The sequence below is a fragment of the Strongyloides ratti genome, scaffold srae_chrx_scaffold0000002 (assembly GCF_001040885.1).
Source record: "Strongyloides ratti genome assembly S_ratti_ED321, scaffold srae_chrx_scaffold0000002".
Classification (NCBI taxonomy): Eukaryota; Metazoa; Nematoda; class Chromadorea; order Rhabditida; family Strongyloididae; genus Strongyloides; species Strongyloides ratti.
This window is the reverse complement of record NW_020171510.1, coordinates 37,967-614,682: the sequence shown is the minus strand read 5'-3', so window position 1 is coordinate 614,682 and position 576,716 is coordinate 37,967. Positions and strand designations below refer to the sequence as shown.

The 576,716-nt window shown below is 20.4% G+C and overlaps 129 protein-coding genes across 129 annotated transcripts; 53 read left to right on the top strand and 76 right to left on the bottom strand.

The window, feature by feature from the left end:
* Nucleotides 1-27: 27 nt before the first annotated feature.
* On the top strand, nt 28-1,686 carry SRAE_X000113200 (Gamma-interferon-inducible lysosomal thiol reductase; the record flags this gene model as incomplete). Its single annotated transcript, XM_024645519.1, has 4 exons — nt 28-361; nt 408-811; nt 871-1,376; nt 1,449-1,686. The coding sequence occupies 4 exons, from the start codon at nt 28-30 to the stop codon at nt 1,684-1,686; spliced, it is 1,482 nt and encodes a 493-aa protein (XP_024498595.1).
* A 3,502-nt stretch (nt 1,687-5,188) lies between these two features.
* Nucleotides 5,189-5,335, top strand: SRAE_X000113150 (Protein of unknown function DUF4535 family-containing protein; the record flags this gene model as incomplete). The annotated part of the gene is made up of 1 exon (XM_024645508.1): nt 5,189-5,335. The coding sequence occupies one exon, from the start codon at nt 5,189-5,191 to the stop codon at nt 5,333-5,335; it is 147 nt and encodes a 48-aa protein (XP_024498594.1).
* A 382-nt stretch (nt 5,336-5,717) lies between these two features.
* On the top strand, nt 5,718-8,035 carry SRAE_X000113100 (AMP-dependent synthetase/ligase domain-containing protein; the record flags this gene model as incomplete). The annotated part of the gene is made up of 4 exons (XM_024645497.1): nt 5,718-5,794; nt 5,840-5,903; nt 5,958-6,348; nt 6,417-8,035. 4 exons carry the CDS (start codon nt 5,718-5,720, stop codon nt 8,033-8,035), a joined length of 2,151 nt encoding a protein of 716 aa, XP_024498593.1.
* A 1,930-nt stretch (nt 8,036-9,965) lies between these two features.
* Nucleotides 9,966-10,406, bottom strand: SRAE_X000113000 (Cytidine deaminase; the record flags this gene model as incomplete). Its single annotated transcript, XM_024645486.1, has 1 exon — nt 9,966-10,406. One exon carries the CDS (start codon nt 10,404-10,406, stop codon nt 9,966-9,968), a length of 441 nt encoding a protein of 146 aa, XP_024498592.1.
* A 5,870-nt stretch (nt 10,407-16,276) lies between these two features.
* SRAE_X000112900 (Kinesin-like protein KIF1B) lies at nt 16,277-21,488 on the top strand (the record flags this gene model as incomplete). The annotated part of the gene is made up of 5 exons (XM_024645475.1): nt 16,277-16,376; nt 16,430-20,156; nt 20,215-20,321; nt 20,471-21,336; nt 21,384-21,488. 5 exons carry the CDS (start codon nt 16,277-16,279, stop codon nt 21,486-21,488), a joined length of 4,905 nt encoding a protein of 1,634 aa, XP_024498591.1.
* A 673-nt stretch (nt 21,489-22,161) lies between these two features.
* On the bottom strand, nt 22,162-24,381 carry SRAE_X000112800 (DM13 domain-containing protein; the record flags this gene model as incomplete). The annotated part of the gene is made up of 3 exons (XM_024645463.1): nt 22,162-23,540; nt 24,091-24,252; nt 24,318-24,381. The coding sequence occupies 3 exons, from the start codon at nt 24,379-24,381 to the stop codon at nt 22,162-22,164; spliced, it is 1,605 nt and encodes a 534-aa protein (XP_024498590.1).
* Nucleotides 24,382-29,045: 4,664 nt separating this feature from the next.
* On the bottom strand, nt 29,046-30,734 carry SRAE_X000112700 (E3 ubiquitin-protein ligase CBL-B; the record flags this gene model as incomplete). Its single annotated transcript, XM_024645452.1, has 3 exons — nt 29,046-29,631; nt 29,677-30,302; nt 30,360-30,734. The coding sequence occupies 3 exons, from the start codon at nt 30,732-30,734 to the stop codon at nt 29,046-29,048; spliced, it is 1,587 nt and encodes a 528-aa protein (XP_024498589.1).
* Nucleotides 30,735-31,809: 1,075 nt separating this feature from the next.
* On the top strand, nt 31,810-33,052 carry SRAE_X000112600 (Solute carrier family 35 member F6; the record flags this gene model as incomplete). Its single annotated transcript, XM_024645441.1, has 2 exons — nt 31,810-31,977; nt 32,039-33,052. The coding sequence occupies 2 exons, from the start codon at nt 31,810-31,812 to the stop codon at nt 33,050-33,052; spliced, it is 1,182 nt and encodes a 393-aa protein (XP_024498588.1).
* A 654-nt stretch (nt 33,053-33,706) lies between these two features.
* On the top strand, nt 33,707-34,932 carry SRAE_X000112500 (Twinfilin; the record flags this gene model as incomplete). The annotated part of the gene is made up of 5 exons (XM_024645430.1): nt 33,707-33,731; nt 33,778-33,855; nt 33,908-34,052; nt 34,100-34,718; nt 34,774-34,932. 5 exons carry the CDS (start codon nt 33,707-33,709, stop codon nt 34,930-34,932), a joined length of 1,026 nt encoding a protein of 341 aa, XP_024498587.1.
* A 429-nt stretch (nt 34,933-35,361) lies between these two features.
* Nucleotides 35,362-38,171, top strand: SRAE_X000112400 (Astacin-like metalloendopeptidase; the record flags this gene model as incomplete). The annotated part of the gene is made up of 3 exons (XM_024645419.1): nt 35,362-35,488; nt 35,559-35,688; nt 35,750-38,171. The coding sequence occupies 3 exons, from the start codon at nt 35,362-35,364 to the stop codon at nt 38,169-38,171; spliced, it is 2,679 nt and encodes an 892-aa protein (XP_024498586.1).
* Nucleotides 38,172-38,730: 559 nt separating this feature from the next.
* On the bottom strand, nt 38,731-43,251 carry SRAE_X000112300 (Dizzy; the record flags this gene model as incomplete). The annotated part of the gene is made up of 6 exons (XM_024645362.1): nt 38,731-41,975; nt 42,030-42,162; nt 42,217-42,750; nt 42,799-42,874; nt 42,919-43,130; nt 43,186-43,251. 6 exons carry the CDS (start codon nt 43,249-43,251, stop codon nt 38,731-38,733), a joined length of 4,266 nt encoding a protein of 1,421 aa, XP_024498585.1.
* Nucleotides 43,252-45,298: 2,047 nt separating this feature from the next.
* On the bottom strand, nt 45,299-48,099 carry SRAE_X000112200 (V-type ATPase, V0 complex, 116kDa subunit family and ATPase, V0 complex, subunit 116kDa, eukaryotic family-containing protein; the record flags this gene model as incomplete). Its single annotated transcript, XM_024645251.1, has 3 exons — nt 45,299-45,576; nt 45,626-46,460; nt 46,501-48,099. 3 exons carry the CDS (start codon nt 48,097-48,099, stop codon nt 45,299-45,301), a joined length of 2,712 nt encoding a protein of 903 aa, XP_024498584.1.
* Nucleotides 48,100-50,135: 2,036 nt separating this feature from the next.
* SRAE_X000112100 (Guanylate cyclase) lies at nt 50,136-53,813 on the top strand (the record flags this gene model as incomplete). The annotated part of the gene is made up of 9 exons (XM_024645140.1): nt 50,136-50,478; nt 50,534-51,006; nt 51,052-52,071; nt 52,117-52,188; nt 52,242-52,518; nt 52,558-52,716; nt 52,757-53,577; nt 53,628-53,708; nt 53,760-53,813. 9 exons carry the CDS (start codon nt 50,136-50,138, stop codon nt 53,811-53,813), a joined length of 3,300 nt encoding a protein of 1,099 aa, XP_024498583.1.
* Nucleotides 53,814-56,643: 2,830 nt separating this feature from the next.
* SRAE_X000112000 (Hypothetical protein) lies at nt 56,644-57,404 on the bottom strand (the record flags this gene model as incomplete). Its single annotated transcript, XM_024645029.1, has 2 exons — nt 56,644-56,874; nt 57,063-57,404. 2 exons carry the CDS (start codon nt 57,402-57,404, stop codon nt 56,644-56,646), a joined length of 573 nt encoding a protein of 190 aa, XP_024498582.1.
* Nucleotides 57,405-60,908: 3,504 nt separating this feature from the next.
* On the bottom strand, nt 60,909-61,633 carry SRAE_X000111900 (Hypothetical protein; the record flags this gene model as incomplete). Its single annotated transcript, XM_024644918.1, has 3 exons — nt 60,909-61,046; nt 61,087-61,346; nt 61,387-61,633. The coding sequence occupies 3 exons, from the start codon at nt 61,631-61,633 to the stop codon at nt 60,909-60,911; spliced, it is 645 nt and encodes a 214-aa protein (XP_024498581.1).
* A 2,260-nt stretch (nt 61,634-63,893) lies between these two features.
* Nucleotides 63,894-66,896, top strand: SRAE_X000111800 (Rap guanine nucleotide exchange factor 1; the record flags this gene model as incomplete). The annotated part of the gene is made up of 5 exons (XM_024644806.1): nt 63,894-64,903; nt 64,952-65,278; nt 65,331-65,383; nt 65,432-66,110; nt 66,164-66,896. The coding sequence occupies 5 exons, from the start codon at nt 63,894-63,896 to the stop codon at nt 66,894-66,896; spliced, it is 2,802 nt and encodes a 933-aa protein (XP_024498580.1).
* Nucleotides 66,897-68,137: 1,241 nt separating this feature from the next.
* On the top strand, nt 68,138-69,388 carry SRAE_X000111700 (Hypothetical protein; the record flags this gene model as incomplete). The annotated part of the gene is made up of 4 exons (XM_024644695.1): nt 68,138-68,402; nt 68,465-68,701; nt 69,074-69,265; nt 69,306-69,388. The coding sequence occupies 4 exons, from the start codon at nt 68,138-68,140 to the stop codon at nt 69,386-69,388; spliced, it is 777 nt and encodes a 258-aa protein (XP_024498579.1).
* Nucleotides 69,389-70,046: 658 nt separating this feature from the next.
* SRAE_X000111600 (Thioesterase domain and Acyl transferase domain and Acyl carrier protein-like domain and GroES (chaperonin 10)-like domain and Alcohol dehydrogenase, C-terminal domain and Polyketide synthase, KR domain and Beta-ketoacyl synthase, N-terminal domain and Beta-ketoacyl synthase, C-terminal domain and Acyl transferase domain and Acyl transferase/acyl hydrolase/lysophospholipase domain and Malonyl-CoA ACP transacylase, ACP-binding domain and Thiolase-like,subgroup domain and Thiolase-like domain and NAD(P)-binding domain and Polyketide synthase, acyl transferase domain and Polyketide synthase,phosphopantetheine-binding domain and Polyketide synthase,beta-ketoacyl synthase domain and Polyketide synthase/Fatty acid synthase, KR domain and Polyketide synthase, enoylreductase domain and Fatty acid synthase,domain 2-containing protein) lies at nt 70,047-79,391 on the bottom strand (the record flags this gene model as incomplete). The annotated part of the gene is made up of 3 exons (XM_024644584.1): nt 70,047-77,533; nt 77,946-78,273; nt 79,314-79,391. 3 exons carry the CDS (start codon nt 79,389-79,391, stop codon nt 70,047-70,049), a joined length of 7,893 nt encoding a protein of 2,630 aa, XP_024498578.1.
* Nucleotides 79,392-82,473: 3,082 nt separating this feature from the next.
* On the bottom strand, nt 82,474-84,330 carry SRAE_X000111500 (GluClalpha; the record flags this gene model as incomplete). The annotated part of the gene is made up of 6 exons (XM_024644473.1): nt 82,474-82,836; nt 82,903-83,516; nt 83,569-83,881; nt 83,936-84,003; nt 84,053-84,189; nt 84,248-84,330. 6 exons carry the CDS (start codon nt 84,328-84,330, stop codon nt 82,474-82,476), a joined length of 1,578 nt encoding a protein of 525 aa, XP_024498577.1.
* Nucleotides 84,331-86,384: 2,054 nt separating this feature from the next.
* On the bottom strand, nt 86,385-87,698 carry SRAE_X000111400 (Gamma-butyrobetaine dioxygenase; the record flags this gene model as incomplete). The annotated part of the gene is made up of 2 exons (XM_024644362.1): nt 86,385-86,560; nt 86,612-87,698. 2 exons carry the CDS (start codon nt 87,696-87,698, stop codon nt 86,385-86,387), a joined length of 1,263 nt encoding a protein of 420 aa, XP_024498576.1.
* Nucleotides 87,699-88,374: 676 nt separating this feature from the next.
* SRAE_X000111300 (Liprin-alpha-3) lies at nt 88,375-92,030 on the bottom strand (the record flags this gene model as incomplete). The annotated part of the gene is made up of 2 exons (XM_024644251.1): nt 88,375-88,694; nt 88,742-92,030. The coding sequence occupies 2 exons, from the start codon at nt 92,028-92,030 to the stop codon at nt 88,375-88,377; spliced, it is 3,609 nt and encodes a 1,202-aa protein (XP_024498575.1).
* Nucleotides 92,031-94,911: 2,881 nt separating this feature from the next.
* SRAE_X000111200 (Transcription factor HNF-4 homolog) lies at nt 94,912-96,626 on the bottom strand (the record flags this gene model as incomplete). The annotated part of the gene is made up of 9 exons (XM_024644140.1): nt 94,912-94,959; nt 95,014-95,109; nt 95,159-95,313; nt 95,367-95,622; nt 95,689-95,823; nt 95,881-96,203; nt 96,254-96,333; nt 96,406-96,493; nt 96,617-96,626. 9 exons carry the CDS (start codon nt 96,624-96,626, stop codon nt 94,912-94,914), a joined length of 1,191 nt encoding a protein of 396 aa, XP_024498574.1.
* Nucleotides 96,627-97,740: 1,114 nt separating this feature from the next.
* Nucleotides 97,741-101,046, top strand: SRAE_X000111100 (Amino acid transporter, transmembrane family-containing protein; the record flags this gene model as incomplete). The annotated part of the gene is made up of 4 exons (XM_024644029.1): nt 97,741-97,748; nt 99,470-99,769; nt 99,812-100,693; nt 100,770-101,046. 4 exons carry the CDS (start codon nt 97,741-97,743, stop codon nt 101,044-101,046), a joined length of 1,467 nt encoding a protein of 488 aa, XP_024498573.1.
* Nucleotides 101,047-101,556: 510 nt separating this feature from the next.
* Nucleotides 101,557-103,977, bottom strand: SRAE_X000111000 (Hypothetical protein; the record flags this gene model as incomplete). Its single annotated transcript, XM_024643918.1, has 2 exons — nt 101,557-103,853; nt 103,908-103,977. The coding sequence occupies 2 exons, from the start codon at nt 103,975-103,977 to the stop codon at nt 101,557-101,559; spliced, it is 2,367 nt and encodes a 788-aa protein (XP_024498572.1).
* Nucleotides 103,978-105,170: 1,193 nt separating this feature from the next.
* On the bottom strand, nt 105,171-105,806 carry SRAE_X000110900 (Veli; the record flags this gene model as incomplete). The annotated part of the gene is made up of 1 exon (XM_024643807.1): nt 105,171-105,806. One exon carries the CDS (start codon nt 105,804-105,806, stop codon nt 105,171-105,173), a length of 636 nt encoding a protein of 211 aa, XP_024498571.1.
* A 591-nt stretch (nt 105,807-106,397) lies between these two features.
* SRAE_X000110800 (Tetratricopeptide-like helical domain and Tetratricopeptide repeat-containing protein) lies at nt 106,398-107,595 on the bottom strand (the record flags this gene model as incomplete). The annotated part of the gene is made up of 2 exons (XM_024643695.1): nt 106,398-106,823; nt 106,885-107,595. 2 exons carry the CDS (start codon nt 107,593-107,595, stop codon nt 106,398-106,400), a joined length of 1,137 nt encoding a protein of 378 aa, XP_024498570.1.
* A 1,627-nt stretch (nt 107,596-109,222) lies between these two features.
* On the top strand, nt 109,223-110,248 carry SRAE_X000110700 (Glyceraldehyde-3-phosphate dehydrogenase,testis-specific; the record flags this gene model as incomplete). Its single annotated transcript, XM_024643584.1, has 1 exon — nt 109,223-110,248. One exon carries the CDS (start codon nt 109,223-109,225, stop codon nt 110,246-110,248), a length of 1,026 nt encoding a protein of 341 aa, XP_024498569.1.
* A 244-nt stretch (nt 110,249-110,492) lies between these two features.
* SRAE_X000110600 (Intraflagellar transport protein 57 homolog) lies at nt 110,493-111,826 on the bottom strand (the record flags this gene model as incomplete). Its single annotated transcript, XM_024643473.1, has 2 exons — nt 110,493-111,386; nt 111,431-111,826. The coding sequence occupies 2 exons, from the start codon at nt 111,824-111,826 to the stop codon at nt 110,493-110,495; spliced, it is 1,290 nt and encodes a 429-aa protein (XP_024498568.1).
* A 1,692-nt stretch (nt 111,827-113,518) lies between these two features.
* On the bottom strand, nt 113,519-114,375 carry SRAE_X000110500 (Lipase, class 3 family-containing protein; the record flags this gene model as incomplete). Its single annotated transcript, XM_024643362.1, has 2 exons — nt 113,519-114,220; nt 114,274-114,375. 2 exons carry the CDS (start codon nt 114,373-114,375, stop codon nt 113,519-113,521), a joined length of 804 nt encoding a protein of 267 aa, XP_024498567.1.
* A 1,120-nt stretch (nt 114,376-115,495) lies between these two features.
* Nucleotides 115,496-116,466, top strand: SRAE_X000110400 (Hypothetical protein; the record flags this gene model as incomplete). The annotated part of the gene is made up of 2 exons (XM_024643251.1): nt 115,496-115,760; nt 115,814-116,466. 2 exons carry the CDS (start codon nt 115,496-115,498, stop codon nt 116,464-116,466), a joined length of 918 nt encoding a protein of 305 aa, XP_024498566.1.
* Nucleotides 116,467-123,887: 7,421 nt separating this feature from the next.
* SRAE_X000110300 (Egalitarian) lies at nt 123,888-125,758 on the top strand (the record flags this gene model as incomplete). Its single annotated transcript, XM_024643140.1, has 2 exons — nt 123,888-124,445; nt 124,529-125,758. The coding sequence occupies 2 exons, from the start codon at nt 123,888-123,890 to the stop codon at nt 125,756-125,758; spliced, it is 1,788 nt and encodes a 595-aa protein (XP_024498565.1).
* Nucleotides 125,759-127,732: 1,974 nt separating this feature from the next.
* Nucleotides 127,733-130,079, top strand: SRAE_X000110200 (Tyrosinase copper-binding domain and Uncharacterised domain, di-copper centre-containing protein; the record flags this gene model as incomplete). The annotated part of the gene is made up of 6 exons (XM_024643029.1): nt 127,733-127,787; nt 127,835-127,902; nt 127,947-128,551; nt 128,633-128,678; nt 128,756-129,664; nt 129,708-130,079. 6 exons carry the CDS (start codon nt 127,733-127,735, stop codon nt 130,077-130,079), a joined length of 2,055 nt encoding a protein of 684 aa, XP_024498564.1.
* Nucleotides 130,080-130,081: 2 nt separating this feature from the next.
* SRAE_X000110100 (Arrestin-like, N-terminal domain and Arrestin C-terminal-like domain and Arrestin, C-terminal domain and Immunoglobulin E-set domain-containing protein) lies at nt 130,082-132,002 on the bottom strand (the record flags this gene model as incomplete). Its single annotated transcript, XM_024642918.1, has 3 exons — nt 130,082-130,732; nt 130,845-131,393; nt 131,949-132,002. 3 exons carry the CDS (start codon nt 132,000-132,002, stop codon nt 130,082-130,084), a joined length of 1,254 nt encoding a protein of 417 aa, XP_024498563.1.
* A 1,179-nt stretch (nt 132,003-133,181) lies between these two features.
* On the top strand, nt 133,182-136,032 carry SRAE_X000110000 (C-type lectin domain and C-type lectin-like domain and C-type lectin fold domain-containing protein; the record flags this gene model as incomplete). The annotated part of the gene is made up of 5 exons (XM_024642807.1): nt 133,182-133,247; nt 133,306-133,770; nt 133,814-134,170; nt 134,256-134,546; nt 134,749-136,032. 5 exons carry the CDS (start codon nt 133,182-133,184, stop codon nt 136,030-136,032), a joined length of 2,463 nt encoding a protein of 820 aa, XP_024498562.1.
* A 679-nt stretch (nt 136,033-136,711) lies between these two features.
* Nucleotides 136,712-139,614, top strand: SRAE_X000109900 (RUN domain and Pleckstrin homology-like domain-containing protein; the record flags this gene model as incomplete). Its single annotated transcript, XM_024642696.1, has 2 exons — nt 136,712-136,917; nt 136,959-139,614. The coding sequence occupies 2 exons, from the start codon at nt 136,712-136,714 to the stop codon at nt 139,612-139,614; spliced, it is 2,862 nt and encodes a 953-aa protein (XP_024498561.1).
* A 582-nt stretch (nt 139,615-140,196) lies between these two features.
* On the bottom strand, nt 140,197-140,739 carry SRAE_X000109800 (Peroxidasin-like protein; the record flags this gene model as incomplete). Its single annotated transcript, XM_024655028.1, has 1 exon — nt 140,197-140,739. One exon carries the CDS (start codon nt 140,737-140,739, stop codon nt 140,197-140,199), a length of 543 nt encoding a protein of 180 aa, XP_024498560.1.
* A 6,054-nt stretch (nt 140,740-146,793) lies between these two features.
* SRAE_X000109700 (Hypothetical protein) lies at nt 146,794-147,697 on the bottom strand (the record flags this gene model as incomplete). The annotated part of the gene is made up of 2 exons (XM_024654917.1): nt 146,794-147,590; nt 147,658-147,697. The coding sequence occupies 2 exons, from the start codon at nt 147,695-147,697 to the stop codon at nt 146,794-146,796; spliced, it is 837 nt and encodes a 278-aa protein (XP_024498559.1).
* A 1,383-nt stretch (nt 147,698-149,080) lies between these two features.
* SRAE_X000109600 (SEC14-like protein 5) lies at nt 149,081-156,138 on the bottom strand (the record flags this gene model as incomplete). Its single annotated transcript, XM_024654806.1, has 9 exons — nt 149,081-149,210; nt 149,269-150,035; nt 150,083-150,645; nt 151,541-151,694; nt 151,741-152,001; nt 152,078-152,299; nt 153,955-153,967; nt 155,377-155,799; nt 155,843-156,138. 9 exons carry the CDS (start codon nt 156,136-156,138, stop codon nt 149,081-149,083), a joined length of 2,829 nt encoding a protein of 942 aa, XP_024498558.1.
* Nucleotides 156,139-156,915: 777 nt separating this feature from the next.
* Nucleotides 156,916-159,088, bottom strand: SRAE_X000109500 (Ankyrin repeat and Ankyrin repeat-containing domain-containing protein; the record flags this gene model as incomplete). Its single annotated transcript, XM_024654695.1, has 4 exons — nt 156,916-157,083; nt 157,145-157,845; nt 157,897-158,641; nt 158,690-159,088. 4 exons carry the CDS (start codon nt 159,086-159,088, stop codon nt 156,916-156,918), a joined length of 2,013 nt encoding a protein of 670 aa, XP_024498557.1.
* Nucleotides 159,089-164,299: 5,211 nt separating this feature from the next.
* SRAE_X000109400 (Hypothetical protein) lies at nt 164,300-165,630 on the top strand (the record flags this gene model as incomplete). The annotated part of the gene is made up of 5 exons (XM_024654584.1): nt 164,300-164,633; nt 164,682-164,870; nt 164,915-165,040; nt 165,093-165,423; nt 165,510-165,630. 5 exons carry the CDS (start codon nt 164,300-164,302, stop codon nt 165,628-165,630), a joined length of 1,101 nt encoding a protein of 366 aa, XP_024498556.1.
* Nucleotides 165,631-166,123: 493 nt separating this feature from the next.
* On the top strand, nt 166,124-167,240 carry SRAE_X000109300 (Hypothetical protein; the record flags this gene model as incomplete). Its single annotated transcript, XM_024654473.1, has 2 exons — nt 166,124-166,178; nt 166,237-167,240. The coding sequence occupies 2 exons, from the start codon at nt 166,124-166,126 to the stop codon at nt 167,238-167,240; spliced, it is 1,059 nt and encodes a 352-aa protein (XP_024498555.1).
* A 189-nt stretch (nt 167,241-167,429) lies between these two features.
* Nucleotides 167,430-168,533, bottom strand: SRAE_X000109200 (Collagen alpha-5(IV) chain; the record flags this gene model as incomplete). Its single annotated transcript, XM_024654362.1, has 2 exons — nt 167,430-168,326; nt 168,372-168,533. 2 exons carry the CDS (start codon nt 168,531-168,533, stop codon nt 167,430-167,432), a joined length of 1,059 nt encoding a protein of 352 aa, XP_024498554.1.
* Nucleotides 168,534-169,099: 566 nt separating this feature from the next.
* Nucleotides 169,100-170,256, top strand: SRAE_X000109100 (Hypothetical protein; the record flags this gene model as incomplete). The annotated part of the gene is made up of 4 exons (XM_024654251.1): nt 169,100-169,310; nt 169,367-169,642; nt 169,694-170,070; nt 170,119-170,256. 4 exons carry the CDS (start codon nt 169,100-169,102, stop codon nt 170,254-170,256), a joined length of 1,002 nt encoding a protein of 333 aa, XP_024498553.1.
* Nucleotides 170,257-171,028: 772 nt separating this feature from the next.
* On the top strand, nt 171,029-173,220 carry SRAE_X000109000 (Dynamin-1-like protein; the record flags this gene model as incomplete). Its single annotated transcript, XM_024654140.1, has 2 exons — nt 171,029-171,136; nt 171,178-173,220. The coding sequence occupies 2 exons, from the start codon at nt 171,029-171,031 to the stop codon at nt 173,218-173,220; spliced, it is 2,151 nt and encodes a 716-aa protein (XP_024498552.1).
* Nucleotides 173,221-173,617: 397 nt separating this feature from the next.
* SRAE_X000108900 (Hypothetical protein) lies at nt 173,618-173,882 on the top strand (the record flags this gene model as incomplete). The annotated part of the gene is made up of 2 exons (XM_024654029.1): nt 173,618-173,743; nt 173,781-173,882. 2 exons carry the CDS (start codon nt 173,618-173,620, stop codon nt 173,880-173,882), a joined length of 228 nt encoding a protein of 75 aa, XP_024498551.1.
* Nucleotides 173,883-176,156: 2,274 nt separating this feature from the next.
* Nucleotides 176,157-180,159, top strand: SRAE_X000108800 (AT23158p; the record flags this gene model as incomplete). The annotated part of the gene is made up of 4 exons (XM_024653917.1): nt 176,157-176,265; nt 176,319-176,622; nt 178,701-179,812; nt 179,852-180,159. 4 exons carry the CDS (start codon nt 176,157-176,159, stop codon nt 180,157-180,159), a joined length of 1,833 nt encoding a protein of 610 aa, XP_024498550.1.
* A 771-nt stretch (nt 180,160-180,930) lies between these two features.
* SRAE_X000108700 (Transthyretin-like family-containing protein) lies at nt 180,931-181,421 on the bottom strand (the record flags this gene model as incomplete). Its single annotated transcript, XM_024653806.1, has 2 exons — nt 180,931-181,071; nt 181,119-181,421. 2 exons carry the CDS (start codon nt 181,419-181,421, stop codon nt 180,931-180,933), a joined length of 444 nt encoding a protein of 147 aa, XP_024498549.1.
* Nucleotides 181,422-181,950: 529 nt separating this feature from the next.
* On the bottom strand, nt 181,951-182,391 carry SRAE_X000108600 (Transthyretin-like family-containing protein; the record flags this gene model as incomplete). Its single annotated transcript, XM_024653695.1, has 1 exon — nt 181,951-182,391. One exon carries the CDS (start codon nt 182,389-182,391, stop codon nt 181,951-181,953), a length of 441 nt encoding a protein of 146 aa, XP_024498548.1.
* An 826-nt stretch (nt 182,392-183,217) lies between these two features.
* Nucleotides 183,218-183,577, bottom strand: SRAE_X000108550 (Hypothetical protein; the record flags this gene model as incomplete). Its single annotated transcript, XM_024653584.1, has 1 exon — nt 183,218-183,577. One exon carries the CDS (start codon nt 183,575-183,577, stop codon nt 183,218-183,220), a length of 360 nt encoding a protein of 119 aa, XP_024498547.1.
* Nucleotides 183,578-184,503: 926 nt separating this feature from the next.
* On the top strand, nt 184,504-185,184 carry SRAE_X000108500 (Hypothetical protein; the record flags this gene model as incomplete). The annotated part of the gene is made up of 1 exon (XM_024653473.1): nt 184,504-185,184. One exon carries the CDS (start codon nt 184,504-184,506, stop codon nt 185,182-185,184), a length of 681 nt encoding a protein of 226 aa, XP_024498546.1.
* Nucleotides 185,185-188,241: 3,057 nt separating this feature from the next.
* On the top strand, nt 188,242-189,351 carry SRAE_X000108400 (WD40 repeat and WD40/YVTN repeat-like-containing domain and WD40-repeat-containing domain-containing protein; the record flags this gene model as incomplete). The annotated part of the gene is made up of 3 exons (XM_024653362.1): nt 188,242-188,535; nt 188,579-189,067; nt 189,118-189,351. 3 exons carry the CDS (start codon nt 188,242-188,244, stop codon nt 189,349-189,351), a joined length of 1,017 nt encoding a protein of 338 aa, XP_024498545.1.
* Nucleotides 189,352-189,842: 491 nt separating this feature from the next.
* SRAE_X000108300 (Reverse transcriptase domain and Integrase,catalytic core domain and Ribonuclease H-like domain and Aspartic peptidase domain-containing protein) lies at nt 189,843-193,601 on the top strand (the record flags this gene model as incomplete). Its single annotated transcript, XM_024653251.1, has 1 exon — nt 189,843-193,601. One exon carries the CDS (start codon nt 189,843-189,845, stop codon nt 193,599-193,601), a length of 3,759 nt encoding a protein of 1,252 aa, XP_024498544.1.
* An 811-nt stretch (nt 193,602-194,412) lies between these two features.
* SRAE_X000108200 (Zinc finger, C2H2 domain and Zinc finger C2H2-type/integrase DNA-binding domain and Zinc finger,C2H2-like domain-containing protein) lies at nt 194,413-195,398 on the top strand (the record flags this gene model as incomplete). The annotated part of the gene is made up of 5 exons (XM_024653140.1): nt 194,413-194,439; nt 194,484-194,637; nt 194,686-194,783; nt 194,828-195,261; nt 195,311-195,398. 5 exons carry the CDS (start codon nt 194,413-194,415, stop codon nt 195,396-195,398), a joined length of 801 nt encoding a protein of 266 aa, XP_024498543.1.
* A 529-nt stretch (nt 195,399-195,927) lies between these two features.
* Nucleotides 195,928-196,772, bottom strand: SRAE_X000108100 (Hypothetical protein; the record flags this gene model as incomplete). Its single annotated transcript, XM_024653029.1, has 4 exons — nt 195,928-196,016; nt 196,061-196,164; nt 196,253-196,365; nt 196,425-196,772. The coding sequence occupies 4 exons, from the start codon at nt 196,770-196,772 to the stop codon at nt 195,928-195,930; spliced, it is 654 nt and encodes a 217-aa protein (XP_024498542.1).
* An 8,891-nt stretch (nt 196,773-205,663) lies between these two features.
* SRAE_X000108000 (Cadherin domain and Fibronectin, type III domain and Immunoglobulin-like fold domain and Cadherin-like domain-containing protein) lies at nt 205,664-208,983 on the top strand (the record flags this gene model as incomplete). The annotated part of the gene is made up of 4 exons (XM_024652918.1): nt 205,664-205,754; nt 205,826-207,273; nt 207,320-207,909; nt 208,002-208,983. The coding sequence occupies 4 exons, from the start codon at nt 205,664-205,666 to the stop codon at nt 208,981-208,983; spliced, it is 3,111 nt and encodes a 1,036-aa protein (XP_024498541.1).
* Nucleotides 208,984-210,830: 1,847 nt separating this feature from the next.
* Nucleotides 210,831-211,246, bottom strand: SRAE_X000107900 (Hypothetical protein; the record flags this gene model as incomplete). Its single annotated transcript, XM_024652806.1, has 2 exons — nt 210,831-211,038; nt 211,086-211,246. 2 exons carry the CDS (start codon nt 211,244-211,246, stop codon nt 210,831-210,833), a joined length of 369 nt encoding a protein of 122 aa, XP_024498540.1.
* Nucleotides 211,247-214,060: 2,814 nt separating this feature from the next.
* Nucleotides 214,061-214,820, top strand: SRAE_X000107800 (Hypothetical protein; the record flags this gene model as incomplete). The annotated part of the gene is made up of 2 exons (XM_024652695.1): nt 214,061-214,692; nt 214,739-214,820. 2 exons carry the CDS (start codon nt 214,061-214,063, stop codon nt 214,818-214,820), a joined length of 714 nt encoding a protein of 237 aa, XP_024498539.1.
* A 759-nt stretch (nt 214,821-215,579) lies between these two features.
* SRAE_X000107700 (Hypothetical protein) lies at nt 215,580-217,135 on the bottom strand (the record flags this gene model as incomplete). The annotated part of the gene is made up of 2 exons (XM_024652584.1): nt 215,580-217,069; nt 217,123-217,135. 2 exons carry the CDS (start codon nt 217,133-217,135, stop codon nt 215,580-215,582), a joined length of 1,503 nt encoding a protein of 500 aa, XP_024498538.1.
* Nucleotides 217,136-217,522: 387 nt separating this feature from the next.
* Nucleotides 217,523-218,445, bottom strand: SRAE_X000107600 (Hypothetical protein; the record flags this gene model as incomplete). The annotated part of the gene is made up of 2 exons (XM_024652473.1): nt 217,523-217,641; nt 217,707-218,445. 2 exons carry the CDS (start codon nt 218,443-218,445, stop codon nt 217,523-217,525), a joined length of 858 nt encoding a protein of 285 aa, XP_024498537.1.
* A 1,755-nt stretch (nt 218,446-220,200) lies between these two features.
* SRAE_X000107500 (Myc-type, basic helix-loop-helix (bHLH) domain-containing protein) lies at nt 220,201-220,557 on the bottom strand (the record flags this gene model as incomplete). Its single annotated transcript, XM_024652362.1, has 2 exons — nt 220,201-220,323; nt 220,378-220,557. The coding sequence occupies 2 exons, from the start codon at nt 220,555-220,557 to the stop codon at nt 220,201-220,203; spliced, it is 303 nt and encodes a 100-aa protein (XP_024498536.1).
* A 213-nt stretch (nt 220,558-220,770) lies between these two features.
* SRAE_X000107400 (Hypothetical protein) lies at nt 220,771-221,414 on the bottom strand (the record flags this gene model as incomplete). Its single annotated transcript, XM_024652251.1, has 3 exons — nt 220,771-220,879; nt 220,920-220,986; nt 221,291-221,414. The coding sequence occupies 3 exons, from the start codon at nt 221,412-221,414 to the stop codon at nt 220,771-220,773; spliced, it is 300 nt and encodes a 99-aa protein (XP_024498535.1).
* A 6,350-nt stretch (nt 221,415-227,764) lies between these two features.
* SRAE_X000107300 (Hypothetical protein) lies at nt 227,765-228,130 on the bottom strand (the record flags this gene model as incomplete). The annotated part of the gene is made up of 1 exon (XM_024652140.1): nt 227,765-228,130. The coding sequence occupies one exon, from the start codon at nt 228,128-228,130 to the stop codon at nt 227,765-227,767; it is 366 nt and encodes a 121-aa protein (XP_024498534.1).
* A 7,258-nt stretch (nt 228,131-235,388) lies between these two features.
* On the bottom strand, nt 235,389-237,427 carry SRAE_X000107250 (Proteinase inhibitor I25, cystatin domain-containing protein; the record flags this gene model as incomplete). Its single annotated transcript, XM_024652029.1, has 3 exons — nt 235,389-235,701; nt 236,815-236,833; nt 237,265-237,427. The coding sequence occupies 3 exons, from the start codon at nt 237,425-237,427 to the stop codon at nt 235,389-235,391; spliced, it is 495 nt and encodes a 164-aa protein (XP_024498533.1).
* A 405-nt stretch (nt 237,428-237,832) lies between these two features.
* On the bottom strand, nt 237,833-239,421 carry SRAE_X000107200 (Hypothetical protein; the record flags this gene model as incomplete). Its single annotated transcript, XM_024651918.1, has 3 exons — nt 237,833-237,994; nt 238,031-239,172; nt 239,223-239,421. 3 exons carry the CDS (start codon nt 239,419-239,421, stop codon nt 237,833-237,835), a joined length of 1,503 nt encoding a protein of 500 aa, XP_024498532.1.
* Nucleotides 239,422-241,109: 1,688 nt separating this feature from the next.
* SRAE_X000107100 (Helicase, C-terminal domain and P-loop containing nucleoside triphosphate hydrolase domain-containing protein) lies at nt 241,110-242,024 on the bottom strand (the record flags this gene model as incomplete). Its single annotated transcript, XM_024651807.1, has 1 exon — nt 241,110-242,024. One exon carries the CDS (start codon nt 242,022-242,024, stop codon nt 241,110-241,112), a length of 915 nt encoding a protein of 304 aa, XP_024498531.1.
* Nucleotides 242,025-254,174: 12,150 nt separating this feature from the next.
* On the bottom strand, nt 254,175-254,639 carry SRAE_X000107000 (Hypothetical protein; the record flags this gene model as incomplete). The annotated part of the gene is made up of 3 exons (XM_024651695.1): nt 254,175-254,296; nt 254,344-254,562; nt 254,633-254,639. The coding sequence occupies 3 exons, from the start codon at nt 254,637-254,639 to the stop codon at nt 254,175-254,177; spliced, it is 348 nt and encodes a 115-aa protein (XP_024498530.1).
* A 2,262-nt stretch (nt 254,640-256,901) lies between these two features.
* Nucleotides 256,902-259,271, top strand: SRAE_X000106900 (Bruchpilot; the record flags this gene model as incomplete). Its single annotated transcript, XM_024651584.1, has 1 exon — nt 256,902-259,271. The coding sequence occupies one exon, from the start codon at nt 256,902-256,904 to the stop codon at nt 259,269-259,271; it is 2,370 nt and encodes a 789-aa protein (XP_024498529.1).
* Nucleotides 259,272-259,469: 198 nt separating this feature from the next.
* On the bottom strand, nt 259,470-260,911 carry SRAE_X000106800 (EB domain and Cysteine-rich repeat-containing protein; the record flags this gene model as incomplete). Its single annotated transcript, XM_024651473.1, has 3 exons — nt 259,470-259,760; nt 259,804-260,714; nt 260,794-260,911. The coding sequence occupies 3 exons, from the start codon at nt 260,909-260,911 to the stop codon at nt 259,470-259,472; spliced, it is 1,320 nt and encodes a 439-aa protein (XP_024498528.1).
* Nucleotides 260,912-262,948: 2,037 nt separating this feature from the next.
* On the top strand, nt 262,949-272,866 carry SRAE_X000106700 (Blue cheese; the record flags this gene model as incomplete). The annotated part of the gene is made up of 3 exons (XM_024651362.1): nt 262,949-263,651; nt 263,722-272,734; nt 272,782-272,866. The coding sequence occupies 3 exons, from the start codon at nt 262,949-262,951 to the stop codon at nt 272,864-272,866; spliced, it is 9,801 nt and encodes a 3,266-aa protein (XP_024498527.1).
* An 872-nt stretch (nt 272,867-273,738) lies between these two features.
* On the bottom strand, nt 273,739-274,249 carry SRAE_X000106600 (Hypothetical protein; the record flags this gene model as incomplete). The annotated part of the gene is made up of 3 exons (XM_024651251.1): nt 273,739-273,917; nt 273,995-274,072; nt 274,168-274,249. 3 exons carry the CDS (start codon nt 274,247-274,249, stop codon nt 273,739-273,741), a joined length of 339 nt encoding a protein of 112 aa, XP_024498526.1.
* Nucleotides 274,250-277,314: 3,065 nt separating this feature from the next.
* Nucleotides 277,315-278,728, bottom strand: SRAE_X000106500 (UDP-glucuronic acid decarboxylase 1; the record flags this gene model as incomplete). Its single annotated transcript, XM_024651140.1, has 3 exons — nt 277,315-277,683; nt 277,760-278,411; nt 278,505-278,728. 3 exons carry the CDS (start codon nt 278,726-278,728, stop codon nt 277,315-277,317), a joined length of 1,245 nt encoding a protein of 414 aa, XP_024498525.1.
* Nucleotides 278,729-285,975: 7,247 nt separating this feature from the next.
* Nucleotides 285,976-288,057, top strand: SRAE_X000106400 (Uridine kinase; the record flags this gene model as incomplete). Its single annotated transcript, XM_024651029.1, has 3 exons — nt 285,976-286,407; nt 286,496-286,933; nt 286,981-288,057. 3 exons carry the CDS (start codon nt 285,976-285,978, stop codon nt 288,055-288,057), a joined length of 1,947 nt encoding a protein of 648 aa, XP_024498524.1.
* A 1,648-nt stretch (nt 288,058-289,705) lies between these two features.
* SRAE_X000106300 (Sno oncogene) lies at nt 289,706-292,408 on the bottom strand (the record flags this gene model as incomplete). Its single annotated transcript, XM_024650918.1, has 4 exons — nt 289,706-289,714; nt 289,763-289,809; nt 289,862-290,669; nt 290,726-292,408. The coding sequence occupies 4 exons, from the start codon at nt 292,406-292,408 to the stop codon at nt 289,706-289,708; spliced, it is 2,547 nt and encodes an 848-aa protein (XP_024498523.1).
* A 9,816-nt stretch (nt 292,409-302,224) lies between these two features.
* Nucleotides 302,225-304,292, bottom strand: SRAE_X000106200 (Protein kinase C zeta type; the record flags this gene model as incomplete). The annotated part of the gene is made up of 5 exons (XM_024650807.1): nt 302,225-302,428; nt 302,487-302,585; nt 302,647-303,551; nt 303,597-303,914; nt 303,977-304,292. The coding sequence occupies 5 exons, from the start codon at nt 304,290-304,292 to the stop codon at nt 302,225-302,227; spliced, it is 1,842 nt and encodes a 613-aa protein (XP_024498522.1).
* A 2,275-nt stretch (nt 304,293-306,567) lies between these two features.
* SRAE_X000106100 (Tmco1 protein) lies at nt 306,568-307,113 on the top strand (the record flags this gene model as incomplete). Its single annotated transcript, XM_024650696.1, has 1 exon — nt 306,568-307,113. One exon carries the CDS (start codon nt 306,568-306,570, stop codon nt 307,111-307,113), a length of 546 nt encoding a protein of 181 aa, XP_024498521.1.
* Nucleotides 307,114-307,378: 265 nt separating this feature from the next.
* Nucleotides 307,379-309,052, bottom strand: SRAE_X000106000 (Potassium channel tetramerisation-type BTB domain and BTB/POZ fold domain-containing protein; the record flags this gene model as incomplete). The annotated part of the gene is made up of 3 exons (XM_024650584.1): nt 307,379-307,810; nt 307,871-308,303; nt 309,006-309,052. The coding sequence occupies 3 exons, from the start codon at nt 309,050-309,052 to the stop codon at nt 307,379-307,381; spliced, it is 912 nt and encodes a 303-aa protein (XP_024498520.1).
* A 496-nt stretch (nt 309,053-309,548) lies between these two features.
* Nucleotides 309,549-314,618, bottom strand: SRAE_X000105900 (Excitatory amino acid transporter 2; the record flags this gene model as incomplete). The annotated part of the gene is made up of 6 exons (XM_024650473.1): nt 309,549-309,655; nt 309,710-309,837; nt 309,904-310,892; nt 310,947-311,238; nt 313,859-313,880; nt 314,564-314,618. The coding sequence occupies 6 exons, from the start codon at nt 314,616-314,618 to the stop codon at nt 309,549-309,551; spliced, it is 1,593 nt and encodes a 530-aa protein (XP_024498519.1).
* A 4,231-nt stretch (nt 314,619-318,849) lies between these two features.
* Nucleotides 318,850-320,471, top strand: SRAE_X000105800 (Homeobox domain and Homeodomain-like-containing protein; the record flags this gene model as incomplete). The annotated part of the gene is made up of 2 exons (XM_024650362.1): nt 318,850-319,338; nt 320,142-320,471. 2 exons carry the CDS (start codon nt 318,850-318,852, stop codon nt 320,469-320,471), a joined length of 819 nt encoding a protein of 272 aa, XP_024498518.1.
* An 8,149-nt stretch (nt 320,472-328,620) lies between these two features.
* On the bottom strand, nt 328,621-329,310 carry SRAE_X000105700 (Ras-like protein 1; the record flags this gene model as incomplete). Its single annotated transcript, XM_024650251.1, has 3 exons — nt 328,621-328,845; nt 328,911-329,105; nt 329,179-329,310. 3 exons carry the CDS (start codon nt 329,308-329,310, stop codon nt 328,621-328,623), a joined length of 552 nt encoding a protein of 183 aa, XP_024498517.1.
* A 2,605-nt stretch (nt 329,311-331,915) lies between these two features.
* Nucleotides 331,916-333,051, bottom strand: SRAE_X000105600 (NAD-dependent protein deacetylase sirtuin-2; the record flags this gene model as incomplete). Its single annotated transcript, XM_024650140.1, has 2 exons — nt 331,916-332,707; nt 332,764-333,051. The coding sequence occupies 2 exons, from the start codon at nt 333,049-333,051 to the stop codon at nt 331,916-331,918; spliced, it is 1,080 nt and encodes a 359-aa protein (XP_024498516.1).
* A 1-nt stretch (nt 333,052) lies between these two features.
* Nucleotides 333,053-335,887, bottom strand: SRAE_X000105500 (NAD-dependent protein deacetylase sirtuin-2; the record flags this gene model as incomplete). The annotated part of the gene is made up of 4 exons (XM_024650029.1): nt 333,053-333,064; nt 333,121-333,893; nt 333,935-334,657; nt 335,848-335,887. The coding sequence occupies 4 exons, from the start codon at nt 335,885-335,887 to the stop codon at nt 333,053-333,055; spliced, it is 1,548 nt and encodes a 515-aa protein (XP_024498515.1).
* Nucleotides 335,888-340,666: 4,779 nt separating this feature from the next.
* Nucleotides 340,667-344,090, top strand: SRAE_X000105400 (Potassium voltage-gated channel, KQT-like subfamily, member 1; the record flags this gene model as incomplete). The annotated part of the gene is made up of 9 exons (XM_024649918.1): nt 340,667-341,053; nt 341,458-341,579; nt 341,657-341,956; nt 342,036-342,095; nt 342,158-342,335; nt 342,385-342,495; nt 342,546-342,823; nt 342,864-343,344; nt 343,725-344,090. 9 exons carry the CDS (start codon nt 340,667-340,669, stop codon nt 344,088-344,090), a joined length of 2,283 nt encoding a protein of 760 aa, XP_024498514.1.
* Nucleotides 344,091-347,639: 3,549 nt separating this feature from the next.
* Nucleotides 347,640-348,563, top strand: SRAE_X000105300 (Hypothetical protein; the record flags this gene model as incomplete). Its single annotated transcript, XM_024649807.1, has 5 exons — nt 347,640-347,718; nt 347,774-347,865; nt 347,910-348,213; nt 348,259-348,300; nt 348,358-348,563. 5 exons carry the CDS (start codon nt 347,640-347,642, stop codon nt 348,561-348,563), a joined length of 723 nt encoding a protein of 240 aa, XP_024498513.1.
* Nucleotides 348,564-350,270: 1,707 nt separating this feature from the next.
* Nucleotides 350,271-354,682, top strand: SRAE_X000105200 (Domain of unknown function DUF4211 domain-containing protein; the record flags this gene model as incomplete). The annotated part of the gene is made up of 4 exons (XM_024649696.1): nt 350,271-350,391; nt 350,450-354,228; nt 354,286-354,372; nt 354,629-354,682. 4 exons carry the CDS (start codon nt 350,271-350,273, stop codon nt 354,680-354,682), a joined length of 4,041 nt encoding a protein of 1,346 aa, XP_024498512.1.
* Nucleotides 354,683-356,275: 1,593 nt separating this feature from the next.
* SRAE_X000105100 (SAP domain-containing protein) lies at nt 356,276-361,268 on the bottom strand (the record flags this gene model as incomplete). Its single annotated transcript, XM_024649585.1, has 7 exons — nt 356,276-356,311; nt 356,365-356,978; nt 357,039-358,350; nt 358,414-359,673; nt 359,775-360,178; nt 360,277-360,610; nt 360,675-361,268. The coding sequence occupies 7 exons, from the start codon at nt 361,266-361,268 to the stop codon at nt 356,276-356,278; spliced, it is 4,554 nt and encodes a 1,517-aa protein (XP_024498511.1).
* A 2,304-nt stretch (nt 361,269-363,572) lies between these two features.
* On the bottom strand, nt 363,573-365,917 carry SRAE_X000105000 (ShKT domain-containing protein; the record flags this gene model as incomplete). Its single annotated transcript, XM_024649473.1, has 6 exons — nt 363,573-364,255; nt 364,378-364,474; nt 364,755-365,204; nt 365,267-365,308; nt 365,368-365,807; nt 365,854-365,917. The coding sequence occupies 6 exons, from the start codon at nt 365,915-365,917 to the stop codon at nt 363,573-363,575; spliced, it is 1,776 nt and encodes a 591-aa protein (XP_024498510.1).
* Nucleotides 365,918-370,739: 4,822 nt separating this feature from the next.
* Nucleotides 370,740-371,497, bottom strand: SRAE_X000104900 (Transposase, ISXO2-like domain-containing protein; the record flags this gene model as incomplete). Its single annotated transcript, XM_024649362.1, has 2 exons — nt 370,740-371,014; nt 371,203-371,497. The coding sequence occupies 2 exons, from the start codon at nt 371,495-371,497 to the stop codon at nt 370,740-370,742; spliced, it is 570 nt and encodes a 189-aa protein (XP_024498509.1).
* A 2,665-nt stretch (nt 371,498-374,162) lies between these two features.
* On the bottom strand, nt 374,163-374,528 carry SRAE_X000104800 (Hypothetical protein; the record flags this gene model as incomplete). Its single annotated transcript, XM_024649251.1, has 1 exon — nt 374,163-374,528. The coding sequence occupies one exon, from the start codon at nt 374,526-374,528 to the stop codon at nt 374,163-374,165; it is 366 nt and encodes a 121-aa protein (XP_024498508.1).
* Nucleotides 374,529-379,127: 4,599 nt separating this feature from the next.
* SRAE_X000104700 (Hypothetical protein) lies at nt 379,128-380,738 on the bottom strand (the record flags this gene model as incomplete). Its single annotated transcript, XM_024649140.1, has 1 exon — nt 379,128-380,738. One exon carries the CDS (start codon nt 380,736-380,738, stop codon nt 379,128-379,130), a length of 1,611 nt encoding a protein of 536 aa, XP_024498507.1.
* A 3,959-nt stretch (nt 380,739-384,697) lies between these two features.
* On the top strand, nt 384,698-391,189 carry SRAE_X000104600 (Epidermal growth factor-like domain and C-type lectin domain and von Willebrand factor, type A domain and MD domain and C-type lectin-like domain and C-type lectin fold domain-containing protein; the record flags this gene model as incomplete). Its single annotated transcript, XM_024649029.1, has 2 exons — nt 384,698-384,947; nt 384,990-391,189. The coding sequence occupies 2 exons, from the start codon at nt 384,698-384,700 to the stop codon at nt 391,187-391,189; spliced, it is 6,450 nt and encodes a 2,149-aa protein (XP_024498506.1).
* Nucleotides 391,190-396,516: 5,327 nt separating this feature from the next.
* SRAE_X000104500 (Hypothetical protein) lies at nt 396,517-401,604 on the top strand (the record flags this gene model as incomplete). Its single annotated transcript, XM_024648918.1, has 3 exons — nt 396,517-396,610; nt 396,665-401,364; nt 401,410-401,604. The coding sequence occupies 3 exons, from the start codon at nt 396,517-396,519 to the stop codon at nt 401,602-401,604; spliced, it is 4,989 nt and encodes a 1,662-aa protein (XP_024498505.1).
* Nucleotides 401,605-406,624: 5,020 nt separating this feature from the next.
* SRAE_X000104400 (Hypothetical protein) lies at nt 406,625-407,883 on the bottom strand (the record flags this gene model as incomplete). The annotated part of the gene is made up of 3 exons (XM_024648807.1): nt 406,625-406,921; nt 406,987-407,798; nt 407,841-407,883. The coding sequence occupies 3 exons, from the start codon at nt 407,881-407,883 to the stop codon at nt 406,625-406,627; spliced, it is 1,152 nt and encodes a 383-aa protein (XP_024498504.1).
* Nucleotides 407,884-409,093: 1,210 nt separating this feature from the next.
* SRAE_X000104300 (Hypothetical protein) lies at nt 409,094-409,759 on the bottom strand (the record flags this gene model as incomplete). Its single annotated transcript, XM_024648696.1, has 1 exon — nt 409,094-409,759. One exon carries the CDS (start codon nt 409,757-409,759, stop codon nt 409,094-409,096), a length of 666 nt encoding a protein of 221 aa, XP_024498503.1.
* Nucleotides 409,760-411,564: 1,805 nt separating this feature from the next.
* Nucleotides 411,565-412,463, bottom strand: SRAE_X000104200 (Galectin, carbohydrate recognition domain and Concanavalin A-like lectin/glucanases superfamily domain and Concanavalin A-like lectin/glucanase, subgroup domain-containing protein; the record flags this gene model as incomplete). The annotated part of the gene is made up of 2 exons (XM_024648585.1): nt 411,565-411,960; nt 412,023-412,463. 2 exons carry the CDS (start codon nt 412,461-412,463, stop codon nt 411,565-411,567), a joined length of 837 nt encoding a protein of 278 aa, XP_024498502.1.
* Nucleotides 412,464-417,849: 5,386 nt separating this feature from the next.
* SRAE_X000104100 (Gamma-aminobutyric acid A receptor/Glycine receptor alpha family and Neurotransmitter-gated ion-channel transmembrane domain and Neurotransmitter-gated ion-channel family and Neurotransmitter-gated ion-channel ligand-binding domain-containing protein) lies at nt 417,850-420,565 on the bottom strand (the record flags this gene model as incomplete). The annotated part of the gene is made up of 4 exons (XM_024648474.1): nt 417,850-418,152; nt 418,198-418,872; nt 418,925-419,899; nt 419,951-420,565. 4 exons carry the CDS (start codon nt 420,563-420,565, stop codon nt 417,850-417,852), a joined length of 2,568 nt encoding a protein of 855 aa, XP_024498501.1.
* Nucleotides 420,566-421,930: 1,365 nt separating this feature from the next.
* On the bottom strand, nt 421,931-423,919 carry SRAE_X000104000 (43 kDa receptor-associated protein of the synapse; the record flags this gene model as incomplete). Its single annotated transcript, XM_024648362.1, has 4 exons — nt 421,931-422,343; nt 422,428-423,399; nt 423,454-423,719; nt 423,810-423,919. 4 exons carry the CDS (start codon nt 423,917-423,919, stop codon nt 421,931-421,933), a joined length of 1,761 nt encoding a protein of 586 aa, XP_024498500.1.
* Nucleotides 423,920-430,858: 6,939 nt separating this feature from the next.
* Nucleotides 430,859-433,146, top strand: SRAE_X000103900 (Calcium-binding mitochondrial carrier protein Aralar1; the record flags this gene model as incomplete). The annotated part of the gene is made up of 3 exons (XM_024648251.1): nt 430,859-430,954; nt 431,008-432,795; nt 432,850-433,146. The coding sequence occupies 3 exons, from the start codon at nt 430,859-430,861 to the stop codon at nt 433,144-433,146; spliced, it is 2,181 nt and encodes a 726-aa protein (XP_024498499.1).
* Nucleotides 433,147-434,170: 1,024 nt separating this feature from the next.
* On the bottom strand, nt 434,171-435,004 carry SRAE_X000103800 (Hypothetical protein; the record flags this gene model as incomplete). The annotated part of the gene is made up of 3 exons (XM_024648140.1): nt 434,171-434,318; nt 434,368-434,789; nt 434,843-435,004. The coding sequence occupies 3 exons, from the start codon at nt 435,002-435,004 to the stop codon at nt 434,171-434,173; spliced, it is 732 nt and encodes a 243-aa protein (XP_024498498.1).
* A 748-nt stretch (nt 435,005-435,752) lies between these two features.
* On the top strand, nt 435,753-438,756 carry SRAE_X000103700 (Marvel domain-containing protein; the record flags this gene model as incomplete). The annotated part of the gene is made up of 4 exons (XM_024648029.1): nt 435,753-435,801; nt 438,147-438,208; nt 438,261-438,554; nt 438,607-438,756. The coding sequence occupies 4 exons, from the start codon at nt 435,753-435,755 to the stop codon at nt 438,754-438,756; spliced, it is 555 nt and encodes a 184-aa protein (XP_024498497.1).
* Nucleotides 438,757-440,067: 1,311 nt separating this feature from the next.
* SRAE_X000103600 (Flavin monooxygenase FMO family and Flavin monooxygenase (FMO) 5 family and Dimethylaniline monooxygenase, N-oxide-forming family and Flavin monooxygenase-like family-containing protein) lies at nt 440,068-441,748 on the top strand (the record flags this gene model as incomplete). Its single annotated transcript, XM_024647918.1, has 2 exons — nt 440,068-440,123; nt 440,173-441,748. The coding sequence occupies 2 exons, from the start codon at nt 440,068-440,070 to the stop codon at nt 441,746-441,748; spliced, it is 1,632 nt and encodes a 543-aa protein (XP_024498496.1).
* A 487-nt stretch (nt 441,749-442,235) lies between these two features.
* SRAE_X000103500 (Gamma-aminobutyric acid A receptor/Glycine receptor alpha family and Neurotransmitter-gated ion-channel transmembrane domain and Neurotransmitter-gated ion-channel family and Neurotransmitter-gated ion-channel ligand-binding domain-containing protein) lies at nt 442,236-443,739 on the bottom strand (the record flags this gene model as incomplete). Its single annotated transcript, XM_024647807.1, has 2 exons — nt 442,236-443,431; nt 443,475-443,739. The coding sequence occupies 2 exons, from the start codon at nt 443,737-443,739 to the stop codon at nt 442,236-442,238; spliced, it is 1,461 nt and encodes a 486-aa protein (XP_024498495.1).
* Nucleotides 443,740-446,910: 3,171 nt separating this feature from the next.
* Nucleotides 446,911-448,750, top strand: SRAE_X000103400 (Hypothetical protein; the record flags this gene model as incomplete). Its single annotated transcript, XM_024647696.1, has 4 exons — nt 446,911-446,917; nt 447,364-447,446; nt 447,985-448,164; nt 448,229-448,750. 4 exons carry the CDS (start codon nt 446,911-446,913, stop codon nt 448,748-448,750), a joined length of 792 nt encoding a protein of 263 aa, XP_024498494.1.
* Nucleotides 448,751-449,640: 890 nt separating this feature from the next.
* SRAE_X000103300 (Caenorhabditis elegans ly-6-related family-containing protein) lies at nt 449,641-451,919 on the bottom strand (the record flags this gene model as incomplete). The annotated part of the gene is made up of 4 exons (XM_024647585.1): nt 449,641-449,897; nt 450,684-450,906; nt 451,691-451,760; nt 451,816-451,919. 4 exons carry the CDS (start codon nt 451,917-451,919, stop codon nt 449,641-449,643), a joined length of 654 nt encoding a protein of 217 aa, XP_024498493.1.
* Nucleotides 451,920-457,090: 5,171 nt separating this feature from the next.
* Nucleotides 457,091-458,739, bottom strand: SRAE_X000103200 (NGFI-A-binding protein homolog; the record flags this gene model as incomplete). The annotated part of the gene is made up of 4 exons (XM_024647474.1): nt 457,091-457,286; nt 457,366-457,489; nt 457,595-457,683; nt 457,817-458,739. The coding sequence occupies 4 exons, from the start codon at nt 458,737-458,739 to the stop codon at nt 457,091-457,093; spliced, it is 1,332 nt and encodes a 443-aa protein (XP_024498492.1).
* A 5,122-nt stretch (nt 458,740-463,861) lies between these two features.
* On the bottom strand, nt 463,862-465,300 carry SRAE_X000103100 (C2 domain and Rab-binding domain FIP-RBD-containing protein; the record flags this gene model as incomplete). The annotated part of the gene is made up of 3 exons (XM_024647363.1): nt 463,862-464,798; nt 464,876-465,032; nt 465,264-465,300. The coding sequence occupies 3 exons, from the start codon at nt 465,298-465,300 to the stop codon at nt 463,862-463,864; spliced, it is 1,131 nt and encodes a 376-aa protein (XP_024498491.1).
* Nucleotides 465,301-466,484: 1,184 nt separating this feature from the next.
* SRAE_X000103000 (Protein C3orf33) lies at nt 466,485-467,579 on the top strand (the record flags this gene model as incomplete). The annotated part of the gene is made up of 5 exons (XM_024647251.1): nt 466,485-466,583; nt 466,631-466,690; nt 466,758-466,962; nt 467,020-467,345; nt 467,397-467,579. 5 exons carry the CDS (start codon nt 466,485-466,487, stop codon nt 467,577-467,579), a joined length of 873 nt encoding a protein of 290 aa, XP_024498490.1.
* A 3,437-nt stretch (nt 467,580-471,016) lies between these two features.
* Nucleotides 471,017-472,228, bottom strand: SRAE_X000102900 (StAR-related lipid transfer protein 7,mitochondrial; the record flags this gene model as incomplete). Its single annotated transcript, XM_024647140.1, has 4 exons — nt 471,017-471,613; nt 471,671-471,863; nt 471,917-472,098; nt 472,154-472,228. 4 exons carry the CDS (start codon nt 472,226-472,228, stop codon nt 471,017-471,019), a joined length of 1,047 nt encoding a protein of 348 aa, XP_024498489.1.
* A 702-nt stretch (nt 472,229-472,930) lies between these two features.
* On the bottom strand, nt 472,931-473,449 carry SRAE_X000102800 (Golgin subfamily A member 7/ERF4 domain-containing protein; the record flags this gene model as incomplete). The annotated part of the gene is made up of 2 exons (XM_024647029.1): nt 472,931-473,011; nt 473,054-473,449. The coding sequence occupies 2 exons, from the start codon at nt 473,447-473,449 to the stop codon at nt 472,931-472,933; spliced, it is 477 nt and encodes a 158-aa protein (XP_024498488.1).
* Nucleotides 473,450-474,082: 633 nt separating this feature from the next.
* SRAE_X000102700 (Mediator of RNA polymerase II transcription subunit 12) lies at nt 474,083-482,835 on the bottom strand (the record flags this gene model as incomplete). The annotated part of the gene is made up of 4 exons (XM_024646918.1): nt 474,083-474,197; nt 474,339-478,181; nt 478,246-482,417; nt 482,461-482,835. 4 exons carry the CDS (start codon nt 482,833-482,835, stop codon nt 474,083-474,085), a joined length of 8,505 nt encoding a protein of 2,834 aa, XP_024498487.1.
* A 2,200-nt stretch (nt 482,836-485,035) lies between these two features.
* On the bottom strand, nt 485,036-485,592 carry SRAE_X000102600 (1,2-dihydroxy-3-keto-5-methylthiopentene dioxygenase; the record flags this gene model as incomplete). The annotated part of the gene is made up of 2 exons (XM_024646807.1): nt 485,036-485,080; nt 485,164-485,592. The coding sequence occupies 2 exons, from the start codon at nt 485,590-485,592 to the stop codon at nt 485,036-485,038; spliced, it is 474 nt and encodes a 157-aa protein (XP_024498486.1).
* Nucleotides 485,593-486,804: 1,212 nt separating this feature from the next.
* Nucleotides 486,805-488,988, bottom strand: SRAE_X000102500 (Tyrosine-protein phosphatase non-receptor type 6; the record flags this gene model as incomplete). Its single annotated transcript, XM_024646696.1, has 3 exons — nt 486,805-487,134; nt 487,191-488,937; nt 488,978-488,988. The coding sequence occupies 3 exons, from the start codon at nt 488,986-488,988 to the stop codon at nt 486,805-486,807; spliced, it is 2,088 nt and encodes a 695-aa protein (XP_024498485.1).
* Nucleotides 488,989-492,411: 3,423 nt separating this feature from the next.
* On the top strand, nt 492,412-498,586 carry SRAE_X000102400 (Autophagy-specific gene 2; the record flags this gene model as incomplete). Its single annotated transcript, XM_024646585.1, has 3 exons — nt 492,412-492,673; nt 492,722-498,303; nt 498,362-498,586. The coding sequence occupies 3 exons, from the start codon at nt 492,412-492,414 to the stop codon at nt 498,584-498,586; spliced, it is 6,069 nt and encodes a 2,022-aa protein (XP_024498484.1).
* A 4,220-nt stretch (nt 498,587-502,806) lies between these two features.
* SRAE_X000102300 (Excitatory amino acid transporter 2) lies at nt 502,807-504,626 on the bottom strand (the record flags this gene model as incomplete). Its single annotated transcript, XM_024646474.1, has 3 exons — nt 502,807-503,776; nt 503,832-504,259; nt 504,345-504,626. The coding sequence occupies 3 exons, from the start codon at nt 504,624-504,626 to the stop codon at nt 502,807-502,809; spliced, it is 1,680 nt and encodes a 559-aa protein (XP_024498483.1).
* A 1,388-nt stretch (nt 504,627-506,014) lies between these two features.
* Nucleotides 506,015-507,974, bottom strand: SRAE_X000102200 (Hypothetical protein; the record flags this gene model as incomplete). The annotated part of the gene is made up of 4 exons (XM_024646363.1): nt 506,015-506,751; nt 506,831-506,984; nt 507,051-507,280; nt 507,332-507,974. 4 exons carry the CDS (start codon nt 507,972-507,974, stop codon nt 506,015-506,017), a joined length of 1,764 nt encoding a protein of 587 aa, XP_024498482.1.
* Nucleotides 507,975-511,322: 3,348 nt separating this feature from the next.
* SRAE_X000102100 (Hypothetical protein) lies at nt 511,323-511,859 on the top strand (the record flags this gene model as incomplete). Its single annotated transcript, XM_024646252.1, has 2 exons — nt 511,323-511,521; nt 511,588-511,859. The coding sequence occupies 2 exons, from the start codon at nt 511,323-511,325 to the stop codon at nt 511,857-511,859; spliced, it is 471 nt and encodes a 156-aa protein (XP_024498481.1).
* Nucleotides 511,860-515,396: 3,537 nt separating this feature from the next.
* Nucleotides 515,397-517,109, top strand: SRAE_X000102000 (Tyrosine aminotransferase; the record flags this gene model as incomplete). The annotated part of the gene is made up of 3 exons (XM_024646140.1): nt 515,397-515,474; nt 515,516-516,160; nt 516,459-517,109. The coding sequence occupies 3 exons, from the start codon at nt 515,397-515,399 to the stop codon at nt 517,107-517,109; spliced, it is 1,374 nt and encodes a 457-aa protein (XP_024498480.1).
* Nucleotides 517,110-517,328: 219 nt separating this feature from the next.
* Nucleotides 517,329-519,419, bottom strand: SRAE_X000101900 (Dihydroxyacetone phosphate acyltransferase; the record flags this gene model as incomplete). The annotated part of the gene is made up of 1 exon (XM_024646029.1): nt 517,329-519,419. The coding sequence occupies one exon, from the start codon at nt 519,417-519,419 to the stop codon at nt 517,329-517,331; it is 2,091 nt and encodes a 696-aa protein (XP_024498479.1).
* Nucleotides 519,420-521,605: 2,186 nt separating this feature from the next.
* SRAE_X000101800 (Hypothetical protein) lies at nt 521,606-522,585 on the top strand (the record flags this gene model as incomplete). Its single annotated transcript, XM_024645918.1, has 3 exons — nt 521,606-521,962; nt 522,001-522,462; nt 522,511-522,585. The coding sequence occupies 3 exons, from the start codon at nt 521,606-521,608 to the stop codon at nt 522,583-522,585; spliced, it is 894 nt and encodes a 297-aa protein (XP_024498478.1).
* Nucleotides 522,586-524,732: 2,147 nt separating this feature from the next.
* Nucleotides 524,733-525,754, top strand: SRAE_X000101700 (Hypothetical protein; the record flags this gene model as incomplete). The annotated part of the gene is made up of 2 exons (XM_024645807.1): nt 524,733-525,617; nt 525,659-525,754. The coding sequence occupies 2 exons, from the start codon at nt 524,733-524,735 to the stop codon at nt 525,752-525,754; spliced, it is 981 nt and encodes a 326-aa protein (XP_024498477.1).
* A 1,720-nt stretch (nt 525,755-527,474) lies between these two features.
* On the bottom strand, nt 527,475-528,959 carry SRAE_X000101600 (Hypothetical protein; the record flags this gene model as incomplete). The annotated part of the gene is made up of 2 exons (XM_024645696.1): nt 527,475-527,873; nt 527,925-528,959. The coding sequence occupies 2 exons, from the start codon at nt 528,957-528,959 to the stop codon at nt 527,475-527,477; spliced, it is 1,434 nt and encodes a 477-aa protein (XP_024498476.1).
* Nucleotides 528,960-532,639: 3,680 nt separating this feature from the next.
* SRAE_X000101500 (Hypothetical protein) lies at nt 532,640-533,198 on the top strand (the record flags this gene model as incomplete). The annotated part of the gene is made up of 3 exons (XM_024645585.1): nt 532,640-532,744; nt 532,787-532,996; nt 533,049-533,198. The coding sequence occupies 3 exons, from the start codon at nt 532,640-532,642 to the stop codon at nt 533,196-533,198; spliced, it is 465 nt and encodes a 154-aa protein (XP_024498475.1).
* Nucleotides 533,199-535,419: 2,221 nt separating this feature from the next.
* SRAE_X000101400 (Hypothetical protein) lies at nt 535,420-535,674 on the bottom strand (the record flags this gene model as incomplete). Its single annotated transcript, XM_024645474.1, has 1 exon — nt 535,420-535,674. One exon carries the CDS (start codon nt 535,672-535,674, stop codon nt 535,420-535,422), a length of 255 nt encoding a protein of 84 aa, XP_024498474.1.
* Nucleotides 535,675-542,279: 6,605 nt separating this feature from the next.
* SRAE_X000101300 (Hypothetical protein) lies at nt 542,280-543,811 on the top strand (the record flags this gene model as incomplete). Its single annotated transcript, XM_024644917.1, has 3 exons — nt 542,280-542,403; nt 542,463-543,568; nt 543,614-543,811. The coding sequence occupies 3 exons, from the start codon at nt 542,280-542,282 to the stop codon at nt 543,809-543,811; spliced, it is 1,428 nt and encodes a 475-aa protein (XP_024498473.1).
* A 9,080-nt stretch (nt 543,812-552,891) lies between these two features.
* On the top strand, nt 552,892-554,986 carry SRAE_X000101200 (Galactose oxidase/kelch, beta-propeller domain and WD40/YVTN repeat-like-containing domain-containing protein; the record flags this gene model as incomplete). Its single annotated transcript, XM_024643806.1, has 2 exons — nt 552,892-553,000; nt 553,056-554,986. The coding sequence occupies 2 exons, from the start codon at nt 552,892-552,894 to the stop codon at nt 554,984-554,986; spliced, it is 2,040 nt and encodes a 679-aa protein (XP_024498472.1).
* A 569-nt stretch (nt 554,987-555,555) lies between these two features.
* SRAE_X000101100 (Hypothetical protein) lies at nt 555,556-556,035 on the top strand (the record flags this gene model as incomplete). Its single annotated transcript, XM_024642695.1, has 2 exons — nt 555,556-555,834; nt 555,883-556,035. 2 exons carry the CDS (start codon nt 555,556-555,558, stop codon nt 556,033-556,035), a joined length of 432 nt encoding a protein of 143 aa, XP_024498471.1.
* A 462-nt stretch (nt 556,036-556,497) lies between these two features.
* On the bottom strand, nt 556,498-557,342 carry SRAE_X000101000 (GDNF/GAS1 domain-containing protein; the record flags this gene model as incomplete). Its single annotated transcript, XM_024654028.1, has 2 exons — nt 556,498-557,116; nt 557,173-557,342. The coding sequence occupies 2 exons, from the start codon at nt 557,340-557,342 to the stop codon at nt 556,498-556,500; spliced, it is 789 nt and encodes a 262-aa protein (XP_024498470.1).
* Nucleotides 557,343-559,119: 1,777 nt separating this feature from the next.
* Nucleotides 559,120-561,147, bottom strand: SRAE_X000100900 (GH07323p; the record flags this gene model as incomplete). The annotated part of the gene is made up of 5 exons (XM_024652917.1): nt 559,120-559,908; nt 559,970-560,235; nt 560,276-560,454; nt 560,500-561,035; nt 561,088-561,147. 5 exons carry the CDS (start codon nt 561,145-561,147, stop codon nt 559,120-559,122), a joined length of 1,830 nt encoding a protein of 609 aa, XP_024498469.1.
* A 1,497-nt stretch (nt 561,148-562,644) lies between these two features.
* On the bottom strand, nt 562,645-564,126 carry SRAE_X000100800 (Chitin binding domain-containing protein; the record flags this gene model as incomplete). Its single annotated transcript, XM_024651806.1, has 2 exons — nt 562,645-564,032; nt 564,078-564,126. 2 exons carry the CDS (start codon nt 564,124-564,126, stop codon nt 562,645-562,647), a joined length of 1,437 nt encoding a protein of 478 aa, XP_024498468.1.
* Nucleotides 564,127-566,517: 2,391 nt separating this feature from the next.
* Nucleotides 566,518-576,167, bottom strand: SRAE_X000100700 (A disintegrin and metalloproteinase with thrombospondin motifs 9; the record flags this gene model as incomplete). The annotated part of the gene is made up of 8 exons (XM_024650695.1): nt 566,518-566,643; nt 566,693-567,922; nt 567,973-568,140; nt 569,844-570,089; nt 570,162-574,256; nt 574,336-574,522; nt 574,573-574,798; nt 575,489-576,167. 8 exons carry the CDS (start codon nt 576,165-576,167, stop codon nt 566,518-566,520), a joined length of 6,957 nt encoding a protein of 2,318 aa, XP_024498467.1.
* Between the last annotated feature and the right edge of the window lie 549 nt (nt 576,168-576,716).

Below are 576,716 nucleotides of genomic sequence, written 5' to 3'. Positions count from 1 at the left end.
TGTCATATAATTTTAAATTTTACAAATATGTTTTACTTTTATGATATTAAATTATGTCTTTTTTTATTGTTAATATGGATAAAAGTTTCTCAACAAATATGTACATTACCACCAGATTTTTGGTGTGAATCAGAAGATATTGCATTAAAATGTACTGGATCATTAAAATATTGTGAAAGTTACAAAAGAAACATTGAAAATAATAAAAATAAAATTAATATGAAAGCTTCTTTTGAAGCTTTGTGTTCTGATTCAATGGCATTTGTTTTCAATCGCCTTAGTAATACAATTTTATCAAATAAAGAATCATTAGAAACTGTTAATTTTGAAGCTGTACCATGGGGATTAGCAAAAAGGAAGGGTAAGAAATGTATATTTATAATTACTTAAATTAATTAATTTTTAAGAAAATGGACAAGTTCAATGTCAACATGGAATCAAAGAATGCCAATTTAATACACTATTCTCATGTTCTAATAGTATTATAGAAAATGATTATAATAGAGCAAAATTTTTTTCATGTGGAATGAAACAAATTATTAATAATGTTAAGGCAAAAGATATTATTAATAAATGTGGAATATTAAAAAGTATACTAACAAAAAAAGAAACAGAATTAATTGAAAATTGTATTAATGGTAATAAAGGTATTCAACTTCAAGAAGAAGCTGAAATTATTACAAAAAAAATATTGAATTCACCTAATTTTGTACCACAAATTTTAATTGGTGATAATGATAAGACAATGGATATGCAAATTTATCAATTATTACTTAAAGAAAAACCATCAATTTGGAAGGCATCATTAAAGGTATTATTTACTAAAATTTATATTTTTAAAAAATTTTTAATAATTTTACTATTATTCAGAATATAAAAAGTGGAGGAAATAAAATTAATAATTGTACAACACCTCCTGATTTCTGGTGTTCAACTGAAAAAATATCTAATGAATGCTTTACAAATGAAATGTGTTTAAAATATAAAAATGAGATATTAGATAAAAAAATTGATTTAAATATTTTATATGATCCAGAAGAACCAGTTACACAAAGAATGATTTCAGAATCATTGAAAGATACATTTATTGATAATTATGCTTATAATATTCAAGACGTTTTTACACTAAAATTAACCCCAATATGGAATGAATGGAATAAAAATGATTGTAATAATCGTGTAACAAAAGGATGTCGTAATATTGCTGTTTACCATTGTATTTCAAAACATATAGATAATTTGAAAACATCTACAAGATTACAGATGTGTTTAATGAACTCAAAATTGAATAAAGATAAATTGGCATTTGATTCATTAAATGATGATTGTAGAAAAAAATTTTTTAATCTTCCTTTACCAATTAAAAATACAATACTGTATGTTATTTATATAATATTTTATTTTATTTTTTTTTATTATCTTATCACTAATCTTTTTATTATTTATAGAAAATGTACACATGGTCAGAATTATAATTCTCTTATTATGGAATATGAAAAATTTATTAGTACAATTACACCAGATAAAATGACAAAAGAACCTTGGTTATTAATTAACAGTTATAGTCTTAGTAATGCACAAAATTATTTACCAATTCTTGATAAAATGATGTGTATTTGGTATAATGGAAAAAATCATGATAGACAATTTTGTGGACGTTGTGAATATGAAGAATCAAGATGTTAATTTTAAAATATTAAAAATTAAATTAAAATTTAATATAATTTAAGAGGCAAAATTTTTAATGGTATTTAATTTTACATTTTCTTTCTATTTTAATATAAAATGTTATGTAATGTTAATTTATCAAACTGTTATCTTTAATATATATATATATATATATATTTTTTTAATGTGTATAATTTATTTGATAAAAGTATAAAAGTTTGTAGATTAGTAGTTAATCATGTTTGATTGCTTCTTAAAATATGATATTTATATAATTTAATTGTATATTATTAAACTTTATGTATAATATTAAAAAAAAATTTTTAATTTTTATTATTTGTTTACATCAAATATTTTGGTATGTAGATAGAATTTCTTCATTATAAAAGTATCTTTTAATACAAAATAAAAGTTTATATTATATTTAAAAAATATTAAAATAAAATCTTTATTTTTATTTATGTAAATAAAAAATATCTTAAATGTTATATATAAGTATAAAATTTTTATAATAAATTATGTTAGAACTTTATACTTTATAAATGTCATATAAATATTTTACAAAAAAAAAATGTATTTATTTTTATAAAATATAAAATGTTTTTAGTTCGTAGTATAAGTTTATGTTAAATATTACCTAAAAATTTTACAACGTATATAATATATTTTTTAAACATAGAAATTATCTACCACGTGATCAATTTTTTAGATTGGCATATTTAAAAGTATATTTTTGTATGTTTGTAAATATATCCTTTGCAATATCATTTATTATAGCTTGTCATATACTTCACAACGATCATTTATTTGATAAAATTTATATATTATCAAATGATGCAATGAAATTTTTATATTTGTATTATTAATACGTATTCATAGAAAATATTGCATTTAGATTTTAAATATAAATTATATTGCCTAATTTTTTTTTTTCCAAAACATTCTTATATCTATTTTATTATAATTGATTTTTGCCTAGTTTTGTTGTTATTTCAATTCAATGAAATCAAACTAATAATGTCTTTGATAATTGTAATATTTTATTCTTATTAAATTGTTCCCAATTATTCTGACATTAATTTTTTTGTAACTTATTTTTTTCTACCCTATCAATTATTTTATAAATCGTACTACTGTTACATTAGTATCATTTTACAAGACTTCAAATGTTATAATATATATGATTTTAATATATATATATATATAAAGTAAAATGCATGACCTTTTATTAAAAACATTTATCGGTAAGCAATATCAATTTATCAGCCTCTTAAAATAGTGTCAGTTGTTGTATCTGGTCGTTTATTTGATTAAACAGATTTCAAAATATTATACATATAATACTATTTAGTATGTTTAAAGTTTAATATTATGAGAAAATGTAAGTTGATGTATTAATATACAGAAGGATAAAGATGAATGTATTAAAATATTTTCTAACTGTAATATAGTCATTATTTTGTTTTCATTATAATTTCTTCAGCCCACATTTCTTCCCCTTTTTATTTAAAGTAACGCCATTTTGTAATACCATTAAATATTATTATCATCATGCTAGCCCAATTGAACATTTATAGTGTATAATTTATTAATGAATGTTTAGCATATATATATAAATATTATAAATTTTTATATGTCTATAAATTACCTTGATAAATTATCTTTTAATTTTTTATTTTATAGTATTGAATGCCGTTTATATTAAATTTAAATGAAATACAATTTAATTTTCAATATGGTTAAACAAATTCTTTCTCAATAAATAATTTCAAAAATCAAAATTTTATATGGAATAATTATATTAGGGTTTAGTTTTTTTTTTCTTTTTACAGACCGATATTTTCTGTATTAAACGTTTGATCGAGCTTTAAATAGTATAATTTAAAGCTATTAAAGCTTAGATTAAACGTCTAATGTTGAAAATATATTTGTATAAAAGAAAAAACTAACAACATTTTTAATGATATATCTAATAAAATCATTAATTATTTTTTGAAGGACTAATTATTATTGTAATATTAAATAAAATTTCTACTTAAAAATATTAATAGACAAAAATTTGAAGAAATGAAAATATAAAATATACAGTAATTAATTTAATAAATAATAATTGTAACAAATTATTTTATCAACTAGTTAATGTTAAATGCAATAAATATTTTTTTTCTGTTATTTGATGATTAGCATAAAAAAATTATTTATTAATTATCATTTGATAGAGATTGAACTTAAAAAAAAGTTAACATCACATGTCATTTTGTTTTGTTTTTTTTTTTTACAAATATATTGAAATTGATTTTCTTTACCAATGTAAAATATTAATATCATTGGAAAAACATTTGATAAAAAGCAAAAGATTTACTGCAAAATATGTTTAATATTTTTAATAATTATAATATATAATAATATTTATTTTTAATTTTGAATACATGTATAATAATAGAACAAAAATTATTGTATTGGGACGTATAAAAAAAACACTTTTAATTTTAAGCTATTATGATACATATGGAAAATGTTTTTAAGTCATACTATTCTATAAAAATAAATTTGTATCTCTATTCAATTTATATTTTTTCTATTTAAAAAGACATTTTTTTTATAACATATATGATTTTATAGAGTCATCATTTTGATAAGAAAATGTCAATATACTATATAAAATTGAAGAAAGAAATATGTCCTAAAATGATTTTAACTTTTTCTATCATATTCTTATAATAGTTTTTTTTTTTTATTATTATATAATATTTCTATCGCAAATTTGGATACCTATTGATTGAGACGCTTCATTAAAATTGTAATTATAATTTGTTTTCATTCAAAATTATCTTTCTGCTTGTGCCTTTATTATAAAGAATGTTCGAGAAAAATATTTTACGACTAGAGGTATGAATGTCGTTATCCCAATCAACAAAAAAACATTTTTTATACCATTACAATTTTTAACTTATTTTTTGGTTGACCTTGATTTATATATATGATAAATTTTCTATATTTATATAATTTTTTCTATATTAAGATTCTTTTTTATGATTAATATTTGATGTTTTTTTTTATTAGACATTATTTAGTAAAATTTGAAAAAATTACTTTATTTACTATATGAGCTTCTTATGATAAAAAACAATGACATTTAAGTAATCTGTCGATCATGTAATTTTTGAATTATGACACTTTAATGTTACTCCTTTTAAAATGGTAAAATTATTTTGTTTATTAGAAATGTTTTTAATTTTATATTTACATTTCAAATTAGTGATAACATATGATAGGTCAAGTTTAATAATTGTAGTTAAATTCTTTACGTATTTATCAGTCAATTAATTAAAGAATACAAAATACAAAACTTTTAAACTACATTAATAACACAAACTTTAGTATTTATTTAACTTTAGTACCATGAGACATCAACTTATTTAAATCTTTTTTTTGAAGACGTTTTATTCATTATTATCATAAACATTTCTCCACTTGCAAAAAAGATTTTTTTTTTAATTTCATTTATTTAGAAAAAAAAATGGGAATGTTCTCAAAATTTGTCTGTTTTACAATTGGTGCTTATGCCGGTGTTTATTATGATCAAAATTATGAAGTCCCAAAAGTACCTGATCCTGCCTCTATACCAAAAAAGATAGAAGAATTTTTGGAACGTTATAAAAAATAGTATTTTTTTTTTTTATGTGACGCAGTTTTGTTATTTAAAACGAATAACTTTTTAATTTGACTGGAAATAATTCCTTGTTTAAAAGAAAGCTTTTGAGAGAATTTAACTAAAGTGTTGTCATAATTTTATATAAAAATAGGCGTTAACGGTTCTACATTTTATTGTTTTCTTCTATCGTTGTCATTAATTTTACACTCTTTATTTGCAATCTTACCCTATCACTTTGATGAGAAGTACACGTCTTCATCTACTTTTTAAAAACAATATAGCAACTTATTATATATCTGTTTATTAAGTAATAATCGTTACTTCGATTTTATACTTTTATCTTTACTTTTTCTTTTATTAATTATCATTATAGTTATTTGATAAATCTTTTAGGATGAGTCACAGTCCAACAGATGTCAAGAGAATTGATAAAATTCTAGAAAAACATCGTCCACAATATCTAAATGTTGTGTCAGTTTTTTTTAAAGTGTTCTTTTTTTTCTATGACATTATAAGTTATATACCATTCCAAATTTTTGCTAATCCAGAAAAGAAATTACAACTTTCTGAACGTACAAAGGTAAACGAGTATATAGGCATATCACAATATTTAATTTTTTGATAATATTTTTAGGCTATTCGCATTGATGAAAATGATCCAACTTCTCCATTTAGACATGTAAATAGCATTGACAAATTAGAAACAGAAATTTTTGAAAATTGTCCAACACTAGGACATGTTTGGGATAAATGTTGTGAATTATACGAAGAATTACCATGTTTTGGGACTCGTGAAATTATAACAACTGAAAATGAGAAACAAGCTGATGGAAGGATGTTTCAAAAAGCTGAATTGGGTCATTATGAATGGATGTGTTATGGTGAGGTTGATGACAAAATAACAAATTTGGCAAATGCTTTTGTTTTATTAGATTTACCACCAAAAACACATATAGTTATATTTGCTGAAACTCGTGCTGAATGGATGATTACAGCTCAAGCCTGTTTTCGTAGTGGTTATCCAGGTAGGTGTCATATTAATATGTTTATAACATAACTAATTAATATATATAATATATATTTAATTTTTAAGTTATTACTGTTTACGCTACACTTGGAGAAGAAGCTGTTACTTATGCTATTAAAGAATCAGAAGGTAAAGTGTTATTTACGACAACTGCTCATTTAGATACAATAAAAAAAATAAGAAAAAATATTGATAACATTGAACATGTTATTTATTTTGAAGATCGCTTTAATCCTTCAGTCAATGATCCTAAAAAACTAGAAACAATAAAAGAATTAAAAACATCGTTTAAACGTTGTGATCTTTGGGATGATTTTGAAGCCATGGGAAGTGGCATGAAAAGAGATCTTGAAAAAGTTAAGGATAATGATATTTGTATGATAATGTATACTAGTGGAACTACTGGAAATCCAAAAGGTGTTGTTTTAACACATAAAAATATTATTGCTGCAGTTGCTGGACAAAGATCAGTAATTCCAATAAAATCAACAGATATTTATATAGGATATTTACCACTTGCTCATATTCTTGAAGTGTGTGCTGAACTTGTTGTATTATCAAAAGGATGTAGAATTGGTTATTCATCTGCTCAAACATTATTTGATCGTGCTCCAAAAATAAAAAAAGGCACAAAAGGTGATACATCAGTATTAAGACCAACACTTATGGCATGTGTTCCTGCAGTTATGGATCGTATTTTTAAAGCTGTTACAGATGAAGTATCTAATGGATCTATGATATTTAAAGAACTTTTCCGTATTTGTTATGAACGTAGACGATCTCGTTATGAAGATGGATACTCAAGTTTTATTATGAATAAATTGGCTTTTAATAAAATTAAAAAACTTTTGGGTGGCAAACTTCGTGTTGTTCTTTCTGGTGGAGCACCACTTAATGCTGAGACACAACGTTTTATGAATATATGCTTTTGTTGTCCTGTTGTTCAAGGTTATGGATTAACTGAAACATGTGGTGGGGCAACTTTAGCTGATGTTCATGATTTATCAACTGGATCTGTTGGACCACCATTGACATGTTGTGAAATTATGCTTCGTGAATGGTCTGAAGCTAATTATAGTCCATTAAATGATCCACCACAAGGGGAAATATTAATTCATGGAAGTAATGTATGTGAAGGATATTATAAAAATCCTGAAAAAACAAAGGAAGAATTTGTAATAATAAACGGCAAGCGTTACTTCTGTACTGGAGATATTGGTGAAATTCGTAATGATGGCTCTATCAAAATAATTGATCGCAAAAAAGATCTTATAAAATTAAGTCATGGAGAGTACATATCTCTCGGTAAAGTTGAGACATCTCTTCTTACAAATTCAAATATTGACAATATTTGTGTTTACGGAAACTCTCATGCCTCCTATCTTATTGCACTTATTGTACCAAATGAAAAAAATATTATGAAATTAGCAGAGGAAAATGATATTACTGGAAAGTCTTTCAAAGAAATTTGTTCTGACAAAACAGTTAATAATATATTATTAAAAGTAATTCAAGATTCTGTTAAAGGAGTACTTACACGTGTTGAAATACCAGCTAAAATTTATCTTTGTAATGAACCATGGACACCAGCAAGTGGATTACTAACAGAAGCATTAAAATTAAAACGTAAGGTTATTGAGAATCACTATAAAAAGGAGATTGAATCACTCTATAACCACAATTAACTCATATAAAAAAAAACGATATTTGTAATAATATATATATATATAACTTTGTAATTTTTCTCTAATACTTTGATAATTATTATATACATGAGCCGCACATTAATTTTATAATTTAAAAATTTATTATAATAATTGCTTGAAATTATAAGTTTCCTCAATTTAATCAGGTTTATGATATATTTTATAAATCTTTGTTTTATAACAAGCTTTTGTTATCATTATCTCATCTATTTTTAATAAAATATAATGTTAAATTTTGGCATTTAAATATAATAAACGTATAATAATATATACATTTTTTTTAATTTAGATACAATATATAAGCTTAATTATACATATTTATTTTTGATAAAAATAATTAAAAAAAAATTTATTAAATATTTATGATAATGAAATAATTTTTTTTTAATTTTTATTTTAAAATTTTTTTTTAAAGTTGTACTTTTATAATTATTATTTATTAAATCAGTGTTATATTTTCGTTTATCAATAATTACATCTTTCTTTAGATATTATTTTAATATTAAAAGATAAAATTATCTACAAATTTTAAATTTTATAATAAGTATATATATAAATATTTATATATGATAACACTTAATTGGTTATAATACATAATAAATAACAAGTTAGTCATAGATAGGTAAAATTTAATTTAATCAAATTATTCTCTATATTATATTGCTGGAACAAATTTTTATAAATTTTAAAATATTCTTCTGGTTATTTGTTAAAAAGCTTCTAAATATATATATGAACTAATATATAAATATTTATTTAATGAAAATATGGTAAAATAAATGCTTAAAAATAGTATAAAATATCAACAAAAAGGTTTCTTTCTTAATTGTTTTTTTTTATTTGATTTTTAGTATTATACAACAAAGCAATTATTGGAAGTCTCAAATGATAAGAACATTGAATATTAGATATAAATAATCTTTAACATTTTATATTATATATATAATTTTACATGTATATTTTTAGTTAAATATTTTTGTAGTTTTTGTAAATGAATTTAAAATAATTGGGTAATTTTATTTTTTTTTTACAATAATAGATAATTGATGGTTATATATATATATTAAATTATACACTGTATTTTTTACTTAACAAAATCATAGTATTAAATTAAAAAATTGTTTATTTACTAACTTAAAATATATAATTATAAAATTGTTTTCAAAAAAATGCAATTAATTCTATTATAAAAAAAATTTTGCTATTAATATGCTAAAATGTTTGCTTAAAATTGATAATTTAAAATAATTGTACCATTTTTTAATCATAAAATATTCTTAAATTTTATAAATGACAAAGCATTGTTTAAAACTATAAATGGATATCATTTAAAAGTTTATCAACAAATGTTATTTTCTTACGTAATTAAAAAATATTTTATATTTCTAAAAAACAATGAAAAAGACATTTGTTTTTAAACTACATTTAATTTATAAAAAAAAAAAAAGTTTAATACCTTATAATTATAAATTTTATTTTATATCAAAAAAATTATAAAGATAGAAATTGTATATTTTTTATCACATATACGTTTCTACCTACTATTTTATTGAATATAAAAATATAACAATAAAATTTATAAAAGAAATTATTGTTAATTATGATAAAATAAATTATTGAGTACTTTTTTACGATCTTTGGTTGATTAATAATTAAAATACTGTAAATTAAGAAAAATAAAATCTATTTAACAACTATAATTAAATGAAATAATAAAAATGTGTTGTCTTTAGTAGCCTACTGTAATATTTTTTTTATAATCTATTCAAAATATGCTAAATTTATATGAAATATAATAAAAATAATAATTAATATTTTTAACTACTAAAAGAATAAATAAAAAAGTTTATTCAATCAACAATTTTTAATTATTAAAAATAAAATTAAAAATTTATTATATTTTTTAAACTTAATTTTTACCTTTATTTTCCTCATTAAAAGTTTCCAAACTTTTTGGTGTAAATGCTTTAGGTAAAAGATCTTTTAACTCAACAATTTCAATTTTATTGGTTGTTGTTGAATTAAGAATAACTTTAATGTTACCAAATTCAATCATAAATTGTCTACAAATACCACAAGGTGATCCTGGTACAGCAAGATTAGTTGAGACTGCAACTGCAACAAAATCTTTGTATCCACTTGAGATAGCTGAAACAAAAGCAGATCTTTCTGCACAAATAGTACCTCCAAATGAAGCATTTTCAATGTTAGCTCCTGTTATTATTTTTCCACATTTTGTCAATAATGCAGCACCAACAGGAAAGTTAGAATAAGGTGAATAAGAATTTTTCATAACCTTTACTGAAGCTTCAATTAATTCAGAATCACTAATTACAACAGCGTTTTGCATTTTCAAATGTTCTAAAATTATTAAAATATAACTAATTAACTTCTAAGTTTTTTTTTTAATAAAATTAAATATTAAGAAAAAAATAAATAAAGAAAAAAAATATTTTAAAGGTAAATTTTATTAAACTGTTTTTATTTGACATAAATTTTAATATATTTAAAAAATATTTATAATATAAATAATATACAATAATATCTAACAATATTTTTAATTATGCAAAAATATTAGAAATACTAATTAGTTTTATTTGAATAAAAGATCAATTAAATTACAAAGATTTTTTTTTATTATTTTTCTATAATTTTTACAAAAATTTAACAGGAAATGGTTTTTATTTGAAACAAATATAATTGATAGGGGTATACAAAAGATGAATGACATATTAAAGATTTGGAATAAAGTGTAATATTTGATTGTCATGGCATTAAATTATTAAGAATTTATTAAATATATTATAAAATTATGGTCATAAGATGCTATTATATAATATTTGAAAAATATAAACACTTTTATTTAAATTAATATTTATCACAAAACTTTTTAAAAAAAAAAAAATTTTATATTGTGTATTACTTTATAATTTAAATATTTTGTTATCCACCATTTTATGAGATAAGAAATTACCTGTGCATTATTTAAGTTGATTGGTATAATTATTAAGACGATTAAATGTTTTATTTAACAAAGAAATATAAGTATGATATATTAAAACACTTATATTTTAATTTTAATTGATGATTAGTAGTGTAATTTCAAATTATTACTTAATAATTTGATATGATCAAACAACTAATTATGTTTTTTATATACAAATATAACACTGAATATTGTAATATTACAAAATTGTGTAATATAAAAATAAAATTTTATCTTTAAAAAGGATATAATAAGATTATACATTAAATTTAATTAAAAATATTTTATGTTATGTAAAATTTTTTATATTATTAGTAACAAAATAATTTTCGACATACAATATTTTATAAAAATAATTAAATTTTATTATTATATTAAAAGTTAGATTTCAGTGAAATCTTTTTATATATATATATATAATTTTAAAAATGATAATACAAAAATAAAATAACTATTTTAAATAAACATTTACTATTGTTTACAAAGGTAAATTTTTTTTTATGAAAAAACAAAGCTAAAATGATTAAAAAATTTTAAAGTATTTTCTTATATATAGGTATACTGATTATAAACAATTATTTGTATTGATATAGTCGAAATTCATATTGTATAAACAATTTATCTGTATTTATGTTTTTATATGTTTAATTTTATAAAAAAAATTTTATTTATATTTTTTATTTTTTACTTTATCATACACTTTTATTTCTTTAAATATATCTAACAAAAAAAAAATTATTTTTTTTACATTTATATAAATTTATATTTTAATCAAATGCCATATATTGTAATTAAGTTTAGTATGTTTAAAAAGAAAAAAATTAATTATATATAAATTGATAGTTGTCAAATTTAAAAGTTATTTTGAGAGAAAATAGTAAGAAAATATATTATAAGAATGTATGTATGTTTCTTTAGACTTATATATACACACATATAAATATATATATATATAAAATTCAAAATTGCAGGATGTTAACATTTATTCTTTTTAATATTTTTTAACATCAGTATATTATACTTTTTATTTATTATAAAAAGATATTATATTATTATTAAATTTTTTTTTTAAATAATCCAATAAATAATATTTTTTTTAATAATAATTTTTAATAATTAAAATAAAAAAAATATTATTAAAAATAAAAAGTTTTAAATATTAAAACATGTAACAAATTAAAATAAAATTTATTTTATCAATTATATTTAAAACAATAAATATTTTAATATTTTAATTTTATTTCTTTTCTTTATAAATTCAAATTTAACTATTCTTCAAAATAATATATTTCTATTTCCTTATAAAACTTCTCAATTTAAAATGACAAAAAAAAAAAAATGGCAAGACAATAACAATAAAACAGTTCATTAAACATAGTCCTTAGTATAATTAAAGTATTTCATTGTTGAAAAGAATATTAAAGTAATGAATTTTATACATTTCTTAGAAAATAAACTGCTTAAATATACATATATAAAAATATATTCACGTCGACTTCATTTATATAATATATATCATCTTTTGAGTTCATTGAATTGGAAATTTTTTCTAACTATTAGAATTTTTATCAAATCTAACATTCTTGGTTAATAATAAAGTATTAATAAAGAATAATCTTGTTCATGTATATGATTAATTGAAAAAAAAATTTTTAATTATTATAATATATACTACATTATTTAAGCTTTTTTTGCCACATGTATACTTTTTCATTTACATTGAATTTTATAATTTATTTGTAAATATGTGTCTTTCACATACTATAACAATGTATTGAATATTTAATTTATTTTTTGAAATCCTTATAAGTATCATTAAACCATGTTATAAAGTCTAATTTTGGTTTTATCTATTTTTTATTTCAAAAGTCATGTACTTTTTAAAATTACATAACTGTTTTTGAAAGTAATTTAAAACTTTTAAAAAAATTTTTAAAAAAAAATAACACTTTTTCCAATTAAAGATAAATAATTTAATCGAAAGAGATAATTAAATGAGTGAATATATGGTGGAGGGGATGAATGATGAAGAAAAAAAAAATTTTTTTTATTTTAATATTATCAAAATATGCTTTTCTATTTTTATCCTTATTTGTATGTTTTTAACATTTTCTTCAGTTATAATTCTTAAAAAAAAATTTTTTTTTTCTCTTACTTTTAATATTATTTTATATGGATTTAGGAAGATTTTTTATGCAATAATTTAAAAATAAATTTAAAATATATTATATTATAAGCAATTTTTATATGGTTCAAAGTCATATTCTTTCACAATATTATTTGATAATATTATAGTGTTTACAATTTTCAAACCTTTATTCTCATTTTTCAAACAATTATATTTTTATTTTCATTATACAAGAGTAAAAAAAAATTAGTATGATTTTTTGTTGAAATAATATTATAAAATAAAATGTTTATTTGATAATATATAATTATAATTTTCTTTTTATTGTTACCATAACATCTTAAAAAGATATTTTATTTTCTTAAAATTGCTTTAAGGAAATATGAAAATTGTCTTACTTTTATGTAAATGTATTGCATATTATAGATAAACTTTGTGTCTTTCATATATCAAGTTTATTTATTAAAAATGCCATATATTACAAAATTTTTATTTATAGTATATTAAATAATTTACATTTTCAAGCATTTATTTTACATTATTAATACTAGTTTATAAATAAAAATTATTTTTTTTATAAACTTATGTTACTATTAATTTTAAAATATTTTTATAATTTTTACTAAGTTAATAGTAAAAATTCTTATTTATCGTTTTGTTTTGTAATAAAAAGAATTTGTTATTAAATTTTTATAGAAATGACAGAAGTATAAATTATTTTAATCACAAAAGAAATTAATAAAATTATTGTATTAAAAGTTATTTTAACAAAATATATATAATATTAAAATGCTTTATTTATTTTTTTTTAAGTATATATATATAATTAATTTTTAAATATATCTGTTATTTTGTCAGTTTGTGAATATTAAAAATTTAGATAACGTCAACTCCTACATAAGATTATCTTAATATTCATTTAATTCATTTAAAATTCTGTTTTGTAAAAATTAATTTTCATCAATGAAAATATATAGATAATTGTTTATTGAGTTTAAAGATGCTTCCTATTATATATTTAATCACTAAAACTATGACATCATTAAAAAACATGGTGTATCTTATAAATTTCACAAAATTCCATTGTTATATCATAATATTTAGACATAGTTTTTGGAAAGAAAATTTTAGTAATACATGATATGCCTTTCATTCCAAATCCATTGTGTATTTTAAAATTTTTTTTTTCTTTACAATAAAACTAACTTATAAAAGAAGCGAGCATTTTTTTTTTCTTTTTCTTTTTTTTTTAATGACAATTTAAATTATAGTATTTTATGTGACATCATTATCACGTTTTAAAACACAAACAGATGTAAATATTTTAAATGAAATTTTATTTAAACATGTATATATATATATATATATCTTTTATATAAATTTACTTTTCTATTATTTTTAATTTAATTCAAATATTCTTGAAGTTAATTTTTTAATAATGTTTCATAAAAATTTTTTTTATAAATTGTTAATGAAATAATAACAATCATTTAAAAAAATGTGCGTGGTTGGTTAAAATTATAATATAAAAGCTTAATAATATAAAATAATCTTAATGAAATTTATCATTACATATATGACGTAATTAATATGTTTTTAGAGTAAAAAAAAAATTCTTTTAATGTTTTATTTTTGAATAAATAGTAAATGCATTTTAAAATAATTTTTACATGTATGTTATTCTTTATAAAATAAAATTTCAAAATATTATATTATATTTTTCTTATCTATGTCATTTAATATCATTAGTATTTGTAGAGATTTATATATTATTATTTTTTATTTTTTTTGATTATAACTAGCTTAATTTATATTTTTGTATTTAAAAATTTTTTTTAAATGTTTTTGATATAGTACTTTTGAATTAAATTATTCTAAAAATATATTGAAAAATAAATGCATGAAGATGTATTGTAAAGAAAAAAAAAATAAATATTCATTTTTTTTTCTACTACGTTTTCTCATATTCTGTTATGAAGACAGGGAAAATTAAATTTTATTTAGTCTATAAAATTGTACATAAAGTATCTACATTTGTTTAGATTAAGTATATAATTAAAATATATATCTATATATATATAACTAAAAGTAGGAAGTATAGTTAATTGCTTTTAATTCTTTCAAAAGTGAATACTGTATTCTTTGTTAAGCTAAAAAAATACATTTATCAAATGTATATATATGAGAAAAAAAAATTAAACATTATCTAATCTTTTTTAAATTTATAAAACTTTATTCTCATATTGAAGTAATAATCCTTTTCTTAAATTATTTTTAGGCATCTTTCCTTTTAATATTTAACATATTTTACAATATTGTATAATTTTTGATATAAGATTGTTTTTTTTTAATAATGCACATAATATATTCAACATATAAAAAAATATTTACTTTTTTAAGCTAAAACTTGTTTTGGTAGTTTTACTAATATTGAAAAATTTATCTCACTATATATATGTATTTATATATATACATATATATATTGGCAAAACTTTGATACAATAAAAATATTGGCAATTTGTATTACTTCATTTTTCCAAAATTTACTTTATAATCTACATTTTAGTGAAAATTTTTAATAGCCGTGCACCAATTAGCCCTTTTCTCCCTATTTTTATATGCTCTTGAATAACGGCTTACATTTATAAAATCGTTTTATTTATGTTCTTATAGATATATATATATATATATGTATATATATATTTATTTATTGAGCATATATTTAAGCATAAAGATGTAAAGATATATCCATTGCAAACTATATAATTCGCTCTTTTTGAAATATTTATTCCGATTAAGCAACAACTCATTCAAAAAGAATATGGAAAAATATGTTATATTGTTTTAAAATGTTTTTTTTATACTTTTGTTTTTATTAAATTTATTTTTTTTTTAAATTTTTGTATTATTACTTTTATAAAATTAGTTAAAATATATATATTTAGTCATAAAATTTGCTTAATTAATTTATAAATAAATCTATCATATTTTTATTTAAGAATATAATGATTTTAACTATAGATGCATTTTAGGTCCCTTAACGGGATTTCATTCAAATATTTCTAACAATATATTAATTATAATTTTATATAAATAAATAATTAGAATGTCATCTGTTAAAGTTGCCGTTCGTGTTAGACCATTTAATTCTAGAGAAATTTTAAATGATTCAAAATGTGTTTTAAGTGTTCAAAATAATACAACAAGTTAGTTTAACTTAAATATTTTTTTTTTAAATTAATATTATTATTATTTTAAGCAATTTCTGGATCAAGTGGAATTGGTCCACCTCAAACACATAGTTTTAATTATGATTATTCATATTGGTCATTTAATAAAAATGATAATCATTTTGTATCACAAAAACAAGTATATAATGAGTTAGGAGTTGAAATGTTAGAACATGCATTTCAAGGATATAATGTTTGTATATTTGCTTATGGGCAAACTGGTGCAGGAAAAAGTTATACTATGATGGGAAAACCAAATGATGAAGATGAGATGGGAATTATTCCAAGAATGTGCAAAGAGTTATTTGATAGAATACATGAGACAGAAAAAAATGATCCAAATATTAAACATAGTGTTGAAGTATCATATATGGAAATATATTGTGAGCGTGTACGTGACTTATTAAATCCTTCAAATACAGGAAATTTACGAGTTCGTGAGCATCCTTTACTTGGTCCATATGTTGATGATTTAACAAAATTAGCTGTTTGTTCTTATCAAGACATAACAGATTTAATGGATGAAGGAAATAAAGCTAGAACAGTAGCTGCCACAAATATGAATTCTACATCATCTAGAAGTCATGCTGTATTTACAATTGTATTAACACAGCAAAGGCATGATATTGAGACAAATTTAGACACAGAAAAAGTAAGTAAAATTAGTTTAGTGGATTTAGCTGGAAGTGAAAGGGCAACATCAACTGGAGCTGAGGGACAAAGATTAAAAGAAGGGGCTAACATTAATAAAAGTTTAACAACATTAGGATTAGTTATATCAAAACTTGCTGAAGAGGCAACAAGAAAAAAAGGAAAACCAAAAAGTGTTATACCATTTAGAGATTCTGTTTTAACATGGTTACTTAGAGAAAATCTTGGAGGAAATTCAAAAACAGCCATGATTGCTGCATTGTCACCGGCTCATATTAATTTTGAAGAAACTTTAAGTACATTACGATATGCTGATAGAGCTAAACAAATTATGTGCCGTGCTGTTATTAATGAAGATCCTAATGCTAAATTAATAAGAGAATTAAAAGAAGAAGTATTTAGACTTAAAAATTTATTACAAACAAAAGGAATTGAAGTTGATGAAATTGGTCAAACAGAATGTACAAAAAGAAAAAGTAAACTATATTCAGCAAATGATAAAGATACTATTGAACAATTAAAAACATCTGAAAAATTGATAGCACAATTAAATGAAACATGGGAAGAAAAATTAAAGAAAACAGAAGATATTCGTAGAACACGAGAAGAAGAATTACGTGAAATGGGTCTTGCAACAACAGAAGATGGATCAACACTTGGTGTTTTTTCACCAAAAAAATTACCACATCTTGTTAATTTAAATGAAGATCCATTAATGTCAGAATGTTTATTATATTATATAAAAGAAGGTAAAACAAAAGTAGGTAGAAATGAAGCTATTCCAAGGCCGGATATAATATTAGGTGGTGAAGAAATTTTAAATCATCATTGTACATTTGTTCATGAAGATGGTTGTGTTTGTTTGGTACCAGATAAAGGAGCAGAATGTTTTGTTAATGGAAGACCAGTTACAAATTCTGTTACATTACATACAGGATCACGTGTTATATTAGGAAGAAGTCATGTTTTTAGATATAATGATCCTCAAGAGGCACGTCAAAGTAGGCATAATTTGTCAAATCTTCAAAATGAACCATTAGATTGGAGGTATGCTCAACAAGAACTTTTAGAAAAACAAGGTATTGACTTAAAAGAAGAAATGGAAAAAAAGATTATTGAAATTGAGGCAACTTATCGTAAGGAAAGAGCTGAATTAGAAAGAAAAATGGAAATGAAAACACTTGAATATGAAAGTAGAATTGAAAATTTACAAAGACAGGTTGATTTAGCGCAAAGTATGATATCATCAAACTGTTCTAATTGGGAAGGTGAACGTATATTATCATCAAGTTTATTAGCTGAAATTAATGAACCTCGATGGACAATAGAAGAGGAAAGAGTTGCTCGTAAAGCTGCAATAAAATGGAGATATCATCAATTTACATCAGTTAGAGATGATTTATGGGGAAATGCAATATTTTTAAAGGAAGCTAATGCTATAGCTGTTGAATTAAAAAAACAAGTAGAATTTCAATTTGTTCTTTTAACTGATACAATGTATAGTCCACTTCCACCTGATTTATTACCACCAGGAGAAGATTTATCATTAAGACCATACCCAAAGACAGTTGTTGCTGTACAAGTACAAGATTTAAGAAATAGTGCTGTACATTATTGGAGTATTGAAAAATTAAAACAAAGATTAGAAGATATGAGAAGAATGTATAATTCTGATATAAGTGAATGTTGTACACCAGAAAAACCTTTTAATAATCCTCAAGAAATGTGGTCACCATCATGTGTATCAAAAAGTTTATTAGGTAATAATACATGTTCAATGGATGATGTATGTGTTATGGATTCACCAATTGATGATTCAGGTATGGATTTTATAATAGGAACAGATCCATTTTATGATAGATTTCCATGGTTTAGAATGATTGGAAGAGCATTTGTTTATCTTAATAATTTATTATATAATGTTCCTATGATTCATAAAGTTGCATTAGTTTCTGAGAAAGGTGATGTTAAAGGATATCTTAAAGTATCAATTGAAATAATAGAAAAACCAACTGATGGTAGAAAAAGTTCAAAACTTAATTTTAGAAAAGAAGATTTTTTAAAAAAAGGTAAACGTTGTCAGACAGATTCATATCGTAAAGGAAATGGTGCATCAACAAATGATAGAACAGATGATGAAAAAGAAGAAGAAATAATTGTTGAATATCCATCACATATTAAAAAAGATTCTGAAATATTTTTTAAAGTAACTGTTTTAGAAGCTATAAATGTTCCAAAAGTTTACAGTGACATATTTTGTCAATTTAATTTTCTTCATCGTCATGATGAAGCTTTTTCAACAGAACCAACAAGTAATGGTAGTGGTAAAGGATCTCTTACATTTGGTCATGTACAAAATATGCATACTATAGCTAATCCTGCTTTTGTTTATTATCTCAATCATTTTCCACTTATTTTCGAAGTTTTTGGTCATCTTATTAAAACAAATAAACAAAATTCTATTGAACCATCAACACCTTTATCAAGAAGATTATCATCTAAACTTACTTTTCAACAACCATCATTAGTTATATCAACACCAGTTAAAAGTTTTAAAAGTGGTTTATCACCATCATTAACACCAAATCATATAAAAACAAAGTATGATTTACTTGTTTGGTTTGAAATATGTGAACTTGGTAGTACTGGTGAATATGTACCAGCAATTGTTGATCATGCTAATGGATTACCAACACATGGTGTTTTCCTTCTTCATCAAGGTATTCAAAGAAGAATTAAAATAACAATATGTCATGAGAAAGGTGATTTAAGATGGAAGGATTGTCAAGAGTTAGTTGTTGGTAGAATAAGAACAACACCAGAATGGTGTGGTGAAGATATTGATGTTTTAAGTTTAGGATTATTTCCAGGAACATTTTTAGAATTTTCAATGGATGATAGAATATTTTTTCAATTTGAAGCTGCTTGGGACAGTTCATTGCATAATTCAGCTTTGCTTAATAGAGTTTCAAATTATGGTGATCAAATTTATATGACATTATCTGCTTACATGGAAATTGAAGGTACTCATCAACCTGTTGTTATTACAAAAGATTTAAGTCTTCTTATCTATGCTAGAGATTCAAAAATATCTGCTGCTAGTAGGTATGTTTAATTTATTTATATACTTTAATTAATAATTTTTTTTTCTTTATTATTATAGATTTTGTCGTTCTTTGGTTGGTGGAATTAGTAAAAGTCCTGAAATGAATAGAGTTCCAGGAGTTTATCAACTATCACTTAAAGAATTCACCGATACAGGTAGTCCAGGTCGGCCATACTCGTAGTCTAACTAATAGTTTTTGGCCTTTTCTAATTAAATTTCTTTCTATTTATTAACATAATTTTATATTTAAAACAATAATAATTTATTATATTTTTATCTATTAATATCTTATTTAATTTTTATTTTTTTATAGGTACAATAAGAAGACAAAGACGAGTACTTGATACTTCGTCAACCTATGTTAGAGGTGAAGAAAATCTAGGAAACTGGAGACCACGAGGTGATTCTTTAATTTTTGAACATCAATGGGAACTTGAAAAATTATCTAGACTCCAAAATGTTGAAAGAGTAAGATTATTTTTAAGACTTCGTAATACTTTAAAAAAAATGAAAGGTAAAAAAGATGATATTGAAACACCAATTTCACCAACAACACCAAAATATCCAATTCCTAATATTGTAAAAATTTCATCAAAAGAAAGAAAAATTTTAGAAAAAGTTATAAAACTTATAACACAAAAAATTCCAGTTAATAAAGAATCACCAACTGGTAAAAATGTTGATTCATCAGAACAAGATAGTTCACTTGGTAGTAGTATTACAAGTCCTGATGGAGAAATTAATGGCTCAATAAAATATTCACCATCATCTGATCTTTTAAATAAAAATAAATCAAAATCAGTACAAAATTTATTAACTGATGACTTGTTAAATGATAGTATGCGTCGTTCTGTTAGTGGAAGTCAATTATCTCAAATGTCAGCATTAGTACCAGACGTAGTTGAAGAAAGGGTTGGTATTGTTGTTTCAAAGAAAGGATACATGAATTTTCTTGAAGAAAAAACTCATGGATGGATAAAGAGATGGGTTGTTGTTAGAAGACCATATATTCTTCTTTATAGAGATGAAAAAGATTTAGTTATACGTGGAATTATTAATCTTGCTAATGCACAAATAGAATATTCTGAAGATCATGAAGCAATGATAAAAATACCACATACTTTTACTGTTCGTACTGATCATCGTAGCTTTTTAATGCAAACATTATCTAACGATGAAGTAAGTAATATATTAATATATTTTTATTTTAAAAAATTTTATTTTAGTTTCAAATTTACGATTGGTTGTATGCTTTTAATCCACTCCTTGCTGGTCAACTAAAATGTAAATCAAGTGTTTTAAGCACTAAAGTCCCAACAAAAAATGACTAAATATAGGCAGTTTAAAAAGTATAAAAGATATTTTACATATTATTTTATTTTAAAACAATATGTAAATTTTCTTTTATTTGCATAATATTACTGTAATAAAAAAAAACCAAAATATTTAAAAATAAGTATAAAATTATTATCATTAACATTTTTTGAAAATTAATCATAAAGAAGACTATATAGAAAACTTTTTTATAAATAATGCACACAATTTTTATCCTTTTGCTTAAATTTAACAACTATAAATCATTTAAAAAATAAATTTGCTTCTATCACTACATAATTTTTTTTTTATTTTTGCGAAAGCAACATTAAAATAATTCATAAAATAAAGAACATAAATAAAATAAAAATAATATTTTTAGTTATATAATATATTAATTATTGATAAAAGTTTGTTTAATTTTTTATAACATAAATGCTTTTTTTTTAATAAACTTATTAATTTGAACAAGCAATAGATGATTATTTCATTATTTGATAATTGATAATTTGTTTCATGAATTTTTTTAAATATATAAAAAAATAAAATATCATATTTTTCAAGCTTATTGCTAAAATTTAAATTACAATTGTTTCTTAACATTGTAGAAAGATAAAACTCTTGCGAGATCGATTTGAAGCACCTTTGTAGTGTATCATTTGAATTCTTGGCAAAAGTTTTGTATATATTTTAGTTAAATAATTGATATAATATAATACCAATAGAAAGATATATTATATTATTAAATGTAGATAAACAAGGAGAAGAATTTGTTTTTCTTGGTGATTTTCTAACTGATTGTTGTTCAAGCCATGCATCATGATGGTATGGTTCTTCATGAATATCTTCAATTGTTGTTGGAATCTCATCAACAATATATATTTTAGATCCCATATTATAGTTATTATAACTATTAAAGTATAATAATGAAGGAGTATCTTTTGTTGGTGTAAATGAAAATGATACTGATTTTCCATTTGTATTACATGATAATTTAAGTGTTTTTTTATATGAAGTAAATGAATCATAATTATCAGGAGAATCATTTTCATTATCTTGTGTCCATTCACAACGTCTTCCAGCCATTTTTTCACCACCAGCTACAATAATAGTATCTTGTTTCTCATTATTAGAAAGTTTTTCATAACCACCATATTTATCTTCAGAAAAATATAAAGCATTATAATATCCTGAGTTTTTATCTTCATTACCACCTTCAATAATAAAATTATATGTTTCTCCTCTTTTAAGATAAATTTCAGCTAAATATCCATTTACATACCAAACATTTTTAGATGGTTTTAAATGTGTCATACTAGCATATCCTTTCATTCCTCCTGATGGTCCTAATTGGAATGTAAAATTAGTTCTTGATGAAGTACCTAATAATGTATTAACAATCCATGATTCTCCATCAAAATCTTCACCATAACTTTTTTGAATTGGAACATATGGTGGAACTTTTTGTGATATATTTGTTATTGGAACATGAGCTAAATCAACACTAAATCTAAAGATATATACAGATAACCAATCAATACTAAAAATATCATAATCATCAGGTAATTCAAGTACAATATCCTGTCCACCACGATATTTTTCATTCATTGGTTTTATATTTTCCTGAGTATCACGACCTTTTATTGGTATTTTTGTTCCTGTATTTGATGCAACATTTGTTCCTTTACCAGCAAAAAAATAACCATCAGGTGCTTTGTCAGCATCAAAAGTAAAACCAAATATTTTGATAGTTTTACGATCAGTTATAAGTATTGGTCCAGATGACAATGAATATCTTGAACCCTTAAATTCTTGTCCTAAAAATTGTGGTTTTGGTGGTGAAAGATTATCAGGAATTTGTACTGAACCATAATTTGTATCTGTATTTAAGGAATATAATGATAGTGATTTAAAGTTAACAATCTTAAATCGTTTAGGAAGATTAAGAACAACTCTATCATTTTCTTGTAAATCATATTTTCCTAATTCACTAATACCATACTCGAATGTTGGAACTTTAATTCCATCTTTTGTTGGATGTTCTGACTTATCCAACCAAAAATACAAATCTTAAATAAAAATAGATTAATGATTGTAAATAAATTATTTGTGATTTATGAGTTTTATCTTCTATTTTTGGTGATATGAATCATTTTATATGAATATATATATATGTATATATCTTTTTCATAAAACATCCTAAATAATATAATAAACAGATGGTTAGGCTTTTAAATTTTTAACAAACTTGTCTGAAAAACCAAATGATTTAAATGACTATTCTCTTTTTCATTACTCAAAATATTATTATATATGGATAGAAAAAATATTTTCTATCAAAAACACATAAGGTTTTATAAATAGAAAGTCTTTACTATAAAAAAGATAAAAGAATTGCCGATGACAAAGAAGTATATATTATAAAGATTATCCTAATAATTATTAGGTTAATCGCCTCCTTATTTTGTTTACTGTTTTGTTTAATATATTATAAGCTTAATGTATTGTCATGTTTTAATTTGATTGACACATTAACTTATGGTAATATATTTAAATATTTAAAATATATATATATATATATATATATATTAATTTATAGCAATTTATTTTTTTTATTACCTGAAATATTTTCATTTAATGTAAAATTTAATATTTGAAGTGATGTTTCATTAACAACAAATATTTTTCCTGATATATTGGCACCTAAAAGATTTGAAAATTCTCCAATATAAACACCATACTGTGAATCATAAGTGTTGATCACATAATTATTGTCTTGATCTAGAATAATAAAAAAAAGGAGTAATTAATTCAAGGACAATTCTATTTTAATAATAGTTACTTACGAGTTGAAAAAATTAATCCTAAAAAGATTAAACTGGAAAAAAGTGAATAAAATTGTTTTGCCATATATGTTTATTGTTAAAAAGAAGAATACTATAGAATAATGAAAGAATTAGAAGCAGGAATAAATTTAAATAAAGATATAGTTTTAACTCTGAAACAATAAAAGATATAATATAAAAAGGAAATAAAAATAGTAGGGTATAATTTTTATTTATCTTAATATGGTAAAATACAATACCTAGGTCAAACATAGACAACATTTACATATAATAAAAAGAAAAAAATTTTTTTTGAGTATTATTTTTTGTAATATAAACTTTGATTTTAATAATAAAAAGAGGTTAATTTATACAATATTCTAAGATTTATTTTGATAATTTTATTAAATCTTTCATCTATCTTAAATCATCCTTCAATTATGATTAATATTAAATTAAAAGAATTATAAATGCATGCCATTAAGATAAGATCATCATGAAAAAAAAATAAATAAATCATCTTAGAAAGCGTGAGATTGTGAGTATATTAAATAAAATCTACCGACTATTAATCTTTTAATTGACTTAAGATACAATAAATATATATACTATTATTGCTTAATCTATAATTATAGATCATTGTGTAACATTTTAAAAGCTTATTATGGTTATATTAATTATGATGATAAAATATATCTTTATAAAAGTTTACTAATATATACATATATTTATTAATAGAAATATAAGTAAAGTTAAATTTGTTTATCATTATATATATGATTCATCATAATAAAAACAAACAACTTGAGAAAAAGAATTATGTAAATTTGTTTAAGTTACATAAAAAGATCACCCCTACTGACAGAGGTTATCTTTCATTTATAAGAATCAAATAAAACATTATATTTTAAAAAGTTGTATTTAGTTTTTTATATTTAATATTTACATAAGCTACTTTTTATAAAAAGGTCAACTTTTTACAAATTGTTTTTATCTAAATTTTAATGAATATCTTATGTACTTGGCACTTATTATATTGATGTTAATCTTAATAATATAATAAAATGTGACTTTATAAAACTTATCTAAAAATGAAAAATAAACATAAAATACATTAGTTATTTTCTAGGTTAAATAAAAACAAATTTTTTTTTTACAATTCATTAAAATTTTATATAAAATGAATGTATATCTTTATTATAAAATTCAAAATGTAAATTTAAACATAAAATTGTCTTTAATATGTCCTTATAAAGAATAAAAAATTACATTTCAAGGTTTCTAGACAGTAAATATTACAAAAATATGAAATTTAAACCTTTTTAAATTATTACATAATTGAATATATAATAAGTGTGAGAAAAAAAATGAAAGCTTAATCAAAATTATTTATATAGTAAAATAATATAAAATTTTTAATATTCTAATAAATAATAATTTAAAAAATAATTTTTGTTATAAAACTAATTATTATTTCTGGTATAATAAATAAAATAAGATAAAAAGTTAATAAATTTATAAATTAGAATAATTAAATTTTTATTCTCTTTAAATGGCACTGAATAAACTTAAAATTAATAAAATAGAAGAATTGTATAAAAGTTGTAGGAGGAAAGATCTTCTTATAATGTCACGCCTATTAATAACAATATCTTTTCTTTTAACATATAATAGTTTTGCCAACATCAAAAATAAGTGTAATTTGCATGAAGAAATTTATTTGTGAAAGTTGCTAAACTTAACACAATTTGATAAAGAAATATTTAGAAAGTAAATAAAACATCAGGTTAATTAAAGGACATTTGATAAAATTAATACAAAAGACTAATATAAAAAGTAATGTCAAAGATAATATATGATAGATAATCAAAAATTTATATTTTCCATTATTATAATAATAAAACATTTTAAAATATTTTATATAATTTATATTTTTTTATATTTTTATTATTAAGAAAAAAAAATTATTTATACACAGAATATTATATATAAAAATTTTTGTAAACAATCACAGATTATAATCATCTTTTTACGGTAATTAATAAAAACTTTTTTTTTAAATAATTAAAATGAAACATTAAATTACATTTACTTGTTAAAATATTGTTAATTTAACAATGAATATTTAAAAAAAATATACTGATAAAAATCATTTTGATTTCTTATTTTTGATAAAAATAAATAATTAGTATAAATATTTGCAAAAAAAAAAATATTATTTTATTAGATGAATAGAAAATCAATCAAATGACTTTATTTTACAAAATATATATATTTTTTTCTTTTTAACCTTTTTTTTATAAAAAAAAAAGTAAATGATTACTAGAAATTTAGTAATATTGTTTTAGTAATTTATTTTACAAATATACTTTGACATTACAAAAAAATAAGTTGTATATTAAAGTTGTTTATATAATTTAAAATAAATAAATATATATACATATATATATATATATATTAGAATCTGATGATATAAGTGTTTAAATACTGCGAAATTTGGTATTTTAAAATAATTTAGTAAATTAAGATAAGATAATAATATTGAGGGAATAAAGATAGTAGATAAAATTGTCTATAGTTATATCTAACATTTGATCTAATTTTTGTGACTCATTTTATGGATAATATAGAAGTTTTATTTAGTAAGTATCATACAACATTACTAAAAAGGTGTAAGACAACTTTGAAATATATATAGATATATGTCAAATTAATTACATGGATGATTTTTATTTACCAAATGCCTAAAATTTTGTTTAAAACACATATATATATGTATTTTTATATGTTAGAAGTAATGTCAAAAAAAAAATGGATAATTAAATTAAAAATATTTATTAAAAATGTTACATATCATAGGCATCACATTTTATTTGAATAAGTAAAACTTTTAATTATTAAGAATTATAAAATCCTTTAAATCATTAACATTTACTTAACTCTCTTGACTTTTGTCCTTTAAAATAAGTTTTTAAAATATTTTTCTTCTAAAGAAATGATAAACAAAAGAAATTAATAAAAAAAATTCTTTTATATATTATATATATACATATAATAGAAAAAGATAAAACAAGGACAAATTAATGAAACTAAATTATAAATATTCATTTATATTAAATTTCCAACCTTTTATTTCTTAATCATATTTTTACACAAATTTATTTATTTTTTTTTATTCTTAATTGTCATTTATTGCCATTAATCGTGGTGTGATAATTATTATCTAGAAGTAGGCAATAAGAAAAAAAAAAAAAACTTTCGTCATTGTCATCATGTTTTTCTTTTGTATAATTTTAATTATTTAAAACTTATTACATTCATTTAAAAAAAAAGTTTCCTAATTATAGATAAATTGTTAAAACCCGATAACATGTGGCATTTGTTTAATTAAACTAACTGTAGCATAAATTGAAAAATTATAACTATTTATCAACCATAAATGATTACTTTATAATTTCTTAACTTATGTTCATAAATGAATAATATAATAATTTAAGCTATTTAAATAAATTAAGTGCAAAAATAAAAAACTCTTTATGATTATTATATATTTTTATACATGTTAAATTGACCAGGTGTATAAGATGTAATATCATTAAGCATCATCTTAAATAAAAATTTATTTAGTATTATAATAATCTTACTACATTTAATGATTATTGTAAGTAGTATAGGCAAACTACTTAGGCATTTCTTATAACCACTGAAAAATCACATATGGTAGTAAAAGTGGTATCATGTTAAATGTAACTGACAATATATATATATATATCTCTTTCTTATATAACAAAACAAAAATTACTTAAAGTATATTTGTTATACGGTAACATATAAGTAAACAAGTGTGACATATTTTGTTTTGCTTAAAGATTAAGATTGTTTATTAAATAAAAATATAAGAATCATTTAAAACTTATTTTAATAAAAAAAAAAAAATAATAATTAAAAAAGAAAAAAAATAATTTAATAAAAATATTAATTTGTTATAACCTTTAAATTTATCATTATTAATGGCATTGATGATCAAGTACATATATTTCATTAAAAAGATAGGTGCTCATAAAATAATTTATAAATGTCTATTTTGAAATAATAAAATAAAATAGAATGTCAATCAAAAATTATTATTAAAATTATTGAAGTGATGCTTATCCTTTATATCTCAAGGCATTTTCAATATTTCAAGAGGGTAAAATTTTATCTATAATTGAGAGTGATTGGCAACAACTATCTAGCCATATGTTTTTGAATAAATTTAAAGATAACAACAACCATAATGGTAATATGAGCATTTGGTAATTTACATATAAAGTTAAAATAATAAATTATACTATAAGATATAATATAGAAATATATATATATATATATATAATATTTATATATAAGAATTCTCAAATAATAGCTTAAATTTTATAATAGTTAAATAATATGCAAATAAAGTTTTAAGTATAACAATATAAAATGTTTTTAAAAATTGTCCAATAATAAATATTAATTAATAGTAGTGTGTGACGGGACTCTTCACTTTTAAAGTAAAGTGGTTATAAGTATAATAATATATATCTTAAAAAGTAAATCAGGTAAACTTTTTATTAATGTAAAATTTCTTTATCTATATGTATATAAATGATATAAGGAAAATAAATTAAGTGCGTACAAATTTTTTGGTTGCTTTTTTTTTAACAGTTATAATATATAATTATTATTGTTAATTGAAAAAAGAATAAAAATAAAATAATATATTATATGTTATAAAGGTGTCTCATTGACATTCGTTTGTGACGTCAATACAACCATACTATTATTGTATGAATTTGGAATTTTGGGAAGATTTCTTGAAGATAAATTATTTAGATTATCAATTGGTGAAGATTCAGAACTAGTCTTATCACAATTTTTTTGTTTTTCTTTATTATTTTTTCCAAATGATAATTTAATAGGTAAATGAAGTTTATTTTTCATAATAACTTCATCTTCATTTTTTTTTTCATTATTTTTTCCATCACCTGTTATATTAGATAAATAATTACTATATTTTCTAATAACTATTTCTTCAATTCCTTTAATTTCACATCTACAAAATGGACAATTTTTTATTCCTGTTGTTACTTCTTGCCAACTTGTTAAACATGTTTTACATATTAAATGTCCACAAGGTTCTAATCTAACATCTTTATCATTTTCATCACAAATTTTACACATTTCAAATGTACTTCCTATTGAACAATATATTTCAAATTGTTCCTGAGTAACATGAACAGTTTTACCAGAATTTGATGTTTCAAGTTCTTTTGTCAAATCAGGATTATAATCTTCACCATTTGGATAACGATAACTATAAAAATATATTAATTTTATATATAAAATATAAATTTCTTACAATCCTTCTCTATAACCATCAACAAGAGCTTTAACTAAAGATTTATTATTTGGTATTGTTTGATAAATTTTACCATCTGGGGCAACATAACCAATAGCCCAATGGCCAAGTCTTGTACAACTTAATCTAAATACATAACTTCCTGGTTTATTAATAAATTTTTCTAATCTTGATTTAACTTGATCATATGTCAAAAAACTAACATATGCAGGATGTTTTACAGCTAAAACTCTCCAATTATCTAATAATTTATCCCATGGTTGAAATAATCTTGTAAATACATCAAATTCAAATTGTGATATATGACAATTTGATGTTAAATCCATTGTTTTTTTTAAACTATTACTTTCATTACTATTATCAGAAAATATATGTACTTTTTTAAGTAAATTTTCAAATTGATTCCATGGAACAATAATTAAATCACCAAAATTATTATACCAAAATTGTGATGCTTCTTGTTTAGTTATTCTAAAACTTTTTGATGATAATTTTCCTTCTGGTGATAAAGCAATTAACTCATAATACATATGTGAAAATGATAATACTTTCTTTGTTAATGATAATCTAGATACAGATTCTTCATCATAAATATCATCTTTACTATCTTTTAATAATTTTATAATCTAAATGTGAGATGATGTTGGGTATATCTAATTGTGAAGAATCAATTTTTAACTTACTCCTTTACATTTATTATCAAGATTAGTCATATATAATCTCAAATAAAGTATCTCACTATAAGCTGATGGGTTTTCTTTTAAAATTAAATTTAAATGTTTGTAAATATCAGGTATAATTTCTAAAATATTTGGTGGTGATGGTTTTAATTTTAACTTTGGTTTTTGACAAAGTTTAAATACATTGTCAAGAAGACGAAATGTTTTATCGAATACTTTAGCATCATCTTGTGGAACTAAAGGATGATCATTTGATTGAAATTTGATGATAATGTCACAATTTCTATTAACAACTCCAACAATACTATCTTCCAATGCATTTAAGGGTGATCCAAAAAGATTTTGAAAACGATTAATAATACCTGTGAATGTTGTCATTTGATGGTAGTGTATATTAATAAAAAATAAAAGTAAACTAAAATCAAATGATTTTTTTTAAATAAAATAAAGAATAAATATTTAATGAAACATTAAAAAAAAGTTTAATATATAAATATATTGTATTTTTATTTAATAATAAATAAGATTTTAAAAAAAAAATTTATATATTTTTCTGGAATAATATAATAAAAAATATATATTTTATATACATGATAATTTTAAAGTGTTTTTAGAAAAATCATTCAAATTAAAAGTCATTACTAAAAAGGAGATGATCAATATAATATAGATGTTATACCTACATATACTTTTATATTTTATTTTTATTATTTATTAATAAAAAAGTAAATAATTACACAATGATATAGGTAAATGAAAAAAACAATATTAAAGGAATTAATACAAAATTCATTGTATTATATAAAAAAAAAATTTTTAAAAGAAAATAAAAAATTATATTACAAATAAATTTGTACATAATAATAATATATTTTAACAATGTTAGAAATTTAAAGTATATTTAATCTTTAGTTCGAGAATTTGATTTAAACAACTTTGTTCCAATAGATATATGTACTTTTTTTATAAAATAATAAGTTTATTCGTGATGAGAATATATTATGTTTGGCGGATGGAGGAGGCTCATGACCTATCAATTTCTTAGTTTTATCTATTTTTATTAAAAACAATCATTGTTTTTAAAAGTTATATTATATATTAAATAACATATTTTTATTGACCCGACATATAGATGTATTTCAAAACATTTTGTATAAATAGTATATATTAATTGATTTTATATGTAATGTTTACGTAACCTTTCTTCTTTATAAGAATTTTTTCATTCTCATTATTATTATTTTTTTTTTTTATTCACATTTAAAAAATAACAAAAACTAAATTATATTGGAAGGCAACAAATATTGATAATAAATTATTATATTTAATGCATTTTTTTTACATTTATTATTATTGATGTTATCTTTTCACTAGATTAGTATTTTTAACTGATAAATATTTTTATCATACTATAAAGTTATATCAATGTATATAAATAATATCATTTTAGAAAATGGACAGTAATTCTGAAATGGCTACTACAACTAACAATAATAATATTGCTTTTAAAATTACCATCTCAATATTAATGGTAGTGACTGGATCACTTAATACAATAGCTGCTAAATGGGCTGATAGTTTAAAGTCTGATGGTCGAAATTTTAATCATCCATTTTTTCAGGTATATTATTAATTTTTAATATACTTATTTTTAATTTTTCTTTTAAATCTATTTTATTTAGGCAGCATGTATGTTTTTAGGAGAATTAAGTTGTCTTGGTGTATATTATATATTAAAATTTTCACGTAAAAGAAGAAATCAAGATTTAGAAAATGTAGAAACAACAACTGTTAGTCCTTTCATTTTTCTTCCACCAGCATTTTGTGATGTTTTTGCAACATCAATTATGTATGTAGGATTAAATTTAACAACAGCTTCCAGTTTTCAAATGCTTCGTGGTGCTGTTATAATTTTTACAGGTTTATTATCTGTTGCATTTTTGGGTGCACGATTAAGACCATATAAATGGCTTGGTATGTCTATTGTGTGTCTTGGACTTGTAATTGTTGGTGTTGTTAGCATAGTTTATGAAGATAATCCAGAAGTTGATATTAATGCAATGATAACTGGAGATATTCTTATTGTAACAGCTCAAATAATTGTTGCTGTTCAAATGGTATATGAACAAAAATATCTTACTCAGTATGATGTTCATGCATTATATGCTGTTGGATATGAAGGATTATTTGGTTTATCAATTCTTGGATTTTTAATTCCAATGTTCTATTTTATTCATGTTCCAAAAACATTTTCACCAGATCCTGAACATCGTTTAGAAAATATATTACTCGCATTAAAAGAAATCCGTGATAATCCAATAATCTTATTACCATTGGGATTAACTGTTATTAGTATTGCTTTGTTTAATTTTGCTGGAATTTCTGTTACCAAAACATTATCTGCCACCACAAGAATGGTTTTAGATAGTGTACGTACTCTTATTATTTGGGTTTGCTCAATTCCATTATTTGGTGAAGAATTTATACCATTACAAATTGTTGGATTTATTTTCCTTATTCTTGGAATGTTCACATATAATGATATTCTTGTTGGTCCATATGTCAGATCTAAAGTATTACCTATGATGAATGAGTCGTCTGCTGTAACGATATTTTGCGGTAACTTTTGGAGATCATCTGATAGCGCAAATGATAGTGATCGTGAAAATCTTGTTAATAGTGAAAATGAAGAGTAATTTTACTTTATTTCAATTACTATTTTATTTATTTTTTCAATAATTATTTAAATTTACTTATTACTACAAAATTGCTTCCCTTTTTTTTATAAATATACTTTTCAGTTAAAAATTTTATAAAAAAAATAAACGTGTTTATTTTATAATTAAAAGTTATTTTTATCTTACCTGTAAAAGTCAACATTTTTAATCTTAAAATTTTACTTTAAACTAGTTGTTTAAAGTTTTTTTTTTATTGTTAATATTCATTGATTATATTATAATTGAGGAGTAACATTAAAGAGATTTGATATAACTTGTATATGTTTTTATATATATCGCGTCATCAATGAGTTTTCTAAAGAGTAAAATGTCGCGAATTGGTAGAATGTATCTTCAAGATAAAATTTGTCGGCAACAGACCGATCAATTGCTATACAGCCTCGTGAGAGACAATATATCAGTTAACAGCCTTTTAGATACAAGCTTTCGTTGTTAAATATTGTTAAAAGAGACACCATATGTTTATAGATATTGTTATAAAATATATATATATTTCTAAACGTAGAAATATATCTTTTTTTTAAAAATTTTGACTTATTATTTTTAGACTACAACATAGTAGCATTGGATTAGTTACCAAATTTTGCCAAAAAATTGAATAATAATATTACAATGGCATATCAGACTGGTATAAGAGGTATGTTTATTTATATATATATATTGATTTATAATATATTTTTAAGCTGATTCTACTTTGTTGAAATTTTTTGAACAATGTAAAGAAGGAAAAGTTCGTATGGGAAAAATTGTCATTAAAAAAGGTATTTAATAATTGTTATTTTTTAATAATTATATTTAAAATAATTTTTTTAGAAGTTTTATCTGTTAACTATCAATATGAAGGAACAAATGATTGGAAAGCTGATTGGTCAGCAATATTTCCACAATGTCTTGATTCATTTGAACCATGTTATATTTTATTCCGTTTAACAGAAAAAAATGAATGGATATTTGTAACGTATGTTCTAAAAAATATCTTATAATTATTATTTTTAAATATTTAAGTTTTGCTGATGATCTAGCACCAGTTAGAGAAAAAATGCCATTAGCAGCAACAAGAGCAACTTTTATGTCTGAGTTTGGACAAAGTTTTATTATTCACAATTGGCACTTTACTAACAAACATGATTTTGATTTAGATAAAATTGAAAGAAGAATAGCTGGAATTTCTGAAAAACCAATGACAGAAGTTGAACGTCAACTTGATTATGCTTCAAGGGAACGTGCTCATGTACCATTACCAAATATTTTTCCAATGCAAACCTTAAGAGGTTGTACCTTTCCAATTGATAGAGATGCTCTCAATGAACTTGAAAATTTTAAAAATGGTTTGATAGACTTTGTTCAACTTAGTATTGATACATTAAATGAAGCTATCAAACTTGAAGAAACCAAAGACAAACTTGATGTTTCTCAATTACAAAGCGCAATTCCAAAAAAACAACCAAGATACTCTTTCTATAGATATCACAATAAGGCTGATGATAGTGATAAAGTTTTTTTCATTTATAGTTTACCACCATCAGCTGAAGTTTCAGTAAAAGAACGTATGCTTTATTCAAGTTGCAAACTTTCATTCCTAGATAACGTCAAAAATGAATGTAACATTGATGTTTCAAAAAAGGTTAGACATTATTTTAATTTATATTAATATAATATTAAAATATAAATTATTTTAGATTGAGGTGGACAGTAAGGATAAATTAGATGATGCAACATTGTCATCATACTTTGCACCTGAAGAACCAATTAAAAAGCAAAATTTTATTAAGCCTGCTCCACCAAGCAAGACACCACGTAGACTTATCCGGGATCTTCCACAAACTACTGCTATTTAATATGTAGTAGTGGTTAAGAGTTAAAATATGTGATTGATGTTGGAAATCGTATGTCATTGCATATTATTCCATTTATCTGCTTGTTTTATAACATCTAACATTGCCTGTTATCTTTAAACTTTATTATTGCAACTATTCTTTGCTAAGAACATTCAAAATTACATTTAATACTTTCTCATTGAGTTATAATAAATATTTGTGCAATTTAAGTCTTTTTTTTTATTTCAAATTGGTTATAATTAAATTTTAATACATCATTAAAATCTTTTTTATATAAATGTAGACTCTTTTTTTTTCTTTTTATATATTCTTTTTCTTATTAAAAGAAGAATTTTTCATACTTAAGAAATAAATTTTATATTTTAGATGTTATTAATGTTAAGAAATAGTTTTTTATTTACCATTTTTTTTTGTACTAACATTCATTCCATGATATATCATGACATAATTAATAATAATTTATCTTTTAATCGTTCTAAACGTGCTGCAACATCAGATAAAGGTCGCTTATGGCCAAATGGTTTAATTCCATATGAAATCGATGAAACATTTTCTGGTGGGTAAATTAAAAAAAAATTTTTTAATAAAAAGAAAAAATATCTATAAAGTATTTTTTTTATTTTTAGGAAAACATTATAAACTTTTTCAAATGGCAATGAGATTATGGATGAATTTAACATGCCTGACATTCATTCCAAAAACAGATGGTTCATTATTAACAAAAGATTATATATATTTTACTGCTGATGAATGTGGGTATGTTTTATATTAATAAGAATAAATTAACAATGAAGAATTTTTTCTTTTTTTCTTAAAGATGTTGTTCATATGTTGGAAAACATATGGATGGTAAACAAATAATTTCAATTGGAAGAAAATGCGATAAATTTGGAATTGTTTTACATGAAATAGGTCATACAATTGGTTTTTGGCATGAACATACTAGAGAAGATAGAGATAAATATGTTGATATTTTTTATAGTTCCATAAAAGATGATCAGGAATATAATTTTGATAAAAGTAAACCTGGTGAAATTGATTCATTGGGAGAAAATTATGATTATGAAAGTATAATGCATTATTCAAGAAATACATTTTCAAGAAGTATATATTTAGATACTATATTACCAAAACATAATATAAATGGTAAAAAACCAGAAATTGGTCAAAGAACACATTTAAGTATAGGTGATATAAGACAAACAAATAAACTTTATCAATGTGATACATGTTTTAAGACATTTTATCAAAGAAATGGAATAATATCAATAAAAAATGAAAGAAAATGTACATTTAGAATATTAGGTGCAAAAGGAGAACGAATTAGAATAAAAATTTTTCCAAAAAATGTTTTAAAAGAGAATAATGAAGGAAAATCTGATAAATGGCTTACAATAAGAGATGGTTTTCATGAAAAAAGTAAAATTTTAGGCATATTAAAGACAAATAATTTAAATAATATTGAATTTATTTCTAAAGAAAATTTTATGTTTATTCAATTTAAAAATAATTCATTAATTAAAAATGAATTTATACTTGGAGAATATGAATTTATATGTGGTGGAAAATTAACAAAAAGGAAAGGATTTATTGAAAGTCCAAATTTTCCAGAATTATACCCATATAATATTTCTTGTCAATGGGAAATTGAAGTTTCTAAGAATATGCTTGTTGCTATAAAAATTTTGTACATTGAGATTGAAAAATCTGGAAATTGTATGTATGATAATATTGAATTTTATGAAGAATCTAATGGTGAATTATTATTAAGAACTTGTGGATCATACAATGAAACAATTTCTGTTGTAACAAAAGAAAGCAATAAAATGAAAATAATATTTAATAGTGATGCATCAAATAATAAGAATGGTTTTTTATTACAATATTTAACAGAAGAAAATGAATGTAAAAAGAAAAATGATTTATGTGAACATATTTGTATTAATGAAATTGGTGGTTATTCTTGTCAATGTCATCCAGGTTTTTCTCTTAGTAAAGATAAAAGGACGTGTCTCAATAAATGTGGTGGACATTTAGCAAATTTAACGGGTGCTATTATATCACCAAACTTTCCAAATCAGTATCCACCTAATACAGAATGTACATGGGATATTATTCTTAAAGATGATTATCAAATATTTTTAAATTTTTCTTTTGTGTCACTTGAAGGTATCATAACAGATTGTTCTTATGATTCTATTTTGGTTTATGAATTAGATAATAATATGTCAGTAAATCATTCATCAATTGTTCAAATTTGTGGTCAACATACACAACCATTATTAATGAAATCAACAGCTAATAAAATTAGAATTAAATTTCAATCTGATTCTTCTGTTGAAAAGTTTGGGTTTATTGCATCATATATTGGATTTCATGATGAATGTCTATTATCAAATGGAGGATGTGAACAAATTTGTGAAAGTAACATAAATTCATTTAAATGTAAATGTTTAGATGGTTTTAGTTTATCAAATGATGGTTATAGTTGTCTTGAAGATGCTTGTTCTTTTCAACTTTTTGATTCTAAAGGTTCTTTTGCATCACCAAATTATCCTGAAGGTTATCCAAGTGATAAAGAATGTAAATGGCATTTTATAACAACACCAGGTCATACAATTGAATTAACATTTCATGAATTTGACCTTGAAGAAAGTTCTAATTGTTCTTATGATAATGTATCAATATATAATACATATGAATCTTCAATTGATGAATTAATAGGAATTTATTGTTATGATAATTATAATAAAGAATTTTCAGTATCTTCAAATGGTAATCAAATGTTTCTTGTTATGAAAACGGATTCTTCAATAATGCATAATGGTTTTAAAGCATCTTATTACTCAAAATGTGGTGGTACTCTTTATGTTGATAACGAAGTTGGTTACGTCTATTCACATGATAAATATGGTGAAGGAAATTATTATCCAAATTCTAATTGTAAATGGAAATTAAAAATGAAAGATGACAGTTTAATAAAAGATAATATTATTAAAATTAAATTTATTAAATTTAATCTTGAAAGTAGCAATAATTGTGATTGTGACCATGTAAAAATTATTGAACACAAAAACTCTGATGATTCTGGAAAAATAATAGATAAATTTTGTGGAAATAAATTACCATCAATTATAATGTCAAGAAAAGAAATAGTTACAATTGTCTTTAGTAGTGATGACTCAATGGAAGGGAAAGGATTTGTCTTTGAATATCAATTAACTAAAGTAATTATTTGATCTCTAAAATGCATACGTAAAAATTGTTGCAAATAAAAATGACTACTTTTAATAAATTTTTTTAAATTAGATAAAATTATCCATTAAGATATATGATAATAATATTAACACATAAAAAATATTTTAAAAATAATAATATATTTTAAAAATTTTATAATTTTTCTGTACAATTTAAATGATATTTTATATCATAGCAAATATATTAATATCCAAAATTATTTAATAAAAAAAATCATAAAAAAAAATTTTTTTAATTTGGAAGTATAGTTTATAATGAATAATATTTTATATTAAAGGTATAAAAAAAAAAAAGTTATGAAATTTTTACATACATTTAAAAATTTATTATGACCTCTATTTATAAACGAGGTAAATGAATAATAAAATATTATAATAAATTATGCGACTAAAATAATTGTTAGTAAGAAATATTTCAGTAAAATAGCAACAAATTTCCAGTTCCTTTAAATTAATTATTATTAATTTATGTTTTTATAGTTGAATTGTAAAATTATTATGAAATAAAATATGAATCTTCCTTATGAAATAATGTACATTATTATTTACGTCTAATTGGGCGAACAAATGCACCAGGTCCAATATCAGTAGAATTTGAATTTTGTGAAGTATTTGTAGTTGAACAAAAAGTTGTTACAGAAGAACTTTCTGCTGTTAAATCAACAGGATGAAGATCTGTTGAATTTGAACTACTTCTAGAACTAAATGATGGTATCCTTCCAATTCCTGTATTTGACCGTTTTGGTGTACCCCGATTATTATTTAACATTGGTGATTGTATTGGGCTAAATCCTTTAACATTAATGGCAGGTTTGACTTTTGAATTTTGAACTAATGATAACATTTTTTGTACTGCTTGTGGTGATTCAACTCCAAATTTTGGTGTATGAAAACGTGTAAATTGTTCTGATTGATTGGAATGAGATGAAATACTACTAGATGATGGTGATGGTGCTCTTTTTCTTGAAGTTCCAGAGGAAGCATTACCTGAAGATGAATTTTGTGGTGGTTCACATTCTGATGACATTTTATCTAATTCATTTTCATTATCACATATTTTCATAACTTCTAAATATGCCTTTACTTTTTTAACCATTTGATCTTGTTCATACATTTTTTTACGTGATTGAGAACCATTTTTAGATCCACTTAATTTTTTAATTGTTGATGTATTACTTTTGGAATCCATATTTGAAGAATCACGATTAAGTATTACTTCTTGAGTATATGGTACTAAAGATAATTTTGTTACACTCCTTATTATTTTAGCAATTATTCGTAATTTTTCAAAATTAACTAATTTATCAGAATATGTTTCATTAGCTTCATTAGAATAAATTAAATCTTTTTTAAATACAGGATATATAGGAATAACGGGAGGATCTTGAGATAAATTTAACAAATGTTGACGATATTTTGACATATTTCGACTAGGATCTAATAATGTTTGCATATCATTTAACATTTTAACATATTTATTTGGTACTCTTTCCCATGAATTTTGTAATCTACGAACAGCTGGTTTCTCTAAACCACTTATTATGGCAAACATTGAATTAAAATTTCTTAATTCACGACAATGTCTTGCAACTTTGATAAATTTTTTTATTAATTTTGCTCTTTTATAAACAATTTTTTCAGAACATATTTCTGTAGCAACCCACCACATTTCAACATTAAAAATATCTTCAAATTTTTTTAACATTGGCCATCCATAAGAACTTTTAATTTCAAATAAACAATCAACATATTCTGTTGTTTCAATTTTTGAAAAAATACCAAAATCTTGAAGTGTAAGATGAACTGCTATTGTATGAGCATTTAAATCAATAAGATATGTTTGAGATTCTTTTAAAACTTCTGGTGCAACATCATCTGGTAATAATGGTTCTGATCGATCATTATTTTTTAAATAATATCTACTATTTAAATTTAAATAATTTCCCATATTTTTCATAGTTTGAGGTAATGTACGTTGTTTTATGGCACCTTCTGGTGTTACAGAAGTCATACAAAGTGACCATTCAAGATTTCCTGTATCTGTATTCATACCAAATTCTTGTAAAGCAAGTTTAACAATATCACTAACTGTTGTATGTGGATATATTATTAAATACCTAAATGTTTGATCACTTCTATATACTTTTATTACTTCTTCAATTTGATTCATTGTATTTGATTTAGTATTATCAAATGGATCTGAAGCAAGAGAATATTTATAACCTGATGCAGGTCGATGAATATTAATATGAATATCAGGATTTGATCGTGAAGCTCTAATAGTACCAGATAATGGAGGAAGAGATGAATTGATAGCTGATGTATTCATAATATTAGAATTATTTGGTAAATCATTTGAAAAACCTGAATCAGAACCACTACTTGTTCCTTTTATTATATTTATTAATTTACTCATCATAGAATTTTTTGAAGATATATGTGACATTTTTGTATTAACAGATGAACTTGATGAATTATGTTGTCTAGAAGGTAAATATATACCAGAACCATCATTCTTTTCATATCGAATTGAAGTAAAAGGATTTTCATTACTTGAAATACTATCATAATCAAAATTATTTTTTTTTGATTCCATATCAATTAACATCTCTTTGAAACCCATTAAATTCCATTTAACTTGAATTGATAAATGTGTACTATCCTTTAGTAAAACCAATGCTTTAGATAAAGTTATTGATGAAAAATTATGACCATTAACTTCTAAAATTTCATCACCTCTTCTTAATTCATTTGTTTGAGAATCACAATTATTAGAAATATCAGCAATAAAAAGTTTATGATTTATTTCTTTACCACCAATAAGAGAAAAACATAATTCTTGATCTCGATTACTTCTTGTTAATATAACTGTTCTTATTTTTGATTTAATTGAACATGCTATATTTAATAATGCTAATTGTGAATGTAAATTTTCTTTTTCTAAACTATTACCAAATTCTTCTAATAATTTTATCATTTTACAATTACTTTCAAAATCATTAAAATGAGAATTAACCCATAATAAAACTATTCTTGGTATTTTCTCTTTAAATGTTGGTTCATCAAACCATTGTTTAAGTTTTAAAAATATTTCTGTTGGATCTGAAAGAAATACACGATACATTAATAAATAATCTTCAGTATAATGTTCATCTGATATTGTATCTGATTCCTCAACCAATAATTGTAGTAATTTTTCTGGTTTAGCTTTAATTATTACAAGACCAACTTGATTTCCTGTTACCCGTCTTTCTGTTTCACTTACAACTTCCCCAGTTACATCAGATACTTTTTCAATATGTTGATTGATTGTTGACATTATATGATAAAAATCTTTATGTTCAACTAAAAGAAATTCGCAATTATTTGTCATTGTTCTCATTTCACCTTCATGATATTGTTCTGTTGGTGAAGCAGTTGCACCAAATGCATCACCCATTCTGTATTCAATTTTTTCACCATTTGGTTTTGTCCATTCAACATATCCATTTACAACAACACTCCATGAATCTAATTTATCTCCATGTTGAAGAATTACTGTTCCTGAATCTTGAACAACAGCAAATAACATTTTTAAACAAATTTGTTTTCTTATACTCATTGGAAGATTAGCAAATGCTTGCATTTGTGACATAAAATCAAGTAAAATTAATATATCATCTAATGTACGCATTGATGGTTCTTTTTCTAAGCATTCACGAACATTATCTCTTAACTCTTGAAAACTATCATGAGAAGGACAACTACCTTCTTCATCATCACTATCAACAAATGCTTCAGGAAGACCTAAATAAAAAAGAATTTTAAAGATTAAAATATAGTAATTAATCATTTTCATACCTGATAATTCATCATTCCTTGAACTACTTGATGATCCACCTACTGTAATATATGTTGGTTGTTTAATTGAACTATTAACATTATTTTTCATATTTTTTTCGTTATTTACTTGCATAGCTGTCTCATCAAGACTCTAAAAAAAAATTAATTTAAAAATAAACAAAAATATATTTATATAAATTACTACCTTTCTTTGTAATTGACTGTTATGTGTACGATATCGTACATATGGTTGCGGTTGATTTTTAAAAATATGATGATATGGTATTGTAGGAGAATCTAATATTGGGATATCATTTTTTTGTTGCAAATTAGTTGTTTTAACTGGTATTGGTGGACAATTTGATACTTCTGGTAAATTATTATATACTCTTGAGATTTGTTTATTATTTATAGTAAACTTATTTGTTTGTGATGATTGTACAGTTATTCTTGATATACCTGTAGTTGATGTAGGAATTACATTACAATCAGTATTATCAATGCCATTAAAAATATTTCCCTTTTCAGTGGTCATCTCATATATAGGTATTTGTTTTGGTCTTAATGTTGATGATTGTACTTGTTTATTATCAAAATATGGTGTATCTAATTGATCACCAAATCGTGTTCCTTTAATTTGTAAATTTGTTTGAAAGTTATTTTGTAAGTTATAAATATTATTTGTGTTTTCCTGAATCGACTGATATATTGGAACTCGTTGGTCATCCGGATAATCAATCTTAATATTATAATTATATATAAAAAAATCATCTTTAAATTTACTTACAACAATTAACTCAGAAGGTTGTAGTATTATACAATCACTAATTCTTCTTAAGTGAACTTCATTTCTTTTACCAAAACTAAATATGTAATAAAAAATAAGTTAAATAAAAAAATGACTCACCAACCAAGTGGTAATTGAATTTGTTCATCAATATAAACAGATCCTGTTAAAAGAATATACCAACAAGTAGCTGGTTGGCCTTTGCGAAATAAGATATGATTCATAGGATATGCCTCATATCTTGCAGCCCTACTAATTTTTCTTAATGCTGTATCATTGATCCATTTAAAACCTTCAAGTTGTTTTAAATGAGAAAATATAATGTCAATATCCTATAATATAATAAAAATTATTTTATAATAAAAAAAAATATATATATTTACTTACATTTTTTGTACGTTCTTTAGGATTTTTAATTAAAGCGTTCTTGAAGTCTGGAGTGAATCTATACATTTAGATTAACTATATCATGGAATAAAAATTCTAAAATTAGCGTATATTAAGAATTATATAATTTTTAATCTTTTATAATATAATGTGCAAAATTAATGTTATATTTAGAGCGCATTAATATTAAATACATTAATATATACCTACATTACATAAATTAATTTTAAAATCATTATCTTTATAAAATTAATTTCATGGTAAAAGATTTTATAAAAAAAAAATAAACTAAAAGTTTTCTTAAATATTTTATATATAAAATATTTTTAAGATAATTATAAATAAAGGAAATGTTATAGTTAAATATAATTTAAAAAAAATGTTAAGTGATATTTTATGTTAATATAATTAATAAAATATCATTTACATTTATTTTTTTTATAAAACAACTTATTAAATAACAATAATTATACATTAATTTTTTTATTACTATATATAAATTAATTAGTATTTTAAGAACTATTCAATTAACAAGTTTAATAAGTTATTGTAATATTTCAAGGTGGACAACTTTTTTTTTTAATGGTTAAAAACTATATTTAAAATGAAAAATAATAACAAATTTAGTTGATAATATAAATACTCAAGAATAAGATGTAATTTTTGTAGCAGAGTCAAACTTAAAGTATTATAAATATATATATATAAGTGTTCTAATAATAAAAACGATGCAATATGAGTGTGTTTAAAAAGTTTTATGTCAACAAAACAATAATGACCGCATTAAACAATGGCCTAACATATTGTTGTTGGAAAGATATGTATAATTTTTAAGATCGACTAAAAATATTAAATAATAAATAATATTTATCTACCTAAATACTAGAAAAATAATTTATTCACAAAAAAATAAAAAAAATTTTTTTTTTTAAATAATTAAGAAAAATTAATATTGAAGTACCAATCACTTAAGTTTTGTCATTAATTGTATTGGCACTTAATAGGGTTACACTTTTAATTTGAGCAGAAATAAGTTTAGAGGAGCATTGTCACTAATATTAATCGTTTACGTTCATTCACTGTCCTCGTTGCGGAGTAGCATCCCTTTTACTGATGTTGATGAGAATGTATAATGATGAAGACATATGCGCAAATGATCACTACCTTTGTATGTAGATTATTTGTTACTCTTACAACGATGATAATCGTGTTGATGATTGAAATATACAGCAATGACCTGGCGTAAATTGTATAAAGTGATGGCAAGAAAACGCGCCAAGGACAAGAAAGAGTTATATAAGCATTAATAAAAAAAATAAAACTTTAAATTTTATATATTTATTAATAGAACGATAAAATATACTGTACTTTTAAATAAATTTTACCTCATATATTTACAAAATATTATAAATTATAATTTAATATATTGATAATAATTAATATTGACTTTTTGTCAATAGTTATAAATTATATATAAAAAGATATTTGTTAAATATTTATTATAAAATTTTTTTTTAAACTAAATATAAGATAAAATAAAAAGATATATAATATATAGAAAAGAATAAAAAAAAATTTATTTTATAATTAAAAACGGTATTAATTATAGATTTGTTATAAGATTAATTAAACTATGCGATATTATCTTTTCTTTATACAATACATGTATATTAATGTTAAAGAAAATAAATTGTCAAATTATATAATAAAAATAAGATTTTTTTGTAACAGACTATTTATAGTTTATATATTAAATCATTTTATTTAAAAAAATGACAAAAAAATTTATATATCTTTTTACTATTTTTACAATCTTTTATGAAGTAGAAAGAATTTTTTTTTTCAAATAAAAAAAGTTTTGTTAAAAATATTATTGTATATAAGTTAACAAAAAAAAGTATACTTTAATTAAATTTTATGTACTTTTTTTTTATAATAATAAAAAAAATATAATATGATTGATGGTGTGATTTTTGTTTAGTAAAAATATATATATATATTTATAAATATAATGCCAAGATTTTTAAAATAATGAAATTAAACAAAATACAATTTTTTTTATATAAAAATAATTTACAATAACATTACATATTATAAAAAAAAATTTTTTTTCCTATTCTCTAGCATATTGAGGTTTTAAAATTTTTAGTGCTGCTTTTAAACTAAATGGATTAAAATTATAACCATTACCTTCATAAAATTTGCTTTGAAATTCTACCCAATGAAGACGTAAGGCATGTAAAAATGCAGATAATCCTTCCATTAATACTAAAATTGATATCGTAAGAATGAAAAAAATAAAAAAAGCCAGAAAAGTAGCAATTGGACTGTATATAGGCAAAACATTCATTCCTTCAACTAAAACTTTTTCCCATAGAATTTCAGAAAGTTCTAAAAAAAAATTTTTAAGTACAATTTTAAATATTTATAATATACTTACGTGCATGAGCAAGTGATAACGCCCATAATCTTAAGTATGATGCAGTATGTGAAACACATCCAAGAATAAATTCAATAGAATGAATTGCTTGATGGACTATTATATTACCCATACTTTCTCCATGTTCCCCTGATACTGATGTTTTTTTATCACATATGCTTGTATTTATTGTATTGGATGAAGAATGTTTATGAATATGTATATTTCCTATATTATTTTCTTCATTAGGTGAATGTACTGATATTAGTTCTAAACTTTCATTAATATTTTTACTATCTAAATAATTTTTAGACTTTTTTTTTCTTTTAATTGATTCATATATTGGTTTTCCTAAAAGCATTACTGGAATACAGGTTAATGCAATTAAAAGTAATATTTGTTCAAAATCATTTTGGTTTGGATACCATTGATTTAAATAACATGCTTTTAATTCTTCGTATTTTGTTTCATTTCCATTAACAAATCCAATATCTCTTTTTTTTAGCATTACTAAATTAATAAGACCTATCAAAAGTGATGGTGCACAATGTGGACCTGGATAATAGAGACTAAAAATTTCAGCAGGTTTAACACTGTAATATATCCATTTAACAATTATTTGTATACATAAATATATAAATATTGATGTAAGAAAAAATAATTGTGGAATAAAATTTGTTAAAATATCTATTAAACTTTTCTTTTCCCAATAATTAAAAAAACTTAAAAATATTCCAAATGTCATTTGTGTTACACCAATTAAAATTGATGCTTTCATTTTCATTGAATTTAAAAATGTTAATTTATTACGTGCTAAATTCCAAATAGGATCAACACCTATTATATATGGTCCTTGCTAAAAAAAAATCAAATGTAAATAAAATAAAAGTATTTACCGTATCATTATAAGCATATAAAGGATCAAGTGTTAAATCAAATGATTTTTTATTTGATTGATTAACCCAATTATTTATGTTATTTTCAGTATATGGAATTGTCCAGGATGAACCAAAAATATTGAAACTTTTTGCAAATGCATCATTATAAATTAATCCTGTATAAATTGACATTAATCCCATTAAAAAAATAATATATCGACCACCAAAAAATATACTTGAAATTTCATCTAATTCATCAATTTTTTCAATAATTTTTTCTTTATAAATCAAATAAAATCCAAAAAGTGCTAAGATGATACCATGACCTGCATCACCAAACATAATTGCGAATAAGAATGGAAATGTTATAATTGTAAATATTGATGGATTTATTTCTCTATAAGTTGGTACTCCATAAGAATTAACAATTCCTTGAAAACAATTTGTAAATTTATTAGTTATTGTTAATGTTGGTGGTGTTTCAATAGAATCTATAACATTTATTATTGGAAGAACAGCTCCTCTTTTAGTAACACATTCTTGAAGAATATCTCTAACTTGATTAATATAAGTATCTGGTATCCATGCTTCAGCAATAAAAAAATTTCCACTTGTATCAAATTTAAATGAATTTAAATAATGATAAATTGTTTTTTGTAAATGAACCTCTCTCCACCATTCATTTATTTGTTTAGCTGTTGATGTTAATACTTCACCTTTTTGAGATATTGTTGAATTGATAACAGTTACTAAATCATCCATACGAAGTTTGATTTCTAATTCACTACGATGACGATCTTTTGCTGTTTTAGGACATGGATATTGTTTTGCTCCAAATCCATCACATACTCGATCAACAATATCTTGTAATTTTTTACCTTTAAAAAATATAATAAAAACACATCTTTCCGGTTTTTTTGGTGAAAATATGTTATCTTCAATTTCTACTAATGTTGTACGAACAAAAGCTGTTCTTCTACATGCTCTCCATAATACTCTTTCAAAGGCAAATCTTTTTTGTGCACCAATTATACCAGCAACAAACCATGGTGTTGTAACTTCATTAGATGCATTTGATGTTTCTCTTTCAATATCTTTTTCATTTATTAATGATATTCTTTCACTTGATGCAACATTTTCTAGTGTATTTATTGCTTCATCATCCACGTGATCTATAAAAAAATCATTTACCTTATCAAGAACTTGTTCAAATTCTTTCATTTCATCAAGTTGATTTTTTAAATTTTCTTCATATTTACTTAATTCCATTACAACTTTTTCACGTTCCTCAATTTCATATTCTATTGTTAATAAATCTTTTGGTTTACCAACTTCTGCTATAATCTCTGGAAAATTATCAAATTTTAAAACATTTTTTCCTTCAGGAATATTAGATTGCCAAATTTGATTTGCTAAATTTTTTAAACTTCTTTCTATAGATGTACAACGTTGTACTTCTCTTATGTATGTTTTTTGTAAAACATTTGATGATGCTTTATATTCATTAAAATGTATCAATTCATGTTGGCCTAATTCTGCTAATACATTAAAAGCACCATCTTTTTGTATTATTAATTGATATAATTTCATAGGTTCACTACGAAATGTTGACGACATTATTAGTAATTAGTAGTAATAATATTTTTTTTTTCTTCTGAAAAAATTAAGATAAATGTATAGTATACTAAAAATAAACTATAAAAAAGCATTTCAAAGACAATATATTTCGTTAATATATATAGTTACATAACTATAAAAATAAAAAGAAAGTTAATTAATCATGTTAATAAACTCAATAATCAACCTTTCAATGAGATTATATGATAAATTAAAATATTTTAATTTCAAATTTCAAGTTATTGTATGTTGTTAAATTTAAAATAGAAATATAAGGTGTTGCTGGTTTAACAATTAAATAAAGAATATATTTGTCAAAATTAATTATACTTTAAACAAATTGACGTACTTGACTTTAAATAAAATAAATATATATATTAAAAGTATGATAATGTTAGGTAAATTATAAATATATACATATATTATATTGATAAGAATAATTTTACCAAAACATTATATAACCATAAAATAAAAAAGTAAATTATTATAATATACACCCATAATCAAATTATTTATCATAAAAAAAATATATATTATTTTTTTTTAAAAAAAAAAAAACAGTTAGACAAATATTATTTGTTATACTTTATAATGAAAAATTTTTAATAAAATATCTTTTAATGATATATAATGTCATTCATTAATACTATGACAATCATGAAATGTAATGTTTTGCCGTTGTAAGAGTAAAACATTTTATAAAATTTGATGATCTTAATAAAGATTTATTCTATTTATTAAATGAATAGTATTTATGATCTACAAGAAATTATTATGCATATTAAAATTGATGATAACCATAAAAAGTTATTTTAATTTTATTTTATTGCTTTATGTTCTAAATTTTTATATTATATTACTATAATAAAAAAATTTAACATTTTTAATTCAGAAGTTTCATAAATTATTTTGCATAAACATAAAAAAAAACATTTTGTATAAAAATTGATGTTGTTTTTTTTTTACAATACTGTTATTATATGTTGTTTGTAAACATACAATAATAAGTTTTAAAAATAATTTTCATAATGTTGTTGCCAAATATAATGACTTTTATTAACCATCTTATTTTTAAAATAACAGTATAATGGCCATAAATATAACATCAAAATATTAGGGCTATTAAAACGATTTCCGGCACTCACAGGATATTTCCGTGTTTTCAATAAAAAAAAAATATAAATATAATATATTGAAATTACTTATAATGTGTTTTCATTAGCATTAAATAAATACCAAATAAATATCAAGCTAAAATAAAATACAACAGGAAATGATAAATATTTGGGAATGTTGAGTGGCAAAGATGATTATGTATATAATTATAAATGTTTTCAAATTGTCTCAAAATCTTTTTAAAATTTTGTAAATATTAATTTTTCATATTTTTATTAATATTTATTTTTAAAGATTTTAAAAAATGGTTTGTGTATTTTTAATTTATATCATAACTGATTTACATTATGTGTAGATTATATTATATATTATATTCATGTTTTTTTTTTTAATTTTTAATATTATAAGAATAATTATTTAAGAATATTGTAAAATTACAAAAATTCATAGTCTTAAAATAAAAAATGTTATATATATAAATTTTTTATAAAAAAATAATTAAACTTTGATTGTTTAAAGTATAACTAAGATATTTCTATATCATTTAGATTATGTTTTTTTTTTCTTTAATAAATCAGTAATTTCACATTACATTAAAATTACTTTAGTCTTTGTATCTTATGATTATATCCTTATATTTTTACTTTTATCAATGTAGTAAATGATTATTTTTGTAAATATTTTTTAATTTATAAGAATTTGCTTCAATTTTAAAAACTTGGAATGTTAAAAAATATAGATTTTAAAAAATTTAAACAATTAACAAACTCTAAAATATTTTTTTAATTTGAAAAAAAATTCTTTTAATTATTTTTGTTTTTTAATATTTAAACATATTGTTAATTTTTCACAAATAATTATTTACTAAAAGTTACGACAAATAATAATTTTTTTCAGTTAAAAAAATACAAAAACATAAAATGTTGTTATATTTAATTAAAATAATTTTTGTACTTTTGTTTATTATTAAATTTTCATTTCCAAATAATTTGCCATCAAAAGATATTTCAAAAAGTGATTCATCTACTAAATATGAAATAGCTGTTGGACATTTAAGAAGAAATGATTCAACTGTTATGTATGAATCACATGTTTTAAAAATGTGTTCTGAAGATTTAAGATTAAAAGGAATTATTCCAAAAAATGTTTTTTTTAATGTAACAACATTTGAATCATGTAGACGTTTTGTGGGTGTAGCTAATGCTGCACATCTTCATCATAAAATTGATGCTGCTGTTTATTTTGGTCCTGGTTGTAATGAAGGTAAATAATATTTATTTTTAAATATTTTGGTAATATTTGTTTCTTTTTTTTGTAGAAATGTTGGCAATTGGTAGATTAGTTTCTCTTTGGAATATACCTATTATTGCACATATGTCTGGTGATGATATATTATCAGACAGAGAAATTTTTACAACTCTTAGTTCTGTAGCATTAACATCAGCATCAGAAATGGCTCGTGCTGTAATACAAATTTTGAAACATTATAATTGGAAACAAATAGGACTTGTTAGAACAATTCAAGATTATAGTAGATTATCTATGCATTCATTAGAAACACTTGTTAAAGAACAAAATATTAAAATAAATAAATATATTGATATTGATCAATATATGACACCAGATCAAATTATTCAAAGTGGTTTATTAGATGAATTAAAAGTAAAATGTAGAATAATTATCATTGAATTAGGCATGGATCTTTATACAGCTTCAAATTTTATGCAAGCTATTAAAAAAGCTGAAATGAATACATATGATTATGTTTATATAATTCCATGGTTAGCTCATGTATGTTTTTTTTTATATATATTTTATAATAATAAATATTTTTAGTATTATGAACATCTTCCATGGGAAGCAAATAATGTTGATAAAAAAGTTTTACAAAATGCATATGAAAATGCTATTATTGTTACAGCACATGGATATGATAAATCGTTTGTTGATAAATTTAGAAATAAATTTTCAGAAGTTATTGGAGTTTCAACTTCATATCATTCAACTATTGCATATATGTCTTTATATGATGCACTTTATCTTTTTGGATTAGCTGTTAGAGATATTTTATTAGAAACTAAAGATATTGAAGCTGTTAAAGATGGTATAAAAATTTGGAAACGAATGACTAATAGAAATTTTATTGGTCAAACAGGTCAAGTATTAATGAATAATAATGGTGTACGTGTACCAAGTTATGCTGCATATACATTAAAAAATGGAACATTTAAAATTGTTATAGAAATTGAACCAAGACTATCTGAGGATAGTAATTGTAAAACTTCTTGTTCAGAACATGTTGTAAAAGAAATTATTACTAATTATTGGCATTCTTATGATGGTTCATTACCAAATGATATACCAGATTGTGGTTATGATGGATCAGTTTGTGATCATACAAAACTTCTTATATTTTCTACAATTCTTGTATTTTTAGTTATTTCTATTCCAACAGTTTATTTTATATATCGTAGAGAAAAAGAAAAAATATTATATGATATGACATGGAGATTACCAAGAGAACAAGTAAAACTTTTAGAAGTTGGAATAGGAGCATCAACTAAATCAGATCCATCAATTGGACGTTCTGATAGAAGTGCTTCTGTTGTTGATAGTTTAACATCAAAAGCTAACGCTAAATTAAGTGCTCAGCAAGCTATGTGTAATGGTGTTAAATTAGCATATAAAAAATATAAACAAACAAGAAATCTTACATTTCAAAAAAAAGAACTGATTATATTAAAAGAATTAAAGTTAATTGAACATGACAATTTAAATAAATTTTATGGTATTTGTTTTAATCAACAAAATGAATTTATAGTTTTATGGATACTTTGTCAACGTGGATCATTAGAAGTTTGTTTATATAATATATTTTACTTTTAATATTAATTTTTATAGGATGTTTTATTTAATGAAGACCTTAAATTGAGTCACAATTTTTTAGTTTCTTTTACAAAAGATGTTGTTAAGGTAATTATAAAAAAAAAATTTTTTTTTTAATAAATTTAATATATACGTTTTAGGGTGTCCAATTTCTTCATGGGTCCCCATTACATTACCATGGTTGCTTGTGTATACAAAATTGTTTAGTTGACAGTAATTGGACTGTTCGATTGACAAATTTTACTTCAGAAATTATTATATCTGAAAGATTAAGACATAATGAATTAAACTATTGTAGTAAGAATGGTGAATTAGGATTTGATGAGGTTGATAATAATGATGATAATGACAAAAATAAAGATAAAGGAAATTTTAAAAATCCAAGTGCATTGGATCATAGTACATCAGCAAGAAAAAGTAAGCCAAAAGCAATTTATATTAATTTTATAATTATAGAATATATTCAATTGGCACCAGAGATTATTCGTGAACTGATAGCAACAAAATATCTACCTGAAGGTAATCAACCTGCTGATATTTATTCACTTGGTATGATTATTTATCAGATTTTATTTCGTGTTGAACCATTCTATGAAAAAGAATGGTCTGCTTCAAGTAAGTTTATTAATATATTTTAATTATTTATTTTTTTTAGAAATCCTTGAAAAACTTTCATTTCAGAAAGAAAATGAACAATTATTAAGACCGACTTTTCCAAGTAAAGCGGAAGGAGAAGAAAGTTATAATTTACAATTATTATCATGTATTGAAGCTTGTTGGCTTGAATTACCAGAAATGAGACCAAATATTAAAAAAATTCGAAGTATGATAAACTCAAATCTTAAGTCAAAAGGTGGTGGTAGTTTAGTTGACCAAATGATGAAGATGATGGAAGATTATACAACTAATTTAGAAGCATTAGTTAAAGATAGAACAGCAATGCTTGAAGAAGCGCAACAACAAGCTGATAGATTATTAAAAAATATGTTACCACAATCGATAGCTGAAGATCTTAAAGTTGGTAGACCTGTAACACCAAAATTATATGACTGTGCTACTGTACTATTTTCTGATATCCGTGGATTTACAAGAATTTCTTCAACATCAACGCCATTAGAAATTGTCAATTTTCTTAATAATATGTTTTCTGGATTTGATTCAATTATTGCAAAACATGATGCCTACAAAGTTGAAACAATTGGTGATGCTTATATGATTGTTTCAGGTGTACCACAAACAAATGGTAATTTCCATGTTCAACATATTTCAGATATAGCGTTAAAAATGAGAACATTTGTAAGCAATTTTAAATTAGCTCACAAACCTGATGAAATAATGATGGTTAGAATTGGTTTTCATAGTGGAAGTGTAGCTGCTGGTGTTGTTGGTATTGCCGCACCAAGATATTGCTTATTTGGTGATACAGTAAACATGGCTTCCCGAATGGAGAGTACCGGGGTCGCAAATAAAATCCAGGTTTATTTATTATATTATATTTTTTTTTTCTAATATAAAATTTATTTTAGATTAGTGAGACATCTTATAACCTTTTGAATGTATTTTTCAAACAATTTATAACAACACCTCGTGGAAAAGTTGAAGTTAAAGTGAGTTCTCTTTATTTTATTAATTATTATTTTAATCATTTATAAATACAGGGAAAAGGTGAATGCCAAACATACTTTCTTGAAGGAAAACAAACAAACAAATAATGGAGAAATTAGTTCCTAAATTGTATAAAATTTTTTTACTATTTTTTTTTTCCAATATTTTTTTAAAGTTTGTAGTTAAATATAAAAATTTGTTTGATAGATCTTTCAAAGAAATAAAGAAATTAATAAAAAATATATTAATTATTTTTCTGATTGATACTTTTTTTATTATTTTAGGAGAAAAATATTGTATCATTTTAAATTCAATATAAAATTTAAATTTTTTTTATAAAATATTATTATGAACAAATACTAATAAAAGTAGGTAAATTTTTATATATTAAGTTGTTCAGAATAAAATGTTGTTTTCTTAATAAGCAATGCTTTCCTTAAGTTTTATAAAATAATTAACAATATTTTAATAATGCTAAGCAATTTGTTAGATTCATATGAAATTTTTCTACATAATAACATAAACATTTTGCCAAGTTTGAAAATCAATTTTTTTTAACATTATTTTTTTTAATGTCTTCTAAGTGCAAATTTTCCAACATTTATCATTATAAGATTAAAAAAAGAACAAAAGCAGTAAATAAAATAGAAATTTTGAAAATATTTTAAGAGTAAAGTTTATTAATACTTTAACCGAATTCAACGTCACAGAATACAGATAATTAACAGGCTGTATTTAATCCATATTACAATATATATAACTTGATATTAATACTTATGCTTTTTTTACGTTGTATACAGATTATATATTATATGGTTTATAAAAAAAATACAATTAATTCTATATATATTAAAAATAAACATGTTGTGAAAAATAAATTATTGATATTTTAATATTTAAAAAACTTTTTTAACATAAAAAACCTTGATAACAGCAAACGTAATTATATTTCAAAAAATTGATGTTGTCATACGAATATTACAGCAAAAAATGTATAATAGAGCTACATTAGTATTTGCTGAAGATAATTGTTAAAAGAAATTTTAAAGTAAAAGTTAACATAAAAAAGAAAAAAGTTTTAAAAACCGCTTTTGATGTTAATTTGTTGATAATAAAAAGTTTTAAGCTGGATATAGCTATTAAATTTAGGCTTAAAATCTTCAAAATTTTTTAGACATTTAAAATCTCACAACAATTTTAAATAACTTTTAGCTACGAAAGAAAAAAATAGCCATTGGAATATTAAAAAATCTACATTTTTGTACAAATATATTTCGATATTTTATTACCTTAATAAAATATTTTAAAAAGCATTTTTTGATTCGTTTATTTTAAAATTTTTATTGTGTAATATTTTTGTTAAAAAGTGATTGTTTCAATATAATAATAAGATGATAATTTGTATATTGTTTGATGTTTCTTATTTATTAATAAAATTAGTTTTACTAGAAGCAAACTTTTTTTTTAAATATAGATAAAAATAAATTTATTGTAATTCTGAAATTTTTTTTCTATTATTTAAATAACATTAAATAAATTAAAGATGTTTTAAATAAATTCTGTCAGCTTTTATTAAAAAAAAATTTCATAGAAAAATATTGTTTTCTAATGTGCGATTTCTTATAAAACGTAAATTATTTTTCAAAAAATATTTCTTTTATAATGTCTAAAAAAAACCGGCAGTAAAACTATGAATTTAGAAAATGTTAATAAAATGTAAATTCTCCGTTAATAAATGCTTTTTTAAGTAGAACAAACATCAAAATAAAGAAACATTTTGTTTTTGAGATATAAAGTAGAACAAATTATTAATATTTTTTTATTTTCATATCTTGCTATAAACGTGAAAGTATACCGTGTACATAAAAATGCAAGCATGAATATGGACTTATTTTGCAGTCAAGAATTAAGGACATGATCATTATACAAACAAAAGTGAAAAAAAAAGAGATGTAAAAATGTACTTCTAATTTAATTATGAAACTTGAGAAAAATGAAGAAAAAAATACTTTTCTATTTTTTTTATTAAATTTTCTTATTTTATTTTATTAGTAAATATAAAATTAAATTTGTCTTCTTATTTTATAATCAAAATAAACAGTATTTTTAAAAATATTTTTTTATAACCTTTTTTTTTGCATACAAGAAAAATTTTATTATTTAAACATATAATGTGCATTTTTATAGCTTGTTACGTTTATGTAAATTAAAAAATTCAAAAGTACATATTTTGTACAATGGTTGTATACATTTTGTCTATGATGTACATATTTGAACTAGATGATATATATTAAATTGAAAGAATTTTTGGTACTATTTCGTTATATCCCTCCTCCTCCCAACATAAAGTGATAGAAAATACTTGATATTTAATAAAATTTTTCCAAATAAAATCTTTATTACATTAAGGAAATAGAATAAACTTAATATAAAGTAAAAAACATAAATAAACTTTTTTGAATATTAATTACTAATAATGGGAAACATGATGGTAATTGATATTTGAGTCATTTTTTTTTCTTTTTATGATAAAAGTTAACGACAATTTATTAATTTTATGATAAAAATTAATGATAAATTTAATTTTTTTATCCATCTTGAAGAAAAGAAGATGGAGAATCTGATAAACTTATTTGTTTTTCTAAAAAAATATTTTTTATATAAGTTTCTATCATTTTAAGCCAAAAAGGGGTATAACAGAATAGTACCAAGAATAGTATCAAATTAATGATAAATTTTTTTATCCATCTTGTAGAAAACAAGATGGATTAATAAAATTAAAAAATTTATTAAAATTAAAAAATTTAACAAAAAAAAAAAATTTTTTATTCATTTAAAAAAGAATTAAATGATGCAATATCTCTCAATATTGCATCGAATTCTTTTCCCTTATTCCTTTTTCTCCATGTAAATTCATACATGTACCCATTTAGCATGTTACGGTGGGTTCCGTTGTGGCGTCGGTTTCTTTCTTTCACCGATCTCCAGACCCGTTTGATGCTCTGAGTATAAGCATTTGTAAGTGGATCCACAAAATGATATTTGTGGTTCACTTGCAAATGCTGAAACCCAGAATCTTCTACTTGGGAATACCCCTTCCACATATCGAAAATTATAAGGGTTTCTGGAGTCACCCTTCTTTTCAGCACCTCCAGAAGCGTTGGTGAGCTTCTATCCGGAACGGCCTCCACGAAGCAGTGCTTCGTTTCTCTGCAGATACCCCTGAAACACCACTATTGCTGAACCAAGCGGCCACAGTGGTTCTTTCGCCTGACGAATAAAGTTTCGTCCGCTTCCACTGTTTTTCCCTTCCCTCCAATAGGATTCTGGTCCTTCCCTTCCATAAACAGACATACCTCTCGGAGATAGTTGTTCCAGTCCACAGTCGTGCAGTGGGCCATTTTAAGCTCCTTCTTGTAGAAATCCACAGAAGTCCGTTCTTCCCCCCAGTTATAAATAAATAGGGCTGCTGTGCGGAAGGGAAGCCTGGTATCTTGAAACCAGGTGCCAATTCGTATTCCACATTCTTCTCTACATTCTTTAATGTAGCATTTCCAACGAAAATACTTTCTAAAATGCATTTTCATTTGATGCCTATTGCTGCATTCTTTTTCTTCAGGAATTATTCCATGACTTTGGAAGAATTTGACGGCAGCTTTTTCATCAACAAGTTCATCGGATAAAGTCAAAAAATCCATTATTATAATATAAAAATAAAAAATTTAAATTTATCATAATTTTTTATCATAAATTAAAAAAAAAATGACTCAAATATCAAATCCCATCATGTTTCCAATTTTTACCAGTTAATTTTTTATTCCCATCATTATCAGTTAATATGTAAAAAGGTTATTTATGATTTGTACTTTATTTAAGTCCATTCTATTTCCTTTATGTGATTAAGATTTTATTTGAGAAAATTTTATCAATTATCAAGTACTTTCATACATTTTAATTTGGGGGGGGGGGGGAAGCATAACAGAATAGTACCTTTATTATTTAACATATAAATATGATAAACATTTTTAAATTTTAAAAAAAACTTGAATAAATACATTTCATAAAATTATTATTTTATTTAATATCTTTTCTTTATTATTATTTATATACATTTATGTTACAAAAATATAACACAAAATTTAAAGATATTTATGTACAAAGAAATCTTTGAAAAAAATGAAACTAACAGTTAGAAATAAGTATTATTTCTAGTTATAAAATTAAGCAATATTATTGGATTTTGGTCTTCTATTGTATGATTTTTGAGATCGCGACCCCAAATCTATGTGAAGATATTGTGGCGCTCATGGACTATTGCAATTGAGATATATATATAAAGGTGAAATGTTAAAAATTTTTCATTTACGAAAAATTAGAGTTAGTAATGCGCGTTCATAATATTTTTAATATTTTTTATTATTTTACGTTAATTAATATTTTTTATATACTTATTGTAATTTTTTATAATTATGTTTTATTGTAGGGGTTAGCGATACCAATTGTAAAATTTAATTTTATTTAATAAATTTTTAACTCTAACTATTATTTTTAATTGTAATTATATTATCAAAACCTTTTTTTTTATTTTTTAAAATTTTTTTTATGTTGATTATTTTTTGTTTCTAAATATTTGTTTGTTAATGTTTTACAATTCTCTTGTATTTTTCCATAATCGAGAAAAATAATTTTAAAATTTTTATCAATTACAGATTCTTAGTTTTCCAATAAATAAATATTTTATTTGCATGTTAAAATTACAATAACTTAATGTTTCTGAAGCTTTAAAAATTTCTAAAACTGTTGTACCAATATTATTAATTGACTTATTTATTGTATCAAGGAAATCATTATTATCTATAAATTTGGCGTAATTATTGTTTAAATCATTATAATAATGATAATTTTAAATAAATCAGGGATCAGCAATGATATTTTTTGAAAACACTTTTAAATTTACGAAATCGCAGACAAAAACATTTAAAATATTTAATTGAATTTCAATTTTCTATTTAGGTAGTAAAGTTAAAGAATCTTTATGAGTAGCATTTAATTTTTATTTTAATATTTAAAATATTTAAAATGTAAAGTTTTATTTATTTTAATTTAAAATAAACATCAAAACACTTATTTATTCCAGAAAAATGTTTAATTATATAAATAATTGTTGAATTTTTATTGAAATCTTACTAATAATTTTACGGCTTAGTTTTAAATTATTAAATTTATTTTAATTATTACTTTGTATAGCTATATTTTCGTAATATAAGTAATTATACATTTACATCTTGTTAAAATTAAATTTTTAAAAAATAAATAAAATGTTATCATTTATCAAAATTTACTTTTTTTAAAGTTTTTTATTTTAGTTGAAATGAAACTGGAAAGTCATTAAAATATTATACTAGTAATAAACAAAAATAAAATAATGTGAAAAAGTAAATTTTTAACATTTAGAATTCTTTATTAATTTTTACAATATTTTAGAAGAAAAATCATTTATAGAAATATTTTGGTATGAAATAATCAAATTTCGTTTTTTTGCGAAACTATTTATTACAAATAAAAGTTACGATAACAAAACGAGAATAATAATGTAAAATTTAAATGAATAAAGAAATGATCAATTGATTAAAAAAATTAAATTACAATTTTTTATTAGTGTACTATTCTTACACAATAAATATTTTTTTTCTATATTTGTACTAAATTATTTTACATGATTATAATAATTAGAATTTTATAGAGAAAATATTTATTAAGTAAGAAAAAATTTTTATAAAAATTAATTTTCTTAAATATTAATGCAATTTTTAATCTTTTTTTACATACTATCAAATTATATTTATAACCCTTATAAAGCTATTTAATTTAATTTAAGATTAAAATGTTTCTATGTTTACATATGTTGAACTCTTACTATGATGACTAAAAAATTAATGTTATATATTAAGAAAAAAAATTTCAATTATATTTACATATAAAGTGTTATAATTTATTAGCATATAAAAAAAAACTAGCAAATTAAAACAAGTAAAATAAATTATTTATAAACTGTTTATAAAAAAAAAACATATAACTTTTATGTTTTTTCATTTTATGTAATCTTAATGATTACTATCATTAATGATACCATTTGATATTAAATAAACGTCACATATAATATTCCAATCATACAAAATAAATTTTATATAAATATTGATATTTAAAGATATTTAAAAATTCTTTTTGAAAAGTATTTAAATGATATTAAATTTTGATTATTTAAATTTATTTTTTCAAGGTTTTTAAAAAAAAATAAATTTATAACTAATTTAATATTTTTATTATTTCACTAATTAAAAATATTTTTGAAAATATTTCACTTAACAAAGCAAATATATTCTATTTTTATTAAACTATATTTAGAAAAGTGAATGTAATGAATGTAATCTGAGATTAAGCTATTTTGTTTTATATATATTAACAGATAAAGTATTTAATATTTGATGAAAAAATCTATACATAAATAAATGTTCAAAAAAATATAAGAAATAACGATAACATAGATATTTTGTTATTATTTTTATATTTAATATATAATATTAAACATACTAAAGTTTAAAAACTACTTAATACGAATAATAGTTTTATGTATTTAATAAAGTCATCATAATATAAATACAGAAAAAAATGTTTTTTTTTCTACATAAATAAAAATATGAATAATTAATATATTTTATTTTTTAATTTTACAATAACTTAGTTTGTAAGAAAAAAAATAATTTCAAAATATAGGTTTTTTTTTAATAAATAATCATACAAAACTACTTATTATTAACTGTAATATGAATAATAATAAAGTTATGTTTATGTTAGCTGTCTTAGCTATTTTTAAATTTTATAATATTAAAAAAATTTAATTTAAAGCATAATAATTTAAAAAAGACATATTTGATTTATTTTTATTACAAAAAAAATTAAATTTTATGAATTAAAAATATAATATATATATGGCAATTTTTGTATTTGATTGTAATATATACATAAAATAAATTGAATTACATTTTAAAATATCAATTTTATTTGTTTAAAAAAAAATCTTTTTTTTTAATGATATTTAAGTTAAAGAAACATTTAAAAGTCACATAAAATGACATTTATCTTTAATGAATTGAGTTAAAGTCATTACATTATTTTGCAACTACAAACTACACCTCATACTTTTATAATTTAAATTCTCCTGGTTTAACGGTATCTTTTGTTATATTATATATAGGTTCACCATAAAACATAATAATTGATGAATCTATTTTTTTTAATATTCTATCTTTTGGGTTTTTTTTAACTTTTTGAAGTGCTTTCTAAAAAAAATTACTTTTAGATTAAAAAAAAAATAGTTACATTAACAATCATATCATTTTTAAGGCATTCTAATTCAATTGGAATATTTTTTTTTGACAATGATAATTCTTGTATTGATGTTACAACAGGTTCCATAACAATACCATTCTCATTAACAACCTTATTTCTATCATTTGTCATTTTTTCAAGTTTTAAAGCATTTAAATTTTCAAATACTTCACTAAAGCTACGGGCAGAATTTTTTGTAAATCTTGTCTCTTCAGATACTCTTCTTTTTTGATCATTAAATGGACCAGGTTCTAAGTAAAATATAAAATATATAATTAAAAATAATATTACCTAATGTATTATTATAAGTTGGTGCACTATTTACTGATTTAAGTGAAACATTATCACCAATTAACATATTACCATAATAGTTATTATCCCTTGGTGTTTCAAAAATATCTAAAGATATTGTTGGTGTAAATTTTGATATTTTTGTAACAGAAATACCATTTTCAATTATTTCTTTTGATTTTAATTTATAATATTTAAATTTCAATTTGATAAACAAAATGCTAATTATAATAGTTAATGATGCCATAAGAATGACCAAAATAAGAAAAATATTTTGAAGTTTTTTCTCATCGATTATCATTCTCTAACATATCTTAAAATATTTTTAAATGTTTTATTTATTAATAAAATAAGTTATTTAATTAATAAATGATTTAATTTTATTAAAATATAGTTATTTTTGATATAAAAATAAAAGAAGAAAGTGTAAATAAAATTTATCCTTTTTTTTTATAAAAATTTACCTCATGTAAACTTTTTCTTAGGCGTATATTTAATATTTTTAATTATAAAAATAGATTTTACATATATTTTAAATATAGAAAATCCTTTAAATATATTTTGACGTAGTTACAAATACTGGATTTAAAAATTTTCTTTATGTCATCTTAAAATAAGCTTTTGAAATAAATTAAATGCTATAACATATTCTTATATTTAAAATATTTTGCCTTTAATAAAAGAATATTTATAAATTTTTTTTTCTTATTAACACAAAAATTAAGCTATTTTTAACTGATTTTATTTTGAATTAATGCTTTAATAAAAGATGATACCAAAATCTACAAAAATTTTTTTGGTTATGAAAAATTGAAAGAAAATTTATTTACATTTTTAAAAATAGAAAGTGCAAAACATTTTAATTTAACAAAATCGAATGATAAAAAAAAATCCAAATTTAGAAAAACATTCAGCATTATTAATAAATTTTTTTTTAAACTTTTTTTTTTATGATAAAATATTTCATATAAACAAAAAAAAAAAAAACTTTAAAAGTTTTATAAAATACACTTTGTGTATGAATAAAAAATAAAATAATCAATTTTTTCATATAAATAAAATAAAAATATTCCAAAAATTTTTTAATTTTTAATAATCAAATAATATTAAATAAAGAAATTTTTTAAAAATATCATTAATATCTGTTTAGTTGTTTTTATTATTTTTTTTTTATAACATCAATCTTCTTCGATATAGTTGTTAAATACATATAAATGTTTTACACTCCTTTATTTGATAATAAAAATTACTATTAGTAAAGTATTTTAATGTAAAGAAGAATATTCAAATAAAATGAATGGCTTCATAATAACAATACATTAAAATAAATTTATTGTTATCTGGGAGTTTTTTATTTGCCCTCTTGAAAGACATATTTTATTAATAACTCATTAGTCATTTATTTTAATGTTTCATATGACATATGTTTATTACATTTTTCTATACATTTTCCTAAAAATATATTAACTACTAACAAAATAATGCTTTAATTTTAATATACTTTTTAGTAATCATAATTCTAAATAGATAAGAAAATGAAATTAATCTTTATTATTTATATTTTATTTCATGCTTTTTTTTAAAAAAAAATCACTTTAAAGTTGTTTCTTTATAATATTCTTGATTAAAGGTTAAATATTATAACTACTATGTGTTAAAATGATTATTTATTGTTCAATTTAATAATTTTAATGTTACTTAAATATTTTAGCCACTACTATACAAAACGATGTGACACATTTAAATGTAAATAAATATATATATTTATCTATATATTACAATTACATTGACTCAAAAAATTATCTTATTCAATTTTGTGATGCAAGCTTACTAGAAGCTTCTATTTAAACTTTTCTTTGCATTTTTATTATCATTATACCTCATTCTTATCGAGAGTATGTCATCTCGAAAAAAAGACTTTTTATTTTAAGCTGGTATTGAAATTGTTAAAAAGAGATATTAAATTATATAATCAGTTATGTGATTGAATAAATTACAACCTTCCTGTAGTATTGAGCTAAGAAAATTAAATTGTTTAATAAAAAGAAAATAAGTTTCTAATAAACTTAATATTTACTCGATTTCTAATCTATTCACAGTATTGTATTAGAAATTTTTGTTATAACTATTAAATAAAGAACCGTTAATTTGTAAGATTTTATCATTTATTCTCTGTAAAAATTTATATATTTATACTATAGGCGTTTAAATATATCCAATATTAAGATTAATGAAGTACAAATGTGAAATCATTTTACTTTTTTATTTCTAGTCAATAATTTAACAATTATTTTTTTTTTCTAATTAACTATGAAATAACCTTATCAGTTATTTATTAAATAAATATATAATCTATAAGCAGATGTTAGGATAATTATAATTTTATTATCAAAAATTTTATATAATTATATAAAAAAAAATACTTATATTCATTTTTGTTATATCAATTTCATTAGTACTTTTTTTATTTATATGTTTTCTAAAACCTTTAATAATTTTTTTTTAGAATGGCCGATGGAATTTCGTATATTGTTACTGAATCTATATCAAAATTTTTAAATGTAATAGAAAATAAAAATTTTAAAGAAATAAATAATATTTTTAATGAAATAATAACGTGTTTTTTAAATATTAATTTTGATAATAATTCGGAGAAACAAAAATTTTCAAAACTTTTAATTCTTCTTATCAAATGGTGGGATTGTTTATCTTTCAAAATTTGCTGTGATGATTCATATATAATTACTAATGATGATATTAGTAATGGTAAAAAAATATTATTTGATATCAAAAAATATATAACTATTAGTTCATGGCAAGTTTCTATTGAAGAAAAAGATGAAGATGATACAAATTGTGATAAAGTTATAACAGATATGATTGTATATTCTTTACCAATGTTAGAAAAAACTCCAAATAGTGATGAATTTTGTTCACTTATGAAAAATTTAATGAATCGTCAAATTGATATGTTTAAACCTAATTTTAATATTCCTGAAACAGAATCTGATGGTGATGATAATGAATCAAAATGTGAGGAAGAAAGTGAAACACGTAAAGAACAACATGGAAGTAAAACTACTGAAGAAGAAATTACTAAAACACCAGATGGACGAGAAATTAGATCTACAAAAACAAGAATTGTTAATAGTTCAAGAACATCTAAAAATATAACCGTTAGAACATTTGGTAATGGTCAAGATAATATTCGTAAAAATTTTTTTGATGTTACTAGATCACATAATGAAGATTCAGATGAAGAATTTTCAGAGTCATTTAAAAAACCATCTTTTAAAAATAGAAATACTTTTACAGATAATACAAATTCTTTTTTTAATGATAAAAAATTACTTACATTTGGTGATTTTAAAAATGATGAATCATTATTAAGTAACAGATTAAGTACATTAAATGATTCAATATATGATAATTCAAAAAAATATGATAATAATGAAGAGTTACAAAATAATGAGTTACAAAAAATTAAAAAAGTAGATCATTCAAGTGCTACATTACAGTAAGTTATTCATTTATATTTATAACATACTTAATAATAATATTTAAGAGTTGTTGAAAAAACAAAAAAGACTAATGGTAAATTAATGTTTAATGCAGCAGCTCATAAATTAGATACAAAACAATTATCTGCACAACAAACAGAAATATATGATGATAATGAATTGTTAAGAAAAGAGGGTGATGGTTGTTTTGAAGAAAATACAACAATTGGAACTGGTGATGTAAATCCGGAAGCTTTAATAAATTTAGGTACTGTAAATAGATTTGGTTTACATAACAGTAAAGAATTTGAATGTGGAAATTATGATAATAATGGAAGTTATATTAAAGGATTAACAATGACAAGTTATCTTCTTGTAAATGAAAGTATTAGGTAAGTTTTTTTTTAGTGACTTATAAATTATATGTTAACAAAATATTTTTAGTAATCATGAGGAACAATTTAGGAAAAGATTACAATTTGAATTTAGAAATAATAGTAAGTTTTTTTTTTTATTTTTTTTTACTAAATATAAATAATTTATAGGTCCACTAAAAATTGAAGAAAATAAAGATATTGATAATAAAATTGATTTAAATCAATTATTAGAATTATCGGATTTTAATGAAATGAGTAAAGAAGTTGCTAAAAATATAAGTGATTTGTCAAAATACGAAGAATCTGATAAAATTAACAAAAAAATATTATCATTATCAGAAGATTTATCACTTTTTGAAATAATTGATGTTAAAGATTATTTAGTATTTGTTACAAAATCTGATAGTAATGGAAAAATATCTAAAATATGTCGTGGTGGACCAAAAAATGCTTTAATTGTTTATGCAACACAAAATAATGCATCATTATTATATAAAGAAGCATTTATATCAACATATAGAACATTTATTTCATCACTTGATGTAATACGATATCTTTTATATCGTTTTCAATATATGATTAATCAATTTACAAATAAAGATAATAGTTATGCTCATTCAACTGTTTCAGTAATTATAAGGATAATTCAAAATTTATCAATAACTGAAATTAGTGAAGAGATATTATGTACAATTAATGATTTATACAAAATATTATATGATAATTGTGAAATACAATTTTTAAAGATTCTTCGTAAATTAATAAGTACAAATATTATGACATTTTATGAGTCAAAAATTAATAATATATTACCAAAACAAGTTCATTGTATGTTGGATGAGTATAGGTAAATTAATAAATATAAAAAAAAAGAGTATTTAATTAAATATTTGATTTTAGAGTTAAGGAATTTCTTAATCTACGATCTATGAAATTAGCACAAGAGATTACTATTATTAGTAGTAAACTTTTTCATAATGTTAAAGAATTAGAACTTTTGTGGTGGTCAATAGATCAAAGTAATTTGCATTCAACAAATTTAAAAAGATTAACAAATAATTTTAATTTTATTAGTTATTGGTGTAGATCATTAATTTTAATGTCAAATGAACAAAAGATAAGAGAAAAAATTTTTATAAAATTTTTAAAAATAGCAAAATATTTAAAACAATTTGGTGATCTTAATTCTTATCTTGCTATTATTGCTGCCTTAGATAGTGGACCTGTTAATCGATTACAATGGAATAAAACAATTAATGATGGAATGAAAGAACATAGAATTATCATGTCATCAAGTTATTCATTTAAAAATTATAGACAATTATTTTCGCAATGTAAACCACCATGTATTCCATACATTGGTTTAATATTACAAGATTTAACATTTATTTATAACGGTGCTGTTCAAAAATTATCTGATAAAGAATATAATGGTATAAATTATATAAATTTTGTCAAATGTTTTAAACAATTTACAATACTTGAAAGTGTAAGAAAACTTAAAATGTGGGATTATTCATTTGAAACAGATGAAGTATATAAAAATTTTCTTAATAATTTTGTTGAACATTATTCTGAAGAAGAATGTTGGATAAGAAGTGAAATGATAAAACCAAGACATTTAAAAAATTAAAAAAAAAATATTTATGTTGATTAAAAAAGTAATTTAAAATTTTATAATCAATTTTATTTATTTTAATTTAAAAAAAAATTATTTTATACATTATATAAGTAATTGAATATACACATTTTGAACCTCATTATTTATCTTTTTTTATATGATATTTTATCAATCACAATTTTCAATAGAAATAAAAAAAAAGTTTTTTTTTAAAATATATTCCCTATTGTCAAATCAATTGGAATAAAATTGAAAAATAATCAAAAAAATTTTTTGATCACTTTGTGTTAACAAATTATTTATAATGTGCATTTATTACATATTTACTATATGTAATTACTATATTTTTTAATATATTTAATGTCGTGAGATTAAATATTTTAATTTTGAATTGAAAAAGAATACACTAAATGATAAATGTTATAGATTTTTGATATTGTAAACATATATATTATTTTAATTTTAAAATAGAAAAAAAAAAGATTTATTTTTAAATAAAATAAAACATTCAACTTAGTATTACCTTTTTAATATTATGAATCATAAAATATTTTTAAAATGTTTATTTAGTTAAAATGTTAAATAAAAATTTTAAACTAATATAAAAACTATTCATTTACATGTCAAAATTTTTTTAATATGAAATATATTAATAAAGTAAATATTACAATATTTCATGAAAAATTTTAATACATTATTAATAATAAAGTGTTGAAACTTTAAAATATTTAAAAAAAAATCATTTTTCATGATCAGTATATTAAACATAAAATAATGTTAAGAAAATAATTGTTAATCACAAAAATTTATTTTCCTTATTTATCTCCAAAGACTTGACAAACAATATTAAACAAATTGTTTGTTATCTAGTAATATTTACTTTTCTGATTACTATTCATTTTTCTATATTTCTTCTTTTATAAATGTTTAAAGGTGGTAAAATTGAAATAAGTCAAAAATTGTTACGTAAAATAAAAAAAATAGTATTAAGAACTTTAATCTATAAGACCAACCTTCATGATATACAAAGGGTCTGATGTTACAATTACAGTAATGAGAGAAAAAATAAACCCCAGGTTAAATAAAGTTCATTTAGTTAACAATTTAGTTATATTTTATGTAAATAATAAATATTTTATATTTAAGGAACTCAAACTCAATCATAACTACCATCTTTCTATTCTTTATTTATTATATATTTAATTTTATAACATATTATTTTATATTTTTAGGCTTTCTAGTACTTTCCAATTATGAGTTTTCCATTAAATGAATCAAACATTAGTTTTAATGATATTCATTATCTTAACTTAGATACTATTGTTGTTGGAAAAGGACATGACCGTGTTAAATATTTAGATCTTGAAGGAAGATGGAGAAGATCAGGTTCTAGTTGTTCAGCAATTGCTAATGCATTTAATCATATTGAAAAATTGAATTATGCTGTTTCTCCTTTATCTGATCTTGGAGAATGTTCACTTAATGCAATTCGTGGACCAACACCTTTTACTACCAAAAGTATGTTTATATAAAAATATAACTTTAATTTACATTTTATTTTTTTTTTTTAATATTTTTAGCAACACTTCCACTTAAAAAGATTCCACAAGCAATTGTTTCTGAGCCAATTACTGTTACAATTGAATCTGATGTTCCTCAAAGTCCAAGAGAACTTTTACCATATCGTTCAGCTGGATATGGTGATGCTCATCAAAAAAGAAGACTTTCAATTCCAACAGAACGTTCACGATCACCTAGTTTATCTAGTCGCAATGCTAGTCCTGTACCACCTGTTCATGATAGTAATATAATAAAAGGTAATATTAATGAAATTGATTATATTACAAATTATATAAATACCGCAAATAAATTAAAAAATGGAAAAAATTTTATATTATCACCTGGATCAGGATATTATTCTGATGGTAGTCAAGATAGTAATATTATAAAATTAGATAATGATGAACATATTGACAATTATAGTGAAAGTATTTCTTTACCATCAGAATTTGGACAAGATATTTCTGATTCTGACGATGATTGGGTTATAGAAGAAGAAATTGTTAGCTTTATTAGAGTTCAAGAAACTATATATTATGAAGATTAAATTACTTTTATATTTTTAGTTTAACTATAGAATAAAAAAAATTTTTTATTTTATTGATATATATTTTTATATAATTTTTTAGGAAAATGGTCACCAAAACCAGGTAACAATGATTTAGGATATTCATCAGCTCCATCATCTGGATATCCATCACCACGAATTAATGACGATCAAGATTTTTCTCGTCCACCACATAGAACTCAACCATTAACACCATTACCTAGTCCTAGAAATGCTTATGATAGTGAATATGATGCCAGTTATGTCTATAAAGGTAATAATATTAATATAATTATTTTAAAATATTTTTATAGCTTCAAAAGAATACAATGAATCTTTCCAAGATGTTCGTATGACTCTTAGAGAATCTCGTAGAAGATTGGTTTATGGGAAATAAATTTCTATCATAAAAAACTGTATTTTAAAGTGGAAAACAATGCAAAAAAATAACAAGACTATCTACTTTTTTTTTTTTAAAAAATGTTTTTACTTTATTATTGTCTATTACTTTTATCATAAGAATTTTATGAGATTTAGTGATAAATAAAGTTTAATAACACTTATTAATTAAAAAATTTTATTAACCAACAAAATGATAAAAAAATTAATACAATCAGGTGTCAGCAAATTGAAAAATATTTTTTAAAAATGTTGGAGTCATATAAGGTTAACAATAAAATGGTGTAAATTATAATGTAATATAATAATGTAGTTAAAAAATTTAATTAAAATGTATTTCTTCAAAAGGTAAGATAAAAAATTATTATTTAATTTTTTTTTTTCTCAAGAAATTCATAAGGTTGGTAAAATGCATGTCAAAATTGTTAAAAAAAAATATTTTGATAGAAATTGTATTCATTTTCTTTTCCAATATTTTAAATATTTCTTATATTATTATTCAAGATACAGTATAAAAATAACATGTCTTAATTTTGCATATATAAATGTAATTTTAAAATATTTTGAAAGGATAACTGCAATATAAACTAAATAATGTGATATAGGTATATTATTTTTTTGTTGTTGTTGAAAGATTAATTGGGCATTTTTTAATGTTAAAATTTAGATTTATGAGTTTCAGCAATAAGTGTATTAATAAGTTCAACTGTTTTTGCTGAAGTTTTACCTTGAACAAAACTATCATGATCTCCTTCAACAAGGAAAACTTTACTATCATCTGATACTTGACTAATACCATAATCATGTCCAACATCCTCTTCACGAGCTGCTCCTTGTTCAGCACGAATTAATGTTATAAGTCCATTAAACTTTCTTCTTGGTTTATATTTATCTGCCATCAAAAATTTAGAATGCATTGCTTCACATGCAAATTGAATAGTATCTGGTGATTTAAATAAACCTGTTGTCATGACAGTTTCAACAACCTTATGAATTCTTGCTTTAAAACCAGGAAGTTGTAATAATTCAAGACGGAATTTTTTATAGTCAACATTTGCGAAACGAAGAGTCATGGCACACATGATTTCAGATTCAAAGAGTGGATTGTTAACTAATGTATCTCCTGTAACTCCAAATGCTTTACGATAAACATTTCTATATGTTTGCATGTAAAGATGAGATCCATCCAAGAGAATTAAACGTTCAACTGCATCTTCACCATCTTCTTCTTGAAGCATTGTTGCCATTTCAAAACCAATACATGCACCATATGAATATCCAACAAGTCTCCATGGTCCTTGTGGTTGAACTTTCTTCATTTCTTTTATATATCTTTTAGCAACACTTTCAATTGAATCATTTGGTACACTTTTTGTTGCTTGGAAACAATATGCAGGGAACTTACAATTTTTCATAACTTTCTTTAATGGTGTAGCAATACCTTCAATTGAATGAAGGAAGAAAATTTTTGGACCTTCTTCTATGTTATTACATTTAACAAGCATATCTTCTGGTTCCAAATCATTAACATCTACTCTCATTTTAAAAAGTTGATTCATTTGTTTTTCTAAAACTTCAACAGTATTTTGTTCAGCTTCTTTTTCATTCTCTTTAATTAAATCTCCACCTGTTGATTGAAGTACCTCAGATGTTACTCCACCAGTTTCAGCCATTTGTTGGAGTTTATTTAATGTTAAAGTACGAATATCTTTCATTGATAAAACAATATCATAATCTCTTTCAAGTGCTTGTTTAATTTCTACACCCATTAATGAATCCAAACCAAGATCACCAAGATTTGCATCAGGATTTAGTTGTGAAACATCATTTACACCAAGAATATGTGCTATTGTTTGTAGAAGATTACCACCACCAGCTGATTTTTTTCCACCTGTTTCAGCTTTAATATATGATGATACTATAGGATGATTCCATGATAAGAATAAATCAAATGTTGCAAGACATGATGGCATACGTTGTGGTAATGTACCTCCAACAACTGTATTATTATCTCCCATATTTTCAAGAATAACTCCTACATCACCAATAGCTCCCCATTGAACAGCAATTCCTGGATATCCATCTTCTCTTCTTTGTTCAATCATACGTTCCATAGTTGAGTTTGACCATCCATAATTTGTTTGTCCAGCATTACCACGACCAGAGGTAATTGAAGAGAAAACAACAAACCAACGTAAAGTATTATTTGTAATTAATTTTCTTGATGCTTTATCTAAATTTAATGTTCCATAATATTTAGCTTCTGCAGCATCACGGAAATTTTGAACATTTTGATTTTCAAAAAGACAATCACGTAAAACCATAGCAAGATGGAATATTCCACCTATTGGTCCAAGTTCTTGACATTGTTCAATAAGAATAAAAGCTTCACTTTCAGAAGAAATATTTAAAGTAGAAATCATAATATTGATACCAGTTCTTCTCCAAAAATGAACACAACGTGCTTGATATCCAGTTTTTATACCAGATCTTGATGTTAAAACAATATTTCTAGCTCCACGATTAATTAACCATTGTGCTAATTCTAAACCAAAACCACCAAGTCCACCTGTAATAAGATATACATGTGTTGGATTACATAATGTTCTACAAATAGCTTTAACTTTAATTTTTGATGGTAAACAAATTTTAGATTCTTCTTCATCACGTATTTTCATTAAAACTTTTCCAATATGTTTACCAGCAGACATAAAACGGAAAGCTTCTTCTGCTTTTTCAGATGAAAATGATGAATATGGTAATGGTTTGACAACACCAGATTTAATACCATCTTCAAGAAGTTTAGCAACTTTAATCCAATCTTCTTTTTTACCAACAGAAGTATCCATAACAGCATCAAGAAGAATTCCATGAAAAGTAACATTTTTCAAAAATACAGCCATACCAAGAGGAGTATTTTGCGAAAGATCAACTTTACCAATTTCCAAAAATCTACCATGTTGAGCAAGACAACGTACTGAAGCTTGAAGCATTTCTTGAGCAAGTGAATTAAGAATAATATCAACACCTCTTCCATAGGTTACACGACGTATATATGTTTCAAAATCAGTACGTCTTGAACTAGCAAAGTTTTTATCAGTTAATTGTGGGAATCTTTTTTTTAAGAAATTCTTTTTTTCTTCTGAACCAACAGTTGTAAAAACTTCACAACCATATGATAATGCAATAGCAATAGCAGCTTGTCCAACACCACCAGAACCACCATGAATTAAGATAGATTCACCTTTTTGAATTTGCCCACGTAAGACAAGAGCATAATATGCTGTTGTATAGACAACAGGAACAGTTGCAGCTTCAGCAAGTGTCCATGAATCTGGAACTTCCCATGCATAATCAATATCAACAACAACTGATGTAGCAAGTGCTTGTGCTGGTAAAATTCCCATAAGACGTTTACCATCTGGAAGACGTCCAGAAAATTCCATTCCAAGTAAACATTCACGATCAGCAAAGTTTCCTGGAATTGCATCAGGTGGAAGACGTCCATAAGCTAACATAACATCACGGAAATTAAGTGCAGCATAATAAATTGAACAAAGTTTAAGTTGATCTGATTTATTTGGTACACAATCAAAAAATTGATTTGGTGATTCAAACCATTTTAATGATGAAACATCACCACGAACAAGAGTATTAATAAAAGCATGTTCACATTCTTTATAAATATGTGTTTCATCGTCTTTTACAACAAAATGTCTCATAGAACCCCAATGACCATTTTTATAATTATTTGCATGTAAATCAAGATTGATTATTCTTTTACCATCTTCACTATCAATAGAAATTACAGGTGGTCCATTTCTTGTTTTTATATCAGTTGATATATCACAGAATGTACGGAATCTATTATGTTTAAGATTTTCTTCATTAAAACATAAAGCCATTCCAATAACACCATTATTTCTTACTTTATCAGAGACAAGCCAAATTGTTTTAGAATCAGGTTCATTAAGACGTTCTTCAATTTTTTCTTTAAGATTTTCAACCCATTCAAAATTTTCAACATCATCAACATTTACAAATACAGGTTCTTTTGGTGTTTTTGGTATTTTACGAATAGCATACATTGTTGTAAGTAATGATGGATCAGTTTGAATACATGTAACATTTAATTGAGCTTCTTTGAAAAGATCTAATAATTGTTGATGTGTAAAGAAAACACCAAATTTTCTATCATTATTATCAGTTGATGATAAATTACGTCCATTAAATAATTCAACAGAAGCAACAAGATCAAAATCTCTTGTAAATTCATTAATAATAATAAATCCATCTTCTCTTAATGCTTCACAACATTTAATAATATAATTTAATGGATTTTCTTTTCTATTTAGTACTCTATCTAAAATCATGTAATCAAAGTTTTTAGCATCTCCTATATTTGATTCTAATGTATCAAAATTAACTGCAAGTTTTTTAGCTCCTAATTGTGTTAAAGTGTTTTCATCTAATTCATTAACATTACCACCTGCTACTGTCCATTCAAGTTCTAATAATGGATGAGAACTGATAGCAGAAACACAATGTTTTAATATATCTGTAGAATTAATATCAACAAGGATACATTTATTTTTATGACCAGCAGAATTTTCAATAACAATATCTTGAACAGCTTTAAGAATACGATCATGAAGAAATGCAGCAGCCCAAAGTTTATCAGCATCAAATATTTTGTATGAATTTTTAATTTTATTTGTAATATTATTTTCAAAATCACTTGAATCATCTTCTTTTCCTTTTTCAAGCTTAAATATTTCATCAAGTGTATTAAATAGTGAATATTGATTTTCATCAAGATATTTTTTTTCTATAGATATATTTTTATCAACTAAATTTTTCTTAAGTTCTGATAAAATAACATTATAAATTTGATTATTTTTTGATGAGTCAAGAAATCCTAATTCTTTCCAATTTAAAAGACCATTAAAAATAAGTGATTTAAGTGATTTTTTATATGAAGCAATTTCAATAGCATCATTTGGAAATATTTCAAAAGCTTTTTCATCAAAATGTTTAATAAAATGAAGTTTTTCAACAAAAAGTTGTCCTGATATTTGCATTCTTCGTGTTACTGTATGTGAAGTTAAATCACAACATTCAACACCACCAGCTGTACAACCATTTGTAGGAATATCATTTCTAAGTTCAATTACTTGAATACCATCCTTTTCTTGAATACTTTCAAGTTGTTTATTTGGATCAATACGAAGATAACGAATTCTTGTTGGAAGACGAAGAGAATCAGCACGTTCAGCAAGTAAAGCTGTTTGAAGAAGTGAATCAAGAAATGTTACCCAATTACCATTCCAATAAAGTGTACCACGTTCTCCAGAATTACATACTCTATATATTCCTCTAAATGCTTGACCATATTCATAACCACGTAAAAGGAATTCTTTATATGCATCTTCTGTATCTAATTCAATACGTTCAGCAATTGGTGATGTTTGAATACCATCAAAGTTATTGTAATATGGTAATTGTGTTTCATCAGGAATATATATTCTTCCAGAAGCACATATTTGTTCATCATCAAGAATTTCAAAATTTCCATTACCTGGTGAAATAACAACATCAAGTCTAATTGCTTTGGTTAATATTGTAGCTTTATAAACATTTATATTTTCAAATACAACTGTTGTTTTTTGAAAATCTACACCTTTAAGTTTACAAAGTGTTTTCCATACAAGAACCATATGTCCAGTAAATGGATATAAAACTCTACCATCAATACAATGATCAAGAAGGTATGCTTCTTTTGAATCTGGTGAAAATGGATCAATATTATAAGAAGCAGATGAAGCAGCTTGACCACCACCACTTGATGCCATCATTTTTCCATCTACAACAGGCCAATCTTGTGAATGATCCCATTTCCAAAGTGGTCCTATCATAGGAGTACCTTTAGGTACTGGATATTTTACTTTTGGATAAAGTTTTTCTGGTTTAATATTTATACCTGCTTGATAAATTTTACCAACTGATTGAAGGAAAAATTCAAGTTCATCATCAGCTTTACTATTATTCATTCCAATATTAGTACATGTTTTATGAACATTTCTTCTAAGAATAGCTTGAAGAAGAGCATGTGGTGCAATTTCAATTGTAACAGCATTTGCTGGAATTTTTTGAATAGCTTCATAAAAGAGTACTGGACTACATGCATTATTAACATGATATTCAGCTGAACATAAATGAGCTAGTTCATTTTCCCATTCAGATTCAGGAATAGATGTTGATATCCATTTAGATGATCTAGGTTTAGGTGTAACAATTGTACTTTTCATTGCTGCTAACATACTATCTTTACAACGATTCATAACTGGAGAATGGAATGGTATTCCTGATGAATCAACATATTTAGCAAATATTTCTTCTTTTGTTAATTCATCAACAAATGCTTTAACTTTTGTTGCTTCTCCAGATATTGTAACAGAATCACTTCCATTATGACATGCAGGAACAACTCCTTCAGGACATCTTTTTGTAGCTTCTTCCCATGTTAAACCAACAGCAGCCATACCACCTTCAAATGGAAGTTTACTTGTCATAATAGAATTACCACGATGATAAGCAAGTTTCATAGTTTGTTCACGAGTTAAACCACCATCAGCATATCCACAACCCATTTCACCTGTTGAATGACCAACTATACCTTCTGGAACAATTCCAAAATATGTTAAAAGATCAGTTATGGCAATTTGAATAGCAGCTATGGCAAGCATACAATTTAAAGTATTATTTTTATATTGCGATGGATCAGAATTATTGAGCATTTTATAAACATCAATTCCATATTCTTCAAGACATTTAGAAGAATTACGAAGAGATTCATCAATTAATGGTATTTTCATAAGACCTTGTGCCATACCAGGCCATTGTGATCCCATACCAGAATAGATAAACCAAACTGGACGTGGTTCTGTTATTGATACTTTTTGTACATCAATAATTGCTTCATCAGATTTTTCACGATTTAATAAAATATATCCACGATATGGTGTATCTTTTGGATTAATATTTGCTTGATTATATAATAATCCATGAAAATGATTATTATCTTTAAGTTCTCCAGCATATTTAAGAACAGTTTTAACTGAATCTTGTGTTCTACCAGAATATATAATTAATTTAGGGAATGGTGCTTTTTCATTAGTTACTTCAGTATTATGATCAGCTGCTTTTAAAAGAACATGAGTATTAGATCCACCAAAACCAAATGAATTAATTCCAATATATCCACCTTTAAAAGGTGTTTTTTCAGAAACAACTTTAAGTCTTCCATCAGATAAACCAGGAATATATGGATTTGGTTCATTATAATGAAGATTTGGAGGTAATTCACCACGTTCAATAGCCAAAAGAACTTTAGCAATTGAACATAAACCAGATGCTGGTTCAGCATGTCCCATATTTGATTTAACAGAACCAATTAAAAGTGGATTATCTAATGATCTATTACTACAAAAAACTTCACATATAGCATTAGCTTCTTGTGGATCACCAACTTTAGTTCCTGTTCCATGTGTTTCAACATATGTAACAGTATTTGGATCAACATTAGCTTCTCTATAAACTTCTTCTAAAAGAGAAGCTTGTCTTTCTCCAGATGGGAATGTAATACCTTGTTCTTTATAACCATCTGTATTACTTTTAGCATGAACAACAGTAGCATAAATACGTTTTGCATTTGGTGCACGTTGAAGAAGAATTGCTGCTACACCTTCTGTACGACAATACCCATCACCAGATTCATCAAATGACCTGCATGATCCTTTATCAGAAAGCATACCAAGTCTTAAAAATTGAAGAGCGGCAGTTGGGGTAAGTGTTAAATGTGCTCCAGCAACTATAGCACTATCACATTGATCTTGTCTCATTGCATCAACTGCTAATTGAAATGCACACATAGATGAAGAACATGCAGTATCAACACTAAAGGATGGACCTCTAAGATCAAAAGCAAAACTGAGACGATTACTAAACATGGATCTGACACATCCAGTTAAAGTATATCCAGTAACAGTTTCAGGATCTTGAGTTAATGCACCTCCTGTTTCTGAAGCTGAACATCCAACAAAAACACCAGTTTTTGTTCCTCTTAATTCTTGTGGATTGATACCTTTAATAAATAATAAATTTTATATTTATTTATTAATTTAATTTTTTTTTTTAAATAATATTTTTATAAACTTTTTTAATACTATATCTCATTTACCTCTTTATGTTATTTACTCATATTATCATAACTATAACATATAATATGCATCATTTACATATAAAAAAATTTTTATATTTCCATAGATCAAGTTCAAGGTTGTGTGTCAGACACAAACGGTACGTATATATATTATCTATATATTAACGATATATAACTATTAAATTTTTAACGAAAAATATAATTAAGTATACCTTTAAGGTAAAAGTTGATGAGTTTAAAAAATAATAATAATATAATATATTTTTTTAAAAAAAAATAAAATTATTATTTTTAATTTTATAATAATATTACTATAATTAATGAAAAAACTTACCAGCATCAATCATTGCTTCATAGGCAACCTCTAGTAATATTCTTACTTGAGGATCCATGTAGTTAGCTTGTTTTGGTGTAACACCAAAAAATTGAGCATCAAATTTTTTTAAATCTTTAAGTTTTCCATGACGTTTTGGTAAATCATAATAACCTGGTGGCCATCTAAGATCATCTTCAGTTATTAAATCTTCGCCAGCAAAAAGGTGTTCTCCAAATTCAGCAACATTGTCAGATCTTGGAAATCGGCCGCTGACACCTGTAATAACAATATCGTCCTGACCGCGCCAGAATGGTGCGTCACCGGCCGAGTTCATACTTGTATTAGACTAAAAATGAAAAAAAAAAATTAATTTTTTTTATTATCAATAAAAATTTTTATTTAAATTGAGTTAAAAGTAACATTTTTTAAGGAAGTAATGTAAGATATGAAAGAAACTAAATGTATATCAATAGTTAGTGAAAGGCGGAACAATATATCATACGTGGTTACGTAATCATTTATGATTTGAGATAAATGTGCACTCACGTCTAATTCAAAATAATACGCTGGAAAGTAAAATTAAAGAAAAATGATAAAAATAAAAAAACTTATTAAAAATTTTTTTTATATAAAAGATAGTATTAGTTATAAAAAAAGAAAAATTGATAAATTTCTATAAAAAAAAATTTTTTTTTACTAAAAAGTGAATAAAATAAATTTTTTTTTTTTTAATTAATACTGTAGTTAAAGTAAATAAAAAATATTATTTAATTAATGTAACATAAATGGATTATTTTATTTTTAAATTATTTCAAATGATTATTTATTTAAAAAGGTGAAGATTTAATAAAATTAGCAATTGTAAAAGAAAATAAATTAATAAATTTTATAAAGGGTCAAAAAGGTAGTTGTTCCTAATCAAATAATACATACCATAGTCATTTACAAAAAGTGGAAAATAATGTAAATTAGTTTTGAATAGGCATTCAATTGATGCAACGCATATCTACCATAAATATATCTCACTTGAATGACCGTGAACTAGAAAAAGATTGCAACACAAATTGTGTTACTAACTGCAACCGCCTATTATGTATACAAATTATAAAAATAAGTAATATAAAAGTATGGAAATTATAAGCATATATGAAAAATATTGTAAAAATAAGAAATAGCTAACAAATCTTAATATAATAATATGATCAAGTAGGCAGATTCAATTTGTATTACATACATTGTTTTTAATTTACAAAACTTGTTCTACTCCTAACATAATTTTTTTTTTAAATCTAAACAAATAGCTTATCAGTATTTAAAGAATTTGTACTTTGAATAAGTTTTTAATATTATAAAATAAATTTTAAATAAAAAAATAATAAAACTTACATTAAAATTTGAAGGCATTTCAGAAACAAATTCCCAACTAGCAGATAAATTGTCCGATTGAATGCTTGAATTATCCATTAAGACTACTTTATATTTCTATGAAAACTAATTTTTATAAAACAAAAGATATAATATATTTTGAGAATTATGAAAATTTTTTAAATTTTTATATTAAAAGTTTCACAATATTTACAGTAATAAAAATGTTTCAAATTAAAGAATAAAATAAATTTTTATTAAAACTATCTAAAATATAATTTGAAAGCTCTTAGTTATTATGAAAATTATAAACATAAGTATATTATGTTTATATATTATGAATGGAAAAATTTTTAATATATCAATAATGAAAAAAAAAAATTTTAAAATGATATAATTTATTTTTATTCATATATATATATATAATTCATATAATATGTTTCTAAAATAAAAAGTATGTTAAAAGAAACCTTATATAAAATGTCAACTGATTAATTAACAAAAGAGTTAAAATATAATATAATATATAGTATATATATATATATATATTGTTATCTAGACATGATATTGAACAAAAAAAAGAAACTACATCATATATAAATTTTTTTTTGAGGTTAATGAATAAAATAAATAATAAATTAAATATATTAAAAATTGATTTTGTAATCTAACAAAACCACAATCCTCTTACGCATAAATATTGATATCTTTTCGAGTTTTTGATAAAAATAAAGTATTTATTATTATTAAATAACATTAAAATGAAATCCAGTGGAAAGTTCAAGGCTAAAAATCTTTAGATATGTGATAAAGTTTCACATATTATAATTGATACATTTTTCGATATGATTTAAGATTTAATTTATTGCCGAAAATGAAATGATCCATTAATCTTTTAATTAAGGTAATATAATTTAAATACAATTTATATGATAACAATTTGATTGTAACAATGATATATAATTGTAAATAATAATAGAAATTAAGAAAACATCTTAAGTTTACATAATTTACAAATAAAAAGTAATTGTCCTTCTAAAATAATTGTTATTTTTTCTTTTGAAATAATGGATACAAAACAAATTATTGTAAGTTTTGTAATTTTATTAACAATCATTATGTTAAAAAAAACATTTTATTATTATCTTTAAAATACATTTTTTATTATTGAATATAAAAAATAATTTTATAATTTGTAATTGATATGTTATTTTTTAAAATATTCTTCATATAACTTTAAATTTTTAAACTTATTTTGTACTAATAATACTATACCTATTAATTCATAAATCACCAAAGAGATACTAACTTTTTTTTTTGTATAAAATAAAATACATTAATAGACTGTCTAAAATTGTTACTGTTTCTAAATAGGAATTGTTACACTTTAATAATGATAAATCTTTTGATTTATTTTTAGTTTTTGTATATAATAGACAAGTTTAAACTAAATTTTTACTATCTTTTGCATATACGAATTAAAGATTTAATCAACTTTCACATTTTCTGATAAAAATTCTAAAACTTTATATGCTACATAGTACATTATTATTTCATCTTATGTGCTTTTTTTTGACAATTTCCATAAATTAGAATAGAATAAAAATTTCAAACGCACTCATTAATATCGATGTAAAAATTTGATAAAGTCAGACAGTTATAAAGATACTTTCAAAGGATATTTTGATAACACTGATATAGTATCTATCTACGTAATAAAGAATGACCTTTATAATTAAAAAAAAATTAGGTCTTGTTATAAGAAACATGGTTTTTAATTAAACATTGAGATAAAAGACAGGTATAATATATTTAAAATAAAAAGTTACGAAAAAAGTTACTTTATATTTTAGGGTAAATTTTTAATAAAATAAAGAATGATGACATACAAAAATCGGAAGGGAAAATTATATAAGCGTGTTCTTGAAATAAAAATATAATAATAATATAAAGTATTTATAAGGTTACCTTGAAAAATATGCTAATATTAATTACCTTAATAATAAAAAATATTAACAATATAAAAAATAATGCAATGTTAATTTTTTTATTAAATATTTTGATAATGCAAATAAATCTTAAAACAACCAATTACTTAGACTTTAAAAACTTTTATAGATAATCAAACAAAATTTCAAGGACTTTTTAATATATTAAATAATAATATAACTTAAGTTAAATGAAAATACCTATTATATAATTATAAAATGCCATATTAATGATATTTAGTTAATTGTTATAATAATTATTTGACAAATATTTGGTTTGATTTATTATTATAATATATTTCTTTATTTAAAAAAAATCATTTTTTTTATATATTAATTATTATGTTAGAGTATTATTAAATAAATTAAATTTTATATAAAAAAAACCCTTTCTTATATTAATGATATTTTTTTTAATAAATTATATTTGTAAAATAAAAAATTTTATTTCATTATTAAAATATTATTATATGATAATTTTGATACCATATAATATGAAAATGCGATAATTTACTTTTTGCTATCTTTCTAGTAAATCAAAAAAAAACATTTGTTTATCATATTTTTTTTTTTGAAAAATTAATCTATCTTTAAAAATAAAGCAATTGTTTTATCTTTTATTTAAATCAACAATTAATATACACTATCTTAATAATGAATTGTAGCCGTCTATCAATTCTATCAAATATTTTTTTTAACAATGATTCATCAAAAGACATGTTTAATATTATTTGTGATTTTATACAGGAAGTGTTATCGTTAACCTTAATCTTTAAATACATTTAATTAATTTTTTTATTGTACGAAGTAATAAAAATTTGTCTTTTCATGAGCTTTAAAAATACAATTTTTTTTGGTGATTTTTGATATGATTAGCTAAAATACCATAAATTTCATTATCATTAAACAAGGACAAGTTCTTTTTATAATAAAACTCATAAAAACAAAAATTGATGATTAGGAGTGATAACAATTCATTCTTGACAAAATAAAAAATATTTTCTGTATTCTTACATTAACATATATTTTTAGTAATAACAGTAATTTGTAAATTTGAATTATTAATCTTTTAAGCAATAATTTGTTATTTATGAATTTTACTGTAATAATTACAAAAAAAGAACATGATATAGTATCTTACTACAGGTTTAAAATAATACTTTTATCCAAAAAAAAAAATGTAGAGATTCATATTAACCAGTTTTATTCTTGTTCTTACTACCGTCAAAAGATTGCATTGTCATATCATTAAGATAAAAATTCCAATATACAACATTAAATAACAAAAATGCTATAGGCACAACAAGTCTAGCAATGATGTCAATTCTTTCAGCTCTCTTTCTTGAAGATAATAAATTACACCATTTAACAAGTTCTACTTTTTTCCGTTGACCAATATAAACTAAATCCGGTAATTTTTGTATTGAATAGTCAATATCCTCAGATTCCATGTAATACTTATTTGTCCCTGATTGACTGTCAATGTCTAATGATTCATCTTGATAAATAGAAGTATCACCAAAATTTGTTCTTCTTCTATCCCTAATAAATGATGTCTACAAAAAAAAAAAACGTGTAAAAATATTAATTAAAATAAGAAATAAATATTTATAATAACATACAGCTTTATATTTTTTTGGTGTTTGTTTTTCATAACTTGATTCATTAAACATATTTATCCTGTTTTCATCTTTTTTTTTGCTAATAATACGATTTGTGTCAACGACACTTGTCAATCTTGTATGATTAGAAGCAATTTTTCGTATTTGTCGATGTTCATCAAGAATTCCCATATAATTAACAACAGCATATTCAATAAGTGAAGCAAAAATAAAAACGACACATGCTCCAATCCATACATCAATTGCTTTTGCATAACTTACAGGTGGTAAATTTGAATTAATTGCATGTGATTGTGTTATCATTGTTAATAATGTTACAATAGCTAATGGTACTCTGGCAGCTGTACTTTTCCAATCAATCCAATATGATACCCATGAAACACCAACAAGCATAGCTGATGGAATATATAATTGTAGAAGAAAAAAAGAAAAAACTCTATTTAATGTAATTACAACCCTCAAACAACTATATGTACCAGTATTTGTGACACTATCACAAGATGCCATTTCAAAAGACTCAATTTCAAAATTTGGAAGTGCTCCATTAGCTGTTTGTGAGATTGTTACACCACTATCATCCCATTCATATATTATATCTTCTGTTGTATAAGCATCTATTTTAATAAAATTAATAAACAATTTTTTCTATTTATAATGTAAACTTACAACTAGCAAAATCAATTAAACATTTCTGTTTATCCATTGGATATTTTTTAAGATGCATGTTACATGCTAAAATAAGTGTTAAACGACGATTATATGTTATAAGACCATCAGATTTAACTTTAAGATATTTATTTTCTTGATCCAATGTATGATACCAACCATTTCTTTCATTTTGAAAAAATGTATCAGGTTGCCATAAAATTTGATCTCTCTCAATACCAAGAACATCATTTTTTCTAAATCCACTTTGCCTCATAAATTCTAATCTTTCATCATACCAACGTTGTTGAAATCTAAACTGTGCAACAAATTCCTAAAAATAAATAATAGAAAAAAAAATAGATTATTTAAAAAAAAATAAACGTGCCATATTTTTTTCACTAACAGCACTAATTGACTCAATCCACATACTTGTTTTAACAAGAACAGGACCAGCTATAAATAAAGACATTTAATTTAATGTATCATGAAAAAATAACATTACCCGTCCTATTGTATGGTGTAATTCCATTTGGTCTTTCAGCTTTTTTATAGTTATTGTCAACGAGTAATTCACAAATAACCATTTGTTCTCTCCATGCTTTATAATTGGTGGTCCTTCTACTAAAAATAGTTCTTTTGCTACAAAAAAAATATATATATAAATAATTTTAAAATATATATATAAGTTAAGACATACCATGGAATTGGAAGTTTTTTTGTTACAATATTTTTAAATATAAAAAATAAGAGGGTAAAAAAATAAAATATTTTTAGATTCATCAAATCACTTTATAATAATATTTTTAACCATTGAGAATGATTCTTGTTCTCTTATTCTATAAGAATATAATATTATAAAAATTTTTTTTTTTGACTGATTTTAATTATGTTATATTTTACTTAAATATGTTATATTAAATTGATTAAAAATTAATAAAATTATAAAAATTATATTAAAAGTAATAAGAGAAATTATAAGGAAAGTTAGTTATATAACAATAGTTATATAAGTAGAAAATGATATATAATAAATGATAATAAATAATTAATAATCCAAATGACACTAACATTGACACTTTACTTAGTTTTTCATATAAAAATTCATTCTATTAGAAAAAAAAAACATAAAATAAATTTATATAGGTGAATTTTTGCAAAATACATTAAATAGCAGGTGATGTTTTTAAAAAAAAAAAGGAAAAAAATATTGCGTTAAAAATAAAAATAATAAAATCTTTTTAAGATGAATAATATTTTACATTATTTATATTGTTAAGAAAATGATAATAAAATTAGTTGAATAACCCATTTTAAAAATAAAAATAAAAAATTCAATTTTAAATAGTTATAACAAAAAAAAAAATAAAAAGAGTAATAAGAAGGGTGTGTAAAAAATTTATTTTTTTAACAAAACAAAATATTTTTTTAGGAAACTACTTATCTTTTATAAATTTGATACTTTGTTAAAATATATATAAGGGATACACTTATGATAGTATAAAAATTATTTCTCTTCATTTAACAATAGTTTCAATTTTCACAAAAAAAAAATTTTTTTTATCAGGACAAAAGAATAAATTTTAAGTAAATTTTATAAATTGTTCCTTATCTTATCATTTTGAATTTTATGAATAAATGTAACTTTGTATTATTGAAAGTTGCATTATTAAGAAATAGTAAGTAAAATAAAAAGAAAATTATGTAAAGGATATAAAATTTTGTCCTTTTAAAGAGTAAAAAGAGGAAATATAGAGGTCCATTAAAATGTATTTTATTGGGTCAATATCATCAATCTGTTTTTCTATAAAAATATTTTCACTAATTTAAATCATACATAGCTTTAAGATTTATTAAATTTTTCTTTATTTGTAACAAAATATGGTTTATGTAATAGATATAGATAAATAAGAAAGTAATAATTACAACTTCTTATAATATTTTTTTCTTTTAAAATATATCATAACTTTTTATAAATGATTTTAAATATAAATAAAATTTTTATAATATTTATATATATATATATAATATAGAAGATATAAAAATGATTATTTTAAAAGTGTATCAAAATTATTATTTAAAATATTATATTATTCTTAACTAAAACGCAATAATAAATATATATTAAAAGAAAAGATGATATCTTTAACATTTGTAAATGAAAAGTTAAATATTTGATGAAGATGTACTCAATTTTCATTTTGACAAAGACATAACTTTATTATAATTTGTTTAATGTTTAATAATTTCTCAAAACCTTTCAAGCATTCATAAAATTTCATTATGTATGAATAATTATCTTTTCAATGGCATAATTTCTTTTTAAGTATTTTTACTATTATATATATTTAAGAAATAGTACAAGTATTAATAAAAGAAACAAATTTTTTTAGAAATTATTTTGTCATTATTCTAACAATAGAATTACAAAAAAAAAAAAAACATTTTAATCTCTTTTTTATATAAAAATGTTTTTTTTATTTATAATGATAAACAATAAACATAATTTTAAATAACTTATTTAAAAAAATTTTAATATTTTTAAAATGAAAAATGATGGAATAATATATATTTGTGGTAAAATATTTTCTTCAAACTTTGCAGTTTGTTAATAATAAATTTTTCAATTCATTTTTAATCTTTGAAATATTTGTTTTAACCATATTTTATAAATAAAAAAAAAATTTTTTATGGTAAATAATATAATTTCTAATTTAATTATTCATTTTTAAATATATATTTAAAAATTTTTATTTGATATTTTAAAATACCTAAAAATTGTAATTTAATATTTTGTATATGTTAAAATATTATTCTAATAAAAATTGTTTATCTTTTCAAATTACCAGTTCACTTTTTGCATGTTTTAATTTATTTCTTATTTGACGAATTCTTGACTTTAAATAATTCCATTCAAAATAGCATCCAATAATTGTTCTGGGTTGATTTGGATATGAAATAAATGCTGTACGTGTATGAAGAAGTCTAGTATTAGCCCATAACACAGTATCACCTAAAATAATAATAATTAATTAAAATTTTTATATAAAATATAATTTCTTACCATTTTCTAAAGAAAATTTTAAGACATAATTTGGATCATAACAAATATCTGTAAATTTTTTTAATGCTGTATAAATTTTTTGTACCATATCTATATTATCAACATCATAAAAATAACTTCTCATTGCATTACCAAATTGTATTTTAACAACTTCTTTTTTATCATTTAATTGAATTGTTCTATGTTTTGCCATCATATTATAGTCAAATTTTACTTTTTTACCATCAATTTCATGAATATCATAACCTTCTTCAATAAATTCAATATCATATTTTGTTAAAATATCATAACTTTCAGGATCAATATTTTTCAATACTTCAGCTACTTTAAAACCATCTACAAATAAACTATTACCACCTTCTTTACTTTTATTAAGCATATGAAGCATTTGAAGTTGTGGAGGAAATGATAATGATGGAAAATCTGTATGAAATGGCAATTCACTCTCTGATGCATATGCCATATTTGATGCATCATTTTTAATTGATACTTCAAAAACATTTCCAAAATGTGTTCTTTGTATAAATCCAATACGTTGTCCAATTTTTGAAACAGCATCTTTATCATTTTTTGGACCATTTTTTAAAACAGCTATACCATCAATACATACTGCTTCTAAAAAATCATGTAATATCTCATCTTTTTCCATAAAATCAAAATGATTAAATTTTTTTAAACCATTTTTCATTTTTTCAGCGTCCCATGTTTCAGTATTATTAAGATATATTTGTCTTCTTCTTTTTTTAACATCATCATCTATTAAATTTCTCATTTTTAACCATTCACTACTATATTTACTTTCAATATTTCCAGGCCAAATAATTTTAAGTGAATTATCATTTTTATCATACCATAATTTTTCAGGAACAACATTAACATCAAATGTTTTCATAGTTAAATTTCGTGCTGTCATTGATGGTGTTATTGTGTAAGTTTTAGAATCATGTGAAGAATCACGAAGCCAAACATATGGATACATTCCATATTTTGGTTCATCTTTAAAATTAACTTTAATTAATCTTCTTGAAGAAATATTTTCAATAGATTTTATAGATCTATTAAAATAAAAACAATTTCTACTTAACATATATATATCTATAATAATTATATTTATTTTAAATAATTTTAATATTTATTTATATATATATATACATGTATATATATGTATACATATTTAAAAAAGTTAATAAAATAGAAATGATATTAATACTAATACAATGACACTATATATGTCCTTTTTATAAATGCATAAAAGATAGATAAAAATGACAAAAATATTTATAAATAATCATTTAATAAAACTGTCATAAGATATATCAATGATAGAAATAAAAGACTTTATACTTTGTACTTGGTACACGAAATTGTTACTTTATTAAATATAATTGCAACATAAAATGATATCAAAAAATAACAATAATGAATTAATTTGATAATTTTTTATCTATTTTTAAATTTTATCATTCCTTTATATATATATTATATATTTTACAGTGCGTTTTTTTTTTATTAATATAAAAAAATGGAATAATTGTCCTTTGCAGGTAGAAATATTGTTATATTTTCCATCTATATTTTGTAAAAATTTTGAAATTACTAACAAAAGGTAAAAAATATAAAATATTTTTTAGAAAAAAAAAATTTTTTTTTTCTTTTTTATATCTATATGTATATATATATATATATATATATATATATAGATAGATAAATTAAGAGACTTCTTAAAAGACATAATTTTTGATATTGAAATATAATATTTTTTTTTATATATGCTTGTTATTTAATACCATCCCTGAAGTTTGATTGTTTCCCGCATTAGAATCATGTATTTTATCACCTTTTCTAAATTGTGATGGTCTAAATTCCATTATTAATTTATTAAATTCATGTTCTAATATTTGCCTTGAATGTTCATCTTGTGGTGATATTTGTAATGCAAGGACAAGTGATTGTACATCAAATGTCTCATCTAATGCAATTAATGCTCCATGAACACCAGTATCACGAAGATTATTAGAATAACAACCTAAACCAATCTCTTCTATCCATCTCATTATTCTTTCATTTGACCATACCATAACATCTAAAAATATAGCAATTATTATTATTATAATTATTATTTTTACTTACCTTTATTTACATTTTCACAAGCCTTCTGCCTATCATATAATATTTTTCTCTCATAATTTATTTTTTTAAGACATATAATACCATATTGTAGACTTGTACGATGAAAACTATCAACCATTTTTAAATGAACACGTAAATCACGTTTAGAAAGATGTTCTAACATTCTTGCATCAAGAAGACATTCCATAAATGCACCTCTATATTTACTTAAACCAAGCATTGGAAGCCATTCATTACCAATCCATTCATGATTCATTTCACCAAAAGCTAAACTTGTTCTAGTATTTTTTGGTGCTGATGGTGATGTTAATGCGACCATTTCTTGTATAGCTAATCTTAATTTTAATCTATGTAATGGATTACTAATACCAATTTCTCTTTGAATTTCTTGATCTGATAATGCAGACATAATTGCACCACTTTTAACATTAGCACGACATGCTGCTACATACCATGCTGGCATTCCCACCCATAATTCAAGCCATGCAACAACTGTTGGACCATTCCATAATGCAAATGGTGTTCGTGCTTTCATAGCCTCCTCTAATAATTCATTTTTTTTCCTTTTCCTTCTATTAAATTCTGATGGGACACTGGGTGTTCGATGACTAGATAAATTTGGTAATGAGTTTTCGGAAGAAAAAGCAAAATGATTATTTGATGTAGTATTTTCTTCATATAATGAAGATGCTTCACTATCAGAATATGAACCACTTTCAGTATATCCCTTAAAATAATTTTGACTTTTTGATTTTTTAGAACTAAATATTCTACCAAGTGATTTAAAACCACTTGTAGACATAGATTTTTTCTTTAATTTTTGTTGAACTGTTGAATTTATTGGCATATCATTTGAATTAAACATTGATGGTGATGATACATTTCTTCCAGATATATTTTGTTCCTCATTCCTAAATAATTCATCTCTAGGTTGAAAACAATTAGTATGATGTAAATTTCTGTAATGATCTTGTAATTCAAAATCATCTAATGGTATACTTGTTATATTCATATTTGAATATGTTTCATGGGGTAATGTTCTTCGTAAATTACTATTATATGTTGTATTTATAGGTAAAGTATTATATTTTTGCATATTTAACATACGATGAGGTGATCCTCTTGGTGTTGAATGTAATGAATTTTGATTTAATAACATTTCATCTGTCATATTACGTCCACTTGGTAAACCATTTACTTCAGCCCATGTTTTATGTTCTAATCTTTCAACTGCCATATCAGCATTAGTTTTTTCTTGTTGTATCATACGAATTTCTGTATTTATTTCATCAAGTCTTTCTTGTAAAATTGCTGCTAATGTTTGAGTATCATGTTGTTTAATTGGCTGTTCTATTGTATCATTTCCTAATAATTCAATATTAGGTGACTTTTTAAATACATTATTTTTTGATGTTGTACGAGGTAACGTTGTACTAATTCCTGTTATATCAGCAACAGAAGATGAATTAGAAAATGCTTGTTGAACATTAGCTAAAACATGAGCCTGTTGTAATCTATCCCAATCACCTTCATTTAATGTTTGTATTTTTGATGGATCAGATTCTAATGCTTGTGCTCTACCTTTTTTTGCTCTCATTATACCAGAAAATGTTTCATCAACATATCCTTTTTCTGGTGTTGTTTCATTTTTATATATAGATGTTGTTGTTGAAGGAGAAAAATATTGAATTCCATTACCATTAAGTCTATTATAAAATTGTGTTGTTCTAATAGAATAAAGTTGATTACGTAATGATTCAATTTCTTTTCGTAAATTTTCATTGTCACGATATAATCTTTCTTTTGCTCTTTGTGCCTGATCACATATGCGTTTGGTATTTTCTAACATTTGTGTTAACCTATTTTTTTCATCTAATGCTTGCATTCTTTCTTTTAAATGTAATTGTAATCTATCATTTGATTCTGATAATAATTTATCAACAGTTATTGATAATCTTTGATTATGTTCTTCATTCATTTTTTCACGTTGTACTGATCTTTCTAAATCAGAAGATCGTTCACTTATTTGTTTCTCTAATCGACTAACACGTTCTTCTGCTGATAAATGTTTTTTCTCAGCTGCTGATAATGCTTCCATACGTTGTTGAAGTTCCGCTTCAACAGATGGTAATGATTCAGCTTTTTTAAGACTTTGAGCTAATTGTTTTTCAGCAAGTTCTAAACGTTCTTGTAAACTATGTACTTTTTCTTCATTTAATCGTACAGTAGCATCTTTATTAGCTAATTGTTGTTCTAATTTATCATTTATATCACGTAAACAGGATGTTTCTCTTTGAGCTGTCAAAAAACGATTTTCAAGAGAAACAATTTTAGCTTCCTGTTCTTCTCTTTGGGCATGAAGTTCTTGGAGATCATTTTGTATTTTTTTGGTTAATTCATCATTCTTACAAAATTGTTTTTGTGCCTCAGCTAATTCTTTTTCTAAATCAGCATTTCTTTGAGCTAAATCATTTGATTGTTTAATGGCAGTATTCATATCATTTTTCATACGTTCAATTTGATCTTGCATTTCCATTTTTAGCATAGAATTTTCATACATTTGCGAAGAATTTTGTTTATTATTTCCATCATTAGAAAATCCACGTTTAATTTCTGCTTCCTCATTTTGGGACTTTTGTAATTGACTTTTTAAATTAATATTTTCTTGATTTTTAAGGCTTAATTCTTCTTCAAGGGTAGTTACTCTTTCCATTGCAACACGTAAACGTTCCCTAACTTTTTCATCTAATGCTTTATGATGTTCAAATAATGATTTTAAAGCTTTTAATACTTCTACCTCTGATGAAACACTAGCAGGTGATTGAGCTTGACGTTTCATAACCGTCATTCGAAGAGACCTTTCATGTCGAGATACCAAACATTCAAGATGTTCTAATAATAATCTGGTATTATTTCTTTCAGCTTTTAATTCAACTATTTCTTCATCTTTTTCTAAAACTTGTTCTCGAAGAACAGCCAATTCTTTTGTTAATGTAGGAATGTCAGGAGGCATATGTTGTAAATGCATATCTAATTGACGTCTTAATGAATCTTTTTCTTTTTCTGTTTCATGAACAGTTTCATGTAATTCTTCAATTTGCCCTTTAGCTTCATGTAATTGTTCCATTAATTTATCTCGTTGATCCAACATATTAACCATTAATTTTTCAATTTTACTTTCTTGATTTCCTGAATCATCTTCTGTTAAATCAGGAATAATTCTATCAGTTGAATCTTCAGAAATTGTTGGCATCACCTCACACATTCCATTCCAATTCATTTCTGCCATTTTACTAACATCTATTTATGCTAGAAATCAATTATAATATATATGATAAATAAGATTTATTAATAATGATATATAAATTTCCAATAAAAATGTTTGAAGATTATACAGGACAAATAGATCGGCTGTAAACTATTAGTGGCATCTATAATTATAATAATAATATTTTAATATATAATAAGTTTAAAAAGTAAAATAAAAAAAAAATGTTTTTTAATTATTTGAATGTATTAAAAATAATGTAGTTAAGTAGTAAAATATTTTTTTTTGTATAATTTAAGTATAACATTTTTAATAAGTAAGATATTTAAAAGTACAAGTAAATACAAAATAAGTTGTATAATTTGTATGATATAATATGGAATTTTTAAAATATATATAAATATATATAAATACACATATATTTGTGCAAATATTATATACAATTTATTGATAGGTAACATTAAAGTTTATATTCTTTAAATAGAACTAAAATAATATTCAAAAAAAAATATATATTAAAATATAATATTTATTGTTAAATATATTTTTCCGATTGTTTTTATAATTAAAAGTGGAAATAAGATAAATGTTTTAACTGAAAACATTTATATACTTTTTATCCATTAAAATGTAATTAGGTTGTAGCAGTAAATTGACTAAATTGTGGCCATTGAAAACCAGAAATTTACGCTATGTAACTTGCCGTTTGCTTTCTATATCCACAAATCAAGCGCTAACTATAACAGATATAATACTCTAAGATAATCAATAACATAAATAAATGCTGTTGTAATGGAAAGCCTTTTCGACTCTGGCAACAACAGTCTATTTGAATGCGGCGTAAGGTTCTCTCAACTCTATATATTTTCTCAATACGGGTCGCAACTTTCTTTGTTTTATACTCCAATAGTAGCCAATAAGAAAGTCCATTTAATATATCTAAGGGTATAAAGTATTAATAAAAACAAGATGTACAAAATAAAAGAGGCTTAAAAAAGTATAATCTATAATTCATATTTAAATAAAATTAAATTATCCTTTTATAGTAAATCATTTTTATTATTATTTTGCTAAATTGGATAATCTTATTTAAAAAATTCTAAAATAATTGTATATATATATATATTACAATTAAAGATTATATATATAATAAATAAAAATAAATTATTATTTTAAATTTTTTTATTACTATCAATTTTTTTTATAAAAATAAATATATATATATATATATATAATTATACTATTCAACATTCAAATTTACAAAGTATATAAAATTTTTTTTTTATTTATTTACTTATATATAAAATATGAAAATAAATAAATGGTTTTAGATTATAGTTTTATTGCTTCTTACTATTATAAAATATTACTAATAGTATAAAAATATGCAAAACTATTTATTTAAAATATATCATCTTTAGTATTAACTTTTAAGGAGTAACTTTAGATAAGCCATAAAATGATAAAATTAGATTAATATGATGATAAAAATTTTTCTACTAATAAAAATGAAATTATCTGAAAAGATATAGAATAGACAAAAATCCTACCAATATTTTAATCTAACTCTTTTATATAATTTTAATAGATATAACAACTCCATGAAACAAAAACTTTTCTACTTCAAAACTAAGAAAATTTAATTTATTTGTCAAATGTTGTAAAAAGATATTCTTAATAGTTTATTTATTTTATAACTATTGAACCAGATATATTTGATATGACAGAATTCTTTTATTCAAAATTTTAATTTAAAAAAAAGGTATTTCATAAATATTTAAATTTAAAAATAATTATATTTACCAATATCTAGTTATATTTAAAATTATACATATATTAAAATATTACTATGAGAAAAAAAAATTTATAAATAATCAAATAATTCATTGTATTAAATTAATTTATTTGTAATTAAAGTGTAAAAAAAAATGAAATAATTATATGATGGCATTATGTTAATGAAACAAAAACACAAAAATATTATTTTATAAGGTTGTAAAAATGGTTTGGTTAAAGAGTAATAATGATAAAGTAACAGAAACTGGTTTCTTAAGTAAACTACGGTTAGTTATATTAAAATATATTATTTATATTACAATAACTCGTATAGCTTTACTTTAAACACCAGTTTTTTTTTTTTTTCAAATTAAAAAATACAAAGAAAAATAGAAAATAATTATGAAAACAACGGTATTATATGAGATAGTTTTTTTTTTTTTAAATTGTAATTAAAAACATATAGCCAAATGTCAAACAAAAAAAAATCTAATATGTAATAAAAAAAAAGTGCTAAATGAGTATAAAGGAATTTTGCTACAAGTTGAGGTGATTATTAAGTGGAAAAAAAATAAATATTTTTTTTCTTAGTCTGTAAACATAATATAAGAATATTGTATATGATATATATATATATATATAATATTAAATGCTGATGTTATTAATAAATCAAAAATATTTTTGTATATAAAAAGAATGATTTAATATATAAAGAGTTTCATTTTTAATATTTAAGTAAAGTAAGGCTTGAGAAGCAATGTAATAGGATCTAAAAAAAATTTCAGAGAACATATATTATATTTAAAATTAGTTGAATTATAAACAAAGGATGATAAATAAAGTATTATAACTAATGCTTTTAGCATATTTTTTTTACAAATGCATTTTATATGCTAATTATTATACTAAATATTTTAAAAAAAGAAAACGCTATATTTTTAAATAAATATAACATATACCAGCATTTATCAAAATTCCAAGCCTTGTTTATTTAAATATTAAAAATGAAACCCATTAGATGAATAATATCTAACATCACATTAAAAAAAAGCAAATTATGAACCATCTTTTTTGTTATACATTATCAACTTCTAAAAGTTTTAATTTATTATAGGAGAATTTCTGATTACTCCTCTTCTTTTTGTTCATCGTTTTGGTGGCGTTCATTGTAATTCTAAAAGCAGCAATTGTTAGAAAAAATTAATTATGTTCTATCATTTTCTCTTACTTTCATGCAAAGCTCCTTTACAAATTGATCAATTCTCCAGAAATGACCAAAAACTTCCATAACCTGCATATTCTCATCATTTTGCGCAATTATTTGCTAAAAATATTTATTGATAATATTTAAAATATTTTTTAGATAACATTACCTGAATTGAAGAAGTCATTAATAACAACTTCCCGAATCTCATTCCACCACCATTGATTCCAAATTTGTTAATCATATGAGCAAATAATGCTTGAACAAATTTTTCTCTTGCTACCTCAACGGACAACTTAGCATGAACTGAGATATCAGAAGCGTCTTAAAAATATATTAATAATAAGTATAATATCTTTAATTATTTTTTTTTTTACCTGGATTAAATAATAAAATTGTCTTGAAAGCAGCAAATTCGGGTTTAGTAATAATTAATTTGCGAAAAGGTATCATAATTTCATCCATTTGTCTATGGTAAATTGAACGACATCCTGGAATTCTAACTTGTTCTTGTGGTTGTCTTAAAATATATGCCCCATTAGGATATTCAATTTTATCAGGTCCACTATCGCGTGAATAATAAACGCGATTTAAAATATTAAATGCAAAAGCAAAATTATGTACCAATGAGAACTGTAATATTTATAGAAATATATAACACATAGTTATATTAAATAATAATAATAAATTAATTATTACCTGGTCATCTATATGTAAAGCAGTAAACTCAGGAAATGTTTTTACCCATTCTAAACATAATCTTAGTTCTCTTATATTCCACATTTGAACATCATTCATAGAAGCAGGGTAATGGTCTTTGTATTTTGTATATTGCTGAAATAAAAATGTATTAGTTAGAACAATTTGTTTAAATAAGTATTATATCATTACATCTGTTAAAAGTGATGAAGCTTGGTAAACCAAACTAGGTGCTTTTAATGTTTCTCTTGCTGTGTTATGTTCTGGAAAAACTTTTGTGCGAAGAATATTACATAGGTCTTCAATGCCATTAAGATCTCTCATTATTCTTTCTGCCTCACTATTTTCGTTGCCAGGCGATGAATCGGGATTGTCTTCATCAGTACTTTCATTTTTGCTTAGCTTAAGTTTTTTTGTTGGTCCTATTCTGTCTCTGTCATTTTGTATGGCATTAGAATCCATGCCGACAGCTAGGCACTTGTTGAAACGACAATGACGACAAGCACATCTTACATCTATAATTGTATATAAAGATAAAATGATAAAATAAAGTATAAAGACAAACTTTTGTTTATATCACAATTTCCATTGTATTGGCAAACAAATACATGTTCAGAAACAATTGTTCGACGAAAAAATGTTTTGCTAAAAAAAAGTATATATATATAATTATTACAATATTTTATTTAAAAAAAATATATATATGTTAAAATTTACCATCCATTACATGATGCTACTCCATAATGATAACCAGTAGCTTTATCACAACAAACAGCACATAATTCTCCTTCTGGTACTTTGCGTCCTAAAAATTTAAGGTAAAGCTAGTTTTTCATATAACATTGTTTTGACAAAATGACATATTTTTATTATAATAACAAAAACTCAAAGTGTTAAAAAAACATTAACTAAAACAATTAAAACTTACTTTGCGCCATTTTATTGTTCCAATGTTAAAATTATTTTTTGTCAAAAAAAAAAAAGAAAGTTAAATAAAATTGGATGAGATTTTAAAACAACAATTAGAGAACTGTTGCCGAAGTCGTCTATAAAAATAATAATATTTTAAATTGGAAAGCTTCTTTCGTTTTTTTTTTTTTTTTGGCGTATCTGTGTGTTTCTAACAAGCGTTGTGCATCACAATCTTATACACAAGAATTGGTAAGAGATGCAGAAAGTTTAATAAGAGCAAAAGTTTCTCTAGCCTTGTTGCCGGCTGACTGCAATTATTATTTAAAAGAGTATGGGAGAAAATAAAATATTCTGTGTTTCTAAAATCAATAGAAGAAATTTATTAACACATGAATATGCGTAGATAAATTTATTTAATGGAAAGAAGCGAGTTTCTTCTCTATAAGTATGCTAATATTATCAAAATAATTGTTATATAGGTACGTCATAATTTTTTTTTTTTTATTAACTTGTCAATTGCCATTTTTAGTTAATAATATTAAAATTAAATATAATATTAAGATAAGAAAAAAGTATCGAGATGAAAATGAATATTTAATAATAAATTATAAAAAAAATAAATAAAAATATCATTATATATAAATAAAATAATTATAAATATATATATATATTAACAAAATAATATTTAACATAATTTCGTTAGTAAGCAAAAGTTGGTATACAAACCATGTGCCAAGATATAATATTATATAATATATTATTTAATAAATATATCTGAAAAAAGTAATCATTTTCGAGGACAAATGTTACTTTTATCATTTGTTGAAAGAGAAAAAGAAAATTAGACAAGTAAGGAGAGTTGCAAATTATTAAAAAGCTACCTTTAAAATTGTAATTATAAAATATTTTAATGATGAAAATGAACAGCCATTTAACGATAAATACCTCTCCAATTATTACATGATGACAATTTTGTTACTACTATATATGTTAAAAAAATAAGCTTTCGATATTATTATAAAAAATATATATTAGATATCTGAAAAAAAATTTGTAATGAAAATGATAATATCAATCAGTTTGTAATTCTTTTTGTGTATATATTATTGGAAATGTTGTCAAATCATCAAATAGCTAAATATGAAAATGTAGGAAGTTTTATGAATGGGCGGAAAAAAAAGTGTTAAAAATGAATGTGTATCTTTTGACCGGATCATTTGTGTAGTGATAAAATATCTCTACAAAGCATACTTGTATTTTTTTTTTCTTAACATAAAAATTGATAAATAATAAAAAAAAAAAGTTTTGGTAAACAATATTTTGTCTTTTAGTGATGTTTAAAAATTATTTTTTGTTTCTTTTGTTACATTTATATAGTTTTTCTTCACATATTTATTATGTATTAGAGAAAGAAAAAAAAAGGAAAAATAATGAATGTTTAATAAGTAGAATATTTTAAGATTGACCTTGTTTAATATAAATTTGAAATTTATAAAATAATTCTTAAGATTATATTTATTAAAAAAGATAATTTTGATGGAAAAGGTTAATTTTAAAATATAATTAATGTGTTAATAAATTTTAAGCTTTTATAATTGTTTAAAAAACCATAAAATATGAGTAGATAAAGCATATCCAAACTAGTTTCATATATATATATATATATAAATACATTAACTTCATTGCACTGTTGAAGCGAGATGTCAAAGCATATTGAAAAAAATAGGCATATATATTTATCTATATAATTTATATACATACAATTTTGATAATGAATGAGATTTGTTAAAATTAGTTTCACTCTAAATAATAGTTATATATATACGGGTAAATTAATGTAATTTAACTCATAATATAAAGTTATTAATTTAAAAATATTTGTTAATTTAATTTTCCTATAATTGTGTTGATCTGATTTATAAAATAAATATATTAATAAAATTTTTAATTGCTTAATTAAATAGAATATTTATTATTTGATATTTTTAGAATTTTATTACTCTTTTACATTTTTAGCATTAAATAATTTATAAAATGAAACTATTTACATTTTATTAATAATAATCATTGTCACGAGTTTTTAAATCATTTTAACAAAACTACTATGGATTATAATTTTTTTTATTATAATATAGTGAAACAAAATCAAAATATTTCACACGTTCCATTTCAATATGCCATTTATACAACAATAAGCAACTGTACTCTTAAAATATTATATTTTTTTTTTGTTCTAGTAAGATGATCGTAATAAATGTGTTACATGTAAACATATTTTCTATGATTTATTATCGTTCTTGTAAAAAAAAAGAAACTATAAAAAGAATGTATTGTAAATTTAAAAATTTATTAAAACCTTATTATTTTCCTAGTTTCTTTTTTTTTATTGGAAAAAAAAAATTTTTTTTTTTCATTCAGCTAATCCTTTTATTATAATCAGGTTTAAATTGACACTATTAATGAAATATGTATACATACATATTTTTATAAATTTTTATTTATATTATTCTATTGGAAGTAGCATAATCATTTACAAATGAAAAATGACATCGTATATAATGGTAATAGAAAATATTTATTTTTATATAAAAAAAAATAAAGATTTATGTGAGCATGTTTGGTTTTGTCATACGACATCAATTTTTTTAATATTTCCTTGATCTTATAATACTTATCATTTAATTATCATTCTAATTACAAAAATATGTACTAGTATGATTATTGTAAACAAAATAATACATAATTCTTTTAAATAAGCTTTTAAAATTTATTACGTTTACTTTTTTTAATAGCTTTAAAAGAATAAAATACCTTTAAAAGAGAAATTTATATTTTAAAAATCATTAAACAATCTGTTATATTTTTATAGTATTATGGGGCTTACTAAAATTGAAGGAAAATTGAATGGTTTACATTGGATAACAACATCATTATTTATTGTTGCTGATTTAGCCGGTGGTGGGGTTGTAGCAATGCCTCTTGCCATGGTTAAATCAGGTTTAATGGCTGGATTATTAATTATGATTATATTATTTATTGTTTTTACATATACAGCACATATGTTAGGACAAAATTGGATTCGTATGTGCCAAAATTGGCCAGAATATAATGAACATTGTAGAAAACCATATCCAGAAATGGCTTTAAAAAGTATGGGTGAAAGATCAAGGTAATATTAAAATATTTTACCAATATTATTTATTACTTTTAGAACATTTACATCATTTGTAATAAATGGAATGTTATTTGGTGTTTCAATTGTTTATCTTTTATTAGCATCAAAAATTATCAATGATATTGTATTTTCATTTATAGGTAATAATGTAGGATCATGTATTATGTTACTTATTGTTGCTAGTATTATGTTACCAGTAACATTTCTTAAATCACCACAAGATTTTTGGTGGGCAATTGTAGTTGCAATGTTTACAACACTTTTTGCTGTAATTATTATATTTAGTGGAACAATAAGTGATTTAAAAACTTGTGCACCAGTAGCTAATTATCCTCCATTTAGCATAAAAAATTTATTTTTATCATTAGGAACATTTATGTTTTCATTTGGTGGTCATGCTGTATTTCCAACAATACAACATGATATGAAAAAACCAAATAAATTTACAAGATCATCTATTGTTGCATTTATTTTGGTATTAACTATGTATATTCCAGTTACTGTATTAGGATACATGGTATATGGTGATAGTGTACAAGATAGTATAATATCATCCTTACAAATACCTTTATTACAAAATATTGCAAATGCATTTATTGCTATTCATTGTATATTAACATTAACAATTGTTATAAATCCATTAAATCAAGAAGTAGAACATTATTTAGATATACCACATCATTTTGGTTGGCAAAGAATAGGTGTTAGAACTTTTGTTATGGGAATAATTGTTTTCACTGCTGAAACTGTCCCAAATTTTGGTCCAATATTAAACTTAATTGGTGGTACTTGTGTTACATTAACATCAGCTTTAATGCCATCATTTTTTTATCTTTTTATGGAAACAAGACTTAAAATGATTAGAGATAATATTAATGAAAAAAAGGATGAAAATGACATTTATCCAAGTATACTAGAGTAAGTAATTTATTTATATATATAATATTATTTTTATTATTTAAAAAAAAATTATTATAATATAATCTATTTTCAGTGTTTACAAAAATACTAATACTTCAAAATTAATCATAAATTCAATAATAATTATTTTATCATTAATATGTGGTATTGCAACAACAATTAGTGCAATAAACGAAATGAGTGATAGTCAATTTTCAATGCCTTGTTATTTAAAAAATTATTTTGGTGAAAATGATATAACAACACCAAAAATTATAGAATCATTTAAACTTATTAATTGTTGTGGAAAATATTTAAATGAATCAAGATATAATGATATCAATGTTTGCTTAAATAATATATCAATTTAAATTAAAATTATTTATATTTCTAAGGTTCATTGTATATAAATTTTTCAATGATAAATAAATTTTTTTGTCGTAACTATAATGATTATAAATAAAAAAAAGAAAGTTTTTCTAAATATACAAAATAATGTTTATATAATAATATTTTATTAATAAAATAAATTTTAACATATAATCAACGTTTTTATGTCTGTATTATAAATATGATATCTAAAATATTATCATAATATAAATAAATTTTAATAATTTTAAATATCTTTTATTTTTAAAATAAATATTTAGATCGATTATAAAACATTTTTTTAATTTTTTTTTTTTTAAATTTACACATTTTAAAATGAATAATATTTATATTAATACAATTTAATAATATTAAAAATAAATTAAAATTAATTATATTTTATTAAAAATCATTATAAAAACAAATATTATATTAAAAATGTACATTTATAATAAATTTTGTATCATTAAATAATAAAAGTTTATAAATTAATTTTAAAATAAATATACACTTTACTTTTTTTTTCTATTTTGATTGTTATATTTATCACAATTTCCTTTATTTTCTTTTTTATTTTTTTTATCTGTTTTTTTTTTTTTTTCATGATTATCTTCATCTTTAATATATTTATCTTCTTCTGTTTTATCTATATTTATTATTGGTAATAAAGATTCTCCAGAAATTTGAACATTACTTGAACTAATAGATTGTTTATTTACATTATCATTACAATTTTCTAAAATATCAGTTTTATTGTTTTCATTATTAATTAATAATTTTTCTTCATCATTATTATTTTTTCTTTTTGTATTTTTAATATTCAATTGATTTGAAATACTTAAATTATCATCAAATATTTTATCATTTTTTTCATTATTATTTAAATTTTTATTATGAAATGAATTTTCAATTAAATCTATTGAAGTGGTATTACAATAATTATCATTCACAAGTGATTCATTTTGTGATGTTTGAGAAGATTCATTTAATGTTTTTTTATAATTTTTATTGTTATTACCACCAGCAATAATAGGAATTTGTTTTGTTCCTGAAGGTAATAAAATATTTCTTATTGTTAAAGATTCAAAATTATATGTTAATAAATTTTGTAATTTTAAATTTGATGATTCTTCATTTAAATTTGATTGTTTACCCCTACGAAATGTTTGCTTATCTTTAAAAGGTGATAAATTTCTTATTGTATTTGATGATATACTTCTATATGATGTATGTTCTCCTCTAAATATAGAAGGAACCGATGATGGATATGATAAAGAATCTCTTGTAATTTTTTTTATTTTTTTTCTTTTTTTATTTTTAATTCCATAAACATGATTGTGATTATCAGGAGTTGAAATGTTTTTATCATTTTCCTCTTCTGAATGAGTATGTAAATTATTTATGAGATGATTTGTATAATATGTATTTGTCCCACCATTATAACTTTTAATAGATTTATTATTATTAGTGATAGATATTTTTTTAGTTGATTCTTGTATACTTGAAATAGATGAATGTTCATTAATATTATTTTTTACTATAGAATTGTTATTATTTGAATCAATATTATTAATTGAAGATATGGGAAAATTTTTTCTATCAATATCATTAAAATTTGAATGAAATTCATTACCAGTATGATATCTTATATTATTATTATTATTATATAAAATTCCATTACAATTATTATGTTCTCTTGTATTAAAATTTTCTGTTGCGGCATTTATATAAATATTTGATTGATTTCTTTGCAACTGTGAATTGGGAATATAGTGAGAATTTGGCATTATTTGATGATTTTCTATTGGATAATGAATTGGATAAATTCCATTAGAAATAATATGTGATTGATTATTTATTTGTTGATTTTGTAACAACGTTGAATTTGGTGTCATTACTCGACTTTGAACAACTATCATATTTGTTGATTGTATATTATTTGTATTTTTTACACAATCATCTAAAGCAATATCAGATTTTGGTTTTACCTCTGATGGAGTATCAATAATTTCTTCATTTGTATTAGGATCCAAAATTTTCAAAGGAATTTTTTCACGGTTTTCACGTTTAATCTTATCTTTTTTTTCATTACTTTGTCCTATCGTTGAAAATTGAACTCCACCTAATGATACAATATCATTAGATTCAGGAGGTAATGTATGTAAATTTGATCCAATTGGATGAAGTAATGAATTGTTTGATGGTATCATATTTTGCGAAACTATTCCTGGAAAAGATGGTATAATTGATGGAATTGGATGAACAGTTACAACTGGTTGAATATGTTGAAAATTTGGTAAAGGAGGAATAGTTGTAAAAGGTGGTTGTGTATTGGTGTATAATGGATGATTTGATATATATGGTTGATTCAAAGTCATTCCTTGTATACCAGATATGTATGGTTGACTATTTTGATGTGGTTGAAAATTTTGTATTGGTATTTGTCCTTGTGAACCGGATGAATTTTGACTATTTTGCGGAATGGATATTGTTGGAACATATGATTGATATGTTCCATTATATCTCATTCCTGGTTGTTGATTTGATAAATATTGTGGTTGAGCAAAAAATGCTACAGTAGTACCATTTGGTGGTATATTTTGTGGAAGAAATGGATATGCTAGTGATGGTGGTGGTATACTCATGTTCAGTCTTCCGTTAATAATTGTAGGATGGGTCAGTTGTCCTACCGAAATAAATGGTTGATGATTTCTGGGACAAGTAAGATAATTATTACTATGATCATGTATAAATGATGGATAGATTGGTTGTTGTAATAATTGTGGTTGTATACGATTATTACGAAATCCTTTAATTTATAAAATTATTGTAAATACTTTATTTAAAACTAAATAAAACTTGCCTACTAATGGAAGATTTTTTTTATTTCCTCTACGATTGCCTCCACGTTCTCTATAAGTTATTCCCGACATATTTAATTTCTTTTTTATTTTTAAATAAAATATATATTAAAATGGTATATTTTTTTTTGTTTGTTTTTATCTGTAGATAATAATATAATATTAGGACAATATTTTTCTTTTATTAAATAATTATAAAAGATAAGAACGCCGCGTTGGCAGCAATTCAGTTAGTCAATAATGTTTCTGGAAAAATATTATTAAATACTATAAGCTATTACGGCTATAATATATTATTTTTAGAAAGATATTGGAACATCGTTCAATATTTAGCATTCCCTCAATCTCATATAAAGTAATATTGGTATTTTTAATATTCCTATAGTATGTAAAAGTTTTTTTTTTCTTTTTTTTTTTTCAATTTTTGGATATATATTTATATAAATATATAACACAAAATAACGCATTTAAGGCGTAAATAAACTACTATTTCCTATAAAACTTTACGATATATATGTGAAGAAATGGCATGCATGAATAAAAATATATTCAATAAAATTTTTGATTATTAAAAAATAATATAACAAATATTATTAAAAGAAAAATAAAGAATTAATATTGGTAAATAAAAAGATTGAAATATAAAATATTTATATTTAAATACAATAAAAATTAATTTAATTTTTTAATATGACTATATTTTCAAGTAACTTTTTTAATAATGATTAATATGTAAAATAATTTAACGCTATCTATAAGTAAAATTAATATAATATATAATATAATTATATTATTCTAAATCAACCTATCATAAAAGAATGAAAAGAAGGTAAAGAATAAAATTAAAATATATAAAAGCTAGGCATAATAATAAAAAAATAAAAAAAGGAGGGCTTAAAGGGGAAACACCTTAAAAAATTATTTGTAGTTTCTATTTATATAGGCAATATATTTCATTTAAGATGAAAGAATGAATATGTCTCCTCCTCAAATTTATATATAACCAATTTGGTAAAAAAAAAATTATAAAAAAAAAAATATATGAAAAATTTGTGGAATAAAAAGTTAATTTTTAAAAATTGTAAATAATTTATATATAAATGAAATGGTATTGAATAATTGGCAAAAAAAAAATCAGTATAATTAGTTTTAAAATAAAATAACTTAAAAATAAATTTTTTATAAACAAATTTTTTTAAACAATAATATAGTAATTGAATGACTGATAAGGGTATTTTAAATTTATAATATAACTTTTAATGATTCTATTTATTTCTTGGGAGAGAAGGAGATTGTTGATTGGTTCGACGTCTTTGTTTCTCAAAACGCCTCTCCATTTCTTCTAATAATTTTGGTGTATATCTTACGACTAATTTAACGGAACCTTTAGCTGCTTTTAATAATTCAACAGCTTTTTCATGGCATTCTTTTTCAACATTGATTCCATTGACAGAAATAAGTTGGTCACCACGTTTTAAGTTTCCATTTTTTTCTGCGACACCACCAGGAATTATTCGTGATATGTAAATTGGTGAATTTTGTTCTTTACCTCCCATAACATTAAAACCTAAACCTTGTTCATTTTTAGGCAATGTTATAACACGGGGATGTGCATGACCAACAGATGCAGCAAATACAGCAACTGTAGCTTTTGCAGTAGCATTTGCTTGTTGTTCTGGTGATGTAAATGAATCATTTAAACCATAATATACATGTTCATATACTTCACGTACAGCATTCATAAAAGGACTTTGTAATATTTTTATTAAAGGCACAATATTATCATCACTTAATTCACCAGTACTAGCACAATGTTCTAATAATTCTGTTATCCTTGAAATATCTCTTTCAATATTAACATCACATATTTGTGGTGAATTCCATTCTACTGCACCTTCCATAGTAATATAGAAAACCTATAAATAAATTGATAAAAGTAGATAATTTTTTTTTCATTAATAATTTATTATTGCAATAGGAAAGTTCAATGATAAGTAATAAAATGATAGAGAATATAGTAAAATTAAATTTGACATAAGATTTAAGAAGTCTTTTCATTAAAATTTTTCATACAAATTTATATTGATTTCTTTAAACTAAAGAGGAAATAATGCTTATGTGGGATAAGTGGATATATTTTGTCAATAGACTGCTAGTATATACATTCTCCCAATAAAAAGAAGATTATCATAAGCTCCTACTACTAATATTAAATATATTCTAATTTATAACAATAAATTTTAATAATAATATAATAATGATATAATAATAATAATTTTATATGTATATATATTTATAAGTAAAATGTTTAATTATTAATTTAAAAAAATAAAAATAATTTTTCGAAATAATATATATATTTGTGATATTTAAAAATATAATGCTTCTTTTTTTATAGTTTTTATTTTTAACATTAAACCTAAATTGTCTTACACATATACACTTCCAAGTTATTTTAACAATGGAAAAAAAAGGAAATATATATATGTATATTAAAAGAGAAACCATTTTTTTTCTTTTATATTTTCATTTTTAATTGTTTTCTTTAGTGAATCAGTATAATTAGCAGTAAATACATTAATTTCCTTACTACATTTTTCAGATAATAAAAGACCTTTATTAGCAAAAGTTAAAGATTCCTCAATATTTCCTAAATGATATAATGCTTCAGCATAGTTACAATACATTCCTACAAGAATTTCTTCATTTCCTAAATTTTCTTCAATAGATTTAATTGCTTTTTCAAGATATTCTTTTGCTATTTCAAAATAATTATTCATTATACAAAGAGCACAAAAATTGTTAATTAAATGAAGAGTTGACGTACTATTTTTACCAAATACTATATTAGACTGGTCAATTGCATTATCGATGTACATCTGAGCCTCTGATATTAATTTCTCTCCACCATATTTAATCTTAAAATTTAATATAACAAAAAAAATTTTTTTTACATTTATTTTATAAATAAAAATTTACCAAAAATTGTGCATATGCATTAAGAGCATAACCATATAAAGCTTTAGCAGTAAGTACTTCATTATTTATTTCATTATTTAAATCTTTCTCTATTTTTAAAACATTATTTTTTTGTGTTAATATACAATGTTTAAAACCAATGTCTGCGTCGCGAATATTACCTTTCTCAGCCAAAACAGATGCCAATTTAATTGAAGTTGTAATATATGAGGGATGAAAATTTGAAATATTATGAATATTAGTTAATCTTTGTAATACCAATTTGTATAAATCTTCAGCATCATTTTTTGACAAAACAAAAATATCTGCCATTTCGAGATATATTCTTGTCATAATTAAATCATTTTTTTGCTTATAAGCTAATTCTAAAGCTTTATGAAGATAACCAATAGCTTTTTCATAACTATTCCATTTTGCATGTAACCAGGATTGTTTTACTAAATCTTTTAATGGATCATCATCCAACTTTATACAATCATTTTCAAAGAATTCTTTAATTGAAAATACTAATGTACCACATAATAAAGTATTTTTTAAGTTTTTGGTAAATAAATTAAACTTATCTTTATTATTTTCATAATTTCTTTCATTATGTGATTTTTTTATTATTATGTTATAAGATAATGAAGGATATTTAAACAAAGAAATTGATGCATTAAATTTCAAGAATTGATTTGTTTTAAAGTATTTCAAATAAGTGAAAACTTTCATTTCTAAAATATTAAACAATTGGATTAAAACTTGGTAAATAAAAAAAATTATAGATATGATTTATTCAACTATTTCAGAATTTTGATATAAAAATAATTTTTATGTTAATTCAAAAGACTTTATTCCAATAAATAACGTGATAAGAGAAAAAAATTTATAAATTTTCTTATTTTTAAAAATTATTTTATTTAATAGTGTTTAATAAAAATAATTTTACAAGTTTTTGCATTATTTGTAATGTATATGAATAAAATTTATGATTAAATTGTTGATAATACATAAGTAAATTTTGATAAAAAAAGATTTCAATGAAAAAGAGAAATACCAATGTTTACATGAACTATCTTTTAAAAAAAATACCAAACTGATAAACATGTTTTTTTAATCATTAAAAGTTATTATTGTGTTGTTGTTGTAAAAGAGATTTAAAAATTGATGATTACATTGATAATAGTGCAATTTACTTATATAAATGTACTTTATTATTAAGTTCTATTGATTTATACAATAGTATAACAGAAAATGTACTTTTATCATCAACTAACTAGCACTTTTAATAAGATGAAAAATTTTAAGTTTAATTTTGAAAATAAATCACAATATGCACGTTTTAATTTTTATAATTTATTTAGTAAATTTACTGTAAATATATTAATTAAAATTTTATTATAACAAGAAAATTAAATATTAATAAAAAAAGAATTTATAAATACATTTGATATTTTTATAAGCATTTGTTATATATATTATAGAAAATGAAATTTTAAACTTATATAAAATTGTCATAATAATAATAATTGTGAATAATATCTTTGTCAATCATAAAGATAAGTTATATTAATTTTGTATATTCAATTTCTTTTGATAATGTTATTTAAAAAAAAAAAGTAAAACAATACATATATTTTTTTTTCAAATAAAACATATATTAAATAACATTTAAAGAAGTTATAAAAAGAATAGTTTTATATTGATTAATAAAAAAAAATGTATTCGAACATATATATATATATATTTCTAATTCTACTAGATAAATGCTTTTATACCATAAATTATTTGTTCATTTTATTATATTTAAAATAAAATAATTTTATTATAACATTTAAATGAGAAATAACATAAAATATAATTATGCTTTAGTCATCTCTGTTAAAAAGTCTAAAGAATACTTACTTTTTATTAAACATATTGGTCAAAAACTATCTGTTTTCTAGATTTAAAATATTTTAACATAGTATATTTTAAAATATAAGAGTCGATCATTACATTTATATTAGTTATATACACAAAGTTAAAATGATCAAAGTTTTAATAGTTAACTTTTACCCTACTTATTTCTAATTTTCATTATATATTATGAGTGCCATTTAATGTATATAGCGTAAAGTTTAAAATAAAGTTAGGGTAATAGACAACTACGATTATACGTGCAAATTCTTAATAAATTATAATTTAGTAAAATAAGGAGGATATTTTAATCATTTTTATTAAATATTTAGATGCTTATATTTTACTACTTTTAACAAACTAATCATTTCTTTACTTTATTTCATTTTATTTAATATTTTATTAAAAATTTTTATTCTCATAAAATTATATATATAAATTTTTTAGAATCATTTTAATCATGTCAAAACCAACCGTTGGAATTAATGGATTTGGAAGAATTGGAAGACTTGTTCTTCGTGCTGCTGTAGAAAAGGATGCAGTAAAAGTTGTTGCTGTTAATGATCCATTCATTAATATTGATTATATGGTTTATATGTTTAAATACGATTCTACTCATGGGAGATTTAAGGGTGACGTTACCCATGATGGTTCTAATTTAATCGTCAAAAAAGAAGGAAAAGATGTTCATACTATTAAAGTTTTTAATTGCAAAGATCCATCTGAAATCCAATGGGGTGCTGCTGGTGCTTATTATGTTGTTGAATCAACTGGAGTTTTTACAACAATTGAAAAAGCTTCTGCTCATTTAGCCGGTGGAGCTAAAAAAGTTATCATTTCAGCTCCATCTGCTGATGTTCCAATGTTTGTTATGGGAGTTAATCATGAAAAGTACGATGCTGCCAATGATCACATTATTTCAAATGCATCATGTACTACAAACTGTTTAGCTCCATTAGCTAAAGTTATTAATGAAAACTTTGGAATTATTGAAGGTCTTATGACAACTGTTCATGCTACAACAGCTACCCAAAAAACTGTTGATGGACCATCTGGTAAATTATGGAGAGATGGAAGAGGTGCTGCTCAAAATATTATTCCAGCTTCAACTGGTGCAGCTAAAGCTGTAGGAAAAGTTATTCCAGAACTTAATGGAAAACTTACTGGAATGGCTTTCCGTGTACCAACTCCAGATGTTTCTGTTGTTGATCTTACAGCTCGTCTTGAAAAACCAGCTACAATGGATGAAATTAAGGCTGTTGTTAAAGCTGCTGCTGAAGGACCATTGAAAGGAGTTCTTGCATACACTGAAGATCAAGTTGTATCAACTGATTTTGTCTCAGATCCACACTCCTCAATCTTTGATGCTGGTGCATGCATTTCTCTTAATCCAAATTTCGTCAAACTCATTTCATGGTATGATAATGAATATGGTTATTCACACCGTGTAGTTGACTTAATTTCTTATATTAATACCAAAAATTAAAATAAGTCAGCGAATGTGTGTCGTCTCAATTTTATAGCATTATATTTTTTTATAAAAACATTTGCTAATACTTTATTTTTTTTTATAACATCATTTAATAGATTATAAAGATTTATTTACTAAGTAATAATTTTATATCAAAAATATTGTTTAAATAGATTTTATTGTTAGGCACTTTTTTTAAAATAAAAAAAGAATATTTCAATAAAATTATAAAAAATAAAATTTATTAAAATCTATCAGATTAAATTATACTTGGATTTTTGCGATCATTCATATCATTCATTATTATTTGCTGTTCTATAACAGCAATTTGTATGTTAAGTGTAATTATGTCACTTTCTAATTTTGCAATTGCCTGTTTTATACGAATCATTGGAGCACCATCCGTATTTTTTGAACCTTGCTCTTCAACCTGTTGCTTTAATTGATCAATTTCTTCTGTTAATTGTGATAAAATATCTGAACGTTGTGTTAAACCCGTGCTTGATTCTTTATATTGTTGAATACCTTCAGATAATCGATCTTGTGTTTGACGATAGTTTAATAAAATTGATTCAATTTGAGAATTTATATGTTTTTCTCTATTATCAATTCTTTCCATGTCAATTGATACATTTGACGATATTTTATTTAATAATGGTTTTATTTTATCAAAATTTTCTGTAAGTGATATAAAATATTTTTCCATTTGATCAAGTCTCATTCTCCAATCTGTGGCATCTGAACGAAAAGTTATTTTTAATTGTGGTAAAGCTCTTTCTACTTCTTCTTTCCATGCCTCTATATTTACTTCATTTTTTTTTATTTTTTGTATTTCAGGTTCTTCAACTTTTAAATTTTCATCTATATCATCATTTATTATTGTTGTAGCATCTAAATCTATATATACTGCATCATCATCATTTTCTAAAGCCATTATAGCATCCTCTGTATCTGATTCAAATTGGTCAGCTACTAATTCTGCATCTTCAACATCAGCATCATCAGTTTCAGGATCATCAATTGGTTTTTGAATTTCAGACCAATTAAAAGAAAGTTTAGATAATGCAAAATCACTTAATAAATCTAATATTTGAATTACCATTTCACCTGAACCACTTTTTAATTTTGTTAATGTAAATGTTTCAGTTATACCCTTTAAAAATTAATTAAAAAGATAATAAAAATCAACAATCTTACAAGCATTTTTAAATGTGAAAGAATTCTTCCAAGTGTAATATTTGGATCATCAAATTCTTGTGGCATTTCAAAATTTTTTTCACCACTTTTTTGAATAAGCCAAGCTGCTAAATTAGTAAATAAAAAAAATTGTTCACCTGTATTAGTACTTTTAACAAAATAATATTTATGAATTCTTTTAAAACTTGAATTTTTTCTTACAAATTCATTTTCATATTGTAATATTTTTAATTTATCAAGAAGTTCTTCAGAGACTTGAAAAATATTATACTCAACACCAGGACTATCATTTTTGATAATTTCTTTATTATTTAAATGTATAGATGATTTCCTAAGTGAATTTTCAAATTCAATATTATTATTTTCTCTTGAAGAATCTAGAATATTATCATCCATTAATGTGATAGATTTTAAAATAAAGAAAATTTGATGAAGATAAAAAAGATTTAACTAACTTATTCAAAATATCCTTTAGTGTTACTATGGTGATAATATAAGAGATATCTTTAAACCTTACATTTTCCTATCATAATTGTTGCTAAGTTAACAACTCATATAAAGTCTTAATATACAAAAGGTTCTTTCTTAACTTTAAAATTTTAAGTTTATTAAAAATTATTATTCAGTTTAAGAAATATTATTTAAATATATATAATTTTTATGTAATATTATAAAATTGCTATGTAAAATTTATGTAATGTATTATATTTAATATAATAATTATAAATTTATTTAATAAAATTTTATATATAAAAAAATTTATTGTTTTTTATAACATAAAAATATAAAAAATAATAATTGAAATTTCTATATAATATAAATCTCTGCATGTTAACTATAATATTCTTTTTTAATATTAAAATATTAATGACATTTTATAATACTTTTACACAAAATTTTATGATAAATTTTTTTTTGATATTTAGAAGTAAAATTTTTTTAAGTTAAAAAAAAGTATTTATGTGATATTAAAATTTAGAAAATTTATTTATTAAATATATTTTACAAAATTATTATATCTAAATATTAAAGAAAATTAAGTTATTTATTTTTTGTAATGTCCGATTCATAATTTTCAACTTTTGGTTAATCATATTTTATAATTGAAATTAATTAGTAATTCTAATTCAAAATGTTTTTAATATTAAAATTAAAAATGATTTTGTTTTTGTAATTGATAAAAATTGACTTTATTTTAATCAACACTATCTACATTGTTTGAGTTTGACACTATCTAATTTTTCTATTTAAACTACGAACAGTTTAATTAATTACTTAAAAAAGAAAACAACAAAATATAAGGATCATGCAAAAACCTATAAAGTGTAATTTAAAATTTTACTTATTATTTAGAAAAAAAAACAAAGTTAATACTATAAACAAGTTATTATTATAAAATAAGTTACTAAAAAACCTTTTTTTTATTATTTCTTTTATATGATACACTAAGTAAAATATATTTGGAAAACTAAGAATATTGGTATATATTTAACAAATTATAAAAATAGTTTTTGTCCTAATAAATTGTTATGAAAATTAACAAAAAAAAAATTACTAAGAATACATTAAAAATTTAATTTTTTAATATATGATTAATTTAAATGTTGTAATTTTCTAAAATAAAAACTAAATATAAAAATTTTTTGTCAAAAGATATTTAATAAAAAAGTTCATTTAAAAGCTTATAAATCTTGTTAATTTAATTAAAAAAATATATTTAGTATCAAAAATTATTTTTATATAAAAATTTCTTACAATGGTTTTTGATTTATTTAATTAATGTTTTTATGATAGATCCTAGAAATAAAAATAAATAATATTTTTATAAAAATAAACTTTTAAACAAATCAATATTTGTATGATATATAAAAGAAACTAAACATGATAAAAAAACTTTCTATATTTATCTAATGTTAATAAAGTTTACTTATTAATGATGGAAGATCATTAAAAATATTATAAAAAAATGAAAACTTTAGTAATTTTCTATTTTAGTTGTAAAAATTTTGTAAAATTTATTCTATAATATAATGATATATTTTTTTAATTCATGAATTTTTTTTATTTTTAATATTTAAAAAGAAAATATTATTGTTTACAATTTAATTTTCCAAATAATGTTATATCTTTAAAATAAAAAAGATGATCAAATATATTGAAATTTATATATTTATCACTACATTGTTTGTTATCATCAATACTTGAACAAACTGTAAATGGACTTCCTTGAGACATGTTATTATCATAAAAAATTTCTCCTTTATGATGAATATAACCTAACATATCTCGTAATGGTAAATGAGGTATTGGATCATGACTATGAACTACTCTGTAAGCGTAACCAATTTTTTGATCAATACTTAATGCAAAATCTTTATCACCTGTTCGTGGTTCACCAAATGTTATAAGTTTAATGTTATCATTTTGAGTATAATTATGATATACAATATTTGCAGCAGCAATAGCAGCCATACTACCACCTAATGAGTGTCCTGTTACCCATACTTCATAATTTGGATATAAATTTTTAGCTGTAAAATAACCATCTCTTAAACCACCATTCCAAACTAAACTCCATGAGATATAAAAATATCTTGAAACTTTTCCACCACCTAAAAATTTTTCTTTTTCATCAAAAACTGTTTCATACCCTTCTAGCATAATTTGCATTGCTGTAATAGATCCTTGAAATGCAATAATAACAGCTTTATCATCATTACTAACAGCTACAAATCCTGAACATTTATCATTATTTATAAAATCACATCCAACTGTTGTTTGAGTTATAAACTATAATAAAAAAAATATATATATATATATAAATTTAATGTTGATAAAATTACAGTATAATTTTTAAATGTATTTTGTAAACAGTTTCTTGGATTATTATATGTTCCCGCTATCATTGGTAATATTTTGTACCTAGCAAAATTATCGTCATACATTCCATTTTCATAATTTTTTTTACAATAAGTAAGTAGAAATATAAAACTAAATGAAAAAAAAAAATGTAAATAATACATATTAATTATTGACACATGGAACAATAATTGTTACCAATTATTTATTCAAATTTTTTCTTCTTAAAAGTTTTTCATAGTTCCGGATTAGAAAAGAAACTAACTTTACAAATTACTCAACAAATATTGTCTTATCAAATTCTTTAATATTTTCTTAACACAAAAATAATATAATTGCTCAAAAAGAAATTTAATACTATAGTTATATGTGTAAAAATATTATTTTATGATTTTTTACGAAATTTACCTACTCGTTTATTATATAATGTTTAATAATATCACATGTTCAATTCAAAAAGTTATCACATTGTTACCTTTTTTTATCAATTTTTTTTAAATAACAATTTTAAAGACAAGATTAGATTAAGATTAATTAAAAATGATTTATAACCAATTTATTGTGATGTTATAATGTTTATTTTATACTAACTTTAAAAAAAATTTTTTTAATTTAAATGTCTTTTTATATAAATGTTGTCATTAAATGTTTACATACACACCACATATTATAGCCATCCCTTTCTCAGAATTTTTAACTGGTTTTTTTTTAGTGTAAAAAAAAATCTAACCAATTTTACTTATTAAAGAAGTTATAAAATGTTTAAAAAAAAATTTTTTTTTTTTAAAATCTTTAGTTATTTAAAAGAAGATTAATAAGTAATCTACAATTTACTTTTTATATTTAAGTAAATACTTTACCAAATATCTGTGTCAATGACTTTTAACAATTGTTGTATGTTTGCATTTTTTTTTTTTCCATTTAGCATTTTCTTAATAAATTTTTATACACTTTTCAAAAATAACTTTTTAATTTTTCTCTAGGGAAACGTTATATTTAATTAAATTAATTTTTAAAGATACTAATATATAAATTTATATATTAATTCATTAGTAAAATAATTTATATTATAAATTTTATATATGTATATTTATGTAGATATATATCTATATATATTTACATTTTTTATTATAACATTTTTTAAATATGTTAAAAAAAAAATTTTTTTTATTATAGTTTTTAATCATTGACAAAAATATTGTAAATATGACTGCAAGAAATTATAACAAAAAAGAAAAATGTTCTGAAAATGTAGATGAAATGTTAAAAAGTTTTGAAAGTATATCATTTAAAAATGATAAAAAAAAATATAAAAGGTGTAATAAAGAATCATTTGGATCAATTAGAAATGGGAGCAAATTTAATGAAAGTAACAATGACGTAAATGTCCCTGATGTATCATTTGAAAAGTTGAATGAAATGTTAGAAGAATATGCATCATTTCATTCTGATATTAGTGCAACACAATTTAGTAAGCATATTTTATACTGTAAATTTTTTATTGTTTAAATATATTATTTTTAGAAAAAATATTGTCTAAAAATTTTATTAAATATAATGATAATCAAATGCGTGAATTTGGTGAAAATTGTATTTATTGGGGATGTCATGGTTATGAGACATATAGTCTAATGACAGACATAATTACACAATTAACTTACCATCAAAATTTTAGAATAGGTTGTTCAGAAGAATTAGCTACACTTTATCGCAAATATTTTGAAAGTCAAATGTCTGAAGATGATAATAATGAACCTCAATCAGATGATGATAATAATTGCAAATTTTTTCCTAAACTTGTTGCATCTCTTTTATCTGAAAATTGGCCTAGACATCATGGTACTTCTGATAATGAAATTATTTATACAGCTATGGCTATTTTTAAAGGATTAATTGGTGATATGAAAAAATATTTTGATCCACCAAATGATGAGAATGATGATACTGAATGTATGGATGATAAAACATTAAAATTTTGTGCAGATACAATTTACCAAATAATTTCAACACGTACAAAAGGTCTTTATAGAAATCATCTTTATATGCTTACCGATGCATATTCTGTTTTTTCAAAAGCATTAATAAAAAATAACCCACTTGATGAGATGATGAGAAAACGTTTATTAGAATGTGTTATTGAAATGGATAAAGTCACAAATGGAAGGAGTAGTGTTTAACTTTAAACAGATGTAAAAGGACATATAAATGACCTCTTAACAACGGGTCTATTACGGTATTTTCAATACTTATCATGGTTCTATTAACATTTTTACTCATTTTATGCATTTTAAAAATTGTCTATCAAAAATCTTTCTCCTTTCTTAAATATAAAATGTTTGATAAACTACTTAATTAAATTTTTTAATAAACAATTATATATTATTTTTTTTATCTAATTAACATAATTATATTATAATAAAAAAAAAAGTACTTTTATTTTACTATATAATTAAAAAAGACAATTTATAATTTAAATGATTAATAATTTGATCTTTTGATTGTATTTATATATATATCTATTTATTTGAATGGCTACTAATCAATTTTTTTATAGGTATATATATGAAGTAACATAATGTTTACCACCTTTTTTTATTATATGTTACTCTTTTTGATTAATATACGTTTCATCTATTATATGCTACTAGTAAAATATTTCATATACTTACATATATATATATATCTAATTTTTTTAATGGTTAAATTTTCTTTCCGTTGTTGTCAAAATTTTAATATCATATTTTTTTAAAGCAAATTTTAAAATTATACCTTATATAAACATTTTTAAAATTATGTATATGGCAAAGATTATAAAAAAAATTTTTTTTATAAATCTTTTTTACTTTATTTTTTTTTTGTTTTTCATTTTTAAAATAATATATATTTTAAGTATACTATAAAAGAAATAAATTTTATTTTACTTTTTACTATTTTTATATTGTATTAAAAATAAATGACCTTTAAATTTTTTTTTTTTATTAATTTCTATCTTTTCATCAAATGTATCAATTTTTGAGAAGAAATTTAATTTAAAAAATTTGTAAGGAAGATGATTATTAATATTAAATTTTTTTATTTTAAGAGTTTATTAAATTTTTATTTATTTTATTCTCTAAAGATTATAATTATTATTAATATTTAAAATAACTATTTAACTTGTCAAAATATGTTTTTATTTTTATTATTAATGTTTAATAAAATGAATTTATTGTTAATTTAACAATCCTGATTAAATATTATATAATATTTATGTAATTCTTTAACTATATAAAAAAATTATTAATATATAATTTTCTTTTTATTTCATTAAACTTATCATACACAATGTTTATCAATATATGTACATATTTTTTTTTTTGATATCACACAAAGTATAATCTAATATTTATTTGGTTTTAATTTCTACTACATTAATTAACTGTAATTTGAATGTTAAGATATTTATAAATGTTAAATAAACTAAGAGTTAAAAAAAAATGTTTGTTTTATTGAATTTACACCATTTTAATATTATGTATAAATGTTAAACTGTATATTAAATTAAAAAGACTTTTTATAATAGCTTTTACATAGTACAACACAAAACTAGCTTAAAAATTGACATTGTACATATATAGAAAAATAAATTATAAAATTTAACTTTCTCTTGATAAGCTCACTATTTCATTTTTTAACCAATTTTTAGTTTTTGATTTTTCTATTTTACGATTTTCTTTCATAATATATTTGTATTTGTTTTTTAAATTTTAAAAATATTAAATAGAACAAGGTATAGTAAAAATAGTAAGCTGAAATATATAATGATAACTTGAAATGTACCTCTATTTTGTTAAACTTTTAAAATATTTTACCAAACAAAGAGGTTGTTATAATAGAATTTATTGTAAATTTTGATTTTAAAAATTTGTAGTTATACCTTTTTGGTATATCCCGTTTTTGATATTAATTGAAAATATATTCTAGTATCATAATAAATTAGGTTGTTAATATAAATATTTAATATATTTCTAATAAAAGTTTTCTTTAGCTATCTAACATTTTAATCATTTTGTATGAGATGATATATGAATATTATAATATATATATATATATATATACATATATTTATTGAATGTATTTAAATTAAATTCCTTGCTTTGTCCATTGAACATTAATAGTAATGAAATTATCACCTTTACGCTTATTTTGCGTATACCATTTTAACTACTTTTTATTTATTTGATGATGAGAAAAATTTGTTAAATATTAAAAGGTAATATAATATCATTCAAATAATTTTATAGTATTTATAATTTATTAATAATTTATAAAAAAAATATATATATATATATTCTAGATATAATATTACTTATTCAAAGACTAAGTAAAAAAAATTATTTAATTTTTTTGTTTCTTTTTTATCTAAAAATTAATTAATAATAAAATATTTTATTTTACTAGTGATTTAAAATTTTAATATACACAATTTAATTACTTTTTTCTACCTAAATCTTTTAAAACTTTAATCTTCTTAAAAAAAAAATTTTATATCTTAATTTTCTTTGATCTTTAATATATAAAATAATATTTTTACTTCTTTTAACAACCATCATTAACATTTTCAATTCTAATAGTAACGATATGTATAATATATATTTACAATTATAAACTTTGCCTATTGTACATTAGTGAACACTTGTTTTACTATCATATACGTTATATTTGTACAAAATAGAATAACTATAACGTTACCAGATATGCTTTTTAATGTGCATCATTTTCACATCATATTTATACAACCTCATCTATCTATTCACAATAAGTATTAAGGAATTCTACTTTAACATTACCTCTACTATTATTAAGTTCAATAAAAGAACAAACATATTCTATGATTTCTGATTTTTTACTTTTTTTTTTTATTTACTTGTCTTAAAAAAAATATTAATATTTTTCTACTTTTTATATAATTTTATTTTTTTACTAATTATTATTGTAAAAAATTTAATAATAATCTATATAAAAAAAATAAATAACTGCAATTGTTTATTATTTTAAAACAAATTTATTCAAAATAAATTTTAAAAGTACCACAACTAAACAAAAATTAAGAGGATTCTTTAAAAAATATTCAAAATTGTATGATTTCATCCCTCATTCTTTATTTGAACATCTAGATTTCATTCACTTACAAATAAATACACTTTAAATTTATCTTTTTTTTTTAACTTCAAATATTCATACAAATTATATATATTATTTGAAAATTGTTATCCTTATTATAATCAGATAAATGATAAATACAAAATTATTTAAAAAAAAAACTTTTTCTAAAGCAATTTTTTTATTATATATATTAATTTTTAAATAAAGATAATAACTAAATTTTATTTATTTATTAAAACTATTGTCTTTAACTTTGAAGGGTAGAAATATCTATCTCAAAATAAAAATAATTGATTTGGTAAACATTATTAAAATTATTATTACTTTTTAATATGTCGATTTTTATTATAAGTTTTAAAAAAAAATTTTTATTAAAGTTTTATCTTATTAATTGACTTCCTTCTTTATATCATGATTTTTATAAAAAAATATATATATATATGTTATATATTTTTAATATACACATTTATACATTAAATTATTTATTAATAAACATTTTGTAGAGAATTATTTAACCAATATATATTATTATTTAAATTTAGTATTTTTTTTTTTAATATAAAGATATTTTATAAATGATATATATTACTTTATATTTATTATATAAGAAAGATTATACGTTATTTAGGTCCTTTAAATTATTTTTTTTTTATATTTATATATTATTATAAATATAATATGCTCATTTATTTTTATGAATTGAACATTCATTTATAATTTATTTTCTATAAACTTTATTATTTTTTTTTTCTTTTAAAATTATTAATTTTATTTCTAGTACCTTTTTTTTAATAAAAAAATAATTATAGATAATAGAAATACTTTATATAAGAATGTTATTTTAAAAACAAATTAAATTCTTTAAATTATAATTAAATTATATCTATTATGTTGATTATTATAAAATAATATTTTATTTACATATCTAAAGTTTATTTTTTCCACAGAATTTACCTTTAAATGCTTATCAATAATTGAAAATATCCTTTCTATATATTTATAAATGATTCAATTTAAAAGAGAAACTGATGTAAGAATTAAATAACTAAAATCCTGTTGAGAAAAAAAAAAGATATTTATTTATATAAATATATTAGTATCATTATAAATAACTATATATATTTTTATGTATATAAATTTATTATTTTATATTTGATATTTAAAAATATATTATTATGATTATCTATAGTTATATTGTGGTTAGTTAATTTTATATAATAATGCCATTCTTTCAAAGTATTTTTATTAATATATTTAATTTTTATATATTTTTAAATAACAGCTAGGTAATTTCACTAAACATTTATAAGTACATGTTTATAAATATTAATAAAAAAAAAATAGAAGAAAAAATCTTTCATCAATAAATAATTATATTTATATATATAAAATAAATATTATAATGCTAGAATGATTTTTTTTTATTAAAAAATGTTTAATTTATTTATATTTTAGTGGTAGTATATAAGTTTTTATTACATCACTAAATGATATTTGGTAATAATATAAATAATAATGATATATCTTTATTAACAATAAAATTTTATAAAAATTTTTTAATATCATTTTTATATATAAAAATTTAATGAGTACTAATTAAATTACTTATCATAATAATAAAATAAAAAAGTTTTTATTGGTTAAATAAATTGTTAAAAGAAAGTTATAGTATTATATTCTTATTTTAACACCATCTTATCTTTTAATTTTATCTTTTTGAAAGAAGATCAATCAAGAATAATTAGGTGATAGGGCAAGGATACCACTTTTGAATTTCAGTATTATACTTTTATTTATGATCTTATCACACTTAACATTAATTTTTAATATACATTTTATGTTGCATTTTTATATTACAAATATTTACTGTTATAATTTTTTTTAGTTTTAAATATTTTTAATATACTTGACTCATCTTTCTTTACTCATATGTAACCTTTTTTTTTAATATAATAATGATGATGGAAGATTATACAATAAATTTGGCTTCTTCATTATTCAAAAAAAAAAAAAAAAATATTTTTTTGCCCTCCATACAAACAATTGTAAAATCATTGATTCATCCATTAAAGTAAATATATTAAATGACAAAGTTATATTTATATATATTTATTTTTAGAGATTATCTATTACGTTAGTTATAATTTAACAAATTATTATCATTTATGTGGTGTTCTGTATGTTTATTTTCACTATTGTATACTAGAATAAATTATCTTTATTATTATTTTATCCTCATATTATAATATTCTTTTTTTTTTACTCCTCTATTATAATTATATATTAGCTTTTCAAACTTTTGAAAGTTATTTAAATATTTTTCCATACTTATCAATTAGATAATAAATTTTATCTACTTTATTTTACAAAAAAGGATGATCATTTATATATTATGTATGTCATTAATTAATATGTTTCAATTATTTCTATATTTCTTTTTTATTTACCATTGATTTTATTTTTTAAAAATTATTTTATCAATATTAAAATAAAAATGAATAACTGGAGATTGGTAATGTTTCATATATTGGAAAAATATAATTTTACATTTTTAATCAAAAAATGATACGTTATTAATGTAAATGTCATTATAATGTTTTTATACTCTAAGATTTTAAAATATTTTAATGTTTATGTGAAAACTAAATTTAATGGTCCTGTTTAAAAAGATATATTTTTATAAGCAAAATTTATCTCTATCAAATATTCTGAAGTTGTTTATATGTTTTTAGTTGATTTGACATTTAGTTGATTAGATTTAATAAGTTTACTTTATAAGCGGATTTAATACATATTTAAGACAAGACTCTTTTCATTAAATATCTTTTTTAATATATTAATGGTGCATAAATTATTTATTATTCGTTAAGGTAACTTCAAATGAATATTATTAGTTATGCTTTTGTATCTATATTATGTTGACACTTTTTTCATAAAAGCAGACACAAAAAGTGAAAGTACAGTTTTATTAAGGAGGAGAAGAGTATAACAATACACAATAAGTATACTTCTTCCGCTATCTTTTGGTTAAATGTGTGCCAACTGTCTTAAACGTACTTAATTGTTAGCTTACTTATTGTCTTAAAATGAATAAATTAAAGATGATAGTTTATTTTATTATTTAAACCTTTCCTTTTTAACAATTATATATTAATAATAATTAGTTGATGATAAAATATTAACATTTATTTATAATGAATAACATATTTTGTTACTATAAATGATAAAAAGATTATTATTAATTTCTGATATCATTTATTTATTATTGTTTTTTTAATACCATTTAAACTTTTATAGCTTTTTATTATTATTATTATTACTATTATTTTTTTTTTAAAAAAAAACATAATTTTTTAAATACTTTATTGATTTATATTTATAATACTAATACTATTGGTGTTAGAAAATGTTTTTGGTCTAAAATTACATTTATAATACGATGATAATCTTCTTTTCTAAAAAAAAAAAGAGATCTTGTCAATACATTTACTATTAATCAGTATAATGTTTCATAAATATTTTTATATGTAATTTTTTTTATTCTCCATTTTTCTCCGTAATCAGATTAAATATATGTTGTTATTAAACATCTATCAACAAACTACTTAAGAAACATCTATTTGATTAAATTTTAATTTATTTTACAAAAACTCTCATTTGTCAAATAAAGTTTTTCATTTCTTTTCTCTAACATTCATTTTATTCTAAAATTTCATTATTGGTAACTATTTATGTAAAAAGGTTATTGTAATATTTAAAGATTATATTTATTAAAAATAATTTTTTTGAACAGTTATTTACATTACATTTTTAAAATTTTAAACGATCATCTGTATTTTATTAACATTAACATATAATGTTATATCTTTAAAAAAAAAATTTTTTTTTATCTATAATATATTAAATTTATATTTTTTCATTTTTAAATAAATTAATATATTAGTATAGAATCTATTAATATATCATCTTCTACTCATTTACTTGCCTATACCTTATATCTATTCCTTTGAGAAGCATAAAATCAGGTGAAAAATCTTAATCAAGTACTCCTTATTTCTCTATCTAGTCTTCTCTATTTCATATGTTTTAAATATTATTTATCTTAACTTTTACATAATTATATTAGTAAGTTCAATGTTTGTTGATTCTTATTTTAATAAGTACGTACCTGTAAAATATATGTATATATATCAATTATCTTAAAATATATCAAATATTTTATAACCGTTAATTTTTATTTGTAACAACTAAAAATTTTAAAATATATTTTTTTTTATAATAAATATATATACACATTTTTTTTAGGTTAACCATTTAATTTTAAAACAATAAAGTAAACTCCTTCAATATCTATAAATATTTCAAAAAGATTAAATATATATATATAAAAAAAAAATTATTTAAAATGGAGGAAGCAAAAAATATGGCCTTGCTTTTTTTCATCGATCATTTGATGCAAAAGAATGGAAAAAGAACAATACATGATTTAAGTTGCCAATTTGGTGCAAGAGGATTTTCTGAAGAAATGAGAGAGGCCGTTGGGACAACACAAGAAGGTTTAACAGAATTTTTAAATCATTACCCATCACTCTTTATTGTTGAAAATGACACTGTAACTTTAAAAGGTTTCGGTGAAATGGATGGTAAAAATCAGATAATGAAAATTCCTGGAACTGGTAGTCGAAATAGAGATTATGAAAAAGAAGCTGTTGACTTTTTCGTTACAAAACTTCAAAAATTTGGTCCTGAATTACAAATAAAAAGTTTATTAGGACATAGATCACAAGCTGCTCCAGAAGTTCGATTAGTCTCTGGAAGGCATTTAAAAGAATTTTGTGAATTTTTACAATCCCAAACAGAACATTTTGTTGTTGAAGGTGATAGAGTTAGATTAAAAAATATGCCAGAACCTAGTCATGGTGCAGTAGAATTAGATGAGGAAGGAAATCCATTAGCAGGTGTTAAAGCTAAACAAGCTGCGTTAGATTTTCTAAGAGGTGTTCTTGAACAGGTAAATATAAATATAATAATTTTTAAATTTTTTATTATTTATATATTTAATTTTTTATTATTTTATTTCTTATAATATTATAGAATGATGAACAACCAATACCATTAGATTTATTTTATCAAAGATTTTGTGAACGTTTTACTCATACAGTACGTCAAGAGGTTGCTACAAATCCAAAAGAATTATTACAATTTTTAAAACTTAATCGTAATGTTTTTTTTATACGTTCAAATAAAGTATCTTTGGTTAAAAATAAACCAGAAGAGAATGGATCTGAAAGTGGTAGATCAACAGAAGGTAGTGAATCAACTTTCTCTGATAATAATAATACTTTATATCCATTAAATAAAAATTCTCTTTCAAAAATAACATCTGTTAAGTCATTAGCACAAGCTCAGGAAGCAATAAAAGATATATTAAATGACTTGGATAATCAAGAAGAAAAGTATGTCGCAATAGACTTTAAATTAGTAACATACGGTGGAATAAATAGTGAAGAATTTCTATCATTAATTGTAATAGCATCTCAAAAACGTATTCAAGTTTTTGATATGGCTAGTTCTAAAGTTCTTTTATTGGAAAGTGGATTAAAAGAAATATTAGAATCAGATAAGGTTCTTAAAGTAATACATGATGTAAAAAGAGTAGCTAGTTTATTATTAACATGTTATGATATACAAATGCAAAATGTTTTTGATACACAAATTGCTCATTCTGTAATTCAACATGACAAATTTGGTAAATCATTCTCTGATTTACGAGCCATATCATTTTTAAATTTACAACGGGTTTATTATCCCCAATCAATAATGATGTCGGATATTACTCCTAGAAAACTTTCACAAACTCCTAAATGGGATCAAAGACCAATAAATGATGAGATGATGTTAAGTGTTGTTGAAGAATGTCATTGTCTTATAACAGCAATGTATAAAATATTACATCAACAAGTACCTTTACAATGTCATGGATTATTGGAAGAAAAATGTAATGAAGCTTTACTTCCACAACCAATAAAGGTATCTACAATTGTTAATGGAAATGGATTAAGTGTTGCTATATCAAATCAATTAAATGGTTATAATAATTCATCAGTTAAATTATCAAGAAAAATTACACCAACTACTGTAACAAATCAAAAAGATTCTATTGGAGAATATCAAAATGTAATAAATAATAATAATATAAATTCTTCAAATAAAACTAGTACTTCAACATCATCATTACCTAATGTAAAGCCGGTAATGTGTGATATGGGTACCCAGACATTTTCAACAGGAGAAATTGTTGTATTGAATGTATATTATGATTAAAATATGAGCCATTAATTGTAAAGATGACTTAAGAAGTGATAACGATCTACTTTAGAGTGGCAAAAGAAAAGTATAAATATTTATTTAAAGAAAGAAAAAATGAAAAGAATTTTATTGGAAAAAAAAAAAATTTTACAAAATATTCAATATTTTTCAATATTTTTTTTAATTATATATTGATGATTTTTTAATATATTAAAAATGATAGCCAATCATTTGAGATATTAATTTTCATATATTTTTTATTCCTTCCAAATCGAGGTATCTTATTTTATGATTTGTTGGTTTTTATAATGAAAAAGAAAATATATAAATAAAATATTATTTTGCTTCAAATATTTTTTTATATCAAGAAATCTATTTATATATATTATTTAAAAATTTTTTCCCTTATAATGTTAATTATATAGTTAATAAAAATTTTATAATATACTTTTTATTATAAAAAGATAAAAGGGACATTATATTTTATGTAACAATGTTTTTCTTAAGGACAGTATGTTTTTTATATACAATAAAGGGTGTGTCTCTCGTTCAACATATTATAAAAAATTTAATTTTTTTTTTTATTATTATGTTAACTTATTTAATTGTTACTATATAATATTAAAAAAATAAGGAGTAAGAAAATTTCAAAATAACTAATTTGATTAAAAATTTATCAACATAAAATTTAATATTTTTGTCATTTTTTAAAAATTACTTTATTTTTTAAAAAATAAATAATTACATTTTTAATGTTTATAAAAAAAAATGATTTTTATTTAATCAATGATTATTATTATTATAAAAATAAAAATATATATTAACATTATTAATAGCTTCCTGTCATTTTTAACCTTCACCCTTTTATATAATGATAATTGAAATAAGATGAAATCTTTATTAATTTTCAGGTCAAAAAACAAATACTGGAACTTTTAAAATGAATAAATTTTAATCGGAGAAAAAATGTAGACAAATAAAAATTATGTATCATATATGGTAAATAATACAAGTCAACTTTTACTAGAAAAAAAAAACACAACAGACAATTGGTAATAAAAAAAACTATTTTTATATTATTCATAAATCATTTATGATTCCAGTATTTATTAAGAAGATTGTTAAATATCTAATAATTCCACAAGTTTTTCTTTTATCAACATTTTTTTTTTATTATTTATATTTTAATTATTTGGAACTTTCTATTTTTACATATTATATATATGCATATATGCATTTAATGATCTATAAAATATTATTTTTTTTTTTATTTTATCTTGTCAAATTTATTTTTTTCAAAGATTGTATAAGAAAAATCAAGTGGGGTATTTGAATAAATTTTATTTATTTTTTATCATAAGAAAATATAACATAATAAATTAATAATTTGAATAATATATAAAAACAGGTATAATTATATAATAAATTTATATTTAAGACATTTTTTTAATTTTCTTGCAAATTTATTTTTAAGCTTATTTATTTGTATGATTGTATATAATTTTTATTTTAATTATTTGATACTATTAACAATTAATTTTATTTATAAATTGATGAGAGGTTACATTAAATAAGTAAATGATGACAGACATAAGAGGATAAAAAATAATATATTAACAAAGCAAGGTCAATATATTTATTAGTTATTAAATTTGTGTACTTATTGAAACTCTTATAATCATTTTTTCTTTTTTTTTTTTTTTTAATTTTATTTATAAATACTATGTTAATTTAAATTTTAGATAATTGTTTATCAACAATATTATTATTACTAATATGATTAAAAAACAATTTTTAAATACTATTTTGTTTAAAATTTTAACTATTATACTTATTTATGTACAAACATTTTATTCAAAAATTAATGAAAAAAATATTGAAATAAATAATAATAATAATAATTCTTCAAATCTTTTATTATCATGTTACCAACAATATGAATCAAAGTATCTTAATAAAGAATTTTTAAAAAGAGCCTGTCATCATAGAATGAAATGGATTGAAGAGTCGCAATTAAAAGAATTTCAAGTAAATTCAATTACAAGTAAGTTATAATTAAATAAATGTACAATAATTTTTATTCATATTAAGAAAAACAAATGTTATACTTGTCAAGGTTAGAAACAAAACATAATAATGATAAATTTTATAAAAAAAAGGTAATAGAATAATTAATTGTTTTTTATATTATTTATATTTAAAGAGATCTAAAAGAGATATATATGATAATTATAAAAAACGTTTAATACGTAAAGAATATAGAATGTTAACAGATGAAGAACTTTCACGACTTCATCATGCTATGAATGAATTAAAAAATAGAATGATTGATAATATTACATTATGGGATCTTCATATATTAATACATTATCCTGATAGTGCACCAGGTGCTCATTGGGGACCAGCATTTTTACCATGGCATAGAGAATTTTTAAGACAATTTGAAAATGCTCTTCAAAATATTGATAATAAAGTTACATTACCTTATTGGGATTCTACACTTGATCATGGTTTACCTAATCCATCTGATAGTATTATATGGACAGAAAAATTTTTTGGTAATGGTAATGGATATGTTAAAACAGGACCATTTAAAGATTGGACAACAAATGTTTTTATGCCATTAAGTGATTTAAAAATTAAAAAACTTTATAGATATACAGGTGGTAAAGATAATGATAGATTATTATCACCTAATGATGTTGATTGGATATTAAATAGAGATCATTATTCAAATTTAACATTTTGTCATGATAGAACTTTTGAATCAATGCATGGTTTATCACATGTATGGGTTGGTGGATTTATGTATGTTATAAGAGTTAGCCCAAATGATCCTGCTTTTTATTTACATCATGCTTTTATTGATAATATATGGGAACGTTTTAGGCAACTAAAACAAAGTAGAAGAGAACGTGAAAACCAATATGCTGAGGTTTGTAAAATATAATATTTATATAAATAAAATCATAATTATTTTTTTTTTTCTATTTATTAATAATTATATTTTAGAATACATGTGGTGATTTACATTTACCTAATGCACAAATGAAACCATTTAGTTTAACAAATATTAATGGTATGTCAAATGATTATACTGATTATTACTATACTTATCAAAATGTTAAGCATTGCTCACCAACAGATCCTGTTTGTCATGACAGTCCTTATTATTGGTGTGATAGACAAATATGGAGATGTAAGAGTAAAATTCAATTAGGTGGTAGTTGTAACAATCTTGAAGGTCAAGATTCTTGTTACACTTCAATGTGTATAAATGGTATTTGTCAATATATTTCAATGAAGGAAAAAGAAATACAAAAAAGAGAAGACATTCCAAGTAATGTTGTATGGGCAAAAAGTTTATTATTAGATAATAATAATAAACCAATTACTCATCCATTTGCGCATATAAATAATATTGATGAGTATAATACATTTAATATAACAAGTTATGTTGAAGAAAAAATAAAAAATTTAGAATATAATGGTATAATATATTTAGCATTACCTAAACCATCATCTGGACTTCCAATTACAATAACATTTCAAGCTAGAGATCAATATGGAAGATATTGTCAAAGTTATTGTATTAATGATACAACTCAAATATATAATGTTTGTGAACCAAAAATTATTTTAAAAATAAGAAAAGATTTTGAAGCAGCAAATATTGCTTATACACATAGTTTTATGTCTAGAAATTATTTAGATGTTGATTTAAGTTCTCATCCATCTATTTTAAGAATAAATCCACCTTATATTATTTTTTCATGTAATTCAAAAGTTGTTGATGGACAAGAATTGTATAGTACAGTTAAAAATATGATGCAATTTTCAAAACCACTTGATGATTATGTTTGGTTTCGTGTTGAATTGATATTATCATATGATTCACCATTTAATTTAGAGGAATTAATGGTACGTTAAGTAATATTTTTTAATTTTCTTTTTTTTTTTTTAGGTTAAAGTTATTGATAAAGATGATTCATATTATCAATGGCAAGAAAAAATTAATAAAGTACGATCACCTATTGATACTAATATAATTTTTGTTAAAGCTCCCAATCCATATATTAATGGAAAAAAAATAATTCTTCGTATATTAATTCTTTATGAAGGACAAATTGTTAATTGTATAGCTAAATGCTCTAAACTAAATGAACCAAGAAAAAAAAGTTGTTCTGAAGAAGTAGTACTCCATTATATACCTTTTTTAGGTGATGAAAATATATTTACATCAAATGATGATATATTAAATTTAATTGGATGGAAAATGGTTGGACATCCCTCTAAATGGGATTATAAATTACCATATTTGTCATTGACATGTTAAAATTAAATTGATTCACCACGATGAATTGGATGAATGTAAGCTGAATCATAAAAATGTCCTCGTTGAAGATAATTATTTTTATGAATTTTTCTTTCATCAATTTTTGTCTTTCGTTTTTGATTTAACATTTCAATTGCTTCAAGAATTGGTGAACTTTCTTTTGTTAATGTACTATAATGACTACTTATCATAGATAACTGATTAATATTCATTTTTGGGAAAGAACTTCTATCCGGTTTAAAACCTCTTGTTGTAAAAATTAATGGAATTTCTGTTTCAATACCAGGGAGTGCCAAAAATTTTAATGAATAACTTATAACAATTAATGGATTATTTTTTGTTTCATTAATATCTTTAGAATGTAATTCACATTGTACATTTTTTTGACTAGACAATTTATTCTTAAAACAATCAATTTGACTAGGTGTTGCATTTTCTGGAACAACAAGTTTACAATTTCTAATTTGATCTTCTGATTTTTTATTAATTTTCCCAATTTCATACTGGTCTATTATAACCTCAATAAGTTTTTTTTCACTTATATGTTCATATCTTGATATTGCTTCTAATTCACATTTCATTATTAGCTGTAAACAACATTGCTTTAAATTTTTTCTACTGCTATTTTTTACACTAATATTTATTTTTATTTCCTGAAATTGAATAATAAAAAAAATAAATGTATGTATGTATGTATGTATTTTAAAAAAAATATAACAGATTTAAAAAAAAAAAATATAAAGTAACAAAAAAAAAAAAACCTACCTCTCCTAAATGATAAGCTGTTCTGGGAAGGCCAATAAAAAGATATATAGAGCCAGCTGGTATTGAACATATTGTGAAGTCTATTTCATCTTTATATACTAATTTTCTTAACATGGAAATAGGTAAGTCATCAAAGTGTGTTTTATTAAAAACATAAAATGGAAAATTTTCTTCAACAATAGCTGTTTCATAGTCAAGTTTAAGAACAACACGTATAGAATATCTTACTGAACCAAATTCACTTTCATAACTATTTGGGCAACCATCTGGAACACGAAATGAAAAAGGAAATTGATAAAAACCTTTAACCATATGCATTGGATTTTTATTAAATGAAACTTTATAACAAAAATGTTCTTTAACATTTTCAAAAATTTTATCTGTATGAATATTAACCCATCCTGTTTTTGTAATACCACGAAATTCTGCATACAATTCTTGAACAATTATATCAGTTTCATCTAATTCAACTAAAACATTTCCAATAAGAGATTCATTTACAAAAACACGACTTTCACCTAATACAACATTTAGAGATATTTGGGACATCTAAAAAAAAATAATACAATTAATAATAAATTTAAAATAAATGAAATAAAATATTTTATATAAAAGATGCAATTTTTCTATATATAAATATTTATTAATGCTTTTAAAAGTGTATAACTTTACCAAGTTTTCTATAGTCGATGGGAGAAAGGCACAAAAAATACTGGATCGTTTTTCTGTATTACATTTATCATATTTATATTTCATGTTGTAGTTTCTTTGCATATTTTTATTTTATCTATATCAGTCTTACAAAATATTACAATTAACAGTGAAAAATGTTTTAATAATTTAGTTATACGGCAAATCTTTATGGATATATAGAAAGAAATATGAATAATAATATATAATAATCTAAGTAAATACGTTTTTATAATATATTAAATATAATACATAACATCAAAAGTCATTATTTTAATAAAAGGTAGTTTAAAGTGTGTATATTATAAAAGAATGTCTTCATTTATTTAAAAATTTTCAAATATTTTAAAAGTTAAATATTATATATGATAAAACTTTTGGCAATATTTTATATCAAATAATAGTTAAACTTACTATTAAATTTTCTAATTCCATTCCATCACCGGAAATACATTTTAAATTAGCCATTTTAACAGCTATAAAATTAAAAATTATTTATTTAAAGAATTTTATGTTAAAAAAATATGTTCTTTTATTTTATATAATATATTTTAATAAATAATTAAATATTATATAAATTTAAAAAAAAAAAATTTATTGGTTTCAAAGTAGTGACGTAACATTAAGGTCAAGAATATATATGTGAAAAAAAATACTATAATACTATTTACTTCCCATTTTATTTTTGAAACAAAATATTAACCATGACTTAACAAAATTAAAACAATATATTGTTTTTAGAAATAAAAATATGTTTTAAAACAAATATACATGTATTTATTTTAAAAAAAAAATTTTTTTTCAAAAAGAAAATAGAGACTTTTACATAATATAAAAATATCTTTAATTAAATTACGAGGTGCGAGATATCTTTTGAAGAGTACAGACTAATGAAATTTTTTAAAATAAATAATATTATTTTGAAAAAGTTATTATATTAGTCTTTTCAATTATTAAGTTAACTTTTTCAATTACCAATTAATTTAATTTTGTATTTATTAAGAAAACTTTTTATCAATAATTTATTATTTTAAAAAGATAAATTTTAAGATATAATATATATATATATATATAAATATATAAATAAAGGAAAAAAATTTATGAAAAACTTTTTTTTTATTTTTTGAATATAAAAATACTTTATATAAAAAAAAATATATAAATATATTATTTTTACATTATTCAAATACAAGTTTTTCCTTTTAGGTCAATTCTTTTGAAAGAGAAAACATTTCTATTCATTATTTTTTTAAAAAGTGTATTTTTACAATTTAAGTTATCCAATCACCATTTATAATACAACTATCACTTGTAATTCACATTAATTTTATACAATCAAAATTAACAAAAATAAAATTTTACCATATTTTCTTTTTAATTCATTTCTTAAAGAATTATTTTTAGTATTAAATAATTATATATGTATATATATTAACATTTACTGAATGTTTTCTTCTATATCTTTTTAAAAAGAGGCTTTTTAATGAACTGGTAATCAGGTCGTATGGCGCTCCTCAAATTAGGTTACATCATAAGATTACCACCTTACAAAGAATGATTCTATATCACAAAAGTTAAAACGGCAATTTATCCTGCAACTGTCATTTATTAAAATACTACTCATCTCAAGAGTTTGCCAATTATATCATGATAACATCTAAAATTATTATTTTCCTATTTTATTTATATGTACAATTAAATGCTTTTCCAAAAGTAAGATTTATTTTTTTTTATTATTAGTTTTTATAAATAATATTTTAAAATTTTATAGTTTCAACCTATATCAAGTGTCAATTTAAGGCCAACAACAACATGGATACCTGGCCCAAATGATAATAAATATCAATTTCATAATGGATGGCAAACTTGGTTAAGTGCTAGAGAGTATTGTTTATCACAAAATTCTGATTTAGTTTCAATAAATAGTGATGAGGAACTTAATTGGATTTTAAAACATTATCCTAATGATATTACTGGAGTTGAAGAAAGACATGTACAAATTGGTCTTTTTATACCAGCATCAGAAAATAATAATTGGACATGGACAGATAAGAGTATTGTAAATTATACCTTGTCACCATTTAATAATATGAATTTTTTAAATAATGATAAAAAATGTGGTGTGTATTTAATTAACAAAAAAACATTTGAATCAGTATCTTGTGATATTCCAATAAATCCAACAGATAAACCAATAAGATTTATTTGTGAAAGAAGTAATGAAAATCATATGGCTGTAAGTATATATTAGTATTATATAAATAAAAATATATTTTTAGTTAGAAAAAGCAAATAATCCATTATGGGAGAAATTTGATAAAATATTACAATTCTTAGGAATAAGTGATGTAAGTAGTACTGGAGAAAATTTAAAAAAGAAAGAAGAAAAAAAGAAAGATGACTATTATGATGATGATAATGAATTTGATAGTAGAGAATTTGATAAAATTAAAAAAAAAGATACTAAAGATAAAACAATTATTGTTACTATAGTTGATTCACAAGATTCTAATAATACAAAAATATCAAAAGAAATAAAAGAAGAAATTAATAATGAAGGTAGTGGCGATGAGGTGACAAATGATTTTGATAGTATTGCAACAAGAAAAAATATTGCATTATCAACACCAATTATGGTAAGTAAAATAAAATAAATAAATTTAAAATTAAATTTAAAATTTATTATCCCATACTTTGAATAACAATATATTGTTTTTGTAGAAAACAACAAAAAGTGTAATAAGTGAAATTAGTGATATGGTTGAGACAATGAAAAATATTATTAAAGTAGGATTGGATGATAATGTTACACCAGTCAGTAGTGATGATTATTCTGATGAATATAACATTTACAGTAGATTGAAAAAGAATCGTGATAAGTCTTTAGGGCTTGTTAAGAATTCTCCTCCACTAATTCATAATGTTATTTCACAAAAGACACATCCTATTATTGACAGAGCTATTAATCTTGTAAAAACATTTGATTCATATGGATCAGATTACAATGATTCTGTTGATTATCAATTTTTAAACAAATTTGAAAATATTTATAATAAGTTACTTGAAAATTTTCCATTATTTTGGGATAATTAATATAAAAAATTTAATATAACAATCTGTTAACCTAATAATATGTTATATAATTTTAATAAAAAAAAAACTATGTGGTTAAATCTTTTATTTTATTTATTAATGATTTATCTTATTGTTTCAGAAAGATAACAAAATAGACATACCAATTGATGATGGTAATATGAAATTGGTTCAAATGCAAAAAATTGATGGCGTTTTAGATAATAGAATTATCGGAGATAATCTTATTTCAAAGACACCAAAGCTTAGTACTATCGATGATTTTAAATATCATGATATAGAAGGATCTGGAGAAGATATTATAAAGGTCAACAATCAAAAAAATGATGGGGCTTTATCTTTAAATAGTATTAATTCAGATCAAGGAAAACATGCAATAATTAAAAATAATAAAATTGAAGGAGGGAATATAACTAATAATATATCTTCTACAGGTCATATTGATGAAGTTACTCCTATTAATAATGTTGAAATTGAGAATGTCGAAAAGAAGATTGTTAAATTTTTCAAGGTCCTTTATCAATATCTTAAAAAAACTGATGTTAAAAGTTTGAAAGAAATAATTGATAGTCGGGAACCTGGTGTTTCTATTATGGATCATTTAAAAAATTCATTAAACGCTGCCAATCAAAGAGAAGTTGATCAAATAAAAGCTCTTGAAAAACTGTATCAAATGGGTGTAAATTTAGAAAAAGTTCGTCATGATTCTATTAATAAAACATTAGAACATAATGCTGTTAAAACAGCAATAAAAGATATTGAAAAAGAATTAACGGATGAGTTAACAAAAAATATGAGTGAAGAGTTTGATGAAGCAAATAATTTAGTAAATAATCAAAGTAACTATTTAGAAAATCCTAATATAAAAAAAATTATAATTTATAAAAATGAAACTACAACACAAAAAGAAAATCTTATTACAACACGAAAGATTATTGTTTCAACAAAAAACAGTTTATCAAAAAATAGTAGTACCGCAACCAAAAGTAGTCTACTTAATAAAAAAAGAAAAAAAGTAAAAAAAAATAAAAAGATTAATAAAAATAAGAATAAAAAAAATAATGCTAAAAAGATGCCAAAAATTATTGATGAATGGCATCCAGAAATACCACCTACAGAAGAACAAAAAAAAGAATTTTTAGCTTTAGAGAAAGGAAGGGCAAAGTTAAATGATGACACATATGAAATATTTAGAAATTTCAATGAAAATGAAAGAACAAAAAAATTGTTAAATCGTATTCATCAACATGAAATGGAAAAGAAAAAATCATCTGAAAAAGAATTATTAACAAAGTCAATTAAAAATAAATCGCAAGAGACTAGTCAAAATGATTTTAATGGTCTATTAAATCTTGTAACAAAAACAGATAAAACGGTGAATAACTTTATTGATAAACATAAGTAATAATTTTTCTTTATTTTATTTAAATTAAAATGCATATTTTTTCTAATCAAATTTTAAACTATTTTTAATAAAGTATTTTTTAATTAACAAATATATTTAATTTTTTCTTTTTCTCATATAAAAATGTTACGTTTCTCCAAATATTTCTTCATAAAACATGTTTTTTTTTAACTTTTAGTCTATCAAATCATGCTTATTACATATTTATTTATTTTTTTAATCATAAAAAGTGATTTCTTTATAATTTTTTTTATTACATATATATTATCTTTAATTATTATTATTTTTATAATCAATAAAAATATATAAACTTTCATAAAATTATTCATTATATCTTAATGTTGTTTATATTATATATACTTACTTAGTATTTATAACAAAATTAATCTATAAACAACGTTTTACTTTAACTATTTTCTATAATCAATTTATATTGTTATTATATAATATTAACAATAAAATTATTTCTCCTTTAACTTATGATTTTATTTACATTACAGGTACATCTACAATTATCTTAAACTAATATCTATTTTATTTACATAGTCTTTGTATTTTAATCTTTATATAATTTTTTTTTTATTATTTTATATATTAGAAAATTGTTTGAAATTTTTTTTTAGTTTAACGGGTTAAGATAACAAAATATACATTTTTTACTGTTAACAATTTCAAAAGTATGTATACTACATCACCTCTTGTAATTGTGGAATATCGTCAAACCTGTTCTAAAAATCAACATGAAAGATATCATAAAAGGTTAAAAAAAGCATTTAATGATATAAAAAAACAAATATCAAGTAATGATGGTAACCTAAAATTGACTAGAAAAAATCCTCTTGCTGTTGAATTAATAATGGCTATAGATCAATTTTTAAAACATGGGTAAGTTATATATAATAGTTTTTTTACAATCATTTCTTTAGAATTTTATCGTCAGATTTAAGTTATTGGAAATTTTTATGTGAATATCTTACAAAAAGAGAAGTTCTTGATATTAAATTTGACTATGGTAAAGATGATAATCATTTAAATTGTTTTGGATGGTTAAAAACATCACTAACATTAAAACTTTTACAATTTCATCTTCTTTGTTTTTTTAATGGTGAAAGAAAATTGAATGTTAAATATTACTCTGATAAAGCTGTTTTTTTTAATAAAAATATTCAAGATTTTTTAATAACAGAATTGGGAATAATTAATGAAAAGGTTGATTTTTTATTAATGCCACAATCTGATGAAATAAATGGTGAGATACATGAAATTACTGCAATTGAAGATGTTAGAAATAATTTTATTTTACCACATAGAAATGAAGAATCATTCTCAACATCATCTGATGATTCTATAATTGAATGTAATCATTTAATAAAAGAATCCGAAATTGAAAAAAACTCTAGTTTAAATAATTATTTAATTGATGATCTTGAGTCATCTAAATCTAAAGAATTTAAATTAAAAAAGATGCAGGAGGAAGTAATTGAAGGTGATTTGTCAAAAATATTTTCTAATTATAAATCAGAAGAAACAGAAGAAGAGAATAAAAATCAAGATTATGTTATTGAAAAACATTTAGAAATGATGCGTTCTACAATTCCTACTAATATTTTTAATAAACAGTTTAATGGATCACCAATTGAGATATTAACTAATGATGAACAATTAGAGAGGGAAAGAACAATTCAACTGGAAAAAGAGATTAAATTAGGTAATAATAGAATAAGAACAATATCAAGAACAGTTGATGAATTAAAATCTGAGTCTGTACCATCAAGTAATTTTACTGAAAATTGTATTAGCAAATTAAAAAATCGCAAAAATTCAACAGATGATAAGAAAGAAAAAGTTTTTGAAAAATATGAAAATACTTTTAAAACAGTTAAATTAACTAGAAATCGTACCAATCCAGAGTCTTTCTTAATTAATAGTATTCGTAATTTTGGAACAACTGATATGTTAGGAAAATCACCAACAACATCATTAGCAGAATTGTTTCATGAACCTAATACTAGAATTACAACAACAGGTACAAATCTTTTTGATATGTCAAATGAGTGTGATGTAAATAATGGAGATGGTGAAATAACACCAATATCAGAAGAAAATATAAATACTCAAAATAATTATGGTGAAATTCCTCAAGATCCTGGTGATATAATGCATCTTTTAGCTGAAGTCTTTTTAGAAGGAAAAGAAAAGTTTAATAGTATGTTTGGTGTATTTATTGATCACTCAATAGAAGAACCAAAATTTCGATATTTATGTTTAACAAATATGAATATTTATATATTATCAAAAGTAACAGAAGGAATTGCTTTTGCATGTGAAGCATTATTGGAAGAACCAAAATCATTTGATAATGATATGATGAATATTAAGGAGGAAGACGATGAATCATCATATACACCAACAAAAAATTTAGAAAGAAAACATGAAAGTGCAAGTTACGTAACACATTTAGTCATTCCATTAAATGATATTGATATGATATCAATTTCATATGACTATCAATCAATTATCTGTTCTTCCAAAAATGGTTGTTTTATAAAAGATAATACAATTGTTAGAAAAAATAATTTCTCATATTGTATTGATGTTGGTAGTGAATTATTAGGCCAGAATATTTTTAAAAAAATTAAATCTACTTCAGAAAAGTATGTTAGTGAAAGTAATGAAAAAACAGTAGAAATGCCTATAATAAGTATCGATAATAATATTAAAAAATTCTTTCATTTAAAATTTTTAAAAGATGAGTTAAAAGACAATGATATATCAATTGAATATTTTTCATTAATTTATTGGAAACATGAAAATATATCAACATTAAATGATTATGGTTCTGGTGTTACAAGAGCAAAATTATTATATCGTGAGGAAGATACAACTTCATGGAAAATTGTTAGTAGTAATATGTATAAACCATGGAAAGAAGCATACTGTGAATTAACATATAATCAAATAATTGGTTTTAGAGATCGTGAAAGTAAAGATGCTATATTTTCTATGGTTATTTGTGAACATATAGCTAATATTGTAGAAGAGTATGAAGAACAGAAAGATCTTCATATATTTACAGTTATACCAAAAAATAATTATAATAAGACACGTTTTCAGTTAGGATTTGCAAATTACAATGAGATGTGTAAATGGATGAATATAATGAAAGAATTTTTAGAAAATTCAGAATTTAAAGAATTTAACAGACCTATATCAACATTATTATTTGGTACCAAAAATCATATTGTAATTGCAAGTGAACATATTAATTTTAATGAAAAAGGTAGTATGCGTATATATCTTGTAAAAAAAATGGATAATAATGTTAAAATAATGTATCATTCTACTGATAACAGACATGTTATTATTATTTTTGACAATTCCAATGGATATAATTGTTTATTGTTTAGAGATGATTATGAATTAGAAAGGATTGTGTCAACAATTTCAAATATATATGGTATTAGTATATTACCATTGATTGAATTAAAAGAAACAGATAAAGGATCATATTTTAGATTAGTACAATCATTTGATGAATGGGTAAATGTTTGGTTGGAACATTTTTCAAATGATAATATATAAATTAATTTAATTATATTTTATTCAGTAATTTAATTATGACATATACAGATACTATAAAATTTTGGAAGACAAATGTATAAAAAAAATTTTTTTTTATAAATAATTTATATATATTTATATATATATATATAAATTTTATTATTTGTTCTTGAGAAGGCATTTTTTTTGTCTGTTTACTTCAAAAAAAAACATTATATTTTCTATAAACTGAAATATATTTCTTCATTGAAGGAAATTAAATATTTTTGATCAGTAAAACGAATTATATTTTTTTTATGTTAAGCTTGACATTTTTCTTAACAAACATTCATCCTTCAGTGGTTAATTTTTTTGCTAATAGTTTCTAATTTGTCATATTTAGAAACTACAAAATTTCATTGAAATTATAAATTATTGCAAAAAAATGATGATAAGCAAAAGAATGTTATAAAAAAAAAGACAACTATTTTTCATTTAACAATTGTAAAATAATCTTTGTGACGTTGAGAAAATGGCATGCATAGTACATAAATTCAATAGTTGTCTTCATAAATCAAATATTTTTTGCTTTATATGCAAAAAAAGAAAAATAAAATTTTTTTTTTACATATCTGTCTTCCATGGTGTTAAATCTATAGTTGGTAATGAATTACAATCAATTAAATCTTCAGCTTTAACTTGATTGAATCCTTCTTTGGGCACATGCTTCATTTTGTCACCGCTATCACAAATAATTCTTGATAATGTTATTTTATTAATAGATTCAATCTGTTCTTTAGTAAATATTTTTTTATTTTCATAATAAAATCTATCTCCATCACGGAGAGCTTTAAATTGTTTTCCAACAATACATATTAATGTTGGACCAAAAATGGCTCCATCAATAGGATCTTCAAGAAGTGATCCAATATACATATCAATATTTTCTACATGTTTATAAAGAAGTTTTAAATTATTTCTAATAACAGCTGATGTTATTGTTGTATTAAGATCATCAAAATCTCTAACTTTTGGTAAATTACACATTTCTCTCCATGCTATGTAACCAGGAATACCATGATCACGTCCTCTTTGAATATTAATTGATCCTAAATCTGAATTACCAAATATTCTTTCTGTTACAGCGAATGTTAATCTTTGAGGCATTTTTGCAGGTAATGTTAATAAACCTCTTATTAATGGATCAATACCATTATTAATAATATGACCAGATTTGAACATACCATCATTAAATGGAACACCACCTACTTGATCATAATTTTCATTAAGAAATGGATAAAATTCTTGAAGCATACCATGTCCAAAACGGAAAGCACAACCAGTAAATTCATTTGCTATTGATGGATTTATATTATTATTATATCCATTATAATTTCCTAAAATTTTTTTTATATTTTTACCTAATATTCTTGGTAAATATTCTTTATATGTAATTTTTTGAATAATAGCACCAACAACTTTTCTTGTTTCATGGAAAATACGATCTTGATCCCATTGTGGATTAAGTGATTGGAATGATAATGCAATTCTATTGTGTTGTCTAACCATTAATGTATGTAATGCAGCAAGACCAACAAAAATATTAGCACGATCATCTCCACCTATAATATTATTACTACCATCAATTTGTGGGAATACTCTTCCTTTTACAATTTTTGTTTTTAAAAATCCACCTTTTCTAAATAAAAATTGATCTTTTATTGATGATCCATAAATAAGTGAACCATCAATAAATGCTGTATTTTCATTATATTGTTCTCTTGTATTATCCATTTCTGTACCTGAACCACATATAGGTGTACTTCTAGCAACTGGAAGACACATAAATCTTCCAAATGTTGGATCAGCACGTGAAAGCATTACTGAAAAACAACGTCCTTGATTTGAAGTACATGTAGCACATTCTTGATTATTAAGCATTGTAGTTTTTGACATATCATGAGCCAAAAATTGTCCCCATTGCATTAATAATGCATTAGATCTTGTTGTTACTTCAGCTGATGATGAAAGTAATAAACGTGATGCTTCTCTAGCAGATGGTCTAACAGCAGCAAAAGAAGCAACTGGTGCAGAAAATCCATCATCATAAATTGCTTTTTTAAATCTAATAAAAGGTGTAAATGCAGCACCCCATAATGGTTTATCAATATTATTACAAGAACCATCAAATGTTCTAAATTTTAAATGATAACATAAATTTTTTTTACATTCATTTGGTGGTAATGGTACAACGCATCCAAATTTACCATTACTATTTCTAACATCAGTTATAGAAATATGTCTTCTTCTAACAATTTCCTCATTAGTTTGAACAAATGTACAATCATTTTCAGTAAAAATTATATCATTTGAGTTACCTTTATCAGTTATGTCATTTGTTGGTTTCCCTATAAAATAAAAATTTAATATAAATAAAATTTACTTATTACTTAATAATTATCTTTAAAATCTAGTTTTAAAAGAATAGTTATTAGCAATTGTACTAATTAATTATTAATAAAACAAAAGAATTATTTAATGAAGTGTTAATAATATATATATGTATATATTAATTACTTCTCTTGCAATACAATTAATAGATAATTAAAAAGTCTTAAAAAGGTATTTTGTATAATATTTTTAAATAATAAATCATGAGAAATTTTAAATAATATGTCAAAGAGAAAACAAATATATATAAAATTTAAATAAAATCATATCTTAATTTTGGAAATTTTATTTAATACTAAAAGAAATCTTATTTTAATACTGGTACATTATATAAAATTTTTACTACTTTCATTATGAAATAAACAGTATTTCGTGGGTACATTTGTTGCCCTAAATATTTTACAATAATATTTAGATTGATGCCGAAAAAATGTTTATACTAAATAAGTATTTTAAATAAAATATTAGATTTATTAAAAATAAATTAAAAAATGTATATTTTTATAAAATAATATATTAAAAAGTTCAAGGACATAAGAAAATTAAAACATATAGCAATAAAAAAAAAACTTACCTTTACATGCTTTACAAGAAAGTGCACAATTTGATAACATCCAAACAGCATTTGTTTCACATTCATTTATAGTTGCCCAAAAACCACAAAGTCTATGTCTATCAATGCAAATAGCAGATCCTGAAAAAAAAAAACAATAAAATAATTTATTATGAGATAATAAAAAATCTATTTTTATTAATAAAATTTTTTCTATTCTTACATTCTTATTTTTTTGATAAAAAAAAGTTTAAATGACATATTAAATTAGTATTGCTTTTTGTTTAAATTTTTTAAAAATATATAATTCATTAATATATAAAGATTTTTAAGATTCCTTTTAATGTTACATCCTATTTTAAAAGTATTAAAAAAAAAAGATAAAACCCTGTTTGCTAATTTAAAAATATATCAATAGAATAGGAAAATGTTAAAAACCATTTTACTACATTTTTCTTTATCTCTTTACTAGATTATTAATTAAAATAAAGAAAAACAAAATCCGTAAAGGGTTTATATTGTATTTATATATATATTTTAATAGGCATATATCTTTATATGTCATTGCAAGAATGATAAATTTTATCTTTTTCTATACAATAAATATAAATAATTACCTGTTATTTTGTCAACACTTTTTTATATTAATTTTAATTTTTTTTTTTTTACTTACCATGACATAAGTTACATGAAATTGAACAATGTTTTGCCATCCAATCTTTATTAGTTTTACATTCTCCAATATTTGACCAAAATTTACAAAGATCATGTTTATCTAAACAAACTCCTTCTGTATTTTCTTCAACCTCTGTAGTATGTTCTTTTCCACTTTCATTTTCAAATGATGTTGATGGTGCTCCAATAACACGAGTTCCTTCACCACTACCTTCATCAATTACCTCATTTGATGATGGTGGATTAATTGCACCTGTAAAAAAAAAATATTTTAAATAAAAAAAATGTAAATATAATAAAAATAAGTAGAAATTTTTTTTTAACTTTTATTCTTACCGTAAATATTATTTGTTGATATAAATAGAATGTATATTATTAATGTTATATAGAAAAGTTTATTTGTAAAATATAAATAGGACTCAATGAGTGCCATTTTTTTAGTCTAATAATAAATTAAAATATTATAAATAAAAAAATTTTATAAAAATTATATAAAGAAGTATAATAAAATTTTACCTGAATAAATTTTAGTGGATAAAAGATTTTTGTTAATTTTAATCTTCCTCTAATATACGCCTACAAATAAACATTATATATATTCATATATATATTTATGTTTAATGAAATTAAGTAAAATAAAGTGAAGGTGATTATTTAATAACACCCCTATCTTACAAAGTTTAGAGAGCCTAAAATCCAGAAAAGAATCGGAGCGTCTACATATAGTATTTATGATGTATTTAATTCTATTAATTTGGTAATTTATGACAACAAATGTATATAACATGAAAAGAATAAATATTATCATTTTATAAATTTATATATATACATATATATAGATATAATTGTATGTTAAATTATAGGTACTTTTAATTTAGAAAAATTTAAATGATCCATAAAAAAAAATTTACCTATTTCTAAAGAAAATGAGGTTTAAAATATAATTATTTTAATTTAACCTTATATAACATTCTAATATATTTTAACATTTAAATAAATTTAAAGTATTGTAAAATATATAAACAAAAAAAATTTTTTTTTTTTATTTATTAACTTTATCATTTTTTTTCAAGTTATTGATATATAATAAAAAGAAAATATTAGATTATATTAAATAATAATTATGAACATAAAATGATAAAATTTTAAAAAATTTTCTTCTTTTATCTGGATAAATTACCTTATTAGGCGTAAAATAATAAATATGTTAATGAATTATGACGGGTGATGTATAACAAAGGTTAGTATACAAATAAATATAATGCTTTAAAATCAGGCTTATAACTGATTACTGAATTTTTTGTTAAATTAAGTCAAAAAACCTATACAAGTTTACATTCTTTTAACTTTACTAAACGATTAGGGTGGGATTGGGTAAGAACCAAAAAATTTATTATCATCTTTTTTATTAAAATTTATGTACTGATTAGCTAGCTTTTTATATTAATAAAATGATAAATATATATATCTAAAATTTTTAGATACTTGGAATGTTTCTTTTTTTTTTAAATACAGAACAAGTTATTTATCATAAAATTCATAATTAGTTGTTTCAATTAACCAAATTTTTTTTTTTACCATTAATTTATAAATCCTATTTTAATAACAAAAAGATAAATTAACTTGTAATATTATGTACACGGGATCTTTTAGTTATGTATGTTATTATGTTTTTCCAAAATAATAAGCTTGTTATCAATGTCAAAAGATGTTTCTAAAATTAATATGATAAATATGATATTTTATAAAGCAACCAATTAACAGAAGCCCCAAAGCATAAACATTTCAACTTATTATCACATTTACTGTCTTAATTATTTTTATTATGATGAAAATAAAATTTTAAAAGTCTAAGAAATTTCTAAAAATCTAGCTTTTTCATTTAAAAATTAATATCTTTAATATATATCTTTAAATATAACTATGTTATTTTAATATGATATATATTTATACTCATCAAGTTTAATTTCTTTAAGTTGTAATAATTATATCATGTAAAAGTTTAATTTTTATTACTACATATATGTGAAAAATTTTAAAGGACATTTTATAATTAAATTAACATCAAAGTGAGGATATCATTAATAAAGAATCATTTTTTATATAAATTATTTCCATCAAAATAATAAGGTAAGACACTTTTTCAAGAAGATATAAATTAATTTTAATACAATCTTACAAATAAGTTGTTTATATCTTTTTATGGTGTTTGATCATTAAAAAAAAATCAAATTTTTAGCTAATATTAATAAAAATTAATTAAAATTGTATAAATATTTTATATCCTTCTACCAAAGATTGAATCTCTTTTATTGTACATTTATTTCAACTTTTTGTAATATAATAATGTGTCTTTGTACAATTTTATTTAAATATACTTAAAAGAACAACTTTTTTTAAGATAAAATAGATAATAATTAATTTAAAAATCTTATAAATTAAGTATTATCTTTTATAAAAATTTTTATTATTTTAAAAATTATCATGTTTTTTTTTAACATATTTAAAATAATTTACTTTTTTTAATAACATCAAATTAAATTTATATTCATATAAATATAAAAAATTAAATTAATTTCAATTTATGATTTGTAAAATAAAATTTGCTTTATTGGAAGATTAAAATTGTTTAGATAAAAATAAAATTAGTATATTTATTTTTATCTATCCAGAAAATATCTTATTATTTTTCAAGTTTATTTATAATTAATGTAACAAAGAATATTATAACCATTTTATAAATAAATGTAAAATATATGATAATAAATTAAGAATGAACCTTTGTTAATCCAGTTTTTTAATAAAAGCATATTTTATTAGAAGATATAAAATTTAATTTATAATTTTTTTTATCGTAATGACGTAATTTGAGTAAGTTTAAATTTATTCATGTACTGGAAGGTAGTTTTAAAATAACAAAAATTTTTAAAATAGACAAAGTTAATTAGTAAATAAAGGATATTAAAATTTTTATCCGTCTCTTTTAAATATCTCTATCTTTTTAATTGTCTTATCAATAACTTTTCTTTTTCTTATAACAACTTATTAATTTAATATTTCTTTTTCTAAAATTTGTTACAAAATATTATTAAAAAAAAAAAATTCTTCAAATAACTATTATATTGACAAGTTAATTAAAAGTAATAATTAAACTATAATACCACACTAATTGATATGAATTTTTTTTTGTTTACAAATTTGAATTAAAAATATAAAACATGTATATAATAATTATGTTAATTTTTTTTATTACCTTTCAATTTAAACAGCTTAAAAATAAAATTAATCTTTTATTCTAAAAATCTTGTTTTGATTTATTGAAATAAATGTGTTAAAATAAAATTTATATTCAAAATAATACATTTTTTACCATTAAAAACCAAATGGCATTTATAAAAAAATCATTTATAATACATAAATATTTACTTATTTTTTTATTTTTTTTTTAAATAATAAAAAAAAAAATTAAAAATTAAGAAATTTAAAAAATAAAAGCAATATATAAAATATTATTTATTATTAAAAAAAATTTTTCTTTTTGTTTAAACACTAGTTCTTTGATCCATTAAAAATTCTGTATTTGGATCTATTATTTGATTACGAGATCTTTGGGAGCTACTTTTCGAGTTATTTTTTATAAAACAAATTATTGTTCCAATGATAAAAACTAACACTATACATCCAAAGACATTTAAAACTACACCATTAGTTAAGAAATTCATTCTTAATGGTGATTTTTTTTTATTAATCTTCAATTCTGATGAAATTTGTTTATATTTTTTTTCATCAGAATCATCAACATTTTGTCTATTTTTTTTTACAAAATCATGATTTTGTATATTGAGAGAATTTATAATTTTTTCTATTCTTTCATCATTTGTATTACCTGTATTATTACAAATAAAATATGGAAAATTTATAGTAGAAAAACAATTACAAGATGTTTCTTTTTCTTTATCAAAAAAAGGTACCATTTCATGACATGAAAAATGATTACAATATTCATCTGGTTGATTAAAACAACATGAACATAAATTATCTCTTTTTTTATCCAATGTAATCTTGTATTTATACTTATTTACCATATAACTATCTTTAAAATCATTTCTTTTAGAAAAATTATTATTATTATTTTTTGCCACACACCTCATCATAAATTGAAGGCACTTATTATCAATAATAGAATATTTTTGACATATACAAAGAGATGGACTAATATTTTTATCCATTTCCATATATTTTTTCATATTCTTACAAACAATATCATTCCATGTTGACTCACAATAACAAGGTCTTCTAACTGAGGTAAAAAAAAGATAAGACATCTGAATTTTTGAATCTAAAAATAATAAAATAAATAAATATTATATATATATATATAGGTATACATATATATATATATTTACCTGATATACATGAGAAATTTTTATGAACTGTTAGGACCATATGTATAAAAATAAAAATAAAAGATATTGAAAATATAAAATTGTATAGACAATTCATTTTTTTTTAAATAAAAAAGTGTTACAAAAATTTGATTGGTATGTTATTTAAATTTGTGTTAAGAAATTGCTTGCTATATGATTATTAACATTACTATAATAATTAAGTACCATTAAACATTTGTATTTTGGATATTATATATTAACATGATATATTAAAAATGAAAAAAAGAATTAATGAGTTATCTTTTTTTTAAGTGAGAAAATAATATTTTGATATATGGTGATAAAAAATTTGGTGTATCTTAATGAATATGAAAGAAAAAAAAAAAGATAGTTTTTGAATTTATAAGTAAATATATTTATAATGATAAGGAATATTTATAATTGAGTGGGAGTAATAATTTTAAGTATATCATACTGGAGGAGGGTTTATTTAAATGTTATGTAACTTTCTGTCTACTGAAACTTTATTTTTTCTAATACTAAATAAACACTTCAAGTTAATGTTTTCAAATAATGCTAATTCATTTTTACAATATTATTTGGTAGTTTAATGTATGGTATATTAATAATAATAATAATAATTTATATCTTATTCATATAATAAGGTAAATAAAAACATATGTAACTAATTCTAACATAATAAAAGTTAATTTAAATAAAATATATTATAAAATAATATATTTATTTTAATATTCAAAAGGTATAATTTAAAAATATTGTTTTTAAATCTAGAATATTTTATTAATTCTTTTAGTGAAAAATAATAAATTTAAAAAATAATTTTATATTTAAAAATAGATGGTTCAATTATAATATCAATAAAATAAAAGTTTATTTGTAATAATTTTATAAAAATTTATCAATAAATATATTATACATTTAATTATATAAAAAAAATATTAAAATGTTATTTAACTTATAAACAAAAACGATAGTTACACTATATAATAGAAGAACATTAGACTTTATACATTTATTTATATATTTTTAAAAGTTGATTTATTCAATTATGCTAAACTTTTATATATCCAAAAAAACAAAATCATTCCTTCCTGCTGTGTCTATTCATGAAATGAAATATTGATACAAACAAAATTTAACTTCCAATTATTCATAGCCCGTGCCATTAATTTTATTCTTATTTTGTGAATAAAAAAGTTTACTTCCAGTTTCTTATACATATCTTTGCATAGTTAGTTGCTGTGTATCTTTAGAATTAAATGTACAAAAAAAAATTGGAAATATAAATAAAATATATTAACTTATTATAAAAATAATTTTAATGACAGTATTTTTTTTTATACAAAAATTATTTTCACATAAATATAAATTTTCACAATATAAATATATGAATTTTTATGAAAAAAAATATTTTTTTTAGTTAGTTTTTGTTTTCTTCAAATTCTTTTTTAGTTGCTTTGGGAGTTCCATTAGATGACAAATGAGAAGTGTTTCCTACCAATGAGTTGAAAGACGATGAACGACATGATTCTAGAGATGCGACAGAACCACTAAAAAATATTTAAAAAAAAAAAGTCAATTTTATTGTTAAAGATTATTTTATCTTACCGGAAATCATTTGAATTTAATAATTCACTATAATACATTAGTTTACATTTATGTCCTGATAAAGAAAAATCAAAACTATAATGTTGGTTATTAGATGGTTCTTGATGTCTCCATTGAAGAATATATGTTCCTGGTTGCGAACAATAATGAGATCCTTGCATTGAATCACCTTCAGAAAATAAAAGTGGTTTCTCTACAATTTTAATACTGTTATCAAGTGATAAATCAGGATAAGCATGAATTGGATATGAAGGAGATATTGGTCCACCAATAGAAGCAGAAACTCTATCAACAGCATTTATTGTTGGTGATTGTACAATAGGTGCATCTAACATATTACTACAATAATATATTAAAAATTCACATTCTCCTTTTAAAATATCAAAATCCCATGTTAATACACATCCTGATGTAGATACTTTTACAAAATTTTCTACAGGAATACATCGATAAATATTTCCTGTAATATATATTGATTTTAGTATATCATCATCCTCATTGAATAAACTTGTTGAAGATAAATATAAATTTTTTGGTACATGACCACCAGATGGAGCAGAAAAGAAACAACTACCAGACAAAAATGTTGGTAAATAATTTTCATCAATATATTTTTTTAAATCATCGATTATATGTTCATTACTATTAACCATGAATTTTTTCCTTGTATTTTCATTAATAAATGGTGATATAAGTGTCCATAAAACAGGAAAAACTCGTGGTGCACGTGTTATAAGAACTAGTCCCATAGTTTCTGGATAATTTGCCTTAAAAAAAAATTATATATTTTATATATTAATTTTTTTAAACTTACTTCAACAATTTCTATAATTTTTAATAAAGCATGTACACCAGGTCTCCATAAATGACGCATACTAAGTCCTTCAAGATCTACTAAAAGTGTCCAAGCACTAATAGGTTTACCAAGTTCTTTTGTTGCTTCTGTAGTTTTTTCTAATCCTTCTTCACAAATTGAAAGTATAAATTTTGTCAAAACATTTAATCCAACTGCTCTTAATATACCCTTAACATCCATATGACCTAATCTAATAATAAATAATGGTCTTCCTGATTTATCTTTATAATGCCATGAACCAGGAAAAAATTGTTTTAAAACTGGTGGTGGTACAAATTCATGTAATATTTTATCAATATTATGTTGTTTTCTCCAAAGTAATGAACTTATTATCATATCTCTTGCTTTACTAACATCAAAATCTCTTGCCCTAAGAAAACGTAATAAATGTGCATCATTTGGTAGTTTTCCTTTTGATACATCTTGTAAACCATATTTTAATTCACAAAGACGACTTTCTTCAAGTGGTGTCAATTGTCCAAGAAATCTTCTTATATACTCTGCTTCCAATTTTGATTCAGCTACAAGAAATCGTACACTACGTCTTCTACGTCCAGTCTTGTCATAAACACGATTTAACATTTTTTTGGATTAAAAAAAAAATACCAAAATAATGATATAATCGTTCTTTGACAAGATAAAATTTTAATTTTTATGTTATAAAAACAAACTATTGAATCTTACCAAAATAATAAATATAAATAATATTACAAAATGTATATAAAAATTAAAAAATATGATACACGAAACTTGTAACGGAAAGACAATAAAAATAAAAATTTAAGTGGGAAGACCTTTTTGTTAGAAATAACAATAATATCTTTAAAATTATCATTAAATAACAAGATGAATATTTATAAATACAATAGATCTTGAAAAGATATGTATGTTATATATAAAAAGATATATGTTATAAAATAACAAAAACTTAAAGAGACATTTCAACAAAATACATTCTTCAATAAATCTTTAAAACTTCTTCAAGATATTTTAAAATCAAAAGATAGTTAAACTAGATATTTTAACTAAGAAGTTACTTTTATAATTTTTTATTGCATTGTTTTACTTTTATACGAACTTTATATAAAATAGTTACTTTCTTTTTTTTTTTGTAAAATAATACTAATATACACTACAATAATATATTAAATATTAATAAATATAAGTAATAATTTTTTATACTTATAATCTAATAAATAAAAAAAATGGTTAGTTTTTTTAATTAAAATAAAGTATTATTAAGATATAAAAAATATATGAAATTGGCAAGGTTAATAGAACAAAACAGACTTTTAACAAATAAAACATTTTTTTTACAACAAAACCTTTTAAAATTAAAAAAAAAAGTCACACATTATTCAATGATTGGTAGGATTCAAGTTTGTTAACTACTATCAGTACAAAGTATACTCTTACCTTCACACTCATTAAATATATTATTTGTTAACGAAGAGCAAATTTCATTATTTTTTTTATTTTCATCATTTATTTCAGCACCTTTCCATCGTGGAATTTCAGTTATTCCTTTTGCAGCTAACTCATCAATAAACACCTGCATTATTTCCTTACCCTAAAAAAAAATTTATTATTCAAAAAATAATTTTAATTAATATTACCTTGTTAATATTTGCAGTATAATGTTTAATAGCTAATTTTTCAACAGCACCCTCAAAACCAAAAAAAGATTTAACATCTAATGTTGCTTTTTGTTCAAAACAAGTCCAATCTTCATTTTCCGGATGAGCATAATATTTGCACTCTTCGTGAATTGATATTCTATTTGAAAATGAAATATTCTCTGCATCAATTTTCAAAACTCTTTTACTACGATAAAGATAATTTGTTTGCTTAAAATAAATTAATTCTATCTTAGCTATCTAAAATAAATGTTTATATTAATTATCGTTTTCATATAATAAAAATATAAAAAAAAATGAAAATGTATTATCTTACTTTTTTTAACAAATATGGTATATCTATACTCAATTCACATTTTCTTTCTATCATATGATATGATTTATCTTCACTTTCCTTTTCATTTGTCACTTCACATCCAACAAAAATTGGAATTTGAGGGCATGTTGGGAACCTCATTTCATAAGCTGCCATTACTAATTCAAATGGATATTTATAAATATAAACTGGTGAGTGATAAGATTGTACCATAATAATAAACTAAAAAATTTTATTAGTAAAAAAATTATTTTTCTTAAATTTTTATAAATAAAAATTAATAATTTTATTGAACAAAAAAAAATATGCAAGAAATTTTTATATAAATTAAATTTAAATATAATAAAATATAAATTTATTAATGTTCAATATTTTTAGTATTTTATTTATTAATATAATTATATACATATAAATATAAATGTATATATATACAATTTTAGCTGACATCTGGTGATAAGATAATGAAACAGTCCATAAATTTGTATTGTTAGTATAATATATACAATAAATGGTAAAAGTAAAATGTATAATAGATTTTAATTAACGACTCATATAGACCAAAATAACATTTATTCATAGTATTAAAAGCTTAGTAAAAGTTTACTAAATATATATAATATAATAATGAATGTTGTTAGTAGTTAACATCAAGGAACTAGACAACATATGATAGGTGATAATAAGTTTGTTAGCTTAAAAATTATACTTTCATCATTATATATATCTTATATATTTAGAAGTTAAAATAATTGTCATGACACAAATCAATTGGATAATTTATTTCCCATAGAATTAAAAAAAAAAAATATTTTGTTGATATTAAATAATTATTAAATGTAATGATCAATAGTTAAGAATAATAAAAAATGTTAATAAAATATATATATATATTCATAAATGAAAAACCAATTCTTGTAAATTTGATGACTCAAAATCATGTTATAGAAAAGTAATCATTTAAAACTTAGAAAATATTTCTTTATAAACCTATTAAAAAATATTAAAGAAAAAAAAATTAATATTTTAAATTAATTAAATATTAAATTATATAAAAAAATAGGTTTAGAAATATATGAAATTAAAGGTAAAAAAAATTAAATTATTCATGAATCTAATAAATATTTTAATTATCACTAAAATATTTCTTCTTATTTTATAAAAATGTTATATTAAAATTGATATATATAATTGCATTTAATGTAACATACAAGCATTTATGACAATTTTAAAAACAATTGGATTTGTTTAATTGTTAAATAAATCTATTGATTTGCAAATAAAATATAATATTTTTTATTTTGTATTATTATAACAATGTGTTTACTTAAAATATTTTAAATAAATAAAATAAATTATTCAAGAAGTAAAAAAAAAAAATAATAAAATTTAAAAAAAAAATGATGCACTTTTTTAAAAGTTTATACATTTTTTGTGAAATAAAAAGAAAAACATTTAACCGATTTGGGTAATTTAAAAAAAAAAGGTTTTAAAATGACGATAAAGAAAGTATATAAAGAAATATAAAGAAGATGCTCTGGAGAAGTGTATAAAAACATTTTAACTCTATAAAATTTACCATAACAATATACTCAAAAAAATGTTTCTTAGATGTAGTAAAATTTATTTTACTTAATAAAAAGAACCAAACTTAACCATTATAAAATGTAGAAAAAAAAAGTTAAAATATTCATTTTACATTTAATTAACTTAATGTTTTTATCTTATAATACGTAACATTTATATTTCTCAATAAATAGTATTTAAAAAAAAAACATGACTAGAATGGGAAAAATATATTATTATATTTAAAAATTAGTATAAGCATGAGTAATAAAAATATTATTATTTTTAATTATAAATAATATTAAAAAAAATACCTTATTTAGGTTACTGATAATATAGATAAAATATATACTTATTTTTATCAAAGCATTTTTGAATTTTGTCACCTGACATTCAAAAACTAAATTTTAATTTATAAAAATATTTTATATTATAAAATTTTTAAAATGACAATCAACAAGATAGAATGGTTATTATTTATAAATAAATATTTTATTTGTATATGTATAAAAAAAAAATTACTATTAGTTTATATAAATTAATCCTTAACTATCGTTTATATAGTTATTTTATTAAATTTATTATAAGAAATATTAATAATTTTATAAAAAATCATAATTAGATATAATTATCTCTTTCAAAATAATTCTTTTATTTTATTTTGTGAATAAAAAATTTAAAACAAATTATTTTTATTTGTTAATTTTAAAAATATTCATGTAAGATGATATAAAATAATGATATTTTTAAAGAAAAGAAAAAAGTATATAAAATGTTGGTAGATACCATTTTTTTTTATTGTTATTTGATGTTGCTGGTAAACTATAAATAGATTTTGTTTTTATCCATCATTTAAAAAAAAAAATATATATATATATATATTTCATGTTTTTATAAAAGAATAATTATTATAAATTTTTCATATTTTTTAAAAATTAAAAATGAAAATATTCATAAAAGAAAGATGTAAAGTTATTAAAATGATTTTGTAGAATTTAAAAGAAATTTATTATCTAAGTTGTATAAAATGATTTTATAAAATATAATTCTCGTTCTTTAAATTCTCTTTAATGCCATACTTTATATAACATCATCTAATAATATCTTTTTTACATTTTTAGACGATTTATGTTAATATCATATTTTCGTGACAAGATTTTTTTAATTAGTGATAATTTTACCAAAAAGTGTAACATGTAAAATACTTTTAAAAACTTATCAATTTAAAACATTATTTCAAGGTAAACAACTTTGTTATTAAAGAATTTGAAAAGAAAAGTTTTTTTTTTTTTTAATAAATAAAAAATATTTAAATTATACAGTAAATATAATTCTTAAATTATACTTATTAAAAATTAAATAGTCTATGGTACTTTTAAATATTTACAATATTTTTGACAATTTTAAATATTATTTATAAAATTTTATATCTTTTAAATTATAACATTATAATATTAAAAAGTTTTTAAATCTTTTTTATAATGTATAATGTTATTATTATATAGTTATTATTTACTTAGTTATGAATATATGATTTTTATTTAAAATGTATTAATAATATTATAAAATAAAATTAATTTAAAATAATAATTATATATAATTATTTATATACCAAAAAATTAATTTTTATAAAAATGAGAAAAATTTTTTTTTCAATTATTGTGATATTATATTATAAAATAAATGGAATTAAAGCTTTTCTGTTTTTTGGATAATCATCAAATTTTTGTAAATACCATTGATGATGTTGAAGTGCTCTTGGTCCAATATTTGCGATAGTAAAGAAAGCAAATGCTAAACTAGGTAGTGATTTTCCTATAATAAAAAATCCAATCCATTCAACAATCTCTCCAAAATAATTTGCGCATGTTATATATTTAAAAGCACCACCAATAGGTATTTTATATCCACTTTCATCATTTTTTCTTAAGTTTCTTAATATATGATCAGCTTCAATATTTATAAACATTCCTGATAAATATAATATTAAACCAATTGATGATGAAAATGTAAAAATATTTTCATAATTATAATTAATATATAAAAGATGAGAAAATCCTTGAATTAATCCATTAAATGTACAAAAAGTAAAAGCTGATAAAAATATTTCAATTGGTACAGGATTTTTTGATTTCATTAACATTGGATATATTATTGATCTAAAAAAAATTATTAAAAATATATATAAAATATTTAATGTACCTTTGAAAATAATGTATAACAAATAAAGATGTAACAAATAAATTATATCTATTATATTCACCAATTCTTGTAATAATTAAATAAAATGGTATTAAAAATGATGGTATTTCTTGTAACATCCATGAAATACGTGGATTTAAAGTAAGTGATTTAAATAATGCACCTTTATTATATCTTCCATATGTAGCTTTGATACCATAAATTAATGTTATAGAAGTAAGAGTACCAAAAATAAAATAACTATATGATATATATTTAATCCAACTTGGTAATGTTTCCATTTTTAAAATATCCATAACCAAATATTTAATAATGTTTTGTTATAATTTTTCTTTTGATTTATTATATTCAAATTTATTACTTAATATAAAATTATAAAAATGTCACGTGGTAATTGTTTTATAATTACATAGATATATTTTGCAAATATTTTTCCATGTAGAATTATACAATTATTAATTGTATGATAAGTCTTTTTAATAAATGTCATTTAAAAATTATGTAGGACAATGTTGTCCTGTATTATAAGAAAATAAAATCTTTTTAATCTCTTAATTATTTATTTGATTATCTTTAAAGATAAATTATTCTCTTTTAAGATTAATAAAAGTTGATATTAAAAATAAAAGCAATACAAGGTTATTTATAAACTTTAAAATTATAAAAAAAAAAAATATATATAGTAAAATACTTCCCTTCTAATTTATTTCATTTGATAGAAAATCATTGTTACAGTCAAATTAATAAACACATCGTCCTTACAATAAAAATAATGTTGTTTATAAAATAAGTTTACTTGAAAACTTTGTAGTGATTTGTTGAAAATAAAAAAAAATATATATAACATGAAAAGATAAATCTAACAGGGTTTTTTTTTGTTTGCAACTCGTACACGGATACTGCTATCAGATCAATTGTTCCGTAAATTAATAAAAAATTAAAAAATTTACCAACATGATGCTTTGTTTAATTTTTTTTAATTGAATATTCTAAAGTTATTATCTAAATGCTTTTTTTTTAATTTTTTCGTTATAGTTTTTTTTTTGAAAAAAAAAAACATTTTTTTCTTTTGTTTAACTACCGGTTGCGCTACATGTCAGAAGAACCAGGTAAAGTGCTTTTTTAGTATCTTGAGGAATTTGATGGTAAATATTAATAAAATCCATTGGTTTTTCATTTGAATAATCAGGTGTATTGACAAGTGCTATCATTTTTTCTTCATCAATACATTCTTTAATAGTCTAAAAAAGAAAATTTATTTAATATTGGACTATTATTGTACTTATAAAATGTAATACTTACTTCAATTATTTCAGGTGATTGATATTCAACAGCATAATGTATAGCCGTTTTTCCGTTTGTTGAGTCACAAACAAATGGATCAGCACCTAAATCTAATAATGTTTTAATAACTTGTCTATTATCAACAATATATCCAGTATCCTCATCAACAGCTTTATGATTTTTGATAGCACACATTAAAGGTGAAAGTCCCATACCATTTAACATATTAATATTAATTAATTTACTTTTGCATAAAGCTATAACTATGTCATTGAGGCCTCTAGCAGCTGCAAAATGTAAAGGTGCATCTCTTTCTGGTCGACAATTTTTTATATTTGGATCAGCATTAACTTCCAATAAATAGTTAACTATTAATAGAGCTCTTTTTTCAATTGCTATAAATAATGGGGTTTCATTAAATTTATTAGAAACATCATAAAGTTTAAAATCATCAGTTGAATATTTAATCATTTGTTCTACTAAAGCAAATATTTTTGCATAATCTAAATGGAAAGTAACAATATGGAGAAGAGTATCTTGATCTTGATCTTGTTGATAAAATTTTGATGGTGATTCTTGTAAAAATTGGAATAGCCATGCCCATGCTTCATCCATATCTTTGTCATTTATAAGACTTCTTAATTCTTCTTTATGAGGACGTGATGATGGAATGGTAAGAGTAAAGTTATTATGACCAGCAGCTTTAATGGCATGAAAAGCTGGAATTATATCATTAATTAAAATATTATTATTTGGTGTATGAGGATTACTAAAACTAGCTCTTGGTACATCAGGTGAATGATTTGGAACTGATCTAGCAGCTAAAGGTGAATCAACACCAGAATCAATTGAAGATGCACGAATATCTTCATTACTACTATCAATTATATTTTGATTATTTTTTTGTAAAGATTTTGAATTTTTTGTATTATCCAAGCTTTCACAATTTTCATCATCATCATCATAATTCATTTTTGAATAACGTTTTGAATATTTAAGTATAAAATCAGAAAGATAATCAGGAATTTCAGATTCAGCTTCTCTAGGACCTTCTGAATTATCAACTGAACCTGAAGGTGATCCTTGATTACTATTACAATTTGATTTATACTCATTAGATGAATTACCATAAGGACTTGTTGATGAAAAACTATTATCAGAAATACAAGAATCAGGTGTTGATGAAGCATATTCTAAATGTGAATTATAATTCATTTGATAATAACCATTATGAGAATTATAATCAATATTTCCATAATTTTGGTTATTTCTAACATAATTTGGTGTTGTTAAAAGTCCTTGTGTAATATTTCCACATTGATGAGTTGGGGAAGATAAATTACTACCATATGGATGATAAGGAGAACTATAATTACGTTGTTGTCTAACAGGACCCCTTGATATTAATTCTTTTTCATTTATTGAATCAGTTGTAATAGATTCTTCATTACTCTTTTTATTATCATTATCTTTTACCTCTTTTAAATTGTCGTCATTTTTATTAAAATCTCCTTTCTTTTAAATTTAAAATAAAATAAAGAATAAAGATGCTATTAAACATACCTTTTCTTTGCTTATCGATGGTGTTTTATCATTAAGAGTTGTGTCATCACTTAATAGATCATTAATTAATGTATCAGACATTTTGCCTGGTTTAAATGTTGATATTGTTTTCTTAGCTAAAGTTAATGATCTCATACTTTGTAGCTTAACAAAATCTTTTGGTGATAATGGAGAAGATTTCATTTGCTTCATTTTAACAGATAATAAGATTTCTTTATTCTCCTGATCTGAATTTTTGCTTTCATCTTTTTTTAATGATAATCCACTTAATTCTTTAGAAATATCATCAATAGTATTTTTAATAATAGTATTACATTTTTCATTTAGTGATATATTGGGCCCTTTTCTGGCGAGTAAAATATCCTCCTTAGAATTATTCTCAGCCTCGACAAAGGCCATGTTATCAAGAGGAAGGCTAGAAAGAAAAAAAAAAAAAACGTAAAATATATCAACTGTGGAAATAGAAATATTTATATAATATGAATGAAACGATAATTGTATTTCAATAATTCAATATTTATTTAAAACACATTATCATAGGACAAATGTATTATCGATAAATCAATGTACTTTTATGTATTAATGTTGTACCTATTAAATGGATGTACTTGTAGCTATATTACTGTTATATACAAATATATTAAAAAAAAAAATTTTTTTTTTGGTTAAAATATTTTTTATTTCAAAAAAAATCAATTAAATTGTTTTAAAAAAATTTTGATTAATAATAATGGAAAAAGTTAATTGTTGGTAATATTATAGTATATAAAATATAAAAATACTAATAAGTTTGTTACTTGCATCAAAGTATGTAATAATATTTGGGTAAAAGATAGATGATATAAATTATAAAATTAAAAAAAAAAAAAACCCAGCCCATTAAAAGACGCACATTTATAAAATATTATCAATTAAGTATATTACTTTATTATATTATTAGTTATACTTTTTAATATGTTTAAATTTCATACCTGAATATTATATTATATTTTAAAAAGTAAAAAAAAATAAATATAAATGTAGAGGGAAAAAGTATAAGTTAACCTTAGGGTGTTCAGATTGAGGAGCTGCTAAAGTATGTATGTAGTTGGTAATAAACAAATATAACATAAGACCAGAAAATATATATTAGACAAGTTATGATATTAATTTTGTTAAACAAAAATTCTTTCTAACTAAAAAATCAAGCTTTCATAAACAGTTGCAAGAAAATGAATGTGTGAGAGAGACGTAGAAACTTTTTTCTTTCGTTTTGTATTTAAAATATTTTTAAAATTTAATGTCTTTTGGAGGCTTTATGTATGTGTGTTTGGAAAAGATAAAGAACGATATGATTACCCTGAGCTGGTGGTGTTGAATATACGGCGATGAGACGCAAAGCGGTTACATTAACTAAGTAGTATTGCAAACCAACGCAAATCGGAAGGGTAAGGGAATGTCTTCAATGTTTGATGAAAGAAATATATATATATATACAAATATATACATATATATATATATATATATATATGTAGTTGTATTAAATTAATTTTTATTTTTCACTAGATGGGTAGATATATAGAGATAGAAAGGTTTACAGATGTTACAAAAAAAAAACATTATAATTTGAATTATAAAAGATTCTGATATTTTAATTTTTGATGTCTTAATATGATGGCATTTTAAATGAATTAACATTAAAATAAATGTCAATTGAGAGGTTGTGAAAATTAAAATATAACACATTTAAAAAATTAGTTTACTATTGCCATTTATATATATAAATAAATTTTTATGTTATTTATTTTATTATTTCTTAATAAAATATAGTATTATAAAAATTATGTTAATAAGAAAAGTTATGCATATTTTCTAACTATGTAAAAGTAAACTCTCCAAGTGCAATGGCATATAAAATTATTTTTTAATATTTTATTAAACATATTGTCATAATTCTTAGTACTTAATATATATGAAAAAAAAAAACTTTTATAATTTAGTATGTTAGGGAAAACTTTAAAAATGGAAAGATATAAAAGAACACATGAAAAAACAAAAGTTTGAATGCTTTAAAATGAATATATTATTTAAAACTACATATAACGTCACATGAAAAGAAAATGAAAAAAATATTTATTATGATAATTGAACATTTATGAAAAGAGATATTATATTAAATAAAAATTGTAGATATATATATAAATATATATATATATATATATATATATTCAATATCTAACAAGGCATGGAGAAAAATAGTTTTCGTACTTTGTGATATTTAAACGACTATCAAATAACGTCAAAGATAAAAATTAAATAAATTTTTAAAACAACACTACATTAAAAGAAGTTATGATTTAATTTATTTAATGTTATAAAACTTTTTTTTCTTAAATAACATTTATATTATAAGGATTATTAATGGATGATAAATATTAATTGTTAAAAATATATTTTAATTTTTAATTTTCTAAAATAACAAAGTTTCTGATTTAAATAACAATATAATAAATTGAATAAGCACTTACATAAATATCACTATAGTTTTTATGGAATCTAAAAACAGATTATTTTAACTAACATAAATATATTTATTTTTTTGCATGCACCATATGTTTTATGATAATAATCATAGAAATTTAAATTAATCAAAAATATATTTATAACATTAATATTTTAAAGGTTTTGTAAAATACATGATAATATAAAAATAAAATAAAAAAAAAAATTTCCTCAATATAACTTTTAGTAACATGTTATACTTTGTGCTCTAAATAAAAACTTTGGTTTGAAGAAAGTCACATGCTTTCCTCGATGATAACCGGCTAAAAAGTACTTAAAATTAAAATCAGCAAATTAAGTCGTCTATGCTTTGTGAAAATAAAATATTTTAATGTTTGTGCGATTTTTGGAGCTATTAGGAAATTATATTATACTATTGGTTGTAGTTGAGTTTCTTTTTATACACCTTTATTTTTCAGTGAAAGATAAAATAAGTAACAAACAAAATAACAATTAATAGATGATCTTTGAAGTTAGTTAAAATTACATTTTTCACAGTTGGTTATCAACAATTATACTTTTACTTTTCATTAAATATTCTCTTGTTATTATAGAAATTTAAAAATAAAAAAAATAAAAAAGTTAGATAGGTAATATTTCCTTTAAAAAAATTTTTTTACTTTAAGTATTATTTAGTATTTAATATTTAAGATAGCCTTTAAACGAAGAAACTTTTAATAACAAGAAAATAATTAAATAAGAATAAAATATGTATACAAAATGAATAAAGAAAGTTTTCTTTTTTTGTTAATATAAGTATTAAAAGAAATATTTACATATCAAGTGTTAAAGTAAATTTAATAATAAAAAATATTTTATTTTCAAAAACTTAAGACATTATAAAATGTCAATAATTTTCTATTTTTTTTTAATATATATTAAAAAAATAAATCATATGCATTAATAAAAAAAAATATTTTTTTTTAATAATGGACTTGAAAAATTAACAAGTTATTTAAGAGAAGTATGACTTTGTCATTCATTCTTGTTATTTTATATTACCATCCAGACATTTTTTACTTTGATAATTAAAATATGTTTATATGACATGGGAGGAATCTTGTCATTTAAGATACACTCCCTTCAAACTACTCTTTTTTTAGGAAAGGATTAAAAAATATTTTGAAGACAGTATTTTTTTTTTATTTAAATGGCATATAGAATTTTTTAACTATGCAAATATGTAATTTTGAACGAATGAGTTATGGAAAGTTGAATATTAAAAAGCAGATACTATAAGTCTTATAATTTTATCATATATTATTTTATTTTACATTAAAAAAAATGTTTGCCATTTTGTAAATGTCTATGATCATTGAATACTTCCTAATGAGAAATATTAATGGGTGTACTTAACTAATTTTTAAAATATTAGCACAAAAAAAATGAAGAAAATATGCAGACAAATTGATAATTCTCTTTCTAATTTTTTTAAAAGAAATATTATATATTTAAAGTACATAAAATTTGTTGTTTATTAAATAAAGAAAAAATTAAAAAAACAAAAAAAATTTTTTTTACAAATATTTATTAAATATATCCTTAAAGACTTGTATAAATATAAAAATCTAATAAAAAAGGTAGCAAATATTAAAATTAAACTGTTTACTATTTGGGTCAACATTTTAATCTTAACAATAATTGACCAAATAATAATTTGTTTATTTGTCATTACAAAATATTTATTTGACCAATTCTATTTAAATAAATCTTTTACATTTTACTCTTTTTAAAGTAGCTTCACGTCATAACTCATCTTTTATATAATAGGTAACAAAAAAAAAATTTTTACATTATAAATGTATTTTTATTTAAGTGTAATATTGTATTATGTAAAGAATGAATAAAACGAAGATTATAATATTTTACAATTGGTCAATTACATACAATTTTTTAATTTTTTGTCATCGTATTTAATATTATTTTTTTAACTGTTTACATAATGATTATATGGTTATGGACGATTATTGCTGTTTTTTTTAAATTTATCATAATAATGTTTTTGATTAATCTCAAATATTAAATTGTTATTATGTTCTCCTTTTTATCCTTATTAACTAAAAAATATTTTAATATCTGTTATTATTACTTTTTAAAATTATAATGTATTATTCTTATAGATTTTAAGGTATTGTAAAATATTATGCATAAATAAATTAAATTTACCATATTAATATTTTTATAATTTAACATTAATTATATTTATATATTTTTAATTTATTATTAAAGTTTTTATATTATAAAAATATATTTTTAAACGATAAATTTTTAATTTTAATCTGTTATAAAAAAATTTTTTTTAAATATATTTTTATACTATGATTTAAGAAAGTAAGAAAAAAAGAAGATAAGTAAATAACTTGTCGTTTTAAATTAAATAAATCATTCTTTTTTATTTTATAATCATCTTATGGTAAAAAAATATTAGTTTCAACTAAATTCATTCTTAAAACTAAAAAAAAAAATAATAAAAGAATAGTTGAGTTGTAAAAATGAAAAAAGAGAGGAAAAATAGTAAAAAAAGTTTTTTAAAAAAAATTGTCTTTTTAATTTTTTTATACATAAAAAAATTTTAATAAAAATGTATATATGATGAAATATTTTATAGTATTGTTTAGTAAAAATTGACAACGTTAACCGTATTTAAAATGACCATTTATTTGACAATATACAGGATACAATCTGGTCCTGTCATTCTTAAGTTCATTCACCACACTTTACTTTCTTTATTTATTTTTACCTTACTTTACCTTTCTTTTCCATTCATACTTTATATTATATCATATTTTTTTTTATATCATTTATGATACTCGAGACAGCAAAGGTTGTAAGAAGACTCAAAATTGTTTTTGACTGATCACCTCAAAAAGTGACTAGTTTTATTAGTTAAATTAAGAAAATTTTACTTAACTTGGCCCTCCTAAAATCAAAAATATTACTTAGTTTATTGTAACAAAGTTATTATAATACTCGTTTATTTATAATATTAAAAAGAATTTATATAATTTATCTAAATTTTAAATAGTAAAAATATACTTTTAATTTATTATTATTTATTAATTAGCTATTATGGTTAATAAAGATCAAAATGATAATTTTGAAGGTAATATCAATACTTCTAATGAAACAATTGAAGTAAAACCAATAACGAATATTCCATCCATTGAATTGACTACTGAAACAGAAATATCATCTTTACCAAAATCTTCTTCTAGAAACAATTCTACTGATGGTGAAGAAGATAATAGACTTTTTTTAAAAATTGATGAAGGATATACTGGAAAAGGATCTAGTCTATCATATGATGCTGTTGGTTATCATTCTGATGCTGTAACATCTATTAGTAATCAAAGTAGTCCACCATATAATAGTAGTTCTGAAACGTCCCCAACACAAAAACAAGGTAATTTTAATTTTTTTTTAATAAAAATATTATAATATATATTTATAGATTTATTAAATCCTGTATTTCATACTAATTCTCTACCTGAAAAGCGTAATTTTATTGGAAAAAGCGGATCATTTAATATTTTCAAAAGTGATAATCTTCTTTGTCCATTTGGTAATTCAAGAAGAAATTCAGGAATAAATAATGATAATGAGGGAGAATCTTACTTTTGTCAAGTACCAATTAAAATAGGTATAAAATTTATTTAAATTTTTTTTTATAAATATTATTTTTAGCATCTTTATCTTTTGTCTTTTCAACATTGGTATTGGTTGTATTGTTAATCTCTTATATTCTTTTTAAAATTAAACATTCATCAATTGCGCACAATATTGAAAATAATGAATACGCAAAATTGACCTGTAGGTTTACAATAATCATTTACTTAAATTTATTTATTTTTTACTTTTAAAGTTTGCATACTACTTATTGGAGTTATCTATCTTGTCTTTTCTTCTTTTTATATTTATGGATTAGCAGTTGATAAAAAAAAATACCTGTTACCATTAGTCTTTGCTACAATATCATTTTGTGTAGCATTATTAGGAGCAACTATTTCATTTATCATAAGTACACCATCAGAAATTAAAGAAGAATTAATGAAAATTGAAATGGAACGTGATGCAATTCTTGAAATTGAAAAAAAATTATTTTTAGCATCTTCAAATGACATTCGTGTCCAACATCTACCAATAAATTCACATAACTACAGTGAAAATAAAATATCTGATATAATATTATATAGGTATGTTATTATATAAGGACAATTCATTTTTAATCTTACTTATTTTTACTATTATTAATTTTTTTTTTTAATAATTTTGTTTTTAGATTTATTCTTATATGCATAATTATTTATCAAATTTTTACTGTTTTTTGTTATTACAAGACATATAAATATGTGGAAAAAATTTCAAGAAAAGATTGTAATCAATCAAGTCAAATACAATAAAATAGATAAATATTTTTTTTATGTTCCAAAAATAGTAATAATAAAATACAAATAAATGGATAAAAAAATAAAAATAAAAGACAAATGATAACAATATATATATATGGTTTTTGCAAAAAAAAATTTAATTTATTATCAAAAAAAAATATATATTATCATAAAATTGTCATTTTTTTTAATTTTGCTAATAATATTTTTAATTATTATTTTTTATTTTTTCTAAACTAAATTTTAAATAACAAACATGAAGATTGAAAAGAAATTTAATGTTATCTATGTTTACTAGATAACAATTTGATATAAATCTAGACATTATAATAACACATTTTTAATTGCATCAGGTAGTAATTAGTAAAACGACATTTCCTTAATTCAACAATTGAAGAATTGTAACAGAAGATAGCCTGAAGGTTTTTGCTGTTTAAAATTAAATTGATTTATATCAAATTTTTGAAAATGAAACTTTATATTAAAGAATTACATTTAAGTTATTATGAAACTAATTTTATTATTGTCATATTTTTTCTATATTAATATTATATTTGCAGGTATTTATTTTGTTTTTGTGAAACTAAATAAATAAAAAAAATTGTTTCTTAATTTTAGATGACAATAATAATGATGATGTTGTTAATATGGCTTGTAAAAGAAATCCAAAATTACGTTTTTGTAGAACTTCCTCTAATAATGATGTACGAAGATCAGAACCAAATATTGAATCAGAAGAAAATAAAGATTTAATAATACCACCACCTGTACCAAAAAATGAGGGAATATTTTTAGACAGTTATGAGGATGACGTGGAACAAGCTAAAATACAAAAGAAATATCGTAAACGTATTCAGAAAGTTACACCAGCTCCTGCTAGACAAAATATTTTGTTTACCATACTTCCATCTCTTCAAAAAAAGTCATCTAATTATTGTGCAATAAATGAATATACATTTGCAACAACATGTGCTCCAGGCAAAAAACTTAGATATGACTTGCAAATATTTTGTGATGAATTTTCAAGACAATGTGGTATTCCTAATCTTAATGAATATGAAAGTAAAAGAATAAATAAAGAATATTATCCTGAAGGATATGGGCAAAAACAAGAAAATGGACATTTTGGTGTTGGAAATAGTTTTGCAATGGGTATTGGAGCTATACCAGGTATGACAATTGTTGGATCACGTGGTGCTGATGTTGGAAAATTACCATTCCTTGATTCAATAGGTGGTATGATGTTTAACAAAGGAAGTGATATTGGAATACTGGGTGAAAGAGTTGGTAGAGGACCAGAAAGAACAATGGAAGCACTAAAATCAGGAATTCCTAGCTTTGGTCTTAATCCTGATACAAAGGCAGCTGATGAGAGAGCACAAAATGCTGCATTACGTTCTCTTGGCATTCCACCAATACCAGGTCTTGCTAAAGCACTTGGAGCATTAAATAAAAATGTAAAGAAAAAGAAATTCATGGGATTTGAACCTGGTTATGATGCTCTTAATAAGCATGCTATTATAGCAACAGGAAAATCTGATGGTAATAATGTTAATTTACCTGGTGGTATGGGTACGGTAGAATATTTAGAAGGTGTTGGAATGGGAATTGGTAAAAAGTAATCTTTTTTTGTTTTTCTTAAATATTTTATTAATTTATTATTTCTTTCTTCAATTAAATATTTAAAATAAATGCGCAATTGTTACTATTTAACCAAAAAAAAATAATCATATTAAAATGAATTTTTATTCATGAAATTAAGACTAGTATGAAGTAAGTCTAATATGATAAAAATAATAATATCAATCCTATTAACGTCTTCTAGTTCCATCTTCAAAGAATACTCCACCATCAATAGCACAATATTTTGGACAGATTCCTTTTTCTCCTTGACCTCCTGGTTGTCCTGGTTGTCCTGGAGTTCCTGGATTTCCATCTGATCCTGGTGGGCCAGGTGGTCCTGGTGGTCCTTTTGGTCCTGGTCCTCCAGCTCCACCTCCTGTTCCTGGGTTTCCTGGACTTCCTGGATTTCCTGGTGGTCCTGGTGGTCCAGGTGGTCCTGCTGCTCCTGGTCCACCGTCTTCAGATTGTGCATCAGGTCCTGGTCCTCCTGGTGATCCTGGTTGTCCGTCATTTCCTGGAGCTCCTGGTGGTCCTGGAGGTCCTGCAGGTCCTGGTCCACCATCTGTTCCTGGGCTACCTGGTTCTCCTGGAGAACCGGCATCTCCTGCTGGTCCTGCTGGACCTGGAGGTCCTGGTGGGCCTGCTGGGCATGGTTGACATGGTGGTGGAGTAGATGGTTCACATGGTGCTGATGCGGCTTTTCCTGGTGATCCTGGAGCTCCTGGAGCACCTGGTTTTCCTGGCTTTCCTGGTTTTCCTGGTTTTCCTCCTGCTCCTGGTGGTCCAGGTTTACAGCATTGTTCACAAGAACCTCCACCACCACCACCTCCACTTGAAGATGCGCTTACAGCCATTCCTGCTCCTCCGTGACCACCACTACCTCCATATGATCCTCCAGCTCCGTGTCCACCGCCACCAGCACCACCTCCATATGATCCTCCGGCTCCATGTCCACCGCCACCAGCGCCTCCGCCGCCACCTCCACTTGGTCCAGTAGAATAAGCTTGACGTGCTGTTCTGTTACGTGCTTCTAATCCCATAGCTCTTAATTGATTAACTTCAGTCCATATTTCTTTTGCAGTTCCCTTAAAAAGAATTATATTTTAAAAAATAAAAATTTAATTATATACCTTGCAAAGAACAATTTCTGAGTTAACAGATCTTTTAACATTGTTAACATAATTATATACCATAGGAAGTGTAATACATACACTTAATACAGCAACAACAGAAAATGTTACAGCTGAATAAGCTACAAATCTATAAGCTTTTATTCTACACTCCAAATCCATTTTTGATATTTGAAATACAAGGAAAAGAAGAATAGTAAAAATTATTTTTTTTACATCCTTTTATATTATTTTTTTTTATTAATATATAAGTCACAAGTTGGCGATTTGACATTAGATCTACAAAAAAACTGGTTGCTTATTAATAAAATTATTATTTTTACATGAAAAAAAGGCTGTTTTAACCACAAATAAACAGTGAAAAGTTATATCTGGTTTAAGAATCTTTATATTATTATAAGAAAGAATCAAATTTTTTGTAATTAAATTTTTATTCTATATAACATGCAAAAAAAAAAATAAAGAAACGATAAATTTTTGTGTCATCAAAATTATTTTTGTAATAATATATATATATATATATATATATATGATATATTTGTTTGTGCAAATTGTTGTTTTTTTTTATATAAAATTTATATGGTTTAAAAAAATTATTAAAGTTAAAATAATTGAATTGTTATAAAGATTAAGTTCTTATAGCGACAGAAGGATAGAAACAGTTGGAGTTTAGTATATACGTACATTAAATACTCAGATACAGCTTTTGTTTGGTTTGTTATTAATCAATGTCTTTGGAAAGTACTTCAAAAAGTATTTTAAATCAAAATTATATTACAGGTATCAATGATCGTATTGAACCTGTAAGGGTTAAAGAATTCTTAGATAAATATGTTATTAATACTGAAGTTGATGTGGATTTACAAAAAGTTTATAATATAATATTAAAACATAATATCCCTAGTCAATACCGTATTTATGTATGGAAATTATGCCTTGGTTAGTTTTTATAAATTATTTATGCTTTATTTATGATTTTTTTTTAATTAATATAGATATTACATCACAATATTTTGTTCATCGTGATGATATAAAAAACACTCGACGCTCAGAGGCATTTGCTGCATTAAAAACAACTAAAGGATTTCTTTGTAACGAACCAATATTTAATACACTTGGTGATACAATTGAAGATAAATCATTTGTTACTGATATTGATGCTGTAAATAGAGTAGAAAAATTTGTTTTCTACATGGTTTTTTATTGTAGAACTGCCAGTAAAAGAACAAAAAATAATGTTGAATATCAATTATCATTGAAAGCTTTAAGATGTATATCTATTGTTATTAATAATATATGTAAAAAATTTACTACTTATTTAGCAGAGTATTGGATAGATGCTTATTGGCTAACAAAAAGAATGGATCAATTATTAGAACATCATTTTCCAATGGAAATCGATTCAGAGCCATTAAAAAATTTTTATTTATCTGTTAGAAAAAAGATAACAGAGTTACAGAAAGAGTGCTTTGCGGAAAATGCACAGGCAAAAACTTTTGTTGATAAAGGACTAGTATTAATTAATGATACAACATTAGTATTATGGTTTCGTAGTGGAGGTGCTAACTGGCTTCGCCCATCATCACTCTACAAACTTTGGGATAAAATAATTGCTTTACAAAAAATCGATGTTCTTTTAGAACAAGTATTTCTGGAAATCTTGAGAGCTATCTTCCGCACATGTGTTAATAGTTATGAGGTAAAGTATATCAATTAAATATCAATTATATAATATATATATATTTAGAATAATCCAAATGTATCACCACTAAATATGAATTTGTGGATAACAGAAGAAAAAGAGCAAAAAATTATTTTACGTGTTGTTGATAATCTTTATCAAAATAATTCTATATCCATAATAAATGAAAGAACATTCGATTAAAAATGATGTATAACTACAAGTTTCTTATTTTAAAATACCAATTTATATTTCAATAATGTCTCAATAATTAAAATTTTTTAATTTATTAAATAAAAATCACAAAGTTATTATAAAAAAAAATAATAATAAAAACATATTTAGCAAGAATGAAGTATTATAAACTAAACATGAATGATTATCAAAAAAAAAAAATGTATAAATAATTGCATATCAGAAAAAAACGTGACTAATTTTAGTTACATTTATTTTAATTTCTTGATTTGTCATTGTATTATATAATATTATATGTCTATCTTTATTTACTGCTTTTCTTGAACAACTTTTTTTTTTACATATTTATATATTCCTATATGGATTAAATATTTTATTTGTGGTAAACTGTTTATTTATATGGCTAAATAATAAAGCTTTATTGCCGTTTTTTTCTTCAATTTGTATTACAAAAAAGTTCATAAATTTTTGTTTACTTTTAAATAATTTTAATGTTATTATAATTGCTTATCAATATTTCAATAAAAAATTTTTAGTTTAAAAATATTTCGAAATTTGTTAGAATTATCAAATATATTAATCTTACTTTTTTCTTAGCATATAAACTATAAATATATAAACTTAATAACTATTACTTTGAAATGTATATGTAATCAATTTACCATCATCGTTTATCTTTTGGATAAAATGTTACGAAATAGTTGTAAACGTGCTTAAAATACTGATCATTATTATTATTATTACATACATTTTATTTAAGAAAAAAAAATATTTTAGGAAAATGGATTGTTTAATTCCTGTATTAAATAAACTTCAAGATGTTTTTGCAGCTGTTGGTGCAAGAGATACATCAATTCAATTACCACAAATTGTTGTTGTTGGTAGTCAGGTATATTTTTATCGATAATTTTTTTTATAACATCTTAATAGAGTTCTGGAAAATCTTCTGTTATTGAAAGTATTGTTGGACGTGATTTTTTACCTCGAGGAAATGGAATAGTTACACGTCGTCCATTAATTTTACAATTAATATATACTCCTGAAGATTCTGATAAAAGAATGTTAAATAATCAAAAAATAGAAGGTGATTGGGGTGTTTTTAAACATGCAAAAAATAGAATTTTTACTGATTTTGAGGAGATTAAAAAAGAAATTGAGGAAGAAACAGATAGAACAACAGGAACTAATAAAGGAATATCTTTTGAACCAATATCATTAAAAATATTTTCACATAAAGTTGTTAATTTATCATTAGTTGATTTACCTGGTTTAACAAAAGTAGCTGTTGGTGATCAACCAGAAGATATTGAAGATCAAATAAAAGGCATGATTTATCACTACATTTCAAATCCAAATGCTATTATTCTTGCTGTAACTCCAGCAAATCAAGATTTTGCCACTTCAGAAGCTCTTAAAATATCTCGTGATGTTGATAAAGATGGTCTTAGAACATTAGCTATTTTAACAAAACTTGATCTTATGGATGCTGGAACAGATGCTATGGATGTTTTTATGGGACGTGTTATACAAGTTCGTTTAGGTATTATTGGTGTTGTTAATAGATCTCAAATGGATATAAATAACAAAAAGTCAATTGAAGATTCATTAAAAGATGAACTTGCTTTTATTCAAAGGACATATCCTGCATTGGCTTCTAAAAATGGTACACCATACTTAGTTAAAATGTTAAATAAGCTTCTTATTCATCATATAAGATTATCTTTACCATCTTTAAAACAAAGAATAAATACATTACAATCACAATTTCAATCACAATTAAATTCATTTGGTGAACCATTAAAAGATAAAAGAAAAACTTTATTGCAAATATTAACTAGATTCACTCACGCATATACATCAACAATTGAAGGAAATTCAACCAAAATTGAAACAACAGAATTATGTGGTGGTGCTCGTATAAATTATATTTTTCATGAAACATTTGCCAAAGTTCTTGATGAAATAGATCCATTAAAAAATTTAACAGAAATGGATATATTAACGGCTATTCGCAATGCAACAGGAACAAGATCGGTATTATATGTTCCAGAGATATGTTTTGAACTTCTTGTTAAACAACAAATACAAAAATTAGAAGAACCATCACTTCATTGTGTAGAATTGGTTCATGAAGAACTTCTTAGAATTGTTCAACATTGTGGAGTTAATGTTCAACAAGAAATGCAACGTTTTCCAATGCTTTTTGATCGTATTAATATTTGTGTTGCAACTGCTTTAAAAGAACGTGTTACACCAACAAAAGAATTTGTTGAAAATCTTATTTCAATTGAATTAGCTTATGTTAATGCAAAACATCCTGATTTTTCAAATGCATGTTCATACTCATTACAACAAGTCGATGGAGATTTACCAAAAAGAATAAAAAAAGTTACTGTTAAAGATGAAGATCCTCATATTCGTTCTAATAGTGTTGGTAGAACAGAAAATACAACAGAAGAAAATCAACCACATCCTCAAGAAAACAAGGATAATGTTGAAAAAGTTGAAAACAATCAAGTTGATGGTAAGGATCGTAATTCATATTTTGGATGGTTAGTTGGTAAACAAAATGCAGTAAAAGGTGAAACTAAATTAATTAATAATCAAACTGGTGAAGTAGAAACAATTTTAACAACACAAACACCAGAAAGATTAAGCCGTCAATTAACAACAAGAGAAAAAAAAGATTGCAAAACAATAGAAAGATTAATTAAAAGTTATTTTAATATTGTTCGCAAGAATATTCAAGATTCTGTCCCAAAAGCAATAATGCATTTCCTTGTGAATTATGTTAAAGAGAATCTTCATAGTGAATTAGTTAGAAGTCTTTATGATAATGCTAGTATGGATGAATTACTACAAGAAAGTGAAACAATTGCTGAAAGAAGAAGACATTGTAGTGATATGCTTGAATCTCTTAACAAAGCTATACAAATTCTTGGAGAAATTAGAGAAACACATATAAGACTTTAAAATTCTTAAATTACTTATGTAACCTTAATTTAATTCATAAGTAGCTTATAATAATATTTTTTATTAAAATATTTTTATAAATAATCGTTGAACGAAAAATTAATCGGATTTTAATTGAAATTTTATATTATATAGTAGTGTTTTTAAAATAAAAATAATGATGATTATAGGATAAAAATTAATTGCTATAATCATTTGTATTAAAATATTTGAGGTACCCATTTGTATCTAGTTTTAATAAACATTTTATTATAATATACGTCATTTTATAAATTTAAATTTATATAAAATGAATTATTTAAAAATATTTATAAAATTTTCAATTATTTTTTCAATATTATTTTATGTTGACTGTCAAGATTCAATAACAGTAGTCCCAAATCCTAATTATGATACTATGACTGCTAAAAAACTCGTTGAAGCTATTCGAAATGCACAATTTGATGAGAAATTTAGTGAATTGAAAAATCAAATAATTTCACAAATTGAAAATACATCAAATTTAGATGAAAGTGTTTCATTTGTAAGTACTAAAAAAAGTTAAAAAATTTTTTTTTAAGATTTCACATTTAATTGTTAATTCAAATATCTCCAACGAAGAGAAGGGAATTTTTTTTGAAGAATTAGCTGATGCAGCAAGAAAGGCATATGAAAATAATTAATTTATAATTATATTTTTTTTTATTATTGACTTTCCTAAATAAAATAAATATCACTTTATTTTTTTTTTTAATATTTTATATCATTTAATTGACACATATACCAAGTTAACATAATAAAATATAAATTTAAATAAATGTTAACGACCTGCAAAGTTAAAATAGACACATTTTATATAAACATTTTTCTATTAATTATCTTGAAACGTTTTGTGTTAACCATACTTTATATAATATTATTAAAATTACCCAAGAGTATCATTTACATATATTTAGCTGTTCAAAATGAGATGCATATTTTTAAATACCCATCGCTTGCAGCTGGCTTTTTTTAATAACTATGTTTTAATAAAGCTAAGCATTTTGTTGGATTCCTATAAATCTTCTCAACAAAAAAACACATAAAACATTCTAAAAAAGAAAGCTTATCAACCTTTTTTTTAATTTTATTTTAATACTATATAAATGTAATTTTCGTATTATTTTCTTTTATGAATACAAAAAGAAAAACAAATGTTTTAAAAACTATAAAAAATTTTAATAATATTTTTGGCGAAAATTTTGTAAATGCTATTTCTGTTTAATGATAGTTCAAAAAATTTAAAAAATGAAACGAGTTACTATTTTTTGGACTTCAAAGAACCTTTGCATTATAAATTCACAAAATTTGTTAAAAAATTGATTACGAATCATACCGTACTTTATTGAAAAAATTGACTAATAAAAACCTTATAAAATTAATAAAAAAAAGTCTTATTATTCTTCGTGACAAAGAGCGCCTCACGTTTTAAGAAAAACGCTCCAGAAGTTAAACAAATAGAATTATAAATTTTTTTTTTATCCACTATATTTTCCAGACATAGCGCACACGAATTTACATTTTTCAAACATTTAAATCATTTTTTAAAAAATTTTCTTAAAAACAAATTTTTATAGAAAAAGCAACAGTCAATTTTGTCCTTGAAAATTTCATCGCTTTCAGAGTCACGAAAATTTATGTTACAGAAATAAATAAGATTATTAATCCTTGGGAACAATGTGTTGTTTCTAATGATTCTTATTTTATTCAAAATGTTTAATTTTTTGTTGACCTATGCACTTTTAAAAATTATATAAAAAATATGCATTTCATTTAGGAAAACCAATATTTATGAAATCTAATATTATAATACAAATATATTTAAAAGACTATTAATTAGTCATAACTTGAAGGAAAGTAATACAATTGTACTTTATGATATTTATTCCAAATTTAATAAAATTAACAATATAAGAGATTTTTAAATTATAATTCAAAAAATTCTTTTCACTTCAAATACTTTCAAAAATTGTAAAGATAAAATATATGCTAGTATTAAAGTCCTATAACTACTGTTTTCAATTATGAAATATAAATTTTAAAAAATTGTCTACAATTTCTTATAAATAACAAGTATATTACAATAATAATTTATCATAATTATTATAGTAATATAATGTTCTACCATTTATTTTAAACAAGTCCATATTTTAAGGATTAAAAATATTTCACACATTTATTTATCTAGTCTTTCCAAATAATTTAAAATAGACGAAATATTCTTTATATTTTAAATTATAACATATTGTAATTTTTCATAACCTAAAAGCTATAAAAAATTCTAGATTAGGTCACAAGGCACCAACAACTTAAAAATATATTTATGACATTAATATTTTTTTTTTATTTCTTAAAAACATCTCAAATAATATTATTTTTTTTTACCTAATTATATTTTTAAACGGTATGTTTACTTTTTTTCCTATTAATATAAAAGTGTAATTATAATATCTTTATATTTCATACCTCTATAGATGTTTTTTTTTTTTCAAAACAAAATTACATAACTATAAAAAGGCGCGGCCATATATCCTGCGACATGAAAGTCATAACATGTTGTTAATGATAAAGACTATCCTTATCCTCAGTAATTGTACACAATAATGTCAATCCAAACAAGTGTTTTTTTTGGCATCGATTTGATTTTTATTTTTTTTTTCACAATTTTGCACCAATAATTTTTCATTGAAATAACAATAAGAAAAATACTAATCATAATAGTTAAATAATTAAAAATCTCTTATATTTAGAGGAAAACAATTTATTTTTTATTTTTGTTATTACTACCTTTTTTATAAAATTAATTTTATCCTTAAACTCTTACTTGTCAGTTTAGAGTTACTTTTAATATTATAAACACAATCTATTTTTATTAATTAATTTATAATTATTTATGATTAGTACTATAAATTTAATCAATGGGGAGACTTTTCATTGAACATTTAGGTGGGAAACGTATGTATGTTTGTAAAAAATGTAATACATACCTCACTAATAAAGATCAAATGATATCTAGTAGATTTACTGGTAAGTTTTAAAAAAAATTAATTTAATAAGTTTATAATTATAATTATATTTAGGATCAACGGGACGTGCTTACTTGTTTGATAAAGTTGTTAATTTAGAATATTCTGAAATGCAAGCGCGAAATATGATAACAGGAGATCATTTTGTTCGTGATGTTTCTTGTAAAGTTTGTAAAACAAAAATTGGATGGATGTATGAGTTTGCTTTTGAAGAATCACAACAATACAAAGAAAATCATGTTATATTGGAAAAAAAATTAATAAAAGAAGAAAAAGGATTTGATGATCCTCTCAATGGAGGTGACGGTGTCGAAACCCATCAATCTGTAACACCCAGTGAATCCAATTCATCGACATCGTCTTCAGGTTATTAAATTATTCAACTGCAACATTTATCACAAATTCATAATACCAACAATTGTTAAAGTACTAGTAATATTGCATATATTTGTGTATATTTTTTTTATATAGTATCTTTATATCTTCTTTTATTCAATAAATGGTTAATTTTTGATAAATCATTTTTGTGTTTTATATTATCAAATATTTATGTTTACATAACAGTAAAATTTTATTTAAAAATAAATAAAATATATATTACCTGTCTATCATTATAAGTAAAGTAAATTATTCATCATACATTATTAATAAATTATATATTAATAAGATGAAGTAACTTTTTACCAACTACCGCTACAGAATAATTATCATATTACCAATGAATTATACCATATGATACAATTTTTTATTATTATTAAAAAGTAATAAATTTTTATTAAATTAACTTTTTTGAAAACATATATCTTAAAACAATATTTATGTTTACTTATAGAATTATGTACCTTCTGACGCAATCATTTTCAAAATGTATAAAGTACAATATTTCACATGTCATATCTCATTTTTATATAAACTTTATCAATTTTTTCATCTTTAATAATTTCTTTATAATATACATAATTATTATTTTTCTAATATTTTTACTTAAATTTTGTTAAAAGTAAATACAAAAGTAATATTAAGTAATATATATTACGATTTTTTTTAGTTTAACAAGCATATATTTCATTTTACATATGTAAATCTATGTCAAATTATATTAATCTTAGTAGGACATTTTAGTCATTTAAATATGTAAAAAATGAATAGTATCTTTATTTATTTAAGTTAATTACTTTATTTCTATATTTTCATATTAATTTTATATATTTAATATTCAAAATATTTTATATTAATTTTGTTATAATTTTGGAATAATCATTAAATGATATATCATTGGTTTTTAATATATATGTTTTAAAAAATTTAGGTAATATATAGCATTTTTGTTATATAAATCTTGAATATTATCTACACAAAATTGATTATCTTTTATTTTAAACTGTTTTTTTCTCTTATAAAAAAAAATATAATTCATTGCTCCATATTCTCTTATCTATTATGTTACAACAAGAAGTATCTAAAGTTGTTTATTTCTAACCAAAGCTAATTATTTCTATTTCTTTTTTACTGTTATCTTTTTAAATCCAATCCTCTTATATTGTTACATGTAAAAAACATTTGATATGTATATAAATACTTTACACTTAGAATTTTAAATTATTAATTATCACACTTTTTTACTATAAAATTATAGTAATTTATTATTAAACTAATTATTGAATATTTTATAATGATATTATTTATAAACACTAATTAATTTTTAACAATTTAATATTATCATATATAAATTTTTTTATGTAATTTTTTTCGTTATAATTTTTTATATTGAATGTCTTAAAAGTTATATAGACATTTTGATATTAATAATTTTTTTTTTAAATCAATTTTTTTATTTTGTTTATTTTCTTTCTTTATATTTTATAATTTAAAAAATTTTTTTTATTATAGTTTTTATTATAAACAAATAAAGTTATAATGATTATTAAAAAAAATTAGTGGTTTAAGATATTTGGTGAAAAGAAAGAATAATAATCATTAAAATATTATATTAATAGAGAATTTTTTTTTCTTTTTTTAATATTTAAATTTTTTTAACAAGTGTTTTGTATAAAGGTTAATATTATTAAAAAAAATTACTACATATATTTTGATTTAATAATATGATTTATTAAGTAATTGTATCCTTTGTTAGTTAAATTAATATAATAATATAAGTACAAATGAATAGCATAATTAATAAAAAAAACTTTTAAATTTAACATAGTTTATCATAGAATAAAAAAATATATTTTTTTTAAATTAAAGTTTTTTTACAATTGATAACCATATTTTCCTTTCTTTTATTAGTTTTAAATATTATTAAATAAAAAATTTTTTTGTTTGTATATGTTATTTAATGAAACAGAACTAAAATAAATATATCATATTTATAAAATTATTATAAAATATTTTTAATGTTTCTATATAAGTTTAAAAAATTATTTATTATTTTAGAATGACTGTATCTGGTCCTAGTAACCCTTCTAGTAATTCTAATTCAAGTGTTTGTTCTACTGAGTTAAAACGTTCTAAAAAAAATAAGGATTGGCAAAAAGAAACTAATCAATCACTAGCTTATGATGGACAATTAGAAAAAGCTAAATTAGGATTTACAAATATTATCAAACAAAACAAAAAACGTGTTAGATTTTCTAGTAGTGAAAAAAATGTATCACCACAATTAGCTGTATCTGGATATATTACTGAAGGAAATCATGATAAACCTGAAATTGTTAAACGCGTCAAAAGTCCAATTACCTCATCATCAGTACGAGAACCATCATTTATAAACACTCCATCATCATCTACCAATGTTAGTGATACTTCTAATGATAATAAAAGTTCTTTCTCTATTGATATTAACAATTTACCAATTGCTCCAAAAGATATTGACATACATGATTACATTAAAGATTATTTAAAATTGGAGATATATGAAGCTGATGCTGATGGTAATTGTATGTTTAGAGCTATAAGTCATCAATTATTTGGAACTGAAAAGATGCATTGGCAAATAAGGCAAAGAGCATTAGATTTTATCAATGCTAACAAATTAGAATATCAACATTTTATTTTGACTGATGTTGATGCTTATATTCATAAACAACGTCAAAATGCAAGTTTTGGTGATCATCCTGAATTATCTGCTATATCTTATATTTATCGAAGACGAATCGAAATTTATACTGTTCCTATGGTTAGACCAACTATTATTGAATATGAAGAAGATTATGAAAAAGAACCAATAAGATTGTTATTTAAGGATACTCATTATGATTCTATTTATGATCCCTCAAGAAAATTATTTTCTATTCCTGATGTAAATACAGTGTCACAAAGAGATGAATTTAAAAGAAAACCTAGAGTGAAATGTTTAGAGGAACAAATTGTTGATGAATGTTTAAAAGAATCTGAAATTGAAGCAATTGAAAATGCGATGATTGAATCTGAATTAAAAAATACTGAAGCATCAATTGATGATGAATTAATTGCTGCATCAATTTTGGAAGAGTCTCGTTACAACTATTTAGCATCAATTTTAAATAATAAAAATGAATCAAATAAAAGTGAGTTTAAATATATTTATAAATTATTGTTATTTAAAGATAATGACAATAATAATGACAATATTAAAGATGATACTAAAAATAATAAAAGTATTGAAGTTTCAAAAGTTGATTTGAAAGATTATTCTGACAATAAAAATATAGATAGTGTGGATGCAGTATCAAAAGTAAAAAAAGAAGGGAGTTTATCTTTTTTAATACCAAGATCAAGATCAAATTTAAACGTTGAAAATAATGATAATTCTAAATCAACAACAGATTTTTATACTTCTGCTCTAATGGCAGCTCATAATTTAGATGAAGATATTGATCTTCAAGAAATTTTAATGGCTAGTATGCAAAATTAAATTATAAAATAAAAAAAAACCACAACAATACTAAAAACATTTTTTATATATATACATATTTTGTTGATCTAAAAAGGAAATCACGCAACAAATTTGGCGTACGGATTTTGGCTGTGGTTAGCTTACTGTATCATCTGTATTACATTTACATAACCATTATTTCTTAATTAAATTTATTTAAATTATAAAGTAAATTATTATACGTCTCATAAGACGATATTAATTTTTCTTTAAAAATTAAATAAATTAATTATAACTTTCGTTTGTATTAAATTTAAATTTTTTTTTTTAATGTTTTAAATTTTATTTTTTACAATTGGTATATATATATTTTTAATAAAATTTCTTTTAATGGACTTTTTTCTTTTATTGTTTATTTATCTTATAAATAAAAAAATTGTTTAAATATAAATTTTTTTAAAATTCAATTTAATTTTAAAGAAAAGTAAAATTTTTGTCAATTAAAATGCAAATTTATGCAAAAAAAGTTATGTTAACAATTGAAAAATAAGTTTTTATTAAAATGATTTTTTTGATATAGAAAATATAAATTATATTATTCAGCAAAAATATTTTATCATAAATATAAAAAATTCTTTAAAGTGTGCGAAAGTAATATTATGTTAAATATTTTTTTATGATAAGAAAATTTTTGCATAAATTATTTCAAAAAAGATATTTAAATAAGTTTTTTTTTTATCAAAAATAAATAGAATAATTTACTTTTTTATTCAAAAAAAAATTATATAAATGAACTATGATGAAAATTATTTAATTGATACAATCTCTTGTTTCTCCAGGCATTACGGCAGATAAATTAATAATACCAATATCAAATATTTTTTCAGGAGTACCTGATTCTTTGGTAACATAGTCTTGTGGAATTGTTATTGAAAACTTACGAAGACATTCCTTAAATTTTTTATTAGTAATTTTTTGTTTTATATAAAATAACTTACAATAGCTTCATCATTACAATTATGATATACATTTAATTTTGGATCAATAGTTGTAATTTCTGTTTCATTACCTATAAGTTTGAACAAACCATCATGTCCAGAAGCACCTGTAGCCATCAAATCATCCAAATCAAGTGTATCAACATCATAAAGTTTAACTTTTGCATTAAAATATGGAGCACCATTACATAAAAATTTTCCTTTAACACCAGCAGATTGTAATGTTCCAATTGTTGGTAATCCCATCAAAGAAACAAAAATATTTCCAAAGATAATTGAAAAAAGACAAATTTTTTGATTCATATTGCTCTAAAATAAATAAAAATAAAAATAAAATTTTTATCTATAAATATTGTACTTCATTTAAATACAATCATTTTATCATATAAAATAATATAACAACATTGAAACACTTCTGTAATCTGATTCATTTTAGACGAGGACATTAGAAATATGTACCGCCTTGATTTTAAAAAAAGATAAATTTAAATATTTGAAAAATAGATAAATTTACCAAATACATACATTAACAAATAATAAATGACAATTTTTTTTTATTTAGATGACTGAAATAATATTATATGTATATAATAAATATAATTATTTGTATTAATGAAATAAAAGTTTAAATGTAATAACAAGATAAAAATAATTATCAATACTTTATGATATTTTAAACACAAATTTGAAAATTTGTAGTACATTGATTTTTAACAAAAGTAATTTAAAAAAAATTACATATATTGAATATAATACAAGGTCATTAAATTTAAATTTTATTTTTTTTATCAAAATTAAAATTATATAAAATTACAAGAAGTAAAAATATAAATCAACGATTAAGACAATCTCTTGATTCACCAGAAAATTTTCCATCTAAATTCAATGTTCCGGCATCAAATGTTTTGGATGGTTCTGGACCTTCAGTAACATAAGTATCAGGAATCATAATTGAAAATTTCTTCAAACATGGAACTGTCTCATCATTACAATCATGATATACATTAAGTTTTGGATCAATTGTACTTAATTCTGTTTCTTTTCCAGAAAGATGAAAAACTCCATCAGAATTTGTGACTCCTTCATCCATTAAATCATCAAGATCAATACCTCTATCATCATCATACAATTTAACTTTAACTCCAACAGCAGGTTTTCCATTACATGTTAATTTTCCAGTAACAGCAGCAGATTGAACATTACCAAATGATGGTAAAGCATTTCCAGCACCAATGAGTAAAGTAATGAAAATAAATGGAGTAAAAAATTTCATTATAAAATAAAATAATGATTAAGGTATCTTTAATATTTTTCTTTAAATAGTTCTATATTTAACCTCTATAAATAAAAATTTCACAGTTGTCAATGCTCTTTTAAAAATATATTAAATGTTTTTAATTTTATAACCACCCTTCTTAATCATTTACTGTTTTAGGTAAACGTCATTAAAGTAATACATTTTTTTTTTAAATAAAATATACTTTTCATGACCTTGTCTAAATTTTTAAACACCTATATATTTAAAATAAAAACAAATAATTTTTGTTTGTTGTTTTATTCTTTTAAATGACATTTATCATTTTAATACTCTTTTTCTAATACAAAAACTTATTAAAGTGGTTCCAAATTCAAGAAAATTTTTACTACAAAACATGTTTAAAAGAGTATAGTAACCTCCTTATAATTGATTGTAATATATATTTTAGAGGTTAATTTTTTAAAAATAAATTTTCTGTTTTATAGTAATAATCTTATACTATTTTATAAAATTATTTTACAAAAATAATAAAAAAAGAAGAAATTTAATATAACCTATTAAAATGAATAAGCTATTCATATATAAATATGGTTTAATAAATTATATTACTTTTTTTAATATAATTTATATAAATATTAAAAATATATTAATTAAAGATAATAAAAAATTTTATTAACGTTTAAATATTGAAGATTGTGTGTGTTGGCATTAAAAATATTTAGGTGACATCATTTAATTTTAGTAATATAAAATATAAAAGAAATATTTTTTGTTTAAAATTGATAGGAAAAAAAAAGATTTTTTTTATACTTTTTAAAAATATATGTAAAATTAATAATATTTACTTATCATCCATTGGCATTAACATAAATATTTTTGTGATAACATCTATCCTAACTTCATGTTCTAAAATTTTTTTATAAGAACTATAAATAATTTTATAAAACCATAATTGAAGGATAAGAAAAGACAATGTACATGAAAATAAAATAACTTCTTCCATTTTTATTTTTGTTTTTCCAACAAATAATTCAACATTTGTTTGATGTTCTAAAAATTTTACAAATAATATTGAATTTGTGAAACGTAAATATCCAAGTAATGTTACATACAATACAACTAACAATATTATTGTGACATTTAAAACCAATTTTGGAATCATAAAAACAGATTTCTTTTTAATAATTCCAAAAAAATTCATAATATTTGATAAGATACTAAATGATAAACATAATGAAAATATAATTGCTAATAATGCTGCAATATGATTTGATCTATAATAAAAACAATATATTTTTTTTTTATTTATAATAATTAAAATAATAAACATACTTATAAAGAATGTATAATTTGACAAAATATATTGTACAGGTAGTAATAATAAGAAAATCAAGAAATGATATAATAAAAATATTAGTTAAAATTGAATGATTGTTATTACAACAACACCCAAAAACCATAGTAATAAAATGAAAAAAAAAATAAACATTTGCCGTTAAAAGTGTATCTTTTCTAGATGTACTATATTTATATCAATTCTAAAAACAATTTATTTTTGTTATAAATAAAAAATATATTCAACTATCCAAGTACTTAAATTTTCTTTTCTCTTCACATATATTTATAAGAATATTATTTGAAGTTGTATATTGAAATTCTTATAAAGTCTATTAAATTTTCTTTTTACATTTTTCTTTACTTCTTAATGATTAACATTATTCATTTTTTTTTATTTATTATAAAAATTTTAATAACTCATTAAACATTTCATTTATTTTTAATAAAATTTTTAATATTTTTTGTATAAAATTTACAATTTTTAAAATATAAACTAAAAAAGTAAATTTAATGATTTTACATATTATTACATATATCAAATAATGAAATTAATTGAAATGGTCTTATCAATTTGTCTTATAAATAAAAAAAAAAGGTTTTCTTATCATATTTAATGAATAAATATTTATAACTAATTGTACTAATATTATATTTATATAAATGATAATAAATGAAAAAAATTTTTTTTTATCAAATTCAATAATTGATAATAATTATTATGTAATATTATAATATATTTTCAAAGAATTATAAGTATATATTTCTCAAAAAGATCATTTTTATAAAATTATGAAATTATTAATTATTATTAGTATTCTTTTTGGAGTATTTGTTAATTATTCTATACAATTGAATGTTCCAACAAAAACTTCTATAACATCAGAATGTAGTAATTGTCTTATTTTAACAAAAATTTTATTTTTAAAGAATGATATTAAATTACCAATAAAAAAAGATTTTTGTACATCAACAAATATTTGCCCAAATATTAGTATTAACGATTGCCAAATTGTAGAAGCTCTTAAGAATAATAATGATATTGTAAATGTTAAAATAAGATCAAAAAAAGTACTTGAAGAATATTTAGATACTAGTATAGAATTATGTAAAGAAAACCCTAATATTAATATTTTTAAATTCAATAAATTTGACACATCAAATACAACAACACCATCATATGGATTATGTGTTAAATGTGAATTATTATCAACAGTTCTTAAAATATTTAATGATGCATTATTTGGTGGACCAATTGAAAATGCCATAAGAAATGCCTTTTACAAAGTTTGTACTCAATTAGGAGCTTTTATTGAATCATTTTGTGAATTTCTTTTTAGTGATAATGGTGTTGATGTATTATTCCAAGCATTAAGAGATTCACTTGGATCTTTTTATCAAATTATTGGTGTACAAGATATGGGATGTCCAAAGTTTAATGATCTAGAATCAACATGCTTTTCACCATTATGAAAATAATAAAATATTCTTAATGTTTTTGTAAAAATTATTGTATCATTTTTAAATAAACATTTTAATATTTTAAATTATTATTAATATCAAAATATAAAAAGAAATAAAGAAAATGATTTTATACATATTTCATGTCTCATTTCGTACACAAAACTAGAAAATATTGTTTTTATTTTTATTTTTTTTTTTGTATTTTAATAAATTTTTCTCTAAAATTTTAGTCAATAATAATAATATTGATAAAAATTGAATAAATTTTCTATAGATTATTTATAATAATATAAAATAAAATATATATTATATTTTAATATAATATCATATGATGCCTTTTATGAATTTTTAAACTTTTAGTTTTAAAAGTTTTTACACAACTTGTCCTTGTTCATATTATTATTTATAAATTTTTCAACTTAATTTAATGTTTGTTCAAAAATCCAACAGTATTACTAAAATTTTTAAAAAAAAATTATGTACAATTTTAAGAATAAAACTTTCTAAGAAAAATTTTTTTTTCCATAAAATATGTATTTGATTGTAATTACTAATAAGCTAATAAAAAAAATATGATATTAATGTTATTTTTAAAAAATTGTTTGTTTTTAACTATCACAATATCAACAAGTTTCAGGATGACTTTAAATACATAAAATATTTTTTAATGTAATAAAAATTAAAAAATATTTATTGAATAATTTAGTTTAAAAAATATTTTAATATTATTTTGTTTTGTTAAAAATACTTTATAATTTGTTTTTAAATTTTTTTTTTTAAAAAACTCCAAATATTTAAATGTATCATTTTTAGTATACAACCATAGAAATCATATAACATTTTAGAGAAAAGTTTATTACTTTGGATATTCTTTTCAATTTTAAAAGATTATTAAAACCTCCATTTTGTTATTAAATATATATGTTTGTCAGTTTGCCTTTTTCTTTGATAAAATAAAAACAACTAATACAACAATTAGAATTGTTTTGATATGTGAATTAAGAAAAATGTTTTTAAAAGTTTTAAAATTAAAAAAAAATTTAATGGTAAGGATGTTTTATTATAATTACTTGTTAATTTAGTACATTTATTATTTATGAAAAAATTTCTTTTAATTTATTAAAATATTACTTGGTATATAAATTCATAAAATTTAATTAAATTTTTTTTTATAATAGGTGATTCTAAGAATACTAATAATTTAATATTAGCTTTTATAAATCTGTTAAAATACATAAGTAAAATATAATATTATAATTAAATTTTTACTTATATATTTGTAATTGTATATAAATCTTTATTTGTTTTCAATACAAGATTAAAACTCCTATTTAAAAATAAAAAATAATTTTTATAAATTTTTTAAATTAAACATTTAAAAAAAAGTTATTAATACTTAGATTTTAATGTTTATTTTAATAATACTATTTTAGTTTTTTTTTTTTTTTCTAAACTTATTACAATTTTTTTTTATAAATATGAAAATAGGTTTACATTACAACATTTTAAAACTGTCACTTTTAGAATTTAAACTATTTTTAAATTAATTTAATTTTAAAGTACAATATTCAAATGAATATTTTTTAAAATTGTTAACAAGATATTTTTTTTACATTAATTCGGAAAATAAAAATTTATCTGATTTTATAATGCTTAAAGTTAATTTGTTTTTTTTTATTAAAAAAAATTGTTTTCTTTATTTTCATCTAAATAATCAATCATTTAAAAAAAAAATTTTTTTGGGACTATAAAATATATTGTTAAAACAAGAACATTAAATTTACCTTTGAGTATTAAACATAAATATATCGTGTTTATTTTTAATTATTATATAACATTTATTCTTTATTGTTACAAATTATATTTCTACTTTTTATTAAAAATTTTATTTTATTTTTAAAATTATATATATATATATATTCTTATAAGTTATAAAAATGTTATAATGTTAGGAAGAAGAAGTAAATATTATATTTGATATCTTGATAAGTTTGTTAAAATTTCTAAACTTTTTATTCTTGTAATGTAAATGTCTTTTTTATCAAAACTTTAAATCTTTATTTTTATTTAATTGTTAAAGATTATGTATTTTAAAACTTAAAAGTTTAAAACAAATTGATGAAAAATATAAAATTTATTTATTTAAAAAAAAAATTATTTATATGTTTTTATTAGTTTATAAATGATAGTATATAAATATCTTATAGTCTAAAATTTAAAATTTTAATATTTAGATAATTTTATTATTTTATATGATATTAATAATATAATAATTGACCTTTGTACTTCAAAAAAAATGATCTGATTTAATATTTAAATTATAAATTATTATATATATAATAATCAAGATAAAAATTGAAAACAATTGTTTTTTTTACTTTTGGTACATTTTGATAGGGTACAAAAAAAATGGGTGTAAATTGTAAATATTTAATTTATCTATTTTTGATTATTATCAATTGATAACACTACTTGTTACCGTTATATTTTAAATATGATAAAAAAATGAAAGTACATGATAAAAAAAAAATTAAACAATAAAATTAAGAATTTCTCTAAATCTTTTTCAATTATCAATTAATCTGTTATTTATGTTTTTATTTTAATTTCGATTTTTTATGTTTATCTTATTATAAATAGATATTAACTTTAATAGATAATATTATTAAAAGTTTATTATACTTATTTATTTATATATTTTTTTTACACACTATTTATAAACAATTATGTAATAAAAGTAATTTTTACTCATACAAAATTTTTAATTAAAATACATTCTAAAATTTAATATTAGGTAAGAAAATTTATATTATTAAAGAAAATTTTTCAAAAAATTTCTTTTCCATAGCAACAACAATCCTAGGATGTTTTATTATCGTTTAATCGAACTTTATAATTGCTTTTTTTTAATTTTACGACATTATTATTAATAAAGTTTTGTTAAACACATAACTTCCCTTTTTTAATACCGGTTAAAGAAATAATATAAAATAATTTATTATATCTATTATTAATAGTTAATATTTTGTACTTTTGATTAAATTATTATAGAATTTGTAATTAAAAATGTTTCATGTAGTAAAAGAAGCAATATTAACACATGGAAATCCATCTTGTTTTTCAAAAAATTTATCTACATTTTTTAATGAAGATGAAAATGAAACATTAGGATGTGTTGTTAGTAAAAATGTTGTTCAGGTAATTAAATGGGATGAAAATGATGAGATGACTTTATATGATCCAATTTGTGTTAAAAAAAATGCTGTAGATAAAAATATTATTGTAACACAAGCAGCTCTTGTTTTTCCAGATTCAAGAAATTCTCCTGTTGTAGTTGTTTGTACCTGCCAAAGTATTATTGTAAAAAAATTTTTTTATTTCTTTTCAACAATTTTTTTTTAAGATTTATGATGCTAAAAATGGAAAAAGTATGTTAACTACAGCATTACCTGAAGGTAATGAAGAATTTTCAAAATACAGTTTTGGAAAAGGAATAACATATACAGATAATAATATATATGTTGGAACAGATAAAGGAGATATTATTTATATTTACTGTTCCAGTGATTCATCATTTTCTGTTAAAAAATCTATTATAGAACATAGACATCCAATAATGGATTTAGCAACATGCAAATTTGATCTTTTAACAGTTTCTTGTGATACTTCAGGATTAGTTTGTGTATGGACAAAAAATTTTAAATCTCAAAAATGTAAAATATTAACAAATTTAAAGATAAATGTTATTAATATTTTAAGAAAACATGTTATTTGTGGAACATTTTCAGGACAATGTTTTTTTTATTCTATCTTTACTGGAGAATTAAAAGCAGAAGTTAACTGTAATTGCAGAGCAATTAATGCTATATCAGTTGCACCTGAGTCAGCATATGTATGTAAATATTTATTGTTTATTAAAATTAATTAATATATTTATTATAGATATTAATAGCTGGTGAAGATGGTGTAATGACTGTCTGGAAATTACATACAAGAAAACCAGAACCATTTCAAGTTGAATGGCGATATAATGAAATAGTTGAAAATTCTATAATTGTTGGAGCTGATTTTGCTAATGGAAGAGGAAATGTTTTTGTTGTGGCTTGTTATGATGATCCAAAAATAAGATTGTTTCGTATTGCCAAAAAACAGCCACCAATTGTTAAAAGCAAATAAATTTTTTTTTATCAATTTTAAATGTCATATTATAAATACATATTATAAATATATAAGTTTAAATATATTTCGAATTAGTTTATGTCATATTTTTGTAAAATCATTTTTTGTAATATTTTAAATTTTTAATTCCATTTATAAAAAAATTTTTTTTTATCTTTCAATTTGTATAAATTTAAACTCTTTTAAATAATTTAAGAGTAAAATATTAAATATTAAAGTTGAAATAGCTTATTTCAAGCATTAAGCGTCATTTTTTTTATAAAAAAAAAAAAAAAGATATATATATATAGTAATGTCAAGAGGGGGAGACCACTTTTTAATTTTAATAAATTTTAACTCCTTTCTTTTTCTTAATTCTATCTGATTACTTAAAAACTCTATCATACACACATTCTATTGTCATCAGTCATCAATTTTACATTGTCATCAACGGTTACTGGTTCAATTTTAACTGGAAAAGGAGCCAGTTGAATCAAAAGACAATTTCTATGACTTCACCCGAAAATCGAAATCTTTACAACACAAGATTACAAGAAAGACTTCATTCAAATTCAAACTCCACTATGAATCCAAATCAAATCACTTCCAACACTTGGATGAGCGTTACCCCATTCAATGCCAGGGAAAGCTTCCAAACGTGGTTCTCCACCTTCGATTTGCACGTCCAGTTCGACGGGCTGGATGAACAAAGAAAGTTAATAGCCCTTCAACTGAAAGGTGGAGAACCCGTTAGAAGACACATAGAGGAGATGCCAGAGGGGAGGCGAACTTACTCCCTCATCATTACCTCACTCATAAAAACGTTTACCGGAGCTATCTCAGTAGAGGCTGCTTCTTCTCAATTAGTTTCGTATAGATTCAACTACAGTGACTTCAGAAATTCTCTTAACAATTACGTTGCCTTAATTGATCAAGCCAATCCATCAACTCGCCGCGAAAACTTCAGATCTCTTGTAGAAGAAAGACTTATTAATAATCTTCGGGAAGGACTTGCCAGATATTTAAGAAATCAAAGAAGACATTATGGTACTCTTGAGGAAATGATTGAAGACTTAATTTTGGAAAATGATCTACAACAAAATCATCATAAGAAAAAGAAAGGAAGATTTACATATCATTCAGACAATGTCATCAATTATTCACGAAACACTGATAGATGCCGTATTCATCAAAATTCTAATCATACAAATGCAGAATGCAGAAAACAGAAGCCGACAACTGAACCTTTACCAAAGAATGAGACCTCTTATATCAATTCAAACTTAATCCAAATGCCAGCTACCATCAACAATAGAAAGTGTCAAGTTTTAATAGATTCAGGAGCTACATGTACTCTTGTGTCTCCATCATTTGCCAAATCACTTAAAGTCGACTTCAATACTTCACCATCATATCTTACTACAGCTGGATCACCATCTTTTGCCAAACAAATCCATGCTCCATTAAACCTTAGAATCTCTGATTGTTCATATCAAACAAACATGGATAATTATATTGCGCCGCATGATTTTAATGGTTATCATGTTATTCTTGGAATGAATTATCTTGTACCATTAAGATGTTCAATTTCAACTCACGACAAGAAAGCATATTTCTGTCAGCCACCAACTTTAAATTTTCTTCTTTCTCCACAGGAAGAATCACTTAAAGAAGAAGAAGACAAATTCAGACAATTAATACAAGAAAACTATGGTTCTGTAGATCCGCAAGGAGATTATGATGTTGGACCAGGTTTGTTTACAACGCCACCACAAGAATTCTTTACAATACCACCAATTGGAATTAAACATTATTCTTCACCACCTTCTGAAGATGATGATCATATAATTCAACAAATGCTCAACCATAGTATTATTGAAGAAAGTACTTCACTCATGACCCTTCCTTATTATCTCCTTATCAAACGGGATGAGAAAGGTAAACCCCAGAAACAAAATGGGAAAATAAGGAAAAGATTCATATTAGATTGTAGAGAAATAAACCACAAAACTCGAGTTGTCCCATTCCATTGTTTATCTCTCCAAATATTGCTTCAACAGTTAAAAAAATTTGATTTCGGTTCCACCATTGATCTACACCAAGGATATTTTCAGATGTTATTAAATGAAGCTGATCGCCCATTATTTTCATTCAAGTACAGATATCAAGTATATCAATTTAGAAGAGCACCAATGGGAGCTAAAAATTCACCTTCTTTCTTTCAGAATAACATGGAAATTCTTTTAGCAAATATTAGAAAACAATATCAATCTCATACCAATATCTTCATCTATATGGATGATATCTTAATTCTTACAAAAGGGACTGCGGCTTTACATTTACAAGTTGTAGAAACTATTATCGAAGAAATCCATAGTAAACAAGGAAAAATATCACTTACCAAATGTTGTTTCTTGCGCACATCTTTAAGTTTCCTTTCATGGACATTTTCTAAAAATACAATCACTCCCACCATCAGTCAATTAATTCAGAAATCTACATTGCCACAAATAAAGAAAGAATTGTATTCAAAGCTTCAATGTTTCAATTATTTTCGTTTATCAATTCCAAAATTTCATGAACGTACTCGTGATTTGTATCAATTAACAAAAGGACCAAAGAATGAGAAAGTCAAGTGGACAAAAGAATTATCAGATAAATATTATAGTTTCTGCAAATATATCTTCAATAAACCAATGATTTACATGTATGATGAAAAACAACCCCTAATCCTTAAGGTAGATGGATCAAATTCAGGAATTGGAGGATTCTTATGCCAAAGAGATATTGAGGGAATTATCAGACCATTAGGATTCTTTTCATATCCCTTACAGGAAACGAAAAATCCAAGATCACCCACTTATATTGAACTTTTAGCTATAGCAAGAGGAATATCTACTTTCAGATATTTAATACAAGGTAAGGAGTTAATAGTTGAAAGCGATCATCGCCCTCTTTCTGGATTAATTAAACAATCTACAACCCCAAAATTTGCCGAGTTAATTTCATCAATTGCACAATATACAACAAATATCAAGTACATTAATGGCAGTAATAACCAACTAGCAGATTTACTGTCTAGAATCTTCAATAACATAAAATCTGAAATGAATCAAGTTGAACAACCAAAGAAGAGAGGAAGACCAAAGAAACTTCTCAATCCTATGTGCCAAGACGATAAATATTATATCAATTATGAATTATTGCCTATTGATTTAGCTTCACTTCAAAAAATGGATGAGGAACTCACAAGTTCACTTCAAGATGGGAAATATAACAATCTACAGATTGAAAAAGTCAATGATATTATTGTTACAAAAGATACAAAAGTACCAATCATTACAGATGAGGAAACAATACAAACAATCTTCAAAATTTGTCATGATCAATCGGGACACTGGAATGCAATTGCAACAAAAGAAATAATTCAAAAATATGTATATATTCCAAATTTAGAAATGAAAATCAAGGATTATATTTCAAAGTGTGATACATGCAACAGATTTAATTCAAAGAACTACGAAAAAGCCAAGTCTGAAGAACAAATTTATAATACTTTTGAATGTCTTGCAGCAAATGCTATGGGTCCATTAGAAATTACAAAGAATAATTCAATACATATTTTACTTTATGTCTGTCCAGCTTCAAAATTCGTTATAGCACATGCTATGCCAGATTTAACTTCAAAATCCATCATTAATTCTTTACAACAAATAAAAGCATCTTATACTCTACCAAGAATCCTGAGAACTGATTCAGCAAGGTACTGGACTGCAAGAGAAGTAGAAAAATACCTCCAAGCAAATCAAGTATTTCATTCTTTAAGTACACCCACAAATTCAACGGGAAACGCGTTTGCAGAAAGATTTATCAGAACTTTACAAACTATTTTAGGAAAATTGTTACTGGACTATCCATCAACGCAATGGGACCAAATTTTACCAGAAGCGATTTATTCAATGAACCATTTTCTGCGAAATGGATCAACTCCGTTTCAACAAGTTCTCAAGTTTGTACCGTCTACAGTTTTGCAGCTAGCAATGCAAAAGTCCTTGACACAAAAGGAACTTCAAAATATTAAACAAAAAATAAAAGCTACTGAGTCGGCGGCGTATGCAAAAGTAAGAAGAAGAACAAAGCTACAACCACGTTATGAGGAAAAGGCAGTTGTAGATGGAGTATCTAGGGATGGAAAAACCCTACACCTACTACGTGAAGGACGAAATTATCTACGACCAAAGAGGAATACAAAAATAATTAGTCAATAATTTTAAGAAGGGAGGAGTTGAAATAGCTTATTTCAAGCATTAAGCGTCATTTTTTTATAAAAAAAAAAAAAAAGATATATATATAGTAATGTCAAGAGGGGGAGACCACTTTTTAATTTTAATAAATTTTAACTTTAATTTTTATTATAAAAAAAAATTGTTATAAAAATTAAAATATTAATCAATTTGTTAGTCATTATTTTTTAAATAAATAAATTATATTTAAAAATTAAATAAAAAATAAGAAAAAAAAGTTTTTTTTATAACTATTAGTATTTAATATTTATATTCTAAAAATATTTAATAAATAATTTAAAAATTTAATTAAATATTTATAAGATATTCTTGTAACATTGATAATAAATATTTTTAAATATACACAAATCTTTTATACTTTAATTTGTAGATCAACTACAAGATCAAATAAATTTATATCATTTAACTCCCTCTCAAATTTTAAATTATATATATATATATATACTATTCAAAATATCTTCACTATACCTCCGTTCGATAAGCTTTAACTTAAAGAAAATAATAGTAAACTTGTATTGAAGCAAAAGTTATCTCTAGATAACTTTAAAATATAATACAATCAATTGCCAGTTATATTATAATTTATATATCATATATTTCTAGAAAAATATACATATTTATTTTACTTTACTTTACTTTAACGTTAGAAATGTTTGTTAGTAGTTGATAAAACTTTTAGAACAACATATATAAAAAAATATATTTAATTTTTATTGTTAATTAATATTTGTTTATAAATATTACTTATTATTAATATTTAATTTTATTTTTTAGTATGGAAAATAATGAAAAAAATAATTTTGTAAGTAAGAAAAATTAATTTAATTTATTTTTTTTTTGTTTTAGGTTGAATCAAGAAAGATGTCTGATGAAATTGAATGGATAGAAGAAGTTTGTACAAATAATGAACCTGAAAATGAAAAGAAATCTGATGAAATAGTTGAGAAAAAAAAAGAAGAAGATATTAAAAATTTTGAGGATAATAATAAAATATTGAGTGGTAATGTTGATGATACATTAAAAGAAAAATCTTTAACAAATTCTTTAGAAACAGACTTTAAATATTTTAAATGTCGTTTTTGTGGTTTAACATATAACTATTCATCAACATTAAAAGCTCATGAACGTATTCATAATGTTACTATGGTATATTATTTTTTAATAAACATTTTTAATTATTTTTTTTATAGCCATACTCATGTCCAAAATGTGATGAATCATTTCATTATATGTGTGAATTAGAATATCATATTAAACAGCATGAAAATCAAAAAGGTTATAAATGTGATTGTGGTAGAACATTTCATAATTATACTGATATGTTATACCATAAACATGATGGAGATGATTATTATTTAGAAAATCCTGGAGCATTAAACTCATTTAAGCAGTATAATTCAAATCAAGGAGAAATAAATGATTATGTATCTAAAATAACATCATCAACATATTCTAATCCAAAAAGTGGTGAAATGGTTGTAGAAGGATTACCATCAATAAAAATGCCTGTACCATCATTTATGGTTGATGGTTTTGAACCAAAACATCCATTAAAACAATATTCAGAGACACGTTCATGTCCATACATTTGCCAATATTGTTCTAAGGCTTATTCTGACTCAAGGTATTAAATTATCATTTAAAATTATCGATAATATTTTATTTATTTTAAGGTCATTGACATATCATATGTATAGTCATAGAGGAGAAAGATATTTTAATCCAAGAGCATCCCGTTTTCTCATGTCACGTACTGATTAAAATACATTAAAAATAAAATTATTACTAATTATATATATATAAATATATATATATTTAAAAAAAAAATTTTTTTTATTCTCAAAAACTCAAGAAATTTGTCATCACAAAGTTTAAAGTAAATTTAAGTATATCAACCACTTGAAGTGCACCCACACATTATTAAAAATAAAATGTATTCTATTTTTTACTATAAATAAACTTCTTTTTCTTAATAATATTATTTATATTTATACTAATTTTTTTATTCGTTTATATATAAATGAAATCTTATAATACTAGATAACATTATATACCTCATTAGTATAAAAACAAATTTTTTTTTTTTTATAAATATTTATTATAAAGATATAATATTTTATTTTATAAAATAAAGTAATATTTGATTAATAATTATAATCGTCTCTTTAACAAAATTAGATATTATATTATGCATCTGTAAGATTAACAAATAAAAAAAATGTAAATTAATAATAATGACATTTAATTAGGATATTTATAATGATTAAATAAAAATAAAATTTCTCTTCTTTTATAAATTATTTTCATAATTTTGTAACAAACCATCTTGCCTTCTTCCATCATATATTCCTTGAGAGAAAAGTGAATTTCTCTCTAATTCTAAAAAAAAGTAATTATGATATCATTATAATATATCTATATACCATCATCTATTATATCATCTTCAAATAGAGAGTTATTTTCATACGAATTAGAAAAATTATATTTTTTACTGCTTCCTATTGTTGGAGTGGTATTTTTTACACGTCTATAAATTAAAAAGATATATTTACAACAAAAACAACACTTTTAAAACTGAGATATAAAAATATTAAATTTGAATTTCTTTTTAATACCTTAATAATTCTTGCAACTCTTCATCTGAATCATCATTATCAATAAAAAATGATGATCTTGGATATTTTGAAAAATCTAATGATTCATCCTCACTTAAAAGTTCATTTAAAAACTATAACAAAATAAAAATTATTATATTAATTATCATTATTAATGTAATTATAAAAATACCTCTTGATTAGCTAACCATTCAACACGTGTTGATGATGTAACAGATTCTTTTTTATTATTAATTATAACACTATTTTGAGAAATTAATTTAGATTGATCATTTTCACTATCAACAGAAGGAATATCAAGTGAACCTAGTTTATCTCTATAATCAGGATCATTTTCCAAATTATGATTAAACATATGTTTATGTTTAGATGTCATATTATTTAAATCATTGACATTTACCATAGATGAAATAAATGGTGGTTCAGGACTTTTATTTACAACATGAAATAATCCACAGGTATGTCGACAATTAGGTTCATAACAATATACATTTAAAATTGAATACATATGTCTATACATCTTTAAATAAAATATTATGAAAAAAAAAATATATATATATCAAATTGTATTAAAAAAAAGGGTATAATAATGTATCTTATATATTAATATTCTTAAATATACTTATTATGACCTTTTAAAAAAAAATAATTAATTTTTATCATCAAAAACTACAAAAAAAAATTTTTATATGAAATAAAAAAAAATATTAGTATAAATTATTATTGATGTGAAAAGTACTATATATACAATAAAAAAAATATTTAAATATAAAGCTTTTTATTTTTATGTTAAAAAGGTTTATAATGTGAAGAAAAGAATAAATCTTATTAAATATATCTATATCTATCTATATTTACGTATATAAATGTATATAAAGGCTTCTTTCAGAAATGTTATCCTATATATTGAATAATTAAAAAGATAAATTTTTAAAAATATAATATAAGTAACAAATTTATAAATTTCAAGAACAAACTTTTAACAATTTGTTTAAATTATCATAACGAAAAAACTAACATCTTTTTTAATAACTTAAATATAAATAAATTTTAATAAAAAAAAATATATATAGTAATTTAAAATGATTGTTTCGAATTTTTTTTTTTCTTAAGAATATCATTGATACAAATGTAATTAAAAAAAAAGTAATTAATTTCTTTTATATTAATAAATAAAATATTCCTATAAAGTAGGGTTAGTTATTATTAGAAATATATTTAAAAATAACAAAAATAATATATTCTTGATATATTTTTATAAATATATACCTAATAAAAGTTAAAAAATAACATAATTAAAAATTAATCTATTAGTAAGATTAAAAAAAAATACATATTTACAACATATAGTAATTATTTATTGATAACAAAAGAAAATAGTATATAAAATAATTTACCTAATTTATATGTACATATATGGTAAAAAAATAATTATAGGTTTAGATAAAAAGTATATTCTATATACGACAAATAATTTTATAACATATAATAAAAAAATGTATAAGAGAATGGCATTTTTTTTAAATAATTGTGAAATATTTAAAAATATATCTTTTTATATTATATTCATTATTTTAGTACATTATTTTGATATTAATATGATAACTATAAAATTAATTAACATCATTCATATGTACATGCCTTTTTTTGTATTTTAATTTAAATACATTCGTATATTATTTTATTTCTTTTTTTTTAATTTTTTTTAATTTTTTTTTTCTAATAATAAATTATACTTTAAAAACTTTTATCATTGTATTTTTTTTGTTTTAAGGAAATGATATCATAAATTACACTCATTTGACAGTTTTAATATTAGGAGAAAAAAATGTTTAGAAAAAAAAATCAATTTATCAATACAATTTGGAGACATATATTTATCAAAGATAATCACTTTATTGTCAACTTTGGCACTTCTAAATTAATATAAACAAAACAAGACCGCATCAATATCTGTTACTATAAATAATAGAAATGTTTAATTATTGTTATTAAATTAAAACCTGTTTCTAAAATTTATAAATTTCTATATATTTATAATCTGTTGTAGCTTAACTGTAAAGGTTGTATAAACATCATCAATTTAAATTTATATTTTAATTTTATTTTACTATCATATACTGTATCATATTAAAAAGGTGGTTATAATTAATAAATTTTATCCTTAATATCAATAAATTTTTCTCATTTTTTTTTTTAAAATAAAATATATATTTTTTTTATTATACATCAACTTTTCACATATTAATGATAATAAAAATAAATGTTATTACCTAACATAAAATAATTTTGGTAGTTTATAAATTTGTTAACATTACTAGTACATTATTATAAACATATGTTTATATTCATAATGCCATTTTATAAATTTGAGGTACCAATTGAATATAAATGTTTATTTACCTCAATAATAAAGTTAAAATGTCATTTTCATTTATCTTACTTCATTTTTTTTTTCTTTTATTTTATTGAACTTCTTCTTTTTAAAAACATATTCTTAAGTGTTCTTTAAGTTAATGAAACAATATAAATTTTATTAACATTTTAAGTGCCTGATATTGAATAATAGATTCTTATATAACTTTAAATTTTCTTCTATTTGTAAAAGATGTTAAATATCTATAATTATTAATATGAATTTATCATACAATAGTTATTATATCCGTATGTTATTTCAATTACTATTTTCACAACATCAGATGTTACTTTTATATTGTAAAAAAAAAAAACTTTTAAGTAATTTTTATTTTTATGTCACTTTAAAATGATTACCTTAAAATATAAGAAAGATCATAAAAAGTACTATATCAATCATCTTTTCTTATGATTGATGTAGTATAAATATTATAATAATTTTTGATTAAGTTAAGAACACTTTTATACCAAGAACCCACTTAATTTTCTCAAAATAAACTGTCTTTAAATATAATATTGAATAGATTTAATAAATTTATATATATGTATCTTTTAATATATATATACATATAATATATTTTGTAACTTTTTCAAAACATCTTCATACTTCAAAAATGTATTATTTAGTATTTTGTTATTAAACTAATTATTTATATAAGTAATTTATTATATGAATTGTACATTTACTTGTTCTTGTAATAATCATCAAAAATACATCTTATAAACATTTTTAATCTATTACAAAACAAAATTTAATAAAAGATTTTAAATGATATTAACTTATCACTACATTACGTAGGTAGACGGCATCTATAAAAATCAATTTACTACAGTTACCTCTTTTTAGTGCCCTTTCTTTTGATTAGAACTCTGTAAACCAATGTCGGTTGTAGGTCTTTAATCTATTTTGTCAACATGAAGTTTTACTGTCATATTATTATATAATTATTATGAAATATTTATTGAAATAGAAGGCTTTTCTAATTATCTTTTAAAACTTAAATTTAAAACTTAAATTTTCTTTTATTATATTAAAAAAATAATAACTATATTTTGATGTCATATCAAATAAATATATATATATATATGTATCTTTTTTTTTGATTTTTACATATCATTTAATCAAAAATTACATTTAAAAATTAATTCTATTATTCTATGATAATATAATATATATATAAATTATTTTAATGACTACTGAAATAACATTTATTTTTCTTTCTATCCTTTATTTTACCACATATTTTAAAAAGATTTATCATTTGATTGATAAAATGCTTTTACTTGATTTGTGTACATTGCTAATAAATAAATTATACTATTAAGATTAGAAAAGGTGAAACTATAATTTTATATTATTGTTATTATTATTATTAACATAAATATATATTCAAAGTTATTTTAACAGCTTACTGAAATAATAGGTTAATGATTATTAATTTTTTATGGTTGAGGTAATTTAATTAATATCTATTAAGAAGATAAATAGTTTTAAAAAGAAAAATGTTTTTTGTTGATAAAATTTTTATATTATATATTAAGGTATTATTTAAAAATATATATTATTTATTTTTAAAATCTTTTTATATATACCGATTTAAAAAAAAATTTATCTTACTAATCTTTTTTATATTTAAAGTTATGAGTAATTTTGTGAATTTATTAAATTAAATAAAAGTAAAAAAAAAAAGTTTAACCTTTTAATAAAAGTTAAGTCAACAAAACTTTTTTTTTTTAATGATATTTCATGAGAAAAGTAAATTTTATTGTAAACCTCTTAACTTTTTAGTATATGCTTTTAATGTACATTAATGAATATATATTAAATGGCAAAAATGTTTTTATTGATACAATTATTATTGTAACAAAATATATATCAATATATATATATATTAATCATCCATGAAGGATATATTATCTCTATTATTTTATGTTATATTATTATCCACTTGACATATAATTTTATTTTAAAAATCATTTTTATATTATTTTTTAATAAAAACATTTTCTATACATTTATTTTTTTTTAAAAAAAATTTTTTTTTATTATAATATGTTATATTCTTTAAAAAAAAAGATAAACTTTATAATTATAAATATGAAAAAATATTTAAATATTCAATGATGATAATTTATACAATCATTTATCTATGTATAGATATAACATGTCTTATAAAATATTCTATTGGGATGATTGAAAGTTAACAAGATTTATTTATTTTATGCTATCATATATTTAATATTAATTCTTTACCTCTTTTAATTTATACACTTTCTTGATGAATTTTTAATTTAATTTTTAAATTCATTTACTTATATAAACAAATAAATGTGATATAATATAAGCTTAATTAACATATCATCTTTTTTATTGTAATTTTATGTTACTATTATTTATTTCTTTATATTATTTTATTATTATAAGATCAAAAAAATTTTTTTTAATTATCTTATTTCATTATTTTATTTATTTTTCTTTTGTAAAGTAATATATTATTATTTTAATATTATATAGTATTATTTAAAATAACATTTTTTTTTTGTCAAAATAATACATAAATAATATTAAGTACTCAAATATTTTTTTTTCCCATATTTTTACAATAAAAATGACAGATGGTTATAGGAGGAAAAAACAATTTGACACACTTAAATATACTTTTTCACAACTTTAGATCATATTACTACTATATAAAACATATAATTAAAAATAATAAAAACATAACTACTATATATTAAAAGACAATAGCTTAAGTTTATCTACCTAAATAATATAAATTATATTTATTAAAATACCTAGTTCATATATTATATTGATACTTTTACAATAATTATTTATAAAAAGAATTAAATGGTCATATTATATGAAGAATCTTCAAGGATATTTAACTTTTAGTAATAATATACTAAAACTTTTATCCATTAACATAAGATGTTTCTAAATTAAATATTTATAAATAAGAACAATATTTATTTACTAATACTTTTTATTAAAATTTTTTATTTTTATAATAAAATATATATAAAAGTTAAAGTTTATGTTAAAATGTTCTTTTTTTTCCTGTATATCCTATTTTTCAATAATTTTATTTATTTTTTAAAATATTTATAATATTTATTTTTTGTCAATCTTTTTACTCTCTCTTTCTCTATGTCTTTCTTAAATATTTCTATTCATAAAATATTATAAAAATTGTAACAAATAATATTATTTTTGGATAAAAAGATTATATTTTAAGGTTTAAGAAAATCTTCTTATCTTACTATACCTCAGACAATTGAAATTTCTTAATTTTATAAATTTATTATTATTGTATTATCTTTATCACAACATGTTATAATTATTATATTTTAGCTACTTACTATTATTGTAGAAAATATATAAAACTTTTACTATTGGTCTTTTATCATCAATTATTATTCCTTTAAAGTTATCATTTATTTATAAGTATTTTTTAATATATTTATATTTTAGTATTGTTACAATTTTTCTCTTTTAGACACATTATTTTTATTACTACCTTTTTAAATGAAAATGCCATTATTTTATAATATTTTATAATTATTATTATTTCAATATATTTATCATTAAAATAAAATATACTATTTTAATATTAAAAATTTTACTAATTAATATATTTCTTTTTTTAATATTCTATTTTTACTTTAACTTTCTCTTTTTCTTTTTAGGGTATGATCATTTATTATAATGAGTATAGAAAAATTAATAAATCTTACGATATCTTTTATTAATGTATTTACAATTTTAATATCCATTAATTTTTATCAATTTTTAACTATAAAATATTACCTCATTATATTTCTTAATTTTATATATTTTATTATATGTTATATAAGTCATTTTAAATAATTACTCTAAATCAAATGGTCAACTATTATTAAATATAAATAGGACCAAAACTTTTTAATTATAGTATGTTAAAGATTGTCATTACCTATCACATCATAATTAATTGCCTCAATCAACGATATTATGACATTTTATACAATATCTTTTTTTCCTTATCAACCACCTCTTCAACAGGTGGATAAAATGTAATAAATATATAGGAGGGTAATAATTTAAATCATGATTTTATTTTAATAAATTAATCAAATTAATCCTTTAACTTTTATAAAATTATCCTTTTTTTTTAATATATAGTGCTTCTCATTCTTCATAATAATAAGATACATTAAATAAACATATTTAATTGATACAGGAAGTTATATTTTAAAAATTGGTCCTATTAATTACATTTTTAATAGATATATTCATTCACCTGAATAATACTATTTTAGGTACTTTTAAAATTTATTTATCCTTTTCAATATTCAAATTTAATTTTGATGAAACTTGAATAATTTGTTACATTATATATTATTAATTATTATTTATTTTAATTTATTTATAAAAATTTTATACCTATCATTTAACTATATTTAAATAAATTTTATTTGACATTTTTATTACAAAAATTAATGTCCAAGAATGTTTATATAAAAATAATTAATATTTCAAATATATGTGAAAAATTATTTTCTTACCAGTCCCTTTATATATAATATTATTTAAAATAAAATATAATCTCACTATTAAAGGTTAATTTTTCTTTTTAAAATATCTTTTATATACTTTTAAAATTACTAAAATTAATATAATTTTTTATATATATATTTTTAGCAAATTAAAAAAAAATTAAATATATATATATATGAAAAACACTTTTTTTTAAAGATATTTCATCTTATCCATTAATGAAAACTATGATGAAAAAAAAATTTTTTTTTTTGTTATTATAAATTTTACAACTATCTAAAAAATATTTTTCATCCTACATGATTTTTTTTTCTCATACTTTTATTTTCACTTTTCAAGATTATAAATTAAAAGTATCTATAAAGTGGAATATTTTGTTATCTTAGCTTAATCATCCTAACATAATCATTTTAATCATCCCAAAACATATTCTTCTTTTGTTTTCATCCACAAAAGCGCAATTAAAGTGCCATGTAAATACTTAAGGATTCAAAAAAGAATGATAGTCTTTTGTTAAGAGACTGTTGGACATTAAATTATTATCAACATCTCTATATATAGAGATTACCATCAAGAAACATTTCTCTTCCTAATTTATGTTTGTGTATTAAAAAGTCAAAAAGTTGGAACGTTTAAATTTTGTGAAGATAGATTAACTGTCACTCAGTTACTTCTTTCCGGACCTTTCATGAAACATCTCTATATTTTCCTATCATTTTGATTAACGGGATCCTTCTATCTATTATAATACATTATCATTTCCTGTCCATATTTATATTTTGAATTATTTTTATATAATTGTTAATTATTTAAACTAAAAAATCTGATTAATGATGCATAAGATTTTTTTAATAAGATTCTCTCCAAATAATATATATATATATGTCTTTACATTTTAATGGTACTAATTATAATTATCCAAACATCTTATCAAATATATTTGTACTTTATATTCCCATATTTTATTATTAATCTTTATTAAAAAATCTTGATAATAATGTTTTATTTATTATATATTATATAAAAATTATTCAAAACATTTTTAATTTTATTCATTTATTTAAGTATATTAAAAATAAAATTATTTATTTCTTAATATTATAATATCATACATTTTTCACATAATTTTTTTCAATAATATAATTTTTTTTTTAATATTTCTTTTTTTCTTTTTTTTTTGATCCCATTAATACTTTAAGAAGATAATTTACTGATATGGTTAGTTTATTTGAGAAATGACTTTTTAAAAGTAACCAGCCGACTGATTATAAAACAATATTACGTAATTGTGGCAATGCCGCAAAAATACCATCTATCTAAATTACCCTTATTAAAAATTTTCTTCTTTCACAACTTAAATACATTAAATATCCCCTTTCAATAATGTACTTTTTTAATAGTAACAATATATATAATAATCTTACTTTCAAAGAGTCAATAGCGTCAGCTTTTAGTAATAAACTATTAACAGGAGAACTCATCCATGCATATTTTAAGGTGTTTCCTACCAATTTTATTTTATAATTTTTAAATTCGTTTAACCTTTCTATTGTTATCAACATTTAAAGACAAATTATTTATATAAATCCCATTTTATTTTATTATTTTTCTTTTTTTTATAAATTTTTCTATTCTTATAAAAATATATTTTTATTTTAAATTTTATATTCTAAAATCAATCTTTTATGAATAGGTGACAGTATATAACTAAAAGTATCTTAATATATTTTTTCTGCCAAACTTTAACAGAATAGGATTGATGACTTTATTCTTATCCTACCGAAACAACTGTTATGCCGCAACAAAATAATATATTGGTGGAAGCTTAATTATCTTTTATATTGTCGGTTACTGTTAAGATACACCTTAAGAAGGTGTCTTTTAAAATTAAAAGAAAATCACCGATTTTTTACTTTAATATTCTAACATCCGGTTAATTAGCTTTTTTTTTGCGAAATCTTTGAATATATTTTTACTTTTAATAATTAAACCAATTTTTAAGATTAATTACTATTAATAATACTATCTATTGTATTATTATTATTGTCATCTATTCTTCATATATATATATATATTTCATTCTAATATACTATTAAATTTTTTATCTCATCATTAGAAAAAGAAGAAGAAAAAGGATAAGGAAGAAAATATTTTAAATATATATATTTTGATGATAAATATATATAAATATCAAGAAACGATATAAAGTAATATATTAGCTAAATATTATTTAATTTTTATTTTCATTAACCCTAATTTCTCATAGTATTAATATATATATATATCTAAAAGAACTACTATATTTGTTGTTATCTTTTAGAAGGACCACTTGATAATTCTTTAATAACATCATTATATTTAACTAAAATATTCAAAATAATAATAATATATTTTTAATATTATTTAATTAATTATATCAAAATTATATATTAGTTGTCTTAAAAATTTAACGAAAAATGAAAAGTTATCATCATTCAATTTTAAAATACTTTTTTATTATTATTAAATTTTTATTAATAATCAATCATAATGTCGCAGCTAATGATGGTAAGTTTTATAAAATATATTTATATATATTAAATATTATATTAATAATATTAATAAAAAATTATTTTTAGATATTTATGAAGTACGAATACATGAGGATGCTGAAATTGGTTCAAAAGGAACATTAAATGAGGCATTAGAAAATGAATTACATAAAAATAAAAATTGTTTTGGACAATTTGAAATAGATGATGTTGATTGGTTACATTTTGACTCAACAAGAATGATGTTTATTGTAGATGGACAAATACCTATTGCAAGTTCAATTCTTCCACAGGGTATATTATTTTTAATGTGTGCTTCAAATCATATGGTTAATTTACCAATATCTATTCATGTTACAAGAATAAATAGACATCAACCAACATTTTCACAAAAAAATTATGAATTTTATGTTCCATTAACAATGCCTGTTGGAAGTGTTATTGAACAGATTAATGTTGTTGATCATGATCCAATTATATATAATTCACAAATTTCTTTATCAATTTTACCATCAAAATATAAAGAATATTTTGATATTACAAAAAATGGTACATTTATTGTTAATAAACCATTAAATAATCTTCAAATACATAAATTATTTACATTACAAATTATTGCTATGGATTATGGATCACCGCAACTTTTTTCAACAGCTAAAATAACTATTATACCTGTAACTGTATCACAACCAATTAATATTCGTGTCAATTATGCTAATTCTTTATATCAAATTTTTGAATGGGATTTTCCTATGTATGGTACACCAACAGAATTTGAAGTAGAAGTATCATATAAAAATATTACATTACAAAAAAAGAATGTTTCTGGTACAAGAACAAAAACATTATTTAAATTAAATTTAGATAGTAATAATGATTATAATTTTCAAGTAATTGCTATTGATAATCAAGGTGAATCACGTTCAAGAATACATAAATTTAAAATACAACCAAATACTATATCTTGTCAAGGTTCATGTGGTGAAGGTGGTAAACCTATGTGTTATTATAATGATTATATGAGATTAGAACAATATCAAGATTCTGATGGTTTACATTGTTTATGTTATCATGGTTATACATCAATACAATGTGATGTTAAAGAATCATGTCCAGAGGAAATAATTGATACACCATATGGTAGAATAGAATGGTTAAAAACTATTGTAAATGAGACAATTGATGTAGAATGTCCTTATTCATCAGATGGTGATAAAATAAAACGAAAATGTCAATGGGATAGTAGTAAAAAAATACCTAAATGGGAACAGATATCAGATAATGATAGTTGTAGAAAACAATCATCTGTTTTAATACATCTTGGAGTTTTAGCTAATTATGCTCAAAAAAATGGTCAAACAATAAGTGGTGTTGAGGCTATTCAACGTTTTTTAAGATCTATTCTTAAATTTCCTGCTTTTGATTCAACAAAAACATATTTTGATAATCAAGTAGCTACTCATGTTGCACATGTTTTAGATATATTAATGACACGTAACAGTAGTGATATAAAAGGAAATATTACATTATTATCAGTAAGTTAAAAAAAAATTATAAATTTTTATAATTATTATTTTATAGAATTCTCTTCAAACATATATTAATCAATTTACACGTAAATTACCTATATCATATAAAGTAACATCAAATCAAAATCGTATTCAATTTAATACATTTGAATGGATAGATGATAAATTAAATCATGGAACAAATGTTGGCAAAGATTGTTATCTTAAAATACCGTCATCTTATAAAAATGATGTTATAAGAAGTATTTGTATAAAAAATACATCATATTATGATAAAAATCATCTATCATTACCAATATTAAATGTCTTTTCTGATCACCACACACAATTACCAATAGGACATTTAGCTGTTGTTGGTATTAGAAAACCTAATAAAGATGTCAATTATACATGTGGTTATTTTAATTTAAAGACAAATGAATGGTCTAAAAATGGATTATATATTGTAAATCATTATTATCCTGATGATGAATTTATATATTGTGAAACAAGTCATTTAGGAATATTTACACTACTTCCAGAAAATTATTTTGATAACAAATTTTTTACAATTACTAAATTATTTAATATATTACCAATTATTACAAATGCAACAATAATTATTTGTAGTTTAACACTTTTATTTATTGTTTATTTTCAAAAGTAAGTGAAAAAAAAAATAATAATATTAAATATATTTTTAAAAAAAATATATATAATTTATTTAATTTATATGTATATAATTTTTTTTTTAGAATTAGTGATCCAGCTTTTACTTTTCTTTTAATTTTTTTAATTCTGACTCATTTATTACAAATCGCAATTATATCAATACCAGAGTATGAAAGTTTACAAAAATATGACAACATTATATATATTATTTTTCAAATATGTTTAACATCAACAGCAATGTTAGTAGCATTCATTAATAATACAATATATATTCAATGTTCTGACATAAATAAAGATATAAATAACATAATATATGTACCAATTAGAATTATTATAATTATAGTTGCATCAATCATCTTACCAGGAATATTAGGATATGTTACATATGAAACTAATATATATATATTAAAAAATATTGTAACAATTAATCCACAATTTAGTCAATTTCATTGGATTTTTGGTGTTACATGTCTTTTTCCAATTACAATATTATTAGGAATTAGTACAGCTTTTGGTGTTTATTCAATTTTTCAAAGTTTATATGTTAAGGAAAAAGAAGATTGTAAGAAAGAATGTATTTATTCAAATATCATACTTGCATCATTATGTTCATTTTGTTATATTTTATGTTTCTATTTAGAATTCTTTTTATTTTTATTAAGAGGAACCAATATATATAGTTTAATATATTGTTTCTTTCAAATTTCTCTTGTATTATCAATAATTTTTTATGTAAAATTTTATTTTAAAATCGGATCATCAAAGATAAAAAGTTCATTACAATCTGGTACGGTAGAAAAATCATATGCTATGTCTCATGATAGATTATTAGGAACTTCCTCATCTGAACAATATTCACCAGAAATAGATCATTCATCAGACAATACCAGTCCACCTCCTATATCATATACAACAACATATGGTTATACAGATTCTGTAAATTCTTCAACATCTCATAAAAATAATGGTACATATAGACCTGGTATTGATACAATAGACTTATATCCAACCCAAAATTTATGGAATAATTGCAAAAGAAACAGTCCGTTAGTTAGTTTAGTATAATGATGATAATAACAATAAAAGTATGGCAAACAATATTCAAAATAATATTATGATTTATTATTATTATTCTTTTTTTTTAATAATTTTTTATATTAGTTATTATATATCAATATTTGTACATAATAAAATATATTTTTTTAAAAAATCAATAAAAATTGATACTTATTAATTTGTTAGTTATAATATATATATATATATAAAACTACTTATGTTATTTATTAACATATAATAAAATAGAAATAAAATTATTAAATAATCATTACAATGTATACATTAAATTAACTTTTTAAATATAACAATATTTTAAAGAACAAAAAGTAATAAAGTTGATTATTAATAATAATACTTTAATATTTTTAGTGAAGATTAAAGATAAAACTAAAACTAGAAGCAAAAATAAATTTATTGGTAAAATAGGTAAAAGTATTTATAAAAGTTTAATAATTATATAACTAAGTTATTAGAAGTCATCTTAAAATAAGGTCATTCATTTAAAAAATTATCTATTTTGTAGTAATAATTATTCTATAAATATTAAAATATATCTATATAAAATATAAATATTGAAATAATACATTTTTCCTAAAAATTAAGATTTTAATTTTTTATTTTACCTCTTCAAATAAACTGTTTAAATATATTTACATAATGATATACATTAAATATCAAACACGTTTGGTTGAATTTTAAAATTTTTATTACTATAAAAGATATGATTTTAACATTTAAATGTATTTAATTTATGACATTTCTTTTCATGTACAGAACTATCATATTATTTTAAAATATTAAATAATAATTTTTTTTATTATTAAAACAATTTTTTATATTCTATATATACAAATTTATTTTACTACTATTCTATTTTTTTTTAATGATTATTCTATATTCATTATAAAACAATTCACTTTTTAAATGAATAAAGAAATCAAATTTTTTAATATTATTTAAATTATTGTTATTATTATCAATAGATATTATTTGTCGGTCAACAGGTTATGTAAGATAAAAGCCGTTGAAAGACAAATTATATCTTTTGATTTTAATCACAAATAGGATCATATAAGGACATTTTTCCTTATCATAATCTTTATTTCAATAAAAACAAATAATATTATAAAATATTTGTTCAAAGAGTAATTTTTTTTTCTACTATTTATAAAATAATTTTATAAGATATTAATTTAATTATTTTTTATTTTTAGAAATTTTTTTACTTTTAATTGAATTATTACTTAAAAATTATAAGATATAATACAATAATATAATTAGACAAAAAAATAAGATATAGTATGGATAATTTATAAAATTTCTCTTTCTCTATCTGTCTTTTTTTTTTTACAATAAAAATATAACAAAAAAAAACGTGACTTAAAACATAAATGAGGAAATAGCATATTTAATTTATTATACAATCAAAGAATTTACATTTCAAAGGTACTTCAAGAAGAGTACAGATATTTTAAACAATTGTAAAGACCAATAATAAATTTAAAATTATTAAAAAAATATTATTTATTAAATAAAATTGTTAAACAAAACAATATTATTACATATATATGTTGAATTGTTTATATCACTAAGAATTATTTAAAAATAATTTTTTTTTTCTATATAACAATATTTTACAAAGGTAAATTATTTGTTATTGATGTATAAAACAATTCTCCAGAATATTATTTTAAAACTATGCAATTAAAAAAAGCTGTTTCTATATAAATTATAAAATAATGTCAAGTGTTATATTTAAACAATTTAAAAAAAAAAAAATTCTTTCTCCCTCCCGTTGTTAATATTATATATTAGGTTAAAAAATGTTTTTTTTTCTTTGTTTTATCATTATATATCTATTTTCTATTTCCAATGTTATAATCTTCATTTTCTGACTTCAAATTATCATCTTCTTCTTTACTATTATCTTTTGAAAAGATTTTGGGAATTTCATTAAATAAATTTAAATTAAATTGTGGAAAATAGTTACAAAAATGGGCAACTTCCTCACGATTATATTCAATATTTGTCTGAAGCCATTTTGGTAATCTATAATGTAGTTCTCTAAAAAAAATATTTTATTATAAAAATATAATAAAAAAAAAAATTACCTATCAAAATTTTGGGGATGCCTATATTCAGGTGGAATATTTACAACTGTTATTACTTTTTTTTTCATATCACTATCACTTGTATCCATATCTTCATCCCAATCATTTGAGTTAGGTCTTAGGTCAAAAAAACATTGATCTGATTTTGCAACATTATCCATCTTTAATCAGTTCGATATAGTATTATTTTTACTTAAAATAAAAAATATTAAATGTTAATTTAATAAATATGTAACATGAATAAAGAAAAAGCACAAAATAATATTTTAAAACGGCTTGACAAAACAACAAAGATGTGTATGGGAAGTAATGTAAATAATAAAACATATAATAGTTTAGAAAAATTTATTGAAATGCAGTAATCGAAATTTGTGAAGGCAGATATTACTTACTATATTAGTATATTATTAAACACTGGTTTAATGTTAACACTATCCTCTGAGATGAATCACATGTAGACAATGCAGGACAGTTTTGATATTATATAATAATGTCAATTAATATGTTAGAAAAAATTATGAACGTGTTAATGAATATGGTATTGTTGTGATATTATATACTAAAGTATTGGCAATATATAAATTAATTAAACCATTAAGTTATATAAAAAGAAAGAGGAATAAGAAGAGGGAAGTACAAACAAAAGTCTTTCATATTGTGATATATAAAAGTAGTAAAATAAAAAAGTAACTGATATAATATATATATCTTTCTTTTTTTATTAAATGTACTATATTTGATAAAAAATAATAAAGATATTCATCTATATGTATAAAAAATGAATACATTTAGTTAAAAAAAAATTATCAATTATTTTATGATAATAAAGATCATTGATAAAAATTTAATATAAAATAATCAAATTTGAGTAGAAAATATTAATATATGCATTTTTAGAATGTTCTTTAAACTAAATAATATTAAAATATATATATTTATATGTATGTATATATATAAATAAAACATTTGTGCATTTTAAAATAATATATATAATTAAAAAGTAAAAATTCATTAATCGCAATCCAAATATCTATATGTATAGTTGTGTCCTGTAACAGTTTCCAAAACTTACTCCTTACTTTTAAAAATATGATATCTTATTAGAATTGTACACTCCTATATAACTCGTTAATCATGAAATAATAGGACGTTTTGTAGTATGAAAGTGTTGCGTTCAGATAATGTAAACTTATATATTATTTTTAAATAAAAAAAAATATACATATATAAATGTTCATCCTATATAAAAGAGAGCTATATTTCAAGAATTATTAACAGCATTAAATATTTTAACAAAATGTTTTATATTTTCTTTAAAAGAAAGTAAATTAAAAAAAAAAAATTAAAAGAATAAAATATTTAATGTTGACAAAAAATTTTTAATTTTCATGGGAGACACCTTCAAATATATATAAATTATATTTATATAAATTACATATACATTTTTTTTTTGTTTTGTTTATTATTCTTTTATATGAATTAGATTGGTCTATTTTATGCTTATAATATTGTATCGTTATATTAAGGCAAATGAAAATTTATATTTTTTTTAAAGTAATAATATATATGGATCTTAAAATAATATAATATTAAATAATACTATAATACAATAACCCAAAAATATAAATTTATCTCTATAAATAATAAAATATTATTTATTTTAAATTATAATCAAATAATTTATAAAAATATCAAAAGAAATACATTTTAAAAGATATGGTAATTATGATACATAAAGTAATTATTATAATATTATAGAGACAATTACTATTATTATTAATTTCCTTTAAAAATAAGTTAAAAAAAAAGACATCTAATATATTGTTAATAATTCAAATATTGCCGAAAGATTTGTTCATATCAATGAGTGTAGAGAAAAGGATAATAGAAGAATGATTTGTATTGTAGAAATGTTTATAAAAAGAAAAAAAAAAGAAACACGTTAACATAACAATATCAACGTTTAAAAACAAAGATTAGTATTTAAGAATATATATATATATGTATAAATCATAATAAATTTTCATTTAATTGTCCTCTTCCTTTCATTATTTTAGCGCATATTTATATATTACATATTATTTAAGTATTTTGTACTAAAATAATGATTGTATTTTAATTAACAATTTCATCTATTTATATAATGATTAAGATTTATTATTTTTAATAAATCTATTAAATTACAAAACAATAAGTTAAAATTAAATATCATTGTATTATAAAAATATTATCATTATTGTAACAAAAGAACAATAAGTTAAACTGTTTGATCATTATTAATTTGTTTTAATCCTTTATATGATTATATAAATATCACTTTTTTTTTACAAGACATATATCATTCTTTCTTATTTTATATAATTAATTATTATATATAATATATATATTTTTTTAAAATAATTACTTTTTAAAAAATTAAAATATATCTCATTAAATTTTCAAAAACTTTTTTTTTTATTTATTTATATTTTGTAAAATAAAAATTATTTAGTTAAAAAAAAATTATAATATTAATAATTATTATTTTTAATATTTTATATATAATAACATAAACATATTTATTTCCATGAAAAACAATAAAAATACTAAGTTTAAAAATTACCAACACCTTGTAAAGGTAAAAAAAAATGATAAATAGACATTTTAATTGGATTTTAATTTCTCATAAATCGTTCGTTCTCAGCTACTTTTAATATATATTAATATAAACTTTTTTAATAAATTATGTTAATATTTTCTTCAATTCATTCAATGAAATATTTAATATAATTTATATTTACATTTTCTAACTCTTTTAGTTGGTAGTTTAAAATTTAATTTACAAACATCTTCACTGTAATATTAATTAATATTTTTATTTAATTTCTTTGATTTATTTTACAAGATATTTTGTTTTTATTTTTTTTTTTGTTGCATTCATTCATCTTTTTTTCTAAATATATAAAAATATATGTTAATATTTTTTTTAGGTACTCATGGAGATAAGTGTTACGTGTGAAAAAAAAAAAAATAAAAGTGAAAAGAAAAAAAAGGACATCCCATTATCAGAGAATATCGGAGAAGATATTCCTAACAATGATCATGTTATTAAAAGTATCGTTTGTGTTCGTGATTTTCCTAGACTTTATACATTTGGTTCATCACTTTCTATGCCTCCAAGAAATGAAAATGAAATATCTTTTGAGACAGGAAATGGTTTAGAAGTTATCGAAGAGGTTGAAGAACCTGATGAAGAAGATAATTACTTTGATCACACTTTTGATGATCAAACAAGTTTGATTAAAACTTTAAATCATGATTCATCAAAAAAATCTTTAAAAGATAAAAAAAATGCTAATAGACGTCATGTAGTTACTTGTGTTAATACAAGTTCTACATTTACTAATGTTACATTAGATGAAAACATACCTTATGGTGATGATGAAAATCGTATAAGCTTTTTTGGGGAATTTACTGAAAGTAATGATCAGGGTTATTTTGAAGATAGCTTTATTGGAACTGAAACATTCTTTCCAATTCCATTAAATGCCACATCTGGACAATTTTTAGCACCAGGAACAATTTCTCCCACTCCAGAAATTGTTGAAGAAAACAACTTTCTTAGAAGGTATAATATGTTAAACAATATAAAAAATTAATTATTTTTTTTGTAGAATGTATCAAACATTATTCTTAAACTGTTTTGGATTACGCACAAAACAAAAATCAGTTATTCGTCCAATAATACGTCGTTAAATAGAAGAATGATAGTTTGGATAATGAAAACCTAAGTGAGAAAGTTATCTAGACAAAATATCTTTTTTTTTTCCACAAATTTTGTTGTCTCAATAATTTTCACAACTTTTTAAAACTTGTTGCATTATCTTTTTTTTTTAATTTTAACTTTTTGATACGAAAACTTTAACATTTTTCTTATCGTTTTCAATAAAGTTTTTTATTTTATTTTATTGTTTTATTATAAAAAAAGAACAATATATGTATTGTGTAATTTTATTATTACAAGTAGACTAATTATATATTACTTTTATAATTTAACAAAAACAAATCAATTTTTTTTTTGAAAACAATAATAATAATAATAAGTTTTAAAGTACGGCAAAATTTTAAAAGTACAATGATATTAAAAGTAATTATATATATTAATTTATGCTTTTTTTTATTGCTTTTATTGTATCATTTTACATTATATTATTATTTCCTACTACCGCCAAAAAAAAAAAGTATTTCTCCATTGTTATAAAAATAATGTATTTTTAATTCATTTTAAAATAAACACAAAAAATTTAATAGAAGTAAGGGAAAAATATATTTAATAATAAAAGAAAGAAAAACATTAATATATTTGCAAATAAGAAATTTTTCTTTTTTTTACCAATTATAAGTATACTTTCAGAAGATTTTGAAATAATATTTTGTTGTAGTTTGACGAAAAAACTATAATAAAATTGGTCAATTAAAAAAAAGTGTAATTAACAAAGATATTTTAAATGACAATTAATTTGTTGCAATATTAAAATATTTTTTTTCATTAGTTGACAATTTTTTTGTTCTATTAGATGGATATATAACACTTCCTCTTCTTGATTCTGTTCCTACAACTCTTTTAATAATACTAAAACGTAAATTTGGAATACCACTTGTAAAAACGTGATGACATCCACAATTACAACATATAAGTGTTTTATCATTTTTAATATTAAAATCATAGTTTTTATCATTTTTACTATTTCCTTTACTAACTCTAATACTATCCATACGATTAACTAATATATCCTTCTTTTCCATATGATTATTTGTTATTTTATTTTTATGAATATTATCATAATGACTACTTATTACTGATTCTCTTGGTGTTGGATTTGGAGATTTTGGTAGTACAGATTTTTTCTTTTGTATTCTTTCCTGTACACCATTATATACTTTTGGTTTTAAAGTATATGGAGTAAGTGGATTTGGATTTGGTGTTGGTTCTATTGGTTTTTTTAATGAATATTCTTTAACTTCAAATTTTTTTGGTTCATGTTTAATAACAGAGATGATACTTGATTGACGTGTACTCATTGGTGTTTTTAATTTGATATTTAATGGATCAACACTATGTCTAGTTGAATGATTAAGAAAATGAGCAGAATGTCTACCACTGGTAATATTTTCCATAATTTCAGAAGCAATAGATACAGAATCTTCTTCTGGTTCATCTGGTAAATGTTCTAATTCATTTTCAATTGACATTTCAGAGTATGCTGTTACATATGAATTTCTAAAATGTAATTCTTCTCTCAATTGTTCTGTTAATTCTTTAATTCTTTCTTGATTAACAATATCTCTTATTTGATGACTTTGTCCGTTTGAGTATCCACCAATAACTGTAGATGGGCGTGTTGAAGATGGTGATTTAAGATCACGTTCAACAAACCCTCTTGGTATCATTGTTGTTTCTGATTTTACTGATTTAAAATCCTCAATAATTGGTGTTCTTTCACCATCTGTTAATGTTCTATCTGAAAATTGATCAATGTTTTGATAATGTTTACCATTATCAATAATTGATCCAACTAAAGATGAAGAAACTGAAGATAAGAGTGATTCAGTACGAGCTTTATGATACATTTTTGGTTGTGTTTCCTCAAAATTTTGTGTAGTATGTTTGTTATTTTGTGTATATTCATGATAATGATTTACATTTTTTGTTTTATTTTGATGATTATCATTGTGACTTTTATCAAAATGTTTTTCATGATGAATATGATTTTCATGATGATGATTTCTTCCATCATTAACATTATACATTGCTCTTTTTTCAATATGATTATGTTCACTTAATCTTTCTAGTAGCTCATGATCATGTGATGAAGAAGTTATAACTTTTGAAGTTATTCTTTTTTCAATATAACTTTCACTATTATTACTAGTAATAGTTTCAATTTTGCGCTCAATCTCTTCTTTTTCTTTCATTGGTTCACCAAAAACCATAGATAAAATTTCTTAAGAAAAAAAAATAAATATAAAAATTATTTAATATTTTTTTATTACTTACCATTAGAAGCCATCTTTAAAGTTGTTAAAATTTATATTTTCTGAAAAAATAATAATGTAAAAATTAATATAATAAACATTATTTTAAAATCATGAAACAATCTTTATTCTTTGGTTTAATAAAAGCAAAAAAAAAAAACTTTCTGATAAGAAGTAGATAAAATTTTAAATTCACTCCTTAAAAATTCAATTTTTAACATACTTGTAACTATACAAAAATATATTTTAATACAAAAATGTTTAACTTTTATATCAAAGATTTGCATACATTTTACAATCATATAATATTATTATATATATATCTATATATATATACTGATAAGAAAATTTTTTAATATTTATATTTGATGAGTAATTTTGAATGTCCCGAAGATTATGAAGTAAATGCTTTATTTTATTATTTAAAACATTTTTCTTCTTGTTAATGAATCTTTATCATCTATAAATGCCATACCTTCCGGTGCTGGTGGACCTCTTCTTTTTTTATTTCTTTTTAATGATTTAACTGGTTTTTCTATCACTAAAAAAAAGTATAAATAATATATAGAATTAATTGGTTTTATTAATAAAATATTTAAATAATACCTTCAACTGAAGTATCAATATTTGATGATGTTTGTATGAGATCTTTATCTTCCGATTCATTATTATTATTAAGATTACTTTTTATAGAACTACTAATATTTTCACCATCAATAAGTGTATCATAATCATTATTTGTTGTTGTTATAGTTTTAATAGTAGTTTTATCCCCAATTATTTCTGGTACTAATGTTGGAAACATTTTAATATTTTCTTTGTCTTCCTCATCAAATTTCTTACCTAATTCAGGTGGGACTGTTAATGACTTTTCAGTTGTAATTTGGGAAATACCAGAAATTGAATTTCTATTAGTACCTGGTAAAATAACAGGTGTAACAGGTGGTGGTGAGAGTTTTTGAAAAAAGTGTCCAATATTATTAATGAATGTATTTAATTGACCGGCTGGATCTAAAGGATTAACTGGTTGGTTACCGAAATTTAACATACTACCAAGATTTAAACCTCTATTCTGGTCAACATTAATTCCAGAGTTTGTACCAATTCTTTCACCACCAATTAAACCTCCTTGATTTCCCGTTAAACCAAATCTTCCATCACCAGCATTAACTTTGAAACCATTATCACCACCAAAACTAAAAAGATTTGCAAATTGATTAAAACCAAATTCAACATCTCCTGTTTGAGAATTACGTCCTAGATTGACAGTACCAAAATTTATCTGTCCTTTGACAGAAAAAATAAAAAATAATAATAAAATAGTTAAAGCTTCTATTGATAACATTATCAATATTAATTCTAATAAAATATCTTTATAAAATATTTATAATTGATATTTAGAAATATTCAAAATATTTATTATATGATTATTTATTATTAAAATATATTTTCTAAAATATGATTATTGAAAGAAAATAATTAAAATATACCTTAATTTTTTTAAATTTCTAGTTTAATTTTGAATGTAAGTTGATTTTAAAGTTCTCTGGATAAGATAATCTAAATATATTTTTAATATATTTTATTTTTAATTAAAATAACCGGTTGTTTTGAGTAAAATGATATATAAATCTTAAATAATAATTACAAATTAAAATATAACATAAATACAAATAAGCATTATAATTTAAATATATTATAATTAATGATATATACTGAGAATAATAGAAAATTTGGTATTACATTAAATTTAGAAGTAAAAAAAATATTACATTTTAATGGTAGATAAAGTGATGTTTCCATTTTTACAAATAGTTTTATGTATTAATATTCTGCTTTTACAATTTGATTCCTGTTTTTAAAGATTGTCAAATGTTTGAATGAAATGAGTCATAAAAGAAGAAGAATATGAAATAAAAGAATATATGACCATTTCAAATAGGTTAACAAATTTTTACCTATTATTGATATTCAAAAAACTTTTCCTTAACAAAAAAAAAAAGAAACCTTGATTAAAAAGGTAATGTTAGAATCACTTTTTGTTGATAATTTATAAATCAAAATGTGTAAGGTTAATGATTTCACTTTAACCTTGTAACTTATTTAATATTTTATCAAAATACATGTTTAAAATTATTATTATCACAATCAATTATATTCAAGAATTTTACTTATACAAAATATTATTTATACTCAATTTTTGAAGCAAAAATAACAGGTTATTTTTAAAATTTTTAATTTTATTTATGTATTGATTTAATTATTTTGTTTATACTATAATGTTACAACAAATTAACTGATACATTCTAATCTTAATCACTTTTTCACCACTTTTAATCAACTTCATAATATATAATGTTTTTTTTAAGAAAAATGTTTTTATTTTTTTAAAAATAATATTAATGTTTTACTACTTTTATAGTCATCTTAAAAAAAAATTTTTTTGTCTTTTTTTTTAAAAATAAAATAAGTCAAATGTATAAATAATGTAGAAAAAGTTAAATGATATTTAAATTTAAATATATATTTATTGAGAGTAAAGTACCTTCTTTTATTTATCTACAGCTGGTAGTCATGAAAAATTAATGTTATCATTATCACTCAACTCAACTGTATGTGTTATCCATTGGCAATGGTAGATAAATAGTCATCTGACTTTATGATAAAAGCGTGTATTTTATCTGATTCATTTTTATTTCTGCTGGCTATGTTATAGTATAATATTGTTTATACTATTAAAATAAAGTTAAACTTTACAGCTGCATAAAATAAAATGAAAGCTGTGTTTGTTAAATTATAATAATAATAGAAACTATAATATATTTTTATAAAAACTTTTATTAAATTTCAACCCGAAAGATGAAAGTACAATAGAAAAATATAATTCTTTAAAAAATACTTAAAAAAAAAGTAGGATATTTGATTGCGCTATTAGATAGTATAACAATTTTCTTTTTCTTAACACCAGGAAACTTTTCAAAAGAAAAACAACAACCAGTGTTTTGGTGAGATATTATTTAAAATATTTAAGAAAGTTGAAAGCAATTGTAATTAATTGAAAATAATAAAAAAATATATATACATTTTTTGTTTGAATGATTTAATTAAAGCTACTTGCGAGTGCCTTTGCAAGATTTGATGCCTCAGTTTCCATTACATTGTTTGTTTCATCATAATCTTTTGTAAGTTGTTTTTTTAATGAAGCAATATAATCAATTACTGCCTAAAAAAATTTTTTTATATTAATTAAAAATATTATAATATATTTTATACTTACTTGCATAACTTCAAGTTGACTACAATCATTACTTGTACCAACAAGATTTTTTAATACTTCAATAGTTTTTTTTCTTTCTTTTTTTTCAATTGAATTTTTTTTTATTTTATTTCCTTGTTTTTTAGATGTTTTATTAAATAATGATGTTTCACGAATAGTAGTAAAATTTGTTGCTTTCATATTAAAATATATTTTATTTATATATATATATATATATATATAAATAATGTTGTAGTAATTAAAATTAAAATATAATCTCAAAATGATCTGAGATAAGTAATATAAAATGAAAAAGTATGACCCTCGTTATTATTTATATTATATATATATATATCCTATGTCAACAAAAAGGGTGTGTGTATATAAAAGAGCAGACTTTCTTCCTGCAGTTGGTCATTTCTCTCTTCTCATGATTATGAAATATTTATACAAAAAAGGAACGCCTTCCTTTGACTTGTCATTTATGTCATCTATCTGTTGATGGAAGTATGCTTCATTCAACCTGTAAATATAACTTAAAGATATTTTTAATAATTTCTCACAAAGATTTAAAAAGATCCGCTGATATGATGAAAAGAATTTTTATTCTCTTTAATGAAATAACTTTACCTAAAAGCATAAGGTGTATTGAAGTATGATTGTAAAAGATTTAAGTTAGATAAAATATCTAACAAAAAAATTTTATTATAAGAATGTTATTTAAATTATAATATATCCAATAAAAATTATACATTTTTTTTTCTAAAATATATGTATTTTTTAATAATATCATTAGAGTGTGAATATTTTATGATAAAGAATTTATTTTAATTATTAATACCATTCATGTTAAATATTATTTCATATGGTAAGCAGATGCACAATAACAAAACTCTACAACATACGTTTTTTTTCCTATCAATTATAAACTTACATGTATATAAGCATCTGTAGCAGCTTTTCATCTGTTCCAAACAGATTACAAATATATAATGGTGACAACAAAAAAAAAATCTTAAAATACAGCCGTTACCTTTTGAAATGAGATAGTGGAACATATAGACACATGTCTATTTTCTGTTGAATCGTAACCGGCCAATTGTTAAAATATTGGCCATTTGTTATTATAAAACATTTGCTCCATACTTTTATATACTCGTTGTATCAAAACAGATTTTCAACTAGTTAAATATATGGATAAAGCTTAATTTTGTAAATTTATAATCTCTTTTTTCGGAAACCATTTGGTGTTCTTAATTGAAAGGTTACCATTTTAATAAAACAGATGGAATTAACTAATACATGTGTTCTGGTAGAAATTTAATTGACAAACTTTAATGAAGAAAATACTTTATATATTAATGATAAAAATAATATATATTTATTTATTAAAGATAACAATAAAGAATAATTAACAATTTCTCAAAATATTTAAAAATTCTTTAATTGAAAAGAAGAAAATTTATAAATTTTATTAAAGTTAACATTATATATTAATTTAATCAAATTTTATTAATTTACTAGAAACATCATTAGTTACCATATTTATTTATGATGATGTAATAATATAAAAATCCCTAAATAATAATTTTCCGGAAGACTTCTGGAGCAGCTGTAAAGATATTATTATGATGTCTTATTATAAAGTTTATTAAGGATAAAGCTATAATAATACAATATCTTTTGGGTCCATATATCATCATATGGTCATACACGTAATAGTTACACAAATGTTATTACAAATTTAAGACATATGCATGTCATTTTTCTAGCTTATGTTTTTCGTTTCCTTTCAGAACTTCTGTAAGGACATCTTGAAGATTAACTTATGTTGCAGCTGGATTGATTATATAGTTAACTGTAAACTCCATATGAATCTTATATTTATAATAAAAATTCATTATATTATTTTTATTAGAAACATTTTAAAAATATTTAAAGAAATGATAAAAAGATTTTTAAAAGTTTTTATTTAATGGTATATAAAAATGAAATTATATATATAAATAATATTATTTATTTTTAATGTTATTTTAAAAGTTTTTATTAATGTATTAAATGAAACATTTTAGACTTTTTTTTTTTATTAAAAAATTAATACTTCATTTAAATTTTAATAACTGTTGCATTGACCAGATTAAGTACAAGGACAATCAAGAATAATCTCTTATAATTGTTAAATTTTTGTATAATTATTCCTTAAAATTAAGTATTACACCAGAAATTGATTGTATAATATAAAATATTACTAATTAAAATAAGGTATAAGATTTCATGAATAATTATATAATAAATATTAAGAATAAACTTTACTAATCTGTTTTAATTTCTTTAATATACATATAATATATGATATTCATTATAAAATTAGCATAATAATACTTGTTGTATATAAAAACATAAGTACAGATTAATTTTTATTTATATTAATGAGTTATTTTTATACAATTCCTGCTGATTTCTTTAATATATAATATTAAATTAATTTATTTACATAGTATTAATCAAAATTCCTTAATTATTTTCATGAATATGTAATATATATCAAATAATAAGATACATCTTATTTGGCATTTCTATCATATTTGATTGAATATAATTGTATATTTATTATATTAGAAAAAAATATATATATATGACATATATATATATATATATATAAAGTATATTTTTATTTAAATCACTAAAAGGAAATAAAGATTTTTTATGTATTTATATGTAAAAAGTAAAAGATTACTATCAATAAACATATATAAAATAGATTTAAATAACCTCTGTAATTTATTATAATTTAATATTATTAACAACCAAAAATTTTCCTTCTGTTGATTGATTTTTTGACTTATAAAAGTTAGTTATTTTAAAAGCAGTAATTAATTACATAATAATTATAATCAAAATAAGTATAAAAAAATAAAGGAAATGAAAGATAATTCATGAAGTGCATTTATAAATGTGATTGACATAAAAAATTCTTCCACAATGTATATAAAAACATTTAATTTAACCTAAAAATCTGTTAGCAGTAAATTAAAAGTTGTACTATTAAAAACTTTAACATGTAATTAACTTAATAAACTTTTAACTTTTTATATACATCTTAAATTACATGTCACATTTTATAACAATTAACAATTTAAAAAATAATTTATTATATCATCAGATAATTATCTATCTATAATAAAGAAGAAATAAAAAAAATTTCATAATAAATCTTTTTTTTTTTCTATTTAAATCATTTTCTTTCAAAATATGTAACTTTTTTTTTTGTTGAATGAATTTTTTATAAATATGATAGAAGTAAATATTTCAAGAACACCTGTGATTAAAATTTATGGTTCATTAAAAGTAATATAAATTTTCATTCATTTTTTTTAACTATTTATAAAGTTTTCTTATTTAAATTATTTAATAAAAAAAAAATTATTAATTTAAATATAATAAAAGTGTATATACTTTTGTAAAGTGTACATTTTAATTAATAAAAACAAATTTAAATTGTACTTTAAATAAAATAGAAATATTTTTGGCATACTTAATCTGTTGAAGAGATTAATAAATTATTATCCTTACTTAAAAATACCTTATTAGACTAATAAAGGTTTATTATTAATTTTTTGAATAAACACTTTTTGTCCTTTCAAGAACTCTTTATTAGGGATAATGAAAAGTTGTAAATATACTTTTTAACATATTGACAAGTTCTTGTCACTTAACTTTTTATATTAATTCACACTCTATCTCAGCTTGATGTCATTATTATTACTTAATTTTGCCTAACAGTAAAATTTTATTATTTCACAAAATATAAGTATCCCCTTAATGTTTATTAATTTTCTTTACAGACTTTTAATATAATGAAAATTTATTTATTAATACTTTTAGTTTTTTTTTTCTTAAACTATTTTTAAAATAAATGTTAATAATTATTATATATTTAAAAAAGACTATTTAATTATATTATGTAAATAAATTATTAACAAAATGTAATAAAAAAAAAAGAAGAAGAATTAAAATTTAATAAAAATTTTTGTCGGTAATTTTAATATAAAAACATTGATCATTTTTAATTTTTATGCCATGTATCAATTACTTAAAAAAAAAAAGAAAAAATTACAATAATGTATATTTTATGTAATTTATAAAATCTTTTATTACCATTGTTGTTATATAATAATGGTCCATCATTTAAACGGCATCCTGTTGTTGGGATGTTAACAATGCCGACATCTACCAAAGGTAGGTATATATAGTAAGGAGAAGCCGATTATATTTATTGTCATAACATAACAATTGTATCTTTTTTTTTTATTTAAAATATAAATATAAACTATGAAACATTAAAATGACTTAAGCCGACAGGTTTGTTAACGAAATTGGTTACGCAATTCTTCTATAAAAAGAACATGTCTACAAAACAAAAGATCTTTGATTTATAAATAGTTTATTTTTTTTTTGTTTGTTTTTATATGAGATCATAATCTTTCTATTTAATTAATGGCTTTAAATAAAGAAAGTTGCATATATACTATCAACATTTCATCATACTTCCTTTTTTTTATATCATTAATAATAGGTATTTAAAAAAAAAGTAAAAATGTATCTATTTATGATATAATATAAATAAAAAATGGATACTAAAAGAAACTTTTAATATTCGGTATTGTAATAATAGATATATTTAGTAGATATAGGACGGTGTGATTATAAAAGTTCTTTGATTAACCTTTTTAAAACATCTGCCTATCTATCACCTCTTTATAATATTTGTTCAAGTTGTTATAAAAAAAAAAGTTTTATTTCAAACATTCCATTATTATATTTACTTATAATTGTTTATTTCTTTTGATAATTACGACAATTCTTCTAATGATTAAAGGTTCAGTGAGTATTAAAAAAGGTTAAAAAGTTTATGAGGCATAAAATTAAACATATCAATAATTATATTTACTATAGGAACTTATAATAAAAAAAAATGTAATTATAATTATGTTATTATCTATAAAAGAGAACAATAATCATTACCACCTATGATGTATCTTTTTTCATGAACAAATACAAAAGAGAAGAAGGATAATAAATAATCGGTAGATTGATTAAAATTAATGTAACCTCAAAACACCGCATGATTCTAATTTGATGTTCTTTTCTTTTCATCTTTCTATTTCTTTTTCTTTAATATCTCTTTGTCCTACCAGATAGATATATTAACAAAAAAAAAAAAATTAATATCATTAACAGTTATCCATCAAAATAAATCATCCAACATTTCATCACATTTTTCTTTTATATTAATTTTCTATACAGAACTATTATTTATAATTCTATCTTTAACAAATAATTTTTACAAATTTTAATAACAATATATTTTTCAATGTCAATGATTGATTTTTATCAAAAGAAAAAAAATTCTTTTTTTTTTGTATTTATAAAAGCAAATTATTTTTCTTTGTAGGTAGATACATTGAATACCACAATGTTCAATAAAATATCTATTGTTAGTGTCGGTATTTTTCTTTGAAATAAATACAAAAAAAAAATTATAATGATGATATTCATTTTTATATGTATCTTTAAAAATTTTATTAAATTACTGTTTCAAATACAGATGGTTGAGTTGTTAGTAAAAATGGATTCATGACTGTTACCATATATTATATCACATATATCTCCTTATGTTTTTCATTTATATTTATATTATTTTTATAAAATACCTTAAAATATATTTTTATAAATGTGAGAATATTTGACACATATGCTTCCATATATACAAATGACAGCAGGAGTTGTAAAAAATTTTTTTTTATTTCTTTAAAATTTTTATTTCTCAACACATTATATAATATATACATTTAAAAAATATGGGAACTTTTATTTAAAATAATTTTCACATATAGTATACAAATATTATTTTCTTATTACTATTTTTTTTTTCCCAAAGACACACACAGAGAAAGAATGTTAAGTAAAATAATTTCTTTACAAAATCAAGCATATGCTGTTATTTAACAATTTCTTAAAACACCTTCACATATGTTATTCTTTTAACCTTTTCAGCTGGTAATGTTTGAAATATAAGATAATAGTAATTAAAAGAATATCTCTCTTATTTTTATTTTATTGATAATAATCATTTTCAATTTGTCTTTTTATTTTATCTCCTTTTCAACAAATTTATGTGATGCCTTTTTGACACATTCTTTATTAAGGAATAAGTATCAAGAATGCTTGTTGAATGGTATGCTAAAGTATATTAATTTGCTTTTCTACCAACCGATAAAGAGACATATGTAACCATATGTCGACAGAAGCGGGTAACTCTTTTGATATTATTTATATCATCTTACAATATCTGATATAACAACATGGTTTTTGACTGCCGCTAGTTGCTTCAAATAGGCATTTCCATTATCAGTAATAAAATTATACATATATATATATTTCTTCTAGTGGACATATTATGTTTATGACAATCAAAATAAATGCATATTAAGCGGTGATTGTAAAAGATTTATAAAGAAAGAATAATTGCATATGGTTTTGTTATTAGATAAAGTGATTATCAAACTTTAACTTTGTATTACCAATTATATATTATATATATATATATACTAATAAATAAGAATAATTAAAAGATAAAGATAAAGAAATTCACTTAATAAGGTATCATTATTAAAGTTTTGTCCTTGTTTTTACTAAGAAGTAGTTTTATAAAAATGAATGGTAAATGTGTAATAATTGTATTGTAATATGAGATAAAGTGACGCAATTAATCTTTTAACACAGTTTATTTTTAACTCATCAAGTGTATGAATCTGTTGACCTTTTATTAATTTTCAACATAACAATTAACTTATCCAGAAGAAAAGAAAAAAAAAATTTTATTATAACTTTTCAATAAATTATTATAATTTTATTACATAATTATATTAATAATTTATTATTGAATAAAATTTTCTAAATTTAACTAATTTTTGCGCATTCCTCCTTTTCAACATATCATTTTTATCCAGCTGTTATAAATATGAAAAAAAAAACATTTGAAATCTATAAAATTTATATTACTATTATCTAATATATAAATATACAATGAACATTTACATAACACATTTAAATATTAAATTTTTAACAACATATGAGATAAATTAATATTTTATATCTTTAATAAAAAAAAATAATACAAATAATATATTTGATTTTTATTTTAATAATTTTATATGAATTGCTTTCTTGCGATTAAAAGAACAAAGATAAAATAATAATTTTTTACTTGTTTTAATATTATGTACATGTATTTGAAAGCTTGAATTCTTAACGCCTATATTGGTGATAATTTTTTTTTGTTAAATTCTTTAGTTTTAATTTTTGTTATTAAGGAAAATTTCATTATTTTATGTTACATCTTTTCTTAACATCTTTTCTTTGATGATTTGAAATTTTTCTTAATTTTTTTATTTGTAATTGGTTGAAGAACAGATTTAGGTAAAGAACCATTATGTACTCTTTCAACAACTTTTGTTGTTAATTTTCCAATATAATTGGCAACATTTAAAAGAAGTTCTGCTGGATCTTGTGTATTCATTGTTGGTGGTAACATATTACGTAATTTTTCCATTTCACGTATTTCTTCAGTAGTTAGACCAGGAATTTTTTTTAGTTTAAAATTTTTCATATTAGTAAAATGAACTTTTCCAATTTTTTTAACCTTTTTAACTTTTGTTGACATTTCCAAATTTGATGTTGTAGTAATACTTTTATTATTTGAAGCAGTCATAGTAATAAATTAAATATATAATATATATATATATAAATATAATTTAATGTTTTTCAAAATATCTAAACTGTATTTAGAATATATAGGTAAGAAACATGTCAGTACTCTTCTTTTATAATAATTTTAACAACATAAACTCCTCCTTCAAACAAAGATTTATATTCCTCCTTCTAAATTGTCAGCAGGTTGAGAAAATGGAACAAAACATACAAATGCTATACAATCTGCGCAATTAAATATACATATAATCTGCCCACAATTATTAATAATATTATCTGGAGTTATTTTTTTTATCATTCTTTTTTAAAATAAAATTCCGCCTTGTATTGTCGGTAAGATTTATGTATATCTCTATCAAAAAGTCTTCTTTTTTTTTTAAAAAATTGGCACAAATGTGTGATAAAAAGAATCTTAACACATGTTGGTTATTGATATGGAAAATTATTAATTTTACACAAAACCATCTGTTACATAAAATAAAAGTATGGAAAATTTTATATTTTTAAAGATTATTTAAAATAACAAAAAAATTTTTTTTTAAAAATATTAAAATATATAGGTAAACCATACTTATTAATTATAATAAGTTTTTTAAAAAATATATCTTATTTATCTTTAAAATATCAAATTCCAAAGTAATACGTATATATCATTGAAAATTACTATTTTTTTTTGGAGTGCCTGAGAAAAGTAAATTAATGATGAATAAATTAAATACTTATTTGTAGTATCAAAAACTTTTATATCCATTAACAAATAAAGATTTATAAAAAAAATTTGTACAACATTTTTATGACTTTTTATTAATCAAAATAATAAATATATTGTTTCTTTAAATTTTAATTAAAATTTATTTATTTGTGAAAATAAAATTTTTTCTTGTTAAATATTAAATATATAAATTATGAGAATAAATATGATTTTAAATATTGTAGTTGCTTTAAGATATAACTCTTAATATCTTGTGTATGAAAGAAAAATCATAAAAGATATAGTGTGCTAGGGAAAAGATTCTTTCTTTAGTTATCACTTCATAAACAGGTGCTTTTAAAACCTAAAGCTTTTATCTATATGAGAAAGTGTCTTTAATTATTAAAATAAAGGTGCCAAAGAAAGTGAAAATTTGGGGAAGTTTGATAATGGCATGAGATAAGCCTTTTTCTTATTTTCTTTTTAAAATATTTACTTTTTTTTTCTATAAATTTACGATAATTTATTATCTGTAATATTGAAAAAGTAGATTAACTTGAGAAAGTGATTATTTTATAAAAAAGAAGAAAATATAATAAATAAAGTATCCATTTAAAGTTAATTGTATTATAATTTATTATGATAGTTAGATGATTAAGAAGAAAGATGAGAATATAATAAACTTTCATTCATAAATATATATTTGTTGTTGAGATAACGTGAGATAAATTAAATTGAAGGTGTATGTCGAGGACAAATATAGTATTAAAAAGAATGATAAAGTAAGTATTAAAGAATGATTGAGATGAAAAAATTTTCAAGGATATGAGAAAGTAATTTTACCAATAGTTTATTGATGTATAAATAAAGTTTATTGTTAAAACGATAGTTGTTTAATTTTAATTTAATGAAAACATTAATTTTTATGGTTTTATTTAATTGTAAATAGGTAAACATAAAATTTAAATTTAGTGATAATTATAATCAAATAAAAAAAAACAACTTTTTCTTTAATACATCAAAATTTTTTATTTTGATTGTAAAATGACATTAATGAAACCCTTAAGTAACTATAAAATGAATTATTAAATAAGAGTAATAGTTTTTAAGGATATAATAAATAAGAATATCTTATAACACTAAAAAAATGACAGCTTCATAACATTTTATATGTATTAAAGGTAAGATTTATTTCATAATTTATAAAAAATTTAGATTTATAAGATGGCACTTTTATGTATATAATTTTAACAAGTTATGAGTTTTATTCTTTGATTAAAAGATATGTTATAGTTTTTTTTTTATTTTATTATGTCAAGTTTTTGTATTTTATATTATTGAAAATTTAATATTCAACAGTTTTCATCTTATATATTAATAAAAGATACTTTCTATTTATCAAAAACAATAAAGTGTCATTAAAATGTAAACATTTAGTAGAATGACATTAGTAAACATATTATCTTAATGAATCTTTTGATTAAATCTTTTGTATGGTTATGCCAATGAAAAGAAAATTTAATGAATCATTTTGTTTATTTAATAGGTAACACAATAAAGAAATGTTTTAGTAAGAAATTTTAACAATCTTCAAACCAATATGAGTCACTTCGATGAACTGTGACGGTATTCTTATTCTTTATTTATTTAAAACATCTTATAAAAGGAAAATTAATAGATAAAAGCTAACAAAAGACACGTGTGTTTTTTATAAGATAATGAAAATGTAGATGAATTGAAGTTGTTTTATTCTTTTGAACATATTGTTTTACAAAATCATACCATTAAGAAAGATATTTGAAACTTTAGTGAAATAATAGATGTACTTCTTTTAATGTATACGATAAATTAAAACATGAATATTTTTTTTTCTCATACTTCAAAATGTATAATGACATTATAATTAATATCTACTACACCAGATAACGAAACTTAAACTTCCTTTTGTCGGAATACTTTAAGCAAAAATACTTTAATGAATCATTATTATATACTTTAATTACTATTTACATACAATCATAACTTTTTGAAACATTAAAAATAAATAACTTGCACAATTATTCACTATACAAGAATATGATAATCTGTATAATAGTTGTAATAGCTTATAATTATCTTTCCATTAAAGCCGCTATAATAAAATTTAATCGTTTTTATTATTAGATTGACTAATAATACTGATACCTTATAATTACAGAATATTTCACACTATTTAATCTTTCATTATATTTATTTATTAAAAAAGTATACAAAAATTTTGATATCATAGTTATTTATTTTTGGTTCTTTAAATTTAAACAAATAATATTATAAGATATAAATAAAATTATACAATATAAAGAAAATTATTGGTATTTCTTTAAAAAATGTAATAAATAAAAGAAAGATAAATTTAACATCATTCAAATTTGAATATAGCAATTTTTTTATAACTTTTTTTCTTGTTCGTTTATTTCATTGTTTACCAAAATTTAGATGGTTATCATTTTTAACGAGTTTTCATTCCAATATTACTTTATTTGTTGAGTACAATTTTATTACCGATAAAATTAAAGCATCCCATACAACAAATAAATTTCATAAAATTAACATTGTTAAAAGATAATTTTTTTGAATTTTCTTTTGTTTAAAACATAAATATCATACAAAAATTTTAAATAAGTATATATTTCTTTGTAATTTATAATTGTACATTTTTCTACAAAAAAATTTTTAAATCAATGTAAAAACAATTACCATTTTTAAATTATTTTAATAATAAATATCTCAACTATTAAAATTCACTAAAAAAGTAATTTTTTTTTCATATTTTTATCAATAAAATACAAAATGTTTTATTAGATAGTTTTATCATTATAAATTCCATTATCTACATATATAAATAATGATAGTGAAAAAGTATTTAACTATAATTTAAAAAATATATTTGTTCATACAATTTTCTAAAAATACAGATTTAGTATTTAAAGACAAAAAACTTTTAAAATACTATCTTTATACAAAAAGAATCATATGTATATAAATAAAATTGTTATTTTAACATGCGAATAACCTTTATATTTTAAATAGAATAATAATTCATAAAAGAAAAATTTATATTTTAGATTTAAAAAAAAATATAAAACTTTTAAAGATTTATGACTTGTAATGTATAATTTATCAAGAAAATTTTATTGTTGTAAATTAACTTGTAAAATAAATGACAAAAACGTAAAATATGAATAAAAAAATTAACATTCTATTTTTAAAAAGTTCTTAGTTAATTATTTATTAAACATAAGAATACCACATTATTTTTGATCAATTATTTAAAAAAACACAATTTATACTTTGTAATTTTTTGTAAACTTAAATGTCTTTAAAAATACCTAAGTTTATATGTGTATGTAATAAAGAAAAACTTTTTTTTTAATGAGGATTTAACAAAAAAACTATCTTAAATGTATTTAATATATTTATTTTTATATAGGGTAAAAGAATACCACGCCGGGTAACAATAAATGGTGATACAACTGTGATATTTTTATGTAAAAAGGCATGTTTTTTTGATCAACATGCAATGTAAAAATATACAACAAAAATTCTGCCGTTTTAGTTTATTAATTATATTTTTTTAAGAATAATATTCAATACCATCAATACTTATAAAAATAAAGTATTTCAAAATATTTGTTTCAATAGCAAAGCAAAAACAAATTTTTAATTATTTACATTTTAGTAAAAAAAATTTAAAAAAGATATCATTTTATGTTTGTCAAATATGTCTACTCATTGATATATCTTTAAGTATATTAAAAATATTAAATCATTTTTTTTCTTTAATTATTTTGAAAAAAAAAAGATAAAAAAATATAAAAGCTTTTCCAAACGATATTTTAAAAAGCAATTTAATAGGTTTAATTATTTAGTTAATAATATGGTTCAATTTAATGTTAGAAATCATCTAATGATAAATTGATATATTTAAATACTAAGAATAGTAAAGAAAAATCGTTTTACACGTTTTTAATTATAGTGCAAAAACATGACTTTAGATGTTATTTTTTTACTATAAATTGTTATAATAAAATATAATCATTAACTAAATATAATCAAAAATAAATTTAATTATACATTTTTTTTATTTTAAAGTTTTAAAAACTTTATAGAAAAACAGTAGCATTGACTAGCAAAAACCTAAATAATTTTTTTTATAAAACATTGTTTTTCTATTAGAATAATTACAAAAAAATTACTTTTTAAATCCAAATTTGGTCAAAAAATAGAAAATACTTTTAATGAACAATAATTTATATCAAATGATTATAAATGTTTCTGCCTGCAATAATTTGTTCTTAAGAAAATCACTAATTTTTATTTTTTTAACTAACTTTTGAATCGAAGATTTTTAGGTTTTAATTATTTTTTATTTGATCATCATATTAAATAATATAAATTATGATATATAAAGAATAAAAAAATTGTTTTCAAAAAAAAATTAATTTACATTACTTTAAAACTAATATTCAGTAACAATATTATAAAATATAAAAAATTGAAATCTAAAGAAAATTGCTAAGCCATTTTTACCTGAAGAAAAACTTCTTACATAAATAAAAATTTTTAACATATATTTTTTTATGTAAAAGTCTTAAGAATTGATTAAATATTACAGGAGACGGTAAATTAACTTATCAAAATTTTTTTAGACGTCGGAAATTTGTCAAAAATTCTATGAATGGTTTTTATTCTTGTCATTATTTTCAATACATCATACCTAAATTATTTTCTTCTATGTACAAATTTTAAAAATATATACTTATTTATCTACTGCTTTCTTAACCATTTTGAAATTATACAACTATAGTAAAACTTTTGCTTATTAATACCCTTAATTTATTAGAAATCTTACTTATAATTATCTATACAAAGCAGACAACTAAGTTTAAAATAAATTATTTATATTAATTTGTTTTGTTCATTAATAAAAAGAGCAACATATATTCAAACTAAAATTGCGTTTTCATGAATTATTTTTAAATTTTTGCAAAGAAATAGTTTGAAAAAAATATATAATTAAATTTATTTCTTTTAACAAAAATTTTACTTTTCTATTAAGTGTGAAATTTAAACAAAATTAATAATACATCCGTGATAATATACAGAAAAAAACACCGCCCATCCATTTTTTATGTAAATTAAGAAAAGAGAAAGATTATTTAGCATAATTTTTGCAATTTTACTTAAAAAACATTCTCAAAGTTAACGATGGTTGGTAATGACTTAAATTTAAATTTTTATTGTTATTTCATTATATTGTTTATTAACCTTGTTTAAGAATGAATACCTTGAATGAACTATTTGCGTTTTGTTTATAACCACCTAGCTAACTTTGGGGAAGAAGGTAGTAGCAAAACAAAATCCAGAATAACCTCCCTGTAAAGATTATAAGACATTAAATGTATTTTATTTATTTAAAAAATCACATATAGATAATTCACAGTTTGCTGAGGTAGTTTATTAAATTTTAAAATCATTGAAAGTTAAAGTATAAAAAAATTGTTCTATGACAATACTTCAAAAACGGAAAATGTTTTATGATAAAAAATATTTTATTCAAATGTACATTCAAAAGTGTGTAATTTAATTTTTTAATCATCATTTTAAAAAATTGCTATTTATAAATTTAGAATCAATAAAAAGTACAAAAATACAAAAAATTATAATAAAAAATATTAGTATGTGTAAAATTAAATAAAGAAACATTGAAGTGATATAGAATTTTAAATACAGGCAAAATTTTTAAAGCCGTTTTTAATTTCAATAAAATGTGCTTTTTAAAAAATTTTAAGATTTAAAATTTAAAAATTTATAAATTTTTTTTTGTATTTAATTAACTTTTACAAAAATTCTTCTACCATAACAGTTGGTTTTATTTTAAAATTACTTCAATTTGCTTTTATTACATCAAATGCTAATTTTATACTTTTTTTTATAACATGAATGTAAAGAGCAAAACGTTTAGCAAAAATATTGCACTTTATGATATCAGCACATTTTATTATGATAAAAGTTTAAAGAAATTAAAATAAAATTTTTTAACATTATTATTCGTTTGTATCTATGTGTATAAAATTTATAAATATTTGTAGTTTTTTTAAATAAAAATTTAAAATAATAAATAATTTTGTTAAGCAAAAAGTACGCTTTTTTTTGGTATATAAATAATAAACTACTCTTAAGAAAAAAAGTGTTGCATAAAAAATAGTTGTTTTTTTTAAATTTTTTTTTCTAATAAAAAATATATCTTAAATATTGTATTAACTATGTAATCAAGATTGTAAAGAAAGTAATTCCTTTATAAAACTTCAATTTAAAATGTCTATATACTTATTTTTCTAATTTTTATAAAAGTATGTTGATATATATATTAATATTATTTTTACGTTTATATTTTGATATAAAAAAAATAATTTTAATTAAAAACATAATATTCAAACACTAATATAGTTTATAAAGTATTTTATTTTTTTAAAATAATAGTTTATAATTAATTTTATAAACTTATAAAATTTAATTATTTTTATATTCATTCTAACTTTGAATATAAAATTTTTGTATAATATAAAGGTTTGTAGAAAGTTAGTTCAAGTTTTTTTTTACAAATTTGTTTTTTTGAATTTTTACATTTTCTTAATTTTACAAATAAAATAAATTTGTAATTTTTTCCACATAAAATTTGGCGTTCTATTTTAATAATTTTAAGAAGATTTACTTTATTACCCAAATTGATATCTTTATTTTTATTATATAATTTTAATGCTTCTTTAGCAGCATCTTTAGCTTCTTTCGATTTAACATTTAGTTCAATATATCTTCCAATTTGTATCATACTACTATAACTAAATGTAAATAAAAAAATCATAGATAGAATAATTCTTAAGAAATATAATTTCATTTTTAAAATTATATAATATCATATAAAATCTGCATAATATTATCTATTATCACTTTGATATTCTTTTTATGTATTGAAAATCTATTGTGTTTATAAAAATTGATCAATAATCAAGTAAACTTTAATAAAAATTTATTTAATATAGATATTTAAAAATCATGTGAAATAAAATTCAATTCCAATTTTTAATTTTGTTTGTTACTTTTTCTTTTTAATATTTTCATGTTTAAAAAAATACTTTTATGTGAATTTTTTTTGCCTTTTATGTAGTATTAAGTGTTTATTTAAAACGAGTAATAGTAAAAGATAATTTTTTTGACATTATAATTAAATATATTAAACTGTTTTAAAATTATGATAATTTTACTATCTTAATAGTAGTTTTTAAAAAAACAAATTGTTGTTTATCTTTGTTCTATATATAAATTTTATTTTTTAATAATGTTTAAAATTAAATTCAAAATAGTCTTATATCATATTTTGTTTAAATTTTAATAAAATGCTTAAATTTTTAGACAATTATAAAAATGATTTAAAATAATAAGAAATAAAAATATAAAAATCAAAACATATTTTGTGGCACTTGAATCTATAGAAAAAAAAATTATTTGTTGTGCCAATCATAGTCTTCTATGTGTAACTTTTACAATTGTAAGTCAAGAAAATACTTTTTCTTCCTAGTATAATAAATAGAATTGATAACTAATAAGTTTATTTAATAGTAATAATAGAAACAAAAATATAAAATATATAAAAGTTTATTTAATTACAACAACATAGTTTTATGTCAGAGTGTTCTTGTATTCATTTCTTCTGCCTCTAATATTCTTTTGTGTTTATCTTTTTTTTTGCTAAAATGTTTAATATATGTTACCATAATGTATTATAAAATGTAATTTATTTCGATATTTTCTTAGATTAATCATAATATTTAATTGATATAATTTTTATATAAAATTAAATATTCTGTGTTGTTCTTCTAATTAAAAATTTTTTATTATAATTTTTTCTATAGTTAAAATATCAATTATTTTTTAAGCTAAGAATAATTTGGTACTATTCTGTTATATCTCCCCCTAAATTAAAATGATAAAAACGTATCTTAAAAATATTTTTTTTTAAATAAATAGGTCTATCATATTCTTTATCTTTATTTATACAAGATAGATAAAAAAAATTTTAAAAAAAAATCATATTCATTATTAATTTTTATCATAAAACGAAAAAAAAATCACAAATATCAAATCCCATCATGTTTCCCATTATTATTAGTTGTTATGTAAAAAATATTATTTATGTTTTCTAGTTAATATTACTTCATTTTATTTCCTTTATGTAATAAAGATTTTATTTGGGAAAATTTTATTAAGAATCAATTATTTTCTATCACTTTATGTTGGGGGGGATATGACAGAATAGTACCAAATATTTTATATCTTGTTTGTGATACAATTGCAATATTTTTAAATTCAAATTTAACTAGTAAAAGATAAATTTAAAAAAATACATGTTGGAAGTTCAATTTTTACAGGATCTGTAGGTATTGGTATTGTAGCAAATGCTGTTACAAATCCATAGGTATCTTTAATCATTGAAAGATTGGGTAATTTTGTATCTGTACTTAGATATGAATGTGTAACACCAATTTTAATTAAAAAGAAATATTTCATGATACGTGTGTTGTAATTAAATTAAATGGTTTCTCTTGGATTCTTTCTGACGTCTGTTACATAATATATACATTTATTTCTACAAATAACTATTATACAAATAATGAATATTATGTGATTTTTTCTGAAACTGATAATGGTCTTACATTATTGCAACATTTTAACTTAAAACTGTTTTATTATTCAATTTTATTTTTTAATAACTTTTTATTTTCATTTAATTTTTTATTTCTAAACGACAAAACAAATATAAAAAAAAATAAAAAAAATTTGACAAACTCAAATACTGTTCTAGAAAAAAAATATTTTTATATTAGTACAAAATCATATTTTGTTATTTTCTTTCTTAAATTCTTTTCTCTTTATTTGAAAATAATCCCTGAAAATTTAAGATTTCTAAATTTATTATTTGTTTGCAAATTCATTAATAAGTAAATCATATCTTTTTAAAATATAGGATCTTTTAGCAATAATATTACCAACTTCAATTTGATTTATACCATTTGTTGATTTATCAATATGAAAAATAATTTCACTCCATTTTATAATAATTTCATTATAGTCAGTCTTAAAGAATAGTTTAAATGACAAAGAAAAACTTACATTACCACATTTTAAAAATAAATTTTCTCCAATCAATAAAATTATTTCACTTGTATAAATAAAAGCAGCTTTGATATAGTCAGGCATATCATAACATACAAATTTAGTTTTTTTAATTTTGTCAAATAAAATATTGATTGTTCTTCCCGTTATTTGTTTAAAATCTAATTTCAATTCATTGGATATATATTGAGATTTATACGCATTGAATACCCATAAAAATTTTGGAAAAAGGCAATGAAAAACAGATGCATAGTTTATTGCTTTATATTTGTTTATATTATCATCTATTTGTTGAAATTTCTTATGCAATTCCAAATGATATAGAATCTTATTTATCGTAAAACTGAAAAAATCTAATAATTGAGGGATATGATAATCATTTAAAGCCACACCCTGATTTGTAAATTTATCACAATATTTATCAACAAACAGATTAACCATTCTTCTGAAATCACAATCATCATCTGTCTTATATTTTTTTTTAATGCCAAATTTAATAAAATGTAATCTTGGTCGCTCAAAAATATGCCTTGTAAGTATTATAATAAGATCTGGATCAGTGATAAGATAAGATTCGTTTTCTTCCAGAGATGTTATGATCAACAAAAGTAATGTAATTATAAGAAACCTTATTGGAAATGTCAAATCACTGGTAAGAATTTTCTTGAGATGTCCCTCAATTGACTTCAAGAATCCAATTTTATCAAATTTAACAAAATAGTGACCAAGAAAGTGTTTGATAGCTCTAGCTAAATATTTTTCAATATAAAAATGTTTTCGTTTACTTTTTGTTTTTGAAATTTTAAGTATCCTATCAAAAGTAGATGTAGAAAGGCAAAGTTCTCTGCTGCATATATTTTTAAAACTTCCACCTACAATTCTTTTCAAGTAATACTCAGGTAATCGAAATTTTTCTATTATTTGTTTAAAAGTTTTATCGTTCAAGATCATATTAACATGTTCATCTAATGTTTCATTTGATTGCTTGTTATCATAAAATCCAATAAGTAGATTACTTCCTCCAAACAGTCTTGTATAAGTGCCAATTGGAGTTTTATGAATATTACATTTTTGATAGTCGAGAATAATTTGCAATTGTCTAAATTTACTACAAATAAAAAATTCTTCTTTACGATTTCCTAAAACCAAGTCATTTTAAGAAAATTAGTAAAAAAAAATTGTTACTTACTTTTATTTTTATCAAAATTATGTTTAAATATGTTATTCGTTTTATCTATACAAATATTGTTGTTATTCTTTTTACGATCCAAAGCACCATTTTGAAGTTCACTAAATGTCAAAATTCTTTTTTTTATTCTACTAATTGTGTTGGGATTAACAGCAATGTACTTCAGTTCACTTATATAATCCGATTGATTATCACTCATTTCTATAAAATTTATAATAAATAATAATAATGAATAAAATAATATTAAATTAAATATAAAAAAAAATGAGATATAAAAGTCAGGTAAAATGTATAATATAGTGAATATCATAAAGGTTATACTAATAAATAATATTTAAAATATAACAATTTTGTCAAATAATAAATAAAATATGTATAAAACTTGGTAGTTTAAATATGATAAGATAAAAAAAAGGAATAAAGAAAAATAAAAACAAATCCGTCGATATATCTTAAAATTAATTTAAAAATTTTTTAAAAAATTTAAAATTAAAAATCCGGACTTTTTCCCAACAAAATTTCTTTTTAAGAGATATACACAAAATTTTTTTATTGTTACTTTTTTTTTTATGAAAAAAATCCATATTTTTTTTTGCAAAAAAGAGTAAGATAATAATAATTATTTGTATGTGAAAGCATTCAATATCAAAATAGTTAATTTTTTTGTTAACAAAACAATTTTAGATTTATCTATTGTTAAAAATAATTATAGACGGAATTTTATTTGTGATTCTTTTGTAAAAATATATTTTAAACTTTACCAACTTTAGACATTATAATACAATATTTTTGTTAAAGTATGTTCATTTCTTATCATTTTAAAAAAACAAAATGTATTTTATTGTCAATTTTTTTTTTATTTGTATAATATTTTGTTTACTATTTATAAAAAATTATATTATAACATAGTTTATTTTATTATTTATTGACTTATATTTGTTCCTCGTAAGGAATATATCTTTTAATATTATGAAATCGTTTTTAGGTGTAAAATTATTAAACAATATTGTTAGTAAACACATAAATTTGTATTTTCGTTTAATTAAGACATAATCTATATTAGTGTTATTTCTAGAAAATAATATTACCAATGTTATTTTTAGAATTTACTTCAAATATTTGATTTATCGTATTAAAAATTTTTTTAAAACAAAATTTTATGTAATGTTTTTCTAAATGCTATAAAAATTTTCTCATTTTTAACATATAAACGTTAATACAAAAAATTTATAAAAAAAACTACTTAGAACGTAAAATAAATCATTATATTTTACAAGTGATATAAATACAAAAATATATATCAATTTATTATAGCTATATTCACTTAATGACATCAGTTCATTTATTGTGTTAATGTATATATGTTACTAAGACTTAATCCAAATACATTCTATTCTTTATCACACATTTATGAATAAAGTTTTATTACTCAAAATAGAAATAATTTGTAATTATTTTAACACTCTATTAAATAATAATATTACATTTTTATCAGTTATTTCATAAAATAATTAATTTGATTTATGGCAAAAAAAACATTTTCTAAAATAAATTAATAGTTGATTGTTTAAAAGTTATTTCGGTACTTTTCGGTTATACCCCCCCTTCCAAATTAAAAATGAATGAAAGCACTTGATAATTAATAAAATTTTTTCAAATAAAATCTTAATCACATAAAGGAAATAGAATGGACTTAAATAAAGTACAAATCATAAATAACCTTTTTACATATTAACTGATAATGATGGGAATAAAAAATTAACTGATAAAAACTGGAAACTCTTCCATATTAATAATTTTTTTACTTTCAACAGTAACAGGTCTAGCACCACCTTCGGTTACAGTTTCTGTTTCATTCGGTATTGTAGGTGTATCAGCTGGTAATCTTTAGGTTTTTGGACTTGGTGTTTTTTTCTTTCGTTCCTCCTCGTATTCCATAAATATTTTTCTTACAATATAGTAATTTTCAAGAATTTTTTTTTCATCTTCATCTCCAGAGATATACTTATTATTTTTATAAACTTTAATTGCATCTAATATTAAACGTTCATTGAGTACACTATTTTTTGTTAAACAATTTGTGCATCGATAGATGCAATTTGGAATGTAGGTTTTATCCAAATATTTTAAATAGCAATTGTGGAGGCAGTTATTAGTGTCCTTTGCTAACATTTCCAAAAAGGCTTGTTGCCCCAATTCCACAACTTCAAAACCATCCTCTTCCTTATTTTTAGGCGTTATCCAATTTATATCAGATTTTCTTTTTTCTTCTGGAATTGGGCGGTAGCTGCTCTCTGATACTGTAGATACAGAACAGGATCTCCTACATGCAGTATTAAAATTCTCTATTGTTAGAATCCTTTTTAATGATCCTTCAACGTGCGAAGTGCTGTAGAGGATCGAAAATGCCATACCTCCACCTCTATTCAATCTCCCAATATCCTGAAAGTAGGTGGATATATTGGTAGGTAGGCCGTGATGTAAAATCACAGAGCACGTTTGAAGATCAACGCCTACCAAATTTCCCGCAGTGGTTATAAACACTGAATATTCACTGCCTTCATATACTTTTCTTGCCACTTCTTTTTCTTCCTTACTCAATGTGCTACAGTATTTTACCGTAGTGAAGCCTTCTTTCTTATATAGGTCTTCGCAGAATTGTATTTCTTGTATATTCCTAACAATAATAACAACTCTAAATGGCTTCCCTTGGTAGACATTGGTTCTTAAAATTTGTAGTCTTTTGATCCTGTCTACATAATCAGAAATGTCTAACAGATTTTCTTTTTTTACCATAGTCATTACAATATTGCTTTTAAAAGAAACACCCCTATATACGGTATGTAGTGGTAGGTGTGATATTTTAATAATTTTTTCAATTGCGATGTCTGGTATTGAACCACTGCAGAATATGAACTGGCATTTCTTCAACGTCTCGAAATAGGTTAACATCTTAAGGTAATTAGGGCGGAACCCTAACCCCTGATCGAATACCAAATGAGATTCGTCTATAATAAATTTCTTCAATTGTCTGCTTATATATAGGCTACTCAAGATGAACCTTAAATTCTCCCCAATGAAACTATCCGGTGTAGTTAAGATGATATTGTAAGTCTCGCTGAACTTATTCGGTGATTCCATAGCCAACATGATGGGATTTGATATTTGAGTCAATTTCTTTTGCATTTTTTTTCATTGGGCACGATATAATTTAATAACAATCTTTTTATTAAACTCTAAATATTTTTTATGGAAAGTTTCCTCAGTAGACTATTAAACAGTAAGAATAAATTTTTTGGTTTTATTAAAGCTTTAGGAATTGTTTTAATATTTCATCTATGTTCAACCTACGTCAAGAGCATTTTCTCTTATCGCAGAGAATCTATTTTCTTTAACAAATTGCAATGTAATTTAAAAATGAAACGTCTTAATTCTTAAGAAGAAGAAAAAATGAAATCTCAAAACGACAAAATTTTGGCCTTCAAACAACTCATGTGTTACTTATATCTAGCTTTTTTTGTTTTTTCCAATCTTTACTAAGTAATTGAAAATACAAGACTTTAAAACTTCATAGAATAATGATAGTTTTATGACATTTTTTAAATCGGATTCAGTAGCGTTTATAATTTTTCCTTTTAATACATAAACTTGGTTTTTTACTATCCTCATTCTCAAGATCTTTATTTCCTTCTTTTTAATTTTTTGAATCATTTTTAAACAGCAATAGCATTTACAAAGTTTTTGCCAAAAATATTATTAAAATTTTTTATAGTTTTTAAGATATTTGTTCCACTTTTTATACTTATAAAAGAAAATAATACAAATATTAAATTTATATAGTATTAAAATAAAATTTAAAAGAAATTGATTATCCTTGTTTTGTACGTTTTAAATGTTAATTTTTTACGAAGATTCTTAGTAATCTTGCAAAATGCTTAGTTTTATTAAAACATGGTTAGTTATTAAAAAAAGCTAGCTGCAAATGATGCTTATTTAATTTTAAACAGCTTAATAAAATAATAAATAAATAAAATGTTTATTGCAACTGTTTTTTATTGGCTAATTAATAAATGATATAAAGTTAAGAGATTGTTTAATATTAAAATAAAATGGTAGAATCTTTTGTCAGTATTTTAGAACAAAAAAACTATAATTTTTAAAATGGTTTGGTTGGTTTTAAATAGTTAAGATTTTTAAAAACTGACTTAATTGTATAATAGTTTTAATTGAATATATTGATTTAATAAAAATCTTATTTAAATTCTTAGTATATTTTGAAAAAAAACTTATGACTATGTAAAAAATTAATAATTTTTTTATAAAAAAAGTTTACGTAATTGCAATAGTTATACAATGTAAAATCAAAATAAATATAAATGAACTTTAATAAAAAAATTATAAATTTTTTAAACACCAAGCAATAAACTTCTTTAATTTATGATAAACTTTTTTTAAAAAAAAGTGTGATCTGAAATATTTAAAAAAATATTTTATAATTATCAAAAACCTTTGTAGAAGGTGTTTTATAGTAAAAAAAATTTTTTTAACTTAAATAAATTACTGTTTCTTTTAAAAGATATAAATTTTGAAGCTTTTTTTTAGCACAAAAGTATTTTATTTAATTTTAAGAAAAGCTTGATATTTTAGCTAAAGAAAAATATGTCTAGAATATACTATTCAGATCGTTTTAAAAAAATAGAAAAAAAGCAAAAGATATTAAAATTTATACATTAATAATTTGAAAAAAAAGTTTTTTTTTATTTGCTTATTTATTTATCATTGAAATACATTATTAATTTATTATATTATTTGCATAATTATAATTATAATATTAGCTTGTCTCTTTTTAAATGCAGTTTTTTTTGTTTAATTTTTAAATGCGTGTAGCTTAGTGGAATATTAATATTTTTTCTTCTAAAAACAGTCATTAGATTCACCACATTGTTTTCTAATGGATAACTAGCTTTTCAAGCGTTTAGAATAAAAACTTGAAAAACTAGAAGCGATAAAAGCTTCAAAAGCAGATTCTAAGGGTCTATTGTTTTTGAAAGATTTCTTCTTGAAGAATGATTCAAATTTTTAAAAAAATGAGAGTATGTGTGATTAATGTTGGGGGTATATTTTGCGTAAAGGAGAAATTTTTATATTTCAAATCCTTCAGTTTTTGGAGCATTGTTTCCAAAATCTATGAGTGAGAATTTTTTGTAAAAATCAATTAGCTGTTTTTTTTTGCTAAAAAGATTTTCACTTGAGCTATTTTTATTAAAACTTTTTTAATTGTGCACAATTGGATTCAGTATTCATAGTTTCAACAGGTTTTACTAGATTTCATAGATCCTTAGTGCACATTTTTCTCAATAAACTACCAAAATACTACCATATTCTTGTTTTGAGATTTATTGTAGTTTCAAAGCATAATTTTTATGAAACTATTATGAAAAGTGTATACTATTGCTGCTTAGAATCCAATTCTTATCATAGGTTATGTTTCATTTAAAAAATGAGTCATTTTTACCCTCAAAAGTTGAAAAAAAAATACAGACATCAATACGATGAATTGTTTGCTTTATGTTTAACTTTAGCGATATTCTTTGATCTTTCTTTTTTGAATATTTATTTAGCTAGAAATGGTTAGAAACTCTCGATTTTGAAACAACTAAAGCTTCACATGTTCTTCTGACCAATTGTAAAAAAATAAGCTTTAAAATCGTGCTTCAAAACGCTTTTATCGAAGAATGAAATTTTTCTTTACGCTGCGCATTCTCAAGCTTCTCATTACCTACCCTGAATCTTTAAAAAAAATTTTTTTTCAATAGAAGCATTGATAAGATTCACCTCAAAAATATTATTAAAAATTTTTTCTATTTTTGCTTCATTTGTCCCATTTTTGACTTCAAAAAGGTAAATAGTGGGAAATCGACGCTTAGAAGGCATTGCAAAAAATTAAAATAAAAAATAATGAAACTTTCTATTTTGGTATAATTTTTATGTCATTATGTAGAGGAGATTCATATGAATCTAGTAAATGTTTTAGAATTTTTTAAACATAGCTAGTTATTAATTAAACTAGCTGCAAGCGTCGCGCATTAAAAAAACTACATTTAAAATGGGACAACCTAATAATAAAACATTTTTTTATTTTATAAAAAAAAATTTTTATTAAAAAGATTATTAACTGTCTTTTAAAAATCCTAGTTAGTAGACAATATACTTTTATATGTGAAAATTAGTCTATAAATACTTTTTTAAAGAAAAAAGTATCAATTAAATAAATATCTAATTTTAATGTTTTTTTTCTTCTTAAATAAACATGAGTTCCTTTATTAAAAGTAACTATTAAAATTATTAATATGGAGAAGAAATTTGAATGTTTAAAATAATTAATTATTTAAACTTTATAGACAATAAAAAAACAAACAATTTTAATTCTTTTAATTATTATAGAAAAATATTTAAAAAAAGTAATTCATTAGGATATAACTTAATAATCTATTTCTCCATTATTTTTTCTATATAATTTTCTAGACATTTAAATAAACAATTATACCTTACTAACATTATTAAAAGTATGAAATATTTAACATTATTTTAATAAAATATTTATTCTTATATTATTAAAAATTACATATAAAAATTAATTTTTATATAATTGAAAAGTTGTTGAGTACAATTAAATAACAATTAGTTATATATTTGTTGTAAAAGATGATTCAAGAAATAATCATTAAAATTAATTCTATAAAAACTGTCTAATTATAAATAGAACTATCACATTAAATTTATTTTAAATATAAATAATTTGATTATTTTTTTTTATACTTAAAGTGTAACATTTAAACATTATTATCCTACTAAATTAGGTGATAAACTCTTTATTTATATACAAAAACCAAGACAATATAAGAGGTAAATAACTATATTCTGTTACAATGTTTATTCAACATATTTAGTTTTTTTTTATAAATATACATTATATTCGTGCTCTTTGTAATTAACTTAAATATTGTTATATTTTTTGTTTTGGGAATTAATAACCAGTAATAAAAAAAATGTAGCTTTAACAGTAAAAAAATATTACTTTGTTAATATATTAAAAAAAGTAAAACTAAATTTGTTGCAAGTACATTATATCTCTTTCAGAAACTTTAATTTTACGCTTTTTTTATCACTTTAATTTTTTTAAATACAAAAAAAAATTTAAAAGAATTAATAAAATTAAGAAATATATTTTATTTAATTTTTAATTACTAAATTATAGTGTTACTTTTGGTGAACAGTCTCTAATAGTATTTGATTAATTTATTTAAACTTTTTATTTAGGTATAAAATAAAAACTAGTTGTTTTTTTAAATTTACTTTTCTATATTATATAGTTTATATTATTTTTCATACAAATTATGTTACAAAATCAAACTATTAGGACAATTTAAATATATGTCATTTGTTAAGATTTATATTATAAATGAAAATTTTAAATATAAATTAATTGACTTGTATAAAATAAACAACTAAATTATTTTAAAATTTATGTAAAAACTGAAATACAAATTATATCATTTATATCCTTAATGGTGTTCATTATTTCATCAATTTATGAGGTAATGTAGCGGAGTACAAATTACACAAATTAGTAGACAATACATAAATATTTATAAGCATAATTATTAAATAGCAATAATTTTTAAAATGAAGCAAATTTAATTTATATTTTAAGCAACATTAAAATTATTTAAACGGAAAGGATCATAAGAGTACAACTTAAGACTGACTTCTTCTACTTCTCTTATCTTGTATACCATTTTCTTTTATCCACCTATTTTAATACCACAATTAGGGTAACATTATTTATCTTAAAATATTAAAAATTATTAGTATATTTAAATTTGTTTTAACTCTGTCTTATATGTATCCTTAATGGCATGTAATGGTATTTTAAACAAAAAATAGTATAGATAAAAAATTTTGAAAATAAAATAAAAACTATTTATTTTTAATAAGATAAAACTTCATTTAATTTTTTAAACTTTCTTATTACATTTAATATTATCTCTTGTATGACTAAATATAAATATTTTTTTCTTATTATTACTTTTTTTTACCTACTTATATACATGCACTAAAAATATTTTTTGAATTTAAATGTAAAACAATGAATCAAAAATTAATATCTGACTATAAAAATAATATTTAAATTAAGTTAAAGTAAAATTTGCAGATATACATAACATTTTTTTTGCAAAATAAATATAACAAGCAGTAATTTTTATTAATTGTAAACATTGTTACTTCAATTTTTTTTATAAAAATGAAAATTTTACCACATTTCAGTATCAAATTCATTTTTTAAAATGCAATATGTTTTAAATATTTTTTCCCTTTCTTTTTATTTTCTAATTTCAATCATTTTTTGGCTTGCAACGGATATGACATTTGGTCGTCTTTTGATTCGCAGTCATAATCAAAATGGCCCAAGAGGTCAAGGAGGACCATGCGGTCCATATGGTGGACCAGGAATGTATGGAAGAGGTGGATAAAAACCTTCATTTTTAAATAAAGAAATATTGGAGAAAAAACTCAAAAAATACACTTTTATAATACTTTTAAAAACTTTTAATAAAATAATAATAAAACAAAATTTTTTTTGTAGTTTTAATAATATAAGATAAATAATTTATATTTTAATGATTTTCTTATAACTTTTAAAAATTTATTTAATTAATTTAAAAGCATTTAATAAAAAATTATCATTTTATTTCTTTATTTACAGTATAAAAGTAATATAGTATAGACTGTATTACCAACATTTTAATTGTTTTGTTCTATATCTCTTGTTTATTAATAGGTATATAAATTTTTTAATCTTTAAAATATATTTTGACCGCTGAATCAGTTTTGTAATCATTTTTCATATATATATTTAGCATAAAAAATCTGAAGAAATTTTATTTCATTTTTATTGTTTTCTTTATCTCATTCTACTTAAATTATTACTTTGCATTACTAATATCTTTAATTCTAAGATTTTCATGTACTATAGCATGATACATAGAACATCTTTATCACTAATAATTTTCATATACTTTAAATACTTAAGAAAATAGTAAGCATAATTATTTATGTGATACAATGTTGATAATTTAGGTAGAACCTAATTTGTTTAATATATAAAAATTGTATTATAAAATTTAAAGCTAAATATAATGTTAAATAAAAACTATTTAAAAAGAATGATTCTGGACTAAGGAGGTTATGCATAAGTATTTTTTAAGACTACCCATTAACAATATTATTAATTTTGCTAAAATAAAAAAAATTTTTTTTTGATGTATAATGTAAAGTATAATAATAATTTTATTCTTTATTATAAATTTTTTTTATGATTTAGAACTAAGCAATAATAAATTTAAAAATTACTTATAAAATTATTACTTCTAGTAGATTTTTTTTAAAACAAAAAAATTTATTAATCAAAAATTATAAAAGATTGTTAAATAATGAATATTTTTATAAAAGATAAAATGAAGCGCAATATTGAAATAATGGCAAAAATTATTTGCACTGCTTTTTAATAATATTTAAAAAGTGAATTTTAGAAAAAAACAAGTTAGTTTTAAAACTACGGTTTTTTTGAAGCTTTAGTATTGTGTTTAGCTTGCTCTGTTCAATAAAAATTTCAAATTAAATTTGTATTTATTTTTTGTCTAAATATTGAGCATTTCGTAAACTTAGATATCAAAATATTAATCATAAATATAATCTTACTAAAATTAACTTATATAACACAAAATAAAAAATATATTATCAAATTTCTTGTATTAAAAAAACTGTAATTATTTTATTTTATTAAAAAAAAATTTATTTTTTTTTATAATTTGTTTGTATTAATTAATAGAAATAAAAGAAATTTTATAATATTAAAAATATATTACTATTATAATTTCATAAAAGTAAAAGTTCAGTTAAATTTAAAATACAAATTTAAATTTTGATTTTCTGAAATAATGAATATATTTTAAATTGTTTTTGTTTTTATGTTACTAAAACTTTTTTCTATTTTAATTGATTTTTACTAAATTACTACAATATTTAAAGCATCGTTTTATCACTGAGAAAAAAAAATTAATTTACAATACATTATTTTTCTTATTTAAAGTATTTTTAAAAAGATTTTTTTTGTGTTATTTTTTATATTTTTTATGAAAAAAGTTTAAAATTAAAAAAAATTTAATTTTAAGTAATGAAAAACTTTAATTATCTTTATAATATATATATACTTAAACATTACAACTTTTTTTAAATATAAATATTTGAAAATAAAAAAATTTTTTAAGTAAACTAATATGAGTCTTTTATTGCTTTTTATAAAAAAAAAAATAAGTTTATAATCTATTGCTAAAAGAAAGTGATAAGTTCATATAGTAATAATAAATAATATGTTGGTATGTATTCTGATTCAAGTCTACCACTCCCAAACTATACACTAAACTTTTTATTTAAAATTTTATTATTCAAAAATCTAATTACAATAAGTTATTTATATATAACAAAAGTTCCTATCAATTAAATCTTTATGACATATTACAATTTGACTAAATCACTTTTAAATATATTAAATACTTTAAGACTACAATTTAAGACTACAATAACAAATTAGAATCTAAATATAGCCTTATCAAGAAAACCGTAAAATTAAACAAAAGTAGTAAAATGCCATAATAACTAATAAAGATAAAAAATAAGTACAAAATATGTTTGTATAAATAATGATAATTTTATAAAAATTACATTTCTTAGTTATTTTTAGAAATTGTTATTTCTACCTACAAAAAAGCAAAGAGTACTTTATAGGTATAAAGTACATTCTTTAAAAAAAATAATATAAAGACATCTATATTACTGTAAAAACTTTAGTTATACCAATATTGATAATAATAATTTTTATTAATTAAATTTTTGTTATGAACCTTTTATAAATTTAATTAAAATATATGTTAATATAGTTAATCTATATAACATTTTTGAAAATCTATCGACAAATTGTAAAGTATTAAGTTTATTATATTATATTTTTAAAAAGAAAATAAATAAAAAAAACAATTTTTTTTTTGAAATAATAAAAAACACTTAGTCAATTTTGTTGCTGAAAAATTTCTAATAAAGATTCGTTTATTACAGTTTAAAAAACATCTAAAATAAAGAGAAATATGTTAAAATGAATTTTTTGTACTTCATTTTTATTTAATCCATATATTTTAATATTACACATATTGATAATGTCCATCATATTTTTCAATAAAAATTTTTTTATTTTTTAATTTTAAAAGTTAAGTTTTTTCATATAAAGTTGTGGCAATTTAAAATTAGTCTACACTTGCATTTCGATTTTAAAAGCATTTAATAATATATAAACATTTTTTCAAAATTAGATATAATCAAAGTCAAAAATCATATTTAAAAAAAGAATTAACATTTTGTATTGGAAATACACTTTAATATACCTTATATAATATCTTTGCTTATTTTTTAAAATTTTACATACATTTGTTTTACATAAAAAGCTTTTTTAATTTATATGAAAATACAAAATATTGTTTCCATAATAATAAATATGAAATAAAGTGAGTACATTATAAATCTACAATAACAAAATTATTTGTTGTTTAATTTCTTTTATTTAAAGTAGTAATAAATAATTTACCGAATTTAATAATGTTGATTCTAAATGTATTACTTCTTTTAACATAAATTTTTTTATTAAAATACTATATAAATAGTAAATTCAATATAAACATATTAAATATTTAATTGTTTTTTTATTTCAGTACTACTTAAAAATAAATTGTTAACAATATTTTAATATCTGTTGTAGATTGTAAATAGTTAATGAAATTACAATATTCAAAATGTTTTTTACATAAACTATTAATTGTAGTATGGAATATAATGAAAAGTAAATTTTTTATCAAAAATAAAAAAATTTCTAAAAATTTAATGTATTTTGATATATTAAAAAAATAAGAATTATCTTTGACAAAATTAAATAAAATATCCAAAATATTTTATTTCTTTTTCCTCATGTACAAACGAATTTAAACATTTATGACTGTAAAAACTATTTTAGGAGAAGAGTATTTTTTTAACATCTGATAATTTTAAAAAAGAATCATTTTTTTCCAAGATAAGTTTTAAAAAAATTGTAAATATTAAATATTTTTTTCAGAGAGATAAGATAAAGCAAAAAAAATTTGAATAGAATATTTTAAATTATCATATATTGATTATTATCTAATATTTTCCATAAATTAAGTTTGGCTTAAATGATTTTTTTTTTGGTTACTATCAAGTTCTAAAAAAATCATGATGCTTATTTATTATTGTTTATAATAATATTACTAAATTTTTATTAGTTCAAATAACAACACAAAATAGAATTGAATAAAAGATAAAATTTTTGTAAACATTAGAATAAAATCATGTAACTTTATGATAATATTTACGATACTAAAATAATTAATATTATTAGTGACTATAAAAATACTATAATTATTTTTTAAAAAATAAAACTTAAAAAATATTTTAAAATAGCAATATTTAGTCTTTGTTGAGTAAATGATCAAGAATCATTTTTGATTTTGTTAAAGAAAAAACGATAAAAAATTGAACCGATAATAAAGATTCTAGTTTATAAATATACAAATTGTAATAAAATATTGTTTTTATATAAAAATTAATAATTTTTTTTCTTATTACTACTTAATTTTAGATGATAGATTTAGTTTAAAGTACTAAATACCAAATAAGTATTTACTTTACAAAATTCTTTTCTATTTATTTTTTTTAATGTAAACCTTTTTAAGAAAGTTTAAAATATAAAAACTATAATTAGTTTAAATGTTCTTAATAATAAAAAAAATTTTGTTTTAACAATTATGGTATTTTTATGTTATAAAAAATAATTATGAAAATATAATTTTAAAAGAAATTTTTATATTAAAATAAATATATATTAGTTAATCAGAATATAGGAACAAATAAGATATAAAAAATTCTACAATAACCAAAAGTTTAATGATGTATAAATAATTAAACGCATGAATTTTTTATAGTCATATTATTCAAATATATTTTTTTATCTATATTATAACAGTGCAAAAAAATGTATGCATAATTTAATAATTAAAATAAATATAAAAGATTTATTTCGAACAAATTTTATTATCAAATAATGCTATTAAACAAAAATTTAATACAAAAAAAATATTTGCCATTTTGTGTTATTGATGATTAAATCATAATAACTGTAATGATATGACAAAATTTTATTTATTAATTTTAGTAAAAACAATGTACTTTATTTTTATTAATGATACTTATATATTTTCAAAAGATATATTTATTTTAGTTCATTTATAAATCATTGATAAGATAATGTAAAAAATACACTTTTGTTAATAAAAAAACTTCCATAAATTTTTTTTAAAATTAAAAAGATTTTTAAATTTAAAGTTACCATGAGGCCAATAATTTTATTTTTCTAATCTTTTTAAATCTACTCATTTAAAAAAACTTATTTTGATTGCAACAAGTTTATGTTCAAATGACACAACATCTAATCTATTTTTTAATTGAACTATATTAAATTTATTTTATTTTCTTGGTTGTATTACAAACTATAAAAAAAACTTGTAATTAATATAACTCAGTTAATGTTAGGAAGATTGATATTAAAGATAAAATTACTTTTAAAGTTCAAGACAATCTATTACTTTTTTATAGCTAAAATATTAGATGACTTAAAATAGAAATCACTTTTTTGAAATTTTAATATATACTATTTTTATACATATTTTGATTTAACATAGTTTATTATAAAAAGAAAGTATTGATATATTTTTATAATTTTTATTTTTTTTATCAATTAATATATAATACTTTTGACAGTATAAAAAAATAAAATTTTTATAAACAAAAAGTATTAATTTTAACAGTAAAAATTATATTTTATATATAAATTTTTGTTGATTTTTTAATATTCATATTTTTTTCTAAATAAATTAGCTCTTATTTATTATTAAAAAATTTTTTAAAAAATATGTATTTTAAAATAAGTTTTTTTTTTTATTACATCAATAAAAAAACAAAAAGATATTATTTATAGTGATAATGTATTATTTATTAAAATAATACCAGTAAAAAATAATTTGTTTTTGCACAATGTAAATAAAAAGTTTTAAATTTTTATATGAAAAACATCTCGACAAGAAAGATTAGTAAGGTTAACCTTTGTTTATAAATGTATCTTTTCTTTTTAATAACGTAAAATTAAAAAATATATTAATTTTGATTAAAAGAAAAAATAATATCATTTATAATTTATATGTTTTTAAATTTTTTTAAAAATTTTATTTTCTTTAATAATTTTACTTTCGTACCTAATTATTTTAATATAAATTTTTTTTTATTTAATTATTTATAAAAAAGATAAAAAATTTTTATTATGTTATATTCAATTATAATAATTACAAAGTTGTGATATGAAATAATTTTTAATACAAATACAAATTAAATATCTGTTTATAGATTTTATTATAAACTTTTTATCATACATTACATAATTTTATATTTTAAAGCTTAAATCATACTTTTAACGTTTAAGATGTTATTTTATATAAAGTAAAAAATTTTAATAATTTTCACACAAATACTGTTAAAAATAATAAAATTATTGTAGAATGAAATTTAATAAAATAACACATGGTAAATAAATAAAGTTTTTTTGCTTTAATGTATAAAAAAAAAAACTAATTATTTTTTTAAATATATGAGTTACAATTAAAAAAATATTTTTTTAATTATTTAAGTATATTTAAATATTACATAATTATGAAAAATAGAACAAATTAGATTTTTTTGTATTATAAATTAATTTATTTAAAAATATTCTACTTTATACTATAATTCATAGTTATTATTTTTCTTTTGATTATTAAAATTATTATTTATCTCTTCACTATCTTGATCATAATTTTCTTCCTCCATCTCTTCCATTCTTTCTTGAAAACTTTTAAGAATTTCTAAAATCGTTTAATAAAACAATTACTTAGTAAAAAAAAAAACATACTATCATTGGCACAACAAAATTTTAAACCACAATGAGATGCTACACATGTGTAAGGTCTATCACATTTCTTCACTCCAACTTCGCATGTTACTGCTATACTCTCTTTTGACATTTTTTGTTTTTGAACGCTCCATCCTGGTGGACACATTTTTGATGATGGACAATCAGCTTTAATTTTATTTTTAGAAATTGAGTATATTAAATGTACTATTGAGAATGCTAATATAAAAATAAATTGTTTTATGATAAACATATTGTAATTAATGTAAAATATTATTGTAGAACATACAACACATTAATTGATTATTTTACAATTACTTGTACTCCATTTTACTTAACTTTTCTTTTTATCTTTGTATGATCTTTTAAAGAAGTATACAAGACATAAAATGTATGTTAATTTATCTTAAAAAACCATCTACAATTTTCAATTTAGTTGCATTTAATTTTGACACATGTTCCATTTTCAATTATTATAGAAAAAAAATTTTTAAATATACTTATGATAACAAAAAAAATTTTTATAAAGGAATTATTTGAGATTGAAGTTATTAAAAAATATCTCACTACAGGAAAAGTAGTAAATAATATCATTATAGAAACACTTAAAGGCAAAAAAATGGTACTATTTTTTGCTATATTATAACTGCTTTAACCATTATAATATTAAAATATATATATAAAAAAATTGGAAACTATCAAGATTAAAATACAATTTTTTTTATTTTAAAATTTTACACACTTTTTTTTATAAGTTTATATTTTTGGAAATAATTATATTATGTCTTTACCAGTGTGTATTTATTATTATATATTCTTTTTAACATACAAAAATATATTTTTTGTTTTTTTTTTAAATAAATTAAATTATATAATACAAATATTCATTTTTATAATATAACTATAATATATTACTATATAAATATCTTATATAACATAGGATATAATATTTTAATGTTATTATCTTACAACTAAATAACAAAATATATTAAACTACCCAATTTTGTAAAATTTTTAAGTAGAATTTAGCTTTAATTTTCGAAAATAGTTGTTTAAGTAATCATAATTTTTACAATTTTAATTTTCACTTACTAAGTATTAACGTCTACAAAATATTTTCTTTTAATTATATATTTAATATGTAAATTAATTATAACTATTTTATATTGGTGACAATTTTATATATCAAAAAAAAAATATTAATTTCTTTTTTCTTTAATTTATATAAAATTTATTAAATTATTAAAAAATTTAAATCTTTTAAGAAAAAAAGTTTTTTCTCTTTATTTTGATGTCTTTCAAAACGTTATTATCCTTTTGGTTAGAAATGCATTATGGACAAGTAAATTAAAACAAAAAAAAATTTCTTTAAGTTATTTTTATAACCATCTTTTTAACATTAAAGAAAATTTTCTATCTCTCTTTCATGAAAATTTTATAATTTATCTTTAAATTTTATAATTGTCCTCTTTTTACTTTATTGCTTTTTAACTCTTTCTAGTATGCTAAGGGCATCAAAATTGTACATTGTGTATGTTTTACTATATATATATATATATAAATTTATATATCTTTCACTCAATATATATATATATATATTGTAGAATAGCATTAACGTATCGCCAAATGATATTCTAGAGTGAATGAAATATGGATAAACAACTATTAAATTAGAAAGAGCGAGGAAAATTTTATATACACATATAGTTATATAATACAGTATTTGTATAAAATTTTATGAAAAAGTTCAAAATATAAATTTTTTACTTGATATTATTATCAAAATATATTTCAAAGATACTTTTTAACTTTGTTTATTTACTTTGTATATTAATACATCTACAAATATTGAGTTTATTTTTGTGAATTTATTATTCCATAATATCAAGTAAAATTTTTATCATAATATATTTTTATAATTTTTTAGATAGCTTAAATTACTTTTTATAGTTAAATATTATTTATAAGAAAAAAAATTTTTTTTTTCTTTAAATTTTATTTTTCATAATTATGTATATAACTATTTTTAAAGTCTTATTATAGTTTAATGTTTTGTTTTTAAATTTAACTAACTTAGATTAGATATATATATATATTGTTGTATATCTTAAACTTTTGTAAAATGAGTTTTAGAATAATGGCTAAAATTTTGTTAAATTAATATTTTTTTGTACTTTTAACAATGTCAAAAATATATACTATAGTTTGTATTTACAAAGTAAAATAGAAATTTAAAAATTATATAATAACAAAAATTTTATGAGTTTTAAATATTATTATAAAAAAAAATTTTCTAATAACCAATTTTAAATACGACTAATAATTTTTATTGAAAAAATTTTTTATTTTTGCATTTATTTTTTCTAGTTATTTATTAAAAACAATTTTTTTTTACAGAATTTTTTTTATATTATAAAATTAATCATATATTACAGTTTTTTTTATTAATTATATTGTGTTACATTTATTTTGACATATTTTAATTTTTTTTATAGCAAATTACTAAAATTAAAAATATATTTTGGTTCATATATTATTTTAAATAAAATATATTATAGATGTCTTCTAATATGCGAAGACATCGTTCTCTTGAAGGGATTCAAAGAAATATGGGATTATCTGCATACAATTTTCAAGGAAAAAATCCTAATCAATACTATGAACCATTAAATTATTCAATTTTAGAGAATGAAAGTAATAATATCCCATCGCCAGTCATTAATAATTTCCGTAGTAACCCTGTTGCTCGGCATTTATACCTTCAAAAAGTAATGGATAATGAACAACGAACTTCTACTGGTTATAGAGATAATATAAATAATGGCTTAACAGGAAATGGATTATATAATAATAGAATAAAATCTCTTGATAGAGAATATGAAATGCTTAAAAATAGTTATGAAAATACATTAGCCGAAATGAATGAAATGTCGACATCAATCAAAAATTATTGGTCACCAGAATTAAAAAGAGAAAGAGAACTTAGAAAAGAGGAACATTATCGGGCATTAAATTTGCAAAATAAACTTCATTCTATGAATGATGGACAGGGAGATTTATTAAATTCATCTGGTAGAATAAATAATATATGTGATATTCCTATTGATATGAATGGTAGACAAATTTATCACTACCCAGATATTTCTAATTTACCTCCACCAAATCGTGATAGAAATACAATGTTAGCTTATCAGGCACTTGCGCAAAATAATCTTGACCTTGTTAAAAATAATTTATCACCAAGAGATTTTACAGATAAATCTTTTTCAAACCAAGAATTTCAAACATTAAAAATGAAAATGGAAAAATCAGAACTTGAATTAGCACAAAAATCTGTTGAATTAAATAATACATTATTAAAAGCACATCAATATGAAGATATATCACAAGAATTAAATAAAAAAGTTGAAAGTTTAACAAAAGATAGTGTTTACAAAGATGCTCAAATTCAACTATTACAAGATGATTTAAATGCTTTAAGAGAAAAATTAGAAATTAAAAATCAACAAATAGAACATAAAGATTCAAGAATTAAACAAGCTGATACTGAAATAGATAGACTTAAAACAGATATATCTGATTTTGAAGGAAAAAAAAGAGAAGGTGATCAAAAAATAAATCAATTACAAATACGTTTTGAGCAATTGGAAAGATTAATTCGTGAAAAGGATACTGAATTAATAGAATTACGTTATAAATTACAACAACAACCAGCTGTAAAAGCTGAAGCACAACTTCATCAATTATTAGATAATGCTGAAAATGATAAAAAAAAACTTATTGAAAGTTTAGAAGTATTACGAAAAGGAGCTGAAGTTGAAAAACAACAACAATTAGAGGCATTTGATAAAGAATCAAAACAACAATTACAAACAATAGAATTTTTAAAAAAAGAATTGGAAGATCGTGAAATTTTATTAGTATCACAAAATAAAAAAATTAGTGAATTAGATGAAATATTAAAACTACATGATAATAAAGATGGAGATAAAGGAAAAGAAAGTTTTATTGAAAATTTACAAAAACAATTAGATGAAGCTAGACAGGAAGTTGATAAATTACTTAAGATAATTCAAAAAATGGAACAAGAAAAAAGTAATCTTATTCGCAAAATAGAGGAGACGGGAAGTCATGTAAAAGCATTTGATAAAATTCCTAATTATATTGAAAGTATTGGAACAGGAGTTAATGTTGGAGATCAAATTATGCCACTAAAACAAAGAATAACTGAATTAGAAGAAGCATTAAGAGAATCTGTTGGTATTACTACTGATAAAGAAAGAAAATTATCTGATAATAAAAAAATAATAATGCATTTAACTTACCAAATTGAAGAGTATAGAAAAGCAATACAACGTTTTGAAAAGGCTGCTTTAGATAATGCTAATACAGATCACCAAAGTACTGAATTACTAAAATTACTTGAAGAAGAACGTAAAAATTATCTTAAACAATTATTACAATTAAAAAAAGAAAGTCTTACATCATTATTAAATGAAAAAGAAAATTGTATAAAATTACTTGAATTACCAAAAGAACAAGTTAGAGTTCATTTAGATTCATTAATTCGTGATAGAAAAAGACTTCAAGATAAATTAATTGAAGAAAATGAGATGCAACAATTAATTTTTCGTCCACCATCTGGAATGTTTGATAATGATTTTGGTAATACACAGCTTGCAAATTATACAATTGGTAATACAAGATTGGCTGATTGGCAACAATCAACACAAAATACTTCTAATCCTGTAATACAATCAAATATAATACAACAAGGTATAAATTATACTACACAAAATAGTACTGTTATTCCAGGATCATCTTTACATCAAAATAACTATGCTGTTATGGGAGGACAACCAACTAATGATACATTAAAAAAAGATAATGTATGTACATTATCACAAGATGATGGAATATGGACATAATTTTATAATTCAAAAAAGTTTTTCAAAATTTAATAATTAATATTTTGTTTTAAAAAAAAATATATATATATATCATATATTTATATACATAATTCAAAAAATTTTTATCGAATGATGTATTTTGCTAGTATAAAAGTGATCACTATTATGACTTTTTTTTTTTACCATTTTACGTATGTATATTATTTTAAAAATAACCTATCCATTTCTTGTCAATCCTTGTCCAGCTCCACCAAATAATCTTCCTATTAAACCAATAATATCACCACCATTTTGACCTTGAGGAAAACCTGGAATAACAACTGGTTGTGGTCTTTCTGTTGTTGGTTTTTCAATCATTACACATTTATCACCTTTTAATTCAAATTTACAACGACATTGGCATCGACCACGATAACATCCAGAATTTTTAGGACATTGTTCTTGAACAAAACATGGTCTTCCTAATGTTGATGGTTCATGACACGTTGTATCTCTTGATAAATTATTCTATAATAAAATATAATAAAAAATAATTTTTTTTTTCTCTTACCGTTTTACAATCTTTAATACATAATTGACTTGGATTTTTAATAGCATGTGTTAAAATATCTGTTGATGGATGAAAACCAGCAGAACATTGACAATATCCATTAACACATTGCATTCCTTCTGATCCACCACATTGATCATTAACCGTACATTGAGAATTTAATTGTCCTCTTTGAACACATTCACCATTTAAATATAATGCTTTTGGTGAATAAGCATTACATGGACGTCGACAACAAATTGATTGTACAAAATGACCATCACTAAGTCTATGACAAAAATGAGTATCAGATGGACATTTATTTGTAGCATTACTTTTAATATCACAATGAAATGATGAATCATATGTAGTTCCTAAAGGACAAACTTTAGGACAACAATGTCCTATAGGAGAATCAGGAGCTGTTATACAGACCATATTAGATGGACAATCATCAGCATTGTCAATAAAATTATAAACTTGTGCTTTTGATGCTTTTCTTGTACATGTACCTACAGGCATTCCACCTAAAGGACAATTTGTTGAAGCAACACATTTATTACCCTGTTGAACAGTCCCTGATATACATACACATTGTGAATTTAAACATGCACTAAATGGTGCCGTACAGTCAGTATGACGTGAACATCTATCGCCAACATTTGAAATAAATATACATTCACCATTTTGTAAAGTAGTTGATCCTCTTTGGACACATTGACATATTCCATTGCGACAAAATAATGGTTCACGACAACTATTATTACATTGTGCTCCTATCTTTGAAGGTAATCTTATACAACGCTTTTTTCCATTTTTTTCTGTAACTTCAACATAATGTGGATGACAACGACACCTTGATCTTAAACAAATACTACCTTTTAATTCACAATCTATATCTTTATCACATGGTTCTGATAATTGTGATTTACCTTAAATTTATAAATAATAAATATATGTTTATATGAATAACTTAAAAAATAAAAGATAATAAAATTTAATATAACATACCATCACATGGACTATAATTTGTAGCATAAACATAATAACATATGTATTGTGTTAAAATTATATAATATAAAGAAGCTAATAATATAAAACACTTCTTTTTTTCATATTTATTTGTCATTTCAATAATATTTTAAAATAAATTATAATTATAAATAAATATATATATATATATATATAGTTAAAACTAATTAAAAATAATTAAAAGATTCCTTTTTAATAAGATATAATTTTTAACTAATGTGCATATGATACACTTTTGTATTGATTTATAATTTGCCTTTCCTTTAAAATATACATGATCATCTTCTCTTCTATATATAAATAATATATCTTATTAAAACTTCAAAAATTACTCATTATCTTTATTATATATATATATATCTTTTATCGTTAATGTTGTAGAGTGACCTAAATTGGTAAAAATTTTATTTTAATTTCTTTTAAAAGATTATAAATATACAAATGGTAATTGGAGATAAATAATAACTTGTTTAGCTAGCTTAATTGATAGCAATATCAAGTTGTTCAATAAATAATTATTTATATATATGAATATTTTTTTAATGATGCTATCCAATTTCTTTTTTTTACCAATCATGTTAATTAATTTTATTTAAAAAGTAAAATTTATATTAAAATAAATTTAAAAATAAAATTGTTTATAATTAATTTCTTTTAACAAAAAGAAAAAAAAAGTAAAATATTTGATATAATTTTTATATTAATAAAGCCAAAATTATGCCTTTTCAATGTAATAGAAATTTATTTTTTACTACGATAACAATGTCAATAGTTTTTATTTCCTTTGTTGTAAAAATATCTAAAAATATCTTTAAATTATTGAAATTTTTTTCTTTTTTTTTTTGTAAAAAAAATATAAATATATATATATATAATTATTGTTAACAAAAACATGTAATTGTGTAAAATTTGTGTGTATTTATATATATAAATTACTATTAATAATATATATTTTTATCAAGAATACCATAAAATGATAATAAAAATCTTCAAATTAACACATAAATTATTTGTATTTATCAAATTTAAAGTATTCTTAAAACTATGTAATATTTATTTTATATTATTATTTTATGTTCTTAAGATATTATTAAGAAAGAAATTCATAATGTTTTTGTAATGGTGGTAAGATGCATCCTCCTATTGAATACATAAAAATAGGCTTTAAATAATAAAAAAAAAAGTATAAGTATAAAAATAATATATAGATAAAATATATTTTGTAATATTAGACGTATATTTATTATCCAAATTTTATTATTTTAATTTCAATAATCCCCCAGATGATTAATATTATTTCTTTATTTTTCTTTCTCATTTTTGTAACATTTTTAATACAAATGTCCTCCTCTTTCATCGTATCTTTTTTGTTTAGTTTTAAGGCAACTTAATTAATGATATATTTTTGCATTAAATTTTCATTTAAAAATATGGCATTTTCTATAATTTTGTCTACTATTTGATAAACAAAAATTTTGTTTTACTTTTTTTTTTTTTGTTTTCTATGTATAAATAAAAAAATCTTGGTTTATTTTATTTAGTATAATATATTTTGGCACTCACTAATATTTTAACATATTTAGAAAATTAAAAATTTAAACTAATATAAAAAAATTTTATTATCATTACTTTTTATTTATTTTTTTAATTCTGTCAATTTGTTGTCAAAAAAATGCCATTAATAAAAGTTTAATACATTATTATTTATACTTTTGTTAAATAATGTTTATTAATACATATATATATATATATATATACATACATAAATATATTTGGATAAAAAATTTTTGAGTTGGATGAGGAAGGCATAATCGATAACGTCATATTCCTCAATTCATGTTAATATAATTTTATAAATAGACATGGTATAAACATTAGCTTAGTTATATATATGTCTATTTTTATCTTTTAATTTGTGTATTTTTAATACAAAATTTTTCCATTTACAATTTTTCTTTTTTTTTTTAAATTGGTCATTTTATTTTATAAATCAAAAAATAAACATATAAAATATCCTATAAATTATCATAATAAAATTTTTTACCTACTTCTACCGTATTTTTACTTTCTTATTTTATAAATTAATTTAATAAATATTTTTAAAGGTATTTTTATTTCATATGTGGGAAGAAAAATGACTGCAGATCGTAAATTAATTTTAATGCACTTACGCAAAACATTTGATAATATTATTAAAGCAAATTTTGAAGAAGAAACTGTGGTTGTAAGAGAATTTGATTATTTCAATGAAAGACTTTTACCATTATTTACAAATGTAACAAATTTATATGGAAAAAGTGAATTAATTGAACAATTTCCTGAAATATTTTTATTTATGTCAAAAATGACGACAATTCTTGTTCAAGAGATACGATTACGTGCTGGAAATAATAGTACTGTTTTAGCAGCTAATGCTATTGCTGAATTTTTATCACCATTAAAAGGTGTTACTAATGGTTGGGAACTTTTACAATCTGTTACATATCTTGTAACAAGTAATAATAATATGATTATTGAAGCTGCTTGTCATGCATCATTACCATCAACAATAGTTAAAAGTTTATATCTATTTTTTGATCTATCAAATGAGTATAATAATGATTTATCACATGCTAGAGAAAAATTAAAATTAAATTTAGAATCATTAATTACATTTCTATTTCGTCATAAAGTTTCTGTAGATGAATTAATTCTTAAAGATGACTTACCATTAACATTTATTGGTGCTAGTACTCTTACAACACCATTAAATAATTACTGGAGAGATTTAAATTTAAAAATAATTAAACAAATTTTTGAGCATACTTTAACACCAACAATAATAAAATATATTAAGGGTATGTTTTTTTTATATTAAAAATTAATACATATATATATTATAATTATTTTTTTTTTGTTATATTTTAGTTCGTGAATGTTTTACACAATATTTAGTAAATATTGAGGGTACTACTCATTTACCTGATAATGACCAAATAGATGCAATTGTAACATTAATTAGTTTATTAAAATCATCTACAAAATGTGGAAATGGAATATTAGAACTTTTTTCAATTATTGGTGGATATGATAAACTTGTACAATATATTATTCAAAGACAATCAAAAGAGGAAGTTGTTAAAAAAATTATAAATGTTATAGGAAAAGAATTACCATTTATTGGTATTTCAGATATTAAACCAATATATCCTAATAATATTCATGATAAAGAATTTAATTTACCAAAACCATTAGGATGTGGTATGACATTATGGAATATTATGGCTATTAAATGTCTTTATAATGTATTTTTATTAACAAAATCTGATGTTGTTAGTGAGGTTATCGCAAATATAATTCGTGACATTTATACAAAAGATCCAAGTAATTATTTTTTAGGAGAAAATGACTTTGAATTGGTAAAATTTTTTGAAGGAATGGAAACAAAAAATATACAAATACAATTACCATTTTTTGAGATTCTTGAATTTTTATTACGTGAAGTTGAGTATGTTCCAAGAAAAGAATTAACAACATTATCAGTCATTTTACGTAATCAATTATCACTTGAAAGATATAATATTTGTAATATGTATATGAAAAAAATATTTGTTTTATTAACATTACATAGTAGTCTTAAAGATATTTTTACAGATATAGGATTTATTGAAACATTTACTTGGATATTTAATTTATCAATTGATATATTAAAAAAAAATAATACAAAAAATTTTTATATACAAATGGTTTTACCAATAATGGATTTATTAAATTTTATGATAAAAGGTCATCCATTTAATGCACAATTAATTTCTGATAAATTAGAATCATCAAAAATTATTGAAAATCTTTGTATTGATAATGAAAATTCATCTAATAATATGGCAATATTATTAAAAAATCTTTTAATATTTACAAAAAATGAAAAATATATGAGACTTGTTATGCAAACATTAACTAATAATCCATCATCATATAAATTAAATAATCTTTTACTTAATGTACTTTTATCAGCTTTAAAAGAAAGTCACAAAGTTAGAATTTCCTTTAGAAAAGTTGAAGGATACTCATGTTTAATATCATCACTTCTTAATTTTGAATCAAACTTTATTGAACCACTTTTTACAGAAGAATTTAAAAAATCAATTGATTACATATCTCTTATATTTAAAGTTATTACAATTTCAATGAGATTTGAACCATCTAATTCAAAATATTTTTCACAAGAAATTAAATTTGAACTTTTTACATCAATAATACGATTAACTGGTGCATTTACGCAAACATTAACAATTCCTTATAATTGTGAAAAAATTACTTCATCACAAGGTTTTTTATCAGCATTAAGATCAATTCATGTTATTTTTAAATCATCAATTTTTGAAGAAGAATATGATGATAATTTAACAGTTGATATACCAGATGAAATAATTTTAGTATGTTATTTTTTAAAACAATTTCTTGAAATGGCTTTTGATAGTATTGATAGATCACCTAATATAATTAAATTTAATGATATTAATAATATTAATATTGAAGGATCATCAGATAATGTTACATTAATTGATATTGGTCAATCACCTATTGTTCATACAAATGGAATGTTATGTTTTATATCATTATTAGCATCAATACCAATAACATCATCACCATTTATTAGTGGTGTAACACAATTTTATGGTTTTGTATTATTAAAAGATTGTCTTAAACATGAAAGAAATCAACAAGTTATGTGTACAGGACAATTACCTAAATTATTATTAGATATTGCTGAAGAAGTTTTTAATAATGAAAATCATTTACTTTATCCACCTATTATATATATTTTTGAAAGATTAGCAAGACAACAAATATTTCCTAGAGATTTAAAAAAATTTTTACGTCTTGGTAATCCATTATGTTGTAGAGATTTAGATGATGAAATACCACAAAATATAAATAATGAAAATAAAGAAGGTGGATCATTAGATTTTTATAGAGTTAAAGCATTAGCATCAATGCTTACACCACGATATAATTCATCATTTGAATTACCACCATTTATTGAATTTGATTTAAGTTATGAAGGTTTTGCATCACTTTTAGTTCCATCAATTGCACCACAACAACTTCAATCATCTAGTCCAGTATCAACAAATCATATATTTCCACCACTTAATGGTTTAACACTTACAACATGGATATATATACATGGAAATAATAATGAAAATAATATTAATAAACAATCAATTATATTACCATTAATAAATATTTTTAGATCTTTTAAAGGACAAACAGATGATAGTAGTAAAGTTAATTTTAGAAATATGATATCATGTTTTAATGCAGAATTAAATATAAATGAGATGACAATATCAGTATCAACATGTGAAATGGAATTTTTAAGATTAATAGATCATGTTAGTCGTGGAATTGTTATTGAAGGACAAGTTCAAGGATCTGTTAAAAATTTAATTAAAAAAGAACAATGGAATAATATTGGAATTGTTTTAACAAAATCTGTTTTAAAAAATTCAACAATTGAAATATATATTAATAGTGAATTAGTTTTAACACAAAAAATTCATTATATTTCAGCAAATTCAGTACATCCTATAACAAAAACACATAAACAAACTGGTGTTCATGCTTTAATTGGTGTCTCACCATTTACAAGAAAATTATTAAATTTAAAATGGAAAATGTCAAATTATTTTTTATTTGAAGAACCATTATCATATGATGCTATTAAAAAAATACATAGTTTAGGGGCTAATTATGTTGGTAATTTACAAGCAATTGAACCTGATGGTACACAATTAATTGAAGAAGATAAAATAATATTTTCATTAAATGCTTCAGCTAATTTTGAATGTTCAGTTATGAAATTAAAAAATATGTATCCAAGAATTGATTATGATATATTAGCAAATTTATTAAGTGTCTCAATAAATGACAATTCAACACCATTACGTGTTTTATGGAATACAGCAAATATTGGTAATTATGATAGTAGAAGTTATGGTGGTGTAACAATAGGTTATTTAGGTATTCGTGTATTTCATCCACTTCCAGCATCTAAAATTCTTTCATCAATTGGTGGTGAATTAAGTATTTTAGGATTAATTGCAATGTCAACAACTTCTGAAGAATTGTATATATCAATGAAAGCTCTTCTATCAGCATTACAAACATCAACAACTATATGTGAAAGTATGTTAGAAAATCGTGGATATCAAATGTTAGCTATGTTATTAGAAGATAAAGGACATATAATGAATGCAAATATTTTACATCTTGTTATTTCTTTAACAGAAACTGCTAGTTTAAATGTTTCTAATAATAGACTTATTCATAAATCACATGAAGCATTTGAGGATCTTTTATGTGATTTAGATGTTTGGTCAAAAGCTTCAGAAAATTTTAGAACAATATTATTTGAACATTTATATGAAATGATTATTGATCCACAAAAAGAAAGTGTTGTTGATGCCAAAAAATCAACATTATTACAACATTTACTTATTTTTCTTCTTGATTCACCATCACCTATTGCTTTTAAAACAGATACAATTTTTAATTTAATTACAGTACTTCTTCAAGGAATGACTGATTCAAAAAAAATTTTATGTTATGGTCAAGCTTTAGCTGGAACAATACCATCAAGTACTTCAGAACAAGTTATTGAAGAAACATTTCCATTTTTAACAGGAGCATTAAAAAATAAATTAATTGATAGTAGTAATTCAGGTGAAATTGACAAAAAATTATATTTTGTTTATATAAGAAATAGACTTTTAAATATTCTTTTTACAGCATTATCAAATGCTCAACAAAATATTAGTTGTCAGATGGGTGAATCTATTGTAAAAAATCTTGGTTTTGATTGGTTATTTACTTTTTTTATTCCATCAATACATCCATGTACCTTTTTTACAGCTTTAAGAATTTTACTTGAAATATTAAAACATCAATCAATCTTACAAAAATTTAAAAATGGTCAAAATAATGGTGAATGGTTAGCTGATGCTGATTCAGCAACTAAAAATCGTGTAGCTGTATTATTAGGATTTTCTGTAAATAATACAGAACAATCAACTGGTGTTTCATTAGGTATTAATAAAGAAGTTTTAGCATGTTCAGGATATGAATTTTTATTTCATCTTTTACCTAATCATTATGATAAACCATTTGCTATTATTGGAATTTTTTCAATACTTTTTAATCAATCAACATCATTTTTAACAAATAATAGTGATTTAACAACAGAATCTATATGGTCTGAAGTTTTTTCATTAAATAAGACAGGTTCTATAACAGAAATTGCATCAAATGTTGAAGTAAATAGTGATGCTTTACCAACATTAACAAAAATGTTAAATATATTGATATTAAATAATAATGATAATGATGTTAATGAAGAAAATCTTATGAAATGGAGTCAAATAATAGTTAATATTATTATTTTCTTTTATCAAAATTCACCAAATTTTTATAATACTATTAATATGTCAAGATATTTTGTATGTGTATTCAAAATATTATATTCATATACAGAAAATAAGGAAATTATAGCAGAATATTATAAACCAAGTGTTAAATTATTATATGATTTTATTTCATCAATATTAATAAATGATTTATTTATAAATCATGAAATTGAAGGTGGTTTTTTATTAGATTCATTGATAGAAAATATTTCTGATACAAGTTCAGTTTTTTCAACATCAAAATCACCATTTTCAACAATTGTTAATTTATATCTTGAAATATTAAGACAACAACCATCTTTTATAAATTATAAAATAACTCTTATACCTAAACAAGTAAAATTATATTATGAATCATCATCAATATTATCAAATATATTTTATACAATAACAAGATTAATTGATTGTTGTTGGTTAGGATATATTCATGATAATTCATACAAAATATTAGAAATTCTTCTTCGTGTTATGCAAGAAATTAAACAAGTATATTCAAGTACACAAAAAAATAATATTGTTATTGAAGATATATATATCAATAGTTTTTTTAGAATTGTACTATATATTCTTAGTAGACCTATTAATAATATTAATAGTCAATTATCTGTTCTTGATACATTATCACAACTTCTTCATAATGTTCATTTTTTTGTTAATTCACATTCATCAAATAATACCTATTTTGGTCCATTAATTCATTTAATTTTTGTTTTATCTGAAACACCTGATTTATTTTATAATCCTAATCAAAATGTTGAATTAGAAAAAGGTTCAGCTCAAATAGCTGTATGTGCTGGAAGTGTATGGGAAATGATATATCAATATAGAAGTAAATTTCTTAATGATCTTTTTAAACAACCTGTTGATGATGATATATTAACATCTCGTGTAACATTTGGTGGTATTGCAAATGGTTTTTGGTTAAATTTTCTTGATTCACAACAAGATATTGATATGTCTTTATCTAAATTTACAAATATATTTAAAAGTAATTTTGGATCAAGATTAACAAGAATGGGAAGTACATTTTCAAAATTAACAACAAAAAAAGGTCTTACTGCTGCTGCAATAAATGCTGTATCATCAGCTGCATCTGTAACATCTTCAACATTTTCTGGATCTAGTGGTAAAGATTCATCAATAGATGGAAATATATTAAATAGAAGTGATTCAATATCATCAGTATCATTTACAGATTCAATAACTAGAAATAAAGATAGTCCAACAAGAACAATTAGAGTAACAAAAGAAATGCTTCATACATCAATAAAAATACATATATGTTTTGTTAAAGAAGCAATAAATAGTCAAATAAGTAGTTATCATGAATATCATAATCATGTAAGAAAATGGTGTATAATTGATTGGGAAAAAAATAGAGCTGAATTAATAAGACCTAAAGGTTTATGGGGACCTGAAAAATGTTCAAAATATCAAAAATATCAATTATCAACTGTTGAAGGACCATTTAGAGTTAGAAAAAAAACTTTTCCTGATTCAACTTTTTATCATAGATATCCATATAGACCACAAATGGATACTATAGAAGGTAAATTATTAAGAAATAAAGTAGCATTATGTAGAGATAGTAAAATTTATTATGAAAAAATGCATAAACATCGTTTTTTAACAATGGATGAAAGAATTATTGATAAAAGTTTATATTCATTAGGAAATGGTAGTAATAATGAAGAAACAATACAAGAATTTAATAATGAAGTAACTTTTTCAATGATAAGAAGATTAGCTAAAAGTAATAAAGATATGACAAATTCAAAAGAAGATGATGATCAAGAAGAAATTATTGATAATGAAAATCAAAAAAAAGATATAATTCAAGGAAATGAAAATAATACAGAAGAAACAAATATAAATAATCAAAAAAAAGCTTTTGGACCAGATAATCAATCATTATTAAGACTTCTAGAACCAGGTGAACAATTACATAGTATGTTTAGATGTGCTAGAGTTCAAGGTCTTGATACAATGGAAGGATTAATACTTTTTGGAAAAGAATATTGTTATGTTATAGATGGTTTTACACTTTTAAAAACAAGAGAAATAAGAGATTTAGAATTTTTACCTGAACAATTTCATGATCCAATTGTTCCATATACTGCTTTAGGTGGTTCAAATAGAACAAAATCAGCTAGACAATGTCATAAAATTGCTTACGATGATATTGCATCTGTTCATCGTCGACGATATATGCTTCAACCAATATCAATTGAAATATTTTGTCATTCTGGTGAAAATTTTCTTCTTGCATTTCCAAAAAGAACTAGAAATAGAGTTTATCAGAAGTTTACTGCAATTTCAAAATCTGATGATACATCAAAACAAGGTTTAAATCCAATTACTGCTCCAAACAAAAGATTTGCATATGGTGAACAATTAGCTGAAACATTTATTAATTCTATCATTGGTCAACAAAGTATTACAAAAAAATGGGTTAAAGGAGAAATATCTAATTTTGAATATTTAATATATCTTAATACTGTATCAGGTCGATCATATAATGATTTATCACAATATCCTATATTTCCATGGATTATTCAAGATTATACTTCAGATAAATTAGATTTACAAAATCCAAAAACATTTCGCGATTTATCAAAACCTATGGGAGCACAAAGTGCAGAAAGGTTAAATCAATTTCTTAAAAGATATTCTGAATGGGATGATCCATCACATGAAACACCACCATATATGTATGGTACACATTATAGTAGTGCAATGATAGTTTTATCATTTATGGTAAGAGTTGAACCATTTACAACACAATTTTTAAAATTACAAGGTGGACATTTTGATTTAGCTGATAGGATGTTTCATTCAATTGAAGATTCTTTTATTAGTGCTAGTAAAAATAATATGGCTGATGTTAGAGAATTGATACCAGAATTTTTTTATTTACCAGAATTATTTAAAAATGAAAATAATTTTGATTTTGGTAATAAACAAAATGGTGTACTTCTTAACGATGTTATATTACCACCATGGGCTAAAGGTGATCCATCAGAATTTGTAAGAATGCATAGAGAAGCATTAGAATGTGATTATGTCTCTGAACATCTTCATGAATGGATTGATCTTATATTTGGATATAAACAAATAGGTGAAGATGCCATTAAAGCACATAATGTTTTTCATCATCTTTTTTATGAAGGTAGTGTTGATTTTGATAATATTAATGATCCATTAACAAAAAATGCTACACTTGGTTTTATTAATAATTTTGGTCAAATTCCAACACAATTATTTAAAAAACCTCATCCTCAAAGAAAACCACAATATAATACACCATATAATAATACAAATGGTACAACAACAAATCAATGTTTTTATCATAATCTTGATGCATTAAAGCCATTTGTCAAACCTGTCAAGGAATTAGGATCAGCTATAGGAACAATTTGTTTTTCAGATAAGGGACATATAATAGCATTAGAGCATAACAAAGTTATGATAAACAGTGTAAATTTCGTTTCATGGGGTTTTAATGATAAATCATTAAGAATAGGAAATGTTGAAAATGACAAATCTATGACATTTTTTGAGTTAAATGACAATGTTGACATTAGTTGTATGGCATCTGGAAATAATAAATTACTTTTTGGTGGTCTAATAACAGGAGGTATTCATGTTTGGAGTATATGTAATAAATGGCCAAGATTAAAGTATCTTAAACATTTATTAGCACATACAGATGCTGTTACAGTAATGGTTGTATCAAAATCATTTAATTTACTTATATCTGGTTCAAGAGATGGTTCAGTTATTTTATGGAATCCAGAAACACTTAATTTTGTAAGACAACTTGATAATCATGGTCAATCAATTACAGCTATACAAATTAATGAAATATCTGGTGATATTGGTACAGCATCTGGTTCAATGATGTATATATGGTCAATAAATGGTACATTATTATCATCAATTGATACATCTGATTCAAAAGGATCTTTAACTTCATCAAGAATTATACTTTGTATATCATTTTCAACTATCAATGAATATGATTCACAGAATGTTATTATGTGTGGTAGAAATGATGGTTTAGTTTTAATCTATTCAATGGAAATGATTAAAAGTGATAAAAAAAATGATAATAATTTAAAATTAGCTAATACAATTCGTGAATTAACTAGTCCAAAAATTTTTACTAATGCTAATACTATAAAAGATCAACTTTTTAATAAAAATAATAAAGGAAAATTATTATCAATATCATCTTTAAATAATGATAAAGATGAAGGATTAGGATGTGATAGTAATACAACATCGATATCATTAAATAATGAAAAAATTGTAAAAAAAGATTCACATGATAGTGATGATAATCAAGATATAAATGAATTAAATATATGGAGAAGAGAACTTATTTTACGTAAGATACTTGGACTACATACAGCATTTAATAAAATTACAAACCAAAGACCTGCACCAATAACAGCAATACTTCCGGCAAAGTAAGTTTTAAAAAGATAGTTATTTAAAATGTAATTTTAAATTTTAGAGACCACAAAAAATTATATATTGGTGATGGAGTTGGAAGAATTCTTTTATGGGCACTTGACACAAGACAATTAACTGAACAATAAAGATAATTTAAAAAAAAACAGACTATAATTAAAATATATGGAAGTTTTGATGTTTTTTTTTATATTTTTAAATTAAGTCTAATAAAGGGACTTTTTTTTAATATATTTAAATTATTTTATCTTTTATATATTTTTATAACTTTAAAAAATAAAAAAATTACTATTTTTTAAATTTTTAGTCTTTTTTTTTATAAATATTGTTCTTATATGTATGTATAGATATGAAAAAATTTATAATGTTTAATTGGCTGAAATCAGATTAAAGCATAAGATTTCATTTTTTTAATTATTAATATATATATTTAAACACAATAAACCCATAAATTTACAAAATATATAATAAAATAAAAGGGTAATGAAGATAGATACTTACTTACAATGACAATTTATATTCGAAACAAACTAAAAACCCATTAAATCATCAATTTTAAAATCTTTTATAGTTTAATTATATATCTTAAAGCTAACAGTTTTTAAATTTTTATTTTAATTTTTTATAATAAGTAAAATAATATTTATTATTGTTTATATATATATTTTAATATTTTTTTTATCAACTTTTATATTATATTTATGTTATTTAAAAAAAAAATTGTTTTATATCCATTAATTTTTAATGAAAGTTAGAAAGATAAAAAAGACATATTAGTTAACAGATATTAAAACTTATTTAATTTCTATATTTAGTAAGTAAATTGTAATCTATTAAAAATAATATAAAAAAAATATATATAGTATACTTTATTTTAATATAGAATCAAATTATTACTATAAAATAAGAAAAAAAATTTAAAAAGATTGTAATTAAATATAAATTAGTTGCTTTGATAAATTTTTAATCTTTTTAAAAACTTTTTTATAATTTATAAAAGTTAATTAAATGTATAGTATTGATTTGATTTTGAAGTTGAAGGTATTGTAGCAGAAGATGATCTATTTAAACCATTATTAAAAGAAGTTGATGATGATGTATTTACTTGATCACAAAATGCACTAACAAATTTATTATTATTTTCATTTCCATATTTTTGTTTTTGGTAATTGAAACGATCTATAATATAAAGTTTTTTATTATTAAAAAAATTTTTTTTAATTATATTAATATATTTATAAAATTATATAACTAACCAGATACAATAGAAGTTTTTGACTTATCTGTTTTTTTAACTGTCCAATATTCTTTTGAAAATTGAGTTGAATATGGATCTTAAAGTAAAATTAATAAATATTAATATTAAATTAATATTATATTTATATATATTATAAAATATAATATTGTATTTATTAAAAAAAAAATTTACCTTTTTTTAAACTTTTTGAAAAATAGATACTTTTATCGTAATGTTTATACGAAGATGGTTCTGATGACATATTTGTTCCCATTATTAAAAATTATATATTTTTAAAAAAGCTTAAAATAAAAAATATGTATATTGGAGGAGGAAGTTGTTTTGATGTAAGTTATAAATATCATTAAAATAAAAGATCGGATATTTTAATATATTGTATAAATAGCATGATAAATAAAAAAAAAAAATTTTCTATGCACGTATAAAATAATATTGAAAACTGAATCATAAAGAAGAGGAAATATGATATAAATGTTTCATTATTATTTTTCCTTAAGTCAAATATCTTTTTTGATAAATCTTCTAATGACATTTTTATAATGATATTTATTTTTACAACGATTTGTTAAAATGTTAATTAATAGAAATCATGTAATTAGATATATGTTCAATATTCTTATTATTATAAAGAATTATATAGTAATAATCTTTAATATAAATGTAATAATTTATTTCCTTATCTTAAAAAATAAGTTTTCTTCTATTTAAAATATAAATATGAAAGTTAAAAAGATTTAAATTAAATACAATAATTTCATTTCTTTTAATTAAATTTATAATCTATATCTTGTAATAAGTACAGTTAAATTTACTTTGAAAAATAAATTAATTATAAAGATTGTTTTTGGTTCATTTTTAAATAGGATAATATAATTATTATCTAACAAATTTAATTTTATTAATATTATTTATAAATAAGCCAAAAAAATAAACAAATTTAAAATTTAAAAAATATTTTTTATATATCATATTTGTTTTTGAATAAAGATTTGGTGATTTTATATATAGTTTAAAACTTAATTAACTTACACTTTTATCATGTTCTCTAACTATTGTTTTTAACATACCAATGTTATGTCAATAAAAAACCTTTATTGTGAAATGTAATAAATTAATAATAAAAGAAAAAAAAATTAGTTTATAATAAGCATAAAATAATAGTTTTTTTTTTTAATTTCCTAATATAGAAAAGTGATTATATTTGTTAAAATCTTATATATATATGTATAAATTCTTGGAGATAAATTAAATTTTAAAATTTATTTTAAATGTTCTTGACTTTTAAATATTACTTTCACATCTGTAGTCAATTAAAAGAATAATTTTTAATATAAATAGCACATTGTAAATATTATACAAAATTGTAAACAATCCTAATCAAACAATTTAAAAATCATTTCCTTCTTCTAAAACTGTTGATATAAAAGAATATTAAATAAATCTTCAAGTAAAAAAAAACATAAAAGAAAATTAATTACGAATTTTAGTTCAATTTAACACAATTGTTTATAAACCATATATTTCTAAACAAATACTATTTAAAATTTTATTATATTTTTATATTATTTGTAACACATTTTACAGGTTGTTTGTAAAAATAATATTAAAAAAAAAAACAATATAAAAGTATAGAATTTATAAATAAACAAAAAAAAAAACATTATATTTAGTGAAAAACGATATCATTTTTTAAACATCTGTTAATTATAAAATGTTAACATTAACAATATTATGTAAAGATTGACAATAAATGAGATTGTTATTAGGAAATCATATAAAACTATAGAATTTAAATAAATAAAATAAAAACATCAAACAATGTATGATTTCAAAAACTTCATTAATAAAAGTTGTTTTTTATATAAAAATAGTTTTTAAAAAAAGAATAATTAACTCATTAATTCTTTTTATTCATTCAGCTCTGAGATTTTTTTTATTATAATTGTTTCTACAAATACACAATAAATGTATTAAAAGTTTCAAAAAACAAAAATATTATCAATATAGAATTTGTTAAAAATAAGATTTTTTGAAAAAAAAAATTTTTCATTGATATGTACTTTTTAAAGCTATATTTATGTATATTTTAATAGATCTGTTAATATCAAAGAATGTAATATAATTTTTTTTACACAACTAACGTTTAAATACATTTGTTAAAATATTATTAAAACGAAAATAATATTTAAAACGTATATTATAAGAACATAACAAATAGTATGATGTAGTGTCTTTTTTATTTAAAGTACGACATAATAACATTAGTTAAAATTAATTACAAATATTTTAATAATGTTGATTAAATAAATTACATCTTTTTTTTTAATAAAAGAATTGTTTTGAAGTAATTTAAGAATAAATTATTCACATATAATTAAATAATATGACAATTGAAAATAGTAAATATTTAGATAAAAATGATCACAATGAACATTTATATTAAATGTTAAAAGTGTAAATAAAAACCCTATATATTTTAAAAAAAAATAATATACGAGTGTAATTATTTGTGGAAAAAGAATTTTATTTATAGATATAAAAAAAAATTATAAGAATAAAAATATAAAAAAAAAAATTAAAATAACCATCTTGATTTATGATATTTTAAAAAGTTATTATAATAAGTGTATATAATTTTATACCTAGAATTTATCAAACAAATGAATTTCTTTAAAATGTTATGACAATTCTTTTAATAATACGTATTTTAGAAATATGTATTATCATTAATAGTTTTTTTTTTAAAAAGATATTCATATAAGAACTATTTCTTTTAATTGTTTAAAATATTTATTTATGTATACATTATATTATTATTCTACTTGTATGATTCTATAAGCTAAAAGTGGCTTAAACTTTTACTTTGTAAAAGTACCTTTATTCCTTTTATCCACGGAAACTATAATATTTTATAAACAAAAAAACGAGTAAAAGAGAAAAACATTATTAATAAAACATGGTAAAAATAAAACATATATATATTTTTTTTAAAAAGTTATATTCACTAAAATTAATACATTTTAATTTTTTTTAAACAATCTTTGAATAATAATGATAATATACATTTTTTTTTTACAAAATTTGGTTTTTTTTATGGTAATATAGATTTCTATTATATAAATCCCGTTTTTTTTTTCTCGGATATGATTGACCATTTCGTTAAATGTACTTGATTTTGAAGCTGTTTTTTTTTAATATATTTTATATCTTTGATAATTGTTTTTTTTTTCTTAAGAATATTTGACTATAAGACTAGTTTTATAAGTATATTATATGTGCAATAGACAAAAATAAATTATATGTATTAATTTTTTTTTTCTAAGGAAGATTAAATGACTGACGTATTTTTCTTTCATTATCAACACTAAGTTCATTTCTAAAATAATTAATTGTATGACGTAAACCTTCACGCATGGAAAATTTTGGTTTCCAATGTATCAAATCATAAGCTCTACTAATATCTGGTCTTCGTTGTTGAGGATCATCTTCTTGATGTTCGAGATGTAATATTCTACTTGAACTATTAGTTATATTTTTAATAATATAAGCAAATTCATTTATTGTATATTCTTCTGGGTTTCCAATGTTTACAGGAATAGTAATGTTTGAATCCATAAGTGCTATTAAACCATCTACTAAATCATCAACATATTGAAAAGATCTTGTTTGTTTACCATCTCCATATATCTAAAATAAAACAAGAAAAAAAAATTATGTTATAAATAAATATAATTGTAAAAAAAAATAAACTAATAAAACATACAGTAATATCTTTATTTTCTAAAGCTTGAATTATAAAATTACTAACAACACGACCATCTGATAAGTGCATTCGTGGACCAAATGTATTAAAAATACGTGCAATTCGAATAGAAACACCTTCCTGTTTATGATATGCTATCATTAAAGTTTCAGCTACTCTTTTACCTTCATCATAACATGCTCTTGGTCCAATTGTATTAACACGTCCCCAATAATCTTCTGATTGTGGATGAACTTCTGGATCACCATAAATTTCTGATGTTGATGCTAATAACATTTTAGCTTTAACACGTTTAGCCAACCCTAACATATTAATAGTTCCAACAGTATTTGTTTTAATTGTTTTAACAGGATTTGCCATATAATGTGGTGGTGATGCTGGTGATGCTAAATGATATATTTCATCACATTCTAAATAATAAGGATTTACGACATCATGATGAACTAATTCAAAATTTGAATGACCTATCCAATGTTCAATATTTCTTTTTCTTCCTGTATAATAATTATCTAATGCAACAACTTCATGACCATCTCTCATTAGTTTATCAACAAGATGAGATCCAACAAATCCCGCTCCACCTGTAACAAGAATTCTTTTTCTACTTTCTTCATTTCTACTTTTTACTTTTGGATATGTTTTATTTATTGTACTAAAAAAAAGATTTTTAAAAAAAAAATATATATTTATATGTATAATAATGTTCTTTATTTTTTGATATTTTTTTTTATTATTTAAAACATACATTTGTTCAGCGCTTTGCTTATGTAACCGATATTTTAATTTTTCTACCTGAATTTGTAAATTTTTAATTTGTGATGATAATTCATTGTAATTTTCATATAAATGTGTGCGCCCAGAAAAGTTTATAGAGATCAGGATAAATAAGTAAGCTAAACATAATATAGATACTAAACCTAATGTTGCATAGCTAATATTTAAATAGCTCCATCTGAAGGAGCGTTGCATTATTCTAAAAAAATGATAAATTGTTTTTAACAGGTTTTAAAGTATATGTTATAAAGGAATTGCTTCAATTATAATGCGTTTTAACTAATAAACATGGTTTTATATAAGGTAATCGTTAATTTGATAAGATGATATTTACCACATCTTTTTGTAATACTGCCTTTCTTAAGGGTTGTGAGTAGTATATATATGAAATAGAGCGTGCCTCTCGCTCAATATATATTTTACTCTTTATATTATTTTAAATATTATAAACGGTAAGTTTTATTTATTTTTTTTAATATTATATAAAATAGAAAAATATAATTTTTAATTCACTCTAAGTTGATTATTTTTTAAAATATATTTAAAAAATTTTATTATCAAAAATGAATATTGAATTTTTTATTAAACAATAAATTATATAAATTTTTTTATTTTAAACTAAATTTAATTATATAATAATAAAAATTTTATAAAAAAAAATAAATTTATATATAGTAATATAAAAATTTTTTGTTTAAAATAAAAAAAATAACATAATATTACTATATACAAATTTTAAAGATATATTTAAAATAATTTTATCAAATATTAAAAGAAAATTAATAAAAGTAAATGATTATGAAATAATAATTAATTTTTAACCATAAAATTGAAGATAATTTATACTTTTTTTTTCAGTAAAAATGAATGATATGATTATATACGCATTGTTTCAGATTAAACACGCGGATGTATGAATAAATACTATTGATAAGATAAGAATTAAAAAATTTTTATATTATATAAACTTTTTTAAAAATTATTGATATTAAAGTGAAATTTTTCATTTTTGTTTCATTAATTTTGTATATGTATATATACATATATCAAATTATAAATATTTTTTTTATCATATCATTTATATTAAAATTTTAATGAGGTTTAATAATAGAAATAAAATAATGTTGTATATCTTGAATTACTTATTTTGTATTAAAAATATAACAAAAAGTTAGTTTTGGAAAAATGTTACTAAAGAAATAATATTTTAATAATGTTTTTTTTTTATTTAATAATAAAATAATTTAAATAAAATAAAATTTTTTTTTATATCTTGAAAAATATCATACTTATTAAACAATAGAATTATATTTTATTATAAAAATAGTAATAATTTTATAATAAAATACTTTTTATAATAAAAAAAACAAATATAAATTTATTTTTAAAATTCTATCAAAATTTTTAAGTAAAGATATATTTTCTAAATAATAGAATAAAGTTTATAAAGATAAACACAATTGATCGTTAAACTTTAATAACAAAGAATTTAGGATAAAAAATTTTAAATAAATATTTGGCATTTAGGACTAGTAAATTTTATATATATATTATAAATGTCAATTTTTATAATTAATTATTTTTATTAAATAAAAAAAAATATATATATATAAATTGTGGAAACTAATAAAAAATAGGACATTAATAGGTTGTTGAGATATTAATACGTGTACAATTATATATATATATATGCATAAATAAAATTTAATATAAAAAAATATAAAAATATTTATCTTATTCTACATTGATGAAATGATTAAAAATATATCAATAGAAGCTTGTCGTTTATTAAATATTGATAACAATTGATATTTTTTCAAATTTTACATTGTTTAGTATATATTAATTTCTATAATATATACTTTATAATCATTTTTAGTAATTATCCGTTACTATCAATTATCTTTTTCATTTTGTAACATTTTATAAATAAATAAGAAAATTTACAATATTTAGTATTTAATAGTTAAATATTTTAAAAAAATGACAATTAGAAAAATTTCGCTTTTTTTAGAAAAAAATAAAAAAAGCTTTAGCAAAAAAAATATAAATATATCTATAATTTTGTTTTATTAGATAATAAATAGAAAATATAACAAGTTAAAAATAATTATTATGTTGTCAAAGTATCATAAAACAACAATTATTTTATCATATTCATGACACATTATCAAGTCAAGATATCAATAAATAAGAATTTTATTTTCATAAATTCTTGTTTTTTTTTTAAACTTTATTAATATATTATAAAATCTTGTATTAATTAAGAAAAAAAAAAACAGTAATAACAATTGTTAATACTTCTTATTTTTTTGGAAACAATTCTAAAGATCACCTTATATTTTTAGATTTATTAAAATTGTTGAAAAATTTTGTGATCAACTTTTTCATATTTATAATATCAATGAATCAAATACAAAAAAAAAAAATCATATCATTGTTAATAAAGTGTAAAAAAAATTTGTTATTAGTTGTTCTAGATAAAAGATATTCCTCTGTTAATAGAGTTTTATTCTAATAATATCTTTCTTTATAACCTACATATTAAAGTATACATAAATCAAACTTTTTAAAGATATTTGAAAAAGCCATTTAACCTTTATATATCTATTCAATTATTAAATGCAATATGTTTAATTACTCCGTCAATTTATTTTAAACTTTAGATATATATTTCTTTTTTTTTTTACAACTTGTAAAATATAAGTTTAAAAAAATTAATTTTTTTACTCATCATTTTAAAAATGTATATAGCTTTTTTTTTCTTTTTAAATATTAAAAATTAACATAATTATAGTATATATTTAATACAAAAGTTTAAGAACATTTAATAGAAGATAATATTAGGCACAACATTTTATTGCATTTTTTTATATCTTTAGTACTATACAATTTAACAGAAATGATACACACATAGATATTAGAAAATTTTATATTCTCCGTTAATTCTTTTATAATATTTATATATATAAATAAAGTAACTTAACATAATCATATCTAAATTAATTATTTAACTATTATTATTTTACCAATCTTTTTCTTTTTTGGTTATCTCAAATATTATTTTAATATATTTATATAAGATTTTCTTAATTCTTCATTTTGTTTTTAAATGAACTTTTATTTAATAGTATTAGTTATAATTTTAAAGATTACTTTTTATAAAAATTTTACCAAGTTAAATAAAATATCATCATATAACCGTGAGTATGGAATTGAACTTTTTTATATAAATGCTTTTTTATGTTTATTTATACATTTATTTTCAAATTATAACTATAGTAGACAATTTTTTTTTTAAAGTATATAAGTAGAAAAATATATTTAATTCATTTAAAAAGGAATAAAGTTTTTTAAAATTTTCTTACTAAGTAAAATGAATACTTTTTTATTATTAGATAAATAAAAGCATTATAGATTATTAGTTAAAAAAAAATACTAGTATTTTATGCTTTTGTCAATACTCTTTTTAATATAAAAGTTTATTTATTTCAATTTAAAAAATATCTATATTAAGTGATATTTTTTTAAAAATTAAAATTTTATTTCTTGCTTAACTTATTTAAAAAAAAAGGTATTAAAATACATAGAAATTAGTACAAGCTGATTTTTTTCCTTTTTTTTAAATTATAATTAAGATTAAAAAATTAATGCTCTTCATTGTTCTATGTTATATATTAAATAAAAATATAAAATTTTCTTAAATTGTTTATGATTATTTCTTTTAAAATTGTTGTAACTGTTTTAAATTTATATATTAATTATCATATAATGATACAAATAAAATATAATTAATGTTAATAAAATTAATTTTATCAAAATAAAGTTAACTTTTTTTTTACTTATTTATAAGAATACTATCCACTTTTAGAATGATATACTTTTAATTAACAAATGTGAATTTTGAATGTACTTTTATCTTAACTTCTTTTATATTATTGTACTTTAAAAATGAAAACAGCCACCCTGTTTTATATATTTTAAAATTTTAAAATATCATTGAATTAGTTTATATCAAAAACAAATAATTCTTTGCATTTTTATTAAACTAAATTTAAAAATGACGATAAAAAGAAATATTATTTCTTTTAATGGTAAATCGTTTTTGTTAATTTTATTTATTTTATAAAAATGTATTCTTTAAATTTTTTTGTTAACTTTTTTCATTTTAGATTTTTTTAATCATTTATTTAAAATTTTATAATTTATAAAATATTATTATAGTTTCAAAATAGTAATCTTTTTTTTTAAAAAAAAAATAGTTATTTGCATAAGATTTTTTATATATATTTTTTTAAAAATTATGAATATATATTTTTCCAAATTTATATAACAATTTAATTTTTATAATTTTTAAAAAGCAACAGAAATTTAAAATATATAGTTTGTTTTAAAAATAATTATATTTTTAATATAAATATTTAAAATGATACATTAATTGATTAAATTTTTTTTAAAAATATTATTTTTATATAACAATTATTTTATTGTTAATCTCTTTGTTTAAGAAATGAATATATAATATAATTTTTAATTTTAACATGAAATGTTGAAACAAATTGTTTCATTAAAATTAGATATTCAGGATTTTATTTCTTGATATAAAACTATATTAAAATTATATTATTTTATTTGGTATGGGAAAAATTTCTAATTTAAAGATAGATTTTTAAAAATTTATATGAGCAAATAAAGCAAAAAAATGAATTTGTAATTATTTGTTTATATCTTAACTAAAACAGCTATCATTATGTATTATCAAAAATCTTAGTTTCTTATTTATAAATTGTGTGTGAAAAAAAAAAGTTAGTAAAAAGAAGTAAAAATTTATTAATATCAGATGTAGGATAAAATTCAGATGGTAAACAATATATTAATTACTTAAAATAATTCTTGTCCATTGGATTAATAAAAAAAATATTACTATTAAATAGAAAAGTGTAAAAAAAGCCATCTGTCAGTGACTAAAAGAGGATTTTTAAATAAATATGGATAACAATTTTTATAAAATATGTTATATAATCAATTTATTTATTAAATATATTTCAAAGTATAAAATTATATATTTTTTAGATAATCTAATTTTTGTGATTTAATTTGTTTATCTTTCAGACAAAAGTTTTATCGTTGTAGATTTTTAAAAATGAAAATTTTTATTTATAGATGTATTTTAAAAAATTTATTGTAGTATATTTTTTGTAGTCGAACATTATTTAAAAAATATTTGTTAAAAGTATTGTTACATTAAATGTTTCAATTATATTTTTATAATTAAATATCTTAATTTTTATTTACATAAAAAATTTTTTGTAGTTAGTTTTTCTTGTTTTTACTTAAAAATTTGTTAAATGAGTAAATCATAAAAATAAATGCCTATTGGTTAATCTAATTAAAGTTGTTGTAGAAAAAAAGATTGTAAAAAATATTTATTTAAATTTAGTTAAATTTTAATATGTACTTTTATCTATATTATAGAATTACATACAAATGTTTTAAAAATTTTTCTTTATTAAAAATAAGGATAAATTTAATTTATATATTATATAATATTATATATATAACAAAAAAGTTATCAATTAAATTTAAAAAATGTACATATCTATAATTTTTTTTCATTTGATTATTTAAATTCCATTGCATTAAAAATAAATATTTACATTGTTTTTTATAAAATTTGTTATTAATATGTAAATAGAGTGTAAATAAAATGTAAATAAAATTTATTATAGATGTGATACAAAAATAATTGCATAATATTTATATACCATATTAATAAACTTTTAATTTTAACCATGATATCTGTCTAATTAAAAAGGGTATATATATACATATAAATTTAATCAAAAAATTAATATTATCTCATACACGTCATTAATAAAAAAAAAGTCCATTTAATCAATCATTATATGCTTACTAAATTTTATACTATTATAAGATTAAAAAAAAATTTTTTTTTATAAATTTCTTAAATTTTCTATAGTGTAATAAATAATTGATCGATTATATAAACTACTAAAATTTGTCTGTATTTTATTATTGTAAAAAAAATTATTACATTGTCCTTGATAATGGTGTTTTAAAATTTATCTTATCAAATGAAATATGGACAAAGGTTTTAAAATCTCATAAAGATAAAAAAAATTACAAAATTAATTAGTACTTCTTTTAATATTTTAATATTTGTAATACAAATGTTTTATAAGTGCAATAAATTTAAAATAAACTGCTGTACTTTATCTTAATCAATCTTTATTAATAGTTTTATAAAATATTTTTACTTAATTTATCTTTAAATATTGTTATATGTAAAATTTTTAAACTATATATATTATTGATAATTTGTTTGATCAAACAAAATATGACATATAAACTTTAATTAACTAATACTTAAATTTTTGATATCTGTCATATTAAAATAATAAAATTATATAGGTTATATATATATTTTTTTTTCAAATTTCTTTCCATTTCTCTAAAAGCATTTTAAAATTATATTCTAAATATTTTTATAACTTTAAAACAATAAAATATTTACAATTGAATTTTTATAAAATTGTTCAAATATTTTAAATATACAATATTTCTAATTTCATAAAATTATATATTAACGTAACATATTTTTTAAATATCATTATCATGTTATATTTTCTAAAATCGTCTTTTATATTAGAATATTTATTTTAAACAAAAAAAAAATGATAAAAATATTATAATTAAAAAAATAGCTTTATTATTAATTTTTTATATCACCAGTTTATCATAACTAAAATGCAATCATTCTGTATATATTTTTACCATACTAAATAAAAAAAATTATTTATATATTAGACGTAAACTTTTCTTATCATAGATTAAACGCCGTTCTTTTAAATTATAAAGATAAAAGAGATTTTATAATAAAATATATATGTAAATATATAGTTAGATTGGATATTTTATCTTTATAAACATATTATTTTATAACATCTTATATATTTTTAACTAAAAAAAATATTTTTATATATAGAATATTTTTTTTTGTATTACATTAATTTTTTTTTTTATTATAAGTAATTTTGTTATAAATTAAAATATTTCATTTATTTTCTAATACCATAATTTAAGATAATATTTTTTTTTTAAAAAAAATAATAATAAAATTCTTTTTTAATCGTCATTTTTTAATACTATTAAATAATAGATATTTTTTAAACAAAAAAAAATTTGAATATTTTTACAAAAATAAATGCAATCTTATTTCTTTTTTATTAATAAATATTTTGTCTAAAATTGTTTATATTTATAATATATATATAATAAACAAAAATACATTTTTTTTAAAAAGAAGACGAAAATTTATTTTGTTACATTTATTATTACATATTTTATTTTTATCTTTCATTACATTATTAAAGTATTGTATATATTATAGAAAACTTGGTATTTTTATTTTATATGTAATGATGAGTTTTCATGAAACTGGAAAAGATTATTCTTATAATGAAATGACATTAAAAAAGAATGAGAAATCAAATGAAGATGAAATATGTACTGAAAAAAATTTTGCCAAATCTACTTTTAATAATATGCAACTAATTAAGGGTAATAATGATTCTAATATAGAAACATCTAATGATATGTTAATTGTTAATGATGATGATATTTATAAAGAGATTGGTGAATTTAATGAAGAAATTGTTAAGAAAGTTAATATTGATGATATTTGCTTAAAAATAATATGTAAATCTTCTGGCGATTCAATTAATACAATTAGTGAAAAATCTGGTTCTACAGATGTTGAACATGTTATTACTGCAAAACATTTAACAAAAAGATCAAGAACTATATCAGGATCAAGAACAGAGGATCATTTTATGTCAACTGAAAGTGGAAAGGTAAAAAAAAAATTTAAATAAAAAAAAAATATTAAAAATTTATAAAATATCATTAAAATATTATTTTAAATAAATATAATTTTTTTAGAGAGTTTATACAAAAGGTCGTCCACCATGGTATGATAAAACAGGTAAAATGTTAAAACAACCATATCTTATTGGAATATGTGGTGGATCAGCATCTGGAAAAACGACTGTTGCTAAAGCTATCATACAACGTCTTGAAATGCCTTGGGTTACTGTTTTATCAATGGATTCATTTTATAAAGTTTTAAATGAGGAACAACATATTTTAGCTGCTAATAATGAGTATAATTTTGATCATCCAGAAGCTTTTGATTTTGATTTATTATTAGATGTTATTAAAAGACTTTGTCAGGGAAAAAGTGTTGATGTACCTGTTTATGATTTTACAACACATAGTCGTGATAAAAATAGTAAAATAATGTATGGTGCTGATGTTTTAATTTTTGAAGGTATTTTAGCATTTCATAAAACAGAATTATGTAAATTAATGGATATGAAGGTAAAAAATATAATATTAATGTCTTTTTTAGCAAATAACCTTTTTAGGTATTTGTTGATACGGATAGTGATACAAGATTAGCAAGACGTCTTCATAGGGATGTTAATGAAAGAGGACGTGATGTTGATAGTGTTTTAGAACAATATCTTAAACATGTTAAACCTGCTTTTGATACATTTATCGCTCCAGGAATGAAGATGGCTGATATTATAATACCTAGAGGTGGAGAAAATAAAGTAGCAATTGATTTAATTGTTCGTCAAGTAAAAGGACAACTTGCTGAAAGAGGATATGATCCAACAAAATGTATTATTAATAATAGAACATTATTAACAAATCATTCAATGCCTGAGGAATTACCAGAAAGTTTAATATTATTAAAGCAGACACGACAAATAATAGGTCAAATAACAAAAATAAGAAATCGTGAATGTAGTAGGGAAGAATTTATCTTTTATTCTGATAGAATACTTAGTTTATTAATTGAAGAAAGTATGAATCATATACCATACATAGATCATCTTGTAACAATGGCAAATGGAAAAGTAGTTTGTGGAAGAAAAAAAAATGTTGAATTATGTGGTATATCAATTATGAGAGCTGGTGAAACATTAGAAAAAGCCTTAAGAAATGTTATAAAAGATTGTAAAATGGGTAAAATGTTAATACAAACAAATGAAGTATCAAAAGAACCTGAATTATATTATTTAAGATTTCCTAAAAACGTAAATAAGTATAAAATCTTATTACTTGATGCAACAGTAGCTTCAGGTGCTGCTGCAATGATGGCAATAAGAATATTACTTGATCATGATATTAATGAAGAAGACATTATTTTGTGTTCACTTCTTATGGCTGAGCCTGGAGTACATGCATTAGCATATGCATTCCCAAAAGTAAAACTGGTAACTGCTGCTATTGATAAAGAAATTAATGAAAATTTTCATGTCCTTCCTGGACTTGGTAATTTTGGAGATAGATATTATGGCACTGAAAGTAAAGGAACAATTTTAGAAGAAGAATCATTATCAGAATCAAGTTCTGATGTCTCCCCAGCAACATCTGAGGAAAATCTTTTAAATGAGTATCACGAAAGAAAACATATTATTACAGAAACAAATTAAAAATATTATTTAAAAAATAAAATATAAGAATTTTTTTCTTATATTTACAAAAACAGTAATTTATTAAATCTGTTTCTTTTTAAAAATAATATTTTTAAAAAATTTCATTTCTTAATTACAATTTTTGTTTCTTTCTTTTATCTAAAACATTTTTAAACAAATGTCATATTATTTTTTTTATATTAATATTAATTTTTTTTAATGGATTATTAATATTATTTAAAATATTATTTTATTGTTGATTTATTTTTTGAGATCAAATAAATTCATTTAAAAAAAATGATTTCATATTTTTAAAGAAAATTGTTGATATACATAAAAATATTTTATTTCAATGTCAGATAAAAAAAAATAAATTTTTATTCCTTTTTTTACAATAAATTTTTAATAAAAATATTTGGGAAAAAAAATTTAATGTAAATAATTGAAGAGTGCAAAGATGTTTGTTTTTTAATCTTATTATTTTTTTCATTGTTACAATATTATAAATAAAAATTTTTATAATAAAACAATTTATTGAACCTGTTTGTATTTTTAAAAAAATATGGATTAAATAAACAAAAATAAAAAAAAAAATATTTTATAAAATTGTTGTGACTCCAGAGATATATAAGTCAACCACCGGAAAAAAAAAGATGTTTCATTTTAACACTGGCTTATAATAATTAGAGTTACAAATATATTTTATATATGCATATATAATATTATTTAACAATTGTTTTGATAATATTTGAATAACATTTTAAAATATATTATTATACTTCATCTGACCAAATTAATTCAAATTATATTAGTGATGTTTGGCAAGATTCCTTATTTGAATTAAACAATAATAATAATAAATGTAAAAAAACGAATAAAATTTTAAATAAAAAGATGAAGTATTAATAATAATGTTTAAATATTTCTTAAATACTAAAAAACATTTGTAAAATTATTATAAAATACTTAATATTGACAATTTAAAAAAAAAAAAAACAAATCGCGAAAGCAAAAGGTCATGATTAAAGGAAGAGAGATGTGTAATATATATACATGTTTTAGATAAATAATAATAATAATAGATTTTTCAATTAAATATAACTCTATTTTATGGTATTATTAAATCATATTAATATAATACCATTTGTATTCAAGTAACAACAAATATATATAGAATGTATGATTAAAAGAAGTATTTTCTCATAAATAATTATTTTTATTTAGTAAGTGTTTAATATTAATTTAAAATAAAAAACAAAATAAAAAATAAAAAAAAATTATATACTAATATAAATAAATTTATAAATATCTTTAATACGTAATCTTTTATATATTTTTAGATTTTTAAGATATTCATTTTTTTATATGACAAAATTTTTAATGCCCTTTAAATTGAATAAATAAATTTTAAAATATTATTAGATAACAAAATGTTCTTTTTTTCTTACATTCTAAATATTTAGGTTATTACTTAAATACTATTCACCATTGTATTATTAAATATATATATATATATTTTTTTTTTCTATATATATATTTAGATATATATATAAATATATTTCAAGCATTTAAAAATATTGCTTGATTTATATTTCTATATAACTATGTACAAGATATTAACTTTTTTTGTAATAACTTTTTTCATCTACAGATAAAGTTATAATTGTTAATTTTTCTGTAAAAAAAAAAGATTAGTTTTCTTTTTTTTTATATTAAATTATACCTGATTAATATTTTTGGTGTTGCTTTTGATGATGATAATTATAATAACTAGAATATTATTATTTAAGCATATCACCAATTTTTGTTTCAGATAGTTTACCATCAGATGCATTTATACATACTTGAATAATTTTTTCCATACGCTTATTTTGTTCTTTTAATAATTCGATTTCTTTTTTATAATTAGAAAATTCATTATTAAGTTTTGTTAAAACAGATGCTAAATGATTTGATGGTATTAAAACTGCAAGACTTTCTATTAATGATTTATTTGGATCATCAACATAATTTTGACTTTGTATTAATTGATTAATAAGAATATTAAATTGCATTGAATTAAGTCCATTTAGAGGAAAGTTCCCACCAATCATTGGAATACATTGTTGTTGCTGACCTATTATTGTTGGTTGTGATTGTTGTGGTAATGGTAATGGTTGTTGTTGTTGCTGTTGTTGTTGTTGTGCTTGTTGTGGTGAAGAATTTGATGGTGAAAATATTGTATTTTGCGATAATGTAACATTAGGTATAGATTGTTGAATTCCAACAAATGCTGATTTATTATTATCATTTGTCTGTTGGTGTTGTAATTGATGTGTTTGTTGTTGTAATACTATATTATGATTTTGTCGTGTATTTTGTGGTTGAGTCATCGCATATACATTTAAATTATTATTATGATGTTGATGTGGTAAAACATCAACAACTGTTGTAGTGTTGTTTGAAACTTTTGTTATACTAGGTTTTGTAACAATATTTCCTGTTGATGGTGATGGTTCTGAACCTGGTGGTGTTGGAAAGACAGGACTTAAATTATCAATTCTTTTTTCAGTATCATTTTTTGTTGTAGATATATTAGATATTGTTGATCCATTTGTTGTTGTTGGTTTTTTATGAACAATTTCATCTTTCTAAAATTAAATATATTTTTTTTATTAAATATAATTTTATTACATATAAATCTTACCATATCAATTGCTGTCCTTTTACGATTAGGTTCTACATTATTATCAATAATTAATGTTTTAAAAATATCTAAATACATTGAATCAACTTTTTCATCTATAGGTGGATTATAATATCTTCTCCATTTTCTATCATCATATCCCCATACAGCAATTTTATCACTTTTAGTATTATGTGAATGTGTTAAAAATTTTTGTGGACCAAAAACAAATTGACAATAGATACATTTAATACAATGAGTTTTAGGGAAATATGGATAATATAAACCTGTATTACCACCAAATAAATTATGAATAACTTTAATAAATGTTGATGTATCATATTTACTAATAAATGAATCCATATGTCGTACATCACATAAGAAATGTCCTGCTAATCTTTCAGCATTTGATTTTGTTATTAAAGTACATGTACCTAATTGTACAGGTATTCTACCTTCTAATTTTAATGTTAATAATTGTTTATCAGTAGCACATTTTGTTGACATATTAAATTTTTGATATGCATCATGAATAGCTGATACAGAAATGTGTGGTAATACAGTATTTGAAAATTCTGAAAAGCTAATACGAGGTTCACCGGCTACTATAAAACATGTAATTGGATATCCAGCAACTGTTGAAATATCTAATGGTTCACATCCTTCAATTTTAACTTTAGGTTTACATACTTTTCTTTTAATAAATATTTCATCAACAACCTCTTTTGTTGGTAATGGAGGTGCTGTTGTAGATAGGAGAATTGCTTGTTGAATAATTTGTTGTTGTTGAGATGTTGATAAAGGTATAATAGATGAATTTTGTGGACAATCACTTTCCATTGGTATTCTAAGATTATGCAATATATGTGGTTGTTGTTGAACAGATATTTGTGGTGTAAATCCTCCTCCTTTAGATTGATGAATTGTACCTATATTAGATATATTTGAAGGTCCTGGCATTGAATTTATAAGATGATTAATTGTTGTTTCTGATAATGTTGAAGCTGTTGAAATTGGAACAACATTTGTTGATTGTTGAACATTATTTATTAAATTTGTAGGTTGATTTTGTTTCAAACTATTAAGAAAATTTTTTATTTGTTCATTTATTTGCAAACTAGTATTAGGTGTTTGAAAAACATTTGTATTTTGATGAGAATTATTAACAATACATTGATTTCCTAAATAATTAGTTCCTAGAGGAATATTATTAGAAGAATTATTAATTATAGTACGATTTATTGTCATTCCTTGATTTGATAACATTTGTTGATTTGTTGTTCCTAAATTTTGATTTATCAATTGTTGATGTATTAAATTTGTACTTTCTACTCCTGTCTTTTGTGTATTATTGTCTGCCTTTAAATTTTTTTCATTTTTTAGTGAAGATGATGAAGGAAATAGTGTCATTATATTAGGAATTTCATTCATATTTGAGGGGCATTGTTCTTGTTGTTGATTTTGTAATTTAATATTATCAGGAATTTGATTTATGCATGGAGCATATTGGTTAGGAATTGAAAAAAAACCATTAGATATAATTTGTGGTTGAAGATTTATAATTCCTTGTGGATGTGGAATACTTGTAAAAACTTGATTATTCTCAATATTTACTCCACCTGATGGAATAGTCCTATTTATATTTTTTATTTCTGATGATTCTTGTTTCAAAAATTTTCCAAAATCCCCGTTGGGTACTTTCATTGTATATTTTTATTATTATTAATTTAAAAAAAATTTAATCCCTAAAATTAAAAAAAATATATATATATATATTATATGTATAATAATATATTTTTTTTTAATTTAAAAAAAAAAAACAATATAATATATTAGGTAAAATAATTTAAAATGTATTAATATATAAAAATTAGTACTATATATTAATTGAAAACGGTAAAATAAAATAATCTATCAGAAGTAATAAATTAAAAATAATTATGTTCTATAAAAAAAATGTTATATATACTTTAATAGGTCATTTAGAGTAATTGAAACATCATTTACTCATCAAAAAAAATAACAACAAAAAATTAGCACTGTTAAGTGGTTGTGGTATTTTTAAAATGTTTTAAATAAATAATAATAGATAATAGTAAAGAAAGAAAAAAAAATATATAATTTTTTTTTTTTTAAAATGAAAATCTTTTCAAATGTATAAATATTTAAAATAAATTATTTAACATACTTCCATTGTCTATGACTATAAATATGGATATATAATATTATTTGTACCAAATGTTAAAGGGAATATTAAACTAGACAACATATTTTAAGTTAGATAAGAGAACAAAGAGTATTATTAGTTATTATAAAGTCGAATTGTATGATCAAAATATAAAAAGATTATATATATGGTTTAGAGAGTTTATGGAAATAAATAATAAAATCGAAAAGATACAGAGACAAAATATATATTATATTTAGAAAATATAAAAAAATTTTTTTTTTCTTTCAATATAATAAAATATATAATAATTTTAAAATTATATATTAATATAAAATTATTAATAATAAATTGACCATGAATATAAAATATTATAATTTAATTATGCTACCTTGGCATATTATTATATAAGTAATAAATAGAGAACAGTAGCTAAGATGTTCAAGTTTCCGACAACTTAAAAACTAAAACGTCATTAGGCAGGGAATGTTAGATGTTAGTGGACCTTTCATAGTTATCAAGTCTGGTCAGACCCTTGTAATAGTAAAATGAATATATCTTGCAAAACTCTTAACATAATCAATATATATTTATATATAAAATAAAATTATTAATAAATAATATTCATTTTTAAAGTTATTTTGGTAAAAAAACTTTTACTTTCATAACAAAATATATTTAAATATTTAATTTTGCTTTCGATATTTTTTATATAACAAATATTTTGCATTTTTTTTTTATTTATAACAACTAATTAAAATTGTTTATACAATTCATTTTTTACAAATAGTAAAAAAGATATACCATGAAATATAAGAATTTGCACTTATAATTAATAGCCAATGTTTTAATACAACAACGTTTTTCAATGACAAAATCTTTTACAAATTTTCATTCAGTGAGAATAAGAGATTATAAAAAATTATAAAATGAATTAAATAAAAATTGTAAAATTGATAAAAAGTATATTTGAACTCTTTAGAAATTTTTACAGAATCAAAGATTATACAATTTTTCGCGCATTTTATATGTCTGAGGTAAAGAAACTACAGACAATATACCTAAAATTCTTTTCATCATTCTTGCGACAGTTGTTTACATACCTATAAATATATGATATAAATAAAATTAACTCACATTGAAAGTCTACCATATTTCTATCTAAAATTATTTTTATAATATATGACATTGAAATAAGAGAAAGGTTTTTTTTTTAAAAAGAAAAAAAAACTTTTCTTACTACTTTTAATTGTTACATAGTTTGTTTCCTTTATTTTATTACATTTTTTAAATATATAGCAAATAAAATAAAAAGATGAAGATAGAAAGTATATATACCATAATATAAAGTTATTCTCGTCTGTCTGTACTTTAAGGGTTATTTTTCTTTACTTTTACGCTAAACTAAGGATAATCAAATTTATTTGTATATAAAATAATATAAAAAAAAAACACAAATAAAATTATTATATTGAAAGGATCGTATAAACACAGTTAAAGTAAAAAATTTTTGCAGACATCCGACTGCTTTATACTTCTTTTTTTTGCATTGAATAATATATAAAAATTCTATCCAATTCCAAATTTATTGCTTAGACTCTCTACTAAAAATAAATATATTGGTGCATGAGAGAAGTTCGAGGTAAAATATATCTCATAATGTTATAGGCGCATTGTTAATATTTTTAAAGATCGAAGATTACGACGGCGTCACAATTTTGTTAGGAATACATTTGTAAAATAAAATATATCTTTTTATATAAATATAAAAGAAAAATAAATTTTATAAAGGTATTCCTTATTATTAAGGACAAAAACATTAATATTAATGGGATAATAAAAAGTGCAATTATTTATTTTAAGCAACAAATTTATTCTAAATTAAAAAATGAACAAGTAATGGAGGAAAAAGCAAGTATATTTAATATCTTTAAAAGAAAAAAAAAATATTATAAATAAGAGTAGAAATAGACAATATATATATATATATATATATATATATATATATATATATATTATAATAGCAATTTTCAAGAACATTTAAAACTAAACATTAAAGTAAAAAGTATTAGAAAAATTGTAATGACTTTAAAGTTTGATCTTATATATGATACTAAGTTTGTGTGGCAAAAGCTTTTAAAGATCAACAAGCCGTCGCAAAATGTTGCAATATTTTAACATTCAACACTAAAGGCATACATTAATTGGCCAAAAGAGAGCACTAAGAAAGAATAATATAGACAAATGTTGCAATTTTGACATTAATTTACTCATTGAATGATGCAATATATCAAACTTATAGTATGTTAAAATATTATAATTATAGAAAATGTTATATTTTTCTATGTTAAAAGAAATTGTTGTAACATCATTTATTTTTTATTTCATTTTTTTTTTCTAAATTATATATATATATATATAAATATATAATATAAAGAAAAAAAAAAAAATTAAATAGAACTAAAATTGGTAGTAGACAATAATATTTAATTTACCACCATACGTACCTGTCTTGTTTTTGATAGGACGACATGTCATAAAATTATTAAGTAATAGAATAAACTTATTCATTTGATATAAACTTGAAAAATGTTATCAGAAATAATCATCTTATTTTCTTGTGAAATAATTATGTTTCCTCTAAAAATTGCATCAATAGTATTAGAATAGTGATACTCATACAACACACATTATCTATTACAATACTATCATCATTGTAATTTTGGCCATACAAAAAAGTTTCATTTTACTAACTATATATAAAAATTTTTATCAGTAAAAAGAATTAAATATAAAATGAAAAATTTTCTAATATATTTAATTTTTAAAGACAAGATACTTATATATTAAAATATATATGAATAATTTTTTAGATAATAAAAAAGAAAATAAAAAAAAAGAATAACGAAACAAAAATCTCCATACAATTTACAATATGTAATGTCTTTTATATATTTTAGTGCTTATTAATATTAAAAAAAAATTATATATACAAAAGAATTATAAATGAAATATTATATTAACTTCTATTTTTTAATAAACATTAATTTATTCATCTTATTATAATAATATTTTCTAATAAATATAATATTTTATTATTTTGAAGAAGATAAATTGCAAAAGTCAATCCTAGACGTTAGTCTGACGTTAGTCTAGAAATGCAAAACCATAATCTTTTACTTACTACCAGAATAATGTTACATAATCAGTTATAACTAAGGAACATAATAATGTTAGCAATATAAGAAGCAATAAAGAAATGAGTAAAATGAATCCATATCATTGTGGATGATAGATTTTTAATAAAAGATTGAACAAAAATATAACATTAAAATGAGTTAAAATCTAGCTAAAATGTTTAACTTTTTCTTGTCTTTTTTTTTATTATAATAATAATAAAATATATATCTTATTTTGATCATTAAACTTTTACACATCCAGTTTCTACTATTATTTTTATGAAGCAGGATATGCTTAAATTTAACTAAAATTCATAGATCAATTAGCATTAAATTCTCAACACATCATTATCAAATTTTTATATATAAATTATTTAATTTTACCAAAAATTATGTAAAAATAAAAGTAAAAAAAAATTTAATATTATTTTTTCACATGATATTTATTTTAACATAAAAAAATTGTATATTTAAAAAATATTACCTAAGATAAATTGAATGTAAAAGTAATGATATATATATGTTAATATAAACATTAAAATATATACTTTTAGATGATATATGATTTATAGTCTTTTATTTAGGATAATAATTTTAGATAATGAAAAGATTTTAAAGAAAATGTTTAAATGAACTATTTAATATAGTGTAATATTTTATAAAAATATTAAATGTAATTTTTATAGTAAAAACATACCTTTAAATTTAAATAATGTTAAATAATAATTTTTAACCATATATAATAGTAGATTAAAAATATATTTATAATAATTTTATTTTAGGTAAGATAATTTTATAATTTCTAAAAGTAAAAAAATATTAAATATTATTTATTGTTATTATTACAATAGATTAATAAATATAATATTTTACAACGATAGGAATATATAGTAATATAATTTTTTTTTTTTGTTATCTATGTGTAGATATATTTTTAAATATATATATTTAGTAATACTTTTTACAATATTATATATGGCCTAGGACATTGAAGCATAAAAAGCATGTAGTTATCCTTTAAATGTCTATTTTCAATACACAATTTAAGACAACACAAGGCCACTTTTTACGGTGGTGAAAGAAAACAACTAGACTTACACTTTGATGATATCTATTTACACTTTATTTGGGTATACACATACTAATATAACCATTTTTTTAATTTATATTTTTTGAAATTTAAAAAATATTATCTAGAAAATAGGTAGACATTTTTAGAAATAACTATATATATATATATATATTTAGATATATTCATGTTATCATAATGTATGGATAATAGTAAAATAAAAGACAATTTTAACCATGTCTAGTCAAAATTTTCTCTTTTACTCACTAAATACGTCACTCTATTTTACATCAACAATATTATATTTATATGGATATATATAGATATATATATATATATATAAAGAAATTAAAAATTTTACAAAATTTATTTAAACATATTTTTTAAATTAAAATATATATATTATTAAAATAATAGTAATTATTGTACTTTTTACCGTGTTAATATTAAAATAAAAAATGATTAAAATAAATGGGAAGAATATATTTAAAAATATTTGTTTATTTTTTTTCATAATTTAAATATTTGGAATCCTGATAACAACCTAATTAACATTTATAGTATAAATTTTTTTAATTATTAAAACAAAGGTTAAAAATCTTATTTTGTTATTATTTTTGTTCAAAAATTATACTTCCATATTTGTTAATTTATACATACATATTAATAAAATAACTTTTTTTTTTCTTTCAAACATTTGTATGAGTTAAAAAAATATTAAATATAAAATGAATTAATATTTTTTTTTACTTTTAAAAAATTATACTATTGTTATAATATAAGATATAGTTAAGAAAAGATACAATCTTCAAATATCTTTATAATAATTGTTTAGAGGATATCCTATACTTTGTTAATAAAAAAGAAGAAAGAAAAAAAAAAATAAAAAAAAGAAAAAGTATTGTTTATATAAACAGTTACAAAGTAATATGATTAAAGTTGCCTTTTCTATACTATTAATTTTATGAGGTTAATTAAGACATTTTATCCACATGAGATTACTTTTTACTGCAAAAACTTTATCAACCTTCTTATTTGTTATAGATACATTACATATATATATATATATATAAATATATATTACTTTTATCTACTACAAACCAATAGAATTATTTTTTAAAAAAGAAACATTTATGTATATATATATATATATAAATATATATATATTTAAAAGTTACAATGTAATAGTAATAAGTTTTTATAGAATTTGTTCATTTAGTAATTTTTAATAAAATAAAATAGTATAAAAAAGGTTTATGTAAAACTATACACATATATTATACATACTTTTATGGTCAAAAACCTGTAATAAATATACGTATAAATAAAACTTTTTTCAAGTCGTAGTAAAAAGATTTAGTAAGAAAGTGTCGTCGTTGTCGTCGAGACATTCATTACTCTTTTTATATATGTATTCTAAAATTTTGCCTTGAATTGAGATATATAACGTAACTGTGACATTATTTTTTTTTTGGTAAGATATATTTATAAATTAAAATTCACCATAAGAGATGTGCTAGTTTCATTTGTGTTTTATCACATACATCACAATATACATACTCTCTCTCTCTTCAAAGAATTATTTTTTTTTTCCAAATATATATATATATAATTTATTGTATAGAAGTCTATTTTATTTTTGTAATTTTTAAAATAGCTTATTAAAATTTATATATATATATGTATATATATGTATGTGATAAAAAAAATTAATTTAAAAAGAATAAAGAAATAATATTATAAATAAAATTTAAACATTATAATAAATTCAAAAAAAAAATAAAATGAAAATTATTATAACAAATGATGATGTTGATGATAGTAAAAAAAACAAAAAACGACAAAACTCTCTTTTAACGTAAGTGAATATAATAATTAAAAATGAAAACTTTATATAATATTGCATTTTGTCATTGCTTCCTTTAACTATGAGACATATTTTTGCTTTCTGCAACATTTAATGTCTAATAACAAATTTCCTTTCAAATAAGTTTTTTTTTTATCATTGGTAAAAGAAGAATATTGAATTGTATTTAGCATTCTAAAAGTACAATTTTTTTATTTCTGATCATCCATCAGTCAATAGCATTATGAGTCAAAATTTTTGTGTAAAAAGGAGAATGAAAAATAGATGAGTAGACTGGAGGAGAGAACCCTAACATAGTCTGACAACAACACCAAAAAAAAATCATTATCTTTCAATAGAAAAGTCGTAACAATTTTATTCTTCCTGTATATACTTAATATATATATATATAGATGTATCTTTTCTCATGCTATTTAAATTATTTTTATTTATAATATTCTTGGTTCCTTAAACAATTTTCATAGATATATAAAATATTTAGAAGAAAAAAAAAGATAATTCAAACCATTTTTTCATTTTAAAACTAAATACACCTTATTATATAAACTTATAATAAAATATCTTAAAATTTTTATGATATGTATAAGGAAAACATTTCTTACAGCTCAACAATTTTTCATATGGTGTTTTCTTTTAGTGATAGGGGTGTGCTTTTGTAAAAGTAATAATAATATAAGAATAAAATCAAAATAAAATTTAAAAAAAAAAAAGATAACTATAATTACATTTTGTTTTATCAAAAAATATTGTTATATAGTAATAGAAATAAGGAAACTAAAAACATATTTTACAGTAGTAATTTTTAGTCAAATTTGAAGATGAAAACACAAAAATTTGTTTGATCATTGATCATTTTATAGACGACAATGTGATTAATAAAATTTTTGGCGGCCACAAAAATGTAGTAACATAAAGGAGATGAGTTGTAGATAAAAATAATTATGTAACAATAAAATATATTATATCTATTTTACCATATGCCATGCCTCTTCTTTCATTTCATTTCATTTTATTATATTTCATTTTTTTTTTACAATGAAAAAAAAAATATATATATATAAAAGAATAGTTGGATTAGGAACAATTAGACTTTATATATATATATATATATATATATATTTAAATACTTGACATTTGTTGACTTGAATCTAGTATACATATTAAAGAGCTGAAGACATTTTTTTATAATCTTAAAAAAAATGCACTTTGAACAGATAAACATGTTGATAATTTAATTTCCGTCCTATTACTTTTTTCCTAATGAGAGAGGCGCTTTTTAAATATTTGTATATACAGTGTAAAATATTAAGTTGAAAGATGTACTTTAGTGTAATTCTTAAATATAAATATATTATTTGCAGACGGATGATGGAGAAAATAATGTGTTCACAATTTAAAATATTTAATATATATTTATATTTTCAAAAAAAAATTTACAAATTTCATCTTTTATCAATTGAAAGAAAGCACTTTATTTTAAAGGGAAAGGTAATATAATAAAAAGATTAATAAAATTATATTAATTTTTACCTTTAATCTTATTAACCTAAATAAAGGAAAAATAAAATGTTCAATGAAAGTTTATAAAAGAAAAAATAATTATAGATTTTAATAATAATATATATATATAAAGAAAACGTTTTATTATGTTTTTTTTTTAAATTGTTAAAAAAACAAAAAATTGTATTTATAAATTTTTGTGTAATATAAAAGTGTATCATTTTTCACTAATGTGGGGTGAATGATAAGATAAACAAATGTTAATATGCGTAAATCAAAAATTTGAAAGAAAAATGAAAATTAGTTTGTATGAATGTTGTTTACAGGGACAGACAAAAATTGAAAAATTGACTAGACATATTAGTGGTGATTTTTATTAAGAAAACACAAAAATATATAATATATTTTATATTCATTAATATTTATAGATAAACTAGATATATTTATTTATATATAAATACAATATATTTTTGATATTTTTTTATTTTAATGCGAGATAATATATTTTATTTATGGGCTAAACTTACTTAAATATTGTATCCATTTTATAGTAAAAATAATAATATGTACTATGTATTTAAAAGTTTAAAAAAATGTTATCCAAATTTCAAGATAACACACAACGATACATAAGCTTTTTTAATAAATAAAGAAAATACATAACATTTTAACTTGTTTGGTATTTTAAAAGTAAAGTGATAAATATAAATCAAAATGTGCTTACATTTATTTATATAACAAATTACTTTTTCTTTAATGCCGTTCAACTTATAATATCAAAAGAAATAAAATAAACTATTTTTATTTAATTTGCCATTGTATTAAAAAGGTATATTACTGATATAAAATAGATATATTTTTATACAAATTTTTATAAATAATTTAAAATATTACATATTTAATAAATGGTAGAGAATGATAATTTTAACATTTAACTTTCAATATATTATTACAATTATTGAAAGTAGATTGTAAAAAAAAAATTTTATTAAAGAATATGCCAATTTTGAAAACTAAATCTAATGTAAATATTATTATATAATTAGAAAATATTTTAAAATAATGGTAAGAATAAATTTGTTAACTAAATTACATGAAGATCATTCAAACCAAAAAGTAATATATTAAAGAACATAATGAACGTAAATAATGTTAATATTTTATCATAAAATAAATGATAAAAATTAATACATTTATAATTATAAATAGATAATTAATATTATTATAAGATGAAAAGAAGACTAATTATCTATAACTAATAATATTATTTATTACAATTATATATACAACATTTTCTTTAAAAATTCCTTTTATTTTTTTTTCCTTTGTTATTTATAATTTATTAATTAAGCAAATGGATATCTTAATTCTTTATAATAATACCGTTTATAAAAAAAAAAAAAACAAAGTAATTTCTAATAGAAAAAATATTTAAATAATTGAAAAATATGTAATTTTATGTTTTCACAATAAAGGTAAAAAAAAATTACAAATTCGTTCATAAACTTTGCATTAAAAAGTAGTTTTATAAATTAATTACTTCATAATAGATTTATGAAGCAAAGATTAAAAAACCATAAAATTTTTATAACTAAAAAGTTAATGTTATACATTTTCTATATATAATCTTTTTTTTTGATATTGTTAGGTAGGTAAATTAAATATTTTTTTTTGATTATCAGAGAAAAAAAAAATTGTTTTACGAATTAAAAAAATATTTCAAAAATTATTATTTTTGTTATACACTATCCTCTTTAGCCATCAATAGTGGATTTACATACTCAAAACCTTCAAATTCAGTTTGATCAATTCGTGCTATAATATTTGGATCGTCAATTGTTAAATTTGGTGCTTCATCAGTAAATTGTTTATCAAAATGTTGTAAATCTCTATCAGATTGAACATTTGGATTGTAAGGTGGTTGAATTTGTTTTGCCTCTAACTAAAAATAAAAAAAAAATTTATTTATTACTATATGTTATAAATAGTTAACAACAAACCATTTCCCAATCAATATGATTTTTAAAGAATGCATTATTTTTCATATCATTAAGAGCAATTTCTAAATCTAAATTACAACCTAATCTGTCTTCAGGGAACTAAAATATATAAAAATAATATAATTATAATAAATAATATAAAAATTTCTTTTTTTATTACCTTATTTAAGAAACCTCTTAATATACCAGCTGCTTTAACAGATAAACTTCTGGGAATTCTTATTTGTTTTTCTAATATAATTTCAAATAAATAATCTTCTGAATTTTGATCTGTATCACCATTCATTGCGACAACGTCAAAAGGAGATCGTCCAGCCATCATTTCATACATCAATACTCCTAATGCCCACCAATCAACAGAAAAACCATAATCTTCACCACGCAAAATTTCTGGAGCAATATAATTTGGTGTACCACAAAATGTATTTGTGCGATCTCCAGGCCCAATATTTTCTTTACACATTCCATAATCAGTTAATTTAATATGTCCTGTTGAATCAATAAGAACATTATCCAATTTTAAATCACGATAAATTATTCCACTTGTATGAAGGAAGTGTAAAGCTAATATTATTTCAGCTGAATAGAAACGTGCATGATCCTCTGGGAGTTTACGATGTCTTTGCATATGATACATTAAATCACCACCAGGTACAAATTCAATGACAAAAAATAATCTAGAATCAGTTTGAAAACATGAATGAAGACCAACAAGAAATGGATGATTAGATGCTGTTTCAAAAACTGTTTTTTCTGTTTGAACCCAATCAATATCTTCATCATCATTAAACATTTGTTTTTTAATAATTTTTATTGCATAAATATCTTTTGTTTTTTTATGTTCTGCTTGAACAACTTTAGCATAAGAACCACGACCAATTACTGTTAATAAATTAAAATCATCTAATGTTACTTTTTTACTAACACCAGATACTTTCATTGTATGTTCAATACTATTAACTTCTTTTAATGAACCTCTATATTGTGATGAATCATTATTTTTCTTAGACATATCTTTCATATAATAATCTTGATCATTACCAGCAAAAGCCATATTTTCTATACCTGTTGTAATATTATCAATATTTTGATTATATTTATTTGATTTACCATTATTAATATCATTTTTATTAATATTATTTTTATATTCTTTTATAAATGCATGTTCTGTTATACCTTCTTTTTTTTCTTCTTCTGTTTTTGTTGGTGGTAAATTAGCATCACATATACGACGAACATTACGATGACATTTTTTATGTACACATAATCTACAATCCATACAACGATAACCTTGTCCAGTGATGCCCCAAATGGAACCAGAACATATAAAACATGGTGTATTACTTTTTAAACGTTTTATATGAAATCTATGCCCATTAACTTGATATATTTTATTCCATCTTCTAGCACCTCTTCTATAAACATATTCTACAAAATATAATATAAATTTTTTTTAATTTAATTTTATAATATTTTTAAAGTAAACTTACTATCTTCACCTTGACATGGTAAACCAGGAACAGCAGGATATCCTTTAAAAACATGTATACATAATTCAGCATCTCTAGTTTCTCTAGTTAAACGAAATGCTTCTTCCATTTCTGGTGATGATGATATGGTACATGGATCACCTTCTTCATCAATCCATTTAATTGTACATTTATCATCATTAGGTATTTTACAAGCATCTCTTATTAATTTTACAAATGTATCGTATGTTAATGTACTTCTTGTGTATAAAATTACAACATCAGATAAAAATCTTACTTTAACCTTTATATCTTCTTCACTCTCAATATTGACCATTTTTTTGTTGAAATAATTGTATAATAATAATAAATATATTATATTAGTATATTAGTATATATTAATAAAAACTAAAAAAAAAAAATAAATATTATTAATATGTAAATTTAAAATAAAATCTATAATTAATAAAAGGTTTATTTAAAAAATTGTTTATATATATATTTATATATATAATATTTTAAAATAAAACTATACAATATAAAGTTTATTTACATCTTTTCATTTCTAATACTATAATAATAGAAAAAAAAAGATACAATTATATATATGAGAAAGAGAAAGGTAAAAAAGAAATATTATTTAAAAGAGATTAAAAACTTATTTAACGTTATAATAGCACTGAAATAAAAATTTATATAACAAAAAATTTTTTTAAATGTGAATTAGTTAAGTATACAATTATATAAATAACATATTCAATCTATTTTTGTGGTTATATTATAATATATATATATATATATATGTTAATCAAATGTAATACCATAATAATAATATGGAAATTAAATATATGTATTCTTTTTATAGTATCTGATGTTTTTATTATTTTTATATTAAAATAAAAGAATATAATTATTTATAATTTAAAAAATAATGGAAACAATTTATTTATAGTGTAAAACGTTAATGATGTAAAATAACTTTATGAATATTACATATCTAACATTTGTCAAATAATTTTTTTGATGATCTGGCGCAAGGTAAAATTTTTAATTAATTTACTATTTCTTTCAATTTTAATGTTTTATAATAAAAAAAAAAATGACTAATTACTATAAAATTGTTCAATAAAAAGAAAAAAATTTATATTACTGTTAAAACAAACATTTAATGAAGAATATGTTTATAAAATGATCGTTAATATGTGTATATTAAAAAAATTAATCAATATAAGAATATTTTTATAATTATAATTTTATTTTATTACAAAAATTAAAATATATTATGTTATATAATTTATAAAAAAAAAAACTATATAAAGAAATTTTATATAATAATATTATTTTATGTTAATATTTTTAATTTGAAATATTAAACATTATAACACAAAGGTAAGTTCAAAACATTTTTTTGATTGAAAAAATATAATGTTGTAATAAGAAAATTTTTAAAATAACTTTATATTGTCATAAGTTTGATTAATAGCTTCTGTAATATTATTAATAATATATCAATAAAATTTATATATTTATATAATGAAGAAATATAAGAAAAATAAATATTTAGGGATATTAAATATAATATAATGACTTAATTTTTGTTTTTTTTAAATAAATTTTTTAAAAAAAAATTGTGATTTTTTTTATAAAAGTTATTAAAAGAATATATATATAATCGAATAATTATGACAAATGAAATAGGTATATGATTAAATAGTAATGACCATTATCTTTAAAGAAATAAATATTTCTTTTTCTTACTAAATACTCATAAAGTACATTTATAATGGAATGTATATAATGCTTGCGCATAATGTATTACTATGATATATATATATATATATATAGAAATGTGTATGTGTTAGAAAATATATATAGATTGACTATTTGTTCATTTGTTACTGGACCATCTTTAAAGAAACATAGTTCAAATCGATGATCAACCTCTTTTATTTTACAACAACTTTTGTAGATGCTTGTTAATATATATATATATAAATATGATATAAAAATAATAATAAAAATACATTTGTATACTAAAAGTTAAAAGAATGAAAAAAAGAAATTAAGATGATAAGAATAAAAAAAAAATGATTAATATTTCAATGATTTTTTTTTTAAAATTATTACTATACATGTTATCTTGATGACTCATTTATATATCATTTTGTTATTTGTTTAATCATCTTTTTTATTTTAATATAATATTAATGTATTTATATGCCAAGATTTATTATAAAAGTATATTTATTTAATTCTTTATTATTGTCTTAAATCAAAATATTATAAGATAAAGAAATATAATTTATAAAAAGAAGTTATACTATTTACTTTTATTTTAGTTAAAAGTACTTCTTGATAAAATTTTTTAAAATGATAATTTTAATATAGTTAATATTCTATATTTATTCTGTAACGATTTCCTGTTAACATATGAATAATGTATACTATAATATGTAAAATAATATAATTAATTTTTTTTTATAAGATTTTGTTCAAAAATTAATTTGTAAAATTAATAATTTTATTATAATTTTATTATTCAGATATATGCATAAAAAAAATATATGTATATATTATATTTTTAAGTATTTTTTTTATTTTTTTTAGATATGATGTTTACATACTGTTTAACTGTAATTGGAATTTCAATTATTACTGCTTTGATTGGTGAAGGTTTTTTATGGTTTATGATTTATCGTACTGATAGGTACAAATCACTTCATAATTTAATTGAAAAACAAGCTAAAATGATTGAAAAAAGAAAAGAGTCAACTATTGATGTTTCAGAAAAAAATAAAAAACGTTTAGAGAAAGAAAACGAAAAATTAAAACAGATTAATAAAGATTTAACAATGTACAAGATGAAATCAATGATTGGTGTTGGCCTTATTTTTACAGGATTTTTAAGTATTTTTAATAATTATTTTAATGGTATTATTGTTGCAAAACTTCCATTTGTCCCATTTTCGCTTATTCAAGGTATTTCACATAGAAATATAAATGATGATGATTTAACTAGTTGTTCATTTATCTTTTTATACATTTTATGTACAATGTCAATTAGGCAAAATATTCAAAAAATGTTTGGACATCAACTTTCTAGAACAGCAACAAAATTAACACAAGGTGCAGGTCTTTTAGCTGAACCCCCAAAATAAATTAATTCACAAAAAAAAATAAATATTATCTAATTGTAATATTAATAATATATTTTTTATTTCTGAATAAATACTAATTGAAATATAAATATATTTTTAATGCACTTATTTTATTTTATATTATTTATTGTTTTATGTTGCCATGGAAATAAAATTGTTTAACTTTTATATTTTTAAAAAAAAAGATATTTTAAAAAATATTAATTTTTGTTTAATATAAAAAAAAAATGTTATTTAAAAGTATATAATTTGATTAATAATATATTTAATTTTCTGGTGTTGTAGAACCAGAAGAAAATGTAACAGGATCTAAAAGTCTTTTTAAACATGAATTTGGGAGATGAGTTTGTATACCATTTTGCCATTCTACAACACAGCATGTTTCATCAATTGTTTGTATAATAATACCTTTCATACTTCTCATATGATGAATTAATGGCAACCAACCTTCTGAATTAACATTTATTATGCTACTTAATTTTGGTTCTTGTACAGTATCACATGCTATACATTTTGCTAATAAATGACTATTTTTTTCAAATAAAAAAGGTAATGTTAATGATGGATCAACAACACAATTTACAAATGTCCTCCAATAACTATCTATTGCTGATTGTTTCCATGTAACTGTATTATTTATTTTTAATGGTTCCATAAGCATCTGTATAATTTGAAGAAAATCATCCATTTGATAAAACTTTAAAAAAAAGTAATTATAAATAATAATATATAATTATTATTATAATAATAAACTTACTTTACATTCTTTTTCTAAAGCAATTAAGTCTTCATCCTCATCAAAATGAAATCTAGTTTCAAATGCCTCATCAGTATTTCGAGCAAATTCTAAAATAATTGGAAAATATTTTGAATCACGGTCAATAAAAATATTGGTACAACAAAATGAATGTTTTGGTTGTCTTTCATTTCCATAATCCGATATAAAATTACCAGATATATTAGAAGAATTTGAACCATTTTGATATTCAATACTTGAATTTTTAAATGAATTTATTGTTTCCGTTATTTTATGTCTCAAACCAACAGTAGAAAAACGACGATAAGTATTTTCAGTTGCCTTTTTTTGATAATATTTTTCAGCAATTAATGGAATTCGATTTATTGTTTCTCTAGAAACATAAAAATATGTTCCACCAATATTAAGTTGTATGGGAATATCTTCATTCATTCTAAAATTAATAATATTATATATTAAAAATTATATAGTTTTAACTATTTAATAATAATTATATTTATTTTAATATATCTTCTTTTTACCTAAAATAAATTATTTTTCTCATAAAATATTACCAGGAAATGTAATACCTTATATATTTAAAAAAAAAAACCTTACAATAATTCATATAATAGTAAGAAGTTCAAATTTTTTTTAAAAATTAACAATTATTTTTCTTTTTTTAAAAAACATAAAGAAAAAAAAATTAAAATATTCATTATATTTTAATAATAACTGATGTATCCAGGACAACAAGAATATCTAAACTTTTTTTATAAACTTAAAATATAAAATAATCATGCTTATATTGTCAAAAGTATTAATGAAAAATGTATCCATACATCTACACAAGAGTATACTATTATTATTATTATTATATCTGAATGAAAATATCTTTTTGCACGCAATTTACTTATAGTTACATTATTTTATTTCTCAAAAATTTTTACAATTTCTAAATAAGCTTTATTATTGGCTTATTATAAAATATTATTATAATATGAGAAATTATTAAGGAAATATAATTTTATATTTATAAAAAGTGAGAATATATTTGACACAAAATTAAGAAGGATAGTAAATTATTTTTCATTACATAAAAAATTTTAAAAAAAAATAATTTGCAAAATTTTTAAAAGTATATAATAAAAATTACTTGATAGGTTTCAGTTGTGACATACGACTGCCTAAAAATTTTATCATACCAAAAATAAAAATATAAAGTTTGTGAAAAAAAAATATTACAAAATTACAAAAAAAAAAAAAAAAAATTTAAATACATTATTATTATTATGTGTAATAATTTTAATGAAAGTCACATAAGCATTTAAGTATAATTAATATAATTGTGCAAATTTTGCAATAAAAAAAAAGGGTTTAAAAAATTGTTTTAATTAAAAAATTATTTAAATTCAATGGTTTGTTAACCTGGCTCAAACTAATTATTTGTATTTCAAATCTCAATTTAATATAATTTTTTGGGGTAAATTTCGTTTGATGAACATTTTTTTTTCATGGTAGATTTTTTTTTTTGTTAAAATTTAAATAAGAATGGAGAAAATTTTTGAGGTTAAATATAGCAATCTTTTTTTTTTGTAACAAAATATATTATAAACATATTTTCTCATAAAATCTATTTAAAATATATTTTCTTTTTAAATTTGTTAATATTTCTATACTATCAAATTATAAATTCACATTATTTGCCATCATTTTGTGAGAGACTTGTATAAGCTCCGTGAGATGCACTCCAACTTGTTGTCATATTAGCACGTTTTGTTGGACTACCAGAATCAAGAAGAGCACCTTAAAAATTTTTTATTTATATTTTCACATAAAAATATTATTTGTTAAACTTACCAGTTTCTTCTGCTAATTGACGAGCATGAGCTTCATCGGCTAATCTAAATTGTTCTTTTGTAAAATGGTCAACAATACCAGCTCCCATAGCATCACCTAACACATTTATAGATGTTCTTATTCTATCACTTAAATTTTAATAAGTAATAAATTATTAATAATAAAATAAAAAAGTTTTTTTTTTTTAAACTTACAGTAACCAATCAACAGCAACAATAAGTGAGACATCTTTGACCGGTAAACCAACGGCAGTTAAGACTAAAAGCATTGTTACAAGACCAGCTGATGGTACCGATGCAGCACCAATTGATGCAAGTGTTGATGTTAAAGAAACTGTTACAACTTGTCCTAACGATAAATGTACACCATTCATTTGAGCAATAAATATAGCTGCAACAGCTTCATAAAGAGCTGTACCATCCATATTAATTGTTGCTCCAACTGGTAAAACAAAACGTGATACTCTAGGATCAACACCAAGATTTTCTTCTAAACATCTAAAAGTAAGTGGTAATGTTGCTGATGATGATGCTGTTCCAAGTGCTGTTACCCATGCTACCAATAAACCTCTCATGAAAACATATGGATTTTTTTTTGTTAAAAAAAAGAATAATGTTGGTAATGTAATTAATGAATGAATGGCAAGTCCTGTTAATACAGTTATCATATACATAAATAACATTTTAGCAGTCTCAGCGAGATCATTAATTTCAAGAATTTTACCCATGATAAGGCATGTGATACCAATTGGTGAGAACCACATAATATAAAGAACTAATTGCATAATGACTTTATCAAGAACTGAAAAAAATTGTACCATTATTCGTCCTTCTTCACCTAATCTACTAACAACAATACCAAAACCAATACAAAACACTATAACACCAAGAACATTCATTCCTGAGGTATATTCAACAGTTGGTTTCATATAATCAAATGTACCATTTGCTAATGCTTTTAATGTTTCACTATCATTACTTTTAACATATTTAGGTCGTGTTTTAACATATTTTGTTTGTGTTTGTTGAAATGTTGCTTGAACAATATTTTCTGGAAACATATTTCTAATTAAATCAAGAAATGTATCAACAGTAGAGACTGTTCTTGCATCACTTCCAGTACCAATTTCTTGTTTAATTGTTGGATCACCTGGATGAATTGATAGTACAAGTATAATTCCAGTCTAATTTATATATATTAATAATAAAAACAAAAAATTATTTATTATAAAACATACAATTACAGCCAAAACTGTTGTAATAACATAATAAAGAATGGCATATGAACCCATTCTTCCAGATTCTTTAGCATCAAGTTGAGCAAGTCCTGAGATTAAAGATGATACAATTAATGGTAATATCATCATTTTAAGCATATGCATTAATATTTCTCCCGGAAAAGAGATAAGCATAATAGTTTGCGGATCAGGGTTTGTTGATCTTAAGATAAATCCTAAAATACCTCCCAAAACAACAGATCCAATTGTTAATGTTAACAAAAGATTTTTCCTTAACCAGCCCATTATAATCCTAAAAGTAATAAAAAAATATTTTTTAAAATTAATAAAAAAAACAAAAATAAAAAAAATATATATATATATTAAATAAATTATAAAATTTATCTAGTTAATTTATCAATTTAAAAAAAAAACATGTAGACGAAAAAAAAATATTCAATAAATAGATAAATTAAAAACAATTAAGATATAATAAAAAAAATACTATAATATTAATATAATAGGAATTATAGTATAATTTAAATACATATATAAAGTTAGAATATATATATATACATAAGTATTTATAGAAAGATAATAAAATATGATAGTTAGATATTCAAAATATAATATTATTTTATATTTAAAAAAAAATTTTAAATTAAAGTTTTAATGATATCTGAATTATAAATGATGAAGTAATATTTAAAAATTAGATATATTCATAGGGAGTAGCATTTGTTAATTCAAATGATTGGTTATCACTTTAAATTATGAGGCCTTACAATTGATGATTTTTCTTTAATATATATTACCATTTTAAATTTTTACCGTCACTTATTATAAAAATATATATATATACATAAGTTAATTTTAATTTACTTTTAACATTTTTCTATATAATATATATATATATTTATAATTTTAAATAGTTTAAAAAAAAAATTATAAATAGATAGATAGAAATGACAAAAATTGAAGAAAATAGAAAAAGAAGAATGATAATGTTTTAGAATTTGAGATGATGGTAAAAATCAAATTAAATCAACTCAAAATAAATCATAATAACAATGTCCTTATACGTCAAGATAGACACATTATATGTTGACATGTTAAAATTACATGAATTGCTTCATTACTTAACGGTCATATCATATTATTTAATTTTTATTGATAGAAGAAAAATCTTTTAAAAGCATAAAAAGTTTACCATTCAATTATCAAAAAGATTAATTATCCTTTATGAATAAAAGAAAAATGTGAATAAAGGTAAAATATTGTTAGTTAAAATGTAGTTGTTTGTCGTCAATTGAAGACACAAAGTTCTATAACTAAAGAAATATAAAGTTTTTTAAAATAATAAGTTATTGGATGATAGAATTTTAACATCTTTTTATAACCCTTTAAAATTTTATTTTAAAATTTTTTAATATGTTAATATACAGTTTATTTGTATGGTTAAAATATTATTATACCTTATAATGGAGATGCATTTGCATAACACTTCAATATTATAATTCAACAATTGATAAAAAAAAAATTTTTTTAAGAGGTAACCTCAAGCTGGGAGAATAAAATTTTTAGTTTTTCTTTTTGCAATTCATTTAACAAAAGTTATATTAAGAAAAAATAATATAATCAGTTTAACCAAACAAATATTTTAAGGTTTATAATAATAGTTATATATTATATACATATAAAAAAAAAGTTCAGCCAATATTTTCTTTATATCAGCATAATGTATTTTAAAAAAAAAAAAAAGATGTTAAAATGTTTATGTAAGTAGTAGTAAGATAGTTATTATATTAAAAAAAAATTTAATATATCATTACATTATTATTTTTAACTTTTATTTTATTTTCATTTTTTTAGATATATAAAGACAAAATAATAATATTTAAATTCATTATAAAAATAGAGAAGACAAAATTTGTATGTTTAAAAAGTAATAATGTTATATATATATGTATATATATTTGTTAATCAAAATATTCAAATGCTTTTATATAAATATTTAAAAAGATTTGAAATCAAAATGTATGAAACAAAAATTGTATACTAGATAATACTTTAAAGTAAGAAAAAATAATTTCTGATGGTGAGAGGGAATTTAAATTAGAATATTAAAATAAGATTTAGTATATTTAAAATCAAGAATGATATAGCGTAAATAAAAAATGTTGTTATTAACATATTTTTTGGTTTATAAAAGCATTAAAACTATTTTATAATTTCATTCATTTTTGACAAGTTAAAAAGTTATGTTTATAAAAATAGTAAAATTTAAGGTTTGTAAAAAGAAATTTAAAAAAAAATAAATAATAAATTTATTGTGATTGAAATAGTTACCTTTTTTTACATAACAAAAAAAAAAGGTTTTTATAATTAAATTTGTAATTATATAATTGAATTAATGTTTAAAAATTTATTAAAATAAAATTATATTTTTTTTAAATTTTGTTTAAATATGTTAAAATATTTTAATAAAAATTTTATCTTACAAGAATAAAAAAATTTGTTTATGACATTATAATGATAGTTTGAATTGTCTACTTTTGGTATATCAACAACCTCTACAGATATATTCTTAAAAATTTAAATAAGTTTTTAAGTCAAAAAATTTTTTGAAGGATTTTATAGAAAATAAATAGAAATGGCTAAAAATTTGCTTAACTTTTAACTATATTCTTGCTACTCTCCTCCAAATATCCTATATAATTTAGACAAAAAAGATAAATCAAATTATAAATTCTAGTTTAACAAATTAAAGTTGTTATATAAAACTTAAATATTTTTAAACATTTCATAAGAACAATCATTAATCAAGGTGAATGTTTAATAAGTATGTATAAAAAAAATAATTAAGAAAATTAAAGATATTTTACATAAATAAATGTTATTTTATATATAGTACAAAATTTTAATTAACAAACTTTAAAGATATAATATCAAATTCTAAAAAATTATAGGTTAAATTAAAATTACTTAGACATTCATATAAATTATAAGCGTTTATTTGTATTAAAATTTAATAAAGAAACTTTTTTTTTTCTTTACTACAATTAAAAATAGTAATTATGAAGAAATATAATTAATTTTACATTCTATAATTTATTATAAAAATTACTTCCTTTACCCATCACTACTCTCTTTTATCATTTTATGGTGATAGAATCATTTCGCCTACTTTATCATTATAATATATTCATGGATATAAAATATCTAAAAAAAATTAAATATAAAAGAAAAGTTTTGTGAGGGGAATTATATAAAATTAATTTACCATAAAGAATAAGTATTTAATTTTTATAAGTATAAATTTTTTTTTAAAAAAGAAATCAAAATGACTTAATAATGATATTAGATAGATAAAACATAAAAATTTTAAACAAGAAGTGATTACTAATTTGATATACAAAAAGATAAAGTGTTTATTTAAATTATAAATAATATACATTTTAAAGCAAAAAAAAAATAAATCATTAAATTTTGGAGATTAGAGTAAAATTATTAAGCTACTATAAAAGTTATTAAAAAAAGTAAAATATATTAAAAAAAGTTTATTCCTATTATAATATAAATAAAGAAGTGTTGTTTTTTTAACATTCAGTTAAATAAATCTAATTTTAATCACATACTTCTTAATTTTTTTTTCTTGGTAAAATGAATAAATTTCATAATATATTTAACCATATAAATATTATTATAGAAGTAATTTTTTAATTAATATTTGGAAATAGAAAAAATATATATATTTTATGAAAATGACATTATATAAATAACCGAAAACTATATTAATTTTTATTGATACATACAAAATAATTTAACATGTATCAAAAACAATAATTTTTTTGTACATTAAAATTCTTAGATACTTGAAAAAGCATAATATAAGATATAATTATCTAAATAATTTGTGTTCTTCACTTAGATATCAGACAACAAAATCAAAAAAGCAAACAAAAATTTTTGTTACCAAAAGTTTTCTATAATTATTTTTACTTTCCGTAACATATATCTCAAAAGCAAATTATTTTTTTTCAAGAAAAACAAATGTTTTATTAAATATAAATTATTATTAAAAATAATGTTAATATAAGAGAATATTATAGTTAAAAATATTAATCTATAAAAATGTTTATAAATTTAATTATTATAAGAAAAAAATAGAATATTTTTTTTGTTAATTTAAAATAACAAATATGAGGATTTTTTTGTTTTGCAAAAAGGTAATTATTATATAAAATTATCCCTCTTAAAAGCATGTAAACATTAATTTTTTATTTAAATAATATGATATCTAACAATTTTTCATCTTTCTACAACATTTATTTTATTTATTTAATTTGTTTAAATAATTTTTTCTCTCATATTGCGGTAAAAATTTTGTCTTGTTGAGGAAAAAATTATTATTAATCTATTGTTAAATATAATATAAAATATAATTTTGAGATAATTATTATGATTATTAATTATATTAAATTAACTAAGATCAAAATATTAAATAAACAAATGTGAGTGATTAAAATAAACTGACAAAATTTACGATTATAAAAATTGAATATGAGAATAGAAAATGAAAAAGATAGATAATATTATTTTAATATTATGTCAAAATATTCAAAAGGATCTTTTTTTAGTTAATTTCTTGATATTTTGAATATAATTACTTGTAATTTATTTGGTTATCTTTTACTGAATATTAATATTATCAAATTAATTTAAGTACATTATTTCTTCTTTCAAATAATTTAAAAGCAATATAAATAATTAATTGTAAAAAAAAAATTTAATTTAAAATTTGTATAATAAAAAAAATTTTTTTTTATATGTAGCTATAAATAAAATATTTATCCAAGGACATATTATAATTATAATTTTTTTTTAACACTCAAAAATATTTCAATTTTTTTTTGTCTTTTTTTAATATATAAAAGATAATTTGTAAATATGATATTTAAAATAATTATGGATATTAAATATAAAGAAAATAAAAGATGTATTAAAATGTTTAATATATTAAATATGCTTTAAAGTTAAAGAATTTTACTGAAAAAAAAAGAAGAATGATTTACAAATGGTAATAGGTAGTTAGTATATTTATTGAAAATTCAATTATCATAACATAAGATTAATTGATAAAATGAAAGAATGTTTATTATCAAAATGTTTTGAGATAGAAATATATATTATTATTATCTAATCTTCAAATAATACTAAATAATAAAAAAAAAATTTATATTTTTCCATAAATATTTAACAAAAATAATCATGTGAGAAAATTCAAAGTAACAGTTGTAGATAATTGTGATTATGAGTAAAATGATTGTAAAATTTGAACATTTTAAATAATTTTTCAAAATGATACCACTTTAGTTACTTCAAAATAAAATAATAATACTAAAAAAATATTTTTTAAATATTTATAATATTAAAAAATGATATAGGTAATTTTTAAAAGTAAGTGTTAACTAAACAGTATTGTTGATAAGGTACCTTTAAATATTTTTACAATTGTTTGATGAAAGATAAATCTTTTTTTTTATATTTTTAAAAATATTAAATATAATAAATGATATAATATTTTACTACATTTCATCAATCTAATGATTAATCACTTTGGTTTTAAAATTAAAATTACATAATTTTGATGATTATATCTGTCATATCATATAACATTTGTCATTTTAAATAAAAAGTTATATATTATGTAATAAAATGAAAAAAGATTTTTACAAATAATTAGGCTTTTCCTATCTTTTTTCAATTAAAATACCTAGTATTTTAAAGATTTAAAAGAAAAATTCTTTCAATGTGTAATAAATTTTTCTAATAAGTTGATGATTAATATCTCATTATTTTTGTTTAATTTTTATAAACTTTCATTCATTGATATTTTGGAATAAGTGTATGTCAATAAAATATATATATATATATATATATATTACTCAATCCTTCTTTTGTCAATTGATCTTGTTTTTAAAAAGTCACATCAATACAGATAAATATATTCAATTATAAACATTTGAATTAAAGGAAACAAAATATTGAATGATTATAGTGTTTAAAGCTGTAAATGATGAAAATGTTTAATTTTACAACATCTACTGATAATAAAAAACATTTAATTAAAAATAATCATATCTCTTTCATATTGCCAATTTGTTTTTTAACATGGATAAAAATCTTCCAAAATTATTGTACAGATATATATGTATATATATATATATATATATATATATGTGTTATATTATGACTTTTAATTCATTTCTAATCTCTTTTCAAACATTTATGTTTATCAATTTTTATTTTTCTATTTTTGCAACACTTCTTTTTAACTAAATAAATAGTTTGTAATATTTTTTCTATAAAATTTAACTAGTCTTTTGGGTAATTTAACTATCCTTAAACCATAAGTAACTACTTATTGTTATCCATCACATTTTAAGTTAAAATAATATTTATGTTACATGTCCCAGGAGTAACACCAAAATAAATCACACTTTTCTTTTATTTATAAAGTTAAAATATTTTATAAAACTTCACGATACCAATTATAGTGATTCATTACTTTTATATTACTATATCTTGTTTTCATAACACTTTCAAAATCATCATCTTTATTATAATAGCTATTTAAAGAATATATAATTTAAAAGTCAAGAAAAAGAAAGATAATGTATCAATAATTAATGTTTTATCAAAATATTATTTTTAATAAGATCATATTTGTCTAAGCTAATATCTATATGAGATTATAGATAAGAATCAGTGTGAAAAAGCTTAAGCAATTACAAGGAATATTATTTACATATGAGTAACAATAATATTTTCCAATAATAATGTCTTAATCTATCCCAAAGGAGTTTTGTTAATTACTTCCAGATTAAGACTTCCTTCAAATTTAATGTAACTGTCAATTTCTTTAGACACTTTTAACATACATTTGCATAATGTCTTATTAAATATAACTATGATCTATCATTATAAGTTAAATGTCAAAATTATAAAAATATATAAATAATGTACAAAAAGTTTAACTATACATAAATACAGTTTATATTACTTACTTATTAATATAATTATAACACATAATTAATACATTTAATATTTTTACTTACCAATATTAAAAATGGTTTTTCATCCTGATAAGTGTAGATTAGATGTGAAATCATTTATTAAAGTACATCATTATTAATTAAAATGATAAGAAAATCATATCTTAATTGATATTTTTTATTTTTCCAACAAAATAATTTTTATTTAATTGATATCTTATAATTATTAAAATTATAAAAAAAAAAAGTGATAAGTGACATAAACATTTTATAATACTCAAAATACTCATTAACATATTTATTGATATTTCTTTTCGCTTTTTTTAACTTAGTCATCATTTTAATAAATAAATTTATATTACAATTTAACAATAATTACATTTACAAGTATCTTTATTAAATTAATCATTTTTACATACATTTTATTTTTTTAACCCCATGATAACATACTGTTTCATAAATGAAATATAAATTTAATACAGTTTTATTTCAAGACTTAAAAAATTAAAAATTGACCCATGTTAATATTTTAAAAAGTTATACAAAAACATTTTTGTTATCCCACAAATATTCTCCTCCCATGATAAAGTTACAAAATATTATACCATTTCCCATATTTCTTATTTTCTATTAAGATAACCTAAAATTGTTATCTTTCTGTATAACTCCGCCTTATAGATATCTTCAAATTGTTACTAGATTTGCCATCAAAAGATATTAATATACAACAATATAATAGGAAACTGTCAATTATTAACTAATATCAATTTCTTTTTTTAATATTTTTATTTTTTTTAATTTTTTTTTATTTGGTTTATTTTAAAAATATTATAGAGAAATATAAATAAAATATTATTGCTATTTTTATGTCAGAAATGAACAATAATAATACTTTATTACCAAGTAATACAAATATTTATGAATTTATATTTCATCATATATTTAACTCTACTACAACACCTTCCACAGAAATGTCATCAACAAATTCAATGATGGATCAAATTAATACTACACCATTATCTAATCTTGAATTTAATAATATTTTAGCACAAGCTGTAGTAAATAATGTATTGTTACCATCTTCACCTATCTCATCACCAACAATTAATAATTCAGATTTTGGATTAACAACTACAACAAATAGTATTGAAGATGGTCGTTCTGATTCTGGTGAAGCTGTATCACCTAATAATATACTAACATCAAATGATAGAAAACGTAGAAGGACAAGAACTAATTTTAGTAGTGCACAATTAAAAACACTTGAAGAAGCATATGAAGTTTCCCGTTATCCTGATGTTTATACACGTGATGCATTAGCACTTTCATTAGGTCTTAATGAATCACGCGTCCAAGTAAGTTTATAAATATCATTAATATTATTAATAAAAAAAAAACAAACAAATTAAATATCAAATTTTTTGATTATTATTTTTTTAACAAAAAAAAAAATTAGATATAAGAAATTACGATATTTTATAAATTATTTTTTTTTTTAAACCATAATATGTTCTAAATATAATTATTATCCCTAAAGTACAATGATTTTAACATATATTTATTCATGATAATAATCTCAAAAGTATTTACAAATTCATCAGTTAATTCAAAGGATTTATTTTTATTATATTTCTTAATATATCCTTTATTGTTAGTTATTCTTTTTGTATAATAACAAAATGTTATGAGCTATTAACATTATCTTCAAACTATCTTTTGTTTATAGTATATAGTGTTATTGCAATAAATTTAAACAGATAAAATAGTCATGCTTTTATGATTATTTTGAGATGAAGTTTCAAATCTTAAAAATTAATAGCTTCTAATACATTTATCATTATATTACTTCCCTAAGATGCATAAGGTTTTTTTTTTTTTTTATTTTATAAATTTTAAACAAATCATATACATGAAAGAATAATCTTTCATTTTTACTGCTATTTAGCTTAAAAAAATTGTTAACTGATAGACATATAGATATATATTTATAATATTACAGTATGAAACATGCAATTTAAGATATCTATTTTTTTTGCTAAATAATAATGTACTAAAAGATAAGAAATAGGATTAATAAAATATTTTAAAATTTATTTTAAAAAAAATAATAATTCTAAATAATTATATATTAAAATTATTTTAAATTTTTTTTTAATAGGTATGGTTTCAAAATCGTCGTGCTAAAGAAAGAAAGATGGTTGGTGATCTTGTAGAGTCATCAGAAATGAAAGAGGATATTAAAGAAGTCGCAACAAATGGTACTCCCTCAACGATAGATGGTGATGACAAGGATGATAAGGATTGTCCAATTGTAACAAAAAAAGGAAGTTTTCAGATAGATTCACTTTTAGCAAGACAACGAGTTCCAAGAGGAAGAAGACCAAATGCAATGTATCCAAGGGTTCAAGCTTGTAAAAATCTAACTCCTTATTTTTTACAAGGATTTTTAATTAATCAACCTGCGGGAAAAATTATAAAACCTGAATAAATAAATATATATATATATATATATTAAAATACTTAAAATGGCTTCCAAATACTGCAATTATTTTGAACATTTCATTGTCAATATACCTATAATTTAATTTATCATCTCATTTATTGAACGTTACACTTTGGAATTGACACTTAATTGTTATTGTGGAAAAAAAAAGCATAGCTTTAACTTAAAAGAACGTCATTTTTAATCTATTAATATTGTAATTAAAATTCTAACTATAAACTAAAATATTGATAAAATATATCATTAAATGATTAAGGACATAAAAAGTATGTTTAAAATTGTGTATATATAAATATTATATATAAAAATAATAATATTATTAATAAAGATTGATAATTTATCTATTGAAAAATAAATTATTAGGTAAATATGTGAGTAACTGTTACAGTCAAAAAAAAAATAATATGATGTTTTATAAAAAAAAATATAATGAAAAATAAAAAATGATTTTTATTATTAAAAAAATTATGTTTTTAAAATAATAGTAAAAAAATTTTTTGACATACTTTAAAAGTACCTTAAAAATGTATTAATAAAAATTGTATAATTTATTAATTTTTTTTTTTTATTAAAATAAAGAATGTTTCGCCCTCTTCTGATTATTATTTTTCACTTTAAACATTTAATTTAACACTTAATTTAGAAAAAAAAAAACTTGATTCTTTATAATTCTTTTTAATAATATTTTAGAATAAATACTTATCTATACATATTCAAAAATATATAAAAGAAAATATTTTATTTAATATTATTTATGTTATACAAATAGTGTTTATATATATTTATATATAAATATATATATATTATTTTATAAAAATTTATGAACTTTTTTTAAGAGTGTGTCTAATTTGGAAAGTAATAAAATATTTTTGATATAAACTAATGCACTTTTGAAAAGCTCTTTTAACAAAAAAAAATTTTCTAATAATAAAAGATAAACTTAAGAATGATGTTAATAAAAATATTACAAATACAATTTTATTATTATTTTTTTTTTATTTTCTGATAACAAATAATTATAATCCTTAATTTTTTTAACTTGTTATATAAAACTTTTGTTTTAAAAAATGATAACTTTAAAGAAATGTAATATTATTTTTGATTAATAAAAAAGAAAGTAAAGAGAATTTTAAATAGAGTATTTTTTATATTATAAAAGATAAATTAGTATTAGATAACTTGTTAAAAGTTGACTGAGAAAAGTAAATAAAAATCAACATAAAAAATATACAAAAGATGATATTTTCTAAATTAGCAAATAAAAATATGAGAAATGTGATAAAAGAGTATTAGTAAAAAATAAAGTAAAGTATTTTATTACTTTAAAACAGGTAAAGTTGTTTATTAAAGAAATATATTAATTTTTTTATATAAACATTTAAAACTTTCATGTACTTATTAAAAAGATATCTATATATATATATATATATATATATATATATATATATATATATATTTATATATATAATTAAATTATTATTAGTAATTTTTTTTTTGATAGTTAGTTAATTGTTTAAAAAAATTATACAAATCAACTTAAAAATTAAAAAAATAAAAAAACTATTTACATATAAATTATTAATAAAAATAAATAAATTGTTTTTTGCTTATTTTATAAAATATTTTATTAAATTGATTATTTTAAACATTTCATATGATATATACATCAGAATTAGTATCTATGATTGAACAACAACAATAAGTTAATTTAAAAGTTATTTTCAAATGTTATACTGCTTCATTATATTAAAACATATTAAATATAGCTGTTTTCTTTTTAATATTTATTCATTTTATTGGAAAAACATTCTAATTTGGAAATGTTTGGTTTATTAAAGCAATTGTTGATAAAAAATATTTCTATATTATTGTTATGACATCATACTTTTTAATAATGTACTTTATATGTGAAACATTTTGACATATTTAAATAATGAGTAATGTGATTTTGGTAGGAAAATTTATTCAAAATATATAAATTGTATCTTACTCGAAAAACTTTTTTCTTTAACAAACATTTAATTTTCTTAAAATATGATACAAATTTAATGTTAAAGTGTTATTTTAATATATAAACATTTATCATTCATAATCTATTTTCCATCTTATAAAGTTTATTTTAATTTCAAAAATATCTAATAATAATGGTACGAAGAAAAATTTGATTTTTTTTATTTTTTTTATAAATTAAAGTTATGTAATCAAAAATTAGAAAAGATTATTACTTTTTTTTTAAAGTAAGATGATAAATATTAATTGAAAAAAATGTATTTTATACTAAAATTAGAAATTATGTATAATTTGCACTTATATTTTTTTAAGTCTATATAATTTTTAAAAATATTTATACAAAGTAACTATTTTTGATATTGCATGTTAGTTTTTTAAAATATTTTTAATATTATAGTTATTTAATTTTTTTAATTTATATATTTTCTAATTTCTATAAATATGCAATTAATAAAATTGGATTAAAAAAAAATTTATTCTTATTTCTTAAAAAAATATGTTACTTATTTTTTTTATAAAAAAAATGGAAATATAACTTTTTAACTTACTAATCTTAATACTACTTAAGAGTATTTAAAAATTTGTACTTTTAAAATTATTTCAATTATTTTTTTATAAATAAAAAGTTTTAAGTATAAAAAGTTGTACATTGAAACGAATAAAAATTAAATCATTCTAAAATATATTAATCATATTATATGCATAAAAATATATATTTTATGATATTATTTTTTAAATAAACAACAAATAAATATATTTAATTTGTTTTATAATTTGATTATTTTCTTAATATAAAAAAATAGATCATATTTATAATTATTATAATAATCATAAAAAATATTTATTTATTTTAAAAAAAATAATAGCTAACTATATATTTAATTTTATCTAAAGACAATAATACATTACATAAATTTTTAATAAATACTTATTTCTATAATCCAGATACTGTAAGAGATAATAATTTTGTCATCCATTACTTAATTTAAAAATTACGAATAATTTTAATTATCCTTTTATCTAAAAATAATAAAAAATCTAATTACCATTGTAATAACATTTTATCATTTAAAGACTCATTAATATATATTTATAATAGAAATTATCAAATATTTTATATTAATAAATTGAAAATTACTGTAGAAATTAATCTTTTGTTTTATATATATATATCTTTTTCTTTATTTTATGATGCAATAAAATAATCATGTTTATATATAATTTAATAATAATAATATGAATAATAATTCTAATAAAAATATTTTGAAGCTTTCTTTTATTTATAATTTATTATTATATTAATCATATAAGTTAATAATGTATAAAATTTCTTAAAATTAAGGTGTCACTTTTTTTTTATTCTTGATAAAATTGTTATCTATCTCTTAATTATAAAAAGATATTAAATTACTGAAAATTAAGGTGAATTTAGATGTATTTTAACGAAAATTAATGTTTGATATAATATCTTTAACATACTAATATAATGAAAGAAGAAAATTATAATTTAAAAATTTAATCATTTTTAAATGTTATAATATACAGTTTAATTAATAAAATAATTAATTACTAACCAAGCGGTAAAAATTGACATGTGATAAGAAATGCAGAAAAAAATTAATAAAATGTTATATAAGTGATTAAAACACAATTTATGTTGAAATATAAATCAAAGTACTTTCTATTTAACAAATTTTTTTTAAGTAACAAATTTGCCAATTAAATAATAATTTTTTTAAAATATTATTTTAGATAAAATATCAAAGAGATTTTGTTGTATATAATAAAATATCAACACAAAAAAAAGTTTATAATAAATTAATCAAACATTCAATAAACATTTATTATCAAAGTTATTTTGTTAATTCACATTTATTTTATTTTACACAAAAATGATTGCTACAAATTAATATAAAATAACATTCATTTTAAAATTTCAATTAAACAAAATTTATTACAATAACTTTAAATAAATTATTCTACAAATATTGTTTCCATTTTTTAAAATAAAATATAACTTTTTATCTTGAAAATGATTATCAAATATTATTCAAAGCATTTTGTATTGGAAAAATTGCATCTCTTAAATTTTTTTTTACCATTGTTTTATAAATTTTTTTTTTCAATTTAGTATAACAATTTATTAAAAATTATATTTGTCACATTCATTTTGATATATTTTCTTTAAATATTTCGATAAGCTTTATTACTTAAATACAATACAATACAATGATGAATAAAAATAGAATATTTATTTTTATACTAAACTTCTATATAAATTATTGTAACTTTCTTCATTCTTTTTTGTAGTTTTTTGTACAAATAATTTTAAAATGATTTATTTAACATAATAAATAATTTCTTTGTATCATGATATCCATAAAATGTTAATATAAAGTTATTGAAAAAAAAAACTAATTTAAATTAAAGTATAAATTATATTTTACAATAAAAATCGTCTTTATAGAATAAAAAGTACATCCTATTAGCACTTTAATAATATATTTTTTAATTTCGACATATAATCTTTTATAGCAAAAATTTTTACTATAAAACATCATTATTTTTGGTTTTTTTAAAAATTATATTGCAATTATAATAATCATAGAGACATTTTTTTTATCATTTTTATTGTATAAATATTTAAAAATGTTAAAAAAATTTTTTTTATAACTTTGAATTTATTTGTCAAAAAAAGTTAATCAAATATGTATTTTAGATTCATTAAAAAAAAACTTTTTTAATTTTTTTATTACTATGTATATTTTATGTATCTTAATTTTATAATAATCTTATTGATAAATATCCATACATTAGTAATTAATTAAAAATAAAAACAGCTAAATTTGTTAAAGAATGATCACAACAAACAAATTAAAAAGATTATTTCTATATTTGATAAAAGTTAAAAAATATTAATTTTCCAAAAAAATGTATTATAATTTATAAGAAGATTATTGTTAATTTTTAAAAATAAGGTTATCAAATTAAAATGATTTTAATATTTTCAATATCAAAATCTGTCTTTTTATTTGTAATTAATTTTTTAATTTTACTTCTCAAAGAAGATCGTATTATAAAAATAAAAAAATATTTTTATCAAGCTAGGGAAGATTTTATTTCACATTAAAATAATTACAATAACTTTTAATGACTAACAAACTAACATTTGAACAAATATTAATGTTTTTAAATAAATCAAAAAAAATACAATATGATACAAAAAGTTTATTAAATAACAAAAAGATACTAAGTAGTTTTATAAAATAATGTAAATTAAAAAATAATAAAAATATGGTTTGATGTATCTTTAATAATAAAAACAATATTAAAATATGTTTCAATTGTATTTGAATAAATTTTGTTAATATTATCTTTTTTGTAGGATCAATTTCATGATGTTGAATTTTGAAAAAGAAGTAAATTAATTTTCTTGATAGGATTTGCTTTAAAAAATTAAATTAACTGACATGAAAAATATTTTATTGAGAAAGGTATTTTATTCATGTATCAGATTCAAAGTGAATAAGTCAAAACATTACTTTGGAGATATATATATTCTACTGGATAAATAATGGTTGTTATATCTCGTTTAAATCGAATATAAAAAGGGCGATTGATTGCCAATTGAAATGATGGATAAATATTTTTTTGTAAAATTAATAATTATATTATACAACTTTAAAAAAAATTTATAATTTAAAGTAAAAACTTAAGATATTAAAAAGATAACAAAGATTATTTTACTTTGTTAAATTAGAAAATATAGTATTACATCATATTGTCAAAAAAAAATGCCTTCTTGATAGAAGAAAAGAAAATAATTTTACAGCACAATAAAATTTTTTTTTATTAACGTTGTTGTTTAATTGATTTAAAAAGCAAAAAAAAAATTTATACTTTTTAAAATTTTTTAAGCTATCTTTAAGTTACTTTAGCATGTTGCATTTGACCTTTCTAAATTAGATGAAAAAAATACATATTTTATACTTTTTTTTTTATCAGTTTTAAAATTTCGTTTTCTTTTATCAATTTATATTTCCATTTAAAATAAATTATTTTCTGATATATGAAAAATTTTGTTAAATTAGAAAATGAGATTCATTGAAAATTATCTTTTTAAAAGAAAAAAAAATGAAGGTGGTAATTGTTTATTTAAATATATTATGAGCCAAATAAATATTCTACAAAGTTAAAACTTTTATAACTATTGTAAATTTATTCAATTGTCTAATTTTAAAACAACTCCCATCATTTATTTTAAATAAATGTTGATGCCGAAAATGTTAAAACCAATAAATTTAAATAATATTAGTTTAAAAGTTTCTATGATTATCAGCCATTTCTTCAAGATTTGAAATGATAATGTAAAAAAGTTTTTACATAAATGGTTATAAAAATTTTCAAATACATTTTAAAGTTGATTTTTAATATTTGAAATTTATTTTGAATTTTTTAATATTGATAATTCACTTTTGCTTTTAAAATAATTTAAAAATTATTATAGATTGAGTTATGTCAAATGATGATTACACAAAAATTTATTGTTTAAATAATTTAAAAGAAGCAAAACATTAAAAGTATATAACAAATAAAGTCATTTATACTTCAATACGTACGGCTTTATTACAAAGAAAAACAAATATCTTTAAGATTATAAGTTTTAAAAAATTATTTTTCTATCATTATATAGTTAAAAGTTATGACAACTATATAGTTGACAAAAATGTTAATATATTAAATAAAATGTTAACATATCTTTAATTTTTTAAAATAAATAATTAAAAAAAAATCAATTGAATGAAAATATGACAAAAGTATTAAATTGGGATATCATTATTTGTTAAAAAGAATTATATATCACCTGATCGATTTACAATAAACGATAAGAATTTTTCTTATTTATTATCTTAAATCAACAACCGTTACAATACAAACAAAATTTAATAAATGTGTTTATTCTAATTATGTGATAAATGTTAATAAATTTTTAAGAAACAAAAATGGTGTTAGGAATACCAATAACGTGGGGAAAAATTATTTATATCTGGTTTTTTTTTTTCTATTTATAAATAGTATTAAGAAAATGCATGTTATGAATAAGTATCATTAAAGATTATCTCTCAGTAATAATATCTACGTTTACCATATTAAGTGTGTGACTAAGAATAATTTAAAGTATCAATTTGATAAAAAAGTAGAAACTTACTTAAATAATATATTCCATTATTAAAGTTTATTATATTTTTGTTTTAAATATTTTTATATGCATTTCAGAAATATATTTTACAAAACAAAAATATAAATTGAAATAGTTAATTTAATGTCTAATTAATTTAAATAATTTTTAAATTTTTTTTACTATACTTTAAATTAAAGCATATTATTTTCATAGATTAAAATAAATATGACAAAAATTTTATTTTTAGAAAAAGAAAACAAAAATTGATAGAATTGTAAGAAATAATTTTTAAAATTATAGTTAAAATAAATAACTGTTAAAATTAACAAAACAGAAAAGTATAAAAAATTTTTTATGTCTCTTTGTGTTTTAATTAAAAAAATTTTTTTAATAAATTTGTTGATTAATAAATTGACCTCATTTCACTACTCAAATATTTTATATCATTTTTTTTCATAAATATTTAAGTTGTATATATATAATATTTTTTCGAAAGTTGCCATTAGCAAAGCATGTATCTCAAATGTTAATTTAATTGTATCAAAGGAAAAAGAATATGCCATTAATTATGAAGATTATATAGTATAAAATTATAAATAAATAGAATTAGGCTAATAAAATAAAAGAATAGAACATTAAATTATAACTTTACATTATTTTTATTCTTTTTTAGCTATCTGACAATAATTTGTCTCATCATAATATTTAAAGTTTTATACTAAAATTGTAAAACAGATAATGTTAATGGAATATATTTTTATCATTATATTTATTTATATGTAATATCAACATAAAAACTGTAAATTTCTTATACCGCATGCTCCCGATCCAGGTATTGCGAGAATGTTCTTATAACTAATAAAAGAAAAATTTCAAAATGTAATTTTTTCAAAACATTTTGAAAAAAAAAGTTGTTAATAATGTCAATAAGTATTTAACAATTTAAAGAATTGTACATCCTTTATTCTTCTTTTTAGTTGTCTTAACATGGCGACGTTTGCGAATTTCCATGACTAAAGTATGGAAGGCAGAGTCAACATTAACACCATTTTTAGCTGATGTTTCAATATATGGAATACCATAACCACGTGAACTATCTTGAATAGCTTTAAGAGAAATATTTCTTGTTGGAAGGTCACATTTATTACACACCATAACCATTGGTACCTAAATATATTATAATACATATACATATATATATATATAATTGATAATTAATAAAATAAATTTACATCATCACTATCTTTGCATCGCATAATTTGATCCCTAAAAGAAGCAATATTTTCAAATGATTTTACTTCATTTACAGCAAAAACAAGGAGAAAACCATCACCGGCACGCATATATTGATCCCTCATAGCGCTATATTCTTCTTGACCAGCAGTATCTAAAATATCTAGAAGGCATGTTTCTCCTTCAATAAGTACCTAAAAAAAAATATATATACATTGAAAATAATAAAATATAATTATAACTAATATTAAAAAATAATATACTTACTTGTTTTCTATAACTGTCTTCAATTGTTGGATCATATTCTTCAACAAAATGATTTTGAATAAGTCTTATTGTTAGAGCTGATTTACCTACACCACCATCTCCAACGACAACAAGTTTGTATTCAACAGTCATTGTTGGTTATATGGTACCACAAATAAATAAATAATTTTTATAAAATTTTTAAAACCTAAAAGTAAAAAAAAAAATAATAGAAATAATAATGATGAAAAGGCGTGTATAATTATGATAGAAAAAAAAAATGCCAAAGAATATTTTAGATATAATATGAAGATTATTATATCTCTGTTACATGTAAAATTAAATACTACGAGACGTTTTTAAAAGACAACAAAGCATTTTTTTTTTTTTACATTAAACAGATGTATATTATGTGGAACATTTTTTTTAATTATTCTAAAATAAATATTTTATTCATTATTTTTAAAATAAAAAAAAATATTATTTATATTAATATATATATATATATTTGTAAGAAAATAATAACAATTAAAGTATAAAATAAATTATAATATTATAATTTTAATAAAATTATTATTAACTTTGTATATATAAGATAAATGATTTAAATAAAAACAACGTTTTTCCAAAAAAAATATGTATCTACATTTGGCATTAAAAAGAAGTATAATTAAAATATATAGAGGTCTAAACATTGGTTAAAAGAAATGTACTGAAGAAGAAGAAGAATTTTGGCGGATCGCAAATATATTGTGTATGTATTAAATAAATGTTAATATATATTAATGTGCCATTGGAGGTCTTTTCTGTCAATAATATACTTTAGATTATAGTAATTTATGAATTTTTATAAAGTGGATTAACTAGTATATTTAAGAGATAAACTGCCATCTTAATTCTGTTTAAAATGCTCATTAAAATAATGACAAGCATTTGAAATATATCTATATATCTATATCTATATATATATATATATATATATATGCGTATAATAATTATCATGTAAATACGACTTGTTCAAATAAAAAAAAAAGAATATTTACAAGTGATTGGGATACGGCAAAAAAAAAAATTAATTAAATACATTAAGACAATTAAACAAGTATGATAAGATAGTTGTTTCATATTTATATCTAAAATATATATATTACTATTGTAATAAATTAATAATTTAAAAACTAATGATATATCAATGACAAATGTAATATTAAAATATAAAACAATGGATACTTAAATAAAACTTGAAAATAATAAAAGAAATAAAAATTAATTATAACGTAATATTTATTAAAATATATATAATTATTATAAATATATAGAATATAATATATATGTACAAATTTAAAAATATTAAAAGATCATCAAATTAAAATTGAAGTTTAATGTTCATTTTAAAGAAAAACCTTAATAAATAATTCTAATTTTTTTTTGTATCTTTTAGTATAAAGTTACTTCTATCGAAAGAAACTATAATTTTTAAAATAAGGCGGTACTAAATGATTTTTCAAAAGATGTATTATTATATTAAAATTATATTAAAAAAAAAAAGTTAGCATATATTATAAAATATTAAAATGTATAATTTTATAGAATATTACAAAAATTTAATAGACATAATATAATATTTGTTAGAATTATTTAATATATACTATATTATTTTAAAATGAAATTAACAAGTAAAAATAAACTTTAAATGTTATAAAACCTGAAATGAACTATTAAAAATGTATATATACCTTTGAATAAAAAAAAAAAAAGAATGAAAAAGATGATGATATTTATGATGATGACAATGATAATAATAAGTAATATTATAATAATAGGTATATAAATATGCCATGAAAAATGTATAAAATTAATTAAAATAAAATGTTAGAATATATATATGTATATATATGAAGAGGACAAAGAGAAACAAAAAGTTAAAAGAAATATTTTAGTAGACATATACTATATATAGTAATTTGTATAAATTTTGGAATAACTATCAATCAAAAATTTTATATATATATATATAAATATAAACAAATAAATATGTATATAAACTAATTATAAATTAATTGGTAGGTTTAATATACATTTAACAAAATGTCAAAATAATATAATTAATAATTTATCTTGTTATATTAAGATTAAAAATTATAACAAATTTTATGTTAATTTTACTAAATATCTTTATATATGGATAAAAATTTTTTGCGTTATCTCTTTCTAACCTAAAAATAGTTAAATATATACAAAGTTAGAGTATATGATAAAAAAACTACTTTAACTTCTTTTATTGTTTCATCTTTTTCTCACTTATATTATATATATTTATATAGAATGATAAATTTTTATTTAAAAATAGTTTAAAAATTTTTTCAATATACATATTAAATTAAAACGCTCTCATTGAGAAAATCAGATCGTAGTAAAAAATTTTAATTAATTATTTAATCAAAAAGATTGGTCTTTTATGTCAAATTTATTTAATAGACATTTTATAAAAATAAAGAACATTTTTTTAGATAACATTTTTATTAAGAAAAATATTTTTGCAAACAAATATTTGTTCTTTTTAAAAAAAAACATTATAATATATATTGTAAATTATTAATTAATAATAAATGACTACTTTTTTTTTAAAATTAAAATTATTACCAAAAACATTTTATGAATTAATATATTAACAGACAAAAAAAATCTAATCTTTTTAAATGTATTTTATAGTAGCAATTATTATTGATACTACTTTTGACTACTTTGATAAAATTTCTCACCGTTGTGTTAATTTAATATCTTTTACATATTCCAAAACATTTCTAATTATTGTCATTAATTGATTCATATTTTCAACTATTGTTTCATAAGTTTTTGATTGATTAGAATTTAAAAGATTTACAATATTTGGAAATGTAAAACTTTCTCTAATAACTTCACGATAAATTTTATCAGGAATAATGGAACGTAATTGCATAGGTGAGATAATAAATTTGTTGGGAAATAAATGATTTTTTAAATAATAAGCTTCACCACTATTAAAAAGACAAAAACGATTATGAATATAAATTTTCTCATTAGGTTTCATATATAATCCAATATTATAACATAATTTTAAAGCTATTGTTTTAGCAGGATTTCTCATTAAATTTTTTTCATAAATAAAATTAAGTTTTTGATCAGAATATAATAGTGTAGATGTTTTAGATTTAGATTTTTTCATTATACGTCTAGCAATAACTTTCTCTTCAATTGTTTTTGGTATAGAATTAATACCATCAATAATTCTAACAATATCATCAGGATCACCAAGACATGTAAAATCAGGAATAAATGATGTATTAACATTAAATGATTTTGTTATCATAATCTTTGGTATTAAAGGAAATAATTTTGGTAAAAGATTAAATGGACTAACATCTAATGATGTTCCAAGAATTAAAACTAAATCAGCTTGTAATGCATCATTTTCTAATGTATGATATTTTGTTGTAATTGATTTAATATCTTTTTGAAATGAAATACATGGTACAACAACAGCCATACACCATTCACAATATTTTAAATTCTAAAAAATAAAATAATAAATCATTTTTTTTATTAATAATAAAAAAAAAAACTTACCAAACCATATCCAAAATTAGCAATTGGAGCACTATTCCATGGAAAATGTTTTTTGCATATTTTACAAATAAAACATGCAATACTACCATTAACAGCACAAAATTGATGGATAGGTATACGAGCTAAATATTCCATTCCATCTATATTTTCTGAATAACAACGTAAAAGTTTTCCATTATCACTTAATGATTTAATAAATTTTAATGAATTTGATGCTTCATAAGTCCAATATTTAAATGAATTGGCATATTCATGTAATGGAAATGGATTTTTTTTATAATAATCCATATCAAAAATGTCTCTGTACGAATTAAGTTTATATTTATTAATTATTTTTCTCAATAAATTTCTATTTACCTTCCAATGTGGTACATTTGAATTTGAAATTGTTTGATAACCATTTAATACAACAATCTTATCTGATTTTTTAATTATATCAATTGCTTCTTCAAAATTATTAATTATATGAACATTCTTAGATTTTTCTTTTGTCCTATTTGTGACCTTTTGATTTATTTTTAATGAATTGTTCTCTTTATCAACGATTTTACCATTAACAATTTTTTCATTATTATTTGAGTTGTTTATTTCTACAATAGCATTTAATACTTCCGTTTTTTGATAATCATCATTACCATCATCAAGAAATACCGGTTTATCATTCTGTACTTTATTTGTTAATATATTTGTATTAGAATTTATGATGTTATAACTATCATTTATATTACTATAATTATTTTCATTAACAACATTGTGGTTATCAACAATTTTATCTATTTTATTGTTATTGTTATTAATATTAATTGTTTCATCAATTTTCCCTTCTTTAGCATTTACACTTTTCTCATCATTACTAATCAAATCATTTTCGTATATTTTCTCATTACCGGTATTTTCGTTTTTCAAAATAACCATTTTTTCCTTATCATTTTCATTTTTATTTTTTACTACTTTCTCTATCACATTGTCAATTTCTTCATCATAAATGTCATCATCAGTAAATTCTTCAATTTCTTCTTCACTACTATAATAATCGTCTTCATTATCATCAGTGTCAGAATGACTTTCAGAGTTATGTCTCTTAAATCTATCTTTATGCGATGGTTTCCTATTAATATTATTTAAAAATTCTAATAATATTATTATTAATATAAAAAAATATTATCCTTACGGTCTTTTTTTTTATGTAATTCATAGTATAAACTCCAATTAAATTTGCTTATCTTATTTGCAACAACTTCTTGCTTATTTAATATTTCATAAATATTATTATTTGTTAGATGTTTTATAATATTTGGGGTAAGATATCCTAATTCTTGCGCTTTAATAATTATTTGTCTAAAGTTACAAAAATTAAGATTATATAATACTCTCTCCAGTTTACAGGCACTTTCAAATTTACGTAACAAAGCAACAGTTTCAATTGTTTCAGGTGACATAATAAAATAGTACCTTAAGTCAACCAATGAATGAGAACGTTTAACCTTTTTTCTATCCATTTTTGATAATAATATTGGATCTTCATTAGATGGAAAATGGTATAATGGACTTTCTTCTCTAGAATCAACATATCCAGGTTCATTTTTTAATTCATACATCTCAATCATTTCATTAAAAATATTTAGAGATGGAAGTGATCCAGATCTATGTAATTTTTTACGTCCATATGTATCATTATCATCGAAAAAGTCATTTTTAATACTTTGCATATTAATATTATCATATTGATATTGTAAATAGTCTTCTTCTTCAACAAATAATGGATCAACAATAAAATTATAATCACTAGGAGTTGGATTAGGAAATTTTAGATTTGTTATTGGTATTTGACGTACTAAACGTATTGGACGATAAGTTCTTCCACGTCTATTTTTTCTACGTCCTCTAAAAGTTTCTCTTGATCGATAGAAAGGCATAATTCTAAAATTAAATATTAAAAAAAAATTCAATTAAATATATAAAATTGTGTAATAAAATAAATTTCCATTTGATAGGAAATATCACTGTAAATATAATACAAAGTTTTAACTTTGATAAGAAAAAGTAGAATATTTAAAATGTTCATTAATATATTAGTTTGTCCAAAATGAAATGCATACTTTTTGATTTAATTTTTAAAAACGTATAACTCAATAAAAAATTTGTTTTTTTATTCAAAATAAAAATTGTTAGAAGCTACACATTTTTCCCAGCAAGAAAAAAGCTTATTTATTCTTGCTGCAAAAAAATTCATGTTTTTGGAAGCGATGAAAAATTTAAAAGCTGACATGACTACAACTTCATTTTTGAAAATTTTGTTTTTTTTAAAATGATTCAAATGTTTGAAAAAAAAAAAATTCGTAGACACAAAGTCTGGAAAATATAGTAAATAAAAAAGTGTATCATAATTCGTATTGTTAAAATTCTGAGTGTCTTACTAAAAACATGAAAGCGCAAATTGTCATGAAGAAAAAATGGTTCCTATCTAATAACTACAAAAGATCATTTTGAGCTAATTTTTTTTGCGTTTTTTTTTTCAATTGACCACATTTTGATTAGAAACAACAGTTTAATCAAGCTTTAAAAATTTATATTAAAAAAGTTTCTAAGTAAACCACCAAACAGTAATATGAAACTTTTTTGAAGTTTATCAAATCTTTAAGAAATGTTTAAATGTCATATCATTTGTCCGGCTTATTTTGAATGCACTTTTTTTTGTCGTAGAAATTCCATTTTTCATTACAAAACATAACGCAATTCAAAAATAACTGTTTTTATTCTTAAAAAAAAATTGAAGACAAAACTTCATATTGACAATTTTTTTGAATTTTGACCAACAAATGAGTACTCATTTATCTAGCATTTTTGTTTTCCAAATTTTCACCAGGTAATTAAAAATACTATATTTTGAAACATCAATGACTATTGATAATTTTATAACATTTTATTAATTGGATTCAAAAATATTTTCATAACTCGTTGTTGTCAATATACAAATTTGGTATTTTACTGTCTTCGTTTTTGAAATCTTCATTCCCTTCTTTGAATTTTTTTTAAACATTTTTAAATAATAGTAGGATTCATAAGGTCCTTACCAAAAAATACTATAAATGTGTTCTGTAGTTTTGACAGCGCTTGTACTCATAAGAAAAATATTACGAATATTATGTTTAAATAGCATTATAAAAATATTTTTAAAAAAAAAGTGATAAACTTTTTTTTTGGCATGTATTAAATGTAATTGTATAAAAAAGATTCATAAAAAATCCAATAAAATACTTAGTTTTATTAAAATATAGCTAGATATTAATTAAAGGCAGCTGCAAGTGACGCGCATTTAAAAATATGCATTTAATTTTGGACAGCCTAATATTAAATAAGACATTGCAAAAAATACGCCTCACAAAATTTTTAGGTGATAAGAAAGAAAAATTATATATTTTATAAATGTATTATATACATAAAAATGATGATATTACACCTACCAAGTATGATATATCTATCTTATCAAACAAAAATATTAAAAGATACAAATGACTTTGGAAGAAAATATTTATGAAAGACTAACTTATATTTTGTCTATTTGTAGAAAAAATAAAAAATATGCAATTATGGATTTTAATAATCTGTATCTATATATCATTTTTTTTATGGTAATATTTAATAGTTTAGTTATGATACACTAAATAACTTATAAGTATAATAATAAATATATTTTGTTAATAATTTTTTTTTTCCTTACAAAAGGTTAAAATTATGTTTATTAATCAATTTAATGATTCTAAGTAAATAAAAATATATTTTAAATAAAAATCTTTAAACTGTTTATTAGTTTATGTATTTATAATGTTAAAATTTTAGAATTTTTTTTACATATTTTGAAATACGACCACACATATGATATCAAAGAATATGCTTTAATGAATCTTCAAAAATGAAATGACTATAAATATATACTATATATCATTTATACAATGATGCTAATCTTTACATTAAAAAAAAAATTCTATTTTAATAAGAAAGAAAGATAAAGCAGATGGTATAAAAATTTGAAATATAATATTGAAAAAAGGTTTTTTAGGAAAAATTTAATTAAATTAAAACTTGTTTAAATAACTTCAACAATTAAACATGATACTTTATCTTTTAAAAATTTTTCTAAACTTGATAAAAAAAGAAGGATAATTATAATTAGTATGACAACATCCAATTACAAATTTAATTTGTAAATTTATCAAAAGAAATTTGGGTTAAAAAATATATCCACTTTTTGATTTTATTATATTTAATGTAATATATATAAATATATATATATACATAAACAATAATTGCACTTTGCTTGTTCAGATATTGTCGAAATTATTTTAAAAATAGTGACAAATTACACGACTTACATTTTTAAGATTAAATTGATAACATTTTTTCGTTAATGTATATATATTTAAAAAAAAATCGTTAATATTTTAATTTATATATTGTGGTTTTAAAAACAATAAATTTTAAAAAAAAATTATTAATAGTAAATAATAATAAAAATTAAATATATTAAAAGAAATTTACTATTTAAAATTTTTTAATTTAAAACAATGGTTAAAGTTATGATCGTTTTTATATTTGGCATTGATAAATGAAAAATGTAGTAGTTTTGTTGATATTCCCTTGTTAGTAAAGAATTTAAATTTTTTTTTCTTTTTGTTAAAAAGAAGGCAATATAAACAATGAATAAATTTTACTTTTAATAATGCACTATGAAGTTTTTTAACAAATAAATGTATATTTGTATAACTGAAAGGTTAAATTTATAAACTATTTTCTAAAAGATAAATTAAGAAAATATATCATTTTTCTATAACTAAGAAAAAGAAAAAAAAAACTTATGAATATCAAAATTAAGTAACTACAAGTAGAAAAATTTTTGTACATCTTTTTAAATTAAAACATTTTAAAAATAAAATAGAAAAAAAAATGATTGTATACATACAAAAATAAAACAATAACAAAATAAGAAAGATGTCAAGATAACAAAAGATGTGAAAAGAAGAACAAAATAAAGTATTCAACTATTTAATTATAGGTTATAAAAAATTTATAATTATAAAAAAAAATTACTTTTTATTAAATTGCAATATTCTATAAAAAGAAATAATGAATTAAAATTTTAAATATTTTATACTTTTCAATTTAACTAAATAATAAAATAATTATAAAATTACAATCTTCTTATAAGAATGACGAAAGCATTAATAAAATAGTTGTAAATAAAGTTTTATATATTTAAAATGAAACATAATACTTTGATAATTTTTAATACATTAAAAGTACATGTTTTGATTAAAAAAAGGAAGGAAGAAAAAAAAAAGAAAGTAAATACTAAAAATTACCATGATATTTATATAAAAATTTTTAAACATAATTAAATTTTTATTTTTAAAGAAAAAAGATTTTTATGATTGTAGTTTAAATAATTAAAATGTAACAATTTTTTAGTAAATTATCATAGCTATTTTTCACATTCATTTTTAATATACTTTAATTTTTATAGAATAATTAAAAATGTTGGAAAGTTTTTAACTATAAAAAGAAAATTGTTTATTAATTTAAATTATAATATTAATAGTCTTTTTATACTTCTTTTTTTTAGATAATTTTTAAATTAGATTTTAAGTAAAAATTCCAATACTTTATAAATTTTTAATTTTAAATGCTTCTCAATTAACTATTTCTTTAAAATAATACTTTAACCGTTTTTTTTTTAAACATTTAATTATTTTTATTTTTCTATTAATATTTAAAAACTTTAATGTGAATGCTTGTAGAAATATTGGTAATTAAGTCTTAAAAATTTTAAGAGAGTATAAATTATGTATGTAAGATAATAATAAAAACTAATTTTACAAAAATTGCAGTTATAGAATATTATTTATAATATAACATTCTTTTTTATTTTATTAATATTTAATGATAATACTTTTTACACTTTAATAAATTAAGATCAATACTTAATATAATAATTATTAATCATTAATTTAAAAGCATAAAATTAAAAGTTTTTCTTTTATTTTGATAAACATTGCTATACAATTTTTTTATCTTTATATAAATTTATTATTGTATAAGATAAACTGAATGTACTTTTAATATAAAGTGTCAATCATGAAAAATTAACACTTTTTTCCATTTACAAAGTATTGATAGAAAATTACAATATACTAATATATGATAATATAATATAAAATAAAATTTTTTGTAACATATTAATAAAAATAAATACAGTATTACAGTTATTGTTAAATTTTTACTTAAAATAAATTGGCAAAAAAAAAGATAATTACTTTGTTTTTTTTTATTAAAAATATAAATAATCTAATGGAATCATTTATTATCATTAATACAATAATGTTTCTTATCAGAAAAATATGAATAACCAATTTTTGTTGTACAATAAAAATATTCTCATAAAATTATTTTGGTAATCTTGTTAATTTGAAATTCATATAATTCAAATGATAAAATATAAAAATTTTATGATTAACGAATATTTTGTAAATTATGACACACCTAAAAATAATATTTTTATTAAAATTAAAACGTTATTATTATAAATTAATATACTTTTTATTATATGAAATTATTGATAATTTTTTTATCATTTAAAATATAAAAAAATATTACATTGTTAAAATTTTTTATTTTACAAAAAAAAATACTTTTCTTTGTAAGCTATTGTTTCAAAAGTATTTTAATATTAAATACATATAAGAGATTTCATTTTTATCATTAATTTTTATTAAATTTTTCTATTTTTTACTTAAGTTATATTTGATATAAAAAAAAATTATTCTATAGCTTAGAAAATATATTTTTAAATTAAAAAAAAATAAAAAAATTGTACTTAATATAAACGATATTTTTATTTTCTTAATAAAAATTTTAAAACAATACATTTTTTTTTATCTATTATTATAAATATAAATGTTGGTAATTATATGGATAAACTTATTTATTATAATAATTCATTTTGAATTAAATATCATAAAATTTGCCATAAACTTTAAAATAATTTTTCTTATCAATATTTATAAATATCATTCTTATAAATTAAAATAAATTATACTAGCATATTACTTATTAATTTTTATAACATATTACTTGTTATATAAAAATTAAATGTCAAAGACAATAATATTTCTAATTACAAGATGGCTATATTACCATAATAAATACCATCATTTTATCATTTTAAAATCATAGAAATTTAAATATTTTATGTTATCTTTAATAAAGGTAGGAATATTTTATTACAAATTTTTATGAAGTTCGTTAGATTATATATAAATAAAATTTTTTTATCCCTTCTAATATCTTTCAATATTTTTAATCTTTTTTTTTAATATTACCAAAATAATATGATATTTTGTCTTCTTTTTTTTTCAAAAACAAATTTTTGTAAAAATATTTTTTAATCATGATAAAATTAATAACCAATCTTGTTACCTGTCTAAAATTAAAAAAGATCATTGTTCATACTTTTGTTTTATCATTTATTGGTAAAAGAAAGTATACTAAATTTTTATGTCTTTTATAAAATTACCACTAAAAATTGGCTTCTCTATCACGATAGCTTCTATTTTACTTTTTCATTTATATCTCATGTTAAGTAATTTCATTTATTTTTATAAATAACTATTAAATGAAACCTTAATATAATACTAAATATAATAATACATGTATTTTTTTCTATTTTACTAATTAAAATAATGTTTTATATATAAAAAAGAAAACTATAATTAGTAGGATACAAAAAATTTTTTAATTTAAAATTTTATAGGTTGTTTTTATGTACTAAATTTAAACACTACAAAAGTATATTTAAATAGTTTATTATATTTATTTATCATTTATCATATAAAAATAAATTTTAAATATGGCAAACCTATTAAAACCAACTACTCAAACACCTTTTTTTCATGATGAATACAGTAATTGTAATGAAAAAAAAACAACCTCCTCCGATAATAATCATGAATTTAAATTAGAGTGCAAAGAAGAAAACATTGAAACCAATGAAGAAAACAATAACAAAAATAAGAAGGATAATTATGACGTTAAAATAAAAATATCTAGCGAACCACAAAAATTTAATAAATGTCATCGATTAAAAATACCATCATTTAATGATCATATTATTGATGAAAATGAAGAAGATGCAAATAAAGAAAAAATTAAAAAAGAAAGATTAAATATGGTTGAAACATATCTTAATTTACAAGAAAGTCAAACATTATTAGTTGGTGAAAATGGTATCGGAAAGGTATGTTATTTAATCAAAATATATATTTTTTTTTTGTTAAAAAAATATTAATTTAATATTAGTCATTATTTTAATTACATAAAATTATAATATTAATTAAAAGATATTTTTTTTTTACATCTATTTCATAAGATGACATATACAATCATTGTATGATTCTTAAGTAAATTAAAAAATTTTTTTGTTAAAAATAAGAAGTGAATGATAAAATATATTAAAATATGTAAAATATAAATATCATATTTATAAATAAATTTAGTTATTATTAAAAATTTTATACTTAAAAGAATAATAGTGAACTAATCTTTAGTATTATATATTACATTACATTTTTGTTGTTGCAAAGAAAAAAAAAATAAAATTGAATTTTTTAAAATAAAATAAAGGATTTTTATTTTTTATAGATGTTTGAAAATCGTTTTCGAAGTATTAGGGATAGAAAAGCTGCAAAACCAACATGGAAAGGAAGAATATATAATTTTTTGGAAAGACCAACAGGATGGTTATGTTTTACTTACCATTTTTTGTAAGTTTTTTTTTTAATTTTATCTATTATATAGTTAAACAAATAAATAAACTAATAATTATTTTTTATATCTATAGAGTATTTCTATTGGTACTTATATGTTTGATATTAAGTGTTTTATCAACTGTTGAAAATTATACAAAACAATCTGGAGAAATATTATTTATTATGGAATTACTTTTAGTAATATTTTTTGGTTCAGAATATATTGTAAGATTATGGTCAGCTGGATGTCGTTCCAAGTACATGGGTCTTACAGGTCGTTTAAAATTTGCCCGAAAACCAATTTCACTTATAGATTTGAGTGTTGTATTAGCAAGTATTTTTGTAATTGTGGTTGGTAGTGAAGGTAAAGTATTTGCAACTAGTGCTATTAGGTATGAATACTATTGCATGCTGTATTTATTTGTTTTTTAAATATATATTTATATTTTTTTTTGCTATTTCTATTTATAGAGGAGTAAGATTTTTACAAATCCTTAGAATGCTTCATGTTGATAGACAAGGTGGAACATGGTATGTTATTTATTATTTTTTTTTTTATATTTTTATAAAATAAAATATTAATATTTTTAAAGGAGATTACTTGGATCTGTTGTATTTATTCATCGACAAGAGCTTATAACAACATTATATATTGGTTTTTTGGGACTTATTTTTTCTTCTTATTTTGTTTATTTGGCAGAAAAAGAACAAATAACACCTGATGGAAAAACAACATTTACAAGTTACGCTGATGCATTATGGTGGGGTGTTGTAAGTTTAATATTATAATAATCTTTTGTATATTAATTAATATTTTAAGATAACAATGACAACTATTGGTTATGGTGATGTTGTACCACAAACATGGTTAGGTAGAGTTGTTGCATCATGTTTTGCAATTTTTGCAATATCATTTTTTGCTTTACCAGCTGTATGTTTTATAGAAAAAAAAATTTTTTTTTAATAAAAATTATTTTAAAGGGAATCTTAGGATCAGGGTTTGCTCTAAAAGTACAACAAAAACAACGTCAAAAACATTTTAATAGGCAAATTCCAGCAGCAGCAACATTAATACAATGTTCTTGGAGATGTTATGCTGCTGACAAACAGTCGCAATTAAAAGCTACATGGCAAGTTCATATTGATCCTATTGGTCAAAAAAAGAAAGATATTATAAATAATGGTAGAAAAATGAATAATGGTAAAAGAGGTGGCAGAAAACAAAGTAATTTTTTTAAAAAAAGTGGAACTAATATGATGTATGTAAATAATAATTTTAATATATTATTTAATTTATAGTACTTCACAAAAACATCAATCAAATGAATGTATTAATAATATTATAAATACTACAAATTTTAATATAATTAATAATAATAATAAGGATAAACGAAATTTTTCTCTTGTTCCTAAAAAAAAATTAAGTTCATTGGATAACAAAAATGAAGAATTTGAAGGTGAAGGTGAAGAGAATAATGATTTACAATCATTGACGACATTTCGTCATATTAATGAATTAACTGAAGCACATAAAAATGCCATTAGAGCTATTCGTAAAATTAAATATTTTGTTGCAAGACGCCAATTCCAACAAGCTAGAAAACCTTATGATGTAAGAGATGTAATAGAACAATATTCACAAGGACATTTAAATATGATGGTTAGAATTAAAGAACTTCAAAGACGTCTTGACCAAACATTAGGAAAACCTGGACAGCATTATGGAAGGAAATCTCAACCAATGACAATAGGAAATCGTCTTTCAAAAGTTGAATTACAGGTAAGATAAAAAAAAATTAATCATAAATAAAAAAATATTATTAATATTGTAAAAATAAAAATTTTTTTTATAAAAATGGAACTATTGGAAAAAAAAAATTTTAGTATGATTTATTAATAGTAATATTTTTTAAATAATAAACTAAAAAATGTATAGTATGATATTCATAATTATAAAATAGTAAAGTATAAATTTTTTTATCTATTAATATAATTAATAAAATAAAAAAAATTAATATTAATTATAGTTCTAAATTTAAACATGTCTCTTTTTATAAATAAAAAAAAATAATTATTATTTAGCTACTGTACTATTTTATTAAAAAAATTATAGAAATTTAATACTGACTTATTCATGAATTAATTTTATCATATTTTTAGTTAAATACTGTAGACCATAAGATAGATAAAAGTTATAAGATAATGGAAAATATTTTAAAATTACTTCAACAAGATTTTTTACAAAAAAATCTTCTGTTACCACTACCAAATTTTACAACAGAACCTAGTATTTCATCATCAATATCAATAAGAAATGATGAAATGGCAAATGAAATAAAAACTGACTATCAATCAATGATAAGTCTTTTAACTCCAAGTAATCCTTCTAGAAGAGAATCATTTGAAGAGGAAGAATCATCTACATCAAAAGATATGTCACAAACTTACTCACCGGATGAATTTTTAAAAACATCGCGTGACAAAGATATTTCTAACAAATATAGAGAAAGATTACACAGTGAATAAAAATAATATAATTTTTTTTTTCCAAAATAATATCTCATAAATAAAAAATGTATAATAAATTATAATAAATTGTATTTATATTTAAATTTTTCTTATAATCAAAAATAAATAATGTGAGAAATAATGAAGTATAAATAAAATAACTTAAAATGTATTATGATAGCCTTTTTTTTTATAAAAAAAAGTGTACAAATGAATACGTAACTAGTGGTGTTTTTAAATATTTATAATGTCAAAAAATAAAAAATTAAAATGTTTTTGTTTAAAAAAAATATATTTTTTTTTCTTACTAATCAATATAATTAAAAGTTTATTATATATGATTATTTATTTTTTAAAAAATTTATAGAAATAGATAAAAATATTAGTAGTCTATCTTCAAATAAGATTTTATATTATATGTTGTTTAATAAATTGATATATATTTCAGAAAACTTTTCTCTTTTTTGATTGATAATTTTATGATATATATTTGACATACACAAAAATAAGTTAATGTTTATTATATTAAAAATAAGAAGGTATCTTATTAAATTTTAATATCAATATATAATTCTTTGTAATTTTTTTTACTATTTTAAATATCTAAACAATAAATTATTTTGTCTCAATGAATAACGTCTAATTTATTTGTTATAATGTTGTTTTAAAAAAAAACATTAAAACATAATTTGGATTTAAAAATAAAAAATTATATATATGAATATAGAAATTAAAAAAATGCCTATTTATTTTTGATATTGTAATATAAAATTTATTAATATAATTTATAAGGTTATATATATATATATATATGATTTATTTTTTGAATATTAAAAACTATATAAAGTATAATAGTTTAGTATTTTATAATTACAAATATGTTGTCTTTAGTTTCATTAATAAAATAATAGAGAATAACTATTATTTTGTCTTTTTGCAATTTCCTTAAAAATTGCCATTTTAATAAAAAAAAAAAAAAAGATTAGCTTCTCTTAAAGTTTAATATATCTGACCTTTTAAAAACATTTTATATAAAGATAAGTAGCATTATAATTATCTTTTGTCAATTTCCTCATAACCGTTGATAGTTCTTGTTAATAAAAGTAATTCTATATTTATTTTATAATATATTTTTTTTATTGTTTTTTTTTATACTCTTTACTAATTATATTTAAGATATTTTTAAAACAAGTTACATTTAATAATAGTTGTTTTTTTATTCTATCTTTGTTATAATTTTATAAATATATTTGATTAAAAATTTTTTATTATTATACCATCAATACATTTTTTTTATATGAAAAAAAATTACTTTTTAATTTATATAAGATAATTTGATAGTATACATTTTTATATTAAAAGAAAACTAAAAAAAATTTCATTAACTTTAAAACATTTTTTAATTTATTTAGGATAAATAATATTAGTCTATCTAAATGTTATTTTTTTTTAAAAACTGCCTACATAAAAAATAACAAAAAAATGTTTCCGTCACAGTCTTTGTTAGGAAAAAATCATTCATCAGATGAATTGTCTTTTATTATTATAAAATAATTTTCCAATAATATTATATGTATTTTTTTTTTGATCATATTTATTTAATGTTATTAAAATGTATTCATTTTTATTTTTGTATAAGAATACTTTTAAAGATGTTTTAAACAACGTTAAATAAATAAAAAAGTAAATATACATGTTTCTAATATAAGTGTACTTAACAAAAAAAAAGAATGCAGGTAACATATATACCTTTAAGTTATAAAATCATTTTAAAATTTATAGTAAAATAATAGATATATAAGATTATTTGAATGTATAAGTTGTTTTTTTTTTTAGGTATTTTAAAATAAATGTTTAAAATATTCTATTAATCATATATTTATTTTTTATATTATTTTTTTATAGTATCAATTAATATTTTTTTTTATATAATCACATGTATTGTTTTAATATTTCTATTTTTATTGACTGATATAAAAATCATATGGGTTTTTAAATTTCGTTATTATTTTAGTAATCTTTAACATTTTAAAATTTATGATAAAAATATTTTAATAATTAAATACTTTCTTTTTTATTATTATATATTAATTTATGTTTAGTTTTAGATAAAACAGAAAATCTAGTTATATTTAATTGGCATATTCACTTAAAAATTATTTCTTCATTTTTAAGATGAGTTGTAGTTGTATGTATTAATATATATATATATATATTATTATCATAATACTTTGTTGATAGTTAAAAAATTTGTTTATTGAAGTTTAAATTTAGCAATTCTAAACATGTCATATTTCAATTTTTTTATACATTAAATGATAAGATTTGAATTTTTCATTGTAAGCACATGTTTAATATTATAAAATTGAGAATATTAATATTAAGTTCTTGAAGAAACAAGGAAGTACAAATTTTTCAATGTCTTAAAATAAGAAATTTTTTAATAAATTGCTGCATTTATGTTTGCTTTTTATTTAAAATTGTTAAATAATCTGGAGAAATTTGTGTTAGACATATACTTTAAAACACATATTATTTTAACAAATCATACTCTTCTTGATTTCTTATTACATTTTAATAATTTTCTTACAAAGTATTTTTTTTATACATTTTATTTTTAAAATTAATTTCTTCTTACTTCAACATAAAAATTTGAAATTATTTGACATTTTAAATTTTTAGTTTGTTATATATTATTAGAAACAAAAAAATTTTTAAAGATAATTTAAATTACCAAAGTACTTAATATCATAGAAAAGTAAAAAATTTATTTTACATTTATACTTTTAATTATATAATTACAAATAGTTTTTTATTTAATTCTTTTTATTATAGCAAAATGAATCAACATTTTTTTTTAATCTTTGATATATTTTTCAAAGGAAGAAAAAAGTTAAAAAAATTGTTCTTTATACCACGTAGTCTTTTAATTTCAACGAAAATTAACTATCTTAATATTTTAATCTAAATATTCAAATAAAGATAATATAATATTTTAAAATTTATACTTTTTTAATACTTTTGATCAATGAAAATTCACTTTTTTGTTTATTTAATTTTTCTTTTATCAAAAATATGTATTAATAGCAGATATTAACTAAATGATTGTTAACGTTAAATGGCTCATTAAATAAAGTGAATTAATTTGTATATTCTTACTATTTCTATTATCATTATGATAAATTTTTAAAATTAAAAAATAATAATTAGGTAGTTTTATTATTAAAAAAAAAACAAAAATACATTTTATTTACAATAATAAAATTTTCTTTCCATAAAAATATTCTTTTTTATAAATAAATATAATATAATAGTATTAAAGTTGAATATTTTATTTTATGAGTAGCCTTATGATAATGTTATTAAGCATATTTGTTATAATAAACTAATATATTGAACAATTAATAATATTGCTTTTTGATTTTTACATGATAGCATTTTTTTTTTGAAAATTGTACTCTCATATATAAAATAATTTATTATTAATGTTTAGAATATTAAATTTTTGTTTTTTTTTAGAAAAAAATATTTTTTTAAATTATTATTAAGAGATAAAAACTTAACGATATGAATAAAAATAATAATAAATATTGGTTTAATCTTCGAGAGGCCAAATCAACACCATACTTACATCCATCTGATACAAGTAAGATAAAAAAAAAGTTTATAACAATATAATAATATTTTATCATTATTTACAGATTCTAAATCATTTAAAAATAATACGGGATGCCGTTTTTATTCCGTAACTCAACTTTCTTTAAAAGATGCAAATCATGATTATATGGAAAACGTATGTAAAAATAAGATATTTTATTTTATAATATTTAATTTTAGCCAAAAAAAATATTTTTTAATGCAGGTTGCTCTTCATCATCAACAGATATTAATAAATTAATACAATTTTACAATGATTCAGCAGATCTTGATGTTGTTGCTCATTGGATTAAAGTATACGAAGATCATAAATTGAAATGTAAAAATGAAGCATTACAAAATGATAATATGAAGAACGGTAATTGTAGTAATGAGGTTGAAGAAGAAAATATAAATAGATATTTACATTCATGTGAAAGTTTTGATTCTTATGATTCAGATTGTGATGATTTTTTAATGTCATTCCCAAAATATAAAGATAAATGTAATTGTCAATTAAAAAATTCTAAGGAAGAAAATAATATTTTAGATAAAGATATTTCTAAAGTAAATGATTTATGTAAAGAAGAAAGTAATTGTTCAAAATGTAAAAAAAAATTTTTTAATATTAAAAAAAGATTTAGTGTAGGATATACTATAAACAATAGATCACTAGATAATTTTACACAAGAAATAACAACAAAATTACCATTTAAAATGCCAAATGAAACCTTAAATCTTGAAAAATGTGCTTCAGCTGATTTTAGATCTAATAAAGAAAAAATTAAAGAAAAAAAGTTAGAACGTTGTAAAGAGATGTTAAACATATCTTCTATTGGAGATGGCACTAATTAAAAATTATTATTAATTATTTACTACTTTTTTTATATAATTATCATTAATATATATATGTATTTGTTTTTTTTTTATAATGATGTTGTTAATTTTAAATCAAAATTTATTGTACATTTTATACTACTTAAATAATGCTTTGTTTTTACAATATACACTCTCAAAATTTAATTTTTTTTTCTGGCTAATTGTTATTTTTTACATACATTTTTTTGTTTCAAATTAAATGAATAGGTAGCAATTATTTTTATTCATATAAAAATAAATTTTACATAAATAAAAATGAATTTAATTTTTAACAAAGCAACATATATGTATATATAATTTTTAAATTTTTCAAAAAAAATAAATTTTTTATTTATTGTCATAATTTTTTATTAATATTTCATTGCATATATTTTTTTTATTATTATGAAATACAATTATTATTATAAATGTTTATGGTCAACTTTAATATTCTGTTTATTTGTATTTAATATTATCAAAATCGTAAACTAAATAAGTGAAACTTTGTTTAAATGTTATAGTCATATGTTTAACATTTTATGAGTTAAAATTTAACTGCGCAAATATTGTAAACATAAGTTAAAAATATTTTTTTTTTGTAATCTTAAAATGTAAAAATATACTCCTGTTTAATTTAGTACCAATAACTAAAAGAAATGTACACATATATAATAAACATTTGTTGTAAGAAATATTACTCTTTTATAAATATTACATTTTCTAATTATTTTTATTTAAAGTAAAAAAATAAATAATATCCATATATATATATATACATATTAAATTTAATTTTCTATTTCATTTGTTTGTATTTTTTACTATATATATAATAGTAATAATAATAATAATTTAAACTGTACTTTTGTTTATGAATATAAATAGATAGTAATTTTTTTTTTAAATTTATTTTATGAATTAAAAATTAACTTCCTCAGTATAAATCTAAAATTTAATAATTACTAATACTTATATTATAAATTGATATGTCATATAAAATCGATCTCATTTTGTTGATTTTAAAGTTACTTTAGGTTGGATACTAAAGAAAAAGAGTCAGCTATAAAATTTTTTTAGTGTGACAAGTATATGACTATAGAATCAGACAATGCGACGAAATATATTGCCGCTTATAAAATAAATTTATATATACCTTCATTCCAAAACCTTTTATTGTGATATGGCGTCAAGCGAATGACGTCGTAACTAAAAGGCCAACTGCGACAATATCTTTATGTAAAAATTTCAAACATACACACTAAACAAATTTTAGGCGTATTGCTCAGTATTAAGCTACTTGTGTTATTATTATGCGCAAGGTTTTTACTTCCTTAAAGTAATATCATATTTGAAGAAAATATTTTGTACTAAGAAAGTAAATTAAAAATAATAACATTTATTAATTATAAATAAAATAATATTAATATATTGTATTTAATTATTTTTTTTTAACTAACCCTATATTTATTTTTTTTAGTTTTTAATATAATATATTATTTATATTTACAATTATTGTTATTTTATTTTCTTACTTTTTTTTAAGGTCTTTTTGGCTAAAAAATTCTTAAACTTTCAATGCAAAATATTAATCTGCGGACTACTATTTTTACATATTTATTATCTCTTCGTTTGCACAACAATAGTAAAATTTTTTATTAATATATAAATATTATTATAATATAAATAAATAGTAAAAGTTTGATATTTATGGAGCAAAGAAATCTAGGGACATCAGTTCCGTCAACTTTTACTCCAAATACTAACAATTATAATGTTCTAAAAAATGGATTTAATAAAACACCAATAAATTTTCATAACAATTTTTCTAGTAAGAAAATCACATGACATTTGTATATGTATATATATTTTTTAACTTTTTATTATAGATCTTCATTCAACAAATGATATGTTGTTAATGTCATTACAGCAACAATTAAATGAACTTTCAAATACTAATGTGCCTTCAGCTGTTGATATACATAATTCATCAAAATTAATATTACAAAATGATTTACATTCATCACCACAATATACTACAAAAACATCATGGAATGATATACCAAAAGATAAATGGAATGTACAAAAAAATTTAGAATGTCAAAAACAACATATTAATTATAACAATACTTTTAACACAAATTTATCTAGTCCTAATCTTCTTATTAACGCAAAAATTAATGATAATAGGTCGCCAATTGAAACACCGCCATTTTCTATGACACCTCATAATATTGTACAAAATGGAAATACTACATTTCAAAATTCACCAAATGTTAATTCACTATATAATGTTAGGCAACAACCAATAAAAAGAAGTAATATTAATTCAAATATATGGTCTCCATATAATAATTTAAATATTAAAACACCAATGATGAAATCATCAAATAATATAATTAATGAAATATCCAATCAATCTATTAATTCACCTACAAATAATATTTCTCATGATATTTCTTCAATACACAATCAAAAAACATTAAATCAAAATAAAAAATTTAATATTAATAATAGTAATGATTTTTCACAACATTGTTATAATATGAATCAACTTCAAATAAATAATAATGAAACAACTATTGATGATAATACATCACCATCATCATCATCAACATCATCATGGGGAAATATTGAAAGAAATAATTTTGGTGGATATTCATTAAAAACATTGCAAATACCAAATAATGATAATAATATGTTTCAAAAAATATCTGATACCATAAATAGTAATAAAATTAATTTTGAAAATTCAATATCATCACAATATAACAATCAAAAAGATATATTTAATAATACTACTAATGATATTAATAATACAATAACAAATTTTTCTTCAACAATGAATGATATAAAAAAATCAAATAATATTTTAGAAAATTTAGGTGAACAACAAGAACAACTTTCTATAATTGATAATAAAAAATTTGATCATATTAACGATTTGGCTGATGTAGATAAAGAATTTGAACAAATATTATCAAGTGTTGCAAGAAAAGAATCAACTTCTGCAAATAATAATATCAAGGAGTATAGTAAATTTTCTAATACTTCATCAAATATTCCTAAAAATAATGAATTGAATAATAGTAATAATTCATTAAATATCAATAAAGAATCTAAAGTGCCTATTGTAGATTTAACTTTTTTGGCTCCATTACCATTAAATAATACTATTGTATTAACAGAATTCCCTTCAACATCTTCCTCAAAATCTTCTGAAAATAAATTTGGATTATCAGGAACAATTAATTTTACACCACCTGGTTCACCAACAATAACAGATAAAAATGATTCATATAACTCATTTTTTGTTCCATTTTCTTCATCAAGTGGAAATAATTATTTAAATACTAATATAAATAATATTACTTCTTCATCATCAATAATTTCACAAGAAAATTTAAATAAATCAAATGAAGGAATTTCTACTATATCAACACAATCTATATTATCAAATAATATTAAGAATAAAATTAAAAATAAGGATATTAATAAGGGTACAGTCAAAAAATCATTAAATTGTCGAACAAAAAAAACAAAAGATTTAGAGAATGATGATATAAATATATTATTAGACAAAGAACAAAAAGAAAAAGAAGAAAAAGAATTTTTAGATTCATTATTATTTATGCCTAATAAGAATAATAGAAATAATTGTAATGTAGTCCCAATATATAAACAAAAATCTAAACCATGTTATGCTGAAGCATCAACATTAATGAAAGAAGATTTATTAAAAGGAAAAAATGCTGTAGATGAGTATGATTTTGTTGATGATGAACCAGAAGAAATTTTACCTAAAACAGTTATATCATGTGATGATGATTCTGAAGATGATACAAATAATTTATCATCAAAAAATAAACAACATGGTGAAGAAAAAAATTGTAATAGTAATGATAATGAAAGTAATTCTAATATAAATCAAAAAAGTCGCAAATATAATGAAAAAGCACAAAATAATAATAAAGATAAAATACAACAATCAAATGGTATATCATTATTAAGAATATTAAAAGAAAGAAAAATTAATGATCATCACAAAATATTAACTAATAATAATTTTATAAAGCATGAAATATGTTTTAAAGAACATGATATTAAATTTGATAATAACAAAATTGATGAAATAAAGGATGAAATAAATAATGAAAATACAACATTATTTAACAATAATGAAATTGATGTTATAAGAATAAGTAATAATAATGAAAAGAAAAATAATATTATTGGAGAAAAAAATATATGTATACCACCATTAAAAGTATTATCAATGTTGGCAGTAGATAAAAAATCACCCTCAATAGATGAAAATATAATGCCAGCTATACCAAAATTAAGAATTAAAATATTTAAACAAGAAAAAATAATTTCCAAAGATAATGATATTAATAATAGTAATAATAAAAAGAAAAAAAAAAGAAAATTAGATAAAGATGAAGATTATATTTATGATACAAAAAATTCTAAAAAGAAAAAAAGAAAAAGGGTAAATGATGATGATTGTGGTTATAGTAATGAATCAACAAATTATAAAGCGCAAATCATTATGTTTGAGGAACATGGTTATATTGAATATGGTAAAAAAGATAGTTTAACTGTTGATGAATGGAATTCAAGAGATAAAACAAATTATACACGTTTTAATGATAAAAAAATTGATAAAAATACAAATATTTTAATGAAAATTAAACATATTGCTCCAAGTACATATATAAGTGAAAGATTAAAAATGTTTGAAGAAGCTTCAGAAGGTATTGGTAAAGGAACATTTTTAATACATAAATCAGATTTATCAAAAGATGATATACCATTATGGAAAGTTGATAGTCAAAATTTATTGCAAAAATTTCCAGCCTTAAAAGATAATAATAAGAATAGAACATATATGTATAAGAGTAGCTCAACATACTCTGGATGGTGTGATCAATTAATTAATGAATATATGATAATTAATGTAAATGTTGTTAAACAATCAAGGTCAGAATGTATAGTAGAGTTACCATTACCTATAAATGATTTATTTCCAGTTATGTCAACTATTGACATTAAAGATATTAATATTTTTAAAGATAGTAAAATTTCTAAAGATATATCATCAAATAATGAGGAAAATAAATTAATATTATCAAAAGATGATAAAGTTGTTGAAAATATGTTAATATATATAGAAGCATTATTAAATCATGCTATATCAAATACATTTTTAGATAAAGTAAAGCAAGGAAATGATTGGAATTTTTTACTAGCAATTAATGAAATTGATAGAATTAATAATGAGGCAAAAGAACGTGTTAAACAACGTGTTAAATGGACAGAAAAAATTGAAATAACAATTAATGAATTTTTATATTGTTCTATTATTGATGGTATAATATTTAATTATAATAAAAAGGATGGAAAAAATCATTGTAATAATGTAAATATACAATGTCAAGCATGTGGAATGAGGAGTAGTGAAAAAATAATACAATTTTTTGAAAAATGTATTTATAATAAAGAAACATTAGAAATTGAAATTGATAAAAATATTAATGAAAAAGATGATGTAGAAGAATTATCTGCAATAGATTTTCATATTTGTGAGATGTGTGCAGATTTAGGAGAAATATACCATCGTCTAACACATATGAGATTTTTAACATTTATGGTTTGTGAACAAAAGGTAAGGACATTAATATAAATTATAAATAATATCATAAAATATAATTTTTTTTTTCAGTTAGAAGAATTATGCATGTTAGATGAAAATGTCCTACCATCAAAAGCAATATCTATATGTTTAAAAGATTTTAAATGGCTAAATGCGGTAAGTTTTATTTTTCTTTATTTAATATTATAAATTTATAAAAAAAATAGTATATTTATAAGATTTTTTTGTTAGAAAATGATTTATTAGTATAAAAAAAAAAAGATATATAAATAAAATAAAATATATTTAAGCATTTTTTAAACAAAAAAAATATTTTATGTAGTAAAAAAAATATTTTTTATATTTATAATAAATTTTCTTTTATAAAAAAGTTTTTTTATTACATTTTTATAAATAATTTTTATATTTATAGATAATGTCAGATTATTATGAAATTTGGAAACGTATACAAAGAAATGATATATAAATTATACTAACAAAAATAAATAAAGGTAAGAAGATTTAGAAAAATAAAATAAGAAATAAATATCAAATTGTAAATAAACATAGGCTAAAAAGAAGAAATTATATATTTTTTTTATTACAAAATAAAAAATTATTATTAATGTGTTTTGGATCTAATCATATATATTGTAATTATAGTAATATATACATATGCGTGTATGTTGTTCTTTTAAAGACCAATTAAACTAATCTTTTGCATTATAAATTATTTTAAATAGAATCTTTTTAACAGAAAATAAAATAAAATATTACGAAATGGAATTATAAAATAGAAAAAATGGGAAATTATTACACGAGGAGAAAACTAACATAATTAGAATGGTTAAATAAAAAAGAAATGTACTTAAAAGTGCAAAGAAATATTGAAATGTTGAAAATTTTTATATATATATCATTTGTTGAAAAATTAAAATAGAAATGAAAAATATTAAAAATTATATATAAATGTTACAAAATATTTTTTTTTTAATGTTGTATATAAATTTATATGACTATTATTATGTATATATATATATATATATATATAATTAAATAAGAATATTAATTTAAATCTTTAAATATCTAAAAAGATTATTTGTAAATAAATTATTATTTTATATTATATATAATTAAAAAAATTTTTTTTATTAATATTAATAAAGTATTATTATATATATTTTACATGTTACTTCTAAAAATTTACTAATGGACAATAGTGTTTTTAAATAAAATACCCTATTAAATAAAAGTAATTAATTTATCATATAGGCAAATATATTATATTTGTATAAATATATTAAAAGCTTTAAAGTGATAAATAAAAAAAAAAAGAAATAATATTTAATATTAAAAAGTAATATTATTTTTTTAAAAAAGAAATTGAAGAACAATTTACTTTTGTTTGTAATAAAAATTTTTAAAATATAAGTTTATTTAAGTAAAATTTTTGTAAATATTTTTATTATATATATTGTAAACTTTTTTTTTCTATGTGTGATAATTAGCTAGAAAACATTTCTAACTTCTTAGACATAAAAAGTTTTATTTTTTATTTTATTAAATTTGATGTTTAAATTATTTTGTAAAAATATATATTTATGTTAAATTATTTTATTAATCATTTAAAAAAAAATGCGGCAAAATGTTAATAGCGGAATGATAAAATGAAATAAGGAATAATATGGAAGACAATTTGATAAAAAAAGATAAAATTTTAACTACATTAAATTAATTTACAATAATGTAAATTGTTTACTATATAATAAAATTTTTTGATATATTATAAAAATTAACTAAATAAAAAATGTAAGATAATTAAAGTTGTAAAAAATATTTGCTTTCTTTTGATATTTAGTTAAATAATTTCTAGATTATGTTAAATAAAAAATATGAATATTATAATTAACTAATTTCTAATCAAAAATGACTAAAAAAAAAGAAAAATTTTAATAATTATAATTATACATAAATATATCTTAATAATGTGCGAAAATAAGAAATCAAAAATTTTGCAGGTACTTTTTTTGTTGTTTAAATTGTATTATAAAAATAAAGACATATTTTTAGATATATTGATTTATGTCATAAGCTGTTGATCTACCCAATCCATAGTCTATAAAAAAATATATTAATTAATACGAATAAAAATGTTAAAATTTTGATTACCTGGTCACCTTGTTGATTGATATCATTATTTTCATAATTAAAACTATCTGAATCACTAAAATTTTGATTATATCCTATTAAAGAATTGTTTTGTTGTGATATTGGATTTGAATTATTATTATTATTACTATAAATAGTATTTCTAATATTGTCGCCATCAATTGATGATGATGTTGTTTTTATTGTACTTGATGAGGTTTGATTATTACTATTAGTACTATTATTTTGAATATTTTCATATATTGTATGATGGTCATTATTATACCAAGAATCATCAAGAAGAACATTTAATTCTTCACCAGATTTTGAAGTATTTATGTCTATAGATGAAATAGGATGTTGAATACCCGAATCTATTGTAATATCATGATTTCCTGAATTATCAATAGATGTATTACATAAATTTTGTTGAAGATGTGATGTTGATTGTGTTGTCGTTATCCATTGTGTTCCATTGGTATTTGAAATTATTCTGTTTTGATCATGTTGTGGTGATGTAAAGTCTCCAGGTGAAGATAAATTTGTTGTTGTATATGTAAAATTACCATTATCATCTACATTACTATTTATAACACCATATTGAGATTGTTGCTGTTGTTGATGATGATGATTATCTGAAATTTGATATATTAAATTTCCACTAATATTTTGATGATTAATTGTGTTTTGATTACTCATTGTTATACTATTTGTTGGTATAGCAAAAAATGTTGTTGAAGTTAATTGATTTGAATTAATCATATTATTATATTGTTGTGTTTGATCTGTTTGTATAAATGAAGAATTTAAACAATTAATATTACTATTTATTGGAGAAAAATGTTCATTTTGATCATTTTGAAATGTTTGATAATGATATTGTTGTTGAGATGACAAACTATCCATTGTCTCAACAGAATTTGGTTGTAAATGTTGATTAATTGTTGGGCTTGAATGTTGTTGTATTTGAATTGTTTGTGGTAATGTATCAATTCTTGATATAGTACATTGTTGAATTTTTGGACTTTTTTGTTGAATTTGATTTTGTTTTTGAATAGTTTGTGAATTTATTCTTTTTCTACTACTATTTCCATATTGTGAATCATTATTTTTTACTAAATTTTGTGATGTATTATTATTGTTTGATTGTTGAATTTGTGACTGAATTGGGGCAGTATTTTCTATAATTGTTGTTGTATAATTAATTCCATTTATATTATTATTTGTTGTTATTGGTGATGAATTTGGTGGATTTTTAACATAATCATTTATGACTTCCTCAGCACGTTCTTTTGATTCAATTCCTGTAACACATTTTGATGATTCTTTTATAACAGTTTTAAATATTTCTTCCATATCATTAATTTTTCCTGTAGATGTGCTTTTTTTAGTTTTTGTTGTTTCATTTAAAATTTTGTCATCATCTTTACTCTTATTATTATTTTTTATACCTTTTCTACGTAGAGTTGTTTGTTTATTTGATATTTTATTATCAATCTTTATTGTTGATTTATTATTTTTTCCTTTATTTTGAATTTTTGATGGTCCTGGTAAATTAATATTTGAATTATTGTTATTTGAATAAATTGATGTATTTTTTATATTCATATCAATTTTGTTCTTTCCATTTTTAATATCTTTTATATTTGATTGATGGAGTCTATCAATTCCATTAATCTGATTATCATTTTTAAATAATAGATCAACTTGATTACAATTAAATTGACCTTTAAAAAACCCTGTTTCTAATTGCCTTTGGTCTTTTCTTTGTTCATTTATATTTTTTAAATCATTATCATCATTTGGTGGTACATTAAATGAACTTCTTCTAGAAACACATTGAGATCTTTCAACTTGAAAATTTCTCAATAATTGAACAATTAATAATGCTGTTCTAGAATCTTGTTTGATAAGACGAACAATGTCTTCTGTAGCTTGAGTAACATGTGCCAAATCTTGTAAAACTTCTTCATTATCAACTATTGATTGATGTTCTTTTACTCCATCCTTAAAATTATTATTATTATGTTATATATTATAAAAAAAAATAATTTTTTTTTTTGTTTTTACCTTTAAATTATGATAAATATTTTCATAATTACTATAAAGTTTCATATATTTACGATTAATGGTTCTTGTATCTAATTCTTTAAGGCAATTTAAAGTTGGATATAATGCTTCACGACGACTAATACTTTCAGCATCAAAATTATTAGCAGCTATTAAAATATTTTGATAATTTTTTAATTGATATTGTGCATTAGATAATGTAGAATAAAGTTTATTTATAATTGAAAATTGTTGTTGAATCATATCTTCATGAATTTGCATTATTTCAGCTGTCATAACAGGTTCAGATTTTTCAATTGGATTTTTCTTATTTTGACAAAATATTTTTTTAACTTCACTACTTATTTCTTGAAATGATTTATTAATATCATTAACAGGAAAACTTTTAAAAATAAAATTTTTTAATGTATCATTTGGATTGGTATTTTTTATTGATGATGTTAATGCTGCATGTTTGACACCCATATGATAATTTGTTGAATCCGTATGATCGATTGTTTTTTGTAAATCTTTTTGATATTCTTGAACAGGATATGTTTGATTATAATTATTTCTTTGATATCCATCATCATTTCCTCGATTTGAATAAAATGAATTTAATTTTTGATGAATTGGCATAACTCTATATGAATCTAAATTACGTGAAACTGTATTCCATTGTCTAGGTTCTTTTTGTAAAATAACATAACTTCCACTATTTTGTCCTGTATTATTTATATTATCATTTTCTTTTATATTTGATATTGATTGTTTATTTGATGGATAAGATATTATAGTTGATGGTGTATTTAGAGATACAATATCATTAGATGATTGAAACGATGAATTAGGAAGTAAGTTATTATTTGATTGTGATTGATAATTTGTAACATTATTTAAATTAATATAACTTTCTTGACTATTTATAGGACTGGTATACATTTTTGATGGTGTATTTTGTTGATATATTTCACAATTTCCTGAATCAATTTCATTATCAGAAGTAATTTTTGTTAATGTTAAATGATTTGAATTACCAGATTTTATCATATTATTGGAAATTGTTATATGGTTATATTTTCCTGATTGACTATTCATTGAATTATTATCTTGATTATTTTGTTTTGTCTGCTGTGATATCTGATTATAATAAATCACATTATCACTTTGATTAGAACCGCTAACAACAATGTTATTTGTATATTGGCATTGGTTAGATGTTGTAGCTATATTTTTTGGTAATGATGATATACTAACAGTTGTTCCTGTTTGATCAAGAAACTAAAATTATATATTTATATATGTATAATATATAATATTATAAAAAATTTAAATATAAATTAATTATTTATTAAAATAAATTATAATATTTTATAACTTACATGAACATATTGTTGTGAAGATTGATTATTAGATATTTTAAATGAAGGAACTTCAACATAATACGATTGATTTTTTGTGGTATAATTATCATTATTTTCTTCCTTTATTATCTCATTTTTTGTTGAACTTAAATCTATATGCGCATTTTGTAATTGATTATTTATAATAACAGCCCCAGACATTCCATCTGATGGATCTATATTATTAAGTGATGATATATTCCCAGTAAGTGAAGGCATTCTTTTAGAAATTTGATTAGAAAAGTTATTAGAATGACGATTATTTTGGGAATCATATTGCTTTGTTATATATTCATTATTTTGATCAGTGATATAATATTCTGTTGTTACTTGATTTACAGAATGTTGTTGATTGCTTGCATTTATAGTCGTCATAGATTTAACTAAAATAAATTTAAGAATAAGATATATAATATTTTAAAATAAAAATAAATTAAATAAAAATTTATTATTATTATTACTAATAAATAAATAAGCTTACCATTATCTTGGTCATTTTCTTCTTTATTTAATGATAAAATTGATTCTTCATATGGTTGTAATCTTTCGAGTAATTGTGTTTTTGAACCATTACTTGAAATATTACGTTTTTTACATTCACTTTTTAATTCAGATACTTTCATAAATGAAAGTTTAGCTTTATTTTTTGTTTCTGTTTCATTTATATTAATGATTGGAGCATTTTCTGTTGAAGAAGAATATGATATACTAGATAAAGGAGTTGAACTGTGAGGTAATGGTGATGATTCTATGTTTTTAATAGTATTATCACAAAAACCATATTCAAAATTTGGCGATTTTTCTATTACTTTATACTTAAAAAAAATTAATATATAATTTAAAAAATATAATTTTTTTTTCCATATTGTTTAAACTTACATTATTCTGATAACAAGTATTATTTTGCAATTGAGAAGAATTGTTAATATTTTTAGAAAGATTTGACCTTTGGTTGGTTAGATAATGTCTTGTTATCGGCATATACGAATTATTTTTTATTGAATTATTAGATGAATCAGTTGTTGAGAATACATTAATATCTTTTTCTCCTATCGGTTGAGTATTAGATGAAATATTTCCAGATGGTTGATAATAAGAAGAATTAACTTTTGTGGCCATTAAATTATTAGAATTAACAATTCCTTTGGGATTCTGATTATGAATATATTGTTGTTGATTATCACAATAAGGTGTTGATATGGATTTAGAGACATGAATCACCTCAGATGAACCAGCAGCTAATTTTGCATTAACAAAAGCTGATGATGGTTGATATTGTGAATATGGTGATGTAGATATTGTTGCAACAGTAGTTGTTATCTGACAATTTTGATTTGATTTTTGTTTGTTTTTAATATTTGGTGATGTCATTACATTATACTCATTTTGATTTGATAATATAGAATCTTTTGATAAATTATTTTTTGATCCATTTATATTAACATCTTTTATTTCTGTTGAAATAACTTCCATATCCAATGTCAATGGTAACTCGAGAAGTCGAGTAATCTATTTTTAGTTAAAATAATAATGTATTTTTTAATTTTATACTCATGAAGGTTTTGATTTAATATATATGTATATATATATATATATATATAAAAATTTAAAAATATAACTTAATTTCTCTCAAATAAATTTACCCTGAAAGTTAGAAGATTAATATATTGCTAAATAAAAATATATAGATATAATAAATAAAGCTGGAGAAGATTTTAGTTACTGAAGGAATGTCTTTAGTAAAGAGGCTCTTAAAAATAACTTTATAACCCTTTGGTTGTTACTTAACTTTATGTGTGATTTGACCAATGCTTATAAATATATATATATATATATATATATAATATATATTTTGTAAACATTATTCAGGTATATATTAAGAAGTAATAGAAAATATTAAAAAAAAAAAATTTTTTTATATATTAATTAACTACTGATAAGATTAGTATATGGAAAAAAATAAAAGAAATATTCATTTTGATTTGTCAAATAAATAAGTGTGAAAACAATATGATGATGATATTACACAATATAATAATAACGTACAAATCCATATGCCAAGAAAAAGGATAATTGACTTAATAACTATTTGATAGCATATTTTTATTATTTTAGAATATAATTATATCAAGATATAGTAAAAATGATAATATTTAGTTAATAAATCACAGAATATATAGAAGAAAATATATATATATAACAAATATAAAATGATCTGAAAATGAAGATCATGTCGAAAGTAATTTTAATTATTACACATTTTTGGGCGTTATGTTATAAAATACCGAGACTGAAAAATTTTTTCTTTCAAAAAATTAACTATACATAAATATAATATATATCGAAAAAGGGCAAATGAAAAGAAGAAATAACCTTTTAACATTTTTCTATTATCTATATATATATATTTAGATAGATAATTCTTTTAAAAATATGGAACAATTCTTGGTTACTACTTTAGAATAAATGCTATACTCCCTGTCTTACCTAGACGTTCCTTCAACTACAGCATTACAATTAACAATTTATTTTGATGATACGACGTTGATTAATAGTAATAAGAATTACTACAGACTATTGGTCATATTATTTAAGCCAAAATATAATGTCTTATAGAAAAGATATATTTTAAATTAATGACTTATTTTAAAAATATTTATATTAATAATAATAATAATAATTAAATATATATTTATTAAAAAAAAAAAAAATAAAATACAAAGATAAAAATAAGAATTTTTTTTTTGCCATGAATAAAATTTTAAATAATATATTTAAAAAATCTATAAAATGAGGAATTGTTATTTAATATTATACTAAAAATAAAAATTTCCTAGTAGTTAGGAGGAAAGAAAAAATTTTCTAACTGATCAAGTTATAGTGATCAATGAATAAATTATATATATATATATATTACATATTATAGTATATTATATTTTATTATATATATATATATATCTTTTGGAAGACAACCATTAGAATTTATAAAAATAATGTATAAATCTAAGTATAAAAATATAATCTTTAAATTTGTACTTACTTAAGAATTTAAAAATAATAAAAAAAAACTGTATAATTTAAAAATATAAAATAGTCATTGGAAAAGTATGAAAAACAATGATTCATAGAAGAACATTTGTCATTTCTTTTAATAATGTGTCTTGGAGTGTTTTTGTAGTATACTATTATAAACAAAAATATTTTAAAAAGTTATAAATTTTCTATATATAAATTTAATTAAAATAAATAAAAATAAAAAAAGTTTTTTAAATTTGATAAATTAAGTTAGGATAAGTAAATGATTTTATTGTTATTCCTTATTTTCACCTAATGATATAAATAAAATTAAGCTCAACAAATTTTGATAATGTTGTTGATAATATCAATAATAATAATGAAAATTATCATCAGTGTAACAAGGGATATATAGATGCATTATGAAATCGTAGTAAATGGAGGCTGTTACATTATCTTGAAGTTTAAAATACATTAGATTATAAAATTGTTAAATCAGTAAGAACCACCGAAATTGTCTTTTTTAAAAACAATTGATAAATGGTGGATAGTATAATAATATATTGATGATATTATATATATAATCAACATTAAAGTATGCAAACTATTTTACCATTGTCAATCAAAATAATTTCCTTTAATACAAATGTTTTTATATACAAATTACATTATTTTATAGAATGATAATGTCAAAATATTTTAAATAATTACATGATTTATAAAATAAAAAAAATATATATATATATTAAATACTTATATATTTTAACAAACACGGCAACTTAATTTACATTTTATAAGCATCCAATTAGGATTTTTTTCACACTCTCCATTAAATGCCCAAAATTGGCATAATTTATGATGATTATAACATCCAGGATGTGGTGTTGGTGCAAATATTTTATCTAACTCTATACCACATGTATTACAAGATTTTTCACATTGTGTTTTCATCCAAAATGGATTTTTTATACATTCGCCTAATAGAGACCAAAATTTACAATTATTATGATGATCTTTACAAGGTATCTCACTTGTACTTTGTAATTTTTTTTGTTTGCTTGTTGTAGATGTCATTAATGTGGTTGTTAAGATTGTTGTTGGAATTGTCGTTTTTATAGTTGTCAATTTTGTGGTTCTATCTGGAAATGTAATTCCCGTGTTAATTATTTGTTTAACATTTTTGTTATTTAAAAACATATTTTTACTAAAATCTGATGAAAAATTATTATTATTTTTTATCAATTTTCTATTAAGTTTTTTAACATCTGCCATTTTATCATTTTCAAAATTAGTAATATTTTTTTTTATTAATTCTTGAATAATCGTAATTTTTGTGGTTGATGGTATTGTTGGTAATGTTATTTCATTTGTTGTTGTTTTTGCTGTTGTTGTTGTTAATAATTGACATTTGATACCTGTTGATATACATTTATCAGCATCTCTTACTAAAATTGGTATTATATAATAAAAAAAAATTCTATATTAATAATGATATATTATATATTTTTAATATTTTATTTAAAAAAAATATCTTAAAACTAAAAGATAATTTATTATTTATACTTACGTTTACACCCACACGTTCCACATGCCTGTGGACAATTTGTTCTCATCCAGAATGGATTTGTAGTACATTCTCCTGTCAAAGCCCAGAAGCAACAAATCTATAAAAGTTGATATATAATTTGATAAAGTTATTAAATAGCAAATAATAAAATAAGAAAGACATTAAACTATTTTAATGATAACATAAATTAAATAAAATTCTTATACTTTACATCTTACATTATATTATAACAATTATAAAATATTTATATAATATAACGTATCATAGATTATTTTTTTTATAATATTAATAATTTAAACTAATACGGTCATTTAAATAGCAAAAATAGTTTAAATATTTTTTTAAATATTTTTTTTTTTTAAATTATATTTACCTACCTTGCTTTTATCTTCACAAACATCATTGTCCTTTTTATATAAAAGTGTATCATTAAAAATATTATTTTGAATAAATTTATTTGTTTTATTTAAATTATTTAAAAAATGTGGTTGATTATTTCTTAAAATTGTTATAGTACTATTAGTTATTCTTTTATTCTTTTTTAAATGTTGTATATTCAATTCATTTGATTCATTTTTAGAGGGTAATGAAATATTTGTAATAATAATATTTTTTTCATTAAAAGTAAAATTTTTTTTATCTAATGATTCTTCATCAAATTGTTTATTAATTAATGGTGGTATAATTAATTCCTGATGATTAGTTGTAGTAGTAGTAGAAGTAAAAATAGTTGAAGTAATGATCGTTGATGTTTCAATATTTTGTCTATTTTCCATAAAATTTATTGTTTCATTTTGCCTTTCTTTTCTTAAATCATCTATTAATTTCTATAAATAGAGAGAAATAAAATATTAATAATAATTGTAAAAAATAATGATTTATAAGATACCTGTTTTATATTACTTTTCATTAATTGATCTTTTAATAAATTCTAAAAAATTAAAAATTAAAAAATGATGTTTAGTTGTAATAATAATAAAAAAACAATACCTTTGACGATAACATTTCTAAACGATCATCATTATTATTATTAATTATTTTAAAATTAAATACTGAGGGTGCTTTAGTTGTTCTGATAAGTGTTGATATTGTTGGTAATGTAGTTTTTTTTAATGTATTATTTAATAATGTTTGTGCTGGTAATAATGATTTATTTTGGTTATCTAAATTTTTTAAAAGTAAATGTTTTTCAAAAATTTTTTCAACTCTTTGAAAAAATTCAGAATATCTATTTCGAAATTCAACAACACAAAGTTCTGGTAGTGGTTGACAACTAATATGTACAACATCATCTTTTGGTCTTTTTATTGTAGCACAGGCTTGTCTTGGAACAAGGTGAACTGGAACCTCAGGGCATGATGAACACTCAGTTCCCTCATTTTCAGACAAAAAAGTTATTTCTGGTTGATCATCCATTGTCACAAAAGTACCTATATGTTTTTTTTTACTATGTTAATATTGTAATTACTAACTTACAAATATAAGAATTTTCCTCAATCCAGCTGTAGACAGATGGTGGTTTTTCAATACTTTGCGACATAATGTCATTTTGAAAAGATGAAAGTAATATAATAAAGATGAATATTAAATTTCGATGTCTCATTTTTGTATTAATAAAATATTATTTTGCGCCAAATATTTAACTATAAAAATACAATAATATAATAAAAAATATATTTTATAAAATATTTAACATATATTAATATGATAAATTTATTATTAAAAAATTATATTTAAAAAAATAAGTATATAATGTTTATATATATTAATAGAAAAATAAACTTTTCAACATTTAACTGAATTTACAGTTTAAGATTAATATATATATATATATTTATTTATTGTTGTAATAAATTTTAGGCAGTAATTAAGAAATAAAAGTGTTTTTTAACAAGGCCATATCATAGCTGGAAGTACAATGACTTTTTATACAATTAAGAAAATAAAAAGAGATAAATTTTAATAAAATAGTATGATTATGATACAAATAAAGCTAAATAAATAAAAATTCTTTTGATATAATTAATGGAATAATAAAATTATACAATAGTAAGTAGTAATTTATTCATCTTTCACTTTCTAATTTAATATATTATTATTATTCTGATACATTATATTTACACTAACAATAGATTTTATAGGATGAATTTTAAGGTAAATATATATATTATGTTTTTGCCGAATCAACTAGACTAAATTAAATTGAGAGATTTATTTATTTCATTTGTAATACATTAATAAAAGGATAAAATGAAAAATTGCTTCAATAAATAAACTTCTAATTAGATAAAACTGAATAAAAATTTTTAATACGAAATAACAGTTGATTTTTTTTTATAAATAAGAAAAAAAAATTGTTACTTTAAATTTTATTATAAGTATTATATCATTTTATTAGAACATAATAAAAAAAAGGTAGCAATAATATATACATATATGAATAAAAGAAGTATACTTTGAAGTGATTTAATATCTCATTTTTCATATTTAAATTATTAACAACCTTATTGTTAAATTTTAATTTTACTTGTAATATATGTGTCAAAAGAATTCTTATTTAAAGTAAGTACAAATTTGTTATATTTACGTTACTCAATTTAGGTAATGTAACAACACTTGAAAACACAACTTATTTGTTCTGATTTGTATATAATCAAACAACTATAGGAAAAAAAAGAAATATAATTTATTTTGATAGAATTTTCTTATATTTAAATAAAAATTTGCCAAAAGTACATAATAAAAGATTGACTAAAGAGGGAAACCTGATTATTATAATATTAATATTACATATCTTTTTAAAACTAATTATAATTTTTTTTTATTACTTTTTTTTCTTTTAAAAATTAAAATTATTTTAAATGTTAAAAAGACGATAATATATTATACATGTAATATAATTTTTGTGGCCTAAATTTTTTTTTACCGTTCTTATATTAAAAATGTTGAAATATTTAATAACGATGGACATCATTTTAATACAATAAATATATCTATCATTAGTATACTAAAAATCTTGTCAGAATAAATAAAAATTTAATTTATTTATATATTTATAAATATATAATTTTTAAGAAATTAACAATTTTAATGTAATCTAGTTTATATACATTTTTGACTTCAAAATTTTAAAAATATCATTTTTCAAAAAAAGTAAAACTTTTTTATAAGAATAAACTGTTTAAAATAGTTTTTTTTACTATAATTTAATAATATTTTATTCGATCATTTTAAAATAGAAAAAAGTTTTTATAATTAATAGTATATAATAGAAAAATATTGTTATCCATTTTTAAAAGAATTCAATTTTGTATCTTTTGTTAATATAACAAAAATTTAATTGCAAATATGAAATTCTTTAAAAACAATTATTTTATAATTGAAAATATAATAATTTATAATATTTAATCTAAAAAGAATATGAATTTTTCATTTATTATCCACTTTTAAATAAAGTACTTTTTAAAAATAAAGTATGTTTTCTTTTTAACATAACTATGATGCTTTAATGAATGAAATGAAATAATAGTAAAATATTTGTAATATATAGTTTTTGTTATAATATTATTAAATAATTATTTCTTGATGAATGTAAAATGTTTTTAAAATATTATTATTGTAACAAGTGAGTGTGTTATCATATTATATCTAAATAAAATAATGTTTAAAATTTGAAAAGTTTGTTACAATGTTATGTTATACGAAAACTTCTTTAATTGGTTATAAACATGAATAACATGAAATTATTTATAAAAAAAAAGTGATTAAAATAATTATAATAACTCTTAACTTACAACATTAAAAACAAATAATACAAATTCATTAAATATTTTTAATCAGTTTGTACTTTTTTTCTATATTGAAGTATTAAAAACATTTGTCATTACCAAAAACAAATTTATTAAAAATATTTCAAGTAATTATTTTGATTAAATTATGTAACAACATTAAAAAATTTTAATTAATTATTAATAATATATTTTTATAAGAAAAAAAACTTTTTTAATTTATAAATTAATTTACAATAAAAATGATTTAATGTTACAATATTTTACAATTATAAAATATATACTTTTTTTTCTTTGAAATTCTAACGTCATAATTTACTCTTATTAAAATATTATCAAATAACATTTTAATTATTATTTTGAAAAATATTTTTTATTAAAGAGTATAATTAGTTTTGTAAAAAAAGTTTTTATTTATTAATACAATATTTCGACAACGTTTATTAATTAAGAATATTTATTTTATATATTTTAATAATTTTCATTTCATTTTTTTTATATTTTATAAAGAAATTAACTTTATTAATAATTTTATAAAAGTTAATTATTTCAAAATATTTATTTATTATCAAAGGCATGTTTAAAAAGTATTTTAAAGTTTTTGTCACTTATCGTTAGAAATAATTTAAGAAAATGTAATTAAAGTAGATTTATTTGAAATAAAAGCAAAATACTTTTTTAGTAAAGTTGAAATTTTTAAACTTTTTAAATTTTTTTATTACATCTATTTAAAATTGTTGGTAGACAAGATAAAAATAAAAGGCATTATAAAGTTTCATTCTAGTATACTATAATAATAAAAATTTTTTGCTATAAAACATAAAAAATATCAAATATTTTTCTATATAAATATAATTTTATTATCTATCTATTTCATAATATAATAAGAATTTGATTTTTAAGCAATGAATCTTTATATTTCATTATGTAATAAATATTAAAATCTAAAATAAACTTTTATATTCAAAATATTGTTTTAATAAATTTAACAATTCTATAAGAACATAAATTTAACAAATTTTAATCTTAAAACATTTGGTTATTTTTTTAACGCTGTTATATAAAGCAATTTTAAATCATAATATACAAAAATATTAAAAAAAAAATATTATAGAGTATTTGTAATTTTTGTTATATACATATGCCAAACAATAAATGTTATATTAAATAAAAAATCAAGATAGTAGTTTTTGATAATTAAAGTATATTACAAAGCTATAGAAATAACCAAAACACTTTTTAGTTTATGTGTTATCGAATTTAAATAAAATTAAAAAAAAATAATAATTGATATTTTATTAAATGGATTTGTACATTATTTTATTAAAATTAAAGTAAAAAATGTATTTAAGTAAGATTAAATCATTTAACAGTTTTAATATTTTTAAATATATATAACTAACAACAAAATTTTAAATTCTTTATATTTTTATTTGTTTCTATTTCTATTTTGTAATTATAAAAATCAAATAACCTTTTGAAATAACTTAGAATTTAATAACTATCATATTAACATTAAAATCAGTACAATTTGTCACATATATGAATAAATTTTTTTAAATTAAGAAAAGTTTTATTAAAATATAATCTTCAATATAACATTTTTTATTATTAAAATTTTGTAATGACACAAATGGTATATTTTTGATTAATAATAAAATTAAATAATTTTAAAATCTTTTTTTATTTGTTAAAACTTGAATAATTGAAAATTATTGTTTAATTAAACATTAAGTCATTTAATTGTATTAATTTTCAAATAATATTGCATTATAAAAGTATATATTATTATTATAATTAGAAAAGATGGTAAAATATATTAAAAGTTTTTTAATATCTCAATAAAATTTAATTGTTTTTTTATTTTTTAAAAGTAAAATAAAGTATATAATTATTTTTTATTACTACATAAACGTTATTTACCACATGTGTATTTAATAGTAAAATAAAAAAGATATATCAACAAAAAACAATTTTAATAATATTCAAAGTGTAATAAAAAAAAAATCTCACGTTTTAAATATCTAGCATTAAAATAATAATTTTCAATCTCGTTAGTAAAATAAAATAGATTTTAACTAATATTAGTGATCTTTTTATTATTTTAATTTAAAAAAAATTCCTTTTGTCTTGGAAATGTAAAAATTACTACATATTTTACTCAAATGCGGGTTGAAAATTAGAGTTGATTCCTCCTTGATTTTTTTTTTATTAAAAACTACGTTAAATGCATTTTTTTTTATTAGATTGATATATTTATCAATTCTTTATAATTCCTGATAAAAAAATCAAAAAAAATTTTTTTTCAAGTTATTTCTTTTTAGTTAAAATAACAATTTGTAATTATTTGATTTAAACGACAAAATAATGGTAAAAGAAAATTTTTTTAAATTTCATTAAATTAAAGAAAAAAAAATAATAAATTAGCAAAAATATTAAAAAATTAATGGATTATTTTTTTATATGAGCGACTTCTCGTAAAGCATCGAGAAAGCCAGCAAATAAATTATTTTTATTTGCCCGGCGCCAGGCAAATTTCCACAGACGCTCCTTCATGTCCTTCTTTGTTCTCGCTCATGCCGGAATTAGTAGTTTGAAGCCATTCCACGTTCCTTCTATAGTGTTCGTGTGGACGCCAGTTTCCGGATCTTTAAAATTAACACCATGGTTTACCGTATAGTGCTTGAATCTCAAAATATCCTCAATTCTTTCGTAACCTTGCCAAAAATCGGTGTGAATGATAGAGCCAGGTTTGACGTGCTTCTTAATGACTTCAAGAAGCGTTTCACTGTCTCGTTTTTCAACAGGAACAGCAAAAACGCGTCTTTCTGCCGTTTTTTCCACACCGCCTACAACCCAGACTCTATATACAAGGCGTTTTTATTGTATTTCCGTTTTCCCATTTTGGTTTCATCTATTTTCACAACGATGCCTTCTCCACCGATAACACATTCTTCGTTTTCTAAGGCATCCGTCACAAGTTGACGGAAATAGACCAAGAATGCGCAAACAATCGCACTACTGATTTTACACTGACCTTTTATGGAGTTTACTGGATTCTTCCACAACCATAGGTAAGCCATGTGAAGAATCTCGCCAAGCGAAAGGCACTGGCCAGCGAAAAACGTTTCGTTCTTGGCACTTATGCTTTTTCTGCAACTTTTTTTCGTGCATCTGAAGAGAAGTTTCGCTCTTCGAAAAGTAGTTGAGCTTCCGCATGCAGAACATTCTATTTCCTTTCTAATTATTTTCTCGTCTTGGAGAAATTTGAGTGCTGCCTCTTCGTCGAAGAAAATGTTGTTTAGAGAGTCCATTGGTGGTATTAAAGCCATTTTAGAAGCATTTTTGAGTAAATAAGTGTGTTAAAATTTGTTAACAATTTAAATTTATGATCAAATATCAATTTCCAAATCATTTTACTTTTTTTGATGTTTATTTTTTTGGGTTTTTTTTTTATTATTTTTCCTCTTTTTTTTCATTTTTTCCGTATTTTTTTTTGTTTTTTAGTGTAAAAAAAATTTTATTTTTTTATGTTAGAAAAAGTAAAAAAATTTTGAAAAAATGTTTATTTAAAAAAATTTTTGAGGAGGGACCAAGTCTAAAACAAATCCCATTTATATAATAATAAAAAAAAACAAGTTTGAAAAGTTTTATATTTTTTATGAATAGCAAGATAATTTGAAACAATCATTTATAAATTTTTAAATAAACAATTTTCAAAAAGAAGACACAAAAACAAAAAAACATTTATGTGTAAAGAAAACAATAAAATGTACTCAAAGAAGGTACAGAAGAGACAAACTAAAAATATGAAAACAAAATAAACTATTAAAAGAATAACTTATAAAAAATGTTTTTAATTGTTAAAATTTTTTTAGACTATTTTAGACAAATTTTTGAAAAAGAATAACTTCATTGTTTCTAATAAAATAGAAAAATTAGAAAATGAATGAATAAACATGTTTTTAGAAAATAGTCTGAAAATTATTTTAAAAAGTTATACATTAATAAGTTTCATGAAGGTTTGGTACAATCTAAGTAATCATTTTTTGTCTATATAAAAGCAATAGATAAGATTATTTTAATCATTTTATTGTAATCTTTTGCTTATATTAATTGTTTTAGTTTAAGGAATTATTATATATTGTAAAAGTCATATTGTATTACTCTAAGTGATAAAGGATATATATTAAGTGTAGGTTATAATAATTTATATTCTTTTTTACCTTATTTATTAGGGCCACTTAATAAATTAATATCTTAACACTTAATATCTTAATTATCTAATATCTTATCTTATTATTGTGATTGTGTTTATTAAATAAAATTTAATATTGAATATAGACCCATAAAATATTTATTAACAAAGCAAAAATGATAAATTTTAAAATATCTACAATTTTATTGGGAAATAAGAAAAATATTACTAGTAATTAACAAGTATAAAAAAAAATATTTTATATCTTATTACCATATTTCAAAATTAAAAATTTATAAATTAAAAAAAATTTTATAATAAAGTATACATTTATATGTTAAAAGTTTTGAAAAAAGAAAAAATAATTATTTATTTAAAAATATTAAACAAATATTGTAATTTATTTTGTTTTATAAATGCTTGACAAACAACAGACTATTAGAATAATTTTATATTAACAAAGCTAATTACACAAAAGTTTAATTTTTAATTATTAAATTAATTTTTTCTTTATAAAATTAATATTTTTAATTATTTATTATAAATATCAAAAAAATTTTTTTTGTTATATTATAAATATTAAACTAATTTTTTAACTACAAATTCTAAAACATTTATAAAGGAAAAATGATTTGAAAATATCAGTAACATTTTTCAATATGAGATTTTCAACTTTTATTCTTATTGCTTATATTATTATGACTAGAGTTTATTCATCTAGAAGAGTAAGTTAAAGCTATAAAAAAAATATTTATTTTTTTAGAATGCAAATTATGATGATGATAGTAGTGCACCAACCAGAGTAATTTATGTACCAGCTAATTATCACTAGATAAGTAAACAAAAAAATGAAGAACATTATAAAAATTAAAAATAAAAATAATTTTTTTTAAAACAATTTAAAAATGTATTGTTTTTCATTTAAAAAAAAAAATAAAAGTCTAAATTTATTGTGTAAATGTGGTTTTTATTGATAAATTAAAATTTTATTAAGTATAAATAGTATTTAAATTAAATAAGTTTATTGGAAGTCTTGTCAAAGATTGATAAACAATAAGAATATATGAAAAATTATGTAGTCATACTAAATTAACAAAAAAAGTAATAATTAACAAATCTAAATAAAAATTTTTGGTTGAATTCTACTTGAGGTTACGCATATTTTTTTAATTGATAAATACGTTGAAATTAATTTTTTTTTATCAGATTGATATATTTATCATTTATTTATATTTTTTGATAAAAAAAAATTTTTTTTTTTTTAAGTTATTTTTTCTCCGTTAAAAAAACAATTTATAATTTTTTGATTTTTACAATACAATAAAAAATAAAAAGACTTTTTTTAAATTTTATTGGATTAAATAAAAAAAAAAAATAAATTAAAACATTTTTTAATGATTTATCAATATAAACGACTTCTCGTAAAGCATTGAGAAAGTCGGCCCATAAATTATTTTTATTTAACCGGCGTCAGGCAAATTCCCATAAACGTTTCTTCATGTTCTTTTTTGTTCTTGACCGTGCCGGAATCATTAATTTAAAGCCGTTTCACGTTTCTTCTATGGTCTTTGTATGAATTCCAGTTTCTGGATCCTTGAAACTTACACTATTGTTTACCGTATTGTTTTTTAACCTCAATATTTCCTCAATTCTTTTGTAACCTCGCAAAGATCAGTGTGAATAATCGAGCCAAGTGCGACGTGTTTCTTAATAATGTCAAGAAGCGTTTCACTGTCCCGTTTTTTAACAGGAACAGCGAAAACGCGTTTTTTCCACACCAACAACAACCCAGACTCTATCTACAGGGTGCCTTTATTATACTTCCGTTTGCTCATCTTGGTTCCATCTATTTCCATAACGATGCCTTCTCCACCGATAACACATTCTCCGGTTTCCAAGGCATCCGCCACAAGTTGACGGAAATAGCCCAAGAATGAGCAAGCAGTCGTTTTGCTGACTTCACATTGGTCTTTTATTGAGATTACTGAAGTCTTCCACAACCATAGGTAAGCCATGTGAAGAATCTCACTAAAAGAAACGCGATGGCCGGCAAAAAATGTTCCATTCTTGGCACTTACGGCTTTTCTACAACTTCTTTTAGTGCATTTGAAGAGAAGTTTTGCTCTTTGAAAAGTTGTTGGTTCTCCACATTCTGGACATTCCATTTTTTTTTTATTATTTCCTCATCTTGGAGAAACTTGAGAGCTGCCTTCTTGTCGAAACAAATATTTTTTAAAGTTTTCATTGAAGGAATTGAAGCCATTTTAAATGCGTTTAAAGTAAATATATTTTTTAACAGTTAAAATTTATGATCAAATATTAATTTCCAAATCATTTTACCTTTTTTTTGAATATTATTTTTTAAAAAATTGTTTTTTGCCTTTTATATTCATTTTTTTCCTTTAAATTTATTTATTTTTTGTTTTTTAGTATTAAAAAATTTTTATTTAAAATTTCAAACTTTTTTTTCTGATTTCCTGTGTTTTTTTATGTTAGAAAAAGTAAAAAAATTTTCAAAAAAATTTTATTTAAAAGAAATTTTTATTCGTAACCTCAAGTAGAAGAAATCCGAAAATAAATTTATTAACATTAAAATTTTTATTTTTCTTATAAATCATTTACTTAGATTTATAATAATACATAGTATAAAAGCGTATTAAAGCTATTTTAATTTATAAAAAAAAATCTAAATATAAATTAAACAAACAAATTTTGAAATTATATTTGTTTACAATTTCGGTTACTAGTGAAAATAAAAACAAATAATACAATTAATATATTTAGTCATATTAATAATATATAGTTTAAAGTAAAAAATACCTACTCAAATAAAATTATATAATAAAAACAATTTATATACCAATCATATATGGATAATGTTTAAAAATATTGAACATAAATATTTTTTGGTAAATTATTAATCATTCGTAAAACTTTTTTTAATGCTTTCCGTATTTGTCTTTAAAATTGATACGTAAAAAATATCTTGATTTTACAGTTAATATAAATTACCAATTTAAAAAAAAATTTTATTATATTTATAAATATATAAATTATACAAAGAAATTTTTTAATGATATTACAAATACAAAAAAATGTTGATAAAATAAATTAATACTGTTTGACAAAATTTTTATAAAATTTACATAATATTATTTTAATAATTTTATTTTTATTATAGCTAATTATAAGTAAAGTAATTTTTATATATAACTTTCAAAGTTAAAATAAAAAAAAATTTATAATACAAAAGTGTTTTGAAAAATTTCTTATACAATAAAATGTTATTTAAAAAGAATATTGTCAACAAATTTTTTAAGTTTTTTCATGCTACAAATTTTATCATAGAAAACATAAAAAAATTAAATTTTTAAAAAGCAAACATATGCTTATTAATTATTTGAAATTAGGTATAATGGCAAGATTATTATAAAATAGCTATTAAATTTCACCAAAAATAGTAAGATAATTTTAATTTTCTGTCATACTAAAAATAATATATATTTTTTTTAAATTAAAAAACAAAATTATATTATCAACCTAAAAACATTAAAAATTTTTATTTAGATTTGTTAATTATTACTTTTTTTTGTTAATTTAGTATGACTACATAATTTTTCATATATTCTTATTGTTTATCAATCTTTGACAAGACTTCCAATAAACTTATTTAATTTAAATACTATTTATACTTAATAAAATTTTAATTTATCAATAAAAACCACATTTACACAATAAATTTAGACTTTTATTTTTTTTTTTAAATGAAAAACAATACATTTTTAAATTGTTTTAAAAAAAATTATTTTTATTTTTAATTTTTATAATGTTCTTCATTTTTTTGTTTACTTATCTAGTGATAATTAGCTGGTACATAAATTACTCTGGTTGGTGCACTACTATCATCATCATAATTTGCATTCTAAAAAAATAAATATTTTTTTTATAGCTTTAACTTACTCTTCTAGATGAATAAACTCTAGTCATAATAATATAAGCAATAAGAATAAAAGTTGAAAATCTCATATTGAAAAATGTTACTGATATTTTCAAATCATTTTTCCTTTATAAATGTTTTAGAATTTGTAGTTAAAAAATTAGTTTAATATTTATAATATAACAAAAAAATTTTTTTGATATTTATAATAAATAATTAAAAATATTAATTTTATAAAGAAAAAATTAATTTAATAATTAAAAATTAAACTTTTGTGTAATTAGCTTTGTTAATATAAAATTATTCTAATAGTCTGTTGTTTGTCAAGCATTTATAAAACAAAATAAATTACAATATTTGTTTAATATTTTTAAATAAATAATTATTTTTTCTTTTTTCAAAACTTTTAACATATAAATGTATACTTTATTATAAAATTTTTTTTAATTTATAAATTTTTAATTTTGAAATATGGTAATAAGATATAAAATATTTCTTTTTATACTTGTTAATTACTAGTAATATTTTTCTTATTTCCCAATAAAATTGTAGATATTTTAAAATTTATCATTTTTGCTTTGTTAATAAATATTTTATGGGTCTATATTCAATATTAAATTTTATTTAATAAACACAATCACAATAATAAAATAAGATATTAGATAATTAAGATATTAAGTGTTAAGATATTAATTTATTAAGTGGCCCTAATAAATAAGGTAAAAAAGAATATAAATTATTATAATCTACACTTAATATATATCCCTTATCACTTAAAGTAATACAATATGACTTTTACAATATATAATAATTCCTAAAACTAAAATAATTAATATAAGCAAAAGATTACAATAAAATAATTAAAATAATCTTATCTATTGCTTATATAGACAAAAAATGATTACTTATATTGTACCAAACCTTCATGAAACTTATTAATGTATAACTTTTTAAAATAATTTTCAGACTATTTTCTAAAAACATGTTTATTCATTCATTTTCTAATTTTTCTATTTTATTAGAAACAATGAAGTTATTCTTTTTCATAAATTTGTCTAAAATAGTCTAAAAAAATTTTAACAATTAAAAACATTTTTTATAAGTTATTCTTTTAATAGTTTATTTTGTTTTCATATTTTTAGTTTGTCTCTTCTGTACCTTCTTTGAGTACATTTTATTGTTTTCTTTACACATAAATGTTTTTTTTGTTTTTGTGTCTTCTTTTTGATAATTGTTTATTTAAAAATTTATAAATGATTGTTTTAAATTATCTTGCTATTCATAAAAAATATAAAACTTTTCAAACTTGTTTTTTTTGATTATTATATAAATGTGTTCTTAAAACTTTATAAATTTTTTATTTTAATTTTATAATTTTTTAATAAATTGTAAATTAACTCAAATATCATCTGATTTATGCATCAAAAAAATGAAAATTTAAGTTTCTCTGTAACTATATTGAACTTTAAAAAAAATAAAATGATTACTTATTTTTGATAAAATCATTCAATAAGAACTGTTTAAATTAAAATTTATTAATAAAATATAACTTCTTTTTTTTTAATAAAATTATCTAATTTATTGCAAAAATAAAAATACCTTTACAAAAACTTAATGTTAAAAAAATTTTTTTTTATTTTTTTTTTTAATTTATAATTTTGATAATTAAGAAAAACTGATTTAGAGAAAAGAATAAAATAATTTATATTAATTTACAAAATTTATAAAGATAATTTGTATTTAATAACTTTTATCAGTAGAATAAATATTTACTTAAAAAAAAAGTATATAAATATATATCAATTGATTTATGTAGAATATAATAAATCAAAAAAAAACACTTTAATTTTTTGTCATTTTTAAAAACATTATCTGATAAAATAATTCATTTTTAGTAGTTTTTTTTTTAAATTTATTAATATAAAAATTAAATAAATTATAAATAATTAAAGTTAAAATGATAATAAATAAATATTTTTTAAGAAAAATAATAGTAATTTTTTAAATTGTTATAATTATTTTGTATAAATATTTTTTAATATGTTTATTAAGTTTAAATCTATCATAAGAAAATTTCTCAAACTTAAAAACAATAAAAAAATTATAGTTTTAAAATTAATTGTATCTTTAATTTTCAACACAATTTAGATTATCCATATTTTTGACCTGATATTATATTCATGATCCATTGTGTATAAATATTTAATTTAACAATAAAATTTTTTAAATATCAATTTTTATTTAAAAAAATGTTAATTTAGTAAATTATTTTTGTTAAATAATTTAAAAACATTTCATTTATAAAATGTAATTACTTCTATTATTAATTTTTTGTACAATATATTTATTAAATTAATATTATATTTCATAAAAACATTCATATTATTTAGAATTTATTTAATATAAATTTAAAATATAAAAAAGATATTTTGAGTACATTAACATTCATATAATTTTTTATATCTATTTAATTTTTACTTAAAAATAATAAAAAAAAAACTAAATCATTACTTTATTTTATGAAGTATACTTTTTTAATTTATTTTGTATATTCTATTTTTAATGTTAATATGATTATTTTAAGAATTAAAAAATCATTTTTTATATAGGTTCATATTATTTTAGAAATTTTAAATACTACTCAAAATAATTAAATTCATATGAAATGTTTATTTTTAAAATCTATTTTTATTATAAATAAATTCAAAATCATAATATATTACTAGTTTAACTTATTAATATATAAAATATTCAATCATATTATATTTATTCAAATAATTTTTCTTATTGATTTAAAATAAAAAAATTTATCATAAAAAATTTTTAATTAATAACCTATATCAATTAAATGAGATATTTTTGTTCGATTTCTATAATCATTCATAAATATTATATAATATATTTCATCTTCATCTAAACATCTTAACGTAACATTAAACTTTCTATTCATTAAATCAAAATAATGTTCATTCTTCTTGTTAATTGATAATGTATCATCAGGATAGTAAAAATCTATATCAAAATATAAAAACATAACTGTTTCAATCCATGATGGTATATTAACTTTTCTTTCACCATTAAATATTACATTTCTTAATGAAGGTAATTGAAAAAGAGCATTTTCAGGAATATAATGGGATAAAATAAATGTTATTGTAGTAAGTGATGAAAATTGTAAAGAAATTTTATTAAATATTTGTATTGGTAAATTATCTGCACTCATTAAATACAATACTTCACTTATTGTTGATGGTAAAATAGATATTATACGTTCCATCATATAATCATATAAATATTTTAAATTTTCACCATATGTATTTTCTTCTAAGTAATGATATCGTCCAAAAGAAATTTTAACATGTATTAAATTTTTTAAATTACATTTATAGTTAAACAATTCATTTATATATATTTTTGATTCTTCCAATGATTTACAATTGTCATATATTACTTTTGGAATTGAATTATCGATACAAATTTTAACATATTCTAATTTATCTAATGTATTTAATATTACTTTCATAGATTTTAAATCATTAATTTCATTAACAAAAATAGCCATTCCTACAGTATTAATCATTAAAGGTATTAATTCTTCTTTAAATTTATTATTATTTGTTTTCAAATGTTCAATCCAATCTATTGGATGATTCATATGAATATTTAAATTAAGAATTTTACTAAAATTTAAAATTTTTAGAACAACATCAATTATAAATTCTTCTTCATCAAATTGAATATCTATAATCATAATATTAATTTTTGATAAAAAGCTTAAAAAATTATATATAAAATCATCAATATTTGATAATGTTTTTAATGAATCACATGAATGTATGTATAGATTTATTTTTTTTAATCTTTCAAAACCACTAAAAACATTTTGATTCAAAAAATTATACTTCATTGAATATTCCATTATTTCTTGTATTTTTAATAAAGAAATTTTTTCTATTTTATTTGATTTTAAATTTTTGTAAATATGAAATATAAAAGAACCATTTGACTTTAAATCATCATCACTTGATAAATATAATTCATTAATATTTGGAAATTTATTGATGACAAACTCAATAAATGGAACATATTTATTTGCTAAATATATTTTATCATCTTCTGAAAGATTCATTGTATTATCATCAATAGTAAATATAATATATTTTGTAATTTCAAAATTTATTTCTTCAACATTTAAAATATTTTTTTTCATTTCTTCTATTGTAATGCTTTCATTCATAAAATAATTTTTACATAATATATCAGAATTTTTGATATCTTCTATATTAGCAATTTGTAAAGTAAAATGATTTGAAAAACGTTTAAATGTTTTATGTATTTCACAATCATTATTATCAACCATATTTAAAGCATTTGTAGAATTTAATAAAGAATCATAATTATTAATCAAATTATGACTATCAGAATTTTCAGAAGTCATAATAATATAATATAAGTATAAAAAAAATATTTATTAACAAAATAAATAGTTTTTTTTATAAAAAATTTATATGTAGAAATAAGGTAAAAAATAACTATTTATATATAAATGACGGCCGTAATGCTTTTTAACAAAAGTACAAAAGTATTACTCATATAATAAAAAAAAAAGTGAATTATTATTGAAATTAATAAAATATATAAAAGACATCAATAACATATTTTTTATATTTTTATTTTACATGATAAAAAAATATTTGAATTATATAAATACTAATAGTTTTATGTTATAAAAAGAGATAGCCATGAATTTAATGTTTTTTTTAATATCAATAAATATACAAACAAGTTTTTATTTTGTATATATTAAATAAAAGTAATGTTATAACAATAAAAAATTAAATTTATTATTTTACAATAAAAATTACTTTTCTGATTAAATAAATAGATTATATATTAATATTTAAAAGAAAAAAAGAAAGTTTAAAATTTAATATTACTATATGAAAAAAAATAAAAATGTTATATTGAAATTATTTAAACATGATATTTTTTAAATTTTTGATTACTTCATTCCTAAAATGTATATATTACTATTTTTTATGATAATCATTAAAATTTGAAAAATATTTTTTTATAGATGATAAAAAAATTTTTATTCTATTGTTTAATAAATAATTTTCAATCTATCATATTAATAAGTTTATTAAATAATGATAAATATAATAGTTTAATTAAATAATGCAAATAATTTTTATTTAATTAGATTGTATTTAAAGAAAAACATAAATGGTCAAATAGATTAACTTCTTAAAATTAATTTTATAAAATTATTCCAAAATAAATTTATAACAAAAACATCTTATTAAAAATGGAGTACAAAACGATCAAAATTATTCAATATTTAAGTATTGTGTATAAAAATAGATATAATTTTTCTAACAAATAAATAATACTAAATAGTTTTAAATAATGTTTTTTTTTATATGAAAATGAATTTTATATATTATTAATAAGTGTTAGTTTATTTAAAATTTGAAATAAATATAATTATTTTTATTAGAAGTGATATTTTTATTAATTTTATATTCAAAAAGCGTCTAGTAGAGTATATATACTTAGAAAATGATTATATGAATAATTTTAGAATTTTGTGATAATTGTAAACATTTATAATTTTTGTGTAATATGTTTAATACTTAAAACGTGTGTTTTTTTACGTATAATTAATAATTGGGTAATTAATTTTTCATTGTTTTACAACTAATTTTAGAAATACAAACAACAGTATTTTATAAAAACTTTCTATTTCTACATTTAAATTCTAATATACATTTGTAGGAGTATTAAATTAACAGTAAGTGTTTTAATAAAGTGAAAGATGGTTTTTTAGAACATAAATTAATAATTATTAATTTTTATTATTAAAATAAATGTTTAAATTATCATGTGGTAAAAAATATTTTTGCAGTTATAATCTATTTACATTTAATGATTGTATATATAAAGATGACTAGATTTTTATGAATTATCCTAAAAGAAAAAAAAAATAAGAAAAAAATTTTTTATTCATGTAACTTTATTTATTTATAAATATTGTTATAAAAGTTTTAATGCTTATTTCAAAATATTAATTTCAATATAAAAATGATTTTAAAATAGAATATGAGTAAGGAAACCAATTTAAATGTCATTTTTTAAAAAAAATTGTTTTTTTTAGAATTGATAATAAATATTCAAATATCTATATTTTAAAAAATAAAATGTAAATTCTATTTTTTTTAAAAATGAGTTAAATAATAATAATATTCTATATAATTTAAAGTGAAAATTATATTTACTTTTTTTTTAGTTATCACACCAAAATAAAAAGCAATAAAAAAATTTTATTTTTATTTTCATATATGATTTTTAAAATTGTTTAAAATTATTAATTCCTATAAAAAAAAAGTAGTACAAAGTTTAGTAGATTACGGTTATCAAAAAATATTATGGAACAAAGCATTGGTTAGTATTTAAAGTTACGATTATTTTTAAATAAGTTGATATTAATTTTATTTTATAAAAAGATGTTTGTTAAATATAAAAAATATTTTAAGCAATAAACTTTGAACTATTATTAGTTTATTGCATTATCATTTTTAAATTATCTTATATTTTTTTTATATTAATTATAAAAAATGGTTTTTTTCATTGTGGAAATAAATTATTAAATAGATTAACAATTTGTTAAACATATTATTTTTGTTGAGTAATAATAAATGATAAAATTTATTTTATAGTTAACATTAAGTGTTTAATAAAAGATAAGAGGTTTCTAAATGTGTTTCTAAAATATTTGTTACTTTGATACAATATAAAAATTAAATTAAATTTTTTTCTATGACTCTGTAAGCTTATACAGTAAATCAAAAAATTAATATATTTCTGAATCTCTAGTATTTTGTTCTTCAAACTTTTCTCTATCTTATAATATAAAAGTTCTCCCGTCAATAGTAATATTTTAAAATATTCGTTTTAAAATTTAATAAAATTAATTCATTTGTTAAAATTATTACTATAATCTTATTTCTAAAAAGAAAACCTTTTTTTAATATATTTTATTTTGCCTTATCATGTTTTTTACATATTCCGTTTTTTAAAAATCTTATAAAATTTTTAAAATTATTCTAAAAATAATTTGATGATTTTTGAATAAAATTCTTGTCAATTTCACTATATTAAAAATATATTTAGAAATAAAATTATTTTTTATTACATAAATTTATGTATTTTTATAAATTTAATATAATTTTTTTGTCATCTGATTTACAATATTTTATTTATTTTTTATTTGTATTAATCATTTTATATTTGTCAATTATAAATATATTTTTAAACTTTAAATTTTATTTTTATTTTTAGATAGTCAAATTAAATTTTAAAATTACAAATAATTGCTATATATGTTTATGTAGAAAGTTTAAAATTAAAAAATTATGTTATTTTTAATTTATTTTATTTAAAATAAAAAAATGAACTTTTTTAGCTTTGTTATGATAGGTTTATTTATTGTCTAAATCTGTTGATTATTACATACAATTTTTTTCTAATAGTAATAATCTAAATACATTTTAAATATTTTTATAAAATAAATAATTTTTTTCTGTGTTAAATAAATTTAAGATAATGTAACAATAATGACTTTATATTGTAAAAAAAATTTGTACATTTAAAATTATAATATCAATTTATAGTCAAGATTTATTGTAAGTTTCTTTTTTTCTAAAATATCTTTTTACGACCATACTTTTTTGATATAGAAATTTTGTTATCAATTTAGTTTTGATACATCAGGATGAATATTTTTAAAAATAAAGTTGCATTTGTTTCTTTCATTCTATAAAATTTTATAGCCATTTGTAAAATTTTTATATTTTAACAAATGAAAATGTTAATCAAAAATTATCGTAATAAAAATTTTAGTATCAAAACGGAAATTGAAAAAAGATAAGTACAGAAAGAAATTTTTATGAAATAACATTTTTATTATACCTAGAGATAAGTAATCTTAAGAACGTTTTTTTTAAATAAAAATATTTGTAAAAAATTCAAATCTTTTGATATGTTATAAATTCATTGTTAATTCAAAATTGAAATTATAGTTTTAGATAAAAAAATTTTAAGTTATTATAAATTATAACCATATTAAAAGATTAAACAGTTTTATATAATGTAATTAACGCTTAACAATGTTTTTGATAAATTTTATTGCCTCTTATCACACCAAAGTACTGATTGTAATAACTGTATTTCAAGTAATTTATACTGTCGTAAATTAATAAACACAAAATGATAATAATTTTTACGACTTACTATCAATGCATTAACAATAATTGTTAATTCATGGTAATAAAGTTTTCAAAAACTAATATAAAAGAAAATAATTTTTTTATTTTTGTCATACAATATCTCATTAAAATGAAAATCATTTTACTTTTTCTGAGTATTGTTGTAGTACTACTACACGCAAAACAATTATTTCCACGAATCTATGATAATGATTTAAAACATAGTGCTGAATTAAAAAAATTTCATCATACTTGGAGCGTCGACAAAGGAGTTTCTTTGAATGATAATTTATTTAATTCAAAAGAATTTGCTCACTATGATGGTGTCTCTATTCCCCAACAATATTTTACAACAGGATGTAATGTTCCAGGATATACAGGTATAATTTAATTTTTTTTTTTATCTTATTATATTATTAAAGGTGCTCATTGTGAATTTCCAATTTGTGATATGCCAAGTAAACCTGATTTTAATGGTGCTCCTGAAAATGTAATGATTGATTTTGCTTTATATCCAACATGTAATCAAACAATGCCACTTTTCATTGATGACCATATGTTTCAATTTTCAATTGAAATTCAAACATCAGGATCATATAATCCATTTGCTACTTTATTTAATGCTACAGGATACCCTGTAGTTCCAACAAATTTTGATAATTCTGATCCAAATAGATTGATATTAGTTTATGATAGACAACCATCAGGTATTTATCAAATATATCCAGAATCAGATGTTCCAAGTACAGGATGTTATGTTCAAGTTTATGGTGTTTCTCAAATGAATATTTACTTAGGTTTTGTTCAATATACAGGAAATAATAGAGATCCAGAAAGAAGTGATTTTCCTAGAAAAAATGTTAATCTCAATACTTTAAATCTTATTACAGCTCATCCACATAATTTAGAGTCACCAGGTTCTATTGCTGCCATAACAATTTATCAATCTTATAATATGCTTTCACATCCTCAACCAATGAATCTTAGATATGGTTGTAACTATGAATATTATTTAAATGCTTTACATTGTTCACAAACAGGAGATTATTTCGCAAAAATTGATGGGTATGATTTCTTTGGAAATAGTTTTAGAAGAGTTGTTAATTTTAAATGTGAAATTGATCCAAATCCCGTACCTACTACAACAACAACTATATCTCCACCTGTTACTGCTTGTAAAAATAATGGAACAATTATAAGTAATGGAAATTCCTCATATTGTTATTGTAAAGGTCTCTATACTGGAAATGATTGTAGTCAGACAATTTGTTTGAATGGTGGAACAGCTTTAGGCAATGGACTTTGTATGTGTCAAGCAGGATATACAGGTGATCAATGTCAAGATATTCGTTGTACTGATGATTCTGGATTTAATTTCCCTAAAGATTACTCAGTACCAGTATTTGTTATTCGTGCTAGAAGTCAATTAAGTACAATTGTTAATCAAATTAATACAAAGTTAGGAGTTTTAGCTGATAAATTCCAGTCTGATCCAAAAGCATTTCAAAATTTTGGTTTAGTTACTTTTAATAATAATGGTTCTACATTTGATGGTCAATATTATACTTCAATTGAAGATCTAAAAGCAGCTTTATTAAACATAGCCAATACTCAAGATAATTCTGGTGATTGTATGGATACAACGTTTTCAGCTATGAATTATGCTTTCAATAGATTTATTATGGGAAATCGTTCACCAATGTATGTCTTCACAGATGCTCTCCCATCTGATCCAGAATATTTACAAAATGTTATAGAATTTAATTCTTTTATTCTTTCTCCAATTTATATTTTCCAACTTGAACCAACTAATACACAATGTCAATCTCTTGATTTATTCACACCAGCATGGAATGCTTTGCAATCTGTTTCAGCCAGATCATCTGGTAATCTTTTCTGGATTGGAAGTAACCAATATAGTAATGTTGGAGATCTTTTCTATGCTCATATGTATAATACATATTATGGAAGTGATCTTATGCTTGCAGATGATGCTGATGAATGTCTTAATCAACAAAAATATAGTACTGTTTCAATTGATTCTGCTTTTGAAAGACTTGTTATTGTTGCTTCTGGAAAAGAATTAGATCTTATTCTTACATCTCCTGAAGGTAAATTTGTTCAACCAAACGTAGCTATTTCATTGAATTTTACAAGTATATGGTTGTTGGATGGCCTTCAAACTGGTCAATGGCAAATTAATCTCGTTTCTGGAGATCCAAAATTCCGTTGTTCTATTAGAGCTTATTCTGCTGTTGCACCAGAAAGAGCTAGTATGATGCCACAAAGAAAGTTATACTGGGGATGGACAACTGGTCTTAATTATGATGCACCTTTAAGACAACCACTTGCTGGTATTGAAAATAGCATGGTATTACATATAGATGGTGCTAGAATAGCAGAAAGACATAGACTTTCTGCTGAAATTGCTATTTATGAACGTCATGATACTGGAAAAGTTCTTAGTTTTGCTGCAAATGGTCTTTGGAGAGATGAATGTCAATTTGAAATTTATTTCCCAAAATATACTTGTCATCATAGAGATGAAACATTATACTTTACTGTATTTTTCCGTGACGATAATGATTTTATGATTCAAAGAGCTGGTGCTATGTATTGTGCTGCCTTCCGTCCAACACAAGTTCCACCAGGTACATGTCAAAATGGTGGATTTTCATTAAACAATACATGTATTTGTCCACCAATGTATACAGGATCAGTTTGTGAAACACCAGTATGTTATAATGGTGGAACTCCTCAAAGAGATTTTTGTGCATGCGTACCAGGTTTTGAAGGTACATTCTGTGAATTTAGTACATGTATTGCTACAAATCCAGAGAATGATTTTGGTGCATCAAATAAATCTATGGTATTTATTCTTGATGTTTCAAATAATAATGCACAAGTTTTACAACAACTTCAAACCTATATGACTGAAATGCTTAGAGATATTGCTTCAACAGGAAGATTTTGGATTAATGAATTTAATGTGCTCGGTTATGATCAAAGAAAAACATATCATCTTGGAAATGGTAAAAGACATCAAATAGATGCTATTGCTACTGCATTTAGTCAAGCGTATAATATTTCTCTTCAAAATACTGCAAATTGTGATACAGTTAGATTTTGGGAAACATTAGAAACTGCTATTTACCTTTCAACAAACTATGGTTATATTTTTAATTTCCAAACATCACCACCTTATGAATCAGTTCCTGAAATAATAACACGTACTTCAGATTTCATGGCTTCTAAAGGAGTTCAACTTAACTCTTTCATAGCTTCAACTGCTAAAAATGTTTATGCATGTAATTCTAATAGTGATACATTTAAAAATGTTAAACTTGTTTCTGAAAGTACAGAAGGTGATGCTTTTGATATTGACCCAAAGAATTTCCAAAATATTTTGACTTTAATACCAACATTTTATAGATCTGGTGTTATTTACAAAAAAGTCATGAATGATTGTACTTCTGGTTGTTATCTTTATTATCCATTAGATTCACATACCCAAAATTCACAACTTTTTATTAATGGTGCTCCAGGTCAAATTTCAACACAAATATTTATGCCAAATTTAACATCACTTACTAATATGCCATATCTTTTACAAGATACAACCACCGGTTGGAGTATAATCGAAATGAGAAGAGCATGTCCTTCTGGTTGGAATGATCTTGGATCACAATATTGTTATACAAGTGTTTCTACTCCTATGTCATGGACAGATGCTAAAACTTATTGTCAAAATAATAATGGATTTTTAATTGATGACTTATCACCATTGAAAAATAAATTCCTTATGAATCAAAATATTGGTTCATTTTGGATTGGGCTCAATGATTTACAAGTTTTAGGAAGTTATCAATGGGATAGAGGTGTTTTAGAACCACAAGTTTTAGCACCAAATGATTTTACAAATTGGGCTATGGGTGTTAATTTAACTAATCCATCGCAAAGATGTGCATATATGTCTCAAGCATGGTATCTTGATGATTGTACTACTAAAAAACAATTTATGTGCCAATCCCATAAATTCATGGATTCATTTGATCCAAATCCAAGTGAAGAAAGAGTTCTTCCACCAGGAAAATGGAGTGCTATAATTACAAGTCCAGGAAAAACTATTGTACAAATTAAATCACAATCAAAAATTCAATTGGTTGCTGGATATTCTACAAATGTTCATGATGATTTTCCATCACCAAATCCACAATCTGGTACATCACAAAATATGATGTTTGCTCATATTACTTCTATGGGATCAATTGCTAGAACAACAGCATTAGTTAATACTCAAATTTACGATTTTTACAATGGAACAATGTACGCTGCTGCCAACTTCCAATTAAGAATAAAATGTGCATATCAATTTGTGTCTGAACCATTTGCTTGTCCAAATTCTCAAGCTGTAAATAATGGATTTTCTTCTCTTAGTAATGGTTTTGATGAATATGGATTTACATTCCAAAGAATGAAAGCTGCTCATTGTGTTAATGCTCTTACTTCATGTAGCAATGGTGGAATTTTATATGATGGTTTGTGCGTTTGTAATGAATATTGGACTGGACAATTATGTGATCAACCAATTTGTGTAAATAATGGAACATTATCTGAAGATAGAAAATCATGTAACTGTCCAGTTGGATTTGAAGGTATTGCTTGTGAAAGAGAAGTATGTACATCAAATTCTCCAGACCACACAAATCAATATGGTAAATCATTTGTTCTTGTAATTGAAAACACCAGTTTTAATATTAAAGCTATTAAACAAATTCAATCAACTTTACCAACAACTTTATCTTCCGTAAAACAAGGATGGTTTACTCAATATGTTATTGTAGTTGTTGATTCATTTAACAAGCCATATCTCAAAATTTCAACTACTATTAATGATTTTAAGGCTGCTCTTATTGATGTTATACCTTCAGATTCAACTACTGCATGTGATATTCCATTATTTAATGCTATGACTATGGCATTACATCAAGTAAATTCTGCAAAGAGTATATTCTACACAGTTTCACGTGCTATGCCATCAGATTTAAATCTTGAAATAGCATTTGCAACACTTGTTGCTCAAAAACAACCACAATTTTATTATCATGCCATAACAGGAGATTCTGGATGTAATGTTGATTTTACTTATCCTATTACTAACAGATTACAAAAATACACTATTGCATCAGGCGGTAACTTCATTGCTACAACTGGAGCTACAGCTGGAAGTTTGATGTCAGTTTATATTCCTCCAATGTTTTCTGGTGGTGTATTAAGAAATCCAACATTAATGACTGGAACATGTAACTCTTCAAATTTGGTATACTTCCATATTGATTCAGCTGTTACCGATGTTTTTATTACAATGTATTCAACATATCAATCAGCTTCTGTTATTTCACCATCAGGTCAAATTGAAGTACTTAAAGTAGTTTACAAAGATACTAATATAACATCAGGACCTAAATTATATGTTTATCAAGTTTCTTCTATTGTTGAATTTGGTATTTACACACTTAGTATGAATGGTGTTGGTACATGTTATGTTCAAGTAAAATCAACTGGTGGAGCTGAGATATATGTTGGTTATGTTCCAACACCATCTTCAACAAATTATATTGGATCACATTTGGATAATAGTACTTCTACACCATTAAATGATTACAATATAATTGTTGGTAAAGTTATTAACGATCGTGCTGTAATTAAATATGCTGAAATTCTTGATACATATACAAATGAATTACAATATATTAAATTTTATAGACGTTCAAATTGTACACATAATTTGTATTCTGATCCATTCAAATGTTCTACCGGTACATTATTAATCAAGTACTTTGGTAACGATATTTCTGGAACGCCTTTTACACGTGATAGTTTTACACTTTGTCTTCAAAATGGTATTCCAACGCCATCTATACCTACAATAATTCCACCAATCAATACAACAACTCCAATAAGTTCAATGACAACAACAACAACAACAACTCCAACTCCATCTAGTTTGAAGACAGATGTAGCAAATGTTTATTTAATAATTGATACTTCTAGTGCTGTTCCAAGTTCAAGTTATGCTGTAATATTTTCTAATTTTATAGCAAGCATTTTTGTTCAATATAATATTAATCCAAAATATATTAATATTGCACTTTCAGGTTCACCAGGTGACAATAATATATGGTTAACAAATCCAACTTTCAATACTTATACATCATTAGGTATGCTTAAAAATATTATTAATTCAACATACTATCCAATTGATGGACCACAATCATCAGGACAAAGTCAGTTGTCACAAATTTTAGGTCAAGCTACAAATAACAACTTTTTAAGTACTGGATATACATCAGGATCTATTCCTCATCTTATTTTTTACATTACGACATCTTCAACACCAAATTCAGATGCTATTAATGTTGGTCAAACAATTATTAATTCAAAAACTTTCCAAATTATTTCAATTGCATATGGAAATAATTTAGGAAATGTTAATAGTTTAAGTTCAATGTCAAATTGTGTATACAACCCAATGATAATGAATGACTTAAATACTTTAGCTGGAACTATATCAAATAAGATAAGTAATGCATATAATAACAACGGTATATATGTTTGTTAAAAATATGTACCATAGAAACAATTGTTTTAAAAATTAATAAATTTTTATTATAAATATGTTATATTTTATATAAATATTTTTTTTGATAATATTTTGTAGAATATAAAGAAAATATTCTTTATTTATTTTTTTAACAAAATTATATTCCTCCAATAATTTTTGGTAAATAATAAAATGTAAATGTGAGAAATATTAAAATAAAAAAATTTTTAAGCAATTAAAGTTATACATAATAAAAAAAAGAAGACTTCACTATTGAAATTAAAAATTAAAAAAAGTGACTATAATTCAGTAAATTGTGTAAAATTAAACTTAGCCAATTTTTAAAAAGATTTTTTTAAATCTAAATAAATTTAAATATATTAAAATAAAAATTTATGAATGTGTACAAAATTTAAGATAAACAATAAATTTTAAGATATATTTTAAAACAGAACGTTTTTGTGATATAAAATTGTTCTCAAAATATTATTTCAAATATCATTAGGTATATGATTTTTTTTGTCAATTTTTATATTTAAAAAGTTGATTGAGAAATAAAAATCTTTAAAAATATATTAATTATAAAAAAATTTTATTTTCCTAACGTTCTAAATCGTGATGTAATAAATGAAAAAATTCTTTTCCAACATTATATTTTAAAAACATATCACTAAATTCATTTTCCAATCTTCTTTTCAAATAGAAACAATGTGTCATCTTTGTTTAAATTTGTCTAACATAGGTTAATTATTTTTTAATTACTAAAAAGTTTATCTATCTATTTTCTATAATTAATTTTAAATATGTTTTGGTATTTATTTCTGTAGCGCAAGTAAAATACTTTTTCTTATTTGAACTTCATTGAAATTTATTTGTAATCATCAATCTTCTATTAATTTGCTTTTTTTTAAATATAGATATTTATTTTTTAGTTTACATTAAGGATGTTAATATTATTCAACTTAAAAAAATTTGTATAAAATATTTTAGATTTTCTAATAATACATCATAGCAATTTAAATTACTTAAAATGTTTACTTATTTGGATAATATTAGACGTTGTCAACTCGTCTTCTGTTCTGGATCGCTTATAGAAGAACCAATTAAAAAAAAAGCAATATCAAGGGTATAAAAAATTATACAGTACTAAGATTGTGCTCGTTTAAAGCCAACTCCATAATAATGAGCATAAGAAAAGAAAACTTGTTAGACATTTTGGAGTACATAGACCCAATTGAAAGGCTGAAAATTTTGAAAAAAAATTATTTCTCCAGAAATGGTTTCAAGATTGTGGTTATCGTAAGAACTGTAGACAAAATCAATGTATGTGCAAAAGTTTATAGAAAGCACAGATTTCTTACAACTACCTACCATTCATTGTTGAAAAAAGCCAATCTAGAGAATAATTTGAATCGAACGACAACGTTACTTTTATTGCAACATCTGGAAACTTGATTGGAATTGATTTATCTTGCTGTAGTTGTCTGATACATCACGCACTTCTTACTAATATATCAGACAACTACCAAGATATAGGAAGATTAAACAGGGATAGAAGCATTTCTTTTTCATTGCTTTATTGCATTACATCAACAATAATGTCTTTGAAAAAAATAGTAAGCACTTCTTGTTGAAATTCTTCAATAAAATGGAAAAAATAAGCAACTCCCGCATTTGAAATAAGCAGTATTTTTGACTCGGAAGGACCATCGTGTATGCAACAATCTAGTTTGGTTTCAAATTTACAGACCGAAAGTGTAAAAACTTTTTTATATAACAAAATTTTAAAATTTTATTATTTAAATGTCAATAAATTAAATATTTATTTTTTTTAAAATACATCAATTACAATAAAAATGATTAATTTAAAAAGATAATAAATAAAAAAAACACTAGTTAAGTGATCTTTTTTATTTATAAAATTTTTAGAATTATAAAAAATTATTAAATGCTTAAGCACATTTACTCTTAAATTTATTAAGCAATATAATTTAGAAATTTTATATATAAAATTATTTTTAAATATTCTATTCTACAAATCCAAAATATCAGAATAAACTTTTCAGCAAAAAAAAATATATAAAAATCAGTTTTAACAATGAAAATAACAAAATAAGAAAATTGTCTTATAACACCTTTCATAATATTTATTAAAACTTCATCTCAACAATAATGAATATTTTTAAGAATATCATTATTTATAGATACCCGTCTATGTTTATTTTTTTTTCTTTATAAATTTGTATATTAATAAAAAAAATATTGTTTAAAATGTAAATTTTCATTAGTAAATACATTATTCAAAATTCTCTTAGCAATAAAGTCAACATTTATGTTTTAATTTTTATTCAATTTATATACATGTAAAAATTTTTAGTCTTGTTTAAATCATCTGATATATTCTATAAAAATAATTCCATAAAATTAAAGTTATTATATACTATTCTCACAAGATAATTTTTCTGTATTTATACATATATTATTGTACTTTAACATTTATTAATTTCAATAAAATAAGATAATGCTGTAATTTTCAAACACATTTAACAAACATATTCTTTTTAATAATATATATGTAACACAAAAAATTAGTTATTAACTGAATTTAAAACTTAATGATATTTGCTTTATATTTAAAATACTTTTAAAAATTTTTGTGTAATGTATTTGTTTTATAAATAATTAAACTAATGTTTTTATTTTAAAAATTGGTATATTAAAATAAAAAGAAATTTGAAATTTGTATCTAAAAATTAGAAATGGGTTTATACTAGTGTTTAAATATTGAGTTTTTAGATAAAACAAATTTTAATCAATATTTTAAAATACTTTTCTTTTACATTTTAATCTTTAACAATATTTAATAATAATAAGTTAATTATACTCAATCCATTATTATCACAGATTTATTAAAAAATAATTTTATTATACATAAAAAATTCCAAAATAAAAACTTTGTATATATTTCATAGAACATTTCCAAATAAAATTTTAAAAAAGTTAACTTAAATATTTAAATTTTTTTTTCATTTAAATCTTTTTAAAATTTAAGAAAAATCATTTTTATCAAAACAATAAAACCTACTGCATTTGCTAAAATATATTTAATACTATGATTCATTATTCCAATTTAACCTTGAATACTTTACCAAAATTATTGGGTTATAAAATAAGATAATTTTTTTTGACAAATATTTTACATTTATATTTAAGAGTATAGTTTTTATATAATATGTAACGTTACATATAATCGTTTGCAAAAATCAAAAATATTAATTTTAAAATATGTAATAATATTTAAAAATTGTATATCTTACAAATGCATTATTTACAGAAATACAAGATGGTCACAGTTACTATAATACTTTTTAATAACATTATAGTTTAAAATACGTAATATTGAAATTTTAAATTACTTTATTGATTCTAATACTGTTAATAAAAAAAATTAAAATCTTGAAAAAATTTTAAGATCAATTCAAATTATTATAATAAACTTCAGATGTAAAATAGTTTTATTATCGACTGAATTGGTTATTTTAGTAATATAAAAATTTGAAATCACAAAAGAACTATAAATGTAAACTTTTTTTATCTTTAAAAAAATGTATGTTTTACATTATATTATTTCAAATTTTCAAATAATTAATTGTTTCAACATTTAAAGTTGCAATTAAATTTTCATAATGCTAAAATTAGCCAAATAGTATAACACAAATTAACTTGTAGGTAAAGTTATTAAAAAATTAATATTATTACATAGTAATTCTTTCACTTAAATAATTTTATATTTTTTTATTTTTAAAATAAGACAATTTAAAAAATGATTAAAATATTAATGTTATTTATGTAACAAATAATTATTATAAATATTTAGTATATGTAACAATTTATTGTAATTTTAAAATTAAAAATTAAAAAAATTTATAAATTATATTTTGTTCATGAAAGTTTTCTTTTATATTTATTTTTAAATGTTTCTAAATTTCCTCTATTTTTTAAAATATTTTGGTCAGTAAAAACAGTTTGTGTAATTTTAACTTATAATGTTTTAATTTCTTTTGTACTACATCTTCTCTCCTGTTTGATTATTTGTTTGAAAGACATATTTTTGTCTATTACAGTATTCACTAAATGATAAGTTTCAAGGACAATGATTTTATATTTCTTAAAATGTTTATACATATAAAAAATTAAAATAATAATTAATTGTATAGCACAACATTATAACTTATTTACACATAAAAAATATCATAACTAATAACTTTTAATAAATAAAAAAAATTTTTTTAAAGTACGTTTATCATTTAAATAGATTTTTTTAATATAATTTTAATTTTAATAGGTGTAACCTAAAAACTAGAGCTGAAAAAAACATTAATTTAGAGGAAAATGCGGTTTGCCAATTTTAAAATTAACTCAAGAGACTGTGAAAGACCTCATCACGTATCTCTAAATAACTTGATAACTGGTTTTTATTAATTTGAAATAAGTAAATAATACTAGATTTTCACTAGAATTTAGTTTTAGATATACCATTTTCTAACACTTTGCTTAAAATAAAATTATGTCTAAGGCCTTATACTACACACTAAGCTTTTATATACAATATTTTTATATCGCTTTGAACTACCTTTTTTTATCACTTTAAACTGATTATTTGGTTTAAAAAAAGCAAATTATCATCCTAAAGTAATAAGTTAGCAAACTCTTTAAAAATATTTGCTATGTATAGCTAAATTCAAATATGTTTTGAAAATAATATTTTATTGATATAGAATTTATCTTATGTGATAAAAAATTAAGAATGAATTGAAAAAAAAAGCTAAAGATTAGAAAAAAAATTCTCAGTTCTGTTCTCATCACGTACAATTTTTTTATTAAGAAGAAAATAAATATTTCAAAATGATGAATAAACAAATAACAAAAAAAAATTGTAGAAATCATTTTTAAAAAATTTTTTACTTTTGAGTACTGTATGATTGGTATAACGTTTATTGCTTCCTCTTTATTACGGATACGATAGACTTTCTTATCAGTTGTTGTTTATTAATCGTTTTATTTCTACTATTTTACTCTTTTGTTTCCTTATTCAAAATTTTTTAAGAAAAAAATATTTTCTTAATTTTTTTGACAAAAGTAGATATTTTTGTCTAAAAAAAGTAAACATTTTATTTAAAAAAAATTTTTTATAAACTATTAGTATCTCTCAAAACGAATTTTTTTAAACAATTTTTTTAATAATTTTTTTGGATAAATGTCTTACTTATAATTTATTTTTTCTAGATTTTTTAACTGTACTAATTGATTCTACTTGTTTTGATTCAAAGTTTTATGCAATTACAATGGATAATAGAAAAGTCTTGGTTGCCAAACAATCAGTAGGAAGAAAAAAGAAAATATCTTTTCAGGATTTTGAAGTTGATAAAAAGAAACAAGGTAAGTTACATATAATATTTAAATATACTTAATGCAATATTTTACTATTTTTAGCCGACTCCTCAAATGTTATTATTCCTACCAAAAAAAATGTCTTTTCAAATTCTAGAAAAAAATCGGTTGTTGATGTGAATTCTAATATTCTTATAGAAAAAAAAATTCCTTCAAATCCTAGAAAGAAAATTGGTACTGATGTAGATTTTATTATTTCTACCCAAAAAAATATTTCCTCAAATCGTAAAAAAAAAGCTGACACAGACGTGGATTTTATTATTCCTTTAAAAAAAAACGTTCTCTCAAAGCCTAGAAAGAAAGATAATGCTGATTTTTTTATTCCTACTAAAAAAGACGATTTTTCAAACCCTAGAAAGAAAACTAGTACTGATGTAGATTTTATTATTCCTAACAAAAAAAAGGTTTCTTTAAAGTCTAGAAAGAAAGATGCTGTTGATGTAGATTTTCTTATTCCTGCACCAAAAAATGTTTCTTCAAACACTGGAAAAAATGTAGTTACTGACGTAGATTTTATTAATTCTACTAAAAAAAAAGTTTCTTTGAATAAAAGAAAGAAAGATGGTGCTGATGCAGAAATTATTATTTCTACTAAAAAAAACTCTACTTCCAATTCTAGAAAAAAATCTGGTGCTGATGTAGATTTTATTACTCCTACTAAAAAAACAGTTTCTTCAAATCAAAGAAAGAAAGATGGTGCTGATACAGAAATTATTATTTCTAATAAAAAAAACACTACTTCCAATTCTAGAAAAAAATCTGGTGCTGATGTAGATTTTATTATTCCTACTAAAAAAACAGTTTCTTCAAATCAAAGAAAGAAAGATGGTGCTGATGCAGAAATTATTATTTCTACTAAAAAAAACGCTACTTCCAATTCTAGAAAAAAAGCTAGTGCTGATGTAGATTTTATTATTCCTACCAAAAAAAGAGTTTCTTCAAATCAAAGAAAGAAAGATGGTGTTGATGCCGAAATTATTATTTCTACTAAAAAAAACGCTACTTCCAATTCTAGAAAAAAAGCTAGTGCTGATGTAGATTTTATTAATCCCATCAAAAAAAATATTCTTTTAAATTCTAGAAAAAAATCGAGTACTGATGCAGAAATTATTATTCCTACCAAAAAAAACGCTACTTCCAATTCTAGAAAAAAAGCTGGTGCTGATATAGATTTTGTTATTCCCACCAAAAAAAATATTCCTTCAAACCCTAGAAAGAAAGCTGGTGCTGATGTAGATTTTTTTATTCCTACCAAAAAAAGAGTTTCTTCAAATTCTGTAAATAAAGTTGGTGCTGATGCAGAAATTATTATTTCTACAAAAAAAAACGCTACTTCCAATCCTAGAAAAAAAGCTGGTGCTGATATAGATTTTATTATTCCCACCGAAAAAAATATTGCTTCAAACCCTAGAAAGAAAACTGTTGCTGATGTAGATTTTATTATTTCTAGCAAAAAAAGAGTTTTTTCAAATCCTGTAAATATAGTTGGTGCTGAAGTAGACCTTATTATTCCTACCAAAAAAAGAGTTTCTTCAAATCCTGTAAATAAAGTTTGTGCTGATACAGAAATTATTATTTCTACTAAAAAAAACGCTACTTCCAATCTTAGAAAGATAGCTAGTGATGATATAGAATTTATTAATCCTATCAAAAAAAATATTCCTTTAAATTCTAGAAAAAAGACGAGTACAGATGTAGATTTTGTTATTCCTACCAAGAAAAAAGTTTCTTTAAATCCTATAAATAAAGTTGGTGCTGATGCAGATTTTATTATTTCTACCAGTGAAAATGTTTCTTCAAATCTTAAAAAGAAAGCTGGTGCTGATGTAGATTTTTTTATTCCTACCAAAAAAAGAGTTTCTTCAAATTCTGTAAATAAAGTTGGTGCTGATGCAGATATTATTATTTCTACTAAAAAAAACGCTACTTTCAATCCTAGAAAAAAAACTGGTGTTGATGTAGATTTTATTATTTCCACCGAAGAAAATATTCCTTCAAATCTTAGAAAGAAATCTGGTGCTGATGTAAATTTTATTATTCCTACCAAAAAAAGAGTTTCTTCAAATCCTGTAAATATAGTTGGTGCTGATGTAGACCTTATTATTCCTGCCAAAAAAAATATTCCTTTAAATTCGAGAAAAAAGGCGAGTACCGATGTAGATTTTATTATTCCTACCAAAAAAAGAGTTTCTTCAAATCCTGTAAATATAGTTGGGGCTGATGTAGATTTTATTATTCCTACCAAAAAAAATATTTCTTCAAACCCTAGAAAGAAGGCTGGTGCTGATGTAGACATTATTATTTCTACCAAAAAAAGAGTTTCTTCAAAACAAAGAAAGAAAGATAGTGCTGATGTAGATTTTATTATTCCTACCGAAAAAAATATTCCTTTAAATTCTAGAAAAAAGGCGAGTACTGATGTAGATTTTACTATTCCTACCGAAAAAAAAGTTTCTTCAAATCCTATAAAAAAAGTTGGTGCTGATGCAGATTTTATTATTTCAACCAGTGAAAATGTTTCTTCAAATCTTAGAAATAAAATGGGTACTGATGTAGATTTTATTTTTACTACCAAAAAAAATAATTCTTTAAATCCTATAAAGAAGGCGGGTGCTGATGCAGATTTTATTATTCCAACTGAAAACACTATTCCTACGAATTCTAGAAAAAAAGTGGGTACTGATGCAGATATTATTATTCACACGGAAAAAAATATTCCATCAAATTTTAGAAAGAAAGCAGCTGCTCCTGATGTAGATTTTTTTATTCCTGCCAATAAAAATGTTTCTTTAAACCTTATGAAGAATACTGGTTCTAATGTAGATTTTATTAACTCCACCAAAAAAAATGTTTTTTCAAATCTTATAAAAAATACTGGTGCTGATGAAGATTTTATTATTCCTACCAATAATAATGTTTCTTCAAATCCTATAAAGAAAGTGGACTCTAACAAAAGTTATATTTTTCCTACCAAAGAAAAAATTCTTTCAGATATTAGAAAGGAAATGAACGCTGACATACATTTTAAGAATTTTATTAAAAAAAATAATCTTTTAAAAAATAAAAAGAATGTGGACAATAACATATATATTATTTATTCTACCAAAACAGATATTCCTTTAAACTCAAAAGAAAAAGAGGTTACTGATTTAAATGTTACTAATTTTTCAAAAAAAAATGTTTCAGCAATTCCTATAGATAACAGGAGCACTAATTTGAATGTTATTTGTTCTACCAAAAATAATGTTCCTTCAAACATTGGAGAAAAAGTAGGTACTAACATAAATGTTATTAATTTTTCAAAAGAAAATGATTCTTCAAACCCAAGAAAGAAAGCGGGTACTGATGTAGATTTTACTATTCCTACCAAAAGAAATGATCCTTTAAATTCTAGAGAGAAAGAGGATGATAACACAGATGTTATTATTCTTACAGAAAAAAATGTTCTACCAAACTCTAGAGAAAAAGTCGCTTCTGACATAAAAGTTTTTAATTCTACCGAAAAAAATGTTTTTTCAAGTTATGAAGAGAAAGTTGATTCAGACATATTTGTCATTTATCCTACCAAAAAAAATGTTTCATTAAATTCTGAAGAGATAAAGGATACTGATGTAAACATTATTCATTCTACCGAAAAAAATGTTTCTCAAAATTCTGGAGAGAAAGTGTGTACTGACGAAAACGTTATTATTCCTACAAAAACATATGTTCTTTCAAAGCTTAAAGATAAAGTGTGTACTAACAAAAATGTTAAAAAAGTAACATATGAAAATCTAATTTATATTCTTGATTGTTATGGACTTATAAATCCTCTAAAACAGTTTGGATTCCCTTTCGAGATTATAGTTGATATTCTAGAGATTTATTTACTTGAAAATTATGAAATAACTTCATTTCCTTTATGTGGTTATACTATTGAACTAATTCTTGTTCTTGTAAGAGGAAATGGACCTTATAGATTTGATAACTTAGAAATTGTTCTTCAAATGATTTTAAAAGATTACATGGATAATTTTTTAAATGCATATGATAGAACTGTTGTTTTGAAATCTGTTGAAAAAGAATTGGCTGAAATTTTTGATCATCCTTTAAATTTTAAATGCAGAAGATTGTTAATGGCAATTATTATTTTTTATGCTATACATCCTGATTATGACCCTAATTATAAAGTGTCAAATCAAAATCTTGTTGAAAAAATTTCATATGTTGCTATTTTTTACAATTTCGTTCCATTATATAAAGCTAACATTTGTGAAAATATTTCAGAAGAAAGAGTTTATGCATTAAGAATGATGGCTAAAAGTTTTATTGAAACATATTGCCGTAAAGAAGATTATGATAAATTACCTTTTGACAAAAATTATCTTAATCCATTTTTCTCAATGTTTATTAGATGTTTTGGATTTATTACAAAAGAAACAATTCGCTATATTGAGGTAGATAATTATAGTCGAGAGGAGTGTACAAAAAAGGTTCAAAATGCTGCATTAGTTGGTAGTCATTCTTTATTTTATTTATTTGAAATGATAAAAAGTAGACATATGGATCAACTTTTAATAGAGTCAGAGTTATATTCAGTCTTAGAGGAAGTAACAAGAATGTCCAGATTAATTTTTTTTAACAATTTATATACAGAAAAGTTAAGAAAAATTGTTTTTCCTGTTCATATCAAAAATATATTTGGTTCGTTTGCTAGTCTTGAATATACTGCTTGTTCTACTGCTCGAAATAGAGGATGTGATGTATGTTGTTCTCTTTTACTTCTTAAATATTTATTTTACTTTTAGAAATTCTTTATGTTACAAGTCGAAACATGGCAAGAAATCATGAATTTTATTGTCGATTATAATAAAAGAAAAAGAAAACATTATGACGATGATCCTTTTGATATTAAAGAATTCATTGATCCTAATATTGATAAATATTTTAAAGAACTTTATGAAGAGTATAAAATGGATACACAGCTTAACACTGAAAAATGATACATATTTCAGAAATTAAATTTTTTAATACAAACAATTGAAAATATACTTAATGCAACAGGTTTAAAAAAAATAATACAAAAAATGGTTTTGAAACATTATATACCAGACCATGTCTCAGTACTTGAATGTAAAAAAAAGATCTCTTTTAGTATATATATTCCTTAATTTTTTTTTCATTTACATTAATTTTTTGTTAAATTTTTATATAAACTTCTTATAATTTTCTTTTTATATTGAATTTTTTTATACTATTAATAAATTTCGAAAAGATTTTTTTATTTTTTTACTATACAAATACAAACATCCTATAAACAAATTAATTTATACTAAAAATGATCTAATTAAAAATTACTAATTACTAATTTATATTAAACGAATAAAATTTTGAATAAAATTTATAGTAGAAATTATTGTTTATTTTAATTTTCAATTAACTTATTTTGATATATTTCAATCACAATGTATATTAATATTACAAAATTTTAGTCATTAGAAAATTAATAATTAATTTTTAATTAAAGCATTTTTGTTTTTATATATGCATTTATATGTGTTCCATTAAAAAATGTCTAATTTTAGTTTATAAAAATAATATACATTAATAAGTTTTCAATTATATAAACTGAAATTGAGAAAAATTATTTTTTTAACATACAATTCTCAATTATTCTTTTTATTTAAGTGCTTAAGTCATAATTATCTTACGAAATATGCTCTCTAATGTATACCAGAATCTTTCTATGCTATTACGATTTTATCATTATTTGGATTTACATTTATAATTAATGGTTTGATTTCTGGTATCATTTATTTTTCCTGTATTTGGTAATATAATATTAAACATTTTTTTTTCTAATTATGGCTAAATTACAATAAATAATTATATATAAATTAACAATCAATGTAAAAAGTGGACGATGAAAAATGTTATAGTTGTTTTAAGATACTTATTAATTATTTTTGAGGTTATGTTATATAATTTTTTTAATTCAAGGAAAAAATATATTTTTCTTAATTACAAGTTTAACATCATTTTTTAATTAATTCTTTTATTTAGATTATAGCTTCTTTGTAAATATCACAAACAATATCATATCAATTATTTCATTGTTATTTTAAAAAAAATTTCTTAACTAGCAAAAAATATTTTAATAACTTAAAACCTAAAGATTTAAAAATAAGAAATATAATATTGGAATTGTAATTTTAAAAAGATAATTTTGTAAAAAAATCATTTATTATTTTAATGTTGCTAAAATTTATATAAGAATATATAATATAATATTATTTTTTACTTTTTTTTCATTGTTGTAAAAAAATACCTTATTTGCTTTTTTTCAATGAAATAAAATAAATTTAAAAATTTTTTATATCTTAAGATTAAAATAAATTCGTAACGCAAAAAAAATTAAATACTTATAAGTTAAATATTAATTTTGCTACAGTTTTATTATTATAAAAAATATAAATTGGTAAAATAAGAACACTTTGAAACTCTAATAATAATTAAATAAATTATTAAATTTTACATCTAAAATAATAATTTTGGCCAAACTATATAAATAGCGATTATTATAATTATCAAAATTATTAATTTACTTATTATTTTGTTTTTATAAACTTTTTTAAAGTTTCTTATATTATTGAGTAATTTCTAAATTATTCAAACCTTTATAATTACAATAAATTAATTGGCTTATATTAATAGTTTGGTACAAAAAAAAAGAAAAAAATAAAAATGATTTTTTTCTTATCTTTTTGCTATTTTTATACCTAGTTAATATCATCGTTTTCTGTTTGACTGTTTTTATTTAATGTTAATTTTTTATATTGATATTTCTCTGCTTTACAGGAAATAATCTATCGACATTATACAGCTTTTTGATATAAGTTATAATATATGTATAATTTTTTAATTATTGCTTATTTGAATTTTTATTTTAAAAATAAAAAATTTAATATTTTAAAGTAATAAGCAATAAAGACATTTTACTAAGTCTATTTCTGACTTTGTACTTTATACATATAATGTTAATATTATTTCACAAATTTCGTTAAAAAAATATTAACAATTTGGGTTTTGAGAAAATATTCTTTGTAGAAAAGAATAAATTACATATAACTTTGTATATATACAGTATAATAATGATTCATTAACGTGTAATTGTTGATAAATTAATTATATTTCTTATTAGATATTTAACAATTTTATCACAAGTTTAGTATAGTAATTGTTAAAGTTATTTTATTTTAAGTCATTAAAATATATAGCAAGGTTAATATATACAATTATTAGATATAAATTAATTAGTTAGTTTTATAGTAATAATATTTTTTTATGTTATATATAATTATTTTTTAAAAATTATTTTTTATGTATTTTAATATATTTTTCGTAAAAAAAATTTTACGGTTTAATGAAATACAATATATATTATTAACAAAATAAGAAACAATTATATAACAGCTTTAAAGCAAACTATTAATAATTTTAAAATTTGCTATAACATTTTAAGGTTGGTTAAAATATTAAATATACACAATGTTGTTAAATTATGGTTGAATGTTTGGCTGCATAAAGTAAAATTAAAGAATATTATATAGAAAAATCTACAAGTTCTACAAAAACAAATTCTAAATTTTATATCATTTTATTATATTTATAAGAGTATTAATTATATTTTCAATATAAATATTTATATTCAAAGTTTTTAACATAACAAATTTTTTTCCTTAAGTATTATTATACAAATTAGCATTTTACAATGTTTGATTTTTTCCTTCTAAAATTTCGGGCATTATTTGTGTCTATCATTGCCTTAATTTCTTCCTGTTGTTGTCTTACTTTTTTCTTAGCCAGATATTAAGCTTGATTGCTTGTTATTGATATTTTTGTTACTATTTATGTTGTTATAATTTTTTTACTTATGTTAATGCTTGCGATGATTGTGGTTTTTGTGAGATTTTAGTTGGACTTATACGCTAGATCACAAAATTTTTTCATGATATCTTCTCTCAAGTTTTTTTAATGATTTCTTCTTTCACGTATTTTCTTAATGTTTGTTTACATATTCAAAGTTGTCTTTGTCTTTAAAAGTGGAATTTTTAACGTTATTGAAGAACTCGTTGGTTATTTTTAAATTTTTATTACCTTCTTCATTGTTTTGCTTTTAGTTTACTTAATAATATTTTTCGCTATAATCTTGTTAAAAATTTAAATGTTTAATAATTTAAAAATTATTTTTCATAGGTTTGTTACTTTTAAATTCATTATTACATCGCATTTTGTCGTAAAATTGTATAAAATCATGGAATCAGAATCTTCATTTTAAAAATTAAGAAATATTATAGTACCAAAAAGTAATATAGACATAATCAAAAAATTAACTTTTGATGATGACATTAAAAATTTATTTAATGATTAACAATAAAATTAATGTCTATTAAAAAGAATTTTTTGCTTTCAAAATATTTAGAATTTATTTTAAAATTAAAATATTTTTTTTAAATTTTTTTTCACCTTAATATAATTTATATAAATTTTGCTATTATATGCTAACATTATTTGTCTTTTTTTATATTGAAATTTATTTGCATTTTTACAAAAAAATGAATAAACAATTATTTTAAACATACTTGTTTGAAATGTTTTAGGTTCAAAAATCAAATATTTATACTATTATTTAATTTTTTTTTCTTAATTCAAAAGCAATTTTTAATTGTTGGTTGAAAAACTCATTTTTTGGAAAAAAAATTATTTTTTTAGATCACTGTATAGTTTTTTTTTTTAATAATATTTAAAGTTTATAGTTTGAAATGATTTTTATGAAGAAAATTTAGTCATATATTATCTATAAAGTATCAATTTATTTAGCAAATAGTACATTTATGATTTATAACATGTATTTCTTGATGAATGTACATAGTTTTGAAATAAAAGGAAGTCTTATAAATTTTCAAACTTTATAATTTTTCATTTGTAATGCCAAAAAGAATATTATTTTTTTTGAATAATTAACAATTTTAATACATTTATTATAATTGTTTTAAAAATTCTAAATAGAACAGTTTTAAAAAAATAGGTTATTCTAAATATTGTTATTAATAAATAAAACATTTATAAAAGCTGTTTTTTATATACTTTTTTTTCCAATTAACAGTTTTTTATTCTTATCAATATTTTTTGAATAAAAAAAAAATCTAATTGGTAATTTTTTTTAACAAATTAAGTAAAAATATTTTAAATATATTTAAAAAATAAATTGGTTATTGTCAAAACAATCTAAAATTAATTAATAATAATTTTATTATTTAACGACATAAAACATTTGTATTCATATTATAAATTATAAAGTAAAAAAACTGACGCGTTAAATATTAATTTCAATTAAATGGAAAATAAAAAGATAGAATTTTAATTATATAATTTATGACTTATAAAAATTAGGCATTATCTAAATTAAAACTATATTTTAATGTACAAAAACAAAAATTTAATATTTTTTTATTGCAAATTTAATTTTTTAAAAGTTTAATAAAAAAGTTTATTTCTAAGTCTTTTAATTAACACTAAATAATATTCTTTTATTTCAAAATTTTTTTTAATATAAAAATACATTAACATATTTTTAATATTGTATCAAGATGTTTCAAATAAATGACATGATCTTAATTTAAATCAAGATTCTTTTTTTTTATAACTATCTGAAATAGTTGTCTAATTGATATTTTAAGAAAAAAAAAACAGACAAACTATATTTATGTTTCAATAACAAATGAACATTTTTAATATGACAATAATTTATTTTTCCATTAATTTAAAATGTCATTTTTTAAATGCAATTAAAATATTAATTTATATTCTTAAACTTGAAGAAGAATTCTATATATTCATAGAAATCAAAAAAATTTTATGTGAGAAAAATATTTTTTTTTACTTAAAAAAAATTAATAATAATAAATAAATAAAGAAATATATAAATTTTTATTTTTTGCTCTTTATAATTTTTTAATAATTTCAAATAAGCAGTCCCTCTTTTTCTAAATTTTGAATATTTAAAATTTCTTCCACATCAAAATGATCTAATACATCATCATATTTCATAACTTCATCACTTTTTACTCTTGAAACATGTATAATAAATTTTTCAAATTTACTTTCAATTTTAGGAATTTCATTCCACAACGTTATTATTGACAATTTAAAATCTTTTGATTCATCATCATGTTCCCCATTTTTTTTTCTAGTCATTTCGTAAATATAAAGATTAAAAACCATTCTCACATATACTTGAAAATAATTAGTTACATATTTCTAAATATTCATTAATATATTAGAAATTTGATAAAAAATAAATAAATAAATAAAAAGAAACTTACAATATCATCTAAAGATGATATAATATTTGTGATTCTATAAAATAACCACAACATTGCACTAATACAACTTTTTAAAGGAAATATAAAAATATCTGATGAAGGATATTTATTTTGTTTAATTTCATGAATTATATATCCAAGTCGACATTCTATATCTCCAACTGTTGATATAAGTTTATCTTTATTTATTTTTCCAAAATTTTTTTCATAACTTATATAAGTATCAAGACAATAAAAAATTAATTGTAATGTATTACTTTCAAGAGTACACCTTTCAATATAATTAAAATTTTTTCTATATTTATTATCTATTTTAATTCTAATTGTATTTAAAAGTTTATCTGTATAGTATCTTATAGAATTAAATATTTCTTTTATTAGTAATTGATTATCTAATAATTTTGAAAAAATGTATGAAACAGATGGATTACTACATATAGTTATACTGTAATGTCTTATTAATGTAGTATAAAGTTTAACATCATTAATTTCATCATTAAAAAAATTTGATATACAGGTAACACCAAAATTTAATGAAATAGCATGATAAAAAATAATTTCAATTAACTTTAAACTTTTAATTTTAAATTCCTTCCCTCCATTATTAAAATAATCAATTATCTTTTCAATAAAATGTATTACAACTAATCTAAAACTTATTGGAACTGGTTTGGAAAGAATTGTGTAAATAGAGTTTTCAATATTATTAAATTCTTCACTACAAATTAATATTTTATTTTTATTTTCTTGATTATCACAATTTCTTATAAAGTTTTTTAATATTTCTTTTCCTTCATCATAGTTAACATATCCTTTGACATAAGTATTAAAAGCATATTCTTTAAAAAAATTACCCGTAAATATATATTTATAATAACTGTCATCTTTAAAAGACATTGTATTCTTACATTTAATATAAGGTATTATTTTATAATAATATTTTTATTTCAAAAAAAAAAAAGAAAAAAAAAACAGATGTAATTAAATATCTGAAATTAAAGTGAATATTTAAATAATGTAAATTGTTAAAAGTAAAACATAGAAGATAATAGGAGAAAAAAAAACTATATATAATATATTAACAAAAAAATCTTCTTCTTATTAAAATATGATAGTTTATTGGAGTAAAATGTACCAGAAATCTTTTGAAGAAAACATTTTTAAATTACCACTTAAATAAAACAAGAAAAGATTATATTTAAAATTCTTACAATTTATTTAGTATAAAAAAATTTACTTTGTAAACTAATAAAAATATTGTAAAAAAAATTGTATTTAACATTAACTTAAAAAATGTTTAAATATATTCTTCTGCCAATTTCTGTACAAAATATAACAAATAGCATTGTATCATTTTTATAATATTTTAACCACAATTATCATCTAAATTTCTTTAATTTCTTAATTACATTTTAACTAATTACTTTTTATACATCATGTACTTTAAATTTATTTTAAAATTTAAAAAAAATTAATTATATATAAATATATATTGTTTAATGAATATACTTAAATTTTGTTGACTTCTTAAAATGATTAAAGTAAAAAAAATATTCTAAAATGAGTAAGAAAAATGAACGATATTTATGTTTACATAATTCTTGATAATATATGCTAATGTTTATATAATACATTGATAATCACTCAAGTTAAATACAATTCTTATATTCAATATTTGATTTAATAAAAAAAAAACTATATTTATTTTGAAAAATGATCTTTTTTTATATTATTAATATATTTGTTTATATATACCATTTAAAAAAAATAACACTTTTAATGCCAATTTTTTTATTAATTCTTTAAAAAATTAAGAAAAAAATATAATATTTAAAATAAAAGTAAAAAAAATTAATGATTATGTAAAAAAAAAAACATAAATTTATCTTTTTTCTTAAAAAAAAATATTAAGCAATTACAATAATTGAATGTAATTAATTGCGCAAATACCTACAAGATAGAATAATTTCCAATATCGTACATTTTTACCTTGATATAAGTTTAAAGATAATTATAGCTCCCAAAAGAATTTTAATAAGATCATTTTTAGATAATTATGATAATATATATATAATTAAAAAGATGCATATATTATTATTCTTTTATTTTAATTTGTTGGTTCTATATCTTTAATTTCTGTTATAATCTCATCATTAGATAAATTATCTGATGAGTATGGTAAAAACTCATCAAAAGTTGTAACAATAACATCTTGACGTTTTTCAATAGATGAATGATGCTCAGATATAGAAGAGTTATTTCTTTTTCTTTGAATTTTAGCTTTTGCGGCTTTAGCTGCAATTTGCTTTAGAATTTCTCTGGAACTTCCGCTTGTTGTTTGAAATGATGGTGAATTAGAAATTGAATCAGTTCTTTTTCTCATAGATATTTGGTTAAAACGCAATTTTGTGTCTTTTTTTGGTACAGTATTAGGAACCTTGAATATAAATTTATCATCATCATTTGTAACATTCACCTTGTCAATTTTTTGACTATTTGGCATAATATCATTATAAACATTTGTTAATTTTTCATCATTTTTTATTTCATTTGAATGTTGAATTTCTTTGTCAGTGGAAGAATAATTTTTGGTATTTGAAATTTTTTTTGATATAACTTTATTGAGAACACCTTTCTTCTGAATCATTCTTTTCTTTTCAACTTCATGTTTTATCAATTTCTTTGAATTTATCTTTTTCCCATTTTCAATATTTTTAGAAGTATCTTGATTAATTTCATATTCTTTTTGTATATCTTCAATTTCTTTTGACATAATTATCTAACAATAATTGAATATATACTATGATAATCTAAAAGATAAACAATTTAGTAAACAAATTAAAATTAAAAAAATTTATCTACAAATAAATGTTTATTAAAAAAATTTTTTTTTTCATATAAACATAATCGTTATAAATGCTATATATATATTTTTTTTTCATATATATTAAACATTTTACATTTGACTCTTGTCAATGGAAGAAATCTAGTAATGAGAAGTGATATGGAATTAATAATAATATCTATACGTAGCTATTAATAGAATAACTTATGATAAGAGTTAATTGAGATAAAAGTATACTTATTTCTTAAAACACATCTTTTTTAGAAATTTTTATATTGAATATATTTATAAATATATATATTTATATATATATATATATGTATATATAAGCATGAGGAAGTTGATGTTCTAACAAGATAGTTATTTAGTGGAATAGAATAAAACCTAATATATGTATATATACATGCATATGTATTATAAGTTGGTTCAAGATAACATGTCTTTAATGATTTAGTTTTATATAATAAATAATGTGCTAAACTTTTTTTTTGATATTATTATATTTAAAAAAAAAAACTTTCTCTTTCTATATTTACAAAAAAAAAAAAAAAATTGTGAGAAAAAAATTAAAATAATCAAAAAATAGTTCTTTTTCTTTTAAAAAAGAAATTTCTAAAAATAAAAGGCAAAATCATAGTTATTAATATTCTAAAACAATATTTTATAAATTCTTTTCACAAATATATTTATGTATAAACGTATGAAGAAACAAGACTTTGTGAGAATAAATGTTTTTATATAAATTTAATCTTTTTGCAATTAAAATCATGAATAATTTTATTAATTCTTTTGAAAAAAGAACAAAAGACAGTTATATTCTACAATAAGAAATATTCAAAAGTTTTAATTTATAATATTATCTTTTATTTTATTTTAATAAAATAATATTTCAGTTATTAATTAAAAATTAACAAGAATTATAGTGACATATTTTTGTGAAGGATTAGTATATAAAGATACAAGGACAACATTATCAGTTAATTTTATACATATAAATATTTTTCTTTCATACATAATAAATATTTTATTTATTATATATGTACAACAGTTATTTTTTTCCATTATATAATATAATAAAAAAAAATTCACAAGAAAAATTTATTAAATATATTTAATACATTTTTAAAGTATTAAATAATCAAACTAATTGTTTAATAATGGTAATAATGTAAAAAAAATGTTACTAAATATATATAATATTTTTTTTTAAAAAGAAAAATTGCATTAGCATTAGTTTATATTTAATAAAATAGATTATTTAATGTTAAAATAAGAAATATTTTTAATTTATAAATAAAATTAAAATATTAATATATTTCATGTTATAATATTATATATATTATTAGTATTTATAATATATAATATCTTTAATGCTAAGGTTTTACTTTTGTACAATTTAATATACATCTGTACATGTTAAATTATTTATTTTTTAATTATTTTATTATATTTTTAGTTTAACCTCTTTAAACTACATTTAAAAACCTTTAACATATATTTTAAATATAAAAAAGTTAATTAGCTTTTAAAGTATCATTTTTTAAAAATATAGTAAAAATGTATATGTTATACTTTAAAAGATAAAAAGAAGAAAAAAAAATAATACTATAAAAGAAAATTTATAAAAATTAAGCAATTATAAAAAAAACAATAAGCATGTTTATGAGTGTGTATTTAATTATCTCTGTAGAATATATGTTATATTTTATATTAAGAAATAATAAAAACACATCTTAATTAATTTGAATTCCAGTAAGTTCGAGGTCTCCTTGAATTTGAAGACCAGAAATGTCATTTGGATCACAACGATGAGCAAAAGTGCAGAAGCGTTCTCCATTAACATAAATTTGGAAAGAGAATTGTTCGTTGACAATTTTGAGATCAAATCCAACTCCCTTTTCAAATGGCATCTTACCTTCACGTTCCTCATTACCCCATTCTCCAGCTTGAAGGTTATTGCGAACGACAGCCTTTTCATCAAAACGGGGATTAAAATGAAGGGCAATATCTCCATTTTTGCGCAAAAGGTTAATGTTAAAACGTTTAGCCTTCTTTTCAGGAGTAGCGTAGATAAGAAGTGACTTTTCTACTGGGAATCCAGAAGCAATTCCACTTTCATATGGTACTGGCTAAAAAAATATACATATTAATTTTAAAAAAAAAATTAAAAAGAATTACTATATATACTTACATAATATTTTCCTCCCCAATGAATAGTATTCAAATAAATATCTCCATCAACAGAGAAATGAGTAATGGATGAAAGTGGAAGTCTATGTTCATAATCTTTGAATTCTTTTTGATCAATCATAATTTGGAATCTATCATCATGAGCACGAATTCTAATGTCGAATGGTTCACCCTTCTTAATTGGATTACTTTTTCTTTCTTCTTTACCCCAATCTCCATTGGAGAAAGTATTAAGAACAATTTTTCCTTCATCAAAACGAACAGAAATATGAAGTGGAACATCATTTCCAGAGAAGTCAGCAGATTTACAATGAAGATTTACAGTAAATCTTTGAGATTCCTCAATAGTAGATCCCTTGACAATAAGAGTTTGTCCTGGTTCAAATTTCTCTTGAAGTTGAGATTTGTATGGTACTGGGTAACTTTTTTTTTCATCAGCCATCTTATTAAATATTAAAATTGAGTAATTTACCTAAAAAAAAAAGAAAAAATATAATATATATAAATATATATATATATATATATATATAATAAAATATTATAACAATAAATAACGATATAAATAAAAAATATACTAAATTTTAAATAAAAACGAAAGAAATAGGTAAAATATAATAAAGAAACATATATATATAATAAATATTTGATATATAAAGAAAAACTTTTATTGATATACAATATATTAATAAAGTTTTTTACTCAAATATATATATTTTATAGTTCAAGTGATATAAAATATTATTTTTATCTTCCTAAACTAGATAAATTTAGAATAAGATATTTATAATGTGAATAAATTATAATGAAAAGTTATGAAATCAAGGTAGTCTACAAATATATATTACTTAAATATAAACATATAAACATATAAAATAATAAAATAATGCAGTTTTTCGTTAATATAAAATGTTTATATTGACTAGAAAGTGCGCGTACTCTGTTTACAGATTTATGATAAGAAAAGAAAGGTAATATTGAAGGAAAGTTAAGCGTGTATGCATATTAAATACCTTTTTATATTTTCTCTTACACCTTTTCTTACACGTAATAATTAAATTTCTTGAAGGACAAAAGAAAATTCATACTTTTATATTATTTACATAATAATTATTTAATTGATATAAATTAAATTATTCTTTTATTTAAAATATTATAAAATGTTTTTTTTTAATTTGTAAAATTAAACAGCTATTAGTTTTTTTTCTCATGCAATTGTTTTAAAATAAAATTAGAATATTTAAAATAAAATGTTTTAAGTGTAAAAAAACATTTTTTTTAAATAAAATGAAGAAATTTCTCATATAACTATATTACTTTTTTCTTCCAGAATGATAATTTAAATTGTTCAGAGTATTTAATAGAAAAACACAATTTAAAATTCACATATACTATTGCAATACAACAAAGAATTTTTTATTTTTTTTTAAAGAGAAAGAGAACAAAAATATTCGTATTTATGTTATAAATGTTTTTCCAACTTTTGCCTATATTAAATAAATAAAAAGTAATAAATCTATTTTTCAATTATAATTACATAATGTATAATTTTTTCTTAATTTATTGTATGGTAAATGTTGTAAATCTTAAAACTATAACTCTTTTCTATTTGTAAAAGTAAAAGATAAATAAAATTATGAGGGTAAATTAAATTTTTCTCCTATCAAATAAAAGTAAATAAATATTACTACAATTATAAGTAATTGTAAAAAAATTTAAAGTATATATTAAAAGAATTATCTATTTAGTTAATTAAACATTGGAATAAATATATATATATATATATATATATATATATATATATATATATATATATATCATATGTTATTTATTAAAGACAAAAATAACAAAAGATAGAAATATATAGTATATCTTTAAATATTATTTTCTATAATGATACCAATGTATATTATGTAACTAGTAACAACAAAAATTGTTCATTAACAAAACATATCTACAATAATTAACATTTTTTTAAACTAAATGTATTAATATTTTAATAACAATACATTTATTATATTTTATATATCTTACAAGAATATTGTTTATGGATAAAAAGGACTTTAAACTATTAAAAAAAAATAAAAGAAATAGTTTAAAAGAAATGTAAGATTTTTACATAAACACTTTAAAATATTTTATGAATCTTTTTTTCAATTATACTATGATAAAGAAACTATTTTTTAAAAAAATGATGATAAATTTATTATACATAAAAAATATTATGTAAAAGATGTAATACATAAAAATTGAAATAAATTAATACACAAATTATTATATATATTATAAGTATTTGTAATATTTTAAAATTATATTCTCGTGAGTCATTTTTCCATATATATGGTATGTAATATTTATTATATCAAAAAGATGAAACATTTTAATTGTATTTTCAGAAATTTTCTCATTGAAACATAGAATGATTTATATAATATAACTATAAAATAATGAGAATAAACTTTTCTCATTTTCATTCAATTTATTTATATTATAAATATATACTATTTAAAAAAAAAGAATTTAATAATTATAAAAAAAATTGTAAAGTTTACCATAAATTTATATATTACAATAATCGTCATCCAAAATTTTATTATTCTTTAAAAAAGTTTATTATAACATTAAATGAAAAATTTTTATTTAAACACCTATATGATATTTAAGTTTATAGTATGATGAAATGAGCAACAAAAAATGTAACATAAAAAAGAACTAAAATTATGATACACTATTGATTTTATATATAAATCATTTTATGTATTAAGAAATATATTCAGTTTGAAGAAACAAATTAATTTAAATTTTAAGAGAAAAAAAAAACAACATTATCGTTATATTTTATATATTATACTACTAAAAGCATTTTTACCAATATAAAAAACTATTATAAAAGGACAAAAGTAAAATTGTTAAAAAAAAAAACTTTTATTTAATAGAGAATAAAAATAGAACAGTTAAATATATTAAAAACATCAATATGATAAAATAGCAAAAAAAAAATTTACAATTTATTATTTATAGTTAGAAAGATTAATGAATATAAAATATTGGTGACAAAGCATTTACTTTATTAATCATAAAAAAAAATTAAAGCAACAAAATATATTTATAAAAATTTTGATCTCTTTACTAAGAGGAAAGAAAATGTATAATAAAAAAAAGATATTATGAAATATCTGCTTAACATATATAATATTAATGGTGTTCTAAATGTATATGTAAATCTTTCTATTCACTTAATATTATTATACAAATCATTATTCAAATAAAACAATATCAATACATTTATTTTTAATGTATTATAATGAAAAAAAAATACTATAAAGATAAGATTATCAAATTCTATCTATAAAATATTTTCTAAAAAGCAGAAATGCCATCTAACATTGCTTTTTATTATTTTAAAATATAATTCTATGTTTAGCATTGTTTAAATAGAATAATTTCCAAATAAAAAACTATTATCGTTTATAGAATATAATATCTAAATAATTAAAATAAATATAATCATTAGAATAAAGTTATCGAATCATAAAAATAAAATAAATTAATTTTTATATCATTTTTATTAAATTTTTTAATCAAAGGAAATTGAAAAAGGATAGTTTGTTAATGACTTTATATTTACATTTTTACATTTTATTAACTTTTTTTTTGTAAAGAAAGTATATAAATGAAACTGATAATTTACTATTAAAATTAAACGATAAAAATATTTACATTTGAAATAAAATCAAATAACCATTTTATATTAACATTCTCAAAATATTATTTTGATTTAAAAAAAAAAAAAATAAAAATAATGAAAGTTTTTTTAAATAACTTTTATATAATTACTATAACGATTTTTTTAATATTATACATTATAAACATTATTTTAGAATAGATATAAGTATGGATTATGTTTTCTTTTATTAAATAAATATAAAATAATACATTTATTTAGATTTTATCAGTACAAAAGTAAATGTCAAATTTTCTATTATTTAAAAAAGTTTTATATATGTGTACAACAATATAAAAATTATAATCAACCCATATTTAAATATATATATATTTATGTACTTTATAAACTTTAAAATAATGTGTTGTATTATATTGAACACCAAAATTATACATAAGTATTCTTTGGTAAATCAAAATTATACATAAAATGTTTAATTGAAATATGTTAAAATAAAACTTTTATAATATTTAATAACTCATTCATATATAATGTATATACACATAAATAATATGAAATTATCTTATAAAAGTAAAATATAAAAATATATATGATTAAACATTTTAATAAATAAAATTTTTTAATTATTTACCTAATTAATATATTAAGATATTTTTTTTAACGAAAAAATTTATAAAAAAAATATTTAAATAAGAAAAAATAATTTTTTTTTAAAATAAATTAACCTTCAAATAGTTATATTCTTTTTATCAATATTCCTTATTGTTTGTAATATAATATTAAAGTTGAAACATTCCATTAAACTCTTATTACTTACAATAAAAGTTTATAGAAAAATAAAAAAAGTATTAGTTTTAAAGGTTGAATGAAACAATAAAAATAATATTCATATATGCATACATATATATATATATATAAATATATATTAAATTTTCATAAAGATATTTTCTCTTTTTGATATGATTTGTAAAGAGATAATCAAATATAAATATATGTTTATTATTAAAACATAAAGAGAATCATTGATCAAAATTTGAGAATAAAATTTTAAAAAGTTGTAAATATATGACTATTATATATTTGTCGACTGATAACAGAACTAAAATAAAAAGAGATATTTGATGATTCAAATGTTTCACATTATATTAAAATATATATCTAATAGATTATATTGCTTACTAACATATTTTTACTTTTACAAATCCTAGTAATATTAAAATATACTTATTTTTTCTTAAATTTTATCATTTATCTTTATAGTATTAAAGTTATAGGCCTATAATTATTAAGAATATTTAGAAATACATACTTTATGAAACATCCAAATTTATATATCTATTTACTTCTGTTTCTCCCCCTCTTTATATATATATATATATATTATATTTCTTTTTGAAATATAGTCCAAACTTTTAAAGAAAGAATATTAATTTATTTTTATAATATAACCTTTGTTAATATAATATATATATATTAAATAAAGTCATTTAGTCAAAAATATTATAATAAAATTTTTACATTAAACATATATATTTTATATATAAAAGAGAAAATATATTTTCTTTTATTTCTTTTATTCTTTTTATTACTTTATACTAATGGCACTTAAAAAGTGAAAGTTATAGAAAACATTTTAAGATGATAGTAAAACTTAAAGGAAGTTGATACATCTATAGGAAGATAAATTTTAACAAAATTTTATATATATATATATTTTTCTTTTTATAGAAAATTTAAATATAGTAAAAATAAATGTTGTATATATCTTGATTAGATTTACCAATATATATATGTATATATATATATAATTAGTTAAAACATACACATATATTTCACTCATCATTATATATTTTGTTTAATAAAAATAGATATATACATTAATATGCCATTAGGAGAAAGAAAGAAAATCAATTGTATGGTAAATTTTAAATACAACTAACAAATATAAAGTCAACAGATTTATGCTTCTTTGTCAAATAAAATTTTATTATAACAAAGATTTTTCTCTTATCAATATTAAAAGTACAAATAATAAATTTATATAAATTATATTTAAATTTAATTAAAAAATTATTTTGTATTTAGAAATCTTATTACTTAAATTATAATACATTTTAATAAAAATAAAATTTTAAATATTTTTATATTAACGAGTTATACAATCATCCTGACGACCTTCTGTATAAATAAAAAAGTACATCATTAAAAATAATATGAATGTAACTGGATAAAATACACGACAAAGATTGTCAAATTTTCTTCCTAACCTATGATATTTTAATGCTTTATTTAAAAGATTTTGTGCTTCTTCATATGTTAAATATTTTTCATTTTTTTTTACCATTTTTTTTAAATTATTTGCTTTTTTATCAAATCCTATTACAAATAATGTTTGTAATAAAGTAAAAAATACAAATCCTGTTATATAACCAAACCATAAATCAATTGCCTAAATAATTAAATTAATAATTAATATAAAACATAATAAATTTACTTTTAAGTATGATACACTTGGTAGATGTTCTCTAGCACCAGCAGATTCTGTTGATAGTGTTAATAAAACAGTTATTGCAACACCAATTCTACCTTCCATAAATTCTTCTGGTAACCATACTCCTACCCATGAAAACATAAGTGCCAATGATGTTGGTATATATGTTTGTGCTATATGGTATCCAACATCTCTTCTTAATATAAACATTGCTCTTAAACATGAAAAATCACCAGATTTTCTTGTTCTATTACAGTATAATGGATAATATTTATCAATATATAATTCTGGTAATTTAACATCAGGATTCTTGTCAATTGCATGTATTTTCTCACTAAACCATTCAAAACGTACTGTTGTTGTAGGATAGGCAAATGATTTTATTTTTAAATCACAATATTGATAATCATGAGGATATTTGCATAAAATTAAATTACATGATGGTTTTAATTTTATTCTTGTTTCATATAATACTAAACCATCATTAAATATTCTCATTAAAAAATTAAAAAATGTTACTTCATGATATTCAGCTTCTTTAGCATTAGCAAAAAATGGATCTGGTCTCCAGATCATTTCAAGAACATCTTCTTCTTTAACTAATATTGGACTACTATAATTATTAACAAGACGAACATCTCTCCATGCCATTATTAAATATATATCCATATCATAATCCTACAAATAATATTATAATTAATAATATTTTTTTTTAAAAAATTAATATTACCATTGTTGTTGTTTGAAAATTAGACATTGATTCTATATAAATACCAAATCTAACTTCGACAGCACTACCAGCAAAAACAATAGGTGCTGAATACATATCATAATGAATTTTTTCAAGAATAGGTTTAATATAACTACTACCAAGATTTCTTTCACTATAATTTTGAACTCTATCAAGTATTGTATTAACTGCTGTATCATTTCTTAATGTTTGTGCTAATTCTTTTAAATCAATACCATTTTCTTGTAATGCTGTTATATTAACTCCTATTGGTAATGAATCATCATTTGAATCACCAACATGTTCTTGATCATTATCAAGTACTTCTGGCATATATGATGAACAGATACCATTTAAGTATAAATAAACATGTTTATGATGTTTAAAATCACCCTCATCTATATTTAAATTAAGTGCTTTAGCAGCTAATGGTGAATGAATTTCCATAATACTATAAACAACTTCTTTAACATTAATTTCAATCCAAACTTCTCTTTCCTCAATTACAGTTTCATCCATCCATTCTTTTTTTTTCTCAGCAATATTTTCATCTTCAATATTATCATCATTTGTCTCCTCCTCCTTCTTTTCTTCATCATTTTTACGTTTAATTCTAGTATTAATTTTTTCAATTAAATTATTTTCTTCTAATAATTTTTCTATTTTTTCTAAATATTCAGATAAATTTTCTTTATTTATTTCTGTTTTATTAAAAAAACTTTGTAAACTAGTAAAATTTCCATTAAAAGGATCAATATAATTATTTTCATTGTTAATAATATATTCAATAACAATTTTATTTAATTTTTCTTCTAATTCTTTCATACTTTCTTTACTTGGTGTTAATTCTACAGTAAATGGTGAACAAATTAATTTACCATCAATAATATTTAATTGTATTGCTTCTTCTGTAGTATTATACCACTTATTATCAGGATAATTTTGGCAAATTTCTTTAAAATCTATATAAATTGCCTTAAAAACAAATAAAATAATTATTTGTAAGGGTAAAAAAAATAAATTTACCTTGTATGTATCTAATAATTTTTCGTCCATTCCTATTTCTTTTAATCTACTTTTATCTTTAATTAATTCTTTAGTTTTATTGACATCTTTATTATCATCCAATATTAATGAAATAAAATGAAAAACAGTATCAGTTTCTTCATCTTTTTTTGTCTCAATAGACTTGGTATCAGTTTCATTATTATTTAATGATATATTACCATTTAATAAAGAACATTCTTTGAGACTATCAATTTTTAACCCATATTCTCTTGCTTTATAACTTTTATCAATATTCAAAAAATTTAAATCTCTTGAAAAATTTCTAATAGATTCTGTCAATTCTTCCATTAATTGAGACCAATTACCACCAGTACCTGATTCTATCAATATATCATTGATAGAATTATTTGTTAAAAATGTTTTAACATTATCATTTATTGTTTTACTTTTTTCTTTAATATTAGTACTATTATTTATATTATTATCATTATCAATAGATGTTGTTGTTGTTAAATTTGATATTGTAAAAAATATAATATAACCAAAAAAAATAATAAGAAAAAGTTTTTTAAATTTTAAACGCCAACCATAAGTAGAATAATAAGATTGAGTAGAATATCTTATCATTACCATAAATAATAGATCAATTTATTTATTTTCTTTTATTTGATAAAAATTGTATAATAAATAAATAAATGAAAATAATTTTAAATAGTATAATATTCTTGCTATAGAAATATAAATGTAAAATTAATAGATAAATGTTTTAATTAAAACATTATAAATTCAATGTTATTAATATTAACTATATTTTTTTTAGTATTGTAAAAATCTCTATCAAAAAAAAAAACTCATTTACAGAAAGTTTGTTCAATTTTATATATATAATTAATAATAATAACGAATTAATAATTATATTTTAGTAAAAAAAAATTTCTGTATTATAAAATTTTAAATAATTAATTTTAAATTATATCAATAAATATGGATAATAAAATAAAATAGTTAAAATGTAAATAATTTAAGAAGGTACTTGTTAAAATTAAATTGATTTACCATTTTAATTATCACTATTTAAAATATTTTTATTTAATTATTTTTATTTTGATTATAATTAGAAAAATTTATAATTTCTTCTTTTATTATGTAAAATATATTGATATATGTACAAAACTTTTTCAATTTTACTTAACCTTCCAAATTAATTAATGAATAATATTATACGGTTATATATAATTTATCACTAATCAAATAAATGTTTTTAGAATAATTTATTAAATAATTTATTTATTTATATAGTATATAAGAAGAGAAACAAAATATATATTTTTTTACCATTTAAAATATACTTGTTATATTAAAAAAAATTTTTTTTTTTATAATTTATTCTCTTATTCTTTAGAATCATGATTATTAATTTAAATGTATTTTTAATTTTTAAGTATAAGATAGGTAAAGAAAAATTAGAGTAAATTATTTCTACTTGAGAATATCATTCAACTGGGTAATCAAATTATAATATTATTTAAAATGGTTGAATAATTGTTATTTCAAGTTAAACAATCAAATTTCTTAATTTTAATAAAGAATTTTGATAAATTTTTAAAATGAAGGTTATAAAATGATAAATTAAATTACTTTTCAAATTTTTATAAAGTAAATTTAAAAAAAAAATTTTATTTATGTTTATATATATTTTTTTTAATATTAAATTATTATTTATTATGTATCGAAATATGCTCATATATATGCAAGTATATATATCATTCTATTTAAAGACATTCTTTTGAGATCCATTTTTTGTTTATTGGAAAACATTTAATCATCTTAATATGATAGGAAAAAAAATAATAAAGATTATTATTTTTTTTTTACTATAATTTTTTTTTGAAAGTAATTGATGATAAATTGCTTCAATATTAAATTCAAATTTGCGCATTCTTTTTTTGTTGATTTTATATATGTACTTTTTTTTTTGAATTTAAAAAAAATATTTTTTTAAAGTTCTGTTGGTGATTGTTTGTGAATAATTTTAGGTTTTTTTTCATTAATATTAACAGAAGGATTTATTTTTGATAAATTATTAGATGTTTCATAATGTTCTAATGATCCATCAACATGTAGAGATCGATTTACTCGGCGTGTTAATGGTAAAACTATTGGTTTATTTGATTTACTATATTTATTAGATTCATCAATTGTTGCTAATGATATTCCTTGAATTGGAATTAATGTTGTTGGTGTATGTTGTTTACAGTTATTTTTAAACAACAATTCATCAGGAACTGGTGGTAATTCATTTAAAATATCTTCTTGGTAGCCTTGTAAAGGTAATTTTATATTTTTTATTCGCATATTTATTGATGTCTCATCCAAACTGCTTGAAGATCTTTTTTGCTTCATATAACGACCTTAAAATAAAATAATTAAAAATATTATAACTTTTTTATTTATATTAATCTAAAATCAAAAAAAAAAAAATAGATTAAACTTACTAAAATTAAGAGTATTTTTATTACGATCAATTGGTGAAGAGGAAGTTATTGAACTAGTTTGTGTACTTATATTATCATTAAGAATTGCTTTACATTGACATTTGGGACATGTTTGTTCTGATTGTTGTGATAAATAGATATGAAGACAGTTTTCATGAAATATATGTGAACAACGTAAAGCTCTTAAAGATTCATTTTTGATACCAAAACGTTGCCCACAAAAATTACAAAATAATTCCATTTCTTGACTTAATGATGTTATACAATGTTTACAATTTTCTTCACTATCCTCATCTGATAATTGTTGATATAATTCTTGTAAACGCATATGACATTTCATCATGGCATGTTTACATCCAATACTTTTAGCAATTTCTAAACATTTTTTATTTAATTGTATTGCTTGACACTCACATTGACCAGCATAATGAGATCGTGATTCAGAAGCTGATTTAGCTATACTACTCAAAACAATAACTTCACCCATTTTATCATTAATTTTATTCATTAACCTATATGCTGATTCATAACGTGCCCATGATTTTGTTATTGTTTCCATTGTCTCAGATTCACCTAATTCTCTAAAAATATCAGCTATACTACAAAGACATCTCCCATATATTGCCCTATTATTTGTTTCTGATGCAAGTCGTAAACCTTCTTCACATGCTTCTCTAGCATTTATTAATTTTCCTTTTAATTTCATAACAATTGATAAATAATATAAGATAACACATTTATATTTTGCATGAAGATGATCAACAGTAATTGATTGTAAAATTTGAAGTGAATTTTGTAAAAATAATAATGCTTTAGATAAATCTCTTAGTATTGTAAATAATGATCCTAAACCAATACATACTTGAAGTTCTAATAATTTATCTCCTGTTTGATTTGCAATATTCATTGCTTGTTCAAAAGAACTTAATGCTAATTGAAATTGACTAGAATTAATATACGATGTTGCTATAGCTAAAAAAAAATTAATTTAAAAATAAAAAAAAATATATATATATTTATTCTTACATAAATATGCATATCCTGGTGTTCTTGGATCTATACTAGGATGTTGAAGACTCGCTTTTCCATAATTTATTGATTTTGGAAAATCAGCTAATTTTTCATACGCCTTAGATAAATTAAGATATGCCTCAGATTTCATATAATCATCTTGTCTAGAATTAGCTAATTCCATTTGCAATAAAGCATAATGTAACATTTGTCCATAATCACATAAATCACAAAATGCCTGTGCTAAATAACCTAATGTTATAAATCTATCTTCATCATCTCTAAAAAAGATAAAATAAAATTAGTAATTAATAATTTAAAAATATTAATATGTAATTATATTAATAAGATAATAAATTATTTTATTGTACCTTAATCTTCTAAGTGCAGTTTGCCATTTGTTGATAGCAGATAAGTGACTTCGTTGATGGTACCGTTTTACACCAGAATACATAAGATGCTTGGCAAATCTTTGCCCCATCTGTTTTCCTATTTTTGAAAAATGATTTTCTAAATAAAAGTTTATTCCTATTCTTGATATTTAATATTTTTAATAATTTTTGTTGATAAAATACACTGATTCCCATGGATGGAAATATAATGTATGTATATATATATATAGATTTCTTTATTTTATTAATGTATTAGAAAAATAGATAAAAGAAAAGATTTGTTTTTTTATTGTTAATTGTAGTTTGATGATAATAATATATTTATAGTATAGAAGGAATAAAGTAAAATTGTATTTTGTGTAGTATAGTATAAAAATGGCAAATAATATCTTCTTCAAACTAATTACTTTTTTTTCTATATATAAATAGTTATTTGAAAAGCTTTTATAACTAACAAATCATAATTTGTTTAAAAAAATTAGTGTACCAGACAAAATAATTTAGTTTGAGAAAGAAAAATAATAAGAAAAACTAAAATATAATTATATTTAAAAAAAAATAAATTAATAAATAAATACTTAAAAGTAAAAAACGAAATAAAATACAATAAAAGAAAACAATTAGTTTTATATCAAAGATAAATAAAAAAAATATATATATATATATATATTTATCAATAAAAATCAATTCCAAAAATTTTTAAAGTTATTTTAAACATTTTTATATTTTATTTAATTATTATTAGGATCTCTTTTATATATCTTTATATCTTTTATAATCAAAATGAGAATGAAAAACCCTTCTGCATAAAATGTGAGTCAATTATTTCTTTATAATTTATCACAAATATATATTTTAAATATTAGAACAAATCAAATAAATATAAGTTTAATGTACTACTTTGTGATTAAAATAATGGAAATGAGACACTTATAGAAAAAGATAATATATTGTATATGATAATATATATTATTTTATACTATAAAGAAATAAATTTTAAAATATAAAAAGAAAATTTACTTTTTTTTTATTTCTAAAATTACTATTACTTTTAAATAACCATTAAAATAATATATTATATTATTAATGTTAATCATAAAAATATAAATTATACTTTGATAATATATATATGTATATATATATTATTTTGACAAAAATAATAGTTTTTATTTGTAAAGAAAAATAAACCAAAAATAAGAATAGAAAATATTTATCAAATTATAGTTGTGATAAGTCCAAAAATTTTTATCTATCTTTCTTCCATTAATATTTTTATCATTGGTCATGGTTTATAATTGGAGATAAAATAATCTTTAAAATTTGTAGTAGAAGAAGAAAAAAAAAATTAAAAAGTTAATTTTATTTAAAAGAAATTATCTTTCTAGACGTGTTATCATTCTATATACTTAAGACATCTTTGGTAATATATAAAGGAAATGTATAATACATAAGAGAGATAGATTTATGAAGTAAAAAAAAAGAGTGAGGGAATGATGAAAGGAGAGGGTGATAGAGATAAATAAATATTTTTTGTCAAATAATATATTTGTTATCTATCAATTTTTTTTATAAATAATTTTAAAACATTTATTTTACCATTGAATAATTTAAAATATTTTATCATATCTCTATTATTTAAAAAAAATTATATTAAATATACACAAAAATATCTATTTTTACTAAAAAAAATAACATAGAAACATTATGAGATAGATATATAAGAAAGTTTTATTTCTTTTTTAACATTAAACTAGCTATCAAAAAAATGTATACATTTTTTTTATAAAACTTTTTAAATATACTTTGTTTCTTTTAAATTTATTTTTTCTAAATAGATAATAATTGATTTAATAAAAAATATTATTTAAATAGTAAAACTGATTAAAAGTTTCTTTATATAAATATTTATCAATTTATATATGAAAAAATGTTACTTTTAAATTTATTTTAACATATTATCAATTAAATAAAAGTAATTTTATATTTTTGGTAATAAAAAAAAAGTGAATAATATTCTACTGTAAAATTAAATTGTCTTTACTTTAATTGAAATTATTTAAAGAATAATTAAAGACTTTTATATGTCCAAATTTTGTTTGTCACTATCATCAAAGGCATTTCAGAATGAAAGAAGAAATAAAAATTTAAAATTATAAGAGAAATGAGATGACCCTTTTTATATATTAATAATAAATCATTTTTAACATTCTTTTAGATACATTTTTAAAAGTTTATATATATATATATATTTATTTATTATTTAATATAATAATAAAATCTTATAGTACTTGAATAAATTTAATATTATTATTTAGAAATATTTAATTTTAATATTAAAAATAATTTATGATATAACCGAATATAATTTAATAATAAATTACATCTTAATAAAATTATATTTATAGTGTTAAAAGATAATTTTTTATAATCAACCATCCAAATATATAGAATCCTTTTTTTTTATTTTGGGTTCACTAATTTATTTTATATATTTGAAAAGTTTTATCTTTTTTCACCATAAAGAAAATTGAAAGTAACGGAAATGAATTTATAAATATCTTTCTTACAAAAAGTACATTTTAGTAATTTAATAAATAAAGTATAATTTCTATATTTATTTACTTTTATTTTCTAAAAAATAAATCACTAAGGTACAGTAGATATATTTATAAAATATATTAAATAAAAAATTTTAAACTATTATATTTTATAATATATAAAAATGCTTTTTTTATGAATTAAATTTTACATATTAAACTAATAATTATATATTTAATAATCAAAAAAGTAATATTACAATAATAATTATACATATTGTATAATAATGAAATCTATTTTTTTATATTATGCTATCAAAAAAAAAAAAAAGAATATGTATATAAATAAAAAAAAAAAGTTTAAAAATAATAGTTATAAAATGGTAAAAATTATATATTTTATAAATACATCATTTTTTTTATCACTTCATATAGATTTTCTTAACAAAATAAGTAACCACATATAAATATAAACATATTTTGCCACCCGCAGTAAAGTAGTTATACATTTTTATTAAATTTTAATATTACATTTTTTGTGACTCTTCAATTTTTGTTACAATTTTTGGTTTATAAATATTTAATAAAAAAAATTCTATTTATTCATTTTTATTCTTAAAAAAAAATTTACTATATTTTTATTAAAACTTAATTTTACAACAAAAAAAAACTTTTTTTTATTGTTATATATATTTTAAAAATACTAATGCTAAATATATCAACAAACAAAAAAAAATACTCGAAATATTTTTTTGTTAAATTTTTTAAAACATTTTAATAAAAAAGTTAGATAATATAAAAAAAATAATAATTATAATAAGGATATTGTTTTAGACAAAATAATAATTATAATTACTCAATAAAACGCCTTTATTATTTTATCTACTATTGATAGTGTTAAAAATTTAAGATGAATAAATAAGATATATTTTTATTTGTAGATTCTTTTTGTTTTAAAATGATAAATATTGAGAAAAATTTTTATATAAAATAAATGATATAATTATCAACGATAATTTAATGATGATATAATAACTTTTGATCTAAAAGTAAAAATAGTGTTGATTTTTTCGCATTAAATGGAAGAGATTGATAAACCGTCTTTTTATAATGATTATATATATATAATATATAGATAATATTTATAAATCAACCTCAATAGTTGATAGGTAACATCATTTTATAAAAATATTAAGAAATTTTTGAAAAATTATAATATATTTTTCTAGATGTAGTAATTTGTAGGTAAATATGTAGTGATGAATATTTGATATGAGAAACATGTATAACTTGTCAAATGCCAATCTATCAAATAAATCATAATAAAATATATTTTTTTAAACTTTTTTTTTATATTATTACATAATAAAAAAAATTATATAGTAATATTATTTTACTTTACTAAATAATATTTAAAAGAATATTATTTATAAAAAGATGTGAAAATAATTATTGTTTGTTGTAATATTTATTTTAAAAATTACCATTAATGATATTTAAATTTATTTTGTTTTATGTTTTTTAAACAAAATTTTACTACTTTTTTTTTTAGTCTTTTTACAATGATTATTTTAAGAAGTAAAATATCGAAATAAGACAAAATAAATATTTTACAAAATTTGGAATTAAATAAAATTAAGAACAATGACATTGTAACAAGAAATTTTATTGACATGATCTTAAATAATACGAAATAAAAGTATTCACTAATTTTTATTTTTGATTATTTATACTTAAAACGTAATTAATCATTATTTTCAAGGACTATATGTAAATATTACAATGGAATCAAATAATTAATACTTTTTTGTTTATTTCCTGTTGTAAAAAAAAGAACAATTTTTTAAAAACATGATAATGTATTGATTTTAACATATTAACTTTGTTTAAAGAAAAAAAATATTTTTTTTTTTACTAATATGACAATTAATATATATTTTTATTCTATTACTTTGTTATAATTTTTTTTGAACTTTACAATGCATAGGTAAACTTTTTTAAAAAAAAGAATTTTAAAAAAAAATTTATAAATTATGTGTTAACTTATATACAAATTGATGCTTTTATTGATAATCTTTAATGCTTCTTTATAATATAAAGAAATTTTTAAAAAATTTTAAAAGATTTATATCCTCTATTTCATTATTTTACATATAATCTATCTCAAATAATTTTATTTATTCTTTAACAAAAAAAAAAAGAAATAATAATATTAAACCCGTAATTTTGAAGAAAAATGTTCTTCTTTTTCATTTATTTTACCTTCCTCATTCTTAAATATTTCAAATGTCAAATGATTTTTTTAACGTATAAAGATTTATGTATATTTAAATCATTGTTACTTAAAAATATATTATAAAATATTTTTATGATAGATATAACAATACAGTACTTCTACATTATAAAGTATATTAAAAAAAATATTTTATATTTTATTAATATATAACCTTATAACTAAATAATAATAAAAAAACTTTTTTTTTTAATTTATTTTAACTATATTATTTTTAGTGAAAAAATAATTAATTTATCAATATTTACATACATATTTATCAAATTTTTTATATTATCAACCTACACAAAATAAAAGTTGTATAAGAGTTATAATATATCATTTACGTTTACTCTTTTCAACATTATAAACATTTATATATTTTACGAATAGAAGCAATTTTTCAAATTTACTATATACATACGTCATATAATTATTGATAAAAAGAAAAATTGAATTATTTTTATTCATAAGCTATGTATATTTGTATTTTTCATATATTTTTTTAAACAATAATTTTTTTTATACATTATAATTAGTTTTAACAAAAATAAGTATTATATTATGTAAAAATTATAAGTAAAAATTATTTTAATAAAAATATATAATATTATTAATTCTTTAAGTCATATAGTATACAAATTTTTAATTTTAAGTTACATATAAATTATTTTTTACTTTTTTTCATACATTCAATGCTTAAGAAAGTAAAAATAAAAAAATGAATGTGCAAATTTTTATCAATGAACATATTATTTTGGCGCAACCCTCTAAAAAAAATCAATAAATTAGTTAACATAATGTATAAATCATATAATTAAAGTTATTTAATAATAATAATCCTATTAATTGAAAATTGGTAGCATGAAATACATTTATCGTTGTAGGACTAAACATGGATATTTTTTATCCATACATTTTTTCCATAAAAATTTTAAAACAATGACAATTTTAATTCCTATAATTTATCATTTAAATCATTTTTCATTTTTTATTTGATGTTAATTATTATTTATTACATACTTATTTACCCGTGTTGTAAAAAAATTTAAAGTATTTAAAAATAAGTTAAAATTTTTTTTTATGTACTATTGATGTAGGCATATGTTTTAGAAATAATAATTTTTTAAAAGGTATATTAAAGGTATTTGTTAAGTGGCTCAAATATATTTATTTTTTTAATTTCTACACTTTATATTTATTTATATAATATTTTTTCAACAAATTTTTACTAAAAAAAAGTATTTTATAATTAACATAATTATATTTATTTTATTTTAATTTGAATAAACATTACTAAAACGTTTTTTTTAATTTAAATATTAATTATGTAATTTTTTTATTCAATATACTTTTTTTTTGTTGTTGTTTTTGATTCTGAGGAAAAAATATAATATATATCGGCACACATATATATTTTATTTTAAAATGATTACATTATCATATAATATTGTTTCACTAATATTTCTATATGTGTATATATGTAGATATTCAAAAGAGAAAATATCTTTTTTCTTGAACATCCATTTAATAAGAAAAGCATTATCACTTGCTTTCTTTATTCATTGAGTTAAAGTATCTCACTCTTTATCTTCCTCTTCAGACTACTTAAAATAACTTAAGGCAAAATATATTTGTAGTCATATTTTATCATATAAAATAATAACAATAATAATAATTAAATATAATTATTAAAAAAATATTTTATATTAATTGTAACTATTATAATAAATGTTTAAAAAATTATAATTTTTAGTATTTTTATTTTAAAAAGTGATAAAAAAATATGAATACACAATTAAAGAAATTTTTTAGAATTAGGAAAATATATATTAATATATATAAATTGTATTGTAGAAAAAAATCATTTTTTTATATGTAATATTATATCTATACATATAGTAGTATATAAATTATTCTAATTCTTAATTTATATATTTAAAAAAAATTAATACATTTTTAATATTTTTTTTACATAGATAAACAAATATACAATCATAAATTTTGAAGATAAAAAAATTTCCATTAGGATGTATTTTTTTGACTCTTTAACATATTTCTCTCTCACTCTTTCTTATGTTCATTTTCTTAACTTACTACATTTTTCTTTTTAAAATTATAATATTAATTGTTTTTTTTTAAATTTAATTAATTATATTATTTGAAATTTATTTGAAAAAAATATTTACTTTTTTTTATAGAAATTGTGATAATTTATTATGAAAATTTTTAACACAATCAATCCTCCAATTGGGGAAACAACTTACACACCTTTAATCAATTCATACATAGATAATGAAATACAATCAAAAAAGGTTTTTTTTTTGTTTTAAAAAATAAATAATTAATATTTTTTATTTGATTATAGAAAATATTTCCACAAAAAAGTCTCGTTCAAAAGGTTATTGAAGATATCATGCCAATAAGAAAAGTTTCATGTGCTGTTGATTATGCATCTGCTATTGGTGCAACAATACCAAGAGCAAATCAAGATCAATTGTATCAAATTTTTGAAAAATATGCTTCCGTTGTAAAAAATGACAAAAAGTATATGACAGCAGATGATTTTATTAGAAAATTTTTGCGTTTATATACTGATAATAATTATAATAGAGAAACTGTTAGACTTCTTGCAACAGCAGCTGATACCAGTAAAGATGGTTTAATATCATTTGAAGAATTTAGTTCTTTTGAATCATCATTATGTCAACCTGATGCATTATATTTAACAGCATTTGAATTATTTGATAATAATGCATCAGAAAGTATAACGTGTGATGAATTTGAAAAAATTATCCGTCATACAACACCTCTCCTTGAACTTGATTTTGATTTTAATAGTGATTTTATTAAAAGATATTTTGGTAGTGATAAAAAAAGACAATTAGGATATCATCCATTTTGTCAATTATTACATGATTTTTATGAAGAACAAGGTATACAAGCATTCAAGAAATTTGATAAACGTAGTGAAGGATCTATATCATCACAAGATTTTTTTACTATTATGACAACTATTAAAGGTCATCTTTTAACAGAGTTCGTTCGCAATAACCTTATCTCTGTAGCATCTGGTAATAGTAGTGCTCATAAAGTTAGATATGCTTTTTATGCTGCTTTCAATTCATTATTATGTAAAATGGAACTTATTAAAAGAGTTTTTTTATCACTTGCTCGTGGTAATTTACAATTAGAAGTATCAAAAGAAGAATTTCTTCAAGCAACACAATCATATGCTCAAATAACACCATATGAAGTTGAAATATTATATCATCTTGCTGAACTTGCTCATCCTGGTAGAGGTACATTATCAATTGATGATATAGAAAAAATTGATCCAGAAAGATTGAAACGTGTTACATATATTTCAAGACTTGCCACATATCAAGTAGTTGAAAATAAAGAAGAAAGAGGTATAGGTACAGCAGCTTTAGAAAGTTTGTATCGTTTTGTCATGGGTTCAGTTGCTGGTGCTTGTGGTGCCACAGCTGTATATCCAATTGATCTTGTTAAAACAAGAATGCAAAATCAACGTAATGTTGGAATGGTTGGAGAAGTTGCCTACAAAAATAGTTTTGATTGTTTTAAAAAAGTCGTAAAATTTGAAGGTATCCTTGGTTTATATCGTGGTTTATTACCACAAATTGTTGGTGTTGCACCAGAAAAAGCCATTAAATTGACAGTTAATGATTTTGTTCGTGATAAATTTACTGATAGTGGTCATATACCATTATATGGTGAAATTATTGCTGGTGGTTGTGGTGGTGGGTGTCAAGTAGTTTTTACAAATCCATTAGAAATTGTCAAAATTCGTCTTCAAGTTGCAGGAGAAATACCTAATTCAGCTAAAAAGATTAATGTATTTACTGTTTTAAAAGATTTAGGTTTCTTTGGTCTTTATAAAGGATCACGTGCCTGTTTTTTGAGAGATATACCTTTTTCTGCAATATATTTTCCTACTTATGCTCATGCAAAATTAAACCTTGCTGATGATCAGGGACATAATAGTCCTGGAAGTTTATTTGCTTCTGCTTTTATAGCTGGTGTTCCTGCTGCTGCTTTAGTTACTCCAGCAGATGTTATTAAAACCAGACTTCAAGTAGCTGCTAAAGCTGGTGAAACAACTTACAATGGTGTAATAGATTGCTTTAAAAAGGTTATTTTATTTATTTTTTTTTATTTTTTATTCTTTTTTTTTTCTATTTTTCAGATTATCAAAGAAGAAGGTCAAAGTGCTTTATGGAAAGGAACTGGTGCTCGTGTTTGTAGATCTAGTCCACAATTTGCTGTTACCTTATTGACATATGAATTATTACAAAGATTATTTTATGTTGATTTTGGTGGAAACAGGCCATCAGGTTCTGAAGTTCCTGTTAATACAACACTTCGTGATGAACAATCAATGAATCCAGATCATATTGGTGGTTACCGTTTAGCTGCTGCAACATTTTCTGGTATTGAGCATAAATTTGGTCTTTTCCTTCCAAAATTCGAAGTAAAAAAATAATAGGTAATCAACAATTTATTAAACAAATAAAAAACGACTTTTATATGCTATATAAAAAAATTAGAAAAAAAATTATTTTTTTTTATAGTTTAACAAATTATTTTATTACATATGCTAAAATTTTATAGTTTTGCTATTATTTTATTCAAAAATTAAACATCCACAAAAAAATATTGCCTAAATAAAATGAAGTTAGATAATTATTATTGTTAAAATGTATTTTATAGATTATTTATTTCAAAAAGATAAATAAATATCATTGATAAGTTGTTGTATTATAAACAAATATTAAATAATATATTTATAGAAACACTTTAAAAACACAAGAGTGATATTGTTTATATTTGACAATAACAAAAAAAAAATAGTATTTCAATTAAATAACGACATATTATATAAAATTGTTATTTCTTCTGAATTTTGTACGTGTAAAGTAATCATAAAACATGTTTTCAGTAAAGGAAAAACTAATGATACAAATTAAATTTCTTTTTTTTACAATAATATTAGCTGTCTTTTTATCAATGTATATTTATTTTAACATAATTTTTACAATAAATGATATATATTTATAATTCATATCAAACTGTTGACTTTTATCTTCTTCTAATATTTGTACTCAAGTTAAATATATTGACTCATCTTAAACAAAGTTGTACATATATAAATAATAAAAAATTTCTAAGAATTAAAAATTAAAATTACTACAAAAAGGTGTGGTTAAAAAATAGATAAATATTTTATATAATATACAGAGTTTTCAATTTAAAAAATAAGATATTTATATCTTATAAACTTTTTTAATAAAAATTTAACCACTATTCAAAAAATTTATAGACAATTAATCATATTTAAAAAAATTTTTTTTTTAAGTTTAAAGATAAAATATATTATTTGAACAAGTTATATGAAAGTAAAATAAACTTTATATGCGACAAAGATATGTATGTAACAAAAAAATTTTCATAAGGTGGATTTTTTTTATTGGAAACATATAATAATGTGTTTTTATGTAAAATGTGATCTATGAAATTTGAACATTCTCAAGATTTGGTATTTCTGCATTACTTTCAATTACTTCTAATGATGATTTTCTTACATTTATCTTATTATTTTTAGAATTATTTGCATCATTATTTGTAAATTTTTGGTCATTTCTGGTATTTATATTTCTATAAAAAAAAAAATTTAACATAAAATTATCAATTTCATTAACCTTACTCTTCTTTATTATTTTTCTTTTGTAATTTTGTTTTATTGTTTGTCACAATTTCTGTGACTTGAATTACTGCGCTAGCATTATTTTCTACTATTTGATGATTTTCTTCTAATTCTTCTCGTGGAAAAATTGTTAAAGCTTCTCTTGTAGAAGAATTATGTACTCTTGGAGTATCTGTTGATCTACCTATATTATTACTTCCTCTTGTTGGTGAATATGGTGGTGTTGGATCAGATTGATTATTTACAACTTCATCATATGAAGGTGGTGCACTATCATATTTTGGTGGTGATAAACCAATTATGTGTGCCGGTGATAAATATGCACTATCAATAATAATATTCTGTTGATTACCGGGACTGACCTGAGCTGTATTTTGATTTTGTCTAAATCTTATTGAACTTGATAAAGACCTTCGAATATTCTAAAAAAAAAAAAGAAATAAAAATTTAAATTTTTTAAAATACAATTTCTTACCGCCATTCTATTCTGAAAATGTTTCCTCCTCGATGAAGATATTAATAAAAATATAATGATAGCAAAAATAATTAATCCAGCAATAGCTGTAATTATTATAAAAACAACAAGTCCGGCATTGCCAGAATTATCATCAATTATTGAATTCTCTAATTTTGACATTTGAAAATTTTTAATAATACACTATAATCAAAAATATTCTCCCTTTAAATTGTGAAAGTATTATTTTCTAAAAAAAAATAAAAATAAATTTTAACATTTTTTTTACGTATAAAATAAAATATCTAGATTTAAAATTTATGAAGCATAATCAAGCAATAATCTTTCGTTAAAAAAATGATTTAGAAGAATAAAATATGAGAAAAAAATTATATATGATCATAAAATCCTATAAACTTTTATATTATTTAAGTGAAGTGTTAAAATATATATGATTTTTTTTTAGATTAAAAAAACAATACTTATTAAGAATAAATATTACAAAATATGAACTAATATTAATCATATGAAGTAAGATTTATAAATATATATAAAAGTTTTTAAAAAAAAAGGAAAAAAGAATATCTATATATATAATAGTTATAAAAAGTTAACTAATAATGAATATAAATATAAAAATAAAATAAAAAAATAAAAAATGTGCACAAAAATTTTAAAATATAATTTAAAAAAGTTAAGAGGTTGGCTTTTATTATATATTTCGCCTAGGAAATGTAAACTATCAAGACTGTATGACATTTTGTAATAAAGTTAAGTAGACACTGGCATTATATCTATGTACATATTCTTCAGGAGAAAAAGGTGAAAAAAAAGTACAAATCTTATAGAATTATAAACTCTCTCTCTCTTTTTCTTTAACACTTCATCTTATTAATAAATATTGGAGGTACAAATGTTGATTAATATATCTATGAGTTTTCTTCTTGTGTGCAAATTTTATAAACTTCTAGAATCTGTATGTAAGTAATCTGTGATTATTTTACGCTCAAAAAATATATATAGAATATTTATATATAATAAATAAAAATCAAAATTTGTTTAAGCAAGTTTTATTGTCTTTCTGTCTTTAGGAAATTTAAATTTTTATTACATTATATTTGAATGCTTTTTATAATAAATATTTTAAGTTTTATAATTAATATTTCTTTTTATAAAAATGTTAACATACATACTTACATATTTATATTTCTTTACTTTTTAATTTCAATTACCTATTAGCTCCAGTTTTGATCTAATATTAAATAAATATTAAATAAATTTGTATTTAAATATTTTACTCCTTAAAAATTGAATTCTAAATTTAGAAATTATTTATATAATTATAAAATTTAAAAAAAAAATATAAAATAATTAGTAATTTATTTTAGTAATGTATATATAGTTAACTTTAATCATATCGTATATTACTAAATATTTATATTCATATAAGTTTTATAAAAAAAAAGTTATATTATAATATAAAAAAAGGTTTGAATATAAAAGTAAATAAATGAAAAGGAACAGGAAAGGTTCTTGATAAGCTTTTAAGCATTCTTCAAATAAATTTGCACATATAATTAATATACATATATTTATCTCTAATTTAAGAAAAAAAATAAATAAAAAAAAACATTGTTATTTAAAAATTTATATTTGTAACAATGTTAACATTTAGAATTTTATAGAAATATAATTAAAATAAAGTGAACCAAAATTGAATCGTTTATTTATTTTTTTTTTTTTAGCAATTGTATAAATGTTTAAAAATATAAAATGAAATAAAAATACCTTTAACATTTAGAAAATTCATATATTTAATATTAAAAAGAAAGTAATAATAATATAATACTTTTTGATAAAAAGATATTTAATACATTTTATTTATTTATACTTCCTTAAAATAAATTTTAAATATAACTACTTATATTTATTTAATTTCATATTTCATTAATCTTGTTACCTTATATGTATTTTAATTAGAAATTTATATCTGTATTATTTTTTATTATTTGTATTATATTTACTTTAAAATTTAAAACAAAAATACTCATTTTACAACATCATTTTCAAAATATTTTAATTACAATTTAATTCAAATAAAAATAAGATATTTTTTTATATTAAAGTTGTAAGAATATTACTTTTTTTTTATGAAAACATTTTACATTAACATATTTTATTGGAATATTTTAAACTTTTAATTTTTAAAAAGAGAAAAAAGTCTATCAACTTTTAATGCGAGTTTTTTTTTTCTCTATAATTAAACAAATTTCCAACTAGAAATAGTATATATCTTTAAGATTATATAATATCTAGGTTACCATGTAAACGTTTGATTATTTTATAAAAATATAATTTTATTGGTTTTAATAATCTTTACATATTTATTTTTTTTATTAATTGTCATTAATTTTATCATATTAACAGTATAAATTATGATAATATTTTTAATTAATATATATTTATTACATTTTAATATGAATAAATTGTTTGTGTTTGATTAATTTCTTTAAAAAAAATTTTTTTTTTTATTGATGATTAAAGGATCAAAAAATAAAAGTTTATATTATTATAAAGGATTGAAAATTAAAAAGATTATAAATTTTTTATTTTATATTTTTACTTTTTTGTATGTATGACATATTGTATTACATGTATATCTACATATTATATTATGTCATCTAAAATACTCAAAATATGTATATATGTCTATCTATTATACAAAAATTTGTTCAGATATATTAATTCATTGTTATGGAATGATGAAGATGATTTTAAACCATATACATATTATATTATTAATATATTTTATCAAATGAAACTTTTTTTCTTCTATAAATGTATTCTTATCTATATTATTTTGTTTACCTTCATTTTATATTATGTATTTTTAAAGCTTATATAACATATAATTTTAATGATAAATACTTTTCTAAATATATACACATATATCCTCTATATATTTATATATATATATATATATATATATATATATATATTACAACAGTTTTCCATCTTTTTCTTTTTACCTATACTTTAACTAGAACGGTACATTAGCTAGTTGTTCGTTACTTTATATTTCTTTCAAGCATTTATCATTTATATATACATATTAGTGTGCTTGTACAATATTAAAACAGCATACATTTTAATATCTAAAGTTTAATTATACATTTTTTCTTTAACAGAAAATATTTAAGTTGTTTAATAGAAATAAAATTTGTATCATTTAATTTTATAATAAATTAACTATATTAACATTATTATTATTATTATATATATATATTTTTTTTTTAAAACTAATAATGTAAAAATGTTTTTTTAGATAACGATATGAATATTCAAAGGTTAAATGGTTATCCTGATATTTTAAAACTTGTCCAATTGGTATGTTTAATAATTATATCAAAAAAATTATATAATATTTTTTTTATTATAGTTGTTGATTATATGTATTATGCTTTTTACTGGAGTTTCTGATCTTTCAACAGATGCACATCCTTCTGGAAGAGGATTTTTCTGGTTTGCAACAATATTTCAACTTATATTTATGTTTGTTGTAATTGTTTTATTTATCTATGAAAAAGAAAAAATTTTAACACTTGGAAGAATAACTTGGTACACTTTTGAAATTGGATACTCTGCAATCTTTGGTATTTTTAATCTTGTCATTGCAATAATTACTTTAACCTGGCTTAATTATGCTTTTGATGGAACTCTTGGTATATCAGCTGTATGTATTTTTATTTTTTTTAAAAATTATTTTAATTTTAATTTTTTTTTAGTTGTTAAGTTTTGGATTATTACTTTTAAACATTTTTAATGCTGTAATAGCTTATCGTCTTGATGTTGGAAGAGATCCCTCTACAATGAGCCAAGATCCAACTGGTCCTGTTGTACCTGGTAATATAGGAAATATGCATCCAGGAATTTAAAAAAACAAAAACTACATTGCAATAAAAAGATTTTAAATTGTAAATCTTTTTTTGAACTTATTTTTTTATTTTTGCAAATGTTAATATAATACTTTGATAAAATGATACTGTTAAAAGAATGTAATCATTTGTAACAAATATTTAATATTACAATAAGTTTAAATAGTTTTAAAATTTTTTGATTAAATTTAATTGAAAACTTTATATTTATTTAAATTTTTATTTAATTTTTTTTTTTTAAATATTTTTAATATATTTAAATAAATTCAAAATTTGTAATAGATTTATATATTAATCATCACCTTATTTTTATTAATCATTTTATAATAAGTGAAATCACTTTTGAAAGGATAAAAAAAAAAATAAAAATAGAATGAATAGTTAATATTTTAATATGAGGATCAACTTTCAAATTCTATTTTTAATGTTCATATTAAATATTAAATATTAAGAAGATAAATAAATGGTAAAAACTTTTTCTTTCAAATTATAGTTTAAAGAATTTTTATATTTTTATGCAAATTTTTATAAAATAAAAATTTTAAACTATAGTTACATTACAATAAATAAATTTTTTACACCAGTCAATGAATATTTAAATTTTAATAATCTTTTATTAAAATATATCTAATAGGCTTATTACCCTATAAAAGTTTTATGTATAAATTAAGGAAAATATAAAAACAAAATATTTACATTAAATAAAAGTTTTAAAAAATATATACAATTAATTTATACTTATTTTTTAAAATATTTTTATAAATACAGACAATATATTTATTGTTATATAATATTTTCAATCATTTTTGTATTCATTCATTACATTTTCTAGATGAAGTCATTCATACTCTAAAATGATATATTTAAACAAGGTACTTATATTATTATTAAAAAAAAAGTTTATTAAGATTGTGATAAGAAAAATATTATTATATCTTATACATATTTATATAATATTGATATAATTTATTTAGTATTTAAAGAATGTACACGTAAAATAAAATTATCAGTTTGGAATATTTACTTGGTACCAAAATTTTTGTATAGTATGACCAAACTATAAAAGTATCACAAAAATATTATATTATTATATTTTTTTTTTTATATATAAATAAATTTTTTTTTGTCATTGATAGAAAGAAAATTTTACAATTATAAAAAAAATTATCGTATTAACAAATAAAAAATACATTTATCTTAAGATTTTTACTTTTTGATATTTTATAAGTAAATATTTATTTAACTTTTAATTAATATTTATAATAAATTTATAGTAATTAAATCATATATTTTAAATACTAATAAAATAAAATGGAAAAAAAAATTGCTATTATTGGTGCTGGTGCAAGTGGTTTAACTTCTGCTAGGTAAGTAAAATAAAATTTAATATATATTTATTTTTAAAATATTTTGTAGGCATGCATTATTAAATAATTATTGTCCTGTTATATTTGAAAGTAGTACTTCAATTGGTGGTTTATGGAAATATAAACCTGAAAAATGTGATGATGCATCAGTTATGAAGACAACTGTCATAAATACATCTAAAGAAATGACAGCTTTTTCAGATTTTCCACCATCAAAAACATTAGCTAATTTTATGCATAATACAGAAATGTATAAATATCTTGAAAATTATGCAAATGAATATAATTTAGTAAAATATATTAAATTTAATCATAAAGTACAAAGTATATTTCGTCATGAAAGCTATGATAACACTGGTAATTGGGTTATCACTTATAGCGACAATAATAATAAAATTAAAAGTGAGGTATTTAATGGTGTTTTACTTTGTACAGGACATCATAAAATTCCTAATTGGCCAGAAAAATTTCCAGGACAAGATAAATTTAAAGGAAAAATAACACATGCTCATAATTATAAAGATCATCGTGGATATGAAGATAAAATTGTTGTTGTTGTTGGAGTTGGTAATTCTGGTGGTGATATTGCTGTTGAATTAAGTAGAATATCAAAAAGTGTTAATCTTGTTACAAGAAGAGGTACATGGGTTTTTAATAGAATTTTTGATTTTGGTGTACCATTTGATATTGTTTTAAATAGAAGATTTTTATTTTCTTTAAAACGTTTTACTCCAAGTTGGTTGAATAATGCAATTATTGAAAGTAAATTAACTAAACGTTTTGATCATAAAATGTATGGTTTACAACCTAAACATCGTGTTTTAAGTGCTCATCCAACAGTTAATGATGAATTACCTAATCGTCTTGCTTGTGGTACTATTAAAATAAGACCAAATATAAAATGTTTTGGTGAAACATTTATAACATTTGAAGATGGTACTATACTTCAAAATGTAGATGAAGTCATTTTTTGTACTGGATATAATTTTGACTTTAAAATTATTGAAGATGGAAATTTAATACCAGTTATTGATAATAATTGTAGTCTTTATAAGTATATGTATCCTCTTGAGACAACAAATTATAATAATCTTGCAATAATTGGTCTTATTCAACCATATGGATCTATAATGCCAATCTCTGAAATGCAAGCACGATTATTCTTTGAAACATTAAGTGGAAGATTATCATTACCATCTAAAAAAGAAATGTTAATTGATATTAATAAAAAAAAAGAAGTAATGAGTCAAAGATATTATAAATCAAAAAGACATACAATTCAAGTTGATTATATGGATTATATGGATGAAATTGCTGAAATGATAAAATGTAAACCAAATCCAATAGATTATATTTTTAATGATTTTAAATTATTTTATGCACTTCTTTTTGGACCAAATGTTCCTTATGCTTATAGATTAAAAGGCCCACATCCTTGGAAAGAAGCAAGGAATGCCCTTTTATCATTAAATGAAAGAACAATTTATCCAACTTATACTGCTCGTAAAATGGATATTGATGAATGTTCTAGGAAATTTGTTCTATTTCTTTCAAATACTGAAAAAATATCATTTATTTTACTTTGTGTCTCTTTTATCTTAATTTTTGTATTATTTTTATGTTAAACAGTTTACTTAAATTTAATACAATTATTTTTATTATAACAAATATAAAAAAAATATTTTTTTTTTTTTATAAAATAAAAATATAAGATACGTACATTTAGTTAAAAGGAAAAAAAGTAATAAAATGAGATCATATTATTGATGAAAGTTACTTTTCAAATCCCAAGATATATGAATAATATATATTTGTCAAATATGTTTTTACCAAATTACTTCTTAACAATTAGTCTTATTTTTTTTTTGTTGTTGTTTTATGTTTTGGGAACTTTGGAAAGGCTTCATAATGAATTAGTATATGTCTTTATTTTTGTATACAAAAAGAGAGATAGATAGAAATAATATAATAAGCATTCTTTCTTTTAAAAAATCTAAGATTTTTTTTTTCTTTTACTAATTTTTATAATTCAAAGTTGATGACTAAAAAATTTCTTTATAAAAAAATTTTCTACATATATATATATTCTTTTTTTTCATTTGACATTTCCTTTTAAGCAACTGTCGCTTCCTCTACTGATGAAAGGTCTGTCAAATAATATCCCCAATATCCAAAATTAAAAATAAAATAAGCTGTTGGAAAAAGAATTGCACTATACTTATCAACAGTTTCTGGTTTAAGATGTTTAAATGCAAGTTTTATTCTTTTCAACCATTTTCTATGAAAACTTACTGAATGATCTCTTTTAATAATTGGTACAGTACATGTCATTGAATCTTGCATATTTATCATATTTCCTGGTACCTGACCACTAACAGGACCTAATTCTGAAATTCTCATATTCATATCATCTTTATTACAATTTTTTTTTAATGAATGCCTTTTTTCAACCCAAAATTGCCTTAAACCAATTTGTGGACTAGGCATTTCTTTCCATGAAAATTCTTCAACATTATAATTTCCTTTTGATTTTTTAACTTTTTTTGGTAATCCTTCATTTCTACTCATAAACCCAACAACAGCTAATTCAAGAAGTGATAAAAAAATGAATAACATACCACTTAACATCCATACATCAATAGCTTTAACATAAGAAACTCTTGGTAAATTTCTTATAATATTACCAAATTGAAAAGTCATTGCAAGTAATGAGTTAACTCCTAACATTGTTCTTGCAGGTATAGCACGTGAACCTAGATAAAATGATATCCAAGAAATAAAAATTGTTACATATGTTGGAATATATCCTTGTAAAATATACCAACCATAACGACGTTTAAATATAAATGAAACTGTTAACTCATCCCAATAACCGGCAGGATAAACTTGTTCAATCATTTCAGCTGTAAAATGTATTAAAACAAAATCAGGCAATTCAATTGTTTTTAATAACATTACAGGAAATGGTTGATTCCAATTCATACGAACTTCTCCTGTATTATAATTAAATGATTCAAATGTAAGAAAACATTTTTGTTGATCAAAAGGAAATCTTTTTAAGTTCATATCACAAGGACCAGTTAACTTCATACGATAGTTAGTCCATAATGTACCATTAGAAAAAACCATTAAAAAAACATTCCTGAATGGACTTTCATGAATTTGGGCAGATTTAGAGTTTATAAAACATGTATTTGGTATCCATAACTTTTGTAAGACTTTATCATCAAATGATATGTTATTTTTACACGGATTCATATAATCAAATATTAGTGCAGGATCTTCCCAAAATTCATTAATGTAAAGATCTTTAAAAAAAAAATAGATTTTATTTTAATAATATATAATTACCTATTTCAAAATCTTGAGTTAATTCACTAACAGCAGTAACTTCTTGAACCCACATATCAACACGAACATGAACAGGATGATTTGGGAGGTAATGTTTATTATATGAATCTTTTAATAAACTATCTATAATTTCTGTATCATTAGCACATGATGGTAACATTTCATTACCATACATATGTCCAGAAATACCATAACCATTGGCAGGATATGTAGTACTAAGTAACTCCGTCAAAAATGAAACCATCACCCATCCTGGGTGTGACATTTTGCGGGAAAACAATAATAATAAAATGATAAAAGACAGAATTTTGGCGACTAAAGGAAAGAATATATATATATATATCAATAATATATATATTTATCTTTTTTTTTTGATATTCAAGAGAAATAATAGATTTTGAAGTATTATAATATTATTATTGTGATATAAAATCCTATTTAAATAGGAAATGTTTCGCAAATATCATTTAACTTGAAAAGTTGCAATAAATTTAATTTTGACTATGGTTAAAAATTGTTGAGACAATAGCTATAAAAAAGAAATAAATTTATATATTTATTTTAAAATAGAAAAATTAAGAAAAAAAAAATAAACATATGTGTATAAAAGAAAATAAGTGATACATTTTTATAAGATTAAGGTTAGAAACTATTATTTATGTAAAATTTACTACGTCTAAAAATATTTTGATCAAACAAAATAAATTTAATTTTTAAAAAGATTTTAAATTTATTGTATATAAATATATAAATTGAAATTTAAAAATTATTATTTGTTACCCTTAAGTTTAACGACATAAACTTGATAAAAAAAAAAGTTATGAGGAACATCATAAGAACAATTGGATTATTTTTTATAAAACATATAAAAGAATGAAAACTAACTTAATTAAACTTTGAAAAAGTTTATTTTAAAATATATATTAATATATTTCTTAAATTTTAAATTTTTTTCTTTGATTTTAGCAATTTTTTTTTATTCTATAAAATATTAAAATTATTATTTACGATAACAACAAGATATAAAAAAAGAAACTAGTTCTATAAGTCATATTTCTATCAAATTTTTTTTTGTCTAGTCATTTAAAAGAAAATTAAAAATCTCTTGAGAAATTTTTGTGTCACCAGTTAACATTTTATAATATATTTAACAAATTTCTAAAAATTTTTAACGAACCCTAATCAGTAAGATTTGTTATCACAATACATATAGGACAAAAAAACTTTTTTTGTTAAAGAAATGGGATATATATGTAAACTTCATTTTATATAATATAACATTAAATTTTTGATATTATGTAAATCATTAAATTATCTACAATAAAATATATTATATTAAAAATAAAAGAAAAAAGAAAATACATTAATAAAAAGATATATATATATATATATATATATTTATTTATTTATATATTATAAAGAGTTTACAATTATTTAAAAGATCTTTAATAATTTATTCATATAGAAAGTTAAAAGTTTTTCTTAACAACAAGATATAACTTAATGAGGAATTATTTAGAAGTAAATCAAATTTGAAATGTGGTAAACTTTTTAAAGAAAAAGATAACAAGGAAAAGATTTTTACAATAGTAATAATAAAAAGGAGATTGCTAATATTAAAAAGTTATTACTATATGTAAATTTAAAACAGAATAGAACTACGTCATATCTCCGTATTTATATATATATATTTATATGATTAGGAGGACAAAATGTTAAATAATATACATATTCTTAAAAAGAACATGCCTATGAAGATGTGTTAAGATATAAAAATACCAACTTTAAATATACATATAAATATTTTTATATCCTTATCTTTTAAAAATAACTCTAAAATGTTACATGAAAAAATTTCTTTTTTTCTTTTTTCTTTTTTTTTTTTTAATTTTTTTTGTCAAGTATCTAAATATCAAAAAAAAATTACATATATTTGTAAATAATAGAGGTACTTTAAAGTGCATTTATGATATATATTGAAAATAAAGTTTAACTAGTTAAAAATAGTTCAAGACATATAGATATATAACATAACAAAAATAATAATTTATGAAGAAACTTTGAATATAAAAACAGAAATATTTAAGTTTAAAAATCACTTTATTTACTATCAAAAAGATATTTCTATATTAATAATACTATCATTAAATGTTCTTGCAAGAAGACGATCTATCTTTAGTAAAGTAAATATACAAAATTTCATGAATAACAAAATATTTTCTAATTATTTATGAAAACTAAACACTCTTTTGTCATTCTAACAGAATATTAAAATAAAAATGCAATTATATAATTTTTAAACTTAGTTAATAAATCTTTTTTTCTATTTCAAAGTAAATAGAATATTAAAATTGTAGTAATTACATTTTAAGCTTAATAATTACCCAATTATCATATTATATAAATTAGAAAAAAAAATAGAATATTTGTAGTAATTTAAAAATAACATAATTTAAAAAAAAAATCGTATATAAAAATATTTTATATTTATACAAAGCATATTTTAACACGTATATCTTTACTTCTTTATGAAGTATCTGTTTTTTTTCCTTCAATTTTGTAATATAATAACTTTTTGATGTCTCTTACTACTATGTTATTGTTAAATTACATTATCTTAACATCAATTCAAACACAATTTTATCATTATTATTTGATAAAAATGGATAAGTTATAAATTTAGAAGATGATATAAAGTTTCAAATGATTGTTAAAATTAAATTAATCTTTAAAAGCTTTCTCATCTTTTCTTTTTTATTTTTTCTTAATGTATCCTCTTCATTTTAAAATTATCTCCATTGTATTATCATTATAAAAATCTTTTATTTTAAATTATAAAATTTAACTTTTTTTTTGCACAATCAAAATAATATATAACATTAAAATTTTTGAATACATTTTTTTATCAAATCAAATAATATTATATTTTTCTAATTGATAGTTGATTGTTAAAAGGATATGTTTATATAAATAAAATTTAATAAATTTATACTTTTTTAATAAAATAAATAAAATAATTACAAACAATGTAAAAGATTTTTTGGTTTTAAAATCTTGCAATAAATTTAATTCAATCAGTGATTATTAAAAATTACATATAAAAAATATTTATAAAATAATCAACATTCATAATTTAATATATATAAATAGTATTTTTTTATATACATACAAATATATTTCAAAATATATCTATTACAATATATATATATATATATATGACTGATCATAAATGATTTCTACCACTAAAGTGATTGTATAAAAATTTTATCTAAAAAACTTCTTTTTTGTCTTCATTCTATCTCTCTCATCATCTCACTTTTACATTTTGACACGTACTATCATTTTTAATTGTAATTGTTTAATAAATCAGGTAATCATTAGAGGGCATTTCTTCATCTTTTATATTATTTACATTATGTATTTTATTTATATATATATGAAATGTAATTGTATCTTTAATTTACCTACATAAATAGATTATAATATCTTTTATATAATAAGGTATATTTTTAAAATATTGTATATTTTAACACATTTTGTAATTATTTTACTCTCTCTTCATTTATATATTTTTCTCTTCTACCAACATTTATCATTCCAATTTTACTCTCTCTTTAAAGACTTTTCTTTTTCATTATTTACTACCTTCATTTCCAATAAAACATTGGTTAAAATATATAAAATTTTATAGATTAAATTATTTTAAAACTTTATTAATACTCATCTAATATTTTTTTTATTTTTATTATATATATTTTATAATAGTTACTACAAAAAAAAAAAATATTTTTTTTCTATTTTTTTTAATTTTATTTTGTCAATTTAATAACGATATCTTTTAACATTATTAAAATGCTTTAGAAGAAAGTATTATATATCTATATGTAAGTAATGCCTCTAACAATCTACAAAATATATTACACATTTACTAAGAATGCATCATATTTTGCCCGTTGTAGATTTTTATCTCTTGTAAAGAAAATTTTATATGTTATTCCAATAGTGCATTTTTTCCATTTAAAAGCATTTTTATAGAAAAGAAATAATTTTTGAATTGCCCTTTATAATATATATTTTTTTTATCTGTCCTAACAATTGTATATATATCTTTTTAATATATACTTTTTATTTTTTTTTTTACTATGTCAACATTTTTTTTATTATTCTTTTATCAACATGATATATATATACATATAAAATTTTTCTTTTTCCTTTTTTTCCTGTATATTAAGTTTCTTTAGTTATATAAATTATAAGAAACATACAAATATACTATTTAATAAATATTTTTGTTGGTTTTTTTTATAACAGTTTAATATATTACATTTAAATAAATAAATAGTTTAAAATGTCTTTTATTCTTTATTTTTATCAGTATTGTATTATTTATATATTAATAAAGAAAAGCTTTATATATAATTTTTTTTTTATTGTTTTTGATTTATTATAATGTTATATATACATATAACTTGATCTAATATCATTTTTATTAGCTATTTTTTGTTTTTAGTGTATCATGGATGTTGCATTACCATTACTCTCAATTTGTGTAAAAATAAAAGGTGCTATCCTTGAAGATGATTATGCATCTGCTTTAAATTCTTATAATGATTTATTATGTGAATTAGACGATTTTTATGATGAATTTGAGAGAGAAGGTGATAAAGACTGCTGTGACAAACTGGATTCTGTATGTTAATATAATTATATACTTTATTAATAATAATCAATTATAAAATGTTGTTTTTTTTTAGATAAGACATATGGTTGTACATGGAAGACATGGTGTTTCTTGTGGATTACTTAATAGATTTAAAGATACTGGAAAGATGAAAGTTTTTTCAAATTTAGTATTTAATTCATGGCCTAGAAAAAAAGATAAGCCAATAAGTAATGATGTTACTGAGTATAGACGTATAGGTAATTCTAATGGAAAAACTTGGAAAATTCCAGAACCAAAATATATTTTTGAAGATTTTTATAATTTTGTTAAACGTCATGATTTTGATGATGATTGTTGTATATCTATAAATCCTTTAGTTACAATTAGCCGTAAAGATAAAGATATACCATTTATTGTTGATAAGACTATCCATCGTATAGTCATGGAAATATTAGATGATCACGAAAGTGAAATGGAGGATCATTATGAAAATTATGGATTAGTTTCAACAGAAATTAAAACGATTACTATTTCACCAAGTGATATGTCAATAAATCTTAGTGAAAATTATTCTAATTGCAATCACTCTAGATTAGTCTTCAACACACATTAAATTTTTTTTGAAAGAAGATTTTTGCCAATCTTACCATATTTTAATTTAATATTTTACTATGGGAAAAAAAATCAAAAAAAAAAATATGTCATCATTTTTCATCATAAATATAGTAAACATAGATACTTATATTTATGTATCATACTACATAGATGTAAATGAATATATACTATATTTATAATACTATCATTTTAAAATAACTCTGTGATGCCATCAACAATAATTGTTGTTTCGTCTTTTAAAAAGCGTTCCGATTTCTGTGAATGTTTCTGTCCAGAGTCGTCAAAAAAACGCCGCAAAGTGAAGAAAAGAACAAAATTTTTTCTTACTTCACTTACAATACATATGTGATCTATCATTTTATTTAATCAAAAAAAAAGAAAAAAAACTTTTAATTTTTTCTATTTTTAATTTTATTTCTTTATTTAAAAATATCTGCTTTTTTTATATATTTTATTTTTTTTTTACTTTAATAAATATGGCATCACAAAAAAAAATTATTTTTATTGTTTAATAAAAAAAAACGGTACATTTGTATAAATTAAAAATCATTCGTTAATAGATAAATATGGTATAATATTAGAAAAAATAAACATATTTCTTGAGATCGAAATAACTTTGAAAAAAAGGATATACGTTTGTTTGAAAGAACAATATGATGGTCTTCTTCTTTGTACTTATACCCATGGTAATTTGAATATTTCATAAAAAAAATTTTTCTTTTTATAATTAAACTTATTTATGTAAAATTGAAGGAAGTAACAAAAAGAAATATAATAAAATAGTTTTTTTGCACTTCAATCAAAAATTATATATACAAATATATATATATATATATATAATATATTTTAAAAATAAAGAATATTTTTAATTAATTAAATTAAAAATTTTTAAATTATCGATATTGAAAAGAAGACACTAATTACTAGTGTTATTTGTGTTAGAAAGAATTTTGAAAATTTTTGATTTCTTTGCGACGTTCTACTATCAAAGAACATGTTTTTGTTACTACTTCCACTGTTAATTGAGGGATAATCATTACAAAGTTGACCAACACACCAACAAACATCAACCATTCTATTGGAACTCATTCTTGATAAATGTGGTGGTAACAATTTTTTGGCTGAGATATTATTACATCTTGTATCTATAAGATATATTTTTATTAAAATAAATTTAAATATAATAATTTTTCAAATACCATTAATATATATTATTATATTTTAATAATAATAAGAATCTATATTTTTCAATTTTAATGTTTTTATATACATATATTGTAATATTATCTAATGAAAGAATTTTATTGAAACCATTTTCTATTAATTTTGTCATTTGATATTCTTACAAACAAAATCATTTTAAATAGATAAATTTTTCTTTTTGCTTATACTAACGGTAATCATAAAGATAAATTTTGATATATGATATTTTATTAAACATTATTAAAATAAAATTTTTTAAATATATTTAGATATAAATCATTGCTGTTATGGAGAATGCTTAAATGACAGTGAAATGATATATATATTTTTTTTTATTTTTATTATAGGTTTTATCAAATACAAATTATTTAAAATCTCTTTATATATTTATATCTTTTATTTAAAATAAATTTAATACACTCTAATAATATATACACCGGTTCTCATTAATAAGCTAAAAATAAATTATACTTTAATGACTTTTTATTAGAATGTGACACGAGATACTACTTGTTATAATATCATTTCATTAATTTAATTGATGTTTATTTGTCATTCTTTGGAGTTAACAAAAGCCAATATACATAAATCTTATCAATATAATAAAGTTTAATTTTATGATCCATTGAATCACAAAATAATATTTGATCATCAATTATTATTATCATTAAAATAATTAAGGTATTTGAAAAAAAAAGATACTTTTTGTATTAATATAAAAAACTAACCTAATACATTGTGTTTATTAACATTTCCTAATAAAATATCACCATGACGAAATACAGAAGAGAAACATCCTCTAATAACATTACTACCAATTTGTTGACCAGCAAGAATTTTTGGTTCTATTACAGTTACACAAAGTGAATGAGGACATTCTTGTATACCAATACGAGCATAATTTGGCATTGTATGACAATGATCAGTAAAATTTAATGGACGATAATAAACCTATAAAAAAAAATGTAAATAATTATCTTTTTCTTTAATTGATATTATTATTTCTTTTATTAATATTTGAGTATATTTATTATAATTTTATTATAAAAAATGTTTTTTAATAAAATATTAATAAATTCTTTACTTATTATTAAATTATACTAGAAAAGAAAATTTATATTAATAAAAACTATATATTTTATATTATTTTGTCTTTTATAGTATTTTGTAAAGAAAATTATCATCAACTATATATATAGATTTAATAATAACAAGTGCAAAGGGTTTTGATTAGAAAGATATATATATATATATATGTAAATATTCTTCTTTTCTTTTAATTTTTAACAATTTTTAAACTATTTAAGTATATATAAATTTAAGGAAGATTGTAAAAAGAAAATTGGGGTATGCCTGTATTTATAATGAAATTTTGTGATTTGTTATAGAAATCTTATTTATTTGATTATCTATATACATATGTATATATATGAAAGCTTTTCTAAAATGATTTTAACATGTTTAATAAAAATGACCAATTCATTTATTTGATTAGATAGTATTTGTTTGATAACACAACTATACAAACTACTAATTTAAAGAAGGAGAATAATATAATCAAATCTAACAAATAAATTGATATAATAAATAAGTTAATTTTTAAATTATATGATGATTCCTAATTATAATGATAGGAAAATAATTTTATAAAGAAATTACTTATTTAATTATTTTATAAAACTACAAATTATATTTTTTTTTTTATAAAAAAAATATATTTTAAGAAAAATCATACCTTTTCAAGATAAGACCAATGTTTTTCAAATTCCTCCGACATACAACTGTAACAATTTCTATCTTCTGACCTAAAATAATAAAAAAAAAAAGTTAAAAAAAATGAAGTAAAAATAAAATTTTTACCCGTGGTGGATGTATCCAGTAAAATGTTTTGCTGGATCTATCAACTGCACCCATAAAAATAGATAAAGAAATAATAAAATTTCTTTCCAATGAAACTTTAGCATTCATGTATATTATAATATGTGTTCCTTTCCGGCAAAACAACAAATTTTTTTTTTGATGTTTGCCTTATTGAAGCACTTTATATATATTTAAAAATTTATTTTATATATATTTGGTTATAAGGAAAAAAGAATTAAGTATTATTTAAAAATAATATACTCTATTTGTAGAAGTTAAAAAACTTAACCAGATAGTGATTAAGTGATAGGCCTATATCTAAAAGTTAAAATTTAAGATTTAAGAAATGGTATTTATATATGTATATATATATCTTTTGATAAAGGAAATGAATGTTATGTATTTATAATAACAAATTATATACTAACTTTCTATTAATGGTCCATTAAAAAATGTAAAAAAAAAATTATATTTATATATATACAAATAAAGAATTTACAAGAAATGATAAAGAGAGTTTTTATTTAAAAAAAAATTAAAGAAGAATAGGATTAATAAATCAGTGTGTCCTTTTCTATTTTTGTCTTTATTCTCTAAGTATTTAGAACAGTTAAAAAAAAAAAAAAGTTTATATAAAGTAGTATATTAAATGAAAATGTTTATTTAAAGAATTAAAAATTTTTATTTAAATTTTAAAAATCTTTTAAATAATAAAATGGCATATTGTTGTGATATCTATTACAATAAAAAATAATTTTACCTTGCAATAAAGATAAGAGAAGAAAAAAAAAGTGAAATAGATATTAAATATATATTTCAGAAGATTAAAAAGTTAATATTTTGTGTATCAAAATAAAATATATTTAATGATAACTTATGTAAATATAAAATATTTAAAAAGCTTAATATTTCTGGTAATATTTTTATTAAAAATATAACACAAAATTTATATCAATATAGTATATATATATATTTATTTATTTACTAAAATATTGTAGAAAAAAAAATTAAAGAAAGTAAATGGCCATTTTTCTTTGTTATCAAAATATAATAGGCTGACAAAAGGCGCCAATATAGAAGTATATGTATACGTAATCACAATAATATCTTGTTATATTGTTATATATTAGTAATAAAAAAAAAGATTATACAAAATAAAGTGTTAAGTGTTATCAAAAAAGTTTTACTCTTTTTTGAATAGGAAAAAATTAACAACTTAGAAAAATTTCTATATATAGTATAAAAAGATTCTTGAAGAATATAATACCATTTAACATTTCTTCATATATATGGTTTTGTTATATTTAAAATAATAGAAAGAAAATTAAATATATGTTAGTAAATAAATAAGGTGTAAAAAAAAAAGAATTTTTATATGAGTACACTTTTAATGTAGTATTTATATGATAATGATCATAAAAAAAAAACTAAATTATTATTCAATCATACATTTTTTTTATTATTTAAAGTGTAATTTTTGTTTTATTTATAAATAATATATAAATAATGAATAAGTGTAGTAAAATAAAAGGAAAGAATATTATAAAGGGTAAAAATAAGGAAAGGAGGAGAAATTAGGGAGAGGATACATAAGAAAAAGGATAAAGAATCATTAGGGTGATTTTTAAAAATGATTATCAAAACCATATAATAAATAAAATAAGAAGAGTTATAAAAGAGTCTCTAGTTTATTTTAAAAATTATATGTATCTAAAGTAAAGAGTTATCAAATTCAAATATATATATCTCAATATATATATAAAACTAATCTTCAAGTATTAAGAAGGAGGAGATATTTATTATAAAAAGTTTAGTATTGTGATAATAAATCTTGAACAATATATAAAATATATCTATGTGACATTCATTACTTGTTTTCTTAACACACAAAATAACATTGCCAAATTATTTATGTTAAAAATTAGATAAATAAAAATATTAAATAACTGTTAACTTTTGAAGTTATTATTATTATAGAAATAATAACCTTTTAGGATGTTTCAATTTTATTGTTTAGTTACCTTTTTTATAAATATATTTAAATATTATAGGTATAATATTTCTTTTACAAATAAAGATATAAATTACGAAATAGTATAAACAAACGATTAAGTTAATTTTTTTATTATTATTATTTAACTATTATTATTAATTGTTAGTAATGTTTAAATTTGATAAATTACTTCTAAATTAATCATTTTTAAACACCTATCAATCTTGATTATATAAACGTTAATAATTAAATTATATTTACTAATAAAAACTGTTACTTTTTATGATGTTATATAATTATTTACCCCTAACATTATTTAAGCCAATTTTTTTTATTTATTTTTTCTACTTTATATTTTATGAAAACAATTATTAAAGCAATTTTTTACAACAAAAAAAAAAGATATATACAAGAATATATTATTTTTTTAAAATAATTATTCTTTATCTTTTTTGTTAATAAATTCATTGTTACAATGATATACCTTTATCAATAATTTTTTTTTTTGCATTAATTTAGGAAAAAAAAACGTATAATAATATATATAAAAATAGACATTAAAATTATAGGGAAAAAAATTTTATCCAGGTATTTATAAAAACAAAAAGTACATGTTGAGTTGCTGAGAATTAATTATATACATACATATGTATATAAATATAAATTTAAAACTTTAGGTAAAAGAAACAGTAATATATAATAATATTTTTGTAATTATGGTAGGATTCTTCATAAATGTATAATAAATAAATTAAAACACTTTTTTTTCTAATAAAAAAAACATTAAATTAGTTGACATCATTAGTGAAATAAAAAATATATATGGACAATTAATATGATGTTGAAATATAATATAATTATAAAACTATATAAGAAAGTAATTTATTAAAAATATTTAAAAATTTTATACGTTTAGTTTATATTCATCTTTAATTTTAATAATAATAAAATGAAAAAAAAAATAAAAATAATTAAATATTTTTTTTATTATTTAAATTTAGAAAATATGTAAAAATTTACCTACTTACTTTAAAATAATAATATATATAGAATGGATAAATTTTTTTATCTCTTTAAATCAAATATCATTATTAATATAAAAATACCTTTTAATATTTTTACACCTTAAAACATAAAAGATAGATAGGTGAATGTATTTATCTTTTTCAAAATTTTAAATAAAAAAAAAAAAAGTTGAAATAAGATATGATATTGTAAATGGAGGATTTATAATGTGTAAAATAAAGAAAAATTTTTAATAGTTATTTCTTTTTTTAACCTTCTATTATCTCAGGTAATTGTGTGATAAATATTATTATTAAAAGAATAAAAATATTAATGACAAAATTTTTCTCACCTTATTATGAGAATATATGCTATTATATTTATATATATATATATTTATATTATAAGATAGAGAGAGATTTATTTCTTGAAGAAACATTTGTTATAGTTATATAAAAAAAATGAACTTACGTTATAATGAGATATATATATATATATATATATATAATGTTGAAAGAAAAAAAAAATAAATATTTATATAATATTTTTAAAAAGATATGATTTTTAAAAAAATATTTTAATTATACAAATGATGAAAATAATAGAAATAGTAATATATATATATGTACATATACTTTATCTTAATATAGGAGGATAGTAATTTTATAAATAGTTAAAAAAAAAATCAAAGTTTATCAAATGTAATAATATTTAAGTAGTTAGTTAAATAGATAACTATATATTCTATAAAAATGCCATTTTAAAGATTCTTTTAAATGGTTGTTATAGTTGTAAAAAAAAAAGTAAATTTTTAGAAGAAATAAATAATTTTAAGAAAATACATTTGATTATGGTCAATAACATGCTTGAAAAAAGGAAATGTTTCATGCTATTGTGACGTGTATACAAAATTAATGATATATTTTTATAGTTTTCATGTTAAATGATTCTAACAACATAATTGAATTTTTAAAAAAAAGTTAAAATAATATATAATGTTAAAAGAAAAAAAAAATTATAAATATAATGATATGAGAAAATTTATATATAAAATAAGTATTTTAGTAAAAAAAATAAAAAGTCATTTGTATATTTTTTTTTTAAAATTTATATAAGTGAAAATCTTTCATATGATGACATATTATTAAAGAAAAAAATTTATTAACTAAAATATCATAAATTAAATCTTTTTAGTATAAGTTTAATGTACTATATTATGAAATATGATTTGAAAAATGGATAACAAAAATTAATGATAGTATTAATTTTTATTATTATAAATCATTTAAATACTTAAAATTTAAAATAATGAAAAAATATAAAATATTTTTACTATATGTAAATATTATATAAATATGATTAATGTAAAAAAAAATTGCATGTATAATGATTCAAAAAAAAAAAAAATATTTATATATGTCTCTCTAACTATATAATATTTTATATTAATTTCTAAATACCCATTTTTACAGTAATAAAAATTATATAGAGAAGTATGGATAATTCATTTATATTAAAAGTCCTTCTAATGTAATCTAAAAAGTTTATTTTTATTTTCTTCCTCTTCAAAATTTTCTCCTCCTCATCATTTATTTTTCTCTCCAAAATGGAATGAAAAATAAAAATTTGTATATTGTTTCAAAATAGAAAAGAATAAAGTACATACAATAAAAATATGTTATATAACCATTTTTGAAGTGTTAACAATTAATATTGTCAAAAAGATTGTCAAAATTAAAATATTATATATTTATATAAATTTTGAAATATAAAAGATTTTAAAAATTTATAAATTTTAACTATTTAATTTAAAAATATTATATATAGATATATTATAAAACTTTCCAAACAATTTCGAAACATGCATAAATTTCAATAAATATAATACAAGTAATAATTTAGTGGATACACATTTAATATTTTATAAACTTTTAGTTTATCTCTCTTTTTTCATTCTTTTTGTTATATTTTATCATGTTTTTTTTTTTCTTCATTTAATTGTAATTTTTGTTAATGGCTACCACATAATGCATGTTATTTTTATAATAATGATATTTTTGGTTTATATGATTGAAGGAAAATTTTTTTGATGTTGAATACTCAATTTGGCGATAGATTATAAATATTATATATATATTATATATATATATACATATATATAAAATTTTTAAATTTGAAAGGAAATTTGTTGAAATTTTGTGAGATTAAGTCAGAATCATCAATAATTTTTAAATAAAAATTTTGTCGACGAGAGATTAACAAAGAATGATGATTTCCCTATTTTTTATTTGAATTTATTATTAATGTATTATCAATATCAATATCTTGTTTTGTTGAAGCACCTTCTATAGCATTTAAAATCATTTTTGTTGTATTACTATTAACATCTGTTGAAATATTTCCACTATCATCTTTGGTAATTCCACTTTCTATATTATTACTTGTAACTTTCTCCTCTTCATACATCTTTTTTCTATAAAATTAAAATAAATATAATTAATTAAAAATAAAGAACATTAATCAAGAATAATTTATTATATAATTATACTTACAAATTCTTGTCAACATTATTATTGTAATTAATTGAATCATAAGTTCTTTTAACACCAACAATTTGATTGCTTTTGCAACTATCACCAACAATACCTATTCCGGATACTTGAAGAACTTTTCTAGCTAATATATTTAAATTATTTTTTTTTGTAATTAAATTGTTATTCAATAATACTAATTGTATGGCTGCCTCATTTAGTAAATATTGAAGTTTATTTAATTTATTACCATTATATGACAAAAAAAGTGGTCCGGAACGACGTAATTCTTCAATAGTATAAACATTTGTTCTATTAGATAAAAGTGAATCGTTTTTTCTATAATAAATAAATAAATAATGTGTATACATATAAATAAATATATATATATTTATATTTATATTTATAAAAGAATTAATTAACATTTTTTTCTTTTTTTTTTTTGTCAAATATAAAATTATAGTGTACTTACATTTTTCGTTTATTTAACTTTACTCCAGACTCAGTATAATTTTGTATGACATAGGCAGACGCTTTCATTATACTGTCTGTCTCCGATTCAGACAACAAACCATCACTTGTTAGTTGAATAGAAATAGTATTATAAAATGTATTATTATCATCTGAATTTTTAAATAGATTTGCCATTTCTTCGGGTGTTAAACTACCAGAAGTATTTGATGTTTTATTACTATTACCTGATGATATGACGATTCCATTTTTAATTATATTTTTAGATGAATTTGAACAAACAGAAATAGGTGAAGAGCATGAACTTTTTATTGTCATAGCATGATTTGGTGTTGATGTATTTGATCTTGAATTTTGGGAATTTATTGAATTTGAAATGGATAATGTTTGATTAAGTAAAGCTTTAGCATTATTAATAGTTGTTATTGGTGTTGAAATATTATTATTAACATTTATTATATTGTTAATATTAGATAATGTGTTAGTATTTAAATTTCCTCCAAATAAATTAGGAATAAGGTATGATAAAGAATTAATTGTACCATTTTCCTCTCCATGACCATTTATAATATCATTTCCATTACCCATACTTCCATTATTTTGTGAAGCTATTATGGCAACAGTCAATTCTCTTGCGGCTGTCCTTAAAAAGGTATCACGATCCTGAGAAAATTCATGTAATGTTCTTTGAAATCTCCTAACATGAAGTGGTTTTGATGCCATTCCAACAAGAGACATTATTTCTAAAAATTCATTTTCATCAGTTTTCATTATGTAATCAATATCATCACCACCTTGTGAAATAAATACATCATAATATTGCATAAGATTAGCTTTGAATAACACCGCCTGTAATTGCCATTCAGAAGCAGATGCTGCTGGTTTTAAACAACACATACTCAAAGCTGGAGGTAAAGTATTCATATTTTTTTTAATACTTGGTTTTTTTCTTTTTGATATTTATCTTTTGTAGGTAGTTTTGATTAAAATTGTTTGGTATAAAGAAATTATTTAAAAAAAAAAGATAAACTTTTCAAAAATATTATGAGTATAGTACCCAGAAAGTGGTTGTGACTGAAATAAAATATAATATATAATATTCTTTTTTTTTTTTGTAAATTAAAAAGTAATTTTACTATTAAAACAAGTGTATTGTAAAGACAATATAATGTATAAATGACTATATGATAAATTTAAAAAAAAAAAAAAAGATGAAACAATTTATTATGACGTCTAGAAATTTTTGTCTCTCCTACACAATAAAGTGTATGTTTTATTTATTAAAATATAATATAAAATGCTTATTTAATCTTTTTATATAAAATCTTTTATATTATATGTGAAGATTGTCTTAATAAACATTATAAAAAGGATGGTAAAAGCTGATAAGGATAAGAGAGAGAGAAAAAGAGACATAAAAAGAGATGTAAAATTTCAATTAAAAAAATTTTAATGAATCTAATTAAGGAAAAAAATTTTTTTAATATATGCATAAAGAAGACAATTTTAACTATCTTTGAATAATTTTTCAACATTTTGTAACATAAAATTTTCTAGTTACAATATAATTATAAAGGGGATTTTTATATAATAAACTTTTTTTTAAAAAAAAAGTATTCATAAAGAAGAGACTTTGAAAGTGTTAAAGAAAGTACTTTTTTATTTTGTAAAAAGTAAATTTATTAGAAAGAAAAAGGGTATACTAATAAGAATTGTAAGGGGTTATATATTTATTGAGAGTACCGTTGTAAATAAATTATTTGCGACGAAGTGTCACTTGGCCGATAAACTTTTTTTTTATATATATATATATGAAAAAAGACTCTTGATATTTGTTAGTGTTACATATATATATATATCGCTTGCTTTACCAATCATATTATATATAATGTAAAAAAATGTTTCAAAGTATTAGGGTGATCGTACAAAAAGGTAGTTGATAGTAAAAATGATAGAACAAACTAAAATATGCATGTTTAAATTTTTATACGCAAAAAAAGAAATTTTTACATACTTTTTTTTTATAATTATTTTATTTAGTTTGTCTTTTGCCTAGACATCAAGAAAAAGCAAATGAAAAGTTATCTCTTATTTCAAATAAATTTATTTTATCAATCTTCGGTCTTGCAATCTATTTTAGCTGGTCAATTTATGATAATTGCGAAATGAACAGTTCTACTGAACAATCGTACCAGCCACAAACTATTATAATATACGCGGCGCACAGATGTTTTTTTTTTTATTTTTAGAAAAAAAAAAATTATTGGCAGTCCCTTTATAAATAAATATATAAATACATATATACAAATATATATATATAAAGATTTTAAACAAGAATAAAAGAGAGAGAGAGAGAAAAATACACGCTATTTTTTTTAAACTTTAAAATAATCATTTTATGTAGAAACAGTTCAAGATTAAAAGCTTAATCTTTAAATATATGTACATATATTAATATTACATATAAAGAATATTGCTTAAAAAAAGTTAGACTGAATGATGTGTACACGAACAAATATTGTATGTATATGGCGAGACCCAATTAAAATATAAAAAAAAAAAAAAAAAAGAAAAGTGAGAGAGACAAATTTGGACAATGAAGGTTAATATAAATATTTTAATTGAAGTATAGAAAAATGATCATGATTAAAATAGCTTTGATAAGTGATATATAAAATAGTATTTAAATATATATGTTTAATAAAGATTTAGTTTGTGTTTTATATTAAGTGGGCATATCTAAATATTTCGTAATAATATTCAATCATAAATAAATTTTTATAATATCACAATAACAAAACAAAACACGCTAGAAATAAAAAAAAAATGTCTTTACTACTTAAATATTATATATTGTTAAAAAGCACTATTACAAAATGTTTCCTTTAAATATAAAAATTAAAATATATTTTGTAAGTCTCTCTTATAAATGACGAAAAAATACTTTCGCAACAAATTTGCAACAGCCAAAAAATACTTTTCATAAAATAAGATATATTAATATATAAATATACATGTCTATATGACTTAAGAAAAAAAAAATAAAAGAAATTTATTTAAATAATCAAAATTATTAAAAAATTAATAAGGACATCATTTAATAATTGTTTAATAGAGGGATTAAATATCATTTTATTTAAATATAATCCAAGAAAATTATATTATCAAAAAGAGACAACAAGAAATTTTCATCATTAAACTTTGAAAGGGCCGTTGTTATAGATTATTTTACAACGGAAAGCAAATAAAACAACGATCAGTTAAGAAATGCTTAGTTAAAAAAATTTCAAGGAAAAAATTAGAACAGGCAGCTAAAGATTGCATGTGAAAAAAGATTTAGTAATTGAATGTGTGAGATAGTCATTGTCTATATTTCATTCTAAATATAATATAAAGTATAGCCAGGTGATAAGGAATATAGTCTAAAAAATTTATATTTAAAAAAAGTTATAAAACTGTGGCAACTTTTTGAGGAATAGCTAATGGATGAGAGAGAGACATTTTATGTATTAAGCTGATAAAATATTTAAAATGTCAGAAGGGGCAAAACCTTTGGTAGAGGTACATTAAATAAAATGACTACATAAAAAAGCTTTTTTAAAATCCAAGTCTGATTTTTTAATATAATACACTCTTGGTCTATCATCATCCAATGGCGACACCCTTTTTTACATTTATTGCAATATTTTATAATCACTAGGCGCCTATAACTAAATTTTTTTTTTTCTTATTTCTTAAAAAAAAAAATAAATAAATAAAAAGTTACATTAACGATAGTGTATGATTTGTCAATGTCGCCTTTAACAACTACAAAATATATATCTCTCTTAATATGTTTTAAAATACATTTCTCGTCATATTATAATTAAAAAAATAGTTTTAAAAAAGTGTAGCTAAAAGAATTTGTTATATAATTAACTAAAAAGGTCATATAAAAATAGAAGTTACAAAAAAAAAAAATAGTATTATCAAGAAAGTGTAAATTAATTTTTTTTGCCGAAATTTACAATATATATTTGCTTAATGTACCATTTTATAATAAAAGAATCTTAAAGGCGTTTTTTTTTATCACCAGACAGCTCATATCTCTTAATGATCAAATAAATAATTTTTTTTACCAAAAAATACTTGTTTTTGAAGGTAATAGTAAAAAAAAATTAAAAAAATTAAAACGAAATAATGTTGAGATGCAACTTGTCCTGTCATATATCACTACAAGGATTCATATAATGCTGTAATGTATATAATATAATAATATAAAAGCACCGCATTCTACAGAAACAATAGCATCAAATTATATCAATCTCCGTTTAAAAATTCAAATATGTATGAGGAGAAGATGGGGAGACGGAAAAATCAAACATCACATTGTTGTACCATTTAATATTCCACAAATTGTCTTTTGCTTCACGAATAATATTTCACCCTAATGCTCTTTTATAACAATTGAAATTTTTTTAGAAGTATAAAAAAAATAAAATATAATGATTATGAGGGATTCTAAATATATATATATTGCTGTATTAACAAAAAAAAAACTGTCATTTAACAAAACTTTTTTAAACTTGTCCTACATATTTTAAATCATGAAACTTTTTAATATTTTTGATGGTTTACTATAATAATAAAAGGTTTTATTGTCTAGAGGCAAAAAATATAACGAACATATAAAAAGGATTATCAGAAACCATGAAATTCTAATTTATCATTAAACTATGTGTTTAATAAATGTATAAATTTAAAAAAAAAAAGATTAACTAAATAAAATGAAAGATAGAGAGAGAGAGAGAGAGAGAAAAATTTTTACAATTTTTGAGTAGATACTATTTTAACATTTTACAAGTGCCTTTATTTTTCCGTCATTTTTTCATATACATTCTTTATGTACACTTTAAAAAGAAAATGCCAAAAATTGTATTAATTGCCTTCTAACAGAAGCATAGATGGATGACTTTATTACATCGAGATTAAATAAAATAGAGTTTCTTTATATTGCAAAAAAGTGTTTAAAGAAATAAAAATTTATAACATATTTATATATATATATATATATATATATATATATATATGTATACAAAGCAATTGAAAGTTAGTATTAAAACATTTTATCTCAAAATAACGATTAATGGCTTTTTTTTTAATAATTTGACAAAAAATAATAAAGGACTTCATTAAGATCTCTAAAGAGAGATTATCAATAACATCTTTGATAACAAAAGCAATTTTTTAAATCAAAACATTTTGTTTTATTAATGTTACTGATTTAATGTATTTTTGATAAATGATAAAAAAAACTCGGGAATGTAAATAACACTACTTTATTTTCTCTACAGCATCAGACAAAATTATACTTTTCTTTATCTTTTATCCCTGAAATTGTAAAAATATATTTATATATTATATACATATATATTACATTTTTAAAATAATTTAAAAAAAAAAAAAATTATATATTATATTATTTTTTAAAGAAATAATAATATATAAGTTCAAATCTAAACAAAATTTAAAAAATAAATAAAAATCATTTCTTTTTCATTTTTAAAAAATAATATTTTAAACATTTTTAATTAACAAAAGTCATTATTAAAATTTTATAAGTATATTGTAGGTATGTTAAGAAAATGATTAAAAAAATAATTAAATAATTGAGATGAAGATATAGATATACTATATTTTTAACGAAGATTTTTTTTTAATGAACCGTTACATTTGCAAAAATGAAAATATGTATTATATTTTAAATTGCAGAAAAAAAAAGATGACGATAGTTTTAAATTAAAACTATAAATGAATAATTATTTTTTTTTCTTGTTTCAATGAATGATATAATGATAAACATTCTTGTCTTGAATATTTATTTGATTGTAGAGGCACCATCATCATCATCATTTCATCTTATTTATAGTCAAAGGCCAACTTTTGAATGAAATTACAAAAAAAATGATAAGCATGATATTAAATAAAAATTTAATAAGTATGTCTGTTACAGGCTATAGTATGATTGTGAATTTTTATATAAATATAAAATATATGCATTTATAAATTAATTTTTTGAACCATTCACATGTAGTATTTCAGGGTTAGTATTAATAATTTTTGTTAAAAGCCCTTCCATATATCCTTTTAATGCTGTAATTTTTTCATCCTTTAAAGAACATTCTCGTTGAAGTTCTTGAATGATAGATAACATTTCTTCTTTTGATAATGTTATATCTGCTTGTGATGTAACGCCTGATGATGAGTTTAAAGAATTAATATCTTGGGATGGATAACCCTTATCTGTTGATATAGTATTATAAATATTTGTATTATCAGGATGATTACTTTTTTGATGTTGTAAATTACATTTCTCCTCATAGACATCTTCAAATGTCATATTACTTTTACTTTTTCCTTTTGATGAAAAAATATTTTTTTTTAAAAAATTATTACTACCAAAAGAAGATTCTTTTATTGAATTTTTTTGTTGAGGTGGTAAAGTTTTAGAATTATTGATAGATTGTAATTGTGTTAAAGAAGGATTACGTGATATAGAATAATTAGATCTATCTTCTACCCCAGGTGGTACAGGTGAATCTGAACCAAATGCTAAAGCATCAGAACATATTGAAGAATAAGAACCACGTCTCGAAAGACTAAATGATGCTAATGATTGTGTATCTTTACTTTTCTTTTTTCCAAAATGTATTTTTCTTTTTAATTTATCCATGCGACTTTCTTTAATTCCAAATGAGTTTAAAGAATACATTGAAACAGCTGAAACAAGAGACCTATTAAATTTAAAACTAATCATTATTTTCCCTCTCTCTTTTATATCATTCTTTTTTTTTTTTAATGGAAACCAAGATGGTTCTTCAAAACCAATTAATTCTTGTAGATAAAATGTCATATTTGCCAATACTTCAGATGATGATGATGAGTCAACCTTTGAATAATTTTCTACCACTATTGTTAATTTTGTATCATCAGGTTGAAGGTTACTATAAATTATATATAAGGAAAAAAAAGGATAAACAATTGTAGTAATATTATATTAATAAGAAAATTAAAAACTTACAATTCACAACTTTGATCCCATTGAACAGTACCATTATTAGTTGTAATACGATCAGTGGATACTTCACTTTTCCATGATCCTTTACCAGTAACTTTTAAGATAACCGACACATTTAGTGGTTGATTCTTTTTGCTGACTAATCCTTCTGCTTTTACAACTTTAAAAATATATATTAAAAAAAAATATTACCAACAGTTGATATTACTACTTATTAAATATTAAATGTAATTATTATTAGTAATTATTTCGTTAAATCAATATGATAATATTTATTGAAAAAATATTTTCTTTTTTTTTTTAAAGAGACCTATCTATATATTATTATGACATTTTATGGATACGTGGGGAAGTAACAAAAATAAGATTTATATTTAAAAAAAAAACATACCATGAACAATAAAATTACCTTCATCTGACGTCACCATTATACATTAAAATGTAATATATATTGTAATAATAAAAATAAACCGTACAAAATAAAAAAAAAGTTATACTTTTTTTTTTGTAACTTTAAAAGATTTTAACAGAAATATAATTGTATATTATAGATATTTTTGAATAAGAAGCTACAAATAACTGATTGTTATCTTGTATAATGTTATGATTATAATTTTTAATATTATTACTACAACAACAGATACACCTTACCACTAAAAAGTTTTATAAGTTCAATATTACTTTCATATATGATATTTTAAACCTACACCAAAACGATAAAAAGAGTGATTTTAGAAATAGAAGAAGGTAAAAGAGAGAGAGAATGAGTTGGAAATATAGAAAAATCTAATAGACGATCAATATAATAAATATTATTTTTGTTGTTCTATAAAACCAACGGAGAATTGAATGAGTTATATATATATATAATACTTATAAATTTATTCTTTATAAAAATAATCGTTTTATAAATTTTTTAAAACACTTAACATCATATAGTCAAATTTTCTTAACATATACTTTTCTGTTTCATATTATTAGTAACGTTATACTTTTATTTTATTATTAAAGAAACAGATAGAGTGAAAGAAATAAAATGAAAAATAAATCAAAAAAATAAAAACAAGAAACATTATAATAATATATGTATAAAAACTTTTTATTAAAAATAAATTTTTTTTAATAAATTGACTTTGATATATATGAAGATATCTTTTTGATCATGTACTCTATATTTGGTTATTTATTCATTTCTCTTTTTGTATTACGTTTGTATTAATAAAATAAAAAATAAATTTATTACATACTTTTTTTTTATCGGATAAAAACTTTTATAAATAAAAATGTACAATCAAATAGAAAGAATAAATTTAATATCTTGTTTTAATTATCTTTTTTTTTTAAATCAATTACTTTACAATAATTTTAATTTTCTTTTTAAAAAATTATGTTTATTGATGTTTCTTGGAAGGGTGTTGCGTTACAAATAACATTATTGTTAAAAAAAAGTAGAATTTTATACATTTCCTAATAATATTAATTTTTTTTTAAAATTTTTTTTTGTTAATAAACTTATATGGACGAGTACTATTAAAATTAATTTTTTTTTGTTACATTTGTAATTAAAATATATAAATAAAATAAGATTTTTTTTTATATTTTAGAAATAGATATGGGTCAAAATAGTGAGGAATATGTATTAGGAATACCACAATTACCAAATACCATTAACAAGTCATTAATTGATGAGTATCCATCTATTATTGTCAGAGTAAGTCAATTTTTTTATCAATGTGTTCTAATAATTATCTATCATAGGGTGGAATAATTGTTACAGGTCTAGTTAGTCTTGGTATCTATCTTAAAACATCTCCATCTGTAAGTGAATAAATTATCTTTTTAATCATTCAAGCAAAATATAATTTTTTTTTTAATTTTTTTTTAGTTCCGTCGTTTTAAACATGTCAGTCAAATACCAAAGATGTTTTATGATAAAGAAATTTTGATGAAAGGTATTGTTAAAGATGTTTCTTTAACAGGAAAATTTAGTATTGAACATTTACCATTAATTAAAGTTTCATTAATCAATACTTCAAAAGGTATCAAACCAATTAATGTTAATCTTGCTGGTATTGAGTTAAGTAATGAAGGTATAGATACAATAACAAAGAAAATGAAAATTATTAATAAACAAATTAATTTTAAAGTTATCAAACCAACATTAAATGATAAAAATTGTGTTGATGGAGAGATTATTGTAAAAACAACACCATTTACAAATGTCAACTTGTCCCAATATCTAGTTAGAAAAGGATTTGCAAAAATATTAAAACCAACAAATGAAGATCATGTTAAAACACTTGAAAACAACAAAGCATATGCTAAGTTAATTAAAAATCTTTTAATATCTGAGAGTATTGCTGATAGGAGAGGTATTGGTGTATGGGAGAAACAATCATGGGTTGAAAATGTTCAAACAATTTCAGAAAATACAGTAAAATCTATAAAAAATTCACCATTAACTAAATTAGGTGTATGTTTTCAATGATATTTTTTAATTTATAATTTGACTACTTTTTTCTAGAGTTTGACTGGAACAATATTAAAAGATGCTAGTTATGTTATCTTATTTACATTATCAACAACATACCATACTATTTTAGCTACAGCAACCTATACAAAAGATAGGTATATTAAATTAGCAAATATTATAAAAAAAATTGCAAGTCGTTATAACAATTCAACAAAAAAAATAAGTGGAAAATAATAAACATTAATTAGTATATTTTTTTCAAAATTAAAGTGGAAAGAAAGAAAATCAAATAACATATGGTTTTTTTTATATATCTAATTAATTTGTTTTATTACTATTATTCTACTAAAAATAAATTAGGCTTATTAAAATCATTTTTATAATATTAGCATCTTATGACAATAAAATATTAAGATATTTTAATTAATTAAACAACATATAATTATATAAAAAATTAAAATAATGTATTATTAAAGATATTGTTTAAGTATTAAATGTTTTTTACACTGATAATATACACAATTTTTTTTTAATATTACTGAAAAAAAAAGAAAAAAAGACATTTAATATTATAAAAGTTGCTAATAAATAAATAAATTAATTAAAAATAAACTTTTAATTTTTTTTATTAATTGATTTTAGTCAAATTAAAATAGAAAAGTTATTAATATATTAAGAGTAATTTGCTACTTTTAAAAATATTTAATACAATAAATGTGAAAAACTTATTTTTTTTTGGACAATTAAAAAAATATTTCATTTTTCATGATTTATGTTTATTTTTGTGAAATAAAAACAATTTAAGTTCAATTGTATTACTTTTTTTAAATGTTGTTTTATAATATAATTCACTTTTATTGATGAATTTGTCATTAAATCAAATATAAATTTCAATAATTATTTAAGAAAATTTGTTACAAATTCTAAATGTATAAATTTAAAACCAACTAGATTTGACCATTAAAATATTATTCTTTTCAAAATAAAAAAATATAATTGCTTATTTAAATAAATTTCATAATATATTATTTAGAACATTAAAAACAACAAATATTTATACTATTTGTTGTTCATCCAATAATTTCGATCCAATAATATAAATATATAAGTTCACATTTGGTGATGAAATCTTAAAATTTAAAACTTATAGAAGTTATATAGAAAGATTATACTATAAATTTATGTATTAATCTAGAAGCTTCAAACTTAACACACTGATAAATTTCATAAAAATAAAATTTTACAAAAATAAATATTTAAATTGCATGTGCCGGTAGAATTGTGTAAACAGTTAAACTCTTTTCATGTAAATTTTTTTAAACAATTATTTTATCAAGTAAATAATTAAAAAAACAAAAAACTAAACACTTAGTTATATAATATTATTTCAAATAGGATTATTTATACGTAAAAATGTATGGTACCTATATATACATAGATATTAATAATACATTATAATTAGTGTAATTTTATAACATTATTAAAAAAAATAAAGTCTATAATTATAATTATAAATATATTTCTTTGTGCTATTTGATTTTAATATTATTTTTTATCATTATATTTTAAAAGATTTAAAATATTTTAAAGCATTCAAATAAATTATCTAATATTCTTTATAAATATTGAAAAAATATTTATGTTGTAAAAATGTTTTTAGTTAAATTTTTTTATATTTTATTTATTAATTAATAAATGTTTTATGTAATAATAACAATTGTTAATAGATATAACATATTTTTGTGAGTCTGAGAAACTATTTTTTATTTTAAAACATTTTTTTTATCATATTGACATTATGAGCATCTTAATTTTTTTTTTACAATTTAAACTTTTCATATATATATTAACAAATACAATATATTAAAATTTTTAATTTATAAGATTTTGTTTATTATAATCTGATTTTACATAATTAAAAAAAAACAATTATTTTGTCATTAATGTAAATTTATTTATTTAATTATTCCTATTATTTTTTTTATAAATAAAGATATTTTTTAAGTAATATTAATCTTTCTGAAAGTCAATTGATTTACAATAAATGCACTTTTTGATAAATTGTTTCATGATCCAGCTTCTTTGAGTAAAATATTTTGTAGTTTTTTTTTAAATTTGTTAATGAAGAAAAGAATAATAAATTAAGATGTTGTATAGAATTTTTGAAGACTATCAAAGATACTGATTGTATAACCGCTTTGTCTAAAAAAAACTGGAAATACACTTTTATACATTTTCAGCAACTCAATTTTGTCAATTACTTGAACCAAATAATTGTTCAGCATGTTATTCTATTAATGTCATTTTTTTATGTTTTGTCTAGCATTAGACGATGATATGTTAAAAAATGATATTTCATTTTTTTTGATAAAGCAAGATTTTGAAATATTGTAAGTTTTTGTACACATTGTTAAAGTTATCAAACACAACAGCCTATTAAAAATGATTTTGAAACAAAAAAGGTATGATATAAAATTTTGCCAATGTTTTTAAATACAAATTTTTTTAATATTTATTTAATTTATCAAAAAAATGAAAGAAATCTGTTATTCTCCAGAATTTTGTTTTTTTAATTTTAATATAAGAAAAGCTCTATTATTTTAGAAAAAATATTGTTTTATTAATATTGTTTAAAAAATTACTTTGAGAGGAAAAAGAAATTTATTTTTTAAATACAAACATAGTAGAAAACAGCTTGAATATGTTTTTTCAATATTTTATTACTAGAAATCTGGAAATTGGTTCATTTTCATCGCTGTTAAATCCTTTAGAAATCATAACTAACTACTTTCTTATAACAAACAAATTTGCAATCACAGTTTATTTGTGTAAAAAAAAAGTAAACATTAATATAAAAGGAATCACTTTTAATGCTGCATTGACAAGAATTTATTATTCAGTAATAGGTAATATAATTGTTAAAGAAGGTTATATCTTGAAAAAAATAATATTACTTTGGTTAAAATTAAGTTAAGAGTTTTATTATTTGTTAATTATTTTTATGATAAATATTCTTCTTTATAATCTTGATATTCTTGATGATTGCAATCTTTTTTACCAATTTTTAATTAAACTTGGAAATATCGAGTCAAACACCTGTGTCAAAAAGCAAAGTATAATCTTTCCATTAGTTTTGAAAATAGCTAAAAATATAAACAACAGTATTAAAAAGTGAAATTATAACATTTTGCTAATTATTCAATTAGTGTAATAATATATATTTATTTTATAATAGAATTATTATATGCTGTTATTTTTTAAAAGAAAATTTTTTCTATGTTATTTTAAATATTAATAAAAATAATTTCCAATAAATTCAAAAAAAAAAATTTAATATTTATTAATTTGTATTTTTGAAAACAATATTTTTTTTAACACAGCAAATTATTAAAAACTAACATGCTTATATAACATAACTTTGCAATCTATTTCTAAAAGAACAAATAAAAAAAATTTACATAATTAATAATAAATGGTTTACAAAAATTTAATTTCAAAGTTACATTTTTAAACACAATATCCTTGATTTAATAGACTTCATATATAAATGACTTGATGTATAAATTTTATTATATATCAATAATACAATAGAAATATGTAAAAATAAATACAAACAATTGCAATCTAGTTACAGAAATTAAACAACTAAAATATTCTTTATATGAATATTTTTAAAATTTTATTAAGTTATCCATTATCCACTCTCTTTCTATTTCATCATCATCTTTTTCACCTTTTACTAATTTTGCGGCTTCCTTCTTTTCATTTAAAAATTCAGTAAACAAACTTTTGTAATTTTCTCCATTCAACTTTTTTTTTACCCTATTTTCATGAAGTTTTTTTGCAGCATTAAATACGTTATCCATAAACGTTGGACCACTTCTTTTAACAATATAATCATACAAATGATTTGGTATTTCAGCTTCAGGATCATCGATATATGTTAAAATATAATTTATGCCATTATCAAAAAAACCTTTGCCAGGAATACATTCAACAACCATTGTAGAGATATAGTTAGACACCCTTACTAAATTTTTGTCATTGTCCTCATATTCCGTTTGATTGAGACCTTTAGAAAAAAGAATAACTTTAAAGTTTTCTTCATCAACCATAATTAAACGTTTGTATATGTATAATCTTGAAGACATTGGCCACGGAAATTTAGCTATCCATTTAACAATTGCTTTTTTACCATACTCCTCATTATAAATTTGTTTTAAACATGAGACATTTGGATCCCATGATAAACGATAATTCAAATCGAACTAAAATATATTTTTTATATTTAAATTAATTATATATTAATATATTATTTAACAAACCTGAGCATCAACAAAATCACATAATGATATATCATCATATTTTCCTATACATCTATATTCCCATAATTCTTTACCACCAAAATTTCTTTTTCTTCTAAGAACTTTAAGCCCGTGTTGATAATGAAGTAATTCCCAGCCATCTTTTTTTTGTTCTTCATTTAAATTTTTTATTGCTAAATCATTTGAATGAATACTAAAAAAAAAGTAATAAATTAATTTGAAAAGAAATCATAATAATATACATACTATTTAACATTTTCATTTAACATTTCTGTTAACATTTTATCATCATCATTTACAAATATTCCAGAAAATCCACCAACAAGTGCATATAAATATGATCGAGGAAAATATTTTATTCTCTTGTTATTATTATTGTAATCATAATGATTATATTTTTTATTAATTGGTATTAAATGATGAAGTTTCTTAAAAAGATGTATCACATTTCTATAAAGATGTGGTATTCTAAAAAAAACTAACCTTTCCGTCCTTAATGATAAAAGGAAGTACCCTTAAACGACTAAAAGAGATTTTTTTTAAAAATCTCCCTATCATAATTATTATCAATATCAATATATTTATTTATATTAAAAAAAAAGAACTTATATATATAAACGGATGTTTTAAATATTTAATTGGTGAAATACATATCATTTTATAAAATCTCTTACAACGAAAGATAGAGATAATATATGTACTTTAAAAAAAAGTATGTTTAAATAATTAATAAAATGCAAGAAAAAATATATCAAATGTTTTATTTTTTTTATACTATTTTTTTTATGGAATGATTTCTAAAAAAAAAACAAAATTATTAACAATTAATATTGGAGAAATAAAAAGAAAAAAAAATGATGAAATTAATAACTTTTTTCTTATTATATTATTATACATAAGCATATTAGGCAGTTCACGAGATAATAAAAAAAAGAAGAAAAAAGTTCTTCTAACTAATTTTATATTCTTTAAAGACCAAAAATGATAAATTAGAGATTATCACATTGTTAACAGAGATTAATTGCTTTTTTTTCTTAATTTACTATTTACTATTAACTGGCAAACTAATCAGCATAAAAGAAACAGTTAATGGTTAACTGTATATTAGTATTTATCATTAGTTGATTATAAAATAAGAATTCATAGTTGTAAAAAAATTATTGATCAAATTATTCTTCGATAGTTTAAAAAAAGAGAGAAGGTAGTTTATATCAAGATGATTTGCATTTGTTGCTACTTTCCTATACTTTAGAGTCGTTATTATCTTGGAACTAAAGGTATCGAATTATTGAGGACTTGTGGCGGAGGAGCTTCAAATTCATTGAGACATATAACTTCAAGCTAAAAAAAAAAAGAATAAATTAAAAGAAAAAAAAAACATACGACACGTAAGCCTTTCTTCATTGGATTTACGACAAAAAGTTTTCTTTGTATAAAAACAGTTTTATTTTTATCTTCAATATACCTCATAATTGAATTAAGTTTTTTTTGATATTTTGATTGAAAGAAAACAGTTGATAGGTAACAAGTAAGACAATTAAGTATTGTTTCACTAACAGATTGAACGTCAACAGATGATGCTTCAGCAAATTTTTCATTTATAGTTGTAATAAAATCAATCCATACTTCTCTTTCACATCTATCAGCAATTAATCCTGATATCTCTGTACTAAATTTAACATGAATACCATCACTATAATCACGAAGGATAAAAGATCTTTTGCAATCTGAAAGATTTTTTCCTTTTGCCGTTATCATTAGCTCCTGTAGCTCACTCATCCTCTTTTTCCTTTCTCCTTCTTTAAACAATTTTATTTTAAAAACTCCTTTCTGTATAAAAGATAAAATAATTATAAAAATAATAAATTTAAAATATTTAAAAATATAATACGTATAATTTTAATAATATCCAAATACTATATTAATTATCAATAGAAAAATATAAACTAAAGGTTAATAACCTATAATTTCTTTTTATCATTACTAAAATATTTACAATATGATTCATATTTTCTTTATAATTTTTTTTACTATAAGTGGAAGTGAAAAATTTTTTTAATAATAAATATAAAAGTGTATGTATATATATATAAAAAATGATAATATTTAAAAATGCCTTATTATAATATATATTATAATAAAATGTTACATTGCATATTAAAATTAATATGATTGAATAAATAATTGATAAAGGCAATTAATATATATATATATATATATATATATATATTGAAAATGTAGTATATATTTGTTTTGTAAAATTTTTTTTTGTTTTTTTAAATGAATTTAAATGCTCATAAAATGAATAGATAAAATATTTTATACTTCTTTTTCATCTTTAGAATTGTTTGGTTATTTGTTAGATTTTTTTTTTTGTTAGAATTTCTAAATTTTGTGGTCATTTAAAATTACTTAAGGATACATTTGTTGTGAATTGTACTGCTGTTGCGTTTGACTACCTTGTTGTGGTTGTTGTTGATTTATCATACCCATATTCACATTTTGATGTTGTTGCGAATTTCTGTATCTAAAATAAATAAATATATACATATATATATACTTTTTTTTTGAAAAAAATAAAAATTTGGGCAATTAATATATAAATTTAAAAAAAATACAATTTTATATATGTAGAAAGTATAAAAAAATTAACTAAAAGATAACTTACAGCATCTCTTGACGTTGATTTGTTTCGAATGTATTCATCATTGGTCCTTGATTATGTTGTACTTGTCCACTCATTGTCATATTCATTTGTTGTTGTTGTTGTTGTTGTGGAGCCATCATACTTTGAGGATGTTGTTGATTTGAAAGATGCATTCCTGGACCTGGATTAGTTTTTTGTTTAAGCATATCTTTAAGAAGTTTTTTTGTTTCTAATGGTGCTTCTGATCCTGCTCTCATATTTCCTCTATCCATCACTATATTTGGATTAATTGGTGGGATTCTATTTGGATTCATTCCTTGCATTTCTTTATTCATAGATCCTTGTTGAATATTCCAATGCTGTTGTTGTTGTTGTTGCGATGAAGACATCATTGGTTGATTTGGATTTCCCATAATTTGTTGTGGATTTCCAATTGGTTGTTGTGTTGAATGAGATTGCTGTTGCTGATTATGCATTTGTTGCTGCATTGGTGGTATCTGTTGTTGATGAGAAGGAATTTGTTGATGATGTCCACTCATTTGTTGTTGCATTCCACTCATGGAAGGTTGTTGTGGATTATGCATATGTCCGCGTTGATTATTTATTTGACTTTGACTTCCACTTATCTGTTGTTGAGGATTTCCTAATTGTTGTGATCTTTGTTGTTGTTGCTGCATGGGTATTCCTCCTTCTTGAATTTGGCGTTGTTGTGGTATTTGCTGTTGTTGAGTTTGTTGATTCATCATATTTTGATGTATCATACGTTGTTGATTAGACATATTATTATGCATTGGACCACTTAAATTATTTGGTATGTTATTATTGTTACCCATACCACTTGACATATTTCCACTCATATTTGTTGGTATTCCACCACCCATAGATGTTCCCATGTTATTTTGAATATTTGTATTCATGTTATTTAACATGCCACTTGGAACATTACTACTACTAGATGATTGTTGTTGTGCTTGTTGTTGATGAGGTTGTGGTCCTGGAAGATTTTGTGGTTTCATACCCAAAGTCATCATATTTTGTCCCACTGATTTTGTTATTCCACTATTATTACTTTGGCCATACATTTTTTGATTCATATTTTGTTGAATTGGAGCTTGCTGTTGACCCATTGGATTTTGTCTTATTCCACTACCCATATTTTGTTGAACATGTTGTGGTATATTAGATTGTTGATTACTAGAAGTCATCATTGGTTTCTGTTGTGGTTGTTGTTGAATATTTCCTTGTTGAGGATTATTTACCATTCCCATATTTTTATTGTATTGTTGATTTGGTGGTATGTTTTGTGTAGTATTTGGATTATTTAATACTTGTTGTAAAATATTACTTTTTGAAATGCCAGATGATTGTTGTTGTCCTGGTGGTATATTCATTCCAATATTTTGTTGATTTGAAGATAAGTTTATATTTGGATTTTGTGGATTGACAGGCATATTTATTGTACTACTATGCCTATTATCTGGCATATTTATCATGTTTCTTTGTTGATTTGAAGATATATTTATTGAATTATTATTCATATTATTTTGCATTGTCAAAGAATTTGATTGCTGTTGATTACTAGGCATATTCATTGATGTACTTTGTTGATTTAAAGATACATTATATGGTGGTGGCTGTTGTGAAGGATGATTTCCTCTATTAATTGAAGAATTTTGTGTTTGACCAGACATATTCATATTATTAATTTGATTATTGGAAATATTTCCATGTTGAGAAGTGGACATACCCATCATATTTCCTTGTTGATGGTTTCCCATATTTATTGAAGTGCTTTTTTGACTTCCAACAATATTAATTGAATTTTGTGGTTGTTGTTGGTGAACAGGATGATTCATATTATTTGGTTGTTGATGATTTAATATATTCATAGGATTATTTGATTGATTATTGGAAGTATTCATTGAACTACTTTGAGGATTTCTTGACATATTCATTGAATTAACATTTTGTTGCGCTAATCGAGATTGGGGTTGATTTTGTGGTGTAATTTTTGGTGGACCAGAATTAGATATAAACATATTAGAAGGTTGTTGTTGATTTATTCCAATATTATTATTTTGATTTAGTTGATTTGTTTGATGTTGATGAGAAGCATTTTGATTCAAATGACTACTTTGATTATGATGTATTCCTTGTGATTGATGATGTGAAGTTTGATTAGGATGATTACTTTGTTCATGAAGATTATTTTGTGATTGTATATTTCCTTGACTATACATATTTCCTTGGTTAGATACATTTCCAAGATTTGGTAAATTTCCTTGATTATGGATATTACTTTGTCCTGTTATTCCACTTTGATTAGAGATATTACTTTTATGTGATATATTTTGTTGTAATCCCATATTTCCTTGGGAACCAAAATTTCCTTGATTACCAAAATTTGGTACTTGTTGTGGTTGTTGATTTTTGTCAAATGATCTTATACCCATTGATTGTTGTTGTCCTGACTGTACCATTATTGGTTGATTTTCATGAAGTATAGGTGGTGAAAGTAAATCATTACCTTTCATATCTTTTCTTTTTTTAGTTGGTGTTTTTATACCAGAAGTTGGATTTGGATGTGGTCTTCTTCTGTTACCTTTACCAAGATTACCAGATGCAATTAATACTGGTGGTTGTGAATCAGTTTGCATAGGTTCTTGTTGTGACATATCCCTTGAAAATGTTCTTTCATCATTAAAATGCATTTTCTTTTGAATCATATTATTATTTACATTACTAATATCAGATGATTGTATTCCCATTCCAACATCTTGCGAAGGAAATGATTTTTGCATTGAATGTTGTGATGTATTATATGATTGTTGAGATTTTTTAACATTTGATAAATTTGGTGGCATCATTGGTTGCTGATTATTTGTTAATATATGCCTATTATGCATAGATGATTGTTGAATAGAACTTTGTGATATTTGTTGAGGCATAATTTCATTTTTGTTAAGTGTTTCATTTTTATGTTTAGATAATTGTGGTGCTTGATTTGATTGATCTATAGAATGTGAACCTTGATCAATAAGATTTGGAGGTTTAGATTGTACTGATCCAACATGGCCAGGACCATTTTGTGGCAAATTACGTGGATTAATGTCATTAATAACTTCTTTTGATATTTTTGGCATATCTGAAAGTGGTTGTTGTTTAATATCTATAGGTATATTATGTGAATCTTTAATAATATTTCCTGGTGATGATGATGGTTTATCAGGTGTATGTGATAAAATAGCTGCTATTTGTGGATTAGATGTTATAGTTGGATTAGTTGTCATTGATGAATTCATTAATGAACGTGGGGGCATTAATTTAATTTTTCCTTTCTCTTTTTCTTCTTTAGGTATTATTGTTAATTCTACTTCTGGATGACGATACATAAAATTTTTAGTTAATTCTTTACCTTCACCAATAATAGGAGCTCTAGGAAATAATCGATAATGATCATGGAATGAGAGACGTATTAAAAGATCAATACTAACTTTAGGTACATAGTCTGCCAATACTGCTTGATAAAATGAATAATTGACTGTCCTCCTTCCTAGTAATTCATGAAAGAATGATTGAACAGTTTCAAAAGTTGTCAATTTTATCTTTTCGGCTGGGTAATAGCCGGTTCGATTAATTAATTTCATTGCATTGCTACTTGAACAACTAACATTATATGTATTTTTTGCTTTTCCTATCATTTTGTAATAATGATCAAATATAATATAATCAAATGTCCTTTTTGGGAGTGGTAAAAGTTGTGATAAATGTTGCTTATCAACAGTAAAAGGTCTATCTTGACCTTCTTTTTTAAGTTTTTTACAAAATTGCATATATGTCCAATATCTTGCTCTATAATAAGCACTAAAATAATTAAATATTATTAATTATATAATAATAAATAAGTAAAAAAAAAAAAAAAACTTACTGTTCAATATGACGTGATTGAAATTTAAAAGCTGAATTAAATAAAACATTTGTTAATGCATCATAACATATATTATAAAATTTTCCTTCTCTTTCTGGGTGAAAAACTTCAAAATAAAGCAATTGCCAAAATAATATAGCCCATGGTTCCATTGTTTGCATAGTTGATAATTGATCCATCATTCCAGAAACAATAATAACTCTTAAAATAAGTCCTTCTTTATCAGAAATTAAATGTGAACGTAATAATCTTCTTGAGTCAAAATCTTTCATTAAACTTGATAAATAACCATATAAACCTTGAAGTAAGGCATATGTTGTTTGTGGTTCTTTATTTAATATAGTTTGAAGAAATTTTAAAAATGGTGATATATGTAAAAGATGTGACATTTGTTCCATTCTTAATGCATAATTATTTTTTGTATATTTTGATGTTATAATAAATGAAAATTCTTTTAATACAGCTGTAGGTAATGTTGTTACTTGCATTTTATAATATGCAGATCTTGTTCTTGGTATCCAAACATTAGGGAACATCATAACAATATTTTCAATTAAATATAAATTTTTAACTGTTTCCAAACGAAAACGAGTATCAGTTTTAAAATCAATATGTTTTTTAAATGAATTACTTTTTTTAACAAAAAGATCACTAATTCCTTTAGCTATTTCTGTTATTAATTGATCACAATAATAAATACGTTGAGGATAATTTTTCATTTGTGGTTTTCTTGTACTATCTGTCATAATACCCCATAAATCCCAAAAAACAGTCTTAAAATTCCATATATTTAATGATGATAAACTTCTTTCAATATAAGCTTTTTTTGATGAATTTTCTGCACATGAAATATTCATAAGTTTAGCTCTTCTATCACCTTTTCTTCTTGATATATAATTTAATAATATTCCTGGTATACCAAAATTTTTTAAAAGAATTTTTTTAAATTGTTGCCAATTACCATCTCTATTAAGTATACCAAAATGCATTTTTTGATAAAACCATGGTTGTTCAGAAATAAATAATAAACAAGCACGTAAAAAATGATTTACTCTAATTTTTTTTGGTGCTCTATTTTTTCGAAGTTTTTTTATAGGTCTATTAACCATAACAAATAATCTTATTAAAGGAAATATAACACTATCAAGTTCTCTTGGAAATAAAACATTACATGCTTTAAAATCACTAAGTTTTTTAACAACTGGTCTTTTAACTTCTGCTAAACCACTATATCCTCTAGGAAGTTTAAAAGGATCATGATATCCAGTGACAATTTTTGTACATATTAATGCAGAAAGAATAATTTTTTGATAACCATATCTTGATCGATTATATGTACCTCTAAAAGCATAAACTAATGATGATTTCATTAATCGTCCTATTAATTCATGTGGACGAAAAGTAAAACGTGCTGCTAATATTGCGACAAATGTTGACAATGCATAATGTGTTGTGGTACGTGATACATTAAAAATTTTATGAACACCTCTATACATACTTTGTGGATTATTAGATATTGAACATAATTCAACAATTGCTGATATCCATTCATTTTCAAGATTTAATAATGCAGATACATTGGCACAATAATTTGCTACAGAACTTATTTTGTTTATTTTTCTTCCAAGTGTTTTAATTAAATTTATTGCTGATAAAACAAATGAAATTCTACAATTAATACCATTATTATTAACTCCTTTGATAAGTGATCTTATTTCATTAAATGGTAATAATGTTGGTGCTGAATTAAGATATTTACTAAAAAAATATTTTTTAACTTGTACACGTGATTGTTCTATTTTTATATCAATAAATTTTTTAGGATAAAGTTTTTCAAAATCTTCAACACATCCTAATATTTGATTTGGTTTAGCTATTCCATGAACAAGAAGATAATATTTGCATTGACTAATAAAAACACTTATATTTGCTTCATATCCAGTACGTGGATAACCTTTTAATAATATAGTATTTTCAATTGTATGATATAATTCATTAATAACATTAATAACATTTGGATGATTTAAAAAATACATTAAATGTTCACTAAGATATGCTACTATTGTAAAAGCATAACCTTTTGTTATAATACCAGGAATAAAATTATAATATCTATTAAGCATAATATCTTCTAATTTAGAAATTTTAGGTAAAATTTCTAAAATATAATTTATCATACCACCAATATTCATTGATATACAAAACATTCTTAAAATATAATCTAAACCATCTAAACCAGGTAAAATATCATTAGTATTTTCAATAAATGCACTAATATATTCTTTAAAATTATCAGCAACCCAATATGTTATTAATGTTTGATCATAATATGTTTGTCTACGAAAACGACATAAAATATCACCACAATTATTATATCTTTTAACATCATGATATTCATGAAAATGTATATTTGTTTTATTTGTTTCTATTTTAAAATAATAAAGTTTTCTCCATACTTTTATTATTCCACGTGCTATTTCTTTTATATAACTTATATGTTCATTTTTTTGAATTGATATACCAAACATTAATCTATCACGATAATATATATCTTCTCTATTATATATTGATGGTAATATTGGTAGTTGAAGAATTATTCTTTCTTCTGGTGTTACACCTTCTAAATTTAATAATGTATGTTTTTCAGAATCTCTACGATAAAATTGTAAAGCATATCTTGATGACATTAAAATATTTTTATTCCATATTGGATGAAAATCTCTTTCATAATTTTCACCATAAACATATTTAACAGTTTTTCCCCATAAACAATTATCTTTTTCTATTCTTCCTTTTTTTATCCAATAATCTAATAATTTTCTATAATTAATTAATCCAAATGATTGAAGATCATTAAGTAATAATATAAAATTTCTAAATTCATATCCATAATTACAATAACCAAGTTTTGGTGCTTCTGAATAAATATAATCATTTAAAATATTTATCATTACAGATGATTTATCTTTAACATCTTTTAAATGTACAGATAATATTCGTACAACTAATGCAACACGATGTGTTCCATCACGTTGTGATGTTATAGACCAATGAATTAACATTCTTTTTCTTAATATAATTTCAATATTATCATCCATTTTCATAGTACATTTAAAAATATCATCATGTAATTTAACTATTTCATCATCATTAATCAAAAAAACATTATCTAATGTTTCTAATAATTTTAATATAACATTAACAAGTTCTGAGCAATATGTTTTACCAGATATAACTTCATGCCATTGATATTTCATATCAATACTACGTTCAATAATTTCATTAATTTTAGGTTTCATTAATTCAATCATTCTTGATGGAAGTAAATTTGCTTCTTTACACATAATATCAAATGGACATGATAATTCATCTAATGGTGAACCACCTAATTCATCATAAATTTTAACACCAGTAAATTTTTTAACATAAATCATGTATTTACGTGGTAATGCTTGTGGGCATTCTGTAATAATTGAATATAACATTCCTGTCATACTATTTACAATACCACGATGATTTTCACATTTAATAATTTCAGTAAACGCTTCTCCAGCAGTTATTGGTTTTCCAGTAATATTCATATAATCATAATGATATTGTTTAAATCTTCTACAAATAATAAAAGCCATTCTCCTAGAGATAATAATATTTTGCGTAACATAATGTATAAATTGACTAACAAACAAAAATAATATTTTAAATCTTTGCGGCTTATCAAGTGGAAAATTTTGATATTTATTAAGAAGATCTATCATATCTGTTAAAAAATCTTGACGATCCAGGACACCTTCTTCACACATATGTTTTATAAGAAGAGAAAAATAATTCCATCTATCTGACTTTTCATCTTCACTTTTATCATCATTATAAAAATTATTGAATGTATAAATTATTAAACCACTTATCAAACTTTGTACATATTCTAAGGCGCTTTGTAAAGCTTGAGATTTTTTTGGTGGTTTTGATATTATTGGTATATGTGTTGCTTTAAATATAGCAACCATCTTGATAAACCAAATAGCTTTAACAATTGGTACACGATGATCAAAAAGATATTTAAGAAAATCTTCATTTTTTTCAAATTGTGGAAATCTTTTAATAAGTCCATATAATGCTTTACCTTTAGAAAGATCTTCAAAAAATTGTGGAATACTTGGACATTTTGGTATTTTCTAAAATAAAAATAAAAAAAATAAATATTTTATTATAACATACACTTAAAAAATTCCATTCATTAACTGTAAATGCTTTTGTTACCAAAGACCTTTTACCAGATTTAGGATTATCATATGATCTTTTTTTCATAATAGTAATAAAAAAATTGTTTGCTTTTTTAATTGTATCTTCTAATTTAGAATCAATTTTTGATGTTTTTTGATTGTAAATTAATGATTCATGTTCATATGAATGTTGTGGATAAATATATCCTTTTCTAATACGATCATAACTACTTAAGTTATCTTCATCTTGTTTTGAATCTTGAGGAAATATATCAAAATGTCTTCCTCGAGATGCTTTACGAATAGGTCTTTTTTCTGACGATTCTGTATTCCAGTTCGCAACTTTATAACTTCTATTTGAGTTAAACATTTTGTTAACTATATTTTTTCTTTTTTTGAAAATTTATACTTTAAAAGGGGTGTTTTTTTTTATACATCACGTTGTGTTGTATGATATATATAATATTAAATTTAAAAAATATATTATTTGTAATATAAAATCTATCAAAAAATATAATTTTAGGTTAGTAAAATTACTTAAAAAAAAGACCAAAAATGGTTTATGAATGTTAGTTTATTTCTGAAAATAAATAATTTATTAAAAACGATATTTTATATTTAAAAAAAAATATAAAATATAATATATATAAAAAAACTTATATTCGAAAAATAAAAATATTTAGGATAGTTTTAAAAAGAAAATTGAGTAGTTTAAATGCAAGTATTGTTTACAAGGATACAACCCTCCAAACCATGTGTACATTGAACGAAAGTTATATTAGTTGTAGTGTATGTATGTGTGTTTTCATATTAGTATGTATGCTAAAGAGATACAAGAACACACCACATATTTTAATATTATAGATATGTATTAAGCTTTGCTGTACGTAGAAAAATATGTAAAGTGTTGAATTGATATTATATATTAAATTCTCGTCTCATTGTCGAATGTCCTCTATCTATCTATATATATATATATATATAAATATATATATATATATGGAATCTGTAGTTAGAGGTAATAAATGTATATGAATATTATATAATAAATATTATATATATATAATATTTTTTGTTAAATATAAATATTATTTATCATTAAATATATAAAAATAAATAAAAAAAAAAGTTATAATAATATATTAATATATAATATATATTTATTTACTAACACCCTACTAAAATAGTAAAAATGATATTAGATAAGATGTTAAAATTAAAAAGATTTATTTTAATATATATATAAAAATATAAAAGAAAATGTAAAGATAAAATAATGGTTAGAAAATATTTTTAAAATGTCAAGAATGTATTTAAATAAAACTAACAACTTTTATAATGTAAAAATATATAATTTATCAAAGTTACTTATAATTAACATTATTATTATAAGAAAATAAATGAATAAGAAACATGAATAATATATAAAAAAAAAAAATTTTTTTTATTTTATTATTTTTAAAAGATAAAAAATATTTTAATGTTATTCATGTATTTTAAAATAAAAGGAATTTTTATATATTTGTATATATATGTACATTTTAATTTACTAAGAAAATAATTATTAACAATAAATTTACTACTTAAAAATTATAAATTATAATTAAAGTTAAATGATATACTCTTTAAGAATTTAATGTAAAATATTCTTTTAAAAATAAAGTAATTTTAAGCATATATGTTTCTATCTTAATGTTTATAATAAATTTATTTTTAATCTAATAATTATTCTAATAATATTTTTCATTCACTTACAAGTTTTTTTTTTCAATTTTAATTAATATCACAGCTATTTTAGTTAATGGTTAAATTATTCAATTAAAAAACATTTTTGTTGTAGAATTTATAGAGAAAAACTTTTATTGTCATTTAATAAAATTTTAAAATTCTATTGATAAACACTAAAAATGTCTCTCTTTTAACCAAATATAAATAAAAAAATTGTATCTTTTTTTTATAAATACTTTTTTTTTTTAAATTAATTTTTAACATTTTATTATAAAAAAAATTTTTTTACTTATATAAAATTATACTCACAATTATTAAAAGAAAATATAATATAGAGTAATTTTTATAGAAATATATTTATGATTATGTATATATAATCATATTATTTATAACAATATATATATTATAAAAACTTATAAATGATTATTTGAAGCGCTTAAAATTTCAACAAAAAATTATTTAATCAATGTGTTTTAAATTAAAAATTACCAAACAAAAATATATTATTTGATTTATAGATTTAATTAACATATAATTATTTAAATGTACATTTTACTATCATTATAAAGTCAAGTGATAAGAAAAGATATGTTTAAAGCGAAATAATTATATTTTGTCATTTAAAGAATTGTCAAATCATTAACATTTTGTTTTATAAAATGAACAATAATTTTGATATTTTTATTTAATTTATTTAGTAAAAAAAAATTTTTTTTTTTAAATAACATAAGTAGTAGACGCCATGTATATATTTATTTACAAGTAGTACAATACAATATAATTTGTGATCTTAAAAAAATATAATTAATATGGCTTCATTATACTATTATTGTTCCACTTATTTAATCCTCTTTCTCTGTATAAAAACGACGCATTTTAATAAAGTTCTAAAAAAAAATTATATTAAATTTGAAATAAAATTGTATTTTAAAATTATTAGAAAATTATTATTACGAAAAAAAAAACAAACCTTTGGTGTAGTAGTAAAACGATGTTGAATATTAGCTGGAAAGATTATTAAATCACCATGTTCTGCCATAACACGAACCCAATCACCATCAACTGTTTCTAAGTCAAAATAACAAGCACCTTCCATAATAAGTCTTGCTTCTTCTTTTTCAAATTCTGCTTCTTCAAACATATCAGTTAACTTATCCAAAAAATTATTTGTTTTTGAAGCATCAAGCATAAAGTTATCTTCTTTATTAAAACCTTTTTCCATTTTCATTAATGTTATTCTTTTTCCCATACTAATGAGATCATTTAGATCAACACGATGATAAACTGCTCCAGTTTTTTCTTTAAATTGTTCAGTAGTAATTAATTTTGGTGGATGAACATGATGTGGTAATCTTGGATCACCAAAAGGATAAGGTTCCATATACCAAATTTGAACCATAATTAAATATTATAATTATATGTATTGATAAAACTAAAATAAGTAACTATACCACAAAAAGAAAAGGTTTAAATAGCTTTTTTTAAGTAATATGAACAAGAATTTTTAGTAAAAATAAACAAGAAATTTTAATGGTAAAAAGAGGTTGTGTAATAAGTAATATAATTATGTTTGAAAACACATATTAAAAATTACTTTAGTCAACAAGCTTTACCTAAAAAAGATTGTTAATTAAACAAAATCATAAATTATTACACAATTTAAACATACTACGCCCATTATTTTAAAAATCATATATGATTAAAATTAATTAACAAAAATATTTTTTATTTTTCCAATTATATAGACAAATATAATAAATCAACAAAAAAAAGTATAATACAAAGTTTTATCCTTTCTTTATTTTACCATAAAATACTTAAATTTGCTTCTTTCTTTTTGTTTTCTTTAATTATACTTTTTAAATTTCTAATTGTGTGATCGTCTTCTTTGTCAAAGGTTCATCTCAATTAACTTAATATATATGACGTGATTTTTACATTTCCCTTTTTATTTTCTTCCATATAAATATCTACTGTTATTAAATAAAAATAATGTACCTTTTTTATTCAGAAGCATAAGAAATCAACTTAACGAATAAACAATATATAACCTTAAAAAGGTTACATTCCATGTAACATAATAAATGTTAATTAAAACCAAATGCAATAACAAAAATGACACAATGATTTATTTTATAACTTTATTTATTTTATTAATTTAATAAAAATAACAATTATAATTGTTATGATAAAAAAAAATAGAAATTGATAATAATAAATTTTTTTTTGATGTTATTTTTATTAATTAGGCCAAAAAATTAAAAATTTATTTGTGTTTTATATAAATGTTTATAAAATTTTTCATATGAAAATAATATATATTTTTATACTATTATAAAAATTACTTGTAATGAATTTCTCTTTATAATATAATATGTTCACAACAAATTAAAAAATAAAATTAATAGCTACTAATAAAAATTAAAAAAAAAAGTTATAAAATAGCATAGTATATTTATATAAATATATAAAGATTATGATAAAAGTAATAAAATATTTAATATTTCTTTTATGAGATTATTTTTTTTTAAAATTTGTAAAAAATATGTAATATATATATATATATTATAAATATATATAATTTTTTTTTAAATCTTATTATATAAGATATTTATATAGATTCTTTTGGTGGATTTTTTCTTTTAGGTAATGGTGGTGGTTGAAGTTTAACTTTTTCTGGCATAATTAAATTACCTTCATGTGATATATTATTAACTTCAAATGGTGACTGATGAGTCAAATTATTTTGAGTTATAGTTAACCTTTCACCTAATGGGTTAATATACATATTTTTTGATGATTCTATATTAATTAAATCTTTTGGTGATCTTTGTGATGGTGTATAATTTCGATGATCATCATCATGCATTTGTATAATCTCTTGAAAATCATTATTACTATTAGTATTATAACCAGAAAATTCAAACTTTGATAATTGTGGCTAAAAAAAAATTAATATTATTATTTTTATATAATAATTAAAATAAAATAACTTACTGATTTTGAATTACCATATATCTCCTGAGAATGGTTATTTTTTGGACTACCGGAATTACTACTTGTTAATGAAATTGTATTTGCGCTATTTGGTGTAGTTGGATTAAGAATTTTTATATCATTTTTTTGTCTATTTATTTCATATTCTCTTATTCGATCTCTTATAAATGCTGCAACAACATCATAAACAAATTTATATTGTAATTCTGTTTGAACCATTCCACTACGTTGTGCTCGAACCATTTTAACAGATGTTAGGACATCTATAAAACATCTTAATCCTTGAACTCTAATATATTCTGTTATAATATCAATAGCTATAATTGTTCCTGTTCTTCCAATACCAGCTGAACAATGAACAATCATTGGTCCCTGATCAACAGGACATTTATTATATGAATATTCATTAACAATTTTTAAAAATGTAACAATTTCATATGGATCTTTTGGACAACCATGATCAGGCCATCCAATATATTGAAAATGATAAATTGTTCTTTTACCAATTTTAATTGTTTTATCACCAATATTATTAACAACTTTATATTTATATACTTCTAAAATTCGAATTATAAAATATTTCATATCAATTTTTTCTTCTAAATAAACTTCAATATCATTATATCTTCCAGTTGTTAATACTTTATTATTTTCTGGCCAATATCTTGTACATTTAATTTTCATTCTTTCAATTTCTTTTGTAACCATAACAATAATATGACTTTCTTCTTGCCATACCATTTCCCAAAAATCATTTATTGTATTTGGTAAACAACCTTGAGTACTTATATAATGTTTATTTATACATGCTAAATCAGGAAATTCATACGATAATATTTCAATATAATTTCCATTAATATAATCATTCATTTCAATTGTTCCTTCATTCTTTAATTTTACCCGACTAAGGTCATATGGTACTATATTTTTATATCTATTTTTATCTAAATTTTCATCTTTTTTTCCATATTTTTGACTGGTATACATAACTCTTTGTGATTCAGATGCCTGAAGTCTATCAAATTCTGATGATAATAATGTTTTACCATTACGATCAGTTTTAGTTAATTGTTCAATTCTCATATCAATATCAGGTATAAAAATTTTTGTTGTTGCTAAACCTGTTTCTAATCTTAATACATTACCTTTATCCATAATAAGTGGTACTTTACGATGATGTTCAATTAATCTATCCATTGATGGAAATCTTTCACCACCACCAATATCATATGTATCTGATAAAACAATTATTTTTAAATGGCATACTTTTCCTTCACCTAACATAACACTCATAGCTAAATCTGTTGGATGTGATTGACTTTGTCTAACTAAAAAAAGTCCTTTTTTACTATATTCTTTTAAAAATTTCTCTGCCTCTAATCCTGTAATATTTGGATGAAAATAATTCCAATCATATTTACGGACATTCCAACTTAATGGTCTAGTTAATATAATAATATCACCATTATGTTCTTTAAGATATCCAACATTAGCAATACAATAATTAATAAGTTCTGTAACTGATGTAAATATATCACAATCTTTAACACTAAAAAAATCCCCATTTTTATTTAATTTAACATGTGTTATTCTTGAACCACGATGTATTGAAAGTGAGTAAGCATTTTCACCAGAAGAAGATGGTCTAACTAAAAATTCACCCTCAATACCATGTTTTATTAATAATTTTTCAGCTTCTTTTCCAGTAACATTATAAAAAATATTGGGTAAAGTGAAATTTGCTATTCTAAAAAAAAAAAGTTAAATAAATAAATAAATAAAATTACCTTTGTGACATTATAAATTAACAAATTAATATAATTTTTTTTATATTATATTAAAGTATACAAATATGTATACAAAATGTTTTTTTTTCCTTTATTCAAATAAAAAAAAAATACTTTTTTTTTTGAAAAATTATACAATAATATTGATAATAGATAATCTTTTAATTAAGCATATTTTTATATACTTTTAAAAAATAAGGTAATTATAAAATAAAATTATAACAATATTACAACAACTTTTTTTTTTCTTTCCCTTTTTAATAAAAATTATAAAATGTAATTCTTATTGAAGCGTAAAAATGGGAGAAAAATTTTTTTTAATTTTTTATTTATCTATAAAAAAAGTTTATATATATTTTAAAGTTTAAAATTATATTATTTAAAAATTATAAATTTAAAAAGTAACGCATATATATTTATATAATATATATCATGATTGTTGTAAAGTAGTTTGTAATGGTTAATCTTAATAGATGAGACATATAAAATGTTACCTAGTTAATTATTATAAATCGTTCTTACAAAAAAATTATATATAATTGGTTAATAATTTTTTAATTGAAATTAATTAATATTGATTAAAACTAAATTATTAAAATATTAATATATATATGTAAGTAAATAATTTATATACATTGAATTAAAAAGAATATTACAAAATTAAGAATTAAAAGAATATAAATATATTTTAATATTATTGAAATATAAAGCCACATCTTACTTTTTAAAATGATATGCATTTTTATAAATCAATCCTAATTAAAATGAGAATGTATATAAATAAATATATTAAAATGTATAAATATATATATATATATATATATATATATGATGGTGCAACAATGAAAGGTTAAAAAGTTATCATAGATAAATAGAAATATATTCTTTTGTAACATTTTTATCATTTTAAATGTACTATTTATGTAAATTAATATTAAAAAGATGACAATATTTTAATGTAAATGAAACAGGAAAAAATCTTTTTTTTACTATTTATGATAATATAGTTCATTAATAATGTATAAAATAATTTAAAAAGAAAAAATAATAATTAGGATAAAGAAATAAACTAAAATAATTATTTATAACATCATTTTTAAAAACCTTTTTAAGATGTTCCATTACTCTTCCTTTTTTTAAAAAGTATAAATAAAAAAAGATAAAATTTTGTAAATTAAAACAACAGGTATGCAATTTTAAAATAAATAATACTATATAAATTAACAAATAATGTATTTAATTTTAAAATTTCAAATATGTTAATTAATCAAATTAAAATGACACTATTCTTGTAAAAAGAAATTACATTACACAAACTTATTATTTCTTTAATATCATTTTTAAATTTACTCTTTTATCTTTAAAATATTTTCATTACTTTTTTTTAAATAATAAATCAAATAATTAAAAGATAGGATCAAATAATAATATAAAAAAATTAAATTTTTTTTTTTTAAAATAAAAAATAATATAGTTGTTTTTTTTTTTCTAACATATGAAAATTATATATAAAACTTTTTGGAAGGATGGCACTTTTATATTTTTATAATAATGTCTGTGAAAAAGACAATTAATAATATTTGGAATAATGCTGTATTTTTTGAAAGGTATTTTACAGAGAGTAAAAAATGTATAATGTTAAAATAATAAACTTTATAATAAGATAATAGAAATGTAGAAAATTATAACTAATATTTAAATAATAACAAAAAATATTATGAGAAAAAAATAAGTTAACTTTAAACAAATTATTACAACTATTTGAACTTTCTTTCTTTTTTTTTTTGATTAATGCTTAAAACAATAATAAAAACATATTTATAAATATGTAAAGAAGTAATTAAATTTTTTGTTTTTTAAAGAATTTATTATTTTTCTTATTTTTTTTTTTTTAATTTTATTACATGTTGTTAATAGGAATGCTGATTAGAAATTTTTAATCATACTTTTAGATACCTGTTTCTTTCAAAATTATTATTATTGAAGAAAAATTTTTAAAATTAAATGAATGTACTGATGTATATTGTTTACATACATTTATAATATACATTTATTAAGGAATTATAAAAATAATAGGAGAAAAGGAAATGATCATTTCTGATTATCTTTGGTTCTTTATATTATTTTAACATACATATATTAAAATTCATATGACAAAATCACTAAAATAGAAAAGATATCAAAGATATACGTATGTATATTTGACAAACAACTAAATTTTCTACCACCTCATTTTATAACTATTCATCTTATTTTATTTATCAAGAATTTTCTATTTATTATTACTTTTAAATGAAAGTGTTATGTCATCCAAAAAAAAAAAAATACTTATACTTGACAATAAAAAATTAATATATACATGTGACTTTTTCTTAATTTTTTTTTTGTGTATCCTTTTTTTTTATTAAAAAAATTGATAGATTAAAAGTATACTTTTATAATTAAAATTACTAACCAAGAACGTTAAATTTTCCTTTTTATGTATATTTTTTTAAAATATAATCAATAACTATTATTATATAATTATTATCATTAAAAACAAATTTTCTTAATTTTATTATATTGTATAATTTTTTTAAATTAAATTACTATTATAATATATATTCAAATATAAATATATTTCATTTTAAAAAAATATTATAATAATAACAAATTATTAAATATTTAATTATATAATTATCAGTATCAAAATTAAGTATTAAAATATAAGTTTTTATATGTAACATTATTATTTCATATAAAATGTTTGATTAGTTAATTTTTGTACTAATATATCTATACGCTTTACACCAACAACTGTTTTTGTTAAACCGTAAAAAACATTATATTAATGTGAAATAGAAAAAGAGTGAAAACCCCGCAACGAATTTCCTCACGTGCTGTTTGTGTCACTTGACTATTAGTGTAAGATATGATACTTAACATTAAATAATTTTAATAGACCAATGTTATGTCTATATATATATACGTATGATATATATAATAAATTGTACTATGTACTATAACTAAAAACAATTGATCTTCTTTTCTGGATAGAAAACTTTCATTGTTATTTTAACTATGTTTTGAAATATTTTTTTTTTAATATAAATATTAAATTTTTTTTTTCTCATATTTTTAATTATTTTTAAATTTATGTAGTCGAATCAAATAAAAATGTTATTTCTTTAATTCTGTCAATTTATTTTTATAAAATATTTTTAATACACATGCAATAATTTGCTTTTTATTTAATTTTTTTTATTTATTTACTTTAGATTTAACTAAAAATAGTCGCAATACAAAAGTGAAATAATATAATTTAAAAAATAAAGGTAAAAGAAATGTCATCACTACTAAGTGGATTCACAACACATCTTCAAAATAAATTATGTCATTATTTTATCCATAGATTTTGTGGAAATTTTTTAAAAACAAAGATAAGTTTAAATGATATGCAAACAGATCTAGTTAATGGTACAATTGGTATTAAAGAAATCGAATTAAATTGTGAGGCTATTAATGCAATATTAAAAGAATTATCCTTAAATATTAGAATTATTGATAGTTATGTGGGTAATATATCAGCAAATATCCCATGGAATGACTTAAATAAAAGTTCTTGTGTTGTTAAAGTTGTTGATTTACAAATAACTATTAATGCAAGAAGTGGAATAATTAATTATAATAATAGTAGTATGTCTGCTCAGGAAATTGGTTAGTTATATTTAAAAAAAAAAGAGTTAATTATTATTTTTATTTTAGTTACATCAATGATGGAATCAATGATATCATCAAAAGATTTAGCATCAAATGTTATGTCTGATGATGGTGATAATACTAGTACGAATAGTGGTAGTACATTTAATGAAGATACGCAAGGAAAAGATACAATAGCTGGTATTATTGAACTTATGATGTCACGAGTACAAATAATTTTTGAAAATACTGTTATTCGTATTGAAACAGATGAAGATTATAATGAAACGGGTGTCAAAACAGCCATAGAATTAGAAATTGAAAGAATTGAATTTTTAGATCAATTTTTAGAAGAAGCTAAAATTAAATCTGGAATATCAGATGATAGAGTAATAAAATTGGATACAGAAAATTTATTTAATACATCAGAAATAAAAAAATTATTTAAAATAACTAATGTAAAAATTTATACAGATATTTTTACAAATGAAAGTCAACCATCAGAAACATTAGATAGTAGTACAAGAAGTAGTAGTACACAAGATATTTATGCATCTGCAATGGGTAGTTTTCATTCAAATGACTCATTTGATCAAAGTCATAATTTTAAAAGTATATATCAAAGTGGTGATATATTAAAGTGTGAATCAGAAATTAGAAAAGTATACAGAGAAAGAGAAACAATTAAAAGTAAAATAATATTAGTTGCAGCTATATCTGGTAAAAACAATCTTATGCGTATTAATCTTCATAATTTTGGAACTGTACCAAGAGTTGATCAGGTATTTAATAAAAAAGTTGACATATCATTATGTTTAAAAGATGTCAAATTTTTTACAACACCAACACAATTAAGAATTTTACAAAAATTGGCAACACTTGTTGCATCTGATGATATGGGAAATAAAAATTTTGACAAAAATTGTTATGACAATTGTGAAAATGAAGAAAGACCAATTGTTAGAAGATTAGAATCTGATGACACACCATTATTAGAACAAGGTTTAAATGATTGTATAGAAGATGACAGAGCTAGTTTTATTTCAGAACATTTTTCATTTGGTCATAGAAAATTTCATCTTTCAAATGTAATAACGGAAGAATTTAGTGAAACATCAAAAAAAATACCACCCGATACATCAACAATTAAACATGGAGGAAGTATAAAGAAAAATTCAATCAAAAATCGCAATAGTTGTGAAATAGATGATAGTTCATCGGATACAATAACAAGATATGGTTCTACAACAACATTAACTGAAAAAAAACCTGATCTTATTTCATTAAAAGTAGATATTCATAATTTACAAGGTATTATTACACATAAAGATCCATTATCATTAGAATCAATTAAAAATGGTAATTTTGAGAGTGTTGGAGATGCAATTAATCAAATATCTGAATGGTCAAAAAGTTATTTTGATAATTCAACAAATTTAAAGTTAAATTTAAATACAAGAATGAAAGATATGAGAGAAACATTTAATGATCTTTATAAAGATGATCATTTACGTTTTGTTGCAGCAACAACAATTTTATCATTATTTTGTGAAAAACAGTCAGAATGTGATCAAACATCATTAAGATTATCAATTTTTAATTGTGAGTTAATTGAATATCTTTCTAAATCATCACAAGTTGATAAAGAAACTGATACAACAATAAGTTTATTAACTTTTGATGATTCAATTCAAACAGAAAATGAGGCACAAATAATTATTGATTGTCGTATAGGATCAGATCACAAAAATATTGATATTGGGTTATTACCATGTAAAATTGAATTTGATTTATCTATAATTGATAGATTATCAAATTTAATATGTACAGAACCATTTTATACAGCTAATTATGATTATCCATCAAATACATCATATACTGGTCATATAATAAATGAAGAAAAAAGAAATTTATTTGAATCAACACAAATTTTACAAGATAATTTTTTATCTGCTTTATTAAAATGTGACAAATTAACAATAGATTTTCGTTTCCCAAAAGCTGATCTTAGAGATATTGAATGTGATAAAAGAACATCATATAATATTCGCCATATTTATGATGATTATTTAAGACTTGAATTAAAATATCTTAATATTGAATTACCTAAATTATCTTTGAAAGAGTTATCTGAACATTTTTGTCTTCACATATCATCAACAAGTATTCTTGGAAATGTGATTGGTGATTTAAAATTATTTGATTGTACTAAAGAAGAACTTCAATTTTTATATGCATTTTCAGAAAAAGAAGAAGAAAATGTTTTAATAACATTTAACTATGATATTAGAAATAAATCACTTCAAGTAAATACTAAGGAACAATCAGATAGTTCTGACAACGAAAATCAATTCTTTAATTTATCATATACTGTTGAAGGACCATTTACACATAAAAAATCATTGTCAAATAATGAAATAATGATAATGCCTGGTGATAGAAATGAATTATATGAATTTAGTAAAAAAAGTAATGAAAATGCTTTAATGAACATATCTATATTTATTCCAAATTTAAGAATAATTTTTCCTAGCAAAAAATTTTATGAAATATTGTACAATCGTTTTGGAAATGATATTGCATTATGGGAACCTTCAGCACCATGTTATAATAAAAAACTTGAATTAATAGATGATATTTATGAGATAGAAAAATCAAAAGATAATTTTCAACCATGTCGTAATGGAATGGTTGATTTATCATATAATGGTGATGATAATAATGGATATGATAGTAATGGTTATAATAATAATAAAAAAAAGATGCGATTAATTGAAGTTGATCCTCATAAGATATCAATTGTTGTAACATCTAAAAATGGTAATATACTTATATGTCATAAAAATAATATTTTAATGGAAGGTATTATAACAAGTACTTTTCCAAGTACCATTTTGTTAAATGTTGATGATTTAAGATTTTTTTATGTACATGGATATTATGGAAAAGTAAATAATGATTATAGTTATGTTACAACAACAACAGCTAAAATATATCACTTAAATAACTGTAATAATAATATTGATAAAAATGTTATTAATAATTCATTTGCTTCAACAACTCAAGGGACACCATTATTAGTTAAATTTGAACCAATAAATGTTAATGAAAAACTTTGTCCTTATGTTGATAATGATTCTTTTACTCTTTCAATGAAATTACAAGTAAATTCTTTAACATCAAGATCAATAATTTTAGCAATTGGTCTTCGTAATTCAACTCTTCATTTTGAGCCTTTAATTGATCCAATAAATTTATGGATAAATCAACTAGTAGATTTCTTTACAGTTGAAGATTATGCTGTACCTGGTTATGTTTTACCAGATACAACAATTGAATTACATTCAAATATTGAATCAGTTGTTATTGCTCATGAACAAAGAAATATTATTTCAAATTCACCATATGAAATACGCTTTGCTATTAATTCATGTTCAATACAAAGTAAAATTATTCAAAACATTGATATATTACAATTCAATTGTATTATAGAAGATTCATCGTTATTTATGAGATCAAGAATTAGAAATAATGATACAGATTTTGATCCTAATGAATATATTTATCGTGGAACAAATATATCACAAATATTAAATGAATTTGCAAAAATTTTATCATGTGGTCATTTAAAATTACAATTATCATTATCAATTGTTCCTGAAAATACTAAACGTTTAAAAACACCATTATTATCAGTTGTTTGCAGTAATGATAACTTAGATATTTGGGTTTGTTCAGATACATTATATATATTTCTTAATGTAATAACAGAAATAGTAGAAGCAAAAATTAATAATGATATAGAAAAGAAAGAACGTGAAGAAAAAATGGCGAAAAATGTTACAGGTGAAGATTTAGATAAAATGTTAAATAATGATAGAAAAAATTCCAATATTACTAATATTGAAAATGATAATACTACTGTAGAAAATGATATAAAAGAAAATAGGAAGACAGCTGTGGCAATTGAAGAAATGTTATCTGATGCAATTGATTATGATACTTCAAGTCAAAAAAATATTCATAGTAAATTATCAACTTCTGTATCTTTTGGCGAAAGATCATCAACATCATATTCAAGTGATAATAGTAATAATAAGAATATCTATAGTTCAGATGACGATTTTTGTGATTTAACTGAAGATATTGGAACTGGAATAACAGATAAAAGTGGTGAAGCAAAAATTCGTCATTTAGCACATTTAAGTGATGGTTCACCTATGCCTATTGTAATTGTTGAAGATTATTTTACTGGTCCACCATTAGAATCAATGAATGATCCAACAAATTTAGCATCATTTAATTTTAATGTTTTAACAGAATTTATTATTGAAAAAATGTCAATATCAATAAATATTTATGGTGGTAGTGATTTTGGTGGATACTCTTCAACACAAAAATCATATAGTTCATGGAAAACAAAACGTGATCATAGTTGTTGTTTTAAAGAAGGTTCAATGGGTGGCCCATATAGAGATCACACAGTATGTGTGGCTTTTTGTTTTGATAAAATATCATTTATGGCAAAAAAATTTAGTGAACCTAATAATTTAACATCAATGGTTAATTTATCAATAAGAGATTTTTATATTGAAGATCATTTAATTATATCAGAGATAGATAAAATGCTTCATAAAAATGTAAATAATAATAGTAGAACACAAAGTGAACAATCATTTATTACATTTAAAATGATTGAAAATCATTCTCACGAAGCTAAAATAAGGATGAGTTTAGTCCCAATGAAACTTAATATTGATCAAGATTCATTAAACTTTATAATAGACTTCATAACAGATGTTATGAAAAATGTTAAAATTATTCAATCTTCTTTATTACCATCATCAATTGGAACAGATAATAGTGATAATGAAATACCAACTGTACAATTACCATTATCAACATCACATGAAGATGATGAATCAAAAATAAATTTATTAGAAAAAAAAATTCATTCACAACAATTAAATTCTTCTGAACCATTAGTACAATTAACAGATAATCCAATATCATCTTATAATGATGATGATTATGAAAATAATAAAGATCATAATATAAGAAATAATTTAGGTGATGAAATTTTTATTAAAACATTTACTTTTACACCAGAATGTAATATTAAAATTGATTATAATAATAAACGTCTCATATCAAGTGGTGGTACAGCTGTAAGTATTGCAATGGGTCTTACAAGTTTAAAAGGATCAGAAATAACATTAAAAGAAATAAAAAATAAAAATGGTGTATTAGGTGTTGGAAGGTGTATAAAAGATGCATCAGATGAATGGTATGCAGATATTTATAATAATCAATTAACTAAAATAATAAAAGGATATGGTCCAACAAGTCCATTTATTAATATGCTTCAAGGTATTAGAGATTTATTTGTATTACCTGTTGAAGAGATATATAAAGTTGATGGTCATATTGTTAAGGGTATTAAAAGTGGTGCTAGTAGTTTTGGTGTATCAGCAGCTACTGCAGTTATTGAACTTGGTCAAAGCATTAGTAATGTTGTACAAAGTGTTGCTGAATTTGCTTTTGATATTGTACATCCTGATCATATAAATCCAAGAGATGTTCAAAGACCAAGAATACCAGGAAATCTTAGAGAAGGTATTCATCATGCTTATGATATTATAAAATCGGTAAGTTTTTTTTTTTATTTACTTTAAATATTTTTATATATATATTAAAATACTTTAGGATATTAAAGATACAGCACGCCATATTCAGACAGTTACTTCACAAAATTCATATGAAAATAATAGTACTGTTCTAACATTAGCAAGAACTGCAGCTCCAGTTTTCTTTCAACCTGTTATATGTACAGCAAAAGCAACAAAAGCACTTCTTGATGGAGTTAAATCAGAATTACAACCAGATGAATATGCAGAGGGACAAAAAAAATGGAAAAATCAAAATAAATGATATCTTTAAACATATATGCATACTTCAAAGGATCAAATAACATGAAACTTAAAAATGAATGAAATCAAATAAAATTTTAATTTATATTTTGTATTAATATTTTTAAAATTTAAAATAAAGACATATATTCATATGGTAAAAATATATGATTTTAAATAAGTGCCTTGATAAAAAAGAATGTTATATCCATAAATAAAATTTTAACTATATAAAAATATATAAATATAAACTAGTTTTTTTTTGTTTAATTGTACAAAACTTTATCATTTTAATCAATTTTATTTTTTTATCAAAATTTAAATAAAGATAATTTTTTTTCATTTCTATAGAAGATGTCTCATAAAATTATTAACAAATTTTTTATCCTGTAATTAATTTTGTTTTTATATTATTTTATGAAATTATTGTTGTTTATTAAAAAAGTTGATTCATTTCTGTTTCTAAAGAAAAAAAAACAATAAATGTAAAAAAGAGTAAAAAAATTAATAAATAAAGTATTTGATAATAAATATGAAATTTGCCAAAAATTTTTATTTTTTAAATATGTGCTTAAAAAAACCAGTCCATATAAATGATTATAAAAAGTCTTTTTAAATGTATAACGTTGTTTTTATTTATAAAAAAAGTACTGCAGTCTTCCAAATAGAAAAAAGATGCTATTAACTTTCTTTTTGGAACATAGAATTTTTTTAAAGAAGAAATATGTTTAAAAACTCATAAAATAAAATTGTATTTGAGACAAAAAAAATCAATGATTTTGTACCTTATGCAAATGTTTTGCAAAAAAAAGCATTAAAAAATGTTACATGGCTTTGTGATCTAAAACTTCTTTTCACTATCTCCATTTAATTTATGTATTAATAAAGCAAAGAAATAAATTCTATAAAATATTATAAAAAGAAACTTAAAATAATCACTGTTTCTACTGGTTATTGGCGTAGCAACATGAAATAGATATGTATGGTTCCATAAGAAAAAAAAATTCTGGAGAAATTGGAAAGAATAGGAAAATTGGAGCAATAGAAAAATTCCTGTTTACATTAAGGAAAAATAACAATAGCAAAATTCTACTACAAGTGTAGACTATTAGAAGAATCTACAACAAGACTGGTAAATGGTTTTTGATCACCAACCAAATTGTAAGATAGAAACAATTCTAGGAAAAATTAAGATGAAGATAACCAAAAAGAGGTACTAGGAGTTCAAATATTTGTAAGTGGAATAAGAACAGTGATGGGAAAATTCAGTAGTTTATTCAATTTAAAGTAAACTTCAAATATCTTTTTGTCCGCACTGAGTCTAGTCTTTACACCGAAATAATTAAAATAGTATGAAGCAGATCTAGAAGAAAAAAAAGAAGCAACGAGGGACTTTTATAATTATTTTTTTAAAAACTTTTTTTGCTTTCAATAAAAAAGAATGGTGTTGAGATATCCTATACTTTATTTATAAAACTATACATTTATTTATATATTTTCAGTACTTTCATTTTTTTAATATTCTATTGAAGAATGTGTAGTTTTTTTTTTGTCAAAAATGTAATTATATATAAAAATTTGCCTTTCAAATACAAAACAAGTATAGTATTATTAATCCTAATAGTTATTATTTATTACATATTATTAAAATTCTACTCTATCAGATTAAAAAGTATAAATTTTCTTATATATAAACTTTGAAAATTTTTTTTAATGTTTAAAACTTTAATAGAGTCTTCTAATACTTGTAACATATTCGTTAAACGAATCATTAAAATTTTTTTACATATAAGCTACCAAAAAAATATTTATTAATTATCTTTTTTCTTCTTTTACTTTTACCTAATTTTTTTTTATTATAAGTTTATCGTCAATAAAAGTTTAACTTATTCAAAAAGAGACTTGAAAAACTATTTTTTTTAACATTTAAATTTTATTAAACTATACAAAAAAAAAACAAATTGAAATTGATTGTAAATCACTTTAAATTATCTTTAAAAAAAAATTATTAATTTTTTTTTATTTTTGAGTAAATGATCAATTAAAAACTATCATACGTAAAACTATAAAATTGTAAGAAAAAGTATAAAGTTTTAATTATTTTATATTAGAAACTACGATTAAAAAAGTTAATTTATTAAGAAAGTGTGTTTTAACTGTAAAATAAAATTTTTTGAATTATTAAAATATTTTTTCTTATTAAGATTAACAATAATAAATTATTATTTTATCTCTTTGTTAAATGATGGTTTTAAAATGTCTGATTTTTTACCCTTACCAGTTCAATTTAGCCGAATTTCATCCGTAAAATACAAGATGTCAGACGACGATTTAACATGTATAAAGTTGCTCTTAAAAGAATTATTGTCAGAGTATTTTCAAGACTACGCAGAAATGCTGTTTGATTGGTACTCTGACATATTAGATAAACTAAATATTGAAGAAACCATAAATTTTTTTGGCGACAGAAGCAAGACAAAAATATTAAGAAATCCATATTCATGGAATCCAATTTCCAATAGCTTGATTACTTATATGTCGAATTTGAAAACATTTAAAAATTTTTCAATTTTACGTCAATGTAGATTATTGAAATCTCTCTTAAATATTCGCAAAAGTTAATTCATAGAATCTATTAGAAACTATTGTGACCCACCTCTTATTACTTCAGTCAAAAAGTATACTGACATTGATGGAGTAGATGATCCCGTTTTTTTGCTTGAATTAGAAATTTTTGTTTATTTTTAAGTACTTATATACTTTCCATGTAGAAGCACAAGAGATTTCGTTAACCCAGAATGCGTTGAATTTTACAATTTTATATATTTTTTATCACCACGCAACTTTAGAATTATAAATTGATTTGGAATGATTTTCATCTTATGTCTCACACGTACAAAGGACTTATTCAAAGTTTTGTGTGACTTCGAAAGCAAGAATCTTGCATATCAAACATTGGTAAAGACTTTAATTAATTTTTTATTAAAAAAAAATTTAAATTTAGAATGTTTCATTTTTTTACTCTTTGAAAATGTTTTAATTAATATTAAAAAAAATTTAGCAAAAATACAACGCAATTTTGATGGATAATTTTTTTGTTAATATATATAAATCTGTTTATATTATCAAAATAATGATTTGAACATTTAAGAATATTCTGTATTTGTTTAATTGTGATGTTACATATATATATATATTGTTTAAAATTTTACAAAATGATTGCAAAAGTTTATATTAAAGAATTATAATTTTTGCTTTATTAGTTTATCATAATGATCAAATATTTATTAAATTATTTTAAGAAAAAAATATAAAATTACAAATAAGTCAAGTTAATTATGATACATTCTATTATAATTAATTAAAACGAAAATAAATGTTTTATATTTAATTTCTTTGACATTATAAAATCAAAAAAGATTTTTATCTATCTACATATATATATAACGATTATAATAAAAAGAAAATTTATTTATAATGTCCTTTTTTTGATTTAGAAAGACAAAGTCGTATTTCATTTTATCTTTAAGAATTATCTAAAAATTTATTTTCATGTATTGTTAAATATATAATTTAATATACATTTTTCGGTTGAAATTTACTAAAACTTTATTAAATATTTATAGTATAATCTATTATTTATATAAAATAGAATTTTATAGTACAATTTTTTTATAATAAAAAGTTTTTTTTTAATTAACAAAAAAATTATATATATATTGTAGTTGTGTTTAGAAAAATGCGTTTATTCAGGTATCGTGGTATTATGAGTAGTCTTCATACATTTATTAATAAAAGCAATGAAGGAAAATTTTTTTTTAAAATTTATTGCTTTTATTTTGTATTATTTTTATTGTTTCCTATGCTACCTACAGGTATAATGCCTATATTACGATTTATAAACAAAACAGTTTCTTATATTTTATGGTATTTTATAAAATTTTCTTTTAGTAAGTTAAAATATTTTTTTAATTAAATTATTTAAATTTTTTATTTATTAGTTCGAATTGTAATATTCACTATTTGCTATATTATTACTTTAAAACATTATCGTATATGGATATTTCCTAATATTTTTATAAGAAAATACGAATTAATAGAACGTTTAAAAATTATTTGTGTTATGAATGATGAAGAACTAATATCTATAAAATCACTTATTGAAATTTTTAAAAAAAGAAAAAATAAAAGAATATTTAAAATATAAACTATTATCTATTTATAATATATAATTTTATTTTACTATACAGTAAATTCTTTATTACCCACTAATAAAGCTAATTTTTCTTGTTCGTTTTTTGAATGTTCCTTCAAATGATCTGTATTATTTTTAAATATATAATCTGACGCTGATCTTGATATTCTATGTCCCAATGGTTGATGAGTATTTGTATTTCCTTCTTTCCTATTATTTTTATTTTCTAAATTTTGTTCTTTTATTTCTTGTTGTGGTTCCATAACTGATGGTGTATTATTATTTGGTATTGTTATAATTTGAGATGGTACATCATCTAATAATGATGGATTTGATTTTATTTGTTTGCACAGGATATCCTCATCTGATTGTTGTAGATTATCTTTAACCATATGATGAATAATACCAGCACCAAAACCATCACCTAATACATTAACACTTGTACGAATTCTATCTAATAACCAATCAACTGTCATTAAAAGTCCAATATCTCTTGATGGTAAGCCTACTGTTGTTAAGACAATTTTAATTGTATCTAAACCTGCTGGAACTGATCCTGATCCAATTGATGCAACAGTTGTTGTTATACTAATTGTTAATAAATCAAAAACAGATAATTTTATTGCATGAAGTTGTGCTATAAAGATAACAGCAACAGCTTCATAAAGTGCTGTTCCATCCATAGTTATTGTTGCACCTAGTGGTAATACAAATCTTGTAATTCTTCTATCTATTTTTAAATTATCTTCCATACTTCTAAATGTTACTGGTAAAGTAGCACCACTAGATGCTGTTCCAAATGCTGTTGCTATAGCTTGTAACATTCCAGTCATAAAAGCAAATGGGGATTCTCTTGTAACAAGAAAATATAATAATGGTAATGTCAATAATGAATGAATCATTAAGCCACATATTACTGTAACAACATACATAGCTAATGCTTGTGCTGTTTCTGTTAAATTATCTATATCAACAATATTTTTACATACTAATGATAATATACCAATAGGATAACACCTTAAAAAAATATTTTATTAAATTATTTATTCATTTTTTTTTAAATTAAACATACCACATTAATGCTGAAATCCATCTCATAATAATAGCATCAAGAACAACAAAAAAATTTATCATTAAACGAGCTTGTTCACCTAAAATACTAAGAATAACACCAAAACCTGAACAAAATACAATTAATCCTAGAACATTCATTTCATTGGTATATTTTAATGTTGGTTTCATAACAACTGGTTCAGTAAAATTACTTACTTCTGTTTCATTAACACCAGAAACTTTGTGAATTCTTGTTTTAACTTCAATATATTCTGTTTGTACTTGTTGAAATGTTGCTTGTATAATATTTTCAGGAAACATATTTCTTATTTGATCAAGAAAAGTATCTAATGGTGATAATTCTGTATCATCAAGAGTACCTTCACCAAAACTATGTATTAATGTTGGATCACCAGGATGTATTGAGGAAACAATTAATATACCGATCTAATATTTCATATTTAAAAGAAAAAAAATGATTATTTATTAATTTAAAATAAAACAAATTTATTATTTTTTTTTGTAAACATACCACAGTTGATAAAAAAGTTGTTGTCATGTAATAAAAAACAGTTATAAGTCCTATCTTTGTTGCATCTTTAAAAGCAATTTGCGATAATGCTGAGATAACAGATGAAATAATTAATGGTAAAATCATCATTTCAACAATTTGCATAAAAATTTCTCCAGGAAAACCAATTAATTGAATTAAATCATTACTAGGATTAAATGGACGGATAATGAAACCTAATACTACTCCAATAACAACAGATTCTATTGTTAAAACAAGAAGTAAATCTTTTTTATTTGTCATTTTGATACTTTATTTTTATGTTTTTTTTGATTTCAATCAATTTTTAGAAATAAAATAAAAATGTTTTTTTTATATATATAAAAACTGAATTAATAGGTTGATTGGAGGTAAAAATGTAATAAACTATCAACTACTATAATATTATAAGATTATATTAATTTCATATGATTCTAATGAAAATGATACATAACATTTGATAAAAATATATTTATATAAAAGTAAATAAATGATAATAATAATATTTAAAACAAATATTAAATAAAACATAAATATAAATAACTATATATATAAAAAATTTAATTAAATTAATAAAAATTTTAAGTAAAATTGATTATTAAAAAAAAATAAATAAAAAAAAGATGACAGAAATATAAATTATTTGTGAATAATTTTTATTAAAAATATGTTTATTAATAAATTTTTTATTTTCAAAATGTTATGATAGTAATAAATTATCCCGTAACATATTAATAATTATATTCATTGTAATTCCTCGTTTAAGATAATTGTTATTATACTTCTATTAATACAATAACTGTACCAATTGTCGTCATCAGTACTTTTTAATATTCATTAAATTTTTACTTATCAATTTATGATAATCTCTGATTTTAAAAATGCTTCTTGTATTATTTTTCTCTATCAAGTATATATATATATATATATATATATATAAGTATATATATATAAAAAAGAAATTTGATTATGAAAAGAAGCTTAATAAATAATATTATTTCTATATTGTTTACCATTTTATATCTATATATGATTATTAATACTAAATTTTATTTTGATATCTTTTGTAGTAAAAATCGTCATTACTATTATTTATACATATAGTTAGATATGAATAAAATTGTAATAATTTTGTGTTAATATTACAAATTTATATTAATACACATATATATTTTAGATAAATTTTTATTTATAGTAAGTTTACATAAATATATTTTTTTTTATTTAAGAAAATAATAATATATAATATGTATATAATTTTCTTTTTTCACTGGGTAAATATACATAAAGTTCTTTTAGTTTACAATTCCAAACCATTTTATTTTCTTTTGTCTTTCTTTTTTTTCAACTAAAAAAAACTTAATTCTTTTTTTTTTGTCTTTTTACTTTATAACTAATGAGGTGAAAAAAAAAAATAATGTTTTGGCTTTTAAACACCATTATATTTATTTTGGGAATGGTAGATACATCATTATTTATAATACATATATTATTGTATATACATTTCTACTAAGTTTTTTATTATAACTATATGTTAACACATTTGGTTGTATTTTTTTTTTTGTAAAATAATCCAAACTTTACATAAAACTATAAATACTTATTTTTAAAAAGAGTTATGTTAAAATCAAATATAGACATCATCATCATTTTTACATGATAGTAAAAGAAACTGTCAGTATAATTATAGAAACTGTTATAAAAAAGGATATAAAGTGATTTTTGACATAAACCAACAATGATAGTGATGAACTTTTGTTACTTATGAGTGATGAATTTTTTTTTGATGTGTTAACAAAAGAAATATCTGTTATCTCTGAGTAATATGGGTCTTTATTATTATTTCCATCATTAGAAATTGACACATCTAATAAATTTGAACTGTCTGTTGGTAAACTATATGATTCTTTCTCTTCATCATCTTTGGTAAAATATTCTACATTATTGTCATTTGAATTTGTTTCATTTGTAAAATCAAATTCAGGTATCATATTATCTTTTGATTCTTTTTCATAAAATAAATCTTTTAATTCATCATTATTTTTCTCCATTAATTTTATATTATTATGTAAATTTTTTTCCATTTTTAATGTCAAATCTTCTTCACCATCCTCTTCTTTATCATTTATTAATGATTCTTTATTATATTCATTTGTTGTCATCTTTATTTTTGGTGTCATTTTTGTTGTTATTGAAGAAGGAGTAAAAGAAGTTGTAGTTTGAAACATCTTTTTATCATTATTTTCTATTCTTATCTTTTTATTATCAATATTTTTTTCTTTATTTGGTAAATATAATGTTTTAACTTTAACCGTATTATTTAAATCTCTATACTTTTCTTCTTCTATTCTTAATTCTAATTCTTTTTGTTTTTCTTTTAATTCCATTTCTAAAAAAAAATAAAAGGTAATATATCAATGCCAGTCAAAATATATATATTTAAAAAATATTAAAACAATAAAACATGCCTAATGTTAATATATGACCATCATTCAATTTATCAATTGTTCGTTTTGATATCATACCAACATGAGCTAAATATGGTAAGCTTATAAAACACTTAAAATTAATACGTTCTTTTAAATGCCCAATAAGAAGTCTTGTCTTTTGAATATCTCTAGACTAAAAAAAATAAAAAAAATATATAATTTATATGTAGTCATATTTTTAATTCCATAAATTTATTACCTTTTGAATACCAAGCATTATTGTTTTTTCATCTACAGATAATGAATCAACTTTAGAATATTTATCAGCAAGACTATATATATTATTTTCTAAATGATGTTGACCAATTGGTAATGTTTGTGGATCAAGTGAACATGTACCATATAAATTAATTGATTCTGCATCACCAATATGATATAATAAACCTGTCCTCCTATCTACAGTAACTAAAACTCTTTGTTGACGTTTTCCTAAAAAATTAATATTAATAATAAAAAAAATTTAATGAAATTTTAAGATACCGAAAATATCTGTAGCATGTGTTTGTTTATGTCTAACAAGATATCCCTCTGGAGTTATTTTAAATTGTAACTCTATAATCTCTTTAGATGTTGTATTTTTTCCAATAAAATGTATAACATCTGATATTCTTGGATCTATATATGACTGTGATGGTTGTAATAAAAAGCCAGAATCTAATGGTAATGAAGAACATGCAAAAAATGGTAATGATGACATTAATGAATATGTAAATAATATAGGTGATGTATAAAATTCAACAGCAGGAAATTCTATATTCATTGTACAAAAATTATTTCCATGTCTTAAAGTTGTAACAAGTATTGATAATTGTCCAAGATAATTAACAATATGAAGTTTTGTATAATATGGTGAACAATGTTGATGTTTATGATCAACTTTAAGATCATTTATTTTGTCTATATTAACAAGTGTTGTAAAAAATATTTGACAATCACTTGTTAAACCATAAAATATTAAATCAGGTGTTGAGTAATTTTTAGCATATTGATAAATATTTTCTTGTTTGCATGCTTTACCTTTTCCTAATGTTGAGGTACATGATATTTTTAATATGATAAACCAAAAAATATATAATATAGGTAAAAATAATGAGATTGTAGGATAATACTTTTTAATATTCATTTGGGACCTAAAAAAGATTAGAATGTGATAATAAAATGTACAAAGATTTTTGTTTAAAACAATAACAATGTTGTTTTTTTTTTAATCTTATAAGAAAAGTATTAAATTTCTTAAATAACATATTGTTTCTTTTCACTCATTCAAGTAACCCTTTTCTCCTATATTTTATCGGGAAGATAACAATAAAAAAAAAATGTATTGTAAATAGAGTCATACTGATTACTACTCAAAAAAGATAAATGATAAAACGTGAAGATAAAAGAAGTGAAGCGTAGAATATAAAGAAAATAGATATAAATAAAACTTAAAATATAAATATGTATTTATATAAATGGTATGGTGTATTCCGTCACCATTAAAACTTTTGAAGTTTTTTTTTTGGTGTTACACATTAGTTACAAATAATAGTTATCAAAAAAATTTTTTTTTATTTTTTTAACTTCCTTTTTAAATACAATCTCATCATCATTGGTAAGAATAAAAGTTTTATTTTGACAACATATATTTAAATATATTTTTGGTAGTAAAAGAAAATAACAATAAATACATAAATAAGGATATTTATCTTTTTATTTATAAATAAAATAATAAAAGAAATTACCATATAAAATATTAGAATTCAACATAATAAAAAAAATAGATTTTTTTAGAATGTAATTTTTTTTTATTCTAAAAATCTGAATTTTTTTAGTTACATTAATCTTATAAAAATAGTGTATCATTTCAAATTATCTGAAGAGTAAAAAAAGTTTTTCTACTTTTTAAATTTAAAAAATATATACATAAATATATGTATTTAACAATTCTCTTACAATAGAATGACTTAGTTGTATCATTAAATGTACTTTCTAAGATGTTATTTTCAAATAATGATGTCTTTTGAAAAATTATCCTTGCCAATAGTTAAAGTAAATAATATAATCTTTTTTTTTTGATTTGTAAATTATATAAATATATTGTAATAATGGGATATATGAATAGGAACATATAAATTATAGGTTATATTAAATAAAATAAAATGGATATAATAACAATAAGAATAGACGAATAATGTTATCTTGAAAAAATTTATAATTTCTTATATATAATTTAAAAAAAAAAATAAAATAACTTAAATTGATAATTTATTAGATTGATTGAAAAAAAAAATTAAAAAATATATAAACTGTAAGTAATAAGAAAGACAAAAATATAATTTTTATTATATATATATATGTTACTTATTCTTTATTATTTAAATTTGAACTATTAAAATCTGATTAAAAAAAAAAAACAATTGATAGTCTATAGAAGTTTAACAGTATATAAGAAATGAAATTTTGTACATAAATAGAAATAATAAAATATTCTAAAGTACTTTTGTTAAAATAGATTATAGAAAATAGGAAGAAAAAAAAACATTTAAATTCTTATAAAAACATTACATTACACTTATTTTAAGTACAACCTCTAAAAATATTACTTTTATTGATAAAAGGAAATTTAAAAAGAAATTATATTACCAAAATAAATGAACAAAAATATATTTTGTAGTGATATATAAAATTTTTTTATTTGAAAAATATAAAATAAATTATTAAAATATGATTTAAAAAAGATTTTAATAGAAATTATTTATTATATATAAAGTAATGGTGGCATTTTTATAATATTTAAAAAAGAATAGATATGAAAAAGTAAATAATGTAGATATAAAAATTCTTTCACATCATCATTATTCAAAAAATATATATAATTGTAATGTTCATATTATGTGCTTTTTATTTATAATAATAATAATAATGATGTGTGTATATGAAACAATTTTTGTGTAAAAATTTTTTAAAATAGAAAATTTTATCAAGTTGAAGAAAATATCATCAAACTTTTAACTTTTATAAAAATTTTTATAAAGTAGGGGGTAAAGAAATATAATATAATTTCATATGATTATAATATCTTTACATGTAATATTTATATGATATATAATGATTAATAGTAAATGACATTAAAATCTTATTGTTTTATTAATATTTTAAATGTCTTATATTATCTTTTCAACATTTAAAGTATTTAGTTTGTCAACATAATAAGCTTATTAAGAATTTAAAAATCCTTATTTTGATAAGAGGGTAAACTTTTTATAACATTTTTCATATATCTTTTAACTAAAATGGTTTCTGGTGATTATAATATTTTGACAAAGGATATTAACAAAAGATTACCGAATATTCAAGAAATATATAATTTGTCTTATATATATTATAATATATATGTATATCTTTAACACTAATATTAAGAAGAATAAAAGCTTATTGCGACAATTCATTTTTAGAAGAATAAATGTATTTATTTCTTTTCTATACTTTATTTTTTTTCTTCTTCATATAATATCAAGTTAACTGATATGGTTATCATAATATATCATTTCATAAGAATACATAAATTGGTATTTCTTTTATTTACCAAAATATATATACAAAAGAATACTGTTGTTTGGAGACATCACATATATTTAATATTATAAAAATTATGAAAGAAGCCGCTAATATAAAATAAAGTTCAGAAGATAGTTGTAAAAATTGAATAAAATAAAGGAAGCAAGATAAAGAAGATAATTTGTCATTGTAATTATAAGTTGGTTAAGAACATGACACTACATATGACAATTGAATGATATATGTATTTTTATTCAGTTGGGATGTATATCATTATAATTTTCTCTCATCTAAAATCATATTACTTTTCATCTTCTAATCTTCTACTATAATAACAAAGTTTATTTTATTTTTTTTTTTATAATTATTAATTTAATAAAATTAAATTAAATTAAATTAATATAATCAATCATCTCACGTTATAATAGTACCTGGCAAATTGAAGACACTTATCACGTATAACAAAAATTATAACTATCAATAATTATATTTAACTTTAAAATATACTTTAATAAAATAATGTACTTAAGAATATTTTGTTAAAAAAAAATTTTATTTTAGGAATGAGAATTTTAAAGTAAAAACAGATAATCTTCTTAACATACACAAATTGAGAAGATTTGCTAAAATCATAATCTTTATAAAAGATGAAACATAAAAATTGTTAGCTCAAAAATGTTAAAAAATAATGGATAATCTGACTACGCTGTTTTATATATTAATAATTTACAAATACTATTTTTTTTTAAAGCAATGTTTTTTCTTCTAATATATGTCATTTTTCAATAAAAGATTCAAATCAACTATCTTTTTTATGTATAACTAATTTTTACTTTTTTTTTTATCAATTTTTTTCTTTTTTAAATTTTTTTATTATTTAAATAAAATGGTTAATGCAAAAAAACTAAGACATTATAACAAAAAACAATCAATGAAAGAGAAATCACGTCGAGTTATAATGAGTACATATTATGAAAATGAAAAAGTTCGAGCTATAAAAAATAACATATGGTTAAATATAATATTTGGTATTGTTCTTAATGTATTTGGGTGTGTCTTAAACTATCTAAGAACAGAAATTGAAGAGACAATGATACAAGATACAATAGACAAAAAATTTATTGAATACGGTATGACTTTTTTACTTTTATATAGTTAAATTAAATTTAAAAAATAATATTTATATTTTTTTTTAGGAATGCTAAGTGCTATGAATGAAACAATTGCTAAAGAATTAAAGGTAAAAATTTTTACAACTCCACCATGTATATTACGTGTTTTATTAACAACATTCGGAAGAATGTTTAATGTTATTGGAACAATGAAAGTATTTAAAGGATTTTCACAATTTTTATCAGAAAAGAAAAGACTTAAACTTCGATTGACAACAGAAAAATTTATTGAAGATGGTGAAGGTCAAGCTGAATTTTCTGAATTTTTTAATGAATGTTGTACCATTTGTGGATAATAACAATATTTATATATCAATATTATTTATAAGCAAAATATTTTTATTTTAAAATGTTTATATGTTAAAAGTTTATCTTTTTTCATTTTATTTTTGTAAATAAAAAAAAATTTTTCTGTTCAAATGACTATTTGTTTTTGATTTAAAAAAAATAACTATATTTATATAAATGTTTTATATTAACAAATTAAAATTATTTTTCAATTAATTTAATTTATAAAATATGAATATTTTTAGAACTATACATATGTTTATCTAAGCTGTTAAAATATTATATAAAATATGAAAAAAAAATTTCAATCTTAACACATATAAATTTTAATTTATATAATTTGTTTTACTATCTTTTAAATGATAAAAGAAAAAATTGATTGAAGAACTCTTTTAAAGTACTTTGTTAATTTATATATAAAATAAAAAAATTGATAAATAACTTTTAATTTTTATATCATAAAATTAAAACTTTTGAATTATATTAATATTTGAAACAAAATTTAAAATAGCAAAAATTGTAATTAAATGTAAAAAATGTTTTTAAATATAAGTATTGAAATAAATAAAAAAAATTTTTTACATTTTTATTCTATCATAATATATTTCTGAATATTTGTAATACATCATTTGTATCTTTAAGTTTATTTAGTACCATGAAAAAGAATATATAATTTTTCAAGTATTTTAATTTTACTTGGAAATTTCTTTTTTAATGATGTTGTAAAAATAATATTATTATTTAAAAAAGATATTTATTCAGAATTATAATTTCTAAAGAGTATTTTTTTTAAAGATACTTTTTTCCTTGTAAATATGTTTAAACTTTATTATAATGAAGGAAAAGAAAATTTTTTATCATTAATAATATTACAATAGTAAGACTTTTCTGATATAACATATTAAAATGTTATCAATTTACATCATTTTATATTAATAATATATTAAAATAATAAATTTAGCTCCAAACATCTGTTTTTGTTTATTGTAATATAAAATATCCAAAAAGAACATAATTATCTATGTATCATTTAAATTACAAAACATCATTTGAGTAATTATACATAATTTGTTAAATAAGTTTTAATATAGTGTTAGTAGAATTTAAAAAAAAACAACCTTTGATTATAAAAAACATTTGACAAAATTAAAATGATATGTTTATACTTTGTAAATATTATTTTTATTTAACATTATATATATTTTATTTTTGCTCATCAATTTACCTATACCAAATTTAAAACACCAAACACAAGAGAAAATATTTGATCCAAAGTTTAATTTATTAAAATATGCACTTTCATTTTCTTTATAGATGAATTAATTAAAACCAAATTTTGTTCGACTTTTAAGCAAAAAAAATTAGTTAAACACGTATTTAAAAAATAGTTTATTACTATGACTATCCAAAAAATTTTTTTTCTATGAAAATATTTCATTGCATTGAAATAATAATTATTTTTATACGGTAATAAATTATACTATTAAATACCATATTATTATATTCAATGAAAAACATATAAAAAAACTGTAAAAATTTTTTATTATCAGTAGAAAATTATTCAAGTTATAAATTGATGCAACGTGACTTGGTTATTTATCAAAAATCTAAATTTAATTAATCTAGTAATTGTGTAATATAAAATTTATCTTATTATCACGTGGCATATTTTTGTCCTGTCAATATATAGTTATAAAAAAAATTAATGAACTAACAATTAAAAAATTATTATTATATTTATTATTAGAAATAATTATCATATTTAAAATTAAAAATATTTTAAAATTAAGAACATTCATGTGCTTTTTAAATTATTAATAAACAAGAAACAAGATTTTTATTTTACCTTTACGAAAAATATCATTAACTTTTAGAATAATAAATTATAAAGTTTTATTATTTTGTGCTTTAAAGAACCATTTATAGTTAGATAGATGATAAATTTATATCTTGATCGTAAAAATATAATTATTGCGTCAGATTTATAGTTTAATTATCACACACGTATATTTAATATTTAACTTCCGCTTTTTTACAAATAACAACTTAAGAAAGATATGAAAATTTTAATCCTAAATTTGTTAATTAACTATATAAAAATACTAAAATCACGTTATATATGAAGTACAACAATTTCAACACACATAATTTTTCATAATACCGGTTTTTTTGCCATTATCTTTTATAAAATTTTTTTTTTTTAATAGTTCATGTAATAATAAGATAAAACTTTTTTTTTACAAATTTATATATTACTATATCAATGAAATATTAAACCACAAAAACTTTTTACAATACTAAATCACATTTTATAAAATGATGATAAGATCAATTATAGAACAAAATTTATAATAATATTTTTAAGATAATCTGATATAATATAATATAATTATAAATCACTAAACTATACAAGATTTACAATTATTATTTCTTCTTTTATGGTTTAATATAACAAAATAAAAAATCATAAAAAAAACCGCTATAATTTTTATTGCATCATTCTTACAAAATAAATTTATTATATTTCTTGATAATAAAATTAATAAAAATATATCAACTTTTAACCTGTAACCAATTAATTAATCATTTTTATTAAAAATATTTATATAATTTTAATTAAAATATTAAAAAAATTTCTACTTATATAATAAATATATACTATAGTTAATTTATATTTTAACTGATCAAAAGTTTTAGAAAAATTTTTAATATTTCAATGAAATTAGAAATATTTTAATTTGCATGAGCATATACATTCTTTCTCTCTTACTCTCTCTTTTTTCTTATTTTATTTAATCTTATTAATTAGTACTTTTTCATATTAAATATTACACCTTCCTTCTTTAGTGTCTGGTAAAAAAAATTTCTTTTGGACAAAAATTAATCAAAAATAATTTTTTTTACTACCATATTAGTAACTCTTTGCCATTATATATTATAATTAAATTATTTTTATTTGATGTATCAAAGATATTAATTAATATTATTTGATATTTTAATTACTTTAAAAATTAACAATTACCACCTATTTTTTAATGTTTCTATTTTTAACCTTTTTTTTTTGGTCACATTTTTAAATATGTGCTATCTATCTAATATGTACCATTACTAGTGATAAAAAAAATACATATTAAAATATTCTTGTTTCTTAAGTAATGTGATATAAAAAAAAGAAAATCAACGATCCTTGACAAATTTTTAATATGTAAAAAAAAATTTTTTTTTTTTAACCAGTACATTTTATGATAGATAGGAGTAATAAAATGTATGTATATGTCTCGATTTATTCAATTATTGCATTGAAATAAGAAATCGTTTCATTGATGATGATGATGTTTTACTGTAGGAGGAGTTATTATAAATTGACATGAATTAATGAAAGTATTTATAGACTGGTCTGAAGTAAATTTTATTTATTTTAACTTAACAAATAATTGTTTCTTACTATAATATAGTTTGATATTACATTATCCATCATCATAATATTTATTATTATCACTTAATAATATTTTTAACTATTTCTAAAATTGGTATATTTTAAAGAAATGGGAAAACTTGAAGCACCAGTTTTAAATGCAGCAACATGTGATAAAATTATTGGTGAGAAAGGCAAAAGTTTACCAGTAAGTAGAATTTTGATTATATATTATCATTCTTCTTAAAGGTTCCTACTCCAAGTCAACCACAACAAGTAATTAATAAATGGGTGCCATTAAAACCATCAACATTTGCTCAAAATACTGTAAATCCTGTTAGATCATTTGTTGAAGCTTTATCAATTAAACCAAATCCCAAATTAAAACCAATAAAACTTAATCTTGGTGATCCAACATTAATTGGAAATCTTCCACCACCAAAAGTTGCCATTGAAAGTGTTCAAGAAGCTTTATTATCAAATAATTATGATGGTTATGGACCAAGTGTTGGATTTATTCAATCACGTCAAGCTGTTGTTGATACTTTTAATCATCCAGAAGCACAAATAACAGTTGATGATGTTATTCTAACGAGTGGATGTTCACATGCTTTACAAATAGCTATTGAAAGTATTGCAAATAAAGGGGATAATATTTTAGTACCAAAACCAGGATTTCCATTATATACAACTCTTATGCATCCTCTTGGTATTGAAGACCGTTCATATAATTTAATACTTGGTGGAAGTGAAAAAATAGATTATAATCAAATGGAATCTATTATTGATAAAAGAACAAAAGCAATTATTATAAATAATCCATCAAATCCAGTTGGTATTGTTCTTGAGGAAAATGATCTTAAAAAAATTTTAGAAATAGCATTTAAACATAAAGTAAGTAATATACGTAAAAAACAGAAATTTTTTTATTTTAATACTATAAAAGTTATAATTTTTAAAAATCATTGAAAACGTGTTTTATTGCACAATGATCTAAATGTCACGCTTGTATATAATTAAATAATTTACTAAAAATAGATATATTTATTATTAGACATATTTATAAACGTAGTGAATATTTATTTATATCGCAAAAAAAAAACAATTAATTATTTTTGTTAATGAAAAAATAATATATATTAACACGTTTATAATTGATTATATATATATATACATACATTTTTTTTTGTAGATTGTTATTATTGCTGATGAAATATATGGAAATTTAACATTTAATGGTGCAACATTTAAAAATATTGCTACATTAACACCTAAAGTACCAGTTATTAGTTGTGATGGTATTGCTAAAAGATATATGATTCCAGGATGGAGATTAGGATGGATAATAATTCATGATCGTTATGGTGTTTTAGAACATGTTAGAAAAGGAATGATAAGTTTAACACAGAAAATTGTTGGTCCATGTGCTTTAATACAAGGTGCTTTACCAAAAATATTAAAAGAAACACCTTCAACATATTTTGAAGAATCTAGAAAAATAATTGAAAATAATGCAAAATTATTCCTTGATGGTTTTAATGAAATTCCAGGTTTAACACCAATTATGTCGAATGGTGCAATGTATATGATGGTTAAAATTGATTCATACACATATGGTGATGATATGGAATTTTTAAAAGATTTAATTAAACAACAAAGTGTTTATTGTCTTCCAGGTGGTGCTTTTGGTACACCATATTGGTTTAGAGTTGTTTTAACATATCCTGAATCACTGTCAAAACAAGCAATTCAAAGAATAGCAATATTTTGTAAAGATAGACGTTTAAAAAAATGTAAAGAGTTAGGTAATAAAGAAAAAAGATTAACTGAAAATGCATTATGATAATGATTTAATTAATTAAATTATCAAATAATAAGCATAAAATATTAGTATATAAATCAACCCTTTTTTATACATAGCCATATTAATTTTATAATTAAATAAATTTCTTATATTTTTCTAATTTTTTTAAAGTAAAATAAACAAATAAAAATATTAATGTAATAAAAATAAAGAAAATTATTTTAACAAAACATAATGTACATTTAAATTTTTTTTTTTTTAAATTTTAGATGAAATAAAATTATTTGATCCATAACAATCTTCTAAATAAATATCTTTTTTCTTATTTGTATATGACACAAATATCTTACCAAAAAAATTTATTAACTTAGTAATTTGATAATTATTAATAGATAATAATTCTTCTTTTTCATACGAATACTTAACTAAAATATGTTGGTATTTTAATGTACTAATAACATTCTTTATAAAATCAGTATTAATATTTTGAATAAATTTATAGTTATTATACCTTATTTCTTTTCCAATTTGTAATTGAACTAATGATAAAAGTTCTTTTTCATTAATAAATTGTCCAGATATTTGTTTAATTATTTTTGTTAACAATATATATCCATCAATAAATGATTCAATTAATTTTGTCAACGTTTGAATTAATTTAATATTAATTATTTTAATTATATTATTACTGTCTTTTTTAATAATTTGTAATTTAATTAATTTTAATATAGTTTTTTCAAAATCTACTTTTTCTTCATCAATAATATATACAAATTCATATCTAAAAAGTTTTTTAATCTTTACATAGTCTTCATAAATATTTTCATACAATCCACCATTACCCATATAATTATCATTTTCTATAAAAATTATTCCAAAGATAATAATATCAATAAAATGATGCAAAAGTTGATTTGTATAATTTTGTAATATAATATAAACAACACTATTATCAGGAATTATTTTTTTAACTTGAACTTTTTTATCAATATCAAAATTTGATAATGAAATTTCAAAAGATTTTCTTTCAAATATATCCATTGTTATTTTTACAAATAAATTTTTGTGTAAAAATAATTGATAACGTATCTCTGAATCTAATGAATCTTTTTCAAATATTATATTAATATTAAGCTGTTTTAATAAATTATAGTACATTAAAACATTTTCATATAAATCTTCATATAATATTTTAGTACATACTGAAGAGTCATTTTTTTTTAATATTTGCATAATTGTAAATGTAATAATTGGAAATATTGTTGTTATTGAATTTTCATTGTGTTTTTTAATAATAATATGAGCAAGTTTTTTTATTTGATATTTAGTATTATTACCAAAGTTAGTATATAATTTTGGTAAAGATGATATATTGATACGATTAATTTTATTATTAAAACAATTTCTTATAGATATAGATTTACCAAATGTCATATAAACATTACCATATGATTCATTTAATATAGATCTTGATTTAATTAAACTTGATGTTGATTCTTTTGGTTTTGGGAAACCTAAAAGTTCATAACCATATAAAATTTCTTCCATAATGCGATCATAATTTATTGAAACAGGAATAATTTGTATATCATAAACATCATTTTTTAAAAATGGTTCAATAACCATTTGAAAAAGTCCATACTTTGGAAAAAGTGATTTTTGTGTTCGTGAACGAGTACCTTCAACAAAAAATTCAAAAGGTTTATCAGGATAATGAATAAATGTTTTAACATATTCTGAAAAGATACTCCAATATAATTTATCTTTACCAAATGTTCTTTTAAGATAAAATGCTCCACATAATCTTAATGTTTCACCAATTAAAAATGAATTTTGAAAATCCATACCAGCAGCTATTGCAGGTAATGTTAAATCTTGATCATAACAAATAATTGATAATAATAAAAAATCAAGGTAACTTTTATGTGTTGGCATAAAAACAATAGGATGACTTTTGATAAGTTTTTTAATTTCTTCTATTTCCTTACTATTAATATAAACACCTTTAAGAACATTATTAAAAATTTTCATAAAACTATATCCAACAATACGAGTTACATAAATATTAAAATTTTCTTTCATATTTATTAATATTTCATATGCTTCAATTTTAACATTTTCAATTTTAATATTTTTTTCTTTACATATTTCATTTATAACATTTGAAACATTTTCTGATTCTATAATATTTTTAATAATTTTATCTTTTCCAACTTTAGTTTGGTAAAATTTATCACTATAAGTAGAAAAATTTCTTTTCTTCCATATCCAATTAAAAGGTCCTCCATTATTTCTTAAAATTTCCAAAATATTTATATATTCTTTTTTAAATTTTTCATTATTTTCCATACTAATAAAAGTATTTATATATAAATTTTAAGAAAAATCAAATTTAGAATAAAATAATAGAAAAAAAATATATATATATATATTTAAAAAAGAAGAAAATATTTATAAAATTTATATGATTGTTAATAAGAAAAATGTAATAAAATTAAAAAGTACTATAAAATTACTTTTATAAATATAAACTTAAATAATATTAAAAAGAGATAAAAGAAAAAGTATCATTTTATCTAACAAAAATTTAATCTACATATTAAGTTATCATTTTTTTTTTATATATATACATAGTTATTAATAATTTATATCTATTTATAATTTAAAATATAATTAACAAGAAATGTAAATAAAAATTAATAGCTAATTATATACAGTAATTTTATTTTAAATATTTATATATAAAAAAAAAAATTTTTTTTTAACAAAATGAGATCACCTCATAGTTAAGATGTCTATTCTTTTTTATATTTGCATATATATTTATTTTATGATAAGATATCATTTGCGTTATAAGTTATAGAGTAAAAGAAATGATATGATGTAAGATAAGAAAAATATATATAAATTATTACCTCTTAAATATATCAGTAAATTACTTATATATTAAATTATTTTGTACAAAATATTTAACAATAACTGTTTATAATATGGATATACAATATATTAGCTTGTCCAAAATGAAATGCATTATCTTTTTTTATAAAATTTTGAAACGTACATAACTAAGTAAAAAAATAAAATTTTTTATTAGATAAAATGACTATCTAAAACAATACAAATTTTTCAACAAAAAATTATATATTTTAATTATAAAAAAAATTTGTGTTTCTAAAAACAATAAAATTTTTAAAGAGCTATTTTGCTGTTTTTTTTTGTTTTTAAAGACCTTATTCTTTAATGATTAATTCAAGTGTTTTAAAAAATAAAAATTTTTTGAGGCAAAGTTTGGAAAATAGACTATATAAAGAAAGATTTCATAATTTATCTTATTTAATTTTAAAAGTGTTTTTGTATGAAACATAGGAATAAATTTTGCCTTAAAGTAAATTTATATTTTTTAAATTTATTAAAAAAACCTGTTTTGTAGTAATTTTTTATGATTTTTGTTATTATACACATTATAATTTTGATTAAATAGTTTAACAGCTTTTATAAAATTAATAGATTAATCATTCAGATGAAAATTAAACAGTAACTGTAACATTTTTTGTGGTTAATTGAAGCTTTGGAAACTGTTTTGAAGCTCCATCTTTGTCTAATAATGTTCATTACATTTATATTGTCATAATGATCCTTTTTTCATTGAAATTACAATGTACTCTAAAAATGAGTAATTTTTCTTTCTCAAAAAAAATACAACTTCAAAACGATGATTTTTTTAGTTTTCATTCTACTTGTAAGATACTCGTTTGTCTAGCTTTTTTGACTTCTCAATTTTTTTCAAATGGTTAAAAGACACTAGATTTTAAAACTTCAAAGAATTCTAATAATTCTCTTACTGTCTGTTTTAAATCGGATTCAATAAAGTTTTTTAACTCTTTATTATTAACGACCAAACTTGATCTCTCTCAATCTTCATTTTCAAGATTCTTATTCTCTTTCTTAAATATTTTGAATCATTTTTGAATAGTTATAATATTCAAAAAGTTCTTGTCAAAAATATTATTAATATCTTCTGTAAATCTTAAGGCATTTGTTCTTTTTTTGTATTCATATAAAAAAATGATACGGATTTTTTGTTTATATGTTATAATATTTAACAAAAATATAAAAATAACAAACTTCTACTTTTGGTATATTTCTTATATCATTGTAAAAGGGAAATCTATAGAAATCTAATCAAATGGTTAGTTTTATTAAAACATAGCTAATTATTAATTAAATCCAGTTGCTAACAATTTGTTTTGAAAATAATGCATTTCATTATGAACAACATAATGTCTATAAATATATTTTATAAATATTTATATATATATATATATATTAAATGTATTTATATTTACATAATAATTTTCTTATTTTCTTACTTCAAAAAGTTTTTGAAATCATATAAAATAGAAAGGTAATTGAAGGATTAATAATTTTTGAATATACAAATATTATATGAAATATTTTGTTATATAAAATATTATTTGGTATAATGTATTATTACTTCAAATATTGCTATATTTATCTAAACTATAAGTAATAAAATGAACAATTATGATGATGATATTGAAAAAAATATTCAAAATTATAATTTTATTTGGAATTTTTTAAATCTTCGTGAAAAATTTCAAGATATAGCTAATCATGTTAATATAACACAAGATTCATTAAAAATAACAAAAGAATCATATATAAAATTATTTAAAAAACAAATTGAAAATTTAGAAGATTTAAAAAAGTCGTGTTCACAAGATATTATTAATCAAGCAATTGAAGAGGAAAAAAAATCAGTAAATGAAATGATGATAAAACTTCGAAAAGCAACAACAGCAGATGAATGTAAAAATAAATTTGATGAATTAAAATGGCATATTTTGAAATTAATTGATATTGAAAAAAATGTAATTTTTTATTTTATACTAATTACTTTTTTTTTAAGTGTAATCATCAGTTATCAGAAGGTATAAAAATATCATGTAATTTGGTTGATAAAAGTTTATGGAAAAGTAATGATGAAATTATGGAAAAATGTATAAGTGAATGGTTACATTTACGAGAAAAATGGTTTAAATTAGTAAAAATGTATGAAAAAGATATTATTAGAATTAATGAAGAAGGTAAAAAATTTCTACTTAATTATTATAAAGAATATTTTCAAGAAAAACGTTTAAAATACATTGAAGAAATACAAAATATCTTTGAAAAATTTATGAATAATCAAGAAGAAATAATTAATCAACTAACATCTAAATGGCATAATGAAAAAAGTATTTGGGAAAAAAAAATTGATAAATTAACTAATCAAAGAGTTGAATTGTCAATTTATCTATCTGAATTACCATATAAAAGTAATAAGAAATTATTTATTATTAAAAAAGAGATAGTTGAATTAAAGAAAGAGGTAATTTATAAGCTATTTTTTTTTGTTAAATTTTTATTTTATTTTTAGATAAGTTTACTTAAGATTAAAAATTCTTATAAATTTCAAAAAGAATTGGAAAAAATAAATGTCAATTGCGTATAATTAATAAAATAATTTCCATATAATAATAATAATAATGTGATTTTTAAATATTTTTTTTATCATAATTATTTTTTTATTAATAAAAAATATAATTATACCATTAAATTCATAGAAATAAATCATTGAAAATTTAAAATAAATCACTAAGATAGAGTTAATTTTTATAACGATATATATAAATCATTGACAAAACAGTTGTTCACTAAGAGTACTTTTAAAAAAATTTAATTCTCTTTTTAATATTTTATAAAATTATAAAAAATTATATATTATGATTACCTTTTTTTAACAATTAAAAATTTTTTTTATTTTTTAAGATAAATAATATTACAAAATTTATATGATTTTTAAATTTTTTTAATATTTGTATGTTTATAACTATTATATTCTAATATGACTTTTTTAAATTATTTAATTTTTAAATATCCAATTTTTTTAACCCATTTTTTAGCTAGTAAGATATAATTAAAAATAATTATTTTAATTGATTTTATTTTATATAAAATTATTTATTAAGATAAATTTTTGCTACTGGTACTTATTTTACTAATTATTTTAAATAAAATCTATTATTTCTTATCAAAAAATCTATTTCAGTTAGTTATTTTACATGATTATTATTAAATAAAGTAATGTCCTCCAAATTGTACTTTTACCTTAACATTACTTTTATTAAATATAGCAGTCTTATTTTATTTTTTTCCTTATTTAATTGATGGTTTACTATGAAATAATTATATTTTTATTATCATATTAATATCATTCAATTGTCCATTCTTGAATGAGATATTTAAAATATTCTTGTTTATTATTATATTAGTTTGTCTTACGACAATTGTTCAATTCAAATTCGTTGGTGGTATCTGTAAATATAACAATGAAACAATGCTTTACTTTGATGGTAAGATTGTTAGAAATGTTGATGAGGAAAATTTATTATTCCTTTATTTATACTATAATTTATTTTCTTTTTATAATAATATTTTTTGTGTCCTATTGAAAATTATTTTTAAAATACAAATTAATGTTTAATTAAATGTTTCGTTTAATTATTTTCTTTCTCAAGTTATATTTTATTATTAAAAATAAATAAATAAAAAATTTATTTAACATAACTTATTTACTTTTTTATTAAATTTTTAATTCTTTTTAAATAATAAAAATAACAATGATTATTTTGAGACTAAAAAAACATTTGGTTACTATAATATTTTATACTTTATTTATTTTTGGTATCTCAATATTATTAAATAATTTTATTTGTTTAACCAATCCATATGTTTTATTATATAATAATTAAAAGATTAGGAAATTATTTTTTTTTTATTACATGAGAATAAAACCTTTTTACAATCAAATTATCATATAGTTAAATTTTTCTAAGATAAATTTATTAAAAACATTTTAGTAAAAAAAAAATGAGCTAACATGATATATAAACATTCAACATTTTATGATAAGATATTTATGTATAAACATATAATCATTTATTTAAAATACAATCATTGTATAAACTTTTTATAAAATCCTCTAATAAATATTTAATTAAGATGTTTAATTACTTTTTGTATGTCAACTTTTTATAACACCCATTTTTATAAAGACAAAAAAAAATTTTTTTTTTTCTAACAAAATATATTATTAGGGGGAAAATTTGTAATTATTAAATATATTTTCAAATTTAAGCATTTTGTTGTTTAAAGTATACATCTTTATTATTGTAATTTTTAATCGTTTTTTAAATTTTTCAAAAATATAAATTTTTATTCTTAATTATAAAAATTTTTTATTTCTCATTATATATATTTAAAGTATATACCTTTTAATTATTTTAAAAAATTATAGCTTTACTTTACATTATAAGTTATTATATTGTACACGTATACTATTTATATTATAAAGATATAATTGTTTATTTTTTAAAATTTATTTCTTATTAATAATAAATATAATATAATATATTATCATTATCATTATTATTGATATTAAAATAATTGTATCATTTTTTTTTATTGTTTTTTATTCTAATTAATATAATACAATTATAATTGTTTAAAAAATAATTAAACTTATTTTAACTTATATTTTTATTTTATTTTAAAGTATTTTTATTTAATGTATATTTAATTATATATTTTAGATAAATTATGTCCCACAAATTTAGTCTTCTATCAGCTATTGCTTCTGAAGATACAATTCGTAGTTTTGCTTTTACATTTATTAATGGGACATATAAAAAAGAAATGTCTAATATGGTTCAAGGTTTTATTTACATGAACCAGTTACTTAGTGATCCATTTGAGTGTGAAAAATTTAATGCTCCTGAGTTGTTAGAAAGTATTGAAGGTTATCTTTATACAATTTTAAGTAGTGACATTTCTTTTAATTTACGAAAAGCTGTCATTAAATTTATGGGATCACTTGCTACAGAAATTAATAAGAAACAATCGTATACATTAAAAAATGATCATTTAATAAAATTACTTTTAGAAAATGGATTATTATATGGATATGGAAAATGTCCAAGAGATTCTGATTATATTTTTCAACCATTAGATAATACAGAATCTATATTTAGATTAAGTGTAAAATATGCATATGATAATTTAGCTAAAGGGCATACTTACGATGAATTACCAAAAGATTTAGAAAATTTTAATTCAATGATCCATATTTTTTATGATATAATGATGTCTATAATTAATAGAATGGGTGATGATCATTTAAAACATTATCGATACACTACAGAATTTGACAAATTAAATAAAATAGAGAATAATGTTTTTGATATGTTATTACCAGCTTTAATGTCATATTCTAACTATGAAACATTTCAAGATGATCTTGTAATGTCTAATTATATTTCTATTATGACAAAAATAACAACAAAATTGTTATTTATTATGGATGATGAATTTTCTTATAAAATATCTAAAAAAGGTATTTATGATGGTGTAACAACTATAAATTTAAGAAAGTTTTATCTATTTGTATGTGGTATAACTAATTTAGTTAAAAATCATGAAAAAAGTGTAAGTTTATTTTTATGACCATAATACTTATATTTTTTTAGATGGATTTTCAAATTATTCATCAAAATTGGTCAACTTTTATAAACCGTATGTGTATTGACACAAAAACTATTGAAAAAGAAAACAATGAAATATAAGATAATCAAAAATAAAAGATATTCATTTAACTGTTTTTCTTTATATCCAATTAACAAAATTTCAAAAAAAAATTTACTCTTTTCAATGACAACTTAATGCAAATTTTCAAAAATTTTTAATGCTTAAAACTTCGTAAATTTAATTCGTAACAAATAATTTACTTTTTTTTTATATAACTTATATACTACTTTTAATAAGTTTATAATAATATTGGATAAATAAATTTTTTTTAAATTGACTTATTAAAATAAATAATATATTGAAATTACTAGATACATTTTATCAAAATAATTAAAAGTTTTTTTTTTAAATATTTAACAAAAAAAAATTATAATTATGCTCTCTTTTATGTGGATATATTGATACGCTAACATAGCGTTTTACTAATTTTTTATTAAAAGTTAATTTATGCTAATAGAAATTTAAAAGTAAATTACATTTCATTAAAAATTTATCTTTTCAATTGAGAGATTTATTGTATAAATGGTTTATTTACAATATGAAGTTATTGTGTTTTATTTTAAATTTATCCCATTCATAAATATTTTTCTTTGTTTTATATTAATACAAAGCATGATATTTATTATTTAAATTTGTCTTTGTAAAGAACAAATTTTATTGAAATTTTTTTAAACTATTGTTTTAAGTTTTGTAAAGTTTGAAAGTTTGCATAATAATTTGTAGTAATAAAAGGTATAAAAGAAATGCTTTAAAACGTATATTAATAATAATAGTAGAAAATTTTGTCATAATTTATCTTATATTATGGGGATTTTACATTAAACATGTTTTATTTCATAACATCTTTTTCAAAAATGTTATTTTTTTTTATTATTACAACTTAACTATTTATTTATTATTAATAAACATTTTTGAATATATTAGGTGTTAATATAAAATAAATTTTTTTATTGCTAAACACATTTTTTTATCATAAAAAATAAAATTTGTTGTATTTTTTCTTTTGATTAAGTTTATTTAATATTGACAAAAATATTACCTGTTATAAAACTTATAATTATGAAATAAAAATGAAATAAAAACTTGATAAAAAAATTGATAATTTGATACTTTTTTTTATAAATTATATGTGTAATAAATTTCTTTCAGAAAAGATTATATACGTAATGATATTTTTGTAAGTGGTAAAAAAAAATATAAATGGTATATTATCATTTTCTTACTAAAATTTTAGTTATTCAAATTAAATCTTTATAATTTAACATTACTAGAAATATTATTCATTGATGCATCATTACACATTAATTTTAGTTTATTTTTGATTATTCAAATAAACGAAGAAATTTAAATTTAAAAATAATTTTTAATTAATTAAATATATGAAGTAATTTTATAAGTTTTATAATTAAAAAATTTTTTTTAATAAAAAAAAAATATTTTATACAAAATAATTGTTTTATAATTGCTATATTTATTGTATATAAAAGAATAAAATAAAATGAATAAATGTTAACATCCTGCAATTTATAAATTTCTTGTGATATGTATGTACAACTATTAAAATATATTAAAGTAAAAGACCACATATAAATGTATGTGTATAGACATAATAAAAGACTTATATAAAAAATAATGTTTAATTATATGATAAAATATTATTATGTTTTTAATATAATAATGGCGATTTTAAAATACAATGCTATTGTTTAATAAAATTTTTAATCTATTTTTTTATAATAAAATAAAAAAAAAATTAAATTATTTTTCTTCCCAAATAGAACATTTACCATCATAAATTATAGTATTTAAATAAAATTCATTTTTTGAAATTTCATCTATTTTGTTCATTTCATTTTCTTGCCATTCTTTTAAATCAAAAAGATATTTTTTAATTGCAAGAACATTTTTACTCTCTGTTTCCATTTCTTTGCTAAAATCTTCATCTTTTGAAGATAATATTTCTATAGGTGGTTTTTTTTCCATCAAACGTCTAACAGGTAAAAATCTAGAAGAAACTTCAACTATTGATTCATTAAAAAAAGCACATTTTAATAGTGATTTTTCATTTTTAATAAGTGATTCAAGATTGAAATTATTTTTTGTTATGTCATTGGAAAAAAAGTCATACCATAATCTAGTCATTTCATTAAAATCATCCTTAAAAAAAATAAATTATTAGAAAAAGATATTTTGTTAACAGTTACTTACAAATTCTAATGTAATTGAAAATTTTGACATAAAAGCAGATGATACTTTAATTGCACTAAATATAATTTTCTTAATATTAGTTATTGTTATTAAATTTTTTTCTTTTTTACTAGTTTCATTATATTTTCTAACTATTTTCCCAAGATTTGTTAATTTATCAAAAAATTTGTAAAGAAGTCCTATTTTAACAATATATTCTGAATGATCTGATGTTAGATATCTAACAAGAAAATCATCTAAAATTTCATTAACAATTGCAATATATTCAGCATATAACTCTAAAATTACAGATTTACGTTTATTCATTATATTAATATGTTCATAATTAATATTTTCATTTTCTAATTGTCCTTCATTTGTATTAATATTTTTTTCTTTAAAATTTATATCATAGTCTATAATAGAATTAATTGTCGTATTACCATCTATACTATCATATTCATAATTTATTAAAGCAGCAACAAAACGTTCAAAATTGTTGACATAAAATTTTAAAACATCAAAAAAGGTACTGTTTTTATATTTAAATGAAAAAACATTGCGATTTTTTTTAAAAAATGTTCCAATAATAGCGATATAACATTTCAATAAAAATTCGTCATCAGATATGTTAGTAATTTCAGTGTTATTTAAAATTGTAAAATCACTAATATTATTCAAAAAAATTTTATCTTTAAAGATACAATTAATGAATCCTTCAAATAATGTAATACTAGTACATTCATAAACTCTATTTTGCCTTTTGGTCATTAATAAACTTTCAAAAATAATGTTTAAAAGATATGATTTTACAGAAGATGATACTTTTTTTGAGAAAAGTAAATAAGAAATTCCATCTTTACAATCCTTTAAAACTACAGTTGCATCAAAATTAATTTTTTTTTCTCTACATTGATAAAAACATTCACTAATTTTTTCAAATAATATTTTATTTTTTTTATCTATATCAGGCATATCAACACTAACAGCATAACATACTTTTAGAAAAGTTTCAGTTGTGTAATATTTTTCTAAAAATTGTTGTTCAGGAAACATTCTAGAAATAAAATTAATCATTTTAAATGTAATTATATTTTTAAAAAAATGTTTATATACTTTATCGAATAGTGTATCACAATGTATAAAAGATAATATGAAATAAATAAAAATTATATTACAAATAATCTAAAAAAAAATATTAATTAACAATTATTTAGATAAAATGTTTATTATTATGGCAAATTAAAACTTAATATTAAAGATCACTGAAGGTTTAAAAAATTTGTTACCAAAAAATAGTCAATGGATGATATTTTACTTATCAATTTTTAATGTAACAAAAAAAATTTTTTAATATATATTAGTATAATTACAATGATTTCAAAATGATGGTAAAATAGATTAAATAATATTAAAAAGTCTACTTAAAATAAAAGAATTTTAAGATTAATTTTTATATAATTATTTTATTCTTTTAATGATATAATTTTAATAATAATATAATTTATTTATTGTCTTTAATTAGGATTAATTATAATATTTTAAATATTACAATATTTTGTAGAAATAAAAGAATTCTAAAAATCATTTTTATTTTAAAATATATTATATAATGTTTAAATTAATACCAACAATATGAAATTTGATACATTAAACAAAATATATTATTAAGTGCCATAATTGTTTATATATAACTTTACATTTTCATTAATTTACACAAAAAAAAAACATTATATTTCTATTTTTGCTATATTTTGTTATTTGACTTTTTTGTCTTTAAATTTTGTTATTACTATTTTATCTTAATTCTTTAATATTTGCTTTAAAATATGTAAAACAAAATAAAAATGTTTATACAAATTTACAGATTATAAAAATTATCAAAAGTTATCTGTTCATTAAATTTTTAATGTAATTTAATGTTACTCAATTATACATTTTTTAAAACAATTTTGTATTAATTTTAATTTTTTGGTAACAAATAAAATTTTTAGTAAGAAATACACTTATTTCTTTTATAATCCATATAAATATGTATTCTTCGTGCATTTAAATTTTTAATTATCATATCTTATCATAATTTAAAACTTGTTTTATAAAAATTTCTATAAAAATAAATAGAAAATTAAAAAAAAAAGCATAATAATATTTTGATAAAAATTTAACTTATATACATTTAATAATTAGCATGAACAAAAATAAAGGTGATAATAAAAAGTATATTATAAATGATAATAATTTTTACTAGAAAATAATTGATATTATGATTAAAAGAAAATATGTAAGAATATCAAAAATATTTTCAATGTAACATATTTCATTAAATTATTGTGCATTTTTGACATTTTCTTATTTGTTTTAAAAAAATTTTTTTAGTAATATACTTTAAATATTTGGTTAATAAAATACCGATTTTTTTTATTAAAAAAGGTTTATTTAAAAAAAAGATAAATTTTAAATACTAGAAAATAAGAAAAAATGTTTAAGCAAATTATTATCTGTTGTTAAGTAATAATATTACATACATATGACACAAAAAACAATAAATGTTACCATCCTGCAATTTTAAAAATCTGTAATTAACTAATGCATATGAATAATTATTAATATTGAACAAAATGTATTAAAAAAGTTTGTATGTAAAACTATAATTTAAATTCATAATATATAGAAAAATAATAGTATAATAATAAAAAAATATAAAAACAAAAAATTTCGATATATTTTCTTATAAATATAAGAATTCTAATAATTTTTAAAAAGTTTTATAAATATTTAAATATTTCTAGAAACGAGTAAAAAATTACTTTGTTAATGATAATATTATTTTCTTACTATCTTTACATACATCTTATTTTTACAAAAAAAATTAAAATATAAATGAATATTTTTTTATTTTTATAAAAAAAATGTTGATTCATTAGTTTTATAGAAACATAAAAATTTTTAAATATTTTAATAGACATTTTCACATGATCTCATTAATTTAATGATTAAAAATTTAAAATTATATCCTTTAATTTCTTTTAATTTTTTATCAAATTTACCTAAATTTATTTTGTACATTATACAAATTTTATTTTTAGTATCTTATTTAATGAGTAATAGCATCATTTATAAAATTTTATAATTTAAATAATTTTTTTTAAAATTAATTCTATTTTTAATTAAAGAAAAATTATTACACAAATTTTGGTTTTTTTTAAATAATAAACAAAAATGTAATTAATTAATTAATAATAAAGTATCGTTGAAATTTTACTTAAACATAAAATCAAACTTTAACGAAATAAGTTAAAATATAGTATTTTTTTTAGTTATTAAAAATAAAAATAATTTGTTTAGTATATTGCATTTTAATACTAAAGTGTATCAAAAAAAAAATTTATTTATCATTATAATAATAAAATATTTTTTTTAAAGCATGTAAAGAAATCAAAATCTTTTTGTTGTAAAATAAATTATATTGTTATAAAATTCATAAATGTGTAATAAAGTTTTTTATGCAAATTTTCTACTCAATTATTTTGTTTTCTTTAAATATAAATTATTTTAAAAATAAAAATTGTAAGGTATATTCATTGTTTCAAAAATAATTAAGATTATTAATTTTGATTGTATATTTTATGTCCATTTTTTTATAAATATATAATTTGATCAAAATTTTATAATTAAATTTTCAAAAAGCAGTTAAAATTATTTTTTTAAAGATGAATGAATAGATAAACTATGATACTTTTATTTTAAAATATATTAAAAATTTGACAATAATTTTTTGTTTTTTATTATTTCAAACAATAAAATTTCATTTACAAATTAATAAAATAAATTTATATTCATTAAAATATTCTTAAAAAGATTAATTTTTAGTTAATAATGTAGTTTACAAATAATAAAGTCGTCTATTCTTTTTCAAGAGTTTTAAAAATATAATTTAAGACTATTTGAAAAATTATATGAATGAAAATATGCACTAGTCATTTTTTTTTAACAAAAGTCGTTTAATTCTCTTTTATATACATCAACGTTGATACATTATAGAAATAATATTATGTATGATTTCTTTCAATGTAAATTAATGGTTAAAAAAATTTAAATAAGTTAGTCTAATTTCTCAAAGCTTATTATGATAATTACATATTAAGTAAAATTTTATTTATTCATATCTTTTCAATCTAATATATATCTTCATATTAAAAAATCTACAAAAAGTTATTTTTAATCTAGTGTTAGTAATATTTTAAATAATTTTTTTTATTTATCTTGGTATACTTTATAGATTTTTATAATATTATAAAAATATAGTGTAAATTATTCTATAGGTATTTTAAATTTATAAATATAACTTAAATTGATTAAACTTTTTTTAAACTATATTTTAATATAAAAGAGATAACATTAAAATGTTATTTAATACATTTTTATTTTAAATTTATTAAAGATACATAGTAAAATGCTTTTTTTTAGTTAAATTCTTAAGAATTTTAAAAATTTATACTAAACGTTTTTTTTAATACATATATTAAAATTGTTTTAAAAACGATTTATTAGATATATATTATTAATAACAAAAATTAAAACATAAATGATAAAAAAAAGTTTTTTTTGTTCTTCCAATCTTTGATATATTAATTTATAACCCTATAGCATTGAAATTAGTTTTTAATTTTTGTTATTTAAAATTGTCAATTTTTTTATATTTAGCAAACATTTCATTTAAATATATTACAGTGAGAATGTCTGATGATTTTATTACTCCTAAAAAAAGTAAAACTTTTAAACCAAGTTTGGAAATGACAAAAAATGCTGTAGAATATTATCAAAAAATTGTTGACATAGATGTAAGCAAAAATTTTATCAATAGTTCTTCTAATATGTTTTAGGGAGTCAGTGTAGAAAATAAAATGTCATTGATAAAACAAGCAAAGATTACTAATTCTACTGAAAAAAAAAATAAAGTTAAAAAAAAAAAGTTTGAAACTAAAAAAAATAACAAAACTAAAGAAAATCAAGAAGATGACTTTGAAAAAGGGTTACAAGCACTTGCTAAGTACAAAGATGAACAAATTGTAATAGAGCTCCAGAAAAAGTCCGTAAGTGATTGCATAAAAGAGTAAATAATATACTATTTTAAATATTTTAAAGAATATTAATATTCCGCGTGAAATAGTTTCTGAGAATGAAATAAAGAAGGACTTTACAAATCTAGAATATACACCAAAACAAATTCAAGATTTTTTTAAAAATGTGTTTTATGATATTCATGAAATGTTCAAACAAAATATTGTTAATTAAAAAAAAACACAATATGGCTCATTTAATTATTAAATATTTTAATTTGTGTGTGTCATTTTTTGCAAAAAATTTTATTAATTTAATAATTAAAATGATTATACAATTTAAAATGGTACAACATAATTTAAAAAAAAAAACTTATTTTTTATTGCATTTTACTTTATTAGTGAAAATAAAGCAAAATTTTTCATTGTTTTTACATAATATTTTAATTATTTATCATTTTTTTTTTATCTTTTTAAAACATATATTTTAAAATATTATGAAATCCTAATGTAAAATCGTAAGAAGCTTTTTTAGAATCACCAAAAAAATTAAATAATAAAAATATACGCTAAGTTTGATAAAGTATTTATTGGATACAAACAATATTCTTGAGATAAGTAAAAGTGTATTTGTGAATGAAGGAAAGAGTTAGATCTTTGTTTGTGATATGATAAATCAGATATCGTTATCCAATAACAATTAAAAAAAATTTTAAGTTGACTTGGTATAAAATATTGAAGCTATTTCTTTTTTTTATAATTGTGTATTGATAATATTAATTAATCTAAATAAAAAATTAATAAGCGTTTAAATAAATAATTATTAAAAAACAAAATTATAAAACTAATGATTTATTTTAAACAAAAAATACTAGCTTTGAAGCATACCCTTTGCAATTTTGTCAAATAAAGCAACAAATAAAAAAATTAAATTTATTGATATTTGAAATACTATTAATTGAAAACTGTTAATTAAAAAACAATAATTTTACATATCATTTAGAAATAAATTTTTTTTTATTGAATATAAATCATAAATTATTGTTTTATCAATGTAAATTTTTGTAGATAAATTAAGTTTGTTTAAATTAAATTGTTTTAACAGAATTATTTTTACCATATTCATATATTTTCAATTTGTTTTATACATTTAAAAAAACTACTCAGTTATTATTAAAATTTATAATTTAAAATAAAATGTTTTTCAACAAAAAATAAAAATCAATTTTCAAAATTTTATGTTTCGAAATACAATTTTCATAATTAACTAAGTATATGCTTTAATATAAAAATGATCTAGAAAATTTATCACAAATATTATTGTTCTTTAACAATTTTTACTTCATTGTAAATGCATTAATTAATTTTAAATAATTAACTAATAGTCAAAGATAAAAATATATCCTCACATTAATAGTAAAAGTTTAAAACACAAGAAAAAACCAACAATCTAAATGTATGAGCAATTTACAGTTCAAAGTAAAAAAATATTTATTCACATAAAAATATATGTAATAATGTTAATATTTTTGAAATTAAAGCCATTTTTTAAATGTATTAAACAAAGCATAAAATGTATAAATTAAAATTCAAAAATTTTTTAAATAGATTTATTTTACTACTTTATATTTTTATATAATTTATAAATTAATGGTATTTTCTCAATTAATATAGATTGTATGTTTGTTATTTTTCTTCTGATACATGATTAATTGTAAATATCAAATTTTAAACATTAAGAATATTATAAAACTTAATGGTAATTTAATATTTAAAACCTTTCTGCTTTAAATATAGAATTAAACAATAACATAAAAATGATGGGTTGAATTTTAGATAAGGATCCCCCTTGTTTATTTTGATTAAAAAATACGTTATAAACATTTTTTTTTTTTATCAGATTGGTATTTTTTTTATATTTTTATAATTTTTGATAAAAAAATAAAAAAAACTTTTTTTTCCAAGCTATTTATTTTTAGTTAAAATAGCAATTTATATGTATTTGATTTAAACGACAAAATAAAAAAGACTTTTTTTAAATTTTATTGTTTTAAATAAAAAAATTAATAAATTAATAATTATTTGTTAATATAAACGACTTCTCGTAAAGCATCGAAAAAGCTGGCCCATAATTTTCTTTTATTTGCCCGGCGCCAGGCAAATTTCTATAAATGTTTTTCCATGTCTTTTTTTGTCTGTGACCGTGCCAGAATCATTATTTTGAAGCCGTTCCACGTTCCTTCTTTGGTATTCGTATGAATACCAGTTTCTGGATTTTTGAAACTTACACTGTGATTTATCGTACAGTGCTTGAACCCTAATATTTCTTCAATTCTTTTGTAGCCTCGCCAAAGATCAGTGTGAATGATGGAGCCAGATTTGACGTGCTTTTTTATAACGTCAAGAAGCGTTTCACTGTCCTGTTTTTCAACAGAAACAGCAAAAACGCGTTTTTCCTATGTCTTTTCCACACCGTCTATAACCCAGACTTCATCTACGGGGTGCTCTCTATTGTACTTCCTTTTGCCCATTTTGGTTTCATCTATTTCCACAACGATGCCTTCTCCACCGATAACATATTCTTCGGTTTCTAAGGCATCTACCACATGTTGACGAAAATAGTCCAAAAATGAGCAAACAGTCGCACTACTGACTTCACACTGACTTTTTATGGAATTTGATGGATTCTTCCACAACCATAGGTAAACCATGGGAAGGATCTTGCGAAGCGGAAAGCACTGGCCAGCGAAAAACGTTTCATTCTTGGCATTTATGCTCTTTCTGCAACTTTTTTTGGTGCATCTGAAGAGAAGTTTCGCTCTTCGAAAAGTAGTTGTGCCTTCACATGCAGGACAATTCATTTCCTTTTAAAATATTTTCTCATCTTGGAGAAATTTGAAGGCTGCCTCTTCGTCGAAGAAAATATTTTTTAAAGAATCCATTGGTGGTATTGAAGCCATTTTAGAAGCGTTTTGAGTAAGTAAGTGTATTAAAGTTGTTGAAAGTTAAAATTTGTAATCAAATATCAAATCCCAAATTATTTTACCTTTCTTTTTAATTACTTTTTAAAAAAATGCTTTTTTGATGAAAATGGGTTGTTTTTTTGATGATATTATAATAAGATTAAAAAAGTGTTATTTATGTGATAAAAAAATTTTTTTTTCTTTATTATTTTTTTTCTGATTCCCGTATTTTTTTATGCTAGAAAAATTAAAAAAATTGAAAAAACAATTTTATTTCAAAAAAATTAATTGAGGGGCGACGAAGTTTAAAAGAGATTCAAAAATTTTAGAAGATAAAAATATGAGTCAATTTTTTTAATTTTCAAAATAATACAACCTAAAAAAATTCTTTTGATAATATTTTTAAAGTAAACAATAACATTTGTTAGGATTATACATCCTTAATATAGTATAAATATAATATTTACTTTTTTATATCTAAACTATTACAATTTTTTTTGGTGCAAATTATCTATAAAAAAACATGTTATCTACTTGATAAAATTTATCATTAAAACAAAGTTTAAATTTATTTTTCCGATATCTTTAACTCAAATTGTTTACCAATTCCTATAACATAAATTCCCCTCAAGATCTAGCTTAGATCTTACTTGAATTTTCAGTAAAATATTAGCAAATGTTTTTAAAATATATTTTTACATTGCCCTTTATAGTTATTTTGGTGCTTTTCCATAATGGTAGGAATCTTTTTTACACTTTTTTCTATAAATTTATATTTTAAGTCAAATATATACAAGCATGTGTTTCACATGTGCTAGTAAAAGTATGTAACCTTTTTCTAGCTACAGACTTATTTTGTAATTTAAATAATAAAGTATATTATTAAAAATATTAAATAGCCTGTTTAATTTATTTTTGATGAGAGCAATAAAAGTAAATTAATAATATTACAAAAATAATAGTTTAATATAAAAATGTTTTGTAATTAATAAAAAGACTTTATAAAAATATTTTAACTAAAATACTGTTTCTTTTAAAATTGTGAAATTTTGCAACTTTTTTTTTTATAATAAGTTCTATTGTTTTTTAAAAAATTGAAGGTATAAAAATTCAGAAAATAATATATTCAGAAAAACTTAATGGATTAAATATTTAAAAAAATATAAAATGGTAAATATAAAAGTTTATATACATGTATAAAAAAATTTTTTTTTATATTAAACACTTTTTACCAGTTGTTAATATCAAATTTAAAATTTTTTACTTATGTTTCTTATTTATCAGTTCTCTTTCTCTATATATATATATATATTTTTTTTTTCATAATAATTAGTATGATAATATAATTTTTCTTAACTTATTTTATTCTAATCAAACTTGAAGTTTATAAACATTTTACATATTTATATATGTTAAATTTGAAAAGGTAATTTAAAGAATCAACAAATGTTTTTTTATTTTATATCATAAAAACGAATGATCAATTGTTGATATTGTTAATATCAATAGAAAAAGTATCAAAAACTGCATAATTTTTTATTCATTGTCATATTAAAAAAATTAAACTTTGAAAATTACGACTAATCAAAAGCAAAAAACGACATAAAAATGATAAAATTGTTTAATTTTTTTAACACATATTTTTAAACATCTCAAACATATAAAAAGAATCAGATATGCTATAGCACTTAAAATGTAGAAAATAAAATTACTTCTAGATAATTTTTTTTGTTAAATTTTTTCTTTTTATCTATCCTTTCTATATTCACATTTTATTTCAGGTAAATAGTAAACTACCACGTTCTTTAGAAAGTTTTACATTATTTATCTTGAAATACCACGATGATACTTATTTCTCTATTTTTTAGTTTCCTACAATTTTCTAAATTTTGGCTTCAGATTTATGACCAATAAAAATATATTTATGATTCACTTTATAATAAATGTATTTATGAATATGAAGATCACTGATTTTGTAAGTCTACAAACTTTCTGAGAAAATGATATTTTCTTCTTCTATTTTATTTTTTAACATTTTCAGTCAGGTTTCCATTCTTCTGTTTATCTACAGATTCCACCTAAAAGCTACCTTTGCAGTAAAATTCTCTCTCTATTGTTTTTCTCTTTTGTGATAACGGTTTCATTTATATACATTATATTTCCTGGTCTTTCTATCTTATTAAAATTTCACATTATATCAGGCTACGCGCACTTTTCTCCTGAAATTGCATCAATTGGCAGTGATCCAATGGCTTGTTTTTAGATTTTTTTGATAGAATTTTATTGAAACTAATTCAATTTTTCAACAGTACATGAATTTTATTGTTGTTGTGAGGTCAATTTCTAGTTTGTTAAACTATGTTCTGGCTTCTACAGTTTTTAAGAAAGACGATTCTTTTTACTGCAGCTTTAATTATCGCTTTCTATTCACATACATTTTCATTTTACGATCTTGTTATTTATGTACATTAGAATGGTAGCAAAAAAAAATATTTATTTTAATCACTTAATTTCAAGAAGCAAAAAAAAAATTTTTCATTTAATACAATGTATATTAATAAAATTTAAAAATGAGATTAAAAATTTTTATATAAGTGTAAACATTTTACAAAAAATTTAGTAGAAAAAAAAAATCATTTACATGTTGCTCACTTTCAATTTAAGCTACATTTTCGATGTTAAGTCACCATGGTTTGATTGGTTAATGACTTCGACCTTTCTTCACTTTCCAATCATTATTTATTAAGGAAGGTTTCGATGTCTATACCGCGATTACCATTGAGAACCTGGTGGCTTTTGTAGTTTTTATATAATCAATATACTTATGATTTTTTACTCTTTAACAACATTTTTTGTTTTATACAAAATTTTATCTAATAATATTACTTCAATTAAAAATTCAACTTTCAAAATAATATAATTAATTTAACATTTAGTTTATTCAACTTAAAAAGCTTAGATTTTGTTATCAATTCTTTTTAAGCTTTAATCGTAAAAAATTATAAAACATTTTTTTAAATAAACTTTACAAAGAATGTTTTGATTTGTTTAAATTTACGGAAATAATACAATGAATTTTTGGAAAAAGTAATATTTTTCTATATAAAATTCAACGTTAATATCATGGCAGAATCACAGAGCAATATCAAACTATTTTGATTTAAGTTTATCATAAAACTTACATATAACTAAAAAATGTTGTAATAAATTTGAGTTTTATTATAAATTTATCCTACTAGAAACTTGATTATTAATTTATATTTTAGACAATCATATTGTTTTCAAAAATATCATTGAAGAGACTATTTTCATTACAAACACAATTTTTTAATACCAGAACAATCTTATGTTTTTAAAACCAGGTTCATTTTAAAGTTTATTTCATTTAAATATTGGTGAAAACGAATCTTTGAAATATTTTTTTAATTTCAAACATTTCTTTCTGAAAAAAATACAATATTTAGGAGAAGTTTAAGTTAATAGTAATATAATTTGAAAAAAAAAGAAAAAATACTTTGACTATACATATAACTGAATTGAAAGTTTAAAAAATTTTTTTCTAAAAATAGGAAATATATCAATATTTTTTGTGCAATTTCGTAATGAATTACTTAAAAACTTAGAAAAACTAAACTTAATAATATTTGAAAAATTAAATACAATAAAATATATTAAGTGATAAACATTTTTAAGATTTTTTCATTTTATATCAAAATTTATAGTTTTGTAAAAAAAATATAGTATATTTTTTCAATTGATGTTAATTTGATAACATTATAAAATGAATTACAAGTTTAAATAATTTATTAATACTGTTATCTATATTAATAGAAATTAAAATAAAATAAACAAGTTATAAATTAAATTTATTTTGAAAAAAGAATATTTATATGAGATAAACGATATTATTAAACCCACTAATAAGTATTCAATTCATTAAAGAAAAAATTGTATGGTTCGTTGTATAAAGAATTTACATAACTAAGAATGATATAAAAATTTATAGATGTGTTCAGTAATAGTAAGCATTGTTTCATTTTTTTTTTCAGACTTTTTTTAGTAGAATGATTTTTACTGTCATCTAGATAAATTTTGTAAACCTTTTTTTTTCGAGTAGTTTAGTTTGTGGTAATAGCATTTTGATAAACAAATCAAATTATTAATTCTACGATCTTTAATTTTTATTTTTTTAGCTTCATTTAAAAAATAAGTTATATAATTGTTATAATTTTATTATAGTATTTTTGTTATCAATGATAAAAATTATTAACAATAAATTTTTTAGTTGGTAAAAGAATTTTTTTATAATTCAAAATATTCATCTGTTAAATTTTTTGTTATTATTTTAAGTTTATGATCATTATTATTAGCAATTTTTTCTTAATATTTGGGAATATTTATAGTGCGTCCATTCATAAAGATAATATATAACAGTTTTTAATGATATTTTTGTTTTTAATCTTAAATTTTGCTTTATAGTCTGGTATTCTACTTATTAATCAAACAAGAGTTATGAAAGGTTATTGTACTTTTTAAGAAAGAAATAAATTAGGAAATCTTAAAATTGTTGTGTATAAATTAAAAAATATGCTCAATTACTTTCTATATCATAGCTAAGTAATTAACAGTTCATTATAATGTGCCGAAACAATACAATAAGTAAAAATTTTTATTTACCAATACATTGTGTAATATCTATTAGCTTCTTACAAGCCTCATTTGTTAAAGAAAAACATCGGTAGAAACAATTATGTAAAAGTTTAAATTAAAAATATTTAAAATTTTATTAACAGTAAGATAGTAGTACATTTCAAATGTTTGAATTCCTTTTAAATTGTAAATAAAATCGACTTTATTTAGAAAGTATTTTCTTAAAAATGAGTGTTATATATCAGTTTTATTAAGTTTTTTTTCATATGTAAAATGTCTGTTCTACAAATCACTTACCGATTGTTATCAGGATTTCAAAAATTGATTTAACAATGAAGATAGAATAAAAAGAATATTGTTGAATATAACAATAAAAAAATAATTATTTTTAAAAAGTGTACAATTATATACAGACTACTTATGTTACTATACACAAAAGTATATTATTTACTATCAAAAACAACAGGAATAAATGTATTAACAAGTACGAAATAACAAATATCATTTCTGAAAAATTTTAAATTTTTGTTGACATTTGTAGGAATCAATGCTTTAACAGTGAAAAATTCCTAATCTCCATTTATAACAAGACAAAAATAGTGCTGAGAAACTATAGAAAGTAATGGATTATGAAAAACATACTTTTCTCTTAAAAGTAACATAAGATGTGCTGTTTATAAAAGAAATTCAAATAAATACTTTAACTTTAACAAATAAACAGTCAGAATTTAAGATACTATCTTCATACAATGAAAAGTCAAGCAATAACTTTGGTCGGTGATATTAAAAGTTAATAACCATAACCAACAAATATAATTTGATATAAAAAAAAAACAAAAAAGTTCACTAAAACTACAAAAATCTATAAAACCCACCGTTCATAATTAGAATTAATTGATATTGTTTTTTGCACAATATTAAACAACCACAAGATACGTTTTAAGATTCTGGAGATAATACATACTTTGTTATACTATTTTTTAATACTAAAAAAAATTAAAGCAACATATGTAATATTTAAAATAAAAGAGAAACCAAGAACTTTTATAAAAGATATAAATAAATTTTTATTTGTTTTACTTTAGATTTTAATAATTTAATAGAACACTATTTAAATAAATGCCACTTTGAAAAATGAACAGTTATATACACTACAAACTACTAGCACATCCGTATATTAAAAATTGAAATTTCAAATTTTTTTATTAATTTGTTTTTATCAAAAATAAAATTTTTAAATAAATTTGATTTTACAATAAAATATAATATTTATAAATGTTTGTGATAAAACCTTTAATCATATTTTTTTTAATATAGTTTGCTTTTCAGACAAACATTTGATCAATTTTTGTTTCAAAGGTTTTGTTGTAATTGTCGTGTAGTAAGAATAATCTAATTAAATAATTTTTCAATATAATATTCATAAGACAATAAAAATTTAAAAAAATGTTTTTTGGAGTATCGTACTTTATCTAAAATTATAATTTAATTAATATATTTAATATTTTTCAATTAAACATATTTCCAAAAAATTGTGAAAAAATTATATTATAATTTAATTATAATTTTAATTTTTTTTGTAATATGAAAAAGTTTTTGTGACATTAACAAGATATAAATAACATTTTAATTACTATTCTGTGGAATTTTTACTAACTTAATTTGTTGATATATGTTAAAATTTAAAATTCTTTTTTTCAGATATGAGCCGTCGTATTGTTAACAACGATCAATCTCAAAATGGTAGAAATAGTGCTAATGCAGTATCTGATTATAATAATTTTGATAATCATGAGTATAGTATCAGCAATAGTTATGACTTGGAAGGTGAGTAATGTGAAAAACTTGTTTTGTTATTATCTCTAATTTTTTTTAATCATTTTAAGATCATACTGATAAAGATATTGAAAAAACTATTCAAAAATTTGAAAAAACTCTTTATATTTATGGAGGTACTAACACAACATGTTCTGAAGTTGTACAAAATGTTTATACAATATGTAATGAAGAAACAAATCTTGTAAAATTACCACTATTAAATGATCCTGGATTCAAATTTATTTTAGAAAAATATGAAATATCTCAACTTTTTCTTGAAAATATTATGAAAATGGAAATTTGTGATGACATAAAATATACTGATAATACTTTTTCTTCTACAACTCTTAGTCGTATACATGATCTTTTGTTAGATAAAAAAGTAAATTTCTTCAAAAGAGTAGAACAAATTTTATACATGGCTTTAAGATATTACCTTATACAGTATAATGAATCATTTAACAGAGTTCATCTTTTAAACTCTATTGAAAAACAACTTTTGGATATTTTGAATGCACCTATTACTTTTGAAATTAGAAAACTTTTGTTAACTATTATAATATTAATTGCCACACATCCAAGCATTAAAGAACGATATATGATTGCATCAGAACATTTTGTAAAATTAATTTCTTACAATGTTATAATGTTACACTACACTCCAGAAATGAATAATATAGTTAAAGAAACTATACCAAAAGATGAAGAATATGAATATAGATTAATGGTTAAAACATTTATTGATGAGTTTTGTTGTAATACTTCGTTTAAAAAACTACCAAATTGTGTCTACGCTATCAATGATTTTTTGGGATTGTTTCAAAATGTATCAACTGACATGGTTAAGGAAATGTACTTTTTTGTCACTAATTCTAACGTTAATAAGATTCAGTATGAGAAAAAAATGAAAAAAATTGTAGCCCTTATTAAATGTCTTAAAATGCCATTATTAAATTTATGTAATCCTGCTAAAGCAAAATGTCTTTATAAATGTTCAAGAGTATTTGAAATATTTAAATTTGTTACTAAGTTTGTAACTCTTATTTGGGACAATAATGATATCAAAAAAAATATTTCAAAAAATTCTTTTAATATTTCTACAAAAGAAATTTTTGTAGAAATAGCTTCAGCTGTACTTCCAATTTGTAGTGTTCAGACTGAAAATTATCACATGGTATGTTTTTTTTTAACTATTTATGATACATATATTATATTTTAGAAGAAATGTTTTTACTTAGTAAGTAAATGGAAAAGAATTATGAATACACTATTTGTATTAGAAAATCCAGATGATCAATATGAGAAATTAACTTTAAATTTCAATTTATACAATAGTTTTGCTTTTTATAAAGTCGAATATGAAAGACTTTATATAAAATATTGTCGAAACTTGGGCTATAAAATGTCTTTTGATTAATAATTATATATTGTTTTAATACATTATAATTTTTGTATGCTATTATGATATTATGATTATTATATAAATTGGTTAATTCTTTAGACTTTTTTTTAAATATTTTTGTTTATTATAATTTTTTTAAAAATCATTCAAATATTTCTGTTAAAATTAAAAACTATTTACGTTGAGTATTAAACGTTTTAGTAAAAATAGTAAATTAATTAGTAAAATTTATGAAAAATTATATTGTATTTATAATACATTTTTTTTAGTCGGTAATTATTTATATGTAAAAAAGGATAATAAAATAGGAAAATTATATTTATATGATAGAATCTTATTGTTAAATTGTTCTATTAACTTTATCGTTTGTTCAATAAAAAATTTTTTACTAAAAATAATGCATAATAAACTATAAAATATAATAATGTTTTTTCAACCCTTTTATATATATTTATATTTGTTGCTTTTTTATTACTTTATATATTAAATAAATTATTATTTAATAATATAATAATTTTATTATTCTTTTTAATTAATTTGTCATTACAAATAAAAGCTTTAAGGGTTATAAAATAGATTTATAATACATCTTTTTATCAAAAAGATAAATTTATTTAAAAATGATAAAATTGTCTAATATATAAATTAAACTAAAATATATGTAATATCATTATATTATTAAAAAGTTAATTATCAAATAAGATTATTTTATTACCATCATTTTTACTAAATATTATTCAATTATCACTTTTTTTGTTTTTTTTACAGAACCTATTGTGAATAACATTCTCTTTAAAAAATATTAACTAACTTATCTTTACTGCTACTTTAACCAAATAAAACGTTTTATTAATACTTCTGATAAGTTTTAAAATATCGAAAGTGTTGATAATTTATATAAGATTTATTTAATATAAGTTTTGTTTTGTAATTTAAAAATTTGCAGATATAACTTTGATTCAATTGAATAATTATACTAGAAATTTGGATCAAGTAATTTTATTCCGTTGTGTTGACGTTGAAAACAATATTTAAAGAGAAAAGTCAATAACATGCTTCATTTCAATGATACAAAAATTCAGGATATTATTAAAATATTTGAAATTGTTAAATTTTTTTCGGATAAAGCATTTGCACTAGTTATCAATAATTCCATTTTTAGTTATAAATTTGATTTTTTCATAATAACTTAATTTTTATACTTCTGTAATTACATGAATATGATAAATAAAAATTTTCTTACGTTAAAATGGTATATATTTGGCATTAAAAATTTTTTTTAAAGTTTATTTTACATTCATGATAATAAAATTGAAACTTTGTGTCATTTTAAAGAATTATTTACACAAATTTATTAATCTCCTACAAATTTTAAAATAAAAAAATTTTTTTACTAGTTTGTCCCACATGTAATGAGCCATTTTATATACGCAACAGTTAAACAGATATTATTAACAAACTAGTAATGATAAAATGATGTCAAGCATCACGCTTTATTCATCCTAATCTCCACTACAAAATAACATGAGAATCATAAAATAAAATCCAAATTATCAACTTCTTTTTATCAATTTATTAAAATGCCTTCTATATAATAAATTCGTATTCTTTTCTTGAGGTAAAAAGAGTGACAAGTGCTTCAAAAACAGCACACAAAATATAAATTAAGCTTCTGAAAAGAATATTTTTATCGGTGCGACTGCTAAAAGATGGTTCAAGAAATTCAAAAGAGATGAAAGTTTTGAGAATGAAAAGCATAGAAGACCGGATTCAGTGGTTGATAACGAAAAGCTGAAGCGCGTAGCAAAAACCAACTCACGTCAAACGATTAGAGAAACTGCTGAAACATTAGAAGTTTCAAAACCTAGCGTTTCACGTCAATTGCAGCAAAGTAAAAAAGTTAGATCAATGGATAATCTATAAACTGACGGAAATTCAAAATATGTGTCGTCTTGAAACTTGTTCTTTTCTTTTTTTGAAGAACAAAATTGAACTATTTTTGGATAGAATCGTAACGTATGATAAAAAATGGATTCTCTAGACAACAGGAAACGTAATGACTATTGGTTGGGTAAGAATGAAGATACAAAACTGTTTCAAAAACCTCAATAAACGGCAAAGAAATTATTAGTTAATGTTTGGCGGTCATGTGAGAGACTTCGTAACTATGATATTCTGAATCCTGATAAAACTATCAATTCTGAAGTCTAATGTCAATTATTAGATAAAGTTCACCAAAAATTGTCCCAAAAAAGGTCATCTTTAGTCAATTAAAAAGGGCCGATTCTTCTTCATGACAATGCGCGCCCACATGTTTCAAGAATCACACTTCAGAAGCTGAACGAATTAAAATATGAAACTCTCCCTCATCCTCTTTATTCTCCTAATTTTTCTCCAACTGACTTTTATTTTTTCAAGCAATTAGACCAATTTCTGAAGGAGAAAGTCTTCAAAAACAAAGAAGCTATAAAATCTGCCTTTGAAGACTTTATTAGCTCCAGAGACAGCAGTTTTTATTCAAATGAAATAAATAAATTACCATTGAGTTGGCAAAAATGTGTAGATTGTAATGGTTGTTATTTTTAATAAAAATATTTATTTATCTTTGATTTATGCGTGCTTAAACTTTTTTAGTATAAGTGGCTCATTTCATATGGGACAGCCTAATATTATTCTTTTATGGTTGTATAAATCAAATCCATGTATAGATGAAGTATTTTTGGCAAAAAATAAAAAACTTGTAATGTATATTTTGAATTCTATTAATTTAATAAATTTTGTTTATATGTAAAGTATTAATTTTTTGAAAATATTTGTAACAAAGAAGACTAAAAGTAAAATTATGAAAATATATTTTACCAATCATTTTGCTTTAGAATACCATTTGTTCCAATACTTTATTTGAAACACTTGCTTTCTATTATTTGCATTTTTAATAAAAATGTTAACACATTTATAAATAAAGCAATTAAATGCATTTATAAAAATAATTAAAATTATGAAAAATATACATCAGAAGTAGAGAATATTATCAAAACTATCAATAATATGTTGAATATGATTTATACAATATTTATTAAAGAAAGATTTGGTAGACGTATTGAACATAATAATATTTTTATGTTTTAGAATCTACAACAGAAATTACATGTTTTCTTTACGTTGATAAATCATAATGTACATAAATATATGCTTTGCATAATTTTAAAAAATGTTAATTTTGTTTTTAGTCTATTTGCCAGTGTTGAATACATAATCTGTTCCACAGCTATGATTACAAAGAATGGTATGTGTTTTATTTTTTACTTTAAATTCTATGCTATATTTTTAGAAAAAGTTTACATTTCAAATAGTTACTTGGTATAAGGTTATTAATCTAATTATAGATTATAAAAATTTTTATTCTGAAAAATAATAATCAGAGTATGGATATTTATGCATACAACAACATGATTGAAATAAAAAAAGTATATGAGCTATTTTATAAAATAGATATGAAGAGAATAATAAAGAAAACGATAGAAAGTATGAAAACAAAAAAGATTACGAAGATGATAAAGACTATGAAAAAATAAAGTTTATGAAGAAAATGACGAATGCTAAAGATGATTATGAAGAATAAGTAAATGTTGAAGAAAATGAGGGTGAAATATTTGATGTTATATTAATTTAATTTTTTTAATTTATATAAATATTTGAATAGTCATTTTAACAATTATTAAAAAATTATATTACAAATTAACTTTCCTTTTAATTGGTTATAACATTTATATTCAATGTGATATTATTTGCCATTAGTAATATATCTAAACATTATATCGCTTAATTTTTTACTATTTATAAGAAAACATAATTCAAAAAAATATTGTTTACCTTAATTTGTTTTATTGTAATCTTTTTATTTATTTAATTTTGAACATATAAATAAATAAGTAAATTATGACTAATTGAAGTAAATATAAAAATAAACTCAAAAATAATTTAAAAAATATTAAATTATAGTAATAAACTTTATTAACAAGGGGGAGGCTTCGCCCCCCCCTTGTTAAAAGGCGCGTTCCGCGCTCTATAAAAAAAATCAAAAGTTTTTGCAGCAAATTAAAAATTTTATTAATTTAAAAAAAAACTCCTTTTGTTATATTTAAATTTTTTTTTATATTAATATATACAACATTATTATTATAAATTTTTTAATATTTTTTAATTTAAAAAATTTTTAATAATAGAAAATAAGATAGGAACTAACTTATGATTATTTGATAAATTATCAATTTTATTAAATCAAAATGTTCTTTATTATACATTATCTCATTAGTTGAATTGTTTAAAACTTTTTTAAACGTTTTTTTTATGTATCTTCCTGTTTTTAAAAATATATTTACACTATTGTTTTAAAAAATAGTGCCAATTACATTTATTATATTTTTAACAATTGAAATAATACTAAAAATAAAAAATGATTACGTTTTTCGTAATCAGCGTGTTTTTCTCTATTAGAAAAGTTATTAAAAATAATAATATCCCTTAATATGGACTGGAATTCATTATTTTTATTTTTTCTTCTCCATGAAAATTCGTGCATGTATCCGTCCAACATGCTTCTATGGGTTCCATTATGTTTCTTGGACCTTTCTTTTACGGATCTCCATACCCTTTCAATGTTCTGGGTATGAGCATTTGTCAGTGGATCCACAAAATTATATTTATGGTTCACTTTCAAATGCTCATACCCAGAAGCACCTNAAATTTTATTAATTTAAAAAAAAACTCCTTTTGTTATATTTAAATTTTTTTTTATATTAATATATACAACATTATTATTATAAATTTTTTAATATTTTTTAATTTAAAAAATTTTTAATAATAGAAAATAAGATAGGAACTAACTTATGATTATTTGATAAATTATCAATTTTATTAAATCAAAATGTTCTTTATTATACATTATCTCATTAGTTGAATTGTTTAAAACTTTTTTAAACGTTTTCTTATGTATCTTCCTGTTTTTAAAAATATATTTAGACTATTGTTTTAAAAAATAGTGCCAATTACATTTATTATATTTTTAACAATTGAAATAATACTAAAAATAAAAAATGATTACGTTTTTCGTAATCAGTGTGTTTTTCTCTATTAGAAAAGTTATTAAAATATTTAAAAATTAAAAATAATTTCACCTACTTAATACTCGCCTATATATATTTAGGATAAACTTTTTATTTTTTATAAAAAAGGATTTTTTATAATATGAAAAAAGCCAAATTTAGTATAAATAATTTAAAAAATATTTTATTTATTTTTTAAAAATAATAATCAGTATTATATATATCATATTAAATAAGTTTAAATTGAATTTTTCATTTTAATAAAAATTATGTTTATTTAAAAATTTGGTCTATAAATATTTCGTTTTAAAAGTAGCCTCTTTAAATTTACTTTAAATAAATGGTTTTTTAATATCTTGAAGTTTTCTGGTCCACATGTTATGAAATTATATTTATTTAATAAACAATAAAAGTATCTTCAAATTACTTTTTATATTTTTTAAAATATTAATATAAATAAAAAATTTGGCCATTTTAAACTTGCATTGAATTTTGTTTGTGCCAAATATAGACTAAATAAAGTCTATGTTTTCAATTTGTTTTTATTAAAAAATAATTTCTCGGCTATATCTCGGCCAAAATGAAGCTAAATTTAAAATTTGGCTTGAAAATATTTTTTTTAAATATAAAATTTTAAAAAAAAACTGTATATAAAAATTTGTAAAAAATAAACTTTACCGAGTAACTTTGGGACCAGTGGTCATAAAATTATGAATCCATAGTCATTCGATAGAGAATTTAAATACGCCCAGTCGTTTTTTTCATTTTTTCAAATTTCCATTTTTGAACAAAGTTATGGCCATTTAAAGCTTACTTTGGGTCTAATTTGGACCAGTTAAAAATATTTTTTTTATTTTTTTTTTGCAAAAAACAAATTTACTGGCCAAAATTAAGCTAATTTTTAAAATTTCATAAAAAAATATTTAATAGGAAAAAAGTTATAAGCAAATAAAAGTTTAAAAAATTCAAAAAAAACAAACTTACCTAAGTAACTCTGGGACCAGAGGTCACAAAATTATAAATCCACAGTCATTCGATAGAGAATTTAAATACGCCCAGTCGTTTTTTTCATTTTCTCAAATTTCCATTTTTGAACAAAGTTATGGCCATTTAAAATTTACTTTGGGTCTAATTTGGACCAGTTAAAAATATTTTTTTTATTTTTTTTTTGCAAAAAACAAATTTCCTGGCCAAAATTAAGCTATATAAAAAAATTGTTCTTAAAAATATTAATTTTAAACATTCTTATAGAAAAATAAAAAAAAAAACACTATTTTTAGATTATTTCGAGAACCAATAGTCCCAATGTTATGAAATCGCAATCATTTTATGCAAAATTTAAATATCTACAAATGTTTACTTGAGTATTTTTTAAAATTTTTATTCAAAAAAAAGTTATGACCATATTAAGGTTTTTTTGGGTTTACTTTGAGTTTGATTTGAGAATGAAGAAATTAACATTTTTATATTCTATTTATGCCAAAAGAATCCTTATGCTAAAACTAAGCTAATTTTTAAAATTTCATAAAAAAATATTTAATAGGAAAAAAGTTATATGCAAATAAAGGTTTAAAAAATTCATAAAAAACAAACTTACCTGAGTAACTCTGGGACCAGTGATCATGGAATTATGAATCCACAGTCATTCGATAGAGAATTTAAATACGCCCAGTCGTTTTTTTCATTTTCTCAAATTTCCATTTTTGGAAAAAGTTATGGCCATTTAAAATTTTTGTTTGACCAAATAAGGCTTTAGATGTAAATTTTTTTATCTTTTTATTATGAAAAACAAATTTTTTGGCCATTTTTTACCTATGTACAAAATTTTATGTTAAAATTATTAAAAATAAAAAAGTTATTTTTTTGCGTTCTTGAAGCTTTTACTATATGAAGATGAAATTTTTTTTTAAAATGATTACGTTTTTCGTAATCAGCATGTTTTTTTCTATTAGAAAAGTTATTTAAATATTTAAAAATTGAAAAAAATTTCACCTACTCAATACTCGCCTATATATATTTAAGGATATCGTGATAATTATAAAAAAATAGTTAGAAATAAAAAGGATGTGGTGATATTTATTTATATAAAAATATGTATAATATATTATTTAAATCTATTTATATGTATAAAATATATGAGACAAAAATAATTATTTATGTAGCAACTTTTTAAAAACATCTATTATGCAATTTTATGAGTAATAAATAATTAAAAAATCAAATGTTTTTATTAACATTTTTTAAATTATATGTTTGCACAAAAAAATATATTATCATAAAATGTTTAAAGACGTTAATTAAATATATTTATTTTAATAATAATTTGCCTCAATATATTTTTTCATTTTAAAAAAAATATATTGTTTTAATTTTTTATTTTGACAAAATTTTAAGTAAAATTATATATTAATAAATGTTTATAAAAAAATAATTTAAAATACTTTTTAAAATCTTTTTGGTCAACTTATATTTTATAAATTTAATCTAGTTAATAATCTATTTTGAATAAATAGTATTTATAGTATAGATACACAGGTAAAAAAGTTTATTAAAAAAATAATATAAAGTTAATTTTACGAAATAAGATTTGCAGATTAAAATTCTTACAAAGGCAATATAATTATTCAACAAAAACTTAATATAAGATCTTTTAGTATTATTCATTAAAAAAATTAATTTCATAAAATATGTTAAATAGCAAATCAATGTGTTTATTCAATTATTTAATTGTAAACAAAACTTTTTCTCATAAATTTTTTAACTATTTTTTTATAAATTAAAATCACTGAATTAAAAAATTTTATGGATTCTAAAAAAATTTTTTACTTTATTATTTTTTAAACGTTGTCATCAAATTTGTTTGTCTACTTTTACTTTTTTTTGCTATATATTTAAATAAATACTTATCTGTATCAAATAAATTTACATTATTTCTTTAATAAAACATTAATTTAACAACTTTCTAGGCACTTTAAAACTAATGTTTGTAAAATTTGTTTGATTTATATTAAATATCTTACATTTTATACTAATAAATTTGTATTAATAATCAAATATAATAAAAATATTTTTTTACTATAAAATCATTTAAAATTTTTGAAAATTTTTATTAAAATTATTTTAAAACTTTTTTTTTGACTAAATTTGTCTATTTATCTTCTTCTATTTTTATAAATGATAATAATACCGTCATTTTATATGAAACAATTTTATATAATATATTATAAATAAGATTTTTATAGCATTATATAATTTAAATTTCTATACCATTCAAAAATATTGTATTTAAATATTTTCATTAAAAAAATGATATTTCCTATACATATATAAAATTTCAAGCAAAAATCAATTATTATTTATTTTGGAACGGTGGTTACTAACAATGTAAATATCTAGCAAATAAACAAATACACTTACCATTATTTTTACATATTGCGCAATATTTTTTTTTTATTTATCAAATAGTTAAATTTATTTATACAGGTATATAAGTAAAATCTTTCCTTTGTAAATATATTATTTCTACATTTTGAAAGACACTATCTGTATATATATTTATATATAAAAGATACTAAAAATATGATAATAATTAAACTATTGCTATAAATGTAATATTATACAAAAATATATTACAAAATAACAAAAATTTACAAAGAGAACATAAATAGTTAAAAATATAATTTGTAAATATGTTTCTTTATTAATATTTTTGTTATCTACTCATATTAAAAATATTATCTATTAATATACTCTTTTAAAATACTTTTCTTTAAAAATATATATTTAATAAGAGCAAACAAATGTTTACAAGAGTAATTTTAATTTAAATACACAGACGTTATGACTCATATTAATATTATATATAAAATGTGATTTATAAAATTTTATTTTCATTTACTAAACATTGATTTTGTTGCACATTTTTTTTAAAATATTTTTATAAAACAATTTTTTTTTATTATAGATATCTCGAAGAATAATTTTTTAATAATGGATTCTTATGAAACTAAAATATGTGATTTTAAAAAATGGGATAATCCTAAAGCGCGTTTTGATTACATTGTTTTAGAAAAATATATTTACTTTTTTGAAACTAAACGTAAGTAATAATTATTTTGAAATATTATATATTACGTATATTTATTTTTATATAGATTTTGAACAACCATCAATTAATTGGGGACATTTTATAACACATCGTGGAGGAAATTTTTCAATTTTTGATAGTGAAAAAAATGTTTTTATTGAAACTGGAAAAGATAAAATTGAAGCTATTAATGAAGATGAGTTAACTGAAGAAATTATATTTACATGTGGTGAAAATTTATATATGTTACTTTATAACAAGAGTAAAGCTGTTTCTTTTAATAAACTTTATAAATGGGATATGTCAAAATATTCCTGGGAATTTATTTTTTCACTTACAGGTGATACTAATTTAAAAAGTAAAAATAATCATGGAATAGCTAATGTCATTATTGCTAATAGTTGCCAAGGTAATAAAGCTTATTCAGTTGTTTCATATAATGGAGATATAATTTTACTTTCAATTGATGTAAGTAATGGAAATGTTGAAAATTTATTTACATTATCAAGTGAAGAAAATGAGTCAAGATCAATTATTACTCAAGCTATATATCATAATGGTATTGTTGATTGTTTTGGTGGTTGTCATGGATGTGGATTTATGCATTTTTATAACAAAATGTATCGTTTAAATATTGATAACAAAGAAGGAAAATTTATTGAACTTGGAAATGGTGGATTTTTTGGTATTAATGTTGGTCTTTTAACATTTGCTCATTATTTAAAAGATAAAGATTGTATAATAGTTAAAAGAGGATGGACAAATGGAGCTGGAATGGGTAGAGTTACTTATGATGGTTCAATTTGGGTATTAGAAAATTTACAAAGTGAAAAACCAAGATGGAGAAAACTTTTTAATACAGTTTCACAAATAGGTGAACAAGGTGTACAATATTTTGCTGATGTTATTACTTCAAATAATATGTTATATCATGGATCTTTAGAATCAGGTATATTTGTTCAAACATTAAATTTTGATGATGCAAGTAAAATTGTTAAAAAATTAACAGGACCATTTGGTGATACTTTAAATGATGTTGCTGTATATCATATGAATAATAAATTATATATCTTAGGAAAAGAATTAATTTATAATAGTAATATGACAATGCCACAAAGTATAATACGTAAAAACAAAAAAATTTATATTTTTGATTTACTTCAAAATAAATTAGAAACAACAAATGAACATGAAATTAAAGGAATTGATTGTGATGATGAGTTATTTGAATCTGTATTTGTTTCACAAAATGAATTATATATTGCTTTATTTAATCCATATGATCATATTAGTTTTGAGGAATTATACAAACTTGATACAAATAATTTTCAATGGGTATCTGTTTTTAAAAAAGAAAATAGTACTAAAGGATCATATGATATTAATAAAATTTGTAAAATGATTGAAATTGATGGAATAAGTTATGGAAATAAATTTTATGTTATATATAGTGGTAATACATATTCACTTTATGAATTGGATATTTCAAAAAATGAATTTTATGAAATTTGTAGTAAACAATTTGATGATGTATATTGTGGTAAACCAATAAGTGGTGTAGCATTTGGTGATTTTGTTTATGTTCTTTATGGACATGAAGGATGTGGTTTTATGTGGAATAAGAGTAATTTAATATCTTTTGATCTTGTTAAACGTGATGCAAAAATTATTGAAATTACTACTAATGAAGATGAACCACAATTTTCATTTTCTGGTGCTTCAGTTCATCAATTAGCACCTCATAAAGGATATTGGCTTCAAATGACTGGACAAATTCGACAAGGAATGTCAGATTCAATTTATTCAGGTGACATTTATGCTATCGATTTTACCACAGAAAATGGACCATGTTGGAAAAAAATTGATGTTAATATACCTAACAATTCTAATAATGTACTTTTTATATTTTTTGATAATTACAAGAACAGACTTGTTTATGGTAATCCTGGTACTGGAATATTTGAGCAAACAGTTATAATTAATCTTGATGATGAATGAGAATACATTACTACAATTTATCTGTTTTTTGTAAATTTTTAAAATATCACTTCAATTTTTAATAAGTGTTAAAATAAAATGATATAAAAAAATATGTTTTAATAACTTAAATATTTTATCATTAATTATATTTAATTTTTAATACATATTCTTTAATTCTCCTTATAAAAGAAATTAAACGTATTATTTCAAACAAAACAATTACATTTAAAATTGATAAGTTATCATATCACATAATAATTTTAAGCATAAAAGTAGGAAATATTTTAAGCTTAACAAGATTACTCATCTTAAAAATTAATTTTATTTAAAATATACATATTTTTTGAAGTTATCGTTTTTATGAGATGACAAATATTACAATAAAAATTAAGCTTAATAGAAATAAACCGACAAAATCTAATAAAATATTTATTATAGAATAGATTAAAAGTTTTTTTTCAAACAAAATTTGATTATACATATTTTATTGATAAGTATATATTTTAAAATGGTGTTAAAGTTATAAACATGTGTATTAATATAATAAGAATATTTATATATATGCAATTTATATTAATATAATATTAATGTTATTAAATTCATTTTTTAATTGTTTTTTTCTAATAATCTCAATAAATATTATTCAAATTCAATCAAATGATGATCCTACAAATGGATCTAAACTACAATGTTATGTTGGGCAAAAAGTACAATACTGGAATGAAGAATGGATTGAAAATTTAATGTCTATTAGATGTAGTTTGTCTTATTGTTCAAATATGACAATTATTCATACAGATAGAAGTGAAGAAGCGAAAGTTATTATTGAATATAGTTGTGGAACAGATACATTAAATCTTTGTGAAGTAAGTATATATTTTAAAAAAACTATATTTTAAACATTTTTTTTATAGAATGTTTCTAATAAATGCTTAAATGCTGGCATACAAAATGTAACAACATGTTGCTGTAACACAAATTTATGTAACAATTCAAATTTTTTAACTTTTTCAATTTCTCTATTAATAATAATTTTTTTAACAAATCTTTATAACTATATAATTTAATATAAATTTTTTTTTTCTTTTATATAATTTAAAATTTAAATATAATAATTATTAGAATAATAATTTGTTACAACATTTATAATTTTGAATTAATCTTAACAACCTGCAAAATGTATAAGAATTATAATAACATATACATATAAAATATTTTTATTCTTAAGATATAATTGGTAAAATATATACTATAATATTTTAAAATATATTATATAATTTTAAACAAAAAAATATATAGTATTTATTTTATATTTAATAACAAATTGTTTAAAAACAATTTTTTTTTCACCTTTTAAATATTTTATAAAGTATCTGTGTTTTAAATAAGGAAGAAAATTTACATACACATTATAAATTGATAAATTAACATTATTTTTTTTGCATTATTGTCTGTACATAAAACTGGATTTTTTTTTTCCTTAAAAATTATGTATAAATATAGTTTGCCTGATTCATATTTTCAAGATTTTAAATAAATAAATTAGCTATCATAATAAGGAAAAAAGTTATAATAGAGGTACAAACAACATTACTACTTGCAGGTCTATTATAAATTTTAAATTTTGGTGTTGTTTTTTGTAATTTAATATCACTATTAACTTTCATTGTAGTTAATATTGTTGATGTAGGAAGATTTGTTGAAGGAATTGTTATATCTGGTTTGTAATGATGTATGCTTCCAGCAGACATTGATATACATTTACCTATAACATTATCACGAAGGTGTTCACAAAGTTGATCTTCTTTATCTGTACAGGTACATAAAGAAAAACCACTACCAGTTTTTGTAGTTAATGTTCCATTAAGAAGTTGTTGACATTTAGGTGAACAATTTCCTGTCGTTGATTCTGATTCACACTCAGAAACAAATAATTCCCATTTAGCATTACATCTCATATCTGTTTCACAAACTAATTTTTGTAATGAACAATGTTTTTCTTCTAAATTTGGTAAGAAACCACATTTTTCTAATTCATCTTTACCGGGAAGACATGATGCATCAGTACGAAGAAGTAATCTACCTAAATTATTTTGATAAAGATTTAAAGCTGCTAAACGGCATTGTGGTTGACAGGTATTTGTTGTACTATAAAAATTTATTATTTTATAATAATAATATAAAAAATATATATAATTATTTACCATGCTGATTGAAGGACTGCTAATCTATGAATACATTCAGTATTATTTTCACAATTATTATTAGCTGTGATACATTCTTCTGAATGAATTGGTAAACCATTTTCATTTATACCATAAATTGATGAGATAAAAATAATTAATGGTATAAAAATATACCAATTAAATGACATTACTTTAAATTATATTAAAACTATAATAAAATAAAATTTTACATAAATAAAAAAAAAATTTATAATATTTTAGTAGTAATATAGAAATTATATTATAAATAAATGTATCTCCTTAAATAACAAATTACAAAGTTTATTTTAAAGTTAACAATAAAATAAATTATAAATGTTTATACAAGTAAAGAAGTTAAAGTATTGTTGAGGTCTATAATAATTTAAAGTTAATAAGAATAATGATATATTATAAAATATTGAAAATGTTTTGATCTAGAATATAAAGCCTACCCTTTAAGAAAGAAAGAAGGGACATTAAGGACAGTAATATTATATATATTTATATAAACTTGTTTGATAATAAAACTTTTTAAAATAAACGATATTTTGAAAAATCTTATAAGAAATTTATATATATAATATAATGTAGGGAGTACTTTTTTTTTACCAAAAAGTTATCTTTAAATAATCTTACATAAGGGGTGTTTATATAAATTATTATCAATTACTTTTGTCATTGATCTGTAGTTGTTTCTTATTATCTTTTAATATTCTAGTTAGATGTGTGTTTCTTTTATCTTAACTCTATTGGTCACTTCTTAACTTAATAATATCAATCCTTTTTTATTTTGTAGACATTTAATCAACATATACTTAAAAAAATGGATTTTTAGTTGATGATGACAAAGCAACAAGACTTGTTTATGATAAAAAAAAAGAATAAAAGTATTTTTATTTTTGAAATTAAAATAAATATTAAGAATGAGATTTTAATTTATTTGGTAATATTTATTATTATTGTTCTTTCAAATAATCATAGTAATGTGGATAAATCATATAACTTTTTAAAAATATTTTATTATCAATGAATAAAAATATTGAAGACCAGAAAGATCCACTTTGAAAAGTGATACATAATATTCTTATGTGATTTTAGTTGATGAAATATAAAATGATGTTAATTGGAGCATTTCAAAAGCAAAGAATCACAAATATATATTATTTTCTCATAATATTTAATATATAAAATGATAAACATATTTTTATATAATAATTAATCTGTTAAATATTTTAAAAATTAAAGTATTATATATTGTGAAATAATATTAAACTTGTTAAAATCTTAAAAATTACTTTAAAATATAGATTTAAAAAATATATATATATATATATTTATTATAATAATAACAATAATTTAAAGAGTGACACTTATAAATTTTTAACAATTACTTTTTGCAGTTAAATATGTACATTTTATATGCAAATGTTTTAAGTAAAATGTTAATAAAACAGTTTATATCTAAACAATAACTCAACTTTATACTTTTTCAATTGTTAAGATATGTATTGAAAAAAAAAATGTAAATATATATTTGTGTATACAAAGTAATTGTAATAAACTTAATTTTTATATTAATTGTTCTTTTGTACTAGAAAAAATATTAATGTTTGAATATATCTTCGCGATATATTGTTGTAATATGAAAAACAATAAAATAATTAATATAATACTTTATATAGAAGAAAATATTGTTTATTTAATATAAATTTTTTTTTTCTATTACTATTCTTTTTATTATAATTACCACTATAAAAAATTTATAAAAAATAAAAAAAAAGAATAACTATTATTTATCATTCTAATATATGAAATACAAATGTTATGAAAGATGATTATAATGATTCAAATTTTTTCAATAAACAATAATATTTTTTAAAAAAAAATAAACAAAATAAAAAATTAAGCATATTAAACAATATCAAAATATTTAATAAAAAAAACTTAAAATTTAGTTTGCTTCGTTGATTCAGTGACATATTCACTGCGAATAATTTCGTTTTTGTTGCGCAATTCCGCCAAACGGCGTTCTCTAAATTCTTGATAACTAGAATTATTTATCTCAGGAAATGATGTCGATGGTGTCATGTATTGTTGTTTATGATAATCAATTGTGTTATTAGGAATTATTGGTTTTGGAGCCATTTTATATGATGTTGATGATGATGGTTTTATAGTACTTTTTGCTCCATTTAAAACACTTAAAACTTCATTTTGCACAGTTTGCATATTATCACCTAACCCAGCATTAATCTCATTCATAAAATGATTAGGTTCATAAGCTTTTGATGGATTCATCCTACCAAATGGATCTATTTTAAATTTTGATAATAAAAGATATCCAAATAAACGAATAATAATTTGTCCAAGTGGTGCTGTTATAATAATAGCAATAATACATGTTGAAATAAAGAAAGCTGCATGTGTATTCCAATCTAAATCAATTAATAAAAATTGATAAATAACTGGTGCTAAAGCTGCTTGAACTGTTGCTTTAGGCATAAAACAAAAAGCTGTAAAAACTTTTTCTGACATTGTAAAATGACTAAAAATTGTAATAAGAAAAACAATAACAATCCTTCCAACAACACCAATAACAATTATTGCAAGTCCAATTAATATTATATCACCATTAAGATCACTAATAACAAAATTATATCCAATTAAGGCAAATAAAAGTGGTTCAAATACTAATCTCCATGCATGTGCAAAAGCATTTTCCTCAATTCTTGTCTAAAAGAAAAATAATTTTTTTTAAAATTAGAAATAATATTATTTAATAAAAAAAAAATACCATTTCATTATTATCAGCTTTCCATCTCATTGAAACAACAATACTCATAAGAAGGACTGCTAATGGACCAGCTATTTCACAATAAATTGCTCTACACCCATATGAAAGAGCAAATGAAACAGTTACAAGAAGGACAGTTCTTGTAAAATGAACAACACTTGAATCATTCTTAGGAAGATGTCTTAAAATAAGTCCAAGAATAATACCAACTAATGCTCCAACAGCTATTTCTACTGGTACTCTCATAAGTGTATATGATAATGAATCTATAAAAGAATAATAATTAATATTACTAATAAATTATACCTGTTCTTCTAAAAATTATAGAAATAGCCAAATTAATTGCTGTTATACAAAATAAATTATCAATACTACTTGAAACAAGAACAATTGTTGGAACACCATTTTCTGTTCCTCTACCTTTCTCTTGAAGATGAATCATTGTAGGAACAGTAACTGCTGGAGAAACAGCAGCAACAGTAAAACTTAAAAAAAAAAAAGAAATTTTTAAAATAAAATTTATAACATACCCAAGTAATATTGATAAACCAAATGGAATATGGAAGATAAAATATGATACACAAACAATAGTTATTGTCTCAAAGATAACTGATATAATTCCAATACTACCACATAAAAGCCAATGTGATCTGAGAGAAATTGAATCAAGTCCAATACCGCATCGTATAAGAATAATAATAAATGAAATATATCTTATTGAATCTGCCCAAAATATATCAATTGATAAAAATTCTTTAAATATTTCTAAATTTCTAAATAATATACCAACTATAAGACATCCAATTAATGCTGGTAAATAGATGCTTCTAAATATTTTTGATGCTATCAATGATATAAACCATAAAAAGAAGAGTGATATTATTGTTTGAATAGTACTTTCTTGAATATCTTCAATTAATTCATTTTCATTAATAATTGTCGATGGTTCATCTGTTGGTAATGTTTCAATATCAGTTAATGGATGAATTAAACTACGATGAAAAAATCCAACAATTAATATATATATAGATAAAAATACTATTATTGAAGTAAGAATTACATTAAACTGTAATAATTATTGTAAAAAAAAATTAAATTTATTATGGTATTAAACATACCGCTCTATTATTGATAACATTAAGAAATGTATTCTTGACAGATGAACCGTAACGATTCATTTTACTATATTTCTTTTTCTTTTTTTTTGTAATATTTTCTTTTATTTATAATATCGTAATATATATATATATATATAAATAAAAATATATTTATATAAAAAAAAAATAATTTAATAAATATCCTTCAACCAATAATAATAGTAGATGGAAAAAATTTTTTTATAGAATGATAAAATTTTATACTTCCCAAATGTTTTGTAATATTATAAAATATATTAACTTTTCAAAGAGGTATTCTTATTGAATATGATATATGTATCAATATTATGAGAGAAGATTTTATGAATAATTTAATATATTAATAACTATAAATATGTGTACAAAATTATATTAAAGATCTTCAAAAGTATATAATAATTCTAAATATATTATACATATGTATATATATTACAATAAAATGGTAGATGTTAATTTATTTTAAATATTTTAGTAATAAATATATGTAATATTATGACGCATCAAAAAATTATCTTTTTAATGAATTACTAATATATATACATATATACAAAAGTTGTAATAAAAAGATAATATATATATATATTTTTTGTATTTAAAACTAAAAATTTTAAATAATACAAGTATAGTTAAGATAATAAAATATTTATATTAACAAAAATATACAAGTATCATATATAATATTGCCATATATCTTTCTAATACATTTTATTTTCCCATCTATTGTTACTACTTCTTCTAATCAGCTTATATAAAATGAAATACTAAAAGAAGGTGGTTGATATATTGATGACAGATTTAAATAAATTTCAAATAAATTAATGATTTATAATAATATTATTCTAATACATTTATTGTCAGAAATTGATACAATATATAATTGTCACTTTTACCTTATTAAAATTATATTATTAATATCTAACTAAATTATAAAAATAAATATTTATACATTTAACTATCAAAATTTATATTCACTTTTTAAATCATATAAAAAAGATTTTAGTAATAAATTAGTATTATGATAATTAAAAATAATGTATAATTTTATTTTATATTACAAAAAAAATTTTTAATCTTATCATTTATATATATTGTTAAATTTATATTTTATTTAAAAATACAATAAGTAAAAAAAAATTGATACAATAATTGAATACATTTTGTTTAGTTATTTTAAAAACTTTATAAAAAAAAATATGTATATAGTTCGAATTTTTATATATTTTTTTTTTTTGATATACAAATAAGAATAGTGTAAAAAAATATTTATAAATTTTTTTTTCTTTGTAAAAGAAATTTCTTAATATTGTTAATAATTTTTTCTTTTTCTTTTTAAATAAAAATTTGATATACAATAATATATTATAATATTTTTGAATAGTTTTAATAAAAATTATAACATTTATTTTAAAGATATAATAAAATAAATGTTTTATTTTGATAATTGTTTTGTATGTAATTCATTTTTGATAGTATTAAATTTGTGCCAAAGTAACATGAAATGTTGAATGAAAGAATTAAAGAAATAATAATAAAAAAAAATTATTTCTTTTTATAATAACAACATACTTTACAATTTTGTTTTGTTTCAATATTTATACTAATTTGACATAATGATTGTCCTGGACATTGATAATTTTGATTACATGTACCAATTGGTATACCACCTTTGCATGAACATTGATTATATTGTTCATTATATTGTGTTGTTGTATATGGTACTGTAGGTGGTTGAGTAAAACTTGTAATATATGGTGAAATATATGGTGTTTTTGTTGTTGTCAAACTTTCACCTCTATATGGTGGATATATTGTTGATGTTGTTTGTTGTGGTGGTAGTAATGGTATTTCTTCAACAGTTTCAATACCATTAGTTTTACCTGATGATGAAGTATCCCATACACATACTTGAATATTAACATCAAAAACAGTTGATTTTGGGCATGGCATTCTTTGCCATCTACCACAATATAAATTTTTTGGTGCTGGTTGACATTGAAGAAAATGTGTTTTAGATTCTGGATCAACAGCTAATGGATCTGTCATCCATGAACAGATACCTTGATAACGTGCATTACCAATACCAGAGACAACTAATGGACATGATTGTGGTTCTGTATAAGTGTATTGACTATCTTCTGGACAATATAATTCTCCTGTTGTTGTTATTTGGCAATTTTTACCATTAACATTTATAATATTACTACCAATTGTTGTTGTTGTATATACAAAAGGAACTTGTGGTGATATTGTTGTTGTTGTTATTGTTGGTCCTACTGAAGATGTTTGATAATCATTACAAAGACATACATGTTGATTTGTTAAAAATGATGGGGTATTTTCCATACAACATGTATCTTTATATACTTGAACTTTATTTAAATCTCTATCAATACATGCACATGATGATTCTCCCATTGTATTACATGGGCATGATGGAAGATTTATTGTTATTTTATATGAATTACCTAATACTGGTATTTCTGTTTTATCTAATTGTCTTTTTAATCTATTTGTTAAAAGTTTAGGTGATAATATTTCTGGTTGTGGACATACACAATTATTATCACCATTAGGACATGTACATTTTCTTGGATTTTGTATTGTTTCTGATATTGTATAAATTTTTCTATTATCATTACAATAATCATATTTTGATGCATTAAGTGAATCACATAATGCTTGTGATTTGCGAATAGTAGAAATACTTTTACATGATCTTGATGATGCTACAAATTTAAAACCATCTAAACATTCACGTAATTGCCATGTTCCTAAATCATTACGATCTAGACTAACTTTTTGTTTAATACATTCTAAATATCTTTTTGGATCAGCTGTTGGTCTTGGAAAATTTGGTAATTGACATACATCACCAAGTATTACTTCCCATGTTTCAGGTGTTTTTGTTTCATTACAATATAATACACCTTATTAAAATAATACTAATAAAATAATTAATTATATTAACTTACCTATAAAAAGAAAATATAAATATAAATAATTAAGATTAAAATGTATCATTTTTACAGATGTATTTTAGAAATTTTAAAATTTTAATATAATATATGATAATTCTTTATTTTCTTATATGTATATATATAATTTTCCTTATATTAATTTTTAAAAATGATTTGTCCAGATAATTTAAATGTATATATATATATATATATAGACTCCTGTCCCAACTTCTATTTCCTCCGCCTCTACTAATATATCCCATGAACTAGAAGGTGAGGGATGTGATATTTGTATAATAATTAGACATATGATATTTAGGTAAGTAATGTAAGAATATTATGTTAACCAACTTTATTATTTGTATATATACAATAAATATTTTTCTATTTTATTCCAAGTACAATATATAAATATGTATATTTTTCTGATTGGAAACCAAAAAAATCTTCTAATAAAAAAAAAGTATTATCTCTCAATTGAATGTGTTAGTGTAAAAATTGTAGAAAAAAAAAAAAACAAAAAAAAAGATGATTATCTTAAGTTAACAAGGTCCATCTTATTGTATTGTTATAAAGAATCAAGAATACGAGTAAAAGAGGATAAAGAAAAGATGAAACATTTTTGAATCTTCATAACTTGTCTTTTTTATATAAAATAATAACAATTTTTAATAAAGAATCTTAAATTGAATTAATACAATAATACCTTTTGTTCTTCTTTATTATAAGTTTGTTTCTAAATACATAAAAGATTATAGTTTAAATAGGAAAAATGGTATATTTTTTCAATGCTTCAATGATTTTATATTTAATTTATTCTTTTTTTTTTAACAATAATATAATAAAGATAATCTTTTAATTTTTAGTGTTTAATTACTCTTATTCTAGTTAAATTTCCACTTCATACATCTTTATAAACATTTTGATTATTTTTAAAATTACATATACAAAATTATTAACACATCTAGTTAAACATTCCAAACAATTATTATTTTTTATTTTTTAACATCGATAATCAAAAATGAAAAAAAAAAAAATCTTGATTCTTTTTTTTAATAATAAAAATATAAAACAGTACATGATTATAAAGTTTTAATTTTAAGTGTATTATCAAGTTTATTTAAAAAAAAGAAATTTTTTTTTGTATATAACAATTTGAAAGTAATTTATAATAAAAATGGAGTAGAGATAATGTCAAATAGACATAGCTATCAAATTTCTTAAAATATTATTTTGATTATCATAAATATATATATTTATATGTAAACAAATAAATTTTGTTGTCAATGTAACATTAAAATTTTTCGTCTTTATTACAACTTGATATCCTTAATAAATTTATTATTATTATCTTGATTTTATATATTGTAAATATAAAGAATAATAATACATAAATTTTATATAATATTCACGTATTTTATTTCTTAAAAATTTTTATTTTATATTTTCTTTTATTTCATGTTATAATGTTTATATCAAAAAATTTAATATAAGGAAATAAATAATAATAAACAAATAAATAAGAATGTACTTAAAATAAAAATCGTGTTATCTTATTTCACACACTATATACCATTTAAAAATCTTGTCTATTCTAGTATAAAAAAGAATATATATACCATCTAAAATGATAATAAAAGTTTCATCAAGTTTCTAGTTTTTTCTTTACTCCAATTAAAAAGGTGATTTTAAAAAGTGATCCTAAAATTATTTTGTCATTGTATTTTTATAAAATTGTTATATTGTTAATAAGTTGTTATCCGATACATATTATAAGTATACACATTTAATAATTTTTGACTAGCTTTAACAATATAATATAAAAATATTTTGATTTAAAACATTTAAAGTGATAAATGGACATAATAATGTCTAGTAAGAAACAACTTAAAATATATTAAAAATATTACACATTTTTATAAACTATTTTCTTAAAAGATTTACTCATTTTTTTTTATTCATTTTTTTATAATATAAAAAAAAATTTTCTTAACACAATTTAGATATATAAAATATTTTATTTTTTAATTAAATTATATTGTAATATATATTAAATAGGTGAATTTTAAATATACAAAAAAAAAATAATAATAAAAGCAAATATTTATAAAAAAAAACAACAATAATAATAATTATAATAATCATAATTATAAATAGTCCTTTTATTCTTTTCTTCACCAATTTATTAATCATAATAATAATATTAAATAATTTTTTATAATTTTTTTGTTGGAAAAAAAAAATATTAATTTAAATTTGTTATGTATATATTTTAAGCAAATAATTATATAACATTTTAATAATTTTTATCTTTAAAGTTTATAATTATTGTTTGAGAAGCAGAAGATTATTACCACCGAAATCATTTGTGAAATTATATATGTATGCACATGTGCTTATATATATTATATGCATTAAGTGTTCTATTATAATTTTTTTTTTCTATAAATATTAATTAAATTTTATTTTCTCCTATTATAGGTTTTTGTTTTTGATCAACTTCTACAGTTAAACCACGATATGGATCAGGACTACATTTTCCGCAAATTCCACCACAATATCCCAGTATATATGCGTTGTTCTATAATTAAAAAAAAATAAATACATTAAAAATAAATTTTTAATCATACCTCTGCTCTTTCAATTCTTGAACTTGGTTTTTGTCCTACATCAATCCATCGTACAGTATCAGAAACACGTAGACTTGTTTCTCGTAAATCTATAGAAAATCTTCCCTGTGGACAATCAAATGCACTGTAACAATCACCAGCTGTTCCATATGGTATTTGTTCTCCAAATTTATTTTTTGAAAATGTAAAATCATGAAGATTAATTTTCATATTATATAAATCAATTCTAAGTTTAGAGAATGATGTAAAACCAGACATTTCATATCTTTCTTCTTTACAATCACATGTATCATTTCTTAGACCATCAAATGGACATGTATTTGGATTAAGAAGTCTTTTACTATAAATTTCAGCAAAATTTGTATTTGGATTAACATTAATATAAGTTCTTGGCAATGAATCATTCATACGATGACAATAAACATTTAATTTATATCCAGCAAAAAGAATTGTATAATCACCATCATTAATACTTTTATTAAGTGTTTGTGCTTTAATTTCTTCACAATTTGCTGGAAGACAATTTCTTATAATACAAGATTCACGACGAGAAGGTTTATCTTTCTCAATATCACTACATAATTTCTTATTTACTCTTTTACCATATTTATCAACACATCTTACTCTTCTTAATTTATATCCTTCACCACATGAAGCAGAACATTGTGTCCATGGTCCAACTGTCCAATGATATTTAGCATTACAATCTCTAACTTCACATTTTTTAGATATTGATGGTCTTGGTAATGGCATACATAATTTTGATAATACTATAGGCATTTTAGGAGTTTTTGGTGTTGTTGTTGTAATATTAAAGTATTTTTGTGGTTTAACTCTACATTCTAGTCTTCTAAACTGTAAACCATCACCACATGTCTTTGAACAGGTACTCCATGAACCAGGTACCCAATAATATGGACATTTTGATATATCACATACTCTTTTAGATATTGGTTTTTCTAATCCTTTACACATTCTTAAAGCAGCTGTTTTACCATCATTATTAACACAATGTACTTTTCGTGTTTGATTCATTGGACTACATGGATCAGTACATTTACTCCATCTTGTAACATGCCATTTATAAATTGGACAATCTGTTATTTTACATTTTCTTGTTTCTAATGGTTTAGGAAGATGCATACAATTAATATCAGGTGGAACAGGTCTTCTTCCAAGTTTACATTGTATTGATCTTCGTTGAATACCATATCCACATGTTGCTGAGCACTAAAAAAATATAATTGTTTGTTAAAATTCTATTAAAAAAAAAAACTTACTTCCGACCATTTATCAGCTTTCCATCTAACACAACTAGCTACTTTACATTCAATAACATTTTCAGGTTTTTCTCTAATATTACACAAAGTTGAATTGACAGTTTCTTGTTTATAATTTATACAATATACTCTCCTATTTTTACTTCCTTTTCCACAACTTTTTGAACACTGAAACATTTATTTTAAAAAAAATAAGATTATTTATATTAAATAAACATAATTTCATTTAAAGAGGTTTATTTGTAAATGTGTAAATATGGATAGGTCACGTATTTTAAAAATTATTATTTTTAATCTAATGTTAATTTTTTTTTTCTACTTTGTTAAGATAAAAATGATTAATTGTTTATATTTAGGTACTAAAGTTAATATTTAATTTAAAGGAAAAATAAAGTAAATAAAAATATAATGATAAGGTAAACTATTAGTATGATAAAAAGAAGTGAATTTATATATGATTGAGGGAAATAAGGATAGGAAAAAATTAAAAAAAACATTTATATAATTATAATACACATAAACACAATATTTATAAAAAAAATCTTTATATTATTTTTAATATTCGGTATAAAACTTTAATAATTATCATTTATGCTAAATAATATTTAGCAATTTATAACATATATATATATAATATATAATTAATCAAATAAAATTTTTGATTATTTATTAATTTTTGAACACATTTTGTGATATTCTTTTTAAAATTTATAGAAATGATTGTTCTTTTAATACACTGAAGTAATATTATATATTGAAAAAAAAAACAAAAAAAAATATAACAATAAAAGTTTTGAATGAAAATAAACTTTTTTTTTACTGACAAGATATGAATTAAGATACACATTATTCATTGAACAATTTTTTTTATGATACAATAAAAATTTTTTTATAGACAATAGGTATATGTGTAATGATATATATATATAGAGTATTTCTTTGTGAGAATTTCAAAAAAAAAGTTAATTTTTCCTATGTCATAAAATATAGTAGGTTGAAAAAAAGGCTTTGATATGAGATACTTGCACAAATGATTGACAACAATTTATTAGTTGAAAAAAAAAAGACTATAATTGTTATACAAATTTTGTATACATATATAGGATGACAATGATTAATATATCATAAAAGTATAAAGATGATAACTAGCATTTCAAAGTACAGTACAAACAATAATAAACATGTTTGGGATCATTAGACAAGATAAGAGCAAAAAAAAATTTTTCAATATTTATATTAAAGTAAAATAAATATTTTTAATTATTAATATATTATTTCACTATCGTGTAATGTGATATATAATATATATATATATATATATATATATAATGATTAAAACTTTTTCATAAAACTTATTTTGATTTTTTTTTAATATTATAATAATATATTTTTCTTTTTATAATATTTTTTAATGTCTATCAAAAGTAAGAAAATTTTAAAGTTTTAAAAAATTTATGTAATTTTAGATTTATATATATATATATATATATGTATATATTCGAGACATTATATTATTTCTCTTTTAACCTAATATATAATTAGAAAATAGAGAGTCATATTTTTTTTAAAACTAAAAATGAATTGAACTATTTATGATGTCTCTTAGTTATCTGTTGACGACGATTTCCATAACGACGTCTTTGTTGGACAGGTAATATACTAGTATCATAAGATGAATGAATGTTCATATACCTATTACTAATACTTTCTTTACTTAAATTCTCTATTTCCCTCTCGTTAAATGTATGATTATACTCATAATTTTTTAAATTCAAAATATTATTTGACATTCTATCATCACCTATCACTAATAGATTGTCCTTATTATTCTTAAGATTATTATCTGATATTAAACTAAATGTATCACGTACCGAAGACCATTTATCAGCTATCCATCTGTAAGTATTCTTATTAATACTTTTTTCTCCATTTTTAGGAATAATATTTGATAATAATATATTATTTTTAAAGCTACATTTTGGCATTGTACATTGTCTTGTTAATATTGGTTTTTCCTCCTGATAACAATCATTATCAGAAGTTTTTATTCTATTAACTATATCTTTCTCGCACCAGACTTGTCTTGATTGAATACCATTGTCACAAGACACAGAACACTAAAAAAAAAGAATAATATAAACATAAAATATTTGAAAAATTTCTTCATAAATTTTTAATATTTAACTTACCCTAGTCCATGGTGAATATTGCCAGACACCTGTTTTACAAGCATTCTTATTACATCTATCAAATACATTTGGTTTGTCTGTTTCTTTACATCTATTTGTACTACATGTTACATTTCTTCTTCTCCAACCACCACCACATGGGGCAGAACATGATGTCCAGTCACCAGCTATCCAACTACCGTAAGTTATTACTCTAACACTTGGACATGGTTTAAGATCACATTTTCTTCTTGATACAGGATACTGTGTTGGATCACATGTATTTTCATTTACTAGATGTGCTTGGGATGGATCATTAGCTTCACATGTAACAATTCTTTCTTGATATACATCAATACCACAAGTTGCTGAACATGGTGCCCAATTTCTTATTTTCCAACTAGCACATGGTTTTAACATACAATTTCTTTCAGATGGTACTGGTTCAAGATTACGACAATATATTGTTTCTAAATTATTTCCATTTGCTGTATCACGACATATGACAATTCTACGTTGTGTACCATTACCACATGATTTGGAACAATCAGACCATGGTCCGAAAACCCATTGTGCTCTTGATACTTGTTCAGAAGAATAATCATTATTTTTAAATTGTAAATTATTATTATTATCATGACATTGATCTCTTATACATTGTTTTTCACTTTTAGGACGTGTTTTTAAATCACATTCATATGATTCAACTACTTTATTTCCTTTAACACATGAAATATTTCTTGATTGAATACCTTCACCACATGTTACACTACATGGTGTCCAGTTACTTGTTAACCAATAAGTACATTCAGCTAAATGACAATCTTCTTTTTCTTTTGGTTTATCACTTTCTGAACATATTGATGCATCAACAATCTGTTCTCTATAGATACATTCAACAATTCTATTTCTATATCCAGAACCACATGAATTTGAACAAGGGCCCCATGTTTTTGTTCTCCAAAATGGACATGAACCTAAATTGCATGGTTGATGAGATGGTGGTACAGGTTCACCTGATTTTTTACATATTGATAATGGTACATCTTGATTTTTATGATCAACACATGAAACACGTCTTCTTTTCCATCCATCATTACATGTAACAGAACATGAACTCCATTCAGTATATTTATATTGTGGACATGATAATTTTTCACATGGTTTTTGAATTATTTTTTGTTGTATATCACACATATCATCAGGTAATGTTTTTCCACTATTATCAATACATTGAGCTGTTCTTGATTCTACACCACTACCACATGTTACTGAACAACTACTCCATGGACCAAATTTCCATTGTCTACATGGTTGAGTATTACATTGCTGTCTTGTTGATAATTCATTTCTTGGACATAAATTTGGATTAACATCTTTACTAGAAGCATCATGACAACTAGCATGTCTAACTTGAATACCACCATCACATGTCCTAGAACATTCTGTCCATTCTCCATATACCCAATGTGGACATGGTATTCTATTACACTCTACTTCAGTTTGTTCTTTTTGAATATTTTTACAACGTAATGAATCAATTGTTCTTTGATGTGAATCAATACATGTTGCATGACGTTTTTTAATTCCATTACTACCACAAGTAGCAGAACATTCTGACCAATTTGTATAATTCCATCTTTTACCTGAACAATCAATAAAACATGGTACTTTTGTTTCTGGTTTAGTTTCTTCATTACATTCTTGTTCATGAACATATTCATCACTACCATTAATATGTTGTTTAACACAAAAAATTCTTTGATATTTATGTCCATGTCCACATGGTACAGAACATGAACTTTGTGATATTGTTTGCCATTTTAAATAACAATCTATATTACACATTTTAATAACATCAGATGGTTTATTAACATGAACACAATGTTGATCACTAACTTGACGATTTGTTGTTAAATCATAACATGAAAATAATTGTTTTTGTGTTCCTTGACATTGTGATGAACATGAACTCCATCTATCTAAATGTCTCCATAAAAATGTTCGTGTTGGTTGACGAAGATAATGATATTTATGAGTTGGAACATAATATTTATAACGTATGTCTGGTGGATTTAATGTACCAACAGTTAAAACATGTAAATATAAATCTGATCTTATTGGACCAGTACCATTAATTCTTTCAACAACTTTATCACTACCAGAATATTCAAGAATAACATCATTAATATGAACTAATTTTCTAAATACAGATACTTGATAATGTCCATTAAGAAGAAATTCACCATTTTCACTTCTTAATGCTAAATAATTATCATCTTCTTTATTATTGTTATAACCATGTTGTCTAATATCAATATTTGCACTACCAGCTGGAATTTTTAAAATTTCATTATATCCATATGATCCTCTTTCATTAAAGGTACCTTCAACAACAGTACATGATGTACCATCACCACCACAAACACCACATATATCTCTTTTTAAACCAGAATCAAGTATTTTATCACATCCAGCTTTATGACAACTACCATCTATACAAACATCATCACCAAAATTATCACATGGTGTACCATCCATAACTTTATCTTTAAGAAGATAGAATGCTGATTTTCCAGATTCAATACAATACAATTTACATCTTTCATTACCATGTAAACCATTATATTTAGGTATCCATTTAACACTATGTGGAACATTATGAATACCAACATTTTTACCATCAAATTCTGAACATTGCATTTCACGAACAGCTGGTGTGTCCCAGGGACAATCTTGAATATTACATGAACGATATCGTACACGTTGACCAAGACAATATTTACCACCATTAGCTGGGCGTGGATTATCACAATCTCTAAAACCTTTTTGTATACCACCACCACATGTTCTTGAACATTCACCCCATGAATGCCATGAACCCCATGATCCATCAGTTTTAGGTCTTTGTTCTGGACTCATACCAACACATTCTCCAGCATGACACCATGAATTTTTTCCACATGGTGTTCCATCAGCCCATGGCATATGTTGTGTACGACAACCTTGATTATTAGCAATTTTAACAGCACACCATAATCTTCGACATGTTGGCATATATGGACATATATTGGAATCATGACCATATACAAATTGACATTGCTGTTTAACATCATACATCTCACCTGGTGATGGATTTTCAAAAACTTTATCATAATATTTTCTTTGAATAGGTGAATCTAAAATACATTGTGTTTGTGCTCGATGACTATCTAAAAATTTAGCTAAACTACCAGCTGAACAAGGTGACCATGACCATGGATGAGTATTATATTGTAATGTTGGTGCCATTATATGAAAATTTTCTTTATTTAAAGCCATATAATAACCACATTTAGGTTCATCATCATGTGGTATATTAAAAACATGTCCTAATTCATGAGCAATTGTAAATGCAGCAGATAATCCATTATCTTCAATAATAGCACAACTTCTTTTATAATCACACATTGTACCAAGTTCAGCAAGACCTAATGTATCACATTTATTTTTAGCTCTACAAATATCTTGTCTTGTTAAAAGAATAGCAACATCATGATGATTAATACGATCATCATTAAGATCATTATAATTTTGTTGCCATTCACAAAAATTTTGTAATGTTTCTTGAGCACGATTACTTATAAATGGTCCTGATCTTTCATTACGTATAATTATTAATCTAACAACAACAATATTTATAGCTGCTCTAAGTGATGGATGTCTGTAGATAGAGGCAACAGTTGAAAATAAGGTAAGAACATAATTTTCTAAATTATCACCATGATATTGGAGCATTTTAAAATCAGCTACAGCTAATACTTCAACATAATGATCCCATGAATTGGCATTTCTTCTTGAACGTTTTTTCCTCATATATAAATCATCACCATAAACATTATTTGTTTCATTTATTATATTATTTTCATTATTATATGTAATATTTTTAATAATAGGGACATAATCTGTTGGTTTATTAGCATGCTCAAAATTTGCTGGTTTAGATTTATAAATTAAATGACTCTTTTGTGTTTTTCCTATTTCTGTGTTCTTTGATATTTTCATTAATCCATTTTTGTCATCATTTATTATTGGTTCAATAATATATGTACCATCAAGTAGTGAAAGTGTACCAAACTATAAAAAAAAAATTAAATAATTATGATTAAAAACTGTACAATATATGTATATAGTTTTTTTTTTCATTTAAACTTACTAAGCCATAATGTGAATCACATAAATTAACAATAGACGATTCATTAACATCATCTATTTTAGCTGAATACATACAATTAGGTGAAGTTGTAGCTAAATATGCTGTTGTTTGATCTTCTGAATCTAAAAATTGAACAAGTGGTATTATTTTATTATTACTATTATCATTTTCATTGTCTTCATATTTACTAAAAAAAATTATAAAAATAGATATAAATATTAATATATTTAAATATACCTTTCATTAGATGATGGTAAAATATTCTTCCATCTTATTAGATTAATTTTTAATATTTCTTTTGATTTAAGTGTTCTTAATTTAAAAACACATCTTAAACCACAATCTCTTGCCAAACCTTTAACACCTTTTACATTTTTTTTATCATCTACAGAATTTGTTGATCGTTTCCTTCTGAATTGATGACGATTTAATGACCATATAACTCCTTCTGACTGTGGTGTACCTATAATAATATTAAATTTTTTAAAATTTGTTAAAAAAATTATTATTATTTTTTTTTTTTTTTAATAATATGTTTTTTTTTATTTTGTTAAAAAAAAAGAAATATTTTTGTGGTTAATAAAGGTTAATCAAAGAGAGACATAGGAATGTTTAAGTAAACAATATAGTTACAAAATTTTTCAAGAGTAGTATGTATGACGGTTAAGAAGTCAATATACAAAAAAAAAAAGAAATTAGATGAAAGGTTTTTGAGGAATACAAGAAAAATGTAAGAATAAGAGGTAGATTGAAGGAGAGAAACATAAAGAGAAAGTGGATTTTGAAAAAAAAGGCAAATAAATTTTTGAACATAAAAAGTTTTATCTTTTTGTAGAAGTTAATGGTAAAATGACATTAGATACTAAAATATTCTCCTTTTTTTTGGAATAGCTTTTTATATATAATTTAATACATTTCTTTTTTTTATTTCTATTCTTATTGATAAATAATTTATATTATATATAAATATATTTTATCGCAACACATTTAATGATTAAAAAAAATTTAAAATTAAAGAGGGAAGTAAAGTAGAGTTAATAGTTATATGAAAAATTATTTAAAAGTTAAAAAAAAAAACGATATTAAAAGAAATATTAATAAAAGATTTAGATAAGATGATAATAAAATTAAATATGACATGATATTTTCTTACCTGAGTATTTTGTCTTTTTATTCTTTACATATTCATTAATGGGTAATGGTTTAACATTCCTATTACTTAAAGACATTTTTTGAAAATTTTGTAATGGTGTATAAGATAATGCTAAGAAAGAAATTATAATTATAAGTGTTGTTATAATGAAAGCACCAACATATACTAATAAGAAATGATTTTGAAAGATTTCTTTAAATATTTTTGTTAAATAATTAATAATTCCTCCGTTATATTGTTCTTTTTTATTATTGTAAGAAGGAATCTTTGATAAATTTTTATCTAAAAATGTATCATCCAATATGGATTTTTTTTCATTCCATTGAAGAAGATTGTTATTTTGTCTCAGGTCACCAATATAATTATTTTTTTCATTAATATTTCTTTTTAATTTGGGACTTGGAACATTATAATTTGTTATTTCATTATATGAAAGATTACTGCTCTTACTACTACTCGTTGAGATCGAATCATTCTCAAAATAGGAAGTTAATTTTTTATTATCACCTGAGATATTCATTTTATTATTTCTTCGACATATTGCTGTATTTGAAAGTCTTTGATTTTGATATTTATTTATTGATTTTTGGCAATGTTTTATCAATTGTGATCCTTCAGGATCAACGGCAGTCTCATCATACATTGATGATGACGTTGAAGCAATCCCCTCAACGTTCATGTCTCTAATGTAGGCAGGATTTATTTGATAAAAAAGAAAGGCTTGTTTTCTAATAAATCTTCTCTTCAAGCAACTAACTTTTTTTTAACTTCAAAAATGAAATGTGATGTTAAAAAAATTAGTTGCAATAAATGAGACTTTTAGAAAAACAAACTGAAAGTCAAATGGGTGCAATAAAATTATGAAGATTAGTTGTAATTTTTTAACTTGTTTTTTTTTATCTTTATATTGAAGGACTTGTTAATTGATTTGTATATTTTTCTACTACTACAAAAGTTGTTTTTTACGTGTAGTAAGGTTGAAGCATTGACGAGATTAAGCGTTTTTTGTTTTTGTATTTAATTTAATAATATAATTAGTAAAATTCGCTTAAAAGCTGTTTACAAAATATAAATATTAATTGTGAAAGTTTGTTTTGGATTGAAAGTAAAAAGGATATTAAAATATATATAAATATTTAGTTAAATTTTTTTTTTTGATAAGTGTAAAAAATTGGAATGATAAAATTTGAATTGACAAAATTTTTTTTCTATAATTCCAAAATTTTAA